Source organism: Syngnathoides biaculeatus, chromosome 7 (genome assembly GCF_019802595.1).
Source record: "Syngnathoides biaculeatus isolate LvHL_M chromosome 7, ASM1980259v1, whole genome shotgun sequence".
NCBI lineage: Eukaryota > Metazoa > Chordata > Actinopteri > Syngnathiformes > Syngnathidae > Syngnathoides > Syngnathoides biaculeatus.
In genome coordinates, this window is record NC_084646.1 from 8,353,519 (window position 1) to 8,922,517 (window position 568,999).

General features: G+C 44.7%; 25 protein-coding genes and 1 pseudogene across 51 annotated transcripts in view; 11 read left to right on the forward strand and 15 right to left on the reverse strand.

Moving 5' to 3' along the window:
* Window positions 1-297: 297 nt before the first annotated feature.
* On the reverse strand, window positions 298-5,182 carry si:dkey-66a8.7 (PI-PLC X domain-containing protein 1). The gene is made up of 6 exons (XM_061824390.1): window positions 4,772-5,182; window positions 4,236-4,372; window positions 2,745-2,873; window positions 2,495-2,650; window positions 2,240-2,423; window positions 298-565 (listed from the first exon to the last, which is right to left on the reverse strand). Exons 1-6 carry the CDS (start codon window positions 4,917-4,919, stop codon window positions 300-302), a joined length of 1,020 nt encoding a protein of 339 aa, XP_061680374.1. The 5' UTR covers window positions 4,920-5,182; the 3' UTR covers window positions 298-299.
* Window positions 5,183-6,807: 1,625 nt separating this feature from the next.
* Window positions 6,808-13,524, reverse strand: plcxd1 (phosphatidylinositol-specific phospholipase C, X domain containing 1). The gene is made up of 7 exons (XM_061824473.1): window positions 13,375-13,524; window positions 11,722-11,821; window positions 11,487-11,629; window positions 9,852-9,980; window positions 9,627-9,782; window positions 8,656-8,845; window positions 6,808-7,399 (listed from the first exon to the last, which is right to left on the reverse strand). Exons 1-7 carry the CDS (start codon window positions 13,393-13,395, stop codon window positions 7,164-7,166), a joined length of 975 nt encoding a protein of 324 aa, XP_061680457.1. The 5' UTR covers window positions 13,396-13,524; the 3' UTR covers window positions 6,808-7,163.
* Window positions 13,525-19,290: 5,766 nt separating this feature from the next.
* polr2c (RNA polymerase II subunit C) lies at window positions 19,291-20,420 on the forward strand. Its single transcript, XM_061824475.1, has one exon. It carries the CDS (start codon window positions 19,429-19,431, stop codon window positions 20,254-20,256), a length of 828 nt encoding a protein of 275 aa, XP_061680459.1. The 5' UTR covers window positions 19,291-19,428; the 3' UTR covers window positions 20,257-20,420.
* Window positions 20,421-20,552: 132 nt separating this feature from the next.
* On the reverse strand, window positions 20,553-33,397 carry jade3 (jade family PHD finger 3). 3 transcript variants are annotated; one of them, XM_061824471.1, is made up of 12 exons: window positions 33,303-33,397; window positions 30,361-30,429; window positions 28,752-28,811; window positions 28,556-28,635; window positions 28,336-28,493; window positions 27,632-27,822; window positions 26,645-26,856; window positions 26,012-26,179; window positions 25,819-25,935; window positions 23,526-23,990; window positions 22,453-22,570; window positions 20,553-22,347 (listed from the first exon to the last, which is right to left on the reverse strand). In XM_061824471.1, the coding sequence occupies exons 3-12, from the start codon at window positions 28,798-28,800 to the stop codon at window positions 21,566-21,568; spliced, it is 2,340 nt and encodes a 779-aa protein (XP_061680455.1). In that variant the 5' UTR covers window positions 28,801-28,811; window positions 30,361-30,429; window positions 33,303-33,397; the 3' UTR covers window positions 20,553-21,565. The 3 variants fall into 3 exon arrangements, with proteins under 3 accessions (XP_061680455.1, XP_061680454.1, XP_061680456.1); XM_061824470.1 differs by lacking the exon at window positions 33,303-33,397 and adding an exon at window positions 31,984-32,258; XM_061824472.1 differs by lacking the exon at window positions 33,303-33,397 and adding an exon at window positions 31,562-31,750.
* Window positions 33,398-36,882: 3,485 nt separating this feature from the next.
* Window positions 36,883-44,159, reverse strand: rp2 (RP2 activator of ARL3 GTPase). Its single transcript, XM_061826042.1, has 6 exons — window positions 43,877-44,159; window positions 42,144-42,419; window positions 40,885-41,277; window positions 39,258-39,372; window positions 38,130-38,215; window positions 36,883-37,013 (listed from the first exon to the last, which is right to left on the reverse strand). The coding sequence occupies exons 1-6, from the start codon at window positions 44,042-44,044 to the stop codon at window positions 36,930-36,932; spliced, it is 1,122 nt and encodes a 373-aa protein (XP_061682026.1). The 5' UTR covers window positions 44,045-44,159; the 3' UTR covers window positions 36,883-36,929.
* A 3,505-nt stretch (window positions 44,160-47,664) lies between these two features.
* slc9a7 (solute carrier family 9 member 7) lies at window positions 47,665-77,605 on the forward strand. Its single transcript, XM_061824357.1, has 16 exons — window positions 47,665-48,072; window positions 50,910-51,115; window positions 51,207-51,284; window positions 53,124-53,200; window positions 55,100-55,212; window positions 55,309-55,414; window positions 57,479-57,620; window positions 58,314-58,419; window positions 59,747-59,835; window positions 61,025-61,138; window positions 61,220-61,331; window positions 62,665-62,818; window positions 69,817-69,880; window positions 70,867-70,949; window positions 72,387-72,492; window positions 74,900-77,605. Exons 1-16 carry the CDS (start codon window positions 47,778-47,780, stop codon window positions 75,122-75,124), a joined length of 2,070 nt encoding a protein of 689 aa, XP_061680341.1. The 5' UTR covers window positions 47,665-47,777; the 3' UTR covers window positions 75,125-77,605.
* Window positions 77,606-81,166: 3,561 nt separating this feature from the next.
* On the reverse strand, window positions 81,167-87,728 carry chst7 (carbohydrate (N-acetylglucosamine 6-O) sulfotransferase 7). Its single transcript, XM_061824356.1, has 3 exons — window positions 86,353-87,728; window positions 84,704-85,186; window positions 81,167-81,305 (listed from the first exon to the last, which is right to left on the reverse strand). The coding sequence occupies exons 1-2, from the start codon at window positions 87,172-87,174 to the stop codon at window positions 84,719-84,721; spliced, it is 1,290 nt and encodes a 429-aa protein (XP_061680340.1). The 5' UTR covers window positions 87,175-87,728; the 3' UTR covers window positions 81,167-81,305; window positions 84,704-84,718.
* Window positions 87,729-87,917: 189 nt separating this feature from the next.
* Window positions 87,918-105,393, forward strand: tubgcp5 (tubulin gamma complex component 5). Of its 2 annotated transcripts, none has more exons than XM_061824354.1 (22): window positions 87,918-88,418; window positions 88,747-88,800; window positions 89,525-89,633; window positions 89,701-89,797; window positions 91,308-91,387; window positions 91,629-91,764; window positions 92,074-92,191; window positions 93,215-93,304; window positions 93,481-93,574; window positions 94,677-94,911; window positions 95,797-95,999; window positions 96,112-96,496; window positions 97,832-98,030; window positions 98,118-98,306; window positions 101,059-101,241; window positions 101,315-101,399; window positions 103,032-103,152; window positions 103,235-103,389; window positions 103,778-103,903; window positions 104,827-104,915; window positions 105,001-105,101; window positions 105,183-105,393. In XM_061824354.1, the coding sequence occupies exons 1-22, from the start codon at window positions 88,285-88,287 to the stop codon at window positions 105,227-105,229; spliced, it is 3,030 nt and encodes a 1,009-aa protein (XP_061680338.1). In that variant the 5' UTR covers window positions 87,918-88,284; the 3' UTR covers window positions 105,230-105,393. The 2 variants fall into 2 exon arrangements, with proteins under 2 accessions (XP_061680338.1, XP_061680339.1); XM_061824355.1 differs by having other exon boundaries at window positions 103,244-103,389.
* A 1,751-nt stretch (window positions 105,394-107,144) lies between these two features.
* On the forward strand, window positions 107,145-135,505 carry cyfip1 (cytoplasmic FMR1 interacting protein 1). 3 transcript variants are annotated; one of them, XM_061824020.1, is made up of 31 exons: window positions 107,145-107,408; window positions 111,689-111,806; window positions 112,856-112,945; window positions 114,562-114,639; window positions 114,702-114,803; window positions 115,693-115,874; window positions 116,705-116,801; window positions 117,425-117,553; window positions 117,651-117,755; window positions 117,959-118,050; window positions 118,271-118,388; window positions 118,652-118,774; window positions 119,392-119,517; window positions 120,627-120,793; window positions 120,897-121,044; window positions 121,130-121,283; window positions 121,776-121,932; window positions 122,064-122,160; window positions 122,263-122,339; window positions 122,606-122,714; window positions 123,325-123,444; window positions 124,531-124,730; window positions 124,809-124,896; window positions 128,957-129,100; window positions 129,190-129,280; window positions 130,171-130,301; window positions 130,582-130,654; window positions 131,630-131,724; window positions 132,516-132,754; window positions 133,601-133,748; window positions 134,705-135,505. In XM_061824020.1, the coding sequence occupies exons 2-31, from the start codon at window positions 111,690-111,692 to the stop codon at window positions 134,867-134,869; spliced, it is 3,762 nt and encodes a 1,253-aa protein (XP_061680004.1). In that variant the 5' UTR covers window positions 107,145-107,408; window position 111,689; the 3' UTR covers window positions 134,870-135,505. The 3 variants fall into 3 exon arrangements, with proteins under 3 accessions (XP_061680004.1, XP_061680005.1, XP_061680006.1); XM_061824021.1 differs by lacking the exon at window positions 107,145-107,408 and adding an exon at window positions 109,712-109,838; XM_061824022.1 differs by lacking the exon at window positions 107,145-107,408 and adding an exon at window positions 109,894-110,198.
* LOC133502983 (fibronectin type III domain-containing protein 9) lies at window positions 124,908-128,946 on the reverse strand. Its single transcript, XM_061824028.1, has one exon. The coding sequence runs from the start codon at window positions 126,127-126,129 to the stop codon at window positions 125,551-125,553; it is 579 nt and encodes a 192-aa protein (XP_061680012.1). The 5' UTR covers window positions 126,130-128,946; the 3' UTR covers window positions 124,908-125,550.
* A 503-nt stretch (window positions 135,506-136,008) lies between the features above and the next one.
* nipa2 (NIPA magnesium transporter 2) lies at window positions 136,009-143,374 on the reverse strand. The gene is made up of 6 exons (XM_061824027.1): window positions 143,087-143,374; window positions 140,547-140,813; window positions 139,492-139,548; window positions 138,423-138,513; window positions 138,059-138,219; window positions 136,009-137,125 (listed from the first exon to the last, which is right to left on the reverse strand). The coding sequence occupies exons 2-6, from the start codon at window positions 140,683-140,685 to the stop codon at window positions 136,491-136,493; spliced, it is 1,083 nt and encodes a 360-aa protein (XP_061680011.1). The 5' UTR covers window positions 140,686-140,813; window positions 143,087-143,374; the 3' UTR covers window positions 136,009-136,490.
* Window positions 143,375-144,240: 866 nt separating this feature from the next.
* Window positions 144,241-147,462, reverse strand: nipa1 (NIPA magnesium transporter 1). 3 transcript variants are annotated; one of them, XM_061824024.1, is made up of 5 exons: window positions 147,254-147,462; window positions 147,063-147,110; window positions 146,812-146,902; window positions 145,722-145,919; window positions 144,241-145,637 (listed from the first exon to the last, which is right to left on the reverse strand). In XM_061824024.1, exons 1-5 carry the CDS (start codon window positions 147,372-147,374, stop codon window positions 144,962-144,964), a joined length of 1,134 nt encoding a protein of 377 aa, XP_061680008.1. In that variant the 5' UTR covers window positions 147,375-147,462; the 3' UTR covers window positions 144,241-144,961. The 3 variants fall into 3 exon arrangements, with proteins under 3 accessions (XP_061680008.1, XP_061680010.1, XP_061680009.1); XM_061824026.1 differs by having other exon boundaries at window positions 145,021-145,637; window positions 145,759-145,919; XM_061824025.1 differs by having other exon boundaries at window positions 145,021-145,637; window positions 145,732-145,919.
* Window positions 147,463-149,006: 1,544 nt separating this feature from the next.
* Window positions 149,007-203,968, forward strand: herc2 (HECT and RLD domain containing E3 ubiquitin protein ligase 2). 3 transcript variants are annotated; one of them, XM_061825557.1, is made up of 91 exons: window positions 149,007-149,122; window positions 149,930-150,042; window positions 150,710-150,803; window positions 151,513-151,656; window positions 153,661-153,880; window positions 153,962-154,062; window positions 154,967-155,108; window positions 155,197-155,301; window positions 155,566-155,737; window positions 156,462-156,635; window positions 156,760-156,948; window positions 157,060-157,211; window positions 157,779-157,936; window positions 158,016-158,129; window positions 159,243-159,494; window positions 159,734-159,927; window positions 160,566-160,766; window positions 160,953-161,181; window positions 161,355-161,479; window positions 162,000-162,178; window positions 162,259-162,446; window positions 163,118-163,273; window positions 163,345-163,530; window positions 163,697-163,873; window positions 163,946-164,049; window positions 164,586-164,736; window positions 165,022-165,236; window positions 165,490-165,622; window positions 165,709-165,836; window positions 166,263-166,458; window positions 166,794-166,921; window positions 167,797-167,970; window positions 168,033-168,169; window positions 168,303-168,454; window positions 169,530-169,721; window positions 170,606-170,793; window positions 170,877-171,069; window positions 171,805-171,987; window positions 172,057-172,241; window positions 173,075-173,222; window positions 173,316-173,512; window positions 173,674-173,904; window positions 174,022-174,160; window positions 174,345-174,491; window positions 174,625-174,767; window positions 174,922-175,192; window positions 175,460-175,602; window positions 175,788-175,886; window positions 175,948-176,116; window positions 176,373-176,498; window positions 176,585-176,693; window positions 177,044-177,183; window positions 177,654-177,844; window positions 178,050-178,155; window positions 178,260-178,351; window positions 178,538-178,713; window positions 178,792-178,903; window positions 179,656-179,737; window positions 179,812-180,046; window positions 181,075-181,252; window positions 181,328-181,409; window positions 182,517-182,688; window positions 182,768-182,912; window positions 183,233-183,458; window positions 183,874-184,045; window positions 184,287-184,473; window positions 184,989-185,132; window positions 185,245-185,439; window positions 185,524-185,677; window positions 185,753-185,860; window positions 186,022-186,153; window positions 186,381-186,539; window positions 187,288-187,406; window positions 187,506-187,631; window positions 188,100-188,255; window positions 188,477-188,791; window positions 189,103-189,317; window positions 189,454-189,631; window positions 190,550-190,711; window positions 190,857-190,948; window positions 191,026-191,165; window positions 192,370-192,557; window positions 193,559-193,756; window positions 193,837-193,920; window positions 195,756-195,897; window positions 197,107-197,301; window positions 197,497-197,609; window positions 199,535-199,725; window positions 201,233-201,338; window positions 201,509-201,721; window positions 203,057-203,968. In XM_061825557.1, exons 2-91 carry the CDS (start codon window positions 149,971-149,973, stop codon window positions 203,327-203,329), a joined length of 14,499 nt encoding a protein of 4,832 aa, XP_061681541.1. In that variant the 5' UTR covers window positions 149,007-149,122; window positions 149,930-149,970; the 3' UTR covers window positions 203,330-203,968. The 3 variants fall into 3 exon arrangements, with proteins under 3 accessions (XP_061681541.1, XP_061681542.1, XP_061681543.1); XM_061825558.1 differs by having other exon boundaries at window positions 185,248-185,439; XM_061825559.1 differs by having other exon boundaries at window positions 171,808-171,987.
* Window positions 203,969-204,431: 463 nt separating this feature from the next.
* oca2 (oculocutaneous albinism II) lies at window positions 204,432-236,555 on the forward strand. 4 transcript variants are annotated; one of them, XM_061825565.1, is made up of 24 exons: window positions 204,432-205,024; window positions 212,747-212,968; window positions 213,710-213,805; window positions 213,886-214,083; window positions 215,623-215,680; window positions 215,817-215,889; window positions 215,981-216,141; window positions 216,903-216,985; window positions 217,150-217,303; window positions 218,237-218,308; window positions 218,588-218,653; window positions 219,607-219,663; window positions 220,799-220,923; window positions 221,670-221,808; window positions 223,701-223,833; window positions 226,502-226,649; window positions 228,079-228,136; window positions 228,251-228,359; window positions 230,136-230,263; window positions 231,154-231,213; window positions 232,226-232,330; window positions 232,522-232,615; window positions 233,828-233,921; window positions 236,086-236,555. In XM_061825565.1, exons 2-24 carry the CDS (start codon window positions 212,754-212,756, stop codon window positions 236,171-236,173), a joined length of 2,514 nt encoding a protein of 837 aa, XP_061681549.1. In that variant the 5' UTR covers window positions 204,432-205,024; window positions 212,747-212,753; the 3' UTR covers window positions 236,174-236,555. The 4 variants fall into 4 exon arrangements, with proteins under 4 accessions (XP_061681549.1, XP_061681548.1, XP_061681550.1 ...); XM_061825564.1 differs by lacking the exon at window positions 204,432-205,024 and adding an exon at window positions 209,362-209,533; XM_061825566.1 differs by lacking the exons at window positions 204,432-205,024; window positions 233,828-233,921 and adding an exon at window positions 209,362-209,533 and having other exon boundaries at window positions 236,086-236,190.
* Window positions 236,556-240,472: 3,917 nt separating this feature from the next.
* Window positions 240,473-264,503, reverse strand: LOC133503705 (gamma-aminobutyric acid receptor subunit gamma-3). Its single transcript, XM_061825583.1, has 9 exons — window positions 264,383-264,503; window positions 263,363-263,508; window positions 258,274-258,341; window positions 253,113-253,333; window positions 250,424-250,506; window positions 249,102-249,239; window positions 248,849-249,001; window positions 245,025-245,224; window positions 240,473-242,702 (listed from the first exon to the last, which is right to left on the reverse strand). Exons 1-9 carry the CDS (start codon window positions 264,433-264,435, stop codon window positions 242,415-242,417), a joined length of 1,350 nt encoding a protein of 449 aa, XP_061681567.1. The 5' UTR covers window positions 264,436-264,503; the 3' UTR covers window positions 240,473-242,414.
* On the reverse strand, window positions 263,380-295,740 carry gabra5 (gamma-aminobutyric acid type A receptor subunit alpha5). 4 transcript variants are annotated; one of them, XR_009795817.1, is made up of 13 exons: window positions 295,599-295,740; window positions 295,421-295,520; window positions 290,205-290,301; window positions 288,525-288,609; window positions 288,319-288,443; window positions 286,838-286,905; window positions 286,492-286,712; window positions 285,044-285,126; window positions 280,199-280,342; window positions 275,078-275,230; window positions 273,737-273,948; window positions 272,041-272,399; window positions 263,380-263,508 (listed from the first exon to the last, which is right to left on the reverse strand). XR_009795817.1 is itself a non-coding variant. In XM_061825582.1 (12 exons), exons 4-12 carry the CDS (start codon window positions 288,605-288,607, stop codon window positions 272,115-272,117), a joined length of 1,344 nt encoding a protein of 447 aa, XP_061681566.1. In that variant the 5' UTR covers window positions 288,608-288,609; window positions 290,205-290,301; window positions 295,421-295,520; window positions 295,599-295,740; the 3' UTR covers window positions 270,559-272,114. The 4 variants fall into 4 exon arrangements, 3 of the variants coding, with proteins under 3 accessions (XP_061681566.1, XP_061681564.1, XP_061681565.1); XM_061825582.1 differs by lacking the exon at window positions 263,380-263,508 and having other exon boundaries at window positions 270,559-272,399; window positions 286,492-286,682; XM_061825580.1 differs by lacking the exon at window positions 263,380-263,508 and having other exon boundaries at window positions 270,559-272,399.
* Window positions 295,741-295,783: 43 nt separating this feature from the next.
* On the forward strand, window positions 295,784-310,453 carry gabrb3 (gamma-aminobutyric acid type A receptor subunit beta3). Its single transcript, XM_061825588.1, has 8 exons — window positions 295,784-296,161; window positions 296,252-296,319; window positions 302,725-302,945; window positions 304,204-304,286; window positions 304,692-304,829; window positions 305,816-305,968; window positions 308,156-308,400; window positions 309,102-310,453. The coding sequence occupies exons 1-8, from the start codon at window positions 296,089-296,091 to the stop codon at window positions 309,477-309,479; spliced, it is 1,359 nt and encodes a 452-aa protein (XP_061681572.1). The 5' UTR covers window positions 295,784-296,088; the 3' UTR covers window positions 309,480-310,453.
* A 3,576-nt stretch (window positions 310,454-314,029) lies between these two features.
* Window positions 314,030-348,208, reverse strand: atp10a (ATPase phospholipid transporting 10A). Its single transcript, XM_061825562.1, has 22 exons — window positions 348,147-348,208; window positions 346,111-347,067; window positions 340,345-340,549; window positions 340,169-340,254; window positions 338,292-338,398; window positions 338,092-338,223; window positions 337,162-337,292; window positions 334,247-334,499; window positions 333,817-334,034; window positions 333,320-333,514; window positions 331,722-332,295; window positions 327,016-327,119; window positions 325,445-325,571; window positions 324,453-324,637; window positions 323,201-323,543; window positions 322,500-322,576; window positions 318,442-318,567; window positions 318,153-318,353; window positions 317,610-317,690; window positions 317,423-317,527; window positions 316,688-316,875; window positions 314,030-315,441 (listed from the first exon to the last, which is right to left on the reverse strand). The coding sequence occupies exons 2-22, from the start codon at window positions 346,524-346,526 to the stop codon at window positions 315,162-315,164; spliced, it is 4,134 nt and encodes a 1,377-aa protein (XP_061681546.1). The 5' UTR covers window positions 346,527-347,067; window positions 348,147-348,208; the 3' UTR covers window positions 314,030-315,161.
* A 5,351-nt stretch (window positions 348,209-353,559) lies between these two features.
* ube3a (ubiquitin protein ligase E3A) lies at window positions 353,560-362,629 on the forward strand. Of its 6 annotated transcripts, none has more exons than XM_061825571.1 (12): window positions 353,560-353,600; window positions 353,821-353,880; window positions 355,192-355,238; window positions 355,329-355,570; window positions 355,716-356,839; window positions 357,067-357,211; window positions 357,444-357,649; window positions 358,067-358,231; window positions 359,210-359,365; window positions 359,444-359,517; window positions 360,131-360,274; window positions 361,693-362,629. In XM_061825571.1, coding segments are annotated over exons 3-12 (2,379 nt in total). In that variant the 5' UTR covers window positions 353,560-353,600; window positions 353,821-353,880; window positions 355,192-355,236; the 3' UTR covers window positions 361,814-362,629. The 6 variants fall into 6 exon arrangements, with proteins under 6 accessions (XP_061681555.1, XP_061681557.1, XP_061681552.1 ...); XM_061825572.1 differs by having other exon boundaries at window positions 353,578-353,690; XM_061825573.1 differs by lacking the exon at window positions 353,821-353,880 and having other exon boundaries at window positions 353,562-353,600.
* On the forward strand, window positions 361,872-495,221 carry LOC133503699 (zinc finger protein GLIS1). Its single transcript, XM_061825563.1, has 12 exons — window positions 361,872-361,938; window positions 364,274-364,365; window positions 364,434-364,705; window positions 415,186-415,369; window positions 418,214-419,735; window positions 461,389-461,550; window positions 466,898-466,996; window positions 472,500-472,626; window positions 478,215-478,401; window positions 489,431-489,573; window positions 491,727-491,873; window positions 491,969-495,221. Exons 2-12 carry the CDS (start codon window positions 364,361-364,363, stop codon window positions 492,103-492,105), a joined length of 2,985 nt encoding a protein of 994 aa, XP_061681547.1. The 5' UTR covers window positions 361,872-361,938; window positions 364,274-364,360; the 3' UTR covers window positions 492,106-495,221.
* Window positions 415,465-415,584, forward strand: LOC133504174 (5S ribosomal RNA; annotated as a pseudogene).
* Window positions 495,222-495,371: 150 nt separating the features above from the next.
* On the reverse strand, window positions 495,372-503,072 carry elovl8b (ELOVL fatty acid elongase 8b). The gene is made up of 8 exons (XM_061825587.1): window positions 502,936-503,072; window positions 502,750-502,834; window positions 500,193-500,380; window positions 499,314-499,394; window positions 499,180-499,236; window positions 497,902-498,016; window positions 497,711-497,838; window positions 495,372-496,072 (listed from the first exon to the last, which is right to left on the reverse strand). Exons 1-8 carry the CDS (start codon window positions 503,023-503,025, stop codon window positions 495,908-495,910), a joined length of 909 nt encoding a protein of 302 aa, XP_061681571.1. The 5' UTR covers window positions 503,026-503,072; the 3' UTR covers window positions 495,372-495,907.
* A 92-nt stretch (window positions 503,073-503,164) lies between these two features.
* mutyh (mutY DNA glycosylase) lies at window positions 503,165-514,557 on the reverse strand. 6 transcript variants are annotated; one of them, XM_061825576.1, is made up of 15 exons: window positions 514,362-514,557; window positions 512,913-513,043; window positions 511,930-511,969; window positions 511,778-511,851; window positions 509,434-509,475; window positions 509,272-509,343; window positions 509,104-509,169; window positions 508,886-508,983; window positions 508,640-508,784; window positions 507,439-507,526; window positions 507,175-507,357; window positions 506,889-507,037; window positions 506,586-506,738; window positions 505,107-505,212; window positions 503,165-505,018 (listed from the first exon to the last, which is right to left on the reverse strand). In XM_061825576.1, exons 1-15 carry the CDS (start codon window positions 514,555-514,557, stop codon window positions 504,897-504,899), a joined length of 1,665 nt encoding a protein of 554 aa, XP_061681560.1. In that variant the 3' UTR covers window positions 503,165-504,896. The 6 variants fall into 6 exon arrangements, 5 of the variants coding, with proteins under 5 accessions (XP_061681560.1, XP_061681559.1, XP_061681562.1 ...); XM_061825575.1 differs by having other exon boundaries at window positions 503,170-505,018; window positions 509,056-509,169; XM_061825578.1 differs by having other exon boundaries at window positions 503,171-505,018; window positions 505,162-505,212; window positions 509,056-509,169.
* An 11-nt stretch (window positions 514,558-514,568) lies between these two features.
* On the forward strand, window positions 514,569-521,872 carry mpnd (MPN domain containing). The gene is made up of 13 exons (XM_061825586.1): window positions 514,569-514,729; window positions 515,901-516,097; window positions 517,246-517,467; window positions 517,592-517,694; window positions 518,348-518,426; window positions 518,525-518,621; window positions 518,702-518,774; window positions 518,892-518,968; window positions 519,677-519,845; window positions 519,921-519,991; window positions 520,108-520,197; window positions 520,273-520,365; window positions 521,709-521,872. Exons 1-13 carry the CDS (start codon window positions 514,726-514,728, stop codon window positions 521,793-521,795), a joined length of 1,362 nt encoding a protein of 453 aa, XP_061681570.1. The 5' UTR covers window positions 514,569-514,725; the 3' UTR covers window positions 521,796-521,872.
* A 63-nt stretch (window positions 521,873-521,935) lies between these two features.
* Window positions 521,936-543,912, reverse strand: sh3gl1b (SH3-domain GRB2-like 1b). The gene is made up of 9 exons (XM_061825585.1): window positions 543,503-543,912; window positions 533,837-533,905; window positions 532,907-532,979; window positions 532,685-532,828; window positions 532,246-532,379; window positions 532,006-532,164; window positions 531,806-531,909; window positions 529,593-529,726; window positions 521,936-526,615 (listed from the first exon to the last, which is right to left on the reverse strand). Exons 1-9 carry the CDS (start codon window positions 543,545-543,547, stop codon window positions 526,422-526,424), a joined length of 1,056 nt encoding a protein of 351 aa, XP_061681569.1. The 5' UTR covers window positions 543,548-543,912; the 3' UTR covers window positions 521,936-526,421.
* Window positions 543,913-545,302: 1,390 nt separating this feature from the next.
* The window catches only part of rorca (RAR-related orphan receptor C a), a 59,150-nt gene continuing 35,453 nt past the window's right edge, over window positions 545,303-568,999 (reverse strand). The window contains exons 5-14 of one of the 2 annotated variants that reach the window (XM_061826352.1): window positions 566,593-566,642; window positions 555,823-555,908; window positions 555,530-555,671; window positions 553,932-554,372; window positions 553,738-553,859; window positions 553,132-553,264; window positions 551,515-551,622; window positions 551,308-551,418; window positions 549,830-549,942; window positions 545,303-549,745 (exon numbers count right to left, since the gene is read on the reverse strand). In XM_061826352.1, coding sequence (XP_061682336.1) covers window positions 549,584-549,745; window positions 549,830-549,942; window positions 551,308-551,418; window positions 551,515-551,622; window positions 553,132-553,264; window positions 553,738-553,859; window positions 553,932-554,372; window positions 555,530-555,671; window positions 555,823-555,908; window positions 566,593-566,599 — 1,425 coding nt within the window. In that variant the 5' untranslated portion in view covers window positions 566,600-566,642 and the 3' untranslated portion in view covers window positions 545,303-549,583. The remainder of the gene's footprint in view (window positions 549,746-549,829; window positions 549,943-551,307; window positions 551,419-551,514; window positions 551,623-553,131; window positions 553,265-553,737; window positions 553,860-553,931; window positions 554,373-555,529; window positions 555,672-555,822; window positions 555,909-566,592; window positions 566,643-568,999) is intronic. The other variant, XM_061826353.1, reaches the window with a different exon arrangement.

The following is a 568,999-nucleotide window of genomic DNA, read 5'->3' on the forward strand; positions in this document are numbered from 1 at the left end:
GCAAAGTGAATTCTAAAATGACTTTTTGGCTTGGTCAGAGCAATTTACATGTTTGTTATATTCATATGTGTGAAAATGAGTGATTAAAAAAAAAAAACACTACTGGGGGCTGTGCCTAATATTGGGACCAAAAGAAGACACCCCCCCCCCAAAAAAAAATAATGGGCGCTCCTATTATTCGCTCATTAGGGCGCAGGTTTGAATTATTATTATTATTATGATCACGTTGTCGCATGGCTGTCGATCACAATGGATGGACGGACGGACGGACGAATCATGCGTCGGGCTAACTGGTCCGGCTAGCGTCCGTTTTCCGCGCTGCCCTTTTTGCCCGCCAGCAGTTTGCTGTTGAGCCCGACGACGAGGGGGCAGAGCGCCAGCGGGCCCACGAAGTCCCCGGCGATGATGTTGAGGCTGGGGGGGTCCGAGCCGGGGCTCTGCTCCTTCACCCACTCGCTCAGCGTGGCCCACTGGGCCCAGGTCAGCGAGCGCAGAGACTCCTTGGGGTTGGTGATGATGTACTTCCTGTACGCCGTCAGGTTCAGGCCCGCCACGAAGAAACCCTCTGCGGATACAAACAAAATCTCATGAGCGCCCGCCACCCGCCTGAGGATAAGCAGTACGGAAAATGGACTGATGGACTTTGAGAATTTTTTTTTAAACCTACCCTAATTCCCAGCCTAGAGAGTGCACCTGGTTACATGCCTCACCGAGTATATTTGTAAAGGAAATACCATTTGGTACATACATAAGCCGCACCTGTGTAAAAGGCGCAAGTGCCCACATTGAAACCCGTATTGAAACGTGAGACATTTACAAAGAAAGGCGGTACACAGAAAGTTTAACGCTAGCGCAGTGCTAACGCTAGCGCGGCACTAACACAAGCGCTCCACCAGCGCTAATTCTAGCGCTAACAGGGCCGGTTAAAAATTCAATTTACTGGCAAATATCACTGAGACATGCCAGTAACACAACGGCAACACGATAGCGCAGCGCTAACAGGGCCGGTGTGATGGTCTGAGCGCTCCCCCGTGCTGAAAAGTCCCCTTGTGATGAACGCGCATGCGTTACTAACAGGGGAACTCTGGGTACGTAGCAGACGCTTACTGGGAAATCCCCCGCTCTCATAGTTCCCCTTCTTCTACATAGAGGGAGCTAACATACGTTATAACTTAACCCTAACCTAACCTTAAAACAAAAGTTGATAAAAAGATATTTGACGTTCGCTGTGTTCATCTTTCTGAGACGTCCACAGCGAACATAAACGCTCGGCGACAAGTTGTCGAATGGCACACGTTGAACCACGAATGGGGATGCTTCAGAATTTACAAAATATACGCGCATGCCCATTAATCACGAGGAGACTTTTCAGCACCGGGAGCGCTCAGACCATCACACCGGTAAAAGTCACTTCCTCGGCACCAATATTCCACCAGTCTCATTCTTACCTTTTCCGCTCGAGTGCCCCCTTGCGGCCATGAGCAAAAATGCACAAATTAGCCGCATAACTGCATAAATCGAAGGGTTGGAAGCGTGTGAAAAGAAGTCACGACTTGTAGGTTATTAAATTTTAAATTACAGTACGTGGCAAGCCGAAAGAAACGTATGTACTCTGTATTGTTTTGAGGATGAAAGGCCGTGTGACCCACAATGTGCGGGAACACGAAATCTGCTGATAATACTGGCACTGCCGGCCTCCACATTCACTTTATTTTTGTCCATATTCAAGCGATATCACTTATGATGTAAGGTGGGGGGAGGGGATGGGGGGGGTGTTCCCATTCCATCTAGAACCGCCACTGGAGCCATCAATCCGAGCACCAGAAGTCCATTAATTAGCCAGTACCCTAAAACCCTTCAAGGATCCCAAGGGGGGAAATTCAGGTGTTATTGCAGGACATAGCCGATTATTTAAGAAATAACAATGACAAAAAATATATATATATTTAAAAGAAAGTAATAATTCCGATGATTGAATCTGAGTTTCCAACATGTTTTTTTGTTGTTGTTTAAATCAACGCGTCTGTTGACGTGTAAATTACGGTCAGCATTTCCAAGCAATTGACGTAAAAAGTAAAATCTTCTTTTTGACCGACGCGTCACACATTGAAACGACGCCAAAGGGAAAAAAAAAAATCATTTTTCAGCGCCGCCCCGTTGGCCTGTTTTCGAAATTGCTCAGTTTTTGGTCAAATGTCGGGGAAACGTTTTCGTAACGTCTTCTGCCACGCGAACTCACCCGGCCGTCCCAGCTGCTTGTTCCACTCCAGGAAGTTGATGGCGGCGCGGGCCGAGCGCTGGTTGGCCCACCAGTAGGGGATGCTGGGGAGCAGCTCGGCGTGTCGGGAAGCCACGTCGGCGTCGTACGAGAGCAGGACCTGACGACCCGACGACCACAGACGCCGCAGGGACCAGTCCGCTTCCTGCGCGGGGGACGCGACTACCTCGTTACGGGAACATCGCATAATCCAAAGCGGACCGCGCCTGAGCTCACCTGGCGCAGGCAGAGTTTGGACCCAAAGATCTTCTTGAGACTGCATATGAAGAAGTGATGCAGCGCGTCACTGACCCCTTCAAAGTGCCGGCAGGCCAGGATGACGACCTCCTTGGGGTGGGAGTCCAGCCAGGACGCCACGGACCACAGCGTGTCCTGATCGGGGGCGAGGACCGACAGCAACGGCAACGCGGTTTGACCTCGGTGCCGTAGCCGATGTTGGGGCCGGCGGGCGTGCGGCGGTGCTCACCATGACGGTGACGTGCGTGTACAAGATGTGCGTGAAGTACAACTCCGACGAACAGTCGCCCGGTTTGTGCGCCACCCGCAGGTCGAAGTACCGGATGCCCATCGACAGCTGGTCCTCGATGCACCGATCCTGTTTGCGAAAAAAAAAAAAAAAAAAAAAAAAATCAGTATTCCGCTAAATGAGTCAAAGACGAGTAATTGGCGATGTCAGGGATATTTTTCAAAACAGTATCTTCAAATATTTTTCCAACAAAGATGGAGCCAAAGCTAGCGAGGCTGACCGCTATTCACACCCACAACTAGTTTATCGTAGTTCCCGGCCTACACAGCGCACCTGGTTATAAGGCTTAGTATACAGAAAGAATTTAAGGCTACCGCGGCGCTAGCGTAAGGGCGGCGCTAGCGTTAAACTCTTTCTGTGAACCGAGGCTTACGAGCAGGTGCGCTAGCGCCGCGGTGGCGTTAAATTCTTTCTGTGTACCGAGGCTTATAACCAGGTACGCTATGCTAGCGCCATGCTAATGCTAGCGCGGCAGTAGCATTAAACTCTGTACCGAGGCTTATAACCAGGTGCGCTAACTATAACGCTAGCGTTAAAGTCTTTCTGTGTATCGAGGCTTATAACCAGATGCGCTAATGCTAGCGCCACGGTAGCGTTAAACTCTTTATGTGTACCGAGGCTTATGAACAGGTGTGCTAACGCTGCGCTAACACTAGCACCGCGGTATCATTAAAGTCTTACTGTGTACTGAGTCTTATAACCAGGTGTGCTAATGCTAGCGCCGCGGTAGCATTAAACTCTGCGTACCAGGGCGCGGTAACACTAGCGCCGTGGTAGCCTTAAACTCTCTATGTACCGAGGCTTATAACCAGGTGCGCTAATGCTAGTGCCGGGGTAGCGTTACACTCTTTCTGTGTACCGAGGCTTATAACCAGGTGCACTAACGCTAGCGCCGCGGTAGCGTTAAATTCTGTGTACCAAGGCTTATAACCAGGAGTGCTAACGCTAGCACCGCACCACCGCATAAACCGCAGGGTTGAAAACGTGTGAAAAAAGGTTGCGGCTTGTAGGCCAGAAATGACAGAAATGTCATCCTTTCGGACCCACGCAGACGTACAAAGACTGCGTCGCCTTGTTGACCGGACAATCAAGTCGAAAGTCCTCCACAAATTGATCAACCGGGGAGGAGATAAACACGATTAGCGATTAGGTGACTTCGAACTTTGATTGTTGCAAAGTCGACTAGTCAATTAGTTTGACGACGGCAACGTACGGGTCGCTCAAAAGTCCTTCGTAAACGGGCCGATTGCAAGATCGGAGATCCCATGAACGCGCAATTTAGCGATGAGTCTACTTCAAGTTTTCAACGTCGATGCGGAGTTGCGAAACGGGACGTCGACTGGTCGATGAATTGATTCAACCCGTAGAAAGTCTGTTTTCAAATATACGGGCTGGAATTTACAAGTTGCGGGGAAAAATCACGTAAAGCACCTGCGTGGTGGCCCATTTAAAGACGGTGGGCCTGGTGAGGCAACAGCAAAGTCCGTCCAGGACCCTGAACAGGTCGGACTCGGACCGCACCAGGGGGGAGGTGATGTCCAAGCAGTAGCTCATTGTGTCGTGACTTCCTGGAAGATTATACACACAAAAACACACAAACGCTGAACAGCGAAAACTGGTTTACTGTCTCTAGTGATGTCACGCAAAAGGAATTTAGTTGTCTACAATCACTAAATCTTAAAGGACTCGGCATTTGGTCACGCCCCTCTTGTGTATGACATACACTAGAGTACTTTATGTTCAATAAAAAATATTAATCAGCTACATCATGCATGTGTGATTGCAGACATAATTTGTTATTTTTGAATTACATTAGAAAGATCTCATAGTTTACAGTTAGTTTGTCATCAAACATATAAAAAAATAGGAATACGTGGGTTATTTATTATTATTATTTTTTTTTAACGATTATAGATGATTGGGTGCGCTATTTGAAAGCGAATGATTTGGATTTAAAGAGACAGTACCGGGTATGGCCAAGTGGGTCAAAGGGACGTCCAAGAGCTCCTCCGGCAAATTGGACATCCAATCATCGCACCAGTGCTCCATGTCGGGAAGCTCCTCAAAGTCCAACGAAGGCGGAATGGCGTCGATGTCGAGAGCCTTTCCCCTCATTTCACGCTCGATGAATCGATCCGTTCGATTGTTTCATTCTGTCCCTTTAAGAGATCAGAGGTGGAAAAGTAAGCAGGAAGTACTCATTTGTAGCTTTCTTAGAGGAAGAAAAAAACAAAGCTAAATAACTCCAGGAGTTTGTTCGACAAGAAGTTTTGTCGCAGCGGAATCGTCCTCCTTACTAAACATCACTTTTGGAGTTTTGGGCTGGTCTCAATGCAACAGTGAGTTTTACTTCCTGGTCGGGCTGCGCATGCGCACTCAAAGTACCCAAGATGATAAAAAAGCCACAAGATAGTTCACTTACGGAGGACTCGCGAGCGTGCTAGCTGTCGTCATCGGGAAAGAAATTGTATTTATACAAATGTTAAGAGGTTTCTTTAAACAATATTTCTTTTAGTCTCAAAATAAATCATAACTTGAGTGAATACTATTCTTGTCCTTGGTATTTTTGTACATAAAAATCCAGTTTGGAAGGTGAGACCCCATGTTCCTCTTTTATCCACACGTTTGTTACTTTCTCGAAAGCTGTTAGAGATTTATGAAAAATAAAAATGCTCTTAACCAAAGATGTATAATTAGGCAGTACAGTACATTGTATTCGAAGAGATTACTCAATTTCCTTTTCTATTTATTTTGAAATGTACAGAATCGTATTTGACAATTAAAAAACAACATTGAGCATATCTGTACAAAGAAGAGGTCGTAAGAAAAATGATGAAATATAGATTTAAAAATGTAAAACAACACAAGTACTAGTTTGTGTAAATGTGGAACTGAAAACGTGATATTTTTATATACCAGCACCCGACTATTGTGTGTGTACATAATTGGCTTTGTTTCAAGTGCTTCCTCACACAAATGTGTTATATAATTCTTACATAATTATATTATAACTTATAGAGTGGCGGCACGGTGGTCTAAATTGCCCCTAGGTGTGATTGTGAGTGCGGCTGTTTGTCTCCAAGGGCCCTGTGATTGGCCGGCAACCAGTTCAGCGTGTACCCCGCCTCCTGCCCGTTGACAGCTGGGATAGCCACTAGCACTCCCCGGGACCCTAGTGAGGATAAGCAGCTTCAAAAATGGCTGAATGAATGGATAACTTCTGCAGTTGCACCACTGATTGGCTTTATGTCACCAAACCATCAGTAATAAAACCAAATAATGGTCATTACTGGTATATTCCCTCGCCTAACGTTCAGGGTGCGAGTCCAAATCCACCGGGTATCAAAATAAGCAAAATTTGCACTCTGGTTCTGCCCCCAACCTTCGAGAAGACCACACGTGCACACTTGCTTGACGTTTTTATTGGAAAGGCCCGTTTCCACAGGCGCAAGTTCATGCCCGTCACATTTCCCATGCACTAAAAAATAACAATAATAATAATTGTTCCTCACATACATATTTTGTGCTTATGTGTCTTTAACATGCGTACAGTAAGGCAAGGGGGTGAGCAGCCTACCAACCGCTGGCGCCAAATCCAGTTCTTTGTTGTAATAACATATTTACTACCTTTTCCCCATTCGCACCTGAGACCTTGTGATACTAATGATTGAAAAGGAGGGAAGGGGGGGGGGCGAATTGGACCCAATTTGGACATTTGCACTCGGGGTGTGCGCACTTTTGTTGTGACGAGGGGGCAGTAAGTTTACACTGCTCAGTGTGATTTTTTTTTTTTTTTGGGGGGGGGGGTCGTCCTATGAAAAAGTGCGAGGGGCGTACTCACAGTTGTGATACACCGAAGATGAGGAAACATAGCAAGCAAAGGTGGGAATTTATGAATCCGTGGCGCAGAACTTTTCCTGAATCTGAATTTTTGTGATGATATGCCGGTGGGCGGAAGGCAGCTTTTTTTTTTTTTTTTTGGGGGGGGGGGGGGCGAAACCCGTCGCGGATGACGCGTTATTGTGTGTCACAGCTTTGAAACGACATCGTTTCTCTCGCGGCGATGTCACATAGATTTGGGCCGGGAGGAAGAACCAAATCCTCCGGTTCTCGCTTCAGGACAGTCTTGAATCTTAAAATTGACGTACTTGTAGGACTGCGGACCTCGGATGGCACGCGTAACAATATTACAATATTACCTGCGTTGTTATTGCTTTGGTCACCTTTACAGGTATCGAAAAAAAAAAAATTGCATCGAAGTGGAGGACGGCGTGCGATGTGCGGCGAGTACTTCAAGTATTCCGGCGTGTTTTGTGCATTTCATGCTTTTTTTTTTTGTGTCGGAGGGTCTGGCGGTTCTCAGTGCAAGAGTTTGTCGTTGAGCGCCACGACGGTTCGCGCGAAGCGGCTCTCGGTGACGAAGTCCGCCGCCACGATGTTGAGGGCCCCCGGCCGGTCGCCGGGCGTCTGCTCCGCCAGCCACGTCAGCAGCGCCGGGTCGGCGGACGTCGCCAAGTCCTTCAGGGACTCGGTCGGGTGCGTGCAGATGTACTTCAGGTCCGCCGTCAGGTTGATTCCCGTGACGAAAAAACCTCCTGCAACAATAATTTTAAAAAATAAAAAAAGCGCTGGCCTCACAGTTCTGAGGTCCCGGGTTCAATCCTGTGTGGAGTTTGCATGTTCTCCCCGCGTCTGCGTGGGTTTTCTTTGGGTGGGCACTCCGGATTCCTCCCATATCCGAAAAACATGCGACATTAATTGGACACTCGAAATTGCCCATAGGTGTGATTGGTCGACTGAGTGTCTCGATGTGCCCTGCGATTGGCTGGCAAGCAGTTCAGGGTGTACCCCCCTTCGTGCCCGTTGACAGCTGGTATAGGCTCGAGCACAGCCCATGACCCTTGTGAGGATAAGCGGCTAAGAAAATGGATGGATATATTATGATGGGATTTTAGTGGGTGGCCTGCAATTGGCTGGCAACCAGTTCAGGGTGTACCCCACATCGGGCCCGTTGTCGGTTGGGATAGGCTCGAGCACTCTCCCGACCCTTGTGAGGATAAGCGGCTAAGAAAATGGATGGATGTATTATAATGGGATTTTAGTGGATGCCCTGCAATTAGTTGGCAACCAGTTGAGGGTGTACCCCGCCTCCTGCCCACTGACAGCTGGGATAGGCTCCAGCACTCCCTGCGACTCTTGTGAGGATAAGCGGCTGAGAAAATGGATGCATGTATTACAATGCGATTTTAGTGGGTGCCCTGCGATTGGATGGCAACCAGTTGAAGGTGTACTCCACCTCGTGCCTGTTGACAGCTGGGATAGGCTCCAGCAATCCCCGCGACCCTTGTGAGGATAAGCGGCTGAGAAAATGGATGCATGTATTACAATGGGATTTTAGTGGGTGCCCTGCGATTGGCTGTCAACCAGTTCAGGGTGTAACCCACCCGCTTCCTGCCCGTTGCTGGGATAGGCTCCAGCACTCCCTGCGACCCTTGTGAGGATAAGCGGCTGAGAAAATGGATGCATGTATTACAATGGGATTTTAGTGGGGGCCCTGCGATTGGCTGTCAACCAGTTCAGGGTGTAACCCACCCGCTTCCTGCCCGTTGACAGCTGGGATAGGCTCTAGCACTTCAGCGACCCTTGTGAGGATAAGCGGTTAAGAAAATGGATGGATGGATATATTACATTGGGATCCCTGCGATTGGCTGGCAAACAATTCAGGGTGTACTCCACCCGCCTCCTGCCCGTTGACAGCTGGGATAGGCTCCAGCACTCCCCGTAACACTTGTGAGGATAAGCAGCTAAGACGACGGATGGATGGATTTTAGCGGTTGCGTTGGGGTCTCACCCGGTCTCCCCCGTCGCTTCGTGAGCTCGAAGGCTTCAACGAGGGCCTCGGCTTTGCACTTGTTGGCCCACCAGTAAGGAATGTGAGGCCAAAGGTCGCGGTGGGCGGCGGCGACGGCGGGGTGCTCGTACGACACGATCACCTGGTAGCCCGACGACCACAACTTCCGGAGGGTTAGCGCTTCCTTTTCCTGAAAGGACAACAATCGGCACAATCGAAGCCGGGAGTTGCGTCAGGGGTGCTCTTTTCAAATTAATATGCAACTTTTTGTTTAAAAATGTCATGGATTTCTTGGATAAATGTTTTCTTTTTTTTCGGGAAAATGTTAACTTTACTCTGGTAGCAATGTAGCTTCTTTCACATATATTATTTTTCACATTTTTTTTCTTCAAACACTACTCCCAATTTTTGTCATTATCTAAAAATATACTGCAAGTATATGTACTTTTTTTATTTGAAATTATTCTGGAACCATTGCAATTTTTTTCGATTAACTTTCTTTTTTTAATAACTATTTTTGTAACATTACATAAATTTTTTAAAAAATGATTTGTTTTTTTTGTAAATTGTAACTTTACTCAGAAATAAGCAGGGTTTATTCTTGAGCAAAATGTATCCAATATTACATTATTTTTAATCAAAAATATGAAAAAATGTCTCGTCTTTATTGTAATATTACAACTGATTTTTACTAATGGAAAAAAGTAAATTTATTCTCATAGCATTTCAGCTCTTCTCAAAAATCTAATTGAATTTTTTTCTTGAAAATAAATAATTTTTCTTGGAAAAGTGCATCTATATTCTCAAACTGCTTTCTTTCAACATTAGCACTTTTTCAAAAAAAAGAAAAAAAAAAGAAAACCATACCCTAATTTATTATTATTATTATTTTATTTTATTTTCTCCATATATTGCAATTTCTTTGAAACCCCATAATAATAAACGATGAGTGTGAGAAAAGCGGGCGATACCATTTTGGGGCAGAGTTTGGAGGCGAAGACGTTCCGGATGGTGGCGAGCAGCAGCGCGTGCAGCTCGCGGCTGACGTCCAGGAAGTGGCTGAAGGACAGCACCAGCGCCTCCTTGGGGTGAGCGTCCAGCCACTGGCGGATCTCGCCCAGAACCGTCTGTCGGGTCAGAACCCAAAAGTTTTTTTAGCTTTTGCGTTTGACCCGTCCGTGAGGGGAACGTCGTACCTCCACGGTGAGCGTCGTGTAGACGCCGTGGTAGAAGTAGAGGTCGGCGGAGCTGTCGTCGGGCCTGTGCGCGATCCGCAGGTCGCAGTAGCGGACGCCGCAGTCCAGCTGCTGCGTCACCGACGACTCCTGCGACACGTACGCGGGGCCGGTACAGTCCACGGAACGGCGCCACATGCGGATTAGTACAGTAAATCGCTCCGCGTTACGTTCAAATGTAGTCGGGAAATTTTGAACCCTTGATCTTGTTTCTAGGTGCAAAATGAGGTCAATGGAAGAAAAAAAAAAAAATCAGGCATGGAATATCGTTATGTTTCTTGTAATATTTTGATGTCATTTTTTAAAATATGCAATTTTTTTCTTGAATTTTTTTCCCCCCAAAACATGAAACTTATTTCAGGGAAAAAAAAGTACTTTTAACACGACAAATCGGATTTTACTGCGTACATTCCTCGACGTCTGTGCGGCCTTCGCGCTGGAATATTGATCGTTTCGGCATCTTAATTGCTCTAAATGCACAATTGTCAAAAATAAATTTAAAAAAAATTAATTAAGCCGTCATTGCCAGATTACCAGCAACATTTTATTGCTCTCCAACTTCTCGCAATGTCTTTTTGTCTCAAAAGTATTCTGTAGTAGTCTGTTGTCATACTAATGCGGCTCCGACTACTAGAGACAAATTCAATTCAAAACCAGATTCTGATGAAAAATTGTACTTTTTCTTGATAAAATACAATAATGTGTTTTTTTATTTACATTTATTATTATGTTTATTTATTTTTTGCAGGAAAAAAAGGATACTTTTACCATTCAACAGTTTTCTTGAAAAAAAATATTTTTGTTGATCTGTAAAATCCTGTTTGATAAAATTGGATGTTATTCTCTTAACATTTATTCAAAAAATGTTTTTTTTGGGTCCATATCAACTACTTCTTTCCTGAAAATACCAAGGTTTTCTTTTTGATCTGAAACAATATAGATCTTTGGACCAGTATTGCACTTTTTAAAAATCAAAGTATTCCATAATTGTCATTATTAAATATTATGTATTGTGTAAATATATTTTTATATTCTGACATGTATATAATCATTGTTAAATGAACTTGAAGCAATTAAGTAAAAGTGATTGGAGTTGGACCACTTTCACAGAATTTTTAAACTCATTTTTAGAGCTTACAAATAACGTAATAACATAGTAATAAGATATGAATTCATGGTTATACAGTATACACATTAATAAAAATATTTTCATTTGGAAAAATGCCAAAAACTGAAGAAAACCACATTCTATCCAAATTCAGAATCATTGGAAGTGGACTCTTGTTGCACTTTAAATGGTTTTCCTTAAAACTCTTTGTACTATGTACATCATAATATATATTCGATTGTTAAAACATAAATACTCCATATTTCAACTTCCAAAATTACATCACTCTCCTCAAAATGACAAAAAAAAAAAATGGAGTTAGCCCGCTGTCGTTGTCTGCGGTTCATGTATTTTGTACCGGGTCAGTGCCGGGTTCTGGCACGCGGAACACGTGCGGGGGCGCACGGCAGCAAAACGATAACACAATTAAAAAAAATGAAAAAAAAAAAAAAAAAACGTGGCGGCGGGGCCGCTCGCGTCCATCCTACCTGCGTTACGGCCCACTTGTACACGAAGGGCCGGACGAGGGGCTTCATGAACCTGTCCAGTTTCTGCAGCATGTCGGGCTGCGCCGGGTCCACGGGGGATCGTCGGCTGCTGTCCAGACAGTACGTGATGGCGTTGTGGCTGCCTGCGAGGACAAGGAAGACGAGGAGGAAGCAGCGGCGGGTAAGGGCGCAGGTGGGGGGTACGAGCCACCCCGGACGCCACGTCGCGGCCTACCCGGGATGGCCAGGTGGCACAGCGGGGTGTCCCACAGGGCCGGCGGCACGCCACTCATCCAGCTGTCCGTGGGCAGATCCCCCAGGCTGGCGCTACGAGCCTCCATGCGGAAACATCCGCGCGGGGGGGGACGTCAAAACCGCGCGGCAAGCGGGAGACGGAGGCGCGACGACGAGGAAAGGGGGAGGCGGGTGCTCCGGGACGGCGGATGCTCGGAGGATGCGAGGGAGGCGGGCACGGAAGAGAGATGCGACGGGAGGGGGGGAGGAAGAGGAGGAGGGCCAGAAGCACGTTTGCGATTCTCACACCAGGATCGGGCGAAACAATTTTGGACGGCGATTACCATATACCGATATGATATGATATCTACAGGCTTCATTCACGCAGCAACACATAATTGTGAGCAGACCTTTCTTTCTGGTGCACCCGTCAAATCTGTCGACACTACAGTGGAGCGCCAACTACTGGCGAGGAGGACTTCGCGAGTACCCGACACCTTGAAAAAAGGCCCGGTATCGGTTCAGTACCGATACCTGTCCAACCCCTCGCCGAAAATATTAATCCTATCAAATTAAAAACTGGCTTACAAAAAAAATGGATCGATGGAAAAACTCGCTTCGCAATCATCCATCTGTTTTCTTTGCCGCTTATCCTCACGAGGGTCGCAGGGAGTGCTGGAGCCCATCCAGCAAACGGTGTCCATTTCGGGTGGGCAAGAGGCCCCCCGGGGATCGTGGAAAGTCCAACCATCCATCCATTTTCTTAGCCGCTTATCCTCACGAGGGTCGCGGGGAACGCTGGAGCCTATCCCAGCTGTCAACGGGCAGGAGGCGGGTGGGGTACACCCTGAGCTGGTTGCCAGCCAATCGCAGGGCACCCACTAAAATCCCATTATAATATATCCATCCATCCATTTTCTTAGCCGCTTATCCTCACGAGGGTCGCGGGGAACGCTGGAGCCTATCCCAGCTGTCAACGGGCAGGAGGCGGGGTACACCCTGAACCAGCCAATCGCACGGCACGTAGAGACAGACAATAGTCGAACTCACAATCACACCTTGGGGCAATTTAGAGTGTCCAATTACTGATGCATGTTTTTGGGACGTGGGAGGAAACCGGAGTGCCCATCCGGAGGAAACTCACGCAGGGACGGGTTGAACATGAAAACTCCACACAGGCGGGTCCAGGATTGTACCAGGGACCTCAGAACTGACAGGCCAACGCGTTAGCAGCTGAAATAATGTGGTTGCACAAGTGTGCACACCCCCTTCTGAGTGGGACAGTCACATTCAAACAAGAATCAGAACACACCCGCCACCATTTAGTGTTAAACACAAGACCTCAGAACTGTGAGGCCAACGTGTTACCAGCTGCTCCACCGTGCCGCCCTTCGCAGTCATCAATTTTATAATCCGAAATGTTTGTTTGTCACGTTTAGCTTCATTTCACAAGCAAAAAAAAAAATAAATAAATAAAAACAAGCTAAAAAACCCCAATGAATTTATTCCAAAGCAAAACGCACCGCAACAGCCCATCTCCAATCGCCAGCTAATTCAATTTAGTCGGAATTTATCGCAATCCCCCTCGCAAACGTCCAAAGGCAGCAGCCGCTTTCAATCGCTTTCATCCCCCAAAAAAATGTTTTGTACTCACTTTTTGTCTCCACCTCGACATGTCCGCTCTCGTGTCGAGAGTCCACGACAATGACGCGGAAAGAAGAAATGATACAAATGAAGACGTGAAGCCGCGTGACGACAGCCAATAGAAACTGCGCTGACTCGGGAGTTGCTCAACAGGTTCCGCTACCTGGAAATGAAAGGCAACACGACTTGGTTATTCTTCTTAAAATTTGATTCAATATCAAAATCGCTACCATTTAAAGAACGTATCACCGCATTCATTTGTTTCGCAGTTCCAAGCATGTTTTTTTTTCTTATTATTCTTGATAAAAAAAAAAAAAAAAAAAAACAACCTGCTTGGGTAAAAATTTTAAATGCTCATTCAATGTTTTTACTCTCATGACAGTTCTTAGGACCCGGGTTCAAGCGTCGGTCTCACACTTCTGAGGTCTCGGGTTCAATCCCTGACACGCCTGTGTGGCGTTTGTTCTCCCCGTGCCTACGTGGGTTTTCTCCGGGCACTCCGGTTTCCTCCCACATCCCAAAAAAGAAACATTAATTCGACACTCTAAATTGCCCATAGGTGTAATTGTGAGTGTGGCTGTTTGTGATTGGCTGGGAAACAGTTCGGGGTGTGCCCCGCCTCCTGCCCGTTGACAGCTGGGAGAGGCTCCAGCACTCCCCGCGAGCCTCGTGAGGATAAGCGGCAAAAGAAAATGGATGGATGGATGGAAGGACTTTCCTCGAGCCCAGGGGGCCGCTTGGCCACTAGAAAGGGACAACATTTGGTCCTCCCAGTCGGGGCAATGAACGGGTCAAGAGCGACATCTGCAGGCGACGGAGCGCCACAGCGGGCGCGCGTCTTCCTTTGTAAAACTGAACTGGACAGATATTTGGCACCCATTTGACCTTTCTTCAGGGATAAAAAAAGGCCCGGGCTCTTCGTTTTGCGCAGCTTTTTCCGCTTTTTTTTCATCTGTGGACCGCCTGATTTTGCCAGTTCCTTGGGTTCTGTTACTGCACGTGGACATCGCTTTATAGTGCGTGAATACGCCAGCGATTTGTAGCAGAGCTGCAGCATGTCTGATCCATCAAAGCCTAGTCGTGTTTTTGTTCGTGTTCTCAAAATTTGCCTCGTTTCATGCTTTCGGAGCTCGCCTCTAATCTAGTGTTTACGTGTCTCTGCCTTCTCGGACTGCTACGCTGTGTATGACCTTGATTTGGAATCAAACCATTCTTAATATCATGTCCTCGTTTCGGGGTCCTGAATTTGTGTCCGCCCCCGTGACAGCGGGTTTCAGTCTGCAAGGACCTGCCTGATCACACTGAACGGTCTCGCCCTCCCCGGAGGTGATGTGGACCCAGGACATATTTGCCTCGATCGTGGTTCAACTTCGCAGCCTACAAAAAGTCCACAATGGTGCGTATTTGGGTCGTCTTAACGGGAACAGTGACCCGTCACAACTGGTCTTCCTAAGCCGCGCCCGTCTGTCCTGGTTCGGGTTTGTTTATTGTCAGGTCTTGCCTGTTGTTGCGGGTTCACCCGTTAGCTCCTATTCAAATTTCCATAAAATTCACTACGCGCACCCTTGTGTTTGCGTTTAAGGAGAACCGATGAGAACGGAGAACTGGAACTGATTTATGTGTAGCAAACCTTCAAGGCTTATGAAATTGATCAACAATTCATAAAAATGTTTTTTCATTTTTGCTGTTACGCACAAAAAAAAAGTGACGCGGTTCCCCATAAGTCAAAAGTTGGATTTACAACACATGATCGAAAAACTTCCAGCGACGTTCCCGATTCCAAATTAATTATACTTTTATTTCATATGGTAATTGCTGCTTTTTTTTAATAACTTTACATTTTTTTCCAATCACTGTCTTGAAAAATACTTTTTTCTTGAAGAAAAAAACTCAAAAACGAGTTGAACTTTTTTCCTGAAACATTTTTTTTTAAATGTCTTCAACTTGTAGCATTAATTATAGCTTGTTTCCAATTGAATTCATTTATTTATGAAGAAAATTAGTTATTTCATTTTTTTATGTGACTTTATCCTCACGACATTTAAACATGTGGAATTGTTTTTATTCTCATATTTCATGACATTTTTTTTCTCAGAAAATGATTCTTTTTTTGGAAATATGACCATTTTTCTAAAAAAAAAAAAAAAATTTCCTCCGTTACCCGGCGTAGTAACCAGTTGAAAATATTTATTCATTACATAGTGCAGTGTAAAATAAACATCTACATTTTTATATAACCAAGTGAACGTATCAACGATGGCAACAAAACATCATCCGTACATGAGATTTGTACTTGCCTGCCCCGAACCGGACTAGAGATCCTGCATTAGGCCAGTTCTTCAGTCCCAGCTGGGCCTCAAGTCAAATTCCGCTGCAAAACTGCGCAGCATTGGAAGCATCTGGAAAGTATTCACAACGCTTCACGTTTTCCACATTTTCTTAGTACCTATTCTGAAATGAAAAACAAAAACAAAACAAACAAAAAAAAACACTTTTGTACACACAAGTTTCATACCGTTCAAAGTTTACAGTCAGTTAAACTTCTTGCTTTGAGAAGCACTTCAGTGGGTATGAAAAGTCGACACACCCTGTTGGAATGTCAGATTTTTGGGATACAAAAAAAAATCCTTTACAAACATTTAATGACCTAAAACTTATACATGTCATCCATCAATCCATCCTTTTTTTTGCTGCTTATCCTCACGAGGGTCGCAGGGAGTGCTGGAGCCTATCCCAGCTGTCAACGGGCAGGAGGGGGGGTACACCCTGGACCGGTCGCCAGCCAATCGCAGGGCACATAGAGACAAACAGCCGCACTCACAATCACACCTCGGGGCAATTTAGAGTGTCCAATTAATGTTGCACTCTTTTGGGGACGTGGGAGGAAACCGGAGAAAACCCACACAGGCACGGAGAGATCATGCAAACTCCACACAGGCGGGTCCGGGATTGAACCAGGGACCTCAGAACTGTGAGGCCAACGCTTTACCAGCTGAAATAATGTGGTTGCACAAGTGCGCACACCCCCTTCTAAGCGGGACAGTCACATTCAAACGAGAATCAGAACACAGCCGCCACCATTTAGTGTGCCTCCGATTAACCCAAAATAAATTCCAGCCTTCAAACCCGTAGACTTCAACTGACGTGGTAAGAAAAACAATGCAAGAAAAATGTAGTGCTTTCACACAACGTGTTTTCACTGTGAACTTGTACGGGTGGCCCCAAACTTCTTTTTTAAGCAGGACTGTAAATCTGCAAATATTGAAATGCCTTGCTCAGTACTTCGTCAATGCACCTTTGGCCGCAACGACGGCCAGAAGCCTTTTGGAGTGTGACGCCACGAGCTGGGCGCACCTCTCTTTGGACACCTTCACCCACTCCTCTTTGCAGAAAGTCTCCAGCTCCGTCAGGTCGGACGGGGCTTGCCGGTGAACGGCCGTTTTCACGTCCCTCCAGAGATCCTCGATGGGGTTCAGGTCCGGGCTGTTGCTGGGCCAGTCCAGGACGTTCACAAAGTTGTCCTCGAGCCACTTCTGCGGTATCTTGGCTTTGTGCTGCCGGTTGATGTCCTGCTGGAAGATGAACTCTCGCCCGAGTCTGAGCTCAAGAGCGCTCTGGAACAGGTTCGCATCCAGGATGTCTCGGTACACTTCCGCATTCCACTTCTCCTCAATCCGGACCAGTCTCCCAGTCCCCCCGGCTGAAAAACATCCCCACAGCCTGATGCTGCCGCCGTTTTCGTTCACACTCTGGACGCCGTCTGCTTGGCATCTTCCGTTGGCACCGACGAGTTCAATCTTAGTCTCCCCAGACCAGATAATTCTGTCTCTCACGGTCTGAGGGTCTTCCAGGTGCCTTTGGGCAAACTCCAGGCGAGCCGCCATGTGCCTCTTGCCAAGAGCTGGCTTCCGCGGGGCCGCGTTGACACCAGATGACGCCATTAACCCTTGACAGCTCGGTTTCATGGGGCGGCCGGATCGAGGGAGAGTCCTGGTGGTTCCAAACGTCTTCCATTTGCGGATGACGGCGCCCACTGTGCTCATCGGGACCTTTAAAGCGGCGGCGATTTTCCTGTACCCTTCCCCGGATCTGTGACTTGAGACGATTTTGTCTCGGAGTTCTACAGACAGTTCCTTGGACTTCATGCTCGATCTGACGCGCGCCGTTTCCCAATCACGTCCGACCTGTAGCGGTCCCTGAGCTCAATGGACAGGTGAGAAATTTTCAGACGGGATCTTGACTTGATTTGAATCGTAGGTTTGTACCATCAGAAAGCGGATGCGGTGGTCTAATACCGGGAAAACAATGAACACAACATCAGTTCCAAGATCACGACACAGTACGATGATGCATCTATAAAAAATTTTTATAACCACAAAGAAAACGCTTGCCAAAGAGAGCTCAGTTTCTACTGTAACTTTGGTCTATGCTGGGTTTTAGATCATCATTATCTGGTTTTGACCGAACAAGACAAGGGCAATGACGCTAAAGCTTTAGCCTGGACTGTCCCAGACTGCAGGCCATATCGCATTTTTACAAGATCTTTTTTTTTTTTTTTTTATGTCTGATAGAGGGTCAGTCAATGACTAAATGATTTAAGACTTCCTTTGAATCTCAAATATGGAAAATTAGGGGGTAAAAAACGACCATCTGGATTGGTTCTCTGTTCTCTGCTCTGAGATACTGAAAGCTTTTAGCTAACACCCATGCAGCACTGCATCCATCCATTTTCTTTGCCGCTTATCCTCACGAGGGTCGCGGGGAGTGCTGGAGCCTATCCCGGCTATCAACGGGCAGGAGGCGGGGTACACTCTGAACTGGTCGTCAGCCAATCGCAAGGCACATCGAGACAATCACACCTAGGGGCGATTTAGAGTGTCCAATTAATTTAGCATGTTTTCGGAATGTGGGAGGAAACCGGAGAGCCCGGAGGAAACCCACGCAGGCACGGGGAGAACATGCAAAATCCACACAGGCGGGGATCGAACTCGGGACCTCAGAACTGCGAGGCCAACGCTTTACCAGCTAACCACCGCCCGTGTAGCACTCCCTTACAAAAATACTGAATTTCTGGAGCGGTGGAAAGGGGAGGACATCAATTTCTTTTTATTATTTTATTATTTACTAATTACCTGTTTCCTCCCTTAAAACTGATAAAAGGACATAATCATACCTATATAATTTCACATTTTCATTTATCTAATTAAACAATGTTAATTAATCATAAATAAAGATGATATTAAAACATGAAAATGATTATTTTGTGGTTAAAAAAAAAACTATTTACGTCAACCTTGAACTGTTGATTAATTTCTTTTTTTCCCCCCGCCAATTGACTCCACAGCTTTCGAAATGTGGACCCTCAACACAGAAGTCTTCACACCCCTAAGTGAAAAGCTCCAGTACAGGAGTCTTAACCGAACCTTAAAATAGCAACAAACAAACAAAAAACACCAAAGCGAACACTTTGAACAGATATTACATAGTCGAATTTTAGCTAACCACAAAGTGCAATGTACATCGTTTCAAGAAGCAGGCAAGAACCGAGAGTAGCAAAATATGCAGAAAGTCACAAATGCTCACAAATCTGTAACAAAGGGGAACGGAGGACAACGCTTACTTGTGGGATGGAGTTAGCGAAATGGCGAGTGCAGCTCGGCTCACTTCGTTTGGACCATAGAGATGCACATACAGATGCCACATCCAATATGGCGACAGGGGCGAAATACATTGGTCAGGTCGCCATTTTTAGGACGTACGTCAAACCCGCTTGTTATTTTACGTTTAGTCGCCTGATGTCTTTAGATTTTTTTTTTTTACTTAAAAAAAACACATTTTACTTTACGGATATATGCGCTGTAATATTTTTAGGAGTTGAGGAATAACCCTGCAAAAAAATAAAAAATGCGTATAAAAGCTCCCCCTCGCGCCTTCCGATCCGGCGTCTTACGTCATCGTGCGTGCCCAGGAAGTTAGCTGCGCTCACACTTGCAAGAAGGCGACAAGCTAACAACAAAACACTCGTGGAACATTTCGCCAGGCTGAGACCGATTTCTTTGCTACGATGCCTTACGCCAACCAACCCACGGTAAAAATCACGGAACTTACCGACGAGAATGTCAAATTTGTCATCGAGAATACCGATTTGGCGGTGGCCAATTCCATTCGACGCGTTTTCATGTCGGAGGTGCCGACCGTCGCGATCGACTGGATCCAGATCGATGCGAACTCGTCAGTGCTGCACGACGAGTTCATCGCGCACAGAGTCGGCCTCATCCCGCTCACCAGCGACGACATTGTGGAAAAAATGCAGTACTCCAGGGACTGCACCTGCGACGAGTTCTGCCCGGAGTGCTCCGTTGAGTTAACGTTGGATGTGCGTTGCACCGACGAAAAGACGCGCAACGTCACCTCACGCGACTTGTTGTCCAACAACCACAGAGTCATCCCGGTGACGTCCAGGAGTCGCGACAACGATCCCAACGACTACGCCGAACGAAATGAAATTTTGCTGGTCAAGCTCCGGAAAGGCCAGGAACTGCGACTGAGGGCTTACGCCAAGAAAGGGTTCGGCAAGGAGCACGCCAAGTGGAACCCGACAGCGGGTGTTGCGTTCGAGTACGACCCGGACAACGCCCTGAGGCACACGGTCTACCCCCGGCCCGAGGAATGGCCCAAGAGTGAATATTCCGAAATCGAAGAGGATGAGGTGCAGGCTCCCTACGACCCCAATGGGAAGCCGGAAAGGTTCTACTACAACGTGGAGTCTTGCGGTTCCCTCCGACCCGAGACCATTGTCATGTCCGCGTTGGCCGTCCTCAAGAAGAAGCTGAGCGACCTGCAGACGCAGCTCAACCACGAAATCCAGAGCGATGTCCTCACCATCAACTGAAGAAAGTCTCCAGAAGAAATGTGCCCTTCAGGGACCTGGACACTGATCATGGACATTCTTTTCTGCAGTTAAGTGTACTACACTGTCAATGACATCGTTGATGAATATTTTGTTCACTTGCTATTACATTTTAAGTACATTGTAATAAAAAAAAATACACAATTTCTACTGCAAATGTTTTTGCATTACGTGCAAAACTACACCATGAGCTAATAAATGTGCACAATTTAGACAGTTGCCACCCAAGGTAGTGTGTTGGGTTAAAAAAAAAAAAAAATCAATTCAAAATGACTCAATTGCGCCACAATTTAGTGCTTCAAGGGCATATTTTGAGAAATATGTCATGTTTGAGGCTAAGCCAGAGTAGCACGAGTAGAGAGGCAATCGCAAGTGTTGGAAATATGAAAAAATAAATGTAGATTTTCACCTCCAAACTAAAATTATAATCATGAATGTTTGCAAGATCAACTCATTACATTTCCCCCAGTAAATCAATGGATTGCAAATAAATTTTGCAATTACATCACACGCAGAAGGAAATGGATAGAAAACCAAAAATCATTTCAAAAATGAATTTAATATTTTTTAAAAAAATGTAACAATTGAGTAAATTGAATCACATGCTTGTCACGTAGAGTGTCAGCGTTCTAACAAAATCCAAAACTCGATTTTGACTTATCAAATCAGCAAGGAGACAAGAGCGAACGGTGCGAAAACGTGACAACGGCATCATCGTAACTCCGAAGATTTTAGTGTTCTCTGGCGATGTGACGTGCTGTTACCGTAGCAACGGCGAGCCGACCAGCAGTTTACATCATTTCTAATTCTAGCTATTGTTTTTGTTCAAGGCAACAATTTTTTACTAAACAAAAAAAAGAAAAATCAACATTTGAGGCAACTGTTCCCCTGCACCTTCGCAGATTTTTAGGGGGTGACCGAGTCTCTAATTGACTATTCAGTTTTGTGCTGAGGCCAAAGTCCGATGTAGTATTGCTCTGCCGCCAGCCTTTAGCAATTACAGCAGATTTCTTATCATTTGTGGCAGGGATTTGAACCCTCCACCCCACAAATAGCCAGAGAATACTGTATTGGTGTTGATGTGTGTCTTTAATGGGTGTGGCCTAGTGAGTGATGTCACAAGCTGGAGTAAAAAGATCTTGAAAGTCGTTCCATGTTGCATTTTGTCAACGCTCGACGTCCAGTTGTGCAATGAGAAAGGAGGTGGAGCCGTTCAGTAAAAAGTTGCGCAGAGTGCGAACGTGGCGCTAAACAGTCAAGGCCAATCCAGGCGGCGCTTGCCAGTCTGCCGTCACCTTCGTACGCAGTGTGAGGCGGCGCCCAGCGGCTGTCTCCCGCGGCCGGCGCCGCCCCCCCGCCGGCCGACGTCCGGGTGGGGCGGCCCGCCCTGGCGCCGGTGCCTCCCTTTGGCTTCGGGTTCCGAGTCGCTGAGCTCCAGGTCGGGACAGTAGCCGTCGCTGTCGTGGCACAATCGTGTGTTGTTGGCGGAGACCGGCTTGGGCCACAGTTTCTCCTTGCGGGCGAGCTTGTCCGAGGCCCGCATGTCCTCAGTGGTCCGCACCAAATTCATGGTGGCTTCCTTGAAGGACCTGCCGAAGTGTTCGATGGCCGACTTGCCGAACGCGCCTTTGTCCGGCGGTTGCGTGGGCGCGTCGGCCTCGCCGGGCGTCTGGCACGAGCTGTCTTTCTGCGCGACCATTTTGTCCGACAGGCCGTTTTTGGAGGCGCGCTCTTGCTCCGGTTTGCCATTTGACGAGTGGCCGCGGAGGGTGGAGTGCAGGCCCAGCGGCTTCCCCGTCAGAGGCTTCGCCGCCGTGGGCTTGCCCGCCACCCGTCCATTGGCGCGTTCCTCCCGCTGGACGTGCCCGTGGAGCTGCGGCTTGCCCTGGCCCGGGCCCTCGATGACGCGGTCAGACAGGTTTCTGCTATTGTCCGGGCACAGAGGCCCGTTGGCTGATTTGGATGCGGTGTGACAGTTTCCCAGGCCGGAGGCTTTGGGCATTTTCAGCTTCAGCGTGATCCTCGGAGGAGGCCGGAACAGAAGACTCTCCACTGGCAACGAAGCCGCGAGGCCTTGAGACACACAAAAACGCACAAATGTCTTTTCTCTTTCTTCGGCGATTTACAGTCTCAGCGTTAAAAAAGGGTGCAGAATAAGCAGAGCGATGAGCGGCTGACCGGCGGAAATGTCCTGGCTCGTGAGGCTGACGTGCAGGTTGAACATCTGCTCCTGGGCTTTGCTCTGCAGCAGCTTCAGCTTCTCTCGCCGACTCACCATGTAGCACAAGTTCCTCACCTGCAGCAACGCGTGACAAACAAGCCAACTTTCTGCGTCGATTCAACATATAACCGAAGAAGTTCAAGTTAAAAAAAATACATTTATAAAAACTAACGATTTTATCTCCATTTTAACAACTTCAAATTCACCTATTTTTTTGTAAAAGCTCAAATTTTTAACTAAAATGTATAATCTCATTTCGTTAGAAAAAAAAATAATTAAAAAATATACTTTCAAACACCAAATTCATTTTTAGGTACCGTAATTCCCAGCCTACAGAGCGCGCCTAGTTATAAGCCTCTCCCAGTACATTTGTAAAGGAAATACCATTTGGTACATACGTACGCCGCAGCTGCGTGAAAGACGAAAGTGCCAACATTGAAACCCGCATTGACTAATGCGAGCTCCACCGTGCTAACAGGGCGGTTAAAAAAAAAAAAAAAGAAACATACCGGTAAAAATTACTGAGATACGGCAGTAACACGCAAGTGCAGCGCTAGTAGGGCCGGACCGGTAAAAGTCACTTCCTCGGCACATATAATCCACCAGTCTCACTTTCATCTTTTCCGCTCGAGCGCCCCTTTGCGGCCATTAAAAAAAAAAAGCACAAATTAGCCGCATCACCGCATAAACGGCGGGGTTGAAAGCGTGTGAAAAAAGTCGCGGCTTATAGGCCAAAAATTACGGTACATTTGATTCAAATCTTGAGCAATTTTACAGGTTTTGAAAAAAAAAAAAAAAAAAGTTATAAAATTTAAAAATGCTTTAAAAATTCCAATTTGGAAATTAAATTAAAATGAAACATGAGGATATAATGTAAAAAGTATGAAAAATATTCAACCTAATTTATTTTTGAAAAATTAACATTGTAAAAATCACTAAGATTTTTTTTAAAAACTGGAAGTGTTTTGTTTTCTAGTTCTGCCACATGATGGTAAAAGAGTGCGTTGAGGCAAGAACAAATTGCACTGACCCTCTCCAAGTCCTGTCGCAGGTGCATGAACATGCGCATTCGCGTGTGGATGCTGTCCTGGTGCGGCTGCAGAACCAGGTTCTCCTCGTCTTCCTTGGGTGCCAGCAGGGCCTTGTTGAAGTTGCTCTTCCTCTTAACCTTCCAGTACTGGTAGACAAAGTCCACCAGGCGCGGCGAGAGGCCCACGGCCCGCGACACCTCCTCCGGCCGCACCAGCGCGTAGAACTCCTCCTCCAGCTCCAGCAGCCGCTGCGCCCGGAGGCCCACCTTGGCCGAGTCGGAGGGCGGCGGCTTGGCGCGTGCCGGGCTCAGGCCCGTTTCGCCCGCCGCTTTGGGCTTGCTGTGCTTGAGGCAGTACGACTTGAACTTGACCTCGTCGCCCTCGTCCAGGATGGTCTTCATCTCCAGGCTGTGCTCGAAGGCGCACGTCACGTGGAAGGGTGTGGTGCAGTTCTTCACCGAGCACTGTGGAGAGGGAAGAGCAGAGGCAGTTGGTGAGCAAGTACCCTCATTTCCGGGCTATAAACCGCAATTTTTTTCCACAGGCTTTCAAGGCTGTGGCTTACGCAGTGATGCGGCTAATTTGTGCATTTTTTTTCCCTAACAGCCGTAAGTGGGCACTTGAGCGGGAAAAAGTAAGAGTGAGACTGGTGGAATATACGTGACGAGGAAGTGACTTTTCCCGGTCCGGTCCTGTTAGCGCGACGCTAGCGTGTTACTGCCATGTCTCAGTGATTTTTACCAGTATGTTTTTTTTGTTTTTTTTTTTTATAACCGGCCCTGGTAGTGCAGCGCTAGCGTTAGCATTAGCGCGGCGCGAGCGTTAGCGTGGTGGCGCTAGCATTAAAGTCTCTGTCTACCGTCTTTCTTTGTAAATATCTCATTTTTCAAAGTCGGTTTCAATGTGGGCACTTGCGGCTTTTACACGTCTGCGGTCTGTGTGTACCAAATGGTATTTCCTTTCCAATTGTACTGGGTTAGGCTTATAACCAGGTGCGCTCTGTCCGGGAATTACGGTAGTAGTCATAGTACTACATAAAGGTGAATTAACAAACCAAAATACGAGAATGACCTTATGCAGTACAGCGGTTAGCCATCTTTTCTCACAATCGCGACACTCTACTACCTACTGCAATGCATACTATTTATACCATGTAAATACACTGTTCAAGTATGAGGTACCTAAATTTGTCTGACTTCCGTGTTGCCATTTCTCTCTCTCAAAATTAACGTGACAAGACAAGATTCACCGCCTAATCTTAATCTTACACTGAAAAGATGTGCTCATCTGAAATCCAATGGAATGCAACACCACCATCTGCAGGGATCTGTTAGTCATTACAGGACTTTACAAACCCGCCTGGTCACGAGTGCCTAAAGGCAAATTCTGGTGGTTTGGATTAACGATGTATCCAATAGGTCATGCCATATGTACTGTACCTTGACAATGTGATGTCAATCCTCTCTCAGTTAATGTTTTTTTGACAAGATTTTTAATCAGGCAATTTAGAATTTTCATGGGGGCTGCCATTTTGCCAAGTCACATGACCTACGTGCGCGGATGTGACGTAATAGGTGCGGCAAAGGTTCGGTTACGTTGGGGAAAAAACTGTGGCCGGCGCTGATTTTTCGGATTTATCCTCATCTGATGACGAAATAGCAGTATCGGTTGATCGGGAAGACGGAGGAATACTTCCACACAGATTTGAACCTGTGGCTGTAAATAATGTAGAATTTTCGAATGGTTCTTCGGACGGGAATGACGCAAGTCTGATCACTCGGCCGGTGCGGCCAACATTAAGTGCGCAAACAAAGGTTCAGTTCGATTCGTACAGAATCATGGATTTTATAGAGTTTTTTCTTTTTTGTGGAGTTTTGTCCGTCCACTCCAGTTTCCGGTCCTTAAAAGATTGTTTTCCGACTGGGCAGAACGTGCCACTAAACATTCCCCGGATTATTTCTATGCGAATTTATGGCAAAATTTCGCGATAAAGCCAGCTATTTTACCGGGTCCGATCGTGTTGGTACTGCATGTGAAGACACTACAAACAAACAAAATTTCTTTGTTGCGGCACTTAACACGTCACATCCGCGCACCTAAGGTCATATGACTCGCCAAACTGGCGGCACCCATGAAAATTCGTAGTTGCCGATAAAAAAATCTTCTAAAAACATTAACGTCACGTTGTCAAGGTACAGTAAATATGACATGACCTATTTGACACATCGTTAATCCAAACCACCGGAATTTTCCATTCAGGGTGTGCCTAATGAACTGAACTTGCAGCCTAACCTGGATGCAGGCACCAGTCTTGATCTTGCACACGCTGCAGATGAGCGACCAGCGGCTGGGCGGGATGTGGGACACTTTGGTGATGGGCTCCATCCTCTCGGGGCACGCGATGCTGACCTGGATGCAGCGAAGCGAAAGAGGCTGAGCTGGCAGCTGGCAATCAGGCGGGACCTTTCATTTATTGACTTTTTACTTCTGGGATCCACAGGGCGCAGCTAACGTGCGCCCACTTGGTGCCGGCGCGGGTCGCCTTCATGGCGCCGCCCTTCTTGGGACACAGGAGGCACTGCGGGTCGATGCCGAGCACACACGTGCGGCACAGCCAGTTGCCGACGGGCACTTTGACGATCCCGTAACAGGCCTGGGGAGAAAAGTAAACGCGCCGTCCTTGACACGAGAGCTGCGCCGTGACCGCGGCTGTGTTCGGAATCGCGCTCTCACCGCACCGGAGTAACTGATGTAAGTGAGATCGGCATTTTGTGTATGCTGGCGTTAAGCTCCCAGACTTTCTGGTTGGATGAAGATTTTGACGCCAAGATATACAATAAGTTTTAATAAGCGTTAATAAACCCAATAACTACAACCGGGGTGTTGAGTTGTATTTATAATCCTTTGTTTCTATGCCAGTCAATCAAAATACGTCCGTCCGTGAAACTGATTTGTGGGGCAAAAATGGAGTCGGAACTGCTGCGTTGGGCTGAAAAAAATAACGATTAAACAACTTTCAGCGAAGAAAAATATATCTTCAGTCGTTTAACCTCACTTCGGGAATAAGAACGAATGATTCCAAACGGAGCGAACGTCGAGTCAACCTTTCGACAGCTACCTGGTGCACGCAGATGTTGCATTTGTCGCAGAAAACCATGTCGTTGCCTTCCTCGCTGTCGGGCGAGCGGCACACGTCGCACACCACGTCCTCGTCGTACTCGATGCCCAGGCCCTCCACCGTCTCCATGGCGTGCCTCATGTTGTCGTGGCACTGGCCCTCCAGCGCCTCCATGGTGCGCTCCATCGTCAGCTCGTCCACCGGGTCCTCACCTGGATGGCACAAACGCAGGCGCCCCGCAGGCTGTAAAAAGCAGGTTGAAAGTGACAGCTGGTGCCATAAGCCCTTCCTGGGGGAGTGGGGAAAGTGGGTGGCACGCGCGCATTATCCTAGACCTATTTTACTGGCAAAAAAAAAAAAATACTACTAACATAAATTTCAATCTCATTTATGAATCCACGACTTTTATCATTTACCTGCTAATGCTTGTACTGAGTATCAAGCATAAATTGTAGTGGATTGATACAAAAATCTGCATTTCCTAAAAGGATAGCATTTGCAATTAGGATGCTAGCGATTAACATCCATCCATTTTCATAGCTGCTTATCCTCACAAGGGTCACGGGGAGTGCTGGAGCCTATCGCAGATGTCAACGGGCAGGAGAAAGGGGACACCCTCAACTGGTTTCCAGCCATTCGCAGGGCACGTCGAGACAAACAACCGCACTGACAATCACACCTAGGGGCAATTTAGAGTGTCCGATTAATGTCGCATGTTTTTGGGATGTGGGAGGAAACCGGAGTGCCCACTCGGAGAAAACCCACGCAGGCACGAGGAGATCATGCAAACTCCACAAAGGCGGGTCCGGGATTGAACCCAGGACCTCATAACTGTGAGGCCAACGCTTTCCAGCTGAACCTCCGTGCCGCCAGCGATTAACATTTTAGGTAAAATAAACTACCAACAGTACCTCGGTCTATCTTTGCATCAACTCATTTTTGTGGTCAAGTAAACCATTTTTTAAGCTGTACTGCGGTGCCGCTCACCCATGCAGAGCAGCTGGTTGTTGAGGGCCCGCAGCCAGTACAGGTCGACGTCGTCCAGGTCGTAGCGACACATGGCCTCCGCCAGCTCCCTGATGTTGATGAAGCCCGGCTCTGTGGACTCCTGCCCGGAGCACTCGATGTACTTCTTCTGGTGGCCGTACAGAATCTCCTTGGACTTCTCCGCGATAATCCTGAACATAAAAATCACGACAAATGTGATGTCCGGCTGTCAAAGCAGTACAGCGCGGTACGCATAGTCGGGTCCGCCGCGTGTTTTCAATGGCGGGTGTCCGGGGTGACGTCACGGACAGGGGATGCGGCTAATATGGCGACCGCTTGGATGTCGAATGTGACTTCCGCAACTTTGCGCATGGATGACGCGCTCCCTGCTCATATTTATTTTTTCGTGTAGACATTGAAGTGAATAATGCTATATGTATTTTTCATTTCAATATCTATTTTAAAATGTTTATAGGCAAGACACTTGACCTTTAAAGGCATACAATCATTACATTGATAATATAATTTGTATGCTAATTGCACTTAATAAAACCAGTTCATATCTTCACATTCTATTTCATTAGGCTTTATCATGTTATTTACTCAAAATGTTTTTTTCTTGACTAAAAACAAACAAAACGTAACATAATCTAACTCTTAAATCAGAGTACCACAATTTTGTTTTGCGACGGCATCACCTGTACCTGACTGACGCCTGCGGGATTGTGTCCGGGCTCGCCAGAACCTGAACCCCTTTCTCCCACTCCTGCTTCCAGGTGTCAGCCAGCAGGTAGTAATCCTCAGTCGGGATGTGGTGGGAGTCGGGCAGCTTCATGGCGCTGATCAGGTCTTTTCGGAAGACCTGCGACACGGGACAAGAGGTTCGGATACCGGGTGGGCACCGCGGTCGGGAGGGGGACTCACTTCAGCCGGTTTCTTCGGATCGGCGGCGGGGGTGCCCAGTTTGCTCCCATACTTGTTGGAACAGAATGAGGTTGAGGGACCTAGATGGGGGGGGGGGGGGGGGGGTTGATTAAGCTACATGCAGAAAAAAGGAAGTACTTTTTTTTTCCCCCCCATCGGGCAGTGCTGTGCATGTGACGTGGGCCCGGCGACTCACTCTCATTGTCAGAAGTGTCGCTGCTGCTGGAGGTCCTGATACGTTTCATCCTGTCACATCCTGAGGACAAGATAGAATTGGCGTGAGGCCTACGACTAGTAACACAGCTCACATTTGCCGTCGGATAGTCACAAGAAATTCTCGAGATTAAGCTTTAAAGGGAAACTCCGGTGGTTTGGAGCAACAATGTATCCAATAAGTCATGTAACATGTACTGTATCTTGCCAATGTAATGTTAATCTTCTCTCGTTTAATGGTGATTTGAGAAGATTTTTACCGACAATTACAAATTTTCAGGGGCGCTGCCATCTTGGCGAGTCACATGAGCTACGTGCACGGATGTGACGTATTACGTGCCGTAGCAGAAATGGGAATGACGCGAAGTCTGACGAGCTAGCCCCGGCGAGCAACTCATTCCCATCCAAATATTCAACATTAATTACAGCTACAGGTTCAAATCTGTATGGAAGTATTCCTCCGTCTTCCCGATCAACCGATACTGCTATTTCTTCATCAGATGAGGATAAATCCGAGAAATCAGCGCTGGGCCTAAATGGTGTCCCGTGTAAACGAGCCTTTGGTCCGGCACGTAATACGTCACATCCACGCACGTAGCTTCATGTGGTGGCCTCCCTAAAAATTCGGAATTGTCGATAAAAATCTTCTCAAACCACCATTAAATGAGAGGATTAACATTACATTGTCAAGATACAGTAGATATTACATGATCTATTGGATAAGTTGTTGATGTAAACCACAGGAATTTCCCTTTAAGTTTTGAATGACTCCAAAGTAACTGGGGAAAAAAAAAAAAAAATCATACAAGTTGAATGAAGTGTTTACTTAGTTGGTTCAAAAGCATGATAAAGTGCACTAGTGGCTGTGACTATCCTTGTCTACTTGCACAGACATTACAATACGTCCTGACGTACGACGGTAAGATGTTATTAAATGAAATTGCCAACTTACTTCCACGCGGAGCAGTGCATTCAACTGCAATAACATTACTCCGTGTGAAAAACGGCCCCTGAGAAGTCTCGAGTGAGACAATTTGCATCAATCTTCCTTTGTAAACCAATTGATGAAGTATTTGCAGCCTGACATGTAAACAGGTGAGACTTGTAAAGTCATGGAGCACAAGTCAAAGTCAAGTCTTCCTGAAGTTTTAGCCAAGCATGTCCAAATTCCAGGCGGGACGGAGGCTCAGCTGGAAAGCGTCGGTCTCATACTTCTGAAGTCTCGGGTTCAATCCCTGACACGCCTGTGTGGAGTTTGCATGTTCTCGCCTTGCCTCCGTGGGTTTTTTTTCCGGGCACTCTGGTTTCCTCCCACATCCCACAAACACGTAACAATAATTGGACACTCTAAATTGCCCCTAGGTGTAATTGTGAGTACGGCTGTTTGTCTCGATGTGCCCTGCGATTAGCTGGGAACCAGTTCAGGGTGTACACCGCCTCCTGCCCGCTAACAGCTGGGATAGGCTCCAGCACTCCCTGTCCACCCAAGCTTGTAAGGATAAGTGGCTAAGAAAATGGATGGATGTCCCACTTCCTAAAATTGCTGACGTAATTCACAACATCTGGCTCCTGCGACGACTCTCGGTACTCACCATAGAGGTCCAGTTGAAAAGCATGCTAATGGCTTCCTCCGATGAACATTCAACTGCTGAGGTTCATCCCTGAGAATAAGAGAAAGGACAAGTTAGCTCAATCTTCTCTGGTTGTTTTCATGATCATCATTAGCACTCATGCTTTTGGCGTCTACCGTATTGAGCAGACAATAATTCATTGGATTGGTCTTTTTTTTTTTTTTTTAAACCTTTCCAGTGAAACTATTTTTCATTTCAGGCTCTTTGGCTATCACCACTTTTCTCATAACACATTAACGCTACATGTGTCAGTAGCGTTGTTTAAACAGGAGAGGGGGGACATGCCTGGCATTCCGCATGAAGGGTGCATGTGGTTGTTTAAGTTCATGCTACACACGTAAACATCCATTTTTCATAGCACGTATCATCACTGGGGTCGCGGGTGAGCTGGAGCCGAGGCCATCTGATCTTGTCCCCGTTCAATCAGAGGGCAGCGAGGTGTGATTGGTTTAGTACGTTTAATTTAATGGTCCACATATGTAGATATCATCGCCTTTCAAATGATCCAACATGATAATTTATTGCAAATCATTTAAGCCCAGTTTGATAACCGCTGATTTAGTTGTGAACGAAGTTTAGGCCTACCCCAGACAGCATGACAGGGCTGAAAGCGACAACACTGGACACTCACTGAAAAAAATAATCGCTGCAAAACAGGCAACAGAACTTTTTGGTTAAACCGATCTGTAGTCTACTGCTGATTACTACAGATGGGGGGGGGGGGGGGTAAAAAACGCCTTTTTCCCCCCCGATGAAAGTAGTCTACTTTCTTTTAGCAGATTCGGTCCTTATGCAATCACAAAACTCAATATTTTGTAGTTCTTAATATATCAGTTAAAAATGCTCTAAAACGGCTGGCAATGTGGGGAATTCTGATTTGAAGGGCTGGCAGTGAATGGGTTAAACACAGGCCACCGTAGTTTACCTCAACTTTTACTTGAGGAATTGAATTACTTCAACTCTTAAACGAGTACCTGTATTAATACTCAAGTACTGATTATGTGGACTCCAGATATCTCTTGTGTTTTATTGGTATTGAAAATATAAATAGCATGTGAAGGAGCTGCTGAGGAAACAAGCTAACCGGGCGCAGTGGTTGCCGGATGTGACGTCACAGCCATGGGAACCCGTTGTGAAAAAGATGGGAAAGGATTTTGTTTACCTTAACCCACTTGTGTCGCGATTAATCTACTTCAACCGTGGAATTACTTTCTACCCCACGCGAGGGTGTTAGTGGAAAAATAAAGACGAAAAAAAAAGTAACTCGACGACGCCTAGGAAGCGGGAGAAGACGAGGGCCAAATCAAACATGGGCGCCACCAGCACCGCACCGACATGTCACTTCCTTACAGTGGAGCCTTTAAAACGAGGGAGACGGTGCCGTAGGGGGGTGGGGTGGGGGACGAGAGCAACTAAACGTCCGTAGTGCGGTCAAACGACGAGGAAAGCGATCAAATGGGTTAATAAAACAAAACAAACAAAGCTTCTTTAAAAAACGCAGGGCAACCATGTACGGAGGGGGCAAATATTGGTAGTCGAGACAGGAAACACACGAGCGTATTGTCCACGCTGCCACCATTTTACCTTCAAGTCTAGGTCCGCTTTATCCCGACCGTACGCCGTCCAGCGTCAAACACAGCATATGGCCACAAAATGAAAAGTATTAGTGCGTGGGAATGGGTTAAATTGAAGGTTTCTTTCTTTTCTTTTTTTTTTTTTGGAGGGGGGTTCTCCTCCCGGGCTTGCAGTCAGTCGGCCCACCAACACGACACAACAGCGCTATTGTACCGCGTGACCCGCCGGGTCCTAAGCCCCGCCGGGTTCGCCTCAATACCCCGCGAGTGCGTTCGATTTGGACGCCCGGGTGAGGATTTGGAACGGGTGGACACTCGACCCGAATTAAAGCGGCAACAGTTTTATACAGCGAATGTGAAGCCAAATGAATAGTAAACTTAATCGTAAAAAGAGACGGATTAAAATCATATTGAAAACAAACCACAGCCGAAGTTTTGGGTACTGATCAATGCAAAGGTCCACTCGTTTTACTTGAAAAAAAAAAAAAAACTCATTCTAAATCTTCACCGATACCTGTGTGACTATTTTTTTTTTGTGGGGACGGGGCGGAATATAGCACCACTTAAAAACAAAAACAAAGACAGGATAGCGCATGTACATGAACGGTATGTCGATTGGTTGAAGCCGCCATCTTGGTACTCCCAAAACGTGTGGAGGACATGATTTGCAGGTTGGATTATGGTGGGGGCTTTTCCTCAAAGTTTGGCATGGAGAATTAAAACTGGTCGTGTGAGCTTGACATTTTTTTTCAGTTCTGGTAACATGAAGGATTTTTAATTCGACTTGGTAAGACAAAAAAGGCGAAGTGCAAAGGAAAGACATAGAACACCGTGACGAGCAAGAATCCGTGTTTATTACCTTGGGTCCGATTTCCGTGACATGCTAACTTTTCCCAAAATACGCTGTGAAGCACTACCATCATAACGTAGCAAAAAACTAAGCTTTTTTTTTTGTCATAAAAACATTACATTTTAAGTCAATCAGTTAGATGTATTTTTGGAAATAAGGACTCGCAATGGGCAAATACATGCTAAACGCATTGTTCATTTGTTGTCTCTGCGACGTCCTATTTCAGACAGAAAATTAAACTTGTTTCCTCGCATTTGAAAATCAAATTCAATTTGCAGACTTCAGTATTATGAAATTCATTAAAAAATTTAACAGAAAATGTGTTTTATTGTTAATCCAAATATTGACATCGCTTTTTTGCAAAAAAACATCGGCCTATAAAGGTGAGAGTGAACAACGATAAACGAAACTTGGTGTTCAAGTGAATTAAGCTCATCAGAAAAGCTTTAACAGTGTCAAAGTAAATCTTTCTAATTTACCTGTGGAATATTTTCTCACAGCCACGAAACTGGGGATTATTGCACAGGTCGGCATGGTTGTTTTGGGAGTATCAAGATGCCGGATGGCGACATCAGTTTTGGTGGCCAATGAGCCATCCAGTCTTGTTTTTTTTTTTTTTAGATCAGTGCTTCACACAGGCCTGAGGGCAACCCATGGTCCTTGGTGACCATTGGATTACAATGTAAAAAGTGGTCATGTATAGCAAATCAAATACAAGCATTTTTTTCAATCAATCCATTGCATATGTTGTCATAAAGCGTAAAGGTCGCAGTCCATTCATCCCATCTGGAAGCAACGAGATCATCACACACAGATGGGAGTAATGAACAGCATATGAAACGATGTTAGGCGGAAGTGAAAGTTGCCAAGTGTGCTTCGCCGCTGCAACGTGGACGGGAGGAAGTCGCCATTGTTGTGACAGACTCCCACGGATCATTTTGCACTCAATCATCATTATCATCTTTACTTTTGCCGAGTACGCGTGTCAAAAACGCACCAGGAATTTGTTTCCGGTAGTTGGAGCCGCTCGGGTACGAAAATGCGCGCAAAGAGGCAAACCACACCGATGATATAAATGTATATTTTTACTGAAAAACATACAGCTTCGAACATCAATGCTATACAAAAACACTCAATTAAGGATATAAAACCCGTTGTACAAAAAAGACTGATCACATGATGGTCTCTATGCATCTATCCATTTTCTTTGCCGCTTATCCTCACGAGGAGCGCTGGAGCCTATCCCGGCTTTCGACGGGCAGGAGGCGGGGTACACCCTGAACTGGTTGCCAGCCAATCGCAGGGAACATCGGGACAAACAGCCGCACTCGCAATCACACCTACGGGCAATTTAGAGTGTGGAGTGGTACACACGACCGCCTTTGGTGCGGGCAGCGTGGGATCGATTCCCGCTCGGTGATGGCGTCGATAGGTGCCCCGCGAGTGACTGGCGACCAGTTCAGGGTGTAGTCTTCCTTTCGCCCGAAGCTAGCTGGGATAGGCTTTAGCTTCCCCCGTGACCCTTGTGAGGATAAGCGGCTTGGATAATGGATGAATGAATAGATGGCTATATATAAACAGCATTCATATTAATTTCTGAGTAAACAAAGGTGCGCTCTGTCGTACACTCACGTATAGTACACACAGGACAATCTTTATACATAAATATGAGGCATTCTTGTGCTCACGATGTTTCCGGCAGTGAATGGAACACACTTTTGGAGCTACACGTTCACATTTTGACAGAAGCAAGCATTAAAAAGAATAAATAGAAATTAAATAAATCTGCACGAGCACACGACGTTGACAAGCGGTGGCAAATTAACTGCAAATATACGATGATTGTAGTTAAAATCGATTTTTCAGGTATCTATACTTGACTTTTTACTTTTACTCCCTAAGTTTGACACATCCGACATCAGGGTTGAGCTGACTAATCGACGCATCGACATTCTATTATGATTTATCAGCAATTACGTGTTGTGGCATTGACAACAAGACAGATGGCTCGCTGAAATCGACGGACGGTCGGTCGGTACAGAAAACTAGCCAGCGTGGCTCAAAAATGTTGAAATATTTGACGAAAAAATGAGACTGGTAGCACGGCCGCGTGTAAAAAAAAAAAAAAAAAAAAAGCTCAACTCTATTCTCAAGTACATGTACAGTATATGAAAAGTACACATGCTATGAACGCCCAAATAAAAAGGTACCCACAATCGCTAACTGAATAAGTCAATTTTACACATTTTGTTAGTCAGTTAGCAAAGCTATGGCAACGCATTACAGTATTTCCTCGTAATATGTACATTCACAATCATTTTGACTTTTGTACTTCAGTACAGCTCAGCATCGGTGGACTAGTCGTACGTGCTATTGTCTTTCATGCAGGTGGTGAGGGTTCGATTCCCGGCCAGCGCCCTCCCATGTTTAAAAAAAACAAAACAAAAAAACATGCTAGTTGCTCACTGTGGTGACCCCAAAAGTCACAATGTGTGTACAGAGTTGCATTATGACTTCTAACTTTTCACGTTGTCATTTTTTTAAGTAAGTATTTGTATGGAAGTAAATTAGTGCCACCAGGATTTGAATTTGAAATGCCACCGAAAACAGGATTTGAATTTGAAATGTAAAGTGATCACATTTCCAATAGTTGCGACAATTCGCTGTCTGATATTCAACCGTCTGTGCCACCAGGCAGGGTTATTTCAGGTCAGAACCAAACAGCCAGCCAATCCAGTGACGTTTTCTTAGTATGTGACGTCACGTGACTTAGAAAGCGTAACTGTGATTGGCTGGGTGTTCAGTTCTGCCATGAATTAACCCTGCCTGGTAGCCCAGACGGTGAATTTCAGACAGCGGATTGTAGCAACTATTGAAAATGTGATCACTTTACATTTCAAATTCAAATCCTGGTGGCACTAATTTACTTTCTAATACAGTAAAGCCTCGGTTTTCGAACGTCCCTGTTTTCGAACAAATCGGTTTTCGAACGAAAATTTCAAGATTTTTGCTTTTGTTATCAAACGAAAAGCGGTACTCGAGCGCCCCCGACAAACCAGGCCAGCTGACCCACGACACGCCGAAAAAACCCGGAAATAACATAATGCGTGCGGCGCAAGCAGCTGAACCACACACGACGCATTTTCTTACCGTCTATTCGAACGCCCCCCGAAACAACCTGGAAATGACATAACGCGCACGGCGCAATCAGCACATTTTTGTTATTCTTTCTAACGCAGCTTCTGTATATGGACGTGTCCCGGTAGTGACTGTTGTTTTTCTTCTTATTGCGGACTACCGTATGAACCCCCAATCATGGCTCCAAAGAAGGAAAGTTGCTCGGTTTAGTTATTCTGCACTTTTGTTCATAAAAAAAGTTTACAAGTCTGGGGGCCGAGTCGCTACAGATACGGCGATGCGCTCCCAGCCTAGCGTACTCTACGACTAGAGCATACATTTTAAGCAAAAAAGAAATATATTTCATAAATTATTTTATTGTATAAAGTATTCAAACTATACGTGTATTCCTACTACGCAGTTTATTATTAGGAATAGCTAAGAAAAATGCTTTAAAAAGCCTAATTTTTTTTAGGCTCGGAACGCATTATTTCTTTTTCCATTCATTGTAATGGGAAACACCGATTCGGTTTTCGAACAAACCACCTCTCGAACCGTTTTCTGGAACGGATTGAGGTCGAGAACCGAGGCATCACTGTATCTGTATTATTATGTATTTATGTATGGTGTGTGAGCACTTTTTCCACTTGCGATGTCTTTCGCTGACAAACAGCAAATGGACAGCATGAGAGTGAATCCGACTTTTGCATTGCGAGAGTAAAATGACAAGATAGGGCAGGCGCGATGTACATTTAAAGATACTTCACGTCAGGTCATAGACAATCCAGCTGGTGGTTAACCCATCTGGTGTGTTTACACCCGGGGTTTAATTATGAAAGCAGCAGCAGCAGGACTGGATGGTGTGTGGATCACACTGATTGTAGCAGTGAAAATAAACAAAAACAAAAAAAAAACCCCCACCCCTAAAAAAAAAAAAAAAAAAAAAAAAAAAAGCAAAAGAGTGTCCAATTATGTATGGACCCGACTCCTCACAAGCCCATCTGCATGTCGGCAAAGTTGAAGAAGTTGTCCACGTCGCGAGAAGATGTGTTCTTGTTGTCCGAGACGAAAACCTGCAGGGAAATAAAGAGACGGACGATCATTATATCATTGTTAGACTCAGCGATGCCTTAAGATATAAATTTAATCCGTTCCATGCCCCCCCCCCCCCCCCCCCGGAATTCAGAAACCCTTGTCTCTCAAATCATCTTTCCACAGCCAAATGAATGGAAATGCCATTAATCCGTTACACCCCCCAACCCCTCCAGAACAAGTACCGTAATTTCTCGTAAATAATGCGCAAATTTTTCCCAAAATATTTTCAAAAAGTTACTATCCCGCATTATATTTAGGTATGGATGAAAAATAAAAAAACACAATCACATTGTATAGTTGTATACAGGTACATAGAGTGTTAAAAAAAAGGAATACAGATACATTTCAATATGATATTCAATGTCTTATGTTACACATTTATATTTATTACGGTAATGTGCGCTGCCAACCTGAACTCTATGACCTCCTCGGGGAGATTGCATTTTATGATCGTTAGCGTAGCATTTTTGTTGCTACTGCACCAAAGGTCAGAAACGACTGCCCGTGAGTTTGCTTTCACTTAAAGACAAAAAATGTCGACTACAACGGCTAGTTGTGCAGCTAGCTGCTTTTAAAAGAAATGTGTCATGACGCCGCCAACCCGGAAGTAGCGCCGCAGTCCGAAACAACGGTAGCTCGCCTCAATGGCTTCAGGTGCGTATAAAAACAACGTGAGGGATTCTGTTCTGACAATTACAAGCGTGTCCTGTGGCCTGTCCCGAGATTATATTACAGCTATATCGGCACGTGCACAATGATTATTGTACAGACAATTCATGCACAAACCCAACAAAATATATACACAGATAATTCCCAATATTTTGAACAGATGGGTAGCAGCAAATTGGTGGTGCGCGTTGTACATAGGTAGAAGTGTTTTCCTGATTTTTTTAGGTTAACTTTGGGGGTGCGCGTTATACTTCAGGACGCATTATACTCGAGAAATTATGGTGCGACTTTTGTAATGTTTTTTTAAGAACAAAAAGAGTAATCAAGTGTTCTACGGTCAACTGGGCCGACCTCCACAGTCAGTAGTTTTCTAACATCTTTTGCAACCCTAGTGCTGGCTCAAGGGAGGAAAGAGCGGCGCACACCTTGGTGCCGCTGAACACCTCGCCGGCTAAGTTCTTGCAGGCTTCCACCACGCCGTCACCGTTCAGCTCCAGGGCAATGACGGGACCTTCGCAATAAACACACAGCAAGTCACAAACTTGGCAAAGTATACCTTATACTATATTACATTTCAACTTTTGACCTGACCTATATGTTTATAAAAAAAAAAAAAAAAAAAAAAAGAGCTGCATAAGCATACGTTTGCCCGCCCTTAAGGTAGACACACTTACCGTGATTTCTGATGTATAAGACGGACCCCCCGCAAAAAAATAAATTCAAGAGTCAATAGTGTGCATCAGCCATAGGTATAGGGGAAAATGAAAAAAAAAAAAAAATCACATTTCATAAATGTATGCCACCATCTAGAAGTTATGAATACTCTGTACATTTTAATTCCAACATGCCACCGCCACCTAGAGGTTAAAGAAAGTTGTAGTCTGAAGTTTCATTCCAATATGACACGGGTACATATCACTGCATATATGAACACTTGCTCATAAGTTTAAATAGCCAGGTAAAATTTTAATTTTTTTTTAAAACGACCAATGACTCAACAACAAACATGTATCTCTTTATGATTATGTTTTGTTTGGCGATAACGCTTTGATGAAATGCTTGACAGTTTAGTTTGTATTCGATTAAAATACAATTAAATGCGTTTCAACTGCACCTTCATGTTTTCTTTAAAGACTTGTAATTATCTTAAAGATTATGTTCTGCCTGGGGTATCAAACATACGAGCACAGATGTGTTTTCTCGTTTACTAAATAAAAGTAGGGCTGTGAAATACAAAGTAAGAAAAAGGAAACATTTTCAAAAAGCATTACATGCTCAAAAAAAGTGTTTAACTTCAGAATAATGCTTTGAAAATACTAACAAGATACAGATAATACTTCATGTTTTGATCATATGGGTAAAACCCAAACCGTGTATTGTAAAATTGGATCATATATAGTGAGGGGTATGCAGAATTTTGAGGTCAACTTTGTGGGTGCGTATTATACAAGGGAAATTACAGTAATTTATTTTTGGGCAACACCTAAAATGCCGTGGGAGGCCGAATCTGAGCCTCGGGTTTGACAGAAGCGATTTAAAGCAAGAAATGCGACCTTTGCCGATCCACTCCACGAGATCCTCAGCGTCGTTCTGGAAGACGCGCTTGACGTCCTCGGGGCGCATTGACACCTCTTTCGTCTGGATCAGCACGAAGCCTTTGCCGGTCGCCTACGTTGGGGGGAGCAACATTGCGGTGAGCTTCATGGAAACGTCTGGCACGCGAAGAAGTGAGCGAGGACAGAAGCGAGAACGGAATGTACACACGAGCACGGTAAGACAAATTTCGAGCTCGCCGTTGATCCGGCCTTCATGATGAGTCACGCATATTTTGCCAGCAACGCAAGTCTGAATTGAATCTTTCAACAAGAACACGTGTACAGTATGATCATGATGATTCCCCCCCCCCCATCAACATTCGTTGTTAACAAAACTACAGTCGTCAAAATAAAATAATTCATTTTATTTTTACATAATCTAAAAAAAAACACACAAAAAAACCACCCTACAACCGCCTGATGATAGCTGGGATAGGCTCCAGGACTTCCATGACCCTTGTGAGGATAAGCAGCGAAGAAAATGGATTACACAGATGGATGATTTGGATAATAGTATTTATGCTTTTTTTTATTTAATATTTCTGGCATAAATGAACCTCAGCCCGTTTTTGGGTAAGGTACCTGATTTGGTCATGAAAGAAGATCCAATCGATTTTTTTTTTTGACATCTCAAGTTCCTCATTGGATTTTTAAAAAATGTAACCATTATGTATTCATTTATAAAATCTATTCAATAATGACTGACTCACAGAAACCCTTTAGTGGTAAATATTTTTTACATCATTACCGTAATTTCCGGACTATAAGCGCAAATTTTTTTCCCCACACGTTTTCAACCCTGCGGCTTATGCGGTTATGCGGCTAATTTGTGCATTTTTTCCAGCGGCCCCAAGGGGGCACTCGAGCGTAAAAGGTAAGAGTGAGACCGGTGGAATATATGTGCTGAGAAAGTGATTTTTACCGGTATGTTTTTCCGGCCCTGTTAGCGCTGTGCTAGCATTAGTGCTGTACTAGCATGTTGCTGCTGTGGTACTGCCGCGTCTCAGTGATTTTTACCTTTATGTTTTTTTTTTACCTGGCCCTGTTAGCGTTGTGCTAGCGTGTTGCTGCTGTGGTACTGCCGCGTCTCAGTGATTTTACCACTATGTTTTTTTCAACTGGGCCTGTTAGAGCTGTGCTAGCGTGTTGCTGATGTGTTACTTCCGCGTCACAGGCACTGTTTGGAAAGGAAAGCTAAGGTATATAGTCAAAATTTTGAAAACTCTTTCTGTGTACCGTCTTTCTTTATAAATATCGTTTCAATGTGGGCACATGTGGCTTTTAATCAGGTGCGGCTTCTGTATTTACAAAATAGTTTTTCCTTTAAAAATGTACTCGGTGAGGCTTATAATCAGGTGCGCTCTATAGTCCGGAAATTATGGTAATTTCCCACAGATTTTTTTTGAAAAATATTTTAATACATTTTAAGTACTTTCAGTTGTAGTTATCCATTTTCTATACTGCTTATCCTCACTAGATTTTCTTTCTTTCTTAAGACTCGAATCATATACCTTTACTGTGTTAAAAAAAACATATTTGGTAAGTGAAGATAATAAGAAGAGGCTTGAACGAGAGCGCTCCTCACCTCGTCGATCATTTTGCGAGCGTTCGCCGTGGTGTACTCTCCGGCGAAGAACACAAACAGGCAGGACTCTTCGCTGTCCTTGCGTCGGCCTCCTTTGGTCAGAGGCACGATGCTGCGAGCCTCGTCCGCCCAAACGCGGACCGACTTGAAGTCCGTGTCGGCGCCGGGGGCGGGCACAGAGTCCAGCACGACGGCGCTTTCGGGCAGCAGGCTCCAGTTGGTCTCGCCGGCCACGGGCGTGAAGTCGTGAATGTTGCTCCAGTTGTTGTTGAAGATGCTCAGGCCGGCGTCCTTGAAGTGGAAGGCCAGCTCGGGGTAGTAGTACTGAAAGCAGCCAAACTTCATGCCCGTGGACGACTCGATGATGGGCTGAGTGGCGCAGCACAGGAACACCTGTGGGCAAAACGCGTTAGTTTCTACAAACAAAACAAAAAAAATTTTTTACAAACAGTGAATATAAGAACTCAACACACCCCAAATGATCTTGGTGGAATTTTTTTAAATCACAAAAATCTGTCACGTAATGACATCGAACGATGTCTCTTGTCACCTTTTCTCCATTTACCCAAAAAGCTCGTTTTCTTCATGTCTCTCTTGCTCAACTGCGTGTTTGCGCTTAACCTGGTGTTCTACTGCCCCTAGCGGTCACAAGAAGTCAATGCATGTCCAAGCCCAATACAAAATCATTCAAGCAATAATTTCACTTTCAGTTTTTTTAACTGTATGATGTTTTTTCCTTTAAAAAAAAAACAATTCAACTCACTAAATAAATTACACAGAAATTTATGCATTTCAACAGTGATTGTGAGTTCACCACGCAGGCTCCCTCTAGTGGTCTAGAATAGAATCACCATTTCCATGCAGTTCAATTGTATTTAGCTGCACTCACAATCACACCTATGGGCAATTTAGAGTGTCCGATTAATGTCGCATGTTTTTGGGATGTGGGAGGAAACCGGAGTGCCCACCCGGAGGAAACCCACACTGGCACGGGGAGAACATGCAAACTCGGGCGGGTCCGGGATTGAACCCGAGGACCTCGGAACTGTGAGGCCGACGCTTTCTGGCTGATCCACCGTTCCGCCCGTTTTTAAACATTTAAGTACCATTTCCATTGAACTTTTATGTGCAATCCTACTGAGTTGAATCGATACATATGTACTTTCACGTTTAAATGTTCCTATATTTAAGCGCAAGGTTGATGTTGTGCATAATGTTAAAGCCGTTTATAACTCCGAAACAAGAAAATCGAACATCACCTCCATCTTTTTACAGTCGCGCGTGCGGAATTGCTGGCACGCCACCACGCAGCGGATGTCTTTGCAGTCCCGGAAGAAGACGCTGCCCTTGACGGGGCCCAGGACGATCCGGCAGTTGACGCAGTCGTCGACGGTGACGGCCGCCGCGTGGTCGAACACGTAGATGTCGCAGTCGTGGCAGTCCTGGATGACAAACTGTTGGCCGTTGAGCTTCCCGGGGAGGCGGCCCGCCGTCACGCCTTTGAGGCCCGTCAGCATGTAGTCTTTGGGATCCACCTGGGAAAAGAAAAATATACCAGGACTTTGTACAATTACAATGGATATCATTTAGTCATGCATTTTGTTATGTGGTTTTGAATTAAAAAAACAGCTCTGTATTGTATAACGACATAAAATTGTGAAACACCGCTAAGTCACGGTCAGCGACATTGCTAATCTTTAAGAACCTTTTTTAAAATTGTAAAAAAAAAAAAGGCAAAAGAAGGTTTCCAACTAAGCAAAAATATTCAGCGTCAGTGTGATAACATGCCTGTGAATATTGGTGTATGCTATGTTTCGATCTGTTAAAGTAGCAGATTTTCTAAGGTTTATAATAATCATAACATTTATACAATATCCCGTTAGCCCACCCAAAACCCAATAATTCTCATAAAAATGACATAGAACTTGCAGACATAATAATAAATTATAATCAATCAGGGACATTTTTGTGTTCTTTTTTTAATTATTATTTTTGTGGTCTAATGTGTTATGATAAAACAAAAAAATGAACTGGCCTGGGCAACAACAACAACAACAAAAAAGATGGTGGATCTTTATCTCCATCAATTTTTGGGGAAAAAAAATCAAAACCTAAAACAAAATATTTTTTCATGTTTAAAAATATTATGAGATAAAGGATCAAAATTTAATGATGGAAAAATGTCTCCTTTCTATACAATCATTGGATTGTGTCCCTTAAAAAAAACTCTTGAAATTATTATTTCTATATATGGAAGCAATACTGACATTGTTTAGTTTAACTGAGTGATTCTCAACTGGTGGTTCATGACACAAAAGTGGGCCAATGTTCAGATAGTAGTAGATAGATAGTAAATAAAAATTATTCATGTTCAGAATTTTTTTTCAGTCCAGTCCAGAGACGTACTGAGTTCCCACATGACAACCTTTGGGTCACTGTTTTAACAGACAATTTAAGTGTCTTTTAAATCCTATAAAACGTAACAAACAGTATAGAACATAGAATTAAAATATCACCTGAATTTATTCGAGCAAATAAAAAATATATACATATTCCTTTATAAATGGAAGGTTATGCCATTTCAGGACAGGCACCAACCCGGAAATCGAACTGTCGGTCAGGATAAATGCGGTGTAGCAACGTGCATTTTGTAATCACATAACGGGATTAAAACAGGTTAGGTGGAGTGACAGAGAGAGGCCGATGGCTGGAGTGGAAAAGTCACAACCTGGTGAGCAAGAAAACTGATGACTCAAATTCACCTGCTGGATACGAGATGCGGGCAAAGATAAAATGTGCGAAAATGTGACGCTAACACGCATCCCCGTAGCGCTTCCCATTTGCAAAATCTAAAAAAAAATAAAGTGTCACGCTTCCAATCATCACAAGGACAAGAAACAATCAAATTATAATTATGATTATTGCCCGTGACTCAAGATTCGAAAAGCAAGTGTCGCGGCGACGCGCAGTCGCGACGAAAATTGTGCGGAACCTTTTCTCGCTTGTCCCAGCTGTACAGCTTCGGTGCCGCCTCGTCCGTGTTGTTGCCAAGGGGAACCGCGTTGCTCGTCGTCGTAGTTTCCACCGTCGTCGTGGTCGGCGTCCGCTCGTCCTTTTCCGACGACTTTCGCTTGGATTTTTTCGAGAAGAAGCACCCCATTTTTGAATACCTCTTGTTTTTTGTATGTTTTAAGGGACTTTACAGGTAAGTATCGTGTGTCACGAGATTGCGTGACGTTTAGTTGACAACGATTACCCACCCACCCAAGTACCGTTTCCCCTTCTGGGTTTCTCGACCAATCAGCGCAGAGGAGAGTGATACAGCAGCCAATTATAGCGCTCAATCTCGTAGCGATGGGTGTGGCGTTTGTGATGAGTTCAGAGACCACTTGAAAAGATAGTAAAATTTTACCACCATGGTTTTGATTTTTTTTCAAAATAATTTAAAAACAAAACAAGAAATACTTAATTTTAATATAAGAACATGAGTGTTATCACAAACATCTTTATAATGCAAATAAATAGTTGTATGGTTGATATTCACACAGTTGGACGATATTAACCAGGGTTGAATTAGAAATTTCTTATTTACCATTGACAGCAAATGCACCTGCACTTACACGTCGGTCACGCCTCCCCGAGTGTTTCCTTCATATCCAAAAAGAAAATGTGAAAATAAACAATTAGTATTGTCAAATAATCAAAGTCATGTGCGGTCAAACATTGATGAAATCCCGTCATGTTAAGAATGCAAAAAATGTCCAACAACAACAGGTTAACCTTGCAATTTAAGATGCTTGTTGGTTCTAATAATAGGTAATCCACTCCTTGATGTGAAGGATATTTTCTAATCATGACCTATAGGACTCGTTCACCTACGTCATAGAATCACGTGACTTTTGTTTACATCGCCATATTGCCGGTCTAACAAAGCATTGTTCAATGTTGAGTCAGTTGTAGAAGACAGGAAAATATGTCTTATGGCACGACGCCGAGAGTCTTCGCCGATACAGTTAGACCGGGGGTGTCAAACTCATTTTTGTCACGGGCCACGTTGTAGTTACAGTTTCCCTCAGAGGGCCGTTATGACTGAAACCATAAAAATCTTTAATTGCCTCATCATATTTACCCATCAAATTTATGTAATAGTTTTGGAATCAGAAATCAAGGATAATTGTTTTTTCAACTATTGTTGGTATTTGGTAACGTAAAAATCTTAATGTTTTCATTTATGATATGACAATTTGAAATTTTTGTACACAAAAACAAGAACAACAAACAAGAATCATGGAAGTTGACACACATGATTTGCCTTTGCGGGCCACATAGAATCATGTGGTGGGCCGGCTCTGGCCCCCCGGGCCTTGAGTTTGACACCTGCGCGTCAGACATTTAGAAGGTGAAAATAAATGAAGGTATGTGGAAAAATTAGACAAGCTCGGCATAGAGGACCCGTATTTAATGCCGAAGTCGATGTTTTCGCCGAGAAGAAATTGGACTGTTAATTTGCTTCCGCTTGTCTTGGTCAACTGGATCTACACGTGGATCTGGCGAGTAAGTCGTCGAGATTTACACGGAAAAGTTTGAAAGCGTAGAAAAGTCTGGACGAATGCTTTGTTGCTGGATCTGTTCTCATCAGTCATAAATCCCACATAGTGACGCTTTTGACGGCTCGTGAACGCGGAAGCGTGTTTGGCCACACGTTAACCTTTGCCGGAATCCATTGATCTTTCCAGCGAGTATTCAATACAAATACCAATATTTCAATAAATGACCGCTGGTTTTACACAAACTCACATTCATTAACTATGATTAAAAAAAAAGGGAACGTACACGGAAGCGATTACGGCCACACTTTAAACTTCGGTAAACTTCAGACGTTTGTTTTGTTTTTCTTTTAAATACGCATTGTTCTCAAATGAGCCAGTTTGGGATTATAAATACTTTTTGTTAATTTGAGATTGAGAAGAATAATTCCTACCTGAAATAAAGCGATCGCTACACAGGCGTGTGCGTATCCATCACGTTTAATTTCCGAAATCCATCGATATTTTCTGGTCTTTTCAGCTGGTATTCCATAGATCTCGGTCGGGTATTGTGAATATTCTCCTCCGGCCGGTTCAATGTCGGGCAGCTCTGTTTGACCGGCAACGTGGCGCCGTGAAAACGGTGACGTCGCGTGCGCGAGTTCTATTTCCCTGCGCAAACATACAACCACAACCCCTTCCAGATGCTATTAAACTTTCACATTAGTCAAATAAAGGTGTGAACAATCGGAGGAAGGAAGCATTTCTGTATTTCATTACGCATACAGGATGGCTTACAGCAAAAAAAAAAAAAATGCATCATGTGTGCCATCATTTTCTTAAATCAAGGTCAGACACGAGCAACATCAGCGAACGTTAGTCGAAATAGAAGCCAGATGAAGCTAAAGTATGGGTTGAGCTTTTTTTCTTCTTCTTCTTCTCCTTCTTTTTTCCTTATCCACGGACTGTGGTTGGACGGGATTGTATGTGGGGTATGCGAGCCTGCCTGGCTTTTCCCGTAAAACCGAGCGGCGGCGGTGATTCGAGCCCCATAAAACCAAATAGTCACCAGAACAAATTGAATCATGCAAATCTATTTGAATTAGATATTGTAATATTAGTTTTATGTGTCAACTTTCTTGCACAAACACTCTCCTTCATCATTATCTTTTTTTGCAAATCATGAAGCCATCCAACCATTCATTTTCTTTGCCCGCTTATCCTCACGAGGGTCGCGGGGAGTGCTGGAGTCTATCCCAGCTGTCAACTGGCAGGAGGCGGGGTTACACCCTGAACTGGTTGTCAGCCAATCACAGGGCACAACGAGACAAACAGCCGCACTCAAAATCACACCTAGGGGCAATTTAGTGTCCAATTAATGTTGCATGTTTTTGGGAGGTGGGAGGAAACCGGAGCGCCGGGAGGAAACCCACGCAGGCACCTGGAGAACATGCAAACTCCACACAGGCGGGGCCGGGATTGAACCCGAGTCCTCAGAACTGTGAGGCCAACGCTTCAGCAGCTGAGCGACGGTGCCACCGCAAACCATATAAACAGTTTTAAATTTTTAACCCAAAATTACTTCAGTAGTATGTTAAATTCATTCATTTATGCATCCTTTGAAAATGCAAAAATAAAAACTTGTGTTGTGCATGGGGGTTTGGGGGGGATGGTTCTCTTTTGAATTGAAGCTTTTGAGTGAAATGTTGTCATACTCAATATTTCAAAACATTTCCACAAGAGGTATTTATTTTTACAGTGCGAACACGCCACATCGTTTTATGTTAGTGTGCTCTTGAAACCTGAAAACCGTTGTTGGGTCTTCACAGGTGCATCGGTCTCATTTCAGTATCGTCAGCGGACCAAATTAGCAACACGCGCAAATAGTAGCGAATGTGTCCCCCCCCCTACCGGCCTGTCCTGGCCCACGTGCCGTATGTTTCACACCTCTCCCTAACCATGATGGTTACATTTTCTCGTCTTTCTTTCCCGACTTTTTGCAGGGGACAAAGTCCATGGTGCGAGTTTCCTCTTTTTTTTTTTTTTTTTTGTTGAAACACGGACTGGATTGCGAAATTATCAAAATAATTAAAAAAAAAAAAAAAAAAAAAAGTTCATGAGTCAGTTGCCCAGGGGCGTCACATTCAGTACCGGCAAGCGCGGCTCTACCCCCTCAACCCCACCCCCTCCACGCACACACACATGCACGCGCACTATTGCACTTTGTGTACTGTGCCTTTAAGTGCGCGAGATTTTTGCAGAGCGGCGCGTGGCTGCGCGTCAAGCGGGTTCTCGGTGCGCGCTCTCCCGCAGTGACATGGCGTAAAGACGGCGGCGTGCGCGCGCGTACGTCCTCCTCCCAGCGCCATGGACGCAACCGTCACGACCACCACCACCACGACGACGACGACGACGATGATGATGATGATGATGATGATGATGATGGCCGCGGCGGCGGCGGCGTCCGGACAGGAAGACGCCGCCGCCGCCGCCGCGTTGGAGGACCTGGCCACGGAGAAGGAAGCCGAGGAGAGCCACCGGCAGGACAGCGTCAACCTGCTGACCTTCATCCTGCTGCTCACCCTCACCATCCTCACCATATGGCTCTTCAAGCACCGGCGCGTGCGCTTCCTGCACGAAACCGGCCTGGCCATGATTTACGGTGAGGCTGCGAAAATTGCCCAAATCCTGCATACGCTCCTTGGCAGTGCATGATGGGAACTGACCAAGTCCTGTGCTCAAAATTTCCACGCATGTTTTCTTCTTCTTCTTTTTATGAGCGTGCTATTTTTATTTTATTTTTTTTTCCTTTTCGGAACAGAGCTGCACTTTTTGTCTTTTTTGCTGATGACGTCACAAAAATACGTTGTTTGACCTTTTCATTATGATGTCACACGTAGCTACTTCCGGGTGGCAAAAACCCATGTGCCAATCCCCTTTTCGGGTCATGTGATTGTCTCAGGGAACCAGGCGAGCGTCTCCATTACTGATTTTTAGCTAGGATTTAATTGAGTGGTGGGCATGGTGGATCAACCGGTTAAGTGTTGGCCTCACAGTTCTGAGGACCCGGGTTCAATCCCGGCCCCCGCCTGTGTGGGGTTCGCATGTTCTCCCCGTGCCTGCGTGGCTTTTGTCCGGGGACTCGGGTTTCCTCCCACATCCCAAAAACATGCAACATTAATTGGACTCTCTAAATTGCCCATAGGTGGGATTGTGAACGCGGCTGCGATTGACTGGCGACCAGTTCAGGGTGTACGCTGCCTCCTGCCTGTTGACAGCTGGGATAGGCTCCCGCACTCCTGTGACCCTTGTGAGGATAAGCGGCAAAGAAAATGGATGGATGGATGGATAATTCATTGAGTTTTCTGTTGCCTGGATTAATGGCACGTGCATACAATTTTGAAATGATACATTTGACATTCATGAGACATTTTTTTTCCATAGATTTACCCGATGTTCCGGAATGCTTTGGATAATCATGTGTTCCTTTCCATAAGCAACAAACGTCGTGACACGCGTCGTCGAAAATCCGTACGTTAAGTCCGCCGAAGCCTCGAAAATCGTCTTTGGATGTGTAAACGGTTCTTTGCGTCATGTGACAAACGGGCGATCGGTCCGGTGCGACGGTCTGAGCGCTCCCCCGTGCTGAAAAGTCCCCCTCGTGATGAACTAACAGGGGAACTCTGGGTACGTAGTAGACTTCCTGCGAAATCCCCCGCTCACATAGTTCCCCTTCTTCCACGTGGAGCGAGCCAACATCCGTTAAATCCTCACCGTAACCCGAACCTAACTTTAAAACAAAAGTAGACACGTAATCTGTACGTTCGCTGTGTTCGTCTTTCTGAGACGTCCATAGCGTTGTCGAATGGCACACGTTGAAGCGTGGATGCGGATGCTTCCGACTGGGCGGAAGTTTACCGAATATACGCGCATTAATCGCGCAAGGACTTTTCAGCACCGGGAGCGCTCAGACCGTCACTGCGGGATGTGCGACGCCCCACGCCCGTTCTCTCGCCCGCAGGTCGGCCTAATACCAAAACATGAGAAAACCAGCTTTTCTGGTTGACTGTACATTGCAAAGCTATTGTGCGAGATCTCTTAATCAAATAATTTAGCATTTATGATTTTGGAAAGATAGTGGTCCCCCCCCCCCCCACGTCACCCGACCTTAAAGGTCCACTGTCATGAAGTGCATGATTTTTAGTATGTTATTAATGGGAAAAAATGGCAGCCGGTATGGACCCAGATGTTTTTTTTCACCACAAATCATGATTTTGACGTATGAAATCCATGAAAATCCTCTGGAGGGATTTATTTTCGAGAAGCAGCAGGAAGTGACGAACAGGACAGTTGGGTACTCAAGCGGTCTCGTGTGTTTATACTAGCTTTACCCGCGGCAAGCTAGTTCGTTGTTCCTTCGTGTTAGCCAAAATGCCGGCTCGTTTTATTGCTGCATATTGCGCCAACACTCGGGAGGATGGATTCGCTCTTCATACTTTTCAAAAAGACTCAGTTCGTCGTGAAAAATGGATTGCACGGGTGCAAAGGATGGGAGCTTTGTGGGTTCCAAATGACAGGTAGGTGTGTATACAGCTACTAAAAAAAACAATAGTTGAGGTGGGGGGGGGGCGTAATCCGTAAATCTGGGGTTAAATGTGTCGACATGCATCGGAAAGCTTCTGCTGAAGGACGGCCTCTACAGGCCTTGTGGATCGCCGCTGGCCTCGTCAACGTGGCTTCGGCTACGGTGGCTTGTCGCGGCACCGGGCCGCGGTGGATTGGACAGGGAGGCGGTTTGGCCATGTCGTCGTCGTCGCTTGTGGGCGCCGTTGTTTTTATCACCGCCGTGTGGAGGTGGATCGGGCGGGGTGGTGGTTTGGCTGGATGTGGCTTTCCCGTGATCCGCATATCATCTAAATATGGCTCGAAACGATAGGGTAATATTGCCTCCGGTCATTTCACTCGGTTGTGAGATGTTCTCTTCTTCGAAAAGAGCTTCCGTGTCAGAAGCGACGTGTTTGTCTCCCATCGTAGGCTGCACGGCGTGTTTTCAATGGCGAATGTCCGGGGTGATGTCACGGACAGAAGATGCAGCCAATATGGCTACCACTTGGACGTCGAACGACGAAATTTGCGCATGGATGACGCGCTCGCCGCTCATATTTATTTTTTTTCGTACAGACATTAAAGTGAATAATGTTACATGTGTTTTTCATTACAATATCTATTTTAGAATGTTTATAGGGATGACACCTGACCTTTAATAATTCAAGACTTTTTCCGGGGAGCGTGAGTTGCTTTTGTTGATGACTTCACCGGTTGTTTTGTGTCCTTTTGACACACTCAAAAGAAAGATTTTCAGTTTCTGCTGGCAGTAAACAGAAATGTCGCGTTTATACATTTCGACGGAACCCGACCCGTTCCTTTTACGGAGTTGGACGTCGGGCATTCGGTTTCCGTCGCGGCGCGGCCGTGGGGCTGACTCGCCTCTTCCCGCAGGTCTGCTGGTGGGCGTCATCCTGCGCTACGGCATCCCCGCCGCCAGCTACCGCAACGGGAGCCCGCCCAGCTGCGCGCTGGCCGCGGGGCCCGCCGGCGGCAGCCTGCTGCTCAACGTCAGCGGCAAGTTCTTCGAGTACACGCTCAAGGGCGAGATCGACTCCCGCGACATTCACAACGTGGAGCAGAACGACATGCTGCGCAAGGTGGCGCCGCAACAACAACAAAAACAAAACAAAGCAAAAAAAAAAAACGTCCTTCTCGACTGACTCCCGGTGTTCTTGACCTTTCTCGCAGGTCACCTTTGACCCGGAAGTCTTCTTCAACATCTTGCTGCCTCCCATCATTTTCCACGCCGGCTACAGCTTGAAGAAGGTGAGCGAGAACGCGCAGCGCATCTTTCCGCTCGAGTCCTCTTCCTGCGTTTCCGGAGGTGACGACGTAAAAGTCGTGCGCCGGAGGGGTGTTACGTGGGGGCAATATATGGCGATATTACGTGATAGCGTTGTATTCCGACATCCATATTTTGGCTCACAACATGAAGGAAAAATTGTACTTGTATGAAATATGGTGGGGGGGGGGGGCACGGTGGTGCAGCTGGTAAAGCGTTGGCCTCACAGTTCCGAAGACTCAGGTTCGATCCCGGCCTTGCCCTTGTGGAGTTTGCATGTTCTCCCCGTGCCTGCGTGGCTTTTCTCCGGGTGGGCACTCCGGTTTCCTCCCACATCGCAAAAACAGGCAACATGAGTTGGACGGTCTAAATTGCCCCTCGGTGCGATTGTGAGCCCGGCTGTTTGTCTCTATGTGCCCTGCGATTAGCTGGTGACCAATTCGGGGTGTACCCCGCCCGCCTCCTGCCTGTTGACAGCTGGGATAGCCTCCAGCACTCCTGTGACCCTTGTGAGGATAAGCGGCTAAGAAAATGAATGGATAGATAGTACATTAGTTTGTTTTATCATAACACTTTGGACCACAAACATCCATCCATCCATTTTCTTCACCACTTATCCTCACAAGGGTCACGGGGAGTGCCGGAGCCTATCCCAGCTGTCAACGGGCAGGAGGCGGGCGGGGTACACCCTGAACTGGTCCCCAGCCAATCGCAGGGCACATAGAGACAAACAGCCACACTCACAATCACACCTTGGGGCAATTTAGAGCATCCAACTCATGTTGGATGTTTTTGGGATGTGGGAGGAAACCGGAGTGCCCACCCGGAGAAGACCCACACAGGCACGGGGAGAACAAGCAAACTCCACGCAGGCGGGTCCGGGATTGAACCCTGTCCCAGAACTGTGAGGCCAACGCTTTACCAGCTGAGCCACCGTGTTCCCGACCACAAACATAATTTCAAAAAAGAAACACAAAAATGTCCCTGATTAACTCTAATTTATTATTATTTCTGTGAGTTCTATGTTATGATTATGAGAATTATGGGTTTTTGGGTGGGCTAATGGAATACTGCATGAATGTTATGATTATTATAAACTTGAGAAAAACTGCTACTTTAACAGATCTAAACATAGCATACACTCTAAATTGCCCCAAGGTGTGATTATGAGTGCGGCTGTTGGTCTCAATGTGGCCTGCGATTGGCTGGCGACCAGTTCGGGGTGTGCCTCGCCTCCCACCCGTCGACAGCTGGGGTAGGCTCCAGCGCTTCCACGGCCCTCGTGAGGATAAGCGGCAAAGAAATGGATGGATGGATCCTTTGCCAGAGGCATTTTCAGGCACCCATCTGTGCTGCGGCAGTCGGGTTTTTGCAACACTTTCTTATATCGGGGCGGCCATGTTTGTGGTCCCTGTGCATTTGGTAGACCCTCAGAACAAGTACAAGTCTACGTTCTGTGTGTTCTGTCGTATCTGCGAATTGAATGTGTGGCTTGAAGGGGCGGGGCCTAGCGCAGGACGCCGGCGTCGGGTCCTCGCCGCTGTTCTCATTTTGCATTTGGGCGTTTGTTTGCGCCAGTCGCGGCGCTCTTAAATCAGAGCTAGCACTGTGCTTTAAAACAGTTGCGTAAGCGGGTAACAGGTTAAAGGTCACTTTGAGTTGTGCTTGTGTCAGTTGAGTCCACGATGTGTGCATAACCCCCCCCCCCCCGTAACACACAATTTTGCTGACGTTTTGGTCGCACATCCGCCACACACATCCTGTGCATAAATAGCCGAATATTTTGCCTGACTCGGCGTTTGTCTTCTATTTGTCCTCCCCAGAAACATTTCTTCAGGAATTTGGGTTCCATTCTCACCTACGCGTTCCTCGGCACCGCCGTCTCGTGTTTCGTAATTGGGTGAGGAGTCCGCCAAAATATTTGTCTCATTTTTTTTTTTTTCTTTTAAGGACAGCAAATCAGTCACAGTTTTGAGACACCTGCATGGTGAAATTAATTCATTTTATTTATCATTTATAATGTGTATATAGTAGCTTAATTCCCGGCCTGCAGAGCATACCTGGTTGTAAGCCTCGGTACACAGAATGTTTAACGCTAGCGTGGCACTAGCGCTAGCTCGGGGCTAGCGTTAAACTCTTTCTGTGTATCGAGGCTTATAACCAGGTGCGCTAACGCTAGCCCTGCGCTAACCCTAGCGCCGCATAAACCGCAGGGTTGAAAGCATGTGAAAAACGTCACGGCTTGTAGGCCAGAAATGACAGTCGTAGTACTTTATTTCCCATTTGATAAAAAAAAGAAAGAAAATTACTACATATAATTCCATCCAACAAATGTCCACTGGTTTGTTTAACATGTAATACGAAATGCCAAAGACAGGCGAACAAAAATGTGGCTGGGTGTTACAATCATTATAAACCTAAAACTACAGCTACTGGTGTGAAAAACATCACATCCAAACAGCACACAACACTACTCTGAGGTTTTTATTCTGTCCACTCTCTACTCTAACAGTTTTGTGACACCTGCATGATAACATTAAATAATTTATTATTTATAATGTATATAGTAACGTAATTTCCGGCCTACAGAGAGCACCTGGTTATAAGCCTCGGTACACAGTTTAACACTAGCGCGGCGCCAGCGTTAGCGCTGGACTGGTGTTAGCGCTCGGCTAGTATTAGCGTGGCGCTCACGCTAGCGCCATGCTAGCCTTAAAACTCTTTCTGTGTACCGAGGGTTATAACCAGGTGCACTAATGCTATCCCTGTAGCTCAGTGGTTAGAGCACTGGTTTGATAAACCAGGGGTTGTGGGTTCGTATCCCACTGGGGCCTCCACTCCCTGAGAAGGGTTGCGTCAGGAAGGGCATCCGGTGTAAAAATTGTGCCAAACATATGTGCGTTCATCTGAGATGACACGCTGTGGCGACGCCGAAAGAAACTTTTTACTAATGCTATCCCCGTGCTATCTAGCGCCGCGCTGACGCTAGCGCTGCATCACCGTATAAACCGCAGGGTTGAAAGCGTGTGAAAAAAGTCACGGCTTGCAGGCCGGAAATTACGGTAATTTAACCTTTTTTTCTCACTTTAATTAAAAAAAGAGAGAAATTTACTCCATATAATTTCATCTAAAAAGGTTCACTTGGGCGGCACGGTGGAGCAGCTGGTAAATCGTTGGCCTCACAGTTCTGAGGACCCGGGTTCGATCCTGGCTTTGCCTGTGTGGAGTTTGCATGTTCTCCCCGTGCCTGTGTGGGTTTTCTCCGGGTGGGCACTCCGGTTTCTTCCCACCTCCCAAAAACATGCAAGATTAATTGGACACTCTAAATTGCCCCTAGGTGAGATTGTGAGTGCGGCTGTTGTCTGTCTCTATGTGCCCTGCGATTGGTTGGCGACCGGTCCAGGGTGTACCCCGCCTCCTGGCCGTTGACAGCTGGGATAGGCTCCAGCGCTCCTCGCAACCCTAGTGAGGATTCGCGGCAAAGAAAATGGATGGACGGATGGAGGTTCACTGTTTTTTTTGGACATGTAACACAAAACGCCATAGATGGGCTAACAACAATTACCCCAGATGTTACAATCATTACAAACCTTCAAAGAGCTGCTGATATGGAAACAGCCCACAACAATACTCCGAGGTTTTTAATTCTCTCCACTCTGCGAGAAGGACGACTACAGAAAAATAGTTGTGGACCTTCTCCGCCCCCTTCTTCTCCCGATTGATTTTGCCGCAATCTCTCCCAGCAGACCTGGCGAGTTGCGCCCGTGTAACACGAGCTGCCCCGTATTCGTCATTTCAGGAACTTGATGTACGGCGTGGTCAAACTGATGCAAGCGGTCGGGCGGCTGAGCGACAAGTTCTACTACACCGACTGCCTTTTCTTCGGCGCCGTCATCTCCGCCACCGACCCAGGCACGACCTCACGTCCGCGGGGCAAAAGGCAGCAGTTGTCCGTCTGACTGAACCGTGTCTTTTTCTCTCGCTTTTTCTTTGTCTTTTTCTTTCCAGTGACGGTGTTGGCCATCTTCAACGAGCTGCACGCGGACGGCGACTTGTACGCGCTGCTGTTCGGCGAGAGCGTCATGAACGACGCCGTGGCCATCGTGCTGTCCTCGTGAGTCGGCAAACCTCAAAACGTTTTGAGTACCGCCGCAATAATCAACGTGAAGATACGGGAGCCTACAGGGCTAAGTATTTAGCAACAAAATAGGACATTCTTAAATACTATCATATTTTATGGAATTGTAAGTAAGCCACTGTAAAGTTTTGCACAGTATGAACATTAATATATTGCACATTTGAAAATAATAATTGAAAAACTCCTTTCAGTAAAACAAGCAACTAAAGCTTAAATGTAATGATTGTACTCAAAAAGTTAAAAAAAAGTTCTGTTCCCGGTTAATAATGAAAGCAGATTAAACAGGCCGCTTCATAATTGTACAGTACAGTGATGCCTCGGTTCCCGACCGCAATCCGTTCCGGAAAACGGTTTGAGAAGTGATTTTGTTCGAAAACCAAATCGAAGTTTCCCATTACAATGAATGGAAAAAGAAATAATGCGTTCCAAGCCTAAAAAAAAATTAGCTTTTCCTGATAATAAACTGCATAGTAGAAATACATGTATAGTTTAAATACTTTATATAATAAAATAATTTCAGAAATATATATATTTTTTTTTGCTTAAAACGTGTGCTTTAGTAAGAGAGTACGCGAGGCTGGAAGTTCATTGGCGCATCTGTTGCGCCTCGGCCCCCAGATTGTAAACTTTTTTTTTTTTTTTATTAACAAAAGTGCAGAATAACTAAACGAGCAACTTACCTTCTTTGGAGCCATGATTGGGGGTAAATACGGTATTTCTACCGGGACACGTCTGTGTACTGAGGCTGCGTTATACACAATAACAAAACTGCGCTGGTTGCGCCGCGCGTTATGTCACTTCCGTTTTTTATTTTTTTTATTTTTTCAGAGTGGGGCGTTCGAATAGACGATAACAAAACGCATCGCGGGTGGGTCAACTGGTTGCGCTGCGCTATATTTATTTCCGGGCTTTTTCGGGGGCGTTCGAGTACCGATTTTCGTTCGAAAACGGAAGCAAAAAAATCTCGAAATTTTCGTTCAAAAACGAGGACGTTCGAGAACCGAGGCTTTACTGTATTTCTATTTCATCCAGTGTTTCTCTTACATAACGCTAGAGGGCGACAGCGCACCACTATTTTGAGAATGTCTTTTGTCTTAACGTTGACAAGTCACCTTTGACACATTTTACAATTTTGAAATATTGAAGCACCAATACTTCAGTACTGTAGTCAAGTAGATGTTTTACGTGTTAGTACTTGATTATTAATTTTAGAAATGACTTCAAAACACATCTGTACTTTCTACCTATTAAAACCTTGTATTTTTTCTTAGTTCACAAACTGTAAACAAAATCTATCTATAGAAATCTGACTGAAAAAAAATCCTCCTTAAATACAAATGATATATACAGCATAGTTTGAATAACAATTATATTCCCAAAATAATGTCAAATAAAACAAATATTAAAAATGTAATTTTAAAGTACATAACCCCCCCGAACATATCCAAACAATACAAATATATATACATTAATATATCTATCTTTGGTATTGTAAAAAAGAAAAATTAAATGTAATTTCTACTTGAAAAAAATGTAGGACATTTAAAAAAAATAAGAATAATGAAAATGAACCTTTACAGGAATACAAATTAAAAAACAAATCTTAAAGAATAAAAACAAACCCCCTAAAAACAATTTAAAAAATATCTTTCCTTAAATGTATATATCTACAGAGCTAATTTAAAAATAAAATCTTGGACAGTAATTTAAAACAATAAATGAAATGTTCATTTATGGGTAAAAAAAAAAACGTAACAAAAATTCTTAATTAAAAATACAACGCAGAAAAAAAAGATTTAAAAGAAAAGAATTCGAACTTTAAGCAATATGCAGTACTCTGGCTCCCTCCACTGGCAATAGCGCGTAACAGCCCTCGTGCTGTCTTATGCTGCACTTTGAACCAAAGCGACATGACAGCACATTTTAGCAAAGTAATAACAATAATAAATTCATACCAAAAAACATATCTACAAATAAATGAGCATGTCTGCTTGTTTTTTTTTTTTTTTTTTAATTTTTAAATTTTAACGTGACCGTCAGGTCCATCGTGGCCTACCAGCCGCGAGGCGCCAACACGCACACGTTCGACGCCTCGGCCTTCTTCAAGTCCGTCGGGGTTTTCCTGGGAATCTTCAGCGGTTCCTTCACGATGGGCGCCGCCACCGGCGTGGTCACCGCTCTCATATCCTGACCTTGAATGCGTCATTGAAACGGTGGATAGAAAAAGTCGACACACCCCTGTTCAAATGCCAACTGAAACACGCATTTATCGCCATTAATGTTACCTCTGACTGTGAATGGATTTTAAAACGTTTTCGAGAAGGGAAGTAAATACGAATGGAAAGAATGTGGTTGCACAAGTGTACACACCCTCTGATGAGGGGACGTAGCTGCGCTCGGAATCACCTGATGGGAGTCACCTTTTAAAACGCTTTTGATTAACCTAAAATAAAGCTCAGATGTTCACGTAGGCTTATTCTTATTATTTCTGCTTTCCGTGCGAAGTATAAATGTTTTGGTAGTACAAATACTTTGTTAATGTGCCTGAGTAGCTGGGAGCTAGGAAACAAGCCAATGTGGCGAGTGGAAAAAAAAAATCCAGAAGGAATAAAGGTTTACACTAAAAATGCGTTTATTTGCCTATCGATGCCACAAGATGGTGCCATCATATTCAATTTGTCCCAATGAAGCTCCTCAACTCACTTCAACTGGTTTCTTTAGCACAGAAATCAGCCGACGTTCGTGCAATAATAACAAAAACAATGAAGCCTGGGTTAAAAAAGAAAAATCGTGGTAAGGCGTCCTTTTCCAGTTGTGAGCGATTTGTAAATGTTGCCGTGGTGATCGGCGCCTTAACTGGAATCCCGGCCGGCACGTGACCAAGCTGACCAAGCTGCACTGCTTCCCCCTACTGGAGACGGCCCTCTTCTTCCTCATGTCCTGGAGCACCTTCCTGCTGGCCGAGGCCTGCGGATTCACGGGTGAGCTCGCCGGTCACGCGACGCGCGCTGGGCCCCGCCCCTTCAAGGCACGCATTCAATTCGCAGATATGACAGAACATACAGAATGTAGACTTGTTCTGTTGTTCTGAGGGTCTACCAAATGCACAGGGACTACAAATATGGCCGCCCCGATATAAGAAAGTGTTGCAAAAACTCGACTGCCCGAGCACAGATGGGTGCCTGAAAATGCCTCTGGCAAAGCATCCATCCTGCCATCCATCCATTTTCTTTGCTGCTTATCCTCACAAGGGCGGTTGGGAGTGCCTATCCCAGCTGTCAACGGGCATCAGGCGGGTGGGGTACACCTCGGGACAGGTCGCCAGCCAATCGCTGGGCACGTTGAGACAAACGGCTCACAAACAGCCGCACTCACAATCACACCTGGGGGCAATTTAGAGTGTCCAATTAATGTTGCATGTTTTTGGGATGTGGGAGGAAACCCACGCAGGCGCGGGGAGAACGTGCAAACTCCACACAGGCGGGGCCGGGACCTCAGAACTGTGAGGCCAACGTTTTCCAGCTGCCCCTTCATTACTAACAGTGGTCATAAATCGTTAATCATTAATTGGACGCGCTAAAGTGCCCCTAGGTGTGATTGTGACTGCGACTGTTTGTCTCCATGTGCCCTGCGATTGGATGGGGACCAGTTTAGGGTGTACCTCGGCTTTCCTCCCACATCCCCAAAACATGCAACATTAATTGGGCACTCTAAATTGCACATAGGTGTGATTGCTAGTGTGGCTGTTTGTCCAGATGTGCCCTGCGATTGGCCGGCAAACAATACAGGGTGTGCCCCGCCCGCCTCCTGCCCGTTGACAGCTGGGATAGGCTCCAGCACTCCTCGTGACCCTTGTGAGGATAAGCGGCTAAGAAAATGGATGGATGGATGGATAGGCTAAGGTCGTAAATCAATTTGACACAAATCACACAGAGTCCTACCTTCAATTATTGGTGTCAGCGGAGCACTTAGTTGTTCATTATGCCCTCATATTTGTACATGATTATGACCAAAATACACGCAGCCCCAAGTCCCATTTGACTCGTAGCAGGCTCATAAATCAATAAGCCGCAAACCACCCGGCGTCGCACCTCCAATGAAACTTATTATCCGTGCGAGATTTACAGATTTGCCAGATTGTCGTTCATATTCCCGCGCACAGTGAAGTCATTCTGTTCGACACGCAGCCGCAGGTCCGATTGGACCCGTCACGGCTCGAGCGAACGCTCCCAACGAGGCCTTCCGAGATGTGCGATTATTTTGGCGTGACGGCGCCGTGACCGAATAACACCGCGTTGTGTCCCGCAGGTGTCGTGTCGGTGCTTTTCTGCGGCATAACGCAGGCGCACTACACCTACAACAACCTTTCCGTGGAGTCCACCAAGCGCACCAAGCAGGTAAGCACGTTTGTTTTTGTTTGTTTGTCGATTTTTGTTGAAGATGGACGACCCAGATCCACACACACACAAACACAGAGTCCGGTCCGACAGTACCCCGGTGCCAGATGGCCCAACGATTTGCCTGCTGTGACCTTAATCGCCGCCAATCGTCTGACAGGACCGACGCGGCGGCTGTTCAGCCTATTAAGTCATAGTCCGCAGATTACATACGCAGCATGTTAATAATATTCGCCCGAGAGGGCTACAATAGAAATGTCATAAAATAATATCCCGGAGGTCGCGACGTTAGGTGGGTAAGCCGGGGAGAGGCGACCTCCACCTGAAAGTCCAAAGTGGAATGGTCACCAAATGAAACAATCCACAATCACGCCACATACCAAATATCCATCCATCTATTTTCTTCACCGCTTATCCTCACGAGGGTCGCGGGGAATGCTGAAGCCTAACCTAGCTGTCAACAGGCAGGAGGCGGGGTACACCCTGAATTGGTCGCCAGCCAATCGCAGGGCACATTGAGACAAAAAACAATTTAGGGTGTCCAATTAAATGTTGCATGTTTTTTGGGATGTGGGGGGGGGGAATCTGAGTCCCCGGAGAAAACCCACGCACGCACGGGGAGAACATGCAAACTCCACACAGGTGGGGCTGGGGTCAAACCCGGGTCCTCAGAACTGTGAAGCCAAACACTTTCACAAGCTGAGCCACCGTGCCACAAACCAAATAAAATATCGTCAAATATCTGGTTGCTTATCCTCACAATGGTCGTGGGTAATGCTGGAGCCTATCCCAGCTGTCAACAGGCAGGAGGCGGGTGGGGTACACCCTGAACTGGTCGCCAGCCAATCCCAGAGCACATCGAGACAAACACCCGCACTCAAGATCACACCTAGGGGCAATTTAGGGTGTCCGATGAAATGTTGCATGTTTTTTGGGAAGCGGGAGGAAACCGGAGTGCCCACCCGGAGGAAACCCACACAGGCGGGACCGGGATCGAACCCGGGTCCTCAGAACTGTGAGGCCAACGCTTTACCAGCTGATTCACCGTGCCGCCTCGCCAAATATCTGAACTGAAATTCATGCATTATTTGTGGGGAAATAATAATAATAATGCACGTGTACCGAAAAAAATGGCTACATGGTGATTTTTTTTTTTTTTTAATTTTATTTTTTGTATTCCCTCCCACAGCTCTTCGAGTCGCTTCACTTCCTGGCCGAGAACTTCATCTTCTCCTACATGGGCTTGGCTCTGTTCACCTTCCAGAATCACATCTTCAGCCCCATCTTCATCGCGGGTGCTTTTGTATCCTCAACAGCTACTGCCGCAAATTATTATTATTATTTTTCCTGCATTAAAAAAAAATGTCCTTAACCCGTTCACTAGGTCGCAATCTTCCTGGGACGAGCGTTTAACATCTACCCGCTGTCCTTCCTGCTCAACCTGGGTCGCAGACACAAGATCAAAGGGAACTTCCAGCACATGATGATGTTTGCCGGTACGCTTCTCCATCTCCGACTCTTCGTAGCAAAATACGAGAAAATCTAGTGCGCCGCAAACCTTATCGAGTCGCGTGTCTAATTAACGGTCTTGATGAGACCTTTTCAGTGCTGTCATTATTTTATCATAATGCCCTTATATTATCACTTCATAGTCAAAAAATCGACAGCCCCAAGTCGAATTTTACTTGCATCAAATTGGCACAAAACACATGGAGCCAGACCTTAAATTAAAGATCTTTATGAGGGCTTACCAGATTTGTCTACATTTTTTTGGTCCCTCGTGTAATAAAATGTTTACTCCCCCTGTCAAATTTGTTACCTACCGCATTGATCCGCATATCAAAATGAAAAGTCTTAGTGAGGCTTTCCAAGATTCGTAATTATTTCGTCGGTATTTCCTCACATTGTGACACGGTGGGAGAAAAACACCTTTTTACTGCCGATTGATCTACCGTAATTCCCGGCCTACAGAGCACACCTGGTTACAAGCCTCACCGAGTACATTTGTAAAGGAAATACCATTTGGTACGTACATACGAGCGCAGCTGTGTAAAAGCCGCAAGATCCTACACTAAATCACGACATTTACAAAGAAAGAGCTTAACGCTAGGGTTACCACTAAAGCTAGCGCTAACGTTAGCCCCACAGCGCCGGTTAAAATAAAACTTACCAATAAATATCACTGAGACACGCCAATAACACAGCAGCAACACGCTAGCTGGCCGGTAAAAGTCACTTCCTCGGCACATATATTCCACCGGTCTCACTCTTTACCTTTTCCGCTCCAGTGCCCCCTTGCGGCCGTTTAGAAAAAATGCACAAATTATCCGCATCACCGCATAAACCGCAGGGTTGAAAGTGTGTGTGTGTGTGTGGGGGGGGGGGGGGAAGATTCCGGTAGATCAAATGTGTCAAACTCGAGGCCCAGGGGCCAGATCCGGCCCAGAATATGACTTTTGTGTGCGTGCCAGCTTCCGTGATTCTTATGGAAATCTGTGCCAAAATTTCAAATTGTCTCGTTTCATAAATGATAACGTCGAGCTATTGTAAGCATTTTTGTGCTACCAAACATGAACAATGGTTGTTTCTTATTCCAAAACTAGTTTTCCGTGTGTAGCTATGATGAGGCGATTGCAGCTTTTCAGGGTTTCACAGTCACAACGACCCTCTGAGGGAAACCGTAACGACAACGTCCCCCGTGACAAAAATTTAGTTGAACACCACTGATCGAGATCTTCAAATTTCGCAGTGGATCCGGCGACGCTAGAGCGGATTCAGATTTTGCGAGTTTTCTTCCCGAAACATATTCCTTTGACCGTCTTTTTGCAGGACTGCGGGGGGCGATGGCGTTCGCCCTGGCCATCCGCGACACGGCCACGTACGCCCGCCAGATGATCTTCACCACCACGCTGCTCATCGTCTTCTTCACCGTCTGGGTCTTCGGAGGCGGGACCACGCCCATGTTGTCCTGGCTGCAAATCAGGTGACGCGTCGCGATGCGGTTTTATCTGCCATGGACGCCACACAGAATTTATCAAAGGTGCAATTTTCCGCAGATGAAATGTTGGGATATTTGCTTTTACTTTATTCTTGATTAGATGATTGCAATCTAAAAGAAGTGAAAATGTGAATGTCCGTCATTTCTGTCACTTGCGCAACCTTCGTGTGCATTTCCACCAAGTCACGCGTTTCAGATTTGATTCGTCCAATGGCGCCAGACTTAACGTCGCCGCCTTTCTGCTGATTGGTTGTCGAAAAAACGAGGCCCAGGATGCCGAATTTCCATTTGTATGCGTTTGTCGCCCCCTTCCCGAATTCCTGCATATTTAATCCCTCCACCCCATTCTACTTCAGTCCCAAGCTACTAAATATATATTTTTAAACTATTTGCACCAAGTATAATCTTTTTAAAAAAACTCTTAGTGCCACGGTAATGGCAAATATTAAAATACAGTAACGTAGTCGGCCAAACTGTCCATGAAAAATAGAGACATGGGTTTTTATCCCTGAAAGTACATTTAATTATCATTTTAAACCCCTGTAATATCATGCATAGTTTTAATATTTACACAGCAAATAAATATAGGAAAATTTAAAAATAATAATAATTTAAATGTATTGCACATGATAGATGGTAAATAAACAATCGCGTAAAAACACAGTCTTTAATTTAAATACCACTGAACTGTATAGAAGAAGTGATTGTAATGCGTAACCGCTCGAAGGGAGCCCGCGTGGACACTTTTGAAATCGCTGAGCTCGCTGAGAAACGCTTGCTTCGAGCCGCTTATTAGTACGACTTTACTACTGCACGCTGACGCGCACGCATGGGGGGGGGGGGCACTTCTAAAGCGGATTAGGCGGGCGTGTGCAAAAGAGAGGCTGTGTTTAATATGAGTAATGCGGCCTGGGTGCGAGGAGGAAGCATTGTGTTGCCGTGCCCGCTCTGCCAAAAATTTCCCCCTACTCGAACCTGTCGCCATGGCAACGGGGGGTTCATGCTGCTCCTGAATCGCCTTTTATGTGCTCTTGCGCAAAACTGTTTATTTTTTGGCTTGATATGTGTGTGTGTGTGTGTATATATATATATATATATATATATATATATATATTTATATATATATATATATTTATAAATAAATTACCTACAAGTGGAAAGTTTTAACTTCAGTAATCCACATAACACTCAAAAGCACTTGGAGCTCAAATCATGATTTATGATTTAAATGAATGAAGATGCCCTTAAATCCTTTCAGACCCCCCCACAAAAAAACCCTAAAAAATATTTTTGCAGTGTTTTTAAATAGCACTAGAATATTTTGCTTTTTGCTGTTGTTATCCTTGGTAGTTGTTGATGATATATTATGTAAAAAAACGACATTTAAAGTCGCAATGGATTTAAAAAAAACAAAACAAAACAAGCGTCTCCTTTAACCTGTGCCGGAAGGAAGTGATTTGACCTTATTTGGTCAACGTAGAAGTTGCACGCGCATTCCGCAAGAGTTATTCTTTGCAGAGGATAAAGAACATATGTCTGTATTGTTGGATGGTCTGTTTACATGTGTTGCAGCAGTGTTTGTGTTCAAATATCTGTTGTTTAGAGGGTAACAATGCCGTCGCATTGATGCTAATTGTTAGCTTGTTTGGGTATGCAATTTCCCATTGTATGATAGCATTCCGTTAGCGGAGGGCTAACACAACTTGGATCTTGGAAAAACTCGCAATGCATCCCAAATGAAGAAAATGCATTTTAAGGGATTTTTTTTTTTTGTGTGTTCAATTTTTCGATTCTGACGGGGGCACTGAAAGAAGTTTACGGTAACACTGACCCCGAGTTCTTCCACAGAGCGGGAACGGCGGCGCGTTGTAAACACGGGAAGTGGAAATACAGCAGGTGGCGTATCGGCGAAAATGAAGTACGGGGGGAGCGGTGGTGGGGCGACAAGATGGCGACATTTTGCTGGTGCGCGCTTTGGGAGGGGGAAAATGGCCGCTTGTGTGCGGGGGGTGTCGGGTGCGTTCGGTGGCTGCGCCTCGGGTGGGGACGTTCGCCGTTGAATCCACCTCAAAAGAAAAATACAACAACAATAACAACTTTAATTATTCATCATCAATTCAAAAGAAGCAAAATACTGATGATTGCAAGATAATGCGGTTACATAAGATTATTACTGATACAAAAGGATTTGGAAAATTGGATGCAGTTATTATTTTTAAATATGAAAATGTACAAAATCATTTGTTTTGAAGAAAAAATGGTGTAAAACGTGTTTTTGTTGAGACAAACAATTTTTCTGCGAATATTTATTTTAAATCCAACACAATATTTTGAATATAAAAGTTTTATTGAACTGATGAATTGTATTTTTATTGTAAAATGAAATAAATATATATATATATCATTAAAATTGTTTTTAAATGTGTAACAATTTCAGTAATTTAGTAATTAAATCATGTTTTTTAAATGCAATTATAGTCATATTATCATGACAATGTTTTTTTGTTGTAAAATTAAACGTCTATTTTTCTACTTGAATTATTATTCGAATTGAATAGCTAATTTAGTAATCACAACAAAATATTTTTTTCAATGGAATTATTCAGAATTAATAAATAATTTTGAAGCTCCTTAGTTCATAAATAATCCGAAATTACTGGTCTTATTATTAATATTAGAAAATGAATTTGATCCTAAAATTAAATATGGATGCTTCATTTATTTCCTGTTAGTAGCAGGTACGCTTGTACTATAGCGCATAATTTCATATTTGCGCCCCCGATTGTTGACGTCATGTTTTCGTACGCTTCTTTTTCTTGAGCACTCCGACTGCAATAATAAACGTCGTTGAATTAATAACTGAAAATGTGCGATTGCTTTCATTTGTCCTGGCGTTGCTTCAATCATGACGGTTTGCGTGCAGACGATGTAGGGAAAAAAAAAAAAAAGGAAGATGCAGTTTCGACGCTGCTTCCGTCTTTTTGGGCCTCGGGCAAAATAGGACGTGATGAGCAATCGCGGACGCTTACACTGAGGGGGGGGGGGGGGGGAGTTTTCAAGATTGCGGAAGTCAGCGGAACACCCACTTACATAACCATGTGCAGGTCTTATCCCCCCCCCCCGCCCCCCAGACCCCCCTCTGGGCCCCCCCGCTGTTGTCTTCATCTCATGACAGGCCCGTTTTGCTGTTGTTGTTTTTCTGCACCTTCTCCGACCTTTCGCCACTTGAAGAGCATATTGTTGTCCGACCCCCTCCCTACCCGCCGCTACAGTCAAATTCAGCCCCCCAAGCCAGTGTCACTTAGCGATGCGTCGATCACGAGCAGACTCAGAAAAATGTCTCAACAGGTCGAGCCTGAGATGATGAACAAAGTCTGCCATTTTGGTGTGAAGCGCTTAAAACGCCGTTTTACTATGATTACAAAAGCGCTAACCCCCCCCCCCCAAAAAAAAAAAAAAAAAATCTGCTCCTGAATTCCAAGTATCAACTTGCAGTTTGGTTGGCATCCATCCATCCATCCATCCATCCATCCATCCATCGTCTACCGCTTATCCGATGTCGGGTCGCTTTAGCAGAGACGCACAGTCAGTTCATCCAGCTCTTCCGGGGTGGGGGTCTCGAGGCCTTCCCGGGCCCAGCCGAGAGACTTGGGCTCTCCAGCGTGTCCCGGGTCGTCCCCTGGGTCAGGTGCCCCGGGAGTCCCACGGGCCAAAAAGGCCCGATATGACTCCGTTCGTCTACGATGTTCGTGGGTCGCCGCCCCGACAGGCACCGACCACCTTAAGGTCACAGTACCGGACGCCACGCTGTCTGCGGAGGTAAACCCGATTAGATCTAGACAGAACTTCTCGACCTCCCCTACCTGCTCTGGCTCCTTCCCTGCCAGAGACGTCCCTAGAACCAGCTCCTGTAGCAGGGGGATCGGATCGCCAAGGGACCCGCCTTCGCTCGTCACCCAGCTCACGGTGCACCCCACCCAAATACCCGTGATACCCTTTTGGGCTGTGCCCGGCCCGGCTCGGCTCGGCCCGGCCCGGCCCGGCCACCGGACGGCCTGGCTGCGGGAAACCTGAATCCATTTCTGTACACCATCATGGGGGTCTTTTGGCCATGCTTTGTCTGGTCCCTCACGTCGGACCAGCTTGGACGAGTAGCTCAAACTTCATTTTAGAGCTTGACCGAATGTCTGCACCATATTTAAAATAATAAAAAATATATATGTATCAGGAGGCGGCACAGTGGATCAGTTGGTAAAGTGTTGGCCTCACATTTCTGAGGACCCGTGTTCGATCCCGGCCCCGCCTCTGTGGAGTTTGGGCGTTCTCCCGTGCCTGCGTGGGTTTTCTCCGGGTGGGCACTCCGGTTTCCTTCCACCTCCCAAAAACATTAATCAGACACTCTAAATTGCCCCTAGGTGTGATTGGGAGTGCAACTGTTTGTCTCGATGTGCCCTGCTATTGGCCGGCGACCAGTTCAGGGTGTACCCCGCCTCCTGCCCGATAACAGCTGGGATAGGGTCCAGCACTCCCTGCGACCCTTGTGAGGATAAGCGGCTAAGAAAATGGATGGATGGCTTTATTGTAATGGGATATTTGTGGGTGCCCTGCGATTGGCTGGCAACCAGTTCAGGGTGTACCCCACCCGCCTCCTGCCCGTTGACAGCTGGGATAGGCTCCAGCACTCTCCGCGACACTTTTGAGGATAAGCGGCTAAGAAATTGGACGGATGGATACATGTCACCCCCTGTAGCCAGTTTCAAGTTTGTCATTTTGGTAGACACGAAAGTCCACTTGAGACTTGTCCACTTGTTCAAGTCCGTTAAATGTCGCGTTGATTGCTTAAACTAAACTCAATTTGGATTATTTATGGACATCTTTAATTTTGGTTCCCCATTTGCAGGAGAAATGTTATCACAAAGAGCTCCTTCTTCCCAAAGTGGCATTTATTTATTTGTTTATTTTGGTGCGGTCGTCATGGAAACGGAAATCCAAAAGTTTCCCACTGTTCATTGTTTGCAGAAGTTCACGCAAGACTTCGCTCGTCTGCCTCGGCTGGCGTCCGGAGAGAAGATTAGACTCGAGTGTTCCCCGGCTTACGCGAACTCAAAAAGTGCCGCTTTTGAAAATCCACTTTTAATCTCCCCAACGTTGTCGGCGTAAGAGACACCAGAGCCGGGAATTAGTCCTACCCGTGCGTGTTTGACATATGGGAATGTTTTTTTTTTTAAAATATGCTTTATTTAATGCTAGTGTGGTAAATCACCTCAAATTATTTCCACTGGTTAAAATAAGACTAAAATCAAAACCCCTGTTCCAAATATCCATCCATCCACTTTCTTTGCCGCTTATCCTCACGAGGGTCACGGGGAGTGCTGGAGCCTATCGCAGCTGTCAACGGGCAGGAGGCGGGTGGGGTACACCCTGAACTGGTCGCCAGCCAATCGCAGGGCACAAAGAGACAAAAGGCCGCACTCACGATCACACCTTGGGGCAATTTAGAGTGTCCGATTAATGTTGCGGGTTTTTGGGATGTGGGAGGAAACCAGAGTGCCTGGAGAAAACCCACGCAGGCACGGGAGGAACATCCGTACTCCACACAGGCGGGGCTGGGATCGAACACGGGTCCTCATAACTCTCAGGCCATCGCTTTACCAGCTGATCCATCGTGTCGCCCTGCTCCAAATATGCAAAGATTAAATAAGATAGTGTCCCAAATGAGATTATTCATATAACAAAAAAAAGGTGCAGGTTAAATGAAGAATACATCAATCCCAAAAAATTGAGCAGTTCAACTAAGACCACCAAAACTCCCACAAAAATTGCACAAGTTGAAATACCCCCCCCCCACGGCCCCTCCTTGCAAAAAAATTGTAGAGGTTTAAATTCGATTACTGTAAATCTCTTTAAAGTGCCACAGTTTAAAATGAAACTGCTGAAGAAAAAAAAAAAAAGTCCACTGGTTAAAATGAGAAAATTGAGACCATTAGATCCAAAAGCGGAGGTCGCAAAGATGCGGCCCGCGGGCCATTTGTGGCCCGTGAGGTGGTATTTTGCGGCCCCCGCCTTAATATGAGCCCTTGAGTTTTATACGGATGGCACTTTTACAGTGTTATGTGCGGAGCAGACCAATCACGGTGGGGGTAGATGGCTATCGGGCGTGTGACATCGACCGGGCTTGATGCTAGCAGAGAGACAATTTTCAATGAGAAAGTTGGAGCACCGTTTCCAAGCGTTGCCGTCATCTTATTTTGTGTTTAAAAAAACAAAAGATGTTTGAGAAGATGGAATTGTTTTTCATTTCTAATTTTAATTCCACATAAATCCATGTGTGCCGCGGCCCAGCCTCAGCCAGAGTCCGCCTCCAGCGGCCCCCAACTTAAATTGAGTTTGAGACCCCTGTCCTAAAGGTTTTGCAGGTTAAGCTCGAATTAAAATAAATTCTTCCAAAAATTGTGAAGGTTGGGGGAAAAAAAACAACTGCAATGCCCCCCAAAATTGCACGGATTTAATACATACTTTTCACAAAAATTGCAGGGATTAAGATGAATCTAAATCTAACAATTAAAAAAAAACAACTAAATATAATAAACTACAAAAAAATTGGCTAACTAAAACCAGATTGCCGTAAAGGTCAACACCACTCGGTTAAACGGAGACTCCCCACCCGAGACTTGCACAAATTACAATAAAACGATTTTTTTTTTTTTTTTTTTTTTTTTGGGTGGGGGGCTGTAATGGCTTAGCGACATTTATTTATTTCAGCACCTTCAGTATTGCATGAAAACTCTGCAACGTCTCGTTTTGGTTTTTGTCGGCCACAAGAATGTTTGTTGATGAAAACAGGATGTTGTGGCTTTTTTTTTTTTTTTTTTTTTTTTTTTTTTTGAAGGGCGCCACATTCAGGGCTTACACAGAAAGTCAGTCCAAAATGAAACGTGAGGCTGATATGACGATAACGATGATGTCGTCTTTCGGTGTTGCAGGGTGGGAGTGGACCCGGATGACGACCCGCAGCCTTCTGCGGGCACCTTCCACGTGCTACAAGGGGTGAGGAGGATATTGCTATAAAGTTGTTATTTTTACAAAAGAAAAAAGTTGGAATCAAAATTACATATTCGTATTCAGTATGAGTGGGAGGAGCTTTGAAAATTCATTCAGGATAAAAATAGTTCCAAAGTACTGAATTGGGCTAACGTTGTTTTTTTCTTTACTAAATAAAATGATAGATTTGAATCGAAACTTTATTAATTATTTTTATTTTTTATTTTTAATTTATGATCATCTTTCTAACCAACATTTGTCCACAAAAAAAAATTAATAAATTGATTTTACCAGCACAATACGTGTAAAAATAGCAACACCTAATCATGTTACCTTTAATTTAATTTGTCTGTTTATTTAAAATTAAATACAACAAAAAATAAGGGAATTTATTATTTTAAAAATTAAATTACATCAAAGCTATTTCACTATTTTAATGTATTTTCTTTTATGATGTAATTACATTTTATGTGAGGTTGCATTTAACATTTTAAACTTGGTTTTATTTTATTTAAAAAAATTAGACAAAAAAATTTACTGTAATTATATATGAGTAATTAACTTAATTAGTAATAATATTACAATGTTAAATAAACATGAAGTTATTAATTAAGTAATGAAGTAAGTAACTTATACATTTTTAAATTCAATTTATTAATTACAAAAAATAAGAATAAATATCCCTTGATGGCTAAATATAATTAGAATTAATCGCGCAAGCGTATTAAAATGACATTGCGCAATGGCGGCCGTGTCACATGATGCAGACGGGCGGGGCTTCAGTCGAGACGCCGGCCTCGTGCGTTTTGTCCAACTTTTACTTCTGCTTTTGCAAGTCGAGGGTGGAAGAAGAAGTCGCGACAGTGATATTTTGTACCAAAAAAAAAAAATGTACCAAACGAAGATGAAATCCCTCGATAACGGCGTTCAATTGCCCACAGCGCCATGCATGTTTATTGATATTTACATATTTTTGTATTTGTGTCGTGCAGGACGCCCCCGAGGCTGAAGGGCAGAGCAAAAGCAAACGAGAGAGCGCTTGGCTCTTCCGGGTGTGGGACACCTTCGATTACAAGTATCCTTTATTTATTTATTTTTTTTACATTATTTTTGCGTGGGAAATATTAGGAATAACGTTCATATGTTGATCATGGATGAATACCAGTTAGATATATGTCAGGAAATACTATGGATGTGCTGTCATTGTTCACGATTTGACAGGTGTGGATTTTGACTAAAAGACGGCAAACTGATGAACGTTGAGATCCGTTTTGTGGCGTCGGAGGAAAATAAACGTTCACTTTAATTTGCTCCAAATGTGTAAAAAAAAAAAAAAAATAATAATAATAAATAAAATAAAAACCACGACACACGTGCCCATAGGACAGACCCCGTTCTTGTAAACACGCACGTTCCGTGTCATCTTAGAAAATGTATTTTCTGTTATTCGATTTACATCAATTAACTCAAACACTTAACAATTTTTAATTTAAGTCAATAATAACTGGACACATTCCTTTCTGGACAGCCTTTAATTTAAATGAAAGCTAGATTAAATGTACTGATACATTTCAGTAATTGAGTATGCTATATATATATATATATATATATATTTCGGATAATTAACAAAATCAAAATAAGCGTTCATATTTCAGACTGAAATATTATATTTAATGAATGAGAACATACCTGAATTAAATGTAATGATACACTTTGGTACTTCTTTATATCTTTATATATTATATATAAGATATAATGAGAATATATATATATATATATATATATATATATATATTATATATATATATATAGCTTTATATCGTGTGGATAATATAAAAAAAATCATAATAAACTATCACTCTAAATTGTGATTGTGAGTGCGGCTGTTTGTCTCCATGTGCCCCGCGATTGGCTGGCAACCAGTTCAGGGTGTACCCCGCCCGCCTCCTCCCTGTTTACAGCTGGGATAGGCTCCAGCACTCCTCGCGACCCTCGCGAGGATAAGCGGCAAAGAAAATGAATGGATGGATTTAATACCTGGACACATTTCTTTCTTGAAAGTGTTTAATTTAAATGAAAGGTAGATTAAATGTACTAATACAGTTCAGTACTTAACTATGCTATTTTTATTTCGGATAATTAGAAAAAAATCATAATAAACATTCATATTAAAGGCTGAAATATTATATTTAATAAATGACAACATACCTTTAATTAAAGGTAATTTAAATGTAACAATACATTTTGGTACTTCGGTGCGCTGTATATTGTGTGGATATAATAAAAAAAAAACATTCTTTAATATTTTAGACTGTGAAATAAGAAATCCAAATAAATAAGTTAGAACAACAGATGAAGTAGTACAGAAAGAAATCGTGGTTGCCCGGCAACTCGGGGCAGTGCCCTGCGCTGCCCCGCGGCTAGCCGGAAAAAGATCAAGTCGGTAGAAACAGAAATGCCCCAAACCTTTTTTTCGGGGGGGGGTGAGTCCTTGTCCTTAACAGCCACTCAGCTACCTGAAGCCCATCCTGACGCACAGCGGCCCCCCGCTGGCCTCCACGCTGCCCGGCCCCTGCGCCCCCCTGGCCAGCTGCCTGACCAGCCCTCGCGCCTACCAGGTCGGGCGACAGCTACTCCGAACAAACGTTTCACCGTCCACCAATCACCATATTTCATGATATTTCATGCCCGTTTGTGCCAAAAATGAAATCAGTAAACAACAAAAAAGGCAACGAAATCCATCACAAAATCATGAATCCATTCATTCAAGAGTGAGAGAACAAATAATCCATGTTGATTCATAGTAATGACTGCGACATAAAATATAGGGATCACTTGTTGCTAGGCGGAATTTATAGGGCACAATCATCACCTGCTATTGTTTGCTTTTACCCACATTGACTATTTGCTTCAGTTTGCATTAGCATTGTGGCTAAATGATCATGCTAACAGCACATGACCGGAATTTTGCTTGCGTGTTCTGATTGTTTATTATCATCAAAGATGACCCGCGACTTTCCAACGCCACCAAGCAGCGTTTCGCACGCTAGCGTGCGGCCGACGCTCGCGTCAAAACGCACTTCGATGCGTGGCAATGGCGTCGGCGTCGTAACAAAAGCTCATTTGAGGCGAGACGCCTCAGGGGGTCTCCCCTTGGGAACACTGAAGCTTTTTCACTCGGGAGAATCGGAACGTTGTGCGAACGTTCCCGCCTCCTGCCGGCAAATGCGTACAAAGGAGAAAATGGATGGTCAAGAAGCCTTTTTATTTCTTTTTCTTTTTTTTTTCTGCATCTCTGCAGTACCTCAATGATGGCGGGTACTCTACGACACTACGCTTTGTATTTTTGTGACGCTCGTTCTCCTTACAGATTCCGCCACGCTTGTGATTCTACGTTTGTGCAATCTTCACAGAGGTGGAATTGTTCCATTTTCTTTGTTTCCTGTTGTAAAAGTCCTTTTGTCACGTCGCGCCGCGCCCGCTCGTTTTCCGGCCCCGCGGCCCGGTATTGATCGCCCGCCGTCAAAGGTCACGCCGCAGATGCCCAAATGAAAATCGGTGGCCTTCGGATGCACTTTGGCGTGAAATAGAAGCAAATTGTCGCTCGGTCGGGGGCTGTTTGTTAGTTTGCGTTATTTATTATTTTTTTTTTAGTCTGATGATGCTTCCATCAGTATCCATCCATTTTCTTAGCCGCTTATCCTCACAAGGGTCGCTGGGAGCGCTGGAGCCTATCCTATCTGTCAACGGGCAGGAGGCAGGTGGGATACACCCTGAACTGGTCGCCAGCCTATCGCAGGGCACATCGAGACAAACAGCCGCACTCAAAATCACACCTAGGGGCAATTTAGTGTCCAATTAATGTTGCGTGTTTTGGGGATGTGGGAGGAAACCGGAGTGCCCACCCGGAGGAAACCCACGCAGGCACGGGGAGAACACGCAAACTCCACACAGGCGGGTCCAGGATCGAACCCGGGACCCTCAGAATTGTGAGGCCAACGCTTTACCAGCTGCACCAACGTTCCACCCGCTTCCATCAGTATATTATACTTTATTATTATTATTATTTTTTATACTTGCTTTTCTAAAATATCGGTGTTGCGCTTCCCTTAAAAGAAGGCAAACTATTGGTGTGACACGTTCCTAAAAAAAGAAAAAAAGAGAAACTCAAACTCAGTCAGATATTTACAAGACATTATTGATGTTGCATTTTCCTGAAAAGAAAATCTTTTTTACTTTTTTTTTTTTTTTTACAAAAAAATTCACAAACAAACAATTCACAGAAAAAAAAAATATATTGATGATACAATTTACTAAAATGAAGGCCAATTGGTGTTGAATTTTCCTGGGGGAAAAAAAAAATAATTATTGGTCGCACTTTCCTAGAAAGACGACAAAGTACCGTAATTCCTGGCCTACAGAGCGCGCACCCGGTTATAATCCTCACCGAGTACATTTGTAAAGGAAATACCATTTGGTACGTACTTACGCCGCAGCTGTGTAAAAGTCCCCACATTGAAACCCACGTTGAAACACGAGATATTTACAAGGAAAGACTGTACACAGAGTTTAATTCTAACAGCGCCCTGCTACCGCTAATGCCGCAGCGCTAAGGCTAGCGCCATGCTAACGCTAGTGCCGCATTAATGCTAATGCCGCGCTAACGCTAGCGCCTTGCTAACAGGGCCGGTAAAAAAAAAACATACTGGTAGAAATCACTGAGACACGGCAGTAACACGCTAACAGGGCCGGACCGGTAAAAGTCACTTCCTCGGCACATATATTCCACCGGTCTCACGCTTAGCTTTTCCGCTTGAGTCCCCCCTTGCGGCCGTTAGAAAAAATGCACAAATTAGCCGCGTCACCGCATAAACCGCGGGGTTGAAAGTCGCGGTTTATAGGCCGTAAATTACGTTATTGTTTCATAAAAACTAAAAAAGATAAACTTTTGATTGTGTACTTTCTGAAAAAGAAGACATTGCTGTAGTATTCTCCATTTAACTCGTCATTGTCGTTTTACTTCAGTACCAGGAGCAGCTGAGGGAGCCGGACCACGACGACAGCGACCTGTCCTTCACGTTCGGCGACGTGGCGGTCGCCGCCAACGGGCTGTCGGGCGGCGGCGGCGGCAAAGGCCGCGCAGGCAGCAGCGCGTCCGAGGAGGTTCTGGAGCGCCAGCTGGACTCCCAAGAACAGGAGACGCTGAGTCGAGGCACGCGCTTGGTTTTCCCCATCGAGGATCACATTTGAGACTTCCTTGGTACCTTTTTTTTTTCTTTTCTTTTTTTGTCCGATGGGGCCAAATTTAAGCCAATTATCCAGCAGATGAAATAGTATTATCTACATTGCCAAGGAGCGTCTGTGTTTTTGATTTTCTTATTTTAATTTTTATCTTTTTTTGTAACTTCCTGGGTCGCTCAAGTGGTTCAAGGGGGTCAAGTTTGACTTGACATAAGTTTTTCATTTATCAATTTCAAATTATTGACCTTTTATTACCTTAGCCAAGGAGCGACTACCAGCAGTAGCATTACAGATATTTTTTTTCGTTTGTTTTTAACTCCCTGGATATGATTTTTTTTTTTTTTTTTGTCTAAGTAGGCCAAATACTGTATAACTTGAAATGGGTCCATAATTCAGCACCTTCAAGGATTATTATTGACACTGATTACCTCCGCCAAGGAGATTCTGCCCCCCCCCCCCCCACATGATCCTGGATCCTTCATGTGAATGGAACGGGGGCTAAATATGACTTAAGTTTGTGATTTAGCAACTTCAACAATTTTTTTTTTTTGGGGGGGGGGGTGTTGTTGGTTATTTGCCAATTCCTGCATATTGTTTTACTCCAATATGGCCAAATGTGACATCACTTTGTGATAATTTAGCAAATGAAAGGTGATTAGCGTTTCTTGCTGCCATCAAAGAGCTTTTATTTTCATCAGTGTTAGAATCTTTTTTTTTTTTTCATTTTCCTGAACACCTTTCTGTTGTCTGACGTGGCCAAATATGACGACATTTGTCTGTAATTTATACGTAATGCCTCCACCAAGGAAATTGTTTTCATCAATTTTTGCATTTTTTAAAATTTTTTTTATTTAGTTAATCATATCGGGATCGGCACGGTGGTGCAGCTGGTAAAGCGTTGGCCTCACGGTTCTGAGGTTCAATCCCGGATCCGGCTGTGTGGCGTTTGCATGTTCTCCCCGTGCCTGCGTGGGTTTTCTCCGGGCGTTCCGGTTTCCTCCCACACCCCAAAAACATGCAACATTAATTGGACACTCTAAATTGCCCCTAGGTGAGATTGTGAGTGCGGCTGTTGTCTGTCTCTATGTGCCCTGCGATTGGCTGGCGACCAGTCCAGGGTGTACCCCGCCTCCTGCCCGTTGACAGCTGGGATAGGCTCCAGCACTCCCTGCGGCCCTTGTGAGGATAAGCGGCGAAGGGCAAAAGCGTGGAAACCATTTCACGAAGCAAATATTCAAATGTGGGTCGTAAAAAGCGGGTCAGAGGTTCTGATAGGGATTAGCGTTGTGTTTCGCTGTCTGGCCGGGGGTTGTTTTGCATGCGGACGGCACAAGGGAAGGGGGCGGGGCCCCCAGACGGAGCCGTGGGCGCACCACCACCACCAGCTGCGGCGGCGTCCACAGAACCGGCGTAAATATGGAAAAGCACCACAATGATCCGCTTTGTTACGTCCCATGACCGTTTTTTCTAACAATAGCAGCTGTGTCGCCGCTTTTCCAGCCTCAGGTCGGGTCGCCGACAAGCTTGCAAAACTCCGAGGCGTGCGTTACGTCTTTTCCCCTTTTAAAATCCAGTGCGATATATCCAAAATTTTCATCAAAATCACATTTGCGGGGGCATAAAAAAAAATGGGGTCAAAACCACACAAATGTGAAAGCGCTTCAGCCAATGGGAAGCCAGAAAAACGGCATTTTTCCGGAAAACAGGAAACAGGGCATCGATTTCGTGACTTAGGTTAGGAGTCATGTGACCTGTGTACGATATGTACAGCAGAGGTAAAACACGGCGTGATGACGTACTTCGCACTGATGGTGTAGTGATACACACGCCTACCTTTGGCGCGGGAAGCGTAGGATCGATTCCGGCTCAGTGGTGGTGTCAATATCTGCCCTGCGACTGACTGGCGACCGGTTCAGGGTGTCGTCCGCCTTTCGCCCGATGCTAGCTGGGATAGGCTCCAGTTTTCCCGCAACCCTTGTGTGGATAAGCAGCTTGGGTAATAACATGACATGACAACGTACTTCGAAGTGAAAAACAGTATCTGCCTGGTAAAGCGCGATCGGTGTGTCGTATCGTTATTTTTCGCTGATGTGAGTGCAAGTTGGGCGGCACGGTGGATCGGCTGTAAACCGTTGGCCTCACACTTCTGAGGTCCCGGGTTCAATCCCAGACCCGCTTGTGTGAGTCTTCTCCGGGTGGGCACTACATTTTCTTCCCACGTCCCAAAAACATGCAACATCAATGGGATACTCTAAATTGCTCCTAGGTGTGATTGTGAGTGTTTGTCTCGATGTGCCCTCCGATTGGCTGGCGACCAGTTGTTCAGATCGGCTCCAGCACTCCCCACGACCCTTGTGAGGATATGTGACAAAGAAAATGGATGGATGGATGAGTGCAAGTTCAGTACGAGCACCGATACTGATACCGGTACCAGTCCATCCCTTGAGAGTAAACAAAATGGAAAAATAAAGGCAAATAATTTTGAAATTATTTTATTTATTATTATTACTTATATTTTATTTATATTAACATTTTAAATATTCAGTAAAATAATTACCATTATATTATCTTACTGTATAAAATATATAATTTGAATTTGTAATGAAAATATATACATGGTAAAAATAATAGTTACAGAACATTAAAAAAAAAAATATTTGCACTGTGATTTTATTGTTAGCCAAATCTTGAATCACTAAAAACATTTCATGGCAATAGAAAAAAGTACTTAAAAACGAGTTATTTTATATTACAAAGCAAGTATGTATTACCCCCCCCCCCAATGAATTGACAGACTCGTGGAAAAACCCCCGTCCCGAAACGATGCTTTTCCGACGTAAAAGGCTAAATGTGGATGCTGGCCTCAAGGTTTAATTAGTCAACCTCTTCCATAATATATCCCCCATTAATACACACCCAAAAAAAATAATAACTTGATCACCCCGAGGGCGGCACGGTGGCACAGCTGTAAAGCGTTGGCCTCACAGTTCTGAAGACCCCGGGTTCGATCCCGGCCCCGCCTGTGTGGCATTTGCATGCCCTCCCCGTCTGCCTGCGTGGCTTTTCTCCGGGTGGGCACTCCGGTTTCCTCCCACACCCCAAAAACATGCGACATTAATCGGACACTCTAAATTGCCCATAGGTGTGATTGTGAGGGCGGCTGTTTGTCTCTTTGTTCTCTGCGATTGGCTGGCGACCACTTCAGGGTGCACCCCGCCTCGTGCCTGTTGACAGCTGGGATAGGCTCCAGCACTCCCCGCGCCCCTCGTGAGGATAAGCGGCAAAGAAAATGGATGGATGGATGGATGATCACCCCGAGAGGAAATATAACTTTGCACTAACATGACTTTTTGTTGCAAAAGAGAGTCGGGAGGCCCGCAAGTGATGAAGATGCGTGAGAGGTTTCCTGTTACGTAACGCGATGTAGTTTGCGGGGGAGGGCGGGGGGACCGCTTGACGCCATGTGGGGCCGTCACGCTCACCCCCCTCCGCCCCCCCGTGCAAATAATTGACCCGGCCGGCGGCCAAGTGTGACCGCTGTGCAGCAGGCGACTCACTGTAACAGTCGTCTGAGGACAGGGGGCACATTCAAGGTGGGGGTCCGGGGGTTGGGACCAAATGCATTTTTTGAGACTCGCTTTCAAATGAAGGCGTTTTCTTTTGTTTCACGAGTTTGCAGTGTAACCGACATAAAAACCACAGCAGTTTTTTTTTTTTTTTTTTGGGGGGGGGGGTGTACGCTGAAAACCTTTTTGTTCCCTGCAAAAGTATTGGGACAGGTGGGTGACGAGGGCGACCCACGATCATAAATGTGGAATCTTAGAACTGAATTTTTTTTTTTTGTCGACTACAGTGGCTATAACAAGTCTACACACCCCTGTTCTATATAATGACTGAGATTTATTTTTTAATGATCATAAAGACAAAGAGATAATTGTGGTTGCACATGTGTGCGCACAGACACAAACTTGGGAATATAACAGGGGTGTGTAGACTTTTTATATTTACCGTAGTACATACAGTCCACTGTATGAAAATGTCTATACTTTGTCATGATTTAGGTCAAATATTCTTTATCTGGAAAAGGCAGCATAATGACATTATTGTCTCGATTGTAATAGTAAATAGCAATCATACATTTGTTTTAATTCACTTTATTGTGGTCAATTTAAATCATCGAAAAGTTAATTGTGTCACTTAAGTATGAAAAAAAAAAATCCAACTTCTGAAGTTGATCATCAAAACATCCAAAATTTGGATGGATGGAGGTCGAAGCATTTTAACGATGTTTAGACCACAAAAAAAAAAATCACCTTTTTTTTTCTTTTTTTTAATAATCAGTATTGGGCTTGCAAAGGGGTAAAAAAATGTCCAGTAAAAATCCAGAAAATGTCTGGTAAATTTCCATGGGAAGGCAAATCAGGGAATTCTGGAGAAATTAATTAGGAATTAGCCGGGAATTGAGGGTAATTTAGTGGAACATGATGATCTCACAGTTCTGAGGTGCCGGGTTCAATCCCGGACCCGTCTGTGTGGAGTTTGCCTGTTCTCCCCATGTGCCTGTGTGGGTTTTTTCCCGGGTGTTCCGGTTTCTTCCCACATCCCAAAAACATGCAACATTAATTCAACACTCTAAATTGCCCATAGGTGTGATTGGGAGCGCGGCTGTTTGTCTCCGTGTGCCCTGCGATTGACTGGCGACCAGTTCAGGGCGTACCCTGCCTCCTGCCCGTTGACAGTTGGGATAGGCTCCAGCACTCCCTGCAACCCTTGTGAGGATAAGCGATGAAGAAAATGGATGGATGGACTCATCCAAGCCTCTTATCCTCACAAGTCTCGCGGGAAAGCTGGAGCCTATCCCAGCTAGCTTCGGGCGAAAGGCAGACTACACCCTGAACTGGTCGCTGGTTGATCGCGAGGAAGACACCATCACTGAGCGGGAATTGATCCCACGCTGCCCGCACCAAAGGCAGACGCGTGTACCACAACACCATCAGTGGCTGGGACATTGATTGGACACTCTAAATTGCCCCTAGGTGTGATTGTGAGTGCGACTGTTGTCTGTCTCCATGTGCCCTGGGATTGGGTGGCGACCAGTTCAGGGTGAACCCTACTGCTTGCCCATTGACAGCTGGGATAGGCTCCAGCACTCCCCGCGGCCCTTGTGAGGATAAGCGGCAAAGAAAATGGATGGATGATGATATACAGCATCACATTCATTTTAAATAGCAGCGCTAGGCGAACATAAAATTAGCTAAAGATGCAAAGTAGGCCGCTTGTATTTTAGGATCTTCACATTTGACTTTTGCGTCTTTCACAAAGCATGAAATCGTCTCAAAATCTCCGCGCGCGCGCCTTCCCCTCGGCTCGCCCAAATTGCTCCGCGTGGAAAAATAATCACCGCAAAATCCGGCGACGAGGAGGATAATCGGCGACATAAAAACGAGTAAACAAAAATCAAAAAGGTGAAGCAAAAAGTGACCCTCGACATAACGAGGTGTAACGGCGATTACGTTCCTGATTGAGGAGGCGATCTTGCAATTTGAGAAATTCTTGCTTTAATCACATGTATTCTTATGAAACATTTATAACTTATAAAATTATGTAACCTTAATTGGTACCATATGTAAGAAACAAAAAATAAAAAGTGTCTGTGTAACATGTCATTGGGAGGACAGAATGGGGGGGGGGGGGGAAGTCCCGCCCATGTGAGTGTTTTGTCAGTGTGGTGCTGCTGCAGCTGTCCAGATTCCTCGGGGGGGTCGAGAGGCCTTGGAATGAGAAGTGGGAGGGGGGAACCACTTCCTCATGCGGGCCTCCCAAAGCACAAGCACGCACAGTAGTCGCCTCGCACTTTTGAGCAGATCCACTTAGGCCAGTCACGCCAAGGTGAGGCGCCGACCTGTCGGTGCCAACCTTGGATGCCCCCAACTTTTTTTTTTTTTTTTTTTTACAAGGGGATTTAGAGTCAGAGTATGGGGGGGGGATTAGTGCGACTAAATAGGCACTGACGTGTCGAACGGCCTCCTGGCCGCTACTCGGCAGGTAAGAGTACTAAGAGGCTGACCCCCCCCCACCCTCCCTCCGCACTTCTTCTCCTCACTCCTGCGCTTCGGACACGGCCGCACCCAGTCGGCCATTTTCCAGCTGTCCTTCCGTCTTTTTGCCCTCAGCCTTGACTCGCAGGCCCCTGGAAGAGACACGCAAGAAAGTCGTGAGGAAGAAATAGGGCAAAGGAATAGCCATTCATCCATTTTCTTAGCCGCTTATCCTCACGAGGGTCGCGAAGAGTGCTGGGGTCTATCCCAGCTGTCAACGGGCAGGAGGCGGGGTACACCCTGAACTGGTTGCCAGCCAATCACAGAGCACATGGAGACAAACAGACGCGCTCACAATCACACCTAGGGGCAATTTAGAGTGTCCGATTAATGTTGCGGGTTTTTGGGATGTGGGAGGAAACCGGAGTCCCCGGAAAAAACCCACACAGGGACGAGGAGATCATGCAGTCTCCACAGAGGCGGGTCCGGGATTGAACCCGAGACCTCAGAACTGTGAGGCCTACGCTTTCCAGCTTCTCCACCGTGCCGCTGGGCATGGACTTTAAAAAAGCTGACTCCGGGCAAAAGGCGAACTTCACCCTGAACTGGTCGCCAGTCGGTCGCAGGGCACATTCGGCACCATCGCGGACCGCGCTGAAGTCGGGCCTGTGTAGCGCTACACCACAGGTGTCAAACTCAAGGCCCGGGGGCCAGATCTGGGCCACCACATCATTTTATGTGGCCCGCGAAGCCAAATCTAGAGTGTCAATTTCCATGATTCATGTAAAAATCTGTCCCGAATTGTCGTATGTCATAGTTGAAAAACACATTACACTTGATTTCTGATTCCAAAACTAGTTCATAAATTGATGATGTAAATATGATGAGATGATTCAATATTTTTGTTCTACAGTCATAACGGCCCTCTGAGGGAAACCGGAACAACAATGTGGCTCGTGAGAAAAATGAGTTTGACACCCCTGCACTACACCACCTCGATTCAGATTTATTGCGCAATCATTTTTGTTCCCCAATGACTTTGTTATTGTTTAATGATTCAACAAATGTCAGTCAAGCGAGTTACGCTGCACTCACCAACGTTGTTGAATCAGAAACTTTTACTTCTCGGCTACTGATTAATGCGCTCGTTTAACGCGCACTTCCGAAGCCGCTTCTTGTTAAACTTCATGTAAGCTGCAGGTTAGTCATGCAATGGATGTAAATACATTTTTTTTTTTTTTTGGTAAGAGATTAAAATGACGACGGTTACGATTGAGGTACTCGTTTGCGCCAATACACGTCAGTAAAAGAGGAAAATGTTGATCATTGCTTCCCAAAGTAAAAGCAGATGTGTGCAAATGCTCTTATTTTGATACAACGCAAAAAGTGAGGCTGCTTTCATGAAGGACGACAGAAATTGAAGAGATTTGGACAATTTTTAAGTGTATGATCAAAATAGGTCGATTAATTTGATGATCGGTGACTTGTGGATAATTGATTACGTGTGAGACTTCGACTGATTATGATTATTTTTTACTCTTCAATGAAAAAAAAGGTTCTAAGTTGGAAAATTAAATACAATCCTCAATAAATTTTAATTTGAAAAAAAAAAAAAAAAAGAATTTAATAGGGCGGCACGGTGGAGCAACAGGTTAGAGCGTTGGCTTCACAGTTCTGAGGACAGGGATTCAAATCCCGGCCCCACCTGTCTGGGGTTTGCATGTTCTCCCCGTGCCTGCGTGGGTTTCCTCCGGGTGGGCACTCCGATTTCCTCCCACATCCCAAAAACACGCAACATTCACTGGAGACTCTAAATTGCACATAGGTGAGATTGTGAGTGCGACTGCCGTCAGTCGCGATGTGCCCTGCGATTGGCTGGCAACCGGTTCAGGGTGTACCCCGCCACCTGCTCGTTGACAGCTAGGATAGGCTCCAGCACTTCTTGTGACCCTTCTGAGGATAAGCGGCTAAGAAAATGGATGCAGGTAAAATCAGGGGGAGAAAGAGAGAGAAATCAGAGTAAACGGGAGAACAATGTCGTGTCACTAACAATCATGGTCCAACGACGACTGCAAAAATTACGATATCGGTCCACACCCGCATATACAGTACAATTTAAATACATCCATCTATCAGGGTCGCGGGGAGAGCTGAAGCCTATCCCGGCTGTCAACTGGGTACACCCTGAACAGTTTGGGCAAGAAGCCCCCCCCCCCCGCCCCACCCTCCAGCCGCCATCTTTGATAATGGCGTGCGCGCAGGCCCGCTTCCTTCAAGGTTCTGCGTGTCAAAAGCTCAGCGGTGACACGCCGGTAACCCGGGTGAGTCGTATAGCGTGTCACGGTCAGCCGCGGACAATGAAGCCCCTTCCGCGGGGCGCGGGCGCGAGGGCCGGGGCGATTCCCTCGAGCGGGCGCGTCGCCCACCTCGCCCCCCCCCCCCCCCCCCCCCCCGGCGGGCCGTGCCAGCCGCGCAACAATGAGACCCTTGTTGGAAAAGGACGACGCAAAATAGCCACCAGAGAAAGCGCTCGGACGCATTCTGTTCGTGTCGAGTAAATTCACGAGCACGGATGTTCGACAACCACTTTCTTGCCGACTGATACCCGGTACTTAATTCTACTTTCGAGACTGCAACGACATAGAATTTTTTTCCCCCTCTTCTTTCTGATTCTGACGTACATGATTATTCGCACAAACTACCGGCGAGGATGTCAGAAATTATTTTATTTCATATTTTTTTTTAGTATCTTGGCTGGTCTCGGCAGCCTTCTTGACTACCAGATAACTTGAAATAGCGACAGTATCGGCCTGATAACGATACCTGGTATCGGTATTCGTCCATCCCGAGTATGTGATATCAAAATTTGGTATGTTTTTGTCATGCTATTGCAAAGGTGTGAAGCCCGAGGCCCGGGGGCCAGATCCGGCCCGCCGCATGATTTTATGTGGCCCGTGGAGGCAAATTATGTGTCATTTCATTGATTCTTGTGAAAATCTGTACCAAAATTTCAAACCGTCATGTCATAAATGGTATCGTTAAGATGTAAGTATTTTTGTGTTACCAAACATGAACAACGGTTGGGAAACCCATTACCCTTGACTTTTGTTTTCAAAACTACTTCATAAAATAAATATGATGAGGCGATTAAAGATTTTATCGTTTCACATTCATAATGACCCCATGCACTACAACGTGGCCCCGAGTTCGACACCCAAATCATGTGGAGTTTTTGAGGACGACACGGACTATTTCCTGGGGCCCCGAGATTTCAAACGTCTCACAATAACAGATTAATAAAGTTGTATTTTTTCGTGAAACGCAACTACTTTTTAAAAATCTTAATCCACGTGTTTATAAAAACATCAAAATGCGTAATCCTTAATGATCCATTAAATGTGCCCTCACCCTCCCCTCGCTTTTCATGCAATGGACTATTCCATCTTCCTACTGCGCTGCGCGGAGTTGATCCGGGAAGAGGGTGACAAAACAAAAGCGCAAACTCGCTGGCGCGTTATCCCAAACGGCGAATACAGAGCAGCCATCTTACCTGTACGCTCTTCCCTCATGTGGTTTTGTCGGCGTCGTGCTTGGGGTACCCGAGCTGCCTCATGACCTCACTGCAGTAGGCCTCCACCTGGTCGATCTGCTCCACGCTCAGCCTCTCCCGCCAGGCGTAGATGGCCTCCTTGGCGTCCCGCGAGGAGATGAGGAAGGGCCGGTCGGACGAGTAGCCGCGGCCGTGGGTCATGTTGAGCGCGAAGCTCTCCAGCGCCGGCGACGTGGACAGGTTGGAGAAGAGGTAGAGCTTCTGCAGCTCCTGGGCCGGCCGCAGCACCAAGTCCTCGTAGCGGACGCGGTGGTAGCTGCGGCGCACCCAGGGCGGCGCGTTGGTCACCAGCATCATGTCGCCCAGCCAGTTGTCGCAGATGAGCTCCATGGCGCTGGACACGTAGCTCTCGGCCCGGTTCACGCGGTTGTTGGGCACCAGCAGACGCTTGTACTTGTCGTTGTGCTTTTTGCTGCGCAGCACCTGCGTTGCGCCACACACATTTTCACTTTTCGCTCGGAAAAAAAACGCAAAAAGCTCGCCGCGTTTTAATAAAGCGTGGATGACAATTTTACACGGACAAAAAGATCGGCTTTCGGATTGAAACGTAGTAGCAAAATTGCAAATGAGCATCACATTAATACACCGACCTGGCTTTAGAAATATTTTTCCTCATGGGAAAAAAAAAAAAATGGAAATACAGTCTTAAACAACGATCATGCAAGTGTAAAATGAAGCGAACCATCCGACATGCACAAATGACAAAACGAAACTTTTTTTCCAACAAGGCTTTAAGGTGGCGTTTGAAATTGTTTTATTTTAAAATCATTTTTTGTCATTATTATTATTACTATTAGTACATGATAAACAAGATTTGTGAAAAAAATATTTACTGCTGTTTTAACAAATTTGACAGATGCATGTTGAAAAAGTTGACAAATTGTTTTTTTCACTCCTGGGAAAGAGAATCATTTCACTCGGGGTTATGTTTTTATTTTCTTGTTGCACACATTTTTATTGTTCCATTTTCCTACCTGATACCAGATATGCATGTTTAAAAAAAAACGTTTGTCCCCTATTGATTATTTTTTCAGGGCATAGCCGTTCAACAAGTCATACTTGGTGTTTTAAAAAAATGGGACCCATGAAAATAATTGCAAACTCTTTTTTTTTTTAAACATATACGTGTAAAGATAAGTCAACTGTTCGCATGGTAGAATGGAAAAAAATATATAATTATATATATATATATATATATATATATATATATGAAAAGGTGGCACGGTGGAGCAGCTGGTAAAGCGTTGGCCTGACAGTTCTGAGGACCCAGGTTCGATCCCGCCCCGCCTGCGCCGAGTTTGCATGTTCTCCCCCTCCCTGCGTGGGTTTTCCCCTGGCACTCCGGTTTCCTCCCGCATCCCAAAAACACGCAACATTAATTGGACGCTCTAAATTGCCCGTAGGTGTGACTGTGAGTGCGGCTGTTTGTCTCGATGTGCCCTGCGATTGCCTGGCGACCGGTTCAGGGTGTACCCTGCCTCCTGCCCATTGACTGATGGGATAGGCTCCAGCACTCCCCGCGACCATCTTGAGGATAAGCGGCAAAAGAAAATGGATGGATATCTGAAAAGCCAAGAGGCGAACCTCACCTGTATGCTCTCCTTCACCAGGGCCTGCTTGGACTTGAGCCGGGAGTTGTGCACGGCTCGCGGGTCTCGGAAGAGCTGCACGATGTGCAAGTTGACGGCCGGGTCCTTCATGAGCGGCACCAGGGTGCTGAGGTCCAGAACCCGCACGCCCTTGATGACCACCACCGGGTACTTCTTGCACTCCCGCTCCAGCTCGCGGATGTCCCGCTTGGGGCACTTGGCGCAGCGGTCCTCCTGCACCAGGCCGACGCGGTGGCGCTGGTGGGCGTCGCACAGGGGCTCGGAGCACACCACCTTGTTCATCTTCCAGCCGAAGATGAAGGCGGTGGTGAGGTTCTGCGAGCCAGCGTACAGCTTGAGCACGGAGAAGTCGCAGCGGAACAGCGCGCTCAACATGTCGCGCACGGCGCCCTGGAGGCTGCCCGCGTCGCCCGGGTACAGGGCCTGCCAGATGTGCCACATGGGTTCGTACAGGTAGAACACGTCCGGGTGCTGGTTGAACAGCTCGCCGAGGAACGACGAGCCGGTCCTCCAGGTGGCGTGCAGGTAGATGTGCGTGCGGGGGGCGCCGTCGCCGGGCCGCGGGGGCTGCTCCGTGCCGTTGGCGCCGTCCACTTTGTAGCCGTGCTCCCACAGCAGCGCCACGGCGTTCTTCAGGTCCGAGCACCGCGACTGCTGCTGCCGCTCCCGCTGCTGCAGGAGCCCGTGCTTGGCCCGCTGCATCGAGCGCTCCCCGAAGTCGAACACATACGGGATGAGGAGCAGCAAACCCGTGTAGGCGAGGATCAGAACCAAGTATTTCTTCTGGAGCCTCCTCTTCATCGCTTTGGCGTCGGAGCTGCGCTCGCTCGAGTTCTGCCTGCGTGCTTGCGCGGTGGAGGCGACCGGTTGCAGGCTGATGTTCGGGGGGGGGGCACTGGCTTAGAGGCGGGGCTACTTGTTGCGAGACTTTGCCGAAATGTAGGCGGGGTCATCGCCATCGGTGGTTGAACTTTGGAAATTTATGTCATGTAAAGTAAATCTTGACTGGATGTCAACACGGGGCGTCCCACTTTCATAAACTGTCACCATCACTGTCACACATGATCAGATTAAGGTGAGAGGATGATGAGGACAGGGCCAAGGGGCAGTTTGCCCCCCCCCCTCCCACGCGCCTGAACACTGTTATTGTGACGATAAATATTAAAATACTTGAGGAAAACCTAACAATAATCAGAAAATATAAAAAAAATATTAGATACGTCGTTACAGGTGGCTGTTTTCAAAATATATAACTGTGCGTGAGAGGCACTAACTTTCTGCACTTGTAGGTTGTCGACTTATGAGGATTCATTAGTTTACAGGCATATTTGCCACATGTAACATGGCGATCGCGCTCACGTATCCCAGCAAGGGGATACACGCAAGCGGGGTCTCTGTGTATATGATGTCGCTATAAAAAAGTTTAAAAAAAATACTTCAGCACAAATTCAAACAGCGGACAACCAAATACTAATCAGTGGCGTTAGTTTGTAGTGAGGCCGGTTGTTTATTAAAGCGAAATGATCAGAAGGAAACGGAAGGAACTGCTTCCTGTTTCACTTGTGCATTGTGGGAAACAGCGATAAAGACCCACCGATGTCACTTAAAAGATTTTATTACGTTTCAGATTTTCTTTTTCCTTCTTATTTTATTCCTACCATTGAAAAAAAGGACACTATATTTTATTTTTAGAAATAAAGTTGATGCATGTGTTTTGATCCGCACATGCGCACACTGCCTCTGGAAGCTAACAGCGCGCTCAAGAAGATGTTGCTAAGTTAACAACAAAGCTCTCCCGCCCACATGCACAAATGACGTTTTCCAAAACACATTTCGGCTTTTGTTAGTGCTTTATCCCATCCGGATGTTCTCTTGTATTTAGCGGAGAGGTCTCCTCGTGTGAGCTAAGCTATGGCTCACCTCAGCACCTTCGAGAAGGAGACTGAGAAGGAGACGAAGGAGCTGATCAGGTGTTTGAGCGGACTGGATGATGAGGAGGACCACAACTTCCAGTTGGCACTCAAATTCGCATGGTCCAACTTCAGGTAAGATGAGCTGGTTTACCTCCTATCTGGACAATTAAACCTAGTGTATAATGGTTGGATACGCCTCCTCAGTGGTGTCCCCCAGAGATCAATTCGAGGTGCCCTCCTATTCGCCACATAAACTGGAAATAAGATCAAGAGACTTTTGCAAAAGTGTTAGTTCATGCATCAAACACCATCCCAATAAATGAAAAGAAACCGAAGTATTTGTCAATTTCTGTTTACATCAACATGGCTGTGACATAAGCTTGGCCATCCTTGATTTTCAAATCCTCCATCTTCCATCACATTCACTTTCTTTGCCCGTGTCTTTTCTCCCCCCTCACAGGTTCCATCGTTTCCTGGATGTGGACAGCCACAAAGTGCAGCGTAGCATCAGTGGGTATGTCTGTCTCTCCATTTGAACGTGAACTCTCATTTGACTATCGAGGCACATTTGCTGAACTTTATCACATTTTTTTTTCTCATGTGATGTGACTCATCATTACGTTTTGAACTCGGAATTCCCTCTGACTTTTGAGACTGATTTTTCCAGGAAACATTGGCCCAACATATGGACAGTGGCCAACTGGTTAGCACTTCTGCCTCGCGGTTCTCACGACTTGTGTTAAAATTTGGCCCCCCGTCTGTGTGGGGTTTGCACGTCCTTCCCTTTTCTGTGTACATTTTCTCCAGATACTCTGACATCACCAAAACATCCATGGTAGGGTTAATTGAAGACTCTAAATTGCCTTTAGGTGGGGATGTGTGTGTGAATGGTTGTTTCTTTGTATCTGCACTGCGATTAGCTCGCCCAGATTCAGCTGGAGTAAGCTCCAGCACGCCCGCGACCTGAGTGAGGATAAGCGGTACGGAAATGAACGAATGTTGGTTGAACTCCAAATTGTATTTTTGTGTCTACAGATAATATCATTGTTGTTTTTGCCACGTGATATCATGCTCTATTCCTGTTGTTTTTGAGGCAGGTTTGAATTTAGAAATTGAATTTTGAGTTTGATTGTTCTCCAACAAAATTTGTGGTGTACTCCAAACTGCACCACCCCTGATGAATTCTACTTTCAGTCAAAATTAACAGTAAAATGTATTTTTTTCCCCCTTTTAAACAGAATCTATGAAAAGCTCATGGTCCACTCGGAAATGAGTAAGGCCGAAAGCTGGATGAGGCTGACCGAAGAGTTCCTCAACTCACCCTTAGCTGATACCAATGGAACGAAGGTGCATGTCCTCGGGTATAATCTTTCAAAATCGCTGCCGTTTGTAACAATCGACTGTGCTTTTCCAGACTGATGTACACTACAGCATACTGTCGCTGCTGCTGTTCTTATCGGGCTCACCGTCCAACACAAACTTTACGGAGAGACCCCGGATAAAGGACCCTGGTAAGTTCAACACATACAGAAAGTTTTGAATTTAGAGTCGCACGCCTTCAGTGTAAAACCACGTTATGCTGTATTGCTGCTACATGTCCGTTAATTAGCGATTGTTGTTCTTGTATAATTCCTGCAACATCTGTGCTAATTTCTGTTAGCTGGTCTATGGTGTTTCACAAGATATGTTAGCATTAAGATAGCAGACTTTCAACACTCAAAATAATGTGCTGCGGTTGAGCATAATGGTGTTCAAGCGTCCCATGTTTACTGTAATTTTCTGACTTAAAGAAATGCACCTGATTATAAGCCTCACGCGGTACATTTGTTAAGGAAATACCATTTGGTACATACATAAGCCGCACGTGTGTAAAAATGCTGCAAGTGCTCCCATTGAAACACGAGATATCTATAAAGAAAGACGGTATACAGAAAGAGTTTTCAAAGTTTTAATACCTTATCGTAACATAGCAACAACACTAGTACGAACAGGGCTGTTTAAAAAAAATAAAAATAAAAAACGTACAGTTAAAAAAAAAAAAAAAACAGCTAACCCAGCTACACTGTAGCAACACGGTAGCACAGCACTAGTAGTGCTGGTTAAATTAAAAACATACCTAAATCCCTGAGATGCGGCAGTAACACAGCAGCAACATGCTAACGCGGTGCTAATGCAAGCGCAGCACTAACAGGGCCGGTTAAAAACAACACATACCGGTAAAAGTCACTTCCTCGGCACATATATTCCACTGGTGTCACTCTTACCTTTTCCACTTGAGTGCCCCCTTCCGGCCGTAAGAAAAAAAATGCACAAATTATCCGCATCAGTGTTTTTATAGCTGCTTCTTGACAGCAGAGCGTGAGAACAACTTTTAAGGAATACTTTGAAAAGTGTGTTTTCATTTTTCTTTTGTGACTTCCTTTTTATTTTTAAATGTTGTTTCACTTCCGTACTGTCCTTTCAACTTGAAAATGAAGACTTGCCTTCAACGATCTTTTGCAATTTAAAGAAGGTTTGAAATGTTTTTTTGTGTGTGTGTGTGAGTGGTAAAACGATAAAAAAATGTTTTTATTCGTCCCCGATATAGATCATAGATGGCGTCTTGGTGGTTCAGCTGGTAAAGCTTTGGCCTCACAGTTCTGAGGTCCCGGGTCTAATCCTGGACCCACCTGTGTGGAGTTTGCATGTTCTTCCTGTGCCTACGTGGGTTTCCTCCAGGTGCTCCGGTTTCCTCCCACATCCCCAAAACATGCAACATTAATTGGACGCTCTAAATTGCCCGTAGGTGCGATTGTGAGTGTGACTGTCGTTTGTCTCTATGTGCCCTGCGATTGGCTGGCGACCACTTCAGGGTGTACCCCACCCGCCTCCTGCCCATTGACAGCTGGGAGAGGCTCCAGCACTCCCCGCGACCCTTGTGAGGATAAGCGGCTAAGAATAATGATGGGTGGATGGATACATTACAGATTTTCATGTGTTGCGGGTGTGTCTGTCCATTTCTGACGTTATTCTTTCCAACAGAACCACAGGACAACGTTGACTGGGCCAAATATCTCCAGGAGGGGGAGGACATAAACAACGGGCCATATCCTGATACTCCTGTGAGTGGAAACTCGATAAGTATTGACTTTGCTTTTTCTTTGGATTTTTTTTTTTTCCCAGTGATGGAAAAATGGAATAGTTTATTGAAAAATGGAATTAGGAAACAACGTGGCGACTTTACAGTACGTGGTGGTCGGCCTCTATTTAAACTTGTCTTTACGGTTAATTCCAAATGTGGAGGAATTTCACATAATCTTTTTTTTTTTTTTTTTTTTTTTTTTTTTTTTTTTTGACGATCAGGAGTGGTCCGAGGAGGAGAGCGAGGGGGAGGACAGCCATCAGCCCATCAGCAGGGAGGACTCCGGGATCCAGTTGGACAAAACCCCGCAGGAGGACAAAAACCACGGCGACAAGACGGTTTCGGTCTCGCGGACAGGTCGGAAACAATCGCTGTACAGTGCTACCTTGATTTGTAAATTCAACTGAATTGAATTTTACTGAAAATGAATTGAACAGTAATTCTACTATAGATCAAATCAATAACCCCCAAATGAAATCAATTGAAACGTACCAATAAGTTCCAGCTCCCAAAAACGACTACATTTTTTTAAAAGGTTTTGAATGAAGAAAAATGGCACTGAATTGTCTAAAAAGAGAACATAGCTTACACACTGTAGATCAAAAACCTTCAAGAGGGGGGGAAAAAAAGATTATTATTATTTTTTTTTTGTTTGTTTTGTTGCAGTGGGAGAACCCGATGCCCGAGCCTGGCTTGAGCAACACGTGGTGACTCCCTACTGGGTGCCGCACGCCCCCCGGTTCACCCACAGCCTCCATTTACACTCCAACCTGCTCAATGTCTGGTAAGACCCCCGCGCCCAAGTGTGAAGCCACTGATGTTACTCATTTTGTGACAATTAAATTCACATTTAATTACGCAGGTCTGCGATTGGCCGGCGACCAGTTCAGGGTGTACCCCACCTCCTGCCCAAGTATACCTGGGACAGTCTCCAGCACTCTCGCGACGAAAATAGATGGATTGGATTCATACTTTCACTGATGAGTTTGCTCCGTGACCAACCTCATAAATCATTTTTTACCTGCGCAACAAACCAATTTCAGCTCCAGTGCCCATTTTTGAATGTGTTTTTACCGATTAACACAAAAAATGAAAAGCATATCGACTTGGTTGATTTGTTTATTTACGGTAAACCCACACTTTGGCAAGTTTTTACAGCATTTACAACACTTCATTTTTTTCTTTTCTTCATTTCTGACAGTCTTTAAAAAAAAAACCAAACTTTTAAAACATCCATCCATCCATCCATTTCCTTTGCCGCCTATCCTCACGAGGGTCGCGGGAAGTGCTGAAGTCTATCCCAGCTGTCCACGGGCAGGAGGCGGGGTACACCCTGAACTGGTTGCCGGCCAATCACATGGAACATCGAGACAAACACCCGCATTCAAAATGTGCCAATTTAGAGTGCCAATTAATATTGCGGGTTTTTGGGATGTGGGAGTCCCGGAGAAAACCCACGCAGGCAGAGGAAGAACATGCAAACTCCACACAGGCGGGTCCGGGATTGAATCCGTGACCTCAGAACTGTGAGGCCAACACTTTACCAGCTGCTCCACCGTGCGGGCCCTTTTAAAACATTAGAAACATATTTAATCATCTTAAAAAGGGAAACTGTGTCGAAAGCTTGCTCCAAGTCTTTATCCATGGGCAATTTTGATCAAAGAATAGCGCAGACATCTAACATTTACATCCGGGAACTGTTTAGATTTCTAAAAGAAAGCAATGTGTGTCCTTTTAGATGGTTATTAAAATTACTGCATAAAAGTCATACATTTGTGAAGCGCTTACGATCCGTTCTCGTCCGCAGGGACCAGCACTTGTACAACACCGATCCGCTGTACCTGCCCGAAGAAAAAGCCTTCGTCACCGAGACCCAAGTCGTCCGGGAAACGCTGTGGTGAGCTGCTTGATCACATCTTTACCGTGTGACACTCTATTTGTAAGTTAACAAATATACATTTAACAGTTTGTTTTTAACCGAGTGTCTTAAAAAAAACTCAATTATGCTGTGCAACAGAGATTAAATGCAAGTTTGTTTATGATGATATGTGATCAACTCTTTATGTGTCCCAGGCTTCTCTCCAGTGTTAAAAAGCATTTCATATTCCAGCATCACGATGGAAACGTGTCAGTCAGGAATAACGTAGTCGTCACTCATCTCACCAGTGTAGGTGCTTCAAAAAAATGGTTTATTCATAACATATTGTATCGTGTACAGTGGTTCCTTGACGTATGAGTGTCCCAATTTAGTAGTGTTTTTAAAAAAAAAAAAATTGTGTCAAAATATGACTCACGAGTGAGTTTCAGATGTTAAGTGTGGCCGCAATCGCTTCCGTGTGTGGAGATGACTCTGTCCTCTTTTTTTTTTTTTTTTTTTTTTTTTTTGCAATCGTAATTAATGAATGAGAGTTTGTGTAAAACCAGCGGTCATTTATTGAAATATTGGTATTTGTCTTGAGTACTAGCTGAAAACATGGATGGATTCCGGGAAAGGTTAACGTGTCACTGAACACATTTCCGCGTTCGCGAGCCGTCAACTGTCGTCCTTTTTATCAATCATAGTTAATGAATGAGAGTTTGTGTAAAACCAGCAGTCATTTATTGAAATATTGGTATTTGTCTTGAATACTAGCTGAAAACATGGATGGATTCCGGGAAAGGTTAACGTGTGGCCGAACGCTTCCGCGTTCACGAGCCGTCAAAACCGTCACTATGTAGGATTTATTCCTGATTCCTGAACAGATCCAGCAACAAAGTATTCGTACGCGTCCAGACTTTTCTACGCTTTCAAACTTTTCCGTGTAAATCTCGACGACTTACTCACCAGATGTGTAGATCAAGTTGTCCAAGACAAGCGGAAGCTGGTTAACAGTCCAATTTCTTATCAGTGAAAACATCGACTTGGGCATTAAATACGGGTCCTCCATGCCGAGTTTATCTAATTTTTCCACATACCTTTGTGTATTTTCACCTTCTAAATGTCTAACGGTATGGGTCAAGACTCCGGGCCTCACGCTACAAGACATATTTTCATGTCGTCTCCAACCGACTTAGAATTGAACAATGCTTTGTTTGACTGGCAACATGGCGACGTAAACAAAAGTCACGTGATTTTATGACGTAGGTGCACGAGCTCTATAGGTGTATATATATAATTCAGTGACTAATATCAATAGGGAAAATCGATGTGATTATGAGATGCAACGACTTGAAGCTGTTACCCTGGGTACTACTTTATATCAACATCCCCTTCTTGTACTTTGCGGCAGAACTGCTTGCGGTCTGTACTGGAGCACATAGCCGCGTACGGTGAAGCGGTGTTCCGGCTGCAGAGGTTCATCGACGAGGTGACGGGCCACAGCCCGGAGGTCGGCCCGAACGGGTCCAAGAGGGCCTCCGAGCCTCCGTTCAGGACCTACCAGGCCTTCGTGTGGGCGCTCAACAAGTACTTCACCAGCTTCAAAGAGGAGCTGACCGCCATCGAGAAAGTGCTCGTGTGCAAAGGTAAGTGATCTGCTTCAGATCTATTTATGAAAATATGCAATATAGACAGACAAGGAAATGTTTTTGCACCCAAGTCATTTACTAGCCTGCCACTCTTTGAACTGTAACGATAGCGGTCTGCAAGCCGTTTGGCCATACTTTTCTCTCCTGTGGACTATGGAGCTTTGCAAAATTTCTGCAGTCTGTCGTGTCTTTCCAGTTGTTCAGACCGTGAGCTGTTTAAGCAAAATGTTTCCACATCTTATTCCGTGCCTTTTTTCCCTTGAAGAAGCTGCGGACAAGCTCAAATATTTGTGACTGATTCAGACTCACACCTATGTCCACAGTTTTATGGACAGGGATGCCACCCACAGCAGAGGAACTGTGGCAGATGCACAGGAAGCTGCGTGAAGCCAGCTCTGTTTAAAAAAAAAATATATATATATATCTTTTTCAACTTATACTGATCAGCTGAAAAATCACGCGATCGGCCATGACTTCCAATCATGCGATTGAAATCAGTTTTCAATAGTTTTTTTTTACCATTCCTAGACTTTAAAGACATTTAAACGTGTTAAAAGACATTTTTTTTAAATGTTCCCGAGTCCCTATTCTCACTGTTGAACATTTTCTAAATAAAATGCTAAGCATTATTGCTTTTAAGCTGTTTGGTCACTCCTTGTTGAAATTTACTGTAAAAACGAAAAAGCAAAAAAGAAGTGAATGTATATTCAAACACCAAAATGTTCAACTAAACCATTTAATGCTGCCAATCAAAATGCCATAGATGGGCTACCAGAAATGGCCATAACGATATAGTGGAGGTTCACAGTATGGATGATAATTACATGATACATGATAATTTTTTAGTATCAGGTTTATACATGTAAGTTGGTCCTCCTCCAGATGAGACCGTGACCCTGTCTGGCGTGCTCGAGCGTCTCAACCCGCACCTCACCCAGATCAAAGTGCTGCACAGGGTCTTTTGCACCGGCGTCGCCGAGGTGCCCCCCGATACCCCCAACGTGGTGCGGGCCTCCCACCTGCTCAACACGCTTTACAAGGCTATCATCGAGTACGACAGCGTCGGGGAAGCTTGCGAGCAAACGGTGATTATTCATTTTTGTGCGTGTGTGTAAATCTCAGGGACAAAAATACAAAAAAATATATATATGAATTTTGGTTTGGGTGTTAGTAAACTTTCCCACCTTTCTGCATTAGGTGGCATTACTGTTTTCATTGTGGACCGAGACCGTGCGACCATATTTGGAGATAGTGGACGAATGGATCGTCCACGGCCACCTGTTCGACCCCGCCAAGGAGTTCATCATCCAAAGGAACAAGGACGTGGCGGTCAACCACAGGGACTTCTGGCACGCCACTTACACGCTTTACAGCATCTCCGAAACTGTGGAGAGCGAGCTGAGCGACGCGGCCAGCGGCAGCTCCGGAGGGGACGGCGGAGGAGGAAACCGGCAGCTCACCATGGTGTCCTTCCTCAAGCCCGTCCTCAAGCAGATCATCATGGCCGGGAAGTCCATGCAGCTCCTCAAGAACCTGGACCGCAAAGACGACGCTCAGCAGCCATCCGAGGGATCCTCAAGAGGTCTGTTGTTTTTTTTGTTTTGTTTTGTTTTTTTTCCCCCAAGGAGTTATTATGGAGTTATTCCGGTCTTGTTGGTTTGAATCAGCCCTTTCTCACTCAGTGGCTACTGAATTAGAGTGACAAATGGCTGCTTCAAACAAAAATTTCACGTTAAATTTAGCTCCTGGGCTTTCGAGCGGCCCTGACGTGTCTGCTGAATTTAGTCTTAATCAGTAAAACTAATGTCGGGGCTCACTTTTCCCAAGTTTGAGGAGCGTGAAACTAAGTGAGAAATGACTGCTTCAAACCAAAATGGACGACTTCCCATTTACCGTAATTCCCGGCCTACTGAGCGCACCTGGTTATTAGCCTCACCCAGTACATTTGTAAAGGAAATACCATTTGGTACATACATATGGCGCAGCTGTATAAAAGCAGGAATTACCCACATTGAAACAGGAAATATTTACAAAGATGGTACATAGAGAGTTTAATGCTAGCACCGCCGCGCTCACGCTAACGCTAGCGCCGGGCTAACAGGGCCAGTTAAAAATAAAACATACCGGTAAAAATCACTGCGACACGGCAGTAATACGCTGGCGCAGCGCTAACAAGGGCCAGACCGGTAAAGGTCAGTTCCTTGGCACATATTTTCCACCGGTCTCACTCTTACCTTTTCCGCTTGAGCGCCCCCTTGCAGCCGTTAGAAAAAATGCACAAATTAGCCGCATCACCACATAAACCGCAGGGTTGAAAGCGTGTGGAAATAAAATTGTAGTTTATAAGCTGGAAACTGCGGTAATTTTAATCATGGCTTCTTGAGACTTTTATCAGTCAACAGAAATTTGGGTGGACATGTCTATCACCACATAACGTTCAAAAACGTCTCAAGGATCCATTTCCAAAATTGAATAATTTTGGTTTGAAACAGTCATTTGGACTCAGTAGCGCCTCCTGGAACGTTAGAGGGGGATAAAAGACAGCCCCAGACACTGGCTACGTTTACCAATGGGCCAAAAATAATTTTAATCATCGTACATTGTAATTGGTTGCACAAATAGACTCAAGGACTGGTTGGACAGAAAGTTGGCCATTTTGGGTTGGAGAAGCAAGTTTTCACTTATTAGGGAGCCCCGTAAAGTTATTTAAAAAAAAAAAAAAAATCTTCGGCTCCAGCGCCAGTTTCAGACATTGACATGTAATTTTGCCATTTTCTATTATGTCAAGACACCTGAAAATCGTCGTAAAAACCTGTTGAAGTTGATAACGACAGCTCGGCGATCCATGATCGGAAGTGAACAGGAAGTCGGCCATTTTGTTTAGAATCGTTCATTTTCACTGTGTTTTCTGATGCAGATGCAGAGCGCAAGAGTCTATACACCCTGTTCCTGGAGTCGGTGCAGTCGCGCCTCCGCAGCCAGGACGCGTCTCCCTCCGGCGTAGGGACGGAGCAACAGGCCACCAGGAGGAGCCTGATCCGGATGCAGTCGGTCATCGCGCAGCATCTGGAGATCGACGACCTCCACGACCCGCTGCTGGCCATCAACTTCGCCAGGTGAGCCACGCGCAGTCCTACATCTGCAAGTACTTCGTAGATGAATCTTGTGGAAGTCTGAAGCTTTTTTTAAAAAATTTGCATCAGGCTGTACTTGGAACAGAGCGACTTTCACGAGCGCTTCTCTCGGGACGACTTCACCGTGGACCGCTCGTCGCAGTCGGTGACCTGCCAGACGTTCGAGCTCACGTTGCGCTCCTGCCTCTACCCGCACATCCAGCGGCGCTACGTCGAGTGCTGCGGGAACCTCATGAGGACCTTGAAAAAGGACTACAAGTAAGTTGGCGAGCAACGCCGCACACAGGAACTTTTGAAGAGTTTTTCCCGTAGGAAATAATGGAAATATAGTGACACCTCCGTTTTCGTACAAATCGGTTTTCGAACGCAAATTTCGAGATTTTTTTTGCTTTGGTTTTCGAACGAAAATCGGTATACGAACGCCCCCACCAGCTGACCCGCGACAATTTGCTATTGTGCTTTCGAACGCACCCCCGAAGAAAAAAAAAAACCGACATAACGCGCGCAACCAGTTGACCCACACACTCCTCTGGACGTGGACGTGTCCCGGGAGTGACTTTCTTTGTTCCAATTGAGCAATATTAACCCCCGATCATGGCGCCAAAGAAGGCAAGTGGAACTGCTGGTGCTGAAAAAAGGAAAGTGATGCGTAAAACTGTCGACTTCAAGAAGGATCTGCTAGCCGAATCCGGTGTTGCTTGTTTCTGGGCTATCGAAGAAGTACAGCATGGCGAAATCGACGATCAGCACCATCCTGAAACACGAGGATGCCCTCAAAGCAAGTGATGTTGCTAAAGGAGCAACCGTGTTGACCGAGCGGAGGCCGCAGATCTCGGAGGAAGTTGAAAAGTTGCTTCTTAAATTTTGCAAACGGGCAGCAGTTAGCTGGGGATAGTGTTGGCGAGGAAGGGAGGAGATGTCGTCTGATGAGGCTGAAGGCAGGAAGGATGTCTCAAGTGCCGATATAAAAGCTATCTGCGCTAAATGGAACGACATCCATAATTTTGTCCAACTCCGTCGCCCTAACAAAGCAGAATGTTGCAGAGCACTGCAAAATTTCAATGACGTTGTTATGAGCCACTTCAGGAAGGTGCTCAAAAGACGGCAGAAACAGTCGACATTAGATTCTTTCTTTGCTAAAAAGGGGCGAGTCACCCCCACCGAAGACAAACTGTTGTTTTGCATTTGCATTGTTGTTTTGCATTCACCCTACCTTTAATTGCAAGTTAAAATTTCTTCTACGTTACGTACTTTCTGTGCAAATGAAAAGCAGTTGGTTCCCCCCCCCCCCTCATTATTGCTTGTTTAAAGTTATTCTGCAGTTTTGTTAATAAAAAAAATGTTTACAAGGCTGGGGGCCGAGTCACTACAGATACGGCAATACATTCCCAGCCTAGCATACTCTACTGCTAAAGCATACATTTTAAGCAAAAAATACATATATTTCTTGAATGATTTAATTATATAAAGTATTTAAACTATACACGTATTTCTACTATGCAGTTTATTATCAGGAAAATAAAAAAAAAATCGCTTAAAAAACTTTTTTTAGGCTTGGAACGCATTATTTAATTTTCCATTCATTGTAATAGGAAAACGTGCTTTGGTTTTCAAACGTTTTGGTTTTCAATTGGCTTTCTGGAACGGAATGTCTTCGAGAACCAAGGCACCACTGTATTGACATCCCATCATATGTATATCCATCCGACTTGATGAGAGCCGGTTTGGATCGGGAACCGCTTTCGTGGTCACAATTCATTAAGAAAGAGGCCGTACGTAATATGTGTGGCATCTTTTCGCTTTTTTTTTTTTACTCTGCGAGAAGAGGTGGGAGCACACCAGGAAGGAAGACGAGTGAGTAAAAGAGGAAGGGGCCGCAAGGGGAAAAACAAATGTGTGCTGCTAAGGAATGATTAGGAGAATGACTGACAGCAGGAAAAGGAAACATTTGGAAACTTTTAAAACTTGATGAGCAATACAAAGGCAGTGTCAGGCGGCCCGGACAAGCGACGTGCGCAAGCGCCCGTTCGTCCAATGGGAATAATAAAGACCAGAAGCATTTGGACCTGATATTAATGAAGGTTCCAGCGTGTCTAATGCAAGTCTTGCACAGTGGAATAATGTCCAAAACAGGAGACAGCAAATCATTTCCCAGACAAGAAACCGGATCAGCTCCTCAAAGCTGAGACAATTGCTTTCTCGATGCCAATCGTAACTATAGTTCAGATATCTTAATGTTTTTTTTTTGGTTTTACATATTTTAATTATTACAGTATTTTTTCATTTTGGAGTGATTCTGTTTCAGTTCAAATTTTATTTAATGGAAAAAAAAAAAATTCAAACACAAGTGTCAAACTCAAGGCCCGGGGGCCAGATGCGGCCCGTCACATGATTTTAATGTGGCCAGCGAAGGCAAATCATGTGTATCAACTTAAATGATTTTTGTAAAATCCGGACCAAAATTTCAAATTGTCATATCATAAATGATGGCGTTGAGATATTGCAGGCATTTTTGTGTTACCAAACATCAACAATAGTTGAAAAACCCACTACCCCATGATTTCTGATTCCAAAACGAGTTGATACATTTTAATTTGTAAATATGATTGGTCAATTAAAGATTTTCATGGTTTCAGTCAGAATGGCTCTCTGACAGAAACCGTAACTACAATGAGGTGCGTGATAAAAAAAGTTCGACACCCCTGGATTAAAAGATTACTTCAGTTGCCTGGTTACATTTCTTTTTTTGTATTTTATTCTCTAGTAACACAAAGTAGAGGGATAGTTTTCATAATAAATGCAATAAAAAAAATTGCATTTTTCTTTCTGTTAGTTTGTATATCCATCCATTCATTTTCTTTGCCACTTATCCTCACGAGGGTCGCGGGGAGCGCTGGAGCCAATCCCAGCTGTCAACGGGCAGGACGTGGGTGGAGTACACCCTGAATTGGTTGCCAGTTGTACACTATGCAGTTTCCTGGAAAAACAAATTTTCCTTCTTCTTCTTCAGGTTGCTCGAGTATCTGCAGGCCATGAGGAACTACTTCCTGCTAGAGGCCGGCGACACCATGTACGACTTCTACACGGCCATCTTTGACAAGGTGCGCGAGAAGGAGAGCTGGCAGCAGCCGGCCTTCCTCAACGGACAGCTGCAGGAAGCTGTCAGACAGCGCCGCCCGGAGGACAGCAGCAGGTACTGCGCTTGCATTTCTCTGTTTGACTGTGACACTTTCCGTTAATAATCCACACTTTTCTATCTTTGTAAGGTTGTCGATCTTCTTGGAGACAATCGACCCCGGCCGCAAGAAACACCCCGTCAATAATCTGGAAGTACTGACCCTCAGTTACAAGGTATTTTTTTTCTTATTAACCGCGGCTTGTTTAAGCACAATTTAACAACTATAAAACTATTGTGTACTTGTATATGATTTTCACTTTAAGTGTTTATAAATCAATTCCAGCAACAACAAACGGCTTACAAATATAACCTTTTTTTGTTATTTAACTCGTTCTCAGCCAACCCTTCTAATGATTTAACTTTTTTAGACATCAATGGCAGTCATTTGAAATATAGCACTCTATAGTTTTGTATTTCATTAAAACACACATTCATTAACATAAATAAATAGAATATAAACGTCAGGCGTCGCAATGAATTTATTTTGTGGCTGCTTCCGGTGTGCATGCCTTGGCCACCAGGGGGCAGTCTGATGCAGAACTAGCGCTATGCATGAAGGAGATGGTCACAATGCCAGTAAGTTGCAGTTGCCAGTAAGCTGTTTCTTTTTGCAGCGCATAAAGGAAATATGCGTGTGAGTATCTTGGAAAAAATACAAATCAGTCATGGTAAAAATTGTAAGTCAAGGTACCACTGATGTTTAAAAAAAAAAAAAAAAAAAAAGACCAGATGGCTCATTGGCCACCAAAACCGAAGTCACCATCCGCCATCTTGATACTCCCAAAACAACCATGCCGACCTGTGCGTTAATCGCCAGTTTCATGGCTGTGAGAAAACATTGCAGAGATAAGTTAGAAAGATTCACTTTGACACTGTTAAAAGTTTGTTTGTAAATTTTTTTTTTTAGTATGTTCTGATGACCTTAATTCATTTGAACAAAGTTTTGTTTACGGTTGTGGTTATTCACTGTTCACCTTTATAGACCGACAGTTTTTTCGCAAAAAAGTGACGGGACTATTTTCCCAGACTTCATCCGTGGATAAGCAAGAAAACACATTTTCTGTGAAATTTTTTTGATTCATTTCAAAATACACAAGTCTGCATATTGAATTTGATTTCCAAATGCGAGGAAACAAGTTTCAATTTTCTGTCTGAAATAGGACGTCGCAGAGACAACAAATGAACAATGCGTTTCGCATGTATTTTCCCATTGCGAGCCCTTATTTCTAAAAATATATCGAACTGATTGACTTGAAATTTAATGTTTTTATGACAAAAAATGCTTAGTTTTTTGCTATGTTTTGATGATTGTGCTTCACAGCTTAGTTTGGGAAAAATTAACATGTCACGGAAATCGGGCCCAAGGTAATATACAAGATTTCTTTGTAGTCACTGTGTTGTACGTCTTTCCTTCGCACTTCACCTTTTTTGGCTTACCGAGTCGAATTAAAAATCCTTTATGTTACCAGAACTGAAAAAATATAAAGCTCACACGACCAGATTTAATTCTACGTGCCAAATTTTGAGGCGAAACCCCGCCATAATCCAACCTGTGAACTATGTCTTCCACTCGTTTTGGGAGTACCAAGATGGCTTCAACCAATCAACATACTGCTCGATGTCTATGCAGTCTTTTTTTTTTTTTTTTTTTTTTTTTAGGTCAGTACAAGGTACCATCGGAACAAAATTTGGGCACGTGCAGGAGGGGCCTGCTAATGAGGGCGTACATTTGGTAACTTCGTGCGAGTAAATAAATGATCAAAACAAACGAAACCAAACGTTCTTCTTTTTTCCTCCCCTTACAGGTTCCGTGGCCCGTGGACATCGTCATCAGCTCCGAGTGTCAAAAAATTTACAACCAAGTGTTTCTGCTGTTGCTTCAAATCAAATGGGCCAAGTACAGCTTGGACACGCTTCGATTCAGCGGTACTTTTCGTCCTTCCCTCCATCGCGCTCAAACGGTCCGCAGTATAATCACGGCAAGCAGTGCGCGCATTTAAATGATCAGAGTTTGCAGATTTCACGGAGAAACTGGAGGGGGCGCCGTGTGACGATGCCAAGACGAAGGAACGACCGGTCAAGCAGCAGATTCACCGCATGTGCCTGCTGCGCGTCAAACTTATGCACTTTGTCAACAGCCTTCACAACTACATCATGACCAGGGTGAGACCCACTTGCCCCAATTTAGTAATTTTTCCAGTAAGAAGCAGTCATTTTTTTTTATTTTATTTTTTTTTAGTTTAGTGACTCGTGACACAAAATTTCAGGAATGCAATGAAGGTAATATAACGGGCTCACGTGGCACTGAGTCCTGTTTATTGAATGGGACACAGTCAAAAGACGCCCGAGAAGCTGATGTTGGCGACGGCTCACACCAAGACGCTCGCACGCAGACAAATTTGCTTGTTACGACCCGATTCCGGTTCATGTCGTCACTCACTAGGCTACATCCTTTAAAGGAACACATCCAACACGTGAATACTATAGTACGTACAGTTATTCCACTTTATTAAAGATGTTTATTTCTTTGAATTTGTTTGGTGTCGCTCAGATACTACACAGCACTGGACTCGAGTTCCAGCATCAGGTGCAAGAAGCAAAGGACCTGGACCAGCTGATCAAGATCCATTACCGATACCTTGCAACCATTCATGACCGCTGCTTATTGAGGGAGAAGGTAAATAATAGCAATATAACGGTTCGTGTATTCATATTTTGGGTTTTAAGTCGGAGTTCCCACTTATAATATTTAAGGGACAGTAAATGCCTGGCGCTCCGGCAAAATGTCTTCTCTGTAATCAGCAGGTACAGTGCACCTTTTTAATAGTACTTTATGTGAAACATATCTGGTTTGAAACTGAAATTATCCCTCAGTAACGATCCTGTCTGCAACTATTATTTTGATTTCCTAAAATGAACTCAAACTATTGTTGTTGCACATTCCTAAAAATAAAGACGATTGGTGTTGCACTTTCCAGTAATGATCGATAATCGGATGTTGCACTCTCCTAAATAGAAGACAAAATATTAATGTTGCATTGTCTCAAAAAGAAAAATTTGGGCTTTTTAAAAATTCCTTTATTTTATTGTACTAATTTGAGAGTTTTTTTTTTAATTTGATAATTTCCAGTTAGCAGTTTTTTAAATGTTTCATTTTTATTGCCATGTGTTAGTTTGTTTTGGCCTCACAGTTCTGAGGACCCGGGTTCGATCCCGGCCCCGCCTGTGTGGAGTTTGCATGTTCTCCCCCCCGTACCTGCGTGGGTTTTCTCCAGGTGGGCACGCCGGTTTCCTCCCACATCCCAAAAACACGCAACATTTATTGGACTCTCTAAATTGCCCGTAGGTGGGATTGTGAGCGCGGCTGTTTGTCTCGATGTACGCTGCGATTGACTGGCGACCAGTTCAGGGCGTACCCCGCCTCCTGCCCGTTGACAGCTGGGATAGGCTCCAGCAAATCCCGGGGACCCTCGTGAGGATAAGCGGCAAAAGAAAATGGATGGATAGCTGAAAAGCCGTGGATGGATAGATCATCTGTTTTGCCATTTGTTTTGATTTGTGACATCAGCCATTTTTTCCTTACTTCCTTCATTCCCTCAGGTCAGTTTTGTAAAGGAAGCCATCATGAAGGTTCTCAACCTGGTCCTGATTTTCTCGGACCGATGGCAAGCTGGATTTGGAGTCTGGAAGTAAGAGCGTGTATAGAAAAGTGTACACTCATCAATCCTTTGTGATTATTATGATTTTTTTTTTTTTTTTTTTTGGGGGTCGTAGGATTGAGTCCATTGCCAAAATGGAGTCGGATTTCAAAAACTGTCACATGTTCCTGGTGACGATCCTCAACAAGGCCGTGTGCCGCGGCTCGTTCCCACATTGTAAGTACAATTTGATTGCACTTGTAATATTTGATGCACAGGCGAGCAACGTGTGTGTGTTTTTTCTGTTTTTGTTCACAGTGGAGTCGCTCGCCCTCTCGTTGATGGCGGGCTTCGAGCAGTGCTGACAGGGAAGCCGCAGTCCAACAACGTGCTTGATAGAGCATTATATGTCATGTGACGCTTACATATTGCGCCAAAACTTGTTTGTAAATGTCTTATTACTAGCTGTCAATGTGGCTGTTAATAATGTCTGTTTGTTGTATGAAGCACAATAAATTCTTACTCCACACTGGAAATGTCATTTTAATGGCCCACTTTACTGGTTTTGATAGAGACATTCTTCAGCATTTGTACGGAATGATTTACATTTTGTCATTCCTCCAAAAGCGGAATAAGTGAAAAAAATTAAAATGTGTTAAGCGAGCTGAATTGCTTCCAATGAAGATGAAAGCGCAGATGTATTTTTTCATTTCAACAGCTTTTCATTGGAGATAAGTCGATAATAGATGAGGTCAAAAAATATTTTAATCATTGAAGGTTAATTCTTTGACTTTTTAGTTGCTCAGATGAATGGCCTAGCCGAGCTCTTTGGATGCTAACACGATCTGTCAATTTATATTTGAATTATGGTTGTATTCATCAAGAATTAGTCAGGAGTGTGTTTAGCTTGGAGGCTTTTTGGCACTTATGAGTCACCAAAAGTGAAGTATGAAGTCTTTTTGTCACTGTGTGACCATCTTCTGGTTCTGGTATGTCGCTTCCCTAGTTGGGCCGAAGTTCAAACTTGGTATACAGTATGTACAGTAGGGTAAAAATGAGTCATCTTGACTTGCAAGTGTCGCAAATTCCATTTTTTTCAAGTTACGAGACATCTCTTTGTCAAATTATAATTATTTTGACTTTTTTTTTTAAAGCCTTATTTTGCAAGCAAAATTTTGAATTCCGTATTGGCGTCGGATCCTCTGCCACTAGATAACGGCAGCAATTTGGCAGATAGCGAGCAAATCAAAATTAAAAAAGGCTTCAAGCTCTGATTGGACGCTTCAAGTTGATGTTTGCTTTTAAAGGAAATATAGAAGAAAGAGCTACAAGTTCTGTATTTAAAACAACCGAATAGCGTTCCCCTATGAAGTATGAGTATACGGTAATGGGAAACGCCAAAGACATGCTAATGAATAGCATCGATGTTGGTAATAGAACACTGGAAGTAACAGATATTTAAACAAACTGTGGAGTAACACATGTAGACAGACAATATGACAATACTTGTGGATTTATTCTTAAACCTCTGCAAAGATTACTAATCTTACTGTAGAGTCACTGTGCTATCTATATAGCTCTATGTTTGTCATGTTGCCAGCTGGCCAAGGTGCACATACCAGGAGGAGTGGCACAATATCCATTGAAGGGAAGGAGAAAATGTAGCAAAAACTTTTTTTGTTTTTTAAAAAATATATATATGCTCTATTGAGATTTTTTTTTTTTTTTTTGGGAGGGGGTAGAATGGATTAATAGCAATTGTACCTGTGAATTTTGGAACATCTGGAAGTAAATTAGTGCCACCAGGATTTGGATTTGAAATGCCACGGAAAACAGGATTTGAAATGGAAATGTAGAGCGATCACATTTTCAATAGTTGCTACAATTCGCTGTCTGAAATGAAACCAGCCAATCCCAGTTACGCTTTCTTAGTCACGTAACTGCGATCGGCTGGGTGTTCGGTGGCACAGACGGTGAATTGTCGCCGGTTGAATTTCCGGCAGCGAACTGTAACAACTATCGAAAATGTGATCACTTTACATTCAAAATCCAAATCCTGTTTTCTCTGGCATTGTAAATTCAAATCCTGTTTTCTGTGGCATTTCAAATTCAAATCCTGGTGGCACTGATTTACTTCCATAGTTAGTAACAAGTTCAGATTTTGAGTTGTGAGCATGTTCACGCACCGCGTGGCCCTCGTATCTGACGGCAGCCTGCCGGACATTCCTTCGGCCTCACCTTTCACGGCTTGTGGGCGGAGTCGCTCCCGCAGTTGCCTTTTATCATTTCCTGTCGGGTTTCCCTGTTGGAAGCCTGGAACAGGAACTTCGAGCTCCGCCTCGTGGCCACAACAACCGAGCCTGGAAGCAGTCGAGCTTCCGACGACACATCGGAAAACTCCTCTATAAAGTCACATTAAGACTTTTATCGTTGTCGGGAAAGGTGGAGGCGGAGGAACCGACGGCGTGCCCGTCCGGATGGAGCTGCTGTCGGCTTAGTCGACGCTGGTTTTCCCGTAGCTAGCCCACCAACTCTCGTCGGCGGGTGAGTTTTGGACTGATTAAACGGCCAAGTTAAGCTAGCAAACTTTGGGTGTAGTCCTCGCTAGCGCCGCCTTGCTGGAAAGTTTTTTTTCCCCACAAAGATAACACAAAACGGAGTTTATATGCCAATTTATCCGGGGTATTCCTTCTTAAAGCGTGTTATAATGTTAAAAAAACGTTTTTTTTTTTAAATTTTATTTTAGAGGCTGGATTGGTGAGGCCGCTGCGGCGGAGGCTCACCCGCAACGACATGTTGGGGGCAGTCACTTTCTCACTTCAAAGGCAAAATGGATAATTCTGTTCAAATTCATGGCGTGTTTGGTTTTGTTGTCTTTAATTCCATATTATGCACACAAGGATGACTGTTTGTTCACCTGTCCGTGAGCAGGGGAGAAAAGCCGTGGAAAATCCTATCTGTAGTTGATGATGCGTTCGTGGGCATGTCCCTCCCGTTGACTGCGTTTGAAAAGAGGGGGGAAAAACTATTAAAAACATTAAGTGCTGTACAGTAGAAAAATAAAAATAATAAAAGCACGAGGTTAACGTTATATTTTCATCAAGTAGAAGAAAGATAAACAAAGATGAATAACGTTTGCTCACATTTACATTTTTTTTTTAATTCGATGGAAGGACAGCGTGTTGTAAACCACATTAAGTGTAGTGGAAGTTATTATTATTTTTTTTTTTCGTTACTGTTTTTGTGGCCCCATCACCACTTGAATGTAGCCTCAAAACAACACTTGAGTCACCCATGCAACTCTGTGACAAGTGACACCTAAAAGTACTTAAAAAGTGATTTGAAGGTTTCAGTTCCCCCCACTGTTCAATAGAAGAAGGGGCAGTTTGGATATCACTGACACAAAATGTTTGTTTCATTTATTGTACACAACAAATGTTTTCGGTTAATATGTGCGTGGTTAGTTTCTTCTTTTAGAATTCAAAATAAGATCTATCTACATATATAAGTATGAGTTTTATCCACAGGTGTTTCATGTACATTTAAATAATAATTATAAACATATGGGACAAAGACAAAAGGAACAAACAAACAAAAAAAACAAGGACGGTGAAAGAAGTTTTATCTAGATTTTAATTCCACATTTAAAAAAAAAAAATCTATCTATCTATCTATCTATCATCTATCTATCTATCTATCTATCTATCTCTATCTATCTATCTATCTATCTAGTTACTCTTTATAAATTAAAAATACATTAAAAAAAATAAATTTTTGCATTTTAAACTGAAATTTAACCTGCCGAGTTTTATTTTAAGTCTGGAAATTTAAATACAATAAAGAGAAACTAAAATGTACATCTATATATATATATATATATATATATAAAATATAAGGGCGCTTAATCCACTTTTAATCTCTTTCTCAAAACCTAAAACCTCGTTAATTTGACCCTCTGCCCAATTTTTCATTTCTGATCTTTGTAAAAAAAAAAAAAAAAAAACAAGGACGGTGAAAGAAGTTTTATCTAGATTTTAATTCCACATTTAAAAAAAAAAAATCTATCTATCTATCTATCTATCTATCTATCTATCTATCTATCTATCTATCTATCTATCTATCTATCTATCTAGTTACTCTTTATAAATTAAAAATACATTAAAAAAAATAAATTTTTGCATTTTAAACTGAAATTTAACCTGCCGAGTTTTATTTTAAGTCTGGAAATTTAAATACAATAAAGAGAAACTAAAATGTACATCTATATATATATATATATATATATATAAAATATAAGGGCGCTTAATCCACTTTTAATCTCTTTCTCAAAACCTAAAACCTCGTTAATTTGACCCTCTGCCCAATTTTTCATTTCTGATCTTTGTAAAAAAAAAAAATACAAGGACAAGGCAGGAGAAACCACATTTTTTTTAAACACATTTGTCCCCAACTACATTTAAAAAATATATATATGTATATTTTTTTATATTTTTTTCTTTTGTTTTACCAGAAATGTACAATGAAGGCTCTGTGAATCTTTTCAATGCCATCTGTCAGGAAGTTCTGTAATGCGGCGTAGTTGTTTTGGAGAAGTTGAATGATGCCGATACCTATAGAAGAGGAAAAGGATCATGCGCTCATAAAGAGAAAGCACTGTCACGTCAAATGCGCTGTCCTGTTCAGAATGAGTAGTTTTGCTTTATTTTAGGTTTATTACACGGCGCTTAATGTATTTTTACACTTGAATGTTTTTTTCAAAATGTGACTCGCCATGCTTTCAGCGATGTCACAAAGAGATGAAAAGAGGTTTACACAGTTGAGGAGGCGTGAAACGGTGGGCGGTTACCCGCTTCTGTGCATGGCACTGCCCGCGTCACCCGCTTTAGGCCACCCTAAGTAATAAGCCTCTTACCGTGCAGTGGCAGGAGTGAAACCTCTCTAGCTCGTCTCTTTTATCAGATGTGACACTTTGAGGTTACCCTTTCTTCTTCTTTTTTTTTTTTTTTAAACCTGCATTCTTGTCTTGTGTATTCAAAACTGCTTTGTAAAGGAGTCTCTTTTTGAAATGGGGAATTCTCCACAGGATCTTTTGGTGATGTTAACTGGCAACCTTTGGCATATTTTGTTTGTGGAACAGAATCTTTGGGGTGACTCTTTCTCTTCTTAACTTGTGTAACCAACATTGTGTTCTGCGGCAGATTTTCTTAATTTCTGTACGGTTGAGATCAAGATGAATGCTTTCTAAGCACTTTGAAAAAGGTCTTAAATAGCTCGGCGGAAGTGGTTCCTTTGCATCCCGAGTGTTTTGAGTTGCACTTCCCTGTCTTGCTGCAAGTAAGATTGCCGAAACTTTGATGTGTGATCATTGTGGGTCTTTGCAAAGTCTAAAATTCAAGGATGTGTAATAAATAGAGGAAAATAACTTTAAACAAGTAGAGCATAATACAATTTATATATTTTTACATTTTATTTATTTTTTTTCAATTTTTTAAATGCATTGTATCAATTTAAGCAACTGCATATTTCATTTTAGGTCTTTGTAAATCCAAACAACAAAAGCGTATATTTAATAAAAAAACGTTTGATCATTTTTTTCATTTTTACATTTTTAAAATAAAAATGTAACTTACTTTTTTTTTTACCCCAAGTTATAAAGCGAGAGTTATACTCATTTGTGTGTTTTATATTCTTGCTATGGTTCCCATGCATAGTTGTATTTATTGGTACTGTATACGCCCTTCCATTAATATATTTCATAGTTCACATTCTATGTAGGTATGGATTGTATGTAGTAAAGCGAATATGCTTTTACCAGTCAAACTGGCCAACTTTGATGTCCTCCTGTGACCTTTTGGGCCCGACATTCTTTGTTTGACTCGCTGATTGTTCGCTATCAGGGAAAGTAAGCAGTCAGCATCAATGTGACGAACCACAATGCTACACAAATTTGTTTGTTGTTGTTCTAGACCAGTGGTTCTCACACCAGGGGGGTCTAACCTCCATAAAATAATTGGCAATGCGTGAGCATGTTGTATTTTTTCAATTTAAAGCGTTGCATACCTACATGGAGGAAATAAGGATCTTAGCCAATTACTCGTTCGTATGTTAGCCAGGTTTAAAAAAAAAAAAAAAAAAATTTTGCAAGTTTGTGATGTCTGATAGGGGTGTGACGTATCATATAAATTTGATATACCTGCAAGAATAGTCTTTTTTTAAATTAAAAAAAATATACTTTTTCAACAGTACAGGCCTGTACTTTTGAAGGATAATCTTTTCCAGAATAAAAACTATATTAGCATAAAATTATTTTTTAAAAATTTTATTATTATTTTATTGTTTATTTTATTCATTAGTTTTTTTAAATTTATTTAAAGTGTGACTTTCTCGTCCCATCAAACTTTGACTTTTATTTTGAAAAAAATACTATTTAAATCTTGTACGATTGTCTTTTATTCAACAAAATATTTTATTTCTTGTCAAGATTACATTTTTTTTCTCTTTATAAAATGTTCTTTATATTAAGACTATAGCTATCGAATATTTTTAAAACTATTCTTTTAATTATCCAATTGAGTAATTGGACAAAAATTGTTTTTGTATAGCTAGACAGTACCACCACGTAATACCAAAAGAAAGTGCATGCAAGGTCCAAATATTATTCTTGTCTACTGGGGGTCGTCATCCTCACATTCTACATTGTAGTGTCTGCGACTTTTTGAGTGCGCGAGGCATTAAATAGGCAGGGTACGGTTTGCTGAGTGACGTGTGCATCAAAATTAGTAAATATGTCTTTTTGTGTGTGTCTGTGTTATGCTTACCTGCAGAATGACCACCACGGTCACCTTAGAAGATGCGCTCTCCAACGTGGACCTTCTGGAGGAGTTGCCGCTGCCCGACCAGCAGCCATGCATCGAGCCCCTGCCCTCCTCGGTCATGTACCAGGTCAGTGTCCAAAGGTCTTTACCATTTACCGTAATTCCCGGCCTACAAAGCGGACCTGGTTATAAGCCTCACATTTGTAAAGGAAATACCATTTGGTACATAGGCTCAAGACACAGAGAGTTTAATGCTAACGCCAACGCTAGCTCCACTCCGCTAATGTTAACACTAGCACTGCCGCGCGTGCTAACGCTAACTCTCGTGCCGCGCTAATGGGCGGTTAAAAAAAACATACTGGTAAAAATCAGAGACACGGCAGTAGCATGCTAGCGCAGCGCTAACATGGCCGGACCGGTAAAAGTCACTTCCTCAGCACATATATTCGGTCTCATTCTTACCTTTTCTGCTCGAGTGCCCCCTTGCGGCCGTTATGAAAAAATGCACAAATTAGCCGCATCACAGCTTTAACCGCAGGGTTGAAAGCGTGTGAAAAAAGTTGCGGCTTATAGGCCGGAAATTACGGTACTCATTTTTACGTAGCAGTATTTGGAAACTGGTTTGAAGTGAGTTGAGGAGGTTCATTTAGCACCCCGAATTTTTTTTGCCACCATCTTGTGACATCTGTAGGGACTTGCAAACCCTTTTGGAAGTAGGGCATACTTTTTTTGCAGATGTTTTGCTAGTTGCAACAGGGCTTTTATTTATTTTATAGCACGACATAAACAACAAATATTAAATGCAACACATGCACCAGATATGACAATTATTCAATTTATTAATGTCTGGAGATAGCTACAATCCTGTTTCACTTGTTAAGGGTATCAAGTTTTGCACTGGCCAACCAATCACTGGACAGCACAATGCTGACATCATCTTGTGCTACCACTCTGGCCCTGTGAGGACGAATTCTGAAATCTAATTGGACCCCCCCCCCCCAAAAAAAAAAAAAAAAAAAAATCACAGTCAAGAGAAACACTACAAAATGAAGAGTATAGAGTGTTTGTTCATGGACCAAATATTAGAATTCTAGGTTGTAGTAATGTAGCTCGGTGCTTTGAAGGCATTGGCAGCTTACACGTCTCATGGACCTCTTCTTTCCTTTTCTGTTCTAGCCCAACTTCAACACCAACTTTGAAGACCGCAACGCCTTCGTCACGGGCATCGCTAGATACATCGAGCAAGCCACCGTCCACTCCAGCATGGTGAGCTACCTCACTCCTTCGAAACCATGTTTGAATTTATCGTCCCCACCCCACCCATAGGGAATAATGGAACTTGTACACGGAGTGTTTTTAGGAGTCATTTTTACACCGATCACATCAATTCAAATATGGGACAAATGTGAATATTAACGCTAAGTTGCAGTTTTCTGAGGACAAGTGTATGCCAGGGGGCATTTTGGCAGGTCTCAAAAGGTTTTGTGTCAAATTGGAAGGCCGGGGGGGGATGGGGTCATAGCTGGGTTTTGGAATCAAACGGCACTTTGTTTGGAAGCAGCACTGCCACCCCTTGCTCTCTCCAGTTTCCCTGCCACCTACTGAGAGTAAATGAGTCACGCATGCCCGATGCTTTTTGGAGTGTGTGTGTGTGTGTTGGGGGGGAGACAGCGCAGCGACTGAACACATCATTAAGTACATTGTTTATACAACTGTATCAAGATAGCATAATAATCTGAAAAGTTCATCACTGTCAGTTTGTGTTATTTTTAGGGAAGTCAACATCGATAGTTTGCCTTCTTAAAAGTTCAACACCAGTACTTTTGTCTTCTTATTTGGAAAGTCCTTCACTGATAACGCATTGTCTTGTTTGGCAACCACAACATCAGTAGTTTTTATTTTTAGGAACATGCAGCATCGATATTTGGTCTTCATTGTTATTTTTTGTTTCTATCCCCCTGTTTTGAATGTTTTATTTCTTTGTATGCAAATGCTTTTAATCTTGCAAAGCGCATTGAAGTACCTTGTGTATGAAATGTACCAAATTTGCTTTGCTTTACAGGAAAGTCCAACATGAATAGTTTTCTTCTTTTTAGGAAAGTGCTACATAGATAACAGACATGTAGACACTTGTAACAGTTACGCAACATTGTTACGCGATAATTTAAGTACAGTGGTGCCTCAGTTCTCGAGCACAATCCTTTCCAGAAGTCTGGTTGAAAACAGAAGGGTTCGAAAACCAAAGCTCGTTTTCCCATCACAATGAATGGTAAATTAACTATTACGTTCCAAGCCTAAAAACTAGGTTTTTTTTTTTAGCATTTTTTTAAAGCTTTTCTAATAATAAACTGCATAGTAGAAATACATGTATAGTTTAAATACTTTATATAATTAAATCATTTAAGGAATATATTTATTTTTTGCTTAAAATGTATGCTTTAGTAGTAGAGTATGGTAGGCTGGGAGTGCATTGCCGTATCTGTAGCGACTCGGCCCCCAGCCTTGTAAACCTTTTTTATTAGCAAAAGTGCAGAATAACTTTAAACAGGCAATAATGAGGGGGGGAAAACAGACACATTGTTTTTTTTTTATTTGCACAGAAAGTGCGTAAAAAGCAAAAAAAATCTCAATTTTCATTCGAAAACCAATTTGTACGAAAAGAGATGTTCAAAAACTGAGGTACCACTGTAGTCTTTTTTTTTTTTTTTAATTTGCAATTTAAAAAAAAAACACTTGATATTTTTGCACGAGACTCATTGAAACTAGTCTGTTGTGAGGGATTCAAGGCAAATGATGAACCTCATGAAGTTTCCAATGAGAGTATTTTGCGTCTTGACGATAGGCTTCACAGTGTATTTATTCATTTATGTTTGTGGCTGTAGAATGAGATGCTGGAGGAGGGCCAGGAGTACGCGGTCATGCTGTACACCTGGAGGAGCTGCTCACGTGCAATACCCCAGGTAATCGGCACTAGTCTTGATCATCGCACCGCGTTTACTCACTAACTGCTCTCCCGGTGCAGGTGAAATGCAATGAGCAGCCCAACCGAGTGGAGATCTACGAAAAGACGGTGGAGGTGCTGGAGCCTGAAGTCACCAAGTTGATGAACTTCATGTACTTTCAGGTACACACTGCAAATGAACTAGGACTGCAACTCGAATCTTTTCAGAACAGAGTATTCAACGTGTTACTTATTGAGTAATTGGATAAGAATGGATTTTGTATCATTAAACACTATAACGTACTTGTGAGGTGGAGGTATTTTTTTTTTGTCGCACTCGATGTGAATGTTCTACTGTAGTATCTGTGACTTTATAGGGTGGTCAAACACACAAATGCCAAAATAAATGACTTCCCTCCCTTTATGGTCTAATCGCTATATAGCAGATTTTCACTTATTCCAGGTGAGTCTGGAACATATCATCAGTGATAAATGAAGCTTCACTGTGTTAGACTGTACAAAGCTGAATTATTACCATAATTTCCTTCTTATAAACTGCGACTTCTTTCCACACGCTTTCAACCCTGCGGTTTATGCAGTGATGTGGCTAATTTGTGCATTTTTTTATCTAACTGCCGCAAGGGGGGTACTTGAGCGAAAAAGGTTAAGTGAGATCGGTGGAATATACAGTATGTGCCGAGGAAGTGACTTTTACCGGTCCGGCCCTGTTAGCGTTGCGCTAGTGTGTTACTGCCGTTTCTCAGTGATTTTTACCAGTATGTTTTTTTTTTTTTTTTTTTTTTTTTTTTTTTTATAAACTGGCTCTGTTAGTGCGCTGCTAGTGTTAGCATTAGTGCGACGGCGGTAGTGTGAGTGTAAGCACGGCGGTACTAGCATTAAACTCTCTGTGTACCGTCTTTCTTTGTAAATATCTTGTTTCAATCTGGGTACTTGCAGCTTTTACATAGCGGTGATGTATGTATGTACCAAATGGTATTTCCTGTACAGGGTGAGGCTTATCACCAGGTGCGCTCTGTAGGCCGGGAATTACGGTACCTTTTCTTTCTTTCAGCGCACCGCCATCGACCGCTTCTGCGGGGAGGTGCGCCGGCTGTGTCACACCGAGCGACGCAAGGACTTTGTGTCCGAGGCGTACCTGCTGACCCTGGGGAAGTTCATCAACATGTTTGCCGTGCTCGACGAGCTCAAGAACATGAAGTGCAGCGTCAAGAACGACCACTCGGCTTACAAGCGGTGAGAACGACCAACAATCCTACATACAAGAAAGGGCCGGGTCTGCACCTAAATATGGGAACATTTCAAACAGATGAAATGGCATTAAAAAGTAATTGTCAATTTTATGATTTCTAAATATTAGTCAGCGTTTAAGAAGTCTGAATTTGCACTTAAAATGTCTTCTTACTTCCAAAAATATGAATTGAACAACAAAGCAAAACAAAAAAATTTCTAGATCTACACCTAAATTACATAGAATTTAAAATACTTTAATAAAGTAGAGCAAGTCTATATCTCAACTGTTAATATTTATGATAGAGGAATTTTTTTAAATCTTTGACAAAACTGTTTTTTTTTTAAAAAACAAAATAGTCATATCTTGTATGTTTAAGTCTGGATTTAGACCTAAACTAAAAAAAATGTCTGGACAAATTAGTTATTGTTTTGGCAAATATTTTTCTGACAGAATAAGTGAGGATGTGAGGATGCAATCTTTCCCTGGTTGTTTTTTTTTTTTTTTAATTACAAAAAAAAAAATTTCGCAAAGGGAGAAAAAGGTACAAGTCTAAAGAGTTTTCACCCAGCTTGAGTGGCAGCGGAACGAAACAATTATCTATGTCCAGCTGCTCCAAGCATTACGCAAGCATCTGGTAGTCATAACAAAATCATAACAATAAAGCATGTGATGGTTGTCTAAAACTACTAGATGTAATATTTGATTTCCTATATAAAACAACTTTTTCAAAACACTATTTTGGAATAAATGTTTATTACTCACAGGTTTTTTTAAAGTTTTTTTTGAAAGATTTTGGATCAAAACCAAACCCTGCTTCCTTGTTGTCTTCCAGTGCTGCTCAGTTTCTACGAAAAATGTCTGAGCCCTCATCCATCCAGGAATCCCAGAACTTGTCCATGTTCTTGGCAAACCACAACAAAATCACTCAGGTTGGCCTCCAAGACAACAAGTGGCATCAATAGTGTTCAGCCTCCATTGAGGTGGCAGAATAAGGCAATATTCAAAGTTGGAAACTCTCCATAGAAGTTCACGAGAGTTTGTGAGCATGCACCAAGAATTTACAGAATGTCGGTCATTTTAAGATGTAATTCAATTGTGTTCTACATTTTAACATAATCCTTTATTTAAAAAAACAAACATTTCACGCAGGTATGGTTGTACATTGACTTTCAAATGCCCAAACTTTGGATTTAGTATCCGTCGATGGCTGAAATAATAACTCAAATAATTCGAATACAGAAAAAAAGCTCGATGCCTCAAAGCTTTGCAGGGGTTGTTGTTCCAATGACCACAACTCGGGTATTTCTCTAAATGCAAATTTGCTAATGGCTGGCTATCTTATAGACAATCGTTAAGCTGAGATAGTAAAAAAAAACGTCTGCTTATGACAAAACCATTTTTTGTATGTCAATACTTGACTATGATACCCTTCCATTAAATTATCCTCAATTCCCAGTCGATTCTATGAAGTTCCATTTGAGAGTTTTCAATTTGGAATATTTCTTAGCTTCCCATTTCTTTTTGTTTATGATCGATGCGTGTCCACACGCAGTCGTTGCAGCAGCAGCTGGAGGTGATCAACGGCTACGAGGAGCTGCTGGCCGACATCGTCAACCTGTGCGTGGATTATTACGACAACAAGATGTACCTGACCCCGAGCGATAAGCACATGCTGCTCAAAGTGAGTTGTCCTGGCCAGCTCAACAGAAAAGAATTTTACTCCAGTGTATTGTGAGTGTGAGATACTGAACCCCCCCCCCACCCCGCCGTCCAACCAGGTCATGGGCTTTGGCTTGTATCTCATGGATGGAAACAGCAGCAACATCTACAAGCTGGATGCCAAGAAGAGGATTAACCTGACCAAGATTGACAAGTTTTTTAAGGTATGCATTGTCATGGAACAAATAAATTGCAAAGGTACCAATATCATATTGCGTTATATTGTGGTATCGTGACTTGGGATATCAGTCAGGTATTTTTATTTTTTTGAGTTTCAACATGAGTTTTCCCTTTTAATTTTCCTGCATGCTCTTAGCATTTGCGCTCCCTAAACGCGATTGTTTCACTTTCCTCGTGTCGTTGGCAGCAACTGCAAGTGGTTCCCCTTTTCGGCGACATGCAGATTGAGTTGTCCAGGTACATCAAGACCAGCGCTCACTTTGAGGAAAACAAATCCAGGTGAGAGGAGAGTGCACACATGTAGCCATTCAGAGTTGAAGCAATGGAATGATTTCTGTCTCACCTTTACACAAGTCTAATTTCAAACTGGCACATGGGCCGTATTTGTAACTGTGTCTTATTGCTTCTGTTGGTTTTAGTCATATGTCCATATATCCTTTTTTGTCTTCCATTCTGCTGTCTTTCTGTAACTGACACAACTTTCCTTTTCCCCCCCTAGGTGGACGTGCACATCCATATCCAGCAGCCCCCAGTACAACATCTGTGAACAGATGATCCAGATCCGCGAGGATCACATGCGCTTCATCTCTGAGCTCGCCCGCTACAGCAACAGCGAGGTAGGTGTTGCATTGTGGGGAGATTTATTGATTGGTGGGAGCTGGTCAACCTGACCTAACCCAACCTGTCTTTGAGATCCAGTGGCAGCGCAAAACACAACTTGATGAACTTAAACATGTATTCCTTGTCCTAGTGAGAGGAGCTATGGGGCATATACACAAGATTTTACGGGCTGTTTTTCTCCCAGGGAATCCAGATGTCTTAAGTTGGTTCCTGTACATACAGTTGTTTGACATATATGAATGTATGTAATCATCCTTAGGTGGTGACCGGGTCGGGGCGTCAAGAGGCCCAGAAGACTGATATGGAGTACAGGAAGCTGTTTGACTTGGCCCTGCAAGGCATGCAGCTCCTATCGCAATGGAGTGCTCACGTCATGGAAGTGGTGAGTCTCATAAAGTAGAACCAAATTATGTAAAGTAAAAAAAAAACAACAAAAAAAAACATACAAATTTTATCATGGGGGTAGAGATCATACAAAAAGGATAGTTTTTACACATTGTACATGCTTTAAATAAAACTTAGAACATTTTTCAAACATATTCCTTATCACCTGGCATCACTCCTTCATTCTCAATAAATTGGAGATGATTATATAACATCACTCTGAGGAAATGAAGACACTCACTGGCACAGTTCTTCAAATAAGAGGAAAGCTTGCCAAATGTTAAAATCCTTTACATGTCATCTTAAAAAAAAATGTCCACTCACTTAATGCTAACATAATGAAAAATGCCTTGAATATTAACAGTAATTGTTAACAAACGTTACTTTACCACATATGGAGCAGCAACACATACAAACGGAGCATGCAACTATGATCACAGGAATACTGTATACACAGTTTTTTGGGAACAATGAAGATTAAAACTGAAAAACACGGTACCTTTTTACACTGAGATGTCCTTTTCATCGCTTAACAAGCCGTAATATCGGAGGTGCATCAGCATACAAACGACTTTCCTGTAATTCTAACAGCTCGACAACCCTTTTTCTCTGCAGTATTCCTGGAAACTGGTTCATCCCACTGACAAATACTCCAACAAGGAGTGTCCCGACAATGCCGAGGAATACGAGCGGGCCACCAGATACAACTACACCAGCGAGGAGAAGTTTGCCCTGGTGGAGGTGGGCCAATACAGACGGACCTTTTCATTGAGATGATGCCACGACAAAATCACGTGTACTTCTGGGTCGCAGTAGTGTTGATGGCACGACTAGGAAACAAACCCGTCACGATGTCATTTGATCAAAGCCAAGCGAGTGAGAAAAGTAGCAAAATTACCCGATTGGTTTTTTTTTAAATGCTTTTTTTGTCTACCACGGTGCTGTACTTCACTCGTGTGAAATGTCGATCTAAAAGATGTCACGTGAGGAAAATTGCTTTCTCGAGAGCTGTAACACGGGCTGTAATTTACATTTAAACAGTTTTACATAAAGCACCTGAAACTTTTACACAAGTATACCTATTACATAAAATAACTGGTGGAAGTTAAAGCTACCTGTTCCCAGTACATGAATAAAAGTATCTCTGATATTTGCTGCACTTTTATATGACAAGTATTGGACCTAAAAGTATTTTTAAACTGGTGCTTGTTTAGAATTTTGTATTTTGCTAATTTAAATTTGATGTCAACAAAATTCTTCTTCTGGTTTTATTATTTGGCAACCATTAACAAAAGGAGGTTAGGGAAAATGCATGAGGGGAAAAAAAGCTTACATTTTATTTGGGGAATTTAGTGGAGTAAAAGTGAAGTTTCTGGAAGGTAAATTAAAGTAGATGTATAAAATTCTTAAATACAGAAACAAAATATTTTTAACTAGCTACATTACAAGACTGACAAGATCTTTTGACGCTAAAAATAGTTGGCACTTTCTAGACCTGACATTACCTAACAGCTTTGTTTTATTTGCTCAGGTACTGTGAGATCCCAACCAAATATTTTTCAGTACCAGTTATAAAATGCCTTCCACAAACCCGATAATAGCATTTGACATCCACTCGATTTATCCTCTTCACCCATAAGGGCCACTCAGTTAAATTCTGCTTTTCTTGGAGAAAATTGAAAAGACACCAAAATATTTTGGGGTTTTAGCGGAGCAACCACAAACATTTGTCATTATTTTTCATTTGAAGATACTGGTAGTCATTTCCTTTTCTTCCACCTGGAAGTGCTCTGGCGCCTTTTAATGGCGAGCCTCATGAAATGGTTGTATTGGGTGCTTACCTCTGGCAGGTGATCGCCATGATAAAGGGCCTGCAGGTGCTGATGGGCCGCATGGAGAGCGTGTTCAATCACGCCATCCGCCACACCATATACTCGGCCTTGCAGGACTTCTCGCAGGTGACTCTGCGCGACCCGCTCCGCCAGGCCATCAAGAAGAAGAAGAACGTCATCCAGAGGTGCAAAAATAAAGAATTTCAAAAGCTTTTGCACCATTGAAGATGAGATATATGTCCCAATGTAAAATACAATCCCTAACATTGTTTCTGCTCCGCTCACCAGCGTCCTCCAGGCCATCCGTAAGACTGTGTGCGACTGGGAGACGGGCCGTGAGCCGCACAACGACCCGGCCCTCCGCGGGGAAAAGGACCCCAAGGGTGGATTCGACATCAAGGTCCCACGACGAGCCGTGGGACCCTCCAGCACTCAGGTGACATTTCCTTGCCCACGTGCATGACCCACCCCTCATTTTGGCCAAGCTAATGTGTTCACCATCCGCTTAACTCATGTCGAAGCTTTACATGGTGAGGACCATGTTGGAGTCCCTCATCGCCGACAAAAGTGGCTCCAAAAAGACCCTGCGGAGTAGTCTGGAGGGCCCGACCATCCTGGACATCGAGAGGTTTCATCGCGAGTCCTTCTTTTACACCCACCTGCTAAATTTCAGCGGTGAGCCGCCACAAGGCACTCCATAGACCTTTTCAGTGTCATGAGAGACCGTCACGAGTAAACAAACACTTCTGTGTGATTTGACTCAGGCAGAGCGATTGAGAAAACAGCAAAAATGGCTTGAATTATGATTTTTGGCCTACTTTACAGTTGAAGTTTGAGTGTGTGCCGTGCCAGTCGGAAAGAAGATGTTACATAAGTAAATTGCACGGCACAGAGGCAGCTGATTTTATTTACATTTCAACAGGTAAATTATTCAAAAAATAGATGTCGTGGAAATTCAGGCATACTTGGCATTTTCTTTGATGGACTGGCTCGTTTGGTGACTTTTCTCTTGCTCAAATACATGACACAGATGCGCCTCTTTGTTGTATTGTTTTGGTTGTTTTTTCAGTTCAGGTCAACAGTAATCACTCACTTTCTATCTAGCGCTAGGAAGTATCCCGGCACTTGTCATTTATAACTCTCTCGCTCTTGTCCGCATCTTTGTAGAAACCTTGCAGCACTGCTGTGACCTCTCCCAGCTGTGGTTCAGGGAGTTCTTCTTGGAGCTGACCATGGGCCGCAGGATCCAGTTCCCCATTGAGATGTCCATGCCGTGGATCCTCACAGATCACATTCTGGAGACCAAGGAATCTTCCATGATGGAGTGAGCCCCCATACATGTTTTTTTTTTTTTTGCTTTGTCTCTGAGTTATTTGACAGCTTCAAGATGCAAAGATGTCTTTATTGACTATTTCATAGAAGGCACACTTACAAACTTAGCTTATTCTATTTTAGGTATGTGCTGTATCCCTTGGATTTGTACAACGACAGCGCACACTATGCCCTGACCAAGTTCAAGAAACAGTTCCTCTATGATGAAATCGAGGCTGAGGTAATGAATTTCCCATTGCATCTGTTTGTGGTCAACTAATCCAACGATGGGGATTTGCTGTTATTTTTTTTTCCGTTCTTTCTTCATTTTGTGTTCTTCCAGGTGAACCTTTGCTTCGACCAATTTGTTTACAAGCTTGCTGACCAGATATTTGCCTACTACAAAATCCTTGCTGGAAGGTATCTTGAACACATTTACTTCATGGAGCAAGAATACTGTTTTTTAAAAAATAAATATTCGTCATAGTCACTGTACAAGTAAATTGAGTTACAAATTCGCAGAACAAATCCAACTCTTTAGTCAAGGTAGCACTTTGTTTTTATCTGTTTTCAACGGGATCTTTTTCAGTGCCAGTACTTGGCAGCAGTGTTCTGGCTCCTCATCATTCCCCTCCACTTCTCTCTCATTGTGGTCCATTGATTAAGAAGTGTTTGATTCCTTCTAGCCTCCTGCTGGACAAACGTTTGCGGGCTGACTGTAAGAGCCAAGGGGCCAACATTCCGTGGCCGGCCTCCAACCGCTATGAGACCCTGCTGAAGCAGCGCCATGTCCAGGTACCTACAACTATATGAATATAAAAAATAAAATGAGAATGACCAAGGCAAAGCTGTTCGGGAAAACAAGGTAAATGGTTTGAAGATGAAACCTAATCGCACAAGTTGGGGGGTACAAAAAGGTCGCCATTTCGAGGAATTGTTAATCTCAAATCCTGAGACATCATTATCGTGATCATGTAGGGACTGGCTCATTATTGACGTTCCTGTTACTTAGATTAAATAGATGGTGAAATGCTTAATGTGCAAATGTTTGATGAAATTACTTAAAGACAACCCAGTGTAACATTTTATTGTCCATACCTCTTCCACAAACCAAGTAATGGAGGTTATGTAACTAATTTTATCCCTTTAGACGTGGCATCTCCGGCACTGGACATTCTTGCGATCTTTGCAAAACTATTCAATTTATTCTCTGCAAGTTTTTTTTTTTTTTTTAAAGTACATCAAAAACAAAACTAAACCTATTTATCTGTTGGGACCGCATGTTTGTGTCATTGTTTTCTATTCAATTCAGCATTGTTCATTCACTGTTCTGGCACCTATTGTCTACGAACACGTAATGGTCCATAGCATTTTCATCGCTAAATTACATGTCGACGTCTCGCAGCTCCTCGGCCGCTCCATTGACCTGAACAGGCTCATCACTCAGAGGGTCTCAGCCGCTCTGTACAAGTCCATGGAGCTGGCCATCAACCGCTTTGAGAGCGAGGACCTCACTTCCATCATGGTAAGCAAATATCTGTTCCAAAAAATTGTACACTTGATAGGATGATGATGTGATGAGACCCTCACATCACCAACGTGGGGGAACATCTACTTTCTACCATTCTGTTTCATCTAAATGGGCAGCACACATTTTCTGTTTTGTAACAAAGGAGGAGGTTTTCTCTTATTATTTAAAACGATTCCCATGTGGCCATGTGTATGTATGCCTATGATGTGCCGTCACGTTTTCGATAAAATGTCTCCTTGGATGAATAATCACAGGGTTTTCCAAAAATTTTGCATCATTTCAATATACATGAAATATGTGCTAGGCCAGTGGTTCTCACTTTTTACATCAAGTGCCACCTAAAAATACTTCTCTTCAACTAAATTAAGTAAATAGAGTATGTCCAAGTGCTTATCAAAAGTGATTTTTGTTCCTAAAAAGTATATTATTGTAATATACACTGCACTTAAATATAGGGGAAAAAAATGGGCTTAAGCAATGCTACAATTATTGTACTCGACATAAGTTACATGAAAAAAAATCTGCTTTTGATAATGTTTTAAAAACTGTTTGACAAGATTGATAGAATAATGTATTATACCTAAAAGCTAAATACAATTAAACTGAGCTTTGAAAATGAAAAGAGAAAAATTTACTAGACTGGATTTTTTTTAAAATCAGCTGTATGAATAGGTGCAAGCGTCGTTGTTTGTTCATCCGTATTTGATGTAAATGTTGCAAATGTTTGTTCCCCTGAACGCACTTTTGAGAATTTATTGTACTAGCCTACCATGTCAGACAATGTGTGTAAACAAAAACAATTTTCAAAATTCCAACATATTCAAACGATTTTGTCCAAATCGTCTAAGAAATTGAAGTATTTTTATTGATTATTATTTATTTCCTCAAAAAGTATTGCAGTGACTGTCATTGAAAACACTAACACAGAATGGCTTTTCATATATGAATGCTGTATGAAATTAACTCATGTTTATCATGTAACTCAGAAAATTTGTAAGTTAGGGGCTCTCATAAATCAAGGTACCGATTTAATCAGCTTATCAGACCCCATTTCTAAAGCAAAGTCTTTGGCGCTTAAAGGAACTGGAAGGCCTCCTGGAGATCAACCGCCTGACGCACAAGCTCCTCTGCAAGTTCTTGACGCTGGACAGCTTTGACGCCATGTTCCGCGAGGCCAACCATAACGTGTCGGCGCCCTACGGCCGCATCACGCTGCACGTCTTCTGGGAGCTCAACTACGACTTCCTGCCCAACTACTGCTACAACGGCTCCACCAACAGGTAGCGGGGGCACGGCGGCGGCCAGTGACTTGCTAGAACGGGTCCGTTTGGTCTGAGCTCTTGACTTTTTGTGCTCAGGTTCGTACGCACCGTCCTGCCATTTTCTCAGGAGTTCCAAAGGGACAAGCCGCCCAATGCTCAACCCCAGTATCTGTATGGTTCTAAGGTCAGTGGCACTTTACCCACCTTGAGTTAACACCCGTATACATACAAATTGGAGCTAGGTTAACGTCGTAGGGACGGTAAACTCGTAAACTGAAATCCTCACTTAGGAATGAAACCTGGTCTCTCTCTCAGCCATAGCTTCACTCAGAACAAAAAAGCCTGACAGAAATCATGCATAAAACGGATGCAAACACAACAAAAACAAATCTGACTAAAAGGTAGAAAACTGACACAAGAACTGCCAAAACTCACTACATTTAAAAATGTATATACAAAAAAATTGTGAAGATGCAGTAATAGGTACGTCAGATGTACGTCTGCCATACTTAGTCAACTCATGTTATGACGTTGATTTTAAGAACTAAACTAAGCCCCCACCCCCACACACACACTCTTCGTATTTGAGTTATTATGGTAGGTTCTTGGCCTATTGACACGGGATTCGAACATGGACTCTCATCCACAACTGCTCCACTTTACCTTACTTACTAGGATTAAGAGATTCACTCATGCAGATTAAAAGACTGAATTAAGCAGTCAATTTGAATTGGCTTGGTTTTATTTCCCGACACATAGGATTCCATAATAATCCATAATACACGACTACATAATTCGTTGGGCCGGACAATACGGCGATGACCTCAATCCAATTGCCTCAAACCGGCTCGCTCCCGGACAGCCGAGCCAGCGTCCTGAGCTCGTGAAGGTCGCCGTTGTCGCAGCTGCCCCTGGGCGTGTAGAGCCGACCGGACGACGAGCGACCCGACCGGACTGCGTCGGTCACCACCGAGCAGCCTCCTCCAATACCGACGCCCCCCCGACCCGTGCAGACCCCTTGTAGGCACCCCCACAGCAGGACGGCAGCAATGACCAGCAGCAAAATGCAGCAGGTCAACCAGGCGCCTGTGCCCAGCTCCCAGCCGGTCCGGTCCTGCCCCTCGCCGCTGTTGTTGAGGGTCACGAATGCTTGGCACTGGTCCCGCACCGGGTTGGCGGCCTGGCACGTGACGCATAGTAAGTAGGTGGTCTGCGGGAGCAAGTTGGCCAGGTGGGTCGCGGTCTGGCTGACGGGGATGCGCTCTTCGTGCATGAAGCTCTTGCGCTTGAAGGCCATGAGCAGGCTGTTCCAGTTGGGGCTGTACATGACGCTGTAGAAGGTGTCCAGGCAGCCAGCCAACGGGGGCCAGCTCACCCTGGCAGAGGTAGCTGAGATGTTATAGACTGCGATCGCCATGAGAGAAAAATGCTCCCTGTCTGGGGAAAACGATAACCTTATTAGTAGAAAAGACCTTTGAGAATAATGCAAGATCAACACTTCAAAAATGTCTTGGACTCTTTATATTTAGGCTAACCCATACACAAATCCAATTCCAATGAAGTTGCAACCCTGTGTTAAACAAATAAAAACAATACAATGATTTGCAAATCAGGTTCAACCTATATTTAATTGAATACACTAAAAAGAAAAGCTATCAAATATACTAATTTAATGTAAATAAAAAAAAAACAGCATCTTTGATGGTATGGGGGCGTGTTAGTGCCATTGGAAATTTGCACATCAGTGAAGGCACCATTACTGCTGAACGACACAAAACTGTTTTTGGAGAAACATATACTGCCATCCAGGCAACGACTTTTTCTTCACATTATGAGGCGTAAAGTATGACAGACTTGTTCAACTGCTGACGCTGTACATCAAGCAAAAATTCAAGATTTTGTTTATCTGTTCCGTGCATTATGTGCCGTCTTTCACTCAACGTGTCTCTCAAATCTTTTTTTTTTTTTTTTTTTTTATTTTTTTTTTTTAAAATATAGCTTTGTCAGCCATTCAAAAAGACACAATAAAACTTACATAAACATCTCGAAATAAAAATTTGTTTTTGGAGTCGGATATACTGTGCACGACAGCGATGCAGAGTAAATGTCTTTCTCTGAGCTGATCTGTGACATCATTGATCGGGTCAGCGAATTATGACATCAAAACCGATCGGATGGACAAAAAAATGCCAGTTATCGGTGTAAAGTCTCATAAGCAAGCAGTTATCATCTGCCTTGTGCAACTGACGCTCCACCAATTTGTCTCACAGCAAAATGCTAACAAAATATCAGTGCGCTATCCGATGCCCCGCTTGAATAACCCACGCCTTATTTTTGCCATTAATTACAACTGTCAATAGCGCCACAATCCCGCATGAGGATCAGGCAACGGGATGTAACAATGCCAGAATAATAAGCATTCTGTACAGGGGATTGTTGGAATAAAGCCCCGGTCAGTGGTGGGATTAAATTACATAATCTTGCTTGGTGATTTGCCACGAGGTCATTGAGTCACCGCTGAACATTTGGCTCCTTTTAGAATATCCCAATTATTGCCCAAGATCAATGCTTTCCAAGCCTTTTGCACAACGTTCCGCCTAAAATAAATAAATATTTAGCGTCCAAGAACCACCATCTTGACTGACATGATTAATAACACATTTTCATCTCATTTCATTGAATTTTACCTTTATTTTTATTGGACATTGGACTTTGTGCATTTTAAAAGGTATTTATTTACATTTTGTTGTGAATATGACAATATCTGTCTGTGCTTTTTTTGTGTTCTACTCCATCTGTCAAAGCATTCTGTAATAATGTTTTAAGAGATGTTACATAAATTTATATAAAATCTGGGTTTCCCCGCTAAACTACTGTCCCTCGATAAGTGGAAGATGGACGCCTGGATACAAAAAGTTGTTATTATTATTATTATTCAAATAAAGTAGTATCATTGGCATAGTGCTCATCAAAAATGACACAGGTGTTATTCCCCAAAAGTAGATGTAGTAATACAAGAATCCACTATAGCATTATGAACACTAATACTGCACTTGAATACTGCAAAATAAAGTTTAAAGAAATCGTTGACAATTGAGTTAAGTGAAAAAATGAAGCATTAAATGTAAAAAAAAAAAAAAAAAAAAACTTGGACCATGTTAAATGCATTAAAGCAAAACGTTCTTAAAAATTAAATGCAAATGTAATAATCATTAGTTAAATAAAACTGATCTGCAATCAAGCAGTGATTTTTCTACGTACAGCAAGAGTAGCGGAAGTTCCACGACTATTTTTGACAGTCACTAATGTTGATCTGAAAATCACCATCACATTGTCAAAAAAAACAAAACGTCCCTTCAAATTTCATTTGTGACGTTAATTTTTACTGGTCTTGCGCATTATTAAAGTCGTTGTTAAGCGTAAAACACACACACACACACACACGTCCATGAGGAATACTAAAACGCATTCCAGGTTTCGCACAATAATTGACCGCAGAACACGTGAGACTTACCGAGTCTCAACCAGTCACATCTGCGATGCCGCCGTCGACAGGCAGCCTGGATGAGCGCGCCCTCGTTTTAGCCGCCACGTTCGGGTGCATGCGCAGTCGGCGACGGACTGGTGGGAACGAGGGGCGGGGGAGGCATCTGAGGTGGATGGCTGAAATGTGAACAATTCCAAGTTCCGAGACTTATTACGAGATTGACGGAGAAGCAAACATCGGCTCCTGAAAAGCAGACATACCAGCAGTTTCCTATTGAATATTTAAAAATTTTTTACAAAGCACCATTCCTGAAATGATGCTGACATGCCGAGTGCTTCATTTTTTTGAAGGGGAAAAAAATGAATATCTGCTCTCCGCATCCTTGATAAGTCCCACAGTGACACCTTGTGAACAAAGAGCGCATGTGACTCATCCGTCGCCCACTTTAAGCATAATTGTATGCATATTTTGAATTTTCCCACTTTATATTTTTATATTTCTGGGATCCTGTCCTCTGTTTTTAACTGGAAAAGGCAAATGCAATAACAGCAGTTTGATGGCATCGTGTTAAGTTAACGGGAAATTCCATTTAGACTTAAATTGTCCTTTCCCACTTTCTGTAATGTACAGGAAAAGCATTTTCAAATTTTATTAGTGTCTGTCAGTCATTCACGTATTTTCCCTCTTCCTCACCTGAGCTTTATTACTTCCCGATGCAGCTCGTTCTTGACCGTTTTCCCCACGTATGTCGCGACAGACGCTAAACCTGACGTACAGCAGCATCTTCAGCTGCTACCGCAACTTCGTGGGCCCGCCGCACATCAAGGTCATGTGCCGGTTGCTGGGCTACCAGGGCATCGCCGTGGTGATGGAAGAGCTGCTCAAGGTGGTCAAGAGCTTGGTGCGTCCCATCGAAAGCGTTGCGACGGCGACGTTTGGGCGGCCGTTGTGTACCTAATGAAGTGTCCGCTGTCCGGCCGGCCATTGCAGCTCCAGGGCACCATCATGCAGTACGTGAAGACCCTGATGGAGGTGATGCCCAAAATCTGCCGCCTTCCTCGCCATGAGTACGGCTCGCCAGGTTCGTGTGCGCTCTCATTTGCTTCATTTTTGTCCAAGATCGCATGCATATAGGAACAAACAGGAAAAAAAAAAAAATAGCATGGATTTTTCTGCTTGCTGAGGATTTTTTTTTTTTTTTTTTTTTTTGAGTTGGGGCTGCAATTGGTTGTGGAACTAATAATACTTTTCATAATCGATTAATCTGTCGATTATTTGTATTCAAACTTCCACCAGAGACGAGACCTTATTTCAAACTGTACATTCTGTCCTTTGATTCTGATGCCCAAATAAATTGCCCAAAATATTGAACGTTGTTTTCTAAAAGGGCGGCACGGTGGATCAGCTGGAAAGTGTCGGACTCACAATTCTGAGGTCCCGGGTTTGATCCCAGACCAGCCTGTGTGGAATTTGCATGTTCTCCCCGTGCCTGTGTGGGTTTTCTCCGGGCGCTCCGGTTTCCTCCTTTATCCCAAAAACATGCAACATTCATTGGACTCTCTAAATTGCCCCGAGGTGTGATTGTGAATGCGATTGGTTGTCTCTATTTGCCCTGCGTTTGGCTGGCGACCAGTTCAGGGTGTGTACCCCGCTTCCTGCCCGTTGACAGCTGGGATAGGCTCCGGCACTCTCTTGCGACCCTTGCGAGGATAAGCAGCTGAGAAAATAGATGAATAAAAGCAGACATTTGCAAATGTCTCATTTTGATTAAATATAAAGATAAATTAGTCTGCTTTTATGGAAGACTGCAGAATTCTGCGAGTATTCACTGTTGACAGGCTGAAATTGTCAGCATTTGAATAATTGTAAACAACGCCTCTTCACGATTAATAAATTATCAAGATAATTGTCGCTTCATCGGGTAACCGATTAGTTGTTGTTTCATTGTTTGACCTTGGATGTCTTTGCTAGGCATCCTGGAATTCTTCCACCACCAGCTGAAGGACATCGTGGAGTACGCCGAGCTAAAGACGGTGTGCTTCCAGAACCTGCGGGAAGTGGGCAACGCCCTCCTCTTCTGCCTGCTCAGCGAGCAGAGTCTGGTACGGGCACAGCCGCACGTTGGCGTCGAAATCGCGCCATTCATTTGGGTTTCGGCTACCTAAAAGTGGCCACGACAATGTCCAATGATGCATTTTGATCTCGACAGTGTATTTGTTGATCCGATTGAAGCGCTGAACTTTGAAAAGACACAATGAGAGAAGTTTCATTACATTTTCATGTTGAAGAAAAAGCAAATGAGGTGGAGACAAATGGCCGCCACAGAGCCCAGACGATGATTGGGTGTAGCTGATGAAGCGCATTGTTGTTTTTGCGGTGCAGTCGCAGGAGGAGGTTTGCGACCTGTTGCACGCGGCGCCTTTCCAGAACATTCTGCCCAGAGTCCACGTCAAAGGTAAACTGCGAAACCACCCTCATAAACATTTTGTCACATAAAGCAAAAATTATCAAATGTGAAGGTGCTACTATAGTAGAAATGAAAAAGAATTACATGGATTTAAGTTGAATGTAAATCAACTTCAGCCACGGTAATAACGATACGACTAAAAGAAAAAAAATGAACGAGAGAACAATTGAATTGCAATCATCTCCAACAAAGTAGTAAGTGTATTGTTTAATACATACAAGGATAAAAAGTGCAGCTATTAAAATTGGGGAAATAAAAAAAAAAATGGTAATAGAGGTAATATTACAAGAATTTAAAAAAGCTTCACGTACAATAGTGTACTTTTCATATCCCGTAATTATTCAAATAATTAAATGGATAAATGTATACTAAAACACAAAAATACTTGTTCCTCTAATAAGAAAATACATTGTGTGCTAATATACATATTTTTATCTCAGTGAAATGAACAAACATGCTATTGTTGAATTTGGGCATTCATTAAAAACAGATAACGTTAAATGTGTTCAGAAAAAACAAATCTGAGTATGGAGTAAATACAAATTAGCTAAAAATAATGATGCTGTTAATGAACTAAAAATGGAAATAATTGAATGAATAATGTACCATAAGTACAAAAAAATGTATTGTTTAAATTATTATAAATGTATGATGCTTAAGCAGAGTAATATGAAATTTATTTCATAATAAGCATATAATATAATGAAAATTACCTGTTGATAAAAATATAACTGCATTTAATAAAAACATTGAAGGGTTAAATTGAATTAACTATAACCTTTAGTAATAACAATATTGTTCAATTAGAAAAAGTCACCTTGTGAAAATGAAATAAAAAATAATATACAAATGAAAAGCCAGTTAAAAAAATGCACAAAGCAATCATTAATAGATTGTTCAGTCAGAATGTGCATGCAAGCGTATTTCATGAAGTGACCGGTCGTCGTGCGTGCATGTTGGCAGAGGGTGAGCGACTGGACGCCAAGATGAAGCGCCTGGAGGCAAAGTACACGGCGCTGCATCTGGTTCCTCTCATCGAGCGTCTCGGCACGCCACAGGTTTTTTTTTTTTTTTTTTCAACTATTGTTGTTTGGCAACACAAAAAATGCTTGCGATATCTCAACGTTGTCATTTAACATATGACAATTTGAAATTTTGGTACAGATTTTTAATAAAAATCATGGGAAGTTTATACATGTGATTTCATAAAATCATGCGGCGGCCAGATCTGGCCCTCGGACCTTGATTTTGACACCAGTGTTGTAAGGCATTAAACTTCCTTTTATTCCTTTTATTAAGTACAGTTCCTCTGTGCACTAGACCCTCACATATTCATGATTCAGCATTCTTGGATTCACCTAATCATACATTTTCCATAAATTTTATTTTTTTTTTTTTTATATACATATCCCTGCATATTCTTTTTTTAAAATCCTACAAACATCAGGGCAATTCTAACGTGCATCAAATTCTTGGGAAAATTTGTAGCTACGCGCGGTTGGGCCACTTTATTTCACTTTTACATACAATATGAACACATTTGCATTTAATTTTTTTATAATCAATTTGAGACTTTTTTTTGTCAGAACAGTTTTTATTCGACTTTAACATGCAATACATATTTTTTTTTCCTTCCTGCATTCAAGTGCAGCGTTAATGTTTAACCTATGCGTAGTTACGGCTGCCTGAACTTGAGTTATAAATTAACTTTTAAGTGCAGTACCTTTGCCGTTAGTCTCAAAGTTTTTTTTTTTTTTTAACACATATCCGAGTAAAAAATGTTTTTTTACGTTTTTGAGTACGATATGTTTTGAGTCATCGTTTAAGTACAATTTTTGTAATTTTTCAGCAAATCGCCATCGCCCGCGAGGGCGACCTGCTGACCAAGGAGCGGCTCTGCTGCGGCCTGTCCATGTTCGAGGTGATCCTGGCGCGCGTCCGCGGCTTCCTGGACGACCCCATCTGGCGCGGCCCGCTGCCCAGCAACGGCGTCATGCACGTGGACGAGTGCGTCGAGTTCCACCGCCTGTGGAGCGCCATGCAGTTCGTCTACTGCATCCCCGTCGGCGCCCACGAGTTCACCGTCGAGTGAGTGCCGTACCCCCCTCCCTCTCACTGAGCGGAGGGAAATAACAGAGGAAGCACTTGGTGTACTGAAGTAGAGGTTTTTTTTTTTTTGTAGGATTAGTTTATTTTGACACCTATACATTGCGCCAAACCATTGTTGTCTTAATCCTAACATCATTTGAAATGCCATAGAAGGGCTAATAGAAATGAGCGGAGATTACGGCTATTCTCTGCATTCTCAAGGTCCCACAGACGACAAAAGACAAAACGTTGAGCTAAATCACAGAAATTTCCGCTAACTTAATGCTAACATACAGTTAAATTAGTGCTAAACGTCACGGACAGGCTTATGAAAATTTGCATGGATGCTGTAATTTCTGGCCTATAAATCGCGGCTTTTTTCAGCCCTATGCGATGATGCAGGTAATTTCTGCGTTTTTTTCTAACCGCCGCAAGGGGGTACTCGAGCGGAAAAGGTAAGAGTGAGACCGATGGAATATATGTCCCGAGGAAGTGACTTTTACCAGTCTGGCCCTTTTAGTGCTGCGCTAGCGTGTTACTGCCTTGATTTTTACAGGTATTTTTTTTTTTTTTTTTTTTAAGTGCGGCGCTAACGTTAGGTTTCGACGTGGGCACTTGCGGCTTTTACACAGCTGCGGTGTATGTATGTACCAAATGGTATTTCCTTTACAAATGTACTGGATGAGGCTCATAACCAGGTGTGCTCCGTAGGCCGGGAATTATGGTAATGTGATCATTACAAACCTTTAAACAGTTGCTACTTTACCATACGTAGAGCAACCAAACTAGTGAAAAGTGACCTGTCTGCTGTCACTGACAGTCACGCGGTTCCGGTCCGGTTTTTAGGCAGTGCTTTGGCGACGGCCTCCACTGGGCTGGCTGCATGATCATCGGCCTTCTGGGCCAGCAGCGGCGCTTCGACATCCTGGACTTCAGCTACCACCTGCTCAAAGTGCAGAAGCACGATGGCAAGGACGAGATCATCAAGAGCGTAGTGAGTACTTTACTGGAGTACACCTTGGAGTGGTTACCGGCACACACATATTCACACTCGGGGACAATTTAAAGGCTTTAATGGCGGCACGGTGGATCAGCTGGTAAAGCGTTGGCCTCATTGTTCTGACGTCCGAGATTGAATCCGGGTCCCACCTGTGTGGAGTTTGCGTGTTCTCCCCGTGCCTGCAAGTGTGGCTTTTCTCCGGGCACTCCGGTTTCCTCCCACACCCCAAAAACATGCAACATTCATTGGACACTCTACATTGTCCCAAGGTGCGGTTGTTGTCTGTCTCGATGTGCCCTGCGATTGGCTGGCAACCGGTTCAGGGTGTACCCTGCCCGCCTCCTGCCTGTTGACAGCTGGGATCGGCTCCAGCACTCCCGTGACCCTTGTGAGGAAAAGCGGCAAAGAAAATGGATGGATGAATAATGGCTTTAAGCATGTTAAAAAAAAAAAAAAAAGCTTTAATGTACAAATGCATTTAAATCATTTAAAAATTACTTTGTTCTTCAAAATCCAGGTTAATTTATTACATATACATAATGCAAAATTTAAGTTTTGTCATAAATTATTTTACTTCAATTTAAAAAATCATTTTGGTTACAAGTTATTTTATCACCTATGAATTATTTGGTGAATTTACATAGATTTTTAAATGCTTATTTGTATAATTGTGGCAAGATTTTTTCTTCACCACAGTTTGAAAAAATATCCTTTTTTGTACATATTGAATACATTTAAGAATGTAATATTTCTTGATTTAAGAATTTCTGAAATTTTACTCTAATCAATTTTCACTTCAAAAAACCTTGATAAAATATTCAAAATAAATTTAAAGTTTTAATTTAAATAAAAAAAATTCTCCGACCTCAGCTATTTTAATTCTGCACGATGGAATAGATTGAGCTTGACAACAATCATCTTTTTTTTTCCCCCTCCCCGCTTTCCATCAGCCGCTGAAGAAAATGGTGGACCGCATCCGCAAGTTCCAAGTGCTCAACAACGAGATCTTCGCCATCCTGAACAAGTACCTCAAGTCGGGCGACGGCGAGAACATGCCGGTGGAGCACGTGCGCTGCTTCCAGCCGCCCATCCACCAATCGCTGGCCAGCAGCTGAGCGCAAACGGCAAGAATTTCCCTCTTACATGTACAACACAATTATTTCCTTTATGTATTCCCATTTTTTTTTTTTCGACTTTGTTAGCAAAGACCACTTGAGTATCATTCCCGCAATAAACTTTTTGTATTCACACGTGCCTTATCGGGAAATAGATATTTTATACTTCTAGATGATGACTTTTTAAGAGATTAATATTTAAAAACTTTGTGGTGATGGTGGAACATTAGAGGTGAGGTGAAGTTTTTCTTTTCGTATTCTGCATGCTGAACGCATTTCTATTCACTGTGCCTTGACTTGTAATCATTCTTTTATTATTCCAATAAATATGTAACAGAGTCATCTGCAGAATGCATTCATTTTTAAATTGAAAAAAAGTTACATACATTAAAATATTACAACAATTTTATAGTGATGGCAACACCTCATTATAAAGTATATTCAGGATCATTCCAGTGGGGTGAAAATGGGGTTCAAATCTCCTCCTGTTCATCTTGCGGGTCAAATTGTTGCCCCATTTTGTTAAAAAAAATAAATTGGTATGAAATATCTGCCTGCGTAAAATAATGTTATCTACATCTACAATAGAAAAGCTTCATTTCACACATTTTCAAGTTTGGTTTTTTTTTTTTTTTTTTAAACCTGTCCTTGGTACCCCAATCATGTTCGGGGATCGACGTGACCAGTTGCATGCACGGTAGGTGAAAAGTTTTGCTTAATGCGACATCAATGCTAGTTTTATTAGCTTTCCTATTGTGTTTTACATTGTGGGCTAGCATTATGCTAGAAGACGTTGGGAAAAGTTATGCGGTTGTTTTAGATACACGTGCCGGCTTTGTTTAGTTGGGCAGTCTGTAATTTTTGCTCTGAAGTGAAAAATGTTAAAAATACAGCAGTGCCTTTAACTGATGACTGCTCACAACTTCAAAATCCGAGCCTTGGCAGATTTTGCCGAGTTGTGAGCTGAGCAATGAGCGCTAAATGTTGGTAGTGAGCGTCACAAAAAGCAGCAGAAATGGAAAACTACTCCCCCCCCCCCCAAAAAAAGTGTATTAATCAGATTTGTCTTATTCTGTCCTCTAAACGCAAAACACCACAAATATTATTTGTATTTGTTATAAAGTATAGTAAGGTGCTACTTTCAAAAATTTGTTGGCATTTTATTGGGACACTGCAACCAATAAATTGCAACTCCACTCATTTCAGGAAAGTTGATTTGTGATACAAACTTGGTCACAGAATGAATCGAAGTCTTATCTCAAGGCACTGCTGTATTTGGGAGTTTAGGGTGTCAGCATCTCATGGAACAAAAATAGAACGTTCATTTTAGTCAAGTACATGAATCGCTTAACGTGAGAAATGGATCATTTTGCAGCGAGCTTGTCCCCCCCCACGCAGGGGCAATTGTGAATAACAATATAAGCCGATAGTTTCAGGAGATGTGTGTATATATTTTTTGCTTTAACCGTTCTCGATGTTCCTTCATAGCGAGTGATTCCCAACAGCCTTTTTTTCCAGTGCTACAACTGAACGGAAAAGTGAGAAGAGGAGAAAACGTGGAAGTAAGGCAAAGGAAAACGAGTACAATCCATTGGTCCCGATTGTCTCCATTTTGGCGTCCTTACGACGCCAGGCTCCCGTTGCGCCTGGAGACGGCGTCGAACGGCACGTCGCGCTCCTCGCCGCCGTCGTCGCTGCGGAGGAGTTGGTAAGTCCCGTTGGCGTCGGGGTACGCGCCGTTGGCGTTCCTTTGGTCCTTGCGCACGGCGGTGGCGGCGAGCGCGGCCAAACTGACGCTGACGTCCTTGAAGGCGTGCAGCAAGAAGATGCCCGCCACGATTGTGAGGAAGCCGGTCAGCGTGCCGATGACGTCGGCCGCCCCCATGTGCTGCCACTCCTTGAAGAGGACGGCGGAGCAGGTGAGCACCGACGTGGTGAAGAACACGTAGTAGACGGGCGTCACCAGGGACGTGTTGAAGATGTCCAGCGCCTTGTTGAGGAAGTTGATCTGCGTGCTGACGCAGGCCACCAGGCCCAGCAGGAGGAGCCAGGCCAGGGGGGAGCGCGCCACGTTGGTGCCCCCCACCGCCTCCTTGATGGCGATGCCCAGGCCCTTGACGCACGACACGGACAGGGAGCCGATGAGGGAGCAGATGCCGATGTACACCAGGATGTTGGTCTGCCCGTGGCGGGGGGCCACCGCCAGGATCAACACCAGGACCACCGTCACCACCGCCATGGCGAAGATGAAGAAGCCTCAACGAAAGACGGAAGAGAAAAGGACTGCGTTAAAAGGCTGAACTTTCAAGAAATGGGGGGGGGACGACTCCCTCTAGTGGTATGTCAAAGAATCACTGAAATGTTCAAACCATTCATTCAAATTACAGTAGCTTGATGTTTTTTAATTCAATACAGAACATTTCAGTACACTTCAGTTTTATTTTAAAAGTAAATTTCCATGAATATTTTTTTACCTGTGTTAAGACTTCATTTTTAAAACTTAGTGAGCAATACATTTTTTTTTTTTTTTGCCTATAAACTGCGACTTTTTTCACACGCTAAGGGCCGCAGGGGGGCACTCGAGCGGAAAAGGTAAGAGTGAGACCGGTGGAATATATGTGTCGAGGAAATGACTTTTACCGGGTCTGGCCCTGTTAGCGCTGCGCTTGCGTGTTACTGCCCTGTGTCTGATTTTTACCGGTATGTTGTTTTGTTTGTTTTTTTCTAACTGGCCCTGTTAGCACGGTGCTAGAGTGGCGGCGTTAGCAATACGCACTGGCACTGGCACTAGCGTTGAACTCTCTGTGTACCGTCTTTGTAAATATCTCGTGCCTCAACGTGGGCACTTGCGGCTTTTACACAGCTGCGGCGTATGTATGTAGCAAATGGTATTTCCTTTACTAATGTTACTGGGAGAGGCTTATAACCAGGTGCGCTCTGCATGCCGGGAATTACGGTACTTTGACAGACAAGTATTTTTTTTTTTTTTTTTAAGTAAAAAAAGAAAAAAAAAAAGGTGTACAGGATAAAGTTGTTGCACTTAAGAGAGCCAAACGGTAGTTTGATGTAAACATAATACTGATAAGCAAAGCGTTAAACTTGAAAATGATGAATTTAGACAAAAATCCCTACCCTTGGGTACAGCTGGGTATTTCCCCATTCCAGTACGGCGTTGGCGTTTTTTTTTACCTGGGTCGACCAGCTTTTGCGCCATGTCCTCCAGGCTGCTGATCTCCTCCTCTTTGGGGGCGTGGATGACCATGCTGGTGGAGCCCAGCACGCTCAGCAGGCAGCCCAGCTTACCGTGAAGGTTCAAGCGCTCGCTCAGGAAGTACGACGACAGCACCGCGCTGAGAAAAAAAAAAACAAACAAACAAACCAAAAAAAAAAAAAAAAATCAAAACTACGGAGATTTCGGTGAAAATGGGAAAAGTCATCAGTTTTTTGAGCCGCTTATGCTCTCAACGGTCACGGGAGGGCTGGAGCTTATCCCAGCTAACTACGCCACGAACTGGTCGCCGGTCACTAATAAGTGAAAAGTTTCTCTGCGTACCTGACCAGCACGCTGAGGGCGCCCAGGGGCGTGACCAGAGTGGCGGGGGCGAAGGCGTAGGCTGCGAAGTTGGCTGCCTCACCGGCACCCACTGAAACACAGAAAAATAATAATAATAATAATTCACTGAACGTAAATAATAAATTTGTGTTGAATTTCATGCTAAAAATAATTGAGGGGTGCGACGACAAGTTTCATCCTTGAATCTTTTAGAGACCTTGTTTCACTTGAAGACTCTCCCCAAATTTCATATGTACAATAAACCCTCCAATGTGAAGCAATATTATTATTACATATAATTTGGACATTAATTGAAAATAATATTTTTGTAATCCAAGCAAAATCGGAATGTGTGCCAGCTTTCACAGCCAAACGCGGAAGAAACATCCTTGACTGGGGCTAGCCCAACCCTTGTTGTTCGTCGTCAGCACCACGCTCCTCCCAACACGTCGGCTTCCACCTGTTTGCATTCTGGCTCAAACGCTTGAACGTTATTTTTGTTTTCTTTGCTCAATGGCGGGAGTAGTAATAGCACGGAGCGTCGACTCGTTGTTATACTCGCTTTGTTGGCTCTGAGCACACAACACTTCCTTTTTACTATTTACGGCAATCCGCGCGTGCAAATAGAGTGGAACTGACATATTTTCGGGTCATAAATATATAATATTGATGGACGTGTCCCCCCAATCCTACGTGGCGGCCATGTGATGATGCTTCTATCTACTGTTTACTGGGGGGCTCTGAGGAATACAAAACTTATATATGGTGTCTCGAACCTGCCATTTTTGAGTCAGTAACTTTTTTGTCAAGCCGTTCACCTTTGTCAACAGATTTGGAACTAGGAAGCGCATGAAAGCCACTCGCCTATGATGAGTACAGTACGTCAACAATGTCACCATGTCCAAGCACCCCAGCGGGGGTAAGTTGAGATAAAATGTGGAACTTGCAATTTTCTATGAACCGCTACCAAAGTTCCGACGTATTTGACCTGCAAGCTGAAATGCGAACAACACGGGAGTCAAGCTGGCTTCCACCGGGGTGCATGCAAACGACGTTTAAATTCACTTACTTGAAAGTAAGCCAGCCCACCAAAGCCACTCCTTGAGATACGCGTGACCGCCCTGACCTGAAAGGTGAACGAGAGGGAAAAACAGTTGAAAAGAAGCGCGACATCCCATTTGCATTGCCAGATGGGAGGAAGAATTCTTGTTCAAAAAAGAAAAACAAGAAGACCAAAAAAAAAAAAAACAAACAAAAAAACGGGCAGGAGTAGGTCTAGCGCAACCGGTCCTAAGACTGTCGTCAGCAGGGTGCGACAGAGAGACTGCAAGAGTACCAGAACGGCATAAAATGTCCTCGGAAAAGGTGTCGCTCAGAATCAGATCAAAGACGGCTGTTGAGGATGTTGCCGTTCACTTCCTAGTTAGGGAACGGCAACTTGTGCAAAAAAAAAACGTCAAATTACCTTCAGCTGTATTGTGAGTTATGTAATTAAATGACTGCGTTCAATAAACAACGCGGGAGAAGTCCGCGTCTGCTTTTCGTAAAGTGTTGCCGCCGCCGCAGGTTTTTCTTCCCCACATTTGCGGCTATCCAGTTGCACAAACACTAGCAGGCCGGGGAGGGATAGTACCTCGTCACAAGTATGTTTACTTTTTTTTTTTTTCTTAGGTTTGTGTAGGTTGTGGTTTTCTCGTATGAATGTACATTTTGACTCCTCAAAAAAACCTCCCGAACCGTGAGCGTCACTGGACTCATCCGCAGCAGTGGAAAAGTTTTATTCCATTCCAAATAAATTGCACGACGGTGCTTCAGTGCGCGTCTTTTGCTGTGGAATCGAACGTTTGCTGAACGTTAGCAGTCCGTTCATGTTTTTGTTTGCCTTCAAACTTTGCGTCCATCACTTCTCTCCTGCATTCTTGTATTACTATTTTTTGTTTTGCATATGACAATCCCCCCCCCACAATTCTACACCACTATGGCTATGTTCACCCTGCAGGGCATGACACCCAATTAGGATTTTTTTGGGGGGGAGAGGCAATCTTTTTACATAGTAGAATGAATGCAAATCTTTTATTCTTCTTTTTTTTTTCTCCTCGAATTGCAGAGTTTCGCCCTTCTCACCCGCTCGCATGGATCCCTTCCTGGCCAGCCGCAGCAGGCCTTTCTTCTTGAGGATGAAGCTCCCCCCGATGAAGACGCTGGAGCTGACGGCCAGGGCCAGGCCGATGTAGAAGTCGTACTCGCCCCGGTCCAGAGCCATCCCGAACCCGGACGCGCTGCTATTGCCGCTGCTGTTGTCGGCGGCGTCGCCGGCCTGCGTCACATTGACCGCCAGGCAGCGAAGACGTTTCTGCTGGCCGGAAGCGCAGCTCAAGTCGAGCCACACTTCTGAGAGAGGGGGGCAAAAAAAAAAAAAAAAAAAAAAGTCATTGCTCTGAACACATCAGCACATTTGCGTCGATGGAAAAGCGAAACCAACAGCAGACTAGTTTCACTACTTTTGGGCACCATTGCAAAGACTGATTGGGGGAAACCCAGACGTGCATTACAAGTCCGATCACATCAGGATGGGATCCAAAAACACAAAAAACTTGACAATTTACCAGAATTGTGTGCCTCAACTAACCCAATGTTCCCCCCCCAAAAAAAGCTCAACTTCCTAACAGTAACAAGTGGATAAAAAAACAAAAGTTAATTTTTTTTTAAGACTAGATGAGAATTTTTTTAAATGCCAGTAAGGAGTAGAAAGTAAAGATGTTTTCAAATGAGGGAGTAAAAGTGAAGTCATTACAAAAATAAATAAAATTTAAATCTAAAGTACAGGAACAAAATATTGCCACTACTGCTTGGCAACAAAGACAAAAAAAAAAAAAATCTACATACAAAAATAGTTCCTTTTTATTTATTAACTCATTCGTGGGCAGCGTCCCATTTTTGGGACATCATGATTTTCACGCATTATGTCCTTCAGTGTATCAAAATATTTAAGTGTTTTGATCTGAAGCCATAATTTGGTATCGGGAGAGGATAACTCGTCGTTCAAAATTAGCACGGAGTTATTTCCCTTTCCTTCCTGACCCAACGTTGCTGCCTCAAATACAAGAGGGAGAAAGCTCAGTATACAACCAACTTTGTCTTCAAAATGCTAATCCATCAGTATTATTAATGCGTAAGTGTCGTTCGAGAATAAGAATGAATTAATAAACATATCTCTAGTATGTACCACTTCACAGAACTGATAACATCTGTCTTTTTTGCCCTAACCCTGTATGCATTAAAATGAAAAAGATGTTATTTCCTTCATTGTGGCCTGTTAGGAGACTTTTATCTGACTAAGGCAAAAAATTGCCACCCTGCCCATGAATGAGTTAAATTGTGCTGATATGAGAGAAGTGGGGGGGGGGGGATCTTATCACCAGATACTACAATAGAAACAGCTGCGCTGACAAGCTAAATTCTGGCAGGATTATCAGGACTCAACTGACATGTCTTGCAAGAGCAAAACAACAACAACAAAAAACTATTGTCGACATGCAACTTTACCTGTGCACCCTCCCCTAAGATAAATCTTGACACCGAAAGCTCGTCGGCACTAGACTCGTTTTTAAATTGTCTTCAATAAAGCTACGGACGAGGAATATTTTGCTTTTCTGAATTTGTTACACGTCGTTAGAGCTACCTGGGTAACGTTTATACAGTTGCTGCTGTTCATGTTTTTTTTTCTCCACCTTAAGACAAAGATTCTTTTTACATGTACTTTTTTTTTTTTTTTTAAACAGTGTCATCATCCTCAGAGGTTGAAAAACAGGAAAGTAAGTGGCTTATTTTGACCAAGGTAGCAGCAAGTACAGATATCTGTAAAATGTCATCAGAAAACTCAACATTTAAATACAGATAGTTAAACAAGCAAATGTATTTTGTAGTAAAGTACAGTATATTCGTAGTTTTTTTTTTTTTTATAGCTTCCTACCAGTGCAGACATTTATTTTTGCCAATAGCCAAGTCAAGCACTTGAAAGAAGAAGTGAAAAACTCCCAAAACATTCTGTCACTGTATTTTTTTTAACGAATTAACCCACCGTCCTCGCCAGCAAAAGTCCAATTGGGCCCCGAAAACAAGTTCGAGTCCACCGCGTTGACGCCGCACTCCATCGCGAACTCCACAATCTCGTTTAACCGGCTGGCTCTCCCGTGGAAACGCCACAGCAGCCACCTCACGTCCCACTAGGTGTCATTTTGACAGCTCGTCACGCGCCGCGTTATGTTAATGAAGAGTCCTTCGGTTTGTTTTTTTTTTTTTTTTAGTTTGTTCCTGCTTCATCGTCGTGAGACATTCAGGTGACCTCGGCAGGTGAGCTCAATTAGCTTCGTGGCTAGCTAGCGCGCTCGCATCGCGCACCGGCAAAGTTGGACTTAATTTCATCACATTCGCTGAAAATGTGCAAAACAATAAAGTGATAAATGGTCAAATGTAAACATTGGTTTGGAGTTCGGTCGGACACAAAGGCGAGTAAGCAGAACTACTCCCGGATGCACGCGTGAGCTAGCAAGGTGCTAACTCCGGCTACCCAAAGTCGTTCACCGTTCCTTAAAAAAAAAAAAAATTAATACAATTTAAAAAGGCTACTTTATGTTTTCGTTATTCATTTGATGGGAAAGTACCTTTCTAGAGACAGCCCACGACAACCGGCTAATTGAAGCTCACACGCGGGGCCACTTGGTAATCGTCGCTGCCTGCGCCTCCATTCCCGTCAAGCGGCCACCAAAGCCGGCGATGACGACTGGGTGGGTGGCTGGCACACCGGGCGGACTCGCTGGGCTGCTTTGGCCGCCTGTGGAGGAGCCGGCACCGGCCCAGCGCTCCAAGGTGTTCACGCGTGGAATCACACGCCACGCCCCGACCCGACCCCACGCCACGTACAATACAGACCTGCGTCTGTTTCTTTAACAACGGCCACCTCGCACGCCACTCAGCATTTCCCAATCTTTATTAAAAAAACGAAACACATGCAGTATTTTACTTCATTAAAAGCTTATTGGACGGACCCACAGAAAAGTCACAAGAAGCAGATTTACGTCCAATCTAGTGGCAATTTTGCATATACTTTTTTAAAAGGGCAGGACAAAGCAATGTCTAGTGTAAAAATAGTGCTTGGGTGCCAAGCGATGCATCTTGTTGCCAAGCAACCATGTTGAAGTAAAGGGAGAAGCTTCATTTATTCTCACCATAGCTTTGTCTAATACATACACACAAAAAACACTTTTCTGCCATCTAAAACCAAATTTTTGGGGAGAGTCAATTACACAAATAGGTTCATTAAAAAGGCTTAGAACGGGCTATGGCTGCCAGCAATGTACTCAACTGTCTCCCTCATCTGTTGACTGTTTTTTTTTTTTTCCAGTTATGTGCTAAAACATACAACAGGTCAGTTCTCTTTATTTCTTTATATTTATCAAAACACACAAGTTATCGACAGTGGCAAAGAGAAAGATTGTGAGTACAGCAATACATGGTCATAAAAGGCAAAGGCACTCGGTGCTAAAAACAAAACAAAACAGGGAAACAGACTATTAAATAATTCAATTAAAATGTAGAGTTTCGTATAAATAAAAATACATATTAAAAATATAGCTCTTAAATATTGAATTATTGAACTTTGTTAAGTTAAATACAAGTGAAATGCAATGAGGAAACGAACCTTTCGCGTACTACAAAAGGAAATGTAATGCATTTAGTGCAGTGTTTTTACACATTTTCATCCAAAACTAAGATGATGAGAGCCGAAACTGTCCAGTGGCCCATTTTCATTGCATAGTATCTGCTTGGCAGCTTTCTCACAGCGGAGATTTTTTTTTTAGATTCCTGTATAACATTCCCGCTGGGGGTTGTATTTGTTTATAGACGGACAAAACACTTTAAACATAGATGATCATAAAGCATCAACATTATGCATTTAGAATGTACACAATCACGACCCTCCGGTACTTAAATGTTTTGTTATTTAGGTACTTTCATCAATACAATAGTATTACCTAGCATACTAGCTTCAATAGCACACTGGAATAAAGTGAACTGATATCATATATGCTAGCACTGTAAACCAAAGTTAATAAGAATTCCACTTTTGGCATTTAGACATCCATCCATCAATCCATTTTGTTAGCCCCTTATCCTCACGAGGGTCGCAGGAGAGCTGGAGCCTATCCCAGCTGTCAACGGGCAGGAGGCGGGGTGCACCCCGAACTGGTTGCTGGCCAATCGCAGGGCACATCGAGACAAACGCTCGCAATCACACCTCGGGGCAATTTAGAGTGTCCAGTTAATGTCGCGTGTTTTTGGGATGTGGGAAGAAACCCGAAAAGCCACGCAAGCACGGGGAGAACATGCTAACTCCACACAGTCGGGTCCGGGGTCGAACCCGGGACCTCAGAACTGTGAGGCAGACGCTTTCCAGCTGATCCACCGTGCAGCCCATTTAGACACATTAATAAATATAAATAAAAACTGTATAGGGGTGTGCGAATCCTGAACAACGTCTATGCAAGGGTTACATATTTGTCACATATTCCCTGCAAACCTGAACAGAGGAAAAAATGTGTTAGTTCACACGAAAGCGGTTCCTCTTGGTCTGCTTCCGGGCAAAATTGCGACTTCTGAACCGCGCGTATCCGGGGAATCGCTCTGGACCCGAGCACCAGAAAAGAAAAATGTGTTAAAGCCCGTATCACGCCGTCTTTTTGGTTTGCTTCCAGACGAGCGAGGTTTCCTGCGACAGGCGCAGCATGGCGACGCCCACGCACGCCGTGACCCAGCCGCAGAGCCCGGCCGCCCAGTCGGCCGCCGTCGGCGCCGTCCACTCCCCGAAGAGCAACGCCGACGACACCGGCGCCGCCGCCGTGAACGCCGCGTAGTAGACGGCCTCGAACACGTGCGAGCCGAACGCCTCCAGGGCCTTGTTGATGTAGAACAACTGCAGCAGCACGCCGGCGCCCAGCGTGGCCAGCAGGCCCAGGAACAAGGCGACGGACGGGCCGCCCGAGAGGAGGTCGCGCGCCGCCACGCCCAGGCCCTTGCTGCAGGGCACCGTGAAGCATCCCAGCAGGGAGCAGATGGCCGCGTACGTGCCCACGTCGGGCCGGCCGGAGGCGGGGGCCGTCCGTCCCATCAGCGCCGCCAGCGTCAGCGCCACCAGTACCGCGTAGGTCACAAACACTGCAAAAAAAAACACATCACTGCATAAAAACACCTTCACGGTAGAGTCCCCTAAAAACGAAACGACAAACGAAATCTTGTTACGAGCTTGTACTGAGCGAGGCGATGAGGCCGCCGTCACCTGGGTCCGCCAGCCCGGCCTCCAGCTGGCGCGCCGTCGTCACGCTCTGCGAAGCGGGCGCGTGCAGCACCAGCGCCGCCGAGCCGCAGCAGCACAACACGCAGCCCAGCTTGCCCAGCGTATTTAAGCGCTCCTCAAGGATCCGAGACGCCAGGACCGCTCTGATCACGCGAGGAGACAATATTAAATATTATTCTTTACATCTAGATTTTGGCCTGTTTTACTGCCATCGAGCACCCTCCCCAACACACATAATACCACATTTTTAGTTTTGTCCAAAATACACTTTTATATTTGTACTTTTTGAAAATACAATACATGTGTCATTGGTCTAAAAAAAAAAAAAAAAGAATTCTTGAGTTGAGTCCAAAATACATTGGTTAGACTCTGATTTGAGAAAATGTTTAATTGCTCCATATTAAACTTAACACATTGAGAAAATCTATTTATTTGAATTTTTTTTTCCGAAAATTAAAACTCTTTTGGTTCAAAATGCTCTTTTTAAAATATTATTCAACAAAATCTAAATATAAAATATTTTATTTCATTTGACGAAATCTAAGTTTGGTACAGAACATATGTTAAATCATTGGTCTAATTACCTGATTTTTTTAACTTATTTTTTTTACATTAAGCTTAATGATATATCTTAATAAATATTTGATAAAATAGTTTGAAAATATCCCAAATACCCTTTTTTTTTATTTTATTTGAGCAAATCTGAGTTGATTTTTTTTACAAAATATATTTAAGTTACGCACGCCGCCAAACTATATTTTTAAAACGTTATTTGTAAAAAGTATGAAATTGTTAAAAATACACTTGTTAGATTTATCAATTTATTTATGTATTAATTATTAATTTATATTCAATAAATCTGCTTGATTAGTCAAAAACCACTTTTTTTTCTACCACTGGCCCCATTATTTTGATTTAAAAATGGTCTCGCTAGCTTTTAAGCAGGAGCGGAGAATCTACAACCCAATCGTAAAAAGCCTCGTTTTAAAAATGATAATAAAAATTGGATGGTATGAATGCACGTACGTGACATACCCAAATAGAACTCCAAGCGCCCCCAGCGGCGCGACGATGACGGCGGGGGCCGCGTTGTAGGCCAGGAAATTCCCAATTTGACCTACGACCACTGAATGTCACGGGAAAATGAATTTCAACGTATTTCAGGTTCCACAGAAAAAGGAAAAATCAGGAATTGGTTATGAAAAATTATTCAACACCCCCCCCCCAAAGGCCTACCAAGAAACAAAATCTTTCCCCGTTTCAACGGCAGGGGTCGCCAAACTCACTGGATAACGTGCCGCTCCACCACACCGCATCTTTCAAATATGAAACCCCTAAGGGAAAATTAAAAAATAGTGAATGTCCGAATTCGGATCACTTGAATCCATTGGAATTGATCGGATAGGCATGTTTTTTTTTTATTTCTTTTTAAATCCAAAGTTATGAAAACTTCCATCCGCTTTCGTCCCGTCGGTACCTCGTTGGCGTGATCGTAGTATCCCTTTCTTCTGAAGCACAAATGTCGAGCCGTTGATGAAGCTGGAAATAACCGCTATGGCTATACCGACGGCTGGCTTCGCCTCCCAGTCTGAAAACATTCCGATGTCCTTCGTTCTATTTTCCACAAACTACTGGAGAATGTTCACTGGACTCTCTATGCCGGGATATGAGGACCAGGATGTGGAAGGGTGCGCATGCGCAGTTGGCTTCAATTCCGTTTTTTTTTTTTTTGGACGGGGTCACTGCTTACACATCTTGCCGCCATCTTGGTACTCCCAAACCGTGTGGAGAACATGGTTTACAGGTTGGATTATGGCGAAGTTTTTCCTCAAATTTTGACATGTAGAATCAAAACTGGTCGCGTGAGCTTGACATTTTTTCAGTTATGGTAACATGAAGGATTTTTAATTCGACTCGGTAAGCCGAAAAAAGGCCAAGTGCAAAAGAAAGACATTGAAGACCATGACTAGCAAGAAACCTTCCATTTTACCGAGGGCCCGATTTCCGTGACATGTTAACCTTTCTCAAAATACGCTGTGAAGGACTATCCTCATAACAGCAAAAAAAAAACACAAACATTTTTCGTCATAAAAATGTTCAATTTTAACTCAATCAGTTTGATATATTTTTGGAAATAAGGACTTGCTATGGGAAAATACATGCTAAACGCATTGTTCATTTGTTCTCTCTGCGACGTCCTATTTCACACAGAAAAGTTAAACTTGTTTCCTCGCATTTGAAAATGAAATTCACTTTGCAGCGTTCTGTATTATGAAATTCATCAAAAACTTCACACAAGATGTGTTTTCTTGCTTATCCACTGATGAAGTTTGGGAAAATATTGACATCGCTTTTTCGCGAAAAACCATCGGCCTATAAAGGTGAAGCGGAGAGTGAACGGTGAACAACAACAACCGGAAACAAAACTTTGCTCAAGTGAATTAAGCCCATCACAAAATAAAAAAAAAACAAACTTTACATACAAACTTTAACAGTTTCAAAGTAATTTATTTAAATTTACCTGTGGAATATTTTCTCACAGGCACGAAACTGGCGATTAACTGCACAGGTCGGCATGGTTGTTTTAGGAGTGTCAAAATGGCGGATGGCTACTTCAGTTTTGGTGACCAATGAGCTATCCAGTCATTTTTTTTTTTTAGATTTGTAGTTTTAGCTCAAAACAGACTTGAACGACAAAAGGTGGACAATCTCAGTCCATAAAGTTACATCATTCTGGATGATTATTAATTGAAGGAATTAATAACACAGGTGTCTTTATGTAGAGGATTACTATTTGAGTAAATTAGTTCATTGAGATGTGCGAATAAAAAAAGGCTATCTATCTATCTATCTATCTATCTATCTATCTATCTATCTATCTATCTATCTATCTATCTATCTATCTATCTATCTATCTATCTATCTATCTATCTATCTATCTATCTATCTATCTATCTATCTATCTATCTATCTATCTATCTATCTATCTATCTATCTATCTATCTCCGTTCGTAAACTCCAAAAGTCGTACGTCGAGTCGACTGCATGGACGCACAGCGATTCAGCTAGCGTCGGTCCCGCCTTGAATTCGGAAGAAGCACTTGATTTGTTTACCACCGTACGCCGAGCGGACGGAGCGGCGCTTCGAAAGCAGCAAGCCTCGCCGTCACCAACTCCACCCCGCTTCCCTCGGGAGGCCCCGCTCAAATAACACAAGCAAACCCGATGGGGCTACGTCACGTGTCTCCGTGCTCTGCGCCCCTGTCGGCGACCCGTCAATCAACTAGAAATAATGCAGTAGAGTAGCGAAGGAGAGGACGGCGAAGACGTCAGCGGAGAACCGCAGGTAAACTTAACTCACTCTCTGGTGATTTGTGTTGTCTTTTCATTGTTGATTCTCCCCTCATAAAAGAACCGTTTACTTCGGATGTCACTCCTCCAGAAGTGTGTTCCGAACCGGGCTAGCATGACGGTTGCTGGTTTAGCATCGCTAGCCGTGGCTAACGTGCAGCAAGCTATATTAGCTTTAGCCGCCGAGCGGAAGGGCTGCCTACCTTGCGGCTTTAATTCTAACTAAATATTAATATGATTTTTTTTTTTATTATTTTTATTTTTACCCGTCTGCGTTTTGAATTTCTTAACCGTGGCAGGCCGGGTTGCATTATAAAGCCACGGCGGTGATGTTTTAGCTCACATTCCCATCGTCATGTCACGATTAATATATATATATATATATAGACACATAAACTAGATATTACCACGTACATACAAAAAGAAATGTAATTCCACCCCTGCCGTTAATTTGCCCTGTTCATTTTCAACGTTGCGTTCGCGCAACGATGCAACGACCGTGTGACATTCGCGTCGCGATCAAAATAAAAACACCTAAATATAGACGCAGCAGCAACCTATTTTTTTGGTGGGGGATGGAAGGAGGGAGGGGGGCTGCTGTTAAATCTTGTAAGTGAATATCCTAGTTTTGCAATCATATGATGAGGAGATGAGTGGTGTTTTTGTTATATGCATGTAATAAATTGGATGGTTTTTTTTTTTTTATTCCGTTTGTTTAGTCACGTCTGGTCTGTGGATGAACTCATGTGTCATCTGATTTGTATTGCAGACAAGTCTTTTTTTTTTCTTCCAATATTTTCAGGTTGGCTGCGTTTGCAGCCGAGAGGGGAGGGTGGGGGAAAGATGCCGTCTCCGTCTTTTAACCTCGATGCTCAGAGCAGATTTCATGACAAATGGCTCAAGATAGATTTACAGGTATGTAATTCAATATCCCAGAAAAGCATCCTGCGGTGTGTGGCTCGTCAGGGTGCAAAATTCTATCTTTTTTTTTTTTTTAAATTTGGAAACCTCCCGTGAGAATTCTCTGCCTTTCTTGGATGTGGGGAAGGAGAATGACCTCTTTTGCATGCATGTGGCGACCCCGAAAGGGACAAACCGAAAGAAACTTACTTTTTACTCAATAAATCACAATTAATTCTTATAATTCCCTTGGAACATTGCCCAATTTGGAATTTTACTTTTGGCCCTGCAACCTGTAACCCAGTGATCGTACCTTCGTGAATGCAAATGATGCCTGGTTAATTTTCTTCCCGTCTTTTGAATTCATATTTTGTTTTTCCAATCCCAAAGTGTTTGGTCTAATCGTTTTCATATTTGGACATGATGGTGTGTGGTGTTGAAGCGCCCGTGCCTCAGATAGCGACAGTTGCTTTCAACACAAAGTGGCTCGTTTAGTGGGCATTGATGCCAACGTATTGGCAGGTGAATCTCAACCTGGGACAAGTCCTCCAGCCACAGGCACTTACTTTTAGTTCAGGGATTCAGGTTATGTGAAAATTATAAAATGTGAATGTATGGATATATAAAAATGCATGCACGGTATGTTGATTTATTCATTTTTTTGGCTTATTACCTCTGGTAGTGGGCCTTCTCCGCAGAAGGACTGAGCGAAATGTGGAACGAAATGGTGAAGGATGAAGAGATAACGTTCAACGGAGAAGAATCGGCGTACCCAGGTATGACACAATCTTGGCATGTTTAATTTTTAATTTTAATTTTTTTTTCCCTGCGGAACACCAAAATGCTCTTTGCTCAATTTGACCCATGGTGTGTTTCAATTATTCAAAAGTGTCAAAAACAGCAAGGGGGGGGGGGAACAATAAATAGCATTTTTCTCATTAACCCCATTACTAACTGCATTTCATTGTAAACATATTAAATATATATGTTGGTTCATTTTTTTTAAATTTCATTTTTTGAAGCATTCAATATTTATCAGTATTTTCATGTATTTGCTGTCGCTTTAAAATTCAGAAACGTGCAGAATTTAATTTTTCTTTTTTTAATTGCCGTCATGGCAACACTTTGAGTCCACAAAAGATGTTGGACCATGTAAGATATTCCAAGTTTTGCGGTGTGGAAATGACTCGATCGAAGCAAATTAGTCAGGTCTGAATTTATTGATGGGATGAAAACTCATTGAAATGTAAACTTTCCTCACCTGTTCAAAAGGTCTCGCGCATTTCTTTGCTCTCTTCATGTTTTTGACCTCTGTGGTAGCTTAAAACTGAGAATACTAAACCGGATTTTTTTAAAAATTTGCTGCACCATTACACCTTTAACACAAAATTGCACATAATTGCGCCTCTTATAAAGACGACAATTGCCAGCTTCTAAAATCGGATCCACGCGAATGATCCTGACGGTGTCTTTACGGCCACGCAGAAGACTGCTCTGGCTGCTTCGGAGGTCCGAAGAAGGATGAAGCCAACGACAAGGAGAAGAAAGACGAGGAGGAGGCGGCGACCGCCGCATCCGCGGCCGTCCATCATTCCATCATCGAGACCTGGGACTGGGGGCAGCAGCCAGGTGAGACCCTCGGCCACGTCGCCAGCGGTGCAAATTGGTCTCTGTGAAATGACAGCTTTGTTATTTTTATCCGTGCTGAGTGTCATATATTGTAGGTCGTATTAACTGACGGGACTGGGTGGGACGGCTTTTTGCTGCAAGGAGATAAGCTCGGGTTGAGTTTGGGTCTGGCGCGTGGGGGTGGGGGCCTAACAGTGTCGGAGGACTGCTTCTTAATAGTGATTCAGGAAATGACATCATCAGTAACCGGATCGCCGCATGGACGAGCGCGCCGCTATCCGGGCTGAGGGTTCAAGCGGCGCACTTCCTGCTCGTCCCCACTCACTCGTATCTCGGACGTCAGCAGTTTTCAAACTAAAACAAATATTGATGTGGAACTCCACTGACAAAGCAGTTCGGGCGCCGTATTTGGCTCGCTTCTGGTTTTGATTTCATCAGTTGGTCGTTTAAGCAGCAGATTAGTTGAATTAGTCCGAATTGGTTGATGAGATGAGGTCCTGTTGACTGTTTACTTTGCTCAAACATCAAAATGGTCTCCGATCATCATACTTTGTCTTCCTCCCGGTTTTTAGCGCTTGGATGGCTGATTTATGCAGTTGAGCGGGTCGGAATTAGTCATGATATGGACATATTGCTATGCAAACTGTGATTACCCAGGGAACCACACTCCATATATTCTTGGCTCAAGTTATTTTTTTGTTCTCAAGGGCTGCATATGAAATTTCCGTCTTTTCCCGCCAATTCCTAGATTTGTTTTCTCTCCTCAGCCCATTTACGCCGCTAACTAGTCGATTGATTGTTGCCTGCTGTCAAGGATTCCAATGAATGATGTGTCCTTTGCTTTAAGACTGACTCAATCCGCAACTTTCGTTCATTAACTAAAACGTCGCGTCCGTGTGGACGACCAAGTAGTGTGTGTTCGCTGTGCATCCTGACGGTTGGGCACAGCTGAGGTGATGTTGCTCCCGCAGCCTCTGGCCGTCCCACCTTACGTAAAAGATTAAGTGGATTTCCGAGCGGCTATTTTGGCCTTCTTGTCCGTCCCCTCAGCGCTGGCTGCCGTGACCACGGCCAGTACAACGAGGGCCTCCCGCTTGAACGTTCATTGAGCCGAAGGCCGTGCTCCAGCTGTAATTCTTGCATGAGTTGGATGAATAAAACCAGTTCAGTTGCCGATGTAGCTGCTACCCTCTTGGGATCTAAGTGACATCAAAAGCACCATTGAAGTCTAAAGTCTAAAATAACACAAAAAACCAAATTAGTTGTTGAAACCCTAACTTGAAACTCTAAACATGGCTTGAAGCCCTACTTTGAACGGCTGCTGGCACGGCTTTGAAACCCAAATTTGTGTCCTTAGAACTTGTTTGAAACTTTAACCAGGATTAGAATCCTCAACCCAACTATATCAAGTCAGAATTTTTCGACCTCACACACCAGCTCGTGTCCTTCCCTGCCAAAGACGTGACCCAAGGACCAGATTGATCAGATTGCCGAAGTCCCTGCCTTCGGCTCCCACCAAGCTCACACGGCACCCGACCCCTATGGGCCCTCCCACAGGTGCTGAATCCATGTGAAGGGGGACCCACGTTACCCTTTTGGGCTGTGACCGGCCGGTCTCCATGGGTGAAGGTCCGGCCACCAGGCCTTTGAGCCCCAGGCCTGGGTCCGTGGGAATAACAGGGGCGGGGGGCACGTCCGGGCAAGGGAAAGCATCTTCTGAAATTTGTAATCATCGTAGACGTTTTAGGAGCTGTCCTTTGTGTGGTCCCTCACTGGTGACCTTGCCAATGGCGTAAAGCTCCAGACAGTTTAGCACCTAGGATCATTGGGACAGACAAAACCCCTCCACCACGATAAGATGACAGCTTAAGGAAGGAGTTTGAAACCCTAACACTGACTTAAAACCGTAATTCGAATCTCTCACCGTAACATGAATCCCTAACCCAGACTTGAAACTCTAGGTAGAGTATCACGGGCGACTGAAGGACGACTGTGTGTTTCCAGACGAGAAAGAGCTAAAGGACTGCCTAATGGTGCTGGTGGATGACCAGCAGAAGCTCTCGGCCCAGATGGCCAAGAGCACGTTGTCGGCGCGACGTCTCTGCCAGCGTCTGGTCATCCTGGAGCGCTACCACATCTCGCTGAGCTACAGCATGGTAGAAAAGGACAAGTTCTCCTGGAAATTCCCCGTATGCTCCCCGCGGCCTGCCTCCGACAATAAAAGGTCTTGTGACACAAGCGTTACACAGTTTGAATGTGTTTTTTTTTTTTTTTTTGGTGCTGAGTACAGCGTTTATATTTTCAGCCCGCGTCCGGACAGCAAAAGCGTGGAAGGTTTGGCTGTGGTGGGCTCCAGGGCGGCACTCTCGTTCGCCTTTGCCTTTCTGCGTCGGGCCTGGAGGTCAGGTAAGAGAGGTTCCAGTTTTTATGAGTGGGTTAGTTTTGCTAGCATTCAAAATTTGAATCGCAAGTGAATGGAATTGCATCATCGCAGATGTACTGTCCAATCAAAATTGCCAAGATGTAACGGGGGATTTTTTTTCACCAAAATGATGCTTCAGATGCAGCCGGCGGCTGTCAAGTCATGACGATGCAGCATGTAGGAAGACATATATTGTTTTACAATAATACTTAAGTACTTTTGGAAATGTACATGTAGCTAAAAAGCAAAGCATGGAGAGTCTCTATTCTGTGCCAAATGCAATGTGTGCTGTGTCTTCCATTCTGAGTGCACAATACATGTATGAAATGGTCCTAAACCCGAACCTTTGCCTCAAACCCTTCTTTTAAATCCTAACCCTTTTTTGACAGCCTCATCCTGTTTTGAAAAGCCACCTCATCTCTGTCTCTGGCAAATCTTCAACCATAACCGTGGTTTGAAACCCCTAAACCTTAACCATTGTTTGATATCTTCACCCAGGGTTTAAGCTGAAATCCAATCGCAGACCATGTTTTAAAAGCTGTTTTTCAAGTCCTAACTTCACTTTGAAACTGTAACCCTTGTCTTGACACCTTCATTTAAAATATTAGCCCCGCGTTCAAACCCAAATCTGAAATTTTAAACCGAGTTTTCAAAACCAACTTTTAAATTCCAGTAGTTGTTTGAAACCGTCATTCTAGCACAAAACGCTACTTTGAAGCCTGAACACTTGTTTGAATTCTTAACACAGGCTTGAAACATGATTTTTATCCCCTGATCTAAGGTTTGAAATCATAACCTTAACCCTGGCGTCAAACCTCATTTTAAAACAATGGCACTTACTCGAAAGCCTAACCTAGCTAAATGATACGTTTCCGTGCTTGGGTGCAGGAGATGACGCAGACCTGTGCAGTGAGCTCCTTCAGGAATCTCTGGACGCTCTCCGCGCCCTGCCCGAGGCCACGCTGTTCGACGAGGGCACGGTGTCGTCTGTCTGGTTGGAGGTGGTGGAGAGGGCCACCAAGTTTCTCAGGTAAGCAGAGCCGCGAGCGCTTCTTTTGCAACACTGCGCCGAAGGCGTTTGCGTTCTCACGCGTTCTCGTCTCCCCCCCGTGGAGCAGCGATATCCACGGAAACGCCACCACCAAGGCCAACATTCCTCTTCAGGACCAGCACCTGGCGCTGGCCATCCTGCTGGAGCTTGCCGTGCAGAGGGGCACGCTCAGGTACCCTCACAAACCACAAGTACCCCCAGTACTACCAGAGTTTTTCCTGGCCCAAACTGTGACGGCGGTAGAACCATTCTGATCGTTCATGTCGTCCACTTCGTCAACATTTCTGTTCATCAACTGAATTTTGACTGTTTACCGTTTGAACTCGTACATTTCTGTCACACGTTTTGGACCCAGAGGTGTCCCAAAACAGGCGACCTCACCTACAGCAACTACTGTAATCTTGCCCCACATTCAATGCCAACTTCTTCTGTGCAGTCAGCTGCTGTCCGCCATCCTGCTGCTGCTGCGACTGTGGGAGAGCGGCACCCGAGAGATGGACAACGAGCGCTCCACCCAGGGTACCAGCGCCCCGCTGCTGCCCCTTCTGCAGCGCTTCAAGAACATCTACAGCAGCAAGGACGAGCCCATCCCAGACGAGGACCCAGAGGTCAGTGTTGTGGCTTACAAATACGGTACAGCCTCGGTTCTCGAACGTCCCCGTTCTTGGAACAAATTGGTTTTCGAACAAAATTTGAGAAAAAGAATTTTTTTTGCTTCTGTTTTTGAACGAAAATCGGGACTCAAATGCCCCCAACAAAACCTGGAAATAACGTAACGTGCGTGGCTAGACCAGCTGACCCACCCACGACGCGCTTTGTCATTGTGAATTCGAATGAAGCCCCGAAAAAAAACCCGCAGAAATAACATAACGTACATTGCGGCTGATTCGGTTATCGAACAAATCACTTCTCGAACCGCCTTCTAGAACGGATTCTGGTCGAGAACTGTGGCTGTACTCTACACTGCCACCTCTGAGTTGGAACAAATTGTCTTTTGGGTAGGTGGTTGGCTGACAGTCCGTTTTTCCCAGAGGAAATAATGTGAATGAAATTATTCCTTATCAGGGTCAAACGGTTGGCTTCATAAAATGCTAATTTTAAAACTTCACCCTTGTTTAAAAACCTAATTCAGGCTTGAAATAAACATTTTAAGTTAAAAAAAAAAAAAAAAAGATGTGACATTCCCGGCCCAAAATGATATTTGTAGCACAACTGCTCATTTTATACTAAGACAAGTCCACATTGTGAGCTCACAATATTGCGATATTGTGTCATCCCTATAAATTATGGACCGGAAGCGATTTTTAGAAATGATCAATTTGTCGTTTCCAGACCCTTTCGGCACCACTGAGTCCAAATGAGAGTTTCCTGCGCTACTTGACCTTGCCCCAGGACAACGACCTGGCCATTGACCTGCGGCAGACCGCCGTGGTCATCTTGGCCCACCTGGACCGCCTGGCCACACCCCGCAGTCCACCGCAGCTTAACTCGCCCACCACGCACAAGGTGACAGATTATTTTCTTTGATTTTATTTTTGTGTTTAGAGATACGTTTTTCATTTAAAAACATGCTTCAGCTACGCCGTATACGATGTGGATGTTAATGTGTTTGTCTCATTCTTTGTCAAAGGGGAACATGCAGGAGGTGATCGCCTGCGGCCTCCTGGGCTGGAAGCTTTATGCCAACTTGAACGGGCCCATCCAGTGTAAAGCCCTCGCCAACGTGGGCGTTACCCAAGTGGTGTGCTCGGAGAAGGGCTTCCTCATCCTGTCCAACAGTGGCGCAGTCTATGCCCAGAACTACAAGAGCACCACCCTGGTAAGAAAACACGTGCTACAGCTTCCATGGGTCTCTATCGTCACATTTAATTTTTTTTTTTTTTTTTTTTCTGTTTCCCCCCCACCACACACACACACACACACACAACAGGCACCCATGCTCATCTACGGGCTGAGCTCCAGGAAGATCACCAAAGTGGCGGCCCACCCGGAGGGGCAGCACTATTTGGCCTTGTCGTCCAGCGGGGAGGTTTTCTCTTGGGGGTGCGGTGACGGCGGCCGCCTCGGACACGGCGATACCACGTACGGACCGCGCTCTGCTCACGTGGCAACAAAGATTGTTACATCTTTAAAAAACATGTGCACTGCAATTTTAACTTTTTTAGTTCAGGGTGTAGTCTGCCTTTCGCCCGAAGTTAGCTTGCATAGGCTCCAGCACTCCTGTGACCCTTGTGAGGATAAGCGTCTTGGAGAATGAATGGATTGATGAATTATCCATTCAAACAAGGGTTGGGGTTTAAAATACCAGTTGAATTTTCAAATTTGGGTTTCAATCCTGGGGTAAGGTTGAGAAAGTAGGGGTTCAAGACAGGACGAGGTTTTCAACATTTGTCGAAGTTAAGGGTTAGCTTGAACCTTAAAGTAGGGTTTTACGCCTTGGTCTGGCTTTCAAAGTATGTTTTTAAACCAGTGTTGGCAAATAATGATTACATTTTGTGTTTTTTTTTTTTTTTTTCATTTTATTGTTTTACAAGGCAAATTTTTAAGCCCTTAAAAGGTCATTTTAGTAAATCATATGCTCAGAAAGTTATTTCCGGAAAGTGGACAATCACAATTTCAGTGACCTCAAATGCTGTTTTTTGGATTCAGGTATCTGGAAGAGCCGACCATGATCACCGCCTTCAACGGGAAGCAGGCGGGGAAGCAGGTGGTCCACGTGGCCTGCGGGAGTACGTACAGCGCCGCCATCACCGCGGATGGTGAGCTCTACACGTGGGGACGTGGGAACTATGGTCGCCTGGGCCACGGTAAGCGCCGCCTCCCTTTACACTCACAGACAAACAAAAAAATGATGCCTCACTTGTAAATATGACATCTGAGTCGCAGGCTCAAGCGAGGATCAGCTGACGCCCATGCTGGTGACGGCGCTGAAGGGTACGAAGGTGGTGGACGTGGCGTGCGGTAGCGGCGACGCGCAAACGCTCGCTGTCACGGAGAACGGTGAGGGGAGGCTTCAAGCTGTTTATTGCCACTAGCATTTTACGCTAACTAAAACAAACTTTCTTTTGGAGTGTCCACTAACATAATGTTAGCAAACAAATTTACATGCCATAGATAGGCTAACAAAACTTCCATTAATGTTGCAGTGATATAACCCTTCATTCAGAATGCTGCAGCTTGCGTTCTGACCAAAACAAAGCGGTCAGAGTATAAAACTCCAATCCTAAAGTCCTTGCACTGGCTTCCAGTCAGCTTTAGAATAGATTTTAAAGTTCTGCTTCTGGTCTATAAATCACTAAATGATTTAGGTCCTGAATGCTTGAAAGAAATGCTTACGGAATACAAAGCCAGTAGAGCTCTGAGATGGACTGACTCAGGTCAAATAGTGGAGCGCAAAGTTCAAAGCAAACATGGTGGAGCAGCATTTAGCTATTATGCTACACACAAATTGAATAAGTTGCCAAGTGTGAATGTTTTTAAATCCAGGTTGAAAACTTTTTTTTTTTCCCTCATGCTTTTTAGAATATATCCACTTTTTGATCATATGGCTTGCACCATATTCGGTTTTAATTCTTTTTTTTTTTAATATTTTGTTTGTCATTTTTATTGTTTTTATCCTGTTTTAAATTTTTTATCTCTTTGTTTTCAAATGCCTTTAATCATGTAAACCTTGTGTATGAAATGCGCTATACAAATAAATTTGCTTTGCTTTGCTTTAAGCAAAAGTACATTTTTGAATGAGCAACACAATGTCCATAGAATTGAAGCAAAAAAAAAAAAAAAAATTGCCATTAGTGTTTGCGTTCATATAGTCTAATATAATAGTGATATTTTCCTTATTAAAACACATTCAAACAAATGAAAATGTGCCATCTTGAACCCAAATAAAGTTCAGATGTTCAAGTAGACTTTTCCCAACATTTTTGAATTTTGAAAAAGTTGTTTATCTACACGTATTCCCAATCGAATCCTGATTTCGCTCCTGTAAGCAATAAATTTTGCACCTGTTCTTGTACATACAAACAGATAGTAAATCACGCCCCACACTGTATTTCCTGGGGTTAAACATCATGCAAACGTCGCATCCTTTAAAGTTCTTCCCGGTGCGTCCAGGTCAAGTTTGGTCCTGGGGCGACGGCGACTATGGCAAGCTGGGCCGGGGAGGCAGCGACGGCTGCAAGACGCCAAAGGTAGTGGAGAAGCTGCAGGACCTGGACATCGTCAAGGTGTGCTGCGGCAGCCAGTTCTCGCTGGCGCTCACCAAGGACGGACAAGTCTACACGTGGGGCAAGGGCGACAACCAGCGGCTGGGGCACGGCACGGACGAGCACGTGCGCTACCCAAAAGTGCTGGACAGTCTGCAGGGTGAGACTGACCGAGAGCAGGCTCTTCTGAACTCCCGTGACCGAGTGGTTACGTCCATGTATTCAAAATTACATCCATATTTTGTACAAATCAATCGTCACGGCCTTCTGCACTGCACTTTTATTGAAAGGTAGTCAAGGAAATTTGGAGACATAAATCCCATGTGGTTCACCAACTTAAAAACTAGTAAAATATGTAAACGGTTTTGCTAGCGAGCTGCTCGTTGTGTTTGCATTCAGGTAAGAAAGTAGTGGACGTGGCCGTGGGCTCGTCGCACTGCCTCGTCCTGACCGACGACGGCGAGGTGCACAGCTGGGGCAGCAACGACAAGCTGCAGCACTTTGACACGCTTTTTTACAACAAGAAGAATCCTAAGGCTCTGCCGGGTCTCAAGTCCAAACACATCGTGGGCATCTCCTGTGGCCCGGGACAGGTGATTATCCATTTTTCACAATTTAAAAGCAATTTGTAGAGGTTCTCAAAGTCAAAATACACTGTGCAAAAAAACATGGTGCATTTTTCAGACTAAACCTCGCCTGTTTCTGGTTTGTCAGGATCACCAAAATTATTTAAGTTTTTGCACAGTGCATGTAAACTTCTGCCTTTAAATGTGTGTATCAGTCACCACGCGCCTCCGTGCTCGCAAATCTGCACAGTCGAGTACGAAAAATCACGCGCGTAAAATTTGTTACGAGAAAAAAAAATTGATATTGAAAGACGTCGCTTATTTTGTGTCGTCTTGACATTAATTTACGTGTTAATTTCATAAATGTTCTTAACTAAACAAGCCTGCTCCAAAACAACCGGTTTTCACCCGGAAATAGGAAATGCACGTTAACCGTACTGAGCATGTTCCGAAGTGATGCCAAAAGCGTATGTTCAGAGCTGCTAAGTTATTTTAAGGTCTTGAGATTCCATCCCTAATCACACCCGCAACTTTTATCTGGGAGCATGACTGACCACACCTGTACATTTTTCAAATGTGAGTGACTGATATATGTAGACACACACACACACACCCTTTTTCTAATAGGTCAACATGAAATAAAGTGCTCATCTTCAATTTCCCAGAGTTTTGTGTGGTCTTCATGCTCCGAGTGGTCCGTTGGCCAGCGCGTCCCGTTCGTGGTGGACGTGTGCCCCATGACCTTCGAGCAGCTGGACTTGCTCCTGCGACAGGTCAGCGAGGGCATGGACGGCAGCTCGGACTGGCCTCCTCCGCAGGAGAAGGAGTGCATGGTGGTCGCCGCACTCAACCTGCTCCGGCTTCAGGTAGTTCTGACATAAACACGTTACCCTATGGAGCACTAAAAAAAAAAAAAAAAAAAAAAAAGAGTTGCACCGATGAGTCAACTCTTAGACTAGTAATCACTCGTCATTTGATAATTTTTGATTTCGAATTAAAAATGAAAAAAAAAAAAAAGAATACTCTAAAAGTCGTTTTATTTGTCCCTCCAGCTCCACGCTGCCATTAGTAACCAGGTGGACCCAGAGGAGCTGGGCCTGGGCCTCGGCAGCACTCTGCTGAACAATCTCAAGCAAACCGTGGTGGTGCTGGCCAGCAACGCCGGCGTCCTCAACATGGTGCAGGCAGCCGCTCAGGCCGTCCTTCAGAGCGGGTGGTCCGTGCTGCTGCCCACCGCCGAGGAGCGGGCCAGGGCCTTGTCCTCATTGCTGCCCAACACTGGTAAGTGCAACATAATAATTACATTCTATAGACATTTTCATGTTTGTAAAAAAAACAAACAAACCAAAAAAAAGGTTCCAGGGTACTTCTGGGTGACGTAAAACTGATTCATTACATGGCGCGTTAATTTTGAAAACAATGTTATTGATAATGACCTTTTTGTGCCTTTTCAGCTTCTGGAAATGAGAGGAGCGTGACCCCAGGCCGTCGCTTTATGATCGACTTGTTGGTCAGCAGCCTGATGGCCGACGGCGGCTTGGAATCCGCGCTGAAGGCGGCCATCGCTGCCGAGATACAGGTCAACTCTCAAAACCTAACTTTGACCCCATTTTTTTTTTTTGGGTCAATCAGGAGCCTGCAGAAAGTCATTGCTGGAAAAAGCGCAGGGGCAACAGTTGTTGATAAAGCCAATGCAGATGATTACTATAATTTTTTTCCCCCATTTTATTGTTACAATGCTTTAAATTAAAGGAAAGAAATTACTAGGATGTAAATGTTGTGGTTTGTCGTCACCCATCTGTCTAGGACGTAAGACCTGTTTGTAATTTAGGTTCATTTAGATGAAGTCCCTACGAGGAGTTTTTTTTTTTGATGTACGAGTCCTGCAATTCATCCAAAATAGCTGTTTTGTATCGAAATGGCTTAATTTGGGCGGGGGATGTCTCCACAAAAAAATTTCAGCTATCCTAGCAAGATAGATGTGTATCCATTCGCGTCCTTCCGTGAAACTGGTGTCGGGAAGTGAATTTTTCTGACTTTCCTACCGAGTGAGTAAATTTTGGAATCTTTTCCGACTTGCTCACCGGTCTCTCTGACAGGACATTGAAGCCAAAAAGGAGGCTCAGAAGGAGAAGGAGATAGACGAGCAGGAGGCCAATGCTTCTACCATGCACCGCTGTCGCGCCATGCTGGACAAAGATCTCATCAACACCGGTATCTACGAGTCGTCCGGCAAGCAAATACTGCCTCTGGTACAGCTTGTCCAGCAGCTTCTGAGGTATCTATAACTTCATCCGGACCAGTATTCTTATGGGGACAGAACACGGCGGCAGGCTAACATGTCGACTCATGTTGCAGGAATATCGCGTCGCAGACCATCGCCAGGCTGAAGGACATTGCCCATCTACGCATCTCTAGCTATTTAGAGGCAGAGCACGACAGCAAGGAGCGCTCGGCGTCCTTGGACCTGCTGCTGCGCTTCCAGAGGCTGCTGGTCAGCAAGCTCTACCTCGGCGTCAACGATGAGGTCAACGTCAACGGATACAGTGAGTTGTGCATTACACTAAGCCCGCGATTTAACGGGACTGAATTATCACGCGATTGCTACAATTTTTTTTTCCCCAGTGCCTGACTTGACAAATTTTTCCTGTGATTTTAAGGTTAGAGTTAAAGCCAAACACTTAAATCACAGTCAGGAAGTCTATATCTTCAAGGAACAAATTCATCAGGTCATTCAGAAAGAAACCCACCAATTATTTAGGGAAATGTACTAATAAAAATAAATACATTTTAATTAATCAATTGGGAAGAATCCAGGTTTAGAATTGAGGGAAAAAAACAAATTTAACTCCCCTCGTGGTAAGCAAACGGAACAGTTCGGTTGTATGTAACTTTTAAGTTAAATATATTTTCATTTAATCTATTAACATTTTTGTTTCTAAAAATCCAAGTAAAAAATTTCCCATTTTTAATCCTGTGCTTGTTACAAAGATGCATGTGACAGCGGTTTACATTAACATTAAGTAATAAATAATATTGTTTTAGGAAAAGAACCCACCTAATTTTTTATATATTTACTTCCTGCTGAGCTATTGTACTTGAATGTTGTTCCTGATGATGTATTTTTTTTTAGGTGCTACATGTTGTAAAAAATTTGAGAAACGCTGGCCTGAAGTATTTGACTTGAAGGACAAATTCCCTCTGTTTTCTTTCTCAGATCGTGAGCTCCTGGGCGTCGGCTCGCTGCTGAAAAAGTACATCGCCCTGCTGTGCACCCACATCTGCGACATCCTCCCCGTAGCCACCAGCATTGCCTCCACCGGGCATCGCCATTTTGCGGAAGTATCTCACGTCATTGAAGGAGACCTGACAGGTAAGAAACTCCATTGGGTTTGGTTGTTTTACATGAAGCGTTGAATTTTTCGGTCTTTGTTGGTGCGGCAGGTGTGCTGCTGCCAGAGTTGGTCGTCTCCATCGTCCTCCTCCTCACCATCGACGCCGGCTTGATGCAGGAGACGGGCTCCATCCCTCTCCTGGCCGGACTTTTGGAGCATCTCGACCGATTCAACCACCTGGCCCCCGGTCACGAGAAGGACGACAATGAGGACCTGGCGTGGCCTGGCATTATGGGTACGCAAAGATCTTCGTATATTATATCCATTTGACTCTCTACTTTGATACTTTTCAGTCCTTATTCTTATTTACTAAGTGCAGCAGTTGAATCACTACTTTTTTTTTTTTTTTTTTTGCTGAATCTGTACGTGCAAGGGGACTAACGTTGTTTGTGTTGGAGCAGGATCGTTTTTCACGGGTCAGAGCTCTAAGAGCAACGAAGAGGTGTCCCTCATCCGCAAGGCCGACCTGGAAAACCACAACAAGGACGGGGGCTTCTGGACAGTCATCGATGGGCGGGTCTACGACATCAAGGACTTTCAGGCTCAGTCCCAGTCGCTTACGGGAAACAGCGTCCTTGGTAACTGATCTGATGTGAAAGTTATTTTCATACTTGATGTGGTTATTTTACAGTGTTTTGCCTCTCTCACAGCCCAGTTTGTGGGAGAAGACCCGGTAGTTGCTCTGGAGGCTGCCCTACAGTTTGAGGACACCAGAGAGTCTATGCAGGCCTTCTGTGTCGGCCAGTATATTGAGGTACGTGCATACCGAGAATGCCAGCGTACTTTGGACCAAGCCCTGCTGCACATGGCTAGCATGCTAACTTAAATAACATGCAAAGATAAACAAAAAAACTTTACACAGATGGCATTTAAACTCACTTCTTGTTACCTTCTTTCTTTACCCACAATAATAAAATTGAGGTAACACGGGCATATTTTAATGGCAAAGTAGATGATCCCATGTATTAGTAACTAAATTGGAAGAAATGCCAAACCATGCTTTCATTTTCACTTTTGACTGTGTACAAGGAGAATTTAATGAGCGCCAACATCATAATAATCAAAACACTATTAATAATTAAGATTTCTTGAAATGGCACCAAAATGGCCATTTTGCTGCTTTGGCGTCGTCACAAAAATGGAAAAATGCAAAGTTTTTCAACGCATAACAAGGATCAGTTGAAAAAAAGAACCGCAAACTTGCAAATCCCAAACCATAAATGTACAGCCAAGCATCATGGTGAAAATGAACTCAAGCGGGTTTGCAAAAGGCCGCTTTTCTATTTCCAGCCGAACCAAGAGATGGTGACCACTCCGGACCTTAGCAGTCTGTCGTCCCCTCTCATTGACACGGAGAGGAATCTGGGCCTGCTGCTGGGGCTCCACGCGTCCTACCTGGCCAAGAGCACGCCACTGTCACCCATGGAGATCGAATGCGCCAGTAGGTTCCCCGTCTCTCCTTAAAGTTAAATCTAGAATGTTTTTCAGATTTCTGGTTTGTGCAGTTCATTTGACTAACCGATTGCCTTCAACCGTGCTCGTTTCGTCCTTGCAAAATTGTGAAAAATGACAGAGACCGCCTTTCAAGTACTGTAGCTACTAAGAAAAAAAAAAAAAAAAGAAATCATCCTGACCTAAAAACTCAATTAATCGACTAATGGTTGATTACCCAGCCCTTTCTCTCTTCTTCGCATTTCAACACATGTCCCCCTGATACTCTGCACAGCATGGTTGCAGTCCTCCATCTTCTCGGGCGGCTTGCAAACCAGCCAGATCCACTACAACTACAACGAGGAGAAGGACGAGGACCACTGCAGCTCCATGGGAACCACCGCGCCGGATAAAGCCAAACTGTACTCTCGCCGGATAACCCTCAGCGACCACGCGCAGCCTTTCCTGCAGGCCATCGCTGACAACAACACTCAGGACCACACTGTGAAGGTAAAGTCCGGCCCACGCCGAGCACCGCAGCACAAAGTGCGCAAGAACCTGCCACTAGTTTTCCACGAGTGGCCGACCATCAGCAAATACTTTTGCTTCCATTTGAAATTTGAATTTGCAGGTGAACGGTGTTGTCACGCCAAGTCAAAAATGCCATGAAGTATCATCTGATCTTTCACAATGGAAATTATTTTTCCGGGTACTAAGTGGCCTCACTTGTTTTTTTTTTTTTTTTTTTTTTGTTAACTCGCAGGACTTCCTATGCCAAATAGAGCGCTGCTGTAAGCAGTACCACCTTATCACTCCCATCACCTTCCCACCGGAGCACCCCGTGGAGGAAGTGGGCCGCCTGCTGCTGTGCTGCTTGCTCAAACATCAGGACCTTGGTAACCAAGCAACAGGCCACCGTTGCCAACTGGTTGGTTTTCCTTGTGCCTTTTTTAAAACGACCTCCCCGCCCCACCTCCATCAGGTCACGTTGCTCTCTCGCTGGTCAGCCAATGTGCCTTGGGGGTGGACCAAGGAAAGCAGAGGTCCCTCCCTAAATCTGTAATTGACGTGTGCCGTATGGTCTACCAGGCAAAGTGTTCTTTAATAAAGGTAAGGATGATCGACATGTTGATTGAACTAACAAAAATAGCTTGAACCCGAAATGTGATTGATGTTGAAAACAACCTGACTGTATTTTTTTGACAATTATTGTGCATGTTAATGTTTTTTTTTTAATAATATTTTCCCTATTTTTTAAAATCTCCTTATTACCATTTTTTGTATTTAAAAAAATACTTCCCTTCTTTTAAACTGTTTTTCCATACTTGCTTTAAATCTTGCTGATATTTTAATTTAAATTATTTTCAGATTTTTAAACACATTTTTCCAGATGTACAATTTTTGTATTTAAAAAAAAAAAACATTTTCCTGATTTTATGGTTGTTAAGGTTCAACGTGGAGCAGCATAAATTTGACTGCAAGCAACGCCACATTTCTGCTCATTTAATCAAGTGGCGGGCCGGTTTATCTTTTTAGACCCATCAGGAGCAGGGCCGCTCCTACAAAGAAGTGTGCGCCCCGGTCATCGAGCGACTGCGCTTCCTGTTCAATGAGTTGCGTCCGGCGGTGAGCAATGACCTGTCCATCGTGTCCAAGCTGAAGCTGCTCAGTTCTCAGCCGCGTTGGCGTAGGATCGCGCAGAAGCTAATCAGGGACCGGCGGAAGAAAAGAGGTAAGGGTGGGGCCAAAAGTCCCACATACAGTGATTATCTTGACTTGGTAATGTCAGTGTCTTGTTTATTTATTTAAAAAAAAAAAAATGTATCCTCACTTATTGAAGAATTTTGTGTTTTGAAAGTCAATGCAATTATAAAAAGGTGTCAGTTACCTGCAGATGTTTTTTTTTCTTTTGGCTGTTCTTGGGTTGCTACCCAACCCCCCGTCATTTCATCTAATTTCAGAGCTGTTAATTGAGTTACGAGCTTGGTAACGGAACACTTTAAAGCCATAAGGCAGGGTACCACAATATTTCATTCTTAATATTTCTTTGGTATTTGTCTTCTCCAGTGCCTAAAAAGTCGAGTGACGTAGGAGAGCCAAAGCTGGAGAATGACGCGACCATACAAGGAGAAGCGGATCTCAATATCAGCCCCGCAGTGGCTGACAGGAAATCACCTACAAGCAAAACCGCTAAAGTACTTTTTATTTTTTTTATTTAATTTTTTGTCTATTGGTTAATTGCAAGAAGCTATAGTATAGCTGGGCAAGTCATCCTTCGCGGGCGAAGTATGGCCCACCAACCCTTTATTCCTGTAATATTTGTTCCATTAATGTAGGAGGGATTAATTTAAATGTTTTTTTAAATTTGTATTTATTCATCTGATTTGAGTTATTGGTTCGTTAAAAAAATATTGGAAAATGTTTTTTTTTTGCATATACATCTAAGATTTTTAAATAAATTATAAATTATTTCATTGGAATTATTATTTATTTAAAAATATTATCTTAAATGACAATTGTGGTTAATCTAATTTACAAATATGTAAATGTTACAATAAACTGTTTTGCATGTAAAGTTTAACATTTATGAAGTATTTAAAAACCGGTGAGGTAATTATAAAACTGTTGATCATAAATGATAACATTAAAAATATATTATTTTTGAACCATATATCATGAATGAGCTATTTCAATACACTGTCTTTAACTTTAAACTAAGTTATTTTTATGAATCCAAAGTAAGCGAAAACATCGACTTAAAATTTTCAAAGAAGTGGCTGATCTATTTTATAAACACTAACTTAAAACAACTTTGATTCATCTGATTACATAATTGATTAATTATTTATACTGATAGTTTGTTCAAATTATTTTGAATTGAATCAATTATTACTTGGAAAAAGTATTAATTTACAAAATAATTTCAACTTTATTTTTACTTTATATATACAAATGATCTGGCTCAGCTCTTTTTTTTTTTCTTTTTTTTTTTTCCCTCAAGTAAATGAATAAAAAATTGGCCGGCCGTATTGCTGTAATCTGACACAGTGTTATGGTTCTGTCGCTGCAGGACAAGTGGGAGCCCATCCTGAGCACGGTGGACAACGTCAACAAGTACCGCTGGCTGAAGCACAGCGTGCACGGCGCCATCCCCCAGTCCAGCCTGATGGCTAAAATCGTGGAGTTTGCGCTGAAAGAGGAGCCCCTGGACGTGGAGAAGATGAGGAAGTGTCTTCTCAAACAGGTGAGTCACCAAAAATGTCACTGTTGGAGTGAAGAGCAAGCTAAACGCACGTTTGTCGATAGCTGGAGAGGGCGGAGGTGCGGTTGGAGGGCATCGACACCATGTTGAAGTTGGCCTCCAAGAGCTTTTTGCTGCCATCGGTGCAGTACGCCATGCTGTGTGGTTGGCAGAGAGTCATACCAGAAGCGACCAACATCGGGTAACTTATACATGCTTGGTGGTATATTTGTTTATTTGCGTGTATGTCGCGCTTTTCTCAACGTCGTCACATGTACCGGCACCCATTGTTTGCAAACATTATTAAAAGCGCTAAGGGTGTTTTTGATCTCCAGAGAGCCGCTTTCCGACTGCTTGAAGGATGTGGACCTGATTCCCCCCTTCAACCGCATGCTCCTGGAGGTGACTTTTGGCAAGTTGTATTCCTGGGCCATCCACAACGTTCGCAACATTTTGCTGGAAGCGAGCATCCGCTTTAAAGAGCTCGGTAAGCTCACCATATTGTAATGTCAACAAGTTTGTCCTCATTTTAGGAAAGGGCCACATCAGTAGTTCGTCTTTTTAGGAAGGGCAACGAGTACCGTAATTTCCGGCCTATAAGACGCGACTTCTTTCCACACGCTTTCAACCCTGCGGTTTATGCGGTGAGGCGGCTAATTTATAAATTTTTTTCTAAAGGCTGCAAGGGGGCACTCGAGCGGAAAAGGTCAGTGAGACCGGTGGAATATATGTGCCGAGGAAGTGGCTTTTACCCGCGCGGCCCTGTTAGCGCTGCGCTAGCATGTCACTGCTGTGTCTCAGTGATTTTTACCGGTATGTTTTTTTATTTTATTTTATTTTTTTTTTACCGGCTCTGTTAGTGTGGCGCTAGCGTTAGCGTGGCGGCGCTAGCGTTAAACGTGTACCGTCTTTCTTTGTAATTATCTCCTGTTTCATTCTCGGTTTAAATGTGGGCACTTGCGGCTTTTACACAGCTGCGGCGTATGTATGTACCAAATGGTATTTCCTTTACAAATGTACTGAGTCAGACTTATAAACAGATGCGCTCTGTAGGCCGGGAATCACGGTAGTTTGTCTTCTTTTTCACAAAGTAAAGACGATCTTTTTCAGGAGGTAACAAACGATTCATTTTCTTCTTTTTTTGGAAAGTGCATGCAATTGTCAATATTTTAATTTTATTTTTTTTTTAGAAAGGAATCATTTTTCTTCTTTCTGAAAAAGGGCAAAGTCAGTATTTTATCTTTTCAGGAGAGATCAACACCAGTGGTCTTTCTTTTGTGGGGAGGGAAAGCGGCGCATCAATAGCATTTCACCGTTAAATTCAAAATACATGTACTGCTAATCCCCAATGTTGTTCTGGCGACTGACCAATATGAAAAAAAAAGCATATTCATATATAGCATCAACCTACACAAGAAAACAGTAATACTGTGACTTGTACTCCAATGAAAGGCTACATAAGAGTTTTATCGTACAAATTTGATACTCTGAGGCTCTTTACAATGGAAACGCTAAAAAAAAAACAAAGTGCAAAACTGTACATGTATTTTTCTAAAAACCAGGTGTGCAGCCCGTTCCGTTGCAAACCATCACCAACGAGAACCCTGCGGGGCCGAGCCTGGGCACCATCCCGCAAGCCCGCTTCCTTCTGGCCATGATACACATGCTATCGCTCAAGCACGGCGCCAACAGCTTGAGCCTCCTCCTCAACTCGGGCGTACTGGCCCTCACGCAGAGCATCCTCAGGCTCATAGGTGAGTCGCCGTCATCGTAGACGTCATCAATCTTATGCAGGCTAAGGCAGTGAATCTTTAGTGGTACACGGGCTCCCTCTCATGGCACCTAAAAGAATCACTGCCAAGGTACTGCTCATTTTAACTTTAACTTCAGTATCAGTACATCGACAATTAATCTTTAAGGACTTTGTTGTAATTGTAAGGTAACAGTTTTTAATTTATCCTTTATGTACGGTGTCCATTTTTTTTAAATTTTCTTATACCGAATTTTTATGGGCTTCCTTTAGTAGCGGAAGGCAAGGCGCATTTCATACATAAGTACAGTTTAGTGACATATTTTTAAAAACTTTTTGAAGTGGACTACATTTGCATTTTTAAGAACTGTTCATTTTCCAACATTCAGGTTCAATTTAACTCACGTGCAATAACTTTTAATGCTCTAATTTGTTTAAACATTTAGGTTAAATTTTACTTATGTGAAATACATTTTAATTTTACAATTTATTTTCCTTCTTTCCCTCTAGTTTTTGTACAGTACATAAAAGCATCACTACAGTTCAGTTGTGTAATTTTTGAATTTAAATACATTTGCACTTAATCTTGAAGGACTTTGTTTTTTTTTTTTTAACATTTATTGAGATTTTTTATTTCACTTTAATTAACTACTTTTTTTTTCAATTTCTGAGAAAGTAATCACTGCACAAATACATTTTCTTTTTTGTTACCATTTTCTTACATTTCAATATAATGTTAATGTTGAATACATAATGGTACAGTAATGTTAGGTGTACTTATTGGAATATTTGAATAGAGATCGTGATGGTGGTACTTGGAGCATAAAGTAATCTTTTAGGTGGTGTCAAAGGAAAAATAAATTGAGACCCATGTGACTTGTCCACCAGGACCGAGCACCGACAGCCTCGATGAAGATCTGAGCTTGTCAGCGCACGGCGGCTCGGCCACCGTTCTGGAAGAGTCCAGGAAGGAGGCAGCCCCCACGCCCGTTCCAGCCTCCGGCCCGGAGCTGGCGGCCCTGATGAAAATAGGCACCCGGGTCATGAGGGGGGTCGACTGGAAATGGGGAGATCAGGTATGGATGTAGTACGTATTTAATTGTGGTAAATGTTGTAGGCAGCATGTTTTCTTAATGTACGTCGTACATTTGGCATCCAGGACGGTCCGGCCCCGGGTCTCGGCCGGGTCATCGGCGAGCTGGGCGAGGACGGCTGGATCCGAGTCCAGTGGGACACGAGCAGCACCAACTCCTATCGGATGGGGAAGGAGGGCAAGTACGACCTCAAGCTGGCCGAACCGCCACCCGCCGTCCAGCCGGCCGCCGAGGACTCTGACACGGAAGACGACGCGGGTCAGTTCACGTGCGCGTTCCGCTGTGAAGCATGGAAATCTGTGAAAACGAACACGTCCTGTAGAAATATTTGAAGACGGGGAAGATTGCAAAAATTTAGTCAACAGCTTATGTTCAAAAGAGGTTGGTTTGGCAGAACACATTTCTTTGGTTTTTTTTCGATGCGCTGTCCCATCTTTTTGAAATTTGATGTATACGTTTTCAGTGCAATTTTCACTTGACTTTGTGTGATGAGTCATTTGAGTTTGTCAACATTTCCAGACGGATGTGGAAATTAATGACAATTGAGAGTGACTTCTAGATCTTGAAAATATGTTTTATGAAAAGTGTATACCAATCCAGGGTGTAGTCTGCCTTTCGGCCGAAGCTAGCTGAGATGGGCTCCAGCTTTCCCGCAACCCTTGTGAGGATGAGCGGCTTGGATAATGACATGACATACGGTATATAGATTCAATGTCATCTGTAAATTGCATTTGTAAATGTAAACACTGATTCATAATCTTGAAATTACAACATTTTTTTTTGAGTTAGTAATTTTAAGAGTAATATGATGATCGTGAATGTTTTCGCATGCATTTGTAATTATTTGCACCAAAACTGGGTCCAGCTCACTTCAGATCCAACGGGGACGAACGAATGTGGCCCGTGAGCTAAAATGCTTTTTACTGATTGCAGGTGGGTTTGGAGCTCATTACCCTCAGTAGCCCCTTTAGAACTTTCTTGTCTTTGTTCTAGAAGGCGAGCCAGTGGAAAAGAGCAGCCACCCAACTGCCATGATGCTAACGAGCACCGTCAACCTGCTCAAGACATTAGCGTTGTCCTCGGGGATCCACGCCGACGTGTTGCAAACGGACGCCACGCGCACCCTTTGCGGCCTCCTCAGGATGCTCGTGGAAAGCGTGGCTAACGACAAGACCGGTAGCTCATGTTTGTTGAAAAGAAATAAAAGGCGCTCGGTGTAATTCTGACCGGCTCGCTTGCTGTCAGGGTGTCACACTCACAGGCTGGTGTCCCGGGAGCAGCACAAGAGCTGGTGCACGCTGGGCTTCATCCGCAGCATCGCGCTCATGCCGCAAATGTGCAGCACGCTGAGCACCTCGGCGTGGATCGGCCTCCTCATCCGCATTGTGGAGGGCAACCAGTCCTTCAGCGCCGTCACCTTGCAGCGACAGGTGAGGCCCGGCGATGCCACACAAGTAAAAGTCTTAATAAAAGAGTCTCAAGCAGGTCTGAATTCACAAGTCGCAGTCGCTGTTGAATAATTTTGAAACTGATTGTTCTACCAATTATGCAAATGAGTAATTGGCTGAAAAACACATTTTGTATGATTAACAACAAAAATATGCACGTGAGGTGCTGGTATTATTGTTGTTCACACAATATAATTTCTTTGTTCTTGTTTTTTGCAGTTGCTCGACTTCCTTGTCTTTGTCTTTATCTGTGTCCTTATTTTTTTCTTTGTCTTCCGTTCTTGGTCGTCATCTTATTTTGGGCTTTTTCTTGCTTGGTTTTTGTCCTCATCTTCCCTCATCCTTCTCGTTCTTTTAGCCTTCCTTTGTCACCTTTTATCTTTTTTTTTGTCTTTAGTCTTTTTCTTCGTCTTCCTTTGTCGTCATCTTTCTTTCATTCTTTTTTCTCCCATATTTTTATTCTTATCTTTCCTTCTTTGTCAGGCATCTTCCTTCATCTTATGGTCTTGCCTTCCACTGTCATCTATTTTCTACATTGTCATTCTTTGTCATCATTTGTTGTTATTTATCTTCCTCCTTGGTCTTTTCCTCCTTTTTCTTCATTTCACCTTTTGTCATTTTAACCAATCTTTTTTTTACCCATTACCCACTTTAACATCAGTCTAATATAAATAAATGCGTCCGCATCTGCAGCTGATTAAATATATAGCAATTTTGATAATTTACATGTTCCTCTTGACCTTTTCTTATGTTTTTTTGTTGTTGTTGTTTTTGTGCCTTTTTTTTTGTTATTTATTGTTTGTGTGCATTTCCAGATCCTCGCGCTGCGTCTCTTGCAAGCCGTGCTGCCCTCGTGGGACAAGCTAGAGCGCTCCTCGGACATGAGGTTCCTGGTGGAGAAGCTGTTCAATTTTTTGGGAAGCTTACTGAGCACCTGCTCGTCGGACCTGCCTCTGCTCCGAGGTGCGCAGTTTTGTAAAGTCCGACATACCTGCCAATGAACACACGAGGTCTTTTTTTTTTTTTTTTTTTTAAGTTGTTCCGTCTCCCTGGCAGAGGGTTCCCTACGACGCAGGAAGTCCCGCCCTCAAGCCTCTTTGACGGCCACTCACAGCAGCACGCTGGCTGAGGAGATTGTCGGCGTCCTGCGTAGTCTGCACTCCCTCACTCAGTGGAACGGTCTCATCAACGAGTACATCAACGCTCAGCTTAGCGCCATCAGAGATGTTATGACAAGCTGCCAGTCAGAAGCGGTAAGATCGTACACTTGCGATGACTCTATTTCACTTAAATGGTCTGAAAAGAATTGTTTATTTTCTAATAAAGAGTGTAATATTGTTCCTCTATGAAACTACTGCATTGTATGCTACTTTAATTTAGACTCACATTGACACTTTCCACCTCCTCGTTCCAGAGCTTCCTGGAGGAGTATTTCCCCGACGCCGAGGGCCCCAGGGTGGGCAGCCTGATGGCGGTGCTGGCGGTGATCGGAGGAATCGACGGGCGCCTGCGTCTCGGCGGCCAAGTGATCCACGAGGAATACGGCGAAGGCACCGTCACACGCATCACGCCAAAAGGACGCATCACAGCACAGTTTCATGAAATGCGCAACAGCCGGGTCTGCCTCCTCAGTCACCTCAAACCGGTACGGAAGACGGCAATGTTAATGTCCTTTTTTTCAACTAGGCTTTCATCACGGCACAATTTTTTGGTAGGAGTTTTTAATGTTTTTGTTTCTTTGTTTTGTTTTAATGTCCGTTAGTGTCCTGGGGTATCCTTCAGCGTGCAGAACCTGCCCTTCTCGGATTCCATGCTGGGGGTCTGGGCTCAGCTGGTGAGCCTGGCTGGAAGCAAACTGGAGAAACAGCGGATGAAGAAGTGCCTCAGTCGAGGCCTTACAGGTGCCACTCACTCGAGCCCACTTTTATCGCGATTAAAATAACTATTGGGGATTATTTACTGGTGCAGTCCCAAACAGGTTTTTGTAACTCAGCACTACCTCAGTACTGATTCTTTACAAAGGTGAAGAAAAGGTCTGGAGCATTTGACATACTAAAGTAGTCACATCTTTGGCGTGTCATTCAGCGGACCAGGTGGATATCCACTTGCTGCGCTGGCAGCAGCTGAGGCTGTACATCCTAAAGGCCGCGCGGGCGCTGCTCTTGCATCAGGACAAACTGCGGCAGATCCTCTCCCAGGCAGCCGTGGTGGACGTCGGACCCAACCCCGGCGGTAAGAGCCTTGCAAGTAAATGTTGCCAGTGCAATTGAAAAGTCAGCATTTTTAAGGTTCACTACAGAAATTATGTATTTGCTCAGATGGTGTCTAGGTCATGATTTGGGTTTGTGAAACTGTTGCTCATCAGATGATGCGGTGGTGTCATCACCCGACGTTGGAGATCTGTCCCCCGAGGGTCCTCTTCCCCCGATGATCCTACTGCAGCAGCTCCTGTCCGCCGCTACTCAGCCGTCACCCATTAAAGCCATTTTTGACCGTCGGGAGATGGAGGTGAGTTGAAAGACCCTGACGGTCAAGTCCAATCCATCCGCACTGGCTATGACCCTCGCCTGGTTAGTCTGAAATATCTACAAAAGTACAATAATGAAGTATTTGCACTTGGTTGCTTCACACTAACGGTGTTGACCATTTAATTTCCTCGTAGGCCGCAGCCCTGGCGGTGTGTCAGTACCTGGCCGTGGAGTCGGCCCACCCGTCCTCTCCTCTGTTTGAAGAGAGCAGCTCCAGCGAGGCCACCACTCCCGTCACCGTGCAGCAGCAGGTCAAGGCGCCCAAGCAGAAGAAGCACAAGACCTCGCCCGTCCCGCCTCTCCCCATCGTTCTGCAGCTGATGGAGATGGGCTTCCCGCGGAAGAACATTGAGTTCGCCTTGAAGTCACTGTCAGGGACGACAGGCAGCGCCTCGGGTGTCCCCGGTAGGGCTGGCTCATGATTCCGTTCTGTATCGGGTTACTGACTGGAGTTGGCAGACTCATCAGAAACACACACACTTCTGTTCACTTATTCGAGTTAATAGACTCACCACTAACAGTAGAGGCTCGAATTTTTCGTTATCCCGTTTCATTGACTTAAATTTGCGGATTTGCTGCCAACTTGGACTGTTGTATTCTATTTGTCTTGCATTATCAACCTATGTTACACTTGATTCCTGATTCATCAATTGAATCTACCATTCTCCTCAGGTGTCGAGGCTCTGGTGGGCTGGCTGCTAGACCATCCAGACATTCATACCTCAGAAGTCTCAGACGCTGACACAGTGTCGGAAGAAGAGTCGGACGAGGAAGTGCTGGAGGAGCTGGAGGACGCCGAGCCGACATTTCCTGTGGTACGCCATCAGTTTTGCCTTTTTTCTCTCAGTGCAATTCGTTTTTCAGTTCTTGGATTAACTGGGTTCATGACTCGAATTTTGGTTGTGAATCAGGAAGTCCTCATCAACATGGGTTCGATGAGTCTTCTGGGTGGCTTGTGTTCAGATGATTCTGAGCCACTTTTTACTGTGTTCCCTTTTAGCCTCCAGGCGCAGTGGTAACGGAAAGCCAGACATTCAAGAAGCGATCGGATTTTCAGAGCAACGACGACTACGCTGTTTACGTTCGAGAGAATATACAGGTGAGAGGATGATTTCCAACTCCTACCATGGACGGTGGTTGACGTGAACATTTCCTTTCAGGTGGGCATGATGGTCAAATGCTGCCGGACGTACGAGGAAGTGTACGATGGAGACGTGGGCAAAGTGATCAAGCTGGACCGCGACAGCCTTCACGATTTAAACGTACAGTGCGACTGGCAGCAAAAGGGTGGAACCTACTGGGTCCGCTACATCCACATTGAGCTGCTCGGTGAGCTGCTTTGGTTTGGTTCATTAACATATGCTAGCTGACTCACCAAAATAGAACTTGAGTTGGCAGACTCAATGGGAACACCGCAGTCTGAGATGATTCATGCATAATGCTTCACTTAAAGGAATTTTTCTGACTTAAAAAAAACCCCACATCATTCGGGTGAATTGGTTTGCCGAATCAAGTATGTGGAAAACCGCTGTATGCGTTTGGTTATTCATTTCTGGTAAACACATTCATGTACTTGTTCCTTCAGGGTTCCCGCCTCAAAGTTCCCCTTTGCACATAAAGATTGGCGACAAAGTGAGGGTGAAGCCTTCCGTCACCACGCCAAAGTACAAATGGGGCTCTGTCACCCACAGGAGCGTCGGCGTTGTCAAAGGCAAGCTCGCATTTTCGTTTTGATGAATGATGATTTGTAACAAAGAAGGAAGTCCGTAACGGAAGACGTTTGTGGCTGTCACTCAGCTTTCAGTGCCAACGGAAAAGATGTGATCGTGGACTTCCCTCAGCAGTCGCACTGGACTGGCTTGCTGTCCGAGATGGAACTGGTGCCCAGCGTGCACCCCGGAGTCAGGTTGGGTCACAACGGCATGCGAATGAAAGCCTTGTACATTGAAACCCTGTTTGTTAAGGGAGGAATATTCCAGAGCCACCCTTGATGAGTGAAAATCTATAATGTAGAGAGAGCATATGAAAATGGTTTTGATAAATCGATTTGGTTACACTCCCTTTTAAGACCAGATCTGTAAACGTTTTTCCATGCTCCACAAACTTTACTGAAGTGAGTCCCAATCGTAATCCTAGACAGATGGCAATTTTTTTTTCAGAAAATTGTGAACGTTTTTAAGTCATCAGTGTAGATTCTTTCAAGGGACGATATGCGAAATTCAGACCTAAAATGGCCACGCTGCTTTTCAACCACAGGTGCGATGGGTGCCAGATGTTCCCGATCAACGGTGCCCGCTTCAAATGCAAAATCTGCGATGACTTTGACTTCTGTGAAAACTGCTTCAAGACACGCAAACACAACACTCGGCATTCCTTTGGCAGAATCAATGAGCCCGGTTAGTCCCAAACACACGCGAGCACACTTACACAGTAATAAAGTGGCACTGTATTTGGGCTTTTATTTTTTTGCATGTCAAAATTTGAATTACAAGTAAGCTTCAGATACGCCATTTCTCGGGCGAAGTGAAAAACACGGAGCAGTTAAGGTACTGTGGGCAAAAAGAGCCATAGTTGCTGTTGGATTTTCTACAGTCAAACAATGAGCGCTCTCTCAAGGAGCTGCTGTTAGCCACAACTCACATCCTTTTGCTCACATGTAAATGCACTGGCTAACCACTCCTATTGGTACTCGTTAGGCCGCTACCCTTAAAGGCATCCACGCAGCACACAAATACTACCGTATGAACAATAATTACACATTTTTAGTTAGTTTTAAATCATGGTGTCACTGTATGAGTCAATTATATTGAATTTTGGTCAAGGTGAATGATGATGAAGATGAAATGCTCCTATTAATTTGCCTCAGGCCAGTCGCCGGCTTTTTGCGGCCGCTCGGGGAAGCAGCTGAAGAAGCACCACAGCAGCCAGCGCGGCATGCTGATCGACGACTGGTCGCGGGCCGTCAAGAGTCTCAACGTGTCCTCCTCGGTCAACCAGGCCTCGCGCCTCATCGACGCTGGCGACCAGTGCTGGCAGTCATCCGGCTCGCAGGGGAAGGTAAAAAAAGAAAATTGATAACACTGAATACTGGTACTATTGTGTCACATTCTTTTCTCCAAAAAGGGGTTTTGTACTACCCCATATATTCCTTCTCTGCACAGTGAACATCAAATACTCTCTCTGCCCGATGCAGAAATACAGTTTGGCACATTGTGTAAAAATATAATTTAGCACATATTGCACCACGCGCCTTGTCTTGCAGCATTGGATCCGTCTGGAGCTCTTCCCAGACATCCTTGTGCATCGGCTGAAGATGGTCGTGGACCCGGCAGACAGCAGTTATATGCCCTCCCTGGTGGTGGTCTCGGGTAAAAATGATCATTTTAACTTTCAAAATGTATCATTTGGATATTTATCTTGTATTGCTGCCATAAAAAATGACATTTATCTTTTCCTGTCATGATTCGCTTAGGTGGAAGCTCGTTGAATACGTTAACTGAGCTGAAGACCATAAACATCAACCCCACTGACTCCACCGTGCTGCTGCTCAGCGACTGCACTGAGGTTGGTCTGGTTAAAGCCGTTCACATTGAAATCACGTTTATAATTATACATTCTACACCAGGGTTGGGCGAGCGCTTAAAAAGCTACGATATAGCGAGGGCACCAACAGTAAACCACTGTACAGTGAGGGTTGACTTTACTTTGTTCTGTAGTCAAATAATTAATCTGTGCTTCCCCATGGCCCAGTATCACAGATACATTGAAGTCGCTATCAAGCAGTGCCGCAGCTCCGGAATAGACTGCAAGATCCACGGACTTGCCATCGTGGGACGCGTCCGAGCGGAAGATGAGGACCTGGGCACGGTCCCTTTCCTGGCGTCAGACAACGAGGAAGAGGAAGATGACAAAACGGCCACTGGGAGGTGTGACCGAGGCCGAATTGTTTTATGGCCGTGACCTTAGTTTGTGGATCAAAAATCTTTGACATTTTTGTTTTTTAGTCTTGCTCGCAAGAAATCCTCTGGATTGGAGTCATCCGCGACCATCAGGACTAAAGTATTTGTCTGGGGCCTGAATGACAAGGACCAGCTAGGAGGACTCAAGGGATCCAAGGTGCATTAAATAACCTCTAAGGCAATATCTCGACCAATAATGACCCATGGCGCATGTTTTATATTTAAAAAAAAAAAAAAGCACACCACCAAACAAATATTACAACAAGTGAATACACGGGTTAAGTAAGCCCTCTGATCTTGATGTGGAAGTGCAAGATTGACAGGGGTACAGTAGTTCTTGTGAATATCTCATTTTCAGACTAATGAATTGAAATTGGATAGTTTTCCAGGGCGCACTGGTTGCAAATCAATGGCACATCTAATTATTTAGATTTTGTTCTGCTGTGTTGAATCAGTAAACTGATACAACTGGATCATACTAATCTCGTCTTTCCACTAATTCCAAAAACTTCATGCAGTTGAATCATTCATCAGAGTGTGCTGTATTTCTGGGGTCTCCCTTAACTTGAGTCAGTAACCCAATCCAACGAAATCATGCAAGTCCAAAGTCTTTCAAGTGGTGCTCCAAGTTCAACTGCTAAAATCGCATATCAGAGTCCGTGGTTCCTTTGGTAAGTAGGCAAACATACAACCATATTCTATAAATCCACCTACCCGAGTCAGTAAACCACTCCAACCATATCTTTAAAGCTTGGTAAATATGCTGCTCTTTGGTCAGTGAACAAATTATGTGTATCCGCGAACTCGAGTCAAGCAAACAGTCTGTGATGATTCCAGTGTGTTTGCTGACTGAAATGAGTTATCTGCACAATTGAATCATCCGAATCTGCCGCGTTTTTCTCTTCACAGATCAAGGTGCCGTCCTTTTCCGAAACTCTGTCCGCCCTCAACGTGGTTCAGGTCGCCGGCGGTTCTAAAAGTCTCTTTGCAGGTAGATGACGCAATGTTACACAGTATATGTTGCCACTTGGAGTTGATGTACCATCAGCGCGTCACTTATCGCAGTCACGGTGGAGGGCAAGATTTACGCGTGCGGGGAGGCCACCAACGGCAGGCTGGGCCTGGGTCTGACCAGCGGCACCATCCCCATCCCGCGGCAGATCAGCGCGCTCAGCAACTACGTGGTGAAAAAAGTGGCCGTGCACTCGGGTGGACGCCACGCCATGGCGCTCACCGTGGACGGAAAAGTCTTTTCCTGGGGCGAGGGTGACGACGGAAAGCTGGGACACTTCAGCAGAATGTACGTCTCTCGTCAAATTACTGCTTTGTATTTTTTACATTAGGTAATGCCAATGTTGGGTCGTGCAATTGGTACCTGGTCCTTTACTGGGGACTTTTGTCTTTTCCATCGCTTAGTAATAAACACGAGCACTGTCTCGCCGCAAATATAGAAGCCATCAATGGTATACAAAAGTGCAATATAACTGGATATATCTAGAGGGGATCAAAATCATATTCACCAGAGTTGCTGACTATTAAATTTAGCGGCAGTACCGAGCCCTGCTGTGTAGAGGAAAAATCCAACTTTGATGCTCACCAGAAAAGGTTTGTAATTGGCTACAGATGCCACAATGGCAGACTGGCTATGGCCTGACCAAATGAAATTCCTCCCTTCACTTGAACATAGCTCCTTTAGCCCCAAGATGCCGTCAGCGAAATACCACAAGTAACGGATGCACCCCATAAATATTTATAATAGTTTGTCAGTCTAGACCTGTTTAGATTTTATAAATTGGCTGTAACAAGTTTTCCACCGACCAACCTTTCAGAGAATGGAAAAAATGCTGACATTGTGGGCCAGCTAGAAACAGAATTAGTTTAGGACAGAATACATATTCTCATTGTTGTTGAGGAAAAAGAAAAGCAGTTCACTCTGTTTATGTGGTGCACATATTTCATCATAATAGTGAGAGGAGCACCCTGGCCATTTGAGGCAAATCTTAAATTGGTTCAAGAAACGGTCCCAATGCTGGTGTAGTTCAAGGAACGTTGGCCGGCGAGATTGATTCCTAAGATTCTGATTCAAAGGGGACATAAAATTGAATATCACACAATCACTCATTGAAAGCGATGTAGGAAAAAGAAATGCTGTGAAAAGAAAAGAATAGACTGTTGGAAGTAAACTACTATGATTTCGTGAAATTAATTGGTATTTAGCTTTTCAATGTAGGGCAGTGCTTATGGTAGTTTTTCGGACAATCACTGAGAAATACGCCTGTGTGTACGACAGTTGTTGCCTTTACCGCATTGGTTTGATTTTTCCACCAGGAACTGCGACAAGCCTCGGCTGATCGAGGCACTGAAGACCAAGCGCATCCGAGACATCGCCTGCGGCAGCTCCCACAGCGCCGCCATCACTTCCTCCGGCGAGCTGTACAGCTGGGGGCTGGGGGAATATGGCCGCCTGGGACACGGCGACAACACCACGCAGCTGAGGCCTAAACTTGTACGCTTCATTTGGTGTCGCCGCTTTCGTCACGCGTGAACCGTCGTGTCATTTGTTGCTCTCTGTGACGTCCAGGTGAAGGTTCTTCTGGGACACCGTGTGATCCAGGTGGCCTGTGGAAGCAGGGACGCTCAAACGTTAGCTCTCACGGATGAAGGTATTCTTCTAGTACAGAATACTAGACACTACTTTGTCATTGTTCAAGTTGCAGTGAACCAGCCATTTTTGGTTGAGATCGACCGACTTCAACATACATTCATAATCACTAACGCCTGCGAGAGGAGCACCTTTAAAAGTTTAAAATATCACTTACTGATTAAGGCACAGTATTTTAGTATAGAATATACTTTATTGTCTTGATTACATCGTACACTCATCTCGCCCTGGTGAGGGTCTACTTGACAAGAGACACGCCGTACTGTTTTAAATTGTTTTCTCAGTTGTCAAACTTGAATTTATTCATCGTGCTAGTTGGCGAAGCTCTTTTGAAAAATCAAGAAAAGAGCTCTCACTGATGACTGCATTTCACTCATAAAATAGAATACGCTGATTTATGCCTATAATAGTTTTTACATTTTTATGAATATTACTCATTGTGCTAGCAAGAGGAACACCATTAAGTTTATGTAAAAGAATAACTCTCATTGATCATTTTTCTTGTATAGTATCAAATACATTTTGTCATTCTTGCTCATATCATGAAAAGGATCTTAGTGGATCTCTCTTAATGCGATTGAGAGACTTACAAATATGCATTGTGTATACCGAGAGGAGCACCCTATAGTCTAAAAATATGTCTTACTGATGATGTTTGTCTAATGTGGAACAGAATCCTTTATATAATCTTTTGGTATATAATTGTTAAAGACCTATTTAAAAGCAGTTTACCACCTCTGTTTTAGAGCCTGACAGACTTAAACATGTATTAATTGTGCCAGCAAGATGAGTATATATAAATGTCAAAAAAGTGTGTGTATACATATATGTAAAAATAAAAAGCAGTTTGCACATCTATTTATGCAATTGACAGACTTAAATGTATTCATTGTGGTGGAGACAGGAGCACCCTTAACTTTGTAAAAAAAAATAGCTCTCACTGGTGAACGTCATTGTCTAGACAGAGTATTAATATCAGTTTAGCACTTCTGTGTTTGAAATTGACATGCAAAAATGTATTCCTTTCCTAGGGATAGGAGCATATTTAAAACCCTGAACAAGTTACTTAAAATAGACGTGTAGAAGGCTAAAACTTGTTTCCTTTCAGGGTTGGTCTTCTCGTGGGGCGACGGGGACTTTGGGAAGCTGGGTCGCGGCGGGAGCGAAGGATGCAACATTCCCCAGAACATCGAGAGGTTGAACGGGCAGGGCGTCTGTCAGATTGAGTGCGGAGCTCAGTTCTCCTTGGCTCTCACCAAATCGGGCGTGGTGTGGACCTGGTAATGTGGCCGAGTGATGTGACGCATTATGGTTTCCTTGGCCTAGGTATGAACTGTTTGTACCTGTCTATACGTACAGGGGCAAAGGGGACTACTTCCGACTGGGACACGGTACCGACGTCCATGTGCGGAAGCCCCAGATGGTCGAGGGGCTGAGAGGCAAAAAGATCGTCCACGTCGCAGTGGGAGCTTTGCACTGTTTGGCTGTTACTGATTCAGGACAGGTCTGTATGGGGAAGCAGCATCTGGCTCAGTATCCATGGTCATGTTTGAGCATCCTCTTCCAAGTTAAAATTGTTTGTTTATCAAGCGACAGCCCGTTTTTTTATTAAAAGCGAGACAGCACCTGCCATGTTAGTCGGAAAACACAACCCGAGCATAATCTAGTGCAAACATGTACAAGTTCCAAGTAAAAACTCACAACAACCAATTATTTGCAATTACCAACCAACACAAATTTTTCGTACAAGCGGGAGAGCAGAAAACGAGTGTATCAGAATGCAGACAGTAAACAGGTCATCACCTAATAACGCTGACTCGTCAGGTGTACGCTTGGGGCGACAACGACCACGGACAGCAGGGCAACGGCACCACCACCGTCAACAGGAAGCCCACACTGGTGCAGGGTCTGGAGGGCCAAAAGATTACCAGGGTGGCCTGCGGCTCCTCGCACAGCGTGGCCTGGACCACCGTGGACGTGACCATGCCTTCCGTGCACGAGCCGGTCCTCTTCCAGACCGCCAGGGACTCGCTGGGGGCATCTTATCTGGGTGAGCCTTCTTTATGTAAACAGAAGGGAGGGGGGGGGGCATATTTGATTTATAACACGGTAGTCTGCAAGGTCATTTTTGGATGCGTTGCAAACTAAATAAATAAATGGTAAGTTAAAAAATAAATCTCATTCATTTTATTTAGAATGAATTTATGTATAACTATTTTACCAACGTAATAATATATATTTTTAAATTTCTTGGATATGTACAAGTGTTTTTTTTTTTCATTGTTTTTATTTATAATAAACCACAAACCACTTTTTAAAATAGTAACTAAGTAATTAGTTTATACATTTTAATTTTCCAGTTTTTGGCTTTTATACACCTCCCAACATGGCATCGGTTACTTACCACCAGGGTACACTAGACATCTTGGTACAATCCACCCCCCACCCCCACCCACGTTGTGCAGGTGTCCAGTCGGACAGCGACTCGTCGGTGGCCAGCAGCAAGATGAGCGGTCAGAGCAGCGTGAAGCCAAATCGTCCGTCGCTGGCCAAGATTCTCCTCAGTCTGGACGGCAACCTGGCCAAGCAGCAAGCCTTGTCTCACGTGCTCTCCGCCCTTCAGATCATGTATGCCAGGTATGTTCGGCATAGGAGCCTACAGGCAACACACCAAGCGACTTGACCGAACGCTCTTAAACTGTCGCACAGTGTGCGAGGATCTGCAAGGAGCTTTCAGAAGTGCCTGACTGTCGTCATGGATGCAAAGGCCAATTGAAAATGTTGTTGTAATAAAGTCCATTTTATTTCACAACTCCCAAGTGCTGGGATTCATAAATGTTAAACATAAAATGACCCTGGGTGTTCTTTGTTCTCCCAGGGACGCGGTGGTGGGTGCGCTGATGCCAGCCAGCATGATCGTGCCAGCCGAACGCCCTTCCAGCTCCCCCGTGCCTCCGTTCGATTCGTCGTCCTCGTCCAGCGTCAGCGACGACGAAGGCCCTTCCGTCATGCCCGAGACGGAAGCGCCGGTCAGCCCAAATCCCTGGCAAGACAAGAAGGGCGAGGTACAAAAGGCACAGAAGGGCCCCGTTAATACATTTGTGTTCAAAATAATAGCAGTCCAACATTACTTAACCCATTCGTGGGCAGCGTCCCATTTTTGGGACATCGTGATTTTCACGCATTATATCCTTCAGTATATCAAATATTTAAGTGTTTTATTCTAATTCTGGTTTTTGGGACAATCTACTAAGAAAACCAAAGTACCCTCTCGTGGGCAGCGTCACAATTTTGTCATCATATAACTTAACCATAAACGAAAAAGAAATGAAGAAATTTCCTTGATTATGGCCTGTTAGGAGACTTTTATCTCAATAAGGCAAAAAATTGCCACCCTCCCCATGAATGGATTAATATGACTTGTTTGAAGCTTATCAGCAAGATGCCTTTCCAAAATCCCCCTAAAAAAGGGAAAAACGGGAAATTTAACTATTTGACCATTTTATTGAACACATGATGTTGATTTAAAAAAAAAAAAATAGTTATTGGAGTTTTTTTTATGTTTTTGTTTGTTGAGTAGGTTCCATCCTCCGACGACGCCATGACACCGTCGTCCGCCATCACTCCCTCCGCCTCAGGCGCATCCTCGCGTCCTTTCATCCCCGTCACTGACGACCCTGGTGCGGCCAGCATCATCGCAGAGACCATGACAAAGACCAAAGAGGTGTGTAAAGACATAAAAAAAAAAAGAACAGAATTATGCAACATGAGAGTTGTAAAGAACATCAAATATGCAATTATGAAACATTCAATATAACTGTGCACCTGTTTGTCAGCAGGACTCCGAAAGCCAAAGCAAAGTGGTGGGTCCAGAGCCTCAGTACCTGGACGAATTCTCCAGCCTGCTTGTGCCCGATGACACCCGAGTCATGGTGGACCTTCTCAAGCTGGCCGTGGCTTGTCGCTCCGGGGAGAAAGGCAAGGAGGTGCTGTCGGCGGTGTTGTCCGGCATGGGGACGGCGTACCCGCAGGTGGCGTCACCGAAATCCACCGTTAAGTCAACGTAACCCTAGAAATGATTCAGAATTTAATGGTGAGTGTCTTTTTGCGTGCAGGTGGCTGACATGCTGCTGGAGCTGTGCGTCACCGAGCTGGAGGACGTGGCCACCGACTCTCAGAGCGGCCGGCTGTCCTCGCAGCCCGTCGTCGTGGAGAGCAGCCACCCGTACACTGACGACACCTCCACCAGCGGCACCGTCAAGATCCCTGGTAAAAAAAAAAATAAGTCTTCCTTTTGAAATATCAACAAGCCAGATTGAGCACTCGACTCGTTTCGCACTCTAGGTGCAGAAGGACTCCGGATAGAGTTCGACCGGCAATGTTCGACGGAAAGACGGCACGACCCTCTGACGGTCATGGATGGAGCCAATAGGATTGTGTCAGTCAGATCAGGTCAGAAGGCATTTTGTAAACATTCCTTACTAGCAGTCAACACCCTGAAAGCATCGGCTTAATATTTTACATCGTCAGTCGTTTGCCTCATGTCCAACATTCACTTTTTTAAGGTTGTCAGCACTGAATTCATGAAATCAGCGTGCGTCTGTGTATTTCAGGTCGGGAATGGTCTGACTGGTCCAGCGAATTAAGAATCCCGGGCGACGAGCTCAAGTGGAAATTCACCAGCGATGGTTCGGTCAACGGCTGGGGATGGCGCTTCACCGTGTACCCCATCATGCCTGCTGCTGGTAAGCCAAATGTCACTGCCACTTACATCAGTTGTGGCAAAAGTACACACTGTACTTTAGTAGAAGTACAGCTACGAGTTTAAACAAACACAAAAAAAAAGTCCTTTGGTGCTATTTGGTAGTCATGACAAACCCGTTCACTTATTTGCGGGGAGGTTCATTGTACAAAATTAAAGTAACAAAGTATACACACATACTGAACCTGGATGTCTTGTTTGTGTCTTTAGGTCCGAAAGACCTGCTGTCGGATCGCTGCATCTTGTCCTGCCCCTCCATGGACCTGGTGACGTGTCTCCTTGACTTCAGGCTCAACTTGGCTTCCAACAGGAGTATCGTGCCCCGTCTGGCTGCGTCCTTGGCAGCTTGCGCCCAGCTCAGTGCTTTGGGTATGAGCTCAATTCCGATTCAGTGTACAGCGTTAGTTTAGCTTCCACTGCACCGGCTGAGTTTTCTGAATGACAAATCTTAAACATTAAGCAGAAAAGGTTTCATGGAAGGAGCTGGACCCTTCTTTTTTTTCCACTTTGTTGGTTTTGTCTTGTGTTTTTAAAGCATGGTAAAAATTACTGGGCCAATTATCTACATTTTAATGGGGATGAATATACTGTATGTACAACATGTGGGAGGGTTTCAACTATGACTATGGTGTAGGAAGAAAACGTGTTCAGGGGGAACAGATTAATGGAATTCTAATTAAGTGCAGTGGGTAAAATTGATTCGTGGACCGTGTGGTGAAAATTCATGTGCAGTTTACGCTCTTTAGAATTGCATTGGGGGAAAAAACAAAAATGTAAACCCTCCAAATTACTGAGTAAGTGAGAAGAGACTGTAAGTAAGAGTTTTTGGGCTTGGTCCTGCCACGAAAAACAATGTGGGGAAAAAAAAAATGACTGTGGGTGGCCAAACGCAAGTATGTGGGGGATAACTGTACAAATAAATTGATTTAAGCGCTTGGTCACAGAATAAATTAAACTTGTAAATTAAGTTTGCTACTCGCTGTTGTACTCTCTGTTAACTAAAGCATAGCTATGTCCTCGCTATTGTTTTCATCCATTTTTAAAACCCCCAGAAGTTGCTCCGTTGGGTCTACACCCCCTACGCATTTAGAACTTTTGTCACGTTGTGTTTGCGCAGCTGCCGGACACAGAATGTGGGCCCTGCAAAGACTGCGAAAGCTTCTGACCACAGAGTTTGGGCAGTCCATCAACATAAACAGGCTTTTGGGCGACACGGACGGCGAGGCTCGCGCCGTGGTGAGTCACTGCACAGATGGGATCAGCCCCGTATCCAAATTCCCTTTTTCCTTGAGAGGTTTCAATTTTTTTTTTTTTCTGGCTTTGTTTGTCTCTCAGAGTTTTACAGGCAGCGCCCTGGCCGCCTTGGTCAAGGGGCTTCCCGAGGCTCTGCAGAGGCAGTACGAGTATGAGGACCCCATCGTCCGGGGAGGGAAACAGCTCCTCCACAGCCCGTTTTTCAAGGTCTTGCCATGCTCCGTTTCTCCTTGTATTTTTTTAAATTGTGCTGTTGACAGATGGGAAAAGAAGTGGGACTGTGTGGTTTTGGGTGACTTTCGAGACACTTTTTGCTGACAAATTAACGATTTAATGGTGGAAATTTTGTTTCAATTCCTGTTGAACTGGTTTTAAAACATTAGCGGAAGAATATGTTGCGAAAAACTGTTGGAGAAATCAACTTCCATCTGATTATCAATGGGATAATTGATGGAATAATTGCTTCTTAAAATATTAGATAACCGCAGCCCTAATTGTATTGAACAATTCACAACATATCTGTTCAGAATATCATAGTCCCCTCATCTTGTTTTTATCCAATTGTGTTTTCAATTTGTCACTTATATTTTACCTGCCCACTCATTTTGTAGTGTCTTTGCTCTCTCTTAGCGATGCCCTGACATTATTATTACTATTATTATTGTTCCTTGTCAGGTATTGGTGGCTCTCGCCTGCGACCTGGAGCTGGACACGTTGCCGTGTTGCGCTGAAACGCATAAGTGGGCCTGGTTCCGTCGCTACTGTACGGCCTCGAGGGTGGCTGTCGCGCTGGATAAAAGGACCTCCTTGCCCAGACCATTTCTGGATGAGGTGAGAATCGAACAATGACAAGTGTAACCCGTCGTGCTAGTTTCCATTGAATGTTTCCAACTTGAATAATTCTCGGAATTTTGCAACCATAAAAACAACATCCCACAACTTTTAATGCAGTCTCAGCAATAATGCTAAAAGTGTTTTGCTGAAACAAATAAAATCCGTCATAACTTGTTCCACGAGTCATTTTAAAGTTTTTTGGGTTTTTTTTCTGCCAGGTGACCAAGAAGATCCGCGAGCTCATGGCCGACCACGAGAGTGTCAACGTGCTCCACGAAAGCCACGAGCTGTTCAAGCGCGAGCACGACGAGCAGTTGGTGCAGTGGATGAACCGGCGGCCCGACGACTGGACCCTTTCGGCCGGCGGCAGCGGTACCATCTACGGCTGGGGCCACAACCACCGCGGGCAGCTCGGGGGTATCGAGGGGGCCAAGGTCAAAGTGCCCACGCCCACTGAGGCCCTTGCCACGCTGCGCCCCGTGCAGCTCATCGGAGGCGAGCAGACGCTTTTTGCCGTCACCGCGGACGGAAAGGTGGCTTTTCACTACGTTTTTCTTCCTGGCCTCCAATTTAAAAAGTTTGTCACAACACATTTAAGTTTATGAAAACACTTTTTAATGTATTCCTATGCATCCATTTTTACTCTAAAGGTTCTCCAGATAAGAAGCAAAACTTGCTTTCCTCACCTGTTTTGTCTGTCAAAGTGACACATAAAAACTTAACCATTGTTCAAGCAAACGCATCTGCCTTAGGCGGTTCTGAAGACGTGGGTGCAAATCCCGGCCTCGCCCGCGTGAACGTGCAGCTGATTGCCTGATGTTGTAAACGTACTTTTTTGCCGTAGCTATACGCCACCGGGTACGGCGCCGGAGGCAGGCTGGGTATCGGCGGCACCGAGTCGGTGTCCACCCCGACCCTGCTGGAGTCCATCCAGCACGTCTTCATCAGGAAAGTGGCGGTGAACTCGGGAGGAAAGCACTGCCTGGCGCTGTCCTCGGAAGGGGAGGTGTACTCGTGGGGAGAGGCGGAGGACGGGAAACTTGGCCACGGCAACAGAAGGTGAGAAAAGTGCTGGAAAATCTCCAGTTGATCTCCAAGTGCAGTTAATGTGGCTAATTTTGCAACTCTAGTGCTTGTTAAACGGCACTGCCAGCTACTCTCATTTTACAATCTTTTTTTTTTTTTTTTTTACAAGCCCTTGTGATCGTCCTCGTGTAATCGAGTCCCTGAGGGGAGTGGAAGTGGTGGATATCGCCGCGGGAGGGGCGCATAGCGCGTGCATCACGGCCAGCGGCGAGCTCTTCACCTGGGGGAAAGGGCGCTACGGCCGCCTGGGGCACGGCGACAGCGAGGACCAGCTCAAGCCCAAGCTGGTACCATTCATTTTATGCCGTGTTACATACAGAAATGTGCGACAACTAAATCATAAATACAGTGATAGTAAGTAGCTAACACAATAATAATAAACAAATGAAAAAGACAATGCAATGATCATTTATAACGTAAATATGAAAATTATAACAAAATCATTAGTAAATTGTTTGATTCTGTGATTTTGCCATTAATACATCATTTTAATGACAATTATGAAAAAAATAAATATAGCAAAAAAGGGAAACATAAAAATTAAAATAATTGATCATTTGGTTGTGTGAGCATATCAATTCCGCTGTTACATAGCATTTTATGATATAATTTAATAACTACATAATAAAAACACAAAATGGGAATTAGAATGACAAAATAAAATTGATGATTGCAAATAATAGTTAAAATATAATGATAACGTTCAATAAATTCACAACAAAATGCACAATATAATTGTAAGTAATAAAATATAAATACTATTATAATCCAGAGATTGACACTAATCTTCACAAATTCCATGTGTGTTTTTGACATATTTGGCATCTAGAGAGAAGTTGGATTCATTAAGTGATCTGAGGTGGTTTCATTTTCAAAAGAATTTTACATTATTCTGCAGTGAGAGACCAATATTTTTCCTGAAATGTAGAATTAAAAAACAATGTTACAATTTACTTAAAAAAAAATTGACAGAAGAAGAACGATCAATTAACAGGGTAAACCGAATGTCTGTTCCTGTATACGTAATTGATCAAAGAGATTTCCTCCAAATTTGTACAGTGGCTCCATTTGGGTTTTGGTTCAGATCTTGATAGATTTGACATTTTGCTGGTTGCCATGTGCGGCAGTAACCCACCATTTCCAGCATGTGGTGCTCGAGCTATGCTGTTCGATGCCCCCCAAGGTGACTGTTGCGTTCTGTGCAGGTGGACGCCCTGCAGGGCCACAGGGTGATCGACGTGGCTTGCGGTAGTGGCGACGCCCAGACCCTGTGCCTGACCGACGACGACATGGTGTGGTCCTGGGGCGACGGCGACTACGGAAAACTGGGCCGAGGGGGCAGTGACGGCTGCAAAATACCCATGAAAGTAAGTCGCCGTTTACTACGCTGATTAAATGATGGTTCTGATGGAGCTACTTGGAGACACAATTATTTCTGTCGGTATTACCTGACGTGGAAAGTTTGAGGCTCACTTGTGTGTTAAACTGCTCATCTCATTTATTCCCCTCAAGATTGATTCACTGACCGGTGTGGGCGTAGTCAAAGTTGAGTGCGGGTCCCAGTTTTCTGTCGCGCTAACAAAATCGGGAGCCGTCTACACGTGGTACGTTGTACATGGTAGCCCCCTTCGTTGTAATCCACAATCCCAGGACTCAAGTGGGGTGTGTGTGTGTCTTTAAGGGGCAAAGGAGACTACCACCGCTTAGGACACGGGTCTGACGACCACGTTCGGCGGCCCCGGCAGGTCCAAGGGCTCCAGGGGAAGAAGGTCATCGCCATCGCGACTGGCTCGCTGCACTGTGTGTGTTGCACGGAGGACGGTAGGCGGAATCCATTTCAATCTGCTTCTAGAGGAAATTATTTTCTGCCCTTTTTGTCACCGTTCTGCACAAATGAACATCGACAAAGAATGCAGACAAGAGAAGTCGAGCCGTGATTTGTCTGCCTTCAGAGATATTAGAATACCAACACAGTGCAACATTGACTATACTCATAAACCCTTTCACAATGATCTCAAACATACTTCAGTGTGGCAAAAAAACTCATATTTCACCACTTGTAAATAAATAAATAAATAAATATTATGTAAGCTTAATTGCCCGAAAGGGAGGCGGAATGCAAGCAGCAAATTACATTTCAACATGAGTTGAGTCAAAAAAATTGACATGGTATCAAGTCAAGCATAATTAATTCATTTGCTGAATTTTGCCAACTGTTTTAATCTTTTTCTTTCAAGACCCACAGAATATTGTAGCCTGTGAAATATTAAGCACTCAAAATGAAAAAGGGCTTTTGCTACCAAAACAATTTATTTACTGATAAACAACTATGAAACATACCTTGAGTGAACCTGTGTTATGTTGAACGTCTTTATTATTATTTTTTTTGTTGTTTTTACATGGAGTTCCTCATTCACTCCAACTGCATCATCTTTTCTCACTTACTCCTTCTGACTATAAGACATACTTACTCTCTTCGAATGTGAGGTGACTTAACTTGTCCGAATTCCATGTTTATCTCCTGCAAAATATACATGAGAGAAAGAGATTCATCGCCTAATCTTTATTTTTTACTCAAAAGCCGTGTTGATCTCAATACCAAGGTGATGCAATGCTGCCATCTATAGGCATCTGTTAGTCATCACAGTTGATTTCAAACCTAAATTTCACAGGGCCTCTTGAGAAATGTTCCTTTCCTACCTATTCAAAAACATAATCGACGGATATATACGTCATTGGCAGTAAACAGATCCCGGTGGACAACTATAAATGTTGTTGACGGTGAACGGCTGAAACATGAATGAACAATTTTGGTACAGACGTTAGTCAGATGCATGAATTTACAATTTTGGTACAGATTTTTAGTCAAGACCCATCAAGTAGGTTTACATTATTTGCTTTAGCGGGCAACATAAAATAATGAGTCTGGCTCCCAGGCTTCAGTTCTGCCACCTGCGGTTTATAGAGTGAGACAATCTGAGAGGATCTATTGCTAACGCCATTGCTGTGGTGTGGTGGGGATCAGGAGAAGTGTTCACGTGGGGAGACAACGACGAGGGCCAACTGGGCGATGGCACCACCAACGCAATCCAGAGGCCGCGGCTGGTGGCGGCGCTGCAGGGGAAGAAAATCAACCGGGTCGCTTGCGGCTCAGCCCACACGCTCGCCTGGTCCACCAGCAAGCCCACCAACGCCGGCAAGCTTCCCGCACAGGTACTATGACTTGGAGCTTTGTCTAGTCGGAGGTTCTTAAAGGTATGCAGGCTTCCTCTAGTGCAGGGGTACTCACAATTGTGCACCACTGATGCAGTCTCTTCGCAGATATTCTGCGTTGCGTGCAAAAAAAAAAAAAAGTCCAGTGCAAATTGAAAGTGTAACATACAGCTATTCAGTTTGTTTGCAATGTGATTCAATGACTGAGGGATGACTGGTTGTTACATCCAATGGCACATGTACTGTAAAAAATGAAAAGAAGAAGCCACTGGTTTCTTTTAGGCGGCACACTGAACTTTATCTTACAACGACTGCTCCTCCGCCACACACTGTTTTTCCTAGTTGACCTTACACCCGCTCTTAAAGACGTACACTCATAATTACAAATGTTACAGTACTTACGCAGCCCATCAGCGTCCACCACCGCTGCTTTAGTTAGCAACACAGTCTGGGCAACGGAGAGCAAAGACGAGGTAGACACGCTGATTATGTTTACTTTCGATATAAATGGAGAAAGTTAAAAAAGAAATCCTGTTGTTTTAAGATGCAATGAATGTCAGAGTATGTGAATAATGGAAGAAAAAGTGGTTAAACTGGACGAGATTTTCTCTTTTCTGAGTGGGAACGGTCTGGTCTGAAGCCAAAGTAGGAAGTAGAGGATCAGATGGTGTGTAATTGTAAAACTCCACCTTGGCACAGCCTGATCTAGGATGAAAGCACAGACAATACAGTGCGCAGACGAAACATAACATTAACCTTAAAAAGGTTTGGGAACATCATCACCCCACCCTCCACCCCAACCACCGTCGTAGGTAGCTCACGAGAGGCTGGCTGCTTGAAAAGTAGATCTTGGGGTAAAAAAAGGCTGGGCACCCCTGCTCTCGTGGTATGCAAAGAATCACTGGACTAGATTGTCAAACTGGATAATGCTCACGCTGGTGGTACTTAGGGATCCAAATATTTTTGAAGTGGTACATGTGACTATTTTTTTTTAATCTAAGGTGCCGATGGAGTACAACCACCTGCAGGAGATCCCCATCATAGCACTGAGGAACAGGCTCCTCCTCCTGCATCACATCTCCGAGCTCTTCTGCCCCTGTATTCCAATGTTTGACCTGGAGGGGCGCTTGGGCCAGACGGGCCAGGGACCCTCCCTGGGCTTTGACACCCTCCGCGGCATCCTCATCTCGCAGGGCAAGGTGGGTGAGGGGGGGTGACGGTGACGGTGGCGGTCCGCATGGTACTCAGCGGTGTTCTGAAAATGGCTTTATCTGAACAGGAAGCGGCTTTCAGGAAGGTGGTTCAGGCCACTATGGTGCGAGACAGACAGCACGGACCTGTGGTGGAGCTCAACAGGATACAGGTCGGCATTTTGATTATTTTCCCACAATTCCCAGAAAAGTTATCGAGAGACACTGATGCCAGGGAGAACTGTAAAACACAAATACAAAAAAGGACACTCACACGGGAACTGCCGTCAGCCGCAGCTCAAGCTCAGCCGCTCACATGCCGATTGGGCGCGTCACACGGCACCACCACCAGGCCCCGCCTCTTAAAGGCTCATGCATGGACAGAGATATTACAAAACATACACTACATTCTATAGATTTTATGCATTGTTTTTTTTTTGCTTTTTGCTCAAATACATTAAAGATGTGTTTCAAGTACATTTTTAAAAATGTATGGTCAATCACACAATTTCATCTTTAAATCTTCATAATTGATCTTAATCTTGTATGGAAGCCCTGGGATTAAGGAGGCTTCACTCTACGTGTTAGCATTGAAGTCATAGATATAGCTCTAACTAGATAGCTAGTGAAAAACCAAGTTATAACTCTTGATGGGTATTTTCCCGTAATTGGGTCAGATTCTTTCTCATCTGCAACCGTGATCTACTTTACTTGGCTGCACTCCCCACGCACGCGCATGCATGCGCATACCCTCGCGATGAGGCCAGACAGGCTCCTTCCTGATAATTACATGTGATGTCTTTCATAAAAGGATTTTTCTATCTTTGTGTGTGCGTGCGTCCGTGATCTGTACTTCAGACAGTCTGTAGACATTGAAACAAAGTGCCTCAGTTTAGGCCTACACACGCACACACAGCGTGTATTGACTTTTTTTTTTGTGGCTGTCATACACTACTTGCAAAAAGTTACGAGATATTCAGCCTCGGGGTAAAAAAAAAAATGCGGATGAATCTAAGGCCCACCACACACCAAACGACAAGGGCGAACACGGCCGAACTGTTTTGCAGTGTAAAAATTTGAATTGTAGTTGAATGGTTGCAATGTCGTAGATGTCACGGCCAATTAATAACGCGCTCTTGTATCAAATGAGCATTCGCGATAGAAGTTATAATTCTAGGTCGAAAGTGAAATCCAGACTACCACCGCCAAGAGGCGTGAGTGTGTGTGTGTGTGTATATATATGCAGTGTTTTGCATAAGTACTGAACACTGTTTAGAATTGTGGACGTTAGCTGCTGTTGAAAAGCGAAGCATGGAGAGTGTCTGTCGTCAAAATGCGCAGCAGTTTTCACAATAAAATGCTTGTTTGAGGCCAGCCGCTAAGCCATACTGATGCACAGCATACGCACTATATAGCTACTGTCGCACCTTAATATACAATAAATTGACGTTTCTGACTTCCGAGGCTGCTTGGCCGATTTTTGTTGTTTTTGTCTTGAGTCTGGAACAGGTCATAGAAGTGTGCTAGACCCGCACATGATCTTTTTTTGTTAGTTATGCAAATGTTATTCCAGTGTTTTTATACAATGCAATACTGTTTGGTGCAATTTTACTTATTTAAAAAAATGCTAATTAATTTTGATGTTTTTGGGTGGGATCAAATGTTTTAAGATAAAAGCACAGTCACAAACAAATTTAACTTTGATTTCAAGGTACCCCTGTATTGTGTTTTACAGCAATATGACATTATTTACAATATTATATGTACCTGCGGCTAAAAAGGTCAGCGCGGCAAAGTCCGTTTGTCTGTCAACAAATGGAACCAACCGACATTCAGTGAAATATCCAGACTGTCCTCTAGTTCGCTCCAGTTTTTATTCATTTTGTATAATTATAATTAAGACATATTGGTTATACATTGAAGCGTACGATAACTACAGCTACTTATCTAAACTTTTGGTGGATTTGTGAGCCTCAAAGCGCCGACCTTGTCTCCTCTGTGTCCTCAGGTGAAGCGCTCTCGCAGCAAAGGAGGCCTGGCGGGTCCCGACGGAACCAAGTCGGTGTTCGGTCAAATGTGTGCCAAAATGAGCTCGTTCAGCCCCGACTCCCTGCTGCTCCCCCACAGAGTCTGGAAGGTCAAATTTGTGGGTGGGTGTCACAAAAATCAACTCAATAATGAACTTTTTTTTTTTTTTTTAATTTTAAGAATTTAATTTTTGGGGTGGGGAGGGAGGGGGTGGTAATAGCTTAACATGTGTTTTCATTCACATTGTTCCTAATTTACAACTGTACATATTCTTCGCATCAAATTTGCAAAGGTCAGATAAGAAAATGGCATGAACATTGTTTTTTTTAACGTGTGATAATATAGAACAGCGGTTGTACAAACATTTTCATTCGATGGGCGCAAATTGAAAAATTGAATGGTCCAAAGCGCGACCATAGATTTCTATGACTTTATTAAACCAATCTATCAAGCAATTATAATATTATATTTTCTTTCGGCTTATCCCGTTAGAGGTCGCCACAGCGTGACATCTCAGATGAACGCTCATATTTGGCACAGTTTATTTTTATTTATTATTTTTTTAGAAACCGCCACATCACAGCTTTCTGTTAAAGATGACAAGGTTTTCAATTTTTTTTATGGGGGTGGTTTAACGACAGCCTTGCAACCTCCTCGAATAGTCCTGAGATCTGAACAAATCTCCATATTTAGGGCCAAAACTAGGACAATCTTTAATAAGATGACAGAGTTATGAAAAGGCTGAACATTTTTGAACACTCACCGCCAATTGTGTTGTCGGCCGTGTCAATTATTACTTTTTGTATATGCTGTGGCCTGCTAAAATATGGATAGCGGGCCACAAATGGCCCCTGGACCTTAGTTTGGTTATCACCGATGTAGAATAATTAAGAATCGAAAGTGTTAACAATTATATTACGTACGTTTAGAAAGAGAGCGCGTTGGAAATACGTCATTTGTGGGATAATCACGGAAACAATCTTGTCTTCATGGGATTTTTAGTACAAGATCTGTTTTCGTGACATAAACAAAAGAGAAGGATTGAGAAAGGAGAAATGGTGGAGCGAGGGGATGTCCTCTTGCCCCTCCCCCAACCCCCACCCTCACTCTCTGTCCTTGGGTGAGGGAAATAATGGCTTACTGCTTTTAACAAAGCTTGACATCGCAGAGAAGTTACACTAGAAATATGGAACACTACATGAATACACGATGAAGGAAAGTCACTCAACCATATAAAAGTGAATATAAACAATTTCAGAATTCAAGAGAAACAAATAATACAAAGAAAAAGCCCTCTTCATGTTGCGATTTTTTGTTTGTGCCCCCCCCAGGCGAATCCGTGGACGACTGCGGCGGCGGCTACAGCGAGTCTATCGCCGAAATGTGCGAGGAGCTGCAGAACGCCCTGACGCCGCTGCTCATCGTCACCCCCAACGGACGCGACGAGTCCGGGGCCAATCGAGACTGCTTCCTGCTCAACCCCACTGCCAAGTCGCAGCTGCACATCAGCATGTTCCGCTTCCTCGGTACTCGCTCACGGTTTGGCGCACGTTCAGTTGATAAAACTCATTGCTGTACGTTGCTTTTCTCTCTGTATTCTCATCATCTTTTCCTCAAATGTGTTGTATCTATTTTTTCAGTTTGATATATGATTCTTGTAAAATGATATTTCTCGAAAGTCTTTTTTTTTTTTCATGTTTATTGGTCACACGCTTGTGCAGGGGTTCTGCTGGGCATCGCGATCCGCTCCGGAAGTCCGCTGAGTCTCAATCTGGCCGAGCCGGTGTGGAAGCAGCTGGCCGGGATGAACTTGACCATTGCTGACCTCAGTGAGGTGAAAACGCTTCTTGGCCTACTTAGATTATAAACTTGTTGCTTTTCTCCTATTTTAATAGCACCCAGAAAACAATTTTAAAAAGCAACGCACACATGACGACAACAATAACATCCACACATCCATTTTCTTTGCCGCTTATCCTTACGAGGGTCACGGGGAGTGCTGGAGCCTATCCCAGCTGTCAACGGGCAGGAGGCGGGGTGAACTGGTCGGCAGCCAATCGCAGAGCACATAGAGACAAACAGTTGCACTCCCAATCACACCTACGGGCAATTTAGAGCGTCCAATTAATGTTGCATGTTTTTGGAATGTGGGGAAAAAGATCCGCTGGTAAAGCGTTGGCCTCACAGTTCTGAGGACCCGGGTTCGATCCCGGCCCCGCCTGTGTGGAGTTCGCATGTTCTCCCCGTGCCTGTGTGGGTTTCCTCCGGGCACTCGGGTTTCCTCCCACATCCCAGAAGCATGCAACATTAATTGAACACTCTCAATTGCCCCTAGGTGTAGGTGTGAGTGTGATTGGTTGTTTTTCTCGATATGCCCTGCGATTGGCTGGCGACCAGTTCAGGGTGTACCCCGCCTGCTTCCTGCCCGTTGAGAGCTGGGATAGGCTCCACAACGCTCCTTGACCCTTTGTGAGGATAAGCGTCAAAGAAAATGGATGGTGGGAAAAAGATGACATGCTGTGGGACAAGCCGAAAGGAAAATAAGTTTTTGGAATGTGGGAAGAAACCGGAGTGCCCGGAGAAAACTCACTCGGGCACGGGGAGAACATGCAAACTCCACACAGGCGGGGCCGGGATCGAACCCGGGACCTCAGAACTGTGAGGCCAACGATTTACCAGGTGCTCCACCGTGCCGCCCTACATCAATAACACACGCGCCAAAAAAATGCAAACTTTAATCATATCCAGAAGTCTGAGGAGTACAAATGTGCAATATTTTCACATAGTCTGAGCGTTATGCATCACGCCGGTCGAAATGGAGGACGGTAATCATCTGACACCTTATCAGCCAATCAGTGAAGACTACGTGAAGACAGCTCTGTCCTTTAGCAGCCGTGCCCGACCGATGATCTTTTTCTCCTGTACATTCCTGCTCTCACTAAAGCCCGGTTAATCCCCGTTGGGAAAGGGCACGTACTAGTCGGTCCCGGGCCGCCGCCGCCGCCGTAGTGGAAGAGCGGCGGTTCCCTCACGCTGCAATCACGAGCTTCCTCCTTTTCCTTCTCCTCGTCCACACGCGCAGGCTTGTGCGCTCTCCCTCGTTCACATGCTGTGTGCCCTTGAGATATCGCAAAGGTTAGGGTCGGAATGCGCAATACGTGAACAGCACAAGACTTGGCGGCGTGGAGGCTTTTTTTTTTGTGTGTGTGTGTGAGTGTGTGTGAGTGAATGATTGTCTGTTTGTTGTTGTGTGTTTGCATCCATGTGCTTTGATCTATCTGTGTGCATGTTTTTATATTTTGGTTCCTTCTTAGTGTGCGCATATACATGTTTGTTATGGTCCATCTGTGTTGGTTTGTGTTGCAGGTTCTGTAGACTAGTCGATTATTCAAATCATCAATGAAGAATTTTTGAACGGGTTGTCGACTCGTCGGTAATTACGCGTTTATTACTCAAGTCAAAGCACAAAACAGGAGGACGATTCTGTCGCCTCAGTTGATTTAATGTTTTGCGAAAGAAGCCAGACTCAATGTAGAATTTTGAGAAAAATTTTTGCCCGACATTATCAAAGTGGAAGTAGAACGGAGAATTATTCCAATGCACCCGAAAAGGTCAAATGATTTGCACACACGGCCCTGAACGAGGACCGGTCACTCCTTCACCCGCTACCGCTATCAGTCCGCTACCTGGTTGTCTCCTTGAGCAAGAGGGTTTGTGCGTGCGCGCGTACTGATGCAACCTCCGCCGTCCCGTCTCCAGGTGGACAAGGACTTCATTCCCGGGCTGATGTACATCCGCGACAACGAGGCGACGTCGGAGGAGTTCGAGGCCATGACGCTGCCCTTCACTGTGCCCAACGCCAGCGGGCAGGACATCCAGCTCAGCTCCAAGTACTCGCACATCACGCTAGACAACCGTGCAGAGTATGTGCGACTCGCCATCAACTACAGGTCAGGACAAACGCTGTGTAACGTGCATTACCGCCACCTGCAGGAGTGGAGTCATCCCGCACAACCAATATGATACTTTTCACGTGACGTCATGAGTCGCATGACTTTTGTTTACGACGGCCTACTGGACGGCAATACTACAATACTACTCGCATTTTTCAGTGATCTTTTTGTGAGTATTGGCTTGCTGATAAGCGTCTTACGGCCTTTTCATGATGGTATGTCATCGTGTGACTTATGGTGTAAGAACGGACAGAGAAGGGGGTCGGACACTTTAGGTATCGTTTACCTTTCGCTGGGCATTCAGCTAATTTGCTGTGGTATTCTCCACACTCGTTACATATTTTTATGGAGGTTTTGGGGCTGTCAATACGCCTACGACCACCCGCAGTGAAACTTTGCTTTCCAGGTTTGCGGTGGATAACGTGAACCTCGTGGCTGTCGCTAGCCTTTAGCTGGACTTTTGCTAACTCGTGGTAGCGGGCTACGCCGGTCGCTTTTTTCGAGCGTGAGCGCCGCCCCCTGGCTGAGTAACATTTTGCGCACACTCTGTGAGTTGGTAGCGAAAACTATGCGGTCTCTGACCATGTCATCGGTGTTAAGCAACAGCTTGAGTTCTGTCACAAAGTGCTCACATGACTCGCAGTTACCTTGCGCCTTCTCGTGAAATCTTGCAAATACATGTGTGGGGTTTGCTTTCGGAGTGAGGTGATCAGAGAAATTTTTGTAATAAGTCTTTAGCAACTTATCTTCCGGTCAGTGTCCACATATTGCCGACATCCCGTCCTTTGTTGCCGATCCTCAGCAGTAGGAAACTGCACTTTTCCTCTTCAGCTCTGTTTTTAAGCGGTCCCGTGAACACGAGTTTGGCTTGTTGCTTGAATCTACGCCACTTATCGTTTTTTTTTGTTTTGTTTTTTTTCTTCATGAGTCCATAGTTAAACTACCGTCACTCTGCCACCGTGCTATGATCTTGCTGTCGCGTTATTGAATAACATAGACGTGAGTCCAACTGTACCTTTTAACGTGGGTGATATGTATTTCGCTTTTTCCCCCCGCCAACCTCTCTAGCTCACTTCATCGTCCTGTCTCGTCGCGCCCCGCTGACGTCGCCACAATCACGCACAAGTATTATAGCGGAATCTAATAATAACGAGGCGATACTTGCTCTCGAGTTTCACATGTGGCTTCTTTGTTTATTCCTCCCCCCCCAGCGCAAGTGCCTCAATCGCCTCCGGTTACAACGTTCGTTTGTCAAGGCACTTTCAACATAAAAGATCAAACGATAACCGGAGCTAAAACATTACAGTGTACGCTTATCGCTTCCTAGCCATGACATGCGGACACGATCTTGCCGTCCAAAATGGCGTTGGAAACAAAAACAGGTGGTCGCCGTGACGTCAACGAAAAGCATGTATTTGATGCCATCAAATGTGTACCTAAAGAAGCGGCCGCCGTGTGTTAATATTCACTCGGTCCTGCTGCCGCTGTTGCTTTTTCTGTGCAGGCTGCACGAGTTTGATGAGCAGGTGTCAGCCGTGCGGGAGGGGATGGCCCGCGTGGTCCCCGTTCCAGTGTTGTCGCTTTTTACCGGATATGAACTGGAAACCATGGTGAGAGATTTTTTTTTTTTTTGAAAAGGCAGATGAAGTCAACCATTTTGCATCAAAGAGTCTCGTGAGCCATTTCAAAGAGTCCGTCAAAGATATGTTTTGCAACCAAATCGGAAGCACGTGTGCCAAATAAGAATGCAAACGTGAGCCGACGCCTTGTTTGTCCGCAGGTGTGCGGGAGCCCCGACATCCCGCTGCACCTGCTCAAGTCTGTGGCCACCTACAAGGGGGTGGAGCCCACCGCCCCGCTGGTCCAGTGGTTCTGGGAGGTGATGGAGTCCTTCTCCAACACGGAGCGCTCCCTCTTCCTGCGCTTCGTGTGGGGCCGCACGCGGCTGCCGCGCACCATCGCGGACTTCCGCGGACGGGACTTTGTCGTACAGGTAGGAAGACGTATGGGGGGGGGAATCCCAGGTACGCAGGGGACCACATTGAAAAGCACATTTTTTTTTTTTTTTTTCAAACTCTCCACAAGACGCCGATTACGTGCCTTACCTCACTCTCATTTTCAAGGAATTTGAGACTATTGTATAACATCACTTGGAGGGAATGAAAAGAAGACCCACTCGCACAGTTCTCCAAATAAGAGCCGTGTTTGCTTCGAACCTTTTTGTCACTTCCAATTGGTTACTGTAAAATGAACACCTAAAAGAAAATGAAAACAATTGTAGTATTTGTTTTTTCCATCTGTATTTTTTTCTGTTGATCTTTTCTTTTCGGAGAATCTTTTTTTCATTTTTTTTTTTCCTCTTGGGATCATTTTTTTTTGTGCTCGTTTTTGCCTTTTAAGTGTATAAGTCCCTCTTTAATTTCCCTTCCTTTTGTACAGCAGTTCCTTGATTTATGACGCTTGTCACTCATAGTACAGTACAACCTCGGTTCTCGACCACAATCTGTTCCAGAAGGTGGTTTGAGAACCGATTTGTTGGAAAACCGAATCGATATTTACCAGGTCTGCGTACAGAGACCGCGTTATACACAATAACAACGCGGGTCGTGGATCAGCTGGTCGGGCCGCGCGGGTTATGTTATTTCCGGGTCTTGTCGCAGGCATCGGAGTACCGATTTTCGTTCGAAAACAGAAGCAAAAAAAATCTCAAAATTTTCGTTAGAAAACTAATTTGTTTGAGAAGAGAGGCGTTCGAGAACCGAGTTTTTACTGTACTTGTATCTCAAATGATCTCTCCCCGCATAAAAGTGTAAAAGAAAAACAGGACTCTCTAATATTTGACCTTATAAAAAGATACAGTTTAAGCAACAATGAAGTGGAAAGTAAAGAATTCAACAGTTTGTGTACTTCATTGCGACTGCGCGGTTCCTTCTGGTCACGATGCGTGGCAACATAAAAAGGATGTCAATGCAGATTATAATGCAGTGATGCCTCGGTTCTCGACCACAATCCGTTCCAGAAAATGGTTCGAAAAGTGAATTGTTCGACAACCGAATCGATGTTTCCCATTGCAATGAATGGCAAAGGAAATAATGCGTTCCAAACGTAAAAAATTAAGCTTAGCTCGGCTAACGGCCTCTGCCGCCACCAAAACTCGCCTAACTTGTTTGGGTATAATTTTCCAAATGCTGCTTAATGTGATGTGTGAACTTCCACAATCTAGCATTTATTTCTCAAAATTTTCATTTTTATAAGTCAAGCCAAGTATGTATTTATAAATAACATGGTTTCTCTTCACCCACCCCCCTTTTTTTTTTTCTTTCTGCAGGTCCTGGACAAGTACAACCCTCCGGACCACTTCCTGCCCGAGTCGTACACGTGCTTCTTCCTGCTCAAGCTGCCGCGCTACTCGTGCAAGCAGGTGCTGCAGGAGAAGCTCAAGTACGCAATCCACTTCTGCAAGTCCATCGACACGGACGACTACGCCCGCATCGCCCTGTCGGGCGAGCCGGCCGCCGACGACAGCAGCGACGACTCGGACAACGAGGACGCCGACTCCTTCGCTTCGGACTCCACCCAGGACTACCTCACCGGGCACTGAACTCCTGCAAGTTTGATGGAGGAGGCCCGTCCAGGTGGAATTTTTTTTTTTTTAATTATTATTATTTTTTATGCTCACATTCCTGCAGGTTAGACGCACTCGTCTGTGTGTGTGTGTGTGTGTGTAACCAGCCGTGAAGCATTAAGAGCTTAGAAGAAGAAGAGCCATCCCGTGATTATGATTTATTTATACTAGAATGACGACTTTAGTGTGTCTGTATATAAAAGTGGATAAACAGTAGCTACCCCCTTTTTTTTTTTTTTTTTTTTTTTTTTGTCTTTGAAAAGAATCATTTTAAAAATGTAGTTGTTCACATGTCGGTCTACTGAAGTGCGCGTCATCACAGTGTCTCCTCATCGAATGTGTGTACATAAATATACAGAAATTAAATATGACTCTGCCATGTATTCAATGGAGATCTTATATTCCTGTGTCTTTGTGTGTACGGCTGGTTATTTGCAAATATTTGCAGATTTGTAATTTTTTTTGGGAAGGGGGAACCTCTCTTCTTTTTCCTGAAAAACTGACCTCCTTTTTTTTGTATTCAGGCCAAAGGAATGAAATTGATTTGCCACCAACTTGTGACATCTTTGTGCCATGCAGAACTATGTTGACGTGAATTGAAGCGCTCCATTCAGACAAAAGTTGGGGTTTTTTTGCCATTCTGTAGCGTCTAAACCGTCCTAGGAGGACCATCAATATGCTGCAAAACTAGATTAAATCTTTTTTTATGTGCTTTTAAGGTATTGAATGCAGGTTTTCTAAAAGGGTTTTTTTTTTTTTATTTTTTTTTTAATCTTCACTGAACTTTTTTCCTTAGACAATTTCAGTCATAACACTAATTTATGCATTTTGGGGAAAGCGGCAAAGATGGATGACGTTTTGTCCAACAGGTTCGTATTTTGTTCTTGGAAAGAGACACATGGGTTATGGACCGCAAATTGACGTACGTTTTTGTACGCGTCGAAGATTTTCTTAATTGATACGAACATGTTTTGTAAACACCAAGGACATTTTCCAAAACCTCAGACTGTAGTTTTGTATCAAAGGCAAGATGGCTGAAGACTGGCAGTTGTTTTTTTTTTTTTTTTTCTTTTAATCAAAATTCAAAAATGAGTTTTGTAAATAATGACAGAGCCAGAAATTGATATACAGACTTGATTTTATGGAAGTCGAAGATAAGTTGTTTAAAGACCAAAAATTGAAGTAGCTCACATGTTTTTTGTAAACTTTAATGACAGGTTGGTTGAAGGCCGAAAATTAATGTTTTTTTTTTTCCCTAAACAAAAACGGGAAATTACCGTACGATTTTGTAAATAGCGAAGTCGTGCTCTTTGAAAGGAAGATGTGAACATTGACTGCTCAAAATGAAAATTTTTGAGGGGTTAAACACCAGAGACTGTGACTAAAGTTACACATTCGTTCTTAGAAATGAGACAATTTCGAGTGGATTTCACTTTTTCAGCGCAACCCCCTTGGGAGGCTTTAATTGATTCTGCAAAGGTTGTTAACAAAACGGAGAGTGTAATTTAATAACCAACGACGTGCTAACGCTAGCACCGAGCTAACGCTAGCTAGGCCTACATTGGACCACAAGTAGGAAGACTACAACGAGGACTTGGAGGATGCTGGACAAGTGGACCCAATCCTCAACTTCAACTTTCTCCGCTCCTGCCGCGTGAAAGGCACATTGTGGTTTGAATCTCTTTTATCTCTCTTTTTCTTCTATCTTCATATGTGTTCGGACCATTTCTTTAACTTAGCTTAGGTAGGATGCGAATTGTGTAGCCTGTGTGTCGACTTTGTTTATTCGATTGTCTTTATTTAGCTACCTGTAAGCCAGTGTGACGGTCTGAGCGCTCCCGGTGCTGTAAAAGTCTCCTTGTGATTAACGCGCATGTGCGTGTGTTTTGTAAACTTCCGGCCAGTCCGAAACATCCCCATCCGTGTTTCGACGTGTGCCATTCGACAATTTGTTGCCGAGCGTTCACGTTGGAGACGAAGACGGCGAACGTACATATATGTGTATATCTTTTTTTGTATCAACTTTTGTTTCAAGGTTAGAATATAACGTATGTTGGCTCCCTCTATGTAGAAGAAGGGGAACGATGAGACCGGGGGATTTCCCAGTATGCGTCCGCTACGTACCCTCATCACGAGGAGACTTTTCAGCACGGGGGAGCGCTCAGACCGTCACACCCCTGCTAAAAAAAATTTAGAGAACATTTCTATAAAGAATTTTTTATCGAAATTTAGGACCCAAATCCGATAGAATTCTGTTTGGTTTTTGTTCTGTAGAAATTGTCAAGCCAAAGTTCTATAGAACAACTTGTTCTGTGCACGTTCTAGAGAAAATTTTTAGCTGGGACCGATCCCGAGCCCGGATAAATGCAAAGTGTTGCGTCGCGGAGGGCGTCCGGTAAAACTGTGTGAGCGTACCAAGATTGTTAACAGGTGGCATACGTAGCGACCCAAAATCATCTCCCGCGATTCCCTCGTCTTTATTTTACGTCAATTATCTTAAGACCCCTCGTGCATGGGCAACCATTCCTACGCATTTCTCGCTCTTTGCATGACTGTAAGAAGCCTGCCGGCCCTCCCACCTCCGTGGGTGTGTGTGTGGAAAAAAATGGTGGAAGGGGGTGGGGGGGGGTGGGGGCTGTGTTTCTGAGTAGTTCAAAGGCACGAGGGAAGGCTTGACTTCAAAATCAATAGCATTCTTTGTGGACTTAGTGCCCTTTTTTTTTTTCCTGAGGAAGAATGGCCGAGAGTACATTTACGCTTCTGAGAGTCAGGTGGCCTCATACAGTCGGGCCGGAGGCCAGCGAGTGGACGCCGAGTTCAGTCAGTGGCACCCCCCCCCCCCCCCAACCCCCCGTCGTAGTACGTCACGTAAAACGTGCGTTCTGGTCTCGCTACGAATTTCCAAACGCGGCTTTTTCGCGGAGCATCCGAGGCGTCGGCGCGGAGCTTTCGGCGAGGCCGACGTGTTTTTCGTAAATATGGAAGACCGCCAAGCGTCTTCAGTCCGCGGTTTTAAATTCCTAAAAATTTCGTTTTCAGCCGTCCCAATTAGTGTCAAAAGTGTTTTTCAAAACATGAAAAAATATTTTGCGCCGTCGTGTACAGTAAAAGCCAAAGCTGGGTCTGCCCATTTTCACTAAACTAACTCACTTGCCCCCCCCCCCCCCCCCCTTTAGTCACTGGGTTGTGTCTAGAGGGAATATGAAAAGTCTACACACCCCTGTCTAAATTCTGTTTGTCTTACTAAAAAATACAAATTAGTCCAAGAGAAATCTTTCCAAAATTTTCCACCAGAAGTTCCTACCAAAACACCCATCCATCCATTTTCTTTGCCGCTTATCCTCAAAAGTGTTGCGGGGAGTGCTGGAGCCAATCCCAGCTGTCAACGGGCAGGAGGCGGGCGGGGTACACCCTGAACTGGTCGCCAGCCAATCGCAGGGCACATCGAGACAAACAGTCCCACTCACGATCACACCGAGTGACAATTTTAGTGTCCATTTAATGATGCATGTTTTTGGAATGTGGGAGGAAACCGGAGTGCCCACCCGGAGAAAACCTACGCAGGCACGGGGAGAACATAAATCAACATTGTAGACCGCTCCACTCAGGTATGTCGTTAGTAACATTTGATCTCAGGACAGCCAGAACTTGTCACGAGCAAGACTTTGCCACTGCCAAGAGGGGCGTGACCACGCCACTGCTCTGGTACTGGCATTTGCCAGTTCGTTGCCCTAAGTTAGTGAGTTGCATCCACTGACAGTTGGAAACTCCACCACTGAAAATGTTGAGCTATCCTCGTCACAGCGTTTCTGTGCCACCATAGTTTAGTCCTGTCCTGTCTTTGTTTATATTTCATAGTCGTAGTCAAGTCCTAGTTCGTAGTTTGTCTCTTAGTCATCAGACCTCGCTGCATGTCTTTTGGATCCTGCCTAGCCTAGCGTTTCCGTACCTCTGCCTTCTGGGACTGGTTACTCTGTGTTTGACTTCAGCTTTGAATAAAACTACGCCTAACATCATGCCCTCGTGTCGGATTCCTGCATTTGTGGTCCAGCCCCGCACCGGAGATTCGTGACAGAACTCACACAAGTGTATTCCGTGCATGTTTTATTTGAAATTTCACAGCAGGGCAGTCCCGGAATGCGCCGGACGTTCTCCTGACGGACTTTGTACGTCTTAATCCCATTTTCAAAATAATGAAACGGGATGCACGAGCAAAACCCGTTGCGGATCCTCCGTCACGTACCGGGCGGGCCTTTCCCCCAGTGGCTGCCGCCATGTGGACTCTTTTGCGTTTTCACAAGCGGCCCGAGGCCAACACATGACGCTCCTGTTGGACTGTGCGGAGCAGGTGACCCGTCCCCGACTCAATGGGCCCCATTGTTGCAACTCATTTCTAACAACGAGCGGCCCCCGATGAATGGAAGATTCGACTGCTCCTCCGCACGACTGCTTGACATTTCTTGCGCTGAAGAGTCGACGGGCAAAAAAAAAAAAAAAAAAAAAGGGGAACATTTTACAGGCAGTGTGAAAATGGCTACAAAATTGGAAAATGGCTTTTGTCGATGCTGCTAAGACAAAAAAAAAAAAACAAAAAACAAAAGAAAGAAAATGGAGTCCTTCGAAAGTCAATCGTGATATTTCTTCCGGATTTTTGTTCCCACGTTCCGAAGCGGGCAATTGCCGAATTAAATTATTTTACCAATTTTTATTGTGCCAGCGCTGTGCTGTTCATGCAGAAAATGTTATTATTATTATTTTTTTGTAAGAAAGTGGCTTCGAATGTTTCCTCACATGAACTCATCCCCTCCAGTCAACGTCGTTTATATTTTTTTTGTCCAAATCAGGTCATGCGCGTCATTGAAGGTGTCAAACGAGGAAAAAGCGACACGAACGGACGTGCGGGACCCGATCGCGTGACCTTTGATCCCGAGACGTCGTCGGGCTTTTAGCGGCTGAAATCCCACCCGACACGCACCCACTCGTGCGCACACGCTTTGGGCTCGGAGCTGTCTGACCTTTCTTCGCCTCTCAATGTGTGAACTTGACTCAATTGCCTTACAAAAGTATTAAAAGCGCAGTCGAGATATTTCAACAATCAAAAAAAATAAATAAATAAGGGGGAAAAAAAATATTCTTAGTAAGAATAATGATTTCGAATTTCCCAAAAATAAAAATAAACTGCACAAATTTATTTTCAGATGAAAACAAAACAAACAACCTCACCCCCTCCCCCCAAAAAAATCTGAAAAATAAGGAGTTATAATTCATTCTAACAATGCCAATAATATAAACTATGAATATTAGGAAAAGCATGGATTACAACAATTTTATAAATATTCATGAACAGAGCATAAAGCACAGAAAAAACATATTAATAATAATTTCAGAGGCATTAGTTCAGGGAGTCAATGTATTTATTTATATTTCAAATTATTATTCTTATTATTTCATGAACAAACAGTAACATGAGGAAAGTGCAAAAATGCAGTCCGGGAGAAGCGAGAATTTCCCAAAAATAAAAATAAATAAACTGGTTAAATTTTTTTTCAGATCAAAACAAAACAAACAACCTCCCCCCTCCAAAAAAAATATGAAAAAAGGAGTTATAATTAATTCTAACATTGGCAATAATCTAAGATATGAAAATTAGGAAAAGCATGGATCACAACAATTTTATATATATATATTCATGAACAGAACATAAAGCACAAAAAAACATATTAATAATAATTTCAGGGGCATTAGTTCAGGGATTCAATGGATTCATTTATTTTTAAAATTATGATTGTTGTTATTACTTAATGAACAAACAGTAACATGAGGAAAGTGCAAAAATGCAGTCCTGGAGAAGCGCCGTGAGGATTACGGGCAAAAAAGGGGCTGCCTTGGGGGTTGGGGGGGGGTGGCCAAGGTCTTTGTGTTCAGCCGCTATTATCAGAAGGTTGTTCCTTCTCCTCCTCTTCCTCCTTCTTCTTCTTCTTCTTCTTCTCCCGGCGGCCGAGCTCTCCTTCAGCAGGGCGCCGGGGAACCGTCCGGAGACGCCGACACCTCCGGCCTGCCTCCCCCAAACCCACCCAACTCCCTCCAAACCTCCCCCCCCCTGCCTCCCTCCTCTTCTTCCTTCGTCAGTCGGGAGACGACCAACTGCGAACGCCATCACCTCGGAGAACTTCGGGCAACGTAGGTATCGATCCGATTCCAGTTCGAGTTCAAAGTGGCTCAAAAGGGCCCCTTTGGAAAGTTGAAAAAGATTTTTCATATCATTTGAAACATTAACGGTGAAGACATATTCCACTGAAATGTATTTTGAAAATTCATTTTACTATCATGAGTATTTGGAACAGTTGCTTTCATTCAAAATGTCGCGTTTGCTTCTAAGAAAAGAAAATAGCTGGAAAATGATATTTTTCACCTTTTTTGAATGCCAAAATGTCTTCACTGTTATGTGCGCCAAATGATATTTTATGATTTGTTTTCTAATTTTGTTTGCGGTTATAGCAGATGTTTCTTTTATTGCTTAAAAGGCCTCACGGTGGCTTAAAAGTTTTTTTGTTTTTTTTTTGGGGGGGGGCTCTTTTGCAAACCATCTTTTCCATTAATACATTTTTTTTAATCTCATGATTATCTTTGCTATTATGGCCTAAAATTTGAAGTCATTGTTAACATTTTTGAAAAGTGGACTTTAAAAGAGTGCCCACCTCCCATCTTGATCTCAAATTTTTACGAACCACTCAAAGTCTTGACTTGGTCTGGATCTCCCTCGGTCTTGGTCTTGACTCGACCCCGTCTATGGCTGAACTTTGCAAAGTCAAGATCTAGAACCGGTCTGATCTTGTCATGGTCTTGCATCGGTCTTGATTTGCATCACTTTTTGTCTTGACCAAGTCCTGCCCTGCCTTGGTCTTGATCTCATGTTCTTCGGTCTGAGCCTCAAAAATGTGTGAGACCTCTTCCAAATCTTGGTCTAGACTCAATCTCATGTTGTCCCAGTTTTGGTTTCAAATTGGTCTGAACTCCTCGACGTCGTGGTCTTGACTCCATTCCGATTGACGTTGTTCTTGTTTCACAAAGTCTTGAGCGGGAATTGAACCCACGCCAAAGTCAGGCGTGTACGTGTAGAGATATTTTGGGTCACTTTAGGGCAAGTTATCAAAATTCAGGAAGGAACGAAAAAATCATTTGAAGGTATTTTTACTTCTGTCGTATGTCACAATGCGTCAAATTGAATAATCCTTCTGTGATCGGAGTAAGTGAGCGAGAGAGAGTGTAAAATTGTTAAGAAAGCAGTTTGTGTTGCTCGAGGGCAGGCGGCGGCCACAAAAGGCTTCTTTCATGGCCGTCACATGAACTGGAACGAGGCCGTTCCGGGGCAGGCGAAGACGTCAGACGCGAAACTGACGGCCGTTGCCACGAGCACGTTGCGTCGAGTCTCGGTTTCGGGGGCAACTCTGACCTTTAGCAGCCGTGTGGGAGGTCAGGTCCGATCTGGGTTTCTCTGCAGACCTCCAGAGACGACCTGACCTGTATTATGTTCCATGAAATTTCTTTTTTGCGCAGTATTGATGGATTACGATGCGAGAGTTGCGGTATTACAACCAAACGCGCGGCCCAGCAACCGCATGCTAGTAGCGTAACGTTAGCATTTCACGACAGCGGCATTGCATCAATCCACAAAAATGTACGCAAAATGACGAACGCTAATGCTCTGATAACATGAAACATATAATATAACGAAAGTAATAACAATAACACGGCATGTAAATAGCACGGCGTTAGCATTTCGGAAGGCCGCATAGCATTTTCCTGAGCTTCAGCCCAGATCGCCGGCTGAGAATTTGTCTACGTTAATTTGGGGATCGGGAAACAACAGCTAACGTCACCCGTCAGAAAAGCTACGCTCACTCCACCGTTGGGCTAACCGGCGAGGCAAAACGGCGCCGCAAGAGAGAGCCGCTCGGCGCGCATGTGAGCAATAATCCCGTCGGATTCCTGAGCGCGTGTCCGACGGAGCCGGCCCGCTCCGCTGACCCGAACCAGCTCAGCCGGTGTCTCGGATTTACCGTCCCCCCGCCACCCCCCGCCCCCCTCTGGTATTTTTGGGTCACGTGACGGCTGAAAACATTCGCCGTTTGCTGCTCCATTTTGCCCAACGCGACCGAATTGGCGCGCAGCGTTCAAAGTTCGCCGGCTAATTTTCATGAGCAGCAACTGACGGGTGAGCCATTCGTGGCTTTTAAGACGAAGCGAGACCCGGTCGGGCGCCGCCAAGCCATACAAATGCAGTATATTCGCTATACTTATATTGTATTTTCTAGCCATATTTAACTGCGTTTACGATTTGACGCTTACCTGTGAATAGATTAGCATGCGGTCTGTCGCCAAAATGCGTGCTAGCGACTTGCGAAGTGACATCTCCTTCCTCCCTCTGTCGCAAGATGCTTTTTCATTGACAATTACATTACGGTGATTCGGCTGGTAAAGTGTTGGCCTCACAGTTCTGTGGACCCTGGTTCGAACCCGGCCCCGCCTGTGTGGAGTTTGCACGTTCTCCCCGTGCCTGCGTGGGTTTTTCTCCGGTTGGGCACTCCGGTTTCCCCCCAGATCCCCAAAACATGCAACATTAATTGGACACTCTAAATTGCCCCAAGGTGTGATTGTGAGCGCGGCCGTTTGTCTCCATGTGCCCTGCGATTGTCTGGCGACCAGTTCAGGGTGTACCCCGCCTCCTGCCCGTTGACAGCTGGGATAGCCTCCAGCGCTACCTGCGACCCTCGTGAGGATGAGCGGCAAAAGAAGACGGATGGATGTTTTTGTGGTTCCGCTTCGGGTCTCGACACGGTCCTGGTTTCGGCGTGCAGTGCTCAATCGCTCAATGCCCGGTTGCAAGACCAAATCCTGCCCTGACTTGGCATCCGGGTTGCATTTTGTGTCAATCCTCCAAAATGTGCAATTGAGTGCGATGGTGGCCAAATTAACTTCCTGTGGGTTTTCCAGCATGGCTACTTTAGAATTTTTGGTGAGTTTACATGTGCACGACACGCAGTTGAACCGACTTCGGGGGCCGAATTTCCAGAATTGCAGTTATGTAATTCGTTTCTGGCATCTGCATGTTTCAACAGAGAGACTGGAAGACTCACTGAAAGGTCGAGAAGTGAACAGGACCAAGCCCTCTCACAATTGGTCGGAATTGCTTGCAGGGGTCACAAGCCTACACAAAAGGACTTTGTCTATTAGACAAGGCTACGGCCTGACTAAACGAAACTCTTCCGCTCAGTTCGACATAGTTCATTGGGATCACGATGGCGCCAAAGCAACATTTTTATACGAGACGTGGCGTCGGGAGTTCACCGACGTCACGCGTCTCCTAAATCGCTGCTCTGCGTCCTCCCGCAGCGTCGGCATGTACCTGGAGAACAAAAGCAACCTGGACCTGGAGATGTCCCAGGCGCCGGTCCCCGTCCGCCAGGGCGCGGGAAATTTCGGCGAGCTGCGTCTGCTGGAAGGAATTTCGGAGCGGCGGGAGACGCAGAAGCTCCAGCGGCAGTCGGCCGGCCTGCCCGCGGGCCAGTGCGTCATCCACGCCGACGGCTTCGTGCCCGCTCACCAAGAAGACGGGTGAGCGCCGGCCTGGTCCCCATCGGTCCAGAACTTCATCGAAACTGTGCTAACCTTAACCCGACAACATCGCTTCCGCAAGTCCCATCCCAGGCCACGCTATTAAAATTCAGTTTCTGTCATTAGCAGCCAAAGAAAATACACATCAATCGATACCAACAAAACGGAGAACGGGATCTGAAAATGCAGCGTGCGCAATTGTGTGTGGGCGCAGCCGCACTTTCCCGCAGGTCCCCGAACGCAGCGGCAGGTCGGGGGTCGTTTCTCGAGGGCGACCCGGCGTCTGGCAGAACTCGGTCGTGGGCACACGTCACCAAAAAGCCTTTTTGGTCCTTTGACAAAAGGAGACAACGTTGATTTTGGAAAGTATTTCAAGGGGTCCTGAACACAGCACAACCGAAAGTCACCCATTTAGCGTCGAAACCCATTTGACCGAGCGACAAAATTCGACCATTATGTAAATCGAAACAAGATTCGTAAAAAAGTCTCACGGACCAACGCTCCAAAATAGAACAAGTCGGCCATTTTGGTCGAAACCAACCATTTCTCGCTCCGTAGACCCTCGCTGGAAAAATAAAAATGAACCCCTGACAGCAGTTTGACAGATTGGCGCATAATTTGGTGAGCATGTGGGAAAACGTCTCGAGCGCCCGGGCCCAAAAATGCAGCAATTTGCCCGTTTTGGCTTGGAAGCGGCCATTTGTGAACGTTTGCTGATCATTTTGTGTTTTTTTGTCCCAGGCACAATTTCAACGTGGTTAATGTTCTCACCGGCAAGACGAATTCAGCCAGCATCTCGGAACGGTCGCCTCTGCTCAGGTTCTCGCAAGATGACAGGTGAGCGTTTTCAAATACCAACAAAGAAAAACGTGGCGTACGGGATCTCCAGGGACAGCGTGTCGCGTTTTTGCCCGCAGCATGGCCTACATGACCGTGCACGATCCGGGCTTCTACGGCGCCGAGGAGCCCTGGGACAGCAGCGCCGTGGAGCTGGAGCGGCGTTACCGCCTGGGCAGCGAAGTCACCGGCCTGTCGCTGCTGCGGTCCAACTCCTCGGACAGGAGCGACGCCCTGGAGCACCTCGGCCTCGGCTTCAAGCTCGCCAGCGGCTTCAAGTGAGGCCCCGTTCCGATCAAATTGGGGCACTGTGTTCGACGTAAACGATGAAAAACATAATTCAACCATTTGCAAATCAAGTTCAACCTCCATTTAAATGAATACTTATTGTTCAAACTTGACCAGCAAAGATGGGGCGAGCGTCACTGGCCGCCGTTACAATCGCGAACGAATCACAAGCGACGATAACGACGACTCCAATCGTTGGCGAGCCGACGACCTGAGCGGATTTGACTGCAGATTTGGAAAGAACACCTTGACCCCGCCCGTCCACCTGGTGGCACCGCCGACTTCTGCGTGAACGGGAAGTGAGGCGGATCTTCAAGCGACAAAAGATTAACAGCCCAGCAGGCCTAGACCTCATGTCCCTGTCCTGCCTCCAAGTCTTCGCCCACCAACTTTCTTCAGTCTTCACAAAGATCTTCAGCAGGTCTCTGGAACTCTGTCAAGCACCAGCTAGCTTCAAACGCTCCACCATCAATCATACCGTTCCAAAAGAAACCTGCAATCTCGGGGTCAAAATGACTACAGGCCTGTCGCCTTGACGTCTGTGGTCATGAAGTCCCTTGAACGCCTCATGCTGGACCACCTCATGAGCGTCGCAAGTCCCAGCTGGACCCAGTGCACGTTTGCCGACTGAGCTAACAGGTCTGTGGATGATGCAGTCAACGCGGGTTTGCACCGCATCCTTAAACAGCTAGACGACAGCGTGGGAACCTAGTTGAGGATCCTGTTCCTGGACTTCGGCTCTGGATTCAACTCCATCGTCCTGAATTCCTCTTCTCCAGCTCAGCGTCTCCTCCGGATCTGCGACGTCCTGACGGGTGAGGCTGGGGTACACCACATCATCTACACGTAGCATCAGCACCGGGCAAGACAGTGACGAGTCTGCGTATTGACGGGAAGTGGAGAGCCTGAAGGTTTTTCCTGTGGCCTGGATCTGAACCCTCTGAAGACTGTAAAGATAATTGTGGACTTCCGGAGGCATCCTTCGCCACTGCTGCCCCCGTCCGACTGTCTAGTGTCAACCGTCGAGACCTCGAAGTTCCTGGGAATTACAGTCTCACAGGACCTGAAGTGGGAGACGAACATCAACTCCATCCTCCAAAAAAATCCCAGCCAAGGATGTACCTGCTGAAGAAACACAATCTGCTTTGGGGCTGCCACAAAACAGGACAAACTACAACCGCAACGGACAATCAGAACAAATTGTCGGCACCGTCTTACCCACGCTTGAGGACTTGCACACCACTTGAACTAGGACAAGAGCGGGCAGGATCCTACTGGACCCACCGCATCCTGTCTGCTGTTTCTCGTACTCAATAAGTATGTCGAACTAGGGCGGCTCCAAATTCCTCGTGTGTTGTTTACAAACTGCGCCAATGAAGCTGGTCGTGTGTTCAATGGAATATCGGTTGAACGTGATATGCAAATCATTATATCCTGTTTTTATTTCTCTTGCTCATTCATCTCTTTTTATCTTTGGACTGATTTTTTTCCCACCTTTTTCAACTCCTTCACTCATTTCCTGTTCCCAGATGCTGTTTCCGCGTCTCCAAGGTGGCCGCCATCTTCACGCTTGTGGTTCTGTGCAGTGTGAGTGAGTGTGTCACAAAATCTTCCCTTCCGTGAGGAACGAGCAGCTCTTGTGTTTCTTTTTGTATTTTTCATTTTTTTTTTTTTTTTTTTTGCACGAAAACCTTGTAATCAACCCTTGTCGTCGTCCTTCCAGCTGTTCTTCAGCATGTACCCCGACCGGGACGAACCTCGGAGGATGTTTGCCGTCTCGGCAAGCGACAGCTTCTGTATCCGCTTAAAATCCCCCCCCCCCAAAAATTCCCTGGCACCCAGAACGAGGCCGGTATTCGTTCCTTGACGGGGGCGATCGCTCGCCAGCGATGAACCTGACGGACTTCCGGGACAACGCTCTGCTGAGGCTGCAGGTGGGGGGCCCGTTCGGCGGCGGCGGCCCGGCCGACCCGGCCGACCGGGAGTTGGTCCTCGTCCGGGTGGAGCAGATCGAGCCGCCGGGCCCGCGGAGGAGGAGGGCGCAGCAGGTGGGCGGGGTCGGGGCGGCGCCCGTTGCGAACCGAAACGGCGGCAAACCGGCTGCGGACTATCGAGGGTACCGCCGTATGTCGTCAAGATGAAAGTTGAGAGAAAAAAAAAGTCGAAAATCAAAATAGGGTGAAAGTAGTCTTTTAATTCACAGATAAGAGTTGTGCATTTTAGAAGGAAAAAATTGGATATTTTCATTCGTCGGACGAGCTTGAGGAAAAACAAAAAGTTGCCGATTTGCCGGATAAAAGACAAAATGAAATGAATTATTTCTCAGAAAGGTTGTGCATTTTCTTAGAGACAAAGTACAGTAAAGTAGTAGAGACAAAATATATAGTTTTATGTTTTTCAGAAAAAAAATGTTCGAGACCAAAACTACAAATAAATAAATAAATAAAAATATGTATGTATATATATATATATATATATATAGAATTTTTTTTAAATGTTCTTAATATTTGAGACCAATTTGTAAAATTTCAAGGTTCAAATGGCAAAATTAAAAATAGTGTCTTACTTTACTACAAAAGTCACAATGCAATGAAATTTAATTGAGGAAAAATATGTGCATTTTTGGGAAAAGTCACAATATTAAGATAAACTCTGCCGTAATGTGCAATTTTTTTGCACCTCATTTTTCTTGTGGTTTCTCCATAATCGTTTTTTTTTTTTTTTTTAAATATTCTTTCCAAACTCACCTGAAACTTTTTATTTTATGTTATTTTATGTTATTTTCATTTGATTTCATTTTATTTTGCAGGTGCTTTACAACTGGACAATTCCTCTGCACAGAGAGCGAAACGACCAGCTGCTGCTGACCAAAACGTTTGAGATGCTCAGCAGGTACGACGCGCGCTCCTTGCGGAAGTAACCGAGTACAAATACTCCCTTACCCTACTTAAGTACACTTTGAAGGTATTTGTATATTTTCCCCACTTTCATCAATTTCGGAAGGATTTTGACCAGCTCTGCCCAACTTTTTCCCCAAATTGGCCGCCGGCACGCAGCGACCCCATCCTGGTGACCGTGCAGGCGCTCACGACGGACGAGCGGGCGCTGGCGCTCTCCATCGCGCATCAGCCGCTCTACGTGGGCGTGGAGACGCAGGTGGCCGTCGCCGGCGTCATCCTGGCGGGGGTCTACGTCCTCATCATCTCCGAGGTGGGAAAACGGGCGGAAAAGCCCAGGGTTTCTTTGTCACTTTTGGTAAATAACTCGGCGCTTACATAGTAGTAAAATAGTAAGATTAATAATAATTAAAAATAACTGTTATAAAATGTATATATATAATAATTATTAATAATAATAAAATAGTAAAATAGTACCGTAATGTCCGACCTACAAACCACAACCTTTTTCACACGCGGCTTATGCTGTGATGGGCATTTTTTTCTAACGGCCGCAAGGGGGCACTCGAGCAGAAAGGGTAAGAGTGAGACCGGTGGAATATATGTGCCAAGGAAGTGACTTTTACCGGTATGTATTTTTTTTTTTTTTTTTTTACCGACCCTGTTAGCGCTGCGCTAGCGTTAACGCTCTGCTAGCGTGTTGCTGCTGTGTTACTGTCGTGTTTCAGGGATTTTTACTGGTATGTTTATTTTTAACTGGCCCTGTTAGCGCTGCGCTAGCGTTAGCACTTTGCTAGCGTAGCGTTTTTTTTTTTTTTTTTTTAACCAGCCCTGTTCGTGCTACCGTGTTGTTGCTATGTTAAGCTAAGCTAAGGTATTAAAACTTTGAAAACTCTTTCTGTGTACCGTCTTTCTTTGTAAATATCTCGAATTGCAGCTTTTACACAGGTGCGGCTTATGTATTTATCAAATGGTATTTTGTTTACAAATGTACTGGGTGAGGCTTATCGTAAGGTGCGCTCTGTAGGCCGGAAATTATGGTAGATGTAGCAGAAAAAAACAATAATTGGAGGAGTAACAGGAGATGTACCAGTTGTACTCATAGTAGATCATCACTATTTGTAGTGAAGGTTGTTGTAGTAGTAGAAGTACAAATTATTTCTCCATTATTATCTTTTCCAACCGGTGGAATGTGAGTTTGGATTGTATATTTTACTGTACGGTACTGTATTATTGTATTTTTCAGATCGTCCATCGCACTCTGGCGGCCATGTTGGGATCGTTGGCCGCCTTGTCCGCGTTGGCCGTCATCGGCGACGTAAGTCCGCTGAACTTCGCGTTCGTGGCGGTACACACAAAGACAACTTTCTGTGTACTTTATTATTCATTCCATATTCCCTCCAATTTAAAAAAAAAAAAAAAAAAAAAAAAAAAAAGCATCCTCGCGCCCTTGGCGGTCCAAATTCAAGCTAATTTCATCTCATTTGGCAATCGGACGACCAAATTGAAAAATTGCAATTTGTCCGTGTCCGCCTTGCACATTTCGCGTGACGGGTTTTCACGCGCTTGGCACTCGCCGTTGCTTTCCCTCCCGCAGAGACCAAGTCTGGTCCAGGTAGCGGAATGGATCGACTACGAGACGCTGGCCCTCCTCTTTGGCATGGTGAGACCACCGCGGCGGGGGTTCCGGCCGCCTTTCCGTCCCCCGCGCTCCCCCGTTGTTGTTCCTTTTGAAAGGCTCGTCGCCATGGATACGGGCGCAAACGTTGAAATGAATCATGACGATTGCTCAGAGCCATACACAGATGCGCTTCAAAATAAATAACAAGACTAATATTAATGATTAATGCAGCACATGTCACCGCTGACAAGGATTGAGATTTCAGCAATTTACTAAAATGAAAATAAAACAAAGAAGCCTCAGAAACCGGAATATTCCGTTGAATGGAACGCACTGAAATTAATACACAAATCAAGCAATAAATTGGAACCGGATTAATCCATCAATGAAACCAACAAATATTATATATCTACTATATATCAATATTAGTAGATCAGTGCAGTTTTAATCAAATAAAATGAAAAGAAAAAAATCTGTAAAAAATGAAAATTACATACAATTAATTTCGGCGCTTGAAGCCTTAACAAAGTAAGCGCGATAAACTCCATTTGAAATCTAATCCAAATAAATAATAATAATAGAACAAAGTAAATATTTTGTTGTGGTAAAAACAAATTAAGGGATAGCTTACTCGGACTAAAATAGTGAAATAAAATTCCATTAAAAATACAATCAAATCAAAAGATTCAATAAAATAAAATTCAGTCAAAAAAATGAAGCTTGAATGTATTAAAAAACAGGGCTATGAAATTAAATCAATCTGAAATGAAATCATTAAATTAAATGATGTTTTGCTTAAGTAAAAACGTGAGAGTAAAATAAATGACGAGAAATTAGAATAAAATGAAAAAAAAAAAAATTTAGCTGCAGTAAGTCTGAATAAATGAATAAGGAGAACCTGGACTGTTAAACAAAATTAAATCATACCAATTGAAATCAAACGTTTCAATGGGACTTGTATGATAAATGTGTGTAAATTGTTGCGTTTGTGGCAGATGGTGCTGGTGGCCATTTTCTCCGAGACGGGCTTCTTCGACTACTGCGCCGTGAAGGTTGGTTCCGGTCCATCTTTTTCATTCCTTTCCGGACCGCAAGATGGCCGTCGCCCGGCGCGCGATTCTTCGCACGTTTGACATTTTACCAGCCGCGCCACGGATGACATTTGCCGGCTTCGGCGTCCGCAAAGTAGGTCACGGCCCGCCGGGGCGGTTTTTCCCCCCCAGTGCGCCGCGCGACCACGTCCCGTTCTCGTCGACGTCCGCCGTCTTGGAAGGTCAAAGGTCGCCGCGACCTCATCACACTTTGGCCCCGGATCAAGCATTTCCCTTTTTGTCCCCCGCGCCGAAGCTTTTAGCCGCTCTCGGCTCGCATTCCGTGAGTGTAAATTGGATTTCTCGAGCGGGCCTTCGTCAAGGACGGCGCCGCGTCGCCAACGCTTGCCCGTTAATCCCGAATATGCCCAATGTGTCCTTTCGACGCCACGGGGGAAATGAGTGAGCCTCGTCCGCCGAACGGCTGATGTGAGACGAAATCTTAGATAGAAAATATGTATAATCTCAAAAATCAATATTGACACAAGAACATCTTATCATGTGTTGTCAAAAAAATGAAATATGACAAAAATTTCGTGCGAGGCCGAACAATTATAATGCTCTTCCGCTAGATGGCGGGAGGCACTAGTATCAAAAACCCGTGAGTCCACTTTTTTGTGGGTTTTTTTGCTCAGTTGTGTGCCGCAAAAAGCGTTGGCCTCACAGTTCTGAGGATCCTGGTTCGATCCCCCATGTGTGGAGTTTGCATGTTCTCCCCGTGCCTGCGTGGCTTCTCTCCTGGTGGGCACTCCGCTTTCCTCCCACATTCCAAAAACATGCAACATTAATTGGACTCTCTAAATTGCCCATAGGTGTGATTGTGGGTGCGGCTGTTTGTCTCGATGTGCCCCCCGATTGGCTGGCGACCAGCTCAGGGTGTGCCCCGCCTCCTGCCCGTTGACAGCCGGGATTGGCTCCGGCACTCTCCGTGACCCTCGTCAGGATAAGCGGCAAAGAAAATTTCTTTTTCTGCTGTAAAACATGTTGTAACATGCCGTGGAAATGTACCGGTAACTTTCCGTGGATTAAACCGCAAATTTGACAAGCATTCGTTTTTACTACTTTGGTCGGCCATTTTTGTTTTTGTTCCCGGCAGGCCTACCGCCTCTCCAAAGGCCGCGTGTGGCCCATGATCATCATCTTGTGCCTGATCGCCGCCATCCTCTCCGCCTTCCTGGACAACGTGACCACCATGATGCTGTTCACCCCCGTCACCATCAGGTGCCGCCGTTTGCCTCATAAACTTAGACAAAAAAATGTCGACGACAACGGTTGGTTGTGCAGCTGCTTTTAAAAGGAACGCGTCATCACTCGTGCCGATGACGCCGCCAACCCGGCACTGGCGCCGCAGTCCTAAACAACGATAGCTCGCCTCAGTGGCTTCAGGTGGCTATAAAAACAATGTGAGGTCAAACTACGCAGTACGAGTGTCATGGGGACATACGCAATTGAAAATGTTTATTTATTTTTTTTTTTTAAATGTGCTCATTACTCTCGTTTCTACGTAGTTTGAGCTAATGTTGTTTTGGTAGCCACCTGACGCCAAAGTGAAAGCTGCTCCAGATTGTACCCGAATGGAGGGCGAGAACTTAATATAAATACAGATAATTCCCAATATTTTGAGCATATGGGTAGCAGCAAATTGGTGGTGCGCATTATACACTGGTAGAAGGGTTTTCCTGATTTGTTTGTTTGGGGTTTTTTTTAGGTCAACTTTGGTGGTGCGCATTATACATTGGTAGAAGGTTTTTTCTGTGTTTTTTTTTTTTTTTTTTTTTTTTAGGTCACCTTGGCGGTGTGCATTATACTTCAGGACGCATTATACTTGAGAAATTACAGTACATAATGTTACGGAATTAGTTTTAGGGTTTCCGCGTCATTTTCACAGTAATGTGGAGTGAAGTAGTAACAAAGTAAACCCGTCAGTCGTGGCCGATGTCTTTATTCCCGTGTGGCTTGCGCTGCAGGTTGTGCGAGGTGCTCAATCTGGACCCCCGACACGTGCTGATCGCAGAAGTCATTTTCACCAACATCGGCGGCGCGGCCACAGCTGTGGGCGACCCGCCGAACGTCATCATCGTGTCCAATCAGGACCTGCGCAGACAAGTAGGCGCTCAGCCGCGGTCAACTTTCTCGGTCCTCGCTGTGCACTCTTGCGAGGGCGTCAGGTCACGTGGTCGCAAAATAGTAAAAAATAGATTCAGCAGTGATTTAAGTACTCCGGTGAAAGACGCAATCCTTTTTTTGACAATGTGTGGCGAAGAAATGACATGATTTCTGTTTCCAAATGTAGGGAATCAACAGAAAAATAAATACTCAAGTACAGTACGGATACCTCAAAACTCTATTTAAGTACAGTACTTAAGTACTTCCCACCGATGCAATGGACAGACCAATAGTGAGTGAGGGCTCGATGAGGGGCTGGTTTCGTATACATCGCGGTATGATATGTAAAAACAAGGACACGCGGACGTGGTCTAAACAACAACAACGACGCACGATCCGCAGCCGGGTCGCCGGTTCTATCTCTGGATTGGGTCCCGAAATATCCCCCGCGACACACAATCAAACAAACAAGCGAGCAAACTGCGCATGCACGCACAAACTATCCTTATCAGAGCGCAGCCACAACACAACCGCCCCCCGCCCACTGCTCTTCTGTGAGCGGCGCCAAAACAAACTGGACGGCGGCGCGGCGAGATTCTCAGTTGCTGGACTCAACGGAGCGGAGACGGCCGGCGCGCTCGCCAAAGGGCCAAAATGTAAAGCCGGCAAGCAGACGCCGTTGGCAAACTGCTCGGAGAACGAGAAGATGATCCGAGGTTCTTTCCAACGCCAATTCAGTTTTGGCTCCTGTATTTTAAAAAAGACTCGGGTCGACATTGTTTGTAATTGCAGGAATTTATTGGCAAGTTTCACAAATCAGCGATATCCATTTCTCCAATACATATGGCTGTGCGGTGTGGCGGAGAAATATGTTACAATAGTACAGAAGAATTCAAGGTGGAGGTGGGACTGCATCAGGGATCCGCTCTGAGCCCCTTCCTGTTGGTAGTAATGGATAGGCTGAGAGACGAGGTTAGACTGGAGTCCCCTTGGACCGTGATGTTCGCGGATGATATTGTGATCTGCATTGAAAGCAGGGAGCGTTGCCAAAGCGTTGTTGGCGCATTCCTTCACATAAACTCCAAAACCTCCTCCAAATCTGGCAAATCCGAATGTTTGTTCCTCCGGGAGCGGTTCGCCAAAGTACGTACGTCAGGTGGAAATGGACAAAATTGTCTGACTAGCGAAATGTGAATCGCTGCCAACATTCACCACTGAAAATTCCAAAAGCTTCACAATTTAGTCATAGTTTGAATTTAGTGCTGGCCATTTGTTAATGTTTCATCTGCGGAAAAGACTCCGTAATTGACGGCTCCGAACAAAATGACCGATTTCCCGTTTATTTCCCGTGCAATGTCCCAGCCGCAAATTCTCTCGCTGCAAGCGCCAAAGCACTTTGATTTAGCGTCACCCGTTGCTGTCCATTAGCCGGGCTCCAATTTAGAGCCGAACGGCTCGTTCCTCCTGGAAATTGCCCGTAATCGATGCTTCCGAGTGAAACGACTGACTTACCGTTTATTTGTCGTGCCGCGTTCCGCCCGTACAATCTGACGGAAATTGTTATTTAGGGTCAGCCGTCGCGCTAGCATACCTTGCGCCAATTTAGTGGCGAAAAGCTCCTTGCGAGGAAAGGAACAGAAATAACTGTCTGATAAATACAGCTACAAGTCAAATGAAAAAGACCGTATGAGGTTATATTGAAGTAATGTATGTGCAAAGGCATATATTTTTCAAATAATTGCTTTTCCTGGTCCAAAAAATGTAAAAATGAAAGGGTCGAAGAGTGCAGCTTTAACATATGACGTCGAGAAAGCGCTGAAATTCTCTGACAATCGTTTGCGCCGTGCCCCTACGTGACCCCGGTCACTCCATTGTACGTTTTTTTCCCGCAGGGCATCGACTTTGCCAACTTCACCGGCTACATGTTCCTGGGAATATGCCTGGTCCTGTTCTCCTCCTTCCCCTTCCTGCGCATGCTCTACTGGAACAAGAAACTCTACAACAAAGAGTCGATCGAAATAGTGGGTGAGTTCGAACGGGACGCAAAGGTGGTCAAGTTTGGTGAAAACTTTGCCCATCGGCGCGTTTTGTTTTTCTTGCGGAAGCTAGCCTAGCTTGAAGATAACACAAGATGGCGTCGAACCCCTGGCTAATGGCAAAGTAGGCTCCTAAAGCGAAAAACTACAAAGTTTTTAAGTCAAGATATAAGTGAAACCCCACCCCCCAAAAAAAACAAAACAAAAAAAAAAAAAAAACGCAAAATCTCAGGTTTGTGAACGGTAACGGCAATTTGGATCCATCCCTATCCACCCTCGCATTGACCTTAGCTTAGCTGGCTAACAACCAAACGCGTTTGTGATCAAACCGTGCTGTTGAAGAAACATCGAACGGGAGTAACTTCATAACTTGTACGGCGAGGGCCGTGAGGACTCGTAGGAAATTTAACGGGTCTTATCTTTAGTACATCTTAGTACTCAAATTGGTGCCGTATCGTTCGCTTTGAACCTGCTCGGCCTAAATTAGCCTAGCGAGCTAACAACATTGCCTACGTAGAGTATACAACGAGGACCAAACATCGAACGTGGACTCAACCTTCCACTACTAGAGTGAGGGCCACTGTGGTTTGAATCCCGTCCATGCACATATCATTTAAATCGCCATCTCTTCTTCGTCTTTTCCTTTCGGCTTGTCCCGTTAGGGGTCGCCACGGCGTGTCATCTTTTTCCATCTATAAGCCTATCTCGTGCATCTTCTATCTTCTTCTTTAACACCCACTGTCCTCCTGTCCTCCCTCACCACATCCATCAACCTTTTCTTTGGTCTTCCTCTCGCTCTTTTGCCAGGCAGCTCCATCCTCGGCACCCTTCTACCAACATACTCACTCTCTCACCTCTGGACATGTCCAAACCATCGAAATCTGTCTGTTCTGTCCAACTTTGGCTGTCCCTCTAATGAGGTTGAGTCGACGATTGATGTTTGGACCTCGTTCTATACTCTACGTAGGTAATACCGTTAGCGCGCTAGGCTAACTTGGGCCGAACAGCTTCAACGCGAACGATACGGCACCGATTTGGGTAGTAAGACAAAACTTGTAAAATTTCCCAAGTCCTCACGGCCCTCGTCGTACAAGTTATGAAGTTAGTCACGTTCGATGTTTCTTCAACATCCACGAATTGATCACAAACGCGTCAAACGTGTTAGCGAGCTAAACTAAGGAATACTAGGCCGATAAGCAAGTTAAGAAGTTGGCGTTTCCACTCGCCCAACTTCTTATTCGTATTCACTATCCTCGTTGTATACGTAGGTTTTGCAGGACGTCTAGATACTAGCGTGTGACGTTCTCCTCCTCAGTAAATATTGGAAAACGGACGCTTTTGTTGTTAGCGGTCTAAGCTGGGCTAACTTGGGCCGAGCAGCTTCGACGCGAACGATACGACTCCAGTTTGGTACAAAGGTTGCACAGATGGTGGTTTTAGTCCACTGAAGTCGTCGCCAGGAGCGTCCCTCGTCGAGTGTTCACAACATTCGGTCCAAAACTGGCAGGATTTATTCAATCACGATCGGGCTGGTCAGAGCCTCCTGTTTAAGCTGCTACTAGCTTGACGATCTGTTTCCTTTTCCTTTAAATCGCCATATCCTTTATATTTTTCACACAGGTATTATGTGATTTGTGTACCTTACGTGCTAACTGTGTTTATTTGATTGCTTTTATCTGACTTTAACTTTAACATTGATTAGGTAGTATGTGAATTTTGTATTTTATGTGCTGACTTGATTTGATTGCTTGTTTGGACTGTCTGGAGCCCGAAGGGGGGCACAATTCCTGTGCGTCCTGTAGGCCGGTCCCAAACCCGGATAAAAGCAGAGGTTTGCGGCAGGAAGGGCATCCGGCGTAAAACTGTGCCAAGACGTGTATGAGCGTTCATCAAACGTATTCCTGCCCCTGTCGCATAACAGCGTTTTCTCGTAAAATCAATAAAACAAGATAAAAATGTGACTTCCCAGTCGATTTGAACACAGCAGGCTGTGGTCCGTGAACCGGCGCCGCGTTCGCACTCGAAAAGACGCCGTCCCTCGGAGAGGGCGCCCAACGGGGCGTCGTTATAACGCAACCGCGGGAAACCGGGTCGCCTCGCACCACGCCGTCACCGCGGCCCAGCGGGCCGATTGAAGGGAGCTGCCGCCGATCGCCGTGGCGACAATCGCTCGCTCCCCGGGGCTCCGCCTTCGCTCGCTACCGAGTGCTAATTTGTTCGGATTTGCATCGCGGCATTGTCGCGCTCATCCCTTATTTACGGTCCGTTTCCCGCCCGGTCGAAGTGTCGTACGTTGCTGGAAAATATTAATAACCTGAGGTCTCTACACAGAAGACACAAAAAAATGTTTTTGTACAATTTTAGAGGCAGATGTGCATCGCACAAAAACAAAGCAAAACAAGGAGAAAGCCGTCGATGCGTCCAAGCAAAAATGGCCGCATTACAGTTCATTATTCGGGCAGCGCTTAGGAAAGCAAAGGTCGCCGCCCAAGCGCCGGCGCGCCGCCGCCCGCCTCCCTCCGTCCCTCTGCGGGGTTGCCGCTTATTGACCGGAAACGTCATCATCATCATCATCCGAGACACCATCACCACCCCCTTTGGCGTCTTTCACACTTTTTTTTTTTTTTTTTGTGTGTATGTTTTTCAACCCACCGCAGAGCTCAAGCACGAAATCCTGGTGTGGAGGCAGACGGCGCAGCGCATCAACCCCGCCAGCCGCGAAGAGACCGCCGTCAAATGTCTCCTCATGCAGAAAGTCCTCAACCTGGAAAGTCTCCTGCGCAAGATGATGAAAACCTTCCAGAGGTAAACAGAACCGTCGCTTGCCTGTGCAGCGCACCTGCTCCTGATTTGGGATCATTTGGATGAATTCCCTGGGGAGGCTTCTTCAAAATCCCTGGGCTCACGGTTCTGAGGACCGGCGTTCGATCCCGGACCCGCCTGTGTGGAGTTTACGTGTTCTCCCCGTTTCCTCCCACGTGCCCAAACATACAACATTAATTGGACACCCTAAATTGCCCCTCGGTGCGATTGTGAGTGCGGCTGTTTGTCTGTCTCTATGTGCCCTGCGATTGGCTGGCGACCAGTTCAGGGTGTACCACGTCCGCCTCAGCTGGGATAGGCTCCAGGACTCCCTGCGACCCTCGTGAGGATAAGCGGCATAGAAAATGGATGGATGTGTTCATCAAAACACAAGCCCTTGGAAATCGACCAAAATGGCGACTTTGAACCAAAATGGCCGACTTCCTGTTCAATTTCAGGCATTTTTTTGGTGCTTGTTTGGGTGCACACATCTGCCCAAATTTGTGCCGACTGAGAAATTGTTCCTTTAGGAATCTTTTTTTTTTTTCCCTAAACTTTCCAGTGGCTGCCTTTGAAGAAGAAATGCGGGTTTCAAACCAAAATGGCCGACTTCCTGTTCATTTGCACGCACGGATTTGAGGCTTTTCCGTGCGTCCAGTTGCATTTTGTATTGTTTGGTGAAATTTGTGTCAAGGACCAATTTGTATCTACATCCATCCATTTTCATTGCCGCTTATCCTCACGAGGGTCGCAGGGAGTGCTGGAGCCTATCCCGGTTGTCGACGGGCAGGAGGCGGGGTACACCCTGAACTGGTCGCCAGCCAATCGCAGGGCACATGGAGACAAAAAACAGTCACACTCACAATCACACCTACGGGCAATTTAGAGTGTCACATTAATGTTGCATGTTTTTGTGATGCGGGTGGAAACCCACCCGGAAGAGGATCAAACCCGGGACCTCAGAACTGTGAGGCCAATGCTTTACCAGCTGATCCACCGTGCCGCCTTATATCGACATTTATTTTTAAAAATACATTTTAAAATTCTAGATGTCACCGATGGTGCAGTGTGACACACGCCTGCCTTTGGTGCGGGCAGCGTGGGATCGATTCCCGCTCATTGATGGTGTCGATATCTACCTTGTGAACTGACTGGCGACCGGTTCAGGGCGTGTCCGCCGTTCGCCCGAAGCTAGCTGGGACAGGCTTCAGCTTTCCCTCATTCCTTGTGAGGATAAGCGGTTTGGATAATGACATGACGTGACATTTTTAAATTCTGTTGGAAGCAACGGCTGCCATCTTGTTCAATTTCTCACTCACAAACTAAATCATCACATTTTATGTCGTTTTTTTTTTTTTTTTTTTTTAAATCATTCCTCTCCAACGATATTATTAGCACGCATTATTTGAGCCGTGACAAATGTGTTCGACAGAGAAATTTCCCAAGAGGACAAGAACTGGGAGCAGAACATTCAAGAGCTTCAAAAGAAGGTATTTACATTTTTTTTCGTTCTTCCGAAACGCTTGACCTCGACGGATGTTATCTCCATAATGAAGCGTTTCAAAGTCACTTCTTCTTTTTTTTTTGTCGCGTTCCCCCCGCAGCACCGAATCACCGACAAGGCGCTTTTGGTGAAGTGCGTGTCGGTGCTGGCCGTGGTGATCTTCATGTTCTTCGTCAACTCCTTCGTGCCCGGCATCCACTTGGATCTCGGTGAGGGCGTCGACCTTTTAAAGGAAGCTAAAATTGAGCGCCGTTAAGGACGCCCGGCCGTTGACGCTCGTCGATTAGGGGTCACCCGGCCCGTGACCTTTTTTCAACGCCAGCGACCCCGACCGCGGCGTCCCGCAAACGCCATGATTGCGGTGATCTTTTCAATGGCGGCTGCTTTCAAACGCTCGGCCTCGTCAACGCCACCTGCTGATGATTTTAGGTCCCATATAACACAGGTGTCAAACTTAAGGCTGGGGGGGCCAGATCCGGCCCGCCGCATGTTTTTATGAGGCCCGTGGAGGCAAATCATGTATATCAACCTCCATGATTTTTTGTTGTTGTTGTTGGAATCTGGACAAAAATTTCAAATTGTCATGTCATAAATGATAACGTTGAGCTATTACAAGCGTTTTTGTGTTACCAAACAACAATCGTTGGAAAAACCCATTAACATTGATTTCTGATTCCAAAACTAGTTCATAAATTTCATGTGTAAATATGATGAGGCGGTTAGAGATTTTTATCGTTTCACAGCCATAACGGCTCTTTGAGGGAAACCGCAAGTACAATGTGGCCTCCTGTCACGAGCCATCGGTGCGGGGAAGGACCCAAAGGCAGGACTCTGAGGCAAAGGCATAATGTTCAGTGGGTTTTGTTTTCGGAAGCAGTATCCACACACGGTAACAAACTCTGAACTGGCAAATGTTAGTGACAAACACTCCAACTTCAATCCCTGTCCAAATGTGAAAGAGCTGTGATAGGTGTCAGACGTGGGACCGCCCAGAGCAGTGGTCTGGCCACGCCCCTCTTGGTCCTCCCACATCCCCCAAAAACATGCGACATTAATTGGACACTAAATTGCCCATAGGTGTGATTGGGAGTGCTGCTCTTTGTCTCCATGTGCCCTGCGATTGGCTGGCGACCAGTCTGGGGTGTGCCCCACCTCCTGCCTGCTGACAGCTGGGATAGGCTCCAGCGCTCCCCGCGGCCCTCGTGAGGATAAGCGGCTAAGGAAATGGACGGATGACCGGATTGTTTGTAATTGAGGGAGTCGGTTGTTAGTATTGTCGTGTAATATTGCCGTTTGGGTTGTTCGTTGGGAAAAACAAACAATTAAATGGATGGATGAAATCTTTTGAAGGGGAAAACGATCAAAATCTGCTTCGGACTGCGTGGCCTGCATTAAAAATGAGGGGCCGCAATATCACTCAAGCAAATATGTTTGTTTTTTTTTTTGTCTCCGGCTGTTTTTCCCCCCTCTTGTCAATTTCTACTCCTCCTTGAAGCAATTATGGCTGATATTTGCGCGTAGTCACGGCAGATGTGGCCTGCTCCTGGTTTTTGTGTTTCTCGTTGTCCAGTAACTTATGACTGCCTCCGTCCACCCATTTTCTGAGCCTCTTATCCTCACGAGGGTCTCGCGGCAGTGCTGAGCCAATCCCAGCTGTCATCGGGCAGGAGACTGGTTACAAGGGCACACAAAAACAAACACCAGTCGAAGTGACAATCACACCTATGGGCAATTTAGACTGCATGTTTTAGGGACGGGGGAGAACATGCAAACTCCATACAGGCGGGGCCGAGATCTGAACCCTCAGAACCGTGAGGCCAACGTTCTAACCAACTACTCCACCGCGCCACCCTTATGACTGCCTATTTTTCTTTTGTTTTTGTGCTGTTCTTGTCGTTATTTTGTTGTTTTTCTTCATCGTTTTTTTTTTTTTTTTTTTTTTTAAATGTCGTTTTCTTTTCCCGTTGCGGTTTTGTGGCGCACAGGTTGGATCGCCATCCTGGGCGCGCTGTGGCTCTTGGTCCTGGCCGACATTCAGGACTTTGAGATGATCTTGCACCGCGTGGAGTGGGCCACGCTGCTCTTCTTCGCTGCCCTGTTCGTCTTGATGGAGGTGCTTTTTTTTTGGGGGGGGGGGGGGGAGGAGGACACTGAAGCCACAAGCACGCGTCACGCTTTCGACACTTACCCAAAATAACCAGAACTGTACACATTAGCCAAACCACATGAAATAATCCACAGAGGCAGTAAAAAATTGCAGTACTGAATTGATTTGAGGCGCTGACAACTAGAGTGGGCTAACTCCATTTTTGTCATTTTTAGGTGTGTAATTTAAAGTTTTAGCACTGTAATTAAAATCGACTTAATGTCTATTGCTTATGGATACATTTTGTCGTCTGTAATGCTTTTGATTTTGACACGATAATGACATATATAATATAATTATCCACAACTGAGTACTGTCAGTTCCTGTTCAGCGTCAATTAGGTTGCCCAAAAAGAAACGAACCGAGCTGGGATTTGAAAAACACAAAAAGTTGAGTGAAATAGTGGTCCAAAAATCAATCAATCCTATCGACAATTGGTGAAAAATAATAACTAGCATTAACTCATTAAGCACTACTTACTTTGTAAGTTTGTTATTAATCTCTGCCGGGGATGTCAGCCCAGTGTTGCGCTGATGAATCAGGAAATGCGCTGAATGCAACAAAAACTTGACAGACCGCCATTTACCTGAAAAATACTTTATGCCCTTTTCTGTATTAATTTTTGGCATTAAAGTTTTTATAAACGGCCCACATGGAATTAGCCCACTCTGGTTCTCGAGTGTTTGTATCACATAACGAATGACGTCCAGACGTCCATGATAACTGTCAGATAATGTACAGATAATGTCAATATTGTAATAAGATTTGAATTACAACCACCACCTTGCACAGTCTGGTACTTCCATACTGATATGATTTTTTTTATTAATACATTTTTCCCGGTCCTGATGTTTCAGGCTCTGGCCCAGCTGCAGCTCATCGACTACATCGGCGAGCAGACGGCGCTGCTCATCAAAGTGAGTGACGGACCGCAAAAGTGGCGGTTCTTCGGATTTTCGGGCCAGCCAGCGCAAGACTCGGGTTTGGGAATTTGGAAGATCGGTTTGTCGGCGGACTGATAGTGTGCCTTGGAGATGCGCTTGGCGGAGTTAGAATTTGTCCAAGAGTTTTGGTGCAGGTGGTCTTAACAAGATTTTGCTGAATTTTGGTCAACATATTCACTGGCACCCGACTGAGATCCACGGACACATTTAAGTCAACAGTTTTTCCATATTTAATAAGGGTACCTACTGGCATTCTATACTCTGGTCACCTGTTCCGCATTTCGAGACTTCTCGGCGCGAGCCGTTTTGCCGCATTTAAAGGGAATGAGAGGAGCCGCTGGGATTGGACAGGATTGCGGCCGTGAACACACACACTCCAGTGCAGAGGTCCACAAGGTCTAATCCTCCCCCTCAGTCCATCATGCAGGTGTCGACTCAATACCTCTGCTTTTTTTTTCTTCGTTTTTCTACTTTGGTGCATTTCTTCGCGTACATCCCCTGCAAATTCCTCGACGACGTTTCCACCCAGCCTCGCTCTGAAGAACGGCGAGCGGGAGCGAGATTGCCGGCGTAATAAGCGTGTCAGCTCGTATAAATCGGCGGCCCCCGGAGCGCGGCTAATCATCGGAGACAGGCGGATAGGCGCTTTTTCCGTTTGACTTCCTGCGGGGAAAAAAAAAAATAAATCACATCTGCATGCAACTTTGCGACAGGTGCAAGGCACAAGTCGCATTTGTTTTGTATCTTGATGGAGGAAAAACTGTAAACAATACATTAACCGTGTTTGTAAAGCAAGTACAGATAGTTAAAGTAGATTTTTCAGGGTATTTATTGTCCGCATTACTTTTAATTTTACTCCCACTTTTTCAAAACAGATGTTCCATGTGAACTTTTTGTTTTTTTTTTCTTTCTCCGACCTCTCCGCATGTCAGCGTGACGTAAAAATGTTTTGAATGCAGTTCTCGCTTTTGTTTTTTGTTTCCAGTCCGTGCCGGAGGACCAGCGCATGGCCATCGCCATCATCTTGGTGATGTGGGTGTCGGCCCTGGCGTCTTCTCTCATCGACAACATCCCCTTCACCGCCACCATGGTGAGGAATTCGCGAGCCCCCCACCCTCCGTGCCAGAGCCTCCGCGCCACCGTCAACTGGCTCGTCACAGACTTCGCGTTGCGCGCCGTGTGTAATGTTGTGCGAGATGCTGTGTCGTATGTGATGTGCAACTGGATGAGCTACATGTACAAAAAAAATGTGTACTGTAGATCTTTCTTTTTCCCTTGCAGATTCCAGTCCTCATCAACTTGAGTCAGGACGCAGACGTGAACCTGCCGGTGAAACCGCTCATCTTTGCCTTGGCCATGGGATCCTGTCTTGGTGGTCAGTCTCACTCCTGTGAAAATGTCAAGTCAACTAACTAACTAACTAACTAACTAACTAACTAACTAACTAACTAACTAACTAACTACTAACTAACTAACTAACTAACTAACTAACTAACTAACTAACTAACTAACTAACTAACCTTTCCCATCGTGACAGTAATCGACCAATAAACGTGGTGACCAAAACATGAACTCTTACTCTAGAAAACAGTTCTGTCAACACCACTAACTAACTAACTAACTAACTAACTAACTAACTAACTAACTAACTAACTAACTAACTAACTAACTAACCTTTCCCATCGTGACAGTAATCGACCAATAAACGTGGTGACCAAAACATGAACTCTTACTCTAGAAAACAGTTCTGTCAACACCACTAACTAACTAACTAACTAACTAACTAACTAACTAACTAACTAACTAACTAACTAACTAACTAACTAACTAACCTTTCCCATAGTGCCGGTAACCACGAATAATGTAAAACATGGTGACCAAAACATAAACTATTCTTCTATAAAACAGTTTTGTCTACAAAACTAACTAACTAACTAACTAACTAACTAACTAACTAACTAACTAACCTTTCCCATAATGCCGGTAATCGACCAATAAAGATGGTGACCAGAACCTAAACTCTTCCTCTAGAAAACAATTCTGTCTGACTGACTAACTAACTAACTAACTAACAATGTGTTTTTATAAATAAATTACTAAGTCACCAAACCGAAAGTAACTCCAGAGAAGTAACCACCTAGCAATCAACACATAACTTCAGCGTCTATAAATTTGTATTTACATGTCTTATTTGTGTACTAACCAACTAACTTAGTGACCCACTAACCAAGCAACTAACCCTTAGTTGTGTGTTTCATGTAACCCTGATGACGAACTAACTAGGTCACGTCCAAAAACAAAACGCTCCCGCATGATCAACATCCGTCCTCTTTGTCCTCTCGAGTAAGACAAATGAGCACACTCGTACACCGACCAGGCCACGACTTACTAATGTTTTTTTCCGCTACTAGTGCCATTTTTGACCTACTAGTACGACCTTACGTAAACCGACGGCCAAGGACACGGAATAAAGGATCAAGCGGCTATCGGTGAAGCCGTTTGATGTAGTCCAACTTCACGAGCGGTAGACGGACGGTGCGCTTGGTCCGGTTCTGATTCGTTTGCGTGCGCGCGTGTGTTCTCGAAGGAAACGGCACACTGATCGGCGCGTCGGCCAACGTGGTTTGCGCCGGCATCGCGGAGCAGCACGGCTACGGCTTCTCCTTCATGGAGTTCTTCAGGTAAGATCCTCCGCTTAAAGGCCCACTGTCATGAAATGCATGAACCGCAGCCGGTATGGAGCCGTCCCGTTTTTCGAACGTGATTTTGACGTATACGGCTTTTGGTAACTCCCGCCACGAAAATCCTCTCGAGGGATTTGTTTTGGAGAAGAAGCAGGAAGCGACGTTAGTAGCAGACGCCCACTCAAGCGGTCTCGTATGTTTCTACTAGTTTTACCTGCTAGACGGTAGCTCGTTGTTCCTTTGTGTTGGCCAAAATGCCGACTCGTTGTATTCCTCGAACACTCGGGAGGAAGGATTCGCTTTTCCTACTTTTCCACAAGATCCAGTTTGTCGTGAAAAATGGATTGCACAGGTGCAAAGGATGAGAGCTTCGTGGGTTCCAAATGACAGGTAGGTGTGTAAACAGCTACTAAAAAAAAACAATAGTCGGGTGGGAGTGGGGTGTAATCCGTAAGTAGTGTTGCTAAATGTGTAAGGACGGCCCCCGCAGGCCTTGTGGATTGCCGCCGGCCTTGTCAACACGGCTCCGGCTGGGGTTGGCTCATCTCCGCCGTGGAAGTGGATCGGACGGGGAGGCGGTTTGGCCGCGCCGTCGTTGTCGCTCGCGGACGGGGGAGGCGGTTTGGCCGCGGCGGCGTTGTTTTTATCAGGTGGATTGGGCGGGGAGGGTGGTTTTCTCCGTGATCCGCATATCATCTAAATATGGCTCGAAACGACAGGGTAATTAATATTGCCCCGGTGACGTCACTCGGTTGTGAGATGTTCTTCCGTGTCTGAAGGGGCGTGTTCGTCTCCCATAGTAGCTCTCCGCTCATATTTATTTTTTTGTATCGACAGTGAAGTGAATAATGTTATATGTATTTTTCATGATAATGTGTATTTTCGAATGTTTATAGGGATGACGCTTGACCTTCAAGTTTGTCTGACTTGGGGATTTGATTTGTTCCGCGACCACGCTTGCAAATCACTCAGATCTTGAGTCACCTTTCCCAACTGAGAGGAACGGAGATGTTCATCCATCTATCATTTTGTCGCATTGTTATTAGTTTGCTTCACGAAGAAAAATAGCCCTCAACTACTGTACGGAAAGATATGTACAGAAATAACTCGCAAGTCGGGGCACTCGTAAGCCGAGGCAGTGGTGGCGAAGTACGACCTGGCCGCCATCTTACCGCGCCCGAAGGTCTGCTTGCATGTTAATGGCGTGCATATGTCGCCGTACTGCGGATATGAATAATATGAATATGCATGGAGTAGCCCGAAAACATTGAGGAGCGCGCCAAGTGTCCGCCTGGCCGCGCTCTATCGTTGGGTCGGCTGCGCTCGTGGATGAAGATGAAGGAAACGTACGAGTGCAGCGGCGGCTTTCCCGATCTGCTCGACCCGGCGCACGAGCCAGACTCGGACTCCCGACGCGAGGCCGAGCAGCCGGTTGCCATGGCGGCCGGGTCACAATTAGTGTCTTTGAGCCACAGCGAGCCGTCACGCTTGAGCGGAGGTGGCGCAAGTACGCACACTCTGCAGTTAAGTAGAGGAACGGACGCGCTACAAGTATTGATTTCAAAGCAATTAAATACAATCATCAATCATTTTTTTGGTGATTGAACACCAAATTAGCTAACCGGCAAAGCTTTTCGGGGTAATCATCAAATCAACTGGCACAGAGCGCGGGTGGGCTTGCCAAGGGGTCGGCGCCGGTTGGCGAATCGGGGGGGCAAAGCCTCGCCGCCATGTGTCCGCGCGAGAGGCGGGCGGCGGCGCCCATCTGCGGCCACTCGAACGGGCGCCGGCGGTCGCCGGCGGGTTCGTTCCGAAGACGGCCGGAAGCGTGCGCGGTTGAGCCGAAAAGTTATTCGCTAAAATCATTTCAGGGTGAACTTAAAATGAACTTCCTCAAAACGTTCAACTTTTGAATGTTGGTAACGAGTCACTGGTGGTGGAGTGGGACACACGCCCGCACCAAAGGCAGCGTGGGATCGATTCCCGCTCGGTGATGGTGTCGGTATCTACCCTGTGACTGCCTGGCGACCATTTCAGGTTGTAGTCTGCCTTTCACCTGAAGCTAGCTGGGATAGGCTCGAGTTTTCCTGCAACCCTTGTGAGGATAAGCATCTTGGATCATGTCATGTTGGTAACTTTTTAAAAAATTATATGATTCCAGGTTAGGCTTCCCCATGATGATCATGACGTGCATGATCGGCATGTGCTACCTGCTGGCCACTCAAATCGGACTCGGATGGAACATGTGAGCCGGGACGGAACCGAGGACCCGAAGCCGAAAAATGCTCCCGTTTCCCCAGCAACCGTAAAAACAAAATGGAGAAGAAATCGGAGGACGCGGACATAATTGTACCCCCCCCCCCCACACACCCACGCCCCCGCCCCACTCCAACGAAGCAGACATTGTTGTAACAGTGTTATAAAGCATGACCTCAATTATTAAACAGAATATTCCCCACGAAAGTATATCAATATTATTTATATTTAAAGGTACCCGTAACACCCACCTAAAGGGATTTTATTATCGTTCATGTGAAATATTTCAGGCACATATACCCGGGAAATGGTGCGATGATTTTAGTTCTGACGACGTCTCGTCGGCGCCGCCCGCCGCCGCCGCCGCCCCATCGATGGAAGCCCGCAGGAAATAAAAAGTGGATGTTTTTCGAAATATGTCCCAGATTGTCTTCCTTTCAACATATCAAGCCCGGAATATGTGCCGTGGGAAATGAAAGAAATAACGGTTACGGTTGAAAAAAAATGCATACAGTATGTACCGTGCAAAAAAAGAAGAAAGATGAAGAGCAATCATAAAGTTGAGATTCTTGCCCTTGAGATAACATCAAAATAATAAAATATAACAAATCTAGAGAAATACAAGTTGAAATAAATAATTTTTTTAAATAGTTTTTTTTCCCCCAGGAATATTTGAAAGCTAAATATTTTTAGAATGTACTAATGTTCAATTCATTATTTCAATGTTTTAAGAAGTCGAAAAAAACAAGATTGACTTATGTATATAACAATAATAATAATTAGTAGTACAATTAAATTCATAATCTATAACAAATAAAACAATAAGGTCTGTGTTCCAACATAAGGTTAAGGTTACAAATTAGGGTTTCAAAGAGTTTTAGGGTTTAAAAGTAGGATTTCACGATGAGGAGGTTTAGGATTTCAAAACGGGGGTCACGGTTTCAAAATTGGGTTTTCAAACTGTGGCTAGCGTTTCAATTTAGGTTTTTCAATATAGGGTGAATGTTTCAAAGTAGGGTTTCAAATTAGGATTGCAATATAGGGTTTGGGTTTCTGATTCAGTTTTCCCAAATGGGAATCAGGTTTCAAACTGTGGTTTCAAGACAAGGTTCGGGTTTCAAAACAGGGTTCTAGTGTCAAATTAGGGTTTTAAAAACAGAGCCAGAGTTTCAATAATTTTTTTTTTTAAGATTGGATTAAGGTTTCAAATTAGCATTTCAAACAAGGTTAGGCTTTCAATCGAGGGTTTCAAGACAGGGTTCAGGTTTTAAAGTAGCGGTTTTGGATCAGATTAGGGTTCAACCCTAAGCCTAACCCAAGAGAGGGTTAGGGTTTCAAAACAGGGTTACGGCATCAAATTCTGGTCTTAACATGGGGTTAGGATTTCATTTTGGGATTTGAAGGCAAGGTCAGAATTTTAAATACAGTTTTGACACGTGGCTGTAGGTTTTTAATCGTGTGTTAAGGTTTCAAATTAGCATTTCAAACAAGGGTAGGGTTTCAATCGAGGTTTTCAAGACAGGGTTCAGGTTTAAAAGTAGGGGTTTTGGATTACTTTAGGGTTTCAAGGTAGGGTTCCAAAAGAGGTTTAGGGTTTCAAAACAGGGTTAGGGCTTCAAATTCTTGTCTTAATAAGGGGTTAGCGTTTCATTTTGGGATTTGAAGACAAGGTCAGGGTTTTAAAATAGTTTCAAAACAGGGTGAGGGTTTCTACGGAGCCCCCGAAGGGACATCATTACAATGAGAAACAAGGTTTTCGTTGTGAGCCAGGAAAAAGCAAACATCGTCTTGTCGTATTTGCATGAGCGACAGCACCTCGCCAACGTTTCCTGGACACGACTTGCTAACATAACGGAATTTTATTTACAAATCTAAATTACAAATGTCACAAATTTTTTTTGGGGGGGGGGGTGGTGGAATTTTCATAGCGCAGAAAAGGAGTTTGGAATTTTGAGATCTGCGGCGGAATCTGCCGGTCAACATTTGGACCGTCAGCCTCGAGGAGTCTTTTCATCTTCCTTTGCGCCGTTGCCTAGAAACGGCCGCGCCAACGTCCGCCGCTGATGCCGACTCGTTAAAGCGCATTATTCCGCTCCTCGGCAATAACACGACTACAATTACTGCGTTATAATCAAATCCTCTTATTGTTCATTACGCCGGAATTCTTGTTGCGGCGTTCTCCCTCCCTCCCTCCTTCCGCGTCGCGGTTTATCGTTCACACAATGACGACAAATGATTACACTCATAAAAAAAAAAAAACTTTATTACCTCACATTGTGTCAGTCGCCGCAGTAGTTTACACTTGAAAAATCATCAACATCAACGCACGGCGGGAAGCGGATGCTTATTAGCTTCCCGCCTACTCCAGACTGTGACAAAATGGCAGCCCATTACGCTTAACGTCGTTTTTTTTTTTTTTAAATAACCGCTAGCACAATCTCGACGACTGACCCCAAGTACGCCGTCGACACAGGAGGAAAGGCCACACGTAGGAAACGAATGCAAAAAAAAAAAAAAAGCAGAGAGCGTCCGGCACAAAATGCGAGCATTTTCTCACGAGGAACCGTTAGCATTTTGTCCTGTTTGCACAATTCTTTGACGTACGAGCTCCTATTAAATTCTCACGGCCTTCATTCGCAATTAATAAAAACAAAAAATAACGCTTGCACATGAATAAAAACAAACATCCTACAGCAATGCTAAGCTAGCTAGCTTGTCCCAGCGTTCGCAGCACTGCACTGAATACAGGAAATGAAACAATTTCCACCGACGCCGAAACACGATTTGAGCTACCATTAATGAAGCCTCTTTGGTCTATTTTCATACATGATTTTTTTTCAAAACATGACACGTTAATATTGACTAAATGTTCATTAATAAGTACAAAGAAATGAATCTATGATCTATTAAAAAAAAACCTACAAATATATATTTTTATTGGATCTAACGAAAAAACAACAAAACTTCATTTGTCGGGGGCGTACTACTGTGGTGCAGTAGAATATTATTGATTTAGTGCGTGCATGTGCGTGTAAATTATTAGCAACATGTAGCACCAACGGGGCATTATTGCACTCAAGAAAAAGCTAAATACTGTAAAACAAGCTACCAAAATCAAACGATGGCACAATTTCGGTCGCGTGATTGAAGATGAACACCCGACGTACGCTACAATGAAAAATACGGACGTTGCACTTCAATATTCTTTTGATGTTAGCGAGGCATTTCTGGTGACTAGCCATTGTTAGCTACTTAGATCGGCGAACACCTTGATAATCTCTTGTACACACTGACGATGGGTGTCGAACTTTTAATAGTATTTGAAACCTATTTGGAGTTAAAGAAAACAAAAACACTGGTTTTCGAGGCATTTTAGGCTACCAGCTACCATTAGCAGTTTGCTTGCTAGCCACATGTAATCTAACAATAGCCGATAGGGTGTACTACTTTAAACATAAATATATTTTAAGTATATAGTTAAAAAATGATATGTTGTGAGACATTTTAGGTTTATAAACTAATATTAGCTAGTTAGCTATCTACCTTGACAATCTCGCGCTATGTAGTGGATCAGCTAACCTCGGGTGAGCACTACTTGAAATGTGAATATTTAGACCAAAGATTATATTCGTGAGGCATGTTAAAGTAGGATTAGGGCTAACGCTAACACTAACCTAACCCTATTCCTATTTTGACCAAAAAGTATATGTTATAAAGGACATTTAGGCTACCAATTTTTAACTAGTTAGCAACTCAGCTAGCTATTTACCTTTATAACAGGATATTGAATGCTGAGGATTTGACTATTATTATGACAAATTGGTAAAAAGAAAGAAAAAGGCTACTATTACCTAGCTAGCAAAATCAGGTTGTCTACTGTTTACTTACGTGATTGTTAAGATATACCGTTGCAAAAATGCAGAAAACTACCTCAGTCAATACAATATGCACAACGTATGTAAAAATTCTCCCTTTTATCTGGAATAATAGGAGAACATAAGCTTTAGTTTGTCTTAGCTTTCGCTACGAAAATATTTACTCATCATTCTCCTAAAATATTCCTAATCTCGTCGTACAGCTATATCACAGAAAGTATAGCAAACTAATAACTACCGCGGAAACTTTAGAATATACCATTGAAGTTTGTTTTCATAACTAATTAATTAATGATTCCCTGATTGGATTTATTCCGCAACGCTCCTGTACATAAATATCGCTTCATGTAAAGAATTTGGAACATTAGCATTAGCTAATTAGCTAATTCACATTAGCATGTGATCAAAAACGCTGAATGTCATTTGACGTTATCTTTTTTTTTTTTTTTTTTTAACGTTTCTATTCTTGAATTCTTATGAACATTGCGGGAATCAGGCCCAACGATCCCTGAAAGTCGGTTAAAAGATGAACTTCGAAGGACGCTACGGCGTGACGAAGCCGGGCCAGGTGCAAACTTTTCCTCCTGGTCTGGATTTTATTTTCTTCTCTCGAGGGTGGTGAGCAAAGGACGTAAAGGCACTGAGAACGGTTTGAACGTCCTTCGTCGGACTGTAACGTCGCTGACGAGCCTTCGCAGTTTTGCTGTTTGAAGACGGGCACGCGCGGTAGATGAATGCTAACCGTTTCCCGTAGGTAGGACTGATCAAGCGGCTATCAAGTGTAGCCGCCTCCCCTCCGTCGTTTGTCTGTAATTGTCGGTGACCTACTTCAACTCTCCGGATGTAACCGAGGGAGATTCAGGGGAGATTCTGCGTTCGGGTTCCGCACGCGGGCTCATCTGGACGTTCCAAAACGCATTCCACGCTACCTTGGCTAGGGCATCTCCTCCGGCGCGCCGTTCATTTGGCTTCATCGTTCTCAGAACGCACGGCGGGTAATTTGCCCTGAAATTTGATGCTGGGGCAGACGTGTTGTACTGCGGTTCGGGATGCAGGAAGAAGAGAGCATGTTTTAGGCGTAAACAATCGGGAGCTCATTGAAAATATCCACTTTAAATATATCGTAAATGTTGAAACGGAGGTCATAATTGAAAAAAAACAAACAAAAAATCCACAATTTAAAAGAAAATCAATGCTAACTGTACATACTCTCAGGTAAATACGATTTGAAATGAAATGATTTTGACTAGAAGTGATACATTTTAAAGTTCTGTTTACTATTAGCTAGTTATTAACACGGCTAGCTACATACCCTGATAACCTTTCATTTTGTAAGTAAACAAAACCAGTGGACGTTCTCAGGAGGGTGTTGAACTTTAAGTAGGCTACTATTTGAATTTAAGGTATTATTATTATTTTTAACCATAAATCCCATGTTAGCTAGGTATTTTAGCTATTTCTGACTTTAGCTAGCTATTTAGCTCACTTGGTACCGTGATTCCCGGCCTACAGAGCGCCTCAACGAGTACATTTGTAAGGGAAATACCATTTGGTACATACTTACGCCGCAGTCGTGTAAAGGCCGCAAGTGCCACATTGAAACCCACGTTAAAGCACGAGATATTTACAAAGAAAGACGATACACAGAAAGAGTTTAATGCTAGCGGGGCACTAATGCTAGCGTTAATGTTAGCGCTAAGGGCCGGTCAAAATAAAACCTGGCAGTAAATATTAATGAGACGCTCCAGTAAACACAACAGCAACACACTAGCACAGCGCTAATGCTAGCGCAGCGCTATCAGGGACTGTAAAAGTCACTTCCTCGGCACATATATTCCACCGATCTTTTAACCCTTTTATCTCGAGCGCCCCCTTGCGGCCGTTAGAAAAAAAAAAAAATCCAGAAATTAACCGCATCACCGCATAAACCATAGGGTGGAAAGTCGCGGCTTGTAGGCCGGAAATTACAGTAACTCCTTTAGCTGTACGCGATCAGTAGATGTGGCGCTTGCTGCTACACGAGAGTTATCGCGATTAGCGTGGGTTTGAGTCCGGGTTCGAGCGTGGCTGGACTACGTAGGATCGCCATCTTGCCCTATCCTAGCTTAAAGCTTACACCGGTATATTGTGCTGCATACAATCTGGAACCAGGTCAAAATATATATATTTTTTTTTTTCGCGCGTTTGGAATTTGAAGTTGCTCATGTTACTTAGAGGAGTATTTTTTAAACCTGCTACTTGGTGCAAAAAGTTGAAAAAACAAAACAAAACCGCGATATGTTGGCTAGCGAGCGATCCCAAACGCGGCCCCAGCGTACGGCCGTCTTCAGCTGCTCTGCGATGTCATCGCCAGGTGGCGCTAAAGGTAGAGATACCCCACCCAGTAGACCACGTTGAACAGCAGGAAGGAGGTGGGGAAAAAGACCCTGGAGTAGGCGTCCAGCTCCAGCAGGTCGATGCGGACGCGGCCCCTCCGCCACGCGCCGTCCTTGCAGTCGTCGTAGCAGCAGAAGAAGGCGGCGCAATCTTTGCCGTCCAGACAGCGGGAGGCGCACGTGTCGTCCAAGTCCTGCCAGTACGTCGAGTTGTTCAGGGCCACCACCGTGTGAGGGGGCGGCCGCCGCCGCGCGTCCAGGACCAAGTAGTTCTGCAAACATCGCGCACTACTTTGAAACCTTTACCCGTGTGTGAAAAGTCTTGCTTGAAAGTCGAATTTGAAACCACAACTTTGAGCTGAAACCCTAAATTGAAATACAAACCCCGGTTGAAAGCCCAACTGAAACTTAGACCTGAAACCCCAATGTCAAACTTCCACTGTTGACCTCGAAACCAGAGTTTGAAACCCTAAGCGTGGTTGAAAGGCTAATCGAAGACCATAACCCAATCTCATTTTCAAACCCTTTGACTTGAAACTAGTGTTCGAAACCCGAAACCTGTCAAAAATCTGCGGAGGTGCACACCTGCGCCTCGTCTCGAGTAATTACGTCCCAGTTCTACAGAACCACATGTACGGGCTGACCTTTGCCAGATCGTTGCTTCACGCCTCGTTCGCCCACTCTCGTAATCCCGTTCCTGATCTCCCGTGTGCCGACCCCTCGGCTGCCCGCCGACCCGCCTCCTACGCCTGACGTCCTTGTTACCGCTGCTCCTGTCGACTGCCTGCCTGATCCCCGACGCGGGACTGAATAAATAGGTTTCCCGAACTGCCTCCGCGTCTCCCGAGTCTTGCATTTGGGTCCGACCCCGTGTTCTGGTCGTGACGAAACCTTGATGAAAACTTAGTTTGAAAGCTAACGAGTGTTTGAAACCCGAACAGCTTCATTTGACACCTTAACTCAGTCCTGAAACCCTAACGGTGACCTGATCTCTGTCTTGAAACCAAATTCGTCGTAAAACATTCGCTCAGGGAAACCCTTCCTTGAAACCTGAACCTCGACGTATTTGCGCACGCGACGTTGTTATATCGCCGACGTCCTTTCTTTCTTTCTTTCTTTGGTTGTGTGCTGACACGATGGTGTCGTGGTGACGCAGACTCCCCATAAAAATAGCGCCGTCTTATCTGAAGAGCCGCCAAAGGGCAGCCTCACCTCCTCATCCGCCGCTTACAAAGCTTTTTTTTTTTTTTTTTTTTCGTTCAAAGTGGCATCAGATAAAGCTCAAGTCACCTCGCGGAACTTTATTTGCCAATGGAGTGGGGACACCGGCTGCGGTGGCCCCCGCAAATATCCCACAGTCCGACGGTTGACAACGGCTCTATTCATCTAGCGATATGAGTTCCCTCTTCGGCGATTTGTACCACAGTATATTTTAGCATAATGCTACTTGAGTCTTCTTAATATTTGCTCAAAAAATTCATTTAATGCTCAAATTTCATCGCTGTGCCAATTCTGGTTAGCAGATCTATGGCGTTTTGTATTATAGGTCAGCATTGAGCTGGTGGACATGATGCCCATCCTCACATTTTCTCTATCGCCTATCCTCACAAGGGTCACGGGCATGCTGGAGACTATACCGGCTATTTCCGGCCGATAGGCCCTGAACTGGTCGCCGGCCAATCACAGGCCGCACGCAGATCTAAGCAATCAACCATTTGCACCCACATTCACTTTCAACTATGCATGATTTTGGTACCTGGAGAAAACCAACGCGGGCACGGGGAGAACAGGTAAACTTCACACTGGCGAGGTCCGGACTCGAACTCGGGTCCTCGGAACTGTGAGGCAGAGGTGCTAACAAGTCGTCACCGCTAAATACAGTGTTTATTTTGGCTTAATGTTTTTGTTTAAATATACAATGTCGGCACAGTGGATCAGCTGGTAAAGGATTGGCCTCACAGTTCTGAGGACCCGGGTTCGATCCCGGCCCCACCTGCGTGGCTTTTCTCCGGGCACTCCAGTTTCCTCCCACATCCCAAAAACATGCAACATTAATAAGACACTCAAAAAATTGCCCCTGGGTTTGATTGTGAGTGCGACTGTTTGTCTCGATGTCCCCTGCGATTGGCTGGCGACCAGTTCAGGGAGTCCGCCACCTCCTGCCCGTTGACAGCTGGGATAGGCTCCAGCGCTCCCCGTGAGGATAAGCGGCAAAGAAAATGGATGATATGGCATGTTTAATTTTCATCAATTCCAATTTTCGTTCGCTCGTCCGGATTTTGCCTAAAATGTAGCATTAAGCTAGTGACCTTATTTTCATATTGGTGTGTGTATGAATAAGCAGTCTTTAAATCTATTTTGTTCTACGTCGTGCTGCTCGGTGTGTGTTAAAGTGGCCGTTGTTTCAATGTTTATAATAACCCTGACCTGAAACCATGCTATGAGGCCCAAAACCTGGCTAGAAACCCTGATTTCAAACCCTTACCGCGCTCCTAAAATCTCAAATTTGAAACCCTAACCCTGGAACGGATTAATAGCATTTCAGTTCATTTCAACAGGAAAGAGTGTTTGGATTCATCCCGTGTGGTACTCACACGCCGCTTCCTGTCCATGCACCGCGGCCTGCGGGCGCTGTTGGAGTAGTAGTTCAAGGTGGCGTACTCCATCAGGGCGGCGAAGACGAAGAGGAAGCAGACGGTGACGAAAAGGTCCATGGCCGTCACGTAGGACACGCGCGGCAGCGACGTCCTGGCCACCGTGCTCAGCGTGGTCATCGTCAGCACCGTGGTGATGCCTGCGCCACGCGTGTGTCGATCACGCACAACAAACAATCAACGCTATTAAATGTTGCAGAAATTGCAGCAATTTTAACGGGGTTTTTTTTTTTTTTTTTTTTGCAAAAACGGGTCTAAAAAATGGAATCATCCACTTTCAGCCATCTTAGGGGGCCACCACGATTGGCAATAATTGCCAACGTCATGTGACCAAAAAACAGGTAGCAGACTCTTGATGTTTTCAATTTTTTTTTCTTTTTATAGTACTTTGGGTTCCAACTAAGGGTGGCAGCTGGTAAAGCGTTGGCCTCACAGTTCTGAGGATGCGGGTTCGATCCCAGACCCGCCAGTGTTGAGTTTGCATGTTCTCCACGCGCATGCGTGGCTTTTCTCCGGGCACTCCGATTTCCTCCCACATTACAAAAACATGCAATATTAATTGGAAACTCTAAACTGCCCCAAGGTGTGATTGTGAAGGCGGCTGTTTGTCTCCATGTGCCCTGCGATTGGCTGGCGACCAGTTCAGGGTGTAACCCCGCCTCCTGCCCGTTGACAGCTGGGATAGCTTCCAGTGCTCCCTGCGACCCTCGTGAGGATAAGCGGCAAAAGAAAATGTATGGATGGATGGATGGGTTCTAACAGTTCATCGTGCTGTAATTTTGCTAGTTATACTGCAGCTTTGATGTTAATTTCAGTCAACAGCAGAGGGCGACATTGCCGAACATGGCGGCCACCTGAGGCAGATGCAAATGGCTGAAATATAGTTGAATTCATATTCTAGAAATACAATATCAATTAGTCTTTACACTAGCTGGCACATACAATGTATTCTTGTAAAAAAAAAAAAAACATTTGTGAAGTACAGTTATTTTTTTTTAAATGCACAAAACATTTAAATTTGTTTATTTTCCAACGTGTGGGGTTTAATTTATATCTAAGTTACGTAATTTAAGTCGAGCTTTTCCCCCCTGTATTTACTATATTGAAGCACACAGTTAGATTTTATAATTTTATGATATTATTTATTATTTATTTATAATATCTCACTGGCTTCCAATCAAATGAAATACTTGACATTTTGATAAACACCTTGGCTTCAGTATTCCTATATTAGTCACGATGACGGGACCAAAAGGGAATGGAAGGACCGCAATGCACATTTTTGCGAATATTATACAGTTTTTATGCTGAATACGGATTTTAAATTAAAATTACGAGTTATTTTTCGATGATCCGCAACAAATGATCGCACATTGCTGCATCCGCCGGAAAAGGACGGAAATGTGGCGGAAGAAGACGATCAGGGGTTTGGATTTTTCCTAATCCATTTTTTTTTGCGAATCCAAAAACCTTCCAGTTTATCGTTGTCCCATAAAAAAAAAAAAAAAAAAAAGCTCATCCCGGAATTTGTACGAAATAAGTCATTTTTTTTTTTTGTTGCGAAAACTAGGTCAAAATTCACAGATTTTAATTTTTGGGGTAAAAACATTTTATGGAACAGTTCAACATATATTTTCGTCTCGATAAGATAATTTGCGTTGGAAATTATTCCATACGCTTAAAGAGATTATTTGGAGCCAGTATAAAATTTTGGAAGCCGCTCGTGTACAAAGTCAAGTAAAATCAAGGAAAGTAAAGCGCATACGACGTCTCTGTCGCGACCTGGCGCGACCGTGACGTCCTACGAATGACCTATTGACCCAACGGATGTCCTCTGACGAAGGTTGATGGCGAAAAGCTGAAGCAAGGCACTTTTGCGGATGATCCATTTCCGAACACGCTTTCATATGCAATATGTTTTTTGACGTCCGCCGTTTCAGGAACATCTGCTTGTGACTCCCTCCCTCCCTCGGCTGTACGCCGCCGCTGTTACCACGGCAACCGCCGGCTATTTTCGGCCCGTTTCCCCGGACGGCTTACGGCGAGCACCTGGTTTTCAAACGAGGTTTACGGTTTTGAGAAAGGGAGGGTTGCGCAACTGGGTTAGGATTTTAGAGTAGGGTCGGGCAAGGGTGTCAAACGGGGGGTTCGGGTTTGATATCAAAGTTTCAAGCCGAGGTTTTGGTTTTTAGTTAGTCAGGATCATAGTTTTTAGACGGGGTTAGGGTTTCGAACATGGGCTGAGATTCCAAGATTGGGTTTCAAATTAGGGTTCGAGTTAGGCTTGTAAGGTAGGCTTTCAGATCGGGGTTCAGGTTTTCATGTCCGGATTTGGTCCGTAAACCTGTGTAGAGTCTTCAAGGTAGGCTTTGGAAATGAGTTTTGAAGTCTCGGATTTCAAATTATGGCATAAAGCCGCGGTTGAGCTTAAAGAAAGGAAAAGATACTAAATCAAGATGAGGTAAATGCGCGCGTTACCTTGAGTGGAACTCTCGGCGGGGCTGCGCAGAAAAACAACAAAGCAGAGAAAGCAAACCCAAAAGCAGAGCAAGAACACAACGGAAACTCCAAGACAAGAAAGCCAACTCAAAGCGGAACATGCACGGACGGGGCACGCGGGTGAGGCCGGCCCGGGTTCCGGTTTCAAGACAGTGTTTTGAAACCGCATTTAGGTTTTAAAAATAGGACTCGAATGGACCTTTCCGAATGGCGATCTTAAAGTCCGCCCCCCTTAGCTACAGTTGCCAAAATGGCGACTGATCAGAACAGGTTTGAAGTGGATTCTCTGTCACGTATTCCAGATAATATAGCGGTAAGTTTTTTGCCAAATGCGTCAGACTTGTCCAAGAGGGTTCTACAGAGAGGTCACAACCGTTTCACACAAGAATATGTACACGGAATTAAGATTTTGGACGGAGCAGGACGCGACGTCAGAGTTACAGCGAAACGTTGGCGATCGATGCAAAAAAATGTTCGACGCCTCACAAACTTCACGCTGAAATCCAACTGGATAAAATAGTGGAATTGTACAGCGCATGTAAAGCAGGGTGAGTACTTTTTACTTGGAAAGTTTACAAGTAATATCGTCGTAGTCATCATAAGCGAACATACAGCCTTGTGTTTGTTGATACTGTTCACATTTAGTTGTACGTGCGCTCTTCCGCGAGCCTTAATCCATCGTAGGCACTTCGTCAATTTAGGCTTTGGAAAGTGAATCAAGCGGCCCCCTTTTTAAGCTAGCAGGATCTATCATCAGAATTTGCACATTCTCTAAGCGCTTCTGAAGACCATTTTCTTCGTAACATGAATTTTTCCAAGCGCCCGCTACTGACAACCAGCATTGCTCATGGGACAACATGGCGGCGAGAGGGGCGTGTTAAGACAATGCGGCTATCTGATTGGCTAGTATTGTACGAGCGATTGACAGGTCGGAAAAGTCCATCCATTTGGGTTTTAAACCGAGGAATAGCATTTCAAAGACAGGGATACGGTTAGTAAGGTTTCAGGTCAAGGTTTAAGGTTCCGAGCAGGGTTTCAGGTCAGGGTCCGGGGTTCACATTACGGTGTAAAACCTTTGCTAGGAATTCCAATTAGGGTTCAGAGCCAAGGTGAAGGTTTCAAATAAGGGTTTGGAGCCAGGATTGGGGTTGCAAACATGGGTTTAAGTGAAAATGAGGGTTTCAAGCGAGGCCTGGTCTCACGGTTTCAAATCACTGTTACGGTTTCAAATGATGATGACTTCGGGTTTTGACGACTGCACGCACCCAGGGCGGTCCTGGCGGGCGTGGCGTCCTTCTTGATCCAGAAGGAGACCCAGGACAGGACTACGGTGAGGATGCACGGGATGTACGTCTGGATGGTGAAGTAACCCATGCGCCGCCTGAGCTCGAAGTACACCGTCATCAGCACGTAGTCGCCTGCAGGGGGCGCACGCCAAATCCAAACACACTTATGGAGCATACGTGCCACAACTTGAGAATCTTTGGACTTTTTGATGGGTTTCGGACTTGCGCGTACCTGCTGTGGTCTTGATGATGTCGGTGGTGTTCCTGATGCCCGTGAAGTCGAACTGGTAGAGGCGCCAGGACTTTTGGTCGGCCGCCTCCACCGAGTTCCTCCTCCACTTGTAGACCATCTCGTCTTGAGGGTACCCGTCTGCAACGGCACCAAAACACAGCGCTTGACACGGAGGTGGAAAAAGTACTCACGCTATGTGCTCCAGAAAAAGTACAGATAGTTGAGTAAGGCTGGTAAATGCGTAAATACTGATTCAACTCCTTTAGAGAATGAAGGTGTATTCAAAAGTTCGGTGCTGGTACTTTTTGACGACGAGAAGAGTTTTGATGAGATTTCCTGGGGCCCTCAAACGTCTCCTAGTAACTACTATCGTTTCTACTCCATTACTCTGCGGAAATAAGATATGACAGCCTGAGCGAAGAAATTTCTCAGGCATGGATGCTAACAAGCTAAATGCTAACGTACTACCCATTGCCATGCCATTTCCTGTAATATCATATCAGCATTGTAATACATTGATTAGTAGAAGAGCCCCGGTGGCACGTTTACCCCCCCCCCCCAACACCTCCACCTCCTTTTGTTTGGGACGGACTCCAAAGGAAGAGGAGGCTGGAGTGGTTGCTATGGGAACGGCTGTCACACTCGCTTACTTCTTTAATTAAAGGGACTGTAAATGGATTTGAGTGTCTCCCCCGACGGGTTTTCGTGACGTTTCCAGCCTCCGTTACCCAGAATCGAACAGGGAACAGCATTCGTTTATTTTGAAAAGCTAATATCTTGTGGATTTTTTTTTGGGGTGGGGGGATGCGGGAGGAAACGGAAGTACCAGGAGAAAAGCCACGCAGGCACAGGGACAACATGCAAAGCCCACATAGGTGGGGAAGGATTCGAACCAAGATCCTCAGAACCGTGTGCCGGATGTGCTAAACAGTCTCCCATCCATCCATTTTCTTACCCGCTTATCCTCACAGGGGTCACAGAGCATGCTGTACCCTATCCCGGTTGTCATCGGACAGGAGGCGGGGCACACCCTGAACTGGTCGCCAGCCAATCGCAAGGCACGTGGAGAGAAACGGCCGCACTACCAATCACACCTTGGGGCAATTTAGAGTGTCCAATGAAGGTCGCATGTTTTTGGCACGTGGGAGGAAACCGGTGTGTGCCGGCATTAAACCCGGGTCCTCAGAACTGTGAGGCCATCGCTTTCCAGCTGCTCCACCGTGCCGCTCGCTAACCAGTCCTCCGTCATAAAATGAAAATCAAATAAATCAAATTGAACAACACGTGAATCGTATGAAATCAGGTTGATGTAGCACACTCACAGCTGGAGAAGACGAGCGGACACGAGTGTTGGTCCATGGGGAAGTTGTGCAGCTGCAGCTGGCACTCGGCGTTGATGGTGAGCCTGCGACCACGAGCAAGGATCGACGACAACATTCGTTACGATCACACTCACCCAACAATCGCATGAACACAAGGGGCTCACTTTACAAGAAGCACAAGTTTGTTTGACACGTAAAAATGAATTGTAACTAAATAAATTGTAAAATAAGTCTTTTAATGGGATCTGAAAGTTCCTGCAAAACTGAATTTAAAAGCAAGGAAAATACAAGTTATGTCAAAAACAACCACATCATTTTGCTCGAGAGTCAAGTAGCTTAATGCTAACAGATAATTGGAAACGCCATAAATGGGCTGCAAATAGTGTTATAATTGTGTTATGACACTAGTGTTATAATGCTAAGGGCAACGGAGATTTGAACACAAATGGTGGAGCAGCACAGGCAGAACCCTAATTTGACATTATTCACTGGCATATATTTTCATTCCTCTGTGAAGAATGACTAAATGTCGGATTTGACGGGAATGCAACACACAGAGGCTGATCACCAAATTAAATAAACAAACAAACAAACAAATAGACAGACAAACAAACAAACAAACAAATAAATAAATAAATACAAATCAAACGACCACATGCATACATGTATTTGAAGCAGTGTAGTCCGGGGGGGATACGACAAAATGAGGAGAACAAACATCTGGAATTTTTTTTCTTTAATTTTTAAGGAAGAAATATTTGAATTTGTAAATTTGCAGATTGTAACATTTTATGTCTAATCGTAATTTTTCATGTCTGAAACAACCACATCATTTCGCTTGAGAGTCAAGTAGCTTATTGCTAACAGATAATTGGAAACGCCATAAACTGGCTACAAATAGCGTCAGTGTTGTAATGCTAGAGGCAACGGAGATTTGAACACAAAAGGTGGAGCAGCACAGGCAAACGCTAATTTGACATTATTCACTGGCATATATTTTCATTCCTCTGTGAAGAATGATTAAATGTCAGATTTGACTGATATGCAACCCACAGAGGCTGAAATCTGATTAGCAAAATAAACAAACACACAAACAAATAAATAAATAAAAATAAATAAATAAAATATAAATAAATAAGTAAAAAATTAAACAACCACATGCATACATGTACTTGAAGCAGTGTTGTCCGGGAGGGGAAAAAAAAACACTACCAATTGAGGAGAACAGACATCTGGATTTTTTTTTTTTTTTTTACAATTTTTATGGAAGAAATATGAGAATTTGTAAATTTGTAGATCGTAAATGTGTTAATGGTAATATTGATTCGGCCACCAGAGAAGGAATTCCTGGAATTACGACATTTGCAGAAATGCTCTTATCGCCTTCTCTTGTAGCTACGAGTACTTCTTCTTCTTTTCCTTTCGGCTTGTCCCGATTAGGGGTCGCCACAGCGTGTCATCTTTTTCCATCCAAGCCGATCTCGTGGATCTTCCTCTAGTCCTCATGTCCTCCCTCACAACATCCATCAACCTCCTCTTTGGTCTTCCTCTCGGTCTCTCTTCCCTGGTAGCTCCATCCTTACCATCCTCCTACCAATATGAGTATACTCTCTCGCCTCTGGACACGTCCAAACCATGGAAGTCTGCTCTCTCTGACCTTGTCTCCAAAACCAAGTCCAACTTTGGCTGTCCCTCTCATGAGCTCATTTCTAATCCTATCCAACCTGCGAGAACCTCAACGTCTTCATGTCTGCCACCTCCAGAATCGAGTTTAACCTCATCTGTCAGCCTATCCATGACTACCGCAAACAGGAAGGGGCTCAGCGCGGATCCCTGATGCAGTCCCACCCCCACCTTAAATTCTTCTGACACGCCTGCGGCACATCTCACCGCTGTTCCGCTGTCCTCATACATGTCCTGTACATATTTCTCCACCGCACCGGACTTGCGCATGCAGTAATTTCCAGACGGACTTTGCACCGCCCCCAAAGAAAACCCTTAACCGTCCTAACCTTTAAAAATGGCGAGAAAAGCAGGAAAAAAAAATGCAAGAAAATGTGTGATTATTTTTTTGTTCCCCCCAGCCTGGTCGCAGCCGTAACAAATGTCATCTTTGTTTGCTCCCGCCACGTCACGGCATTTTTTTTTAATACCCGCTGACATTTCATAGCCCATTTCGCACGCAATCAGCCGATATTAACCCCCCCCCACCCGCCCCAACAAAAGTGCGCACGAAACCAAGCGTAGCCCCCCCCCCCACCCTTAATCACATCACTCCGCGAGACGCGCCCGATGTTTATTAAAAAGCAAGCGTTTAGCGGGAACCTTTGCCGAGGAGTTCGACTGAGCACGACGCAACGGCGGACGCCGGACTTGTGTTGTCGTTAACGAGCAGGCAAATGCGGCGAATTTTCTCCGACTCGCACAGGAAATTGCCCGACTTAATTGGCGGCTCGGGTCACATGAAATGACTTAAAAGCATGCGCTACTTGGCGTCAGTTCCGACCGACGTAGTTCGATTTCCCCCCCCCCCCCACGCCACCCGCACCCCCCAGCAGTGGCCGCGGTAACTTTTCACGACATCAAATGAGGGTTGTGTGTGGGGGGGGGGGGGGTTTCCCGCGTCACCACGGAAACACGTCCGCGCGCACGACAACGGGCTGAAATTTTTGCCGGCGTCTTTGTTCACCTTAAAGTGTAAAGTATCTTGCCGTCGTTCCATATTCGGAGCAGCTGATTGGGCGTGGTGATCCAGTGGGCGTCGGCGTTCTTGGAGTTCCGGAAGATGGTGTCGGGCAGCCAGATGAGGCCCAGCATGTTGCTGTTGAGCGTCAGGAGCTTCACGGTGCTGTTGTAGCGCAGGCGACTGTCGGTCCACGTCTGCGCGAAGATGATGTCGATTTGGTATTCCTTGGAAGGACGAAACAAATCGTGACGGATCGTAATTCGGCCCTCTCGGAATTACTGTCGTTATTCTTCTTCTTCAAAGTCTGAACGTTCCTGAATAGGAAAGTCTAGCCGGGTGTGGGGTACGGTACGAATTTTTAAGGGACACCATACGACCCAGGCCTCGCAGTTCTGAGGACCCGGATTCCATCCCGGACTTGCCTGTGTGGGGTTTGCATGTTCTCCCCGTGCCTGCGTGGGTTTCCTCCGGGTGGGCACTCCGGTTTCCTCCCACATCCCAAAAACATGCAACATTAATTGGACGCTCTAAATTGACCCTAGGTGTGATTGTGAGTGCGCCTGTTTGTCTCGATGTGCCAAGCGTTTGTCTGGCGACCAGTTCAGGGTGTACCCCACCCGCCACCTGCCCGTTGACAGCCGGGATAGGCTCCAGCACTCCCCTCGACCCTTGTGAGGATAAGTGGCGAAGAAAATGGATGGATTTTCTCAAGAATCTTTCAAGTTCGCACAAATTATTTGCCCTCGTGGGCCACATAAAATCATGTGGGGGATCTGGATCTGGCCCCCAGGCCTCGAGTTTGACACCTGCGGTTTAAAGCATCCATTTGTCAATCAGAAAAAAAGCAAAAGTCAGAATTTGTCATTTTTAATTTGCCCCTGACACCAGATGCACCAATTGACACGAACTCTGCCACCGTGTCCATTGCGGTTTCAAGGACCGAATGCTCGGAGCCGGAATCGGAACAAGTCGGCCATTTTTATTTGATTGAGCCATTTCCACCCAGGATTGCCACCTGGAAAGCTCGGCAATCATCTTGACGATTGGCCAGGAAAAGGGGGGGGGGGGGGCAGAGTGCACTTTCGGCGCTGCACGCGGCTCGAATTACTTTTATTATTATTATTATTATTATTCCAGCGCTAAGTAAGGGAACGGAGCAGACCATCGCCATGGCAACAGTTCCTTCGGCAAACGCTTCCGCCTCCTCCGGCTCCCCAAATATTTTCCTGCTGCGTTTGACCTTTGGCCAAAGCCGTCTGAGGGGCAGGCCAATTTACGAGCAAGTCTGCAATCAGCGGGAACGCACCTTTGGAAAAAAACCCGGAACATTACGCCACAAACAATGGCAGACGGGACAAATGGAGCCGCGGCGAGAGTGAATTTGCCGAGGTGGATTTCATGAGGGAGCAGACGTTCGCAGCCTGCTAATCTGTGGGATAATTTCCCATTAGACGGAGGCGGCCACCAGGCTAGGAGGCGATCGATGACCAAAATCGCCCCCAAGACCCCCGCCCTCGCCGAAGGAAAATTTCTTTCACTTAGACTTCGTCCTGAAAAGCTTTTGCTTAGCGACAGAAACGAAGAGCTGCGGGGGAAATTGTGGCGGTCTTCGCGGAGGATTTCCATGACAACTGCTCATGAATTGCCGCCAGCCCGTTTTGCAGGATTTGGACCCATCTTTCGATTCATAATGCAGAATTCTGTGACAAGATAAATACAGAACCTACCAGAAGAAACACCAGAAAGAAAAAAAAAAAAAAAAAAAAAAGGGTTTCAGCAAACAGCAGTGGAACACAGGTTGCTTTCACCAAAAACATCCATCCATCCATTTTCTTCGCCTCTTATCCTCACGAGGGTTGGAGGAGTGCTGGAGTGCTATCCCAGCTGTCAACGGGCAGGAGGCGGGGTACACCCTGAACTGGTTGCCAGCCAATTGCAGGCCACATGGAGACAGACAACAGTCGCACTCAGAGTCACACCTTGGGGCAATTCAGAGTGTCCAATGAATGTTGCCTGCTTCTGGGATGTGGGAAGAAATGGACGTGTCCGGAGAAAAGCCACACAGGCACTCGGAGAAGATGCAAACTCCACACAGGCGGGGCCTGGATTGAACCCTGGACAAAGCCAATTTCCAATCTCCATTCATCCATCAGGTCGCGGGGGAAGTAGCTTCAGGAAGGATACCCAGACTTCCTTTTCCCCAGCCGCTTCTTCAAGCTCTTCCGGAGGGATCCCGAGGGGTTCCCGAGCCAGCCGAGAGACGTGGTCTCTCCAGCGTGTCCTGGGTCGTCCTCGGGGTCTCTTTCCGGTGGGACGTGCCCGGAACACCTCACCAGGGAGGAGTCCAGGATGCATCTGGATCAGATGCCCCAGCCACCTCGTCCGGCTCCTCTCAATGCGGAGGAGCAGCGGCTCGACACCGAGCCCCGCCCTGATGACTGAGCCTCTCGCCCGTTCTCTAAGGGAGAGTCCGGACACCCTACGGAGGAAACTCATTTTGGCCACTTGTGTCCGGGATCTTGATCTTTCAGTCACGTGAGGGGCGGAATTTCCAATCTCATAATCTAATTTTATGCATTTTTCTGACCACCAAACACATGTTGGGCTTCCCATAAATCAAACGGTCGTGTTTGCCTAAAAATGGCAGACAATTTCACGTCACCTGCGCCCACACGTCCGCCTCGCGCACCTTCCGCGACTCCAAACTTGACGGACATTGATCGGAACGGCACTTGTCGGGCTCAATTTGTCGGATATTGAAGGTTGAAATTATGCTACGTGCATGAAAGGTGCGCTTATTTTGTTACTGTGATTGAAGAAAAGCTCTCAGGCAGGTGCTAAGGTACCACGCCCCCCCCCACCCCCCACCCCCACCCCGACCCCGGTCCCCCGGCACAAAAGCTTAGCATGCTAATGAATGGTTATTAGTCCTTTTCATTGTGAAGCCTCAAAGTAAAATTAGATGGTTCCCTTTGTACGGCGGCAGCAGAATGAGACGAGATATGAATATGTGCCTTTATTATGATTGTTTCTTTTCAACAGTTATGTAAAAGAAAGAAAGAATGAAAGAATAAAGAAAGAATGAAAGAAAGAATGAAAGAAACCAGGCGACGAGAAAAATTCAGTGATCCAGACTGAAGTCCCAAATGCGGATTTTCCTAACCGTCAAAGACGGTTGCAAGTATCCGATGAACCCATCGAACTGATATCGGCATTATGTATATTTCCGAGGACACACACACACTAGCGTTTGTTTGTTAAAAGTGAACACACCCTTGCATTCCAGGCATAAGGATACCATTTAGCCCAAGAACAGGCAAGAACTGGTTTGACCAGAAGTTGCTCGAAAGTGAAAAGACGACGCACTCGGTCTCCAGATCACTCACGGGAGAAGTGAAGATACTCCGGCCCGTCGCGCGATCCGCTCCACCAAAACATTGCAAACTTGTATCTCCGATTCGGGATTCTTATTTGGAAACAAGCTCAGCAGCCAAACATGAAAAGAACCCGGAAGGAAGAATTCCACCGGGACTTTTTCCTGGGCAGCTCCCCGGACCTCGCTGGGAATTCCTCACGATGAGTCAACCCAGAATCCCGGTCGACCCAGCAGACGCTTTCAAAAGCCATCGGAGAAATTGCGGAGCTCCGGAACGTCGGGGTGAAGCTGACATAAGCTACGTGTTTCCTTTCATGTCCTCTACAAAGACTTTTCAAAATCATGAAAGACCGTTGCGTTAAAACGTCACAGAAACTGCGTTCCTGATGTTTTTTTTCAAAATCCAAAGAGAATAAAATCCAACATGTTCTCGGAAAGACAATCTTGAGTGGAGAGACAGTTCCGAGTTTCAGATGAAACTAATGTAGATCGTATTTCAAAGTAAACGTTGAGTTCCCCGCGTCAGCCACTGTGATTTGACAGGCGCGTACGCGCCCGCGCACCCTCGCACTTGCAAATCTGGGCAGTCGAGCACAAAAAGTCACGTGTGTAAAATTTGTTCCGAGTAGAAACACACGAGTGTCCTCCGCAGGGTCTCCGGGCTCTCCCTTAGAGAAGCTCGGTCATCGGGGAGGGGCTCAGTGTCGAGCCGCTGCTCCTGGATGGAGAAGAATTGAGCGGGAGATGGACAGACGGATCGGTGCAGAGTCTGCAGGGATGCGGACTTTGTATCGGTTTGTTGTGGTCAAGAGGGAGCGAAGTCGAAAGGCGAAGCTCTCAATTTACCAGTCGATCTACGTCCCGACCCTCACCTGTGGGCACGAGATGTGGGTTGTGTCCGAACGATCAAGATCCCGGATACAAGCGGCCGAAATGAGTTTCCTCCGCAGGGTGTCCGGACTCTCCCTTAGAGAACGGATGAGAAGAACAGTCATCCGGGAGGGGCTCGGTGTCGAGCCGCTACTCCTCCACATTGAAAGGAGCCGGATGAGGTGGCTGGCTGGGGCATCTGATCCGGACGCCTCCCTGGTGAGGTGTTCCAGGAATGTCCCACCGGAAAGAGACCCCGAGGACGACCCAGGACACACTGGAGAGATCTTGTCTCTCGGCTGACTTGGGAATGCCTCAGGATCCCTCCGGAAGAGAAGTGGCTGGGGAAAGGGAAGTCTGGGTATCCCTGCTGAAGCTACTTCACCCGCTACCCAACCCGGAGAAGCGGTAGAAAATGGATGGATGGATAGAAATACAAAAATATTGAAAGATGTAACTCATTTTGTGTAGTCTTGACCGATGTTCCCTCCGAGCTGCGCCACTGCGCAAATGTGCACTTGCCGCACACTCTCAGCGCAGATGAAAACTGATCCAGCGCAGTGAACCACAGCCTGACTTCTTCTTTTTTTTTTAACACGGAAGCACACGAGCGACTGCTCATCTTACTTCTACTTCCTAGTTTACCTGACACCGCCCCCTTCTGCTCTTAAAGCAGTACACTCATAATTACAAACAGAACAGACACTTGCAACTTTATATCTGCGGGCATGACCGGTGGACCACACCCGTAACTTTATATCTGCGGGCATGACGGACCGCACCTGTACATTTTTCACGTTATTGTACACATCAAACACGCCAAAAGACGTTTTTTGCAAATGACAAACGTTACCGTGCACTGTTTTCATACACTGTCCAATGTTTATGTGACCTTCGAAGAGTTCTGTTGTGACTTACCATGTTAATGGAGGACACGGGTCCGATGCTGTTGACAAATATGTCCACGTCGATGACCGTTGGCTTCACTGTCGGGGGGAGGAAGAGAACGCTAATTAGCGGAGAGCGCCGTCACTCGCGCGAAAATCACTTCAAGGCTAATAGAACACTCGCCGCTTTGCATGCCCGGCAAAAAAAAAAAAAAAAAAAAACAAGTCACGTAGAACATCTGCGGAGAGGGAAAACTCGTGCTCAAAAGCGAACCACATAACGTGTCCGAGATCTACCGACCAACTGGAGATCGATCGATAATCATATTCAAGTATGACTTTTAGGATTCCCGACGCTTATGTTTTTTTTTTTTTTTTAATCTTTTTATTAGTTTTAAGTCATTCAGAATTTGACACGCTCTTGTTCGAAGAGTCTCCTTCAGGATTTTCGGGTCAAGCGCACAATTGGTGGTTCTATCGATCGCAGAAGGACGTCCAGGTCCTTGAAGTTGAAAGCGGCCCCGGACCGTCACGCAACCCCGCCGCCATCTTCGACTGTCGGTGTGATGTTCTTTTCTGAAATGTTGTGTTACATTCACACCAGTTTTTTAAGCAAGACAAGCCTTTGTGTTACTTTTAAAAACTGCTTTTTAGATTTACTTGAGTTATCTATCTATCTATCTATCTATCTATCTAGTCGGTCGGTCCGTCCGTCCATCCATCCTTCCGTCCATTCCTTGTCTATCTATCTATCTATCTATCTATCTATCTATCTATCTATCTATCTATCTATCTATCTATCTATCTATCTATCTATCTATCTATCTATCTATCTATCTATCTATCTATCTATCTATCTATCTATCTATCTATCTATCTATCTCTCTGTTTGTCTGTATACCTGTCTCTATCTATCATTATGTTATGATTACGTTATTACTATCTATCTATCTTATTTTGTTGATCTGTCCATCCATCTGTCCTTCTGTCCGTCCATCTATCTATCTAGTCGGTCAGTCCCTCCGTCCATCCATTTGTCCTTCCGTCCATTCCTTGTCTATCTATCATCTATCTATCTATCTATCTATCTATCTATCTATCTATCTATCTATCTATCTATCTATCTATCTATCTATCATCTATCCATCCATCCATCCATCCATCCATCCATCCATCCATCCATCTATCTATCTATCTATCTATCTATCTATCTATCTATCTATCATCTATCTATCTATCTATCTATCTAGCTATCTAGCTATCTATCTATCTAGCTAGCTATCTATCTCGTCGGTTCGTCCATTCATCTATCCTTCCTTCCGTCCGTCCGTCCATGGCTGACCACATGACCGATATCAGCCCCTTCAAACCGCGAAAGGGCAAAGGTCACGATCCAAGGCGCGCCACAATGCTGTACACGTCCGCCATACGCCACATCCGCACTTGACATCTACGGAAAGCAACATCGCATAACGTCCGCCACATGTACACACTTTGCATGTGGAACGTGCGCGCGTGCGTTTTTCGTATGTCGTTCGTGAAAGGAGGACAACGTGTTTAATTCAGCCGCTAAAGCGGCTTTCATGCGTAGCGTCGCGCTCGATCGATTCGTCTGAGCTTCTTTTCTTCGCCGTCTCAAAGTACGGGATAATCCTCCTTTGATTTCCAATATAAACTCATCAAAGCAAAAGGATTAACGTCGCTTACTTTCTCTTTTTTGAATAAGAGAACAAATGGTATGGAAAAAAAAAAAATCGGCATTTTCTTTTGTTCTTTTCGGCTTGTCCCGATAGGGGGCGCCACAGAGCGTTATCTTTTTCCTTCTGCCCTCGTGTCTTGCCTCGCAACATCCGCCAGCATCACACAGAGAAATGCTTCAGTATTTTTCCCAGGACAACTGAGGGTAGTTGGCTAGCTCGAGATGCTAACAGACAATAATTAGCGCTTTGTTGGCAAAAATCTGCTCAAAAGTGGTATCAAGCCGACAGTCGGTACAAACCTACCAAAGTAAAAGCAGTAAGTCTGCTAAACATGACTAACGTAAAACTGCGAGAGCTGAGTGACAAATTGATGTTAGCTCTCGCGTTAGCCGCTAACTAGCTAGACTGCAAATGTGTCAGCCAGCCCGTTGACAGCTGCGTTGTTCGCTATCGGCTGGCGCCAGATGCTAAAACATCGGTCTCCCTCTTCACACAGACTTTAAAAAACTTCTTCTTCGTTTCCTTTCGGCTTGTCCCGTACGGGGTCGCCACAACATGTCATCTTATTCCATCTAAGCCTATCTCACGTGTCCTCCTCTCTAACACCAAGTGTCCTCATGTCCTCCCTCACCGCCTCCATCAACCTTTTCTTTGGTCTTCCTCTCGGTCTCTCTTCCCTGGTAGCTCCATCCTTACCACCCTCCTACCAATTTCCTCACTCTCTCGCCTCTGGACATGTCCAAACCATCTGCACCGTCTGCTCTCTCTCACCTTGTCTCCAAAACATCCAACTTTGGCTGTCCCTCTAATGAGCTCATTTCTAATCCTATCCAACCTGCGAGAACCTCAACAAGTTCATTCCTGCTTCCTGTTGTCTCTTCAGTGCCACCGTCTCTAATCCGTCCGTCATGGCCGGCGTCCCCACTGTTTTATAAACTTTGCCCTTCATCCTGGCAGAGAATCTTCTGTCACATAGAACACCAGACACCTTCTGCTTGGACCCGTTTCTTCACTTCCTTGCCACACTCTCCATTGCTCCGGATTGTTGACCCCAAGAATTTGAAGTCATCCACCCTCGCCATCTCTTCTCCCTGGAGCGTCACTCTTTCCCCTCCGCCCCTCTCACGCACTTATATTCTGTTTTATTTCAGCGAATCTTCATTCCGCTCCTTTCCATTGCGTGCCTCCATCTTTCTAATTGTTCCTCCACCTGCAGATCACAATATCGTCTGCGATGGTCCAAGGGGAATCCAGTCTCACCTCGTCTGTCAGCCTATCCATTACTACTGCGAACAGGAAGGGGCCGAGAGCGGATCCCTGATGCAGTCCCACCTCCACCCGATGCAAAATCCAAATAATAGAAGCAAACAGGAAGGAGAAACCTAATGGAATAAAAGCAGGAGAGCGCTAAACATGACTAAAAACACAAAGAGACCTGAGTGACGACTTAAACTCCTACATTAGCGTCACGTGTTAGCTGCTGACTGGTCAGTTGAAAAAATATATCAGCTAGCCCGTTGACGCAAATCCTACTCGCTAGCGGCTAGCTGCAGCCGCTTTCTTCAAAACAAAAAACACTTTGGCTCGAACGGAGCACATCATCCACACAAGAATTGAAATCCGGGAGCTTTGTTCACGGAAAGCAGCCGAGCTTAATAGCGAGTAAATAACGCCGATGCAAGCAAATGACTCAATCAATCAATCAATGTCGTCTGCGGGACGGCTTGTGACTGGTCAAGGCGCGTCGCCATGGCGATGGAAGCCATCTGCTGCTTTCGTATGTGTGCGTGTGATGGACATTATTATGAACTAACGTATTTTCACTTATGAGCTGTATTGCGTTTATTTATTTTGGATGTTCTGTTGAGAGCCACTTTTTTGGTTTTGAGCAAAAAAAAAACAGATGACACCAAGGTGAAATGAAGCCCCTCAACTCACATCAACACAGCCCCACTGGACCAAAATGCCACAAGATGGCGTGGAAGCACCACTTTACTGTAAATGAACCCACTCAACTCACTTGAAGAAAGTTCCTTGGCAACCACATGCCAACGAGATGGCAGTAAAGCACTACCTTTGTCTAAATGAAGCTCCTCAACTCACATCAACACAGCCCCACTGGACCAAAATGCCACAAGATGGCGGGGAAGCGCTACTTTAGTGTAAATGAACCCACTCAACTCACTTGAAGAAAGTTCCTTGGCAACCACACGCCGCAAGATGGGAGTAAAGCACGAGGTTTGTCTAAACGAAGCTCCTCAACTCACTTCAACACAGCTCCTCGGGACCAAAATGCCACAAGATGGCATGGAAGCGCCACTTTAGTGTAAATGAACCCACTCAACTCACTTGAAGAAAGTTCCTTGGCAACCACATGGCAACGAGATGGCAGTAAAGCACTACCTTTGTCTAAATGAAGCTCCTCAACTCACTTCAACACAGCTCCTCTGGACCAAAATGCCACAAGATGGCGGGGAAGCGCTACTTTAGTGTAAATGAACCCACTCAACTCACTTGAAGAAAGTTCCTTGGCAACCACACGCCGCGAGATGGGAGTAAAGCACGAGGTTTGTCTAAACGAAGCTCCTCAACTCACTTCAACACAGCTCCTCGGGACCAAAATGCCACAAGATGGCATGGAAGCGCCACTTTAGTGTAAATGAACCCACTCAACTCACTTGAAGAAAGTTCCTTGGCAACCACATGGCAACGAGATGGCAGTAAAGCACTACCTTTGTCTAAATGAAGCTCCTCAACTCACTTCAACACAGATCCTCTGGACCAAAATGCCACAGATGGCGGGGAAGCGCTACTTTAGTGTAAATGAACCCACTCAACTCACTTGAAGAAAGTTCCTTGGCAACCACACGCCGCGAGATGGGAGTAAAGCACGAGGTTTGTCTAAACGAAGCTCCTCAACTCACTTCAACACAGCTCCTCGGGACCAAAATGCCACAAGATGGCATGGAAGCGCCACTTTAGTGTAAATGAACCCACTCAACTCACTTGAAGAAAGTTCCTTGGCAACCACATGGCAACGAGATGGCAGTAAAGCACTACCTTTGTCTAAATGAAGCTCCTCAACTCACTTCAACACAGCTCCTCAGGACTAAAATGCCACAAGATGGCGGGGAAGGGCCACTTTAGTGTAAATGAACCCACTCAACTCACTTGAACAAAGTTCCTGGGCAACCACATGCCAACGAGATGGCAGTAAATTATCTAAATGAAGCTCCTCAACTCACTGCAGCATAGTTCTTTTCTCTCCCTTTGTCTGCTGAACTCATTTCAATGCAGTTCCTTGACTGTTGGATTAACTCTCATCCTTATTCTATAAACAAACAAACAAACAAATACACCAAAATGGAAAAATAGATGATAATACACGACGAGAAAATAATGATAATAATTAGCGCCGACCTCCAATGTCGGGCCTGAGCTTGCGGTCGTACTCCTTGAGGAGCCCGTTGAGGATCTGTGTGGTGTCCGACTGCTGGGATCTGGACGCTAACATCTGCTGGACCGTCACGTCCTCGTAGTCGTCTTCGTAGGCGGACGTCACGCACCTAGACGAGCGCACACAAACAATCAGGTCACTCATTTGTAGATTATATGACAACTTTTTTTTACTCTTTAGGGCAAAAATAAAAAATAAAAAAATAATAATAATTACATGCCATTTTATGCTTCCAAAAAATTTTCCAATGAGATTTTCATGTAATGTTTTCTTATTTGATAATTATTCTGTGTATTTTTTCCCCAAACATTTGACTATGTGACACTGTAAAAAATGAAATGAAAAATAATAATTCTGTCCGTTGGGACCACTAAAGAATTATCTTAACTACGCTTTAAAAATTCAAAGTCGGATACATTTCATGGAAATGTAACCGGACTTTATGAGATTACAGCAAATAGAACCGATATTTGAAGACAAACGGTGGGGCAACCAACACGGAGACAGATTACACAACAATACTCGCACGTATATTCTTTATCCTCGACGAAGAACGGCAAATACTAGTGCAGTTTACAAAGGAGTAATCTGCTGCCCCCTGGTGGCCAAAACACGCCACAAGGAGAAGCACAATTTGCATTGGATTGAAGCAAAAAAAATGGTAAAAAACGGATTTACACTCGATTTATTCGACATTGAATTTTCTTCCCAGTACAGTATTATAAAGTAATAATTTCCTGAATAAATGATATTCTACAACCATTTTTTTAGGGGGGGGGTTACTTAATTCCATATTTGTGCGCTCCCGGCATAAATTCAACTTGCATCTCACCATTTGAAAGCTTGACTAACTTTCCTAATTTGACGTCCTCACACACCCTCGCTCGAAACCCGAACCCAAATCCCGTTTCCACGGAATGACCCGGCATTAAACTCTGAAGGAAAGTTTGCCATTTTCCATATTTCCATCGTCCATTACGCACCTTGCGAGCACGAGGAGGAGGAGGAGCGGCGGCGGCGGCCACGTGGAGGTCATGCCGCCCGAGCGCGACCCGAGTCCCGGTCTTGCCGAGTCCTCGCGGACCTGCTTCGCCCTTTTCAGCATCTTCCCGTGAAAGGCATTTTTCTTTTCTCATATCCGAAACGTTGACGTCGCCGGGCTTCCCCGCGCCGGCTCCTCCTCTTCATCATCATCATCACCACCACCATCATCATCGTCGTGCGCATCACAGCATACATTAGCAAGGCTGCGTGCAGTTGGCACGCGGAAAGAGGCGCACCTCTTCTTCTTCTTCCTCCTCCTCCTCCTCCTCTTCCTCGCGCGTCTGACAGCTCAACCAGGGGCGGTTCTATACAATTGTTTCCCGGGGGGGGGGGGGGGGGGGGTCAGCCAGTACAGGGTGGACAGGTTTATTTTGAAGGTAGACAGGAAGAAACACTCACTGGTGTGTGTGTGTGTGTGTGTGTGTTTAATTAAATTAGTGTCTCACTGACTTATTACATCATCAATAGTTAAATATTCTGTGCATTTATATAAAAAAAATATTCATTGAACATTAAAAATGGCTTCATGGTGTCTTTTGCACCTCCAAATGTTCCAACTTTATTCTCAAAATAATACGACTGGAATATGCAGAGGATATTTAATGGATTTGCGTCAATGTTAACGCTTAAAATACTTCTCGTATTTTGGTATTACAATTTTGCCCTCCCCCCCCCACGCCAAAATGTGACAAATGCAAAATATTACAACTTCATTGTCAAATAATTCATGAATATATTACAAGTTTACTTTAAAAAGTGACCAGGAAAAGCTCTTCCATGCTTTTATCTCAACAAGACTTGACTATTGTAATGGTCTTCTGACCGGACTCCCCCAACGGAGCATTAAAGAGCTGCAGCGGCTCAGGTTCTGACCGCAACAAAGCGGTCAGAGCATAGAACTCCAATTCTAGCTTCCAGTCAGCTTTAGAATAGATTTTAAAGTTCTGTGACTAAATGGTTCAGGTCCTGAATACGTGAAAGAAACACTCAGCCCCAAGTGGGAAGGTTTCTAAATCCAGTTTCAAAACTGTTTCCACTTTTAACAATACTTCTTGCACTCTATGCTGGTTTTAATTCTACTTTTATTTTTTTTTTTTCCATTAATATAGTCGTCATTTTTATTGCCCCCCCCCACGTTTTAAACGTTTTATCTTTGTATTCAAATTCAGTTTTTACATTACGTTACCTTGTGTATGAAATGCGCTAGAGAAATAAATTTGCTTTGCTTTGCTTCAATCCATAACTTTGATGACGGGTACACTTGGACGCGGATCGACAGCAAAACAGCATTAGCATTTGATTAAAACATGTAAATATAATATACTGTACAGTACATCACTGCTTGATCAAACGTACTTTTTATTTATTTATTTTTTTGGTGTTGTTGTGGGTACGAGCCTTATCTTAAGTGCTGCTGCCCCCTGCCGGCCATAACGAGACATGCAACGAGGGCGCACACGTCCTATATAGAAATTTGATTTTGTGCGCGTACATTTTCATTGTGCTTTTATTTGGACGCTATAATATTTACAGTAAATGTACCCCCCTGTCCCCCAAAAATATGGACTACTATACTATAGTAAAGTCCTGTATTTTAAAATGAAACCTCATCTGCTTAACATAAAATGAGATTAATTCCGAAAAAGTGATACGACTTTGTTTGTTGTTTCTGAAACCTTGTAAAGAGAAAAAAAAAAATGGGGCAAAAGGCTTTAATTTTAATTTTTAATTTTGGAGATATGAAGTCTTTTGTTTGTTTGTTTTTCATTTCAAAGTCAGATAACTGCATGATCGAAGTCTTATTTTTGATCAAATATGTGTTTCTTAAAGGGTTGGAACAAATATATTTCATGCTAGTTTCATTAGCCTATCTATGGCATCTTGCATTGTCTAAGCATTAATTAAGAATACAATTGTAACAATTCCCGGCCTAGAGAGCGCACCTGATTTTCCGCCTCAGCAAGTACATTTGTAAAGGAAATACCATTTGGTACGTACATACGCCGCAGTCGGGTAAAATCCGCAAGTGCCCACATTGAAACCGACATTTACAAAGAAAGACGGTACAGAGAGTTTAACGCAGGGCTCAGCAACCTTTTTGAGGCTGAGGGCTACTTCTTTAGCACCGATCGTGCGAAGGGCTACGTGACCCTGTTTGCGGCAAATTTCAGACAAAGTTCATTACACATACATAAATATTTTTGCTTTAATTTATTGTAGTAGATGACATTACAGGTATTTTAGAATTATAATTCATGTAAGCCAAGTCAGATTCAGAATTTAAAGCACAAATAATAGTAACAATTTGTGGCCTATGGTATTTTTAGAACATACCTCGCGGGCGCCTTATATGGTCCTCGCGGGCTACCGTTTGGCCACGGGCACCGCGTTGGTGACCCATTATTTAACACTCGGGCCGCCGTGGTAACGCTAATGCTAGCTCCACTGCGCTAACAGGGTCGGTTAAAAAAACATATTGGTAAAAATCACTGAGACACGCCAGTAACACGCTAGCGCAGCGCTAACAGGGCCGGACCGGTAAAAGTCACTTCCTCGGCACATATATTCCACCGGTCTCACTCTTACCTTCTCCGCTCGCGGCCGTTGGAAAAAAAAAATGCACAAATTAGCCGCATCACCGCATAATCCGCATGGGATGAAAGCGTGTGAAAAAAAGTTACGGTTTATAGGCCGGAAATTATGGTAAATATTGTCAATAATTCTCTTGGGTTTATGTTTAAAGATAATGCAAATATTTTCTCACAACTTGAGACAAAATATATAAAAAAAAAAAAAAATGGATGGCTAGAAAATCCAAACTGAGCCATTTGTCAATCAAGGTACTTCTGGCACTTGCATGAAATATAATATATAAATATAATATTCTATTGGTCAGGATTATATTCAACCCCCCCACAACTACTCCACGTTTAACTTCACATGTTGAGTTTTGTAAATTCTGATGTAGTATTTAAGTTGATGTAGTTAATCCAGAAGAAAATCATACATTTTTGGGCCGATACCAGGAACCGATACTAAGGGCAAAAAAAGAGAAGAGTTGAGTCACGTTGACAATTATCTGTCCTTGTGTTCACTGGATTTGTACGTATCACTGGCATCGGTATGAAAAACGTGGAATCAGATACCCCCGAATGAAATTTTTAAATTTCAGCTTTACAGGTGCCACCACGACATGACGCGTCAGTCGGGGCGCGGCGTCGCATTTCCCCCGCTCGCGCCGCGCCGGACGCGCTCCGGCGGCTTAAGTCGCCGAGGACGCAAAAAGCAACTTAAATGCAGCTAAATCCTCGGCAAGCAGATGTGAGCCAGATGTGGAAAGATGGATTTATAACGTGCGCTAACTGCCGACCTGACACACGCGCGCCATGTGTAATCAAGCACGTGCCGCCCCCGCCATTAAGGAAGATTAAGCGTCGCGTGCGCAAACGCGTCTCGAATGTCGTCATTAAATCGATCTTGCGCGTATTCGCGGAAGATTGGCGGAGCTCGTGAAGCATCGAAGCGGCACTGGAATTGTAATTGGAATTGTGCTGTCATCATTTTTGTTTTTTACTTAACGACTCAAAACGTATTGCGCACAAAGTTTACAAAGAAAAGTGCGTCAATGCAGTTTTTGAGCGTTTTTCCTCTCAAAGGTTAAATACAACTGTCGTATGAGCGTGTCGGGCGTGTGCCTTCAAGGGGCGTGGCCTCGTGAGTGACATCAGGCGCTCCAGTCGGCCATCTTGAATGCGGAGGAACAACTGATGCAAGTGTTATCATTTTATTTTTTACCGTTGGAGAGAAAAAAAATATTAAAAAGATCTCATTTGTGGAAAAAAAGTGCCATAGTTTAAGGGTATTCCCCCCCCCCCCGGAATTTAAAAAAAAAATCATAATACCCTAAGAATACTGTATTTTTTATCATTATTATTATTTTATTTTGTGATTTTTTTTTGTTAGTCAAAAAAAAGTATGACAAAGAGTCATATTTTGTTTCTGTGAGTCAAAAAAAAAAAATCTCTCTCTCTCTATATATATATATTTTGTTTTTAAAGTCGCAGTCACCATCTGAAAGAAGAAAGTTTGATGTTTTTGAGGAAAAGGGACATTTTTTTTTGTTGTTGCAGATTTTGATTTTAAGAATAAAAACCTAAATCCTCCCAAAATAGTCTTTCCCCCGCCCCAAGAAAGCAGTATTTATTGCTTTAAAGAACAGCCCATATTAAAAACGCACTTTCATGTGATAAATATAATACATACATGTGCTCCCAAAACTTTTTTGGAGACATTTACATTGCAATTCGTGTTCCAGAAGTGTCGGGAGACAGAAACAAATGCAAAACGCTGAAAAACGGCAAGAAACAACGAGACGTCGCTGCGTTCGATCAAAAACTAAAGCAACTCCGAGACTAGCGTGGAGGCGCCGCGGCTAAATAAATGGAAATATACGTAAATAATACATTTGATGCAAGAAAACGCCCATTTAAAAGCGAAAAAGTACCGACACGCACGAAAGCACACCGAAAAGAAATGAAAACAGAATTTTAGGAGAACAAAAACTGGATTTAAGTGAAGTACAATCGCATTTAAACAGTATGAAAACTGATCATCTAGCTCAGGGGTCTCAAACTCAATTTAACTTGAGGGCCGCTGGAGGCGGAGTTTGGCCTCGGCGCACATGAACTTATGAGGAATTAAAATTAGAAATTAAAAACAATCCTATCTTCCCAAAAATCTTTTTTTAAAATCTAAATTAAATTTTTTTTTTAAAAACACAAAATAAGATGAAGGACGCTGGTGTTTACGCTCCTTGACAGCGCTGCTGTTTGTTTCTCAGCTAGCATCAAGCCCGGTCCATGTCGCAACTCCGATGGCCATCGACCCCGCCGTGATCGGTCGCCTCGTTACCTCCGCACACAAAACTGTAAAAGTGCCATCCGTGTAAAACTCAAGGGCCGCAAAATATCACCCCGTGGGCCGCAAATGGCCCGCGAGCCGCATGTTTGAGACCACCGATCTAGCTGATTTTATGCAGACCCCCCCCCCCAAAAAGTACGATAATTTATTGGAATTTTAGGAGAAAATGATTTTAAAAAAATAGCTGAAAGGAAAGGAAATGCGTTCTATTTATCTGCATTTTTTATCCACAAAAAAGCAGAACATTCCAACAGTACATTTTCAGTGAGAGAGAGAAAAAAAAACATAAAAATACAAATATTATCAGAACATGTTCCGAGTACATCAGTGGCCGAAAGCGCTCCAAAGGCAAAACACGTTCATTTGTACAAAAAAAATTTACAAAAGAAAAAGCTGCTGTGGACTAAAACGTTTTTTTTTTTGGTTGTTTTTTTTTTGGGGCATTTGACCTTGCTGGCATGCTGCGTCCAAAAGCAATGACAAAAAAAAAAAGAGAAAAAGAGAAAAATTTTAGAGCTATCAATCTTTCTAGCAGCGGTGGTTCAAATTTGGGAGTATACGGAACAAAAAAATAATAATAATTTGAAGGACTCAGAGAAATGGACAAACTCCACCTAAAATGGCCGCTTCAAACCAGAATGTCTGACTTCCTGTGTCGTTTCAGTTGTGTATATAGAGCTTGTGCACCTGCGTCCCAAAAAAATCACGTGACTTTTGTTTACATCGCCATATTGCCGGTCAAGCTAATCATCGCTCATTCTAAGTCGGTTGGTGACGACACGGAAATATGTCTTGTGGCACGACGCCCAGAGTCTTGTTCGATACCGTCAGACGTTTAGAAGGTGAAAATAAACGAAGGTATGTGGAAAAATTTAATAAACGCGGCATAGAGGGCACGTATGTAATGCCGAAGTCGATGTTTTCGCCGATAAGAAATTGGACTGTTAATTCGCTTCCGCTTGTCTTGGACAACTGGATCTACACATGGATCTGGCGACTAAGTCGTCGAGATTTACACGGAAAAGTTTGAAACCGTAGAAAAGTCTGGAAGCGGACAAATACTTTGTTGCCGGATCTGTTCTCAACGGGGAGACAGCTCGTGAACGCGGAAGCATACTCGGCTACACGTTAACCTTTGCCGGAATCCATTGATATTTTCAGCTCGTAATCAATGCCATTAATTATCTATGATTGGGGAAAAAAAAAAAAAAAAAGAGGACAAGCGAGTCGGCTCCTCCGTAGCGTTCCCCAAGAAGTACTTAGAATGCCAAGTTGGCTCATTTGAGAACGATGCGTATTAAAAAAAAAAAAAAAAAAAAAAACGGGGAGTCGTCTCCTGCGTACACGAAGCGTGTTGCGGCCACACGTTAACCTACGTAAACCTCTGTGTGACCGACGGTTCATTTTCTTTTTTTTTAAAATACGCATTGGAGTCATTTGAGAACAACCGGATTAACGTGTGGCCTCAACACGCTTCCGTGTACATTGGACGTACAACTCCCTGTTGTTTTTTTTTAACCCATTGATGGACAGGGTGGCCATTTTTTGCCTTATTGAGATAAAAGTCTCCTAACAGGCCACAATCAAGGAAATAACACTTCTTTTTCGTTTAATGCAATAAAACAAAGGGCAAAAAAGATGTACCCTCTCACAAGAATGGGACGGCTATGTTATCAGTTCTGTGAAGTGCTACATAGCAGAGATATGCTTATTAATTAATTCTTATTCTAGAACGACAGTTAGGCATTAATAATAATGATGGATTAGCAACGGAAATAACTCCGTGCTAACTTTGACCGATGAGTTATCCTCTTCTGATACCAAGATTAAAACACTTAAATATTTTGATATACTGAAGGATGTAATGCGTGAAAATCATGATGTCCTAAAAATGGGACCCTGCCCACGAATAATACGCATTGAACTCATTTGAGAACAATGCATATTAAAAAAAAAACATCTGTCGGGGAGAGGTTTACCAAAGATTAATGTGCGGCCGCAACACGCTTCCGTGTACATTGGACGTACAACTTCCTGTTGTTTTTCTTTTGTTTTTTGTTTTAAACACGGATTGTTCTCAAATGAACCAACTTGCCATTATAAATACTTTTAGGTGATTTGAGATTGATAAGAATAATTCCCATTATATTATATTATTATTATAATTCGGGTATTGTTGTAAATATTCTCCTCCGGTTCAATGTCGAGCAGCTGTTTGACCGGCAATATGGCGCCGTGAAAATGGCGACGTCACGTGCACGAGCTCTCTCTATACATATTATTATTTTCTTAGACTTTTTTTGTGGGTCTCCTCTCGACAGACGCGACCTACCAAAGTTTGCGTTGTTCAGTGAAAATCCCTTCAGGGTGTGAATTTTCAAATTTGTGGAGTTTTCCCGTTTCGCGCCGAAATTTGAAGCGGTTCGTATGCGGCAGCCGTCGGCCCGAAACTGCAGTAGTTCGTTTTGAAGAAAACCTGGTTGTCGCCAAACAAACCTCAAAATGACCACTATAAAACCTAAAAAAAATGAGATAAAAATAAAAAGTATGTATTTTTCCAGCTAGCATTTGCGGAACTTTTCCCTTCCGTCCTGTTCCCGCGAGGGCGCTGATAAAATCCAAAATCTTAAAATGTGAAAATATCGCACTGAAGCTGAAGCGACATGCGAGGAATTACCTGAAACGAAAACGAGACGGACGACATTTCAAACTTTTGAGCGCTCGGCGGCGTCGTGCGTCCGACGGCGGCGTCTAAATGGCTCCTTTGATGACTGGCTCGCGGTTGAGATACGTGGCCCAGTAGACCAGGTTGAAGGTGCCGAAGAGGACCGGGAACACGATGCGGGACATCTTGTCGATCTTGCTGACGCTGTTGTACGTCTTCTTGGGGTCGGCGCCTTTGGACTCGGGGGCCGGCTTGAGCTGCACCGACGTGCTGTTGGAAATGGTGGACACGGCCGCGTCCTTGCTCAGGTTGGCCGTGTAGTTGACGCCGGCGTTGTTGGGTTTCTTGGACAGCGCCAAGGGGTCCTTCCGCTGGAGGATGAAAAGACAGCGTGACCGTTGGACGTCTTCCGGTTGGGTCGGCTCCGTTCTGGTTCTGGGTTCGACCCTTACAAACCGCGGTAATGCTAGTCCATGTGGGGAAAAATCCTCCACATAGACATTTTGCGTCGACCAATCTATTTCAGTTCTTCGATGAATCGTTCCAGCCCTAAAATTGGAGCCGTCACCATTGAATTTTTTGAGAATTGATCCTCCTATCGATCAAAAATCACCACCCACACATTTATGACTTAAAAAAAAAAAAAACAAAAAAAACACAAAAACACAGTAGAGCCTCGGTTCTCGACCACAATCCGTTCGAGAAGGCGATTCGAAAACCGATTTGTTCGAAAACCGAATCAACCGCCGCCCAAGTTATGTTTTTTCCGTTTTTTTTTTCGGGGGTGCGTTTGAATTGACAATCGCAAAGCGCGTCGTGGGTGGGTCAGCTGGTCGGGCCGCGCGTGCTCCGTTATTTTCCGGGTTTTGTTGTGGCCGTTCGATTCGCGATTTTCGTTTGAAAACAGAAGCAAAAAAATCGCGAAATTTTCGCTCGAAAACCGATTTGTTCAAGAACCGAGTCTGTACTGTACACATTTTTTTTCAAACGATTAAAATGTACACGAGGGACGGACTTCAGTGGGTTGAAATGGGTCAAACTGCGCAGTATATTCTGGTTCCGAGCGCAAGCTATGAACTTGGTGTACAGAATTTCAGACCGCAAAATGATAAACGCTTAGCAATTGCAATTAGCATTAGCATTAGCCCTCTGGTGATTACATCGTTAGCTAAAAAATAAAACAACAACAAAATGCTCATTATCATTCAAGTTCATCATTCATTCATCTAGGTGTGAATTACACATCTAAAAATTCCTTTAAAATCAAATCTTGTTTATCGAAGTTTCTCATCGGCCCAAGACTTGCGTCCGTCTATTATAAATATCCGTGTGAAACGCGTGATTCCGACGGCGAAGACTTGGTTCCGGGGCGCAACATTTCACTTATTTTTTTTCCCCAATGCCGCATCAAAGCTGAAATTTTGCGTCAACCTATTTTGAAATAACCTTCCATTTCCTTAGCCGCTTATCCTCACGAGGGTCGCTGGAGTGCTGGAGCCTATCCCAGCTGTCGACGGGCAGGAGGCGGGGTACACCCTGAACTGGTCGCCAGCCAATCGTAGGGTACATTGAGAACTCCTCAGAGCTGTGAGGCCAACGCTTTCACACCGCGCCACCAAAAAACAAACGTACCTGTAGCGAATTTTTTCACGTTTTCGGATTCATTCCCCCCCCAACCCAGTCCTACCTGACGTGGACCAAGACTTACTTTGGGCTGCTGGGCCTCCATGGCCTTCTTGCCGTCCCAGGCCCAGCTGCGCTTGGTGAAGTAGTTGACGGTGGCGAACTCGATCAGGGCGGAGAAGACGAAGGCGTAGCACACGGCGATGAACCAGTCCATGGCGGTGGCGTAGGCCACTTTGGGCAGCGAGTTGCGGGCGCTGATGCTCAGCGTGGTCATGGTCAACACCGTGGTGACCCCTGGGGGGGGCACATCGTGCGTGTGCGGGTGGCAGAGAGAACGACGTCGATAAGCAAATTATGATTTGAAAAAAAAAAAAACAAAAAAAAGAGTACAAAAGCGTACTTTGTTTTTGTCTCGGGTGACAAATACTTTTTCACGCCACTGCAAATGATATAAACAGGTGCTTACATATCATAATATTATATATCATCAGAAAGTGCAGTGGCAGTTTTGAGAAAAATAATGGAAAAAAAAAAATGTTGGTTCAAAAATTGCTGCCATGCACAGCCCCGCAAAACTTTTTTTGCTACATTTTTACAAAATAAAAATATCATATATAGAAACCTAAGAATTCGGGCTCCAACTAGCATTTATTTTAATAATCTGATTAGATTAGAATGATCATGAATTGATTGTGTTGATTTGTTCCTTAATTTATAGATGAATCTGATGAATCTTTCTATATACTTTTTATCTATCGATCTTGTCGGTCGGTCCATCCATCCTTGTCTATCGATCGATCGATCGATCTATCGATCTATCTATCTATCTATCTATCGTCTGTCTGTCCTTCCTCCATTCATCCATCCATCCGAAATGTATAACTGACCACATGACCGACACTGCGAAAGGGCAAAGGTCACGATCTCAAAGGCACATCGCAATACGTCCGCCACACATCCGTACTTGACATCTTTTTCTCTCTCTGTCTGTCTGTCTGTCTATCGAGCTAAAGCAGGACATAATTTCAAAATGAGAAACAAAGTGATGAGGATTTGCAAGAAAATGGGCAAAAATGTCCATTATTGTTTTCCAAAGTGCTTGAAAACGTCTTATTTGGATTACAAATAAAGCTGCTTTCATGGGAAATACAAAAATCGGACAATATTTAATGTCGAGAGGCTCAAATTCCGAGGATTTGAGCGATTTCAAGTTTGAATAAGAAGGTCGATCAACGATTATCCTATTTTCAAAATCGATTTGTTGTCGATTACTCGATGCGCCTTGGAAAAAAAAAAAAAATAATCAACTCATCAACTTTCTGAAGTGTCATTATTGCGTGTGCTCAATGTGTGCCTTTGAGGGGCGCGGCCTCGTGAGCGCGAGCAGCGGCCACGTCGGGAGTCGGACTCAAACGCGCCTTACCGAAGACGGTGCGGGCGGGGACGGACTCGCGGTTGAGCCAGAAGGAGACCTGGGACAGGATGACGGTCATGAAGCACGGCATGTACGTCTGGATCACGAAGTAGCCGATCTTCCTCTTCAGGTAGAAGTGAGCCATCATCACCGTGTACTGACCTGGTCCACATTGAATACTGCTTAGAGGGTCTCGCACGTGCTTCAAATCCCGCCCCGCCTATGTGGAGTTTGCGAATTTTCTCCGGGCGCTGCGGTTCCCTCCCACCTCCCCAAAACACGCAACATTTAATCGGACACTCTAAATTGCCCATAGGTGTGATTGTGAGTTCGACTATTGTCCGTCTCTATGTGCCCTGCGATTGGCCGCCGACCAGTTCGGGGGTGTGCCCCGCCTCCTGCCCACTGACAGCTGGGATTGGCTAGAGCACTCCCGGCGACCCTCGTGAGGATAAGCGGTGAAGAAAAATGAATGGTTGGATGGTACGCAGGCTCCCTCTCATGGTGGACAAAATCAAAACTTTGAAGGTCAATATATTTGCATTTAAGTCTTTCAAATTGTCTTTTTGTTTTTTTTAAACACATTTTTATATACTTCTATTGAATGTTTGTATGAGATACATATTTTAATGGAATTGTTTTCCTAAAGTGAATGTAGAGGGCGGAACGGTGGACCAGCTGGTAAAGGCCTCACACTTCTGAGGACCCAGGTTCGACCTCGGCTTTCCTCCCACGTCCCCAAAACATGCAACATTAATTGGGCACTCTAAATTGCACATAGGTGTGATTGCTAGTGTGGCTGTTTGTCCAGATGTGCCCTGCGATTGGCCGGCAAACAATACAGGGTGTGCCCCGCCCACCTCCTGCCTGTCGACAGCTGGGATTGGCTCCAGCGCTCCCAGCGACCCTCGTGAGGATAAGCGGCTAAGGAAATGGACGGATGGGTGAATGTAGAAACCACGCCCGAGGTCACCGCGGCTCACAATAACGTTAAATGTAATTTCTCAGGCTAAATCCGCTGTCGCAGTCTGATGAACACTTAGGCCTAGTATGCTACTTTCTTTCAGAACCAAGTAATTTTGAAAGGAGTACTTGGTACGGACCGTTTGAGAACCGCTGGGTTACCTCGGCCATTGTTTTTCGGGTGTCATTGAGAGCAAGTGGGTTTTTGACCTTTGACCTCAGCCATGTTGTTTTGGATCTCAGTCCAGGATCAAGTGGATTCTTGGCAATCCTTGGACTTGAGGAGCTTCAAAAATACAATATTATTGTAAAATAGCGGCGAGTAAAGCATCGGCCTCACGGTTCCGAGGACTCGGGTTCGATCCCGGCCCCGCCTGTGTGGAGTATGCACGTTCTCCCTGTGCCTGCGTGGCTTTTCTCCGGGTGGGCACTCTGTTTTCCTCCCACATCCCAAAATCATGCAACATTAATCAGACACTCTAAATTGCTCGTAGGTGTGACTGCGAGTGCTGCCGTTTGTCTCGATGTGCCCTGCGATTGGCTGGCGACCGGTTCAGGGTGTGCCCGTTGAAAGCTGGGATAGGCTCCAGCACTCCCTGCGACCCTCATGAGGATAAGCGGCTAAGAAAATGGAGACGTTACACACGTTAAACAGGCCGCTTTGAGCTTTTGTTTTATGAAATTTCCTGAAATCTGCGAGCTTGATCTCACTCATATTTGTCACGTGAAGTCAAAATACAGCAAATAGGTTGCCGGGCGAGTCATCATCATCATCATCATCATCATCCCGTTAACCAACGGGAGATTGCATTTTATTTCCTCTCCCGTGGAAAAAAATAGATAAAAAAAAAAATCCACAGATGACAGCCGCTTTCTCCTGGCAAAATCAGACCCCCCCCATACCCCCCCCCGTCCCGCTAATCCCCCCCCCCCCCCCGTCACAATCCGCATCCCGTGTGTGCGCGTGTGCGCGCATTCTCTGGATTGGCACATCCTCTCCTGAGCCGGTAGAGCGCGTCGCACCAGAGGCGGAGCAAAGGGGCGGAGGGCGGCGACGACGGCGGCAACGGCAGCGGCGGCGGGACCCCCCCCCCCCCCCCCCCCACCCACCCCCGAGCGCCGGACAACTTGAGCACCCGTCATGTCCTCAGCCAGCGGACGAACGCCCGTCGGACGAGCCCGGGGGCGCCGGCGTCGCCCCGGCCTCGCTCTCGTCTGACCCCTCTTCTCTTGTTTTGATTTTGAAACGTGGACGGGAAGGTGTGGCAAATTTTTGAATAAAATTAAAAAAAAAAAAAATGCAGCCTTGGTGGATTTTAACGTTTGGATTTTGGAGCGCGTGCGGCGAGCTGCCCTTCATCGCGGAGAACAACGCCGCCATGCTGGTCAACTGGTGAGTAGGCGCCGACCCGCCAGGGCCCGTTTCGGGCTTTGCCGGCGTCACGCGGCGCGGGCTTAACGCGGCGGGTCGGGGGTCAACTGTGTCCACCGCGAGCTATTCCGGGCCCGCTTAAGGAGGGCTTGCACCTCAGATTAGCGCCGCTAATTAAGTCTGGAGGCTCCGTCTGTCTTCGAGACGAAAGCGCCGGCGTCACGGCAGGGTTTCCTCCGCCGGCGCCGCGCGATTTTACGCGTACGGTCACGTGATCCCGGGTGTACCCCGTCGAGTGAGCGTCTACGCCATATCCATAACGTGGAAAGTCCCAAATTATGATACTATACCAAAATCCTCGCATGCGCAATAAACGTTGTCATTCTTTAATTTAGTTTCAATTAGTTCCGAGGTCCCGGGTTCAATCCCGGAGCCGCCTGTGTGGAGTTTGCGTGTTCTCCCCGTGCCTGCGTGGCTTTTCTCCGGGTGGTTTCTTCCCACATCCCAAAAACATGCGACATTAGTTGGACGCTCTAAATTGCCCCGAGGTGTGATTGTGAGTGCGACCGTTTGTCTCGATTTTCCCCGCGATCTGCTGGCGACCAGTTCAGGGTGTACCCCGCCTCCTCTCGCCCGTTGACAGTTGGGATACGCTCCGGCGCTCCCTGCGACCCTCGTGAGGATAAGCATAGAAGAATAATGATGATCGCAAATCATTGAATTCTGATTTTATGTCCCGACGTGATTGGAATTGGGTTTGTAAAAACTTTTTTTTTTTTTTTTTTTTTCATGTGGTCACGCAATGGACGAAACTCTCATCTCAAGGCACCCAACTGCATAACGCAATTTATCAACAGATTCTAGTTGTTTAATATTCCTTTTTGTTTTGTTACAAGATCATTTTTATATGATTTTCACACAGAGAACGGACAGAACTACCATTTGACACTCTGAATGTAAATCGGTTCAAAAGACTGAACACGACGTCAACATGCCAGATGTTGGACTCCAGTTCATGCGACATTAGATTATTTATTTAGTGGGGGCGGGGCGGCACGGTGGCTCAGATGGCAAAGCCTTGGCCTCACAGTTCTGCGGTCCCGGGTTCGATCCCCGACCCGCCTGTGTGGAGTTTGCGTGTTCTCCCCGTGCCTGTGTGGATTTTCTCCGGGTGGGCACTCCGGTTTCCTCCCACATCCCCAAAACATGCAACATTAATTATTATTTAATAATTAATTTGACACTCTAAATTGCCCCTAGCTGTGATTGGTTGTCTGTCTCTATGTACCCTACGATTGGCTGGCGACCAGTTCAGGGTGTACCCCGCCTCCTGCCCGTTGACAGCTGGGATAGGCTCCAGGACTCCAGTGACCCCCGTGAGGATAAGCGGCTCAGAAAATGGAAGGTTATTTCAAAATAGGTTGATGCAAAATTTCATCTTTGATGTGCCATTGGGGAAAAAAAATGTCACATTAATTGGACACTCAAAATTGTCCCTAGGTGGGATTGTAATGGCGGCTGTTTGTTTCCATGTCCCCTGCGATTGGCTGGCGACCAGTTCGGGGTGTACCCCGCCTCCTGGCCGTTGGCAGCCGGGATAGGCTCCAGCACTCCCATGACCCTCGTGAGGATAAGCGGCAATGAAAATGGATGGATGGATGGATGCTTGTTTTTTTTTTAAGGAAGCGAGGGGTGCGCCAACTCTGTCTGGACGTTGCACGAGGGTGCGTTTGGGAATGTCACATTCACACCTTTACCCTCTTAGGCATGCGAAGAGAGGCGGAGGGCGCCGGACCGGGCCGGGCCCTCCCTACCTGCCTCCCTTCCTCCCTCCCTCCTTTCTGTCTTCCTCCCTCGAACACGTCAGCGGCCAATCCGGCGCGCGATGGCGTCACTCGGGTAAAAGCACAACTGACCGACGGGCCTCGCGTCTGGATTATCCCTGCACACCCAATAGCCGGGATGGTGGGATAAGTGTTTTTTTTTTTTTTTTTTTTTTTGTCCCCGAGACAGGGGCTAGGAAGGGATGGGGGCGGGGGGGGGGGTCTGGGGGGGACAGCTGGCGGTGTGTGGGAGGACTTCTCAAATCCGTGTGATTCATTCTCGTCCTTGTCGGGCTTGATTTGAAAACGTTTGCCTGCGACGGCGTCCGCGGGAGTCGCAGTGACAAACACAGCTTGAGCGGCAAATTCGCCGCAATGTTTGACGGACGGAACGAGACCTTATGATAATAAAATAATAATATCATAACCTTGTTTGATTATGGTTGGGATTCACAAGTTTTTCCACATCATTTCTAAAAATTCATATGAGGGTTTGTACGATTAATGCATGGAGAAGGAAGCCACAACACAGCAACAAAAATGAAACAAACGTCAGCGTACTTCCTTGACACTAATATGCCACTAGATGGCGCCAAAGTAAAACTGAGTTTTAAAAAAACAAACAAACTTTATGACGTAAATAACAGTGGATTGGGTCGCCATTACCCCCCCCACTGCAAAATTGACGAATGTCACATTACAAACATGTATTTGCTATCACTTCCTGTTGACTGGCTCAAATGCTAGCTTAGCGCTTGAGCCCCCCGCGGAGTCACCTAGCCACAGATTTCTTTTACAATGACATTTTTTTTTTTTCCTTTTTGGAGGGGAAACCAACCTCAAAAACGCTTCGTGGTGGTTTATCCGCACTCATTCAACTATTTTTTTGGGGGGGTTAAAATGGTTATCCGAGCATTTCCTCTATTGGGCCCCGCTAATGTTCAAACGCGGCTCCCGGACACGCGCGCTGACCTCTGCTGGTGGAGATGTCCTCGGTGCCGGCCGTCTGGCCGATCAGGTGGTACTGGTTGAGCCTGGAGCCCTCCTCGCCCACCACCACCGACTTGGCCGCCCCCTTGTCCCACGTGTAGACCACCTCCGACACCGGGTACGCGTCTGAGGGAGCCACACAGTCCACAGTGTGACCAATGCTGAATTTCCAAGAGCAAGGCAACATTTATTATTTTAATGCAACACTTTTTACGCACCTAAAATGAAGAGTTAAATTTTGTATAAATTCTATCCTTCCTTTAAATAATTAATTTACCATAGTAAATATTAAAATGAGGTCATGTATTTTTAAGCACTTTACTAATTAAAAAAAATAGTATAAAAGTATGTTTTGCACAAAACAATAAATTGTAATTTTTAATATTGAAATTAAATAGTATAGAATTAAAAACCATAAATTATAAATAAATTAAATTATAATTACACATTTATAAATGATAAATGTTTAACAATGAACTGCTTACATATTTTAGATACGCATTTGACCATTTTGTAATAGCCTAATCATCTCATTACAACATTACACATACATTTATTAACTTCTTGAATATACTAAAACATAAATTATATGAGAAAAAATATTTCATAAATACAATAAAGATTTTTCAATTTAATTTCATGACAAAATTGGTGAATGTATTCTAGTATTTTGAATGATTTGATGCTTGGAATTTGACATAACATGTACATTGAAACTGGTTTTGCCGACTTCTGCCACAAACGTTCCAACCCGACGTTGCCCGCCGTACATTTTGCGGATTACAGCGGCGCCAGTTGCGTCTTCCGTGACGTTTCGATTCCATTTGTGAATCTTTAAACCTTTGCAGCAACAACACGCATTTGCAGATAATCTGCGTTGTCTTCGTCGGCCCCGCACGAGCCACCTGTGCTCCCCGAGTGTCACGTGACCGGCTGGACTGTCGCGTTTGCTCGCTTGCTTATCCAACAACAACATTTTGTGTGGTACAAGCGGCTCCGAAAGAGGACGTGTCGGCAAATGTTCCCCTCTAAAAACATCTTTAAAAGCGTCGCAAGCAATTTTCGACGTCACACGATAAGACTGCGTTCACGTCACATGATCAGGGCATAAATTTAACGTGAAATCGACCCCTTTTCCATCCGACCTACTTCATGATACCCGGTACTCGTGAAGGCTGCCTATACCGTTGTGACGGTCTGAGCGCTCCCCCCGTGCTGAAAAGTCCCCTTGGGATTAATGCGCACGCGCGTAGAATTTTTTTTTAACATTTTTCAACTTTTTCCTCCAACCGTGCAGGTCTGAAACTCCCCCATCCACACTTCTTCCGCGCGTTCATTTTTGCTCCGCGTGCATTTCGTTGTGGACGTCTCGCAAAGCCGAACACAGCGAACGAAAGAATACGTAAACAAACGCGAACGTACTGTTTGTTATTTATCAAGTGGAAAGCACGTTCCGGCTCAGACATTACGGCACATTTGGGATAGCGAAAGTATGTGTAATATCATTTTCACGCGATGAAAGTATCTTATATTGTCAGCAGCATGCAGCGCTTTCATTGGCCGCGTTCAGTTTTGTGAGACGTCCGTAGCGAAATGCACGCCGAGCGAAAATGAACACGCGGAATAAGCGCGGACGGGGAAGTTTCAGACTGGTGCGGAAGTAGAAAAAGTAGAAAAATTAATCCCAAGGGGACTTTTCAGCACGGGGGAGCGCTCAGACCGCCACACCGGCCAGCTATAACGAAGGTGGGGGGGGGGGGGGAATACGAGATTGAGTAAATCCTCCTCGCCAGCAGTGGGCGCCACACTGCGGCAAATCAGCATTTGCAAGAGTGAGAATAAAACGGCTTCGTTCCCAATTTTTCGGTGTGTTCATTAAAATGTTATGTATCAAAAGCACCGGTTGTGCTGGTACTCGGAGTGAACGTTAGCTTGACCGGTTAGAGAATGTCTGGGAAAACCACAGAAGAAAGCACCTGACACGTGCTTCTTTCCCCCTTTTCGTGTCGAAAGCAATCATCCACGACTATTTTGCATGCCGTTGCGCGCTAACCGTCTGAATGCGCGACGTGCGCAGAAACGGCTTCCTTCTGTAATGAATAAACTGTCATTTTGCAGAACCGTGCACGATAGAAGCGACTGTTTGTGAGGTTAAAACCGATTGTATAGCATCCGCGTCCACCCCCGCCCCCGCGACACTACATCTGCGTGCTCGTGGCACTCCGCAGTCCAATCTACGAGCGCTAATCCCGCGACTGTGGTGTCAGAAAACTTTGCAGATTGTCTTCAATATCCCCAGATTGACCTCGGCCCCCGGGCCCGGGATTATTGTCTCCGAGCGGCCGCGGCAACATCAGCGCGTCTCGTAACGTCGCCGTTCGTTCTCCGCTCGAGCTCACCCTCGCCGGTCTTTCGGGTGCGAATGCTAACGTAGAGCGGCGTAGCAACCAGAGTAGCAAATCGACTCTATTTTATTGTCGCTTTCGGAAAACGCAAAAGTAAAAATTTCGGCTGTTATACGATTAGGTGGCGGCGCGGAGGCGCAGCTGGTAACGCGTCGGCCTCACGGTTCCGAGGTCCCGGGTTCGATCCCAGACCCGCCTGTGTGGGCACTCCGGTTTCCTCCCACATACCAAAAACATGCAACAATAATTGGACACTTTAAATTGACCCTCAGTGTGATTGGGAGTGCGGCTGTTTGTCTACATGTGCCCTGCGATTGGGTGGCGACCAGTTCAGGGTGTACCCCACCCGCCTCCTGCCTATTGACTGCTAGGATATGCTCCAACACTCCCCAAAACCGTCGTGAGGATAAGCATCAAAGAAAATGGATGGATGGATATATTTTAGAACTATATCATTTAAAATACAACAAATTCGTGGTTCACTTTTCACAAATTTACCTATTTGCCGTTTTTTTTTTTTTTTTGAGGGGGTTGGAGGAACCATTTCTCCATTACATATATTTAAAAAGAAAAAAACTCACCTATTTGCTGTTTTTCCACTCAGGACAAACTGCCATCTGGTGGCATCTTGTCATCACAGACGTATTGTAATTTAAGAGTAATTTTTGCCCCCCCCAACCCCCCCACGCCCATGCTGCGATAGGCTCCAGCACTCCCCGCGACCCTCGTGAGGATAAGCGGCAAAGAAAATGAATGGATGGATACAATTAGGTAGTAGAAAAGCTCAATATTAAACCATCTTTTTGTCAGAGTTGCGGTATTTTTGAATTGGGGATTTGGGTGTCAATAGCTCTATTTTCATACTTTTCTTTTTTTAATTTGTGACGTAGGCCGTGTGAAATGTTGTTTGGCACGCGGCGCGGGCCTCTAAAGAAGACAAACGGGCTGCAAACGGGCCCCTGGGCCGTAGTTGGAACACCCCTGTTCTTGCTGTTGGTACGGAAGCATATAAAGTGATTATTTAAAAGTAAAATTTGTGAAATCTCCCAAAAAGCACAACAGCGTTAAGCGTAGCCTGTTTGTAAAAGCGAAAACGGCGGTTTTGCCTCTTCTGGAGCGGTTCTGCGTCAGCAGCCGAACGGCCGAACGGCCGACCGGCCGACCGGCGTCCGCGAGGTCAAAGGATTAGCTCGGGTTAATGGAGTCGCAGGAAACCGGATACGACGCTGAGAGCTTCCAAGGCTCGCGCGGCCGCCGGCACGTCACACGACAGATTTTTTTGGTGTAGATATATAGTTTGAAAAAGGCTTTCCAAAAAAAAAAAATAAAAAAAAAATAAGCAGATCGGAATTTAGCATTCTGTGTTGTTGTTCTTTTATTTGATTATTTTTGTCAGCTTCTCGACTAATTCCGTTGCACAACCAAGCTAAAAGCATTTTAAATAAGGTATATCCCTGAGTTGCCTCATATTTCTTTTTGTTTTATTACAACATCATTTTTTATTTTATTTACTGTAGCCGTTTATTGTACATTTTTCCTTCAATATCATTTCAAATTATTATATTTGAATAGGAACACAAATAGAGAATTTGTTATTTCAATAAAAAATATTCAGGGTTTATATTTGGGGTTTATTTGCTTGTCCCTTTTATTTCTTAGCTTTATGTTTTAATATATATACTTTTTATGAAACATATTTTCTGGGATTTTCTTTTTATTACTTGTCACATATTCCTCAGCTTTATATTCTCACTATATTTTTAAACGGGAAACCTTTTAAGATGCATAATTTCACACAAATAAATGCAGAATAAAACTTTTTTTACTAAATAAAATTAAGAAAGTCAGATTTTTTTGACTTTATATATTTTCACGAGAAATTGATTAAGATTCAACTTGATTTTGCAAAAGCAGAATAAAACTGATTTATTTTGTGTACACGTATTTTTTTTAGATTTTAATTCAGATGTTAACTCTTTTCATATTTGGCACCAAAACTGAAAACGGAACTAAAATTACATATTTCAAAAGCGTACGACAATATATACATTTTTTGAAAAAAAAAAAAAATCCTTCAATACACATGCAAAATAATGTCTAATGTATACTTTGTTTGGACTGATAGAAGGGCACTGTAGGGCAGTAAAAGTAGCACTTGCAATAAGACATATTTTTATGATTTGCTCTCATTTTTGTGAAGGCAGCATTGCAATTAAAAGCGTGCAGTATTTAAGTCTTCCTTGCAATTACTGTACTCAAATTGAGTTTGGGCACGGCACGGCACGGCACGGACCCCCCCACCCCCATCATCTCGATGGCCGTGCGCCGAGTGCAGGGAAACCCTCTTCGCTAATCTGGCGGCCTTAAGGCCCGACGCAACTTTCTGTTACGTCAGAGGACGGAAACGGCGTCTTCTACTCACAGCTTCCAAACTTGAGGGGGCAGGCGTGCGCGTCCATGGGGAAGTCCTCCAGTTGCATGGGGCACTCGGCAGATATGGTCAGTCTGGGGACAAAAAAAAAAAAAAAAATCAAATCAAATCAAATCCCGGATGAAATATAGAAAATGGTCAAATTGAGGATTAGTCCGGGAAAGGACTTTGCAAGTCACCCAACACCGAGAACTTACAGTGCCAAGACTGCTACCCCCACCATGTGGACGCTATTGTAATACCATCACACAAATGTCAAAATTAATAAAATGACAACGCACAATACAGATTTTTTTTTTTGGTGGGGGGGGGGGGGGGGGACAAAAAAAAAACCAAAACACAACTTGCAGTTCTACTGTGAGCCATGTCAATTTTTTTTATATTAGATTATACACCCCCCCATTTTTATAGATTTTAAAATCCATCCATCCATTTTCTTTGCCGCTTATCCTCACGAGGGTCGCGGGGAGCGCTGGGGCCCATCTCAGCTGTCAACGGGCAGGAGGTGGGGTACACCCTGAACTGGTCGCCAGCCAATCGCAGGGCGCGTCGAGACAAACAGTTGCTTCACCATCACACCTTTGGGCAATTTAGAGTGTCCAATTATAATGTTGCATGTTTTTTGAGATGTGGGAAGAAACCGGAGTGCCCGGAGAAAACCCACGCAGGCTCGGGGAGGACATGCAAACTCCACACAGGCGGGTTCGGGATCGAACCCGGGACCTCAGAAGTGTGAGGCCAACACTTTTCCAATTTTCAACCCCCCCCCCCAAAAAAAAAAAAAAATTCAAATCAAATCAAAGTCAAATCCAAAAAAAAAAAATCCACTTTTCCACTTTCCACCATGCCGCCTATTTCAAAATCATTTACGTTCATTTGTTATTTTTTTTTTTTAATCAAACTGAAAATTATTTTAAAATTTACACTCCTGTGGGTTCCATTGTTTTAAAACCTCATTAAAAATATTTGAAACATTATGTGTTTAAATTGGTTACTATATTTTGTATTTATGCAAAAACATTTACAAAATGTATATTTTTAAATATATCACTTTAAATATAAAAAATTAATGATTCACCATTCACAAATTCACCTATTTGCTGGTATTTTTTTGAAGGGGTGGGGGCAACCTATTCTCCATTACTCATAACAACAACAAAAAAACTCGCCTATTTGTTGTTTTTGCACTCATCTGGTGGCATCTTGTCGTCAAAGAAGTACCTTGTCATTCAAGAGTCATTTATGCCCCCCCCCCCACACCCCAAAAGAAAAAAATGCTTTTTTTTTTTTTTACAAGTAGCTATATCGTAACATATTTATTTAGTATTTTTATGACGAGGCGATTAGGAACATTGGCAGTTTAACTCGGGGAGGGCTCTCGCACGAGGGGGCATTCGGTAAAAGGCCCGGCACGGCACCGCAGGGCGCGCGGCGGCTACCTCATGGTGTAGAGCAGCGTGCCGTCGTCCTGCAGCCTGAGCAGCTTGTTGGGCGTGGTCATGTTGTGGGCGATGGACTTCTTGCCGTTGAGGAAGAAAGTGTCGGGCGTCCAGATGTTGCTGGCCAGGAGGTTGTTGAGCGGCAGCATCTTCATGGGGCCTTTGAAGCACAGACGCTCGTCCTTCCAGCTCTGCCGGAAGAACACGTCGATGGTGTACTCCTGAAAAACCAACGACGGCTTCGCTCGTTTGCAAAAATTGCGCCCAACGGAAAGCGGGCGGCCGGCCGACGTACGGCCCCCGCCGTCGGAAATGGGCCGCCGGGGTGGTTTTGCTCGGTTCTTACCATTTCCGTGTCCGAGACGGGACCGAAGCTGGTGACGAAAATGTTGGTTTTGATCTCCGTCACCTTTTCTGTAAGATTGGACGGAACACACGATCACCTCAGAAATGGGAGGAACCGTTTGGACAGAAATCTAAATTGAATTCATAAATCAGGGTCACACAGGAGTGGGGGAGGTGAGGATGTGAAAAAAGTCCATCGTCTCGAAGAAAATAATCTCACAAAAAAGGAAGAATTTTAGAAAATAGTGTTTTTTTGGTGATTTTTTATAATTATTATTATTTAAGAGAAATAACGCAAAAAAATTCACAAAAAGTTGTACTGTAAAAAAAAATTATCGCAAATAAAAGTCTTTTTTTTTAATTGTAAGAAATATTTCTCGGGGGGGGGGCTGGTAAACACCTTAAATATGAATCCTTTGAAAGTCATTTACACTTTTTTGTGAAAACTAAAAAAAATTGTTTACAAAAAAGGCTATTGATGAATAGAAGCCTGAAATCATATATTTGTAGTTAAAAAAAAATAATAATTTTTTGACTGCCTTATTGGTTAGCTCTATTGTCTAATATTCAAATTCTGTCCCCAAAACGTACATACAAGGCTTAGCCACTAGGAGGCAATGTCGCTTCTTTTGCACCCTGCCAAACTGTTGTAATGGAAAAAATGTCATCGAATTTCAAGCAATTCAAGAACGGTTGAACACAAAAAACGTGCTTGTGGCTTTCAGATAAACACACATCAGAAAACAAGATATTCTTTCATTATGTTTTTCTATTTATACTTCACAATTAGGTCATATTTTTCCTTATCAAACATAAGAAAATGGATATTTTCTCCCGCAGATATTTCTATCCGCGTATGTATATCGTGGATTTTCACTTCTCTTGGGGTCTGGGGGGGGGGGGGGGGGGGAGATTAATGTATATATGAAAAATAGAATATAGAGTAAAGCCTCGAAAATTTCAAGATTTTTTTGCCTCTCTTTTCGAAGGAAAACCGGCACTCGAACGCCTCCGTATTGCACGCGTCCAGACCAGCTGACTCACGACACGCTTTGTTGTGAATTCCCACGCCCCCGAAAAAAACCGGAAATAACGTAATCCGCTGGTTAGGTTAAACCCTAATATTTTTCTGAATTAATTTTATTATATATATATATAGTATTTCAACTATACATGTATTTCTGTTATGCAGTTTATTGTCAGGAAAAGCTTAAAAAAAGATTTAAAATCCCAATTTTTTTAGGCTTGGAACGCATTATTTCTTTTTGCATTCATTGTAATGGGAAACCTCGATTCGGTTTTCGAACAAATCACTTTTCGAACCGTTTTCTGGGACGGCTTGCGGTCGAGAACCGAGGCATCACTGTATATACTTGGCCGCTACTTTGCAGATTCCATCTCTTGCGCGGGGCGGTCTGGAATTTAACCCCAGCGATGAAGGAAATGTGCACAAAAATTGGCAACCCGTAAATGATTGGCTACCTCCCAGGCCGGGTCGCAGCCTGTTGTCGTAGCCGTCCAGCAGCCCGTCCAGGATGCGCGTGAACACGGTGATGTTGTTGATCAATTCCTCCTCGGTGGGCGTCCCCGTCGCCTCCTGCTGACGGCTTGGACAACAACAACAACAAGAAAAATGTTAAAAATCATCCCCATGGCACGCGAGATGACGGTGACGGGACGGCGCTCACCTCAGGCGGCAGGTGTCGCTGGCGAGCAAGAAGCAGAGCCACACGTGTCTCATTGCAAAGCGGCGCCGCATCCCATCGCCCATCCCTGACACCCAAAGGCAGCGCTCAACATCTTGTGCCGAAAAAGACGCACGGACCGCAAGGCGTCGGGCGCCGGCTGCTTCGAATGCCCTCGACCCCCCGACCCCCCCCCCCAAAAAAAAAACGGCTCTTTTGTTTGACATTTCACGGTGCCACAGATTTTTATGGATCTGTAAATATTTATTATCTATCATTTTATTATTCTGGATTATTCTTTGAATTATTTCATCGCACCTGCTAGTTAATATTTCCTTTGGTATGTTTATGTCTTTATTATTGTGGTTTTATGGTATTTTCATTTTGTTGTGTTTATTATTTCAGAATTTTGGTCATTTTACTTTATCTAAGTATAGTACGTTCATTTGAAATATTTATATGGTTCATTTTTAACCTATTTTGAACCATTTATTATTTCAAGTATTTAACATTTGTTTACTTTGGTATGGCATTATATTCACTTAAATGTGATATTTTCCGGTGCATTTTTCTATTATTATTCTAACTTTACTATTTGAAATCTTATTGCTTAATACTACTGAAGCTATTATTTTTGTTTGAAACATTGCAGTCATTATTTTCTAAATTATATATTCTTTTTGTATGCATTGTTCAAGATTTATTTTTGTTATTTCTAATTTTGATAAGAACCCTACCTTCATTTAAATGTGTGGTTTATTTTGTAAATCTTATTTTCATGTAATTACTACTAAATTATTATTGAATTTATTTTGGGATTATATTATATTAATGTGTATATTTTGGGATGTTTTACATTTATTTAGGGTATTATTAGTAATTACATTTGACAGTTTCTTTTAAATTTCACTTTCTTATGTTATTTTGCATGTATATTATTCCTTTGTTATATTTATTTCTATAATTTATTAGTTATTTCCTTGTGGAATATAAATGTGTTTATTAGAGTGGATTATTTATTTATTTTTTCACATGATTTAAAATGTACGACTCAATTTTGGTGCATTATTTTGCAAATACGTTATTATTTATAGTTAGCATTTCCCCCCATTTGTTTTCCTATTACATGTTTTTTTCCTATTTTTGCTCTAGTTTGATAATATAAAATAATATTTTAATACGCCAGTTAGTTTAGTACTTTAGAGAAGCTTATTGATATTTCTACATGCATGCACGTGTAAGAATTTTTTTTTCAGTAATCAATAAAACAAAGAACATTCATTCTCCAAGCCGATTATCCTCACAAGGGTCGCGAGAGCGCCGGAGCCTATCCCAGCTAACTTCGGCCGAAAGGCGGACGACGCCTCGAACCGGTCGCCAGTCAATCGCAGGGCGCAAATCGACACCTCCACTGCGCGGGAATCGATCCCACGCTGCCCGCAACAAAGTCAGCCGTTTGTACGCCGCGACACCGAAATGAAAGAACAAAACGTCCGTTTTTAAAAAAAATATGCTTTTCGGCATCCAGCCCTCCCCATCGCGTCACCCGACGAACTTCATTTGAAGACAGAGGAGGAGGCTTAATTGAGCAAAACAGGAACGTTTGAAAAGGGAAGCGGTCCAGCTGCATCCCTGCGCCGCGCACGGAACAGAGTAAAACCCCGACCGGCCCCCCTCCCTTACCTTCGAGACCGAGACCGCCGCCGCCACCACCACCGCCGTCGCCGCGACGGCTACCTCTCGTCCTCCAGCCTCGCTCTCCAAATTGCCCGTCAACCTTCTGCCGGAAGGGGGAGAGAGGTGTGGGGGAGGGGGGGGTGGGCGGCGGTGGGTGGAGAGAAAGTAACCCCCCCACCCGGGAAAAAGATGAAATTACAATCGCGTCGCTATTGCTGCTGGGTGTCGTTGAGGGGGGGAAAAAAATGAGGGGGGGGGGCAGGCATAAAATCAGATGAGGTGATGAATGAGAGAGAGGAAGAGAGGAGGAGGAAAGAGAGAGAGAGAGAGAGAGAGAGAGAGAGAGAGAGAGGGCGGGAAGCAGCAGCGTTGGATGTGCGCAGTGGCGGATGGCGACGATGTGGGGGGGGGGGCAGAGAAAAAGGGAGAGACTAGCGTACCCCGTGTAGCTCATTATCGCTACTCCTGACTTCTGCAGGTAGGCGTCGTGGCGACGTTCCGGCGTCGAGAAATTCTACCTTTGTTTCCTTTTTGCCGATTTCAAAGCAGAGCCCCCCCCCACGACACAGTATTTTTTTTTTTTTTTCAAGACCCGCGAAACACGATGAGGTTCTGGGACAACACAAGCGTCAAATCTCGCGCCGAGTCTCCCAACTTCTTTCGGAACCGGCGACAGAACGTGGGTTGCAAAAAGGTGGAGGAACAAGCTTTTTTTTTGGGGGGGGGGGGGGGGGAGTCCAGTAGATCTCCGACTTTCACGTCCACATTTATGTTTTGATTTCGTGACACCGCAATTATTTAAAAAAGAATAACGAGAGGAACCAGACAGACTCAAAGCAATTCCCAAATTACGTCAGCGGCTTTTTTTTGTGCTACCTACCGCGGCACATACACCAAACATGTGAGGTAGCTCAACTGTCCGAAAACGCGTTGCCATTTGTCATATTCGACGCGCCAAGCCGAGATTCACAACCTAATCTTTATCGTCAACTCAAAAGCGGTGCTCATTTCCGAAATGACGCAGCACTGCCATCTAATGGCAATACAGTTACGAAGCCCCGTAATAAACAAAAGCGTACTTGACGGGTATAATCGTCAATGGGAGTGACGGGTTACTTTTAACTGACAAATGTCAAATAGACATTTCGTCGCACGCCTACAACAGGGGTGTCAAACTCATTTTTGTCGCGGGCCACATTGTTGTTCCGGTTTCCCTCGGTGGGCCGTTATGACTGTGAAACCATAAAAATCGTTTATTAAACCAAGAGTTAGAATTCACGACTTTGTTTCAAGCCCTGCGTTTTTAATTTTGTAATTAATCTTTTGATTAAAAAAATAATAATATTCTTGTTAACGTATGATTTTTTTTTTCGTGATTCAACAGTTTAAGATTGTACCTCAACTGTATTAAAAACCCCCACGACATTAAAAGAATGCAACGTTATTCTCATAATTGGACTTTATTTGAATCTAGGAATTTTTGCGGGGTTCATATCGGAATTGAACTTTTCTAGCAATTTGAGGCTTTTTATTCTTTGTAGAAATTCAAGACAAATTTATGTTTTTATAAAAAAAAAAAAAAAAAAAAATAAAATATTTTGCCAATTCTCTGTAACCCGCCAGATTCTGGGTGTCCAACTCATTTTCGTCGCGAGCCACTTTGTACTTGCGGTTTCCCTCGGAAGGCCATTATGGCTGTGAAACCATAAAAATCGTTTATCGCCTCATCGTGTTGACACGTGAATTTTATGAATTACTTTTGGAATCAGAAATCAAGGGTAATGATTTTTTTTTTCAACTATTGTTGACAATTGGTAACATACAAACTCTTGGAATACCTCAATGCTGTGATTTATGCTGTGACAATTTGACATTTTGGTCCAGATTTGAACAAGAATCACGGAATTTCCTTCGCGGGCCACTTAAGGTCAAGCGGTGGGCCAGATCTGGCCCCCGGGCCCTGAGTTTGACACCAGTTTCCCAAAACGAAAACATTACCACTCTGCAGCCGTTGCAGCACTTTAATTTTATCTCGCAGCTGACGCGAAGGTAAAGACGGTCGAGCCGACGGCAATTAATCGATGCGATCGATATTTTTGTTGTCGTTGAGCGTTTTTCTCGTTTGACTTTTCCATCACACTCAGATTGACATCCAATCACTTTCAGATCTCGCCAAAACTCATAAAACTCCAATTTTAGCGCCAATTAATTCATATAACACGAGACGAGGGAAGGTTTTGAAAGGACTTTTTTGCCGCCGTTGCTTCCCGTTCAACTTTATTGGTTATCGATCGACCGGCGCTTTTCTCGGGGTTTTATCGTCTCCGGTACCTTGTTTGCGTTTTCACGATTACGAATTGTTGAATTTTGCCGATGCGAGGATTTTGCCTTGTAAAATTGCTGTCGCTAATCCTAACGGGGAATATGCGATACATAAATGTGTCATTTCAGAGAATTTGCAGTTTTAGTGCCTTGAAATACAACGAAAGAATGTACAAATACTATTAACTCATAGAATTCGGCTGGTAAAGCGTTAGCCTCACAGTTCTCAGGTCCGGGTTCGATCCCGGACCCACCTGTGTGGCTTTTCTCCGGGCGGACACCCCGGTTTCCTCCCACATCCCAAAATCATGCAACATAAATTGCCCATAGGTGTGATTGTGAGTGCAACTGTTTGTCTCAATGCGCCCTGCGATTGGCTGGCGACCAGTTCGGGGTGTACCCCGCCTCCTGCCCGTTGACAGCTGGGATAGGCTCCGGTACTCCCAGCCCTTGTGAGGATAAGCGGCTAAGAAAATGGATGGATGGATAATTCAATTAAAATGTCCAATGAGTAAATCAATTTGGACCATGTGTGTGGAGAATCATCTATGGTAAAAATCAACGTAGCTATAGGACAACTAGATCAGGGGTGTCAAACTCATTTTTGTCGCGGGCCACATTGTAGTTCTGGTTTCACTCAGAGTGGGCCAGTGTGGCTGTGAAACCATAAAAAAAAAATCTTTAACCGCCTCATCATATTTACACATGAAATTTGTGAACTAGAATCATAAATCAAGGGTAATGTGTTTTTCCAACTATTGTTGTTTGGTAACACAAAAAATGCTTGTAATATAATATTTCTCAACATTATCATTTATGATAGGACAGCTTGAAATTTTGGTACAGATTTGAACAAAAAAAAAAAAAATCATGTAAGTTGATCCACATGATTAACCTCCTCGGGCCACATAAAATCATGCGGCGGGCCAGATCTGGCCCCCGGGCCTTGAGTTTGACAGCCCTGTAATAGATGGTTTAAACTCGAAAGTATCCGTATTGGACGTGTTTGTTCACGGGCTCCAACTGTATTTTTTTGTGCGTGTGTCTTGTTTACAGGAACGCCGTCGACGGGAACAAGAAGCTGCACGCCATCTACGATACGAGGTGAGTGTCGCGTTCTACGTTTTCGGAGAAATCGCGTCGACCGAGGACACTTTATGTGATCAATACGTACGGCCGTGAAAAGACTGCGCCGTGAAAGGATACAACTTCCAGAAGGTCAACCGCGTCCCTGCATCATTCTGTGCCGCGCTGCTCGCGGTGAAAAACACTTGCATGGAAAATGGAGGACTTTTTTTTTTTTTTTAGATCTGTAATTGCCGCGAGGACTCCGACCGTTCTGCGTCACTCAGCAAAAAAATGTCAGGAAGTTATACAGACAGCGTGGAAGGGGGACAATTTAATCCAAGAACCCACCCAAAAAAATGCAGACACATTTAGTTTCTGGTTTAGGACTCTTATTTTATCCTACCTTATATTACCGTAATTGGCGGCCTACAGAGTGCACCTGGTTATAAGCCTCACCCAGCACATTTGTTAAGGAAATACCATTTGGTACATACATAGGCCGCACCTGTGTAAAAGCCGCAAGTGCCCACATTGAAACACGAGATATTTACAAAGATAAACGGTACACAGAGTTTAACGCTAGGGCCAGGCTAACGCTAGCGCCGCGCTAACAGGGCCGGTTAAAAAAAAAACAAAACAACATACCGGTAAAAATCACAGGGACACAGCAGTAACATGCTAGCGCAGCGCTAACAGGACTGGTAAAAGTCACTTCCTCGGCACATATATTCCACCTGGTCTCACTCTTACCTATTTGGGTGGAGTGCCCCCTTGCGGCCGTCAGAAAAAAATGCACAAATTTGCCGCATCACCGCATAAACCGCAGGGTTGAAAGCGTGTGAACAAAGTCACGGCTTATAGGCCGGAAATTACGGTACATTATATGATACCCCACAGGGAAGGGAGCTGCTATCCAACAGCTAGCTTGCAAGCTAACTGGCGCGCGCATCTTAGTCTCAGCCGGTGTGACGGTTTGAGCGCTCCCGGTGCTGAAACGTCGCCTTGTGATTAACGCGCATGCGCGTATATGTTGGGAAACTTCCGGCCAGTCTGAAACGTCATCATCCATGCTTCGACATGTGCCATTCGACAACTTGTCGCCGAGCGTTCACGTTCGCTATGGACGTCTCAGAAAGACGAAGACAGCGAACGTACAGATATGTGTATACTTTTGTTTTAAGGTTAGGTTTGGGTTACGGTTAGGATTTAACGTATGCTAGCTCGCTGTATGCAGAAGAAGGGGAACGACGAGACCGGGGGATTTCCCAGTACGGGTCTACGACGTACCCGGAGTTCCCCTGTTAGTAACGCATGCGCATTCATCACAAGGAGACTTTTCAGCATGGGGGAGCGCTCAGACCGTCACACTGGGCAGCCTGCGAGTAGAAATAATGACACCGAACTGCAGCAAGTGGCACTGGAATTGTAATAAGAACCCAAATAAATTCAGTTGCACCAGAATGGAGTGGAAGGAGAGGCGACTCACGGTGGAAACCACAAGCACGTGACTGGGTCCCAATTTAGCCACGCCCCTTTATAAAAACAGGTGTAAAAGTAGATCTCCTCAATTCAGTCCGACACTGCTCATTATCTTCAAAACGAATATCTCAAGACATTTTATGATCTCTAAGTATAACAGTCAATATTTTATTGTCCACGTCTTTGTTGCTATTAGCTCACCCGTCGTCCATGTTTGTCCCTGTTTTTTCAAGAAGCACATTTTGACCGATGAAGGAGTAAAAAAAATGTTTGGATGTGTTTTTAAATATGGGGAGGAAAAATGTAAAAACTAATAGAGCGATAAATACAGTACTCAAAGAAAATGGTGATACCTGGAAAACCTTGAAGTCGCGCAAGGCGAACGGAGCTCGGCAAAGCAGCCGCAGACTTTAATCAAGACGAGGACGCGAAGACGTTATTTGAGGTGACGAGCTGCAAAAAATGGAAGAAAAAAAAATCAGTATGGCGTGGGACATGCTGGCGCGTTCAGGCGTGTGGGTGAAGTCTCACCTGATTTAGTGGTGGGTCTGGGCCCGGGGGGGGGGCGACCAAGGGAGGCGCCGACTTCCCCGCCGCCGCGTAGATCTCGCGAGCCGGAGACGCGATGAGGATCCTGCGGGCGTCGGCGGTGCTGCTGGCCGCCGTGTGCGCATGTGCCAGGTCAGCCCTCCTGGCTCCCGCTTCTATCACTTTCATTTCTTTGTCTTGTCCAATTTTGTTTACAAGTTTATTTAGAGTTATTTTTACCATTTATTACATTTCTTGATTTTTACGTATGCATTCTGTTATTTTATTATTCATTTTTCCACATTATATTTACATGAACTTTATACATATTTGATTTTTATTATTGTGATTTACTCAATATATATTTCAATTTTATTTTTACCTAGTTATTTTTTGTGTTTTAATGTTTATGTATTTTTTTTTTTTTGAATTATTTTTATGCAATTAACTTTGTTTTTTTTTTCTCTCTTCCAGCGTCAAAGAGCCCGGCAACATGACTTTCGTGAAAGACACGGTGGACAAACTTTTAAAGGGCTACGACATCCGACTCAGGCCGGACTTTGGAGGTACGACGAAGTCGTCGTCGGCGACGCCCAATTTTCAATTCATTTCAGACGTGAAATGAAATCCACGCTCGGATTTGTTTGACTTTGAAGGTGCCCCCGTGGCCGTCGGCATGAGCATCGACGTGGCGAGCATCGACATGGTGTCCGAGGTCAACATGGTAGGTCACGCAAAAACTCATGCGGGTCGGCGACCTTTTTGAGGCCGACGGGACCGATCGTATTCAGGGCGACGTGACGTGTTGGCGGCAAACTTCATTTTTTTATATGACGTTTAAAAAAAAGTCATGAATGTAAGCCAGTCAGATGCAAAATTGAAAGCACAAATCATCGCAATTTGTGACCTGTGCTATTTTTAGAACATGCCTCACGGGCTACCTTGAGTGGTCCTCGCAGGCAAACACGCGTCCGCGGGCACCGCATAGGTGACCCCTTTTTTTTTTTTTTACGTTAGCCACTATCAAATATTTTTGAACTCGATCCATCCATCCATCCATCCACCAATCCATTTTGTTTGCCGCTTATCCTTACGTGGGTCGCATTTCGTGTGTAAAGATGATAAGGCGATGAAAAATTTCTATAGTTTTACAGTCATAATGGGGGAAACTCTAACTACGATGTGGCCCTCAACAAAAAACACCGCCCCTTTAAACCATCCATCCATTCTCTTTGCCGCTTATCCTCACGAGTGTCGCATGGAGCACGGGGAGTACTGAAGCCCATCCCAGCTGTCAACGGGCAGGAGGCAGGGCGCACCCTGCCCTGAACCGGTCGCCAGTCAATCGCAGGGCAAATGGAGACAAACAGCCGCACTCACTATCACACCTTGGGGCAATTTAGAGCATCCAAATCACGATTTTTGAACCAATTCTTCTATTTATTAATTGAATGATGAGGGGCGGCACGGTAGCTCTGCTGGAAAGCGTTGGCCTCACAGTTATGAGGACCGGCGTTCAATCCCGGTCTCCCTGTGCTTGTGTGGGTTTTCTCCGGGTGGGCACCCCGGTTGCCTCCCACGTCCCAAAAACATGCGACATCCATTGGACACTCTAAATTGCCCATAGGTGTGATTGTGAATATGGCAGTTTGTCTCGGTGTGCCCTGCGATCGACTGGCGACCAGTTCAGGTTGTACCCCGCCTACTGCTCGTTGACAGCTGGGATAGCCTCCAGCACTTCCCGCGACCCTCGTGAGGATAAGCGGTGAAGAAAATGGATGGACGGTGAGTTAAATGGAGAACTTTTAAACTCCATACAGGAGAGCCCCGATTCAAACCCAAAGGCTTCAGATCTGCGAAGCGTGCGTGCTCACCGCTCGACCACCGTGTCATCCAAACAATGAATTGAAATAGTTGACGATTGACGTGATGATCGATTAGTTGATGCGTCAATCGTGTTGCTGAAATATGCTTCGTGTCAACATTTTGTAAGCGTAATTAGTGACGTACAGCAAAAGTTTATGTATTGACTAATTCGATGCTAAAACTCACGGCTGTTACATAAATTTTGATGAACGACAAAAATGACGTGAAAAAAAGTAAAGATACACGAGATGGGCCAAAATTCAGAGTACTGTAGTTATTTTTCGTTTTCATATTTTTCAGCATCAAGATTTGTTTACATCACGTGTCAGATTGAGAAAATGCACTCAAAAGGCTCAAATTGTGAATTTAAATTTCAATCTGAAATGTCAAAATATCATAGAAAAAGATGATTTTACTTCAACTTAATTATTGCTTGGAAGGGAGATGATGAAAAAGTTTAGCAATGTGCAGAAAAATCTGAAGTTTTAAAAAACTTGGCCTTGGAAAACGCTTTCGGAAATCTGAGGAAATTATAAGACTTTTTTTTTACAGTTTATCAATAATTGACACCATTAAAAAATCATAGCTAAGAACTACATTACCAAAATTAATCAGCTAATTAAGACATTTTTTTCGTAAACTGATTCTTCCCACGTTAATCGGACATTTGGATGGATTCAGTTTCCCGAAAAGAACAATAATAATAATAATAATAATAAATTTCACCTAAACAATGTCTCAAGAGGTTCTTGTGCACGATAAAACTTTCGGGCTACAAAATATCTGCCAGTGGAACCGAAAAAAATGAAAAATGAAAACACGCGATGGTGTTCCACCACCAGAAAGTATCACGCCGGCCAATATACGACCAAAATTAGCGAACGGTGTCCGTGTACTGCAGCGATATTAAAGTCATTTATTCTTATTATCGACTATAAAAGATAAACCAGGATTATGTCATCAATATTTTGCGTATTCACACGGGCACGATGCAAAGCTCACAAATTGAAGACGTTTAGTGCAACAACCTCCGATGCGTCGCTTCCACCGGGGCAGAACCTCACGACCCCGAACGGGCTCGGGCTCGGGCTCGGGCCCGGCCGCCCAACTCGCTCCGCCCGGGTGGCGCCGGTCCCGGCGGACGGCGGGCGTCGGCCTGACAGGTTAGCGCGTCTGACGCGCGTCTTTGCCCGGCGGGGCGCGACGCTCCCACCGGGCCTCATTTGGCGGAGTGCAAAAAAGCCGACTTTTGCATCTCTCCGGGTCCAAAAATGACAACAATCAGCACCCACGCGCGCGCTTAAGTCGGCTTCCGGATCACGGACGTTTTTTTCCGGTTACGATTTTCACGTTTTTCTTTGCTTTGTGTCGCGATCTAAAATTGGAATCGAGATGAGAGAACTGAAAAATTGTTTCAGACATGCCGCCGCTCAAGTAAAGTGGGGGAAAAAAAATTAATCATAAAAATCGACCGTGCACTATTGAACGTGACAGTCAAAACACGCAATTCAAAACTATTATCTGTTTTCATATTTTTTCACTAATCAAGATTTGTCTGTCTCCGTGTCGTCTAGAACTACTTGTACACATTGTTATCAAATTTAAAGTGTTGAAAATAGCTTTATTAAATCTATCGTGAAACTCTGCCTCTTCCTCCCTCTGCGGGAGCCGCGTGGCGTTACGCCTCCTCAAGATGGAAAATCATAATTCATAATAAAACAAAAGACAATAAAATGAAAATAAAGTAAAAGTAGTTACGTTGGAAATTTTTTTTTGGGGGGGGAATGGGTAGCTGTCATGCTTTGTTGCAGAAGGAACTGCTTAGCAACAGAAATGTGTCGATTCATTTCCGCTTAGTCAGCACATAATTTTACTTATTGCATCACTCGTGTCTCTTAAGACCTTTGGGAAAAAGAGTTTTAGATGAGGTAATGGTAATCATTTGTCTTTTTAAGTGAAAGGCTTTTTTTTTTTTTAATCAATGACAGCATAATTTTGAAAAATTTAAATGTTGAACACATTCACTGCCATTGACGGCTATATAAGTCAAATCGCCATATTAACCGAGAAGGCTGGCAGTGAATTAATAATGGATGTAATACTGATTGAAATGGTTTTGACATTCATGCACAATGGTATATGATGGTATTTTTTATTTTATTTTTTCGTCGTCATTTTGGAGCTGCAAGGAGTATAGAAGTAATTAATTAGAAACGCCACAAAAACAGGATTTGAATTTGAAATGTAAATTGATCACATTTTCAATAGTTGCGAGAATTCGCTGTCTGAAATCGAGGCAGGGTTACTTCAGGTCAGAACCGAACAGCCAGCCAATCCAGTTACGCCTTCTGAGTATGTGACGTCACGTGACTAAGAAAGCGTAACTGCGATTGGCTGGCTGTTCGGTTCTGACCCGAGGTAACCCTGCCTGGTGGCACAGGCGGTGAATTTTAGACAGCGAATTGTAGCCAGTTGAATTGTTAACACTGAAAAGGTACACTGAAATACAAATATTGATAACTTTAACATTTCAAATTCAAATCCACGGTGCCACTAATTTACTTCCATAAAGGACGACACCTCAGCGAATATTTGTATTTCATCATACAGAATAAAAGTTTGTGGCCGAACGGATCGACGGCCTTTCCGCGGGGTGTACCGATTTGACGAATCGAGGAAATTTCAAGGTCCGAGCGGACCCTACGTTGAGGACGCAGGAGCGGTCTCGGGTTTCCGCTGGCAGATTTCAAAGCGTTTGCGCGCCAGACGCGGATCCGCTTCCGCGAGGTGGGAGTGCGCGTTGTTGTGTAAAAGCTGATTCAGCCGACCCGCTGCGCCGCCGCCGCCGCCGCGTGTGGGAGGACATCACGTCTCGCAACAACACCCGCTTTTCATCTCACCGCGAGCTCCTCTGCACCGGTGACATTTTTTTTTTTTCCCGTTTTCCTAAAAGTTTAAAACGTCCCCGCTCACGAACAAATCGGTTTTCTTTGCTTCTGTTTTCGGACGAAAATGGGTACGCGGACGCCCCGGACAAAACCGGGAAATAACAGAACGCGACCCACGACGCGCTTTGTTGTGAATTCCCACCCCGCCGAAAAAAAACCCCCGCAAATAACAGAACGCGCGCGGCACTTGATTCGGTTTTTAGAACGGATTGTGGTCGAGAACCGAGGCTCTACTGTACAGTGAACCCACACAATAGCAGGGTTCCTTGTTGGCGCGAACATTATACGATAATATTTCAGATATGCAATAACAGCAAGAAGCTCTCATTTTGTGTTGCTGGTCAGTGTCTGTTGAAGTAGCAGTTATTTGAGCATCTATTGCTAATCTCCGATAGCCCATCTATGGTATTTCGCATCAAATGTTAATATTAAGGCAGCACGGCAGATCTGCCGGAAAGCGTCGGCCTCACAGTTCTGAGGTCCCGGGTTTGATCCCGGACCCGCCTCTGTGCCGTTTGCATGTTCTCCCCGTGTCCGTATGGGTTTCCTCCCACATCCCAAAAATGTGCAACATTAATTGGACACTCTAAATTGCCCATAGGTGTGATTGTGAGTGTGCCTGTTTGTCTCTATGTGCCCTGCGATTGGCTGGCGACCAGTTCAGGGTGTACCCCGCCTCCTCCCCGTTGCCAGCTGGGATAGGCTCCAGCACTCCCTAGCGACCCTTGTGAGGATAGGCGGTTAAGAAAATGGATGGATGGATGGATGGATGGAATGACAACTTCATTGGGACAAAATATGGCTTTTCTAGGAATTTAGGAGTTTGCATGTTCTCCCCGTGCCTACGTGGGTTTTCTCTGGGCGCTCCGGTTTCCTCCCACATCCCAAAAATGTGCAACATTAATTGGACACTCTAAATTGACCCTAGGTGTGACTGTGAGTGCGACTGTTTGTCTGTCTCTATGTGCCCTGCGATTGACTGGCGAGCAGTTCAGGTTGTACCCCGCCTCCTCCCCGTTGCCAGCTGGGATAGGCTCCAGCACTCCCCAGCGACCCTTGTGAGGATAAGCGGCTAGGAAAATGGATGGATGGATGTTAATGGTAAGTCAGCAGACTTTTGCGAGAGGAAAGAGATGCGGTTTGGTACGAGCGTTCATACCGGCGCGGTAGTTTGACTTCAGCTGTGAGTGACAAACTGCTTGAAGCAAGCACACGGCGCCTCTCATTTGAAGAACTGAGAGTCTTCTTTTCAATTACGCAAAGTGATGTTATTTTATTGTCTCCCATTTCTTGGCAATGGGAGACTCATTCCATCTGAATGTCTTTCAGTCTTCGGGAGGGCTAAAACTGTTCTAACGGAAACGCCTTTGCGCACTTCACTCTCCGCACCTAAGAGCAGGTTGCAGTTTTTTTTTTTTTTTTTTTTTTTTTTTACAACGCGACGCAGCGATCCTAACCCCCACCGACCCCAACAAAAAAAAACTGCATTTTCCATCATTTCATCTGCGTCAGCTCAGCAGTTTCACACGGCGGCGAGCGTACGGGCAATATTTATTAGCTCGGATGTGATGCCGTCAGCGCGGCTAACGGAGCGCCATTCCGACCTCCCGACGCAGTGTAGGCCGCGCGCGGCGCGCCGAACGCGCACGCCGGCTTCTTCCGGACGTGAAGAATCGCTCAGGCGGAGGCTTGTTTATTTCCTGTGACCTGCTTATTTATTGAAGAGAATATTAGTCAGCGGATTGCGGTCCAGGCAGCGCCGTTAAAAGACTGCAAAAGCTTCTGCGTTTGCGCCGGCTCATTGGTGGAACGCAGCCAATGAATCAATGGGTCGGCGGGGGGTTATTAATTATTGATCAGGCCGCTCATCCGCGAGGATCTATCGGTCCGCGCTTTCTCGCCAAAAAGTGAACGGAAAATGTAAATAAACGGACAAATACGTAAATTAACGAAGGGACGGTTCTCTGAACTTTACCCGGTTTCAAATCGATCGCTTATCGGTCAAAATGGCGGATATCGGCGATGATAATGATCGGTCTGGCCAGTGATTGTCAACCCCCGAATAATACTTCAGACGGTAGACGGTGGTCAATCCTTGGGTCAACTTCATCCCCCAGTTGGGGCTGGTCTTCAAAACTAGGCCACTCCCACAAAGCCTCTGACCCAACCCCGACATCGCCAGGTTGACTTTGTACTTCACTTTTCGGAACGGCGAGATAAGAAACTTCGTTTATCTTGAGAGTTCGAAAAAAAAAAAAAAAAATACTAGTACGTATCATCGCTAACGCTAGCCGTCCACCCCCCTCCGTCCGCAGGACTACACCCTGACCATGTACTTCCAGCAGTACTGGCGGGACAAGAGGCTGGCCTACTTGGGCATCCCGCTCAACCTCACCCTGGACAACCGGGTGGCGGACCAGCTGTGGGTGCCCGACACCTACTTCCTGAACGACAAGAAGTCCTTTGTGCACGGCGTCACCGTGAAGAACCGCATGATCCGGCTGCACCCGGACGGCACCGTCCTCTACGGACTCAGGTAAGTTGCCGCCGTCTGGTCGGGTCTGAAAACGCGAGCGCCGAGGATTTGCTCAGATTTGATCGCACACTCAAACCGAAGGTTTTGCCAAATACACAAATTAATCACAGTTCATTTTGCGCGATCCGGGAGCTACATATGCAAATACATTATCCATCCATCCATTTTCCAAGATGCTTATCCTCACAAGGGTTGCGTATTTTCGCACAAATGCAAACCTATCAAACCTGGAACGGATTGCAAACGCAAACTGCATTCTGTGCATCTGCTCTATCCAACCTCCCATCTTCCTACTGTAAAGAAGCATTGATACCAACCATCCATCCATCCATCCATTTTCCAAGATGCTTATCCTCACAAGGGTTGCGTATTTTCGCACAAATGCAAACCTATCAAACCTGGAACGGATTGCAAACGCAAACTGCATTCTGTGCATCTGCTCTATCCAACCTCCCATCTTCCTACTGTAAAGAAGCATTGATACCAACCATCCAACCATCCATCCATCCATCCATCCATTTTCCAAGATGCTTATCCTCACAAGGGTTGCGTATTTTCGCACAAATGAAACCCATCAAGCCTGGAACGGATTGCAAACGCAAACTGCATTCTGTCCATCTGGTCTATCCAACCTCCCATCTTCCTACTGTAAAGAATCATTGATACCAACCATCCATCCATTTTGTTTGTCGCTTATCCTCACGAGGGTCGCGGGGAGTGCTGGAGCCTATCCCAGGTGTCAGCGGGCAGGAGGCATGGTACACCCTGAACTGGTCGCCAGCCAATTGCAGGGCACATTGAGACAAACAACCACACTCAAAATCACACCTAGGGGCAATTTAGAGTGTACAATTAATGTTGCGCAGTCACTGATGGTGTAGTGGTACACACATCTGCCTTTGCTGCGGGCAGCGTGGGATCGATTCCCGCTCAGTGACGGTGTCGATATTTGCCCTGCGACTAACTGGCGACACGCTCAGGGTGTAGCTCGGCCTTTCGCCCAAAGCCAGCTGGGATAGGCTCCAGCTTTCCCGCAACGCTTGTGAGGATAAGCGGCTTGGATAATGACACGACGAGTAATGTTGCACGTTTTTTTTTGGGATGTGGGAGGAAACCGGAGTACCCGGAGAAAACCCACGCGGGATCGGACGGGGGAGAACACGCAAACGCCACACAGGCGGGGCCGGGATCGAACCCGGGTCCTCAGAACTGGAGGCCAACCAATAATTGAATTTTTTCCGCTGGTCTCTGGACTCAGAATCACGACGACGGCCGCCTGCATGATGGACCTGAGGCGGTACCCGCTGGATGAGCAGAACTGCACTCTGGAGATTGAGAGCTGTGAGTTCACACCACACACACCCTCCGCTCGACATCCATGCGGCGGATTCACGCGTAAAACGCGCGCGAGATTTACATGCGCCGCAGTCAGCGCAGCTCGTAAATCAGCCTTTTGCGTTTTTTTTTTTTTTGTTTTTTTTTTTTACCCTCCGGAAAACAAAGTGCATCGCGTGCGATTCATTCCCAACTTCGGCCCGACGCTAAATCAGCCCAGCATCAGCACGCGATGCGAAAAATGATAAGCGCCGTTGAGAGTCAGCGACGGAAATTTTAATAAAAAAAAAAAAAAAAACGCTTATCCTCGCAAAAATACGAAGCACATTCTGCCCGTGTGAAAAGAGTTCAGAACATGAGCATTTTTTCAGCTATGAAGTTTTTTTAAAAAATATGTATACCTGTCGACAGACGGCTACACGACGGACGACATCGAGTTCTACTGGAAAGGGGGCGACACGGCCGTGACGGGCGTGACGCGCATCGAGCTGCCGCAGTTCTCCATCGTGGACTACAAGCTGGTCTCCAGGAACGTGGTCTTCTCCACAGGTGCCTTTCGTATGCGCCTTGAAAACAGGAGCGGAACCCAATGAGACTCAGTGGCGGTGTCAAACTCAAGGCCCGGGGGGCCAGATCTGGCCCATTTGATTGTTTTATATGGCCCATCAAAGTGAATTCTCATTTTTTTTTCAACAATGTTGGGTGGGAAGTTTGACACCATAAACAACTAACAGTTATTTTACTCATTTTATCTCTCAATTAATCGATAAATGGGATTAAAATACCTCTCTCTAGATACATGCATATATATATACACACACATACATACGTTTCCACCCTTAACGTTTTTGCGTTATGTCATAAAACAGACAAAAATGATCATAATTTTCCACAGGAAAAGAAGATGTTTGAAAATGTCTTTACTTGGATGAAACACAAAAGATAATCAGTCTGCCTCCTTAGAGAACTGATCTGAAAATCTGTTGAGAGGCTGAAATCCCAAGGACGCCTCATCATATTTACACATGAAATTTATGAACTCGTTTTGGAATCAGAAATCAACGGTAATGGTTTTTTCCGACCATTGTTTGGTAACACAAAAACGCTTGTAATATCTCAACGTCATCATTTGTAATAGGGAAATTTGACATTTTGGTCCAGATTTAAAAAAAAAAAAAAAAATACAAAAATCGTTGAAATTAATACACACAATTTGCCTCTACAGGCCACATAAAATCATGTGGCGGGCCAGATCTGAACCCCCGGGCCTTGAGTTTGACACCTGTGCTCTAAATGACTAATTGATCTCTTATCGGTGAATAATAATTGAGTAGATTATTTGACTAATTGTTTCCATTCCATATATAATATTTAGCCTGCTCATCTAAAAACAGAAATAAATTATATGTATGTAAATATTTAATTTGATCATGAATATTTTTTTTTTTTAAAATCAGACTCAAGGTGATGCGGTGTGTCCATTTGAGTGCAGGAGGCGCATTTAAGCGTGGATCTGAAATTTTTGCGCGTCGCAGGTGCCTACCCTCGACTGTCTCTGAGCTTCAAGCTGAAGAGGAACATCGGCTACTTCATCCTGCAGACGTACATGCCCTCCATCCTGATCACCATCCTGTCCTGGGTCTCCTTCTGGATCAACTACGACGCCTCGGCCGCCAGAGTGGCTTTGGGTAAACGGACGGACGGACTTGCTATATGCTAACAGCGTTAGCTTAAACACGGTAAAAAATTGATTATTTTGGATAGCTGTCGGCCTGAAAAAATGTACAGTAGCGTTGACGCTAGCACAGGTATAGCATTTTTCCTGGCTGGTACAGCTAGGGGGGGGGGGGGTTGAAATATGCCATTTTCCTCATTTCAAAATCATCCACATTTTATTATTGCTTTGTCATATTCTTACTTCAATTTGTGTCAATCTCGCACAGATTTTTTTTTTTTTGTTCTCGGCTCTCGAGCGGCAATCGATGGCGCCTACCCACGCTGCTCTCGACTCCCTCCCCCGCGCGCACTGTTCCAGCGATACATTTTTGGGCCCCCGCTTACGCAACGGCGCTCGGGACAGAAATACAGTCGCGGGCCGGGCGGGAGACGAAAAATAAACAAACAAAGAAGAAGAAGAAAAAAAAAAAAAACGTTGCTCAAATGTTATATTTGTGTATTTTCGGATGACCTCATGCCCTGGTATCGTGATATTAAAGCAGCAGGAACTGCATTACAGCACCATTTCTGAATGCAGCTCTGGTCTAGTCTCCTTCTTTTCCTTTCGGCTTGTCCCGGTTAGGGGTCGCCACAGCGCGTCATCTTTTTCCACCTAAGCCGATCTCGTGCATCTTCCTCTCGTCTTCATGTCCTCCCTCACCGCCTCCATCAACCTCTTCTTTGGTCTTCCCTGACAGCTCCATCCTTACCACCCTCCTGCCAATATACTCACTCTCTCAACTCCGGACATGTCCAAACCATCGAATTCTGCTCTCTCGAACCTTTGTCTCCAAAACATCCAGCTTTGGCTGTCCCTCCAATGAGCTCATTTTTAATCCTATCCAACCTACGAGAACCTCAACATCTTCATTTGTGCTTCCTGTTTCTTCGCCAGGCCGACCGTCTCTAATCCGAACGTCGTGGCCGGCCTCACCGCTGTTTTCTAATCTTTGCCCTTCATCCTTGCGGAGACTCTTCTGTCACGTAGAACACCAGACACCTTGCGCCAGCTGTTCCACCCCGCTTGGACCCGTTTCCACACTGTCCATTGCTCTGTATTGTTGACCCCAAGTATTTGAAGCTGTTCACCCTCGCCATCTCTTCTCCCTTGGAACTTCACTCTTCCCCCACCGACCCTCTCATTCACGCACATATATTCTGTTTTACTTCGGCTAATCTACATTCCTCCACCTTTCTAACAGTTCCTCCACCCGCTGTCTGCTTTCACTACATATCAAAATATCATCTGCGAGCGTCATAATCCAAGTCTAACCTCATCTGTCAGCCTATCCATGACCACAGCAAACAGGAAGGGGCTCAGGACGGATCCCTGATGCAGTCCCACCTCCCCCTTAAATTCTTCTGACACCGCTGTTCTGCTGCCCTCATACACGTCCTGTCCTATTCTAACATACTTCTCTGCCACACCAGACATGCGCATGCAGTACCACAGTTCCTCTCTCGGTACTCTGTCTTGGGCTTTCTCTAGATCCACAAAGACACAACGTAGCTCCTTCTGACCTTCTCTGTGCTTTTCAATGAGCATCCTCAAGGCAAATAATGCATCTGTGGTGCTCTTTCTAGGCATGAAACCATACTGTTGCTCGCAGCTCTGGTCTGGTACTCAACTTAAAACATCAGTAAAGAAATAGTTGGACCAGTTTCCTTTATAACGTGACTCTAGAAACGGCACCGGTGTAGCAGTTGGCGTAAAACAATTGGGACCGATCTGCATGTTGACATCATGGCTCGACTCAGCACCAGTCAGGAAAAATATGCAATAGCTGGAGTACTCTGCATTAAACCATGTTTAGAAACAACAGTATGTGATACTTGAACCAGACGCACCACTGATCAAGCTCTCACCTTAAAGTAACAGCGGGGATAAGTCGAACTGGTTCTTACAGAACTTGTCCAGAACCAACCTGATAAAGCAACAAGAGGAAATAGTTGGCCTAGTCTGCAATTTAACAAGTATAGAAGCTGCACTAGTAAAATGGCATTGAGGAAAATGTGCACAAGTCGTCCTTGTAACGTGTCGACAAAGTACTGATTAAGGATGGAACGAATAGTCGAACTGGTCTAGAATCGGCAGCTAAGCAGCATTCAGGACCGGTCGGTCGGTCGGTCGGCTCACGAGGGCGATTTTGCGTTGGCAGGCATCACCACCGTGCTGACCATGACCACCATCAACACGCACCTGCGGGAGACGCTGCCCAAGATCCCGTACGTGAAGGCCATCGACATGTACCTGATGGGCTGCTTCGTCTTCGTCTTCCTGGCCTTGCTGGAGTACGCCTTCGTCAACTACATCTTCTTCGGGCGGGGGCCGCGGATGCAGAAGAAGCTGGCCGAGCGGGCGCAGAAGGCCAACAACGACCGCGCCGCTTTGGACCGCCCCAAGGTGAGGACCAGAAAAGCGTTACTGTGCACTAGTGTCCGCATTTCAGACAGTTGCCGCGTCTCTGCGCCCATCTCGAAGTCTGCGTTTAACGCCGCTGAGGACAAAACGGGTTAGTCGTGTTCTTTTGCTCGTTTTGCTACAAGAGATGGAGGAGTGAACGAGTTGCCGACAGAAAACTGATTTCATTGAACGGTAGTACGAGTCCCCCGCGCCGGCGCCGACGCCGACTCTGGACTAGCAGAGGAGAGTACAAGACGGGGCAACAACCCAAAGAAGTTCCACGTTCCTGTCTTCGCTTCTAATACGATTCCATTCGATGAGGCAACATGTAAACTAAGTATCACGGCCAGAACACGGGGTTGGACCCAAATGCACGACTCGGTGGAGGTAGAGGCAGTTCGGGGATCAGGCAGGCGGTCAACGGGAGCAGCGGTAACAAGGACGTCAGGCGTTAAGAGGCAGGTCAGTGGGCAGGCAGGGGTCGGTACGCGGGAGATCAGGAACGGGATCACGAGAGTGCGGGAACGAGGCATGAAGCGACGATCTGGCAAAGGCCAGACCGTCCGTGTGGTTCTATAGAGCCGAGACGCAGGTGTGCCCCTCCGCTGATTGCGGCAAATGCGTGCCGCATCCGGGACCGGCAGGGCCAGGACACCATGGCCTTACCTGGCCTCACGTAGAGTTTTGTGTGGTTCCACCAGGCCGACTCTCAGGGGAACATCCTGCTGACCACCTTGGAAATCCACAACGAGGTGGGCGGCCACGCGGTCACCAGCACCGCCCTCAGCAGCAGCAGCAGCAACGCCAGCAGCAGCTTGTACGACGCCACGCGCAACTCCACCCCGGCCCCGCTGGACAACTCCTCGGCGGTCCACTACAGACGCGGCAGCGGGCGGGCGGCTCGCCGGACTCCGGGCCCGGACGGACCGAGGAGCCGCCTGAGGCGGCGATCGTCGCAGCTGAAGATCAAAATCCCCGACCTGACGGACGTGAACGCCATCGACCGCTGGTCTCGCTTCATCTTCCCGTTCTCCTTCTCCTTTTTCAACGTCGTCTACTGGCTCTACTACGTTAATTAATGTGCGTGTGTGTGTCTCGTTTGACCTCTGACACGGGTCACGAGGTCGTGGACACGCGGCCATTGATGTCACGGCATGGTCGCCGGGTCATCCAGTCGTGATGATGTGCCACAATGTACAGTGGAACCGCTAAGGTCAAGTGCTGTTTTTAAGCCATTTCTCCCGTTGGAAATAATCCGAGGCCCCACAACCAGTCCTGGGTGTATCCCACGTCTATTGCCAAAATATCATCACGTGTGTTAACAGTTGTTCTCACAATTTCTGGCGACCAATCCACAGCGCATCTCCGCTTCTCACACAAAAAAAATCATCTCGGGGTGAGTGTGAACGGTTGGTCCTCCATGCACATGACACTGCCTGGCGACCAATCTGGGGCGTACTCCGCTCCTCTCGCCAAAAGCCATCATGGGTTTCATGAAAGTCTGTGTCCAACTGGTTGTTTCCAGGGTTAATCCCACTTTGTTCGCCCCCCCCAAAAAATCACCTGAGATTATTTTAGAAGTAAATTGTACAAGAGTTTGGTGTCAATGGATGTTTACCTGTCCCCAAAGAATTCCCGGTGACCAGTCCAGGGTGTAGCCCGCTTTCTTTCACCGAATGTCATCTTAGGTTAATGCTTGCGTGTATTTTGCGAAGGGTCAATCGATGTTAGTGGTTCCACTGCCTTATCCGACGTTTGAAACGAGCACAGATGCTACTCAAAAGTTAGCACGCACGCTAAGCTAAATTTGGCTTTTGTTTCGGGTTGTTTTTTTTTTTTTTTTTTCCCCAGGTGTGACACCAATTTGACCGATGCGGACTTTTCATTGCTTTGATTTTTTTGTTGAATTTATAAAAACAGATACATTCCAGTTCTCGTGCGTGTGCGCGTGTGGTGTTCTTGTCTGGAGCGCGCTCGCCATCTGCGACTGGCAGCGTGGGAGGAAGCGTGGACGCCACCTGTCACGACGTCGTGGAGCCGTCACGTGGCGACAGCTAAGGGGGGGGGAAAAAAAAAAAAAAAAAAGGCGAGAAAGTGCGAGAACGGGGGCAGACCAAGGTTACGATTTGAATTGACTTTGCTTATTTTTATTAGTTTTTATGTTTTGAAAATGTTGAGTAAGACAGAAAAGCGTCTAAAATGGCTTGAATGCAGATTTTCGCCTTTTCTAACTCGATAAGTTTGAGACGCTTCCAAAGAAAAGCACAATTTTCATTTCAACAGGTAAGTAGTACAACCACTGCTACGTATCTTGCCACTATTCCTTATTTCCTCACTAGTACAAATACTGCTTGTACTTTACTTCATTTTTACAACTACTATTCTACTGGTCTCTTATTTTAGTCCTACAACTACTGCTATTACTTTTATGACACCGACTTTTCTTCCCCTTTAGTTGTAGTAGTAGCAGTAAACTCCTACTACCACCACTGCTTATTTGGATTATACTATTACAAGTGCTTGTTTTGTAACTACCACTTATTTGACTACTAGTCCAACTGCTACTACTAACGACAACTGATTATTATACAACTAGTACAACTATTATTAGGTATTTTACTACTGGCACTGTTGCTACTTATTCTAATAGTACAATTACGAATTTGAATAAAAATACTACTATATCTATATCTATCTATCTATCTATATATATATATATATATATATATACACACACACACACACACACGTGTGTATGTATACATATTTCTATATACATATATATATATTTTTTTTTTGGCCTACATACACACACACACATTATATATATATATATATATATATATATATAGGCGGCACGGTGGTTCTGATAGCAATGTGTTGGCCTCACCGTTCTGAGGACCCGGGTTCGATCCCGCCCCCACCTGAATGGAGTTTGCATGTTCTTCCCCCGTGCCTGCGTTTCCTCCCACGTCCCAAAAACACGCAACATTAATTGGACACCCTAAATTGCCCCTAGGTGTGATTGTGAGTGTGGCTGTTTGTCTCCATGTGTCCTGCGATTGGGTGACATCCAATTCGGGGTGTACCCCGCCTCCTGCCCGTTGACGGCTGGGATAGGCTCCAGCACCCCCCCCCCCCGCGACCCTCGTGAGGATAAGCGGCAAGAAAGTGGATGGATAGATACACGCACATATATACATATATATATATATATATATATATATATATATATATATATATATATATATATGAATTGTGCCCCTGGCAACACGCTCATCATGGTACGTTCGTTCGCAGAATGGTTATGAGAGGCTTTTGTTAACCGCTGTGGCGGTGCAGCGCCGGGTCCGTTTTGTTGGTCCTGGCGCTTTCTTAGCATCTACTGAAGGCCAGAGAAAGAGAGAATGGTGTCGGCCGGTCGCTAGGCAACAGCAGGATGGCTTTATGCGAGTGCGAGTCAATCTCCCGCGTGTCAAGGTTTGCTGTTGTCGTTGTTTAAAGAGGACATTGCGTGATATGGACGAGCCTGGCTGCCAATTACAAGATAAAAAAATAAAATAAAAAAAAAAACGGTAAAAATGAAAAACATACCTTTTGGAATTATTGCCATAATTTTCAACCTTGGCTTCTGTGGACCCATAGCACGTAGGAAAGGTAAGGTGGACAGGGCTCAAAATGGCAGCCAATGTTAGCATAAAACCTTCAAAAAATAAAAAAAAAGGCAGAAAGGTTATTTGGCGTTATCGGAATCTCTTCAAATGGGGGCACGTTTTTGTGCTGACTCCCACTTAATATGAGTTTCAATCTGTATTATTTCATATTACGGCTGCAACCCACAGTTTAAGAGGGTGTGGACACTTGTGCAAACATCTTATATTTGTACTTCACCTCTAAAAAAAGATTATTCAAAATGGTCACAATAGTAGAAAAATTTTGCATTTGAAAAAAAAAAAGGTACAAGCGTTAGTACAAGTGTGATAGAATGAAAAACTATGTCAAAAGGTTTCAAAGTATTTACAATTTTAAACAAATTTTTTCCCTTTATATATGATATAGATATATTCAAATTTGTGATATAAAATGTAGCATTTGTTATTTCATTTGACCAAAAGTACTCATTTTCAGGACTTTCTAATGCAAGTATTTATCCAGCAAAAACTCTCTGGAACAACACAGGCTAAACTTGGCTCCTGCCCGACACCCAAAACCTCGTCTCGCCGTCGCGTACAAAACGCTGCATTTGGGGGTACAAGTCATAGATGTATCGCTTTTTGTACTTTGTACCGACAGCCAAAATTGGCGCCCACCAAAAAAAGTTTCCAATTTTGAAAATTCACGAAATAACTTGGAAATGATGCACGGGATCAACATCCGAGTTGGAGGAGAAACAAAATCCCAAACCGTTGTTACAGCTTCCAATGGGGAACGACAACATTTATTATCCAGTGTTAAGGCACATATGCGGAAAATACAACATGAACGATGGATGATGTTTCAGCAACGACGGCGTGCGTCGCTTCTTCACAGGAACCAAACGGAAAATTTGGGACGTCCGAAAATGTCAAAGTGCTTTTAAAACATTGTTTCTTTCTTTCCAGCTGAACGCAAGCATACATAATTATTATTATTTTTTTTTTAAACTGTTTCAGGACCTTCAAGTAAAACGGTTACGAGCTTAACGTTCCGGAATGTTCTTTTTTTTTTCCATTTTGCAAAACGACGGATTTAACGTCGAACCCCAACTCGTTTGGATATGAAAGAAGATGAGAAAATGCAGCCGGGGGACACTTTGAGGCAATCTTTGGTTAACACTGCTAAAACACAATGAGACGTCGTGAGCGTCAGCGTCAGCCCCGCCGGCCGGAGCTCGATTGTCGTCGGAATGTTAAGAAATTCGCGGGCAGTCCGGCAAAATGGTCTCATGAATGCACCAGTGCGACGATGAGCGCCGGCAAAACGAAAATTTTAAAAAATCGTAAAAAATAAAATAAAATAACACGACGACACCAAAGTCAGAAAAGTTGGGATTCAGCGAAATATTACCAGCATGAATATTTGTTTGTGTGGGAGATAAAATTGAAACTACCGCATATAATTCTTCAAATGTTCCCTTGTAATCTAAAATATTTTCATTATTTTTGGCATTTCCTTTTTATTTAAAGCGTTTTCTTGTAACTTACAAATGTAGTTTAAAAAAATAGCTTTATTTGAACCAAGAGTTGGAATTTACAGCTTTGCTTCAAACCCTGCATTTTTAATTTTGTAATTTCTCTTTTGAGTAAAAAAATAATAAGAATAATTTATGATTTTTTTTCTTGTACTTTCAAATTTAGTTTAAAAAATAGCTTCATTTAAATGAAGAGTTGGAATTTACAACCTTGTTTCAAACCCTGCATTTTTAATTTTGTAATTTGTCTTTTGATCTAAAACTTGTGATTTTTTTCATGTGACTCAACAGTTTAAGATTATAACTCAACTTTATTAAAAACCCCCACGACATTAAAAGAATGCAACTTTATTTTTGGAATTTGACTTAAATGGAATCTCGGAATTTTTGCAGGGTTCAAATCTTTTATGATTTTAATTTAACTTTTCTAGCAATTTGAGGTTTTTTATTCTTTGTAGAAATTCACGACTAATTTATGCCCCCCCCCCCCCCCCATTTCTCGGTAACCCGCTAGATCAGGGGTGTCAAACTCATTTTTGTCACGGGCCACATTGTACTACCGGTTTCCCTCAAAGGGCCGTTATGGCAGTGAAACAAAAATTTTTAACCGCCTCATCATATTTACACGTGAAATTTATGAAGTCGTTTTGGAATCAGAAATCAAGTGTAATGGGCTTTCCCAACTATTGTTGTCTGGTAACACAAAAATGCTTGTAATATTTCTACATTATATTTTATGATTGGACAATTTGAAATTTTGGTCCAGATTTGAACAAAAAAAAAAAAAAAAAAATCACAGAAGTTGATACACATGATTTGCCTCCGCGGGCCACGTAAAATCATGCGGTGGGCCAGATCTGGCCCCCGGGCCTTGAGTTTGACACCTGTGCACTAGATTGTTACACGTAATTTACAGCTTTTTCTGCAACTCTTACTTGTTTGAATTTGACTTTTTGTGGATTATGATTTTTGCAATTTCCAACTTTTTGGGTCAGGTTCACAACAATTCTTAACAATTAAAACCTTTAGTAATAAAACCTGAACTTTTCTGGCAACTTGAGTTTTGTTGATAAAATACAAATCTATTCCTTTTTATGACTTTTTCTTGTAACGTAACTTTGGTCATTTCATTCTACCACTTTCTTTTAAAATCAACTTTTCTGACTTTTTTTTCCTCTCATCATCTGAGTGTTTTTTTTTTTCTTTTTTCTCGTGAGTGTCCCACTAAACATTCCACAGTGAACTGAGGTCACTCTGTGCTGGGGAAAAAAAAAAAAAAAAAAAAAAGTCCTTTTCGCAAGACACAACCAAGGCCGCTGTTGCGTCAAAGCACTTTGGATGTTTAAAAAAAAAAAAAAAAAAGAAGAAGAAAAAAGAAAAAATATCCCGGACAGTAATGAGATGCTGCATCTGTGGAAAATGAAGCTTTCCTGGCAGGTAAAAAGAACACAGAGTTCTTCTTCCGACTCCCAAATAACGTTAGCATAAAAAAAGTACCTATTTGCATCCTTTATAAAAGAAGCTCTTTGGAAAAAAAAAATTGAATAATAAAACGTGCAAATTGGAAAAGGAGCGGGAGAGGCGTGGCACTTCAGCCGACGTCGAGTCCGTCCTGGGAGTTCTTGGTGTAGTGGACGCCCCCGTCGGGGGGGAGGTGGATCCGGACCGACAGACTGGCGTCGGGGCGCTCCGATTCTTTGGGGAAGGGAGCCGCGGAGGATTTGGCCTCGGGGTCGGGCCCCGCCCCCGCCCGGATCCTGCTCAAGCTCAGGATGTTCCCCAGGGGGTCTTTGGCGTTGAGCCGGTCCAACTGCCGGCCCACTTGGACCGGGCTGGGAAAGATGGTGCCTTGACACGCCCGGTAGAAATATCTGCACCACACACACACACACACACACACATACAAATCAGCAACAACACAACAAAGTACACACATGAAGACACCCATTAACAGCTCGGTAACGTTTGGATGGCAATTTTCACATTCAAGCGTGATTCTATTCTTGTAATAAACCATTTCATAATGTTTGTAAACAAGAGCATTTTATGACTTTGTACTGAGAAACTCTACAAAGTGGCACTTTCAGACGTTTTTTTGGAACGTGACAAGAAGCCAAAGGTAAATACACAATGAGAACACTCACAAGGAGCACGGCGCAGATTTTAAAAGGCACATATGGATGCATTTTTTTTTTTTTAACATTAATTATGATTCTATCCTTAGTGTTGGTGTTTTTTTTTTTTTTGAAACCTTACAACTTTATCGGTACAATTTATGACTTTTCTAGCACTTTAAGACTCTAGTAAAACGGACAAATAAATCATGAAAGTCCATTCTGACAATTTTTGATTAGTAATTTCCTACTTGATAAATTTATGAATAAAATTAACAACTATAATGTTGTAATTGACCATTTTCTGGCAATGCATGACTTTTCTTTAAAAAAAAAATTAATCATTGCAATTTGAGATAAAATTGACATTGTACAGTAACATCTATCGTAACTTTTTTTTTTGCAGCATTTTGTTGACGTTTTTCCACATTTCATGGATTATTTCTATCCAAATTATGGCAAAATTTAGCCATACAGTAAGGCATTTTGCTGTGTCCGATTGTGGTGGTAACGCATGTGAAGACGCACGCTGATTTCTTTGTTTGCGCGCCCGTTATGTCACATCCGCCCACATACTGTAGGTCATGTGACTCACCAAAATGGCGGCACCCATGAAAATTCATAATTGCCGATAAAAACCTTCTCAATTATTAAATGAGAGCATTAACATCACATTTTCAAGGTACGGTATATATTGCATGACTCATTGGATACATTGTTAATCCAAACGACCGGAATTACCCTTTAAAACCGATTTTATGAGCAATTTAGGATTCAGATTCCTTGAAAAATGTACAAGGAACACGGACTGGATGTTAATTTTTAGGAACATGTCGAAACACGTATACCTACTGTGCTACCGTGTGCTTGCATGAGTTTTTGTTTGATTACTCTTGGGAAAAGTTTGATTACCTGACGTCGTCTTTGATCCTGTTTTGTATTTATATGTTATTATTATCATTATTCAATATGACTATTAGCCTTCGAAATCACGGGCACGTACCTGGGCAGCAGCGCGGCCACCGGCGTGATGAGGCAGAGCAGGTAGAAGGCCGGGTCCTGCAGCAGCCTCTGCATGGTCCAGTAGGGGTTGGAGGGCGAGTAGCAGGTGGGGCAGGAGGCGTTGTAGCACAGCGCCACCGTGAAGAAGAGAGCCACGCTGAAGCAGATCGACACCCAGTTCACCCACGTCTGGAACCAGAGGCATTGCATCGACATCAGGTATGCGTGCTGCAAGCGTTCAGCCATTTTCTTTGCTGCCTATCCTCACAAGGATCACAGGATTGCCGGAGCCTATCCCAGCTGTCAACGGGCAGGAGGCGGGCTACAACCTGAACTCTTCGCCAGTCAATCGCAGGGCACATTGAGACAAACAGTAGCGCTCACAATCGAACCTCGGGGCAATTTAGTGTCCAATTAATGGTGCATGGTTTTAGGGATGCGGGAGGAAACCGGAGTGCCCGAAGGAAACCCACGCAGGCACGGGGAGAACATGCCAACTCCACACAAGCGGGTCCGGGATTGAACCCGGGACCTCAGAACTGTGAGGCCAACGCGTTCCAGGTGACCCACCGTGCCGCCTTGCTGCGAGCATTTGCAGAAAAAAAAAAAAAAATAAGAAAGAAAAAAAAGACCAGCCTGATCTAAAAATTGGATTGAATTTGACGAAAAGCTTTTGTAGTTCATGCATTAAAATGTTTTTCTTTTTGAAAAAATCTTCAGGACTGAGGTTTTTCACCCAGGTTTTGGTCTCCACCCCCAAGTGCAGCAGAATGGTGAAGACGGCGATGGTGGTGACGGGGGTCCCCCATGTAAACAGGTCCACGTCCGAGTCGGAGTAGGCCTGCGGGGGTGGAAAAGCGCGTTAGAACGCCGGGAACCGGGACGACGGACAGAAGGCGCCGAGGACGGTGGGGGGCACTCACGAAGTAGGGAATGAAGAAGCAGACGAGGCTTTGGTAGAAGGCGTCGATCATGTTCATCCAGAACATGTATGGCTTGTATTCCTTTGAAAGGCAAAAAGAGCGCCCGTCATAAATGGCCACTGTCATGAAATGCATATTTAGTATGTTATTAGTGAAAAAACGGCAGCCGACATGGACCCGTGCGTTTTTTTTTCCCCACCACAAAACGTGATTTTGACGAATACAGCTTTTTGCAACTCCCGCCATGAAAATCCTCTCGAGGGATTTGTTTTCGAGAAGGAGCAGGAAGTGACGTAAAGGACAGGCCCAACCTCAAGTGGACTCGTTGCGTCGCTGGACATTGTTTGAACACTCTTAGTGAATTCAACCCTCATGCCTCAAGTGGCCATTTTCTTTTCTATTTTTGTACCAAAATTCATGGTACTAACTTAAATTGGCTTAAAGGACTGAGTTTTTTTTTTAAATTTGAGTTTCCCCTAAAATTGAATTTGAAAGGAGGGGAAAAAAAAAAAAAAAAAAAAAAAACGAGAAGCGCGCGTCCACCTCCGAGTTCTGTCCGTTGACGTAAAGCTGAGGTAGTCGCTGCAGCGTCTCGGCCGACACGGCCTTGTCCAGCGTGCCGGTGACGAGTTGCGGGAAGGCGGAGAACATCAAGTTGAAGAAGATCAGGTACCACTGGTCGATCATGGCCGAGCCCGAGAAGCCGCAGTAGAACTGATACCAGAAGATGAGCGCCACGAACATCTACGGGAAAAGAAAAAAAACAAAAAACAAATAGTCGTGTTTTTTTCAGTTCAAACAAAGCATTTCGGGAGCGGTGACGGCCACGTACGGCGTTCTTGTAGAGGAAGTAGAGGATCATGTTGGCCAGGCGCGAGTAGCACCAGTGTCCGTGCACCAGCAGCAGCTTCTGGAGGTAGCGGAAACGCGGCAGGGCGAAGTCGCTGGCCATCACCGCCTGCGAGACAGCAACAACGGCGCGCTTGGTCAACGGCAAACTTCGATGGCATCGCTTTACATTTGCCCATTTCAGCCTACAAGAACTCCAATTTGGAACTTTGAGAATCGCGCACGCAAAGGGGATGAATCAGTCTGCGATTGCAAAATGTGGACTAAAACCAGCAGGGCCGACCCGAGTGCATTAACACAAATTGCTGCGGTGCAAATTGGAAAGGAGCTGGCAGAAAAAAAGCAATCCGCAAAGTGCACATAAAGGTGGAAGTTGGCCAAATCAAATTTGCCACTGACAATGCTTCATGACTTGACTTTTTTTTTTTTTAAGACGCACCGACATTAAAATTCTTGGATGAAACCAAAAATGAGAAAATGGTGTGCATGCCTTAGCCAGAGAGAGAGACACAAAGAAAAGTTGAAAAACTGACTCATTATGATGTGGTTATATTACCGTAATTTCCGGCCTATAAACCTCAACTTTTTTCCACACGCTTTCAACCCTGCGGTTTATGCGGTGATGCGGCTAATTTGTGCATTTTTTTCTAACGGCCGCAAGGGGGGGCACCCGAGCGGAAAAGGTAAGTGCGAGACCGGTGGAATATATGTGCCGAGGAAGTGACTGCCGTGTCTCAGTGATTTTTACCAGTATGTTTTTTTTTTTAAAATCGGCCCTGTTAGCGCGGCGGCGATAGCGTTAATCTCTCTGTGTACCATCTTTCTTTGTAAATATCTCGTGTTTCAATGTCGGTTTCAATGTGGGCATTTGCAGCTTTTACACGGCTGCGGCCTATATATGTACCAAATGGTATTTCCTTTACAAATGTACTGGGTGAGGCTTATAACATAGGTGCGCTCTGTAGGCCGGGAATTACGGTAGTCATTTCTCACCAAGGAATAAATGTATGCATGCGTGTATGTATTGTCAGGCTGTCTACGTGTGTTGTTTACCCATTTGTGTTCAAACATCATTTGTTCAATGATGTTAACACTGCAACACTGATGCTTTTCATTAGCCCGTCTATGGTGTTTTGCATTGTTAACATTAAGCTAAAATGACGATGGATGAACTGTCTATAATATAATACACGGTCCATAATACTCAACCGTGTACATTCTTGCTCAGAATGTCAATACTACACTTCTATGTGTACTGTATACAGGAATTGCAGTTCTTGTCAAATTAGCCAGATTGACCACATTGGTCTATAATATAACGGACAATGTAGATATTTTTTAGACGGACCAGTTTATTTTAGTCATTTCTTTTTAACTCTTTAGTCTATTATCACACTGCAGGTCTGAGCAAAATGCTATTTCAGCTATGTTATATGTAACACATCTGACAATAAATTTACTTGAACTTGATTTCAAGTAAAGCTATGAGGTCGTTTTAAAACACCATGTGAAATTCTTTGTTTTATGTTTTCTTTGGCAGAAAACCTCAACTAGGAGTAGCAATGAATAGATCGGAAAAAAAAAATGGGGGGGGGGATTATTCACGATACGGTAAACTGCTGTTTGTTGTGAAGTGATCTGAGATCTGTGCCGCAAGACAGTGTGAAATTTTGTTCACGTCACAACAAAAACACACCGCATCACTGTTTTCGTCTTACGTATCCTTTACTTTGCAAAATATTACTGAACCCCCCCACTATATTGCAGTTTGAAACTATGGCTGCTTCCAACACCTCCCTTAGGCGAGGCAGGCTTTAAGACTTGCACTTCAATTGGCGGCGCTAACCCCGGGGTGACGTGGTCAAGCGCTAGCGTAGCATCGCCCTGCGGGCTTTCTGCTGATCTCTAACGAGCGACGTCCGGAAGGCCGTCCGTCGTGTGGCAGCAGTGAGCGAAACGCGCATCTCAGCACACGTGGGAGCGAGTGCTGTCCCCTTTAAGCGCTCCTTTGATAATGGTCATTAATCTGCCCCCCCATTACAGATGGCAGTCTTTAATAGATGTGCTCCGCCCGCGAGTTAATTGGGAGGCCCCGTCATTACTATGCAAGATCACCTGGGGGGAGGGCGATGGTGACTTGATGATGATTGGTTGGATGCTAAGCAGGGCCGTGACCTCCGTGCGACATTAGCATGAATGTGGACGCCGCTAAACGAGCGCGGCGCATAAAAAGACTGACCGACCGCCAGGTTTGTAAAACACGTTAACGCTCATTAAAATCCCTCCTTCCACCGCATTAGGAAAGATGGAAACTGCTCGTCGGTTTTTGATGACCTCTGCGACCGTCCACAACGGAAATAAACGGGAACACTAGAAATCGTCGGAAAAAGAAATAAAGGACGCACCGCTACTCCGATCACGTTCTCTGGTGGAGTGTACTTGACGTGATTAATGCGACAGTTGCTTGCAAGTTAAGTCAATCCCCGCCAGCCGTTTTCGAAGCAGATTTTGAACTGATATGAATATTGCATTCTGTGACAATCCAAACAATCTAGAAAGAAATTCCTTTCACCAGAAGAAAACGTTTTTCTGTTCTGCGGTAGAGCATGGCTTGGTTTCATCAGAAATACCACTTTCTGAGCTTTTTTTGCCAGGGTGGCGAGGGGAGGACACAAAACATCAAGCAGCACAGTTTCTTTGATGCTGATGATCTTTGCTTTTATGACACATCAAATTAAAAAAAAAAAAAAAACAAGAAATACGGCTAAGAACCAATGTTCCCTCTAATTTTTGACGCGTCTGAGCAAACACGTTAAGCCCGTGAGCGCCCCCTTTGACCACTGTGAGCAACGTCAGACGTACGCAATGTGCTCAAACGGTGTCATCCATTGAAGTTACATGGCTCATTAAAAGGTTCAGATTACATTCCCATCAGAACATTTTTAAGAACAATTTGGTGTTTTTTGCAAACTTACAGAGAAAAGGTCAACAAACAAACAAAAAAAAAAATACATTGCTAACCAAACCATGCCAACCATGAACTGTAAATTTGAAATGTCGCTTGCAACTTTGTTTGATTTATTATTTTTTTAACCCACAATGACATCCCCGTCTGTTTTTCTTCGTGTAAAACTGAAGTATTGCTTGCAGAATATCTTTCGCAATGCATGTTGAAAGCTGAATGATGCTCTCAAACAATTTTAGGGTTAATGTTATGTTGCCTCCTATATTTAAAATACAGAATTAGCTTTTTGGGCACCGTATCGTCTGTGCTTTTCATCCTCGATTCAGGCTGTGCCAAGGTGGAATTTTAAGATTACACACCAATTGTAATTAGCCCTTTAGGAGCGGAGGGGGCGGAGTCAGGTAAACTAGGAAGTGGAGTGTGTGGCCTGTCAGCAGCTGGTTGTGAGAGGCAGTGTGATGCCGTGATTAAAAAAATAATAATAAAAAAGATAGACGTCAGGCTGTTGCTCACTGCGCTGGATCTCTTTTCATCTGCGCGGCAAGTGCGCAGCCTCGAGGGAACATTGCTAAGAACCCACGATGAGTGACGCCATCTCACTAAAAGGTTCAACCTGGCTTCTTTTTTTTTTTTTTTTTTATTATATTCATCATTTACTCCTTCCTTTCTCATGATCGGGCCGCACACATTCGACTACCTCTGTTAGCACCGTACACACACGCATAGCGCGAGGTGCCAAAAACGTATTCGACTTCCAACACGTCAGCATTTTGTTCCTTTCTAATCAACATGACAAGCAGAGATTCATCCCCTAATCTTCATCTTGTACTCGGATCCCGGTGGGAAAATATAAATCGCCCACAGTAGTAAATGGGTTTTAACGAAGGCAACCGGCATGAACGATACAAATTAACAACAAGGAGTGGAAAAAAAAAAAAATAAAGTCCACAGAACTAACGATCACATGCTCTAGGCTTCGTACGTCTTATGATTCATGCGAATATTATTTGGCATTTATGAACAGCCACAGCTGCCTTGTACAGGAGAAATAAACACAAAGAGGTACAGTACAGTACCTGCATGCCTTCTTGTCCCGAAATGCCCACCCCGACGTCAGCTACCTGGATCATACTGACATCGTTGGCTCCGTCGCCTAATAAAAAAAAATAAAAATAAAAATAAAAAACATTTTTAATAATTACATTTTTTAAGTTGATTTAATTTTTTAAGTTGCATTTTTGACTTGACTTTTGAAGTTGTTACCTGTGTTTTCAGTTTTTTGTTTTACTTTACTGATCCATCCATCCATTTTCTTTGCCGCTTATCCTCACAAGGGTCGCGGGGAGTGCCGGAGCCTATCCCAGCTGTCAACGGGCAGGAGGCGGGGTACACCCTGAACTGGTCGCCAGCCAATCGCAGGGCACGTCGAGACAAAACAGCCAAACTCACAATCGCACCTACGGGCAATTTAGGGTGTCCAATTAATGTTGCATGTTTTTGGGATGTGGGAGGAAACCGGAGTGCCCACCTGGAGAAAAGCCACGGAGGCACAGGGAGAACATGCAAACTCCACACAGGCGACCTCAGAACTGTGAGGCCAACGCTTTACCAGCTGATCCGCCTACTTTACTGATCTTAATACATATTGAAGTAACAGTATTTGAGTAGCACCTTTGCCTACTAGTGAGGACAAAGCGCGCAGTAGAATATGGTCCTTAATACGGGTATGAATGATATGGAAAAAATGCAATCAGAGGGCTTTCGCATATCTGCTCACCTATGGCCAGCGTCATGACTTTGAGCTTGTTTCGCACCAGCTTGACCACCATGCTCTTCTGCAGCGGTGTGGATCGGCAGCACAGCACCGAGCGGCAGCTGCGCGCCACCGCCAAGAACTTGTCCTCCAGGCTCCGGTCCAGGGCGTAAGCCAGGGTGCGGCCGTCGATGACCAGGCCGAGCCGGTGCACGGCGGCGTGGGAGGACGACCAGGGCGGGTGAGGGGGAGGAGACGGATAAATGTGCGAGGCGGCCAAGTCGGCGTGGAAGGCCTTGGCCGGGCCGCACAGGAATTTGGCCTGGATGTAGTGTAAACTCTCCTCGAGGAGCAGGGAACACGCCTCCTGGTTTAACGCAGACGGGCACGGGCAGGATGAAAAGACCTCAGATTCACATCTGGAACGCAGGTGCTTCACTTATTTAAAAAAATAAAAATAAAATAGCCCTGACTAAACAGAGACAGTGTGTGTGTGTGTATATATATATATATATATATATATATATATATATATATATATATAAATAAAGATACATTAATGAAACAACAACAAAGCAAACATAAAAAAATGAAGTCACAAACACACTGGCAAAAAAAAACCAACAACAAAAATTGAGTCACAAAAAGTTAACGTCACAAATGAAAAAAAAAAAAATAAAGAAAATACGTCATGACAAAAAGAAAAGGATTGGAGTAATTGAAAAAAAGAAAGCATCCTTCATTTTTCTGAAATACAGTTGTTTTTTTGGTCACATTTTCCAGAATTTCTGTGATGCTTTTTGTGCCTTCATTTTTAGGATTTTGTTTTGAGAGACTGCTTTTAATGTCATTTTGTCTTCATTTTTTTCATTTTTGTCTGTGTTTTTTTCTGGCTTGCTTTTTTTTTTTTTAAATTGCTCAATTTTAGTTGATTCGTTTTGATGCTTGCCATTTTTGTAACTTTTTTTCCATTGGATGTTTATTTCTTTGGGTGACTTTCTTTTAGTGTCAATTTTTAATTATTGTCAGATTTTGTGGCTTACTTTTGAATAGTTCCATCATGTTTTTGTGACCTACTTTTCTATGTTGTCTGCTTCTTTTATTTGTGCGTCATTTTGCGTATTTGCTTTTGTATATCGCCTTCAGTTTTTGTGACTTAACTATTTATGTTTAGATCTTTCTTTTCATGTTCTTTTGTTGATCTCTTCATTGAGTTATCGCAGAACAGACTTTGCCGAGATCCCACACCCCAAAAGGGACCTAATCCGCATCTCACCATGGAGTCCGCATTGAGAGTCAGGATCTCCTCTTCAGGGTCCAGCAGTTTGCAAGCGTACGCGATGTTGACGGCCGTTTCCTGCTTGTCGCCCGTCAGCACCCAGATCTGCAGGCCGGCCTTCCGCAGGGCGTCGATGGTTTCGGGCACGCCGTCCTGCAGCCGGTCCTCAATTCCCGTCGCGCCTACGAGTCAAATTTTTGTTTATATATATTTGGAATATTATGTAACAAAACATTTTCAAAAATGGTTTGTATTTTTTGGGCATGTATAAATAATATACGTTTAAACTATAGGCCTACTATACACTAAAATAAATCGTGGTGAATTATACATTTTGTGGAGTGGGGGGGGGGGCATAATTAATATAAAATAAAACAAGTAAGAAAAAGTTAAGAATTGGTGAAAATCTAAATTTGTCCAATCATTAATTCAATTGTGAAATAGTATCTTGATTGAACCCATTGAAAAGTCATTTATTTCGTGACCAAGCATTTTTAATATTTTAATAGAATCTGTAACCATTTGATAACGTGTATAATCAAATTTTTATTTATGGTATGGATTTATAAAGTGGTGTTTTACTTATTTATTGCCTTTTTTTTTAAATGACTGTAGTTTTAATGTATTAAATTTTATTTGTTGGTGCTCTGCGACTGACTGACTGACCGCCTTTGGCCCGAAGTTGGCTGGGATATGCTCCAGCACGCCCGCGACCCTTGTGAGGATAAGCGGCTACCAAAATCGATGGATAGATGGATGGAAATCAAATGTGTAGGGTTCATTTATTATCCTCCTGTGTTTCTCATGGATGGATTGTATTTGTTTCATGAAAATACATATCGTTCAATACAATTTTTGAAGCCCACCATGAATTCTTAAAGTCACCCATCTAGGAGGTGTCGGGCGGGATCAGGGATGTAATTGGTTAACGCCGGGCCCGCAACGAGCAACATAAGTGAATACGTCCTCCATTTTGCACAAGAGTTTACCGAGGAGCTGAAGGTTGGTCTCCAGACGCAGGGCCGACTCGAACAGCAGCTCGTCGCGTCCCTGGATGGCCGTCTCGGCCTCCAGGTGGCGCTGCAGCCAGCAGGCGTACTCCTCCTTGCTCAGAGCCTGCCAACGGCCCAATGAGAGCAAAGAATTTGATGGGTGCGAATTAGCGCAAATAAAAGGCGGCGGAAAGAATGCGTTTTTAATCCAGATCCAGATTAAGTGTCATATACTAGTACACACTTTCTCCTCATTAGTAAGACATTTTCAAGCACGAGTAGAACAACTCTTACTAGTAATGTATTTTTTACAACTAGTGACACTTATGGCATACTAGTACACAATTTAACTTTACTAGTAAACTACGACGTTGCACGAGTTACACTGCTAGACTGGAAAAATGTTCAGTTTCGTACCATGCAGAAGAAGTGACTAGTGACATAATATTCCGCAGGTTAACAGACACAACAAGTAGTACGAGAAGTGCACAGAGGTGAACTAGTGCGCAGTTTTGGCTACTGGTTGGGCAAGTGTAAAGAGCTAGATGTTAAATAGAAGTGTATATGTTCACGAGTTTTTCAAATGGGTTTGTAATTATGTTTATTTATTTAATTATTAACTTGTGAACCTTTTTAAATCACTCCTAACTAGTGAGGACAGAGAGTGTACTAGTACAGAAGAAGGTGTTTGAGCATTTATTCAATAGACTTGATATCCAGCTGAGTTTCAAATATGAACAGCCCAGCGCAGTACTAAGCTAACTGTGTCTTACTAGTAAAGTTTTTCCACTAGTGGCTTCCGCAACTCTGCAAACTAGGAGGACCATTTTGGCAAAACAGCAGGACAACTGCATGCTATGAGTGAGGCAAAACTACCTACAAATCACTAACTACGACCCTATTTTCCGCACTATAAGGCGCACCGCATTATAAGGCGCACCTTCAATGACCGGCCTATTTCAAAACTTTTTCCATATATAAGGCGCACCGCAATATAAGGCGAATAGAATAGACACTACAATAGAGGTTGGGGATACATTATGCATCCATATTCATCCATATATAAGGCGCACCTGATTATAAGGCGCACTTGTCACCTTTTGAGAAAATTAAAAGCTCTTCGGTGCGCCTTATAGTGTGGAAAACACGGTATTTTGTGACATGCCTACTAATTGGTGCAGTTGTACCTGCACATTTACAGTTACCTGTAAAAATGTAAAAGTAGGCCAAAAGTGCCACAAGTTGGAGGGTGGGCTGGGGGGGTTCATTACTATCGCAACGTAGTCATTCGATAGTGTGCCCTACTTATTGTACTAGTGTACTGCATTTGTCTTTGTAGTCAGGACAAAGAGCATACTAGAACATGGAGTTCAAGTTGGATATCCAATAAATGCTGTCATAACTTTGCATAGACATGATTGACAGCCACGGCGTTTTTGCACGGACGTAAATCAGCCATGCGAGAGGGAAAGTGGCACAGATTGAGGGCGAGTGAGTCACCAAGAACGCCACCACATTGGACAGGCGCCATCATCTGCCGCCACATTTAACACCGGAGTGGAATTTACCTTTTTGGCGATGCAAAGCGTGCGGAGGCCATCGGCGGCGTACTGGTTCAGGTAGTTCTGCGTCCTGTAGATGATCTTTTTCTGGCGTTTTCCCTTGGCGTTACCTTGGAAACCCGCGGGGCAGAACAGGAAGAGAAGAAAGACGCCGATGAGTTTGGCAGGGGGGGCTCGACACGTCGGTGCCGCGTTTGGACGTTCACCAACGCCATCTGTGTTCACACCTCAAACGCCAACCGCGCTGTAATGGAACTCTGGGCTCGGCAAAGCGTGCCGATCGCCCGTTAGCATTAACGACAGTCCTCTCATGTAATCAAATGTGGTTCTTGATCGCAAAAATCAGCCCGCCGCTGTTGTTTCCCTTTCAGTCGCAATCTGAACGCTTTAAATATGATCCAATAATGTGCGTTTTCTCAGTGGGGAGCTGCACAAGATCGGTGGTCTTGTGTCTCCCGGCCAAAAAAAACAAGCCCAATTGCCAGGCGCTAATGTAATAACACCACAGCTTGCGGGCACTCATAAGATGTCAGCCATTTTAAGAGGGATTAGCATACTCTTCGTTACCGTTATTAACCAGAGAGATGGAAAGGATAAAGCTTGGGACATAATAAGTGTTCATACAAGACCATCTATGAAATTGGAAATTTGGTCAGTAGTCTGCAAATATTTTGCAGACCTCATCAAAGAAAGACACAGCCAGAAACTGATTGGGAGAGTTTTCAAGACATATTTCCAAAACAGCACTGGGGCAAAAAAAAAAAAAAAAAAAAAAAAAAAAAAAAAAAGGAAAGGAAAGACAAGTCCATCTCTCCAGATCCAAACCCCAAAAACCACTTAAAAACTTGTTTGGGGCTATCACATATTTTTAGGACCAATTACTCCACTGATCATTTTATCAATTAATAGAATCATTGCATAAAAAAATAATTTAATATTATTAAACAACAATAATGATACAAAAATGCAGGTGCAGGTATTATTTTAGCTTTGAACACTGTTTGAGATAAGACACCAAAGTAGAATTGGTCTCAATTTATTTTTGTTGTAATGATGTAATTCTTTCTAAATTATGTTGTCCGATATTGTCATGTTCTATACCAATTTCTGTGCAGCATTTCATTTCAGCTGCGGTTGATCTTAAAGCGCAATATGACTAAAATTGACATTTGCAGCCATAATTTAAAACAGACAGCCAAAACAGAGAAAAGGAAGTCAAGCCAATCTCTAGACTTAAACCATATAGAACATGCATTTCACCCACTTAAGAGGCAAAAGAAGAAGAATGAACATAGTTTTGAAAGGTAGTTCAGTGATTCGCAGGTGTGACGTCACGGTGCACCCTTGGCAAGCGTCGGCACAGTGACAGCGAACAACTCTCCTGTCGTGTGAATGAAGCCATTATGAAGCCACCGCTGGGCCAGGATCGCGGACTGGCTCCGTCTTCTCATTGGTTGCCGACGCCCGACGTTAAAACACAGCAGTCAGTGTAGTGCATCGCATTAAGGGCTCCTGACCGGGAGGGGGTTGGTGGATGATGGGATAACCTCTGGAAACGGGACGGGGGGGGGGGCGCCCCCGGGCTTTTGCCCAAGTGGAAAATGATGTAACTGAGACCTTATTCCACATAAAGCACAATTAAAGCATGACGAACGGGGTGTGTCAGTAAAGTTCCAGGACCGGGATTCTTTCTGAGAATCGGCGAGAGTTGGTGGCAGGACAACTCGTGGCTGCTTCACCATGACAACAAGCCTGCTAAGAGTGGCCTCAGCATCTGATATTTTCTGGTCTGTGCTGGAGCAACCTTCCAAACCACTCGTCATTAATGTTCCCCTTCTTACCCCGAGCTCAGCAGCCAACAGCTAACCTTCGCCAACAACAGCCAGCTGCACTCTAATTCACTGAAGCACAAGTCGCTGACCAGCAGACGCACGCCCTCCACGTTTCAAGTCACAAATACTACAATACAACTGGTTAGAGCGTCAGCTTCAGGGTTCAAATCCCGGCCCCTGGGTAGGTTTTCTCCGGCCACTCCGGTTTCCTCCCACACCCCAAAAACATGCATTCATCGGAGACTCAAAATTGCCCTGAGGTGTGATCGTGACTGCGACTGGTTGTTTGTTTCCATGTGCCCTGTTTATCGTGGGAATAAAGACTTTTATTGGTTGCCTTTTTTACTGGACGGGTTTGTGATTCATGGCTCCCTGCTTGCAATATCAGTACTTTCATATCGCATTATAACACCTGCGTGTTTGCCAGTGATTGTCAAATGGCATGCTGGCGAGTGGCCAAGTGTTCTGTGCAACTGTGTGCGAGGTCTTTTTTTGTATGCCTGGAATAAAAAACATGCCCAATAGGACGATAAAAGGAACAATGATTTGAAATCATAGAGGGGGGATAAACTGTAAAAGTAGATTGTGACTTTTTGTGTGTGTGTGTGTTTTTTTAAATAGTTTCAAGGTAAGCACTGAGTTGTCTTGGAATGGCACGCTTTAAAAATGTCTCACGTGATTTTAGTTGGAACGCCTTGAGTTGTCACGTATATGAAATCATTTCCTAGTTCTTATTCCCTCTGTTCTCTTTCCTATTATTTTTTTTCCTTTTTTCCATGTCACTTTTACCTTTATTCTTTCACTGATTTAATCATTCATTTGGTATTTTTGTTTTTTCTTCTATCATTGATTAACCCCTTTTTTCTTTTTGCACATGTACACAAACTTAGGACCTGGATCTTTTTTCACTATTTTTTTCTCCATTTTTCAAAAAAAAAAAAAAAAAAAAGTTGCCCTTTTTTGTTCTTGACGCTACTTCTACAAGGTACGCATTAAGCTGTGCTGGAACGGTACACTCAAAAAACCACAAAGCACATAATTTTGCTTCTACTTTTTTCTTTTATTTCTCTCTTTATTAAACATGTTTCTTTAATTTTTCCTTTTTTCTTTCATTGATTTCATTTGGTTGCTTTTAAATTTCACATTTTTTGGTACTTCTTTATTCAATTATTGATTCATTTGACTCTTTTTCACAAGAAAAAAAAAATCTATGTTTAGATTACTTGATTCCATATTTAAGTTATGTAGCTCCTTTTGAACTTTTTGTCAATTATATTTCCTTTGTTCCTCATGTTTTTCTTTTGAAGTAATTTTTTTAATATATCCCTCCTTACTGTAGGGGGATGTTTTTGTATTCCAACTAAACATTTATCCTTTCCTTCTTCCCCTCTCAGTTTCTTTCTTGTTTTTAAATTTCTTTTTCATATTTTTCCCGCTTTCCTGTTCCCCCGCCTTCCAATTTTTTTTTTATTTTTTTTTTAAACTCTTACATAACTTTAGTGGAAAGGCTTTGGGTGTGCCACCAAGTCTTAGGGGTGGGTAAGGAGGATGGAGTGCTACAACAACAAAGACCCTGCAGAAGGCAAACATTTCCACACAAAACACAGTAAAGTCGCATACTACAACTGCTGGTATTGCTAACATGACCTGTCAATGAAGAACAGCACTCTGTTGTGCACCGTAAATAAATGCAGCGCTGCAGAACTGCTCAAAAGGTGAACGCGTTTGTCCTCGGGGGTTTAAGAGGCGCCCTTTCCAGTAATAACTGAGCACACTGTGTGAGGGTGAACACCAATAGTCAACCCAAAATGTAGTACACGTATAGCTGTTTAAAAAAAAAAATAAAGATGGGAACAATGTATTACAGGAAGATGGGCAACCTTCAATTTGTTCAGACTTGAGATTGATCACTATACTTTCATTAATTCATTAAAAGCAGTCAACCCCCACCCCATTCTTCTCATTGCCCCCCCCTACTGATTTTTATCCATTTCCTATTTTTATTTGCAAAGGATAGGGACCAAGACGTCCGCAAATAGTGAGAAATTGCTTAAGAATGCCACAAGACGGGAGCAGGGCACTTTTTAAATTAGACAGGATTATGGCGTATTAAAGGACGCTCCACACTTCACCTCTACATATTTATAGGTTTCCAATTACCCGTCATTCCTTGCGACTGCCGCCATCTTGTGTGTCATAGAGGTCAAAGAACACAGGTGATAGGTGAAGTTTGATGTTTTTTTTCTATCGTTATACAATTGGTCTAAGAGTTATTAACTGGACACTCTAAATTGCCCCTAGGTGTGGTTGTGAGCGCGGCTATTTGTCTCCATGTGCCCTGCGATTGGCTGGCAACCAGTTCAAGGGTGTACCCCGCCCCTTGCCCACTGACAGCTGGGATAAGCTACAGCACTCCCCACGACCCTGGTGAGGATAAGCGGCAAAGAAAATGGATGGCTGGATGGATGGTCTAAGAGTTATGACATCGTAGAAAAAGGGAACCCTGGGAATGTGATGATGTCATCGGAAACCTATCCATTACGATGCCGCAAGATGGCATTGAAGCAATATTTCGATAGGAGAAACGGCTTTGGACTACAAACAAAAATGAAGTGTACCTGATACAACGTTCCCCCACAAATATTTGTGAAAAGGCAAATTTGCGGGGCTTGATCGCATTATTTTTCTAAAGACAATTAGTTGGTTAGTACTTTTGAAGACGCATTGTGGGATACGTCAAGGGCATAAATACATACATCATGATGTAAGAGAGAACCTACACTTGCTATACTTGCAAACGGATGACTGTGAAAGAGCAACTGCATCCATCAATGTAGCTATCCTACAGAAAATAACTCAAAAAAAATGAGTTAATCCTACCTGCGTTGGGGGATTTGATGAGATCCATGATGACAGAGTCAGCACCTTTGGTGTAGACAGTGATCTGGTTCGTGAGCGGGTGCTTCACCACCACAGACATGCGTTTCCTGGTGGAGTCGAATCCCAAAGTGTGAAGCAACTCAAAGTTCAGCTTGCCCAGGTGAGGGAGGTCCACAGCCACCTGGTCCGGGAGTCGCCCGACGAGGGAGCACTTGTAGGCCCTGGCGGCGTACACCAGCGCCGCCTCGTCCGGAGACTCGGCCTCGTAGCGTAGGTCCGCGCCCTCGGGGTTCCTCGCTTTACCGTCATAGGCGGGCGGGGCGGGGCTGAAGGCGTGCGCTGACGCCGCCGCCGCCGCCACCGCCGCCGCCGCCTCCTCCTCCAGCTTGGTGAGGGTGCTCTCGGCGGAAGGGGAGGACAGCAAGCTCGAGCAGCCTTTGTTGGAGGAGCGGTTGGTGGCGAGGCTGGATGAGCTGCTGCTGTTGGAGCCCGAGGTCAGGCGGCTCGGCGTGAACCGCCTGATGAAGTCTTCGATGGTCTTGACTGGGGACTTGAGCTCGAACCTCATTCGGACCTGAAGGACACACAATCGACAATCAATATCATGCTCCAGCCATATTAGATGGCGTTTAGCTTTGCCCGTCTTTCCAGGTTAAAGAGTTCAATCGTGCAAATTCCAACAGGAGGCCTGGCATACGCCACAAAATGGCTACTGAGGGAGCACTGATGAGTGACAAATAGTTGTTTCAAACTAAAATGGTGGACTTACTGTTCAATTTCAGGTAGGGCTCCATGGGTACTGTGTTTTAGGGCATCATCCACTCAGGTTTTTTTTTTTTTTTTTGGTGAAAATAGAGAACAAAACGGCCTTTTTTTTTTTATCCTGTTAATGCCAAACAGCATTTGCATATAACCTTTTCCCTTTTTACTGGTCCCTTTCGCCCCTCGAGGCGGCGCAGTACAATAGCGGAGCCCAGTGACCGACCATGCGGCCTCCTGGCATCCAGACTTATCACATACATGCATCTTGAACCTATAAATCATTCAGGTGAAGCCACAAGGGCATGCTAACAAAGCAGTGAACAATCACAGTGGCATAAAAAAGGACGGCGCAAGCAAACAAAAGCATGCGGTTGATATTTCCTCAAAATATTAAGAATTTGTGATGAGATGGCGAGACAAGCAAGGCATTTCACGCTGTGGGGAGGATAGGATATCACTTCTGGCCGGGACAGCCACACCCATGTAAAAACAAAACACGGATACACAACTGAGAGCAGTCGAAAGCACATCAAACAAAGGAGAGGGAGAGAAAACACGGTAGGTTGAAATAACATGCTTCCTTCATCAAAATATGGACACATCTTGCATGTTATTCAGAAAAATCCAATCAATGCAATGCAATGCACAGTACTGCAGTTGTTTGGTATTTCTTTCTTTTGTACATTAGAAAAAAAAAAAAAGTTTCTCCACATCCTCTTACGTCCGTGACAAAAACAAATTGGCAGCCTGTCAAGTGTTGTGGAAGACAATGGAGGACGGTGAGGACCAAACAAAGGCCAAAGTGGAAAAAAACGCTGCACTTCTGCCGAGGTTACCTTTTGCCGGGGTTGGTCCGGGGAGGACACCACCACAGTGTTGCAGAGGGTCAGGGCGACGAAGAAATCCATGATGTCGTTGAGGTCGGAGGGCAGCTGGGACATGGACTGGCTGTGGAAGCGCATGAAGTCCATCTGACTGCCGCATTCGTTGACTTTGCTCATCAGCTGAGGGTCGGGCGTGACGTCCTTCTCCTGGGGCGCAGAGGGACGGTGGTCAGTGAGTGACAAAGCAGGTGACCCGGGAGAAGAGTGGAGGGCGACATAAAAGATGGCGATTGAACGACAAGGGAGAAAAAGAGCGGTCAGAGAGTTGAGGTCGAGGGACAGTGGACGGTGGAGGAAACATTAGCGGATGAATGCTCAGGAACGGGAGACAGTAATGGACAGACGCTCAGGGACAAAATATGGAGGAAAGTCAGGGACAAACAGACTTGAAGACAGTTTAGGCCGGTGGAGGAAACTGAAAGACAATGGAGGCTGGTGCACGCACGGACCATAGGGCTGCTGAAGGCCGTGTGCTTGGACAGGATGCTGGCCCTCTTGGCCTCAGCCCTGCTGCCCGTCCTGCGGTGGGATTTGGTGCTGTGGGAGCGCAGCACCACCTTGACGCTGTGGTGGCTGCCCGCGCTGTCTCGCCTGGGCAGGGTCCCAGCGTGAGACATGCAGTCCTCCTCCTCAGAGTCCACCTCCTGGTACATGGCCAGTCTTCTTGCTGGATGACAACGCAGACGCACAACAGCACAAATCATGAAGACCGTGGCATCACACCTTCTTTGAGGTGGCAAGAACTGTCATGGCACCAAAGGATGACGATTGAGAAAAGGGGGTTAATGGATTCAATGATTTTTTTTTTTTAAAAATCTGATATAAATGTAAATAAAACATAATGAAGTACACTGTGTTGTCTCGGTGTGTTGCTCTCACCGTTGGCGTCGTGAGAGTACTCCACGCCCGCGACAGTGCATCGTCGGAACACCATCTTGTTGTCCGTGAGCGTGCCCGTCTTGTCGGAGAAGATGTACTGCATCTGCCCGAGGTCCTCGGTGATGTTTAGGGCGCGGCACTGAAGGTGGGAGTCGCTCTCCTCGTCGTATAGCTCGGCGTCCTGGTGGATGAAGTACACTTGGGAGATCTTCACAATCTCGATGGACACGAACAACGAGATGGGGATCAGCACCTGGGGGGGTGATGAGGAGGTTTATTGTCAAAAAGCTAAGGCTAAAGAGCTGGAAAAATAAAATAAGATAACATTAAAAAAGAGCTACAAGAGCTGGCTAAAAGCCAAAGCTAAAGAACAAAAAAGGTGCCTAAACGCTATGGCTAAAAGTTACAGTTAGCAAAAATCAGTGACTTAACTACTGAAAAGTTCTGGCTAAAGAACCAAAAGAGTAGATTTAATGCTATTCCAAAAGCGCAAAAAAAAAAAAAAGTGGGCTAAAACTGTGGTTAAAGAGGCAAAAGAGTTGGCTGAAAGCTGTGAATAAAGAGCTACAAAAGTTACCAAAACAATGCAGCTGAATAAAACAAATAGCAAAAAGCTCCGGCTAAAAGCGCTACAGTAGTTACCAGAAAGCAATGGCTGACCAGTATAATAATCGCCAAATATTTATGGCTGAAGGGTTAAAAACAGGCTAAGTGCTATGGCTAAAGAGCTAAACAGTTGATTTAAAACAATGGCGATGTAAAAATGTAAAAGATGGCTAGACACTATGGCAAAAGAGCTACATTCAGCTAGACATCCATTTTTTTGTGCCGGTTATCCTCACTAGTGTCACAGTTATCTTCGGGCGAGAGGAAGGGAACACCCTGAACTGGTTGCCAGCCAATCACAGCGCACATATAAACAACCAACCATTCACATCCACACGAACAGGAAATTTAGATTCTTCAAATATTCTACCATGCAGGTTTTAGGGATGTGGGAGGAAACCTGAGTTCCCAGAGAAAAACGGGGATAATATGCAAACTCCACACAGGCGAGGTCAGATTTAAAACCGGTTTCTCAGAACTGTTGAGGCAGATGGAGGTGCTAACCACTTGGCCACCGTGCCGCCAGAACAGCTACAATAGCAAAAGAACAACGTCTAAAAAGCTAAAAACAGAAATGGCTAATGGAAAGGCAACCAGCATAAAAACACAAATAGCATAAAACATAATGCTATGCTATAGATGCTAAGCTAAATGCGGCATACAAATTGTTAGGTAAACATCACCACTTAGCAACTGCTGTTAACGTGAAGGCCTCTAAGAACAGTTTCTGTATTTGGAATGTCAACAAAAAGTCATGTGTTGTCACAAAGTACATGAAAAAAATGTCAGTGTGGGTGTGGGGGTAAATCCCCATCCACAAATATTTGTTTGTACACAGAAACCCAAACTTTGAATCTGACCACCACGGGGTGACATTTTTTGGGTTTGGTTGGCGTGTCAGCAAACAGACAAAAAAGGAATAAACCAATACAACCTGACAGTACGGTATCCAGAAACATCAGAACCATCTGTTTGTACTATTTGACAACAAAGTGCGAGCTAGCTAATTCCTGAATGGTTGGCTGGCAAATGCTTATCAACTTGGCTTCATTGGACTCCCAGCAGGGACTGATAATTACCTGTTTTTTTCTGAAAAAAAAGTACAGTGATGCCTCGGTTCTCGACCGGAATCCGTTCCAGAAAACGGTTCGAGAAGTGATTTGTTCGAAAACCGAATCGATGTTTCTCATTACAATGAATGGAAAAAGAAATAATCCGTTCAAGTCTGAAAAAAAATTAGCTTTTTAAAGCATTTTTTTAGGTTTTCCTGACAATAAACATAGTAGAAATACATTCATAGTTTAAATACTCTATATAATAAAATAATTTAAGAAAGATAATAATATTTTGCTTGAAGTGTATGCTTTAGTAGTAGAGTACGCTAGGCTGGGAGTGCATTGCCATATCTGTAGCGACTCGGCCTCCAGCCTTGTAAACTTTTTTATGAACAAAAGAGCAGAATAACTTTAAATAAGCGACTTGCTTTCTTTGGAGCCATGATTGAGGGTACGGGATACGGTAGTCCTTGATAAGAAGAAAAACACCAGTCAGTACCGGGACACGTCTGTGTAGTGAGGCTGCATTAGACAGAATAACGTTTTTGTTTTTTTTTTTTCCCTTTTGGGGGGACGTTCAAATTGGCAATAACAAAACACGTCGTGGGTGGGTCAACTGCTTGCGTCGCGCACAATGTTATTTCCGGGTTTCTTCAGTGGGTGTTCGAATAGACAATAAAGCGCGTCGTGGGTGTTGTCAGCTGCTTGCGTCGCGGGCATTATGTTATTTCCGGGTTTTTTCGGCGGCGTGGGAATTCACAACCAAGAGCGTCGTAGATCAGTTGTTCTGGCCGCCCGCAATATGTTTTTTCTGGGTTTTGTCGGGGATGTTCAAATATCGAGTTTTGTTCAAAAACCGAAGCAAAAAAAATCTGGAAGTTTTCATTCAAAAACAGATTTGTTCGAAAACGGGGACGTTCAAAGAGAACCGAGGCATCACTGTACTGATGTGGCTCTTTTTGTTTTATAGTACAGTCCACCGGTTTTTAGCTAGTTGCCAACTGGTTAGCCGGCATACCCGTACAGATATTGACCAGCTGTGTATAGAAAAAAATGGATTTTGATTTGGGTTTTCTGTGACTGATGTCGTATTTTTCAGTCCTTTGCATTAACTGCTCGTGATCTGGCTGCTAACTGGTTAGCTGATACATGCTTATCACTTGGGTTGATTGAACTGCTGCGTTAGCTTCTCATTCTCACTAGCCTCGGTATGCTAGTCACATGAGAACAAACGGTAAGGTCGGTGTTTCGTACCTGGAAGACGATAATCATGGTGAGGAAGAGGTAGACGGCCGACAAGATGGGCGACAAGTCTTTACCCTCCGGACTGAGGACGTCAAAAACGGGCCTCTTATCTCCATACTGGAACACCCACAGCCCGTGACCTGCAGTAAGAAGAGCATAACATCGCATACTGTATTTGCATTTGTGGTAGTTGGCGTTTGATTCTATTCCCAGCTTTATTCTGGTGAGTTTCCACTTCCTGTTTTTGTGCTGCAATGCCTTGATACGACTCCAAGCCCATAGCCAGTATTAATCCACTTTTTTGTTAACAAAAGTTTTTATTCAGATCTTCTGTAACTGGTGTCTTGGACAAATCCAAGTCCAATTACCAGGTTTATTTTGGTGAGGTTCGACTTCCTTTATTTGTTTGCAATCAACGTAGGAATTGATATGAGTCCACCGGAACAAGAATCAACCAACTATTTATAAACAAAAGATCTGTGGTTCTCCATTCCAGTTGCCACGATCCGACTCTAAGCCGGACAGGTATCGGCTCACACTTTTTGTTGTCAAAATGTTTACATTTTATTCCATTCTTATGTAACTGGTATCAGCTAGAAATGTTGACTGTTACCTGGGTTACTGGCTTTATTTTGGTATTTACTTCCTGTTTTTGTTCCAAATTCCAGTTGGCTTGACCGGACTCTCAGCAAGAACACTTTATCATTCAACTTTCTGTAAACCAGGGATGTGGATCGGTTGTAACTGGTGTTCCCTTCTTGCTTTTATTATGCTGCATTTCTACTTAGTTTTCCCCGCCTGTTCCAGTTGCTTTGATAGTAATCACAGCTGCAGACCATCTTTTTTGTCAACAAAAGATGGATTTAGATGAAAATATGCGTGTGTGTGTGTGTGTGCGCAGATGTACTGGAGTGTTTGTTGCACTGCACTGTCACACACCAACAGCAGCAAAGGAGCACATGACCAACAGGATGACGACACACCAGAAGACGTCCAGGTTCATCTGTCTCTCCAGTTTGCTGCGCTTGTAGCGAGGCCCGTTGTTGTTAAGCATGGCTTTGGTCTCGTGACCTGCAGACACACGCAGGGGTCACCAACGTCCGGACGGCGCCGAGCGCCGCCGTGGGCGTGTCGCTCACCTGCGTAAATGACGATGCCCACCGCCTCCTCCGTGTTGCGGATGGTGCAGCCCCTCAGCAGCAGGTTGTCCTTGTAAAGTGCGTCTCGTCGGCCACTCCGGTGGATTCTATCGGAATGAATCAAAGTGGCTGGTGGTGAAATCAAAGATCGCAGCAACAGCGAAAAAACAGGTTCCAATATTGGTATACATCCACCAGACTATATTTTTCCTTTATATTTTACGGTACGTACTCCTTTTACATAGTGCTCCCTCATATTTTGAGTGAGAGACCAAATAATGAAAACGCAACGTCGGCGAAACGTGTAGCAAGACTGTTGGAAAAACATGCAGTTAGCTGTTATCAGTGATGTTACTCTAAAAAGTGTTACATGGATTTGAGTGAAACTTCTATCCAGTTTTGAGTTTGTGTTTTCCAACAATATTAAAACACAACATTCTCATTTCAATTGCACAGCGTAAAGGCATTATCAAGGATCGGTACTCTGTACTCACACTTGGTCTGAAAAAAAGTGGTATTTGCGAAAATTCCAAATACAAATATTGCGTGTCATCTTTTTCCATCCGAGCATCTTCCTTCTCTAACCCCAACTGCCCTCATGTCTTCCCTCACCACATCCATAAACCTTCTCTTTGGTCTTCCTCTCGCTCTTTTGCCTGGGAGCTCCATCCTCAGCACCCTTCTACCAACATACTCACTCTCTCGCCTCTGAACATGTCCAAACCATCCAAGTCTGCTCTCTCGAATCTTGTCTCCAAAACATCCAATTTTGGCTGTGCCTCGAACGAGCTCATTTCTAATCCCATCCAACCTGCGAGAACCTCAGCATCTTCATTTCTGCTACCTCCAGTTCTGCTTCCTGTTTCTTCAGTGCCCCCGTCTCCTGTCTCACCTCTTTCCGAAAGGCCACACGACATTCTTCCTTTTTCAACTTCCACCACCTGATTCTCTGCTCTACCTTTTTTCTTCTTAATCTACACTCTGAGTAATAATTGTTTCCAAAGATGGACATCACAGTACATATGTTCACTTCCTGGTACTTTCTTCCAAGGTAGAAAAGACTCTGTGTGTCCCTGTTTCCACTTGCTGCTGGAGGTGAATGGGAACGTCCCGCAAATCAGGTCGATTACGTGACAGCGGCACAACCCGAGCATTTTCCCGTTCTGCATTTTCGGCTGGCAAGTGGGACATTTGGGCTTAAAAAAGAAAAAGGACTGACGGCCTGGACGTGTGAAGATTTACGATTTTACATCGTTACGTGTCATCCCGCCCAACTCTGCGGCAAAATGTCAAGGCGACGGCGTCCATTTATAGAGCCCAACACCTCCCAGTTTATCACCGCCTAAAAACCAGAGCGGCCAATCTTCCTTCACCCGAAAAGAGAGCGTCATTATCATATCAGCACCAATTTCCTGAGAAAACCAGTCATGTGGGCAATTCGGTGACTTGATTTAACGTTGCGCTGTTTGAGGCTCCTTAACGCTCACAACACTTCCTAAAAATTGATCTGCGAGAAGACCCCACAGCACTTTTTCTTTGGCTTTTTATCTTACAGCATTACTTGGTAAAAATGTAAAAATGGCTAAATATATAAAAATAGCTTGGATGGGGGACACTGAAAAAAATAAGACAACCTCAAAAGTCCTGAGGATGTTAGCCTTCAGAAAAACAAACCATAAGTTAAATCATAAAACCAGTGCAAACAAAAGTTTGGAGGAAAAAACTTTGTCCAAATGTAAAACACGCAAATTTAAACACAAAACTGAAGGAAAATGTGAACAAGGAGGGAATCACAAATCTTATCTTTCCCAGAATTCACCTGACCTTATTCGGAACAACAAGCACATATGCCATGTGACATGTGCTACAATACTCACATGTATCCTCGGAATCGGTTCAAGTCGTTGTTGGGCTTCTCACACTCGATGACGCTGTCATACTTGGACGGGTCGAAGTCGCAGTCCTGCGAAACCAGCCACACCACGGCCCCTTTATTAGGTACGCCCGCGCCGCCGCCGTCTCGTTCCGGTGACGGTAAGTGACGCGGGCTCACCAGGTCAAAGAAGCTGCGCACCACCTGCCGCTGCTTGAGGTTGGTCTCGCCGTCCAGCGTGGCCGTCTCGATGTGGCACAGCCGGTCGGGGTCGCTGGAGCTCAGCAGCAGAACGTCGGCCGGCAGGATCTCGTTGCAGCGCAGCCGGATGAAGTCGCCCACGTGCACCTCCTTCCAGAACTTTTCCACGTAGCGCCGCTCTGTCCTGCTGGCCGAGGCAAAAAAAAAAAAAAAAAAAAAAACTAAATTAGCAACCTAAACCAGTTTAAATGAGCGACATGAAATTGGGCAAACTTGTCAATCGTAACAAGATGCCGAGCTGCATTGTTTTTGTTTACAACACTGACAACGTACTTCACTGCAACACATTTACACTTCCTGTCCCTTACTTAATTTATTTCTTGTGGGAATTAGGAGGGGAATATTATGCACTGAAAAATCTTGATTATGAATCCATTGTAGTCCTTGAGCAATGCGCAAAAGAATAACGGCCTTGATACAGTTCACTGTATTTATCTTTGTCGTACAAACACGTGCATATAATCATTTAAAAGCATTTTATTATTACAATTTTTTAATCAACTTCTACTGCAGGCTAATTAACGTAATTCCATCACGGGATGACGTAACAACGGTGCCCAGCATTGTTAGCAAGAAAAAAAAAAATCAATGGCAACTAAAACCTTTCCCGGTGGAGGCGCCGACGTAGATTTAGCGAGACGTCTCTGTGTCACAAGGTTCACACACGTAAGGAAAGAAGTATCTATTTTTAGTCTTCATTATAATAGAATGAGTTTGCGCTGTTCTGATGGGAGAATTCACACGCATACAGACTCATTTCGTAGCCCCCTAAAAGTATGCAGACACGTTATGAAATAAGAGATATTCATTATGTAGCTCTGTGACTGTCCTTCAGCACTCAACGATCATTTAGAGCTGACAGGAAAGACTTTTTTTCCAAATGTATTTCCAACACATCTGATATGAAAGGCCATGACTATTTCAGGCTTAGGTATAGAAAATTCCAGACGGATGACGAGATGTTTCCCTTCAACAAACTTCAATGACACTACTTTCCCATTTAGACAAGGTTCTGGCGACATCTTGTGAATTCTTGGGGCATTAAAAAAAAACAGAACTGCAATTCATGGAAAAAGTTTAGTTTCATTTTGTTTGGGTTGCACTTTACCAACATACTCATAGCTTAACGTTGCCCTCAGCTGAGAAATATGCGCCGTGACCAATAAATTTACGCACGTTAGTCAGCAGAGCACATGATTTTTGTCATCTTTCACCAGCGGAAACCCAGTGTACAACGCCGCCACTTTGCAAAGTCACGGTGAACATCGCACCGACTCGTTGCTTGTTGTGTCTGCGGTGGCGAATTTGAAAACGTAGGATCACGATAAGTGACTTTATTCAACAGGAAGTTTCTTTGTAACAGTAGAGTATGCGAGATTATTGCTAGCACATTTTTGGAAAACTTGAATGAATGAGCTAATGAATCCACGATGTGGTGTTGACGACAACACATTTGAACAAAAACTACAGAAACCCATGTAGACAGACAATACATTCTTCATCACCTGCAAAGAAGGACAAATATTTCCCTGTCTTACTGAGTAACTGTGACGAGGACCTTCATGTAGGTCCTGTCTTTATTGTACTGCCCCCAGGTGGCCAAGGCAAAGACAGCAGAAGGAACGGCACAATATCCATTGAACTGAGGCATAAACAGTGTAATTTCTTTAGATTTTATTTTATACTGTCATTACTCAAGGCTGTTACACCTGGCGGCACAACCAAGCGCTGAAGTGTCTCGCTGGTGTTCTGGAGAACCAGCGGATGAGGGTGAACGCCCTCCCACCTTGTCACCCAACCGGCAACCAAGGCTGTTTGCTCGGGAGGGGGAGAGTCAATCCGACCACACCAACAAGCCACCGGACAGCGGACAGCTGGGCAGTGCACGAGACTGGAAGCTGCTGGCAGACCTGGACGAGAAGCTCTGCTTTCCATCTGAGATTGCAACTACCACCCTACGACCAGATCTAGTGCTTTGGTCCGCCTCTCTCAAGCTCGTCTACATCATCGAGCTCGCAGTGTCCTGGGAGGGGGCAGTCGAGGAGGCGTATGAGCGGAAGCGGCTGAAGTATGCACGACTGGGGTAAAGAGGAAAGACCCCCATTGGGCCCTCGGGAGAATTGACGGCACCTCGGGGGTGAACCTGGGACTCCGGGATTCACTGCTGAACCCTCTCGAGTCATGTCGTGGGCCTATCAGTGAAACGCTTGATGACGGAAGGAAGCCCACTTGTTAACCCGTAGGGTGCCATCACTTGTCCCTCAGAGCCTCATCGGGGCCGAATTATGCATGAATAGAGGGATAGTAACATCTAGTGCTACATAATACATCTTTACAAGTTATGATACAGTATATCTGAATTTGTGAGGTTCTACTGGATAAAAAAAAAAATTGCACATAGACAGTGGTTCGATGCTTTCAAGTAAAGTACAGTTTCTGAAAAGTGGGGGTGCTGTTAAAATTCAATTTTGTATTCAAAATAAAAAACAGCAAAGCTTTATGTGCATGCATGTAGTGTAATGTACGGTCATATCTTGGTAACATAAATAGCAACAGTACATGAATATCAATAACTGTGATCCGTTTTGGTCATTCCATCTCTCGTTTTTTATAGATGGAATGAGGAACCTGTGAAACCTGTTCAAAACGAGTTCACAGGAAAACAAACCCAGTTCAAAGACCAGACCCGAAGCGAGAGCTTGTTTGCTTCACAGTGGACCTCCATCAGCAAGAGCCAAGCCAGTGTTTACGCATCGTAAACCCCACTAGATGCTCTCCAGTCCAGGTTTACTCCCAATTCCCACCGGCTATCTTCTGATATCAAAACTTTTTTTGTAAATATTAGCATTTCGGGACAGAAGCAGGAACGTCCTGCCACGTATGCGGCACCGTCACCTAGACGGGAGCTGCATGAGAGACGGGACTTAAAAAGTCAAAACACAGAGCCTTTTGACCGCCGTGAATTATGCTCTGTATACGCACGCTACAGCCACGCTTTTCATTAGCGCAGGAAAACCCCACAAAACACAGGCGGAGGACACACGAGGACAGCGGACACTTTTTTTTTTTTTTTTTTTTTTTTTAGGCGCACACAAGTCTGCAATTCTTTACAAAGCTAATCGGGTCCACTTTTGGATAATACGTACACAATTACTGCGTGTGGGCATGGCCAGACAGGAAGCTGTTTTAATTCATGACCTCTTGTCGGTATGATGAAAAGTGTCAAAACTATCAAAATCTGAAAGCGCTGAAGTAAATTTGATTTCAACTGCTCAAAAACTGGCTTGAAATGTGGATGTTAGCAAAATTAAACGACCGTCATGGTACCATGCAAATGGTAAACACCATTTAGCAGCAAAAAAAAAAACATTTTTTTTTTAAATAGTTTTTAGTGTTTAATTTTTAAATACATCCATGCATCCATTTTCTTTGCTGCTTATCCTTACGAGGGTCGCCTATCCCACCTGTCACCAGGCATGAGGCGGGCGGGGTACACCCTGAACTGGCTGCCAGCCAATCGCAGGGCACATCGAGAAAAACAGCCGCACTCACGATCACACCTAGGGGCAATTTAGAGTGGCCAATGAATGTCGCATATTTTTGGCATGGAGGAGGAAACCGGAGTGCCCGGAGGAAACCCACGCAGGCACGGGGAGAACGTGCAAACTCCACACAGGCGGATCCGGAATTGAACCCGGGACCTCAGAACTGTGAGGCCAACGCTGTACAAGCTGATCCACCGTGCCGCCTTTTCTAATACAATATCCCATAAAAATGTAGGTAGCAAGCTTTTTATTCACAAAAGTGATACAAAATTACAGTTGATACTTTTAAAACTGAAGTAAATAGTTGTTCAAAGATGTGTTAGTGATAATTATGATTTGCCAGCCTTTCTGGTCAAATTCAAAGGGTGAAGCCAACGTTTTTTTTTTTGTGTGTGATTTTGTTGATGGAGTGCAAACTTTGTGTTTGTTAATTTTTTTTTAAAAATAACCTGCTGACAAATTGTACAATTAAAATGTAAACTACAAAAAAATTAGAAAATTCGGTACTAATGGAGTTCAAGTGTTTCATTTCTTAGTGAAACATACCATAACGCTGTATGTTGGAAACTTTAACGTTGCCAAAGTGCTGTTAAAAAACAAGATACATTTAAAACTAAATGTAAAAACTAGATTCAAATGATACGACAAGCAACCTTTGATGGTGCTATCAAAGGGACCAACCCCTGTGGGAACTTAAAAACTGATTTCTTTGATGGCGTTCAAGATTTTCATTTGTTAAGAAAAACGAGCAAAGAAATTGCATGTTGGATATGCCAACTTGGCAAAAGTTACATCTTGCTGTTTGATTAAAATTAAAAAGACTTTTAAAAATATTCAGTTGTTGATGTCAATGTGTTAACTTCGAAACAGCGCGCACAGGTCAAAGGTGAATTAAAAGCAGCGATTTTCTTCAGTGACTTCAAAGTACTGTGTGCATTTGGTGGCCTGTTATTATTATCCATCTAACCATTTTCTTTACCGCTTATCCTCACGAGGGTCTCGCGGAGCGCTGGAGCCTATCCCAGCTGTCAAGGGGCAGGAGGCGAGGCACACCCCGAACTGGTTGCCAGCCAATCGCAGGGCACATGGAGACAAACAGCTGCACTCCCAATCACACCTTGGAGCAATTTAGACTGACCAATGAATGTTGCATGTTTTTGGGATGTGGGAGGAAGCCGGAGTGCCCGGAGGAAACCCACGCAGCACGGGTAGAGCATGCGGGATCGAACCCGGGACCTCGGAATTGTGAGGCCAACGCTTTACCAGCTGGTCCACCATCCCGCCTCAAGATTTCCATTCCTTAAGCAAACAAATTGCATGTCGGACATGTCAACTTGACAAAAGCTACAACTTGATATTCGATTAAAGTAAAAATAATTTTAGAAATATTCAGTTGTTGATGCTAATGTGTTAACTTTGAAACAGTGCGCACACGTCAAAGGTGAATTAAAAGCAGCGATTTTGTTCAGTGACTTCAAGTACTGTGTGAATTTGGTGGCCTGTTATTATTATTATTATTTGTCTAATATACCCTTTGGCTGCGCCTCCGCCTGAAGTCAGCTGGGATTGGCGCCAGCACACCTGCCACCCTGGTGAGGATAAGCAGCTCAGATAATGGATGGATGGCGTTCCAAGTTCCGGTCAGCATGTAATTTGTCAACAGCACAAATGGGAGAAAAAAAAAAGGTTGGAATGGCACACTTGATATAAGTCACAACATGGGGGGGGGGGAATGTAATGATGATTTTTTTTTTTTTTTTAAAGTGATCAAAATATAAGGTGAATTAATGTTGTTCATGGAGTTGAAGTTACATTGGTCCATTGCAACTGGGCAACACTGTCGGGCATGCTGTTCTAAAACAAGATTCTTAGAAAGTAGACTAAAGTTTGGGCACCCCACAGGGGACAAAAGGTTGTGTGTCAACTGAAAGGAAAACGTCATTTTGTGCGCGGAATGAAGTTTGCTAGCAAGCAAATCTGGATTTATGAAGACTCTTCGAAAACAAGTCACTTTTGACAGGTGTCATGGAGGCGCAAGCTTGGAATTTCTTCAATAAAAGTTACACGTTGTTAATGTGAACTTTGGCGATGTTAGAAGCCCGCTGTCAATACATGACAAGAAGGGTTTCGGTGTACTCGCCTGCTGTAGACCAGACAGTCCATGTGGTTGATCTCCTTGTCGGACCGGTGTCTCCGGTAGTCCTCCCACAGGTCCTTGATGGCCGTGACCGACAGGATGAAGACGACCGGGGCGAGGGCCAGCTCGGGCTGGAAGGCGTTGACCACCGGCACGAAGTTGAGCAGCGCGATGAAGACAAAGTAAACATTGGCGAAGCGGTGGAACTGCTCGAAGAGATTCTTGGGCAGGAAGGAGAGCAGCGTGTACTTGGTGGTCTTGATTTTGTTGTCGGCGTAATGTCGGTTGGGGTCGTCCTTGCCGTCCTCGGCGTGGATGTTGGCGCGGACGCATCGGGTTTTGCTCTCCTTTTTGCTTTTTCTCTTCTTCTTGAGTTTGACTTTGGACGCGGCGGCGGCGGCTCCTTCGCGGCTCGCCATTGCCGACCGAGACGGCTTCTCTTTCGGGGACGGCGGAGGGAAGCGACGCCACAACTTTTCTCTTCACGCGGCGAGGGGGGGGGGGAAGAACAGCCCGAGCTAGCGGCTAGGTGATCATTCTTTTCCCCGCCCTGGTTCGGCGTTTTATTTTCTTCGGGAAAACAGCTCCTTTTCATCCATGTCCTCACTCCGCCCGCCAGGAGGACAACTTTTAGCTTGTTTGGGTCTTCTCCGCTTCCCCCCCCCCCGACCCCCACCCCACTTCGGGAAGGATGCTGACTTATGCCCGCCCCGTCTCGCCGACCTACAAACCACCTGGATGCGGCCAGCGAGCTAGCTAGCTAGCATAACTCTTAGACTTCAAGAAGCTAACCGCTTAAGCATTAGCTTGTGTAGATCTGGTCTGGAAACGTGAGAGCCGAACCCCGCCGCCCGTGAACCCAGCCCCGGTCCCGACTGCCCCCGCGAGTGCCACGCGGTGTATTCCCGGAGTTGCTGTTCCTGTCCACAGGAAGTTAGCGAGAATCTTTTCCGATGCGAACTGCAGGAGGGAAGAAATGACAAAAAAAAAAAAGATGATTTAATAATACCATACCGCACTCAAAAAAAAAAGAAAAAATACAATATATTTGGAAGTGGAGTAAAATGGAAAGAATCGGATAAGAGTTAGTTTTTATGTCACTTTTTATGTTCTTGTCCAGAAATCACTGTAAGTGCAACTGCACTTTTGTGCATTTATTCATTTATTTATTTTAACAAAAACTGTGCCTTGATGTTTTATCTATTTTAAGATGTTCTTCATTTTTTTTATTCTATTTTATTGCACCTCGTGGAGAAGCACTCATCATTTCATTGTATGCGCAGCATACAATGACAATAAAGGCTTTTGATTTGATTTGATTTGATTTGATAAATCATGAGAAAATTTGTGACCAGAATGTCTCAATCAAGTCCGTACAGATTTTGGTCACCCAATTTGGGCAACATTTTCCACATTGAAAATTTCACAAATCAGGTTGCAAAGGGATTTCCCAACAACGCAATCTGAAAAGTATTCAAACTTGAAACAATGAGAAAATGCACTGTCCAGCCATCCATTTACTTCGCCGCTTATCCTCACGAGGGTCGCGGGGAGTGCTAGAGCCAAATCCAGCTGTCAACGGGCAGGAGGCGGGGTACACCCTGAACTGGTTGTGCACTGTTGGTGGACTTCCGCTACATCCGCATTTATGAAATCGGGCGCAGGGGAAATGGCAAGAAAATGGCGGCTATTTTTCTGGATTTAATAACATACAGTACCTTCCTGCATGCGTTGGGTGCACAGAATTGATTTTAAGGCCTGAGGTTTTGCCCAGCAAAGCTTTCAGGTACCGTTTACACAGTTCAATTATCATTCATTAAAAGTCTATGATTTGCAGTTTTGGTTTTCAAACTGTAAATTTATTATTTTGATTTTGTTTTTTCCACGCGTGCCAGAGCAGAGGTTGCTGCAATCACGCGTCGTCATCTTCTCCACCGAAATTTCTCTGTCGATAGAGTCAGTTGCGCGTTTAAAGGGAATGAGAGGAGCCGCTTTAATTGGCAGCAAATTAAGTAGTAGATCCACCAGTTTGCACTTACCTACAAAATTACCAACGCCGGTCTAACCTGGGTCTGGCGCACAGTGGTGCCAACCACCGCACATGATTTATGAAAAAAGGGCCCCCTGAAATGAATCAAAGCTCACGCTTAAATTTCCCTTTGCGCTTTCATGTTTAATGACATCACAACTACCAAAGCCCTGACAAACCCTTAACCCATTTATGGGCAGTGTCCCATTTTTGGGACATCATGATTTTCACGTATTATATCTTTCAGTGTATCAAAATATTTACGTGTTTTAATCTGAAGACATAATTTGGTATCAGGAGGGGATAACTCATCGGTCAAAGTTAGCAGTTAGATTTTTGGGCCGAGATTATAAATTAGTAAAGTTATCTCAGTGGTTAGAGCACTGGTTTGGTAAACCAGGGGTTGTGGGTTCGTATCCACTGGGGCCTCCACTCCCTGAGAAGGGTTGCGTCAGGAAGGGCATATACAAAACATATATGTGCGTTCATCTGAGATGACACGCTGTGGCGACCCCGAAAGGGACAAGCTGAAAGCAACCTCCTCCTCCATCATATAACATAATCATAAACGAAAAAGGAGTGTTATTTCCTTGATTGTGGCCTGTTAGGAGACTTTTGTCACAATAAGGCAAAACAATTGCCACACTGCCCATGAATGTAATGGCCCACCCCCAAACCTAGAGATTGTTTTCATGTTTTTTTTTTTAATTAATTAACTAATTAATCTATTTATTTATTTATTTGTTTGTTTGTTTATTTACTTTTGGAACATCAATTCAGACAGAACTCAAAATCACTCCTTCCATCCATCAGTGAGGTAAGTTTGGATGAACTCTGAAACTTAATAATAAAATAAAAGTGCAAAAGAGAAATTTTGTACAGTGAAACAGAGAAACTGTGTGTCACATTGATAAACCGATCATATCAATAGAAAACAAGCTCCAGAAAAAAAAAAAAAAAAAAACAGGTTGTGTTAATCCATTGACGAATCCAAGTCTTCCAAGCTATGCCAAAGTCCGACACGAGCGTCAATTCTCATGTTTTGTGGAAACGATCGCCCTCAAGTTTTTCCAGACAGGCACTCAAACCCGATGACTTTCGGTCGCTCGCCGCTTAAACACTTTTGCGCAGCTGCAACAATAAGAAGAAATAAAAGGAGAGCAACCCGGGCATGGATCCAATCAAATAAGTCCCGACTATTCCGCCTATTTCCCCAATATGCAACGGTGCTGTGTTGTAATCACGCAGAATGTTGCGGTTGGAAGTGGTCCGGAAAAGACAACGTCGGAACATTTCGATAAATCCATCCTCTTATAAACATCTGTTTGCATGCTCACTCAAAAGTGAACTTTTCAAAAATTAAATTTGAAGGATTAAAAATGGATGAGTTCTTCTCGAAGTGTCCTCGTGATGGATGAGTGAGGTCCATGTGAGGTAGGATTCCATTCCGGCCTTGAAAAGCCACGAAGGAAGGGAAGAAAAAGTACATTTGTTGCAGTCGAAAACAAGATAAGGAAAAAAAAAAAAAAAACAGGAATAAGATACAAATCATAAGCACCAGACATATTTATATAATAAATGCTTGAATGTGCGCAGATTGCGTCATGCGCCGAGTGTTCTGCTAGTCCACGTTTTGCTCTCATCAACCCATCAGCAGTACCAGGAAGATTACTTTGAAAATGTAACGAGTTACTATTACAAGTTACCCTGTTGAAAGTGCAAGAGTACTGCAATGGCTACTTTTGATTACTTTCTCGAAGTAATGTACCTGATTACATTTGATGACATTGTGATGGCTTTTCTTCGTTTTGAAAGCACAATTGGATGATCCCTCGAAAAAAATGGATTAAAACTACAACTCATGATTGTGGGATTTTCTATCCATCCAGCCACTTCCTCCGGCTCTTTCGGGCGGATCCCGAGGCGTTCCCGGGCCAGCCGAGGGACGTAGTCCGTCCAGCGGGTCCTGGGTCTTCCCCGGGGGTCTCTTCCCGGTGACAACACCCCACCAGGAAGCCGTCCAAGGTGCATCCTAACCGGATTCCCGAGCCAGCTCATCTGGCGCCTCTCAATGCGGAGGAGCAGCGGCTCTACTCTGAGCCCTGCCTGGATGACCGAGCTTCTCTGTCTATCTCCAAGGGAAGACCTGGACACCCCGCGGACCAAACTCATTTTGCATCCGGGATCTTGTTCTTTCGATCAGGACTCACGGCTCGTGACCATTAGGTGAGGGTTGGAACATAGATCAAAATAGATCGGTAAATTGGGAGCTGGGGCTTTTGGTTTATCGCCTTCTTTACCTCGGTGACCTCTACCCAAGAGATAGGAGAGCCCGCCTCAGAGACCCCAGACTCTCCTTCCTCTTGGGAATGCGTGTTCTCTTCTTGCCCCTCCCGAGACGCCGGATGGTGGACCGGAATTTCCTCGAAGCCGTCTGGAAGTCTCTCCGTGACCTCGCTGTACTCCTCCCGTGCCTCCGGCGACCACCGAATCTGCATTTTGCTTGGCCAGGCGGTAGCCGTCAGCTGCCTCAGGAGTCCCAAAAATGCCCACACGAGCAAATTTCTTTTGGGGGGGGGGGGAGTTGAAACCCCTTCTGACAGGAGATTCTGCCAGACGTTCCCAGAAGACCTTCACAATACGTTTGGGCCTGCCACTTCGGACCGGCACCGTTTGAGCCAACTCACCACTAGGTGGTGATATGCAACGCAGTGATGATACGATAATGGACCTTTCCGACCTGTCAATCACTCGTCCAATAATAGCCAATCAGATAGCCGCATTGTCTTTACACGCCCCTCTCGCCGCCATATTGTCCCACAAGCAATGCTGGTTGTCAGTAGCGGGCGCTTGGAAAAGTTCATGTTACGGAGAAAATGGTCCTCAGTTGCGCTTGGGGAACGTGCGATTCTGATAAAAGATATCCTGCTAGGTTGATTCATTTTCCAAAGCCTAAAACACAGATGAGGAAGTGTCTACGATGGATTAAGGCTTCCGGAAGGCCGCACGTGCAGCTAAATGTGAACAATATCAACAAACACAAGGCTGTATGTTCGAAGGTAAGTGAAGGAGAAGTATCTTCTCGGAGTTTGATTGACTTATTATCAGTGCTTTATGTTTTATGCCGAAGAGTTGGGTTAGGGATACGTAAATGCTACATGTCATGCAAGAGAAACGTTTATTTGCCTCTTTGTGTGATCTTTGCAAGTAAAAAGTACTCACCCTGCTTTATACGCGCAGTACGATTCCACTATTTTATCCTTTTGGATTTCAATATGAAGTGTGTGAGGCGCCGAACTTTTTTGCATCGATCGCCAACGTTTCGCTGTAACTCTGACGTTGCGTCCCGCTGCGTCCATAATCTCAATTCCGTGTACATAACCTTGCGTGAAATAGTTGAGACCTGTCTGTAGAACTCTCTTGGACAAGTCTGACGCATTTGGCAAAAAAACATACCCCGATATTATCTGGAATACGCGATAGAGAATCCAGTTCAAACCTGTTATGCTAAGTCGCCATTTTGGAAGATTGGGGGGCATGGCTAATGTAGCTCAGGGGGGCGGAGCTTAAGATCGGCAGTCGGAAAGGTCCATTGATACTGGGAAAAATGACAAACCTGAAATGGCAACAACTTCAGGCAGTTCATAAAACCACGTCGTGATTATCGGCTCAATTTTGGACGGGAACGAGACGATGACAAAATTGCGGTCGTGCTATAATCGATATTGGGGGTGAAAGAAATCCGTACCATTGCACAATTTTTATGTACAATAACTGAAAAGCTAGTAACTTGTAAAAAAAAAACTTCCTAAAACCAAAGTTGGCCCGGTTACATTCTTGATGGCGACCATAAAACGACGTACAATACTGTTATAAATGACCAAATTAGGGGCCAAACCTTTATGATACAAGACATTATTCATTGATTATTTTTTTTTTCTTCTTCCTTTCTTCCGGTTGCTGATGTTTAGTGGGTCAAAGAAAAATCATCGACTGGCTGGTTCTTGCCAGATTGCACGCTGCTGTACAATTGTCGAGCGGGCCACCAGGCAAACGATGGCTCGCTTTCTCTGGGATTTATGGAAGAGCCGCTAATGATATTGAAATCCGCCTTAATTGGGTGTCAAATGACGGCCTAATGGCTGGCGATATAGGCGCAAATGCGAAGAAGATGGAGGCAAGGGGTTGAAAACAGCTGCATGGAGATTGAGGTTTGAATCATGAGTAGAATATGCTAATGTTTCACTGTTTGCATAATCAGAAATGAAAATATATACAGTACACGCGTACTGCACTGACAGAGGCCGTCAACCATCATTTGTCTGCCATTGATGTGTGCCTAGAGCGACTCCAAGTGGGGATACAGGAAACTGCAGCAGTGGGCCCGCTATATCATATTTTGGGGTATTTTAATTCAAGAAAAAATGAATGGATAGTACAGTATTAATAACACACAGACACACACACACACACAAATAAAAATAAACAATCCAATTTGCAATAATCTAACAAATGTAAGTTTTGACGGCATAGCTAAACAATTACAATGAAATTGCTTTCATACTATACAAACAAATACATTGATTTAGGAATGCAATAACATTTATCTTAATTAAATACAAACAATCAATTAAAAAAAGAAAATACTGAAATAGTTTATATAAATGATACTGGTGAATTCAGTGATTAAAAAATGTAATTAAAAATAAGCCTTAAAACCAATTGTATGAAGAAAATCGAGGACCTACATTTATCAAATAAAATTACACAAAAAGGAAATAAACTAAATATTTAGAAAACTGTAATTAAATAAAAAGTAACGACGCAACAAATGTTCATCAAATAAAGTTAGACTATGTAATTCAAAAGGCGAAAACTTTGTGAAGGGGGTAATTGAATCATTTTAATTAAATTGCTCAAAATATGAAACGTTATATAAATTAAATGGGATGGTATTAAATGATTTGAATGAAAAAGTAGAAGTGAGCTATAAAATAAATTATATATTTTTAATTGGAGGAGTTAAATAATTAGACCAGTAATTACATTTATTAAATAGGGGAACTAAAATAATTAATAATTAAATGAAATAATACATTAACTGAAAAATGAATTAGATCATATTAAATTCAATAAATGAAATAAAATGACTGACCCCTGTGAGGATAAGCGGCTGAGAACATGGATGGATGGATTGAAAAAAAAAATTAGTACAAAAATTTACCAAGGAACAGATTATAATAAAATGAAACGGCACTACAGTTCACTATAATCTCAGTTGAAATGTGGCAAAGAAATAATTTCAATTAAATTACATGAAAAAAATTCTGAAATATGTATAACAAAAATTAAATCACGTCGAAAGATGAAGTGAAAAAACATACTAAACATAATGATATACCGGGGGCTCGTGGGAGTGGGAGGGGGGAGTGAAGATGCGCGTTGCATGCTGGGATACAATCAGGTTCGCTCTGACAAGATGGTAGAGCACAATTTTGCTGTCAATTGTTACGAAAATTAGCTCACCTCGACGTGTTGTCCCTCTTCAAAACAAGTTTAGTTCAACCTTTACGAACGTGGACAAGACTTTGTTTTTGTTTAAAAAAAAAAAAACCGAGGCGACGTAAATAAACAGTGAGTGGACGGCATGGTGCTAAAATATGTTTTTTTTTTTTTTTTTGCAGCGTCACAGACACGCAAAGCGGATTTACTGCCTGCTCACTTTTAATAATTGCCCCGCCACGGTATGTGTTCGTAGAGCTACCGTGAAAGCGTTGGTTAATCATTTAAAACTTGACATTTTTTCGTGTTTGCCCGGCGGAAAAGTTGAATGTCAAGTTGCCCTCGTGACGTCACGGCCTGGGCTGGAGTTGCAACACAAGCATGTTGTGAATAATAAACATTCAAAACCTTTTTAAAAAAAAGTGATTTATAGGAATTTAAGGCTTTACCAATTCGTTTGACATTTTTGCCCAAGTGCAGATTGGTAATATTTAAGATTTTATTTTTGTTTTGCTATTGTTTAACTAAAATCAGTTCTTGTACTTTTTCTTACATGTTATTAATCCGTCAAATATCACTTCATTTGCACAATGCATCGGTCGTAATGTAACTATTTTTTTGAAGAGTTCAGATCTTTCACATTATAGTATGAAATTCTTTCTCCAGCCACCAGAGGGGGCTTCCTCTTAAATGAAAATGTAATTCTCCATTGGTATCTCTATTTCCTAACTTCAAAATTATATTATTTATTTGGTCCGCTGGATTGTAAATCATTATAAATTATTCTTTCCGTGACTAAAAATTTTTACAAGCTATTACTCCCTTTTCCAAGAATTGCTAAAAGACGTCATCTGTGAGCGAGAGAGAAAAATAAATTTCATTTTCAAGTGTAGTATGAAAGCCATTTTACCCAAAATGTAGTATTTAACCCACGTAGTAGCAAATAAAAATATGTATCCCTCCAAATCCCGAACATTATGGCCAACATTAAAATACAGTACTGTATTTAGCCAAAGTGTTCACCCAAACGAGAAGTTTTATTCCTGAAACATATCATTCTGAGATATTGTAACATTAAGTACAGTTTAAACGTTAACTCCGTGCTTAAATTCATCTTAATGGTTGTATTAAAATATATAGCGCATACCCTTTAAATAAAAACTGCACCGTACGTTTCAAAACAAAAAGTTCCGAGAGAAAATCCACTTAAACTGTACTTAAAAGTGATTCTTTCATGGGCCACTAGATGGAGCTCATGTACGTATAACGTGTCCTTTGCGTATTCACAATTGAATAAGTAATGGTACTCAGTCTTCAACCAGTCAGATTCAGAATTTGCCTTCACAGAGCCAGAGTTCTGGCCCTTTTCCCTGCCCTCACTGGTTTGGTCAGCGTGAAACTCGTTCCTACTATCGTCCACTAGCAAAACTGGTTACATTTAATAATCATCCTCTCTGACGATTGTTCATGTTCTTGTATAGGTTCTATAATTGTGACGTGATAGTGGTCATATTAAGAACTGGATGAAGTTTTTAAGTAGATTTTTCTTTCAGGGGTATCGTCCACTGGGCCTGAAGAAGGTTTCATAATCCAGCCGAATGTAAGTCACATCCCGATGTAATTGAAGACACCGCACGAAATTGCTTCGTAATATGCACATCAGCCTAGCGCTAAATATCTTTGGCGACAGGAGCAGATCAGCGGCAAAGAATCTCATCGAGCGCTACTTTCGGCAGTTAACCGACGGATGCGGTAACGACGACTGCGACAATGAGTTTTGCGCCTCGTGTCGCCGCTTCCGACCGCTGGATAAAAACGCGGCGGCGGTCCGAGCGCTGGAGCTGTTTAAGGCCAACGCCAAACTCTGCCGTCTGAAAACGTCACCGGCGGAATCTGACCTCCAGCTTCTGGATCTCAAGGAGGACTTCGGAGGTACTGTGAAGCTGATTTCGGGTGTTTGCGAAGCGTGATTATCTGTGTGAATTGTCAGAACTGAATTCGAGCCGGGGAAAATCCTGATGGAAGAAAATCAAGAGTTTTCAGTTCGTCTTATTTTGTTTTGGATATTTTGTTCCAGACATCCATCACCTCACCGACAACACAGTTTGTATGATTCTGAGCGTGTGTGAAGAGGAAAGGGACTACTCCGCCCTCATCCGCGTCATTGGCCGGGTGTTCTCCAATGCCAACGCCCTGATAAGAAGTTTCCGGAAGGATGACCCAGACTCTTCCAAGCAGAAAGACGGGTCTTCTGAACAGCCGGGCACCTCTGACGAGGTCACCGTCGACATTGACTCGGTGCGGCGTTTCTACGAGCGAGTCCAGACCATCGAGCAGGTCGAGTCGGCTCTGGTCAACGCTCTCATCAACCTCACTCCCAACGTGGAGCTGGACCTGGAGTACCTGGAGGCGTACGAGACCATCCCGGACTACCTAAACATCTTTGTCATCCTGATGGAGAACGGCAACCTCCACAGCCCGGAGTACTTGGATGTGGCGCTGCCGCAGTTGTGCAAGTCCATGAGCAAGCTTCCAGTGGCCGCCCTCACCCGACTGTCCAAACTGTGGTCAAAATACGAGCTCCCGCGCATTCGCCGCATTATGGAGACCTTCCAGCAACTCATCACCTACACCGTGGTCAGCCGGGACTACGACGGCGAGCACCTGGTCAATGACGACGACACGGTGGTGGCCGCCTGCAAGTGCCTGAAGGTGGTCTTTTACGCCAGTCTGGTCGGAGGCGACGTCGACACGGAGCACAACGACGACGACGGAGACTCCGAGGCGACCGACTCGGACGAGCTCAGCCTACACGAGCTTCTGGGCGAGGAGCGCCTCTACAAGAAGGGTCCTGAGGTGGACCTACTGGAGAAAGAACTAGGGGTCCGGCCAATCGACAGCAGGAAACCCCTCATCGCGTTTGAGGACTTTGTCAACGAGTCTCTGAGCGACGTGGTAGAGATGGACAAGGACTTCACCTTTTTCAAGGTGGATGCGGAAACCAAGTTCTCCTTCCAGACCTGCCCCTTTGTCCTCAACGTGTTCACCAAAAACCAGGGGCTGTACTACGACAACCGGATTCGGATGTACAGTGAGCGCCGCCTCACCGCCCTCTACGGCATGGTGCAGGGACAGCAGCCCAGCCCCTACCTCAAGCTCAAAGTGCGGCGGGATCACATCATCGACGACGCCCTCGTCAGGGTGAGTCAAAGTGATTGTTGACCTTGTTCATCGTGTAAACATTTTTGGGATCGTAGTTTGCCGTAAATTTATAGTTTAAAGTAATGATACAGCACATTTTTTAGCAGTTTTAAGGGCAGTTTTTCCACTATTGGCGGCAGGACTCAGTCCCAAATCCCCGCGAAGAGTGGGGATTACTGTAGAAGTGAAAACCCGTTTACCTTTTGCCATTCCCGCCTGTGTCGCAGCTAGAGATGGTCTCCTTGGAGAATCCGTCGGACCTGAAGAAGCAACTCTTTGTTGAGTTCGAGGGTGAGCAAGGTGTGGACGAGGGCGGCGTTTCGAAGGAGTTCTTCCAGTTGGTCCTGGAAGAAATTTTCAACCCCGACATCGGTAAGATGTGGATTTCCGACACGGCTTATCCTGTTCAAGCAGTATCACGTGGGATAGGAGCCTAGAACTTGGACGGATCGTCTTTGAAAAACACAGGATTAACATATCGAGAGAAAACCGTTCGCACTGTCGTCAACAAAATATTTGAATTGCGCTAACGCGGAAGACAATGTGGAGTACGCCAACGATTGATTATATCTGTCTGCTTTTGACGTTGCGACTGCGTACACAGGAATGTTCGCCTACGACAATGACACCAGGCTCTTTTGGTTCAACTCCTCCTCCTTGGAGAACGAAGCCCAGTACACTTTGGTGGGCATCGTGCTTGGCCTCGCCATCTACAACAACTGCATCCTTGACGTGCACTTCCCCATGGTGGTCTACAGGAAGCTCATGGGCAAGAAGGGGACCTTCCCGGACCTCCTCGACTCACATCCGGTACGGTTGCCGATCCTACACAGTGAATACTCGGTTCTCGAACATCTCCGTTCTCGAACAAATCGGTTTTCGAACAAAAATGTTGAGATTTTTTTTCGCTTCTGTTTTCAAACAAAAATCAGTACTGGAACGCCTGCGACAAGACCCGGAAATGACATGACGCGCGTGGCCCGACCAGCTGACCCACGACGCGCGTCGTGCGTTGTCATTGTGTATAATGCATCCGCTGTACGTAGACGTGGGAAATATCGATTGGGTTTTCGAACAAATCGGTTCTGGAACGGATTGTGGTCGACCACCAAGGTTCTACTGTACTTCCAACCGCACTCGTTATATTAAGCCATGAATGGACCGCACCATAAGTTTAAAGAGTAAATTTGGGGTCCCTACATGGTACAGTCAAATTTTATGTTTCAGGTACTGTACCAGAGTCTGAAGGAACTGCTGAACTACGGTGGAGATGTGGAGGCGGACATGGCGCTCACCTTCCGGATCTGCCTCGCTGACCTTTTCGGAAACCCCGTGTTCTACGACCTGAAGGCAAAAGCAGAAGACATTCCCGTTTCCAGGGAGAACAGACAGGTAACGGGAAATACCGTCAACCCTCATCCATCACGGGGGATATGTTCCAGACCCGACTGCATGAAGTAAAAATTTGCCTGAGCACCTGTTTTTACTTTCTCGCCGTCAAGAAACGGGAGACTGTCGTATTTAATTGCTTTGTGGAATCCCAAAGAACGAGTCTCCGTATAAGAACTTCAAGCTGTTTGTTTGCCGCTCACAGTTGAAGTTTGCGATAAAACCGAGAATTGGACTTGGTAGATTTGACCGCCCCGAATTTTTAAAGCGGACAGTCTTATCTCGGCCGACAAATATCTGCTATCTTCACCCATTCGTGGGCAGCGTCCCGTTTTTGGGACATCATGATTTTCACGCATTATATCTATTTCCCTTTCCTTCCTGACCCAACATGGCTGCCTCAAGTACATATGGAGTGTTTTCCAAGAGAAGAAAGGGAGAAAGTTCAGTACGCAACCAAGTTTGTCTTCAAAATACGAATTATTAATGCATAAGTGTCGTTCTAGAATATGAATTAATTAATAAACATATCTCTAGTATGTACCACTTCACAGAACTGATAACATACCCGTCCCAGTTTTGGGACGCTGCCCGCGAGAGGGTACATCTTCTTTGCCCTTTATTTTACGCGTTAAACGAAAATGAAGTGTTATTTCCTTGACATGAATGGGTTAATGCTAATGTGTCAAGTGAAATGCCATAGATGGGCTAATGGACATTAGCATTCATGTAACGGTAATTATAAACATTTACCGCTACTTTGACACATAATGTCGCATCACATACAAACAGCAAAATCCGACAATTGTGAATTAAAGATTTTAATGTGACATTACAATTTCAAATCACATAATTAGGTAAATGTTGACAAATAATGTGATGCGCCATAGATGGGCTAGCGTAGATGTTCCGGGAATGATAAACCTTCAAACAGCTGCTACTCGGAGCAACAAAACATGCCAAGGCACTTTTCACTGGCAGGAGTTTGTGGACTTGTACACCGACTACATCCTGAACACGAGCGTGGAGAGGCAGTTCCGTGCGTTCAAGAAAGGCTTCCTCATGGTCACCAGTGAGTCCCCAATGAAATACTTGTTCAGGCCCGAGGAAGTCGAGCTGCTTATCTGTGGAAGCAGGGTGAGAATGCGACATTGTTTGTGAGTTGTTGTTGTTGTTGTTGTTTTCTTCAAGCCGCTTTTTCTTGTCCTCAAGCAGAAACTTGACTTTGAAGCTCTGGAGAAGACGGTGGAATACGATGGCGGTTATACCAAAGATACGCAAATCGTCAAGTAAATGTGACTTCTATGTTTTCTTTTGTGTGCCACGGTGGGCGACTGGTTAAACCATGTGCCTCACAGTTCTGGGGACCGGGGTTCGAATCCTGTGCGGAGTGTGCATGATCTCCCCGTGCCTGCGTGGCTTTTCTCCGGGCCCTCCGGGTTCCTCCCACATCCCAAAAACATGCATGTTGGGTTAATTGAGGACTCTGAATTGCCCGTAGGTGTGGATGTGACTGCTAATGGTTGTTTGTGTGCCCTGCGATTGGCTGGCGACCAGTTGAGGGCGAACCCCGCCTCCCGCCCGACGAATATAACTGGGATAGCTTCCAGCAGTCCCGCGACCCGTGTGAGGATAAGCGGCTCAGATAACGGATGGTTTGGATGGATGTTTTCTTTTGTCCACAAAAATAATGAAGTTCATTTTTGAATACTTTTTGTGGGGGTGAGGTGTAAAAACCTCAACATTTGGAGACACAAGATAATTTAATAATTGACAGTAATTGTTTGCCAAAGGAAGTAATAGATAAAAATCCAACTGTCATCCTCAGTTTTGGTTTTATAAAAAGAGGAAAAGAAAGAGACGCAAGAATTGCAATGATTATTGGGATGGTTGTTTTCCTAGGGATTTTTGGCAAACGCTGCATTCGTTCGGAGAGGAACAGAAGAGGCTCTTCCTTCAGTTCACCACCGGCACGGACAGAGCGCCGGTCGGCGGCCTCGGCAAGCTCAAAATGATCATCACCAAAAACGGCTCGGACAGTGATAGGTACGGACCGGCATCCTTTTTAAAACAAATTAAGATGATGCTAAACTAACCTCCCGTATTAGTTAAGAATGGTACAGGTAAAGCATATGGCATCTTAGCGCCCCCCCCCCCCCCCCCAAAAAAAAAAAAAAAAAGACTATGGCAAGGAACATGCCCTGCATACTACTTATCCTAATTCCCACCCTACAGAGCGCCCCTGGTTATAAGCCTCACCCAGTAACATTTGTAAAGGAAATACCATTTGGTACATACATACGCCGCAGCTGTGTAAAAACCTCAAGTGCCCAAATTGAAACCGACGTTGAAACACGAGATTCTTACAAAGAAAGACAGAACACAGAGAGTTTAACACTACCGCCCTCGTGCTAGTGCTAACGCCGCGCGCGCTAACAGGACCTGTTAAATAAAAAAACACACTGGTAAAAAACACTGAAACACTGTGGTAACATGCTAGCACAGCGCTAAAGTTACTTCCTCGGCACATAAATTACACCGGTCTCACTCTCACCTTTTCCGCTCGAGTGCCCCCTTGTAGCCGTTAGGAAAAAACTGCACAAATTTGCCGCATCACCGCATAAACCGCAGGATTGAAAGCGTGTGAAAAAAGTTGCGGTCTATAGGCCGGAAATTACACTACATTACTACATATCCAAATCAATGCATACATCGTACACATTTCACTCCTTTGCCATTTCTTGTGCCCACATTGAAACCCACATTGAAACACGACATATTTACAAAGACGGTACACAAAGAGTTCAACGCTAGCGCCGCTGTGGTAATGCTAACGCTAGCACTGCACTAACATGGCCGGTTAAAAAAAAAAAAAAAAAAAAACTACCAGTAAAAATCACTGAGACACGGCAGTAACACGCTAGCGCACCGCTAACAGGGCCGGACCGGTAAAAGTCACTTCTTCGGCACATGTATTCCACCGGTCTCAATCCGCTCAAGTGCCCCCTTGCGGCCGTTAGAAAAAAATGCAAAAATTAGCCGCATCACCGCATAAACCGTAGGGTTCAAAGTGTGTGAAAAAAGTCGCGTCTTATAGGCTGGAAATTACGGTATTTTTATATAGCATATTTTCCACACTATAAGGTGCACCTAGGAGGCTTTAATTTTCTTAAAAGACGACAGTGCGCCTTATAATCAGGTGCGCCTTATATATGGCTCAATATTGAGGCTTTAGCGCAGCTCCATCTAAGAGATGCATAACGTAAGCCCAGCCTCTACTGTCGCCTCTATTCTATGCGCGTTATTATACAGTGCGCCTTATGTATGGAAAAAAAAAGTTTTAAAATGGGTCATTGAAGGTGCACCTTATAATGTGGTGCGGTTTATAGTGCGGAAAATACGGTAATCAAATCTAGCATCGCCCGATCCAACACATCCCGCACATCGCGCGTGTTGTCTCGCAGGCTGCCGACGTCGCACACCTGTTTCAACGTGCTGCTGCTTCCGGAATATTCCTCCAAGCAGAAGCTGCGCGAGAGGCTCCTCAAGGCCATCACTTACGCCCAAGGCTTCGGAATGCTGTGACTCCGCCCCTGGCGAGGTTTTATTTCGGGGCTACCGACCCGGTATGCCTTCACCCCCTACTGCAAACCTGTGCCTGCAAAAATAATTCACCGAGCCTCACAATGGTGGAACTTATTGTCTTCCAGGTGTGTGCGTGTTTTTTTATATTTGCAAAAAGGTGTGTAGGTGCGCTTTAAGATGTGACAGGAAATGATCCTTTGCACCACCATCAGACATTTTGAATCAAAACTTCAACAAGCTACGTGAAATGCTAACGCTATGCTACCAGAGACGTGATATCCACTGGTTCACGGAAACTTGTCTTTTTTTTAATGTCACGTAGCCCTAAAAAAAAATGCACTTTTAGGATAATGTTTTGAATTTGTGTAATGCTATGCTAGCAAGTGATATGTTTTCAGTCTTGTTGTACAAGGGACAATGAAGTTAGGATATAATAGTCATGTACAGAGAGGTTGAAATGGATTCACCCCACCCCCCAAAAAAGGGTCACTAATGCGGAGTCTGGGTGAAAAAAAAAATGCAATTACTTTAAGCCATCTACAAAGTCGTGGTGGGATGTCGTTAGCTCAAAATGCTAATGCTTTGCTAGCATGTTTTGCTAACCTGGAAGCCAAAAGGTCATTTTAGCATGAATTATGTATTTGGTGATTTGCAATGTTTTGAATTGAAGTGTATGTTACTCTTTAGCGAAGGCCGTTTGTGCGCGTGAAAGACGAGACGCTGGATTTTTACACGCTACGTGTGTTTGTTTGCGATGAAGTCAAGGGACACTCTTGCACAAAGTGGGCGGGGGTAAGGATAAGAAAGCCCAAGCAAAGATGCATTGGTCAAATTTTGCAGGTAGATAAAAGTGTGACATAGCGAAATTACAGTGTGACAAAGAAGACTGATTATGATGCAAAGACAATAAAAAATTGAAATGTTTTTTTTTTTGTCCTCAGAGTGTATCAGGACCTCGTTGCAGGTATACGCTTTTGCCAGGTTGCTCACTAGCTACACTAGGTAAAAAAAACAACGAAATGTCAGAAACAACCATCCGTTTTCTGAGCCGCTTATCCTCACAAAGGTCGCAGGAGCCTCTCCCAGGTGACTTCAGGCCTCATTTGTTTCACAGCCAATCGCAGGGCACAGATAAACAAACTGCCGATCATACCTACGGGCAATTTAGGTTCTTCAGTTGACCGACCGTGCACGCTTCTTTAAAAAAATAAAAATAAAAATATTATGATGTGGGAGAAACTCATGCAAGCACAGAGGGGACATGCAAACTCCAGGCAGGCGGGGTCGGGATTTGAACTCTGTTCCACAGAACTGTGAGACAGACGCTGTAACCAGTCGACATGTCAAAAATAAGAATAATAAAAATACATTTTCTGTCGTAGGTCAAAATAAATACATAAAAAACTGCCGTAGGCGTTCGACGCAATCAAATATATCAAACATTTATGAAATGCTTTAGCTGACTGAAACAGGAACAACAAATAGTTTTCAAAAAGAAAAATGGACTCCTATAAAATAAAAGGAGAAAGGATGACAAAAAAATACAAATGAAAATAAATAATGAACCAATAATAGAATATGAAAATGAAATGTCAAATAAAACTAATAAAGCAAAATGGACTCCTATAAAATAAAAGGAGAAAGAATGACAAAAAATACAAATGAAAATAAATAATAAACCAATAATAGAATATGAAAATGAAATAAATATCAAATAAAACTAATAAATCAAACGTGTAGTGTTCATTTATTATCCTCGCGTTTCTCACCGCACTCAAACGCACCAATCCTGTCCTTGTCGTAACAGCCACTAGATGGCGCTGCGTAACAATGCATTGAGGCGACACCCAAATTGTCCGATTATTTTCTTTCTGAAAGTAAAATGAACAGTTTTTACTCTTAATCCCATGATGTTAAGTATTTTTGAATAATCAAAGATGCACAGTTAACCCGAAGTCCTGAAGAAAATCAAAATGCTTGTGTGCTGCTGTTAAAAAATACCAATTTTTGACATAAATTGATTGATACGGACAGTAATATATGGGTCCACTTGAACAATACACAAATGAGGCCTTTGTGAAGATAATAACGCTCCAATTTAATATTAAAAAACGTTTGTCATCACCGATCATTCACATAACCGAGAGTTCTATAATCTTTGTAGACATATTTCATTTCTTCACCCCGAAAATGGGTTCATTCATATTAACAGTATTGCTCAGATGATGGATGGATGGATGGATGGATGGATGGATGGATGGGTTCTGTTTTCAGCACACGCGCACACACAAATCTCAGCCTGCGTCGTCATTGGTGCGCTAGACCGCCGCAACCCGGTCCAGATATCTAGTGTCACTCAGAACCGACAAACGAAAAGTGAGAGAGAGAGAGACCCAAAGAGAGAGGGAGAGGGGGGGGGAGAGAGAGAGAAAAGTGATGCTGATCGTCACCCCCGCGCAGATGAGGATGCTGTCGGCCCCGTCCTTCCACGATCTCGGCCATGCGCGCGCTCGCGTCACCCGCCGCCTCCGTCCTTAAACGCCGACGATGAGGTGCCGATCGACGCATCCCACCTCGCGCGGAACCCCGAGCCCAAAGTAACCGCTTTGCAACCTCTCAGGTCGTATTTGGAAAAGTCTCCGATGCAGAACCCCGCACCAGCGCAGCCCGGGATGCTGAGCCACTGCCAGCCGACCTTCGGCGACTTCAGAGCGGACACGTGGGCGCGGCGTGCCGGAGCCACCGGCTTCGGAGGAGGTTACGTTTACCAGCACCACCAGCAGGCGGACTCCGACGCCAAGCGGCCGGCCGACGGCGCCGCCACGCCGGGCGTCAAAGCGCATGTGGCCGCCAAGGCTCCGCGCTCCTGCTTCACTTTCCCACCGGTGCAAGGTAGGATTCGAACAGTACTCGCACACACTGTACTTAAGTAGAACTACAAGTAAAGAAATACAGGATGTGTAAAAAAAGGATAATAGTACAGGCTGAAAAAGACAAAAGTTAAAAAGAGCTTTTCTTATTTTCCCTCTCACTATCTGTCATCAACACAATGATGAACAAAGATACATTTATTGTAAATATTGTTGCCGAAGTACTTGGAAAAAATGCTTGCGTGTTTTTTTTTCTCATTTTCCGTTTTCCTCCCACGTTCCCAAAACATGCGAGTTAGATTAATTAAAGACTCTTAAGTCAGGGCTCACTTAAATGGCCCCCTGCTAAAAATACACAGACCAGTGTTTGGACTTTGGGATTTCCTAGGAATGTTGTGGAAGTCGTCAATTGAAAATTCACAGAATCAACACTGTAGCGTGTCGATACTTAGAATTCATATCTCGTTAAATCATTCTTGACCATCATTGTCAGATATCGTTAACGCAATTACGTGAACATAAAACTTTCCCATTGCAAAATTCTGACCCGAGGTATGGGCAAATGTTTTTTTGAAAAGTATACAGATTTGCAAAAAAAAAAAAAAAAAAAGAAAAATGATAAGCTTCTATTTTGATTTAAAAAAATCAATATTTTATTTAAATGAACAGTTGGGTTTGAGAAAATCCTGACAACAAAATTCCCAACTGCAAATACATATAAATCTTAATTAATTACATTTATTGACAGAAAATGAAATAAGATCATTATACCAAAAAAAAAAATGTACAGAGGGTTTATATATAGCAAGTTAATGCTCTGAAAAAAACTCAAAATTTTAGGCTGTTAATTTTATCGTAAAATACTAGCTACTAGTTGCATTACTTTCAGTATGTTTACAGTAAATACAGTAAAAACGGCAAATATTTACTGTAATTTAACATGTGCCGAGCCAGGAAATTGCAGTATGTATGTAGCGGTGGAATTGCGTTACAGTATTTTTATTTTTATTTTGACACTTGTACTGTGAAAGTTATGCAAGTCACATACTGAACATTTACACCTGACATAATACGTACTGTGGTCCAAGAATGAATGGGGGGAAAAAAATTGATCAAAACTGAAAGAAAAACTTGAAAAAGTGAAACGCAAATCCTGTCATTTGCATTTTATGCGAGTGAAATGGGGGGGAAAAATGCTTAAAATCTGAAATCCTGTACTGTAGTTTTGAGGCAAAAAATCTGAGCTTTTTCACGTTTTGAAAGGAACATTTGGTGATGTCGACTTCTCTTAGAGTGTACAGGTGTACCTAATCAAATGTCTTGTAACCGCGCACAAAACAGACACACACACACACACACACACACAGAAGCTTACGTTTCTTTCTATTTATCATTTCTCATATAACAATTTTGTGTAAACAGCACCCTGGAGTTCAAAATTTGACTACAGTACATCCTGGCTTGATCCAAAGTCATTAAAGCCATCCGAAATGAGAAAACACTGAGCGGATCAGAGATTTTGTATTTTAATCTTTTAATACAGTCAATTATAAACGTATACAAATACAGTGGCAGCAAACAATCTTTGGAAATATAGAAACAGAATTAAAAAAAAAAAATCTTCTTTGATTTTTCAAGGATATCATACTGTACGTCCTTGACACCAATAACCTCGCGCGTCAACATTTTTTAGCCAAATCCTTGAAAAATGTCCAATGCCTCCGCAAGGGTGTGCAAAGTACTCAGACCAAGCCCAACGATTTCGAGGAAAACCGTTTCTCCGTTGGGCCGCACATGTCGCGCATAGCAAAAACCGCCGCTGAGCAATACACGGAACTGTGACTGACTGTCAGTTCTTTGGTTGAAGTTCTGATTTACATCCTAGAGCTGGGGTGTCGTAGCTCACGCTATGTCATATTCTAAAATTCATAATCGACACAGCCCATGTGGTTTGCCTGCACTGCCCTTGGAAGAAAGACTTTGGACTCCCATTTCCTGGACTGACTGCCCTTCAGTCACTTGGGTAACCCCCAGTCGCTTTAAAGTCTGCGGCTGCGGCTATCGGATATTTTTACAATCCAGCATTTTACGCATTAGCCCACCGATTAATGGAGTTGTCGGATAAAAATATGTGTATGCCAATTCTGCTTTGCAACAGATACTGCACTTTGCTCTTGAGGTGAGAACTAATCCCAAACTTTGTACATTTTCTGTCTTTTACGGACTCTTCTGCGCCGGTGTGCCAACTTTTCCGTGCGTCACCACTGTAGCGTTAGTCTGTTTGGAAAAACAATGCCTGCCAAGCTTTGAGGCAACCATTTTGCCTTGACTTGCTTTAGTAATTGGATTATTGAAGTTATTTGATTAATTGTTTCAATGAGGTCAACTATATGATCCGCTATTCCCCGCCGGTGGCGAGGGGCGGGGGGTAGCTAGTCAGTTCTGGACCCGTGGCAAACCCAGTGATGGCGGGCCTCCCCTTGTGACAAAATTCCTTTCCACACAAACTGTACTAATTACATTTAAGCAAAGATTTTGAATATTGATTTAAAAAGAATGAATTTGAGGGGAAAAAAAATCTCCCAAAACCTGAGCTACATGAAGGTTTATGGTCACGTTCACCGGAGTTTTGCACCACTTCCGTACCTGACCCAAATTAAAAACTGTTTGGGAATTGAGGACACTAATTGCTGAAGCGTTCTCAGTGGAATTCTTTCCCATTCTTGCTGAATGGACAACTTCAGTTGCTTATCAGTCTGCCATTTCTGGTATATTTTGCGCTGCATTCAATAGAAGACAGGTCTGGACTACTGTCGGGACAGTCTAGTACTCGCACAATTTTTCCATGAATCCATACAGAATGTGTCTTGGCATTGTCTTGCTAAAATAAGAAGATATGTTCCTTGAAACGACGTTTCTTGGATGGCTGCGTTATGCTGTCCTAAAACCTTTCGGCATGAACGGTGCCCTGAAAGATGTAAAAGTTAGCCACACCACGGTTAGTAACACACCCCCATACCATTACAGATGGTAGCTTTATGAACTTTGTGGTGTCAACAAGCTGGATGATCCTTTTTCTCTCTGGCCCGGAGGCTCCGACGTCCATGAGTTCCCAAAACAATTTGAAATATGGACTCACCAGACCGCAGCATACTTTTCCGCTTTGCGTCAGTACATCGCAGATGAGCTCGGGCCCAGAGCGTGTTGTTGATTCAATACGTGGCTTTTGCATAGTAGAGTTTTAACTTGGGTTTGTAGATGTAGCGACCGACTGTGGTAACTGCGAAAGGTTTTCTGAAGTTTTCCTGAGCTCACATGCAGGAAATATCGTTTATGCAATGATGGCGGATTTTAGTGTAGCGCCGTTTGAGGAATTGAAGGTCACTGACATTTGCTGTTTACGTATCGAAATTTCTTGTGAGGATATTTTTGAGTGGAGATGATGAAATCCCTAAATTCCCTGCAGTTGTACATTAAAGAAAGTCTCTTCTTAAACTGTTGGATTATTTGCTCGCGCACTTGTTCACAAAGTGGTGAACCTTGACCCCTCCCTGCTCGCGTACAACTGAGCCTTTCGGGGTTTGTTCCTTCCGTGTCCAATCATGACACTCAGCTGTTACCAGTTAACCTGTTCACCTGTGGAATGTTCCAAAACAGGTGTTTTTTTTTTTTTTTCTTTAAAACATTCTTCAACTTTTTCCCCCGTCTTTTGTTGCCCCTTTCCCAGATTTTTCCGAGAATACTTTGCGGACACATCAAAAAAAGAAGAGTAAATATTTGCAAAAAAACAACGTTGATCAGATTTCACATTAAATATCTTGACTTAGCGGCGCATTCGGTTGAATGTAGGTTGAAAGTGATTAGCAAATCAATTTATTCCTTCAATTTACTCCGACAGTCTTCATAAAATAACGATAAAATGTTTTTTTTTTTTTTGTTTTTTGTTTTTTTTTGGAAGGATAGCCCGGTGGAAAGCGTGCATTCTCTGCGTGCTGCTCCATCCTGAGAGAGCGGAGGTAATTACCCCGTCCTAAATCATGATTAGACAGTGCAGACTTTTATATTAGCAGTCATCCTTGCAGCAAGAAGGGGAGGATCAACGTATTTGATTGTTGTTTCTCCTTGCCAAACACAAACCATATGTCCCCCCCGACGTGTCTCTGCGTTTATTACAAGCTCCGGCGCGCCCCGGGGCCCTCCGTCCCGAATGAATCGTCCCATTGTCCCGCCGCCGCCGCTTTTGAAACCGGGCTCGATTGCGGATTGTGCCGTGCGGATTAACACTGAGCAAGACGCGCGTGTTTGTTTGTTTGTTTGTTTGTTTGTGCGGCCCCGCCAGGCACAATATCTTGACGTACGAAGTGTGTTCCGCGGCCTCCCACGGAGTGCTGGAAAACACGACCCGACATCTGCTCCAGTCATCAAAACATAACAGTTTAGATGACAAAAATCTTTTTACCTGCACTGCTCCATTGTTGTTCCGCAGCCTTTATCCTCTATTATTGATTTTGAAGATTTTGTTGTTTTTAGGGCGAGGGCTGGTGGAGGAGCCTTTTCTTATCGCGGGCAATTTCAGTCCTCCCTGGGCCGCATTCCAAAAAGTATGAGTTTTTATTTGTTTGTTGAGTTAGAAGCTGCCGTTTCGATGATTTTGGGGTGAAATTTCTTCGATGCGAGGGCTGTACCCTGGCCGTGGCGTTAATTCGACTCATTTCACGTCAAGTATCCCTTTAGCAGAAAAAGAACTGTTACTCAAACATGAGGCTTAAAGCTATTTTTTTGTCACTCCCTCTTGCTGATTACTTTGAAACCGAACACAACAAAAAGATAATTGCATCTCTGTTTAAAACAACTACATAGCATTGCCCTTATAACGTAAGTTTTGCTTAATGCTAACAAACAATGCAAAACGCCATAGACAGGCAAACAAATAGCATCAGTGTTGTGGTGTTATAAGGCTGTAAACACATCGGTCATGTCATGTCATTATCAAAGCCGCTTATCCTCACGAGGGAGCCTATCCCAGCTAGCTTCGGGCGAAAGGCGGACTACACCCTGAACTGGTCGCCAGTCAGTCGCAGGGGAGATATCGAGACCATCACTGAACGGGAATCGATCCAACACCGAAGACAGACATGTGTACCGATACACCATCAGTGACTCCGCTGTAAACAGATATTTGAACACAAATGGTGGCGAGAGACAGACAGACAATCGAACAATACTCACAACAATTGAGTCTCTGTGAAAAAGAACTAGTATTAAAGCAACTTACTGTCTCAGTTGTGACAACTCTTCTCTATGTCCGTTATACTGCCCCCAGGTGGCCAAGGCATGCTCACCAGAAGGAGCAGCACAATGTCAACTTGAATGAAGCAAAAAAATGAAAATTAAAAAACTGCCTACATTCATTTAGTTACACCATTGCTGTATGTTGTTATAAAATACAGAACAGATTAATAGCATTTCACCTCATTTAAATGGGGAAAGATGATTTGAAATACAAGTTATGAAAATGGTCACGGAAAAAAACTCAACTCAAGGGACCGCCGTACGGTACTACTAGAGATACCTACAAAAATGGACTGGAGTACAGTAACAAAATATTTGTACTTTGTGACCTCCCATTCCTAGAAGTGGACATAATAAATGATATTCTCGGCATAAGTAAGAATTCCATTGCGTTGATTTATGTTCACATATGATAATAAAGCCTCTGAATCCCACTGTCTGACTTCCATGGGGATAAAAACGACAGCCCAAGTTTGTTCAGCGTTTCCTGCCCGTATGAGCCGAAAACGAACGGCTGCGAGTCAACCCCCCCCCCCCCACCCCCGAAGGGAACCCTGCAATATGATCAATGCGAAATGAGGCGTGACACAAAAAGACCGATGAGCACTTGCGTCGGCTTTACGGCCATTCATGTCCGCCAGAAGACCGCGGAGCTCTAAAATAGGGGCGGCGAACCATGCGGCCCGTGGGCCGTAAACCAGACGCAGGTCGTGCATTTGGTTCCTGGGCCTTAAGTGTGGAATTATCTGATTTAGCAACCCGACTAAGTGCGACTGAACTGGACAAACGGCAGCTCACACCCGTACAAAACTGCAACCCCAGTTTTTAGGCGCCAAATACTGCATACAATGGACCCTCGCAGACTCACGGTTCGGCACCTGCGGATTCACCGATACAAAATCTTTATTTTAGTTTTTTCCCAAAATTTTGTCAATTATCCCCAGATTTTCACTCGTCGCAGTGCATCCTGGTCTCCATCCCACGTATTATTTTTGAATGTAACCGCAAACAAAATGGCACAATCATCAAGGAAGAATCAGATTGCCCCGATAATCGAACGTAAGAAAACGAGTGAGAACGTCTACTTCAGTCTGCTTCTTCTTCTTCTCCTTCTTCTTTTCCTTTCGGCTTGTCCCGGTTAGGGGTCGCCACAGTGTGTCATCTTTTTCCATCCAAGCCGATCTCGTGGATCTTCCTCTAGTCCTCATGTCCTCCCTCACGACATCCATCAACCTCCTCTTTGGTCTTCCTCTCGGTCTCTCTTCCCTGGTAGCTCCATCCTTACCATCCTCCTACCAATATGAGTATACTCTCTCGCCTCTGGACACGTCCAAACCATGGAAGTCTGCTCTCTCGGACCTTGTCTCCAAAACCAAGTCCAACTTTGGCTGTCCCTCTCATGAGCTCATTTCTAATCCTATCCAACCTGCGAGAACCTCAACGTCTTCATGTCTGCCACCTCCAGAATCGAGTTTAACCTCATCTGTCAGCCTATCCATGACTACCGCAAACAGGAAGGGGCTCAGATCGGATCCCTGATGCAATCCCACCTCCACCTTAAATTCTTCTGACACGCCTACGGCACATCTCACCGCTGTTCCGCTGTCCTCATACATGTCCTGTACATATTTCTCCACCGCACCGGACTTGCGCATGCAGTAATTTCCAGACGGACTTTGCACCGCCCCCAAAAAAAACCCTTAACCGTCCTAACCTTTAAAAATGGCGAGAAAAGCAGGAAAAAAAAATGCAAGAAAATGTGTGATTATTTTTTTGTTCCCCCCAGCCTGGTCGCAGCCGTAACAAATGTCATCTTTGTTTGGCATTTTTTTTTTAATACCCGCTGACATGACCTTGTCTCCAAAACATCCAACTTTTGCTGTCCCTCTAATGACCTCAATTCTAATCCTATCCAACCTGCGAGAACCTCAACATCTTCATTTCTGCCACCTCTAGTTTTGCTTCCTGTCGTCTCTTCAGCGCCGCCGTCTCTAATCCGTACACCATGGCCGGCCTCACCGGTTTTATAAACTTTGGCCTTCATCCTAGCGGAGGCTCTTCTGTCACATAGAACACCAGACACCTTCTGCCAACTGTTCCACCCCGCTTGGACCCGTTTCCACACTGTCCGTTGCTCTGTATCGTTGACCCCAAGTATTTGAAGTCATCCACCCTCGCCATCGCTTCTCCCTGGAGCTTGACTCTTCCCCCACCACCCCGTCTCATTCATGCACACTTCGGCTAGAACCTCTACTTCAGTACGTAGTGTCAACGACTAATTGAATCCTTCAAAAAACAACAACAAATCCATGTATGGTTGTACTGAGGTGTACTAGCACGAATGTTGAAAAATGGAAACGTGTGTGATGATGCTCTTTGTTCATCCATTCGTGTTTTGTACGGAATTGGCCAACCTGGCCTTCCCCAACACTGAGTTCTAAATACTCCTCTTCCCAAAAATACAAAAAGAAAATAAAATAGAACTCCCTCAAGCCCCTGAAAAAGAATATCTGGTTTTGAGTGAAGCGTGCGCTCTCGCGTCATTTGATACCTCGCTAGAGTTTTTGTGGGAAAAACGTTTTGAGGTGGAGCCGTGATTGGCTCACCTTTTCTCTATCGGATATATTCTGCGCCGTCTGTCTGTTGACTCAATTTATGAGAGGATGACGAATGGATCTTTTTGGACCGGCTCCTTGTTGGCTTTTCCCCATCTTCTGCCAGTTTACGCTTCCTGTTTCCCATGCACGCTTACATCCCACGTTTGTACATGTAGTCTTCTACCTTACGTGAGTTTAAATTTGGTATGAACACATCCCACGTGGTACACATGGTACCATGGCTGTTGACTGTCCGGTACATGTAGTACGTGTAGATACTATACAAACAGCTGTGCCTTGAGACACGAGTTGAATTTGTTCCATGCTCGTAGAGTAAGAAATATAGAGAGAGAAACAGTTTTTGCCAAATTATTTGATTCAATTCAATGGACATTGTGCTGGACGTTCTCGTGTGAGTTCCATGGCCAGCTGGGGGAAGTATGGTACAAATGTACCGTACATGGAGATGGTCACAGTTTTTCAAGTAAGTTGCAGTAATATTGTGTGTTCTTCACGGGGGATAAAGACAATATGCCTGCGACTATTTTCATATCGTAAGTCTATATGTCGTCACACCATTTGTTTTCCAATATCCGTTGCTAAAGTCCATCCATCCATTTTCTTTGCCGCTTATCCTCACGAGGGTGGCGGGGAGCTCAGCTGTCAACGGGCAGGAGGCGGGGTACACCCTGAGCTGGTCGCCAGCCAATCGCAGGGCGCATCGAGACAAACAGTCGCGCTCACAATCACACCTAGGGGCAATTTAGAGTGTCCAATTGTGTGTGGATGTGGGAGTGCCCGGAGAAAACCCGCACAGGCAACGGGGAGGATATGCAAATCCGGGACCTCAGAACTGTGAGGCCAACGCTCGCTAAAGTCTTGTTTTTCAAAAAGCATCTCACTGTGTCAAAATTCTTGCAAGTCAAAGCAAAAAAATCTGCCAAACAACGGCTTGTATCGCTCTTATCTCAAAGCAACACTGTTTTAGAATTCAAGTCCCGAGTGTAAGTTGGAGCTTCGAATAGTGTTTAGGGCAGCAGAAAATGCCTCGCTGGCCTTGAGCGCCCACCCCGCCTCAATATTAAGCTCAAGAATGAGCTCAGCAATGATTTACGTTTCAAACATGAAGGTGCCGCTGCCGCCGCTGCCTGGGAAGCACGTTAAAGAGAGCAAATGTTTACAGCATGTTCCGCTGATTCATAACGGCCGAGGCCCGGTGATGAGTCCTCGGCGGTATTCCCGTAAAAAAAAAGCTCACGTCTGGCCGAGCAGACGAGGAGGGAATGCCGGGTAATGGAAGGAGAACTGTTCCTTGAGTCAGAGCAGATGGCGAGAGAGGAAACGCCGCCGATCTAAACGTTTCAATCACCCCAATCCTGCTTCGCTGGACGTACAGATGAAAAGGATTTAGGATGGGAAGACCGTGGTCGATCGTTTTGCAACAAAGTACCTAGTAGACCTTTGTATATATTTCCCGGTGGCAAGAACTTTTCTCATTTGACCATCCCTCCAATCATTCATCCATCCATTTTTTTCCACTTATGACGGCCTCGGCGGGGGAAGCCTGGACTTCCTTCTTCCCGGTGGCCACTCCGTCCGGCTCTTCTTCCCAGGTCAGCCGAGAGAGATCATCTCTCCAGTGTGTTCTGGGCGTTCTTCCGCTGGGACTCGCCATGACGTCGGCGTCAAGGAGGCTTCCCGACCGGATTCCAGATCCATCTCAGCTGGCTCTTCTGGATGTGGAGGAGCAGTGCCTCGACCCTGAGCTCCCCTTGCATGGCCGAGTAAGGGACAGCCCAGAAACCCCGTGAAGGAAACTCATTTCGGCCCTTTATATCCGCAAGATTGTTATTTTGGTCATGACCTGCAACTTGTGACTTTTAAGTGTATGTGGGAACGTGGATCCAACACTAAATCAAAAGCTTCAGCTCAGCAAATTCATCACCACGATAGACCGAGTCTGGAACATTGCAGACGTAGCACCGAACCGCCTATCTTCGCTCCCTTTTTGAACAAGACTCCATGATACTTTGAGCGTCTCCACTTGGGGATGGATCTCTTGCTCGCCCCGGATAAGGTACTCCACCCTTTTCAGATGGAGGACTATGGCCTCAGATTAGGCGATGTGGATTCCCGTCCCAACCGCTTCAGCTCAGCTACCGACGGTTCCGTTGAAGGGTTGAAGATCACGGCTTGATGAAGCCAATCATTTGCAAAATGCCGAGGAAACCAAAGCAGACCCCTTCAACCCCACGGCAACGCCTCGATCTGTTGTCAAAAAAGGTTGCGACCAGAATCCACGGTAAAGGGCAACTTCGGCGGATTCCAACCTGGACGGGGAACGAACCTTACTTCCTTCTGACAATGCTGATCAAACTCCGATACTGGTTTTATATGGACCTTTAGAACGGGATCCAGTGCTTGATAGTCATGGTGGCCCTCCAACAGGACTCCCGAAGTGACACGGTGTAAAAACCTCTTCAAGTCACAAAAGGACATAGACTGGTTGGGTGAACTCCTCATGCACCCTCTTGGTCCTTTCGCCAAGTCAGAGCAACAAAGAAAACAGGGTCAAGGAGGTCTAACTGGCGATTTTAGTCTTCATCCCTGTTGCAGTAGGAAGTTTGAAATGTGTGAAATATCAAAAGAATGTTACGCGAGGTAAATTGCTTGGAACGGAGACAGAACGCCGGCCATTATTTACATTTTTAGCCTGAAAGTTGATTTGTAAAAATTCGGACCAAAGAACTGGCTAATTAAAGACTTTTCTGTTGGTAGGATTCGCGGCACGGATCATTTATCCGAGTCCTCCGATTTAGATTATTTTCTTAAGCGCAAACAAACCGTGAGACAGAAGTGCTAACCACTTCTCGACTGCGCCTGCCCCCAGTCAGTGTCCCTCAGCGCTAATGTTTTCATTCTTATCTGACCAGCGCAGTACGGTTAACCGAAACTTTCTTCATTCTCGCCCAGTCAACGAGGGGAGAGAGGAAAAAAAAAAAATACGGTTTTGAATAAGTGTCGAAATATCTCTGGGATACCAGGAGGGGAAAAAAAAAAAAAAAAAAGCGCTGGAGGCCTAAAGTCTAATCAAGGAAAAGCTGCAGAGTTGGCCTGGATGCGGGTCGTAAAAGATTTATTTTTGGTTCGCATGGTTCCTAAATGAAGTGCTTACACAAGCTTGCTACGCTACACTTTTCACTGATGAGGGGATCAAGCTGCCAGGGCCTGCGAGTGACGCAGACGTGTTCAACCCAAAATTGAGACGTTTTTACATTTGGACAGAGGTGCCAAAGGAACTGTAAAAGTACACAGACTCGGGTTAAAAAAAACAAAACAAAAACACTTCTTGGAGTCAACAAAATTTTGGATGTGCCGCGTCGTAGCCGTCTCCGCTCGCCGGCTCCCGTTCCTCGATTTCCTTTCTGCCGGTCCAATTAATCGACTAACATTTCAACCACCGCGGGTGACTTTACCTCCTTTTGCTTCTTTTTCTCACGTCGTCGCATCTGCGGAGGCTGAAAAACGGCAACAGGCCTATTTTGACTAAGTAAGGAGTGGAAAGCGCAAAAGTCTCGCGTTAAAAAGTCCAAAAAAATAAACACTCGTCCGTTCTGTCACCAAGTGCTTGCACATGTGGCGTTTGAGGAATTTCGTTTGTTCCGTGACCGAGCTTGCAACTCGACACGCTCATATCTCAAATCATCTTTCCACCTTCGAATGAAATGGAAACGCCATTTATCCGTTCCAGTGGAACAGTAATGGCGATGAAATAGAATGTAACGAAAGAAGCAATTTCTGACACATTTCTTGCTTCATATTAATGTGCATTGTGCCGCTCCATCTGGTTTTTGCGCTACGTCCACCTTTAGCTTTATTATCTCACAATCATAATTGTTCAGTAAGCCACAGTAATGTTAATTATTCTCCACAGGGGATAAAGACTATATTCGTCTGGGTACTGTTATATGATATCTCCCGTAATTTCTGGCCTACAAGCCGTGACTTTTTTTTAACACGCTTTCAATACTGCGGCGATGCGGCGCTAGGGTTAGCGCTGCACTACACTTAGTGCGGCGCTAGCGTTAGCGCACCTGATTATAAGCACTAGCGTTACACTCTTTCTGTGTACCGAGGCTTATGACCAGCTGCGCTCTGCAGGCCGGGAATTACGGTGTATCTCCATGTGTTGCTGCACAATTTGTATTCAAATATCGTTTGCTGAGAAAGGTTATAACCCCAAGAACACCAATGCTATTCCTTTGCCCGTCTATGGCGTTTTGTGTCGTTTGTGAGCATCAAACTAAACAGACAGTCAAGGCAAAGCTCGGTGCTTGTTTTTAATACATAACTTGTAGGTTCCTTTGTGTTTGATGTTATTTATGGACTCATGAAGTACTTCAATATGGTCCAACAGTGATTACTTGAACCGCGTCACTTCCCGTGGCTGTGGCTTCAACGATTCAACAAATTCAAATTGGGACGTTTCGCAGATAAAATAATGAAACAATACAAAAAGTACAGTCACAAACTATTTGTACCCCCCCCCCCCCCCCCTCCAACCCCCCCAATTGACCGCACGTCTATGGCGGCCGCATGACTCATGCATTTTTCAGACGGCCGCCGCTCGACTCTGCGTGTGACTTAGCGCACGGCTGGCTTTTGGATTTCCATCTGTGCCACTTGCTTTTCTTGGCGCCCACGTCGCCGTGTTTCATCAAGGAAGAATCCGAGCGCGCCGGTCGGACAGCGCCGCCGCGCAGCTGTCGTCGGTGCCAAGTCACAAAATACAAATACCGACCGGACTGCCGTTTACGCGAGTATTTACTTTTACTTCTTACGTTTGAAAAGAAGTACTTGTACAAACCAAATTCGTTTTTATTTGCGCTTCTTGCTACAGTATTGCTGCCACACCAAAAAAAAAAAAAAAAAAAAAGTCGCTACCACGTTATAACATGATATGTTTCACATTATAATGTGGTTAATTACATGTTATAATGTGATTCATTTCCTGTTATAAAGTAGATTCCGATTCAGGTCCCTGGCAGAGCCAATTCGGCAAAGCCCGATGAAGTGCATCTTCTTTTTCAATCTCAAATATATATATATATATATATTTTTTTTTTTTAGTATTGAAGGAGTGTTATAGAAGACATGGGTTGATGTACAGGACTATATAAGTTTGATATTTACCACCCACCATAAACCGGAAGTTTATAATGGGAAACGATTCACATTATAAAGTATAATTAATAAACTCGCAAGCATTATATTCCTCATCTGTGGCCTTATTTAAAATAATAGTGTCATTTTGGTGCAGAGGAGAATGATTTGTAGCAAACGTATTGTTGTTTGGCAGCCTAAAAAAATACCAAAATCTAAAATTGTTTCAATTTTTTTTAAATTATGAGTAAATTTGAGAATTTTAAAATTATCCTGTGAGAGGACCTAAATCAATAAGACAGCAAAACTATTTTGTGCGTCGATATTTTTGAGTTGAGCGTGTGTTTGCCTCACAGTTCTGAGGAACCGGGTTCAAATCCTGGTCCCACCTGTGTGGAGTTTGCATGCTCTCCCCGTGCCTGCGTGTTTTTTTTTTTTTTTTTTTGGTTTTTTTCAGTCACTCCGGTTTCTCCCCACGTCCCAAAAACATGCAACATGAATTGGACACTCTAAATTGCCCCAAGGTGTGATTGGGAGTGCGATTGTTTGTCTCTGTGTGCCCTGCGATTGGCTGGCAACCAGTTCAGGGTGTACCCCGCCTGCCTCCTGCTCGATGACAGCTGGGATAGGCTAGAGCGCTCCCCGCGACCCTTGTGAGGATAAGCGGCGAAGAAAATGGATGGATATTTTCTCCCCCAATTGTGCCTGGCACACAAAACGTATCATGTAGGATAGAATTGACAGTAAAAATGTGTTTTATACGTTTTATTCAATTTTTTATTTATTATCTTTACTTCTTCTTTTCCTTTCGGCTTGTCCCGTTAGGGGTCGCCACAGCGTGTCTTTACAAATAGTTCATAATAATAATTAAATCATAATTATTAGTATCTTTACCTGTACGTCAGTAGTTTCCATAAAATGGGACTATCTTTCAAAAATATGAATGAATGCAAATACAAATCTTGATATTTTTTTTTCTTGTAAATGATCCACTGTTGAAATAATAATGATATATTTTTATGTAATTTGTATTGCACTCTAAATTCATAGATCTGAAAAGGTAAAGCAATTACATACATTTGTATCTATCCATCCATCCATCCATCCATCCATCCATCCATCCATCCATCCATCCATTTTCTTGGCTACTTAACCTCACAAGGGTAGCAAGAGTGCTGTCAACGGGCAGGAGGCGAGGTACACCCTGAACTGGTCGCCAGTCAATCGCAGGGCACATCGAGACAAACAGTCGCAGTCACAATCCCACCTTGGGGCAATTTAGAGTCTCCAATTAATGTTTCATGTTTTGGGGATGTGCGAGGAAACTGGAGTGCCCGGAGAAAACCCACGCAGGCACTGGGAGAACATGCAAACTGCACGGAGGTGGGTCCGGGATCGAACCCGGGACCTCGGAACTGTGAGGCCAACGCTTTCCTGCTAATCCCACCGTTCCACCTGTTGAAATAATAATAACGATAACATATTTTTATGTAATTCGTATTGCACTCTAAATTCATAGAGCTCAAAACACTTCAAAGAGGAAATCTTTAAAAATGCAAATAAGCCAAACAATTACATAAATAATTATAAATATTATATTATACATAATTGATTTAGTACAGCGCCCCTGTACAAAAAAAAAAAAAAATTGGACTAGAAATTCTGCATTAAATCCCCGCTTGTATGCTCCACCAACGCTTGCTTCTGGCTCGCGCGTTTTAAAATGGCAACCGTCTTGAATGCCGCCACCAAATTGACGCAATTCGCTTTGAATAAAGCCGCTCGTGTTCCGCATTAATCCAGTTCTGCTCTCAAGCGAGCCGGTCGAGAACAAACGGGCAAAGGGCGACGCGAGCCGAGGCGGTTTCATATCTTCATTGGGCCAGAAATCTCCATTTTTCTTCCCCCCCGCTCTTGTTCACGCGTTCTCCGCGCCAGGAAGCGACCACGGGGGGCAGTGCCCGGGGGGGGGGGGGGGGGGCGCTGCCATTGGCCGGCGCTGCCCCCCGAGGACCGTGAAAAACAGGATGTAGCCGCATTGTACGGTTTATATACTTTATAAGAGCTTGTTAGCGGAAAGCCAGCGTTGTGGAGAAGCGAGTTAAACTGCAGAGCCAGTCCAACAAGTTCGGCCACGGAAAAAAAAATTGAGAGACGGACGTTTTTGTAGCCCGTCGTGTGCGTGTGCTGTAGACGCTGAAGTGAAATTCTGTTGGAATATAAAAGGTGGAAGAATAATCGGACCCTCCAAATTGCCCCGAGGTGTGATTGTGAGTGCGGCTGTTTGTCTCGATGTGCCCTGCGATTGGCTGGCGACCGGTTCGGGGTGTACCCCGCCTGCCTCCTGCCCGCTGACAGCCGGGATAGGCTAGGGCACTCCCCGCGACCCTCGTGAGGATAAGCGGCGAAGAAAATGGATGGATATTTTCTCCCCCAGCTGTGCCTGGCACACAAAACGTATCATGTAGGATAGAATTGACAGTAAAAATGTGTTTTATACGTTTCATTCAATATCTTTACTTCTTCTTTTCCTTTCGGCTTGTCCCGTTAGGGGTCGCCACAGCGTGTCTTTACTAATAGTTCATAATAATAATTAAATTATAATTAATAGTATCTTTACTTGTACGTCAGTAGTTTCCACAAAATGGGACTATCTTTCAAAAATATGAATAAATACAAATCTTGATATATTTCTTGAAAATGCTCCACTGTTGAAATAACGATATATTTTTACGTCATTTGTATTGCACTCTAAATTCATCGAGCTCAAAACACTTCAGAGAGGAGATCTTTAAAAAATGCAAATAGGTCAAGCAATTACAAGTAAATTCATATTTATCCATCCATCCATTTTCTTGGCAAGGGTAGCTGATCGGACACTCCAAATTGCCCCAAGGTGTGATTGTGAGTGCGGCTGTTTGTCTCGATGTGCCCTGCGATTGGCCGACAACCAGTTCGGGGCCTCCTGCCCGCTGACAGCTGGGATAGGCTCCAGCGCTCCCCGCGACCCTCGTGAGGATAAGCGGTGAAGAAAATGGATGGGTGGAGGATTTGTGTCGTGAATGAGCTGAATTTCTTGAAATGGTTTGAATTGGTCAAGGAATCGCGAAGGAGCGAAATGTGTACGATGTCTGCATTATGTTGTGATGTAGCGTAATTTCCAAACTAGAAACTGGGACTTTTTACACACGCTTTCAATCCTGTGGCTAATTTGTGCATTTTTTTCCCCCCTAACGGCCACAAGGGGGCACTCGAGCGGAAAAGGTGAGAGTGAGACCAGTGGAATATATGTGATGAGGAAGTGACTTTTACTGGCCCTGTTAGTGCTGCGCTAGCGTTAGCGCTGTGCTAGGATATAACTTTTACAAGTCCGACTCTGTTAGCGCTGCGCTAGCATGTTACCACAGTGTCTCAGTGATTTTGACCAGTATGTTTTACTTCAGGTCCTGTTAGTGTGGCGGCGGTAGTGCTAGCATGGCGGCGCTAGCATTAGCGTTAGCGCGCGCGGCGGCGTTAGCATTAGCACGTGCGCGTGAGTGTTAAACTCTTTGTGTGCTGTCTTTCTTTGTGTGAATCTCGTGCGTCAGTGTCGGTTTCAATTTGGGCACTTGCGGCTTTTACACGGCTGCGGTGTATTTATGTACCAAATGGTATTTCCTTTACATATTTTACTGGGTGAGGGTGATGACCAGGTGCGCTCTGTAGGCCGGGAATTATGGTAATAAAGAATGCTGATATTTGGGGGAATGGGATTCATAACAGTTTTCTCTGTTCCCTGAATTGAAGTCGGAATAATTTCAATTGATTGAAAAATGTGGAAGGAGCTTGTCAATATGTAAAATATTTCTATATGTGAATTTGACTGCGGAAAGGAATTATTGAATTATTATTGAATTTGCGGATGACGATAAATGGTTGCATTTGTGCCCCGGGTGAACTGAAGAGTTGAAAGTTGAAACGTTTTACAGTTCCCCGGTTGTCATAAATCGGAAAAGTGGCAAATTGAGCGAGTTGGAGTTCCCACGAACGCAAAACATTCCCACGCAATCAAAACAAGTTGGCGGGATGGGAAATTGCATCCTGTTATCTGCGGCGGCATCTCCTCGCTCCCTTTCAAATGTCGGCGCCTGCCAAAACAACCCCAAGCGATGCGGATTGCGCGGCTGCCGGGGATCCGCCGAACTTTATGAACATCGACGGTTCGGGTCTGGCAGGCTTCCCGGCGACGTTGACGTACTGCACCTCCAAATCGAGCGCTTCCTCGCGTTAAATCCACAAATTCCCTCCACATACATTCAAAACAATCTTTTTTTTATGTTTACTGTATGTATTGAAAAAAACGTACATGTAGTTAAAGAGCCACAGCCATTAAATGGCCGATTTTTTTCACTTCATCCGATATTGTACCGCTCCTTCTGTAATGTGCGCCGTGGCCACCTGGGGGCGGCATAATACAAACACGCGCAAAGTTGTCGGAAATCATAACGTCACCGACGCAACGCAATATTTTCAAAATGTAACATCGGTAAGGCATCAATTTCACAGAAACATCACACTATTTATTTTATGTTCATCTGAGAATCCATCCATCCATCCATTTTCTCAGCCGCTTATCCTCACTAGAGTCGCAGGGAGTGCTGGAGCCTCTCCCAGCTGTCAACGGGCAGGAGGCGAGCGTGCTACACCCTCAAATGGTCGCCAGTCAACCGCATGGCACTCACAATCACACTTATGGACAATTTAGAGCAGGGGTGTCAAATACATTTTTGTCGTGGGCCACGTTGTACTTACGGTTTCCCTCAAAGGGCCGTTTTGGCTGTCAAACGACAAAAGTCTTTCACCGCCTCGTCATATTTACACATGAAATTTATGAACTAGTTTTGGAATCAGAAATCAAGGGTGATGAGTTTTTCCAACGATTGTTGTTTTGGTAACACAAAAAATGCTTGGAATATCTCAACGTTCTCATTTATGATATGACAATTTGAAGTTTTGGTACAGATTTGACCCAAAAAAAAATCATGGAAGTTGATACACATGATTTGCCTGCATGGGCCACATAAAATCACGCGGCGGGCCAGATGTGGCCCCCGGGCTTTGAGTTTGACACCCGTGATTTAGAGTGTCCGATGAATGCATATTTTTGGGAGTACCCGGAGGAAACCCACACGGCCACAGGGAGAACATGCAAACTCCGGATAGGCGTGGCCGGGATTTGAACCGCGGTCCTTAGAACTGTGAGGCCAACCCTCTGACTGGTAGCGCCACCTAATCTGAGAATATCATCCAAAATAGGTACAGACCAATAAATTAGAAAATTTATTTCAGTACTCATTGCTTAAATGTATTAAACGTGCGGGAAAATGCTTTTCACAAGGCAAATCCCTGACCAATTTCTGCATTGAAAATCATTTTCATGGTTTCTTGAGTGTTTATTAGACAATATACTAGTTCCTCAATAAAATGCATTAATATTCATTCTTCAGTGGAAGATAAATAATATTCATGGGAGCATTGGTATTGTTATAGTTTCTGTCTCCATGCGTTGCACCACCGTTGGTGTTCACATGGCCGTTGCTTAAAGCGTAACACTGCCACGTAGATGTTGTCCGTTAGCCCGTTTATGCTGTTTTCTATTGTTTGCTAGCATTAGGCTAGTAGAAGGTGTGTCGTCGTTTGAAGTAGACAACGCGTAATTCTTTTTGTGCGTTCAGTTTGACAATAAACCACCTCACTCGTATGTCACGACAGCACTTAATCGGAAAAGCAAACCTCTGTACAGTATTCCCTTTTCCCCTCCGCCGCATTTCAGCTCTCCGCGTGCCATTTGGCAAGTCGGAGGAATCAAAGCTGACGTTGACTCACGGCGCTCTGGAAGCGACGAAACACAAGTCGCAGATGAATTTTGTTGCTCCACTGTTGCCATTGGCAACAGAAGAGCCATCTGCCGCCCTCTCCTTGCGTACAATACGCCCGACCCGCTCGATACGACCCACATCAAATTGCAGCGAAAAGGAACGCCGTCCCTTTGGCAGTGTCTTTCCTGTCCTCGTAAATGAGGAAATCGTTCCCCTGTAAGCAGTTTTTTTTTTCTTCCATTTTTTTCTTTGATTTCTTTATAGCTGCTCAGATTAGATGTGGGATCCGCGTTTCTTTATTGAAACCTTTTTTGTTTCTACTGAGCAAAATATAAACAATGTGCGTTAACGCTTGGATTCTGTTAGGGACAAATTGGACCCGTTTTGACATTTGAAAGCTGATTTAAAAAAAAAAAAAAAACAATTTTGTACAGGTGCTAAAAATTTGCTTAACCTGAAGCTGTCCGGATTCAAATGTTTGTCACAGTTCTGAGGTCCCGGGTTCAACCCCGGACCCGCCTGTGTGGAGTTTGCATGTTCTCTCCGTTCCTTTGTGGGTTTTCTCCGGGTTCTCTGGTTTCCTCCCACGTCCCGAAAACATGCAACATTAATTGGACCCTCTAAATTGCCACTAGGTGTGATTGCGAGTGCGATTGGTTGTCTGTCTCCATGTGCCCTGCGATTGGCTGGCGACCAGTTCAGGGCATCTCCCGCCTCCTGCCCGTTGACAGCTGCGATAGGCTCCAGCACTCCCCCCAACCCTCGTGAGGATAAGCAGCTCAGAAAATTTATGAATGGATGGATGGTAAATGGCCAACATTTATCGACAGTAAGGTAGTAGATACTTTATTATACATTAATGTAAGCTAGTAACATTATGCTGCGTTTGAACATTAACAGGGCATAATTATAGGAAGAGGTAAAAATGCTTTAAAATAACGACATTAAAATATATAACCCATGGAAGTCAAATGAAAAGTCAACCTAAAAATATGTAACAACAAATAGCTCAAGATGAGATACAAATGTATTAAAGTTAGGTCAAGTTAAATACAACTGAACGGTATTTAAACGCTGAATATTTCTTGTACCACTAGAGGGAGCCCGCATACCAAAAGTATCGTTAAAAACACAAAACTTCGACAAATATGTTACCGAAATCAAACTGAAACTTGTCTTTAAATGTACTACCTCAAAAAATAGGTTTCCTGCCACATTCCAAAAACATGCAACATGAATCGGACACTCTAAATTGCCCCTAGGTGAGATTGTGAGTCTTGATGTGCCCGGCGATTGGCTGCTGACCAGTTCAGGGTGTACCCCGCCTCCTGCCTGTTGACAGCTGGGATAGGCTCCGGCAACTCCCCGCGACCCTCGTGAGGATAAGCGGCAAAGAAAAAAAATGATGGGTGGATGGATGGATATAATGCAAGTAAATCGTATGTAAATATTAAAAAAATGAACAGTTCTTTATGAATAAATGTAAACGTACTCTATAGAATCTCTAAGCAGAACTTGGGCGGTAATTCTTTTGTATACCACAAGAGGGAAGATGTAAAAAAAAAAAAAATGAGCATGATGTAAGTGTTAAATCGCAGGTGTCAAACTCAAGGCCCGGGGGCTGAATCCGGCCTGCAGGATGACTTGGTGTGGCCCACAAAGGCTAATTGTTGTGCGTCGACTTCCATGATTCTTGTCAAAATCTGTACTAAAATTTTAAATTGTGATATCTTAAATCATAACGTCAAGATGTTGTAAGCGCTGTTGTGTTGCCAAACACGAACAATAGCCAAAACTAGTTCATAAATTCCACGTATAAACATGATGAGGCGATTCGACAAATTTATGGTTTCGCAGTCGTAACGTCCCTCTCGGGGAAACCGCGGCCCGTCACAAAAGTGGGTTTGAAACCCGTGGTCCACGTTAGCGCGAGTACGGCTTTTAGTATGCATGCTTTACGTTCCCCTCGAGACGCAAAAGTCGGCTTCCAATCGCGCCGCCTGACGCAAACGCGATGTCGGACGTTGAAGGGCTCAAATCGGAGACGATGAAGTGTGGGCATTTTTGCAAAAATATTCATGCAATCGGGGCCAAAGTTCAGCAGAAAAGTGGAATTAAGGAGTTAATACTTTGCAGCGCTTCGTTTCTTGGCGGGGTGACGACTTTTTGTTGCAGCACTTGTCAGTCGCGTGATTATTTGTCCTTCCCGAAGAGGACGGAGTCTTTTTGTTTTTTTTTATCGTGGAAATGTTTGTTCCGAACAAGCCGTTTGATTGGACGTGTGTCGGTACACGAGTGCCCCACTTGGACTTTTAATTTGACATCGCTCCACCTCACAGTTTTATTTTCAACCCGAACAAACGTGCCAAAAAACAAACATACAAACAGTGGCCTGCAAGTGTGGTGGAGGGGTGGGGGGCGGAGGGGGCGGTGGCTTCGGGTATCCACTTGGGGGGGGGGGGGGGGGGGGGGTGTACATCCAAATACCCCCTTGTCGATGAATATATTTCCATCCATCCGTCCATTTTCCGTTTTCACCTGCGCAACCACGACCACAAAGAGACGTTCGGATTTTGTGCCGCACTTCGGGTCGGTTGGGAATCCAAACTTGCACTACAGAACCCGACCGATGATGACTTGCACTTATCGCAAGCCTAATAGCGTTGTTGGCTAAGTCATATGTGAACACTTTTGCCAAATTAAAATCAGATTTTTAAGACATCCATCCATTTTCTTTGCCGCTTATCCTCACGAGGGTCGCGGGGAGTGCCGGAGCCTATCCCAGGTGTCAACGGGCAGGAGGCGGGGTTACACCCCGAATTGGATGTCACCCAATCGCAGGGCACATGGATACAAACACCCGCACTCCCAATCACACCTAGGTGCAATTCAGAGTGTCCAATTAATGTCGCCTGCTTCTGGGATGTGGGAGGAAAGCGGAGTGCCCACCCGGAGAAAAGCCACACTTGCAGGCACGGGGAGAACATACAAACTCCACACAGGCGGGTCCGGGATTGAACCTGGGTCCTCGGAACTGTGAGGCAAACAGACGCTCACGGTATCATCGGAAAAAAAAATATCAACACATACAATAGTTTCGCTGTCTTATTGATTTAGTAATTTAAAAAAATTCTACATTTGCTCATAATTCATAAAAACCATTTTTAACAATTTTAGATTTTGGTATTTTTTAGGCTGCCAAACAACAATAGCTACAAATCATTCTCGTAGGCACCAAAATGACACCTTGGCGCAATTTAGAGTGTCCAATGTTTTTTGGGATGTGGGAGGATACCGGAGTGCCCACCCGGAGAAAACCCACGCAGGCACCGGGAGAACATGCAAACTCCACAGAGGCGGGTCCGGGATTGAACCCGGGACCTCAGAACTGTGAGGCTTTACCAGCTGCTCCACCGTGCCGCCTGAACATATTTCCCGGGTGAATATTTTCTGTCGACGTGCAAACACCTTCTTCAGCTTGTCGGGGAAGAGCGTAGCGGTTAGCGACGCTAGCTTCACGTCTTCCGATCGGCCGCTAGTCTTAAAAGATTCGTAACAGGCGCGCCTCCGAACTGGCCCGGCGAAGACGTAACGTCGTAAAAGTTGCGGAAAACAAAAATGAGACGCGCCGCTCGGTTGAAGAGAAACAAATGCAGGGCTATTGCTAATTGCTAACTTGAAGTCGTGCACTGCGATTGGCCGCATAGCTGGGATGGGCTCAAAGCAGTCCCGCGACCCTTGTGAGGATAAGCAGCCCAGAACATGGATAAATGGATATAGTTGAGTGCAAAAAGAATACTTCAAACTGTTGCATCTTTGCACGAAAACAGCATTTATTGTTTTCAAAAACAATAAATTTGTGCCATGGCAAGAAGCGCGCAGCGGAATGTGTTGCAGATTTCGAGGCGTTCAAGATGGCTTTCGTCTGTCCTTTCTTGTTATTTGACTTTTTCGACGAACGTTGTTGATTAACGTAGATAAAAAAAATTAAAAAAAAAAAAAAAAGCCCAATCAGGCGCCGTCAGCCGGTTTGTACCCCGATCGAATCGCTTTGAAGGTTGGAATAAACGAGGACGCGTCAAAGCCGTGACAACCAGGTGCCGAGCACTTGGCCCGGCCCGCCGTTTTCCTCGGCCAATTTGGGGAGGGCGCTTTTCAGAATTTATCTGCACCCTTCTCCCATGACAAATGATTTTATTGTTCCCGCAACAGTTGGTTTTCATTACATATTTCTAGGCTGGGACCATGTGGACTATTGTTGTTCCTTTATTTAGCATAGATACAGGCACTGGAGACCACATAAAACAGAACGTTCCTTTGCGCACAACAAAGCAGAACTTGGCCGAGCCCGCTCGGTACTCTCGATGATCCCAGAATAGCCCGTTTAATGCCGAGCGGGTCACCGGCGCCGTCTTTTTCCCGAGCGAACGATTGTCCCGACGGGCGGGCGTTCCGGCGGGACGGGAGCGACGCGGGCGAAAGCCGCCCGGCCGGGGCCTCGCACTCTGCCTGACCCGCGCTCGCTAGCTGAGCTGACTAGCGGGCTAATCTTTTGCAAATGCTGCGAGTCTCCGTGACCGGGCCCTCTCGCTGAGATGGTTTAGTCAAAACAGCAAACCCCCCCCCTTCTGCTCCTGAACGCAACCCCCCCCCCCCCCCCGCCCGCTCTCTGGCTTAATTTAAAGGCTGATTAACTAACAGATACCTGCTGCTTGTTGTACTTTGACAGCATGTTTTGCCTTCCCTGCCAAACTGCGTTTGTCGGCTTTTCGCGATTTGTCGCTAAGATGATACGTCAAGTGGCGATCGCGGCCGTCCGGAGGTTGCGGATTCTGTCATCTTTGCGCGGGTCCGTCGAGGGCAAGTCGCACGATTACTTCATTTGACTTGCGCTGAGTGACATCGTTTGATGCGAGCAATAGCGGTTCTCAAATGGGAGGTCCATAAAATATTGTGCAACGAGTAGCGATGTCCCGAGCGGTGTCGTTTCGCAGCCGAGTCCGAGTCCATTCTCTCAGTTTTCGGGACGTGCCGACACCGAGTCAGATCCGAGCCGTAGAGCAGCACATGAAAGAGGATATACATTGGATCATCCATCCATTTTCTTTGCCGCTCATCCCCACGAGGGTCGCGGGGAGTGCTGGAGCATATCCGAGCTGTCAGCGGGCAGGAAGCGGAGCCCACCCTGAACTGGTCGCCGGCCAATCGCAGGGCACATAGAATCAAATAGCCGCACTCACAATTACAGCTAAGGGCATGCATACTAAAAGCCGTACTCGCGCTAACGTGGACCACGGGTTTCAAACCCACTTTTGTGACGGGCCGCGGTTTCCCCCCAGAGGGACGTTACGACTGCGAAACCATAAAATTGTCGAATCGCCTCATCATGTTTATACGTGGAATTTATGAACTAGTTTTGGCTATTGTTCGTGTTTGGCAACACAACAGCGCTTACAACATCTTGACGTTATGATTTAAGATATCACAATTTAAAATTTTAGTACAGATTTTGACAAGAATCATGGAAGTCGACGCACAACAATTAGCCTTTGTGGGCCACACCAAGTCATCCTGCAGGCCGGATTCAGCCCCCGGGCCTTGAGTTTGACACCTGCGATTTAACACTTACATCATGCTCATTTTTTTTTTTTACATCTTCCCTCTTGTGGTAGACAAAAGAATTACCGCCAAGTACTGTTTAGCTACATTTAACTTTAAACAAAGATCATAAAGAACTGTTCGTTTTTTTAATATTTACATACGATTTACTTGCATTATATCCATCCACCCATCATTTTTTTTCTTTGCCGCTTATCCTCACGAGGGTCGCGGGGAGTGCCGGAGCCTGTCCCAGCTGTCAACGGGCAGGAGGCGGGGTTACAACCTGAACTGGTCAGCAGCCAATCGCAGGGCACATCAAGACTCACAATCTCACCTAGGGGCAATTTAGAGTGTCCGATTCATGTTGCATGTTTCTGGAATGTGGCAGGAAACCTATTTTTTGAAGTAGTACTTTGTTTGAGAACCATTAACAAACTACATTTAAAGACAAGTTTCAGTTTGATTTCGGTACAATATTTGCCAAAATTTTGTGTTTTTAACGGTACTTCTGGTATGCAGGCTCCCTGTAGTGATACAAAAAAATTAACTTTACCTAACTTTAATACATTATACATACAGGGGCCGGGATCGAACCTGAGTCCTCAGAACCGTGAGGCCAACGCTTTTACCAGCTGATCCACCGTGCCGCCATACAATGGATCACTGTTATATATTAATATTTTAGGAAGGATTCGCATATCATTTGAGCGCATTTGATTTCTTCCAAAGTATACGGTACATCTACCGTGAAAAGTTATTTAGAAGCGCAGGGTTTAGTATGTGACGTCACGTGACTGAGAAAGCGTGACCGCGATTGGCTGGGTGTTCGGCTCTGACCTGAAGTAACCCCGCCCGGTGGCACAGGGTGAATTTTAGACAGCGAATTGTTAACATTGAAAAGTCACACTGAAATACAACTATTGAAAACGTGATTACATTTCAAATTCAGATCCTGTCTTCTGCGGCATTTCAAATTCAAATCCTGGCGGCGCTGCCGTCATTCCCGGCCTATAAACTGCAACTTTTTCCACACGCTTTCAACCCTGCGGTTTATGCGATGATGCGGCTAATTTGTGCATTTTTTTTTTCTACCGGCCACGAGGGGGCACTCGAGCGGAAAAGGTAAGAGTGAGACTGGTGGAATATAGGTGCCGAGGAAGTGACTTTTACCGGTCCGGCCCTGTTAGCGCTGCGCTAGCGTGTTACTGCCATGTCTCGGGGATTTTTACCAGTATGTTTTTTTTTTTTTTTTTACTGGTTGCGCTAGCGTGTTACTGCCGTGTCTCGGTGGTTTTTACCGGTATGTTTTTTTTTTTAACCGACCCTGTTAGCGCAGCGCTAGCGTTAGCGTTAAACGCTCTGTGTACCGTCTTTCTTTGTAAATATCTCGTGTTTCAATGTGGGCACTTGCGGCTTTTACACAGCTGCGGCGTATGTATGTACCAAATAGTATTTCCTTTACAAATGTACTGTGCGAGGCTTATAAACCAGGTGCGCTCCGTAGGGCGGTAATTACGATATACTGGATTTTTTCACGCAGGGATTTTGTGATCCCTTTTTGTCCATTGAACTTGAAGTTAAAGTTAAATACAACTAAATTGTACTCGTGCAGTGATTATTTTGTGTACCGCGACAGGGGCTCCCTCTAGTGGCAATAATTTTTTTAAATTGTTTTTATGATTTCCTTTACAAATATATTGCTTGAGGCTTATATAACCAGGTGCGCACTTTAGGTCGGGAATTACAGTAATTTACTTCCATAAAAAGAGCTAACAATAACCGTTTTTTTCCTCCCCCATTATTATAATTTTGTTTTAGATGACGTCTGGGAACTTGTAGGTAAGCGGGCACAAAATAACGCACTCGTCGTAAGTCGTCCTCGGAGGCGACCACTTCAGATAATTCTCTTATCTTGCTTTTTTAAATATATTGTGCCGTTAATGTTCTTCCAGTAGCTGCTCTCAAAGTTAATCCCGCCCCCCCCCCCCCCCCCCCCGGCCTTATTAATATCCAAGACGGTTGACTTTATTTCTCTTTACTGACGTCTTTTTTATAGGCCATGTCGTCTGTGGCGGTTGAAAAGGAGTAAGACAAAAAAAAAAAAAAGCAGATATTTGGAGTAGCTAAAACCTTTTTCAGAAACTCGCATTCTCGAGTAAATTACAGACACCTGCAAAATCGCCCAACGTTCAGCGACCGAGTAAATGTACTTAGTCACTGGATGTCCCAGCACTCGTAATAATCCACTGAAAATAAATAAAGCAACGAAAAAGTCGTGTTTTGAAATCCGAGGCACTTTTCCCCCCTCCTCTGACAGTTCCCAACACGGCTGAATTTCATGAGCGCTGACACATTTTCTGGACCTTTTGTATCAACAAACCCCCCAAAAAATCCTTGGCCGCGTACTCCACGCCAGTCCTCCAGTCAAGAGTTTGGACAAGATCACTTGGCGCACCTGACACGCTGAATAAAACATCAGCGCTTGTCATCTTTGAGAAATGTCTCAAAAAGGGCCCGAGTGTTTAGCATTAGACAGAAGCGCCGCCAAGTTCGCGTTTTCGGCGCGGCTCACATGCTCTCGGCGGTGACTTTAAAAAGCATGAATAATGTTCGCTTTGAGTGATGTTAATGCGCATATGCGCTGCTTTGCTTATCTCAGCGCTCCTATCCGATTCCGCGCTCGAGTCCTGCCAGTCTTTGGGTTTTTATTATTATTTGCAAACGTCCGACGATGATTCCGATGCACCGGGAACAATAAATATTCCGCGCTTTTCCAACAGAACGGTCATTGGTGGGGTGTCCAAACTTTTTTTTTTGTCCCCCTTGGCCCGCATAAATAAAAAATGAAAAAAAATTGAAGAATACACTGTAAAAGGAATCCATCAAGCAGCATTTTATACTGTTTTTACATATATTGCAGTTATTTTGACAGTTATGTGACGTCACAGCTTTCCGATGGAGGTGATGAGGCAAATAGTTGGGACAGTGATTGCCACTAGAGGGAGCCCCTGTAGCAGTACACGTAATAATCACTGCATGAGTACGATTTAGTTCTATTTAACTTTAACTTCAAGTTTAATGGACGAAAAGGATCACAAAATCCCTGCGTGAACAAAATCCAGTATATCGTAATTCCCGGCCTGCAGAGCGCACCTGGTTTATAAGCCTCACCCAGTACATTTTACCACAAAGAGTTTAACACTAGCGCCGCCACGCTAATGCTAATGCTAGCACCGCGCGCGCTAACAGGGCTGTTAAAAAAAAAAAAAACATACTGCTAAAAATCACCGAGATACGGCAGTAACACGCTAGCGCAGCGCGAACAGGGCCGGACCGGTAAAAGTCATTTCCTCGGCACATATATTCCACCGGTCTCACTCTTACTTTTTTCGCCCAAGTGTCCTCTTGCTGCCGTTAGAAAAAAAAAATGCAGAAATTAGCCCCATCACCGCATAAACCGCAGGGTTGAATGTGTGTGAAAAAAAAAAAAAAGTCACGCTTTATAGGCCGGAAATTACGGTAGTTCCTTTGTTAAGTACAGTTCAGTTGTATTTTTTTCACGTCCGCCCATCACTGTATTTTTTTTAACATTTGTTTTTTATGTTTGAAATCATTTGCAGACTAACACAAAAAATTGGTAACTTTTTTTGTATTCAAGTTTTATATATATATATATATATATATATATATATATATTAATACATTTGAACTAAATTATAGTTTAAGTATTTTCTTTTAATTCCCCTATATTTAAGTGCTGTGTTAATGGTCGATAATAATATACAATGATAAATAACAATTCATAACTCAAAAATAATATATAATAATAACAAATAATAATAATTAATAATAAATGAAAATCATACATTTAATTTTTAGTAAATAAGTCCTCTGTCATTTTTGGCAAAGACTTGGGCCTACTACTACTACTATTACACATGATGGTTGTAGTATATATTTTTTTGGAGGCGGTACTTTTAAAATTGGAAACCCACCGCTCAAAAATGCCTGGCGCGCAGTCATTTTGACACCCCTATTCTATGAAATTCCGCATTTTGTTCCCGCTGCCCCCCCCCCCCCTCCCCTCAAAAAAAAACAGCAATCAAAAGTGATTCGTCTGAATTTTTGTTTGGTTTTGTTCAAGGACGCACATCCATTCGAGGTATTGAGTGTTTATGAAGTATTTCATATTCCTTCCACCACAATTGAGCTAAAGTCAACAGGCCTCGATATTGTCACGTCCTTGGTAGCTTTTGCTGTAAACGTAAACGCCGGATCGACCGCACCAGCCGGTTTTGTGGTGCCAGGGCTGCTATTTGACGTAAAAATGATTGCCGGCGTTGGCCCCCGGCGAAAATGTCTCGAACCCTCGGGAAGCGGCGAGCCGCGGACGAGTCCGGCGTTCGTGCACGCGCGCGCCGGCTGCCAAGGTACACTTATTTAACGGCGCGCGCTGAGAACCCGCGCGTTTACTTTAGGGATGATGTCAAATGGCCGGAATCCATATTTCACATCAAATTGCTTTTAAGGAGGCGTTTTCTCCACGCGAGGAAACAAACATTTGCATTTCAAAGCTCTTCAGATGAAAAAAAAAAAAAAATTCATTGAAGAGCAAAACCTCTTATGGTTTTGGAAGGCCGCGTCGGAAAATAGGTCAGGGTTGACGTGAATATATTTTGTTTATGTGGCCTCGCAAAATGAATGCCAGGTTATGTTAAAGGCGCGACACTTCGTTGCGGCCTGAGCAAACGTGGGGAAAAAAAAAAAAAAAACGAGCGAGCGAGCGAGGATGATTTCTTCATTTTCTGCTTGTTCTCGCCACGCGTGCGCTCCGGAATTCTATCAACTCGCGTTGCGTTTTGGCACATCATCACAGCCGTGATCGAGCGCAGCGTTTCCCAACCTGCGTTGAGCCGAGGCTCCTACTTTACGTGAGAAAACTCTCAGTGCACGCAGGCGAGCAAAAATGTCGGAAAAGTGCTACGTTGAGATTTGAGCGACCCGACTTGCGAGGTTTCCGAGATACGAGATGAGCAAATAATATTTGAACACAAGCGGTGCATCGATCCATGCAGACAGACAATATAACAACGCTTACATATTTACCTTATCCTCTGTGATGAATGATGTTTATTGCTGCAGCCTACTGAAGAGTGACAGTCTCCGTGTATCACTGTTATACTGCCCCCATGTGGCGAAAATGTGCACTCTACAAGGAGCAGGACAATGTCTATTGAATTCATGCAAAAAAAAAAAAAAAAAGCACCGAAAACTATTACTCTCACTATTGTCTGTCTGTGGTATTTTCCTGATTACAACACATTATTGGGAGGATGGATTTTGTATTTTCAGGCATTTCCATTTTTTTGTTACTGGAGAATCTGGATTTTATGTATGAGTGTTTTGCGCGTTGTTATGGAGCAAATGAAACTCATATCCCAAAGTGCCACCGCAAAAACACGCGTGGGGTTGAGAGAGGGTATCTATTACTTGTGCTTATGATTATCATTTTTCATTTTTCTATTCGGGCCAGGGGTCTATCCCCGACCCCCTGAAGTTGACTGTCTTTTTTTTTTTTTTCCTCTTTGACGAGATTTTACACAGCCGTCGCGTCAAACTGTTTCAAGAATCCCGAGGTCGCCGCGTCCCATTGTGACGATCCCCGAGCGCGTTCGGCCCGGTGAAATATTTCACAGCCAGCGCCGAGAATCGTAACAAACGGGAAGGGGAATCTTATTACGAGCATTAAAGAAGAGACAGCAAAACGCAGGAGGGCTCGAATGGCCGCATAGCTAAAATGCTGACGCTGTGAGAATCGATTTGCTCTTTGATGGTGGCCCCGTCTGCGTAAATAGCCGTATATTAACCTCCCACCGCACGGGATTGAATGTGTTTCCATAGGTGTCGCTTGGTACCATTCGGGCCCTTTTAATGGGGCCCCACTGGGCCTTAGTCGTCGGAACCGCGGGAGCTCGCGAGTCCTGCCATCCCTTCTGAGGCCAATAGCGCGACCGACAACGGGCTCATCTGAAGGTTAAAGAGGGGCTGGACGGGGGTGGCGGCGGTTGGGGGGACTCGGCGCTACCGACGCATTTGATGAATGAAGACTCCTTTCACAATAAAAGAGGTTTGCGGACTTCACGAGGCAGCGGATCGAAATAAATGTTTAAAAGCGACGTGGGCTCAAGAGAGACTGCCGTAAATTCCCCTGCAGTCGTCAGAGGTGGAAAAAAAAAAAACCTCAGTCATACCCGTTGCGCACGATAAAAAAAGACGGCTGTTTAAAAAAAAAAAAAAAATTTGCGTAGGTTTGAATGAAACCACCACAACTGAAGCAAAAAGTTGTGCAAGTTAAAGGAAGACGACAATTAATTGAGTGAAGTTGCTCAGGTAAAAAAGTAAATAAAATAATAAATGAATAACAAATAAATACATACTAAATGAGCATTAATAAATAATGAATACATAATACAATAAAATAAAGTAAAAGTAAAACATACTGGAAATCATCCCCTCGTTCCACAGGTTGAAACATGACAACTGTTACCAAAACATGCCTTTGTGGTAAAATAACATTTCTGTTATTGTTTCAAAAAAGTGCACATGTTGAAATAAGACTACCCGAAATCCCCCCAAAATTGGAGGAAGCAAAATGAAGCATAATAATCCAAAAAAAAATCACACATCTTAACATAAATCCCCACAAATTTCAAAGGGTAAAAAAACAACAACAACCCTAAATAACGTTAAAATAACAGTAGCTTAAATTCCACAAAAAATATGTATTGAAAAGTACAACCGCCATTGATTCCCCAATTGTTGCACAGGTTAATTTATTTTTATTTTTTTTTAAATTTGCAGTTATAAACAAGACAACCCCAAAATTGAGCACGGAAAAATAAGACTTCCTTAATCACCCCAAGGTTCCGAAGATTAAATTAAGACAACCCTAAATTCTGCAAAGGTGATGTTTTTAATAGTAAAATAATCTTTAATTTCCCAAATGTTGTTCAGGTAAAAACAAAACTACTGTACCCCAAAAAAAAAAAAAATTTTTAAATAAATAGTTGCAGAGGTCAAAACAAGACAAAGTCGGGCGGGTTAAAACAACACTTTTGTTGTGAAAGCGACACGTGTTTGTTTATGTAATTTAATAACCGGTCGGGTTCTGTTCGGAAACCCGACCTCGCGTGATCCCGACGAAGAGCTTTCGCGTAAAAAAAAAAAAAAAAAAAAAAGGAAGCGGCAAAAGTTCAAGCTGCTGCGCGCGCTTCGGGCGGGATCCGTTTCAAAGATAAGATCGCCTCTTTTTTTTTTTCCCTGATGTAACAAAGAAGTAGGAAGTGAAATCCGATTTCCCCCAACTTTCGGTTCTGGAAACATCTGGCGCTCGGCCACCCCCCTGGAAGAATTCACTTCCTGCGCAGAATTCTTTTCTCCGATGGCGCTTCTTTCACGCAATCGCCAGAAATTTGCTTCACTCGGATCCTCCGGCGTCAATTTGCCGTCCGAGGATTTCATCGGTTAGCCCGTCTATGGCGTGATGCATTATGTGTTAGCGTTAAGCTAGCAGCATTTGCTCAAACGGAGAGAGTTTTGGTCTCAAAATACAGGATAAAGTAACACTTTGAAGCTCGATAATTACCACAGCGTTATGCATTATGGGTCATATTCACGTGCGGGTACTTTTCTTTTGCTTTCTTTCTCTACATGGAGTTTTGCACGTTCTCCCCGTGCCTGTGTGGGTTTTTTCCGGGAACTCCGGTTTCCTCCCACATCCCCAAAACACGCAACATTAATTGGACACTCTAAATTGCCCGTAGGCGTGATTGTGAATGCAACCGTTTGTCTCCATGTGCCCTGCGATTGACTGGCGACCAGTTCCAGAACTCCCCGCGACCCTCGTGAGGATGAGCGGCAAAGAAAATGGATGGATGAATGCTGTTTTATGCATTTTATGTTAGCAGATTTTCATTATTATGTACTGTATATATGGTCTGGTTGGACATTTTGGTGTTTGAATACATCATATATAATTATTTTTATTATTTTTGTTAGATTTACAGTAACCCTCAACTGGTAGTTACAATCGCAAGAACGCTTTTCAATTTTAAGTCTTTTCCTCAAAGTGATGTTATAGGATTATATTTAATGTTATATGTCATTTCTTGACAGCGTAGGTGACCTGTGTCAAACTCGAGGCCCGGGGGCCAGACCCGGCCCGCCGCGTGATTTTATGTGGCCCGGGGAGGAAAATCATGTGTCACGACTTCCGTGATTTTTCCCGAAAATCTGCACCCAAATTTCCTATTGTCATATCCTAAATGATAATATTCAGATATTGCAACCATTTTTGTTTCTGCCAAACATCAGCAGTAGTTGAAAAACCCACTCCCTTGATTTATGATTCCAAAAGTACTTCATAAATTCCACATTCAGAGATTTTTATGGTTTCACAGTCCCAACGGCCCTCTTAGGGAGGTGCCCCGCGACAAAAATGGCGGAGGTGAGGACGAAAACTAAGGAATACTGTAAAAGTGTCTTTCAAAAAAAGTGCGGGAAGGGTGGAATTATATATATTTTTGAAAAAAATCATTCCTGTTCTCTCCCACCGATGGCGGGCGGGTCCGGAAGGTATCGCCCGTGATAAACGGGAGTTGACGGTACGCCGTAATTGCTGCGAATTGGTCACTTGTTTTACAGAAGTCCACTTGTCAAATCGCAGCCGTCGTCGGGCGTTAATGCTCCGTGATCGTCCTCGCGTCTTCTATACCAACATACTCTCATGTTCTGCGGTTGTGTTTGGCCGCTGTCATTTCGCAAGAATTCAACCCCCAACCCCCGCCCGACATCTGGGTTCAATCGGATTCTCTCACAACTCGGGCTTTGCGTGTAAATATTGGGTGACGGCCGAAGGAGACTGAAGGCGTACTGTGAGTTTTGTACTGACAGCTTCTCAGACCGCAGTCGAAAACGGGCCCCCGGCGCAGGGATGAACATCGAGACAGAATGATACATGTCAGAACCCGGAGAAGACGTCTCCCCCTATGCGAGACGACTTATGCGGCGGAACCTCCGAGGTTGACTTCAATCCCTCGCAAATACATTTTCCCGTAGGAAATAATGGAAATAATCTGTTCCCATAAAAGCTTTATTGACTGGACAGCCGCTGGTTTCAGTTACATTTTAACATTCGCACAAGTGTAAAAATAAAAATGTAGTTAAGCGCTTGAATTACGTTCTTAGTTAAAGGAAGAAAAATACCGCTGTTTTGCGAAAAAAAAAAAAAATACAATATGGAAGAAAACGTGAAGATATGAACTGGTTTTATAAAGGGCAATTACTCTAGGTCAGGGGTGCTCAATGTCAAGTCGATCGCGTTGAAAAAAAAAAAAAAGTTTTTCTGACCTTTAATCACGAAGCAACGGTGCACGGGCGGACCCAAACGCAGGACTCCAAGACGGGGACATGATGTTCAGTGGGTTTTTATTGTAACCGAAAGTTGTACACGATAACACAGTCCAAGAAGGCCGGATCCAGAACACAAGAAACAATGTCCGATAACTGCGAGTCAACTAAAGAGCATAACCGAAAGCGTGATTGGGGTTTAATGGCGCAGTGGGGGAGGAACCCTGGACGCGGGAAAAGGATACCCAACGAAAAAAACTCAAACTTAAATACATTGTCCAATCACAATGCCTCATGTGACACCAGCTGTGACCGGCGACAGGCGTCAGAGATGAAACCGCCCCTCTCGGCCGTGGTCCTGCCTTGCTCATGACGCCTTTAGCTCACCGACGACACTTAGTACAGGAAAATACGCGAGTCGGTGAGGGCCCCACCCCCGCCCCCCCTGTTTTAAGCCCTCGCTTAAGAAATATCATCAAACATGAGTATGGACGCCGCAAAAAAGAAGACAAAAACGCGGCCAACTTTTTAACGATGTCATTTTCGAAGCGCGTCTGCCAGTGAAGTGAAATGTGGAGCAGCATTTTTGCTCGATGGAAAATATGACGCCGACATTCCGCCGAAAAGCAAGCTCGGAATGGGAAAAGTGAACGAACTAACTAAAAATCCCGACTGGCCGCGCGGCAGTCACTTTTCACACAATCTAGTTCAACAGCGGGCGGCACGATTGGTCAGCTGGAAAGGCATGGCCTCACAGTTCTGAGGTCCCGGGTTCGATCCCGGCCCCCCTGTGTGGAGTTTCCGTGCTGTCCGGGAACTCCAGTTTCCTCTCACATCCCCAAAACATTGGACACTCTAAATTGCCCCTAGCTGGGATAGGCTTCAGCACTCCCGTGACCCTCGTGAGGATCAGCGGCTAAGAAAATGCATGGTTGGATAGTATAAAATTCACTTGTTTACATACATTTTTTGGGTGAGTTTACGTTAAAAAAAAAATATGGACAAAATTATCCTTCACACCTAAACAGCTTATTAATTTTATGGTGAAAAAAATATTTGAGATATAATTGTTTTGTGATGTATTTTGTAGCATGTCAAACAATAAATACGTTAGTAGAGAAGAAAATGGATGGATGGATAGTTCAAGCGCGAAAGAATCGTTCCGGGTCCGTCCCAAGAAGTCCTTCCAAGACGGAGAGATGGCAAAAGAGGCACAGCTGACTCGTTGTTCCGATCTTTTGAAAAATAAGGCGGAAATATTGTTTTCAATCAAATCTCCGCAGCTGTAAAGGCGCCGCGGAGCCGTGGCTGACGTGTGGAAGGACGTCGGAGGACGAATCCACTGACGGGAGTGACGCGGCCCAGGTGTGCATTTTCATCCGTGTGCCGCTTAGTGATCATCAACGTGAATTTGACGTGAAATATGTTTTGCATTTTTGTAGTGGGACTTGGTCATTCTATTTCATTATTGGTCGTTCTAAAAAAAAAAAAAAAAAAAAAAATGTCAGCGCCTCGCCCTGTCCCCGGTCGATCGCGAAAGTAGATCTTGGGGTAAAAAAAAAAAAAAAAAAAATTGTCTGGGCACCCCTACTCTAGGTACTGTGGTTTTCGTAGTCTTGGATGTGTGCCTTTAAGGGGAGTGGCCTCACCCTCGCTGGGTGAGTACGCCTGGGTTACTAGTGACCTACTGTGGTTCTCGGATCGCGTTTGCAAGTGCGCATCGCGGTATCTTAACACGTTTCTGCCGTTGTCGTCGCTCGGCGCGTGGTGCGATTTGTTCTCCGTACCTTTAAGAAAAAAAGAAGAGAGGGGAAAAAAGCTCGGAAATTGAAAGTCAGATGGTACCAATACTCCAAAATGAACGGAGGACTTCAAAGGGATTTGATTCTTATTATTGCTGACTAAAGGCCTTTCAATAATAACGCCGACTGGCATAAAAAGCGAGCCGCAAATTCAAAACTCACTGAGGGGAACTGAAAATATTGTTTTTAATGATTACTTATGATGTGTCTTTGGACAGATGACTTCCTGGCGTTATCCGCTCTCGCCAGAAAAACTAAATGAAAATGACTTTGCGTATCTCGTCGGTGCCGCGTCGTGAGCGTGAGTACCGAGAGCTCTTTACAAGCGTCGATCCGGGCTCGGCCGAGCAGCCTCAAGCGCCCGTCGCCTCGCTCGGCCTCCGAGACTTGTCCGACATCGAGGCACCTCCCCGATCCCTTTGCTGGAGTCTGGCCCGGTCCCGTGGACCCGTTTTTTACGGGCCTTCCGGTGCCAGAGGCTCAAACAATTTTCCCAAAAGCCATTTAGCTAACGGATAGCCTCGATCTTGCGCTCTTGTCACCCAATAAGCAACCAAAAGGTATTTGAACACAAATGGTTGCGCAAGACATGTTGCAGGCAGATGTCAGAGCATTACTCACAGGCATATATTCTTTATCCTCTGCAGAGAATGACCATTATTCCCGTGGCTCACTGTACTGTTTGTGTATAATATTCTGTCCTCGTAGGCCTAGCTCCATCCAACTGAAGGAGCAGTACAATGTTCATTGGATTGAAAAAAAAATTAATACATTTTATTTATTTATATTATTTGTATTATTTATCAATATTTATCTATTTTTCTAATTTAGTTATGTCATTACTGTATGTTTTTCCTGAAGTATTGTAGAAATAAAAATCTGTCCGTCCGGCTCGCTAGCGAGATTATTTTATATTCCTTTTTGGGAATATCTGACACCAGAAGTTTTCGTCATCGTTTTCAGTCCAAGTCACTTTTCTGCCCGCCGCGTATTGTTTACAAATATGACAAAAAGCTTTCCGAAAGGTGTTTTTTTTTTTTTTTTTGTAACTTTAACTGCTGTCGCTCACCAACCACGAATATCGCGTAGCGCATTCCGCGATCACTCGGACCGACCGACGTGGCCTTGCCTTCCAAAAAGCCATTTAGCTAACCGATAGCCTCTTTCTTGCGGTCTTGTCACCCAATAAGCAACCAAAAGGTATTTGAACACAAATGGTTCCGCAAGACATGTTTCAGGCAGATGTCAGAGCATTACTCACAGGCATATATTCTTTATCCTCTGCAGAGCATGACCAATATTACTGTGGCTCACTGAGGATTCCTTCTATATCCGTACTGTTCGTGTATAATATTCTGTCCTCGTAGGCCTAGGTGCGCCCAAAAGAAAGATCAGTACAATGTTCATTGGATTGAAGCAAAAAAAAAAAAAAAGAATTTTCCATTTTATTATTTATGTATTCATTTATGTATATTATTTATTAATATTTATCTATTTTTTTCTACTTTAGCTTTGTCATTACTGTATGTTTTTCATGAAGTATTTTAGAAATAAAAATCTGTGTTTCCGTCCGGCTCCCTCGCCAGATTCTTTGATATTCCTTTTTGGGAATATCTGGCACCACAATTTTTCATCATCGTTTTCAGTCCAAGTCACTTTTCTGCCCGCCGCTTATTGTTTACAAATATGACAAAAAGCTTTCCGAAAGGTGTTTTTTTTTTTTTTTTTGTAACTTTTGACTGCTGTCGCTCACCAACCACGAATATCGCGTAGCGCATTCCGCGATCACTCGGAGGCTCTTTTCTGTCCGCTTATTATGGGATGCGGTTTGGCCGCCGACGAAACGCTTTGTGATTGTCTCTGATTAATCTTGGCAACTTCTCGGTTTCGGGATAAAAAAAAAAAATAATAAGATAAAAATCCTGTTTTGGTAGTAGTTGTCAGAACGGGGTCCTCTCATGTGGTTTGTGGACTCTGCGCATTGTAAAATAATCAAGATTTTTTTTTTTTCCTGTGCGATTCCAATAATCATGTTGTTTTTAGCGCTGCCCCCCCCCCCCCCACTACTAGAGTAAAGCTCGGCTATTTCTGCAAATTGAGAGGAGAAAAAAAAAAAAAAAAAAAACCTCAACGCGACTAATTGAATCCCCATGAAAATTCACAATTTCATATATTACTACAGCGGTACCTCGACTCACTAGCCGGTCGCTACAATGGTCTTGATATAGCGACCGAACGTCCAAGTTGGCAACATAGACAGTGCTTCTGTCAACTAGATGTTTCGTTGGCAGCCGCGTTGTTAGTGTCAGCAGTGCACTTCCTGTTCGACGGCGAGCTTCTGTTGATCGACTGTCAGGTGCCGTTTTGGTCTCGTGATGTCAAAATGTGAACTGCATTCATGATGTAAAACACCAGTCGTCCATCCATTATCTGAGCCGCTTATCCTCACAAGGGTCGCGGGAATGCTGGAGCCAATCCCGGCTACCATTACGCGAGAGGCGGGGTACACCCTGAACTGGTTGCCAGCCAATCGCAGGGCACATCGTCGAGGCAATCGTACTCACAATCACACCTTGTGGCAATTTCGAGTGTCTGATCCATGTTTTTGGGATTGTTTTATGATTTGGGGAGAAAACCCACGCAGGCACGGTGAGAACTTGCAAAGTCCACACAGGTGTGGCCGGGATTCGACCCATGGTCCTCAGAACAGTGAGGCACAGGCTCTGACTGTTAAATTCTATTCAGTTCTAATTGAACCACAAAATGTGATAGCGGACCGATCTTGAATTTTGCTCTTCAGATGTTGTCGATACTTGAAACACTGAACAGTTGGAGATTATTTTATCGTTTATAGAGACGCTTAAATTCAGGTAATTTCACCTGGAATTCTGAATATTATTAACTTTTATGGTGTTGTGTTGCGTCTTGAGAAATGTCATTAATATTTCACCCCCCCCCCCCCCCGCCTCCAAATCCAATACAGGGAGTCCTCGGTCTACGACTGGGATCCGTTCCTAGAGTAGCGACTTAACTCGAATTTCGACTCAAGTCGGATTCCACCATTAAAGCCAGAATTTACATCAAAATACTTTGTAATGAAAAGCAAATACGTTGACATAAGCGAGATGGCGTACTTAGCATAAGTGCAGAGAGGTGGATGGAGAAGAAGAAGAAGAAGAAGAAGAAGAAGGGGAGGCTGTGCTAAGCTATCGCCAAGGAACCTGGTCCTCGATCCTCTCCAGCTCGACAAGTATCAAAGAACCTTGTTTTGCGATCATCGTATCCGACAAAGGAACGGAACCCTTTACATGCGGTAAAATACGGGCGTCGTCTTGAATAATTGTCACCGACTGAAGCCTTGGTGGTCTCCAATCTTTTTACGATCTTGAGCTTCGTTTCCATGGTCGTGGATTTTCTTTCGGCTTTCTTCTTTGGGGCGATAATATCTAAAATGGAGGGCAAAAAAATGCCCAGATGCTCCCGGCTCACAAACACGGACGAGCATTAGCCAGACAAAATGGCGGACGGGGGACGGGCGTTGTAAAGTCGTAAACGTCTTGGGTCGAGACCGTCCTTGACGCGAGGACTCCCTGTAGTTCTTTTTAATGTTTTAAATAGCACTTTAGAGCGGCACGGTGGATCAGGTGGTAAAGCGTTGGCCTCAGAGTTTTGAGGTTCTGGGTTCAATCCCAGACCCGCCTGTATGGAGTTTGCATGTTCTCCCCGTGCCTGCGTGGGTTTCCTCCAGTCACTCCGGTTTCCTCCCACATTCCAAAAACATGCAACATTACTTGGACTCTCTAAATTGCCCCTAGGTGTGATTGTGAGTGCGGCTGTTTGTCTCTATGTGCCCTGCGATTGGGTGGCAAGCGGTTCTGGGCGTACCCCGCCTCCTGCCTGTTAACAGCTGGGATAGGCTCCAGCACTCCCCGCGACCCCCGTGAGGATAAGCGGTGAAGAAAATGGATGGATGACGGACAGGACTTTATAACACTGTTCTCGTAACATAACGTAAAGAATCAAAACAGTTTGTACATCATGACTGATTATTTTGTGACCACGAGTTTCACCACGCGTGCAAATTGGAGAATTATCAGTCGTCGTTTGCAGATGATAAAGAATATATGCCCGTGGGTTTCGCTCAATTGTCTGGCTACGTGCTGATGCGTCACTTCTTTTCAAATATCCGTCGCTCAAGGGGATAAAACGCTGACACATAGATTGCTGTTCGTTCGCCCACCCATGGCATTTCACCTTAAAGCGGTAGCAGTAAGCAAAACGGACGACGGCGCCGCTGTTTTGGTAAATCTCCGAGCCCTTTATCTAGCGATCTTTAATAGCGATGTCGGATGAAAAGTTTAATCTTTCATACTGGCCGCTGATTCGAGGTTATTTTTTGGTCAAGCGACCATGAGAAAAACCGAGCAAGGCACCCGCTCGAGAGTGGCCGAAACCAGCCAGAACAAATTGATTTTCACCCCCATGCAAGTTCTCATGTCTGCCGCTCACAGTAAATCCCGCCGCAGAAAAACATTTCTCAGCGCGTTTTTAGTCACTTAATCGAGTTTCTCCCCCCCCCCCCCCCCGTCTTCCTTTCGCTCTGCACCTGCTTTAAAGAGGAGCTTTCTCGCTAGACGTTGTTATTTTTCATTTACTTGTGCCCCCGAGGTTTTTCCCCAATCATATATCCACTACAAAGCCGACAAATAAGTTCCGGACCCCTTTTTTTGCCGCAGACACAAATACAGACACGAGTTATGAAATTCGCAGAAGCCGGGAAGAGCTTTGGACTTTAATACGCGACATCTGCAGCGGACGAGCGACGCTCTGTGACGCCGCCGCGCATCTGTGGCTTCTGGATGCAAACGCGAAGGAGGACGACGGGACAAAATGCGAGGCCCTGCGAGGTCCTTCAGGCTGGACCCAAATCGAATTCTAGAAGGGGAAATTACTGGAGAAATCTCACGTGAAGGCTGCAGAGCTGACGCTGAACTAAAATTCACGCTATCAAGTTGAAGGACATATTTGGCCTGTGGGGCTCCTGAGGTTTTTTTTGGTCACTGAAGCAAAAACTGGAGGAGTTCGGTGAGGCCGTGGAGAAAGACTTCCAGACGGTTTCGAGGAAGTTCTGGTCCACCGTCCGGTGTCTCAGCAGTGCACTGTCAACACCGCCTATAGTGAGGATGGGGTGTTCGGGTCAGGTCGACTCTGGACGTTTTCAGTCGGTGGGGAGAATACTTGGAAGACCTCCTCAATTCAACAAAACAAAGTTCAAGTATCTTGGGGTCTGGTTTACGCGGGAGGGAAGAATGGAACGAGGGATTGAGGGGCAGGTTGGTGCAGCGTCTGCAGTGAAGAAGAAGGCGCTAACCCGAAAGGCTCACCTGTGGTCCTGGGCTGTGAGTCATGACCAAAAGAACCAGATAACCGGCCCAATCGAGTTTCTTCAGCGGGGTGTCCGGACTTTCACTTAGAGATAGAGTGAGAAGCTCAGTCATCCAGAGGGGGCTCAGAGTAGAGCCGCTGCTCCTCCGCATTGAGAGGTGGCTGGGGGCATCTGATTCGGGGAGGTGTTCCGGGCACGTCCCACCGGTAGGAGACCCCTGGGACGACAGACTACGTCTCTCGTCTGGCCCGGGCGAGCTGGAGGAAGTGGCTGGGGAGACGGAAGTCTGGCTATCCCCGGCCTCGGGTAGAAGATGGATTATGGCAATAGTTCCCAGGATATCCTGAATAAAATGATTATTTTGTAGTTGCAATTATTTGATTTGGTCAAGAACTGTGGAAGAGGGGGTAAATATGTAAAAGATGGTCTTAAATTGAAAATATTTAACTGTTGGAAATTCAGGGGCAGGGGCGGCGCGGCGGCTCAGCTGGTAAAGCGTTGGCCTCACAGTTCTGAGGGCCCGGGTTCAATCCCAGCCCTCCCTGTGTGCAGTTTGCGTGTTCTCCCGGTAGGTTTTCTCCGGGCGGGCACTCCGGTTTCCTCCGACATCCCAAAAACACGCAACATTAATTGGACACTCCAAATTGCCCATAGGTGTGATTGTGAGTGCGGCTGTTTGTCTCTATGTGCCCTGCGATTGGCCGGCGACCAGTTCGGGGTGTACCCCGCCCGCCTCCTGCCCGTTGACAGCTGGGATAGGCTCCGGCACTCCCCGCGACCCTCGTGAGGATAAGCAGAAAAGAAAATGGATGGATGGAAATACAGGGTTATTATTCAAAAGGTGGAATCATGAAAACTGGGGATTTTGGCAATATGGAAAAAAGATCTCAATATTTCCTTAATCATGTTAACAGTTTCCACTTGGAACCTTTTTTTTTTTTTTTCATTTTAAAGTTGTAACGGTTTGAGTCAGTCAAGAAACGTGGAAGAATGTGTAAAAATGTGGATTCATTTCGGAATGTTGTCATGAAAAATCTGGAGTGCTGAAATATGAAAAAATGTTCCCAATAGGTGACAGATGATGTGTGACTTTCTCGTACGCTTGGTTTTTTTTTTTTTGTGGTGTTAAAAATAAGGAATTATTGGAAAAGTTGACATTTTTCGGGATATGAAAAACTTACCAGTCATGCCTTGAATTTTATGAATCGCAGAATAAGATATGTGATAACAATCATTATTTTGATGATCACTTTTATTAGCCGTTTCGGTCCCGAAGGTTTGTGATTTGCGGAGGCAAAGTGGAAACGTTTGAGGTGTCGGGTTTGATTTCCAGACGCATTTGTCTTGCGGTCTTGGCAGCTTGTTGCACTTCAGGTACAGATGTTGGCATCAAACCCGTGACATCCCCAAATGGTGGTGGGGGGGGGGCACTTACTTGCGATGACCCCCCCCCTACTTTTCCTCCGCTTAAAACCACCTATCCATCAGCACATGTGCTTTTCATTTGGACTGCACGTCTCCCAAGACTTCGGAGAGTTTTGAACGCCAACCCGAGCGCTCTCGCTCTCGCTCCAGCACTTAACGCAAAGCTTTGGTGACTTAAAAGGGAAATGTGAGAATTATAGAAAATGAAGTGTCACGGAAAGGTAAAAAAAAAAAAAAAGAAAAGAAACGAAAGCAAGATTACCAACAATTACACGCAATAATAGCACCCAGGCGGCGTGTTGATCTGGTCTTTGTGTACAATTTTGAGTCCGGCCAAATCAAGAAAGATTTTTTATTTATTTTTTTGCCAGAGTAAAGTTCTGACAACCAATCAATCGGCAGAAAAGAGAAGAATGTATTTTTGTATCTCTTAACCTTCATAATAAGACAGAGATGAATTATAGAAAAGAGGAGAACATTTGAATGTTTTACAATATATGTACCGTCATTTCCGGCCTCCAAGCCGCGACTTTTTTCACACGCTTTCAACCCTGCGGTTTATGCGGTGATGCGGCTAATTTGTGCATTTTTTTTTCCCCAACGGCCACCAGAGGCGCTCGAGTAGAAAAGGTAAGAGTGAGACAGGTGGAATATATGTACCGAGGAAGTGACTTTTACTGGCACTGTTAGCACTGCGCTAGCGTTAGCGCTGTCCTAGCATGTTGCGGCTGTGCGACTGGCGTGTCTCAATGATATTTACCGGTACGTTTTATTTTAACCAGCCATGTTAGCGTTAGCGCTAGCACGGATTTAGCATTTGCACTGGCATTAGCGCTGCGCTAACCTTAAACTCTGTGTACCGTCTTTCTTTGTAAATATCTTGTGTTTCAATATGGGCTGTAATTGGAAGAAAGGTTATAACCAGTGTAAATTATATATCATATCATATTTGGAAAGAAACAATATGGAAGTGAATCCTGTTGGGTTATGATGGGAATGAATCATATCTTAAATTTTGTATAGTAGGAGAACAAATAGAATCGTAATTTGTATTAATCACGTGATATTTACCGGTAAGTTTTATTTTAACCAGCCATGTTAGCGTTAGCGCTAGCACGGCGCTACCGCTAATGCTAGCGCCGCCCCAGCGTTAGTGCTGGCTTTAGCGCGGCGCTAGCATTAGCACTAGCGTTAAACTCTTTCTGTGTAGCGTCTTTGTAAATATCTCGTGTTTGAATGTGGGTTTCAACGTGGGCACTTGCGGCTTTTTGTACAGCTGCGGCGCAAGTATGTACCAAACGGTATTTCCTTTACAAATTTACTGGGCGAGGCTTATAACCGGTTGCGCTCTGTAGGCCGGGAATTACGGTATTTGTTTACCTTTACAACATAGAGCACATCGGGTAAAAATCAGATGAGAGCACATAATTGACGGCCATAATAATTGCATCGGATGATTTATTAACCGATTTTAAAACCCCAAATATTCTTGAATGATCACAAATCGCGAGTCGCATCAGTTGGCCTCGTCTTGAGAGACGGGAAGCGTCGAAGTGGAAGGTCTCGTTTTTGGAGCAGCTTCGGAGAAAATGTGTCGGCGCTCTTTGTACTATTTTGCAAGTGGCTTTTTGTCCAAAATCCTGCTCTGACATCTTCAGTTTAGTATTGTGTAATTACACAGCCTGAGCGACAACACGTGAGGACGTTTCGGGAAAGGAAGACGCCGCTTAAGACGTCCACATTAACAACGGCGGAGGTTTCTCGAGGATTTTGTTCTCTGCGGTGGGGGGCGGGGGGTAGAGGTGAAAACAATAGAGGCCTTCTTTTTTTCTCTTCTTCTTTCTTTTTTCCTTTTCTCTCCACGTCGTTGGTAATGCTGACATCAGCGGCCGTTCGTGAGGATGAGCCAACGCACGTGTGCTGAATTTGTACCAGGTGTCCCTCGACAGCGTTCTGCCTCCCGTCTTCCTCCGAAGTCTGTCTGCAATTTTCATCCTTGATCTCCAGCTCTTGTTAACTATTGTTGCTAATTTGTCTCGGAATGGCAGCGGGCTTCTTCTGTGGTCCTGGTTCGCACCCAAATCGACTTTGAGCGCTGAACTGTGTTTAACTGCATCAATGGCGCCTTTTGTGCTTGCGCCTTGATTTGCATTCTGTGGCACGTTTATTGGTTGTATTCGGACCTAATCGACGTGCCGGGAATGACAAATTTCATCTACACGTCCATGTACAGTATGAGAAAACACTGATGCTTGATATGAAAAGATGAATGTGAGAGAAAAGATTTCAGCTTTGATATGGTTTTTGCATTTATGATATGCAACGTAGTCATGAAGAAAATTCACATTTCTAGCTGAGCTAAACTAGTTAAACTGACAATGAATTGTGTAAAAGCGTATAAAATATAACAGGTTAATGTTTGTGGCGGTGGGTACTTCCGTCGTTCTCCGCTTTAGCAGCTAAATTGCATGCTCAATAGGGTTTAACAGGCATGAGCATTTTCACGGAAACGATCGTTCCGTTACCGTGTCGTTACCCAGCCTGAGAAAACACGGAAGCGGAAGTCCGTTTCCCAGATCTCAGGGCTTACTTTTAATAAAGCACCGGTTTCCGCTTCTGCGCTACGCACGCGCAAGGTCGAGTTATTCATGTCAGCGTCACTCAAACGCCAGTCAAACATGTCGGTTGCTAAGCGTGAACGACAAAATGCTCACGCCTGCTAAGGCTTTATTCCGAAGTACATGTAAAAACCGGTTCCCATGAGCATTAACAATGGGAACCGAAAAATCGTTTCCCACCGTTTCCTAGGACAAAAATCAACGGAACCGAAAGATCGGTTACCATACTTGCCGAAATCCTCATGCCTGGTTTAAGGCTGGAGATTGCCTCGTTTAAATGGATTCCCTTGTTTGGAGTTTTGCCCCTGTGTTTTAGGGTCATGACCTTGTTTTCAATCAATTCAATTTGTTAGGCACTTTGTGGCGGCACTGTGGATCAGCTGATAAAGCGTTGGCCTAGCAGTTCTGAGGACCCGGGTTCAATCCCGGCCCCCCCATGAGCGGAGTTTGCATGTTCTCCCCGTGCCTGTGTGGGTTTCCTCCAGTCACTCCGGTTTCCTCCCACATTCCAAAAACCTGCGACATGAATTGGACACTCTAAATTGCCCATAGGTGCGAGTGTGGCATTTTGTCTCCATGTGCCCTGCGATTGGCTGGCAACCAGTTCAGGGTTTACCCTGCCTCCTGCCCGTTGACAGCTGGGATAGGCTCCAGCACTCCCCGCGACCCGCGTGAGGATAAGTGGCTAAAAAGATGGATGAATGGATGGATGGATAGATGGTGACTCCCTTCATTCTCGTCTTTAGCAGCTAAATTGCATGCTCAATTGGGTTTAAGGCTGGAGATTGCCTCGTTTAAAGAGATGTTCCGGTTTGGAGTTTTGCCCGTGCGTTTTGGGTCATAATCTTGTTTTCAATCGTTTCAATCTATTTGGCACTTTGTTCATGAAGTGAAATTAGCGAGCTCATCCTAGCAGAAGCCGTGCACGCAGAAGACAAAGAAGACGTGACATGATCCCACGTAGGGTCTCTTTTGGAGTGGAAGTGGATCTAGCGGTTGTAGAGTTGAGATTAGGTAGCAGGCGAGCCACCGTTGCTCAATTAGTCAAAGACAACCCAGCCAAACAATTTAGACAGACCTGCGATAAAAGGCCTTTCAAAAACCTGATCATCAATCTTTGGTTCCCGTAACTCCCTTTCTGCCACTCCAAAAAGATCCCGGTGGCCATTGTTTACAAACATTCTGAAAACGGTCTGTTGAATCAACTGCTCGGTCACAGATAGAGTCCAATTCGGAAGTCTTCACAAGCAAGATCAAAATCTGAAACTGGATGGAGACATTTCTTGTTTAACCTGATTTTAAAAACCTTGAACCACATCACACCAAGTTTTTTCCCCACTCCAACTACCGTAAACTTAAATTCTTTTGGGCTTCTCGGAGTTAACCGAGGCCACAAAACTTCCTCTGCGACGGCGACTTTGCGGCACCGTCCGCCCGAAGGCCCGTTCGGCTTTGGCCTCCCGACCGACGCTAGCGCGCTCATTGAAATGTAGAACGCTCAATTACCACGGCTCATTCGGTCTAAAGTGAATTTAGTCCTGGGTCCCGTCCAAGCCAGAGCATGTTTGAGGAGCGCATTTTCTCCGGCAAAACTGTTTCTGTTAGCGAGGCTCTAAATCACCGCAGCGCTAACGTCGCGCGGTCAGGGCGATCGGGACCTTCGTCGGGTGTTTCTCTTTCTGGACCTTCGTCGGGTGTTTCTCTTACTGAGCTTCCAAAATCCCCTCCTCCTTTGTCAACTCTTGAAAAAAACAAAAAAGATTTTCCAGATTTTCTGTCTTGAACGTTTATTCTACCTCTCCCTCTGTTATGACTTCCACAGAGGAGGTGATGTTTTCGTCACAACGTTTACACGATTACAAGGAAAAATATTGTACGATTTATTTTTACAAAGATTTGTGGCGCAATTGGGCAGCGGCCCGAGGTTGGAAGGCTGAATTTCAGTGCAAATATCATCAGGATTAATAGCTTGTTAAGATTGCGCAACTTCATCTTCTTTATGATTTTTTTCTTCCTTCTTTGGCCCACTTTCTAGTTCACAATTTAATTCAGTGGACTTCATTCAGTTCTTGCCACTTTCTTAGGACCCGTGGTTATAAAAAAAAAAAAAAAAGAAACGTTGCGAAATACAGGGTGTACCCAAAGTCACTACACAGTAACTTTTCCCAGTTGGGTTTCAGGCATCATTCATCCAGACTTGAGACCATCAGGACTTGACAGCTTTTACTTTAACTTCCAATGTTCGACAAAAAGACGTTTTTCTGTTGTTGTTGGTGTAGCCACGGCAATCGCATTGTTCAGTCGACTTCTAGTTCCAGGAAGGCAGCCGCTTCCTTCGGGCGTTTCCACAGGTCCACAACGGTCAGCGTAGTCGTAGCCGGGTGTCGTGAGGTCCCTGTCCGCATTTCCGGCAGAGGTTGGCGACGGTATTGTCGACACGAGCCATGTAATCATTGAGAATGCGGCTCGGTCCGGAGTTTTGATCTTGTGGCCCGCGGATTTCGGTTTTGTCCACCTCGGGAGTTGGGTAGCCACCAAGTGTGACGACCGGTTTGTAGCCGGCCACCGCGTCTTCAGCCGCCGTTCGACGGCGCCTACGTAGCCCATCTTGGTAGGCTTGTTCGTCGAAAACCGTGTCAGTGGGGATGTCTTGACGGTATTAACGGGCGTCACGGCGAATTAAGCGCGGTTTGAGGTGGTTTGTTTGACACGTGACGGCACGGGTGCGCGGGTATCTGGCAGCGTAGCAGATACTGCCGGGCGAGTAGTTCGTTGTGTTGTCGGTAGGATTTTGGTCTCACGATGCAGGTGGTCCTCGTTTTTCTTAGTCGTTTTTCTTACTCTTAGTGGCTGTGACACTGCTGTCTTGCGCAATTTTCTGTATCATTTCCATGTCAGTTTTCTGGAAACAAGATCAGTTCTTGACCAACTATTATTCCCCCTGATCCTGATCCTGATCCTGATGAAAACACTGAACTCCTAGAGCTGGCAGCTAAAGTCTATCCGGAGGAATAAAGGTAGTGACGTTTGGACAAGCCAGTACCGACACCGCTTGAAACGTGACGGCGGCCTAGATGATGTCACATTCGCTGTTGTGAAACCGGGGGCACGCTCGAGCCAAGCTACTGTCGTTTTCCATCCGTTCTTGTGGGTTCTCTGGTACGAAGCGCGCCGCGGCGACTTGATTGCTACGGACGCGCGGCAACGGTGTCGGTGACATCTTGAGAAGAAAACGCTGTTGCGAAATTGAGTTAGGCAAGCTGGAAACGGGGGGAGGGAGGGGACACGTGGCGCCCGTGGTTCCGAGCGGTGGCACGGGGATATTGGCTCACCTTCTGTAAACATTTCCTCATGCGGCGTTTTGATCCATCCGTCCGTGTTGGCTCCGCCGCCGCGTCTCCTGGCTAATTTTGCGGTATCGCGCCTCCATCCGCGAAGCGCCGATTGCCACTCGATCCAGGACTGATGCAGTGATACATCTTTGTAAATGAGGACCTAAACGTGCTAGAGTGTGTGTGGGGGTGGGGGGGGGGGGGGGACGGTTTCAAACCAACAAGGTCCCACGTGTCCCACACACCATCTGATTATTTGCAGATGGGATTCACATATAAAAACTGTTATTAATGATTGGAAGGGCTTGGAAAAATCCCACCATCAATCATTTCGTGAATACTCAATCGTGCAAAAGAAATAATGATTTACCTTACAAGTGCGTGGAGGATCAAGTAATGCTCGTATTTATACAAAATGACTTATTACAGTGCGCTTGGCGGAACTGGTTTTCCGGACACATGTAATTTGAGTTTCCTTCAATCGCACCAACACTAATATTTGAGATTATTTTCGTTTTGACATTACTCTGCCTGTCACCAGTCGGGTTTTTGCCAAAGGGTACCCAATATATCAGCGGTTGCCGTCATTGTAGCGAGCATCGTTCGACATTCACGTCAACATCGGACGTCTGTTCGTGTTTTTCCACCTGTTCACGGGTCTCCGGTTTCGCCGCTAATCACCTTTTAATAATCGACATCTTTTCTTAATCAATAATCACTGATGGTGTAGCGGTACACACGCCTGCCTGTGGTGCAGGCAGCGTGGGATCGATTCCCGCTCAGTGACGGTGTCCATATCTGCCCCGCGACTGACTGTGACTGGCGACCAGTTCGGGGCGTAGTCCGCCTTTCGCCCGGAGCTACCTGGGATAGGCTCCAGCTTTCCCGCAACCCTTGTGAGGATAAGCGGCTTGGATAATGACACGACATCTCTTTATCATATGCGGGATAATTTTGCTAACAAAAAAAAAATGGCTGGATTAAAAAAAAAAAAAAAAAAAAAAAAAAAGGTTATTATTTAATCAAGAGCAGTGGTTCTCAAACTGGGCCTGGCGGGATCCCCGGTAGTCTGCGAGTTGTAGCTAGGGGCCCCCTCCTTATATAATTTGAAATAAATTACGATATTACATTTAATATAATGAACCAATTACTCCCTACCTTATCTCAGAGCCAGTTAGAAACTCAGATAAGAGTTTGACATATTAGCGCTTTTTTTTTTTTTTTTAATTTTTTTTTTTTTTTAGCCAAAAGGTGCATTAAAGTTGAGAACAAAGGACATATTTTTTGCTCAAATATAGTCCCAATAACATTTTTAATTTGGACCCGAGTGACTGGATTTCGAGTTTGTGGCGATATCGAGTCTGATCCGATTCTTCTGCATTTTTTTTTTCCAGACTGAAGGTGTCTACTCACAAATTAATGGCATAATATCCGAAAAATAAAATTATATTTTGGAAATTCATTTTTTTGGAACAACCTTCTTCAGTCGCTAAACTTTTGCAGCCTTTTTTTACAGATGATTTTTTGTTCTTTTGAAATATTACTTCTAATGATTGTTTTCATTAAATATTTAATTAAGCATTCCCATTTTTTCTTGAAAATGAGCAACTGTTTTGATACTTTTTGAATTTTGCGTTACATACGATACTGTAGTTGTTTTTAATTGACCCGATGACGAGTGGGTGCTGCGCTCTTCTTCTGCTTTCTTTGTTTTTTTTTTCTCGTTTTTTTTTTTTTTTTTTCTCAGTTCTTCTCCCCTCAAAGTTCGTTCTGCAGCTCTGGATTTCCAATAAATATCAATCACGATACAAACGACCACAGAGGGAGTATTTCAAACTTCCTCGTTGCCCAGAAAAACTGTTCCAGCATTAAAAAAAAGAAAGAAAGACAGATTGAGGCCCTCCTTGTTAAAACATAAAAATAAATAAAAGAAAAATACACAAATACAAAACGCTTGAGCGTGAGCATTTCTGGACTTTGCGCGTTGTGATGCGTGACATCGCCACCGCTCCGTTTCCAGGTAACGGCGCCTACTGCTTGGACAAAAATGGCGACGCTGAGCTGGGGGGCGCCATGATGCCGTGCGGGCAGAGTTTGCCGCTGCCGTTGGGGGGCCACCCGGGGGGGCTGTACCCCCAGAGCCTCCATTGCGACAGCCCCGCGCCCGATCTCCTTCTGCAGGACAGCCCTCACCAGGACGCCAGGTAAACGCTCACGACCTACGTACTCGCGTTTGAAAAATGTACGGGTGTGGTCAGTCATGCCCGCAGATATAAAACTATGCACGGGGTCCAACAGCGCTTACGGCCATGCTACCCTGAGAACGCCCGATCTCGTCAGATCTCGGAAGCTAAGCTGGTTTGGCCCTGGTTGAGTACTTGGATGGGAGACCGCCTGGGAATTCCGGGCGCTGTAAGCTTCTCTCCCCGGCTAAAATGCAGAGGGGTTGCGTCAGGAAGGGCATCCGGCGTAAAACCGTGCCAAACAAATGTGCGTCCATCTGAGATGACACGCTGTGGCGACCCCTAACGGGACGAGCCGAAAGATAAAGGAGAAGAAGAAGGGTGGGCTCCGACAATCATGCCCGCAGATAGAAAGTTTGGGGTGTGTGCGTTCTCTTTGTAATTATGAGTATACCCCTTTAAGAGCGGAGGGGGGCGGTGTCAGGTAAACTCAGAAGTGGAAGTAGGCTGAGCAGCAGCTCGTTGGGACCACTGATCTATAAAAAGACTGGATAGCGCATACACATCTAACGGTGTGTCGATTGGTTGAAGGCAGTTTCGCCGCCATCTTGGTACTCCCAAAACACGTGGAGGACATGGTTTACAGGTTGGATTATGGCGGGGGTTTTCTGAATAAAGTTTGGCATGGAGAATTAAAACTGGTCATGTGAGCTTGACATTTTTCCAGTTCTGGTAACGTGAAGGATTTTTACTTCGACTTGGTAAGGCAAAAAAGGCGAAGTGCAAAGGAAAGACATGGAACACCGTGACTGGCAACAAACCTTGCATATTACCCAGGGCCCGATTTCCGTGACCTCTGAACTTTTCCCAAAATACGCTGTGAAAATCTGAGCGTTTTTTTGTCTTAAAAACATGACATTTTAAGTCAATCAGTCCGATATATTTTTGGAAATAAGGACTCGCAATGGTAAATTTTCCGTGCGTGATTTTCCGCCCTCGACTGTGCAGATCTGCGCCCGTCAAATCACAGCGACTGCTTACTGTACTGTGTTAGTCATCGATAGAGCCTGTGAACAGCTCGCAATATCGTTTCTCTCGCTCTGTTTTTCTGTCGCCATAGTTTGGGGAGGTGAGTGGTCTGGAGGGCGGGGGGTGGGTGGGGGGGGGGCGCACGAGACAAAGACGATTCCTTCATCGTGAGACAGCCTTGGAAAAAAGAGAGCTCTTCTCACATCACTCAGGGGCTCTGGACAAAATCCATAATGAGCCAACTGACAGGAATTATTATGTCGGGGATCGGGGAAACCTGAGCGGGGTGCGCCCCCCCCCCCCATTCAGCCGGGCAAATATTCCCACCATAATACACGGCATTGTCATCGGCAAAGCCGTCTGAGGCCCAAACGGGTGACTGGCCATTCATCCCCCGATCTTGGCTCGGCTTTAACCCCTATTGTGCCATCAAAGCCCGTCGGACGGACACACGAGCCAGCGGCCTCTCGGTCCCGCTCGCCGTCGCGCTTCCTAATCGGCGTCGTCCGTGCCCGTCCACATTCTCGCATTACTTGGTTTAGTTTCGTACGGCTACACGGTAAGAACATTTTGGCTCATCGGGGACGGATTAAAACATCGTCTTGTCGAGACGGAAGATGTGGCAAAAGTGCTCCCGCCCCAAAGGAAAAAAAAAAGCTCTGGTAGGAGTAAAAATACAAATTTTTGCTAGTAAAATGACAAATGATAATAAATCCAAGGAAGACAATTCAACATTATTTTACTGCATTTTATGAGTACTTCATACCTGAAAGGTCGCTTTAAGATCCGTGCGGACTGCAACGTTTACTTGTAGCTCAAACTTTGTTATTAGTAGCGGTTGACCTAAATCATAATTATGAGCTAATATCTCATTATAATGGGATAGTATTGCTCCTAATTATAACATAGTATGAGATACAATTACCTCTTTAATTGGGACAAAACAAATCTGATAATTATGACTTATCTCATAACTAGGAATTTTTTTTGTTAGACTTTTCTTAGTGTTTCTAGAAATGTGAAAACTTGTAATTATTTTCAATTTTACCTATAATTTTTAAGACTGATAGACTGAAATTTAATTAATCACAAACGTAATTATGTGCAAGATCCTCTTTGATCAATGTCACAAAAATAAAAAAATAAACTATTGCATATAAAATTCTTCACCTCTTTTAAAAATTTAGACCGTGCAGGTCCTGAAAAGATGGAAAACGATCACGTTAACTATCACATGTTGCTGTTTTTGATGGTAATCATACAACTTGTTCCCCCCCCCAAAAAAAGTTAATATAGTTCATAATAACAACGGAGAAAATACACTTTTTCCAGATTAGATGTAGAATTTGAGAACTTTTTTGGGTGGCGCAGGACACATTTGGCACAAATCAGTCTTGGAGCTGAAATGGAACGTTGAAACAATGTTGTTGAAAAATATTTGGGGTATTTATTTCTATTCCCGGTGGGACGCCAAGACCTCAATCAATCAAGCTGAAGCTCAACTGCTCTCTCTAATCGTCCCCCCTCCCCCCCCGCCCCCCCATTTTTATGTTGCGTCACCTGCACGGGTTGAAAAACCGCAGAAGCCGACTCTACTACACTCTAAATATCTGGTTTCAAATAAAGGGTGTCAGTAAAGTCCTGATTCGGATGAAATTTACTGAAATTTTTGTACTTCCCGACTTGGAACCGCTGCTAAATGGTGGCGTTTGCTCCGTGAGTTTAATTTCAGGCAGGATCTGCGTCTGTCATCAGTTGCGGAGCTGACGGAGCTCATGTTGCTCGCTTTGTAATGTCCGTTTTTGTTGTTTTGTTTTTTTGTTCCAATCCTCGCAGATCGTCCACTTTTCAGAGGAGCCTACCCGGGGCCTCGCCCGGCCTGGGCCGCGGCGCCGGCAGCGGGCCTCCGTCGGCTCTGCCGTATTTGATCAAAGAAGAGGACGCCATGGGCTACGCCGTTTCCAGCGCGGCGGCCGCCGGCCAGGCCGGCTTTCGCAACTCCGGGGCCGGGATGGTTCCGAGGCCGTCGAGAGACGAGGTGAGCGACGCCGCGACGGGGGACGCGTCGCAACCCTTTAATAATGAAGACGGCTCCTCCCCGTCGGCTTTGTCCCCGGCGGGCTCCCGTCATTCGGCGCGTCTGCTGTGCGCCGGCAGTCTGAAGAGACGTCGCCTTTCGCCGGTCTCCCAGTCTGCCGTCCAAACCGTCGCGGAATCTCCGTCGGCGACCAGATCCGTCTCCGAGGAGATCAACATCACCGCCATCATCTGCGCTTCCACGCAGATGTCCATGCTGGCTCGCGTCAACGGCTTCCGCGCTAACCTCTCGCCCGGCCACGCGAGCGGCGGCAGATTCTCGTCCCCGTCCTCGTCTTCCTCCTCCACCTCGCCGCCGACGATCCCCTGCTCTCGGGAAGCCCCCCGCAAACCGCCTCAGCACCAAAGCCCCCAGCGGGCCTCGCTGCAGGAGAGCTGTCAGCTATCGAACTCACCTGCCACCTGCCTGCTGTCCCTGTCCTCCTCTTGCTCCTCATCCTCTTCTTCGGTGTCTTCAGCGGATCCGGACCAAGGCCAGGGGGCGTGCGAGAAGCGGGGCCCCATGCAGCCGGGCCGCGGGTCTGGAGCGGCCCCCCTCGGAAACGCAGCAGGGGGCGGAGGGGGCTCGGATGGGTTGGGGTTGTTCATGCTAATGTCGGGCACGTTACAAACGCCGCCTGAAATCGGGGTTCTACTGGACAGGGGCCCAAGATCGGGGGCCGAAACCGGGACTTTACTGGACAGGAGCCAAAGGTTGGGCGCGGAAAGCGGGGCTCTGCTGGACATGAGCCAAAGGTCGGCGGCCCCCCTCAAGCAGGAACCCTTGGATGACTTCCGCCCCAGCGATGACGAACTTTTGCAACACCGCTACCAGCATCACTTGAGTGGCTGCAACGGGCACTTTCGACACCTTCACCAGCGTCCCCGCGCCGCCATGCCGCCCCCGTACCACCTGCATCAGTACGCGGGGGGCGGCGGTCTCAATAATCACTCGCCACCGGGCTCATCCCCGGGACTCAAGTCGGCACCGTCGTCAGCGTCCGGGGGCCCCCCCGGGTCCCGCGCCGCCCCGCAAAGCGAGGAGACCGCCGGAACGCAGGCCGAAAAGCAGTCGTGTCGCTGGATCGACTGCAGCGCCGCCTACGAGCAACAGGAGGAGCTCGTGAGGCACATTGAGAAGGTCCACATCGACCAGCGCAAAGGCGAGGACTTCACCTGCTTCTGGGCCGGCTGCATCCGCCGCTACAAGCCCTTCAACGCCCGCTACAAGCTGCTCATCCACATGAGGGTTCACTCTGGCGAGAAACCCAACAAGTGTATGGTGAGTGTGGAAAAACCGAGCCGAGCAAATATAATCCAGTGAAAATCTCACCCGCACGAGGGAACCCTTCCACATCCATCAACGAGTGGAAAACTGCAATATCGACAGAACATATCACGTACATTTTGACATGTTCAGATAGTTGGTGTCAAAATCCAGTGATGCTGTACCCCATTTACTGAAGGGGGTACCTTCCAGACCCTCAGGCAATATGTGAAAATCCAGACTATAGAGAGAGCATGAAAATGTTTTATTTCGTTTTATTTAAATGCACTGAAATTGCAAAAATATATCAAATAGTTTCAGTTTTACCTTTTATTTTTTTTTTTTTCAACTTCCTGAAATGGCGCTCAGTTAGCTTTAGCTAACTGCCGATGCTTACGCCATGAAAATAGTGGTGTGGCTACTTTAGAGCGCCTCGTTGTCAGCTGTGAGTGTACGTAGAGAAAGGTGGAATAGTGGGAAAGGGAGATTTTATTTTAAAAAAAATTTTTAATTTTTGAAGTTTGTCTTGACTGCCAGCGTGTGGACTGGGTCTTCGGGCTGGTGCGGCTGTTTAGAGCGCCTCGTTGTCAGCTGTGAGTGTACGTAGAGAAGGTGGAATAGTGGGAAAGGGAGATTTTTATTTTTTTATTTTTGAAGTCTGTCTTGAATGCCAACGTGTGGACCGGTCTTATGACTGGTGGGGCTGCTTTAGAGCGCCTCGTTGTCAGCTGTGAGTGTACGTAGAAAAGAATTAGTGGGAAAGGGAGATTTTTAATTTTTTATTTTTGAAGTTTGTCTTGACTGCCAGCGTGTGGACTGGCTCTTCGGGCTGGTGCGGCTGCTTTAGAGCGCCTCGTTGTCAGCTGTGAGTGTACGTAGAGAAAGGTGGAATTGTGGGAAAGGGAGATTTTTAATTTTTTATTTTTGAAGTTTGTCTTGACTGCCAGCGTGTGGACCGGGTCTTCGGGCTGGTGCGGCTGCTTTAGAGCGCCTCGTTGTCAGCTGTGAGTGTACGTAAGGAAAGGTGGAATTGTGGGAAAGGGAGATTTTATTTTAAAAAAAAATTTTAATTTTTGAAGTTTGTCTTGACTGCCAGCGTGTGGACTGGCTCTTCGGGTTGGTGCGGCTGCTTTAGAGCGCCTCATTGTCAGCTGTGAGTGTACGTAGAGAAAGGTGGAATTGTGGGAAAGGGAGATTTTTAATTTTTTATTTTTTATTTTTGAAGTTTGTCTTAACTGCCAGCGTGTGGACTGGCTCTTCGGGCTGGTGCGGCTGCTTTAGAGCGCCTCGTTGTCTGCTGTGAGTGTACGTAGAGAAAGGTGGAATAGTGGGAAAGGGAGATTTTATTTTAAAAAAAATTTTTAATTTTTGAAGTTTGTCTTGACTGCCAGCGTGTGGACTGGCTCTTCGGGCTGGTGCAGCTGCTTTAGAGCGCCTCGTTGTCAGCTGTGAGTGTACGTAGAGAAAGGTGGAATAGTGGGAAAGGGAGATTTTTATTTTTTTATTTTTGAAGTCTGTCTTGAATGCCAACGTGTGGACCGGGTCTTATGACTGGTGGGGCTGCTTTAGAGCGCCTCGTTGTCAGCTGTGAGTGTACGTAGAGAAAGGTGGAATAGTGGGAAAGGGAGATTTTTAATTTTTTATTTTTGAAGTTTGTCTTGACTGCCAGCGTGTGGACTGGCTCTTCGGGCTGGTGCGGCTGCTTTAGAGCGCCTCGTTGTCAGCTGTGAGTGTACGTAGAGAAAGGTGGAATTGTGGGAAAAGGAGATTTTTAATTTTTAATTTTTTATTTTTGAAGTTTGTCTTGACTGCCAGCGTGTGGACTGGCTCTTCGGGCTGGTGCAGCTGCTTTAGAGCGCCTCGTTGTCAGCTGTGAGTGTACGTAGAGAAAGGTGGAATAGTGGGAAAGGGAGATTTTATTTTAAAAAAAATTTTTAATTTTTGAAGTTTGTCTTGACTGCCAGCGTGTGGACTGGGTCTTCGGGCTGGTGCGGCTGCTTTAGAGCGCCTCGTTGTCAGCTGTGAGTGTACGTAGAGAAAGGTGGAATTGTGGGAAAGGGAGATTTTTAATTTTTAATTTTTGAAGTTTGTCTTGACTGCCAGCGTGTGGACTGGCTCTTCGGGCTGGTGCGGCTGCTTTAGAGCGCCTCGTTGTCAGCTGTGAGTGTACGTAAGGAAAGGTGGAATTGTGGGAAAGGGAGATTTTTAATTTTTTATTTTTGAAGTCTGTCTTGAATGCCAACGTGTGGACCGGGTCTTATGGCTGGTGCGGCTGCTTTAGAGCGCCTCGTTGTCAGGGATTGGACAGCCCAGTGGGGTATATTCCACCCAGCAGAGGCTTTAAAATGATATAATTTCCTGTCGCAAACGTGTAGAAAGAAAGAAATATGGCCAACGAAGTAATATCCATGTTTCCCGACGCTCGAAGTGGTATTTAATTGACAGTTGATGCGCTTTATCTCCGCGAAAACGTTACAATCGCGCAGGTCATAAAGTTCCGATTCAGAGACGAACTTTAGTTGCCGCTGCTGGTCGAGCGAGTAGCACTACTTTGCGGTCGTGTGCGTTACAGGCAAAGCTCGGATTCCACGAGTCAACACGCTGATCGATGTCAAGCCGTCACTCCCCTGCGCCCTTTAGCAAATGGAAAAAAGCCCTCCAACTCGCGGCATGATTTCGTCCAAATACACAATTAGTCCACAATTTGTGTAGGGCGAAGCCGTGTTTATTTTCTCAAGCGCGCCCGTTTTGGGAGAAGCCGACACATATGGCGAACGTAACCAAACAATGCCTGCGCTTGATCCTTTTAAACGGGGGGGGGCCTTTACGCGTTCAGCCGTCCCGCAAGTATTAAGCCGGTTTGGCCTCGCGTCCAAGCCAAACACCGGCGAGAAATGCGAAGTCGGTCGAGAGGAGCGGGGAAACCGTGGCGCTAGCCTAGCTCGGTTCACGGTCCTCATCATCCTCATCAGAAGCGGTCGCCTCCACGTTCGGGAAGACGTCCAAATTCCGACGATTCTGATTGACCAGTCTGCAAAATTACTGCGGCGCCCGTTTCGTCGTAAGCCTTCCCTCGTCTTCTTCTTCTACTTCTTCTTCATGCTCGTTTTTTTTTTTTTTTGGGGGGGGGGGGGGGTGCTCCAGTCACATGATTTAAGTGGCCAATTGAAGGAATCGGAGTCTACTTAATCGGAGAAAGACGCGGAAAAAATTACATACAGGCGTAAATACGCTGAATTTTGATATCAAGTGCAAATTTTGTGGATATTCTTCTTCTTCATGCTCGTTTTTTTTTGGGGGGGGGGGCGGGACTCCAGTCACATGATTTAAGTGGCCAATTGAAGGAATCGGACTTTACTTAATCAGAGAAAGACGCGGAAAAAATTACATACAGGCGTAAATACGCTGAATTTTGATATCAAGTGCAAATTTTGTGGATATTCTTCTTCTTCATGCTTGTTTTTTTTTGGGGGGGGGGCGGGACTCCAGTCACATGATTTAAGTGGCCAATTGAAGGAATCGGAGTCTACTTAATCGGAGAAAGACGCGGAAAAAATTACATACAGGCGTAAATACGCTGAATTTTGATATCAAGTGCAAATTTTGTGGATGTTCTTCTTCTTCATGCTCGTTTTTTTTTGGGGGGGGGGGCGGGACTCCAGTCACATGATTTAAGGTGGCCAATTGAAGGAATCGGAGTCTACTTAATCGGAGAAAGACGCGGAAAAAATTACATACAGGCGTAAATACGCTGAATTTTGATATCAAGTGCAAATTTTGTGGATGTTCTTTTCTTCTCATGCTCGTTTTTTTTTGGGGGGGGGGGGGCCGGACTCCAGTCACATGATTTAAGTGGCCAATTGAAGGAATCGGAGTCTACTTAATCGGAGAAAGACGCGGAAAAAATTACATACAGGCGTAAATACGCTGAATTTTGATATCAAGTGCAAATTTTGTGGATGTTCTTCTTCTTCATGCTCGTTTTTATTTGGGGGGGGGGCGGGACTCCAGTCACATGATTTAAGTGGCCAATTGAAGGAATCGGACTTTACTTAATCGGAGAAAGACGCGGAAAAAATTACATACAGGCGTAAATACGCTGAATTTTGATATCAAGTGCAAATTTTGTGATGTTCTTCTTCTTCATGCTCGTTTTTTTTTTTTTTGGGGGGGGGGGCGGGACTCCAGTCACATGATTTAAGTGGCCAATTGAAGGAATCGGAGTCTACTTAATCGGAGAAAGACGCGGAAAAAATTACATACAGGCGTAAATACGCTGAATTTTGATATCAAGTGCAAATTTTGTGGATGTTCTTCTTCTTCATGCTCGTTTTTTTTTGGGGGTGGGGGGGCGGGACTCCAGTCACATGATTTAAGTGGCCAATTGAAGGAATCGGACTTTACTTAATTGGAGAAAGACGCGGAAAAAATTACATACAGGCGTAAATACGCTGAATTTTGATATCAAGTGCAAATTTTGTGGATGTTCTTCTTCTTCATGCTCGTTTTTATTTGGGGGGGGGGCGGGACTCCAGTCACATGATTTAAGTGGCCAATTGAAGGAATCGGACTTTACTTAATCGGAGAAAGACGCGGAAAAAATTACATACAGGCGTAAATACGCTGAATTTTGATATCAAGTGCAAATTTTGTGGATGTTCTTCTTCTTCATGCTCGTTTTTATTTGGGGGGGGGGCGGGACTCCAGTCACATGATTTAAGTGGCCAATTGAAGGAATCGGAGTCTACTTAATCGGAGAAAGACGCGGAAAAAATTACATACAGGCGTAAATACGCTGAATTTTGATATCAAGTGCAAATTTTGTGGATGTTCTTCTTCTTCATGCTCGTTTTTTTTTGGGGGGGGGCGGGACTCCAGTCACATGATTTAAGTGGCCAATTGAAGGAATCGGAGTCTACTTAATCGGAGAAAGACGCGGAAAAAATTACATACAGGCGTAAATACGCTGAATTTTGATATCAAGTGCAAATTTTGTGGATGTTCTTCTTCTTCATGCTCGTTTTTTTTTTTTTTGGGGGGGGGGCGGGACTCCAGTCACGTGACTCAGATTTAAGAGGCCAATTTAAGGAATTGGATTTTACTTAATCGGAGAAAGACGGGAAAATAATACATACAGGCGTAAATACGCTGAATTTTGATATCAAGTGAGATTGTTGCGGATGTTTGTCAACTTCTCACAGGTGACCTCTTGTTTTGCTTCGTTAGACTCGTCGGGATTACGATCGATTACGAGGCCCAATGCTCATCAGAACTTCTTTACAGTTTCAGTTCTTCTTGGTCGTGTAAAAATGTCTTCGCTAAGTCTTGCAACTCCCTCCCAACTGTGCAGGTGTAACGTGCAAATTTGCATTAGGTTTTCATATAATCGAAAAATTTTAAGTCGAGAGTATCATTTTCTGAAATTATCAGATTTTACTCTCTGCAAAAATGTATGCGGTCCAAAGAGGGTTAATATCATTCCAATGAGCGATTTGGATGTCAGGGTAGGCAAATGGAGCGCACCTTCTCTTAAAAACTGCAATCCACGATATTGTACTTCAAATGCTAATATTGACTCCGTTCAACTTCCGTCTTTTTCATAATATTGTTTGTAGATCATCCCCAATCATATAATCTTCTCGTTCTTTTGCTAAATTTAGCCCCGTCTTCTTCTGCGCCAGCCATTATCGTTTCTGGACTAGGCGCGCTCCATTTGCGTAATCGACCAACCAACACGGAAACGCAGTTTTGGTACTTCGTGGCAACACATTAGTGATTCACGTGCGCATTATAGCCACCATTGTGGCCGCTTACTCATATTTCGAGGCCCCGAATTAATACTTTGCACACACTTTATACCAATTTGGTGTGCAGATTACACTTATTTACTATTTGTTGTGTACATTGAAGCTACTTTGTGGCAACTGATTATTTTACATTTTACATATTTCTTGTGTACACACACACACAAATTCAACCATTTGAAGTGGAAATATAATTTTTGGGTCGGTAGTACGAAGTAATAATTTTTTTTTTTCAAGAGTAGTATTTATAAGTCAGCGCTGGGGGAGGCAAGGTTGGGAAATTCCATACACAACACTAAGGGATGAACAAAGAGATTAATAGAAACAGGAAATAAACAGCCGAGCATCAAACATATTTTTCACCATTCATGCTAGTACACCGCAGTACAACCATATTAGGCGTTGGGATTTTTTTTTTAAGTATTCAATTAGTCGTTTACACTATGTACTGAAGTAGAAGTTCTAGCCGAAGTAAAACAGAGTACATGTGGATGAATGAGAGTGGCGGTGGGGGAAGAGTGAAGTTCCAAGGGAGAAGCGATGGCGAGGGTGGATGACTTCAAATACTTGGGGTCAACAATACAGCGCAATGGAGAGAGTGGTAAGGAAGTGAAGAAACGGGTCCAAGCAGAAGGTGTCTGGTGTTTTATGTGACAGAAGAGTCTCCGCCAGGATGGAGGGCAAAGTTTATAAAACAGTGTTGAGGCCGGCCATGACGTACGTATTAAAGACGGCGGCACTGAAGGAACAACAGGGAGCAGAACTGGAGGAAGCAGAAATGAACTTGTTGAGGTTCTCGCCGGTTGGATAGGATTAGAAATGAGCTCATTAGAGGGGCAGTCAAAGTTGGATCCTTTGGAGACAAGGTTCGAGAGAGTAGACTTCGATGGTTTCAACATGTCCGGAGGCGAGAGAGTGAGGAAATTGGTAGAAGGATGGTAACGATGGAGCTACCAGGGAAGAGAGTGAGAGGAAGACTAAAGAGAAGGTTGATGGATGTTGTGAGGGAATACATGAGGACAGTTGGGGTTCCAGAGAAAGATGCACGAGATAGGCTTAGATGACACGGACAAGCCAAAAGAAACTTACTAGTAAGAAGTAATGAAGGTGGTGGAAGGTGTCTGGTGTTCTATGTGACAGAAGAGTCTCCGCTAGGATGGAGGGCAAAGTTTATAAAACAGTGGAGACGCCGGCCATGACGGACGGATTAGAGACGGTGGCACTGAAGAGACAACAGGGAGCAGAAATGAACTTGTTGAGGTTCTCGCAGGTTGGATAGGATTAGAAATGAGCTCGTTAGAGGGACAGCCAAAGTTGGATCCTTTGGAGACAAAGGTTCGAGAGAGCAGACTTCGATGGTTTGGACATGTCCGGAGGCGAGAGAGTGAGGAAATTGGTAGGAGGATGGTAAGGATGGAGCTGCCAGGGAAGAGAGACCGAGAGGAAGACCAAAGAAAAGGTTGATGGATGTTGTGAGGGAGGACGTGAAGACTGGAGGAAGATCCACGAGATAGGCTAAGATGGAAAAAGATGACACGCTGTGGCGACCCCTAATCGGGACAAGCCGAAAGGAAAAAAAAAGAGGTAGGAAGTAATGATTTCTTGTCTGCGAACCAAGATCAAAAAAAAAAATAGAGACACGGTTTGAAATCACTTTGTGTAATGATGTCTGATTCCATGCGCTTAATTCCGCACATGAACCCAAGCGGATTTTGTTTTCTTTTCCTCCTTTTTTTCTCTCGCAACACTCAACTTTTGACTTGCGTCCCGGCGAAAACACATTTTCGTGCCGCCGCGTCCCATTTTGTGTTCGCCACGGTCATAAAATGGTCAAAGACGTTGGAGAATGCGAGCAATTGTTACGGAGGAAATAGATGCGGGGGGGGGGGGGGGGGGGCAAGGACCGATCTCCTTTATTATCTTTGCAGAAGCGGATTCCGTTGGACCCTCGTGAAGCGCGCGTCCAACATAACACTACGACCCCCCCCCCCCCCTCCGACACCCCCCCCCCCCTCAACATCCACACACACTGCTTCCCTTTAAAGATATATATATATAATATACAATACATATAAAACAATATCCGTCTCCCTCTTTCTGTTGCTTGGCAGGAAAAAGTCGTCATCATCGCCGGTCACGATTCACGTCCGAGCCGACGGACCCGCTTGAGCGTTGGTAGACGGTTAATATTTCGAGAGATGCCTTTTTAGTTCCATGCATAAAATTTGTGACTCGTAACGTCGTTTTTTTTCCCGTGACAAATGAGGAAAATCCATTTTTTTTTTTTTCCCCCGCCGCGATGTTGCAATCACGCACGCGTGACGGATATGACAGACATGCTAAACTATATTTTTCTGTCATTTGTAAGCTTCAGTTCTTGTGGGATTTTGCAGTTTTTTTGGGCCCAGTACAGACTTTTTTTTTCTTTTTTTTGTTTTTTGATTTAGTGTAAATATTCATTTATATTTTGTTTCCTGGCACATTGGGCCGCTTGTAAAACATCAACACTGACATTTTTATATCGTTAATACACCTTAACATACTAGTGGCCCAAACTGAAAAAATATATTATAAAAAATGTTTTTGTACCATAAAAAATATCTGTTCTCTAGTAACGTAAGCATTTTTTTATATATATCCTACCAAAATACATTACAAAACAGTTAAGAAATATTTTTTTTCACCATAAACTCAACAAGACGTAAAGGATAATTTTGTACATATTTTAAAAAAATGTAAACTCACCCAAGAAATGAACGTAAACATGAGTTTTATACTATTCCTCTATCCATTTTCTTGGCCGCTTATCCTCACAAGGGTCACGGGGAGTGCTGGAGCCTATCCCAGATGTCGACGTGCAGGAGGCGGGGCACACCCTGAACTGCCAGCCAATCGCAGGGCACATAGAGACAGACAACCAATCACACTCCCAATCACACCTTGTGGCAATTTAGAGTGTCCAATGAATGTTGCATCTTTTTGGGATGTGGGAGGGAACCGGAGTGCCCACCCGGAGAAAACTCAAGCGGGCACACGGAGAACATGCAAACTCCACACAGGCGGGGCCGGAATCGAACCCGGGACCTCTGAGGCCAACACTTTACCAGCTGCTCCACTGTGTTGCTAGTTTTCCACTAATTAAAGCTAATATTTTTAGCTTAGCTGAAAAAAATTCAAAGCAGGTTTGAGTTCAGGGATCTGTTTTTCCCCACGACTTTTTTCGTAAATCCTCCAAAAATATGTTTTTTATTTAATTTTTTGGTTGGATCTGCTCGAACTGCAGCCCAGTCAAGAAAAGCTCGTAGAAATGACGCCGGGGCGCCAATTAAAGGCGGCCGTGAGCAGTTGTGCGGTGCACGGGGGGACACGGCGGCGAGAAGGAAGCGACTTAATCTGCCAGCAATATCCTGTTGTGTTTCATGCCTAATTCGCTTGTTGTTTTTACGTTATTACATTTTTTGTTTCCCAGCCCCCTTCGCGTCTACATAAATATATAAAAAAAAAAAAAAAGAGAGAGAGAGAGAAAGATCCGGCAAGAGCAGCCCTGACGTTGTCCCGGACTTTGATATTGTTCTTCTCTCTAAAGCTGACCCTTGGAGCCCAAAGAAAGAAACAAACCCAAAAATCTCAAACCGCACGATGCGAAATGGACGCACAAATTTTCACGTGGCTTTTATTTGCGGCGCCTGCACTTTATTTGCCTTGTAGCTGATTTGTTAAAGCAAAATAATGTGCTTTGAGTGTTATTAGGGAACATTTTGCTACGCCGGGATGGATCCCCCCCCCCCCCCGGTGGTTTTGGGGGCATGGAAACGAGAGCTGTTAAGCAGCTGTTATTACATTTACTTCATCTTTTTCGAAAACAAAGGTACGGCGTGACGGACCGTGGGATGCGATATTATTACAATATTTTACACGGGCGGTCGGGTTTTGAAGGCCCGGCTGGGCATTGTTTTCCATTTTGGCTCGGGAGGCAAAAACGTCCAAAATGTTCCTTTGTCCAAATAACGCTTTCTCCCAATGTAATCAATCCGGTGAAAATCGCTGCTCTCCTCTCATAATCGTAATTATGTTTTACACATGAGTGGCGTGCCTTTTAAATAAGTGACGTTCATCAGCAAATCACGCAACCCCAAATAATTTCAAGGAATGCTGCGAACTTCATTTTCTGCAGATGGAGTGAGATAGTTAGTGATGTGTTACATAATCCAGGCGCCCCCCCCCCCCCAAGCCCACTTGCAATTTTGCGGTTTATTTTTGGCGCCCCCGCTATATCGCAAATATTCAAGCAATCCCCCCCCCCCCCTTTTTTTTTTTAATTTTTTTTAAAGGGTTTTTATTTTTACAGTACACAGACCCAATTCCGAGTTGGGCACCAACACGCCAGGCATTAACGGCAACAAAAATGAGACACAATTCATCTGGAGTAAAAGTGAAAATGTATGGAAAAAGTATGCCTGTGAGTATTGTTGAATCATTTATGTAATACATTTATTTCGACCGGCGGCACAGTGGCTCAGCTGGTAAAGCGTTGGTCCCCGGGTTCAATCCCAGACCTGCCTGTGTGTGGAGGTTGCACGGTCTCCCCCGTGCCTGCGTGGCTTTTCTCCGGGCACTCCGGTTTCTGCCCACGTCCCAAAAACATGCGACATTAATTGGAAACTCTAAATTGCTCGTAGGTGTGATTGTGAGTGCGGTTGTTTGTCTCGATGTGCCCTGCGATTGGCCGGTGACCAGTTCGTGGTGTACCCCGCCTCCTGCCCGTCGACAGCTGGAATCGGCTCCAGCACTCTCCGCGACCCTTGTGAGGATAAGCGGCTAAGAAAATGGATGGATGGATACATTTAGACATGTTTCAGGGTTCCCGCCACCCCCAATGTTTAGGACTGCTTGAAGACTGAAGATTAAACTTCATGAGATGTACTTCAGGCGGCACGGTGGCACAGCTGGAAAACTTTGGCCTCACAGTTCAGAGGTCCCGGGTTCAATCCCGGACCCGCCTGTGTGGAGTTTGCATGTTCTCCCCATGCCTGCAAAATTTATTGGACACTCTAAATTGCCCCTAGGTGTGATTGTGAGTGCGGCTGATAGTCCTGATGTGCCCTGCGATTGGCCAGCGACCAGTTCAGGGTGTACCCTGCCTTCTGCCCATTAACCGCTGGGATATTCTCCGGCGCTCCCTGCTACCCTTGTGAGGATAAGCGGCTAAGAAAATGGATGGATGGATAGATGTACTTCAACTATTTCACTTTTGTGCTGGATTCTAACGTATAAAATCTTCAGTGATGGTGGGCAAAAAGTGGATGGATGGATGTAAATATATATATATATATATATATATATATATACTAAAATGCAGTAATTAGTAGCAAACCCACAAATTTATAGGTTTGGATAAAAAAAAAAAAAAACCCTCATAACACCTACAGATATTTAACCTCTCTGGACCAAATAAAATTTGGAAATGATACGCTGGACTTCAAATTTTCGACTATATTAAACCTGTTGCAAATTTGCCCGGAAAGGGTTAAACGATGGTAAAATCGGTATAATGCCGCTAATGTTATATTGAGTTCTGTTACGCACAATTTCAGTCATACACTTACTGTAAAATGCGTGAACTGTACTGTTTAGTAGAATATCCATCCATCCATCCATGTTCTTAGCCGCTTATCCTCACAAGGGTCACGAGGACTGCTGGAGCCTTACCCAGCTTTCAACAGGCAGGAGGCGGGCGGGGTACACCCTGAACTGGTCACCAGTCAATCGCAGGGCACATCGTTACAAACAGCCGCACTCACAATCACACCTATGGGCAATTTAGAGAGTCCAATTAATGTTGCATGTTTTTTGGGATGCAGGCACGGGGAGAACACGCAAACTCCACACAGGCGGGTCCGGGATTGAACCTGGCTCCTCAGAACGCCGAGGCCAACGCTTTACCAGCTGATCCACCGTGGCGCGTAGAGTATCCAAACAATACTGAAATACTGAAAATAGCGGAAAATGCAAACCGTTTTTCGGGTTTGTTAAAGAACTGTCAGCTCATTCCCCAAACAACAATAAAAAAGGTTTGTGTGTGTGTGTGTGTGTGTTACGTAAGTTTGGTCCCTCAGGTGATCCAATATAACATAATGTGTGTGTGTGTGTGTGTGTTTTGCAGAGTTAAGTATCGGTGACTTTCAGACGTTTGGCGCCAGTAAAACATAAAAAGCAGGTGTTGCGTTGCTGCGTTTAATGATAATTTTGTCTTCGCCATCCGCCCAATTGCGGCTGTGAATCCGTTGAAAACGATCGAAAGTCGAAGCGTAAGATGCACGTTTATCTCTTCCCCGTTGGCGCACGGCGGAGTTGGACTTCAAATACTTGTGCGCGTGAAGGTCATGTGCCCCCCCCCCCCCCCCACACTTTTAAACAATGCCAGGATGATCGTAGGCAGACATCGGGCCTGGCAAATGAGTTCAGCAGGTAGCTGGGAGAGTTTGAATTTTCAGAATCAATGCGTCCATCCGCTTTTGTTGTTCTTCCTGTTTCCTGCCTGGGCCTGGTTGTCACGCCGGAAATTAACGCAACGCTGTCCGTGTCAGCGTGACGAAACCGCTGGTTGGGGGTCGCAACCGATGTTTTGGCAAACAAAAACGTGAGCGCTGGACGAATGGAGCTCGCCTTTTTTTTTTTCTCCCCCTCGTCGAGAGGACCGCGGCCAACTTCGCGTCAGGGCAAAAAAGTTCCCCAGTCAATCTTTTTGCAGTCATGTCATCCAACACTCTCCATCCTTCCAAGAACACCCCCTCCTCCCTCTTCTCAAACCCCCCCCCCCAAAAAAAAAAACACTTGCTGCATCCGCGCAGCTACAAGGTGCACACGAGTAACGCAAAAGCAAGATAAATCATTTCAAATTCCACCGACCTATAAGAGGTACAAGCCAATTGAGGAAAAACGTCAAAACAGCCTACTAGAACATCCGAAATGTACATTTTTGGTTCATCAGAGGTACTTGAAATAATCCGAGAACATGAGTTTGAATGTAAACAGCCCGCATTCCAGGTATACGAGGGTGTGCGTACTTGTGCAACTCCATCAGCCATTCATATACATTTTCCCCTTTGAAAAGATTTTTTTTTCAACTGAATTGTACAAGTTGGAGTTCATATTAATGTAAAAAAAATCACATTTTATTTTGTTTAGTTAGTTTTTAGTTTATTTTTTTTATCACAAAAAACTCATATTTGAACAAGAACGTACACACACACACCACATATGCAGAGGTACCTTGACTTATAAGTACAGTCAGAGTATAAGAATCGAAACCCAAAAGTATTGCAATTAGTCGAAAATAAAACACCATTTTAGAGTTATTTGAAATATAAAATTATTTCATCATCATTTTTCAAAAAAGTCATTTGATATAATTAAAATAAGAATAAATGAGTATTAAAAATGTTCCAAAAATATGAATTCAAATACAGTGGAACTCCGATATATTCCCTGAATGGCCCCCAAATGATTTTTTTTTTAATCTTCCACTTGAATAACCCAAAAATAATATAAATAAATACAATTTTATTAAAGAAACAAACTGAAGGTAGCTAGTGAAATGGCATCTGTAAAGCTGACTTAAATGTAGCCGAGTTTAAACAAAAAAAAAATGAACCTGCTATAGGCAGAGTATTATTTATAAACAAATTCTTTACAAATATGTGCACTTTTTTTTTTCGCAGTGGTGTAAAAAAAAAAAAAAAAAAATTCAAACGTAAACATAAACGCCAGCTGCTCCATTGCGCAATCGAACGTTTGATGGCGCAGCGTTTCGGTTTCTCCGAGTTCGGCGTAGCCATCCGTGTGGCGGTCATAGTTGTTCAAAAATCCCGTTTTTGAATCCTACTACGTGTTGGAGCCGTGGAATGTATACAAAATATCGCGCCCGTGCTTCCTAAACTGGCACGTCATGAAACATATTGCGGCTAGCGCCCCGCACGCATAAATCACATTCTTAATCTAACGTCAAATATTGTGCGGTTGTCCAATTGCAGATCCAAAAGGTCGAACAACTGCGGCTACCTCGGCAGGTATCAAAGCGTTGCCGGATTTTCCACGCCGCCGTTCGTCTTAATTGCATTTGCCCGGAATGCAATATTTGGACTTTGCTTATTTCCTCCACATTTAATCAGCGCCCGGTGTCTGAAACCCGAAGAGCGGCCCGCCGTCCCCGCTCGCGTAGCCCTTATACATTGCGCGCGGATTGTGTCATAATTGCGTCCCGTCCAACAGCGTAATCAGTTTAACCTCTCTAGTGAGCCGGATCACTTTACTGATATATTGCAGATATAAAGACGCGAGTGTGTGCGCACGTTTGTGTGTTTTTGAGGGGGCAACTGAAGGACCTTCATTAGGACTCGTTTTCAGCCCCCTTGTCGGACTTTCGGCCTCGTGTCGTCATGCATTGTCTACGTTGTTGCGGCGGTTGTGTTTTTCTTTTTTCAATTTTCACCAGTGAATCTGACACTGATGATAAATAGCGGCAATAATAATAACCGTGTTTTCCGCACTATAGGGCGCACCTGAAGGTCTTTCATTTTCTCAAAAGCCGACGGTGCGCCTTATAATCGGGTGCGCCTTATATATGGATCGATATTGAGCCTTTAGCGCAGCTCCATCTAATAGATGCATTACGTAACCTCAGCCTCTACTGTAGCGTCTATTCTATGTGCCTTGTTATGCCTTATATATGAAAAACATTTTAATATAGGCCATGCATCGAAGGTGAGCCTTATAGTGTGGAAAATACAATATATATGGTAATAAAATTATGGACTGTACTTGTCTCGTGCGATAATAAACCCAATTCTATAAAAAATTTAATGCTTTTACTGTATTTACATGTTTTATTCTAAAATAATCTCCTGTAATACTTACATAAACAAGTTTGTTTTTTTCATTTAATTTTTCCCAAAATGAAACCCACAGTTTTTAGCAAAAATTAGTAGCTTTTTTAATCAATATTGCAGTGAAAAAAATATGTTTTTAATTTGACGTCTGTGGTTGAAGGCTTAGCTTTATAAAAGTTCAATAATGGATGCAAAAAATAATAATAATAACCGTATTTTCTGCACTATAAGGCGCACCTGAAGGCCTTTAATTTTCTCAAAAGCCGAGGGTGCGGCTTATAATCGGGTGCGCCTTATATATGGATCAATATGTGTGTGTGTGTGTGTGTGTGTGTGTGTTTCTTTCGGCTTGTCCCTTTCGGGGTCGTATGGATCAATATTAAGCAATATTATGCATCTCCATCTAATGCATGCATAACGTAACCCCAGCCTCTACTGAAGCGTCTATTCTATGCGCCTTATATACGAAAAAAAAGTTTGAATATAGGCCATGCATTGAAGGTGCTCCTTATAATGCAGTGCACCTTATAGTGTGGAAAATACGGTATATATGGTAATAAAATTATGGACTGTACTTGTCTTGTGCAATAATAAACCCAATTCTGTAATGTAATTGTAATGCTTTTACTGTATTCAATATTGCAGTGAAAAAAAGGTGTTTTTAAATTGACATCTGTGGTTGAAGGCTTAGCTTTATAAAAGTTCAATAATGGATGCAAAAAATAATAATAATAACCGTATTTTCCGCACTATAAAGCGCACCTAAGAGCTTTTAATTTTTTCAAAAGCCAGCAGTGCGCCTTATAATCCGGTGCGCCTTATATATGAAATTGATAATAAATATCGAGCCTTTAGCGTGGCCCCATCTCACGGATGCATAACGTTACCCCAGCCTCTAACTGTAGCATCTATTCTATGCGGTGCGCCTCATATATGAACATTGTTTTTAATATAGGCCATGCATTGAAGGCGAGCCTTATAATGCGGTGCGCCTTATAGTGCAGAAAATATGGCACTGTATTTACAGCTAAATTATTTGACAAACTACAAAAGACTAGCAAGCTAGCATGTAGCTAGCATCCATACTCGCGCGATCAAAGGAGAAGGCATTTCGTGTCCGGCCGATTTGGATTCACCTCACGAGTTTTGGAGATCTGCGGCCGACTGGCGTCCACGCTCGCTAACCCCCGAGCGAGGGCGGCGGCGGCGGCGGCACGCGCCGCCCACTAACGCAGCCGACGGTCTCCGTGTGACGAGTTGCTCCTGCGCAAGATAAACACCAGAGGCCAACGGCTGCCCTTACGTAGCAAAGGACGTGTGTTTAAAGTGTCAAGTTAAAATGACGCACGCGCGGGGTGCTACGGTTCATACGCCGAGGTTAATTTCGACGTTTAAGAGAAGACGTGAGGCCTTAAATAAACACTGGCTGCGTTTTATTCCCGGTGATGTCATCCGAAAGAATACGAGGGCGACTCATCGAGACAAGCGATTAGGTGCGCGCTCGGTGCGGCTTTTACAGCATTTTTCGAGCATTAGCCGTGATGTCGCACACTCGGCTTGAATGGATTTCACAGACCAGGCATGTAGAATTAAAAAAAATAATGATAATTTCCAAATATGGGCAATTCAGTCATAAGGCAGAATCCACAATCAGAAGAGGAAAATGTGCTCACACTCAGCGAGTCTGCTTGGCTTCAAAAGAGTCCTCGGGGGGGGGGGGGGGACCCAAATACCGGTACTCAAGCCAAGTACGAACACCTCAAAATATCCATCCATCCATCCATCCATCTTCTTAGCCGCTTATCCTCACGAGGGTCGCGGAGAGTGCCGGGGCCTATCCCAGCTGTCAGCGGGCAGGAGGTGGCGGGGCACACCCTGAACTGGTTGCCAGCCAGTCGCAGGGCACATTGAGACGAATAGCCGCACTCCGAATCACAATTGTCCCATTAATGTCGCGTGTTTTTGGGATGTGGGAGGAAACCGGAATGCCGGGAGAAAACCCACGCAGGCACGGGAAGAACATGGTCAACCCTAACCCTAACTCCACGCAGGCGGGTCCGGGATTGAACTGGGACCTCAGAACTGTGAGCTCCAGCAGACCCACTGTGCCGCCGAACCGAGTATTTGTACTTTATTACCCCACTAGAGTCACTGATGATGTAGTGGTACAAACGCCTGACTGAGTGATGGTGTTGATATCTGCCGACCAGTTCAGGGTGTCGTCCGCCTTTCGCCCGAAGCTCGCTGGGATAGGCTCTGGCACTCGCTTGACCCTTGTGAGGATAAGCAGCTTAGATAATGGATGGCTGGATGGATATTTCCCACTACAGTTTAAAACAAAACTGTTGGGATCAATGAAGTAATGACATCATTTGTTTTAGCGTCATTTTTAATCAAGAAAGTAAAAATACAAAAAGGAATTAATCAAATTCTAGTAAGGGGAATGCGTTTCATTCCGTTTATAATATACATGCCTTCCATATTGTGAATTTTACACTACCAGTACATTGCTCGAGGAGTACCGAATTTGTAGGTGGGACATTGAAGGATATCGTCCATAAAAGTTGATGATTTCTATTGCGATTTCCCCAGGCCTTCTTTAGCCCCTTTTCACTTTCAAATCGTGTTTTTATGTTTATTCACATTTGTTCCGCTTTGGACTCAACTTAGCAGAGAAAAACCTTTGGCAGGCTCGCGTTTCCAATTGGTTCCGTTATTAGGGCAAAAGTCAGAACAAAACCCATCTGGAGTCTTTTGTTCCTGTTCCTTTAATTGCACTTTGTCAAATGGTGACACCTCTTGACTGTCATTTTTAAATGCAAAAAAAAATGTCACGAGGGATCAGCCGAGCAATTTGGCTTTGCCCGTGCGTGACTGAAAGAAAAGCCAGTCAATAAAGATGGAAATATGACATTGTAATTTAGCGTCCCGCATCCACGAGATTGCGCGTGCGGCGCTCTGTATTTTGTGCACGAAGACAAATAAATAAATCGACGGATACGCGACGGAAATAAAAGTCATGAATCTGGAAAGTGAAGAGTTGCCGTGACGAGTTCAACCTCGAGATCGCGCGATTGGCTCGGAATAAGATCCGCTTTTTTGCTTTCAAATAAACTTGGCACTTGAAAAACAACGCGGGAATTAGATTATTACATATAGCAGAGAGTCATCCACTGAAATGATTATCGTGAGCCTCTGGATTTGGCGTCGTGCGACCCGGTTGAACGAATCGCGGCTTGGCCGAGTCTCCGCGCTGGTGGAAAGTCTTGGAAAGTCAGTGGTCGCGAGTAACAAAGTACACATTTCTCGACTTCGATAGATGCTTCGGGTATTTGTACTTTGTTGTTTTTTTTTTACTTTTACGCACTACATTTAAAAACTGATTACCGTACCTTCTAATCTTTACGTTGTCAATCAGATTTGGTACTTTTTTTTTTAACCCAAATCCCTAACCCTAACCCTAACCCTTGGTTAAAAGATAAATAAGCTTGCTAGTAAATTGTGATTGGTTCATACTAAATATTTATTCCATACCCGTTAGTTAGATAAGACAATAGATATATATCCCCTTCCCCTAGATCCCTTTCCCCAGACCCTTCCCTAACCTTAGGTCCACTTACCTGTAGCCCTAACCTTAGCCATTCCGTGACCCATGCCTTGTTTTTCCCATCACCTTCCCCAAAACCCTAATCCTAACCCGAAATCCACTTACCTTTTTCCCAAACACCTTTTCCCGCCTAAATTTCTGAACTGAAGTCCGCCATTTGAGAAGAAGACTTCGACGGACAGAGTGAGTAAGATGCGCCTGACGAAGGCTCCAAGAGCTGAAACGTTGCGCTATACAGATCTTGCTCATGTTAATTATTAATTGAAAATAAATTATTTACTAAAGTGGAAGGAGGTAGGAACGCATAATTGGATTAATTGGATACATCTGAATTCCAAATTTCACAGATAAATACATAAATACATAATTTGGTTTTTGCAGAGGGGTGCATATCTTTAGTTGGGGTATTATGTCAAGGAGGGCCCGTGCCCCTCCCCTGTCAGTCTCGGGGTTTCGATCTTGGTTGCGTGCTTGTGGGGGGTTTTATTTGACATTGCCTAACCCTAACCCTAACTCCAACCCTAGGGTGTACTCTGACTCCTTCGCCTAACCTTAATGTCTACTGACTTTTTTCCGATCCCCTATCTCTAAATCAAATCCTTATCCGAAGCCCGCTTACATTTTTCCCGACCCCCTTTCCCTAACTCTTACCCTCACCTTAAATCCACTTACCTTTTTCCTGATTCTCTTTCTCCAATCCTAATCCCTAATTGTAGTTATGTTTTGGAGGTTGGACGAAAAATTGCCAATTCTGGAGGTTGGATGGAACAAATAATTTTGAACAATGGCTACATGAATTCTAAAAACATACTTACCTGTTTAAATTTGTTGAACTTGGCATTTTTCTTTCACATGTTTTATGGACATCAGGGGGACAATGTGCGTTTCGGAGAGTAAGCCTGATGAAGGCTTAACCAGCTGAAACGTTGTGCACAGGCTTACTCAATTGGGAACAATTTGATGGGGGGGGGGGGTTGATATGGTTTAATGTATTAGATTTAATTAATTCATGAATTAATTCATTGATAATGTCTAAATTTGGAGGTCAGTCAGAATTTAATTAGTACTAAACGGGTAGGCACTCATAATTTGTCTTATTGGACATGTCTAAATTTGGTAAATGTAATTAATAAATTGAAGGGGAGGGGATGGAATGTTGTATTTTGTTTAGTTGGATGGGGGTTTCACAGTTTTGGGGACTTTCTCCAGTCGAAGGGCCCGTGCACCCCCCCCCCCCTCTCTCATTGAGGGAGGGGTTCATCGTCAAGCACCTAACCCCACAAAAACTGTTACATTTTTTTTTTTTTTACCTCTATGAACATAAAAAACACAAAGAAAGAAAGATGTAAACAGAGAAAAACTTCAAACTTAAGTTAACTCCGGTTGAGCTCTTGATTGAGTTCTTGGGAATTACAAGATGGGAAAAACAGGAATCCCAGTGACATGGAAGAACCTGAACCAGGGAACTCCACTTCTCAAAATTCTCTGTTCAACTTGAAAAAAAGAAAATGTAGAATAGTATCGAATGGCTACAACGCGAAACTGAATAGTCCGAAAAAAATACGATTAAAATTCAGCCTCGAAGCTTCATATGGATCCCCCCCCCCCACCCACACACACACACACATTTTTTTCCATTAGCATATCATCACACATTTCTTAGTGTAGAAATATGTTGGCTCGACAGCGAGCAGCCGGGAAGAAGGAATCGGTTAAAAGACAGAATGCCCGAGATCTGGGATCGTTTCCCGCTTAACAAGGAGGATCAAAACAAGGCGTAAGTTGTGCAGTGCAAATATTCCACATTAAACTGTCGGAGTCAGGAAGCTTTTCAAAGTAAAAATGTTTTCTCAGTCGCTAATTTATATTGACATTGTTGGCAAAACTATGGGAGTATGTTTTGATAGCATGAAAGTTTTAGCCAATGCTAGCTAGCGTTTTTTTCCCTCCTCATGACGACGAGAATGCAGATTAATGAGCAGGAAATTGTTTCTTGTGCAAAACTATATTTTTTTAGGGGGGAGGGATCAAGTGATCAAAACAGGTATCAAATAAAATTCACTGTTATTTCATTTTTATTGTTGTGAGCATATTTCAGTCTGCACTAGTTGCCATTTGATTTGAATCAGTAAAATGTCATGAGCCAGCGGTACGGGGCCGAACCCAAATGCAGGACTCCGAGGCAAGGGCATGATATTAAGAGTGGTTTTATTCCGGAAGGAGGTCAAACACGAAAAGGCAGTCCAAAACATGCGGAAGCAGAAAAACGCCAGGCAACAGGCAAGATCTAAAAACGTGCACGAGGTCCGATGACTATGAGGCAAACTAAGAAACATGGCCAAGACGTGGTCGAACTAAACAGGCACAGCCGCGCTTGTGACAAGGGGTTGGTGTTCGCCAAACTTGCGACCTATGCACAGTAGCAGAGTATCCCAGGATGCAGTAAAGCACACGCAAAGAACTGGCAAATGCCGATGACACATTGACCGCTCAAGTGTTTGGTCAGTTAGTGTCCAACACAGCTGTCAGACGTAGCGCCGCCCACGGCAGTGGCCTGGCCATCCCCCTGACAATATTTCTACTGTACTGATATCGTTTTTTTCCCACACAAGTATCTGTAATTCTAGTCAAGTTTAGAGTGTGAGTACTTTTGTCACTTCTGTGAATAGTACACAAGCTTGGCACACTTGGCACTAAACCTCAGAAGTATTGTGTCATCAGTTTTACCAAATTTCCCTGGCTGTCATTTTGAGGCCTGCTGTTCCTCGGGAGTTTTGCAAAAGTTTGCCCACCCCCCCCAAACGTTCTTTTCGGCTCACGGTCCTACGCTGACCTACCGTTTCATTCGACTGGCACGTTCTCTGTCTGAACACTATCAAGCCTCCGGCCCAGAAGTATTTGTCTTGGCAAGTCGTCGAGCTTCTGCAATGTTTATTTGTTGTCGCGCAAGACGAGGCGAGCGTGTGTTATTGTAGGCGTGAGCCTTTATACAGCTGGGTCAACTCTTCCCTTGTCTGGACGGCGGTCTCCTATTTATTTCTGCGTTCCTGCAAAACGAGAACAACTGGGACTGCAGCTCCGTTAGTTCTGTCTTACAAGTGGCGCAAAACCGCCAAAGTCGAACATAATCCCGTTTGTGACTTTCAGATATGGGATGGAAAGTCGAGACGTTCATCTGGTTTGCGGAGATTTGCATCTAATTGTCTCATCAGTGGGGCGCTAATGCTTGAAAATTCATCTCGGGAATGGAGGCCATCAGAGATTCGCCGACGCCTGAAGGTTCGGAACCACTGGTCCAGTGTACAGTCTTCGTAGACGATATCAGTCCTCGGTTCATCGAGGGTTGAGCGAGTTTGACGGCAATGAGATTATCACTCTTCTTCTTCTTCTTTTCCTTTCGGCTTGTCCTTTAAGGGTCTCCACAGCATGTCATCTTTTTCCATCCGTCTCGTGCATCTACCTCTCTCGAACCCCAACTGTCCTCACGTCCTCCCTCACAACATCCATCAACCTTCTCTTTGGTCTTCCTCTCGCTCTGTCTTCCTTGGCAACTCCATCCTCGTCACCCTTCTATCAATTTCCTCACTCTCTCGCCTCTGAACATGTCCAAACCACGGAAGCCTGCTCTCGAACCTCGTCTCCAAAACGTCCTGTCGCGGTCCTGCCGTTCCAGCCCCGGCTAGGCTTGTCCCAGCAGACCGACGATGACTAGGAGGCGCACACCTACGACTGGTCTTTGCCAGATCGTCGCCTCGCGTGCCTCGTTCTCGCACTTCCGAATTCCCGACTCCAGCCTCCCGTGTACCGACCAACGCCTGTCTCCCGACCTACCCTGTAAGCGTGTCGCTACTGATCCTGCTGCTTGTGTGGACTGACTCCCCCGGTTACCGACTCTGGAACAAATAAAGACTTTCTCCTTACTGCTTGCCTGTCACCCGAGTCGTGCATTTGGGTCCGCCCTCGAGTCTCGTTTGTGACACATCCGACTTTGACTGTCCCTCTAATGAGCTAATTTCTAATCCTATCCAACCTGCGAGAACCTCAACAAGTTGTCCAAACCATCAAAGTCTGCTCTCTCTCGAACCTTGTCTCCAAAGGATCCAACTTTGGCTGTCCCTCTAACGAGCTCATTTCTAATCCTATCCAACCTGCGAGAACCTCAACAAGTTCATTTCTGCTTCCTCCAGTTCTGCTCCCTGTTGTTCCTTCAGTGCCGCCGTCTTTAATACGTACGTCATGGCCGGCCTCAACACTGTTTTATAAACTTTGCCCTCCATCCTGGCGGAGACTCTTCTGTCACATAAAACACCAGACACCTTCTGCTTGGACCCGTTTCTTCACTTCCTTACCACTCTCTCCATTGCGCTGTATTGTTGACCCCAAGTATTTGAAGTCATCCACCCTCGCCATCGCTTCTCCCTTGGAACTTCACTCTTCCCCCACCGCCACTCTCATTCATCCACATGTACTCTGTTTTACTTCGGCTAGAACTTCTACTTCAGTACATAGTGTAAACGACTAATTGAATACTTAAAAAAAAAATCCCAACGCCTTATATGGTTGTACTGCGGTGTACTAGCATGAATGGTGAAAAATATGTTTGATGCTCGGCTGTTTATTTCCTGTTTCTATTAATCTCTTTGTTCATCCCTTAGTGTTGTGTATGGAATTTCCCAACCTTGCCTCCCCCAGCGCTGACTTATAAATACTACTCTTGAAAAAAAAAAATTATTACTTCGTACTACCGACCCAAAAATTATATTTCCACTTCAAATGGTTGAATTTTTGTATGTGTGTGTACACAAGAAATATGTAAAATGTAAAATATCAATCAGTTGCCACAAAGTAGCTTCAATGTACACAACAAATAGTAAATAAGTGTAATCTGCACACCAAATTGGTATAAAGTGTGTGCAAAGTATTAATTTGGGGCCTCGAAATATGAGAAAGCGGCCACAATGGTGGCTATAATGCGCACGTGAATCACTAATGTGTTGCCACGAAGTACCAAAACTGCGTTTCCGTGTTGGTTGGTCGATTACGCAAATGGAGCGCGCCTAGTCCAGAAACGATAATGGCTGGCGCAGAAGAAGACGGGGCTAAATTTAGCAAAAGGACGAGAAGATTATCTGATTGGGGATGATCTACAAACAATATTGTGAAAAAGACGGAAGTTGAACGGGATCAATATTAGCATTTGAAGTACAATATCGTGGATTGTTGACCCCAAGTATTTGAAGTCATCCACCCTCGCCATCGCTTCTCCCTGGAGCTTCGCTCTTCCCCCTCCGCCCCTCTCATTCATGCACATACCGTATATTCTGTTTTATTTTTTTCTGCTAATCTTCATTCCTCTCCTTTCCAGTGCCTGCCTCCATCTTTCTAATTGCAATGAGATTATCACAGCGGGAACTGGAAACAGTCAAACTGACTCCAATCAGGCCGCGTCACATTTCTCCAATACGAGATCAATGAGATCTCGCCGGCCCCTCCGCATTTTGCCCTCTGAAGTCCAACATGTGGTTTGGGAAAGTTTCGCCCACAATTAAAGCAGCAGGCAGTGATGAGGAGGCCTTCAAAGCCGATATGTCGACTTTGAAGGAAATTGGAGTGCCGAGTGCTGCGTTTCTGACGTTTGCTCAAGATCTGACCTTGTGGAACTGACTTACTGTATTAGACTTTGAGGTTTTACGGAAAGTCATCCAAACTTTGCTGCAAACTGAAAACTAGTTTGGATTTAACATCGTCCATCTTCACCAATTTGATAGCAATCTGATCAAATCTCCCGGAGTCATTTGGGTTTAAAGGACCCCCCCAAGGAATGGCCAAGATGACCGTGAAATGTTTGTGTCAGGCCAACAGGGCAGTTCTTGGTTTTTTGAGACCTTTTTTTGATCTGGTCTGACATTCACAAGGATGAAATTTTAAAACATTGAATAAACTGAATTGGGCGGCATTGTGGATCAGCTGGTAAAGCGTTGGCCTCACAGTTCTACGGTTCCGGGTTCAATCCTGGACCCGGCTTTGTGGAGTTTTCATGTTCTCCCCGTGCCTGCTTGGGTTTTCTCCGGGCACTCCCGTTTCCTCCCGCTTCCCAAAAACATGCAACATTAATTGGATCCTCTAAATTGCCCCTAGGTGGTGTTGTGAGTGCGACTGTTTGTCTCCATGTGCCCTGTGATTGGCTGGCAACCAGTTCAAGGTGTACCCCGCCTCCTGCCCGTTGGGATCTGAGATAGGCACTCCCACAACCCTTGTGAGGATAAGCGGCTAAGAAAATGGATGGATGGATGTTTATCCTCGTCTATAGGTACATCTCAGTAAATTAGACACCGTAATTCATGGCCGACAGATCGCACCTGCTTGTAAAGCCTCAGTACACAGAGCTTAACGCGAGCCCGGTGCTAGTGTTAGCATTAACGCAGGGCTAGCATTAGCGCAGCGCTGGCATTAGCGTGGGGCTAACGTTAGCGCAGCACTATCATTAAAGCAAGCTAGCATTAAACACTTTTCTGCGTACAGAGGCTTATAACCAGGTGCGCTAACACTAGCGCCACACCAAAGCTCAGCCGCAGGGTTGAAAGCGTGTGAAAAAGTTGCGGCTTGTAGGCTGGAAAATACGGTAATTTACCTCAGGAGAATGTAAATGATTTTGTGTTCTTGTTGAGGCCGCTCTTTTTTTTTTGGGGGGGGGGGTTTGGAAAAGCACAGCAAAAAATAACAGAAGGCACAAAAGGAGCACAGCTAATCCCGTGAAGCTCCTCGAACGGAGGTTTTCGTCAACCGCGGCGGACCCCTGCCGGGGGGACAGGGGCCCAGCACGACCGCGAATAGCGCAAATCCACCAATAATTGACGCTCGTTGTAATCGCGACGACCCTCCGTGCACAGTTTGACCGTTTAATTCGGCGCTTCTTTCTCGTACCGCCGGAGGTAGCCGGCGATGCATTCGCGCTGCACTTGGAGAATCACTTCTCCGACTAAACGATCACGACAAGTATTCAAATCCTTTCCCAACACTTCCACAATGGACACGAAAAAAATCAAAAAAAGAGCTTCTGGAAATGTACTTTGGAATTTGTGTGTACATGCTGTGGCTTTTTTTTTTTTTTTATTTATTTGGGGAGCGCGGATGGTTAATGTCAGGGTTTCACGTCAAAGCGAACGGGGGCGTCTTGCCAGAGTTGCGGCGGTGCCCCGAGAAGCCGACGGCTCGGCCGCCAGCCGCCGCAAAATGAAATGCTGTCATGTGACATGTCGGGTTTGACTGACTGCATTGATATTTTTTTGCAGCGGAGGCAAAAAAAAAAAAAAAAACCACAACAAAATCACATAAGTGTATTTTTTTTTCCATATTAAAGAGCAAATCATTGCAAAAAATAACAACAATGCAGTGCATATTAATTAAATGTTCCCCCCCCCCCCCCAAAAAAAAAAAAAAGAGCAGAATGGTGCGCTAAAGATGTTGGTGAAGATCCAACGTGAAGCGCAAGGCAGTCATCGCATTGAATTATTCCGGATTAGGGCTTGTCCGGGCTCACAAAAGAGACGTAAAGTGGATCTGTCAAATTGAGCGTCGGCGTGCAGTCGATCGGAGGAGGACAAAGCCAGAGAAAGTCGAGAGGACGCAGGTGAGAAAGAACCGCGCGTCTGTCCGAGGGACTCAAACGGGATCCGGCCGCCCCGCTGCAAGTAACATCAGACGGGGTTTGGCGTTTTGGTTGCGTAAGCGGCTCCGGGCCGGCGTTTTCGCGGCCGGTTAGGATTTCGCGAACGGGTGCATAATTGATGGCTCGTCGCTCGCTAATGTGGCAGCGCGAGCGTTCTGTTGCACTCTCATCAGGCCGTCAAACGTGGATACGGTTGCTTGGGGAAGCGACACAAACTCTCACGGGACAGAAGGATTGGTGCTGTTCGATCGAGTGGAAAAACTGCACGATAATACCAATATTTGGGTGTGTTAACGGTCACTCTCTGTGCAAATTTTTTGTTTGCCGGCACGGTGGAGCAGCGTTGGCCTCACAGTTCTGAGGTCCCGGGTTCAATCCCGGCCCCGCCTGTGTGGAGTTTGCATGTTCCCCCCGCGCCTGCGTGGGTTTCCTCCGGGTGGGCGCTCCGGTTTCCTCCCACATCCCAAAAAAACATGCAACATTCATTGGACACTCTCAATTGCCCCTAGGTTTGATTGTCAATGCGGCTGTTTGTCTCAATGTGCCCTGCGATTGGCTGGCGACCAGTTCAGGGTGTACCCTGCGTGTGACAGCTGGGATAGGCTACAGCACTCCCCACGACCCTCGTGAGGATAAGCGGTGAAGAAAACAGATGGATGGATGGATGGATGGATGGATATTTACGATGTTCATCCATGGTTATTTGTTATTTGGTAGTGGTACGATACCTCCCTCTAGTGGTACATGAAATAACCACTACCGAAATACAGTTCAGTTGTATTTAACTTCAAGTTAAAAATATTTATTTACTGAACTTTTATGCTTTCTACGTTTTTGGATTCAAGTTATTTTTATTTTAATATATTCAAGGATATATTTTTTAAATAATGTCCCAGCTGCTCTCAACGAGATTAAGTGTACTTTTTTAGGAATAACCTGTGTTTTTTTTAATGAACATTTTATAGTGGTACTAAGCGCGACCCTCGTGAGGATAAGCAGTGAAATAACTGGATGGATGAATGCATTTTAAACAAGCCTTTTTATTGCTATTCAACAGATATTTCAACACCAATGACGGGGCAACACAAGTGGACTGATAATCTAACAATATCGGGCATAAATTCTTCGCGACAACAACTTTATGATTACTGAACCATCCCAATGTACTATTTTTTTCTCTTGTTTCTTTTTTTTTTTTTTCAACCATGCAATTATGATGGGCGGCTATTATCTGCAGGCATTCACTGTGTATGCGACGGCCAAGGAGCACACGACAGAAGGAGCGGCACAATGCTATTAGCTTGAAGTAAAAAATGTAAATATTAAGTAGAAGATTACGGTGCTATTTCCCTTACCAAGCAGCAAATATTTTTTTTATTTTTTATTTTTTTTATTGGAAGCCTGCAACATGTATCCTGTATTAACGACATTTCAATTGGAATTCAGTTTATGCATCCATCCATTTTCTTCGCCGCTTATCCTCACGTGGGTCGCGGGAAGTGCTGGAGCCTATCCCAGCTGTCAACGTGCAAGAGGCAGGGGACACCCTGAACTGGTTGCCAGCCAATCGCAGGGCCCATTAAGACTGACAATGATCGCACTCACAATCACACCTATGGGCAATTTAGAGTGTCCAATTAAGGTTGCACGTGGTTGACACAAAAGTATAACTTAAAGGCGATTTTTAAGGGGCCGGCTAATAATTAATTTTCTGTTGCCTGGATTTATTGCCACTGATTCTCTTATGATGATGAAATGCTCAGAATACTGTCAGATACTACTAGCCGGCCATTTTGTTTCTGCTGAACTATCCATCCATTTTCTTAGCCGCTTATCCTCACCAGGGTCGCGGAGAGTGCTGGAGCCTATCCCAGCTGTCAACGGGCAGGAGGCGGGTGGGGTACACCCTGAACTGGTTGCCAGCCAATTGCAGGGCACATGGAGACAGACAACAGTCACACTCACAATCACACCTATGGCCAATTTAGAGTGGCCATTTAATGTTGCATGTTTTTGGGAAGTGGGAGGAAACGGGAGTGCCCGGAGAAAAAACCCACCAAGGCACGGGGAGAACACGCAAACTCCAACCAGGCGGGGCGGGGATCGAACCCGCGTCGTCAGAACTGTGAGGCCAACGCTTCACCCGCTGTCTCCACCGTGCCGCGCAATTCAGTTCATTCCATTTTTTAAATTTCATCCTTGGGAGTGTCAGACCCGATCAACCCCAAAAAAATAACTCCTCACGCACGTTTTATCCGTCATCCGCTGAGTCACGCTAACGGCTCGTCGCAACGCGAGCGACGACGTGCAAATATCAGACAGGGAACCAGTCGAGGGGCAACATCAGGGGCTAATATAAGATAAACGCTGGCTCCGGACGTAAATCACAGTCCACCAATAAAAAGGCCGAGCGGGAAATGAACTTAATTGGTCCCCCTTTGAGAATATCAATTCGGTGACAGTCGTAACTCTCTCTCTGACAGGCGCTCATATGGACGCCATTACCAAGTCGACCCGAAACCTGCAGAGACCCGCAAAACTCACGGGCGCACCGAGCCGAGGGGAAAAAAAAAAAAAAAAAATCCAATATCGCGCGGCCGCGGAGTTGGACGTTCCTTTGAAGGCGTCGCCGGGGCATGAGACGTTTCCTTTCGCGCGACCCCCCCACCCGGACCGGCCGGTTTGGGAGGAAATCACATTTTGGTCGTCTAATCCGACGCAGGGCTGCGGAGCTGGTAGACATTTGTTGGAGGGCCTCGACGTCGCGGCGGGTTAAGTGCTTCCATGGAGCGGTCGTGCAGCTCCGCCTGTCCGGCGGGGATCTGCGCGCGGCTGCCGTGCTTAAGTAGATTTTTCAGGTGTCTCTACTTTACGTATTTATTTTCCCGATGACTTTTTACTTACAATAATGTCAGGAAAGTCGACTAGAACATCTGAGCTTTATTAGGGGCTAACCGGAGAAACTTTAAGCGGTGACACGCGCGTGCCGACGTCCGTTTAACGTGAGTTGAGATGTGAAATTCGTTCTGAACACTGCCGCGTCCTGCTGATGAGAGGGTGTGCACACTTTTGGAGCCACGTTATCCCAGTTATTATTACTTCTCCTCTTGATTTTTTTTTTTTTTTTAAATTGGGTCATACAAGAACCTGACATTTGGCGCTTTTGTAATTACTTCAGAGTCTGTACTTCTGTACTCGAGTACAGCAGTTGAAAAGATACTTGGAGAGCACATGTCAAACTCAAGGCCTGGGGGTCCAGATCTGGTCCGCCACGTTATTTTGTGTGGCCCTCAAAAGAAAATCATTTGTTTCTACTTCAAGTTTCTCACTGAAATTTATTTTGGCAGAAAATGTGCATAAACACTTCAAATTTGCTTCACTTTTATAGAAATGATTTTTTTTCACCCAATTCAATTCATATTTGATTGTAATCGTTCTCTACACTTTCTGATTTTCAAAATGCAAATTCATTAAAAAAAAAAGCAGTAAGCATAGTTTATAATAATTCAAAGGGGTTTATACGGTATTTTGATTAAAAATCAATCGGCGTTAACGTGGATATTTGACTTCTATAGCCGTCAATGGCAGTGAACGTGCTTAGCGCCATTGTACAGTATTTGCAGTGTGTGATCTTCACAACCAAAACAGCCATTTGAGAGGAGACCGTGACTACGACGCCTCTGTTCTTCTTTTACACAAATATATCCGTGGTGGTACTTAAGTAGCGAGCGGTTTTTGCCAACTCCGGTCCAGCTGGCCCGGCTCATTTAGTCATCGTAAGGAGTGCTTCCTGTTGTGCCATCCGCACGGTTTGCAATCGTGGCCCCCGGACTATCCAGGCCTGGGTGCAAAATGCCCGTTAAGAACAATTTCTCGAGTCATTTACATGAACGCTTCCTCCCACCAATTTATCGGCTGGGCTCTCGCTGCCTTTCTAGTTCATCCGCATCTGGAAAACACTCCCTCCCTCCATCCCTCCATCCCTCCCTCCATCCCTCCATCCCTCCCTCCCTCCTCGCTATGCGTGCACTCGTATCCCGCAATCATTAATCGAGGCTGCAGATAACGCCCCAAATCATATCCACGGCTCATTCTAGAAACGGCGAAACATTTTCGAAAAATAGACCGGTTTTTAAAATATTTTTTGAAAATAAAAAAAAAACAGGCGAAATTACCGTAATTTCCAGCCAACAAGCCGCGACTTTTTTCGCACGCTTTCAACCCCGCGGTTTATGCGGTGACGCGGCGCTGGAGTTAGCGCTTGGCTAGCGTTAGGGAGGCGCTAGTGTTAGCGCACCTGGTTATAAGCCTCTGTACTCAGAAAGGGTTTAACGCTAGCGCCACGCTAACGCTAGCACGAATTACAGTATATTTTCCCACGTACAACCAAGAACGGTGGTTGAAAAATATGAAAGATAGAGAAGAAATCCACCCACTGACCGAGATATTAGCTTGATGTCATTTCTGCTTAGCCATGTACGCTAATTTACATTTTTCTCTTCCTCGAGATGGCTAAAAAATATTTAACAATAGTGTCATGCATAGTGGCACAACTTCTGACTATAAGTAACTGTAGTATAATACTTACTTAATTTAATTATTTATTTTATAATATACTATAATATTTCATATATTTCCCTAATAAAACTTTTAACAGTTACAAGGAAGACATCAACAAAATCATTGATTTGAAACAAATTTTATCTGTTACATTTGACATTGTTGAAGTTGGGCAGAAACCTCGTACGTCCAATTTGATTGTTTTTTTTTTTTTTAATTCATATTTTTAGCAAATGGAATGTTTTACACAATAGTAATCGATTAAACGTGTTAAAAATGCGGGACTTTTAGAACAAAACCTTTTCTCGGTCTTGAATTTCTGGGAAGTGTTGTGAAAATACTCACTTTGCGGGAGCCGTGGGCGTTACGTCCGCTCAAGATCGAAAGGGTAGAAAATAACGAGTGAAAATAGAAAAAAAAGGTTACTTGCACTTTAGAAAACCCGTTTCATTAAAAATGGATAACTCTAAATCTTTGCAGAAAGGAGCGTCAGCCGCTAAAGCGCGTTTGCGTGCAGATTCACGTCCACAGATTAAAAATGATACATATTTTTTAAATCCGCAGTTTGGGAAGATGATGCAACAGCCGTTGCTCGCTTTTGTGATGTTTTAATGGCATTAATGATGTCATGTCGTCCTACAACTTTAATCAATGACAGCAAAATGAATTCCTTTTTTTTTTTAGCATAATCGAATTAGCAATAGAAGATAATTATGCGATGTCACATGATAGCGGTGGAAGATATAATACTAAACTTGACCTCTGTAACGAAAGCAAGATGTCCCCCCCCCCTCCCCGAAAAGTAGTGATTTTGGAGATTCCGCCTGACAGCAACGATATGTAAGATGCTCATCGAGAGAGAGAGAGAGAAATATATCAAACGTAGATCTGTTTGCTATTTGAAATCATATTTATGAATGGCTTTTAGGACAGCCGTCGTTCCATCTCGTCTCTCGACGCCTACCGTCGACACGCCCGGCGGTTGTCTCTGAAATGGATCGTGTGAAATTTCACGGCGGGACTGCGACGGCCCCGCGTGTAAATTTGTCTTTGCCGATCTTTTGGATTCGAACCCCGGCGAGCGAGAAAAAGGCCGCTGCGGGTAAACTGTGTAACGCGAACGTTTTGGCCAAGCTGGGTTTAATTTGCGATCCCCGACGACGCGCATGAGAAACCTGCCCTCCCCTTCAGCTGTCTCATTGAATCATGTGGATATAATTTCATCCATTTACGTGTTTTCTGCTCTTTGCTGTGGTTGCCACGGGGCATTTGGAAGCGGGCAGATTAAACGCACATGTTCCTCCCCATCTGCTGCTCTCCCCTTCCGAAACAGATCCCGAAGTGTCGGCGGGTTTCCCCCGCTCGTCGAGAAAGACACCTTGCGATCGACCCGGAACCCGTTGTGTACCCTGTTTTCTTCCTCATAACGTTCATATGTATATATATATATATATATATATATATGGCATTTCATAACGTGTTTCATTTGGCCGCTATATTTTTCTGGCGCAGCTTCATCGTGTCTGTCAGCCTCGGAAACTGGGCCGTTCGAAACCTATCCGGTAAAGCTAATCAGGGCGGGAAGCTGATTGCTGAGGTCGCTCGGATTTTTCTGGAGCCTTTCCTTTTATGGAACGTGAGTAATCGTGAATTTCATGCGAGTTAACGGCCGTGCGGTTCAATCGCGTCTCCCGGTCATTAGTCAGAGTCCTCGTGTACAATTACCAGTCAGTGTTAGTCCTTGGGGCGGGTATCAAAGGAGTGAGGAACTCAAAACGATATGAAATATTCAAGCCATCACAGAGTTGACTCTTTCATTATCTTAGCTATAATAGCCATATTTTCAAAAACTACTATTTGCGTCCCCCCGCCCCCGTGAAACCTGTATTTGCTCAAAATGACCTCTTGCAAATGTCAAGGCATTTTCGTGCTTCCTGTAATATTGTGTCCCACAAGATGTCGGCAAAGCTCGATCTAAAGGGCGTTAAGAGTACGTGAATTGGGCCGAAGGAAGTACAGCACAACCTCGGTTCTCGGCCGTAATCCGTTCCAGGAGGCGGTTCCAGAAGCGATTTGTCCCAAAACCGAATGGATGTTTCCCACGTCTGCGTACAGAGCCTGCGTTATACACAATAACAAAGCGCGTCGGGGATCAGCTGGTCGGGCCGGGCCGCGTGCATTGTTATTTCCGGATTATTCTGCGGCATGAGGATTCACAACAAAACGCGTCGTTTGTTAGCTGGTCGGGTCGCACACGATTTGTTATTCCCGGCGTTTGAGTACCGATTTTTGTTCGAAAACAGAAGCAAAAAAACATCTCGAAATTTTCGTTCGTAAACTGTTTTGTTCGAGAAAGGAGGGGTTCGAGAACCGAGTATTCACTGTCTGATGAAATGGTATAAGCATGTACTTTATGTCAAGGGGAACGGGTTAAGTTTAGCCTGGGTTGTTGTGGAGATCAGGGAGAGCCTTCGCAAATGTCAAGGCATTTTTGTGCTTCCTGTAATATTCTGTCCCACAAGATGTCGGCAAAGCTCTATCCAAAGGGAGTTAAGAGTACGTGAATTGGGCCGAAGGAAGTACAGCACAACCTCGGTTCTCGGCCGTAATCCGTTCCAGGAGGCGGTTCCAGAAGCGATTTGTCCCAAAACCGAATGGATGTTTCCCACGTCTGCGTACAGAGGCTGCGTTATACACAATAACAAAGCGCGTCGGGGATCAGCTGGTCGGGCCGGGCCGCGTGCATTGTTATTTCCGGGTTATTCTGCGGCGTGAGGATTCACAACAAAACGCGTCGTTTGTTAGCTGGTCGGGTCGCACACGATTTGTTATTCCCGGCGTTTGAGTACCGATTTTTGTTCTAAAACAGAAGCAAAAAAACATCTCGAAATTTTCGTTCGTAAACTGTTTTGTTCGAGAAAGGAGGGGTTCGAGAACCGAGTATTCACTGTCTGATGAAATGGTATAAGCATGTACTTTATGTCAAGGGGAACGGGTTAAGTTTAGCCTGGGTTGTTGTCGAGATCAGGGAGAGCCTTCGCAAATGTCAAGGCATTTTTGTGCTTCCTGTAATATTCTGTCCCACAAGATGTCGGCAAAGCTCTATCCAAAGGGAGTTAAGAGTACGTGAATTGGGCCAAAGGAAGTACAGCACAACCTCGGTTCTCGTCCGTAATCCGTTCCAGAAGGCGGTTCCAGAAGCGATTTGTCCCAAAACCGAATGGATGTTTCCCACGTCTGCGTACAGAGTTGTACACAATAACAAAGCGCATCGTGGGCCAGCTGGTCGGGTCGCGCCCGATATGTTATTTCCGGCGTTCGAGTACCGATTTTCGTTCGAAAAACAGAAGCCAAAAAAATCTCGAAATTTTCGTTCGAAAACCGATCTACATTTTCGAAAGAAAAAACAAAGTACTGCGTACTATCTGCAAAGCAAAACCGGCTAACAGATATATTGCAATTTACCGGCTCCCACGTCACTCACCAGGCGGGGCCCCACTTTTTAAAGCCACACACACTCAGTCACAGATACTGTGGAATGTAAGGATGGCGAAACCAAGCGGACAAGATTAATACCTGCACCTGACGTTGTTAGTTAGTAATGCAAAATCAATTTTTATTCCAATTACCCGATTAATCAAGGGTATAATCAGAAGTTTCAAATTATATCATAGGTTCATTTTTACAATAATTGCAGATTATAATATATAAAACCAATTTATTTGTTTGAATTCTGCTTTGTTTTTATATGATACAATGTTAAAAACGGGACAAATGTTCGTTTTTCCATGAAAAAAAAAAATTGGAAATGAAGGAAGGTACTGCTGTCCATCTTTTGTAATGTAAAAAAAATGTTGAATATTGTGTCTTATAAGAGCACAAGTAATTCAGTAAGAAAGTAAAAAGAGTTTGTGCATCGTGGCTAATTCATTATGACTGTGCGGCTCCTTCTGGCCACCAGTGGGCGGCATAATCCGGCTATACGGAAGGAGACGGCGACGACTAACGTCAGTAAGCTGCAGTGATAATAGTTGTTGTTTCACTGATGATAAAAAGATTAGAATAATTTTTATTGTAATACCGTCCGTCTACACGTGTTTTGCCAGTGTTTTTGTTCAGATATCCGTTCCGTTAAGGGTTACGAGACCGTTGTTTTGCTGTTATCTTCTGGCATTTAACTGTATTTCCGAAAATGATTTCCCTGATTGTTTTTCACTAAAGGCTGCTAGCAGAGGCCATTAATCAGCGACCTGTCCCGCATGTCGTCAGGCACATTTATCTCCCGTGTACAGTTCCACAAAGGCTGGTTTGTCACCATCCGTGGCAGGTTCCTAGCTGCTTCCTTTTCGCCCCGCTTGACACCGTCGGGCTTTCTTGTTTCCCCTGAAGGCCACCAGTTCGGACCCTCGCGACCTTTCATCCCCTCTCTTCGGTCGTTTCAAGACCCGGCCGTCATCCGAAATGTTTACGGAGTGATCGAACCGAAAACCCTCCGGACGGGGATGGAATTCCGCCGCGGTTATCTGCCGGTTTACCTCAGCCGGAGGTCTCGGAGAGGAAAACCAAACACGTTTGAAGCAATTCTAGTGATTAGAGCCGTCTAAGCTGTTTTCACAGATAATATCCAAGGGAAGATTAATTTCACGTCACCACGTTTCGCCGTTTACGGAACGCCATCACTTCAACTGCAGTTGGAGTTGATTCCAAAGGAGCGCGCGCTGCGACGTTTACAAGTGAGCGCGGTTTTGGATCCTTTTGGGACTTTTCCGCAACGCTGTCAGCGACTGGTCAGTCTTGTGGAAATTCGATGCATCAGCAACTTTCTATGATGCTTTTCAATCCTTTCAGTGAATGTTTTGTTGGTTTGTTTTGTTTTGAAAGTTCATTGCAGGACTTACAAGTTCTCGGAACAAATTGAATTGGAGGCGGACGCATAACCCGGTGATGGGAAATAATGAAGCGGAAATACGTCATGATTGTACATATTTTCGAAGTATCTGCTCTTTAACTGAGTGACTTTACAGTTTGTGTAAGCGGCAGTTTTACTTGTTTGCTTTATTTGAACGTCGGCTCGGGTGGAAAACGTTTGCCTCACAGTTCTGAGGTCCCGGGTTCAATGGACCTGGACCCGCCTGTGTGGAGTGCAACGTTACTTTTTAGACACGTGAAACGCACCCCGCTGAGGCGCAGACGTCGACGTTAGCGGCTCAATTTGTTACAGAAGCGTTTGTTTGCCTTGTCAGCTCGGAAGGTTGGAGAAGGAGGTCGAAGACCGGAAAATCGTTCCCTCGTGAAACAAAAGCCAAATGGACTGTAATCGACACCCAATAAAATTGCCTTGGAAAATTTTTTAAAACCCCCCCAAATACTTGAATAATTGCAGATATATACGAAAACACAAAAGGGATTTTTTTTTTTTTTTAAATAGTAACACAAAAAGTGAATATACGGGTGCTGAATTTGTGGCTCCGTTATAATTCATTTGTTTCCCTCCCATAAAATGAATAAAAAATGTTGAAGTTTATTGTTTAAAAAAAAAAAAACACAGTTCATGATAATATTACACATTGAAAAAAAAATTAAATGTAAACGATTAAAATGTTTGTGTAACCCCCCCCCATACTTGAATAACTGCAGATATATACAAAAAGACAAAAGGGATTTTTTTTTTTTTACTTATAATATTGGAAAAATTTGAAAAAATAGTTACACAAAAAGTGAATATACGGGTGTTGAATTTGTGGCTCCGTTATAATCCATTCGTTTACCTCCCATAAAATGAATAAAAAATGTTGAAGTTTATTGTTTAAAAAAAAACACAGTTCACGATAATATTACACATTGGAAAAAAAATTAATGTTAACAATTAAAAGGTTTCTGTAACATTTATTGCTGTTATTGTTATTCTGTTATGTGTATATATATATGTGTTATTCTGTTGTGCGTGGCTTGGCCACAGGGGGCAGTATAATACAATCATCCGATGAAAACAAAGACGAGTTACACAACTCTTGTGACGCAGTGATCTTTAGGAATATTAATAATTTCTCACACAGGATAAATAATAAAAGCCTCTGAGTATTGTTTTGATTTTTGTGTTCACATTCCTTGTTAAGTTTAAACGGTTTAAAACAAAACAACGTCGATGGTAAACATTAGCTTATCCGTGGCGTTTTGTACGTGAAGCTAAGCGGCTTGTCATGAATCAAAGTTGTGGGGTTGTTTTAAATGCGCAATATGTAATTGTGTTTAAAGCACGCGGGAGGAATAAAAGCAGCGTGAATTGTTACTTTGTGCATGAAGTCCGCGTGGGTCGTTAGCGAAGGCCGTATCAGATCGGGTTGCGGTGGAGGAGAGAGTGACACCGCGGGGTCCAATGGGCCCGGCGCTCGACGGAGGCTCATCCCCCGCTCGTCTTCTTTCACACACGCGGCGCCCGGGCCGAGCGTTCTATTCACCGCCGCTCCATTTAATATCGGCGAAACCCAAGCCCGTCATGGCGGCGGCGGCTCGGGTGAGCGGATCCGACCTGGCGCGGCTTTCGCAATTGTCCCGGCGGTCCGGTAGCTGCGCCGTGTCTGCGTATTATTTTGGGAACCACGTTTTTCTTTCGTCTGTGGTTTGCAGCTGAAATTGAGCATAAAATGAATGAAGTATATGATGCACCATTGACTACACGCAAAATAAGTAAACGTTAGGTTGCAAAAACAGCCGTTGAAAATTGCAACACAGCTTGAGACCGTCTTGTTTTTGTTAGCATTTCCAAACTGTGCTGTTTTAATCGTATGTTCATTTCATATTTACGTACAGGACTTTGTATCAGCTGTGCTTGTCCTTAACGTGTTCTAGACATAAAATGGAGTTCAGGGTTAAAACATCAAACTAAATGAAAAAAGAGACTTTTAACAGTTTAGTACATTTTGCATCATTTGCTCTTCTCTAACAAGGAGCCGAATGAAAGCCAAGCCACTTATCCTCACAAGGGTCGCGGGAAAACTGGAGCCTATCCCAGCTGGCTTCGAGCAGATTTGAAATTGCACCGTGGGCCAAATATAGCCACGCCACTGGCCAGATCTGGCCCGCGGGCCAGAGTTTGACTCCTACGGTGCAGTGGTACACGCGCCTGCCTTTGGCGCTGGCAGCGTGGGATCGATTCCCGCTCAGTGATGGTGCCGATGGACTGGCGACCAGTTCAGGGTGTACCCCGCCTCCTGCCCGTTGACAGCTGGGATAGGCTCCAGCTCTCCCCGCGACCCTCGTGAGGATAATCAGCAGCCAGCTCGCAAAGAGCGCCATCCACCTTAAAATCAGCGGCAAACGTTGACGCAAACACGCGGAGGAAACGCGCATGTCGACACCCTCGCCCGTCGTGTCGGACGTCACGGCGAGGCGGAAAAGGGCGTGAAAGCCCGACGCGGGCCTTTGCGGGGAACGGACATCGGCACCCCCTTCCGACACATCGGCGAGACGTGCAGCCCGTCGAAGACAAAAGCAAACAGCGGCCTGGAGAGAGGGTGGGTTGAGGGGGGTTGGCGGGTTATTTCACCGTTTCAATGCATTCTTTTGTGCAAAACAAAAAAAAAAGTGAGGCTAAATTGTAGTTAGGGCTCCACGGAGGAAAACGTGTTTATCGCCGAGAGCGTATTATTACTTGGGACCGGCGCGCATGATGAGATGGACTGAGGTTTTTTGTTTTTTTTTTTCCCAGGCTGCTGGGAAACCGACTGGCGGTGTCGCCTGGAGGCGCAGGCACCGGCCAAGAAACTGGCTGTGAAGAATTATTGTATATGCTACAGTGAGGGCTTTTGTTGTCCAGAGGTGGCGAAAGTACTCGCCGTCTGTACTTAAGTAGAGAGACAAAAACGAAAAAAAAAAAGTACAAGTGCTGATTCAACTACTGTACGTGTTGTCCGTGTAATATACAAATAAATGATTTTAACATAAATTTGACACACTACACAGAAGAGTGTTGTTCATAAACATTGCCAATTTTTAATTGAAAAGAAAATCGGAAGGAAAAATCATCTGTCGTTGTGGGCGCACTCAAACGATTTGGGCGTATCCGCTAAAAAAAACAAAAAAAAAACAAAAAGGCTCGTTCTTCAGGCATCTTTCTTATGGCGACACATCCCTCCATGAAAATATACCCGCTTAAAGCTTCTGACGGCTACGACGCGACGAGATGTGCTGTCGCGCAAGCTAACAGGCTTCCAGGGTCTCCTTTTTAGTTTCGGGGTTCGACCGCAGCATCGACGCCTCGCCTGCGGATTTAAAGAAAGACGTCAGCGTCCAGGAAATACACAGTTTCGCAGTGCAGGAGTAGAGCTCGCCATGTGTCGAGCTAGGTAGCTAACCGACTACACAGTAGCGGTAGAAATGTGCAATTGTGCTTGATAACCAACAACGGATGTGCTGAAGTTCGTACATTTGTCACGAACCGCCAGTACGGGGGAGGACCCAAATGCAGGACTTTGAGGCAAAGGCATAATGTTCAATGTACTTTATTCCGGAAACTGGGTCATACACGGTGTAACAGTCCGACAAGGCAGAGGCACAGAAACGCTAGGCTAGGTGGGATCCAAGAGACATACAGCAAGGGTTCGATGACTCTGAAGCAAACTAATCTACGGGACTGGATTAAACTTAAAGGCACAGAATCGCTGTGACGAGGGTTACTGTAACTTACGCGTAGATGCGGAGAGTCCCACAGGCAGTGAATGCAACTGATTAACGCAAGGCAACGAACCGGCAATTTAGACTGTCCAATTAATGGAACATGTTCTTGGAATGTGGGAGGACACCCACACAGGAACGGGGAGAACATGCAAATTCCACACAGGCGCGTCCGGGATTGAACCCATGTCCTCAGTTTATCAATTTTTGTTCTGTTTTTTATTTTTTTTTCATTTTATTTACATTATTATATTGAATGAGATGGAACGGTGGATCAGATGGTAAAGCGTTGGCCTCACAGTTCTGAGGTCCCGGGTTCGATCCCAGACCCGCCTGTGTGGAGTTCTTCCCGTGCCTGCGTGGCGTTTCTTCGGGCACTCCCTCCCATATCCCAAAAACACGCAACATTAATTGGACGCTCTAAATTGCCCGTAGGTGTGATTGTGAGTGTGCGTGTTTGTCTCCATGTGCCCTGTGATTGGCTGGCAACCAGTTCGGGGTGTACCTCCCTTCCTCCCCATTGACAGCTGGGATAGGCACCAGCTCTCCCCGTGGCCCTTGTGAGGATAAGCGGCAAAGAAAATGGATGGATATGAAAAACTTGAAATGGTAAAAACAAAAATAAATTTAAAAAGTTGACTGATGAAAAAAATAATTGTTAAATGTTCGAAAAATTTTGATGCTACCAGTCAAAAGTTTTGGAACGCACGCATTTTTGTTGTTGTTTCTCTAAAATTGGAAATCAAATTCAGTTCCCGTCCGTTGAAAAGCCGCACAGCGATTCTGATTTGGGATTTTCATTTTAAGGATAAGCTTCTATGTTTCTCCGCAGTGGTGACTTTGACGAGTCCAATGTTTCGAATACATTTTTTGTGATCAATATATCAATTGTAACTTGAATTGTTGATTTGTTCTGTTAATCATTTCTGGGGGAACCTTGATGCATAAACGCAGACGCATTAAGAGTAGCGTTAACCCCGCCATGTCGCGGTTCACACTTTGCGGTTCTGCTATTTCTGTTTGGTTTTTTTTTTTTTTTTCATTATTATGATTGTGCAATACGTCAGCTAACTCCTACCTAACGAAATGAACAGTGACTTACGATTAATTATCGCAAAATTGAGGCCTGGTAATGATAATCGTGTGTCGTTGTTGAGTAGATGAAGGTAAGGAACGTCCCTCCTCGTAGTTGAAGGTGCGTTCTTCCTTTGCACTGGAAGGCTCTGAGGCCACTCGGCGAGGGATTGGGTGGAGCAAACTATTTTTCAGGCAACGTTTGCGTGTCAACCTAGCACGATTGCTGTATGTATTGTGTTACATTTTTCGAGGTTGTTTAAGCAGGACATTCAACAGTTTTTGTCATCTGTTATCTTATTGGTGTGCTTCAGTATCCCCAAAAATGGGTTAGTATGATATAGACAGCAGTGTCTTGAGGAACGAGTGACCGTTTCCATTTTCTTAGCCGCTGATCCTCACGAGGGTCGCACAACTGCTGGAGCCTACCCCAGCTGTCAACGGGCAGGAGGCGGGGTACACCCTGAACTGGTTGGCAGCCAATCGCAGGGCACATGGAGACAGACAAACAGTCACACTCACAATCACACCTAGGGGCAATTTAGAGTGTCCAGTCAATGTTTCATGTTTTTGGGATGTGCGAGGAAACCGGAGTGCCCGGAGAAAAAACCCACGCAGGCACTGCGAGAACATGCAAACTCCACACAGACGGGTCTGGGATTGAACCCGGGACCTCAGAACTGTGATGCCAACTCTTTCCAGTTGATCCACCGAATTGCAAGTCTTTTGAGATCTTAATTTTTCGAGATATGCTTTGACTTGCAAGCTCAATTTGAGGCACAAGCACAAGATGGCGGCAGTGAGTTCAACTCCAAATTTCACATTGTATATCATAACAACCATATAACTCTGCGCTTAAATCTACTAGCTTCATGCAAACATAACTGGAAATGCCATAGAGGGGCTAAAGAATAGCATCTATGTGGTGGTGTTAGACGAGGGGTTTTATTGTCCAAATGGTGCCGCAACACACGTAGACAGACAATACACAAATACTCACAGGCATATATTCCTTATACTGTTTGAAAAGTGCCACATACTACATCAGTGACTAGTAGTTAATTTTTTCCATTTTTTTCTGCACTATATATATATATATATATATATATATATAGTTGCATACATTAATTTTTGAAATTTAATTGTGCATTGTTTACAATTTATAGAATTTATGTGTGTATATATATATTTAGATTGTTTACTATTTTTTTATAATGTTTATTATTATTATGGACTGATAATTTCCTCATTTCATTTTTTTGGAGGGGGTGGGGATGATTTTTGGATGAGTTTTTAGGGAATAAATTCAACTTGAAAGTCAAGCTGGCAGCCGGCGTCGTTCTGCCGTGTCGCACGCATTCCCATCCTAACCACCCGCCCGTCTCCTCCGCAGTTCGAGGGCTGCAACAAAGCGTTTTCGCGCCTGGAGAACTTGAAGATCCACCTGAGGAGCCACACGGGGGAGAAGCCGTACCTGTGCCAGCACCCCGGCTGCCAGAAAGCTTTCAGCAACTCCAGCGACCGCGCCAAGCACCAGCGCACTCACCTGGACACGGTCAGAAAAACGGGCGAGCGGTCTGCGCCGTCTGATCTTCTGGTTTTTCTCCAGGCACGATCGATATTTGGCCGGCAGCTACAACGCTCGATGCGCTCTCTCGAGGATTGAGAAGGAAGTCGTTACAGACGGAAAGCGCCGAACAGCCCACGTAGCATACGTTACAATCCTTTTTATAACTTGGCGATGACCGGACGCCGCCGCGCTGTGAACTAAGCACACCCGTCTCGATTTTTCAAGGTTCTGGGTTCAAACTTGTGTGGCGTTTGCACGTTCTCACTGTGATCGCGTACGTTTTTTTTTTTCCACGTTTTTCCTCATTGCGGATTCCAAAAACATCCACGTCAGCTTCATTGAACGCGTTAAATCGGGGGTGTCAAACATACGGCCCGCGGGCCGAAGCCTGGCCCGCAAGGAGCTACACTCCTGCTAGCGGGATCAATTCGAAAGTGAAAAAAATATATACACACTGAACATGCGGTTCTCGAACGTCTCCGTTCTCGAAGAAATCGGTTTTTGGAATGAAAATATTGAGATTTTTTTTTGCTTCTGTTTTCGAACAAAAATCGGTAACCCGACCAGCGAATACACAATGCGCTTTGTTGTGGATTCCCATGCCGCCGAAAAACCCGGAAATAACATAAAGCGCGCGTGGCCCGACCAGCTGACCCACAACGCGGCGTTGGCATTGTGAATTCGAACACACCGCAAAAAAACGCAGAAATAACATAACGCGCGCGGCGTGACCAGCCGACCCACAACGCACTTTGTTATTGTAAATTCGAACGCACTGCGAAAAACCCCTGAAATAACATAATCCGCGCGGCCCGACCAGCTGACCCACGACGCGCTTTGTTATTGTGAATTCCAACGCACCGCAAAAAAACACGTAAATAATATAACGCGCGCGACCCGACCAGCTGACGCACGACGCACTTTGTTATTGTGAATTTGAACGCACCGCGAAAAAAACGGGAAATAATATAACACGCTCAACCCGACTAGCTGACCCACGACATGCGTTGTCATTGTGAATTTGAACGCACCGCGAAAAAAAAAACGGAAATAACAATAACAATGAGAAATATCGATTCGGTTTTCAAACAAATCGCTTCTCGAACCGCCTTCTGGAACGGATTGTGGTCGCGAACCGAAGTTGGACTGTCGTAGTCGGTGTGGTGGTGGCGACAACGGATCATGTTGAGAGTTATTGTGCTCATATAGGAAATGGAATGGTAATAATAATTCCTTGTTGTGTTGATTTACGTACTTTAAAAGTGCAATACTGACTGTAACTTCAACTTTTGATCTTTAAAATCCAATTTAATTTCAATTTCACATTGTAATTGATAAAGTGATGCAAAATGTTCTCAAAAAAAAAAATCTGACATTGTTTTTTTAAAATGAAGAATAAAAGTCCATCCATCCATCCATTTTCCTCGCCGCTTATCCTCACGAGAGTCGCGGGGAGTGCTGTCAACGAGCAGGAGGCTAGCGGGGTACACCCTGAACTGGTCGCAGGGCACATTGAGACAAACAGCCGCACTCACGATCACACCTTGGGGCAATTTAGTGTCTCCAATTAATCTTACATGTTTTTGGAATGTGGGAGGAAACCGGAGCACCCTGAGAAAAGCCACGCAGGCACTGGGAGAACATGCAAACGACACACAGGCGGGTCCCGGATCGAATCCAGGACCTCAGAAGTGTGAGGCCAATGCTTTCCAGCTGTTCCACCATACCGCCAGAATAAAAAGTCCTGAAATAGAAAGATTTTGTTTTTTTTTTTAACATACTTGTTTTGAATTAAGACAAAGGGAAAATTTAGGCTGTGCGTGGCCTCTGAGCTACTAGTTCGACAGTCCAAATTGTCCACGGGTGTCAATGTGCTCGTCTTGTGATTGGCTGGCAACCGCTCCCGGGCGTACCCCCCAGGACTCGCCCCAAAAAGCGGCTTGCGGCCCGACGAGGACACGCGCTATAGAAAGCGAAAAGATGGAAAGTCAAACGTCAGAAGACATAAAAAAAAAAAGGCAACTTAATGGAGTCACACTCACCTGACTGTATTATGTTTATTTTCGTTGGGATTTTCAGGTTGTGCTCACATGGAGCCCAGAGCATTAAGTACCAAACAATTTTGGCATTGAAAATAAATGCCGGCTTTGTAGAGAAAAAAAAAACGCATTGGCACTGAAAAAGATTGCCATATTTTCTTTTTTATATTATGATGTTTTTCAATGTGAGTCATCAGATTTTTTTTTCAGTGAGTGTTGTCATTTTTCTCAGTGTCATCCAATTCCAATTTCAACCTTGGTTTTATGTAGGATTTTTTTTAAATTTTATATATATATATATATATATATATTATATATATATATATATATATATATAATATATATATATATGTGTGTGTGTGTGTGTGTGTGTAGGCAAGTCCAAATATAGAGTTGCAGTACCGCCTTCTGCCACAAAACGCCAAGCAGCGTCGAGCTCTCCTGGGAAGTACGCGGTATCACGTAGAGCAAGAAAAAGAGGCAGACTGTCATGGTTCCCACACCACACAGAAAATATAAAACAGAGTATTACTGTATTCGGTGTTAGTATGCATTCCTGTTCTGTGTGGGGTAAATTTGAAAGTTTATAATAACCGTAAGCATGTATGGTAACTACCATTAGCCAATAGATGATATTTCACGTTACAGTGCTCCTTCAGGTACGAGTTTGATTTGCTACTAGACCGCACTCGTAGCTCGAATTACATCGTACGCGTTAGCATTAAGCTAGTGGACTTTCGTTAGCTAGAATTTCATGGTTTGGTTGAGCAATTTGGTGTTTAAAAAAAGCGTTTTTCATTTGTTTTAACTTCACCTGGTAGAAATAAGGCGGCACAGTGACTGTCTGAAATTCACCGTCTGTGCCGGCAGGTCAGAACCGAACAGCCAGCCAATCCACTTACGCTTTCTTGGTATGCGACGTCACGTGACTAAGAAAGTTTAATTGCGATTGGCTGGTTGTTCGGTTCTGACCTGAAGTCACGCTGCCTGGTGGCACAAACCGTGAATTTTAGACGGCAGCGTGGGATCGATTCCCGCTAAGTGACGGTGTCGATATCTGCCCTGCGACTGGCTGGCGACCAGTTCAGGGTGCGGTCCGCCTTTCGCCCGAAGCTAGCTGGGATAGGCTCCACCTTTCCCTGCAACCCTTGTGAGGATAAGCGGCTTGGGTGATGACATGACTTTACATTTCAAATTCTATTTCACTTTACATTTTAAATTCAAATCCTGGTGGCACTAATCTACTTCCATATACACTGTATCGTTTTTTTCTTGTTTTTCTTTTTCACGTCCTTGATTCAACAAGCAAAACAGATCTTAACTTAATCAGACTTTTTTTTGGTATTTATTAACACTCCGTTGAATTAAAAAAAAAAAGAAAAAAAACGTCCTGAGATTTTCAAAACTGAAAGGGAAAAGACTTGAATTTTGTGACTTTTCTTTTTCTTTCTCGCCCGTATTTGTATTTGTCGACCGTGTCGCACCTGCGCTGGAAAGCAACAGTCGGTGCCCCCGCAAAGGTACAATATTGAATGTGGCCTTCTGTTATTGTATCAGTCAAGTTTCCCACCACCCACTCTTTCCACAAGTAGGACAAATGATACAGCTAATGTAGAGGGGGGGCTGCTTACGGCTTCACATTAACACCCTGCTAAAAGGCCCGCCCTGCCAAGAGCACTTAAGAGGAAAATGATTTTTAAGCCTAAATGATATTTATTCTACACAGAAGTCACGCTTGATTTTCGGTGACTCGAGGCGCCGCGCCGCACCACGCGGGGCCGCAAAACAAACACGGCCCAGATGAGTGGCACTGGAAGCGCCTCGGAATAACAAAAATCGGCTTATTTACAGAGGCCGTCAACGTACGCCGAGGCGCGGCTAATAAAGACCTGGATCGACTTACACTTTAATAGGCATCTTATGTTCGTTCCTGAGGCGGGGGGGGTAAAAATAAAAGCCCGGTTGCCACACGCCATGCTGTGTTTGCTTGGCCGATGACGAGAAACCAAATTGATGAGGAAACTCCCGACTTTACACTTGTCGTTTGTCGTTCCATCGTCAGAGCGCAAAAGAAATTGGACAAAATAGAAAGTTTCTTTCGGCGTCGCCACAGCGTGTCATCTCAGATGAACACACATATATGTTTGGCACAATTTTTACGCCGGATGCCCTTCCTGACGCAAGCCTTCTCAGGGAGTGGAGGCCCCAGTGGGATACGAACCCACAACCCCTGGATTACCAAACCAGTGCTCTAACCACTGAGCTCCAGGGCCTCAAATTGGACAAAATGCACACGCAAAATTTGCACCCGAGTCTACTTTTACTGCGAGGTTGTGAGTTTACGGCAAATCAAATTGGTATGTTTGAGCGCTCCTCGGTCAAGATCAGATTTGAAATTATCCATCCGTCTATTTTCTTCGCCGCTTATCCTCACGAGGGGGGCGGGGAGTGCTGGAGCCTATCCCGGCTGTCAACGGCCAGGAGGCGGGTTACACCCTGAACTGGTCGCCAGCCAATCGCAGGGCACGTAGAGAGAGTCGCACTCACAATCACACCTAGGGGCAATTTTTAGAGTGTCCAATTAATGTTGCATGTTTTTGGGATGTGGGAGGAAACGGGAGTGCCCGGAGGAAACCCACGCAGGAACGGGGAGAACGTGCAAACAAACAGTGGGGGGCCGGGATTGAACCCGGGACCTCATAACTGTGAGGCCAGCGCTTTACCAGCTTTCCCACCAGGCCTCCCGATTTAAAATTAATTAAGTAAAACAACCTTTTACGTTCCTCTAGTTTTAGAGCTCTGAGCTCAGCTAAAATATCATTTTTATTGTTGCCCTTGAATTATCCAGTTGATCGTTTTCCCAAGAGTGAAGTAAAAATGGTTGAAATGAATTTATTATTTTTGATTAGTTGAGATGTCAAATGATAGAAAACGTTTTGGTGGTGTGATCTTATGCTTGATTCATTTCAATGAACTTTTCTGATCTACTAAGCAAGATATATGCATATATATATATATTTTTTTGAATTAACGTTGCTCATTCCACATCAATTGAATTGTGTTGCGGCTGTTGTATGATAATAAATTGTCGTGTTCTCCCCTCTCGCTTTTCCTTCACTTTCGCTGTCCCCTCCTCAGCCGGAAGGTAAGACTTCAAGTTTAACCTTTTACCTTCCCCCCGCACCCTTCCGCCCCCACCCAAATCTAATTTCCTCCGACTTTGATCCCGGTGGCATCCCCTGTCGCGCTGTACTCCCCTAAATCGGAATAATAATCATTTTTTCTTCGTACAGAAGCCATACGCGTGTCAGATCCCCGGCTGCACCAAGCGATACACGGATCCCAGCTCCCTGCGCAAGCACGTCAAGATCCACTCGGCCAAAGAGCAACAGGTGCGTAGAAAGGTAAGATTTGAAAGAAAATGCAGCATCTCCCTCACATCCAACATATCGCATGGATGATTTATTCATATATCTGAGAAGTGTGTAGTACGGTGGAGGGGTGGGGGCGTAGCGGGGGGGGGGGGGGGTACAGGCTATTTCCCGGGGACCTGAGCCACCAAACCTCTCCTCAAAATCCTTTTCAAGCAGCTGTTATTATTTTAGTCTTGAATCACGTATTCAAAAGCACATGGAAATGTTTAATTTATTACCGACACTCCCTCCCCATGCAATCCTCTTCTTGGTGTGTGCGTAGCTTTTTCAGGAAGAGGGTAGCAATTAATAAAACTGGGTTATGCAATATTTCTTATAAACGCGCACGCTTGTGTCACTCTTTAGATTTCCTCTTTTTTTTTTTTTTTTTTCTTTTCCAGCGTCGTCATTTTTCAATTTCCACTTTCAAGGTCCGTGTTGATACGGGCCCTTCATTTTTTTTTTTTTTTTTTTTTTTTTTACCAAGCTGTAAACGGCGAGTACAATATCTCATTTGCATATTTGTTTATCCTCGGGCGGCACGGTGGAGCAGCTGGAAAGCCTCGGCCTCACAGTTCTGAGGACCCGGGTTCAATCCCTGCCCCGCCTGTATGGAGTTTGCGTATTCTCCCCGTGCCTGCGTGGGTTTTTTCCAGGCACTCCGGTTTCCCCCTACATCCCAAAAATATGCAACATTAATTGAACACTCTAAATTGCCCGTAGGTGTGATTGTGAGTGCAACTGTTTGTCTCAATGTCCCCTGCGATTGGCTGGCAACCAGTTCAGGGTGTAACCTGACCCCTGCCCGTTGACAGCTGGGATAGGGTCCGGCACTCCCGCGACCCTTGTGAGGATAAGCGGATAAAAAATTGGATGGATGGATGGATGTTTATCCTCGTCTCAGTAAATTAGACCCAGACAAAAGATTACCGTAATTCCTGGCCTACCGAGCGCACCTCGGTACACAGAAAGAGTTTAACGCTAGTGCGGCGCTAGCATTAGCATTAACGTGGGGGCTAGCATTAGCATGGGGCTAGCGTTATCGCGGCACTAGCATTAAAGCAAGCTAGCATTAAACACTTTTCCGTGTAGTGAGGCTTATAACCAGGTGCCCTAACGCTAGCGCCGCACTAAAGCTAGCGCCGCATCACCGCATAAACCGCAGGGTTGAAAGAGTGTGAAAAAGTCGCGGCTTGCAGGCCGGAAATTACGGTAATTTACCTCAGTAGAACGTAACGATTAAGAAACAAAGAAAATGATTTTGATTGTAGCAAATGGGCAGTATGTTTAAACGTGTTTAATGACAATGTAATGTACGAGTTCTGAAATAAATGAACTTTTCTACCCTATTGTAATTTACGGCGATGATGTATCGGCACAAACGACTTGGCCCACCTGTCCCAAAATAGACAAACATAACGGGATGTCGCCCTTGAGCCCGTAAGTCGGCCCACCCCTTTGCCGGAGTGCAATTTCCAGTACGTGGCGTTGGTTTCCCGCCCACCCGCGTGACCTCGCACAAGTCAAACATTGCATTTTGCACATTATCACAGTTTAGCCCGAGCAATTTGGCTTTGGCTCGGGCCTGTCTTTCATTTTCGCCACAATGGATCAGGTTTGAGCGCAACTCATTGTGTTCACGGTCAAAGGCTCATTCTTCTCCCTGACTGGAAATGAGTAAATAAGAGGGAGAATGGACTCATTGTTGCGGATGGTCGCGGGCCGCGTGATGTGTTCCGTTCGCTGCGGGCTCGTAAAGGGAAACACATGTGCGCTCGTAGCGTTGTTAATAAGCCGTAATGCGCGATCCCCCCGTGGCCCAGATGTTATGGACAAATGTCAAACACGAGCGCTCTTAACTTTGCGCGCTTGGAGCGGGCTCGGAGCGAAAGCGCTTTTTGGGAGCGTCGCCGGCGGGTGGAAGGCGCAGCGCCGATTACGTGCGATAAATGTTGCTCCCGGGAGGGGCCGTAGCTTGTGTACGCATTTACTCGTCGCGCTGGGAGATCGACGCGGCGGCGACCGTGTCGATCCGTTCGTCGGTGTGAAAAAGATGCCAGGGAGCCACCGGGTTGCGATTCTCTGATTGGGAGGTTCGGAATGACGGCGATGAACGAAAACATCCCCGGAGCTGACCTTGCCCCGTCCCGGTGATTGACTTCAAGTACGACAGCGCCGCATTTGATTCATTTTAAACACATCAGCTCAAGTTAACGTCACAAGTTGAGGTTGGAATTTATTATTTTTTTTTAATACCGCTGAATAAAGACTCAAAACTGAACAAACGGGACGGTGTGCTAGCGCTGAGCACGTCGTGTGCGTTGACTTCACGTTTCTTGCTGAATTAGCAAAATTGTAAATTGTCTTCACATTTAATCACACTCCGCATTGCAAGCTTTTTTTTTTTATTATTACCAGTCCCGCTTTTAGTATAAAACAAACTTCAACAATTTTCAATCCGATTATGATTGAATGGATAACAATTTTTGTGTGTGTGTAGCTGTAAGGTTGAACACGGTATGTTTCTATGATTAGGTGACAAAAAGGAGTTTGACACCCAAAATTGACCATAGGTTCAACTGCAAGTGATGACATGGCACAAGCTTGTCCATAAATAATACGAATAAAGAGACTCAACAGGAAGTAGCCTGGTTCCTTCTCTTTCCTGTTTGCATAGCTTACGAAAAAATAGTCTCAACAAAATTACTTCAGAACAACAAGATGAGATTTAAAAGACAAATCATCCATCCATTTTCTTCACCGCTTATCCTCACGAGGGTGGCGGGGAGTGCCAGAGCCTATCCCAGCTGTCAACGGGCAGGAGGCAGGGTACACCCTGAACTGGTCGCCAGCCAATCGCAGGGCACATTGAGACAAACAGCCGCACCCACATTCACACCTACGGGCAATTTAGAGTGTCCAATTAATGTCACATGTTTTTGGGATGTGGGAGGAAACCGGAGTGCCCACCCGGAGAAAACCCACGCAGGCACGGAGAGAGCATGCAAACTCCACACAGGGATTGAACCCAGGACCTCAGAACTGTGAGGCCGACGCTTTACCAGCTGGTCCACCGTGCTGCCAAGACAAATCATAAATATTATAAACAAGTTAGATATTCTTCTTTCTATTTTTCAATGTTAACAATTGTGGTCGTGATTTTCACATTTGTATAATGTTAGTTGGGCTCACAGTTCTGAGGATCCGGGTTCAATCCCGGCCCCTCCTCGGTGGAGTTTGCATGCAGTTTCCTCCCACATCCCAAAAAAACATGCAACATTAATTGGACACTCTAAATTGCCCGTAGGTGTGATTCTGAGTGCGACTGTTTGTCTCTATGTGGCTGGCGACCGGTTCAGGGTGTACCCCACCTCCTGCCCGTTGACAGCTGGGATAGGCTCCGGGACTCCCCGCCACCCTTGTGAGGATAAGCGGCTAAGAAAATGGATGGGTCGATAGAATGTTGGTTAGGGAGAACCCCGCCTATTCGTGGTTTTGCTATTGACAGATCAAAGTCCAGTCTCATAAGAAAGTAGCAATTAGTATCAAGGAAGTGATGATCAAGTGATGGATCTTGACTGTGAGAGAAGCTCGGTTTAGCCTGGATTATTACTGGAATATTAGAGTCTTCCCTTCCAGTACATTTCTTTTCCCAAATGCAATCATCCATGTGCCACTTACATCAAAGGCTAATATTTTCATATCAGTCTAAGACCATATCAAAAATCATAATCCGTGGCTATTTTCGGCGATTAGCATTAGTTTACTGTATTAATATAATGAATAGCTTTATGGTCTTTTATGTACGTTTGACTTGATGTTATATTTATTCATGCCCATGCTCAGAGATTCATATTGTCCCAAATACAAAGTGCTCTGGTGAAGGGCATAAGGTTATGATGATTTTTATTTTTTTTACCGCATTCGCTTTGACAAATGACACGACTTTACGCAGAAAATCTCGCCAAATTGTCGTGCGAACGATCCCCCGTTGAGCGCCGCATCGCAGCTCGGCGATTGCGTTTCATTCGCTGGCTCGCAACAACGCGGTCTTCACAGCCCACAGGAGACTTTACAAACAATATTTTGTTTATCGAATCGGCCGAAAGTGCGGACTGATTGTTTGCTTGTGGGGTCCCGCTGACAATGAGAACAACATGGAGTATCGCAAGCGCACACGACCCAACGCCAAAGCCGGGCGCGCATTTGCGGCCGTTTGCGCGTCTCCCTCGATAAACAGACAGCGAAGCTTCCCGGTACCTCGAATATAATTTTTTTTTTTTATGACGGGCATGTTAAAAAGTGGATCCCGCTGGTTCGTCCGACGCAAGGCAGCTGTTGCAATCGTCTCGCTGACCCAACTTTTTTTTTTTGTTCATTTTTTGCTCAGGTTTAGGCAAGGCTCGCCCATTGGGCATTGTAGGCTAATGCTAAGGGTAGCGCGGCCTCCAGGGGGCGCCACAAAACTGGGAAAGCAGGGCCGCATGGAGGGCTCTCCACCGATATGGATCATTTTGAAATATTAACCCTGCATGATCGGTTTCTACGTTGGCCTGATTTATGCTTTTATTATTAGTTGTTTTACAGGCTAGCTAATCAAAGTCAACGAAAAAATATTTTTTTTTTCTCATTTATATCTACGATGGGGCGGCACGGTGGCTCAGCTGGTAAAGCGTTGGCCTCACAGTTCTGAGGTCCCCGGTTCAATCCTGGACCCGCCTGTGTCGAGTTTGCATGTTCTCCCCGTGCCTGCGTGGGTTTCCACCGGGCACTCCAATTTCCTCCCACATTCCAAAAACATGCGACATTAATTGGAGACACTAAAATTGTCCCTAGGTGTGATTGTGAGTGCGGCTGTTTGTCTCAATGTGCCCTGCGATTGGCTGGCGACCAGTTCAGGGTGTACCCCGCCCGCCTCCTGCCAGTTGACAGCTGGGATAGGCTCCAGCGCTCCCCGCTGCCCTTGTGAGGATCAGCGGTGAAGAAAATGGATGGATGGATCGATATCTAAGATCTTTATCCATCGCTATTTATTTGGTAGTGGTACGATACCTCCCTCTAGTGGTACATGAATGAATCACAACCTAAATACAGTTCAGTTGTATTTAACTTGAAGTTAAAAACATTTCTTGATTTAACTTTTATGCTCAGCACATTTTGGATTCAAGTTATTTTTATTTCAATATATTCAAGCATGTATTTTTTGAAACTGCGCATAATGTTACAGCTGCTTTCATTAATATTAATTATAGTTTTTTAGGAATAACCTGTGTTTTTTTTTTAATAAACATTTTATTGTGGTACTAGCAGAGCTAAGTGTGTATTTTGTTGGTAGTACTTGGTGTAAAATTCTTGTCTAAAAGAGGTTTACCGTTTTAAATATGACATCAATGCGCAAGTACGCTTTATTACATATTTATGCGTAACAGTGTGTAGATTGCGTTTTTGTAAGTGTCTCTGCTGATTTGTGCGTTGCTTTCAGCTGCGTCCGTGCGCTCACCTGGAGCAGGAGGTGCTGAGCGACCACCTGCAGGGCTCGGCCCACGCGCCGCAACTTTTCGGCAACAAGGAAGTCTGCGCTCCGGGCCTCAGCCAAGACGTCTTCGCAGGTTGGACCCAAAGATCGACCCGTGTTAAAGCGCACACACATTCACGAATAATAATTGGCAAAATTGGTTTTGGAATTCATATGCTGGGGTAGTTTAGCGGATAGTAGTGAAGCGTCGTTTCCAGGGGAACGTTGTTATTATTTTTTTTTTTTTCATTTTGCTGTCTTTCGATTCGACAATAGCCAACCTCAAGACAGACAGTCAGGAAGTTGAGGTGAACCAAAATCTTTTTTAATAATAATTGTCAAACACTCTGCCTGCTGGCACACACAGAATTTATTTTAGATTTTTTTGTTGTTGTTTTTTTTGTTTTTGTGCGTGCTGGAGCCATTTGATTGTTTTCTGGGGGGATTACACCATCACCGTATGAATGTAAATATTGTTTGAATCCTTTTAGAAAAGTTCTGGTTGCGTTTGATGCAAAAAAAAAAAAAAAAGACCTTAAAGCCCCTGACAACCCTATAGACATTGTAATGAAAAGTATATATATAATATTATTCCCTTCAATGTCTATATGAAAATATAAATATGAGCGGAGAGTGGTCGCCATATTGCCTGCAACGTCATCAGCAGACGTCTCACGGGGACGTTCGCCACCGAAAACACGTACCGGCAACTTGCTGTGAATCACGGAAGCTGCTTTCGAAAAAGAGAACATCTCACAATCGACTGCAATGTTACCCTATCGTTTCGAGCCGTATTTAGATGATATGCGGATCGCTTCTAACGAACAACAGACTCCCCGACGGTATGTCGTTTTTCACAATCGACTGCAATGTTACCCTATCGTTTCGAGCCGTATTTAGATGATATGCGGATCGCTTCTAACGAACAACAGACTCCCCGACGGTATGTCGTTTTTCACAATCGACAGCAATGTTACCCTATCGTTTCGGGCCATATTTAGATGATCTGCGGATCGCTTCTAACGAACAACAGACTCCCCGACGGTATGTTGTTTTTCACAATCGACTGCAATGTTCCCCTATTGTTTCGAGCCATATTTAGATGATATGCGGATCGCTTCTAACTAACAACATAATCCCCGAAGGTATGTCTTTTTTTTTTTTTTTTTTAACACACTGCCATAATATCAATAGAAAACACAGACAGTCAGTCGTCCGGGTCGCAGTAATCTGTCCAAGTTGACTCGAGGCAACTGGACTTTTCTGGTTTGTTGAATTTGTTGCGTTTTTCCTTGTTTCTGGAAAAAGTGATTGGGCCAATGACATCATCAAGTTATCGATCTGTGCGTTGGCGCGATAAAGATTGTAAAACACTAAACAAAGGCACGCTCGTGGCCGCTTCTTCTTCTTTTCTGCTGTCGGAGCGCGTGTAACATTTTAGTTGGTTTAGTTTATTCAGTACTAAGTACAAGCAGCTGAATTTCATCCCCCCGTGGCGGCACAAAAATCCAACCGTCAATTATGAACGTCTTATGTGATCATCTTATGTGGCAGGCCGCGAGCGTACTCGCTTGCTGAAAGAAGGATTACGCCGCCCCCCCCCCCCCCCACACACACACACACACACACGCGCTATTATTTTTTTATTAATAGCTCTATACACACCTACCTGTCATTTGGTACCAACAAAGCTCTCGTCCTTTGCACCCGTGCAATCCATTTTTCACGACGAACCGGGTCTTTTGGAAACGCAGAGTGAATCCATCCTCCCGAGTGTTCGAACAATATCCAGCAATACAACGAGCCGGCATTTTGGCTAACACGAAGGAACATAGCGCTACCTTCGCGCGGGTAAGACTGGTTTAAAGAACACGAGGGAACCTAAGTGAGGTCCTGCTGATAGTGTCACTTCCTGCTTCTTCTCCAAAACAAATCCCTCGAAAGGATTTTCATGGCGGGAGTGACAAAAAGCCGTATACGTCATGGTGAAAAAACGGACGATTCAATTCCTGCTGACCTTTTTTTTTCTTTTTAATGAAAAACATTCTAAAAATAATGCTTTTCACGTCAGTGGGGCTTTAATGTCATTCTTCTGCTCTGAAATTTGACAACTGGAAATTCCTTTTCTGATCACGATTGGATTGGGGAAAAAAACTCCGACAGGGATCTTGAAACCGTGAAAGCGGACGTGGCGTAAATGTGTGTTCAAGAGGTCAAATTCAGTTGAATATAAATACATACATACCACAAAAAGCTTTTTTTTCGTAGCCAGGATAGTTCTCGAGATACAGCATTTGAAGGTCGACCCAAAATGATGAAGAGTCACGCTTGGGAAAATCACAAATGATTTTCTAATTTACTAATATGTTGAAAACTGGATGTAAACTGGAGTTATGATGTCAGCATGCAACCGTAACGCCAATGCCGATGCCAATACTTTTTTTTCAGTCTCACTCCATAATTCCGGTTGACGTTAAACTTTGTTCCCGATGCCAAAAGTCCGTGGCAGCGTTCTGGCCGCGGACGTACGAAATGATCGACTCGGAACGTGAACCTTCAAAAAGCCAACGTGCCGATGCGTTCGGGTTTCCTGACATTTTTTTTTTTTTTTTTTGTTACTTTTGACATTTCACCCTTTATTCCGCGTGACAAGCAACCCGGCTCGTGTTTGTATTCCATCATTTGTATGCGTCTTGTTATCCAAAGAGCTCTCGGCAACGAGCGAGCGAAGGGAACGTTGATTCGTCGTCGTCTTTTTTTTTTTTTTTTTTCCATCGGCGGGCGCTGACACCACTTTGGATTAGGACTGAGAGAAATGCATTTTGAAAATATTAAAAGACAAAGAGCGATGCCTGCCCCTGTGGGCCTCCCGTATTTCTGGACACATCTGTCCTTGTTTTGTGCCTGTACGCCATCCAGAATCCCCGATGCGCTTTCTTATTGTTGCTGGATCTCGACGCACCGTCGACAAGTGTGTACGCTCAACGTGTCTTTAGTGCGTCCAAAATTTGACTTTGACTTTTTGGCTGTTCGCCAGAGCCGAGCCTTTTCTTCCTGGACGTTACGCTCAAATCCCCCGAGGAGTCACTGAAACGCTAAAAAGTGCGCCCTGACTTAAGTGGTCCAGGCTGGCACAGGTGGCAAAACTACTCATTTCCTGCCTACGGAGCGCACCCGATTATAAGCCTCACCCAGCACATTTGTAAAGGAAATACCATTTGGTACATACATAGGCCGCACCTGTGTAAAAGCCGCAAGTGCCCACAATGAAACATATTTACAAAGAAAGACGGTACACAAAAAGAGGTTTCAAAGTTTTAATACCTTAGCTTAGCTTAATATAGCAACAACATGGTAGCACGAATAGGGCTGGTAAAAAAAAAAAAAAAAAAAAAAAAAACATACTGGTAAAAAGACAGCTGCGGCAGCAATACAGTGCCAACACGGTAGCACAGCACTAACAAGGTTGGTTAAAAAAAAACATACCGGTAAAAATCACTGTGACACGGCAGTAACACAGCAGCAACATGTCAGCACAGTGCTAGCGCCGCTCTAACAGGGCCGTCTAAAAAAAAATAACGTACTGGTAAAAGTCACTTCCTCGGCACCGGTCTCACTCTTACCTTTTCAGCTCGAGTGCCCCCTTGCGGCCGTTAGAAAAAAAAAAAGCACAAATCAGACGCATGATCCGCAGGTTTGAAAGCGTGTGGAAAAAGTCACGGCTTATAGAACGGAAATTACAGTAGTCTCGCTCGCCTGCTGCATTCAAATACAAGTAAAGAGACAGTACTTGCGGAGAAAAGACAACAGTTAACCCCATCACACTCGCAGTTCAACACTGGCGGATTCCTTTCAAATATTTTTTCTTTTTTTTTCAAAGGAACCAACTCCCTAATGCCTAGGGTGTGCGCACTTGTGCAACCCCATTATTGGCAGTTTCTTTTTGGAAAGTTTTTCTTTTTTGAGTTGAAAAATGATTTTGTCCATTTTTTTATGTATTAAAACCTAGCATTGAACAGGGGTGTGGAGACTTTTTATACCCACTCTGACAGAACTGTATAAATATTAATATGAAGAGTTCAGACGCAAAAGCAGATATATAAAAATAAATAATAAAGAATCCACAGAAACAGCAAAAAATTGATATATCTGCTTTTGCGTCTGAACTCTTCATACATAATATGTATTAACATAAATATAGTGCATAAGCAGTACCGAAGTAAAAAGTAAAAATCATTTTTTGCTGTCGAATGTGTAAAAAAATGATTGATGACTTGGCAGAATGAAAAACACTTAAAATATTTTTTAAATCTTTTTTTAGAGTCATGTAAGGATGGATGTTATTAGGATAAAATGTCATCTCACAAGAATGAGAATATTAGAAGGTTCCAAGATGAAGTCATAATGTTATGATATTTAAGTCAATGTTTAAGGAAGGAAGAAAGGAAGTCAGTCATGTTTTAACAAGTGAATTTCCCCTTATTCTTGTAATATTACACCTTTTAATGTAGAAAGATGCTTTTATTATGCGGGGGGGGGGGGGGGGGGGACAGTTTTTGTTCTTTAAAAAAAAATATTCATGCAAGAACTCTTTTGTGATCATAAGTCAGAGCTTTTAATTGGTCCAAAGGAGGATTAACGTGTTTTATTGATTATTTTATTACCGTGTCAATCGTCTCCTGAACATAGTTATGCACGTTAATATCATAATTTATTGCAAAAGCCAGCCATAATCATTTTCATCAGCGATAATGCCTGTGATGTGAAGTTTTAAAGAACACGCCAATTGGGTTTCTGGTAAGACGTAAAGGTGCCGATCCGAGGTCTTGACTGGAAGCGTTGAGTCACGCTCGCTCTCGACATCCTGTCGGCTCCTCAGAACAACGGGGCGCTCGTGTATGCCGGGGATCCCCCGATGCCAGCCCGCATAGGTGGAGCGGAACCTAATGCGAGTACGCTGGAATTTATTACATGACTGAAATGGATTTTCATTTCATTCATTTCATTTCATTGACGCCCACCCAGAAAGGTTTTTAATTGCCCGTTCGAGTGCTGCCTTCACATAAAAGTGACTCGAATTAAGGTCAGACCATTGGCCTCACAGTTCTGAGGACTGGGGTTCGAATCCCGGCCCCCCTGTGTGGAATTCGCATGTTCTCCGGGCACTCCGGTTTCCTCCCACAACCCCAAAACATGCTTGCATTCATTGGAGACTCTAAATTGCCCCAAGGTGTGATTGTGAGTGCGGCTGTTGTCTGTCTTCTTGTGCCCTGCGATTGGCTGGCGACCAGTTCAGGGTGTGCCCCGCCTCCTGCCCGATGACAGCTGGGATAAGGCTCCGGCGCTCCCAGGACCCTCGTCAGGATAAGCAGCTCAGAAAATGGATAGATGGATTTCAGACAAAAATAGTTTTGCCTTAGAAGCTTTGCTATAGGTTCATGCTAACAAACAATGGCAAAGACCATACATGGGCTAATACTTAGCTTCAGAGTTGCACTTTTACAACCCTTGAAGCAACAGGTATTTCGACACAAATGGTTGAGCAACACATGTGGACAGATACTATAACAATACTCACATGCATATATTCTTAAATTACTGGGACGTTTGGATGTGTCGAAAGACGGGACGCCCTGAGTACGCTCGGCACCTTCCCCCAATTGGCTTTGTTTGTCTTTCAAGGCTTGTACGCCGTCTCCGGCGACCCCCACCACCACCACCACCAACGCGGGGCCTCGGCCGACCTGCTCTCGCCCGGCGCCAATCCCGCTGTCGCCGACCTGCCCTCGCGACAGCACTGCCTGGACCCGGACCTCAACAGCCCGCGTCACCTGTCGCCCATGGCCGCCATGGAGGGCGCCAGAGACGGGTGAGTACGGCGGACAGCCGCCCGTTTACCTGTTCGCGGATTTGGAAGAGTAAACTGATGAGAAAAGTTGCCTTTTCATAATTTTCTGTTGCCTGGATACTCTGAAAATGATTATTATTATTCTAAGTACTGTCTGCAGTCGGAAATAAAATACATAAATGTGCAATACAACTAAATGCAGAAATAAAAAAAAAAAAAATCAAACAAAAGGTTCTCCACATTGATCTGATGGCATCTTTATAGATAAAATGAAAGACTGATTTAAACGATTAAACTTAATCATTTAAATTCTTTAGAAAATTCACTTTTTTGTCTTGTATAATGTTAAGTATATTCAATGATCTAAGATAGGACTATCTATCTATCTCTCTGTTTGTCTGTATACATGTCTCTATCTATCATTATGTTATGATTACGTTATTACTATCTATCTATCTATCTATCTAGTCTGTCCATCCATCTGTACTTCCACCTATCTATCTATCTATCTATCTATCTATCTATGTATCTATCTATCTATCTATCTATCTATCTATCTATCTATCTTGTCTGTCCATCCATCTGTACTTCCACCTATCTATCTATCTATCTATCTATCTATCTATCTATCTATCTATATCTATCTATCTATCTATCTATCTATCTTGTCTGTCCATCCATCTGTACTTCCACTATCTATCTATCTATCTATCTATCTATCTATCTATCTATCTATCTATCTATCTATCTATCTATCTATCTATCTATCTTGTCTGTCCATCCATCTGTACTTCCACCTATCTATCTATCTATCTATCTATCTATCTATCTATCTATCTATCTATCTATCTATCTATCTTGTCGTCCATCCATCTGTACTTCCACCTATCTATCTATCTATCTATCTATCTATCTATCTATCTATCTATCTATCTATCTTGTCTGTCCATCCATCTGTACTTCCACTATCTATCTATCTATCTATCTATCTATCTATCTATCTATCTATCTATCTATCTTCTATCTATCTATCTATCTATCTATCTATCTATCTATCTATCTATCTATCATCTATCTATCTATCCATCTATCTTGTCTGTCCATCCATCTGTACTTCCACCTATCCATCTATCTATCTATCTATCTATCTATCTATCTATCTATCTATCTATCTATCTATCTATCTATCTATCTATCTATCTATCTATCATCTATCTATCTACTATCTATCTTGTCTGTCCATCCATCTGTACTTCCACCTATCTATCTATCTATCTATCTATCTATCTATCTATCTATCTATCTATCTATCTATCTATCTATCTATCTATCTATCTATCTATCTATCTATCTATCTATCTATCTATCTATCCATCCATCCATCTATCCATCAGCCAAGTACGACGGTCGTTATTCCGTATCAAGTTCCAGAAAGCGAGCCACCCCAAAGTACGAACGGTATACATAGAGATTATTTTCCAAGCTGCTCATCCTCACAAGGGTCACAGGAGTGCCAGAGCCCATCCAAGCCAACTTCGAGCAAATGGCGGACAACACCCCGAACTGAATCTTCCGACTGCATTTACTCCTTCTAAGACCAGTATTACGCCGTATAAGTTTTTGTTGGCACAGTCGTGTATTTCGGTTCTAACGTTCGCTTTAGCCCACAAAAAGTTCTCATCAACAAAACGTCTCCATACTGGCCGCAAGACTATGTTCTATATACACGTGAGATGAGTGAGCTAAAACACTCTGGCAATGTGAAACCCGGCTGAGTTCTTATGAATTCAGACTGCCAAAACTGCACGGATGACTGCATCCGGCTAAAGTTATGGGACTCCTGGTCATCCGAGTGAAAATAGATGAAACCGCCTTCTGAAAACGTGAACATTCCATAAAAAAGTCAAAAATGATGAAGCCCAAACTGTTTAAGGGTTGGGTTGCCGTTCAGAGGTGTAACTACGAGTCTAACCTTTTCAAAATCTCGGGCAAACTGCAAAAATTTGGAAAATTGTGTCACGTTTGACACGACAGCAGAGGCCGGGACAAAGACCAGGTACCTTCCCTTGGGGTTCTCCTCCTGGGGAGCCTTACGAAGCCTGGTCTCTTCACTCCGACCCTTTTCCCTGTGACTTCGCTTTGGTCACCTGTACCGCCTGCCAACGGGGGTTCCGCAGGACCTGCTCCGGCCAGACCCGGCGTTCAAAGGGATTTCAAGGTTTCCTTTGCAGTTTCTGCTCGGGTCCTCTACCCCTGGTCACGGCTCCCACTCTACCTCCGTATCTATCACCCTGTCATCCTTTGCTCCCGACATTTTCTCGTCATCTTCTTCTACTTCTTCCGTAGATCGTCGTGTCGCGAGCAGATCTGAGCGCTGGAGCAGTCGAGCGTTTTCCCGATTGCAAATGTGTGAATCACACTGATAATATTATGAGGGTCACAACTTTTGTTTTCCATGGATGCCTCATCCTCGTTCCCGGCGGAACGCAGGGCGATCCCGTTCGGGGGATTAAACCCCCCTCGGCCCTGCTGACGAAAACCCGTTTGGCCCTTCTTCCTGGAAAACGACGCCAACGTACCCCCACCCCCCACCTCCACGGGGACGAGGGGCCGGGCTGGTCACCGTGAGGTCGGCGTGACACATGACTTGCTCTATTTCTGGCACCCGACTCGGGTCTTCATCATGTCCCCCAACAGCCTCGGAGCAATGAGCAAACCTCTCCTTGCTGGAAGTGATTCATGCGTTTTAATGGGAGCAAACTGTCAAAAGCGGCGTGGTGGGGGGTCATCTATTCGCTAAACGTTCTTACATCAGGACCGGCGTTCCCCTGCGAGGACGGCGACTCGGCAAGTGCCGCGGAGGCAGAGCCAAAGGAGTCCGTTGTGCAATGCGCTTGTAGCAACACGTCATTGACACCTCGTTTGCTTCGTACAAGAACAAACAAGCAGCCGTGGACCATCATCAATCTTCGCATCACACAGAGCGAACGCCCGCGGGGGCACGTTGGACCAGAACCCCATGAATTGGCACTTGCTAAGTAGAGATCTGATCTGGTTTCTTACGAAGGTTTGAGTTTGCGTAGCTTGCAAAAGTGCAAACGTCACGCGGAAGTAAGGGATTGCGCAAATGCTCCTTGCAGGTGATTTCCCTGAAATCTGAAGTCCTGTTTGAAAGTTTGGAACTCAGGCTTGATAAGTTCTTTTGGAACCCTAACCCTGTCTACAAACGCACATCCATCCATTATCTACCGCTTTTCCGGGTCGGGTCGCGGGGGAAGTAGCTTCAGCGTGGATACCCAGACTTCCCTTTCCCCAGCTCTTCCGGAGGGATCCAGAGGCGTTCCCAAGCCAGCCGAGAGACAAAGTCTCTCCGGCCTGTCCTGGGTCGTCCTCGAGGTCTCTTTCTAGTGGCACCTCACCAGGGAGGTGTCCAGGAGGCATCCGAATCAGATGCCCCACGCACATTTGAAATGCTAATCCATGGATCAAACCCTAGTTTAACCCCTGCCTTGAAACCTTACTCCGAAAATGTCTTTGTGGCTTGAAACCCTTCTTTGAAATCCTAACAGCCTTGAAACCCTAACCCCACCATGAAATCCTAATTTGAAACCCTCGACTTGTACTTTGAAACCCTAAATCCTACCCCAGTCTTGAAATCATAGTTCGAAACACTGCCCACTGTGTGAAACCCTTGTCTGCTCTGGACTCTGGGGACACCTTGCCCTGTTTGCTCTTCCACGCCACCGTACCTGTCACAATCCTTTAAATCCTTCGACTGGGTTTACTATTCAGGACGTTGGTTTATCTCGTGTGCTCGCTACACTACAAACCTTGATCAGAGGTTTCGTTGGTCTTCTCCGTCCAATCGACGCGTGATACCCAAACCTGGTCATTCGTAATTTTCAACATGCTCGCTGAACACCGATCACCAAACTCCTTGATTGGGACTGTCGATACGTCGATCGACGGTCGATTTGAATCTCCTGCGGATGCGGAGCGTCACGTGATCGAAAATGATATAGTTGACTTCCTGTTTATGCTATGCTAATGATCATAACTGCAGTTTGATTACATGATTCTTTGAAGCTGAACTTTCTAGCTGGCCGGTGTCTTTGTTCAAAACTCAAGATGTGCAGGCATCATTTATTTCTACAAATATGATACAGGTAGACTTCCGAATCGGGTGGAAGTTCTTCGACCCATTTTGCCTAATGCTGAAGTAAGTCCTACATGTACCGGATCGAATTCAAGTCTTACATGAGTTTGTGAGCCGTGAAGCACGGCTATTCTCAGGATCACGCCTCTCTTGGCTGCCGGCTTCGGCTCCGCAGCCTTTCCCCGCCCTGACCGAGGGTTGACTGTACTTCCATTTCTCCATTTCTGGAGCGTTTGATTTCTGCGTCTAAGGGTCGAGCCGTACGGTCGGCTGCCAAAGTCAACACGAGCGGCGCACTTGTTTTTCCCAAACGGCTTAGCGGGACGTTAAAACATTCGGACCGAACGATCAAGCGGCGCACGGTGCGGCAGCCTCTGACCTCATTGCGTAAATGTGTTTACCCCTGACTCAAACGGCCCATTTAGAGTCACCGGACTTTGCGTTGCTTTCCCCGCCGCTGGTATTAAAATATGCCAGTTAAAATCCGTCTGCGGACTGCTTAGCGAGCGTGCGAACGTCCATCGGCGCTCCCGGAGAGATGGGTGGTAAATGTTGTCGTTGACTGCCGCGTGTTGATATTAGCGCCCCTGTGCAAATGTTAGCGTGAGGCGTTTTGATAGCGCGGCAGTGACTGACACAGGCTAATTGAATTAGAGTGGCTAACGCCAGTGCATTAAGAGATCCTACTGTGAGGCGCTGGCAGACGTGACGGCTGCCCGTTCGCCTCGCGCACGTTCTCCAGTTTTTGCGCCGCTCACTTTCTGTCTTAACTTCGTTGGCACTAAGAAATACAGACGAGTTTGTTTGCAAAACTACATTCCCGTTGCAATGAAACCAAAGACCGGTTTGAAAGCCGTTTTCAAAACACCCACAATTTTGAAACCCTATTTGGAAACAGGAACTCAGGATTGAGGCTGGAACTTTGGAGCAGCTGGTAAAGCGTTGCCCTCACAGTTCTGAGGTCCCGGGTTCAAGCCCAGACCCGCCTATGTGGAGTTTGCATGTTCCCCCACAGCCTGCGTGGGTTTCCTCCGGGCACTCCCGTGTCAGCATTAATCGGACACTCTAAATTGCCCCTAGGTGTGATTGTGACTGCGACACTTGTCTGTCTCCTTGTGCCCTGCGATTGACTGGCAACCGGTTCAGGGTGTACCCCGCCTCCTGCCCATTGACAGCCGGGATAGGCTCCGGCACTCCCCGTGACCCTCGTGAGGACAAGCGGCAAGAAAATGGATGAATGGATAACTCGGGATTGAAACTCTACCCTAGGTTTGAAATACTAATTTGAGATCCCATCTTGAAACCATAAACCAGATCTTGAAAGCCTACCTAGCAGCCCCGGCCTTAACTTGATACTCTACTTTGAAGCCCTAACCCCTGGCTTAAAACCCTACGTTGAAATCCCGGGCCTGTTTTGAAACTATAACCCCGGCTCGAAATCCTACTTTGAAACCGCTAACCCTTGCATTTGTCTAAAACGTCAGTTTCAAACCTTAAAACTGATTCTAATCCTTAAACCTAATGTGACACTGTAATCAAAAACCCTGTCATAAAACCCTAACCTTGGTCTCAAACCTGAACCCTAATTTGAAACTCTACCCAGGACCCAAAAACCCAAATGTACAACCTTGAAATTTGTTTGAAACCCTCTCCCTGGCTTGAAATCTGAACCCTTATGTTGAAACTCTACCCAGGACCCAAAAACCCAAATGTATAGCCTTGAAACTTGTTTGAAACCCTCTCCCTGGCTTGAAATCTAAACCCAGGCTTGAAAGCCCAGTTTGAAACCTTACCCCTTGTTGCTAAGCCTGTTTTCAAACCCGAAGCCAAGTTCGCAGCTCGTCTGAACACTAACGTAAGCGTAACCAACCAAATTCATCGCGTGATTCCGGACCGGTAACGCTGCAAAGTTGCCACTTGAAGATCCGCTTGTCACCGAGTCCGGCCTTTACGGCGCAAAGTCTATCCGAAGCGTTTTTCCGTCGAGGGGGACCGTGATTAAGATCGTTGTTTATCGCAAGCCTCACGGAATGTTGTCTTTGTCAAGAAAATATGGCTTCGCTCTTCCTCCGTAGCCCGAAGCGCTGGCATCGTTCGGTTCTTCTGGTTCTGCTAACCAGAACCAGAAGCGTTCCCAGCGATCCAAGCCAACCGGCCCCGTGTCATCCATCACGGTCGGCTGTTTGCGGGAGAACCGAACGGAGTTGAAAGCCTCAATCCCAAGCGGGACGTCGAGCGGCAGGTGAAAGATCACAAATGAAACCGGTGCGGAATTCGAGGAAATATCGTTGGGCCGCCGAAGAAAAACGCAGTCCGGTATATTTGCGATTCATACGCGGACATTTTTTGTAATGTTTGTAAATAGAAAAGTGCCAGGGGACTTTTCCTTGGCAGGTCCGCTGGATATCAAAAGTTGAAGCACCCCAGTACAAAAACTTGTTTTGTTTTGCTGTTTGTATAAAAAGAATTACCATAATAAATCATATCAAAAGGTTGTTTTTTTTTTTTTCCAAGAAACCGAAATGATTCACAAATGTGACTAAAAAAATCAAATCATGCGGTTACACAAGTGCGCACACCCTCTTCCCTAGCAGGGTTGAGGTTACGTTCAGAATTTCCCGAGCGCTTTGAAATTAATGTCAGATGGGAGTCAAGCACGCACCTGCTGTCCATTCAAGTGTGTCAGCTTAACCCAAAACACATTTGAGATGTTCTAGTAGGCTTTTCCTGACGGGCCTGCAGTTTTTCTGGCTATTTGCCACTGCTCATAATTGCCTCCGCCTTTACTCAGGGACAAGTTCCAGCAGATTTTTTTTTTTTTTTTTTGGGGGGGGGGGCACACACGTCACATTTTCTGCTTTCATTCAATAGACATTGCGCTGCTCCTTCTGGTGTGCGCATCGTGGCCACATGGGGGCGCCATAATACAGACAATCAAATACACATAAAAGAGACGGTTAAAAATTCTTCGTAAACCGCAGTAATATTAGTCATTCCTGGCAGTGGATAAATAATTTAAGGTTGTGAGCATTGTTTTATCATCTGTCTACGTGTGTTGCGCCAGTGTTTGTCTTCAGACACGGATACAACTCGGCCTTCGCCCGTCAATAATCACCACCCGATTTGCGTTACAGGAGATAAATTCCCAGGGCGAGATCTCGGTGTGGCGCATGAAAGATTCCCCTCACTGCAGCATGGCGAAGTGGGTGGGGGATGATGATGATGATGATGAAGATGAGGAGGGTGGGGGCGGCGGGCAGCTGGCAGCGATTAGCTTATGATTCACTTTAGCTCGCACATAGAGGCAACTTGTAAAAATATGAAGAGTGGAACTGTTTCCCGAGTCGGCGCTGACAGCGGGTCCCGGCGGGGTCGCCGACGGCCCCGAGAACGGCGGACCGCCGGCCCGGACTGACACCGGCCGCCGCGTGACGTCGCTGGCCAAGTGGGCGACGCCACCGGGAAGGGTCAAACAAAACTTCTGCTTCCTGATTGGTTGCTTTTAGTCGCTTTTTGGAAAGTTCTACGTGGCCTTACTTAATTGATTGAGTACATTTTTGAAGTGGCGGTACAAAAAAAAAAAACACGACTCAATTTCATTTCTTGAGCAATTCAGAAACAAGCGCAGCTGAAATGCAGCATTTACACGATTAAGACATAAATTATGATATTTGTCTTAATTCAATGCTTTGCAAATATTTTCTGACGCCCCCCCCAAGCAAGAAGAAAACAATTTGTCACCTCCCCCCCACTCTCCGTCGTGACTATAAATGTTATCATTTGCTATAAAATTATTATAAATACAGCTCTGCATAACGTTGTATCATTATGAACATAAAAAAAAATAAATTAGAAAGAAATATTCGGGTTCTATATTTCTTTCTAATTTATTTATTTATAGCACCGACTGCTGGAAAAAAATTCCTTGTATGTTTTTACACGCTTGGCCAATCAAGCTGAATCTGATTCTGATGAAATGTATGAAGAAATTATAACAGAAAAAATAATATCAAAATGAGCATTAACTATTATTCATAATAGCAGGAAAGATTTCACATATGCATTTAACATTTTATTACGTAATTGGTTGATAATTCCAGTTATGTTTGTTGGTTTAAAATGATATAACAATTAGTAATTGTAACATTTTGTAGCATTAATTTAGTTGTTTTTTCCAATTATCATTTTGTAAGAATATAGTTGTGCATGTACCCAACAAAATTAAATAATTATCATATATAATAGAAATTTCAAAAAATGAGAATGAGCAGAAATTATTTTATGATTAAAATAACCCATTTAACTAATTTTACATTTCCACAGATACGTCGACAAAAGTACAAAGTACACAAGTACGTTTCTCAAAATGCTTTGGAATGATGTCATAATCACGTTTTTATGGCTTAAAGACTTTTACGTCCTATTCCTACAGAACTAAATGCTTGACTTTTTTTTTTTTTTTTTTGCTCAAACATTCATAAAATGTGCTTTTTTTTCCGCCATGAGATGACCTCAACGTAAAGTCCGCATGAGTTTATGACGCATCAGGGCATTAAAAAAACGTGCTCCTCAAGGATGCGTTTTATGGGTGTCCGCAGCACAAACAGGGAGCATCCCGCAGGGGTCATGGACGAGGCCCGAGCCGAACTCCCCCAGGCGGGTCAGGACCTCGCCGGGCCTCCTCATGCAGGACCCCAGCCGGCGAGCGGCTCTGCCCGCCGCGCGCTTCTTCGGTAACAGGAGAACGACGGCGGCGCTTTATGTGCTGCGTTCCACGTGTGCGCACGCTAAGTAGCTGTTGAGTATTTTGTGCGGGCCAAAAAAAAAAAGCCAGCTGGCGGCCCAGCTACCTTCATTTCCAACTTATATTTGAATATTATTGCTTTTATGGAATTCTATGAAATTATCCAGAACATCATTTGTAAGGTTTTGTATCACATTTCAGCCTCCACGTGTTGCTACGTCTAACGTCAACTTTGCATCGGTGGCTTGAGACACCAGCGAGGATTTTTCCAAATTTGAGCGCTCGTTTGGAAACATTATTTGACCTGCGAGGAAAAATTTGAAATAAAAACGCCGTATTATGACTGTGGAATCAGACAGTGAACACTTGAATGTCAGACTAAACATCAAAGTGAATCACGTGTATTCAAAACAATTGCGTAGATTGGCCTGAACAAAAAAAAAATAGATTTAGCTCAATTCTGACAAAATTAGCAAAATGCCATAGATGGGCTAGTGGATGGCGTCAGTCTCACGATGGTATAATTGATGTTTGCACACAAATGGTGGAGTAACACGTGAAGACAGACGATATGTGTAGCAATACACACAGTTTTCTGAAGATTAATATTATTAATCTACGTAATCCATATCCATCCATCCATTTTCTTAGCTGCTTATCCTCACGAGGGTCGCGGGGAGTGTCGGAGCCCATCCCAGCTGTCAACGGGCAAGAGGCAGGGGACACCCTGAACTGGTTGCCAACCAATTGCAGGGCATATAGAAACAAACAGCCGCACCCACAATCACACCTAGGGACAATTTAGAGTGTCCAATGAATGCAAATTGCATGTTTTGGGGATCTAACCGGAGAAAAACCCACGCAGGCACAGGGCAAGACCGGGATCGAACCCGGGCCCCTCAGAACTGTGAGGCCAACGCTTCCGTGGTGCCCGTTATAGAGATAAAATACAATATTATAGAGTGCTAAAATATGAATATAACTTGTTTCTCTAACCCTAGTACCAAAAGTACGCTGGCGTCTAACACGGACTCACAAACAGAATGTAGTTTTTTTCAAAGCGTCCCCGTTTTGGTCCGTCCCGTCGTGATCCCGGAACAGCCGACCCGCTGATTGCGCCACGGTCCCGCGTCGCTCACCCGAACGCACCGCGCGGCCACCGCCAGAGCACCGGCGCGGTGCGTTCGGGTGAGCTTGTGCAGAAGCTTTCGGCCCCACACGACACGAGTCTGCACTGCGTCAGCGGCGGGCGGCTCCGCGCGCACGTTGTCGCTGCAAAAACACACCAAATGGTGTTGATCCAAGCCGTAGCTGTAAAGGGAATATGAAAGTACCTCGATGACATCATGTTTTCTTTTTTGAAGGTGGTAAAAGCAAGGAATGTAAAACGTTTATTTTTTCTTTTTTTTTTCTTACGTCGTAAACTGGATTTCACATCGGGAAAGGGCAACTCTGCTCTCGATCTTGATAACTGGCGTTCGGCGGGCGCGCGCGGGGGAATTCGCTTTGGACCCGACCGCAATGGAAAAAGTTTTACCTCTCCCGCGTGCTTGAAACGCATCAAAATGTACCAAAAATGAGTTGAAAGGCAATCAGAGAATTGACCAAAAACGACTGCTGTAACCCCCGAGGTCATCTGGAGCGGTCCAGAATCGAGACGTGTTCTGATAGCACGGCAAACACATCAAAACGTTTATTTCAAATCGTCTTTTCCCATTTAAATGAACTGAAAGTCCATTAATCTGTTCCAGACTACGCCCCCCCCCCAAAAAAAAAAAAGTTTTAAAATTCGATTTTACTAAGAAAAATTTTTTTTAAATATCATACTAAGCATTCACGAAATGATTATTTTAAAAGATACATTTTTGCCTCTTTTTGGGATTGAATTGAATGGACATTGTGCAGCTCTTTGTGGCGTGCACGCCTCTGCCACCGGAATCGTGCATACATATGGCCGTATACATGACATAGATGGGATATATATATATTAGGGGGCACGGTGGGTCAGCTGGTAAAGTGTTGGCCTCACAGTTCTGAGGTCCTGGGTTCAACCCCTGTGTGGAGTTCGCATGTTCTCCATCAAGAAGTTATTTACCAAGTTCAAGTCCTGACATGATGGATGGCTGACATTTGTGTGCGTGTGCGCGCAGGTCGTCAGGGCCGCTCCTCTCCCCGGGGATGAAGGGAACGGGCACCCCCCCACCGGCTCCTCCCCCCGCGTTGGACAAGCACCACGTCCAAGCTCAGCACAAGGCCCTCGCTCACTATCACCACCAGCAGCCTCCAAATAACGGTGAGACCCGGACCAAGCCCGCCGCCGGACGCCGCCACAAACAAACGCTAAACGGGTCATATAATAATACGATGAAAAAGCAGGATTACAACTGAGTTAATCAACACATTATTGTATCCTAAATCATAATCGTGATAAAATAATAACAGATATCCCCAAATCCTAATTAACACCATCAATACTTGTGTTGTTTATAAGTATGGACACTGAGAATAGATTATATTAATAATGATAAAAAGCATGCAACAAAAATCTAATTGTGCATCATCTTAAAACAAAACATTTTGGTTGAATAATTTGTTATAATAATAATTTAATATAATAATTGAAGTGCAGTTCCATTATATTTAACTTACAAGTTAGTACATTATATTTGGACTTTTTTTTTTTTTTTAGAACTGAAAAACAATGGTCACATTGCATCTGAATTATAAATGAATGTTTTTTTTTGTTTTTTTTTTTTTGGGACATATCACAGAGAAACCAAAATCGTCACGACCATGCAAATCATTTGAAAAGACAAAATTGTTCCTGAAATAAATGTGTCGAAAATACACACATACAGCGTATGCTATATTTGGAAATGCCGACAGCGGGTCGGAGTATTTTTAAGTACAGATACTGTAGTGGGAAAACCGCCGCGCCGGAAGCCCGAATTAGCGGAGAAAACGGTGGCCGGCGTGTCGCCCACTGGGCTGTCGTGACCCCCCCCCCCCCCCCCCACCCTCGTCCCCGTTCAAGCTTAAAAAACTCTGTTTTCCTTCCCGTCAGCGCTTTGCGGCCACGCTGCCTCGACGCGTTCCAAAAACGCCGGCCCGGCCGTTATTGTGACTTCTGTGGTCCGTATGGAACCAAAACACAACTTAAGACTAAACAATGGCGTCTAGAATATGATTTCGCAAACTTTTTGGGGGTTTTGGGGGCATTGTTATATAATTTACAAGACTATACGTCTGGGGTGAAAAGTTCTCACCTTACGAGCTCAATTTTTCCCTCTGTGTGTTCGTACGTTTGCAAATTTGCTAATGACAGAAGCCACCGAAGCTGCGTCGAATAGAGAAATATGGCTTTGCCGCCATCTTGGTCCGAAGGAACTACCGCAATTCCCGGCCGGCCCACAGAGCGCACCTGGTTATAAGCTTCGGCACACAGAAAGAGTTTAGTGTTAGTGTTAGCGCAGGGCGAGCATTAGCGCCGTGCTAGCGTTAAACTCTTTAAACTCTTTCTGTGTACCGTGGCTTATAACCAGGTGCGCTCACGCTAGCGCCGCATCACCGCATAAACAAAGTAACAAAGCAGCAACACGCTAGCACAGCGCTAACAGGGCCGGTAAAAGTCACTTCCTTGGCACATATATTGCGCCGGTCTCATTTTTAGCTTTTCCGCTCGAGTGCCCCCTTGCAGCCGTTTGGAAAAAAATGCACAAATTAGCCGCAGCACCGCATAAACCGCAGGGTTGAAAGCGTGTGAAAAAAAGTTGCGGCTTGTAGGTCACAAATTACAGTAATTGGATGATATCTCCCCGAAAAAAAAGATGATTTTAAGACTTTTTACTCTTTTTTTACTGCAAAATTTAAACGTGAGAGGATTAATTGCTGTATTTCTTTGTTTTCTACCTGTGCTGTTTCGCATTCACGTGTATGTACTTTTTAAATATGATATTGTTTATGGTTGATTATTTCTGCGGGCCCCCAAGTTACAATTTCCATTCAGTCACGGACTTCATCCTTCAGAGAATTTAACTCACCTCTCGATACCAGCAATATTCAACTTAGCATGACAAAAAGAAATGGAATTAAAAGACATCATACTCGCCAGAGATGCCGATCAATAATTAGTAATCATCCGCCTGGATCGCCACCGACGCGCTTTACTAGTGGAACAGTTTTTGCTCCCACCGACCAATCAGAGGAAGGGAAAGCGCTGATGTCATCGTGACCCAACTCTCTGGCTCCCCGCAGAGGAAGAATTCGGTTCAAGTCAAAAAGTAACATCGGGCAAAGCGACGGATTCTGAAACCAGATGCGGTTTCCGTGGCAACAAACAGAGGCGGAAATCCAAACAGATTGAAAAATCGACCGTTGACGCTTAAGTCGGCGCGAGGGGGCGAATTGCGGCGTCTCATTTTTCTCCTCTTTGTCGCCCCCTGGCAGAATTTCAAGGCAGCTTCCAGAGCTGCTTCCACTTCGCGGACTCGTACCGGATGGAGCAGGCGGTGGGCGGCGCCGATTGTCACGCGTACGCTTCCCATCAGCACAACGGCTTCCACATGGCCACCGGCGACGCTCTGGGCTCCGCAGGTCAGCCATCCCGTAATGCTCCCATCGAGCCCAGAGGGTGACCATTCAGCCCCGATCACGGTTTCGGTTTTGCGCACCCTGCGCGTCTTTTCCAGGCTTCCACTTGAGCCAGGAGCTGCAAGGCGGCACGGGGTGCCACTTCCCCTCCGGTCCAGAGGAGGGCGCCTTCTTCCAGTCGGCCGGCTTTGAGCGCGCCCTCGGCCACATGTCGTCGGTGTACACGGAGTCGTAGACGCGGACGTCGCGTTGCGAGCTTCTGGCCGAGACGTCGCGCTGACTTCCCGGTGGCGGAAGTCGGAGCTTTCTGCTGCTCGGCAAAATTTCCCGTCATGTGACCGAGGCAGCGGGAAATTGATTGGATGACGATTTTTAGCGTCCTTCTCTTCTGCTGTTGCTCGAAGGTGTCACGTGACAATCAGAAAAAAGATGTGACCGCATGTCGAGTGCTTGGAAATGAGGCAAAGCGGTGACCCCGACGAACTGAGGGGTGTCAAACTCATTTTTTGGTCCGGGCCACATTGCGCCGTTTTGACTGTGAAACCATGAAAACTTTTAATGGCGTCATCAAATCTGTCCATTATTCAAGCTGCTTATCCCCACACGGGTCACACGAGAACCTATCCCAGCGAGCTTCAGGCGGACTACGCCCTGACCTGGTTGCGAGTCAGTCACAGGGTAGATATCGACATCATCACTGAGTGGGAATCGAACCCACGCTGCCCGGACCAAAGTCAGGCGTGTGTACCGCTACACCATACATACACTCCCGCCTCATCCTATTTACAATTGGACAACTACGGCACGGTGGTGAAGCGTTGGCCTTACATTTCTGAGGACCTGGGTTTGATCCCGGGCCCTTCCTGCGTGGAGTTTGCATGTTCTCCCCGTGCCTGCGTGGCTTTTCTCCGGGCACTCCGGTTTCCTCCCACATCCCAAAAACATGAGACAATTCCTGGAAACTGTCAATTGCCCCTAGGTGTGAGTGCGAGTGCGGCTGTTTGTCTCCACGTGCCCTGCGATTGGCTGGTGACCAGTTCAGGGTGTACCTCGCCTCCTGCCGTTGACAACCAGGAGAGGCTCCAGCGCTCCCCGCGACCCTTGTGAGGATAAGCGGCAAAGAAAATGGATGGGTGGATGGATAGTTTTGGAACCAGAAATCAAGGCTGAAGTGTTTTTCAACTATGGTTGATGTTTGGGCGCACAAAAATGCTTACAATAGCTCATTGTTATCATTTCAGGATTAAAATTTTGGTACAAAATCACAGAAGTTGATCCACATGATCTGCATTCACGGGCCACATAAAATCACACAGTGGGCCGGATCTGGCCCCCGGGCCTTGAGTTTGACACCTGTGTATTAACAAACTGGAAAATTGATTACAAAAGTAGACGTGGTGAAAATTCCGACAGGCATTGATGCCTTGAGATAGTTTAGTGTCGGAACACATTAAAAAAAAAAAAAAGTACCAATACAGGCATGTATTCTTTATCCTCAGCAAAGAGCAACTAATTACAATTAATATATATCCGTATGAGTTTAATATACTGCATTCATGTGGCCAAGGCGCACACATCACAAGGGAGCAGCGCGACAACCATCAAATTATGGCAAAAATCGTGAAAGTTTTTGCATTACATTTAATTATGTAACGACTGTAAGTTTTTATTATGTCCACTTTCTGCCACCCGGACGTTTCTTGGCGTCTTTACAAACAATATCAAAATGTTGACGTGCGCACACGCCGCTGAGCGTCAAAGCTTACGTCGACGGTCCCGCCGTATTGGATGTGGCGGGGGGTGGGGGGGGGCGTTCAAAGTCCGATCGCCAAGTGAAGCCGCATATCATGGGAAAAAGTTTGGATTGTACAGTGTACGGGTTGACGTGAAAAGCTGGGATATAGAAAAACCATTTAAAAAAATAACGTTTTTATTTTTACCCCTCCCATCCACGTTTTAACACATTTAAAATTATTAAAACGCATTGTAAACATTTGAACATAAAAAAAAACAAATCGCAAGCATAAAATGTGTAGAAAATACTGTACATAGTGTTGCGTTTGTGTACATGCATGTGCCTTTAAGAGGCGGGGCCTGGGCGGGTGGCGCGTGAGAGTCCGGGCGTGAGCTGCGGCCGACAGCTGCGCCCCTTGTGGTTTATTTTTTTTGTTTGTTTTTCTGTTCTGCCCGTGTTCAATAAATGGCTGAAAAGTGCATCTGTGGTTCTCCTTTCCTGCGTGCGAGGGCATCTTCGTTAATATTCTCATCAATACCATTAAAAATCAAATGCGATATTGTGTTAAGGCACCGACATGTCATGTCTACATTTCAGAATCTGGTTATTAAAGACAGACAAAGTACAGCATATATTGATGAGACTTCAATATCATCACAGGGGGGGAAAAAATGAGTTTTTGGTCATTTTGGATCTATTTACCAAATATATTAATGTGCAAATCATAGCCACCAAAACACAAAATTTTAAATCTGAAGATTAAGATTAAGCAGCAATCTCATTTTTCCACAGTTACTGTGATGATGAATATTGTAATACAGACTGGACCAAAGCCCACCAGAACCAATCAAATTGCAACTGGCAGATGACGCGCACCCCAAAAATGCCGACAGGTGGCGCCAAAGCGCTTCTTTTCGAAGTCTAACTAAATGAGGTTCTTCCCTTCCTCAGTTCAACGTAGTTTCTGGGTATCAAGATGTAAACAGACGGTACCAAAGAACCTTGTTTTGTTTTTTTTTTTTTTTTTGGGGGGGGGGGGGTCGGTGCTGAGTTTAGGAAATAATTAAAGTTAGGGCGGCACTGTGGCTCACAGTTCAGAGGTCCCAGGTTTGATCCCGTACCCCCCTGTGTGGAATTTGGATGTTCTCCCCCGTGCGTGCGTGGGTTTCCTCCCACATCCCCAAAACACGCAACATCAATTGGACACTCTAAATTGCCCGTAGGTGTGATTGCAAGTGCGGCTGTTTGTCTCGATGTGCCCTGCGATTGGCCGGCGACCAGTTCAGGGTGCATCCTGCCCGTTTACAGCTGGGATAGGCTACAGCACTGCCCGCGACCCTCGTGAGGATAAGCGGCAAAGAAAATGGGTGGATGGATGTGAACTTAGATTGCCACAAATAAAAGGGGCAAAATCACAAATCCTGAAATATGAATACATGAATACTGTATCTTGGATATGATTTGTTGACGTGTTTCACAAGAAAGCAGAACAAAAATATGCACATGATGAAGTTCGCCACTAACAACCCAGGCTACATTGAGCTCCAAACTCCACCTACAAAGATCTTGGAACCATTGAAGTGTACAGTACCCCTTCAACGTACTTCCTTGACACCAATTAGCCCACCGCTACTCTCCACGGGTTAATTCGAGCCGCTTCCGGATTTCTAAGGACTCGAAGGAAGAAGCGACATATTGCATGTTTTTAATAATGAGGGGTGAGCCATGAAATCGTCATTTAAAAAAAAATGAAAAATCTCTTCCAAATGACTTTTATTGACCCAACGGAAAGAAAAACAAAAAAAAAAACCAACTTGACTTGGTTAGCGCATCGCTACAATAATTTTTTTTTCAAAACATCGTCTAGTTTTGACATGTTTTTCGACCGAAGTCCAGAAACAAAAGTATCGTGTTACTGCGTTGTTTTAATAACAAAAGGAATAAATGTTTGCGTTCCGATATTTCATATTTGGGGCTTTGGCTTTGTCTCCCTACTGTACAGCGACGTATGAATTGTGTAATTTTTTTTTTTTTTTTAAATAACCCACATTTGAATGTTTGGCATTTTCTCCATTTAAGAAGTAATAAATATGTGAATGAAATATGTCATCGGCTCTGAGTTGTTTTCGAGAGTTGCCTGGGAAAGTTTTTTTTTTTTTTTTTTTTGCAGAGAATGTGGCCTCGCTGCGCCCTCTAGCGGACAAAATTGAAGATGCGCACATCTGCAATCCTTCCGCTTGATCGTGTTTGCACATTTTCGAGTGTGAAGAAAAGTGAAGATGAGTTTCTTATTGCACACGTCTTACATGTGCTTCCTCTTCTCCAGGTAGCTTTGGCGGTAGAAGTTCCCGAAGAGGACGATGAGGACGACGGCGTAAACGGCCACCGCGATGTTGGTGGCGGCCGGGAAGTCGCATCCGGTGAGCAGGCTGTAGCTCGTGTGGGTCAGAACCAGCAGGAACTGCAGCTGGGGACGTAAAAGCAGAGCCGGATTTTCATGTTGCTACGTGTGGGTGGGTGTCAAAACTCGAGGCCCGGGGGGCCAGGGGCGGCCCGCCACGTGACTTTATGCGGCCCGCCAAGGCAAATAATCTGTCTCAATTTCCCTGATTTTTGTTTAAATTCTCAAAACCGTCATATCATAAATGATGACGAGATATTGCAAGCATTTTTGTGTTACCAAACATCAGCAATAGTGGGGGGAAAAAAATTACCGTTGATTTGTGATTCCAAAACTAGTTGATAAATTTGTGTAAATATGATGGTTGATTGATGATTAAAGATTTGCGTGGTTTCCGTCGTAATGGCCGTGAGACGGAAACCGTATCTACAATGTGGCCCGCGATAAACACGAGTTTGACACCCGTGCTATCGATTTTGTTGTTATTTTTATTCCCCCCCCCCCCATTTTAAATGTTTTATCTCTTTGTATTCAAAAAATTGAGTTAAGTTGTCTTTTAATAAAAAACTAGACAGCGCGCAGACAACTCTCACGCGGTAATTCGGCTTCAACTTCCGGTCAGGGCAAAACATTGCTTTGGGTGCTATTTCGCGTGAAAGTTGACATCCTTTGATATCCTTACAATTGTACATTGTAAAACATAATTTTGGAATATGTCAGGTTTAGCTTTTTTGCTATCGATACGGTTCATTCCCGTTGCGCTGTCAGCTGTCAAAACCGTGCAGGGGGTCGCAAAGAAGTAACTTTTCACCGATAAGTGTGTGTTTCAGTTTAACCTTCGTAATAAAGTATAATTATAAATGTGGGAAAAAAAATATCATTAAAATATTACGAAGGTCTGTACCTCCTATTACATACGTATGTGTCACTGTAAACAATTTAAACTGTGGACATAGCGCTTGCGCGGGGCTAGCGTTAGCGCTGCGCTAGCATTAAGCTCTCTCTGTGTAGCGCGTGCGCCAACGCTAACGCTAGCGCCGCATCACCGCATAAAGCGCAGATTGTTGAAAGCGCGTGAAAAAAGTGGCGGCTTGTAGGCCGGAAATTATGGTATATAGATTTACCGCATCGTTTTCCATAACAATGTGTGTATTGTTTACCGGGCTTTTTGCCCTGACCGTAAGTCAGAGCCTGTTGACCGTGGCGGAACCAATGTTGGATGCAGAGTGCGCAGTCTAGTTTTTAATTCTACGTCATTGCTCGCCGCATTTGAAAACAGATACAGACGAGAGTACGTCCTGCGTATTTGCAAACTCATGTAACTAAGGAAGATTGAAAAATGTGTAATTCCGCAAAGAAGGTTTAAGGGAGTGAGCCCACTTCCGAGTTTTTGGGCCGACCCGAGAGCTGTCTGGGTGCCACTCCCATTGCCGCAAGCGGCAGTTTGGACAGCCTATATCAAAAGTCAAAATTCATAGAAATGTTTGGCATTTCAAACAACCAATTAGCTCGGTTCATTGAATTTTACCGTATTACCGTAATTTCCGGCCTACAAGGTGATGCGGCGCCAGCGTTAGCGCCACGCTAGCGTTAGCGCACCTGTTTATAAGCCCCGGTGCACAGACAGTTCAACGCAAGCACGGCGCTAGCGTTAGCGCTAATGTTAAACTCTGTGAAGTGATCACCGAGTCTGGGGAATCTCACCAGCTGCAGGCAGGTGAGGTACGACTTCCACCAGAGGTACTTGCGCACTCGAGGCCCCAGGGCGGCCAGGCCGTAGTAAGAGTACATCACGGTGTGGACCAACGTGTTGAGCAGGCCGACGAGGAAAGCTGCAACGGGACACGCTCATTCGGAGCCCGGCGAAAATCGGCGGGATTCGTCGGCCAACCTACACTGGCCGCCGGCCGTGTACTTGACCGCCGACCACCAGTTGAAGACCATGGTGGCGTGGTGGAAGACGTGCAGGAAAGTCAGCTGGTTGTTCTTCTTCCTCAGGATGAAGAAGAGCTGCCAGACAAAGGGTGAGTGAAGAAGGACGACGTGGGAAAAGGCAAAGAAAGAAGCGGGTGGCAGAAGCTCCTCCTTTCCAAATAATTCAATACATAAATCATTTTTGGAGGGGAGGGGGGGGGGGGTTACACTGTCAGCCGTCCTTTAAATAATGCACACGGTTGACATAAAAAGCAGAATTTTAGGCCATCTTTAAGGGGCCGGCTAATAACTGGACTTTTCTGCTGCCCGGATTTCATGTCGCTTATTCTTTTATGACGATGAAATTGTCAGAATACTGTCAGATACCACGAGCCGGCCGTTTTGTTCTGCGAAACTGTCTACCAACTTTCTTAGCCGCTTATCCTCACGAGGGCCGCGGGGGAGTGCCGGAGCCTATGCCAGCTGTCAACGGGCAGGAGGCGGGCGGGGTACACCCCGAACTGGTCGCCAGCCAATCGCAGGGCACATGGAGACAGACAACAGTCGCACTCACAATCGCACCTACGGGCAATTTAGCGTGTCCAATTAATGTTTCATCTTTTTTGGGATGTGGGAGGAAACCGGAGTGCCCACCCGGAGGAAACCCACGCAGGCACCGACCGGGAGAACATGCAAACTCCACACAGGCGGGTCCGGGATTTGAACCCGGTTCCTCAGAACTGTGAGGCCAACGCTTTACCAGCTGATCCACCGTGCCGCCTCTGCCAAATATTCAAAGATTTTCAAAGAATTATTATTGTTGCAGTCTGAAATCTTGCGCTTAGAACCACATCTAAATAATTATCCACCCATTTTTTAGCCGCTTATCCTCACAAGGATCCCGTGGAGTGCTGGAGCCTATCAACCAATCGCACTCACAATCGCACCTACGGGCAATTTAGAGCGTCCAATTAATGTTTCATCTTTTTTGGGATGTGGGAGGAAACCGGAGTGCCCACCCGGAGGAAACCCACGCAGGCGCGGGGGGAACATGCAAACCCCTGCACAGGGAGGGCTGGGATTTGAACCCGGTTCCTCAGAACCGTGAGGCCAACGCTTTACCAGCTGCTCCACCGTGCCGCCTCATGAGGAATATTCGGAGGTTCTTTCTCAAAGGAAAACAAAACATTTTGGAATGATTTTCACTTGTTTTTGCCAGCCGGAATTTCTCCGGCGCGACTCGTTGAAAAGTTGCGTACCGTGTCGCTGAGCTCGATGACTTTGGAGAAGAAGAACCACCAGCAGACCCGGGCCATCTGCAAGACGGGCAAGTTAAATTCAAATAATATTCACACCAGAAACTACAAGAAGGTTCCCGCAAACGAGTTCTGACCCTCATGGCCAGCGGTGTGTCGCTGTAGTCCACCGGCTGACACCGGAGGCTGTAGTCGGAGAGCCACGAAGTCGCCAAGAACTGCTCGGGAAAAGAACGGCGGGAGAACTTTTCAGCAGGAAGCGCTCACGTGGGAGAGTTGAGGAACCGCAAACTGCAAAAACTGAACTGCGACTTCATTCCAGAACAAAAAAAATGTATTGTTGATTACATACACCTTTATCACAAAATGTAATTAATCTCTTCCAGACTTCCATGCAAAAACTAATTTGGGATGTGGGTTTTTTTTTAGTAAGGAAAATGCGCGACAATGTTGAATTTTATAAAAAATATGTAGCATTTTTCTCATTAGAATAGAAACAACAAAGAATATATGACTAGGAGTATTGTGGTGTTTTCTGTCTACATGTGTTGCTCCAACATTTATGTTCAAATGCGTTGCATGAAGCGTTGGAACACCAATAACATGAATGCTACCCGTTAGCCCGCTAACGGAATTTTGCAGAAGTACAATTGTCTTTGTTTGATGTTTACTTTGACGGCAAAGCACCAGTGCACAACACAAAATCCTTATTTTAACATAAGTGGACATTAGAGAGAGGTTATGAATATTAATGATGTGATAAAACATCAATTTCAGCTAAATTTCCCGACATTTCCTGTGCAGCTATTCAAAATGCGCCCATGGAAAACGACCCGATTTATAGATTCAATAACGATGCGAAAATGCACGTCGGCTCATGACAAATCAAAATGTCGCCAATTATTCAAATATGTACGGGCACACTTGGGAGGCGCGGCGATAAAGTGCCGAGACCGCGGCAGCAATCCGGCAACTCGGCGCCAACGTTCGCAAAGATTGTTTTCCGGGCGGCGCACCTCGTGGAACATGTAGGCCGACCAGCCCACCATGGCCAAGTTGTAAAGGATGAGAACCGCCCGGAGGTCCACGGGGTCTCGGTGCCTCATGAGCCGAGGCCCCGCCCACACCGCGCACAGGTAGACCAGGACGATCAGCGTCACCGGGACCGGCGAGTAGACCAGCGGCCACGGGTCGGTCCTCTTGTCTGCAACGATGCGCACACGACTTGACTTAGCTTTGTGCTAACCGATAGCGTCGCCGTCTTCACTCGTGAGCCTTCGAGCAATGCCCATTTCGACACAAACGCCGGAGCAACACATGTAGACAGACATAACAATACTCGTGTTTTTTTTTGTGCTCTCCAAAACATGTCTAATATTACAGTCCGTTGTGAAGTTTTTTTTCTTTTTTTTTTGGTAGGTGTTGTTCTGCCTCCCATTGGCCAAAGCATGCACAACACAAGGAGCGGCACAATTTCCATTGAATTGAAGTAAAAAAAAAAAAAAGGCAAAAAAGATGCAAATTTTGTTTCATTATCATAGGTCATCACTTTATATATATCCATTTTCTTAGCCACTTATCCTCACAAGGGTCGCGGGGAGTGCTAATCCTACCTGCCCCCCCCAAAAAATCTGATCTGATACAAGGGTTTCTAGTCGGCATTTTCATTTCATATCAATCATTAACCCTTTCCAAGACCTTATAACGGCAGAATCTCCATTCCATCCATCCATTTTCTTTGCCGCCTATCCTCAAGAGGGTCGCGGGGAGTCCTGGAGCCAATCCCAGCTGTCAACGGGCAGGAGGCGGGCGGGGTACACCCCGAACCGGTTGCCAGTCAATCGCAGGGCACATGAAGACAAACAGTCGCACTCGCAATCGCACCTACGGGCAATTGAGAGTATCCAATTAATGTTTCATCTTTTTTGGGATGTGGGAGGAAACCTGAGCGCCCACCCGGAAAAAAACCCACGCAGGCACGTGGAGAACATGCAAACTCCACACAGGTGGGGTCGGGATTGAACCCGGGACCTCAGAACTGTGTGAGGCCAACGCTTTCCAGCTGCGCCACCATGCTGCCAATATATATAAAATATTATCGCGTGTTATTGCTGTTTTCTTATTTTAAAAAAATTACACAAATGTTTTTTTTTTTTTTTTTTGCATGATTGGAATGGCATTCTTCCCATGGAAAAAAAATATTTGGGATATGAATGTTTTCAAGTTGCCCGTTTGGTCACAAAACTTGCATCTCAAGGCATCTCTGTTTGTGGGGAATTTAGAAAAATGTATGAAACAACACAAGAAAATGAGCAAAATCAACCAGTCCAAATCATACCACAGATATTCTTCCAATGGTTTTTACTTTTCCTTTTTTCTATAAATATATAGAAATAAATCTAATATATAAAAATATACAAAAAAAATATTTTTGCTTTATGAGCGTCGTAATGGAACGAACTGAACTCGGTATTTCGGGGCACTGCTCTAAAAAAAAAAAAAAAAAAAAAAAAAACGACCGAGAATGAGAAAAAAAGAGAGAGAATGAAAAGGGAATCAAAGTTCACTGCGAGCCAACGTTGTGATGCGCGCGCACGTCATCTGATTAATAATGCGCCGACTCAACTAACCAGTTGGACATGCTAACCACCCGTTTTGTGCACAATCAACATCAACAAAGCCAGCTCAGTTCTGCTCGCGTACATACAGTAAGTTTGCATCAAATTATTAACGTGATCGCCTGAATCTACTGCATATCTTTTAGTCGCTGTTGAATCGAGCTTGAAATCAATCTTGCATTTGCCAAAGTTGAAGGCCTTGATTATCCTTAAAATAATAATAATAATAATAAATATTGTGCCCGGCGGCACGGTGGGGCAGCGTTGGCCTCACAGTTCTGAGGACCCGGGTTCAACCTCGACCCCGCCTGTGTGGCGTTTGCATGTTCTCCACGTGCCTGCGTGGGTTTTTTTCCGGGTGGGCGCTCAGGTTTCCTCCCACATCCCAAAAAAGATGAAACATTAATTGGATACTCTCAATTGCCCGTAGGTGCGATTGTGAGTGCGACTGTTGTCTGTCTCCATGTGCCCTGCGATTGGCTGGCGACCAGTTCGGGGCGTACCCCGCCCGCCTGCTGCCCGATGACAGCTGGGATAGGCTTCAGTAATCCCCGTGAAACCTCGTGAGGATAAGCGGCAAAAGACAATGGATGGATATTCTGCCAATCAAAGGTCCCGGAAAGGGTTAATAATTGATATGAAACCGAAGCGCCGACGAGAAACCCTCGTATCGGATCTCGGTACATCCACACAAGTGGGTCCATTTTTATTTTTTTGGAAGGGGGGGGGTAAATTTTTGTGTCACATGCATTGATTTTTAAAACTCGTGAGAATGGACGATAAACAGAAATGCATTCATTCATCCGCGCTTAGCGGGTCTCAAAGATAGCAAAAGTAAAGATAATAACCTTATGACATAATAATCAGCCGGCAGAAATAAGAAGTTTTGTACGTGGCAGAAAATAAAAACATATTGTGTACATGTATCAATGACGTGAGTGGAAAAGATGCATACCGCCATTGTCCACGATGGTCTGGTGGACAGACAAGATCGCGTCCCACGCTGACGTCATCATCGGACTGTCATGGACGAATGAGACCTGATGGACAAGAAAGAAAAAAAAAAAAGAAAATCTGCAGCATTAATATTAACGTGATTATTTTGCAAAGCTCCTCAATAAAGTGCGACGCGTTCACAGACCTCAAGTAGGGTCGAGTGGCGGTGATCAGCACATTCGGAACAAGTCCACGCTGGTCTCCAACAATGCGGAGGAACCGGACGGACACACATCCGGATTCTTTTGCATGGCTGTTAAAAAAAAAAAAACAAACCCCCGAAACAGGGGTGTGACGCGATGCAAACACTGGGGGGCGCTGTTGCTCATGTTTTTATGACATATCGGTCTGGGATTCTGAGACCATCCATCCATTTTCGTTGCAGCTTATCCTCAGGAGGGATGCGGGGAGTGCTGCAGCCTATCCCAGCTGTCAACGGGCAGGAAGGAGGCGGGCGGGGTACACCCTGAACTGGTCGCCAGCCAATCGCAGGGCGCATTGAGACAAACAGCCGCACTCACAATCACACCTACGAGCAATTTAGTGTCTCCAATTAATGATGCGGGAGGAAACCGGAGTGCCCACCCAGAGAAAACCCACGCAGGCGGGTGCGGGATTGAACCCGGGACCTCAGAACTGTGAGGCCGACGCTTTACCCGCTGACCCACCGTGCCGCCCAACATGAGACTAGTGGGTAAATATTTTTTTTTTTTTTCCCCTCAGCAGATCATTTTTTTGCTTTCACATTGAGCGGGTTGTCCATCTTTAAATCGTTCACATTTTCGGAGCGCTGGCATTCTCACTTTGTTTCACGTTTTGCGCATATCGTAAATATTACGTAGTACTACGCCACGTACAAGCCCAAAACGAGGGAAACGTGGACAAGTGAGCTGACGTTGGCCGGATGTTGTGACGCCGTAAACAGCCAGAAAGTTTGAAGTTCCTCACGCAAACGACATACAAGAAAGTCAAAAGAACTGCATTTTTGTTTTGAATAAAATACATCAGTTTATTGTTTGAAAACATGGGAATATAAAGAAATAAGATGTTGATATCAGGTCTATTGTGGGTACTGTAGTATCCGTGCGTCAGATCTGGTGAAACCAAAAGCTGAACTTGGGTTGGTTGACTTCAGTGTGAGCACGTGAGTGTGAGTAGTGGCCTACAGCAGCTCCTTGCATGTCTTCCCATCTTGTGTTTTGACTATTTATCCAGTTCATTAAATTGCTGAAAAGTAAAATTGTGGCTCTCCTTATCCACAACGCAGGGTCGCTACATTTTGTACAAATTTTAATTTTCCCCACTTCTATGGAATTAGTCCCACCGGGATTTGAATTTAAAATGCCATAAAATTAAAAAAAAAAAAAACAGGATTTAAATTTGAAACGTAAAGTGATCACATTTTCAATAGTTGCTACAATTCGCCGTCTGAAATCCAAAGTCTTTGCCACCAGGCGGGGTTACCTCAGGTCAGAACCAAACAGCCAGCCAATCACAGATAGGCTTTCTCAGTCACGTGACGTCACATGCTAAGAAAGCGTAACTGCGATTGGCCGGCTGCTCGGCTCTGACCTGAAGTAACCCTGCCTGGTGCCACAGACGGCGAATTGTAGCCAGTTGAATTGTTAACATTGAAAAGTTACAAATATTGATAATGTCATCGCTTTCAATTTCAAATTTGAATCCTGGTTCAAGTGGTGGTCGAGGTACGGGTGGATTTAAAGTTCTGTGACAATACGGCAGCATTAAAAATCAAATGAAGTCTTCAAAAGTTCTATTTTGTGGAATTTTTTAAATTGGGAACAAACGGCAATTTATGGGAATTAACCGTGATAAAGCAGGAATTTACAAAAGTGGACGTTGACTTTTAATAGAGAATTTAAATACAGTTCAGGGGAAATATTATTTGCGCATAATCCTGATTAAACCAGATTTCAAAACTTTGGCTGCATTTCCAAAATGGCCCCCTTGAATTTCCAGAATCTTCCACCCGTTTTTTGGAAAAACTTCCCTCCACTAATTCCACAAGAATCCGGCCCAGCTTCGCCGTTAGGCGCACGATCCCCAGACCAAATCCCGACCGCCGTGGAGAGACCGTCAAAATACTCAGCAGGGTTCCCGCTTGGGGGTCCCGAAGAAAGACCTCAGCGACGTTTGCGTCTTGCTGCCGCTAGATGGCGCCGCTTCGGCTTCTTCCTGTCGTCGTCGTCCTTTTTCCTCTCGGCGTGCTGAGCGGGACAAGTTTGCAAATTATTACCGCCATCGAGTCTCCGAGAGCATTTCCGGGTCAAAGGTTACAAGATAAGAGGCAGTCACTTTTGAAAATTCCACTCGTAGGCCGGATGATTCCCGGAATGGACGCAGCGCTTACCGGGGAGCTCTGCTGGTTCCGAAGGCCCGCGGAGTCGCAAAGCTTCACCGTCTGCGCGGAAAGTTATTTTTACTTTAAAAGGACAAACATAAAAGAAAAAAATATGAAATGCAGTGCAGCGTTGAGATAAGAAAGACATGATGCATTTTTTGAAGCCATATTGTTTTGAATCCTCTGTCAAGAATGACTCATTTTGATATTTTGCTGACTAAAAAAAAAAGCATCAAAATGTTGTTATTGTTTATTTTTGGGAACCAATAGCATTTCAAGGAATTTCAAACGGGTGTCGCGTTAACAGCTTGATCGCAGAAGGAATAAAAAGTTGCCAGAGTGCATATAATATTCTATAATTCAAAAAGTATCTGGTTTTTTTCATACAAAAATGTGATATTGTCACTTTTCTTGTTTTCTCCTTTCATTATAAAAGGGTCATTTAACAGTCAAATTAAAAAAAAAAAACGATATATTCTAACATGGGTGGCACGGTGAAGCAGCTAGTAAAGCGTTGGCCTCACAGTTCTGAGGTCCCGGGTTCGATCCCGGACCCACCTATGTGGAGTTTGCATGTTCTCCCCGTGCCTGCGTGGGTTTTCTCCGGGTGGGCACTCCGGTTTCCTCCCACATCCCAAAAACACGCGACATGAATTGGACACTCCAAATTGCCCCTAGGTGTGATTGTGAGTGCGACTGTTTGTCTCTATGTGCCCTGCGATTGGCTGGCGACCAATCCAGGGTGTACCCCACCTCCTGCTATTTGACAGCTGGGATAGGCTCCAACACTCCCCGTGACTCTCGTGAGGATAAGCAGCTAAGAAAATGGGTGGATGGATGAATAAAATCTTGTACCTAGACGCAAAGTTGCCTGAGTGCGTTATCTTGGATCATTTTTTTTCCCCAAACAAAAATGTGATATCATGTAACTTTTCTAGTTTTTTTTCTTCATAAAGAAAAAAATTGCTCGGGTTATTTAACATTCCAAATGAAAAAAAAATAAAATGTGATATTTTCTAACATTGCATTTTCTTTTAAATTGCAGTAGCAAAACAGGAAGTTTCTATGCATCCATTTTCTTTGCCACTTATCCTCACGAGGGTGGTGTTGAGTGCCGGAGCCGATCCCAGCTGTCAATCGGTATGAGGCGGGGTCACATCGAGACAAACAGCAGTCGCACTCACAATCCCACCTTGAGGCAATTTAGAGCGTCGCATGTTTTTGGGAAGTGGAAGGAAACCGGAGTGCCCGGAGGAAAGCCAAGCGGGCACGGGGAGAACACGCAAACTCCACGCAGGTGGTCCGGAATTGAACCCAGGACCTCAGAACTGTGAGACAGACGCTCCACCGTGCCCAGGAAGGTTCCAAAAAGTGACAGGCAACTCTGTAAATTCTGCACCGCGACTACGAAAAGGCGCCACGACGCCACTCGCCTTTTTGACCGCCGCCGACACGGCGGCCTCCCGCAGCGCCGACCTGCCGATCCAGCGCACGTTCGCCGGCCGTGGCCGCGCCTCATCGCCGCCTCCCAGACGCAAAGTGTGGACCACGTACGTCCGGCGGATGTGCGAAAAGACGTGAAGCACCTGCCGCGATGACGCAAGCAAAATCGGGGAGCATCCGGACCTCAATGCAACAGTAACGTGGATTCATTTTTAATTGAGTAAAATATGAAAAATTGCACACAGCACATCTTAACCCGAAAACAGTCAGGTCACGTTTCAAGCGCTTTTTACCTCTCCCGCGTACTGGAGGGGGTTGCCAGTCAGCGGCGCTCCCAGGATGTTGCCGAGGTGGGCGCACAGCGCCGCCTGCTGTTTCTTTTCGGAATCGTCCACCTCCGCCAGCGGAACGCTGGGAAACTCCCACAAGCCCGCCAGCAACCCTGACCAAACCACGTGGGATTGTGTACAGATGTGAATTTTTTCCAGCGGGTGATTACATCACAGCATCTAAAACAGTTTCCACGACGATTCACGTACATAAAAACAGAAATGCAAATAAAAAGACAAAATTGCAAACCTTTATTTGGTCCTTTCACCAGCAGGAACTCGTCCTCGCCATCTCCTCCACGTCGGGTCGGGACGCACGTCAAGGTTCGCTCCACCCTGGGGGGCTTCTTGGCCGGCTTCCTCGGGAAGTTCTGGACCCCCAGCTCCTCGTCCCACGGCTCGGTCGGACACAGCCGGCACGTTCCGCTGGCGCCTGGGCGACGGGTGCCCGCCCGGGCACAAAATGAGAAGAAGTTCCGCAAGGGGAAAAAAAAAAAACAAGATGACAACTTACCGCATTCTTCGATGTCTGGGAGTGCCGGGGGCTTCGTGCCCTTTGACCCCAAAAACTTCCTGGAATTCTGCTCTTGTCTGGCGTGAACCTGCACAAAAAATGTTCCGTCCACCATGCGTAGCGCCATCTATTGACCAGCTGGGACTAAAGTACAGTAAAGCCTCGGTCCTCGAACGAAAATTTCCCGATTTTTTTGCTTCCGTTTTCAAACGAAAATCGGTACTCTAACGCCGCCGTATTGCGCGCGGCCAGACCAGCTGACCCACGACGCTCTTTGTTGTGAATTCCCACACCGCCGAAAAAAAAACACGGAAATAACATCGTGCGCGAGGCGCAAGCAGTTGACCCACGACGTGTTTCGTTATTGTCAATTTGAACGCCGCCTGAAAAAAACCCTACATTTTAAGCAAAAAATAAATATATTTCTTCATCTATTTTATTATCTAAAATATTTAAACTATACATGTATATCTACTACGCTGTTTATGATAAGGAAAAGCTAAAAAAAATGCTTTTAAAAGCCTCATTTTTGAGGCTTGGAACGCATTATATCTTTTTCTATTCATTGTATTGGGAAACATCGATTTGGTTTTGGAACAAATCACTTCTCAAACCGTTTTCTGGAACGGATTGTGGTTGAGAACCGAGGCGTGGCTTTATCTGAAAAAAAAAAAAAAAAAAAACCTGGAAATGACATAACGTGTGCGGCGCAACCAGCGGACTTTTGTTATTGTGTATAACGCAGCCTCTGTACACAGACATGTCCCGGTAGTGAATGTTGTTTTTCTTCTTATGGAGGACGACCGTATTTACCCCCAATCATGGCTCCAAAGAAGTCAAGTTGCTGGTTTAACGTGACTCTGCACTGGGGGCCGAGTCGCTCCAGATACGGCAATGCGCTCCCAGCCTAGCGTACTCTACTACTAAAGCATACATGTTTAGCAAAAAAAATATATACATATTTCTTAAATTATTTTATTATACAAAGTATTTAAACTATACATGTATTTCTACTATGCAGTTTATTATCAGGAAAAGATTTTTTAAAAAAAGCTTTAAAAAGCCTCATTTTCTAGGCTTGGAACACATTATTTCATTTTCCATTCATTGTAATGGGAAACATCGATTTGGTTTTTGAACAAGTCACTTCTGGTATCTGCACTGCTACTTAAATACAGCGTGTGAGTACTTTTGGTTGTACCTTGAGGTAAGAGTGGCAATGAGAGCGTACGGGACACTGCTGGCACAAGGGCCCCTTAGGGGTGCACACCCGGGCCCCAAGTTCCATCATGGCCTGGTTGAAGTCCCCTGGTCGCCCGGGGTCCACCAGCGTGTTCGCCAGGGCCCTGAAACACAACAGACCAGACCCAAATACTCATATCAGCGATTCTATTTGCTGCAGGGCTTCGTGCCCGGCCCACTCAAATTTCACAGCTAACGGACTCACCAAAGGGCCTCCGTGACCGCGGGACTCGTGCAGTCGGCCCCGACGGCCCTCATGCGACACAGGACCCGTATCACGTTGCCGTCCACGGCCCCGGTAACCTAGGCGACGAGCGACGCGGTCATTTCGCGGCGTTAAAAGCGACGTGCGTGCGTGCGTGCGTGTCGGCTAACATGGCCCAGCGCGATGGAGCCGACGGCCGCGGCGGTGTAGCGGCCCACCCCGGGGAGCCGTCGCAGGAGCTCGTCCGCCGTGTCGGGCATCCGTCCTCCGAGCTCCGACACCACCTGACATTTTTTTTTTTTTTTTTAACATCGCGTCAAACGTGCTAACATTTTGCAAGGCGCCGTCGTTAATTAAATGTTTCAAAATAAAGCGCAGGAACTCACCTTTCGGGCGCCTTCGTGCAGTCGCTTCCCTCGTGAATAGTAGCCGAGTCCCGCCCACATCTGATTCACCTCCTGGTCATGAACAAAAATCAATGGATTCAAACTTGATTTAAAAAAAAAAAAAAAATGTTTTTAATTAAGATGGGAGGCGTAAGCGGTCACCTCTAAAGTCGCAGCTGCGAGATCCGCAACGGTGGGCCATCGCTGAAAAACAGCAGACGTGTGATTTGACTGACTGAAAAGCAGACGGGGGGTCCCGGGGGCTGCAAGCCCCCCCCCCGGGCTTTTCAGCATTTTACCATCATAAAATCAACACAAACGGAAGCATTTGAATCCAATTTTCAAGTATTTTGAACGGAAACGATCACAATGATGAGAGTAAACGCGCCTGATTTGACCAAAGGGAGCAGGTTCAAGTCACAATTGAGTCGAGTTTACATCACATGACAGTCATGTGATTTGAGTGAAAAAAAAAAAAAAAAGACTAAATTAAAAAAATAAATAAATAAAAAATGGTCCGAGGTCCGGAAGCATGATCACCAATTTTAACGTGCAAAATTTTATAAATTGTATTCTGACTGAAATATATCTAGTACATCTATAAATAAATGCTATCCTGTTTTCAAAATGTACACAATATGTTATGTATTTATTTATCCGTTATTCATATTTATTTAGTGATTATTCGCCACCTATTTCTAGTTATTTATTTATTATTTACACGTTGTTCATTTATTTATTATTTATTTGTTATTCATTTCTATTTATTTAGAATTTATTCGTTATTCATTTGTATTTATTCATTTATTCGTTATTTATTTATTTACCTTTACCCCCCCAAAAATTACAAATTCAAATTCAATTCCGTAGACGACTAAATTGAATTCAGATTTGCATGATGGCGCGCAAGTGTGCTTTCGTCGCGTGTATACCGTAGCCACTCAAAAACGTTTGAATTTCTTGTTTTAGTAAATGATTGAACGCATGAATTTGACAACATTTATTAACGTCCTGTTTCGTTACCGGTAAATAACACGGATATTTTTACAAGTAATTGCTTCTGAACTGTCACCTCGTTATCGACGACCCAGTCTGCAACTGGGGTGGGTCGTTTCGGCGGATCTTGCCTCTCAATCCCAGTAAACGAGGGTTGAAGTCCGGCTGGTTTGTCGGCCTTGGGTTGACATCCCAATGTAGCAGCTACGGAAAATTATGTTTTCCTTGCTTCCGGGTGTTTTTATCGTTTCGCATGATCGTCCAATGCCTCGAAACCTCCTGATCCATCCTCAATAGTATCCCGACACTCCGCGCGCAGGCTCTACTAGCGCGATCGCTTTTGCGAACGAAGTTGCTTACGGCCCCGTCACACCACGACGTTCCGGTCGGCGTTTGAGGAAACGTTGGTAGTCGCCCACGGTCGCCGGTATCGCGCCGGGAGAGCGTTGTTTGAACCGCTAGCGAACGTCAATGATCGCTGGGAATCGGCGGAGAACGCCGGTCCGGAAGAAAAAAAAAAGTTTTGAACATGCACAAAAGTTCTCACCGAGACCAGCGTTCATCAACGTTTAATTTTAAACGTTCAAGAACGTCCGTGGAACGTTTTACTCACGTTTGGCTATCGTTAGTCAGTCGTTACCGTAGCGTGACTTGGTTGTCACTTCATCGTTAGCTTTGCAGTGAACGACTCACTGGCGACCAGTCAACGACCACTGAAGAATCCCGTAGCGCAAACAGCGTGTAGCTAAAGTCAAACGAACGCACCCCTCCTTTTCTTCGTCTCGGCGGCATGATGCTGACTGTTCAAACTCACGACAACAACTGAAGCCAGTATGAAATTTCCAACGTTTTCGTTCCTGTTCCACTGTCAAAATGACACGCTAGCAAAACGCTATTCTGTCGTTATTCACCCGTTGAGTCAAACGTTCAACACGCTCGTCTAACTTGTCGCGCGCCAGTGACACGTTAGCACACGCTAATGGTTTTTAGGGGTATCTTATTCGGTCGCTGTTACACGCTTCTCGTGCGTTAGACACACATTAAGTCACGCATTCGACACACGCTAATCACACGCCAGATCTGCCATCCCCGCTTGAGAACGCTGAAAAATAGAACGATTGAAATGTTCAGAGAACATTCTTCTTCCCAACGATATTGACGATTTCTCGTTCCATCCAATCCCGTCGGAACTTGTTTTTGACATTTCTATCGATTTCCGTCACTCGCGAAGGCTCTTTCCTCCCGAGCGCCGCCATTGGGTCCACTCGCTTGCCCCGTTCCGCATTCGACCAATCAACAGACGCGTATCGCATTTTCCACCACGCTTGCAAAAGTCGGATCGGAGAATGAACGACTGTGGATTCTGGCATGGGTTACGGTTGGAATAATGCAGAAAAACTGATTTTTTTTTTTCATCTATACAATTTAAAAAGAATGAAAAATCACGTCTGAAACAGTCACAGGACTTCAAAAAAGCAGTTCAAAGCACTCGACGGACTTTAACGTGTACCTTCAACCATTTTTTGTAGTAGTCGATGACTGTCGCCACTTGGGTCTGCTGCAGCATGACCTCTGACACCCACACTGGAACAGAAAAAAAATTAATTCAAAATAAACGGAGCCGCAAAAAACTGCATCACGCAGCGACGCTCTTTGAAGTACCTGCGTAAGTTCTTATGTTGACGTCGGTCTCGATTTGCGCCTAACGGAATCACACAAAGAGCTCGTCAGACCGTTTAAGTCTTTTCATTTCTCTAAAATTGTACTCACTGCTGGTAACATGACACATAATAAACGAAACGTGACAAAAAGCAGGCCGAACAAACACATTTAAAAATGTAACAAAAAATTATCAGACATGAAATCGGACACACAAAAAAAGGCAATGTTGGAAAAATTTGAAATATCCGATTTTTAAATATTTTTTTGTGTGTGGGGCTTGTCATAGATTTGGGGAAAAAAATATATAAAACTGGAAAAAAAAAAAAAGTCTGGCGGCAGCTGGTAAAGTTTTTGTCTGTATGACAATTGTGCTGCCCCCTGGTGGACAATGTGTACACAACAGAGGAGGGACATAGGCTGGAACGGATTAATGGCATTCATATTTATTTCATTGGGCCAAGAAGGTTTTTTTTTTTCATTTTATATTTTGTAAGATAAAAGAGTTTTCAGAATTTTCTACATTTTTACATGTAATTTCTTTTTGGTTCACATATGTTTACAATGGGATGGCACAGTGAACTCAGCTGGGAAAGTGTTGGCCTCACAGTTCTGAGGACCCGGGTTCGATCCCGGCCCCGCCTGTGTGGAGTTTGCGTGTTCCACCCCGCGCCTGCGTGGGTTTCCTCCCACATTCCAAAAACATGTGACATTAATCGGACACTCTAAATTGCTCCAAGGTGAGATTGTGAGTGCAGCTCCTTGTGACCATTGTGAGGATAAGCGGTGAAGAAAATGAATCGATGGATCTGACGAATTATCAGACATAAAAAGGCAATGTTACAGAACTTTTCAATGTCCTATTTTTACAATTTGTTGACTTTATGTGTGGAGCTTGTCATAGACGGGGGGAAAATATATAAAATCATAAAAAGAGTCTGTAAAAAAAAAAAAAAAAAATGTGTGTGTGAGTCATAATTTCACACCAGCGTCCTCCAGGGCAGCTCCCTCTTCTCCAGGTCGTACCAGCTCAGGAGGCGAGTCCGCAGGCGGCCAACGTCGGCAGGCTCACGGAAGTTATGGTACGGGGGGAGCGAAGTGCCGACTGAAGGTTCTTCTGCGGCGGGGCACACACAACGCAATTCAGGGGAGGGGGGCGCAAAAAAAAAAAAAAAAAATATATATATATATATATATATATATATATATATATATATTTTTTTTTTTTAGTGAACAGTAGTAGAGTGCTACTCCGTGCTCCTGGCAGATGTTTTCATTTTGCATTGGTGCACATTTGGGTGGACATGTAGCCTATTTTTATTTCCCTTGACTTAAATTACTGGATGCTTGCTACGGCAATTTGGTATTTGCTTGAAATTTTGAAAGTCAATTCTCGAGATTTACGAATTGCACACGTGACCTACTTGCGTGTAGCAGTATAGCAAAATGGGCAAAGAAATAAGATTCATGTGAGACTTCTTAAGTTTATGTTGTCAACAGAGTGAGCTGGCTGGCTGTCGTATTTTCGTATTTTTCACTAAATCGTGTCGTGGCGCTGTCACGTTACCGTCTTTTGCACGCGTCCTCTGCCTCTTCCGCTTCGGCTTCACATTTTCCATAATTTCCAGAGATTCATTCTTCACCCCACGCATATTTACACGTAACGCACTCATCCGAAGGCGCATTTAAAAGCGACTACAAGTATTTCACTCCTCCAGTGAGTATTTTTTTTTTTTTAAAGCAGGAACGCTTGAATTGTTTACTTCCACTCGCGCTATTTTAAAGTAACGCCCATCCTGTCGTCGCCCAATCGGCTGCGAGGAAATTGTCGCGAAAGAAAACGCCACTTCCGTGGAAAAAAAAAAATGGAACTTAATTTAAAAAGAAAATAACAAAACAAAAATAAAACGATCTACATCTGACAGAGTAAATTAATAGTGTTTATTAACATTTTTTACAACTGTTCAAAAAATAATCTATAAATAAAATAATAAAATATCACCCAACATATTTTTAAATAAAAAAACAGATTGCGACTATAAAAATAAGCTAAATTGCCTTCATTGTTCATAACCAATGAAGGTTGTGTTCATATTTTTAATTTTAACCATAATTGATCAAATCATTTATTTGGTTTCGTTGTGCTTTGTTGGAATAAATGGGAAAATTTGTAAAATAAATGAACAAAAAAATATAAATATTATATATTGTGAATATTTACGATCAAACACATACTGAAATAATTAATTAGTCCATGCCACAAATGCGTTGAAATAAAGTATTTATTTAAAAAAAAAAATATTGAATCCGCATTTCTACATTTAACCAGCAGATGTCGCAAAACACAAGATGGCCGTGGTCAACCCCGTAAAGTGGAAATCTGCCGTCTGCTGGCGATTCCCTAATAATAATAATAAAAAAATAAAAAAACGTACTTTTTGATCCTTTCTTTGATGCTTCTTTTCCAAATCGTTCGAAGGTGGTTGCTCGCTGGCGGAGTGAATAAACCCGGCGGAGGGGTGGAAGTGGGAGGTGTGGGGGGGGGGGGTCGTCGGCATGGCAGCTGGCGCCCTGGGAGAGACTGACAAGGAGGAAGAAGAAAGGGGAGGGGAGCCCACATGAAAGCCACATAACAAGGAAACGAGCACGGCGCAGCCTTCATTTTTATGCGTTCCGATAACAACGGAGGGCGCAGCTGCGACCGGGGGCGACAGAGCAAATCCTCCGTCCGCGCCGCGAGCTCGAGCGGCCGCTTTGCCCGAGCTGGAGCGACTCGTTCCCGGCGCCCTCGGAGCCGTCATGGGTGAGGAGGATGAATGAAAGTGGCCTTGAATCCGTCGTCATCCCCGAGGCGGGGGTGGCGAAGAAAGGGAGAGGGAGAAAGCGATAGGGGAGCAGGCCGCCACCATGTCTTGACGGGACGCGCAAACAAAAGGTTGTGCTAGCAGCGCTACTTTACTCGCAATATGGACGGAAACGCTCCATTCGGGGCTCATTTGGCTCACCTAGAAAATAAAACTAAACTAAACAAAACGGACATTATTACTCAACGTTTTTATCCCTCGGATATAAAAGAAAAAAATTGAGGGTGGTTGGTTTGTTCTCCTTAAGTTTGGGAATCAAAATATTTACTTTTTATCATTCTCATTTTTTGACCTCCTGAAGACAATAATTAGCTGTACGTGAACTCCCGTTTATCGCGGGTGATACGTTCTCGATCCAACCGCGTAGGGGAAAGTCCGCAATATAGAAAACCATGGGGGGAGTCTTTTCAACTTTTTTACCATTCCCTTGTTTTAAAACGTAAAAAATTATTCAAACTTAAACTAATTAAAATGGACCTTTTAAACATATCCATCCATTTGCCGTTTATCCTCACGTGGGTGGCGGGAAGTGCTGGAGCCCACCCCAGCTGTCCAAGAGCAAGAGGCGGGGTACACCCTGAACTGGTTGCCAGCCAATTGCAGGGCACAAAGAGACAAACAGTCGCACTCACAATCGCACCTAGGGGCAATTTAGAGTGTCCAATTAATGTTTTTCGGATGTGGGAGAAACCGGACCGCCCGGAGGAAACCCACGCAGGCACGTGGAGAACATGCAAACTCCAAACAGGCGGGGCCAGGATCAAACCCGGGTCCTCAGAACTGTGAGGCCAACGCTTTACCAGCTGCTCCAAACAAATGTCAACCAAAAAGAAATATATATTCTGAAAACAATCTTATCTTCCAATATATAAAATGAAAAAAAAAACTTCTTGGCCCAATGAAATAAATTTAGATGCCAGTAATGCGTTCCAGCCCTTGCGCCCCCTCTGTTGTTTACACATTGTCCACCAGGGGGCAGCACAATTGTCATACAGACAAAAAAAGTTTCACAACCAAGCGACTCCGTTTATCATTTTAAGTCAGCGCTGATATAATTGCATTAAGGACCCCAGTTGAAACGATAACGTCACGTACCTGTGTCCGAGTCAGAGGCGCCCGGCTCGCCCCAGTTGGTGGAGGACGGCGGCGAGGAGGACGAAGAGGAGCTGAGCGGCGGCGAGGAGGCCGACTTGCGCTCCAGCTCGGGCCGAGGTTCGCTGCTCACGCGACGAGGCATCACGCTGCGGGTGCTGCTCAAGGACGGCCTGGTGGAGCCCGGCGACGGCGTGCTGGCCATCCACTACCTGGTGAGAAAACAAGACAACACATATATCTAGTATGATCTAAAGTGTATATCTATATCTACCGTAATTTCCAGACTACAGAGTGCACCGGATTATAAACCTCACCCAGTGCAGTTGTAAAGGAAATACCGTTTGGTACATAAATAAGCCGCACCTGTGTAAAAGCCGCATTGAAACGAGATACTTACAAAGACGGTACACAGAAAAACCTTTCAAAGTTTTAATACCTGAGTTTAGTTTTTTTAACATACCAACAACACAGTAGCGGTAACAGAGCCGGTTAAAAAAAAAAAAAAAAAAAGAAAAAAAACAGACCGGTAAAAGTCACTTCCTCGGCACATATATTCGGCCGGGCTCACTCTTACCTTTTCCGCTCGAGTGCCCCCTTGCCTCGGTACACAGAAAGAGTTTAACGCTAGCGCCACGCTAAAAATATGTTTGCACGGTGCTAGCATTAGCGCGGCGCCAGCATTAGTGCGGTGCTGGCGTTAGGGCAATTGAAGCCATATCGGCAGCGAGTAAACAAGAAATATGTTTGTCTTTATGACATGTTTTGTGACGTACTTGACTTCAATCGCTTGAAATTGATTACCATAATTCCCGGCCTACAGAGCGCACCTGGTTATAAGCCTCAGCACACAGAAAGAGTTGAAACGCAAGCACCGCGCTAACGGTTGCGCCGCACTAACGCTAGCGCCGCATCACTGCATAAACCGCAGGGTTGAAAGCATGTGGAAAAAAAAGTCACGTCTTGTAGGCAGGAAATTACGATAATTGTGTGAAACAGCCCGAGATGATTGTCATGAAACTCATCGGTGAGACTCGTAGGCCTGAACTCATCAGTCATAATCGATTAATTTGTTGATTAAAATAATAATTAGAGGGGAAAAAAAGTCTGCTTTCATGGAGAACTACTGAAATCTGAAATTGATTTTACACTAAACAAAATAGTTGTCGATTTAGTTGATACTCGAATAATTGTTGCACCTCTATAATATATATCCATCCATTTTCTTTGCCGCTTATCCTCACGAGGGTCACGGGGAGCGCTAACAACTGACAAATAAATCAAACAATCAAGTGGATTCATCGCCCAGCAGTCGCGCAGACCGCCCTGACGTTTGTCGCGTGCTCTGCGGCGCCCCCCTCAGGGTAAGAACTTCATCGGGGACCTGCTGAACGACGGCAAAATCCGCTGGGTGGAGACGGGCCAGACCTTCAACTCGCCCAGCGCCTGGGCCACGCACTGCAAGCGGCTGGTCAACCCGGCCAAAAAGTCCGGCTGCGGCTGGGCCTCGGTGCGCTACCGCGGCCAGAAGCTGGCCCAGTACAAGACCACCTGGCTGCACAAGTACCAGCCCAGCGCAGACATGGTGATATTTCCATATTTTCCATATATATGTTTGAGGTTCATTAACATTTTTGAGCCAATCGAAAAGCATTGCGGTCGGTTTCCCGATAATTTTGCTCACGGTGTATTCGTGTCCCTGACGTCAGAGTCTGGTGAGCGAGGAGGACGACGAGGAGGACGAGGAGGAAGGGAAATCGGCCGTGCAAGCCGAAGAGAAGAACAGAAACAACAAACCTGGAGGATTACAGGGTACCCCCCCCCCCTTCACCCTTCTCTTCCCCCCCCCCCCCCACCCGTAGTCACTCCTTTGCAATCTGTTTCCTATTTTGGAGAAGGACGGAGGGAGGGAGGCTGTGTAACGCGACGTCTTCCTTTCTTTACACCCTTGAAAAAAACGTTGATATGTCCTGGCCTGACTCCAACTTGGTTGTTTTCCTTCCTGCGTGGACTTGTCGGGTTGAAATCTGAAAAAAAAAAAAAACAATATACAGCACACTGAAATCGAGGACGCCTTATTTGGCGACTGTAGTCGACCAGTCGGGACGCGCCTTAGCCTTTCCACTTTGAAGGAAAACGGGGTACGCTTCGTTCCGTATGAAAGAAATCCAACACAAGTTGTGCTTATGACTCAGATCCAGCAATTAAACCTCTTCAACCTTTTCTGCACCTTAAACCATTTTGCCGGATCATCATATGAGCATTAGAAGAAGTGATTTTAAATTTTCAGCTCAATTGTGTTAGGTAGTCGGGAGTCCCGTTTCCCTTCAACGAACAGGTCCCATTTTTTAAAATCCCTTGTAGCACTCTTTGCTAATTTTAATTTTGTACTTATATGGTAGGTAGGTGGTTAGCTTGAATTAATTTAGTTTGTCCCGGTGGCACCGTGTTTTTTTCGGTTCCAGACGCTCTGGCGCCGAGGCGAACGGACAGAGAGAGAATCCCCGTCAGATACTGCAGTCTGGGCACCAGAGACGCTTCCAGGTCAGCGCTTCTTAAAAAAAAAAAAAAAAAAAAAATTGGCAATGTTTACCGTTCAACTCCAGCAGAGAGCGCTAACGAGGTGACCTTGCCGTCCTCAGGGATCCTCACACGCTGGTGGAGCTGTCGGCCTTCTCGGCCATCAACCGGTTCCAGCCTTTCAACGTGGCCGTGTCCAGCAACGTGCTTCTGCTCATGGTACCACGCGCACGACTCGAGATATGTACATGTAGATTTTGTACATGCCTTTCGCTCACTCGTGCGTATCTCCTGCGCAGGACTTCCACTGTCACCTGACCACCAGCGAGGTGGTGGGATACTTGGGGGGACGCTGGGATACGAACACACAACGTGAGTCTGACCCGAGATTCAGATGAATAAATTAATAAGTGCACATCAGTCAAATTACGTGCTAGTCCAATCAAAGTTGAGTTCCTCTCTAGTTTGTTGCTCTTGGGCTTCTTTCAGTGCTGACCGTCTTACGGGCCTTCCCTTGTCGGACGAGGCTGGCGGACAGAGACACTGCCTCTGCTGTCGAGGAGGAGGTACTGCGTGCAAGCACACAATTTGACCCAAAGCCTTAAGTTAACCATCCATCCATCAATCCCTCCATCCATCCATTTTCTACCGCTTCTTGGGGTCGGGTCGCAGGGGAAGTAGCTCCAGCAGGGATACCCAGCTTACCCTTTCCCCGACCACTTCTTCCAGCTCTTCAGGAGGGATCCCGAGGCGTTCCCAAGCCAACTGAGAGACATAGTCTCCCAAGCGTGTCCTGGGTCGTGCCCGGGGTCTCTTTCCAGTGGGACACGCCCGGAACACCTCACCAGGGAGGCGTCCGGGAGGCATCCGAATCAGATGCCTGGTAGGGTCACCCATGGCAAAAAGGTCCTAGGTGAGAGACCAGACAAACTGGGACTCCAAAATCCTCATGACGAGTACAAAAATTTGGATCTTGGTTTCCCTTCCCCGGATGCGGGTCACCCCACCCAAAAAAGCCAGGCCTGGAAGTGGGGCTCGAAGGCGAGCGCCAGGTGGCCGGGCCTGCACCCATGGGGCTCGGTCGGGCACATCCAGAAAGGGTAACGTGGGTCCCCCATCCGTGGGCTCACCACCTGTGAGAGGGTCTGGTGCGATATGAGCTGGGTGGTGGCCGAAGGCGGGGACCTTGGCGATCTGATCTCCGGCTCCAGAAACTAGCTCAAAGTTAACCAAAGACTTTTTTTTTTTTTTTAATTTTCCGCTTTTGCCTCCAGATCTGCCAGAACTTGTTCATGCGTGGCTTGTCGCTGGTGGGCTGGTACCACAGTCACCCTCGAGGTCCGGCCCTGCCGTCGCTGCAGGACATCGATTCCCAGATGGACCACCAGCTGCGGCTGCAAGGATCCAACAACGGCTTCCAGCCGTGCCTGGGCGTCATCTGCGGTACCTCCGCCTCGGGACTTTTACAGTACACTTGTGTCGTGTTTGAAAATAATGCAGATGATCGAACTTTTCCAGGACCGTACTACCACGGCAATCAAGGCGTGGCCTCCACCATAACGCCGTTCTGGGTCGTACCTCCGCCAGAGGTGAGCACGGATCAGTTTAGACTGGGTCGGAGGCGCGTAACTACCGTGTGGCCCGTGACAAAAAATGAGTTTGGCATCCCTGCATTGAGGCATTCTTTTTCGGTATTTCATCGCAGCAAAGACCCAACGACTACGGCATCCCGGTGGCTGTGGAGGTCACGTACGTTCAGGATAACTTCCTCACCAGCGACGTCCTCAACGAGATGGTATAACGAGTGCCGGAGAAAAAAAAAATAATAATACGTGGCGCGATGGAGTCCTGAATATGAAAGTGTTGGCAGGTGCTGCTGGTGGACTTCTACAAGGCCGCCCCCGACCTCGTCCACTTCAACCAGTACTGGTGTCCCGACACCACCATGATGGACAAGATTAAGGTGAGAGAGTCACTTGTGCGCAGTAGAACCAGTCGCTGTGATTTGACGTATTTGACACCGCCTCCCTCCGCTCTTAGAAGATTACAAACAGAACACACACCTGCAACTATATATCTGCGGGCATGACAGAGTACACATGAGTGACTGCAGTGTAACGATCAAATCCAGGATTACGGCAAATGACTTCAATCAGTTTCTATAATCTAGGCATACATTTGTCAAAAATTAACATTTGGAAAGAAAAAAATCAAATGGAAAAAAAAAAAATCACAGAAATCCTCACTTATTGTCAATACGTTTTGTGCATTTTGTTTTCCCAACATTATATCCCCCCCCCCCACACACACACACAATTATGAGCAAAATTTATTTGTGGTCGGGCCTGGTCGATATCCACTATAAAAACACTCAATATTGACATCATTAAATAAATTGTAAATAATTAATTTTGGCCACCTCTTTTTGCTTTAATTTGATTGACATTGTGCTACTCCTTCTAAAGTGTGCAGCTTGGCCACCTGGGGGAAGTATAAAAGACATGTACAGATGTACGTGGCGCCTAAGTAAGCCGAAGTAAAGAGTTAATAATTTAGGTAATAGTTCAAAGATGCTATTTGTTAGCCCATCTGTTATTTTGAATTGTTAGCATTAAAGGGGAATTCCGCTAGTTTGGATTAACGATATATCCGATAGAGCATGTCATGCGTACTGTATCTTGAAAACATGATGTTAATCCTCTCACATTTAATGGTGTTTTGAGAAAACCTTTATTAGCAATTATGAATTTTCATGGGTGCCGCCATTTTGGGGAGTCAGATGACCTACGTGCGCGGGCATGACGTGTAACGTGCCCCAACAAAGGCATCGGGACACAATTATGGCCAGCGCTGATTTCTAGGATTTATCATCTCATGAAGAAATAGCAGTATCGGTTGATCGGGAGGACGGAGGAATACGGAGGCCCGACGCCGGAACTCGCTCGTCAAGACTCCGCGTCGTTCCTGTCCGAAGAACCATCAAAATATTCAATATTATTTACAGCCACCGGTTCAAATCTGTCCGGACGTATTTCTCCGTCTTCCCGATCAACCGACACTCTAGTTCACTGCGCTGGATCTGTTTTCCTCTGCGCTGAGAAGTGTGTGACGAGTGCGCAAATGCTCGGTTGCGCAGCTTTTGCATACATTGTTAAATCCTAACCGCCGGAATTCCCCTTTGAGCTAAAAATGACGTGGGCTGTTTTAACTATCCATTTTTTTTATGTTTAGTGAGAGAGTAAAAGTGTGGGTACACCTTTTTAATATATATATACATTTTTTGTCTTCCCCACTCCCAACTTCAAGGGCTCGCTGAGCTGCCACGCCCCCAAGGACCAAGCCTACTCGCAGATCCTGGAGCACGTCTACAGCCAGCTGAGTGGCGTGCAGTGAGACCTGCAAACTGGTCGGCTCGTGCCAAATTTCAATTTGCTTTTCTTTATCGACACGATGAGGCACAAAGTTCAAAGGCGTTTTTTTTATTATTTTTTTTTTGTCTTTGGGGTGAATGTTCATGTTTTGAGGTTACACTGAGGTCATTTCTTCTTTTTTCTCTATTACAATGGTTCTCAAACGTTTTGGGTCAAGGGGGAGAAATTATGAGGACACCCCCCTGCATCTATTTTGAACTTAGTGCTTTGCCGCCATCTTCAGGCATCTGTAAGCTATTACATGTTTTTTTGGCAGGTGTCAATTTAGTTGTGGATTTTTGCTGTTAACATCAGGGCTTGGTCCTCATCCCAACATCACACGCAAAGACAAAAAAAATTAAATGACCAAAAAAAAAAAAAAGTTTTGGGGGGAAAAAATTCCAAGGATTATAATTTACTGTACTTTCTAGAAATGAAGGCATTTTAGCACAACAAACACATTTTGTCTGGAATAAAAAGTCCTAATGCCAATTTAATATCCAAATTATAAAGTTGCCTGTTAAAAAAAAACATGTAATATGACTATAATTGTGGATTACTTGAGAAGAGAAACATTTTTGACAGCTTTTAATTGGCCCAAAGCGACAGGTAGGGAAGTTTTAAATATATTTAACACACATTATTTTGAAGAGGGACGAAATTTGGCTTGTGTACCCCAGTTTGAGAACCACTGTATTACCCGAATAATTTGTATATGTATTCTTGTTACATTATTTATTACGGCACACGCAGAACAATGCCTTAAGACTGCCGATTGCTGATCCGCAAACCATTTCAACCAATACACACTGGAAATATTTAAAACACTCTGGCTCTTTGTATTTTTTTTTCCCACCAATACAGAAAATAAATTCACTTTTTTTTTGGTCTTTTTTTTATTATTATAAGAAATGGCGAGGGTCAGGAAAGAAGTACATACAAATCTTGATGATAAAGGACAAAAAGCAATTACTCGGTTCTCATACCAAAAGTACAAAGGTGACATTTCTAACATTTACAGGGTACAACAATAATTAATGTAATAAAGGACTACATGCATTTTTTTTTTAAATGGGTTTGGATATAAAAATAATACTACCGCAAGGCTGAATATGTTTAATACGTTTCTGTGGAATATTTAAGACATACTAAACAAAACACAGCATTTTACATCCAGGAAATGAACGGGACTATTTGAGACCTATCTAAAATATATGCCCCTAAAAAAATTATAATAATTAAAAAAAAAAAAAACACATGTGCATGTGTGAGGAAACAGTCTGTAGTGTTGTAAATGTGCACGAGCGCAAAAGTGCCACGCGTTAAAAATTGAAAAGAAATCGTGGCTCATTTGTTAAGTAGCGACCACGTGAGTGTTTTTTTTTTTTTTTGGTTTTCCCACCTTCCCTGTTTCTAAACATCGAAAAGTCCATCCACAGTGCTAGGATACCACGTGTAAACATATTAGACAAGGTCCAAAACACTGGCAGTATGGTTCTGGGGGGGTCGGGGGGGTGATAAATGGAAAAAACACTGATAAAAAAAAAAAAAAATTACAATGAAAGATACATTGCATAATCAACGCATTCCCTTTGATTGTGGTTGGAGTCCTCAAGTATCCACAAATGGATTCTTGTCCAAGTCAAACCTCCAAAAGTAGAACACAATCCATCCCGCCCATATATAAAAAAAAAAAAAAAAAAAAATCACATTAATAGCGAACCCCGCACTTTGCGGCTGCGCGTTTCCAAATGTGCAGATTATCAGATCGGACGTCATTCCAGTAAATACTGACCACCGGAAACTGTTGCGTCATCTGACTTTTGCACGGAAAATGCCGTCCATAAGGTCAATTATTAGAACGTCGACGCTCAATTCTGTTCCGACGTTTGCGGCCTTTCACATTCTACGTTAGCATTACGCTAGCTGACTTTCACAAAACAAAACTCCATTGTTTTCTTGAACAGTTTGGCATTAAAATCCATATTTCACTCTCTCGTGTGTCAGTTTCACACAGAACTTCAAAACTGGGAGTGACGAACCGCTTGATGCAAGCACACTTTGGTTATTATTTTTAAAAATGCACAAGCAAGTCTTAAATTTCTTTATGATATTTTAAAAAAACCCTCCTGTTTCTTAACAGCGCGGGGCTAGCATTAGCGCGGCGCTAGTGTTAGCACATCTGGTTATAAGCCTCGGTACACTCTTAGCGTCGCTAACACACGCGCCACACTAACGGTAGCGTGGTAAAAAAGTAAGAACAGTCATTCAGGAATACATTAAAATGTTTTAATTAGATCCTAGTCACATTAAAACCTAAATTGTTTAAAATACAGCTGTGGAAAAATTGATTCTGGAACGTATCGGATGTTGTACTGGCCTTTGCAATGCGCCAGAAAGTTCCATTTTCTGAACGGTGGCTATGGTCACACTTTACCCACCACAAAAAAAAAATGCATATACCATAATTCCCGGCCTACAGAGCACACTTGGTTATCAGCCTCGGTACACAGAAAGAGTTCGTTAACGTGGCGCTAGGGTTAGCGCGGTGCTACTGTTAAACTCTTTCTGTGTACTGAGGCTTATCACCAGGTGTGCTAATTCTAGTGCCGTGCTAACGCTAGCATCACCGCATAAACCGCAAGGTTGAAAGCGTGTGAAACCGGAAATTACGGTATTTTAGCGAGTGGTTTAACTCCAAATTTGTACCACTTTCAGGACTTGTATTAAAGAGCGTTGGGAACAGTCAAAATGCAGCAAATTGAAAAACCTGCTGGGATCCGGAGTCAAGGACACCGGGGGGGACTTTTCTACTTTCGCAAATAACTCCAGTGGGACGCGGGAGTTTCACATTAGGGACAGAAAGACGAAAGCGCTGCCTGCAGCGGTCGTCCTTTCAGGCACCGCGTGGGTTAAACGGGCTCGACAAAACGGGCGAAACAAAAACGGGCAACGTGCGTGTCTAGTGAAGCCGGCACCACTGAGGAAAAAAAAAAACGCGAGATCAAACGTTTACAAGACAAAGACACTGAAGGCGAAATTGGGCTATGGCAACCCCTTTGAGCATTTAACACCATATCCAGCACAATTTCCAGGTACTAGTACGCCCTTTGTCTTGACTACAATTAAGCGAACGAGTAAATGATCTTCCATGTAACCTTTTTCCGCCCACAACCAAACACTTTTAGAACAACATTGGCATACTAGTTCTAGTGAGGTAAAAGTACTCGCGGGCATTTTGCTGCTCCTAGGAGACTACTAGTGCATAATACGCCTTCAAGCGTGTCCAAGTGGCGTCACAAGTGATGCATAGTGGTTTACTAGAAAGGTTTAATTGGATACTACTGGGCCAAAGGTGGCACAAGGAATGGAAAATCAATTCCTAGTACGGCAATCGTTGTACTAGTGAGCTGGATTGTTGAGTTGAAATGATTTGACGAAGGAGCGCACAACAACAGCCGTGTCGGCAAAAGTGACGATGACCACAACACACTGCTAACTAGTGTGTGTTACTATTGAGCACAAAGAGCCTACTAGTGCATGCCCCAAAGATGGATATCGAGCAAGCCTTCATGGAAAGCCATTTAAACAGCATTTATGTGATACCGTTGATAAGGCGTGCACAAAAGACTCGTCAGTTTGCTATCTTACTACGTACTAGTATACTTTTTCTCAAAGCGGGTCCTGGCTCTCACGGTCGAGCGAGGATAAGAGACGACGCATTCATACGTTTGGAGATAAGCCCATAAATCGGCCATGTTGCTGCCGCCTCTTTATTCTGCACTTTATTAATTCCGCCATCCTGGCCTCGAAGTCGCGTACTGGCTGACAAAAGTTTTGAGTGCTAGGAATCTGGACCGCCCTTTCCAATCTAGTTTTCACTCATACAGTTCTCTACAAAGCCTCCACAACGATGACGCTACTTGCGCATGACACGTGACTATTAGCTGGACTGATTACTTACATAGTGCAACAGAGTAGTAAGGCTTGAATGTGTATTACTGTGTAAAAGTTGAACTAGTAGTGGAAAACATTTTTCGAGTAAGGCAGTCTTTCTACTAGTATGCTTCAGTGTCTAACTAGAGAGTGTACTAGTATATGAACCTTAAGATGGATATCAAGGATATCGCATAAATGTGTTGTGCTTTTATACGATATGCTTGATGTTTGAAAACAGTAGCGGATAAAGTCGTTCTACTAGCGCACGTGTCTTACTAGTGAGGAAAAAAAGGGCGTACTAGATCATGAGTCCAAAGTCGGATATCGCGCATACGGAATTAAGGCTCAAAGAGATTCGCACGGGTGTCATCGACTGAAAAGCGGCAGGCTGCCATGGCGCGTGGTTACATACCTCAGTCAAGAGAAAAAGGCAATTGTCGGAGTGGCCAGCAGGTGTCACTATTGAGGCACTCGTATTTGAAATGGTGGGGGGGGGGCAATGAGTCAACCTGAGCTTTGTGCATGCTTTGTCACGGTCTTAAAAAAAAAAAATCAAGGGGAGGTTTTAAGAGTCCATCCTCCGTGCGGAACAGGTTCTAGTGTGGACCGCGCCCAGTCTGTCCGAGGCCTTGCTCCCCTACCCGCCCTCCCGCTCGCTCGCTCGCTCGCCTTAGTGGGGCAAAGGGACCAGCACCTCCACGTAGTTGAGGGGGAAGAATCCCGACTGGCTGTTGAGCATCCCCTCGTACCAGTTCTCGTCGATCTGATTGGTCAGCGTGATGATGTCGCCCTCCCGGAAGCCCAGCTCGCCATCGTTCTCCGGCTCGAAGTCGTACAGCGCCTTGCAGCTCGGCTGCTCCGGGGCTGCGGCCGGGGCAGAGGGGGGAAAAGGCAGAAAGTTACCGGCAACGTCGCAAGTGGATTCTCGTGGTGTCATCTGCTCGTCAGTGGTGGGAAGGAACAAAGTACAAATACATCCTTCGTGTACTTAACCTTTAGATACTGTTCATTTACCATGGCCATACGTAATCATCATCATTACTTTGTGTGTTTCGGCCCATTTTAGGGAAATTCTTAATAATTCAGAGTGAAAGAATGACTTTTTTTATGCTATCAAATATAAACTAAACTGATAACTACTGGGAGAAACTGTCATTTTTTGTGCTCAGGCCAAAGCCCACTTTATCTAAAAGTATTACTTTGGTGCCATCTTGGTGACCAGGAACTATGTTGAAATGAGGAGAGGCGCTTCACTTAAACAGGCAATTGTCTTGTCTACAAAAGAAAAGTAGTGGTTTATTGCCCGAAACCTTGCAAACAAAAAGTTTATAAGTTTAAGAATTATAAACCTTATAAACTTTTCTGGGGTGAAATGCGTGCAAATGTTTAATATTCGCAGCAAGGCTACAAATATGGCTGAACACTGAATGTATCCATCCATCCATTTTCCTAGCCGCTTATCCTCACAAGGGTCCCAAGGAGCGCTGGAGCCTATCCCAGCTGTCAACGGGCAGGAGGTGGGGTACACCCTGAACTGGTTGCCAGCCAATCGTAGGGCACATGGAGACAAACACCCGCACTCAAAATCACACCGAGGGGCAATTTAGTGTCTCAAAAAAATTAATGTTGCATTTTTTTGGGATGTGGGAGGAAACCAGAATGCCACAGAGGCATAGGAAGAGCATGCAAACATCACATAGGTGGTGCCAGGATCGAACCCAACTCCTCAGAACTGTGAGGCCGACGCTTTCCAGCTGAGCCACCGTGCCACCTCACTGAATACATATTTACTGAATTATTAAATCTCCTTTTATCCCTTACTTGAATACAAAATGTGAGTACTCATGCCACTTCTGCCATACGTCCTCCATGCACACAGCCACCACCCGTCGGACTGATCTGACGCGGGACCAACGCCACACAGCCAGCTAACAAACGCCACAATTGTCTTTACACAATTTACTCTTTGTGTGGCATCGATGTCGAGCTCGAGAAGTGCAAAGCGCTGATCGCGCCTTCTCTCCGTTACAATGTGCTATGTCTCTCGAGGTATTTTGCATAAAGCAATCTTTAATAACGCTTGAGGACATTTGGGGCCAAGGATTTTCAACTGTATTTGGTCACCTGATGGTGTTTTTTTTTTTTTTTTTTTTTAGATTTAGCATTTATCCATTTTACTGTTTTCTTTATAAACAAATGTTCGATGACGAGTAAATATCCATATAATTTGGAGGGAAAAAAAAAATTATTTGGGATTTATATAGTTAACATGATATAAAATGACCGATACCAGGACATAAAATGTTGTCCCCATCAAACCGCAGCATTACAAGTACCGTAATTCCTGGCCTCCAGAGCGCAGCCGGTTATAAGCCTTGGTACACATAAAGAGTTGGGAGCTAGCACTGCACTAGCGTTATACTCTGTGTACTGAGGCTTATAACCAGGTGCGCTAATGCTAGCCCACAGAGCGCACCTAGGTTCTAAGCCTTTGTTTGTACACAAAGAGTTTAGAGCGAGCACGGTGCTAGCGTTAAACTCTGTGTACCGAGGGCTTATAACCAGGGGCGCTAACACTGGTGGCGTGCTAACGCTAGCATTACAAGTACCGTAATTTCAAGCCGACAGAGCGCACCTGGTTATAAGCCTCAGGACACATAAAGAGTTTAGAGCTACCACAGTGATAGCTTTAAATTCCGTGTACCAAGGCTTATAACCAGGTGCCCTAACGCTACTGCCGCGCTAACGCTAGCGCCACGCTAACGCTAGCGCCATATCACCGCATAAACCACAGGGTTGAAAGTGTGTGAAAAAAGTAGCAGCTTGTAGGCCGGAAACTACAGTACTAATGTGACTTTTTGGAACATGAAAACACGTTGCTAGCAAGGATAAATAAAGCGATAACAGGGGGAATCTATAAATGACCATTAAAGGTATATCATAACGACAAATGTAACGTGTCCTATGCAACTTGATGTTAAAGTATTTTCTAAACTATTATATTCCTATTAAAAAAAATACACTACACTGAAATTACAGAAAAAAACATTATACTTTCAAATTTAAAAAGTTGAAACCTCAAAGAGAACCTCAGTAATTTCAAATTTGCTAATAAGGCGATTAACACCCAAATGTCATGCAGGTTAATAATAAAACACGTTAAAAGCAACTTTGTTGAAAGTCAAACATAAATGAGAGGACGTACAAATGCAAAGCGCAACTATATTTCAACATGCACACCACATGACTTATTTTGTTGCTACTTGAGTTCCTTTTTAAGAAAGAAAAAAAGCCGTTCAAAACACAGGATGTGGATTTGTTTCACCACGTGCGACGTTAGCAAGGAAAGCGCGAAGGCCACATGTTGAAATGTGCAACGATTGAGTTTGTGCTTCGCTTCCTTCTTCACAGAGAAAGAAAGAAAAGAAAAAAAAAAAAAAACACGCAACCCAAAACAAACACAAGACCACAAGATCGACTCATGCTCTGCCCGTTCTGACTCACACGATGTTTGCTTCCAAAAAGACAATCTGGCCCAATGAATTGACAGCTCTGGTGATGTCACAGGAAAGGGAAACAAGGTCAGTCGGACGATAACCGGCCAAAACGGCACACGCGGACCTGCACGTAAACATTCTTGACGAATCCGGGTTGCGTTGATTGACGCGGGTCTTATGCAATCGTGTCAGAAATGGCTGGAATGTTTTGTTTCAGAAACAGATGTTTCAATGTGTCCTCAAATTCTTCCTCCCGGTTTTCCCGGAATTCCCAGACAGTTTTGTCTGTCCTTTTCCCAGTAAGAGAAGAAGATTTCGACAACAACCATCGGTGAGCGCCTCACCTGAGTTGCGAGAAGGCGGCGGGGCCATCGAAGTGGGGTAGCCGCCGTTGGAGTGGTTGTCTTCTCCGAAGTCAAACAAAGGTTTGGGCTTGGGCGTGTATTCGCGTCTTGGTCGGGACTGGGCCTCGTTCATCCTGCGGAAAAAGGCGCAAAAGTGAATCATTTGGAAAGACGCGTACACGGCAGTCTCCAGATGAGTAAATCCGAGCTGAGGTGTTACTCTGGAGAGACGGCTACATTTAAAGGGGAAATCCAGTGGTTTGGATCGACAATGTATACAACAGGTCATGTAGTATGTATTTTCTATTTTGACAATGTGATGTTAAATCCTCCCTCATTTTATAGTCTTTTGAGAAGGTTTTCATCGACAATTACGAATTTTGGAGGGTGCTGCCATTTTCGCGAGTCACATGACCTACGATCGCAGATGTGACGACGTTACGTGCCGCAACAAAGGCACGATTACATGGGACACCATTCGTGCCCAGCGCTGATTTCATCGGGAAGATGGGGGGATACTTCCATACACAGCCGTGAGCTCATTTCTAATCCTATCCAACATGTTCACTCCGAGCGAGAACCTCAACATCTTCATTTCTGCTTCCTGTTGTCTCTTCGGTGCCGCCGTCTCTAATCCGTACATCATGGCCGGCCTCACCGCTGTTTTCTAAACTTTGCCCTTCATCCTAGCGGAGACTCTCCTGTCGCATAGAACACCAGACACCTTCTGCCAGTTGTTCCACCCCGCTTGGACCAGTTTCTTCACTTCCTGACCACACTCTCCAGTTCTTTGGATTCTTGACCCCAAGTATTTGAAGTCGTCCACCCTCGCCATCTCTTCTCCCTGGAGCCTCACTCTTCCCCCTCCTCCCCTCTCATTCATGCACGTATTCTTCTTTTTCTTTCAGGCTAAATAAGTACAAATAAGTATTTTTTTTTTCCTTGATCAAAAATGTTACAAAAATTCATTTTTTGAGGGAAGGCTGGAAGAAATTAATTGTGTTTTCATCCACCCCTCTCATTCACGCACATACATTCTCTTATTCTCCGGCTAATCTTCATTCCTCTCCTTTCCAGTGCGTGCCTCCATCTTTCTAATTGTTCCTCCACCTGCTCCCTGCTTTCACTGAATATCACAATATCACCTGAAAAAAAATCGACCTCGGCTTTATTGAACATTTTTTAAGCATTCTTTCTTTAATTTTTTTTAATGGGTTTTTACATTACATAGGCCAGTCTGAATTTGGGACTGTGTGTCTTTGTACCACTGAGGTCTACTGGAAAAGATAAAGTATAATTACGAGAGAAAAGGAGGCTGCAAAAGTCCCAAAATAAACACCAGTCACAGTTGTTGCACAGAGCAGCGATAGGCCTCCAAGTATTGTTGTATTCTCTGTACGTTCTGCTGCTCTGTGTGTGTGTGTGTGTGTGTGTTAAAGTTCTGCCTGTTTGAACATTTATAGTGACCATAACATCGATGCTAATTTCCGTTATCCCGTATATGGCGTTTCACATTATGTTAGCCTGACTATGATGGTATTGATTATGGTGTTTAAATATGCAATGTTGAATTCTCTTTTGTTTAAAGGTGTCAAGTTTTGCAGTGAAGCAATTCGGAGTGACAAAGTGCTTGAAGCGCGCACGCTTTGACTCTAATTTGGAAAGTGTGAGAAGAGGCAATATGGAATACTTTTAAATCTGTTTAAAGCATGTTGGAGGGGTAAAACTTTTAAAAACTACCGTAATTTCCGGCCTATAAACCTCAACTTTTTTCCACACGCTTTCAACCCTGCGGTTTATGCGGTGATCCGGCTAATTTGTGCATTTTTTCTAACGGCCGCAAGGGGGCACTCGAGGGGAAAAGGTAAAAGTGAGACCGGTGGAATGTATGTGCCGAGGAAGTGACTTTTACCGGTCCGGCCCTGTTAGCACTGCGCTGGCGTGTTACTGTCGTGTCTCAGTGATTTTTACCGGTATGTTTTGTTTTTTTCTTTAACTGGCCCTGTTAGCGCGACAGTAGCGTTAGCGCAGCGCCAGGGTTAGCGGTAAACTCTCTGTGTACCATCTTTCTTTGTAAATATCTTGTGTTTCAATGTGGCCACTTGCGGCTTTTACACAGCTGCGGCGTATGTATGTAGCAAATGTTATTTCCTTTACAAATGTACTGTGTGAGGCTTATAAGCGGGTGCTTATGTTGTGTAAGTATTCTGCACCTTTCTCCAAGCTTGTCAGACAGCTCATCCAGGACTTGAACTGCCTGCCGGTGGTACTGCAGCTGGGACTCCACCAGAGACGAAAGCTGGCTCACCTGCTCAATCTACTCACAAACGCATAAGAAACAAGACAGTGCCACCCTAGTTAGTGGAGCAGTCAGGATCAAAGTTACACTTCACACTAATAAACAAGTTCTCACGTCAGTCTCGAGGAGGTTGTACATGCTCGTCTCTGCGACTTCCTTCGATTCGTGAAACTTCTCCAGGGCCTGTCGGATGTCCTCATCTGGAATTTTGCCCTGACGCTTCTTTTTGTAGTCGTAGTCCAGACGGCGACCTTCCAGCTTTTTGAGGTGGTGCTGCGACACAAGAGAGTTCTCTCTCCACAGGGCATCCTCGGGAAATTAAAAAAAAAAAAAGTGTGAAGAGGTGTTAAAAACCTGAATCTCTCTTAGGTCCTTGTCGCAGAGGCCTTGCAATGGATCGATGAAGTTCTGTTTGACGTCGATGTCGAGCGAGTCTTTGACTTCTGCCATTCTTTTCATGGCTTCCCCGACTTCCACGAGCGCTCCGCCTGGAGATGGACAAGAACACAATAAATCGGGAATATTTTAGCCAGTATACTATTGTATTTTATACTTTTTCAACTGAACCATACAATGTTGTCCACCAAAGGTCCACGAGCTTAGCGCTAACGTATACATACAGTTGAAGCCAGAAGTTTACATACATGATGCAAAAATCCTTTGAATGTGTCGTTTTTATATTTGGCCAATAAAGCGGATTCTGGTTCTGAATCATGACTTCCTTTAAATGCGCCAGATTCAAACCTGAGCGCCAAACCCAGGAACATGTCCACAAGCCCAACACGCATCTTACCAAAGTTAGTCTCCTCTCCAAGTTCCCTTCCATACTTGGTCATGCATTCTCCCAGTAGTCCCTCCGCCTGGGGGTAGCCGGGGTTCTTCACCTGACCGCGGATTTTAGACATGGTGTTCAACATGGATAGTTTAGCCCTTGAAGCTGCAGGAGGAGTGGTAGTCCATGAAACGGATATCCAAACTCTTGTGATAATAGTACTGTAAATTCGCAGGTATTTACCGGGGTTGGGCTGGAGATATTCTGATGTTTTGGAGATCACCTCTGCTACGGCTTTACTGGTCACGTCCACTTTCTACGAGGAAACACCGAGAGCGCCGATGTCATATTGTGTGCAAAAAATATTACTGCATAATATTGCCATGATTATTGGCTGGGGATGGATTTACTTCAAGGGAATTAACAGAAAAGTGAAGGTTAGCTGGTGACAGCAGTCACTCACATCTGAAAAATGTACTGGTGTGGTCAGCCATGCCCGCAGATATAAAGTTGCGGGTGTGTGTTCTGGTTTTTTTTTTTTTTTTTTATTACGAGTGTACCCCTTTAAGAACGGAAGGGGGCGGTGTCAGGTAAACTAGGAAGTAGGCTGAGCAGCAGCTTGTTGTTAAGAGACCGTGCTGGATCGGTTTTCATGTTCGCTGAGAGTGTGTGACAAGTGCGCAATTGCGCAGTGGCGCAGTTTAGGGGGAACATTGGGCAAGACTATGAAAAAAAAAATAAGCAATGTTTTTCAATATCTATGTATTTCTACCTGTAACAAATTTTACACGTGTGATTTTTCGTGCTTGGCTGTGCAGACTTGTGAGTGCGATGGCGCATACGCACCCGTCAAATCACAATGACTGTAACGAGAAGCGAAATTAAGTCGTGTCATGCCCTCACATACGGGCAAGGATCTATTTTTGACAGAACAAAATGTTTGCATTCATGCTTGAATACAATACCTTTCCATTAAAGTGTACATTACTCTTAACTCCCCAGGAAAGTTTCCAATTTGCAATGTTTCCCCCCCAAAAATCCCCATCTTGAATCACCACATAAATTTACTCTACTAAACCTAAAAAAAAAGTAAAAAAGTTATTAGAACTTCCACCCCTTCACAACCTATTATTCCCCAGTGATTTTTCATTTCACTATTTATAGTTTTCTTACCCGCTCCAGATCTCTGAAGTCATCATCAAGCTTGGTTCCTTCAGCGCCCCCCACCTTTTCACTCACCATCTAGTGGCAGAGAGGAAGACAAAGAGCCATGGAGGTGGGGGGAGGAAGGAGAGCATAAAGGGTGAGGTCATTTAATGAGGCCCATAAGGTTCTAATAGACACACCACGTGTGCTCAACAGCAAAGTGCAGCCATTTGCTTAACTACATAGTTTTGGTGTGTATTACACACACGAAGAAACACTGCTAAATATTTAAAACGGTGGCAAGGAATATTTGTTTGGAGCTTATTGGCTTCAGAGCTCCCACGACAACGCTAATTAATTTTGGGCCACTGTCTTAAACCCCCAAAACGTGCGTTTGAGCTGCTGCCAGCATGTCCTGTGGGCTAACGACAACAAGCTAAAATATCAAAGAAAGAACCGGAACCCTTGTTAATACAACATGACATATCTCACATTCGCATCTGAAAAATGATGACCGTAATTTCCGGACTACAGAGCGCACCTAATGAAAAGCCTAACCCACTACATTTTTAAAAGGAAAAAGCATTTTGTACAAACAAAAGCCGCACCTGATTAAAAGCCGCATGTGCCCACATTGAAACATGAGATATTTACAAAGACGGTGCACATAAAGAGTTTTCAAAGTTTAAATAATATAGCATAGCCCTTCTTTCCAAACAGTGCCTGTGATGCGGCAGTAACAAAGCAGCAACACGCTAGCACAGCACTAACAGGGCCAGTTAAAAAAATAAAAAATAAAAATAAAAATAAAAAAATACCTTCCGGTAAAAATCACTGAGACGCAGCAGTAACACAGCAGCAACACACTAGCACAACGCTAACAGGGCCAGTAAAAAAAAAAAAAATAAATAACATACCGGTAAAAATCACTGAAACGCAGCAGTAACACAGCAGCAACACGCTAGCACAGCGCTAACAGGGCCGGTTAAAAAAAACACATAGCTGTAAAAATCATTGAGATGCGGCAGTAAAACAGCAGCAACACACTAGCACAGCACTAACAGGGCCAGTTAAAAAAAATAAAAAATAAAAATAAAAAAATACCTTCCGGTAAAAATCACTGAGACGCAGCAGTAACATAGCAGCAACACGCTAGCACAACGCTAACAGGGCCGGTTAAAAAAAACACATAGCGGTAAAAATCATTGCGATGCGGCGGTAAAACAGCAGCAACACACTAGCACAACGCTAACAGGGCCAGTTTAAAAAAACAAAAACAACAACAACAAAAAAAACATACCGGTAAAAGTCACCACCTCGGCACATACATTCCAGTCTCACTCATACCTTTTCCCCTCGAGTGCCTCCTTGCAGGCGTTAGAAAAAAAATGCACAAATTAGCCGCATCACCGCACAGTCTGCGGGTTTGAAAGCATGTGGAAAAAAAAATTGCGGTTTATAGTCCGGAAAATACGGTACTTTTCAGGAAATTGAAAAATTGCCACTTTGCGTACCAACCAACGTCTCTTTCAAGTTGGTATTGCCCAATATTGCTATCATAATACCATTGCACACCAACATCACCACAACCCCAAACCACGTTCATTTGCTCAGTCGATGAGTAGAAACGTAGAACACCGTGTCAGTCCGCATCAGTCTTACCTCACGCCATCCCACAACTTGACACAAAGCCTCTTAATACTTCACAAAAGCAAAAGCAAAAAAAAAAAAACATCATTTCCCCCAACCTCCTCAACACAACCATGCCTCTTGCAATAAATAAAAGAATGAGCTGACTAAGCAGTTTATAATCAAGAGAAATGAATCTCAACACACATTCTTGGCTGACCGTTCGTTCTGCACCGAAGAATCGCAGCGATCCGTTTTTTTTTTTTTTAACAAAACAGGCTTAGAGAAACTTATTTAACCGATTTTCACTCGTTAGTTAAAAAAAAAAAAACCTTCCTTTTGATCTCAAAGCAACAAATTGAGCAAAGTTAAGAAAGAATAGAATAGATTTGCTCACGAGCTTTTTGCAACACTTTAAATCGGTTAAAAATGTGTCAAATAAGACGACGTGGATTTGTACATGTATGGATTTGTGGAAAAAAAATATGAAATTGGTCATATTTGGACAGATTTCCGCTCCACGGCAACAATATGAAAAAAAATCCCCAAAACAGTGTATTTTTAAATTTTAGTCAATTACGAATGTAAAAATAAATAAGCGAGGTTCCATTTGCAAATCAACTTTGTATTAAGGCTTTTTGTTTTTATGTAACTGATTTATACTCTTAAAATGTTAAGTTAACCCATTTGTGGGCAGCGTCCCATTTTTGGGACATCGGGATTTTCACGCATTGGACACACTAAATTGCCCCTAGGTGAGACTGTGAGTGTGGTTGTTTGTCTCTATGTGCCCTGCAATTGGCTGGCAACCAGTTCCGGGTGCACCCCGCCTCCTGCCCGCTGACAGCTGGGATAGCCTCCAGCACTCCCCGCGACTCTTGTGAGGATAAGCAGCTAAGAAAACGGACGGATGGATTTTCACACATTATATCCTTCTGTATATAAAAATATTTAAGTGTTTCAATCTGAAGCCATAATTTGGTACCTAAGAAAACCCAAGTAAACCTCTCGTGGGCAGCGTCCCGTTTTTGGGACGAGATTATAAATTAGTAAAGTTATCATATAACTTAACCATAAACAAAAAAAGAAGAGTTATTTCCTTGATTGTGGCCTGTTAGGAGACTTTTATCTCAAAAAAGAAAAAAAAATTGCCACCCTGCCCTTGAATGGGTTTTAATCGCAACAGTTGAAACGCGGAATGGATTGTTTTTATTTCCATTATTTCTCATAAGATTCTTTAAATTGTTTTATTTGAATCCAAATACTGTTTGACTTTAAAGGTTCGATTGTACCATGCAAATATATATAGTACAGGTGTTCAATTTCAAACCCTGCGGGTACAGCTTCTTGATTGCTCCTCACACAGAATGTAGTACAGTATTCTGATACTGCATTGGCGCTTGCCAAATGGGCGTACTACTTCTGCTTAGCATAGCGCATCGGTACCTTCCACACAAAAATGTCGAGGAGACATCATTGATTTCTTGCTTTATCTCACGTTAATAACAAAACCTATTCCAAACAAGTCACATCGATCCAGTCCTAGAATACGTTGCTGAACAAAGACGCTAACATGGCGGGCCATAAAACCAAAATGGCACGACACAATTCCGAGTACGTCATACTAAACATTTCATCTTAAGTGTGCGTGAGCCGCTCCAAGCGTATTGCTTCCAAAGACGAGCTGTCAGTCGCAGAGGAGTGAAAGAAAAACGACCGTGTACATCTGTTCTGTCCTGTTTGAAGTTGCTTCAAGGGTCCGTTGTCAGAAAACCACAACTTAGATAAGAGCGAAGATTTACAGCCCTGAGTCGCAGGATAACAGCGCGCCACTCCGTTAGCTTAATAAATACACTCATCTTTTATACCCTTGCGTGATGCTAATACTGACGTTAGCAATCTGTCTTGTGCGTCATCATTTAGGATTTAAAAAAAAAAAAAGTGATTAATTATCAGATCCGGCAAATCTAACAGCAGGATAACGACTGAACCATAAATACTTTGAAATATCAGTAAGACTTGAACTCCTTTTGTCGTGACTAGAAATAGAGCGCTCGTGCATGTTTGTTAGAAGACTAACACTAAAATTGAGCCTTGATGCATTCACGTCACAAGATGCTGATCTCCAAACTTTTATTGCCTTAACATTTAAAGTCGGAAAAAGAGATTCTTGTCGACAATCCTCCGGATTCAAGTTCACTCGTCTTCTCTTAAGGCGAGCTATCCAGCCTTAAATAGCTTTGGGAAGCGGAAAATGCGATTTTATTTATTTAAACCTCATGGGCTGGATTTATAAAACATGGTTCAAAAGTAGTGACGATTACTTTCTTTGGCGCTCAAGAGGCACGTTTGAAGACGTGTCATGGGATCTGATATCCTCTGATAGGATTCGGGGCTCTTCCAAAGGCGGTTCAAATTGGAGCGCCGCCAATGAGAGTGCAGTCTAAAGCAAAGAAAAGCTAATTTAATTGTATAGCGCATTTCATACGCAAGGTAACCCAACGCGCTGTACACGGGTCTAAATGGATGCATCAGATATATCCACTCAATGTCTGGTGTTTGTGTTATTTACGTGCAATACGGATCTAGAGAAACGTAACCAGACATGTCTGACGTGTGGTACTAGAACTGTAGAACTGTACAGAGTCCCGAAAAACCAGATGCAGGCATCACGCCGGAATGAGGCACTTGAATCTCCTGTTTAAATACAGCCGACGTAAATATGCCTTCACGTCCACGCAACCTTGTTTACATGCACACAAAATCCGGGAAAACGAGCATAAAACTCCCACGAAATGTGGCAGAAATGTGCCTGGATCATCGCAAAACCCATTTTAAGGCCACAATGGACTATGGCAGAAAAAAAAAAAAAAAAACATCTACATCTGCTTTCCAACAATTTGAGGTTGAGATGAGAAAATTAGGAAAGAAAGAGTCAATATTCTTGGCAAGTTAAAATGTATTTTATGCCATGACGTGATTTTAGGTAAATGTTGCCCTCGTCAGGGATCAAAACACTGAGAAACGAAATACATTCAAACGATCTGGCAGAAAAGAGTTCAAAGGTCGCTCCAAACTTCTTAAAAACAATATCTGGACACATTTGGGTTTTTTTACGATCATACAGGGAAGACCGAATTGGATGAGTCACATACAGTGTGTAAAGGCTGTCATGGAAAAACTGGCAAAACCGGCAATTTCTAGCCGTGTCCACCCCGACTTGCTCACCACACCGGCAAAGAAAAATCTAGCGCAGCCAAGAATTGACGTGAATCTGTAAAAACTCCCTCCTAATTTAGACAAAGGGAGAAAAATAACCCAGGGTTGTGGGGAGCCTTTATTGTGAAGGGTTTACGGCCATATTCCATAACTACCAGTGTGTATTTCTGTTGGGTTTTTTTGTTTTTTGTAAACCTTGCCTGATGAACAGCGTTTTGCATTTTGAGGATGAGTGCTGTGTCTAGTGGGTTTTTAGTGAATACATTTTAGTACTGCAGTATGTTTTACTTTTGAAACTCAAGTTCAGACTACAATTAGTCATCTTAAATACATTTTGATGAATGTATTTTGTACAGAAAAAGGAATTGGGACAAGGAACAAAACCATAGGAATAAAGAAGATTAATGTGTTGCATGTTGATTGCAATTGTTGACATGATAATCAAATAAACTCGTGAGACCAACGAATGCTGATACAAATGAATAAACAATTATTATAAAACAACGAAAGACAGAATATCCTGTGCAAAGCGACTATGTTGACTTCCAAGACTCTCAGGCCTGCCGCTACATATTAGTCATCGAAGTATGCGTCATCGAAGGGTGTAAGTTGGGTCGAAAACCGCAGTTCCAAGTTAATGCCCTTGGTTTTCAACTGACCGTTTGGTTCCCAAGTACGGTGGTGGTTGATAGTGTAATTTTATTTTTGTTTATACAGAGACAGATTTAATAACATCCATCCATCCATCCATCCATCCATATGCTGAGTCACTTATCCTTACAAGGGTCGCGGGAGTGCTGGAGCCAACCCAGCTGTCATCAGGCAGGAGGGAGGGTACACCCAGAACTGGTTGCCAGCCAATCGCAGGGCACACGAAGACAAGTTACTATGTTAACAGCTTATAGGAAATTGATGAAAATTTCTAAAAATAAATAAGCAACAAGAATTAATTGCATTTTTTTTTCATTATTCCATACCTAGCCCCTTCAAATAGTATAACAGTTTGAACAGATGAACATGCCACCTTCAAGTATCTGGAAATTGCACCCAAGGATGAGTCAGACTTATGGAACTCCACGATTTGCTCTCTGATTTTCTGTCTGATTTATTTTTACTTTTACATGATTTCAAACAAGGAAGCAGAGTGAGGTGTGGCCTTAAACACAACGACATGCGTTCCATCAATTAACTCACGTTGTCAGTTAACCTATCAGGAGCTTCCAAACTCATGACCTCATTATTTGGGCTTTTCCAAGTTCTTTAAAGGCATAGTACTTTTTCTGTATGTCAACTTTTGACCTTGAAGAAATTGTAAAATGTTCTAAGAAATTCTCTCTCTCATTAATGTGGCATTTAACAAAATAAAATAATTTGGGTGATCTGGGCGGACCTGAAACAGCAGAGGTTTAGTCTGATTTGACTTCAGACAGAGAAAAAAAAATGCCAACATCTGCCAACTAATGGCAAGTAAATAATTGTTTGTCCATGTCACTGTACACATCTGGCACAGATTAATGAAAAAATATATATTATTTGTAGTAAATAATAATGTTGTTTTGGGTTAGGGTTAGGGTTGGTGGGGGGGGGGTCCTACTAAGTGAAATTAAATAATTTCCCACAGCACACCTGATGCTCTCTGACAATAGTCGTACATGCCTGCCTTACTGGTTCCACTGTAGTTGGAGGAGCGGCATTGATAAAAAGGAGAATTTTTTTACCCTTGAGCCACTCTCGCTATCAAATGTCAGAAGAGTGCGATTTTCTTTGTCTGTCCTTTTACGCTTCATGCATTTGGAGTCAACGATAGCGTCAAAAAAGTGGGAGATAAACAAGGATGTGCGCACTGTTGGGCACTGATATCCAGTCCCACTTCCTGTATGCTTCCACTGAGGAAAATCTGAGCTGTGGCAATTGTTATTGAGAAGGGGAAAACAAAGAAGATGCAGTCAAAGCAAAAAAAGGCGATACTAGTGCGTATTTCTATGTCTTTACTAGTGACGGCCCTTAACCCAATTTACCTCTAATCACTTTTAGTCTTCCCACTTATCATGGATATTAGACTTAAAAGCAGTCAATGGCACCATGAACAGAAAAAAACATCAATGCTACACAAAAATCACAATCTAACAGCACACCACTGTCACACAGATCATCTGGAATACTTCAACACTACAATATTTATCTAATAACATGACAAATGATTGACAAACAGCATACTAGAGATGCTGATTATTAAATATATCATGTGCACTGTGCCTATTGCTACAGTTTTGCTTCTCTGCTTGCGCTGACAAACCAATCGGAGAACAGAAGAATTCCAACATTATGGAACTTTCCGACCTGTCAATCACTTGTGCAATAATAGCCAATCAGATAGCCGCGTTGTCTGAACCCCTGGCTTGACACGCCCCTCTCGCCGCCATATTGTCCCACAAGCAATGCTGGTTGTCAGTAGTGTGCGCTTGGAAAAGTTCATGTTACGAAGAAAATGGTAACTCAGATACATTTGGGGAACGTGCAATTCTGATGAAAGATATCCGGCTAGGTTACAAGGGGCCCGCTTGATTCAGTTTCCAAAGCCTAATACACAGTTGACGAAGTGTTTACGATGGCGGAAGACTGCACGTACAACTAAATGTGAACAATATCAACAAACACAAAGCTGTATGTTCGAAGGTAAGTGAGGGAAAAGTATCTCCTCTGAGTTGGATTGAATTATTATCAGTTCTTTATACATTGCGGAAGAACAACTTTCACTTTGTTAGTGCATCACTGATCACTCTGGATCTATCCAAGTAAAAAGTACTCACCCTGCTTCACATGCGCAGTACCATTACACTATTTTATCCTGTTGGATTTCAATATGAAGTTTGTGAGGCGTCAAACTTTTTATGCATCGATCGCCAACGTTTCGCTGTAACTGACATTGCCTCCTGCTCCGTCCAAAATCTTAATTCCGCGTACATATCCTTGCGTGAAATAATTGAGACCTCTCTGGAGAACTCTCTTTGACAAGTCTTGCAGATTTGGCAAAAAACATACCGCAATATTATCAGGAATACGCGGTAGAGAATCGATTTCAAACCTGTTCTGTTCAGTCGCCATTTTGGAAGCTTGTGGGATACAGCAAATGTACAGTAGCTAAGGGGACGAAGCTTAAGATCGCCAGTCGGATAGGTCCATTGGGGTCCAGATAACTAGCTAGTAAACTTGGTTCAAGAAACTGTCTCATTGCTAATATACATTAATATTATCCATTTCACGGGCCATCGCTACAGATTCTGAAGGCCCTGACCAGATTAGATTGACATGCGTCAAGGCTGAAATATATTTGGACCCCAAAAAAAATCTAGCCCCAACATACATGTACAAGAAGCCCTTACGACTAAAGGAAGAGAATACACTGACCAACACAATAATAAGAAATCTGTGACTTTGTCTGTGTTTTTTTTTTTAAATAAGGGCCTGCGCTGGTGAGTGACATGGGCGCCGTGAATTGAGAGTGAAGTTGGCTGTTGTGAGATCAGGTTAGCAACCGGCCCACCGTCAGCCAGCGGCAGCTCGTGTACGAAATTGCGATTTTGTTCAGCGACGCCAGTTAAACTGCAATGGTTGGCTGTGTTCATCCTTGACCACTTCCGGAGGTTTCACAATATGCTCAAACTAGCGGCGGTGTGCTCTGTAAATTAACTAACATCGATGTGTTGTGATGGCGGACGCTTTTAAGTAAAGATAAGTGCACTGTGTCTTCATTTTAAGGGAAAGATGAACCAAACTGGACAGTTTGTCTTTTGTTTACTCTCGGCACGTTGTCATCGTGCCAATTTATTTCAGCACAAGTGACACGAGACACAGTGGGGCTTGTGTTTACAGTAACGTTAGTCCATATGGGGGCATGGGAGGGGTCCCTATGACTTCGAGGCAACTTTTTATTTTTTGGTCACTGAACTATTTGAGTTACTTGATGAATCAATCCCGCCCTACATCTAACAACGATCCACCATTCTTGTTCGCACACGAGCTAGCCAGATATTGCGACATATTGTAACGGTCAGGGATCCGTGCATGTTCCTGACAGGAAGCCCGAGACCGAAACCAAATGTCTTTCCTGCTTAGATCAGCAGGGGTGGTGAAAAACACACACACACACAAAAAAAAGACATTCTTGTACAGCATCCACACCCAGGTTGAGTAGTAGTAGAAGACGACCCCACGTTTTGATATCAACAAACAGCGCTCAAAAGTCATCAATTATGCGGAAGAAACCAGTAACGGTTCGTAAATTACCTCAAACATTTTTTTAGAAAAAGAACAAAAAATAGAACCCAAAAAAAAAAAAGGTGTGGGGATTGGGGGGGGGCTAAAAAAAACACAGCTGGAACGGTAAAGGAGGACACCAGGTCTTCCAGAAAGCTGACATATTTCTACTATCATTCAAAAGTTGTTTGCTTCTGATAACCAGGAGACACCCCACGACCAATCCCCCGTCCAAAAAAAAAAAAAAAACCTAACCAAAAGAAAACAAAAAGACAGTTTGAGCTTTGATATGTAAATTCAAAGATAGGTTATCAAACAAAGTAACGCTCCAGTTTACCCCCACTTTAGTTAGCTTGGGAGCGGGGAGGAGGGACGACATAGAAAGACTGGATAATATAATTTTTGATTTTTTTTTTTAATAGAACCGCACATAAAGCAAGAGAGAAGCTATCAGTGAGTTAGCGTTAGCATCAACTAAACCACGTTAGCTTCGATGCTAACGTGACGTTAGCAGCTACTCGAGTTTAGCTAGCCCAACCCGAACCGGGGAAAAACGGGTGTAAAAAATAAATAAAAGTTGGGACAAACCTGGCTCGCTTTATAAAACTGCTTCTTCAAGCCTGCCACGGACATGTTGGAGGTTGTCTTCAAACTTCACAGCGACTTAAGTGGCGTGAACGTTGTCAAAAGTTGGCCGCGCGGCGTTGTTGTGAGAAAAATGTGTTGCCGAGGTATCATAGGACCGCTCAGCCGTCCGTCAACTGGGTCGGGACTCGACGACTGACCACGTCCACGTCCACGCGGGGGGGGGGGGGGGTGTCGTCCCCGTTGTCACCGGACATACACGCACTCGGCTCAGCCCGTGAAAGTGGAATTTAGTGAGTGGCTGGGAGTGGAAGCGCGTCGGGGCGAGTTTCCACGTATTGACGCAAAACAAATCTGCGGAGGAATGAGACCGTTCGGAGGCCGAGCGAGCTTCCGTCCGTTGCCGTCTACTGCCCCCCCCCCCCGCGGTTGCCGGTGGAAGTACAGGTCGGGTCACCGGGCCAGATGTTTACTTTTGCGTTTACGTAACATCAAAAGAATAAACTCCGACCTTCTAGTCGCTTTTCATAAGCCAACAATCAGTTGTTGACATAAAAAATTGATACAGTGTAATTTTTTTCTTTATTGTTTTGTTTTTAAATTTGACATGTCAATCAGTTCGGTCCGTGGACAGCTGGGATAGGCTCCAGCACGACCCTTGTGAGCATGAGCGCCTAAGAAAATCGATGGATGGATGGAATTTGACATGTCCCAATAGGGTAGGACGGTGGATCAGCTGGTAAAGCGTCGGCCTTACAGTTCTGAGGACCCGGGTTCGATCCCGGCCCCGCCTGTGTGGAGTATGCATATTTTCCCCATGCCTACGTGGGTTCCTCCCACATCCCAAAAACACGTAACATTAATTGGTCACTCTAAATTGCCCCTAGGTGTGATTGTGAGTGTGGATCTTGCTGGCGACCAGTTCAGGGTGTACCCCGCCTCCTAGCCATTGACAGCTGGGATAGGCTCCAGCACTCCCCGCGCCCCTCATGAGGATAAGCAGCAAAGAAAATGGATGCATGGATGGATGGATACCCCAATACAGTATAAGGTAGGTTACCTGGGATGCTGACATGATTCCCCCCCTAAAAAAAAAAAATGTTGAAAAAGTATGCTTAATAAATTGCATACAATCATAAACAAATTTTGGAATAATATTACTATCAACCAGAGGTTGTCAGGAAGGCTCTATACTGCTTTTGTACAACGTAAATCGTAATTTGGCCATGAGTTACTGTTAGGTGCAATCTGCAAATACATTCTCAAAAAATATATATATTTAATTTGGGAATAATTCTGTTAGTGGTTTATAGGATATGACAAAATTGTTAATTTTATACAAATAGAGACTTTAGTTCTACTGCTTGTGTAATAATTTTGTGTCATCCATTGCAATTGCTCAAAATATTTTGGGTTTTGATGCGTTTGGCTGGAACAGATTAATGCCATTTCCACTCAAAGAAGATTTTTTGGGGGGGAGGGGATATGAGTGATATGAATTAACTTCGCATCCCAGGATTTTTTTTTTTTTTAAATAAATACAAAACTTGAATGACCATCGCATCTTTTTAATTGTAAAAAGAATTTTATTACATTCTTGAATCCACAAAGTATATCACCATTGTGCAATAACACTTTCCCGTGTTAATAACCGCTCTGGCTCGTATATCCATGACGTGACATAAATTAGTTTTCGTATAAATCTATCATGAATCAATAATAATAATCTTCAAATAGAGTGACAATATCAACATGACGAAGAAAGAAACTCGCAGGGAGACATTTAAAAATGCTCTTTTAAAAAAAATAGAATTACATCTCTCTGAGACAAAAACAACAAACTGATGGGGAAAAATATGACGGTACATATCAGGACAAAATTGAGGACCACATCAAAACCAAGACAAGGATCAGAGATTATAATTCATATTTTATATTCATTTTACCTTTTTTTTTTTCCTTTTTTTTTTTTTTTTTACCTGTATCGATATCCTATTTCTTCTATGACGTCAACTCAACGTATCTGGCGATAACAACAATAAAAAGGGTTCAAATCTTTGATACTTTCTGTAATTTAACATTCACAAGAACACGTACTGTACACAGTGATCAAGGTTCAAAGGTCGTCTACAGTTTGTCGGTGCGAGGTGCCCCGCCGACACCGCAGGGCAGGACAGAGAGCCGAGCTATCACCCTGAGGAACTTCCACCGGGAACGTTTTGTCCCGCTAAAATCGGGTTGGGGAGGGTTGCAACCATTGGGAAAAGAATCCAAAATAATAATAATAATAATAATGATAATGATAATAATAATCAGGCGTCATGAAACATTCTACGACAAAGTATTGCACCTTGTTACAATCCGGCCGACCCTGCGTGGGTGTCAGCTGTCGATTTTGTCATAATAGAATCTTAACAAACATTTGAAAATAATTTTTAAAAAAAAATTAAAACGATGCTACTTTAAAATTAAATGCACGGCAACAAAGGCCCAATTGCACGATCCCACTTCGCCGCTACGTCGGGCGGCGTCTCGTTTCTTTTTTTTTTGTTAGTTTTTTTTCGCTGCTGTCGTCTTTTGGCCGGCTGCACCGTCCCAGCAGTGCCGCGCAAATATGACTGAAATATTGAAAATCCGATGGGTTTATTGATTGTCTCAATATGCTACAAAGAACACAGTGAAGGGAGCACAAGATACTGTGGAATACTGCTGGCAGTTGATGGTTTTGCCTTTTCCCCCCCAAAAAACTTGATGGATTTATTCCAAACTAGTGTACTTGTGACTTGTACTCAGATTTTTACATCGAACGAGACTTGCAAAAAAAAAAAAAAAAAAAAAAAAAATTGGGATTTTGAGCTTTGGGGTAGGTGAACTTAGTCCTGATGTCCAACTGTTGAATCTTTTAGTAGTTTTTCTGCCCAGGCGCTGAACGGCAAAATTGACAAAACTGCCGTTTGAATCCAAAAGGATGAATTGGAAAATAATATACCGCAATTTCCGGACTATAAGCCGCGACTTTTTTCGCGTGCGGCGATGCGGCTTATTTGTGCATTTTTTTTTTCCAACGTCCGCAAGGGGGCACTCGAGCGGAAAAGTTAAGAGTGAGACCAGTGGAATATGTGTGCCGAGGAAGTGAATTTTACCGGCCCTGTTAGCGCTGCACTAGCATGTTGCTGCTGTGTTACTTCCACGTCGCAGTGATTTTTACCAGTATGTTTTTTTTAACTGGCCCTGTTAGCGCGGTGCTAGCATTAGCGCTGTGCTCACGTGTTTCTGCTGTGTTACTGCTGCATCACAGTGATTTTTACCGGTATGTTTTTTTTAACTGGCCGTTAGTGCCGCGCTAGCATTAGCATTAGCACCGCGCTAGCGTGTTTCTGCTGTGTTACTGCCGCATCTCAGTGATTTAGGTATGTTTTTGTTTTTTTTTAACCGGCTCTGTTAGTGCTGTGCTACCATGTTGCTACTGTGTAGCTGCTGCGGCTGCTTTTTTTTTTTTGTGTTTTTTTTTTTTAAAACCAGCCCTGTTCGTGCAACTGTGTTGTTGCTATGTTAAGCTAAGCTAAGGTAGTAAAACTTTGAAAACTCTTTCGGTGCACCATCTTTCTTTGTAAATATCTCGTGTTTCAATGTGGCCACTTGCGGCTTTTACATGGGTCTGGCTTATGCATGTACCAAATGGTATTTCCTTTCCAAATGTACTGGGTGAGCCTTATAATCCGGTGCGCTCTGTAGGCCGGAAATTAAGGTATTTTTGCATTTTTTGCAAACAATACCAAAAAATAATTGTGCATGTGAGGAGCAAGTATTATTTATGTCTACATGGGGCCGCTATCACTATCGCATCCTACACTGTTGTATCTGTGACTTTGAATGTGTGCGGCTTGAAAAGGCGGGGCCTGGGAGTGGCCTGTGCGTCAGCGCACATATCCACTGTTGGCTCTTGTTGGTTTGCGTTGCCATAGTTTGTGTTGCGGTCCAAGTTGGTTCAACTTTGCGACCTTTGCACTTTGTCTTATTTTGAAGCGTGAAATCATCCCGAACTTTGGACATTTTCAGTCTTTTATGCACTCTTGCCTCATGCCTTGCAGCCATGACCTAACTTATTTCTGAGATTGCAGCGACATTCGTCATTGTGCAAAAACGACCGTTGCTCTGACAGGCAGTAAATCCACTTTTTTTTTTTTTTTTTTAAATAGGATGCCGCAAGTTATCATGAAAATGTCCATCGATTGTGGATTTAGCCGTTGAGCGCCTTGTTCAAAAACAGTTGAGTTGTGCAAAGAGTACTGAAGCATTGGACAAGTGGACGCTCAAAAGTTAAGAGAAGGTCAAATTAAGTTCACGTGTGCATTTTAAGATCATCGTGAAATGTCACCCAAAAGCCCAGTTATCGTAAACTTTTTTTTTTTTTTTTTTGCGAGTACTGCACACGGCGCAGACGTTTTTCGGTATCGATGTTTGTGAGGGGGATGAGGTAGTAAGCAAGTAAGTGGGAAGAGCGGGTCGGGACGTGGAGGCCGAATTGGAGTCCTATTCAAATTTTCTGGGAAAAAGTTTCCACAGAACGCAAACAAAATGGATTTAAAGTCACACGGGATGTCATTATTTGTCAATACACAAATAGTGAACCTCTAAAGATTCCGAAATTGATATTTGCGCAGTTTTTGTGATTGGTTTACAAATTATTTCTTCTTTTTCAGTGTATGACGAGGGCAAATAAAATCAATTGAGAATGGAAGTCGACCAGCATCACAGGACGGATTGTGCTCGACTCCGCTGTGGCGAGAATTAATAAATCCGCTCTAAGTGACATCTAAGGAGCTTAAATTAAACCGGCGGCCCGTTAATCTTTCGGCTCCCCTCAAAACACGCTGCGGCTGTGTCGGACAAATTCTGCTCCGTTTATGATTTTTAACGAAATGCCGAGATGCAGTCAAACCCTCTTCGTGCTAGCGTTGCAAAGAGGTGGAAAGTTGCCAGTGAATTTTGGAAATATCCCAAAAAAAATGGAAGCTTTTGCAGGGGAATTAATTACTCGATAAGTTTTTGTTTTGAAGCCCAACACGGACTTGTGGATTGTAATCAACCACGATATTTTCTCAACAGTTTAAAACAATCCGTTCATCCCAGGACGCCGACGTACAGGCAGGCAGTATGTGCGCGTATTTGTCTCCTACTCATGGCTATATAAGTGCTATATATAGAAAATGAAAACTCTGGAAAAATATGGGTTTTTTTTTTTCCTCTCTCTCTCGAAGTTGCATGCGTAAAAAGGGGAAAAGGGCACACGGGACTGAGGTAATGCTTGCATCAAAAAGGGCCCGTTTACATCAGTGTTGCGGCGTGTGCTTGTAAAAAAAAAAAAAAAAAAAAAAAAAGAAAATGAATAAATACCTGCAGAAGCGCTCCTAAGAGGAAAAATAAAAAATAAAAAAAAAATAAAAAGACGGTTGTGAATTTGATCGTGGTCCCTTTGAACGCTTTGTCCGCGCGGCAAAAAGCCGGCGAAAAGGCGAAAAACTGATGCCGTGCCAAAAGTGTTTAACCAGAATGACGACTAAAACAGATTTAAAAAAAATAATAATAATAATTAGTAAAAGATGTGTGCAAGGTAGGTGACGATTTAAAGTGTGGACTGTACATTCGAGACGAGGCCTTGAGGCTGTGCGGGACGCTTTAAAGGGGCACTGGGGGGGGGTTTACATTCAATTCGAGCTTACCGGAGCTGTGAGAACTGTAGTAGAAACCATTTTCTGGCGTGAGTAAGGACTTAGAAAAATAATTTGGAGAGTACAAATTGTCGAGGCCACTCTTTCATCCTCTCGGCGAGAGAGGTGCCGAGGAGCTCCCCCAAACCCCACTTGGGCTCGGCGCCGGGAGGGGCAACGCGGGTCAGTCGGGAGTTTCCGAGGTGAGAGGAGCGTGTCCTAAAGTGTAGCGTGCAGGATTGTCATCCAGCGGCTGCTTTGCCTGTCGCCTCAACTTGGTGCCACGTCGTTTCATCTCGCTCTCTCGGTCTCGGTCTCGGTCTCCCTCACGCAGTCTCTGTTGCGGAACCTCGGGCGGGATCGGCAACGCCGCTTAGCCCTCGGTGGAGTCGGGGAAAGTGATTTCACTGCCGAACACCTCGCGGTACAGCGGGGGGAAGGTGTACGCCGTCTCGGGGTGGACCAGGCGGAAAAACTCCAGTTTGTCGATGTGGAGCTTGCAAATGGACTTCATGATGGGGAGTTTGGACACCATCTGGAGGTGACGCAGACCAGTCAGAAAAGATTCGGACCGCGGAGTCCGTGCGGCCCTTCGCGGTGACCAAACCGCAGCCCTTACCTTGGCGAGTTTCTCTTCCGACGCGCCGCCTTTTTGTAAGCAGCGCTGCAGGGCTACGTAGACCTTCTCCTGAAGTTTCTGAATCTGTTGCACATCTGTCAGCCAGGGTCGGTCTAAATGGAAGCAGATGAGGAGATTAAAAAAAAAAAAAAATCTAGATTTAATACCTTTGCTTTTATTAAGTGGCGGCATGGTGTATCAGTTCTGAGGACCCGGGTTCGAACCCGGCCCCGCCTGTGCGGAGTTCGCATCTTCTCCCCGTGCCTACGTGGGTTTTCTCCGGGCACTCCGGTTTCCTCCCACATCCCAAAATCATGCAGCATTATTTGGACACTCCAAATTGCGACTGGGTGTGATTGGCCGGCGACCAGTTCAGGGCGTCGCCCTCCTCCTGCCCGATGATAGCTGGGATAGGCTCCAGCACTCCCCGCGACCCTCATGAGGATAAGCGGCGAAGAAAATAGATGGATGCTTTTTATTAAGCCTTATTAAAACTAACAAATCAATGCAGTACCACTTAACCACTTGAAATTTTTGAATTTATTAAAACACTAAATAACTGCAATTTCCTCCAGGTATTGAAACTGAAGTTTTTTTTTATTAATTATGATTGATGATGTCACAAATATTTTTTCTTTAATACAGAACAGCTGTCCCCCGTCGGTTTTGCGCCACGAACATAATATTTTGAGGACAAAGATGGTAATGTTGTGTAGCCCGCTGGGATGGATATTTAAAAATTAGCGGCGATCGGAATAGCCGAAGTTAGCGAGGCTCACTGCTATACTCGTCCCCCACAATTTCATATTCTGGGATCCCCGCAGTTGTATAAAGACTACGTCACCAGACCGAATGAAGCTTTTCCCCTAGCTTCAACGCAATTCATGGGCCACCAGATGGCGCCAAAGCAACATTTTAGAACAACAACCAAATCTATCGTCCTTCATCTATCCATCCATTTTCTACCACTTCTCCGGGTTGGGTCGCGGGGGAAGTAGTTTCAGAAGGAATACCCAGACTTCCCTTTCCCCAGCCGCTTCTTCCAACTCTTCCGGAGGGATCCCGGGGGGGTTCCCGAGCCAGCCGAGAGACGTAGTCTCTCCAGCGTGTCCTGGGTCGTCCCCGGGGTCTCTTTCCGGTGGGACGTGCCCGGAACACCTCACCAGGGAGGCGTCCGGGAGGGATCCGGATCAGATGCCCCGGCCACCTCGTCCGGCTCCTCTCAATGCGGAGGAGCAGCGGCTCGACATTGAGCCCCTCCCTGATGACCCAGCTTCTCACCCGTTCTCTAAGGGAGAGCCCGGACACCCTGCGGAGGAAACTCATTTCTGTCGCTTGGATCCGGGATCTTGTTCTTTCGGTCAGGGGAGGAACGTAGATCGACTATCGTCCTATCTTTGGAAATTATTCTGGTGCGTTCTTCTTGTGTCGGATGTTCACAAAACTAATAAAATCACCCACTCGGGCGCGTTTGTCACCTGGTGAAAGCAGCACAGCGGCGGTGAAGAGGGCCATCTCCTCCTCCGACATCTGGATGCGACTCAGGCTTTTGGCCAAGTCGAACACGGCCGTCACCAGGTCGTCACAGCCTGGCGGGAGGGGGAAATATGGAATCATATATCACAATCGCATATAGAGAAACCGTGCGACGAACGAGGACGAAGGGGTCAGAAGGTGGCGCTCACCGAGTGCTTTAAAGAAGTGAGCGGGGGCGAACCGTCCGTCAAACAGGAACGTGTTATTGATGGGATTGTAGGCTCGACACATTCGGATCAGGAGGACGTCCATGCAGCCTGTGACGAAAATAAACAATATGATTTTCGTTTTAGCGACAATACAGTCACGTATTCACTCGGTTTACCGGTTTAAATCCCACAGAATCGGTGAAATTGTGAAAACTCAACTACAAATAATGAGGGCTTTTGCGTAACTATCCCGCGATCCGTTTTCCGAGGCGCTTATCCTCACGAGGGTCGCGGGAGTGCTGGAGCCAATCCCAGCTGACATCAGGGAGGAGGCGGCGTACACGCTGAACTGGTCGCTAGCCAATCGCAGGGCACACACACAAATCACACCGATGGGAAATTTAGAGTCTCCGATTAACGGATGAATGGATTCTGGGATGAACATGCAAATTCCACACGGGCGGTGCCGGGATTCGAACCCCCGGTCCTCAGAACCGGCCGTGCCGCCATGACCGTAACTACTGCGGTTCAATTTGAACTCGGGCCGAGCGGCGGCTAAGCTGAAACTGGCGAATCCGGTTCGGAGAGAAGCGCGACGGCTGTCGTCATTCGCATTCCATTTCTACGTTGGCGCTACTGATAACGTCGACTTGGTCCGATCGTCTAAACATGTTAACTGATCGGGAAGTGGACTGTCAAACTACTTAAAAAAACATTTGCAAAAGGACCAAAGTGGAATACGGCGGGAGGTGCAAAGAATGGATCGCGAACCAGCAGGCTCATTTCGCAAATCGCAGATTCTTCGCAGCGTGACACTCGGCGCAAATACTGGTCCGATCTTCCGAGGGGGACAACAGACGGCGCGTTTCGAGTCACGCTTTACGCGTGTGATCGTCGAGCTTCGTGACGTCAGCGGGCCCCTCGAGGGCGACGGGACCGCGTGCGCGACGTTCAATAAAGATGGCGAGCTGTCCTAAATAGGAAAGGTCATAAACGCGTACGGCGGGGGAGCGGGCCGTATTCCCGGGGTCCGCTTTCCTCGCAACAACAGCCCCCGGCTGCATTGTGGCCAAACACAACATCGATATGTTTTTTTTTTTTTGTTTTATTCACAGTGAGTCGCCGTTATAACGTGATTCATCGTTCGCGACGCGGCAATATTGTGGCTTTTAAGGTCGCAGCAGTATCAGTTCCCACATCGCAATATTTGAGTACTTTTGAGTAATGTTGTATTGTCTGTTGGTACTACATTGTACGTTGAAGTAGCAGATATTGGAAAGTTTAGAATTACTGCAACTTGTATGCAATTTTTAATCATATTTTTAAGAAATCAGCCGCGCCTGAAGAAAAACAACCAATAAGACAGAGGGCACGACGGACGGATTTTTCCAAGAAACGTGGAAATGGAAACTTGAAATTTGGCTTTGCGGGCCTCGTAAAATCATGCGGCGGACTGGATCTGGCCCCCTGGCCTTGAGTTTGACACCTGTGCTTTAAAAAGTGTTTTGTTTTTTTGTTGTTTTTTTGTTTGTTTTTTTTGGAGGGGGGGGTCTGCGATGGGACGCCCGTGATAAATGGACATTCGCTGAATTTATTTCTCTTTTGAGAATGACTGACCTGCTTTGAGGAGGATGATCTGGTCGTTCTGACACAGGTCCATGAAGCCGGAGATGCGTTTGGCAAACTCCACCACGTACTGGATGGCGTTGGTGATGTGGATGGCGCACTGTTGCCACATCACCTCAGCTGCCTGACGAGGAAACAACAACAAAAAAAACAAAACAGCTTACAGAAAACGGTCACGGAGACTAAGAATGCGTGTTGTGGTTGGCACTCATTAACGGATACTAAAATTAGATTTTTATGAGGAAAGACGGAGCGACCTAAATTCCGTCGGCTACATTCACCCACAACCATTTGGGTGTTTTTGTTTGACTAATTGTTTAAGCACTGTACACGTCCCGTTTATTGTGCTCCGATTTTCTTTGTATTCTTTGGTTGATGATTTCATGTTTATCTTTTGAGTTTTTTGCTTTATATTTTGATTTTTTTTTTTTTTGTTTTTTTTTTTTGTTGCGCTAATGCTAATTTCTACATCGAGCGGTACGTGAGTCCGCAGTAACAATTTGCGTTCAAACAGAATCTCTCCTGAGTTCTAGGACAGATTTTGCTTTGACTTTCTTTTGGAACGATTCGATCGACGGTTTGAGTCCCACATCCTACCTTGGCCTGGTACATTCGGGTCTCTTCTATACTATACGTAGACCACGCCATTCTCTTCAGTTCCTCCGTAGTGTACTGGCTCGTTTCGATATGAGACTTCACCACGCATTGAGTGATGTGCTCTGAAAGGAGAGAAAGCCGGCGTTAAAAATTGCGCTCGGGATCGGTTGGCGAGTGATAAAAGTCGCCCGTACCGAGCTCGAGCAGGGAGCAGCCCTCGGGCAACGGGTTGAGGATGGCGTGCGAGAAGAGCCCGGAGTCGTGCAACAACTGGTATTCGTGCTTGATGTTGTGGTGGCCCTCCGCAAAGTCCAGGTTGGTCTGCTCCGGGGAACTCTGAGAGGACGAACCGCTGCCCGTGCTGCCGGCGAGCATGTCCAGGTTCCCGTACTCGCCGCCCCCGTCCTCGGGGGTCAGGGGCAGGTCGAAGAGCAGCCCGTCGGACAGCGTGGTAAAGTCGTCCAGGTCGCTGAGCGCCGTGCTGGACACTCTCCTGTAGGCGCGGGCGTGGTCGGCCATTTCGCCGTTCTTTTCCCGGGCTGCCGTGTTGGCGCAGTCCTGGGACTGCTGGTGCTTCTGGACCTCCGCATACAGGCTGTCGCGCTGCTTCTTGGACATGCGGCCAAACTTCACCGCTGCAGCGACAACAAATGTACGTTTGATGATAATAATTATGGTATAATATGCTGGTATAGCTACCCTAATTTCCCGACTAGAAGCCGCGACTTTTTTCACACGCTTTCAACCCTGCGGCTTATGCGGTGATGTGGCGACAAGGGGGCACTCGATCGGAAAAGGTAAGAGTGAGACCGGTGGAATATATGTGCAGAGGAAGGTACTTTTACCTGTTTTGTTTTTTTTTTAACCGGGCCTGTTAGCGGTGTGCTAGCGTGTTGCTGCTATGTTACTGCTGCGTCTCAGTGATTTTTACCGGAATGTTTTTTTTAACAGGCTTTGTTAGCGCTGTGCTAGCGTTAGCACTGTGCTGGCGTGTTGCTGCCGCATCTCAGTGATTTTTACCGTTTGTTTTTTAACAGGCCCTGTTAGCGCTGTGCTAGCATGTTGCTGCTATGTTACTGCTGCGCCTCAGTGATTTTTACCGGTATGTTTTTTTTTTAACAGGCCTTGTTAGCGCTGTGCTAGCGTTAGCACTGTGCTGGCGTGTTGCTGCCGCATCTCAGTGATTTTTTTTTTTTTTTTTAACAGGCCCTGTTAGCGCTGTGCTAGCGTGTTGCTACTGTGTTACTGCTGCGTCTCGGTGATTTTTACCGGTATGTTTTTTGTTTTTTTAAACGGCCCAGTTAGTCAAACAAGTTTCGGCACCTGACATTCAAACGGGGTGTGTGTATAAATTTTATAAACAAAGTATGGGTCACAGGAGTTCATAGAACCGGCATGTCGTGTGCTGACAGAATGGTGGAAAAGCAATTCGATGAGTCAGCGCCGCGTTTCTTAGTTGCATATCTGTAAATAAATGTTGTTTCTCGGTCATTTTTTGTTTTGTTTTATGGTTTGAGGTGTTGTGCATCAAAGCCACTGTTCTGTTGACATTTTTATTTCTTACAATAAACTTGTTTTCTCTCATTTTTAGCGGAAAACTGTGTTTTTGGTGAAACCAACCCAAGTTCTGCATTTGTTTATTAAAAAAACAGAAGAGGCGAGAAATTTTTCCCTTCTGCGCTCAGCCGTCCTTTTTCTTCACAAGGATCTGTACTTTTACTTAAGTAAAGAGTGCAAAGTACTTTTGGTTTCGGACAGTACCACTTTGTCTCGCCGCGGGGGTGGAACTCACCGTCACGGCTCATGCCCAGAGCGAGACACTTTTGCAGGCGGCAGTGCTGGCAGCGGTTGCGGTTGGTCCGATCGATCAGGCAGTTTCTTTGCCGGGAGCAGGAGTACATGGCGTTGTTCTGCTGGCTGCGTCGGAAGAACCCCTTCGCAAAAACAACGCGCGTGTCACGCGGGTTCACATTTCAAATTGCACTTTGGATTAAAAGAAAAACACAAAAGCTGGCTGCGACTCAGGCGTATCGAATGTCATGACGGCGATGAGTTAAACCTCATTTGGCACGAGCGACGACTCACCTTGCAGCCTTCACAGGTGATGACACCGTAGTGGATCCCCGACGATTTGTCCCCGCAGATTTTGCAGGGTATCACTTCTATTTGGGCTGGAGGGAGAAAAGAACGGAGAAGGAAAGAAACGTGAAACGGACGCGAAGGAGCCACGTTTTCGCGTGGAATTGACTGCCGACGAGCCGCTTCTTAAAACAACCGAGCCGGCCGTTTGATTGCGATCAGCGGAGCCGCCGTTGCTAAGTCTCAACGGGTCCGATGACGGCGTGACATCATTTACGGCGGCGAAACCCGGCAACTGGCCGAGAGATCATCAGGCACGCTGTGGGAATTTAATTGGGTCCAAAAAAGATTGATTTATTCACCACAAAGTTGTTGATCTATCGAGGCCAGCGACATTTACTGACAGCCACGATTCCTTTCGGTGGCAGAAGCTACAACGAAGCTATGTAGCTAAATAAAAGATACAGGCCGTTATGAATCAACAAACAAGCTAAGTTTAATGCTAACAATGCAAAATGCCGTAGGCGGGCTAACATCAGGCTAAATTTTCTTCTTCTCCTTTCGGCTTGTCCCGTTAGGGATCGCCTGAGCGTGTCATCTTCCTCTCTAACACTGTCCACAGTCCTCATGCCTTCCCTCACAACATCCGTCAACCTTTTCTTTGGTCTTCCTCTCTCTCGCTCTTTTCCCTGACAGCTCCATCCTTCCCACCGTCTTACCAATTTCCTCACTCTCGCGCCTCTGGACCTGTCCAAACCATCGAAGTCTGCTCTCTCGAACCTTGTCTCCAAAACATCCAACTTTGGCCGTCCCTCTAATGAGCTCATTTCTAATCCTATCCAACGAGAACCACGACATCGCCATTTCTGCCACCTCCAGTTCTGCTTCCTGTTGTCTCTTCAGGGACACCGCCTCAAATCCGGCCTCACCGCTGTTTTCTAAACTTTCCCCTTCATCCTAGCGGAGACTCTTCTGTCACATAGAACACCAGACACCTTCCGCCAACTGTTCCACCCCACTTGGAATCATTTCTTCACTTCCTTACCACACTCACCATTGCTCTGGATTGCTGACCCCAAGTATTTGAAGTCATCCACCCTCGCCAACTCTTCTCCCTGTATCCTCATTCTTCCCCCTCCACCCATCTCATTCACACATATATTCGGTTTTACTTTGGCTAATCTTCATTCCTCTCCTTTCCAGTGCGTGCCACCATCTTTCTAATTGTTCATCGGCCTGCTCCCTACTTTCAGTGCAGATCACAATATCATCCACAGCAAACAGGAAGGGGCTCAGAGCGGATCCCTGGTGCAGTCCCACCTCCACCTTAAATTCTTCTGTCACACCTACAGCACATCTCACCGCTGTTCTGCTGCCCTCATACATGTCCTGTACTATGTAGCTAAATAAAAGCTAAATGACATCGTGAATCAACAAACAGCTAAGAGTTTCATGCTAATAATGCAAAATGATATAGACGGGCTAACATCATGCTAAATAAGTACAATATTATATAAAAAGTGACAAAAATTCTTTTTTTGAGGGGTTGACCGGAAAGGATTAATTGTGTTTTCATTCCTCACAATGGGAAAAAATGATTTGAGATAAAAGTGTTTTGGATTTGGAGCGCGGTCACGGAACAGATCAGATTATTTTCTCAAGGTGACTTATTTCTTTTTTTGGAACGCTCACCGCAGTCACACAACACAAGTCGAATTAAACTGGAACGATCAGTCAGAGCAAGAAACGCTACGCCTTCTCGTGGAATTTGCTTATTATTTTTTTTTTTTTTAAATCAGTCCTTATTGGAAGTCCTCATTTTCACGCAGACTTCCTCCTACCTTCCAATAACTCAATATTTAGACGGCGCTAATTGCACATTACTAAAATGAGGTGCCGGGCAACACGCCGCAGGTCGCGGGTGGAGTCGCTTTATTCAAAAAAGACGTGATTTGATTGATGTCACGCCGCCGGGTAAACAAAATTCGAGGAAGCGGGCTCCTTCTGCGGTTGACACAGGAGAGACGGTACACATGATGCCCCTCGGGTCGGTCGTGGAAGCTCGAGCCTTCTTACCGAGGAACAGCGTGTTCTTTTCATTATGTTGTTTATCTAAGTCGCCGGGCCTCCTCGAGCCCAGAATAGCAGGTCAATTGCATTAGCTGAGGCCCGAGGTTATAAAGTTTCATGCCCCCCCCCCCCCCTCCTCTAGGAAGAGCGAAAATGCTCGTGGGGCTCATCAAGCCCGATTCCGAGTATCCCGAACTGGGGAAAACCTGATAAAAAAAAAAAAAAAAAAAAAAACTCAACCGCCATTGTGTCGACCGCTCGCAGCCATGTTTCTTTTTGGGACGGCGCTAAACAAGACTTTTCCCCGCAAAGGCTCTTTTTTTGGGTCAAATACTCAGAATTGAGCACCCACACATGAGGGAGGGGGGGGGGGGGACGAGACCTGCAGTGCACGCAAGAGCCAAAAAAAAAAAAGAGAACTATGTCATAAAAAAAAAAAAAAGACTTGAAGGATTTTTTTTTTATCCGCACTTCCTGCGCAGGGGCAGCAGGTGACATATTTGAGCGTCTGAGGCTGGCTTCAATTCGCCCAGACCGGCGAAAGGCATCGGAAGGATATGAATAAATAAAAAGATGAAGGCAAGTGGAAAGAAAGGAGGAGGGTGGGGGGCGTTGGGTGGGGGAGGGGGGGGGGAGAAAGCCAGCGCTCCTCTCAAGGCCTCCCGCCCCTCCCGCCGGCCTGTTATATAACTGCAGTCTGGCCGCATTCCACGAACGCACGCATTCAAAAGCGGTTGCCCGGCGACCGTGTGACGTTCACCCCCCCCCCCCGTTCGTCCGCCTCCCGTCCCCATTGGCCGCCGGGGCGGGCGGCTTTGGCGTTTTGACTCGCCGGCTCACCTGCCAGTCAGCCGAGGGCCAAAGTCGGGCCCGCCGAGGCCGAGCTGCTCCACTGACACACTTTCTTTCTTTTCCCATTCAAGCAAAACCAAGCGCCGCCTTTTCTCTCTCTCTTTTTTTTTTTGGTTTTTCCCACGCCGGTTTTATAAGGGGGGATTTGGACCGATGGCACCGGGGGGGGGGGCGCGGAGCGCAAGTTTTGCAAAAGTAAACATCGACGACAGGTTTGAGATTCGGATTGGGGCGGCCGTTTTGGAAACGTGTTCGACATCTGGATCGGTTCAAAGCGTCCAAGTACAGTTCGAGCGAGAGCCCGGCGGCCGAAAACAGCTGTCGCTAATAGCGGCTCCCGACTTGTTGCGGCACGTCAAGCGTTGCGAGTGAAATTTCAGCTGCGCCCATGTGAGACCGTAAATCTATTTTTTGCTGCGGTCGCGACTGCCGATCCGCGGGTCCCCCGGGTAAATAAATGTCTCTGTAATTACAACATACACGCAATAAAAAAGCACACGCATTTAGTATGAATAAGATGGGGGGCGGGGGGGAGGGGGGGAGCAATTTGCGGCAATGGTTTCACACAGATGAAATATTAAAATTGAGCACGTGTTACTTCCGCCAAGGAAGGTTTAGCAGGATTCCGCAAAAGCGACTCACTTAATTTTATAGCGGAGTCACACATGGGCGACAATTACTTTACCCTTGTTAATGTTGACAGATTCTGCGCAGTATAATCTATATGAAAAATGAATTTTGCATGAGGTGAATGAGAACCTCCATGGTAGAAAAGCAGCATGCAAGTGGAAGGCTGTTTACTTACATTGTGAAAATGTTCGGGTTATTTCGACTTACAACTGCCTCAACTTGCAATTTTCTTTTCAAGTTACAAGTTCTCATTTGCTAGATTTTTTTAATTTTTTTTGCTTTGATTTGATAAAGACAAACACAAAAAGTACAAAATGAGATTTGCCGGGAGCTGCTGAAAGCCCCGACTCACATCCAGATGCTCGCGCCGAGATCGCAGCCCGACTGGAGCTCTTGATCCCGCCCAAAAAGGCCCCACCCCGTCAAAGGTGCACATCCAACATACAATTCCGATTTTGTGGAAACATTTATTTGTATTCTTTTATGATGTGTGTGCAATGCTATGTCTTTTATTTATTTTATTTTATTTCAGGAACCAATTCAAGGCATTTCAATTCATTTGATTGGGGAAAAGTGATTTCTTATTTAGGGGGCTATTTGTTTAGGTTTTTTAGTTGTTTTTTTTTTTTTTTGAGGGGGGCTTGCCAGGGAGATGACACCAGCACAGGGACGCCTCTGCGCCAGTCCGTCAGGTTTCCTTCAGCACTTCAGCGGGGAAAACGGCGCCGTAAAGGCTTGTCAGCGCAAACTTTGCTCTCTCATCGCAGCTAATCAAACAGTCCAAGGTCCTATTTACCCACTCCTTACCTGGCATACTGTACTTAACCTACTTTTTGACAGGAACGGCATCTATGAGTTATTACTCTTTCGGTATTATATATTACAGCCGAAGTACAGTCATACGGTTTTAAAATGGTTTTTTTCCCCCCCTGTCAGCTGTTCCATTGATTGACACCTTCTTTCCAAGAAGCGTTTTAACTCTTTCTGACCTCCCTTGAAAACAGTATCGTATTTCCCGACACTAACCCTGTTTAAAAAAAAAAATGAACAGCATGTTAAAGCAATTACGCCGAAGAAGCAAACGTCATCGCGTGAGAGGTCAAAGTAAAACAAAAACAAAAAACAACCAAAAAAAAAAAAAAAAACGGGCCAACGGCGGTAGCAACATACCTCGAGCGAGGCCAGACACCGCGGGGGGAATTCTGACATTTACGGGCATGTTTTTGGGACCGACAGCAGCCGCGCGACGGCCGCAGGGACATGCATCATTTAGAGCGAGGCCAAATCACACACGAGATCGACTTACACTTGTGGGGCAGAATGTTTCCAGCGGACGGGGAGAGTCCAATTTGAAGCAGAACGCGGTCGCAAACGCATTGCTGACGGTCACAAGAAAAAAGCCCCAAAACATATTTCCATCAGCACGCATCCCAAAAAGCACTTTTGATGATTTGTCATTCTGTCTTGATTTATACGGCGAGGAATCTTTTAACACAACGGTCGTGGTATTTGGATGCGTTTACATAACGTGCCCGTCGGGCGACAAGCCATCAAATCTTGCGACAGCTCATTCGAGCGTTGAATGTCACGGAGGGCCGCGGAGAGAAAAATGGAAGATGCCCTTTCACCTTTTTGTTTATGAAACGTCCCGACGCCACTGTGACCATCAGGTGTGCCAAGGGAAATCATCCAATTTCAGATAATTGGGCCAAAAATGACGGACCACCAAAAGGGACATTGAAAAAAAACAAAAACTAACTTGTTTCTCATTGTAATGAGTAAGTTACTCATTGTAATGAGTAACTTTACAATGACAAAGTTACTCATTCTAATGAGTAACTTACTCATTACAATGAGAAAGTGTTGAAAAACCTATGGGTCGTAGCTTATTTGCCTGCTAGCGGTAGCTTCCTGCATTCAGGTAGTAACTTACTCATTGTAATGAGTAACCTTACAACGAGTAACTTACTCATTGTTATGAGTAACTTTACAATGAGTACATAACTCATTGTAATGAGTAAAATACTCAGAGAAAGTGTCAAAAAAAACAACTACATATGGATCGTAGCTTATTTACCCGCTAGCGGTAGCTTCCTGCATTCAGGTAGTAACTTACTCATTGTAATGAGTAACTTTACAATGAGGAACTTACTCATTGCAATGAGAAAGTGTCGAAAAACGGCTACCTATGGGTCGTACCTTATTTACCTGCTAGCGGTAGCTTCCTGCGTTCAGGTCGTCATAGGAAAATTACTTGCTAGCGGTAGCATCCTGCGTTCAGGTTATCATAGCTTATTTACCTGCTAGCGGTAGCTTCCTGCGTTCAGGTAGCCTCTCAACTACAACTTGCTTTGAGCACATCAGCTGAGAGAATGGCGACAGAAGAAGACTTGGTCTCTCTCCTCAAAACAAGGAATAGACCAGACAGTGTCATCAATAAACTCAAAGATATGAAATAAGGGTCTTTTATACTTGCACATATGCAAAGGACTAGTTACTCATTACAATGAGAAACTTTCTCATTACAATGAGAAACCCAAAATACCTTTCGGGGCTCCGTAAAAAACGACTCAGTTACTCTATTCTTCTTAGAGCATTGCTAAGGTATCAAATTGGAACTTGGTATCGGTAGTTACTCAAAAAGTGAATCGGACTAAGGCGCACAAAAAAAAAAAAATGATTGGGACATCTTTAATTAATGCAAACGGCTGCCAGTAGGCGACACACTTATGGAATGACAAATATTGTCAAATTATGCGGCGGTAAATCATCTCATCATTGTTGTGCCTGCTAACGTATCCCCACAAGTTTAATTTAATGAACGTAATTCAATGTAATTACCTGTGTATCCACCTGTTGATATTCATACAATCGAGTCGAGCAAGCATGGCACGCACACACTGAGTCAGTAAATTTGTGAGCACATCATTGCTACATTATATCAATTTTTGTGATTTTTATGGTGGCGTGCCGTGAGATTTTCTGATGTAAAATGTGTGCCTTGGCGCAGGAGAGGGTGGGAAAAAGCCCAGTTGTAAAAGCAGTCCAATGTAGGTCAAACTGTCCTTGTACGGAGGACTGCAACTCGCAACCTTACCACATACGTCACGTATCGTCAAAGGATGAGTCCACATATCGTCGTACTGAGTGATAAACATTTTTTTACGACGGCAATCGCGCGTGCGACCCAGACACCGATTCAATCGACCTCCTTTCCTAGCGGGGAAAATGAGACCGCTGCATTATGTCAGTGTTTCCCCAACCTTTGGGCCAAGATGCGGATTTGACGTTGGAAAAATTCCGATGGCGCGCCACCAAACAAAAGTGTCACATTAAGCGCGGAGTGTAGGCTGAAATAACCATGATCTTGTCTCAATTTACCCTTGAGATCTACTGACTCAGACATCTGGTCTTCTTTAGCGGAGCGCAAAACTAATAGAATTTAAGATCGACAAAGGCACCGACGGATCTTGACGCAACTCAAAACTAGTTTTCATTTCAGGTATGATCCGGTCAGACGGAAGATCGTCAACATTTGACGGCTCGGGCTTTGCAGTTTATGTAAGCGTGTCACTCCCCGGCTAGCGGCTCGCCAATTGGCACCGAAGGACCGGAGCCACAAGCCAAATTGCTTCCTGGCAAGAGGTTTTTCTGTCTCTAAAACCGGTTTAGCTCTTCAGATACTTTCCCCGACTTGACGCGAAAAGGCTCCCCCGACTCCAAGAGTTCGGTGTTTTTTGGGGTTTTTTTTTTTTTTTTTGATCAGCGGCGGTCGTTTGCGACGTCTGCCGCGCGGTCCGTCGAGGACAGATCCGGTTTCCAGAAACTCGACGTGGACGGCGTAAAATTGCACAACGTGTCGGTCGTAAAGCCTCTCAAACCGGTGCGGAAATTCTTGCCAGGCGGCGCTTATGCAACGCTGCTCGGATGTCAAATGGCGAGCCGTGGTAAAAAAATTCGGTTTCGGGAACTGAAAAGCCGATCGGGATTGTACACAACGAGATGTTACGCTTGTACATTCTCCAGCTGTACAGCAACAGTAAAACAGCGCAATCGCTCTTTGGGGTGCCTCTCAGATCCAGACAGGCCTCTGCAACACAAGCAGAACCAGACTGAGGAATTCAGTGCGCAGCATGTGATTAGCCGCCGCGCGCCAATCGCAGTCACCTTGAGTTTTAATAGCCTGTCCAAGTCTGTCGAAATGTCACTCATCCAGAAGTCGAACGAGCAGATATTGCTTATCGCAGCAACTTCGCGGCAAGATACCGCCCAGTCCAAATAAATATTTTCGGGAGGGAAAATATTTTTTCTGCGTCGCTATCCTAAATGTGAATTCAAACTCCCCCCCCCCGTCCCCGTCCCCGTCCCCGCAGACGCTCTCCGTCCAACCCGTAGATAATTGTAGAACGGAATCTTAGCGCGCAGTCGACAGGGGAGAGGGCACCTTGACACATACCGACTTTCGCCGTGAACTCCGTCAAGGTCGCGCACCGGACAGATAGCGGCTGCGCGGCGCCCCGGCCCGAAGCGTTCTTGGAGAGCGCGGCGTGGCGTGACCTTTCACCTTCACGCCACCCCCCAACACCCCACTCGGGCCTTTTGTTCCCCGTCAGCGCCGCCAACTACTTTCCACGTAGCACAATGCACAGTCGAAGTGTCAACTTAAAATTATCGCTATTTTATTCCCAAGAATTGCCATTTTTTACAAGCCGCTGTAAAATTATGCGCAATACTTTGAACGTAGACTTCCCGCTTAAATACCGGGACATGAAAATTCAATCAAACTAAATGTCTAAGTAGCTAAATAAAAATTTTACCTCAAAATATTTTAACAAAGTTCTGAAAAATAAAATGCATATCTGTTGTACTTAAAATAAAAATGAAATATAAATGACCTGGATTTTAAAATTGCATACACACACAAAACAACAAAAACTAAGCGTGACGCCATCCCAGATTTTCCCAAATCATCAGATTAACTTTTTCTTTGGCTTTCGTGAACTTTTTGAACACAAAACGTTGGCATATTGCATTAATTTTTAAAGTTTTTTCCCCCCTTTGCAACATAAAATATTTTTTTTAATTGAATTTTAAGTTCAAAACTATTTACCAGGATTAAATTAAGAAAATTGAATTCAGAATGTTAGAGGGATGAACCTTTGAAAATGATTTTTTTTAAATGTATTGTTTTTATGCTTTAATACAAACAGTGATAGTATGTTAAAAATATTGAATATTTTTAGAATCAGATTTTGAAAGATTATTACATCGATTCATCATTTTGAAATTTATTTTTGCCCTATTAGACAACAAAATATTCATGTGATGTGCAGGTAATATTGTTGCCAACGTTCCACAATAGAAAAATAAAAATGAAAAAAATCTGTGACCGAGTGTGTGTGTGTGTGTGTCTTTAAAAGGCGGGGCCAAGCCCGGTGAGTGACGTGGGAGGCAGCAAAACGAGTTTGTCAATGTATCGTTTCACTGCTAAGTGGTACTTACATTATTTTTACACGAAGCCTGTTAAAATACATGTATATTAAATATATACAAAACATACTTAATACATGTCCTCTACAGCTTCTAAAGGTTTTTCCATTGCGGACCGTTAGATCCTGGAATTGGTTAATCCGATCTACAATATTTCCCATGGGGAAAAAAATGGTTTTGAGATATGAATAAACGTGAGGTATATCAGCACCTTGGAAAATTATTGACCAACAACAGTATGCGACCGTATGTATGATTTAGTTTCTGAGAAAAACACGGGAATACGCAGTAATGCAATTTGTCGACGACGCAAATCGGGACGATTCCGCTTCGCCGGAGGTCTGCGCCACTCGGTGGCGGCGGATCTCGCTCGCGGCTGTACATCCCAACAACTTATCGAGAGGTGGACCGCACGTTCGAAAAAATATCTAAACGTCCGAGCGACGTTCCCTCCGGTTGGTGTCAGCAACCCGAGCCGGCAGAGGAAACGGAGCTTAACGCCGGCCTGCTGTGCCGCGAGTCGAAATGTGGGCTCGCTGTGCCCATATCCGGCTTTGCCGCGGCGGTGCTCGGCACACGTAACCACGGCAGGGGGCGCCTTACGTATCGCGGGTTGCGGCGTACGCTAAAACGTCGCTGATAAAGCAGTGCCGAAAATAGCACCCCAAAAAAATATGACGCAAGTTACCGACAACTAATTCTAAAGATATATGAATATACAGTACAACAAGCCGTCATCCACAAACACTTATCCAGAAAAATGATCGACTTTTAGATGACTCGATTTTGACTCGACTTCCTTGACACCGATTACTACTTTCACGCGAAGCCGGGATTCGGCACCATCCGGTGACATTTTAGGACAGCGCAAAAATGCAAATAGGTGAGTTTTGCAGCAAACGGCTGCATTTTTATTTTGGGTTTATTTTATCGAAAAGCTGCAATTTCTCGTGTTTGCGCATCGAGGTCCGGTGGTTACGCTTGACTTGAAGTGGTCGTCGGTTCAAAGATGAGCACCCCCCCCCCCACCCCACCTCGAGAAATGTGATTGCAACAGACTACAAAAGCGCGCATGGCAGTAATCCTCAATGACAGAACTGGGTCAATGGATGGAACACCTCCTAGCCCCCCCCCCCCCCCAATACATAACATACTGTCCACCGTACTGCTGAAAACAACACACTTGACAATAGGGGTGGGGGGGGACATTTGTTTAACACAAGTCTATGGAAACAATTATAGTGCTGTACAGCTCTAACTGATTATTATTATTATTATTATTTTTGAATCATGTCGGCGGTCAAGTGGAAATGCAAATGAAATATTGTGCATGGAGAGGGGGGGCATAGAGGGGACGGAAATGAGTCGAGATTGGACCCAAAGTGCTCGCGCCAAGTGTGTCTTCTCGAGGCTTGCATCAACTCGCTCGACCGACCCCCCCCCCCCCCATTCGCTCTCCTGCTCTTACATAACCACAAAGCAAGGCGACAACTCGAAAAATAGCACCGGCCACCGTACAAACTCGCGAAATAGTCCTCAAATGATATCAATTTTATGCACACCGTCCATTTTCTTCATTTATTATCATTATTTTTACGGTGCGTTTAAGATCCCCCCCCACAGACACACACACACACACACACGCGCGCGCACGCACACACTCGCACAAAGTGCGAAAGTCGAACAATTTGAAGTCCGTCACAAAAGTGTCGTTCGAACGCCGGAGTTACTCACCTCTCATGTCGGCGGTTTGAGTTCAGCCAACTCTTCGAGTCATGCAACTCCTCGTGGTGGTGGTGGTGGTGGTGGGGGGGGGGGTGTTAAGACAAAATTAAAAAATATTTATTTATATTTTTTTTCTTTAAATTAAAAAAAAAAGGAAACGCGAACTGACTTGACTCCTCATATGGCTCGTGCAGCCTTTCGCGGTCAAAAAAATACCAAATTAAAAAGAAAAAAGCGCTTCCGCGATGGCTAGTAAAGAAGTTTTTTTTTTTTTTAATTATTATTAATTTTACGCGGTCCTCGTTCTCCCGTGGGTGCGTGGGCCACCGTGTCGTGCTCGGACAGAAGCTTGTGGAGCCACACTCTCGCGTGGTCTTTTTTTTTTTTTTTTTTTGCAAGCTCCTTCCTTCCTTCCTTCCTTCCTTCCTTCCTCCCTTCCTCCCTTCCTCGCCTGCGACTGGCTGTCGGGTAACCTACTTTCTCGACGACGCGTGAACTACACATGATCGTCACGCAGCCCCGCCGGCACGGCGTGCTTGCCCGCGTGCCCGATTTGTCAACGCAGGCGCGCGCGTGGGTGCACGTGCACGCGCCCGCTCGCTCGCTCTGTCACGCGTGCGTGAGAAACTGTGGCAGTGTGTCAGCTCGCGCCGACGGCCACGCGGCGTGGGAACTATTACAATGTTCATTCAACCGTCCGGAAGTAAAAGTATTTTACATCACTGTACTTTGTTTTTCGCGTATCCGTACTCGAGTATTTGTGTTTCTGGGTACTCCCATTCATGAGGTGGCAAAAGTACTCGCACCTTTTAAGTGAAGTAGTACTGCGGATAGAAAGATGGATCGGAACGTGTACCGCAGTCTATTTTGGACGGCAAAGTCCGCAGTCGTGTACTTCTAAGTACAGCGTGTGCCTCCTTTTGTCAGCTCATCCATTTTAAACAATGCAAGGTTATGTAACTTGATTGCAGTACACGAAGTGGAGGCCTACGCGAATGAGGTGTGTACAGTAAAAACGCGCGTATTGCATAAAGAGCCATACAGTACTTCACAAATCATACATGAAACTACGTGTGACGCAAGCGGTGTGTATAATGTGTACGGTTTGACATGAACAGTGGGCATCACTTTGGGATAGTACTTGACACGGAAAACACACTTGCGTCGTAAATTTCGAGTTGAGTTATGATTTTATACTTCATGTTGTTAATGTAAGGCTCTTCTTAAATATTATAACATTTATAGGAAGAACACACATGGAAGATGATTCTACATTCGGAATGCTACAAGGCACACATTTATAGAGGTTTGTGTTGCTTTTGCATTCCATCCGTCCATTTTCCTTGCCGCTTATCCTCACAAGGGTCGCGGGGATTGCTGGAGCCTGGAGTAGGCGGGGTACACCCTGAACTGGTTGCCAGCACTGATTCTGCGGCACTCACAATCACACCCAGGGGCAATTTATCCATCCGTCAATTTTCTTAACCGCTTATCCTCACAAGGGTTGTAGGGAATGCTGGAGCCTATCCCAGCTGTCAGCAGGGAGTAGGCGGGGTACACCCTGAACTGGTTGCCTGCACCGATTCAGCGGTACTCACAATCACACCTCGGGGCAATTTATTCATCCATCCATCCATCCATTTTCTTAGCCGCTTATCCTCACTCGGGTCGCAGGGAGTGCTGGAGCCTAACCCAGCTGTCAACGGCCAGGAGGCGGGGTACACCCTGAACTGGTTGCCAGCACTGATTCTGCGGCACTCACAATCACACCCAGGGGCAATTTATCCATTCATCCATTTTCTTTCCGCTTATCCTCACGGTGATGAGATCACAGGTGTCAAACTCAAGGCCCGGGGACAGATCTGGTTGGCCCTTCGAAGCCAAATTTAGAGTTTTCATTTCCATATTTCTTGTAAAAATCCGTCCGTCGTGCCCTCTGTCTTATAGGTTGTTTTTATTCAGGCGTGGCGATTTTTTAAAAATATAATTTAGATTACAGGTGGCAAACTCAAGACCCGGGGGCCAGCTCCGGTCCGCCAAATAATTTTATGTGGCCCGCAAAGGCAAATTTCCATGTTTCTTGTAAAAATCCATCCATCCAACCATTTTCTTTGCCGCTTATCCTCACGAGGGTTGCGGGGAGTGCCGAAGCCTATCCCAGCTTCCTCAGAACCGTGAGGCCAACGCTGTACTAGCTGCTCCACCGTGCCGCCTGTTTTTATATTGTGTATATAAAATGAAAATAACGGTCTCCGACGCAAACAGGAGGGCCACAAAAAAGATTGTGAATGTCTTAACACTTTGTGCCTCATGGTTAATTCATTGCAGTTCCATCTAGTTGACCTGCGGGGGCAGTATACAAGCTTCATAAATAAGTGACTCAGTAAGGTGCAGCCATAAAAGTATTTTTTTTTTG

What these genes read in the sequence shown, in the direction of transcription:
- si:dkey-66a8.7 (XM_061824390.1), bottom strand. Translation starts at nt 4,919, where the DNA reads ATGAGGGGAAAGGCTCTCGACATCGACGCCATTCCGCCTTCGTTGGAC. An exon ending in TTAAATGGGCCACCACGCAG is followed by an intron (nt 2,874 to 4,235) that starts GTGCTTTACGTG and finishes TTTCGCAAACAG; the next exon opens with GATCGGTGCATCGAGGACCA. An exon ending in CAAGCAGCTGGGACGGCCGG is followed by an intron (nt 566 to 2,239) that starts GTGAGTTCGCGT and finishes TTGTATCCGCAG; the next exon opens with AGGGTTTCTTCGTGGCGGGC.
- plcxd1 (XM_061824473.1), bottom strand. Translation starts at nt 13,395, where the DNA reads ATGTCGAGGTGGAGACAAAAA. An exon ending in ACACGACGCTCACCGTGGAG is followed by an intron (nt 9,783 to 9,851) that starts GTACGACGTTCC and finishes CTGACCCGACAG; the next exon opens with ACGGTTCTGGGCGAGATCCG. An exon ending in GAAGCGACGGGGGAGACCGG is followed by an intron (nt 7,400 to 8,655) that starts GTGAGACCCCAA and finishes TTATTGTTGCAG; the next exon opens with GAGGTTTTTTCGTCACGGGA.
- polr2c (XM_061824475.1), top strand. Translation starts at nt 19,429, where the DNA reads ATGCCTTACGCCAACCAACCCACGGTAAAAATCACGGAACTTACCGAC.
- jade3 (XM_061824471.1), bottom strand. Translation starts at nt 28,800, where the DNA reads ATGAAACGTATCAGGACCTCCAGCAGCAGCGACACTTCTGACAATGAG. An exon ending in GCGCCCTGTGGATCCCAGAA is followed by an intron (nt 25,936 to 26,011) that starts GTAAAAAGTCAA and finishes CGCTGCATCCAG; the next exon opens with GTCAGCATCGCGTGCCCCGA. An exon ending in GAGCCAGGACATTTCCGCCG is followed by an intron (nt 22,348 to 22,452) that starts GTCAGCCGCTCA and finishes GTGTGTCTCAAG; the next exon opens with GCCTCGCGGCTTCGTTGCCA.
- rp2 (XM_061826042.1), bottom strand. Translation starts at nt 44,044, where the DNA reads ATGGGGTGCTTCTTCTCGAAAAAATCCAAGCGAAAGTCGTCGGAAAAG. An exon ending in GCTGGGACAAGCGAGAAAAG is followed by an intron (nt 42,420 to 43,876) that starts GTTCCGCACAAT and finishes TTCTTTTCCCAG; the next exon opens with GTGGATCCCAAAGACTACAT. An exon ending in GCGACTGTAAAAAGATGGAG is followed by an intron (nt 41,278 to 42,143) that starts GTGATGTTCGAT and finishes TTTTGCCCACAG; the next exon opens with GTGTTCCTGTGCTGCGCCAC.
- slc9a7 (XM_061824357.1), top strand. Translation starts at nt 47,778, where the DNA reads ATGGACGCAACCGTCACGACCACCACCACCACGACGACGACGACGACG. An exon ending in CGAGGCCTGCGGATTCACGG is followed by an intron (nt 58,420 to 59,746) that starts GTGAGCTCGCCG and finishes TGTGTCCCGCAG; the next exon opens with GTGTCGTGTCGGTGCTTTTC. An exon ending in CCAGCCCTCGCGCCTACCAG is followed by an intron (nt 72,493 to 74,899) that starts GTCGGGCGACAG and finishes GTTTTACTTCAG; the next exon opens with TACCAGGAGCAGCTGAGGGA.
- chst7 (XM_061824356.1), bottom strand. Translation starts at nt 87,174, where the DNA reads ATGAAGAGGAGGCTCCAGAAGAAATACTTGGTTCTGATCCTCGCCTAC. An exon ending in TGGTGAAGGAGAGCATACAG is followed by an intron (nt 85,187 to 86,352) that starts GTGAGGTTCGCC and finishes GGCGCAACGCAG; the next exon opens with GTGCTGCGCAGCAAAAAGCA.
- tubgcp5 (XM_061824354.1), top strand. Translation starts at nt 88,285, where the DNA reads ATGGCTCACCTCAGCACCTTCGAGAAGGAGACTGAGAAGGAGACGAAG. An exon ending in TTCGCATGGTCCAACTTCAG is followed by an intron (nt 88,419 to 88,746) that starts GTAAGATGAGCT and finishes CCCCCCTCACAG; the next exon opens with GTTCCATCGTTTCCTGGATG. An exon ending in GCTGGATTTGGAGTCTGGAA is followed by an intron (nt 104,916 to 105,000) that starts GTAAGAGCGTGT and finishes TGGGGGTCGTAG; the next exon opens with GATTGAGTCCATTGCCAAAA.
- cyfip1 (XM_061824020.1), top strand. Translation starts at nt 111,690, where the DNA reads ATGACCACCACGGTCACCTTAGAAGATGCGCTCTCCAACGTGGACCTT. An exon ending in GCTCACGTGCAATACCCCAG is followed by an intron (nt 114,640 to 114,701) that starts GTAATCGGCACT and finishes CTCCCGGTGCAG; the next exon opens with GTGAAATGCAATGAGCAGCC. An exon ending in AAGGAATCTTCCATGATGGA is followed by an intron (nt 121,933 to 122,063) that starts GTGAGCCCCCAT and finishes ATTCTATTTTAG; the next exon opens with GTATGTGCTGTATCCCTTGG.
- LOC133502983 (XM_061824028.1), bottom strand. Translation starts at nt 126,129, where the DNA reads ATGGCGATCGCAGTCTATAACATCTCAGCTACCTCTGCCAGGGTGAGC.
- nipa2 (XM_061824027.1), bottom strand. Translation starts at nt 140,685, where the DNA reads ATGGCTCTGGACCGGGGCGAGTACGACTTCTACATCGGCCTGGCCCTG. An exon ending in GAAGGGATCCATGCGAGCGG is followed by an intron (nt 139,549 to 140,546) that starts GTGAGAAGGGCG and finishes TTCACCTTTCAG; the next exon opens with GTCAGGGCGGTCACGCGTAT. An exon ending in GTGGGCTGGCTTACTTTCAA is followed by an intron (nt 138,514 to 139,491) that starts GTAAGTGAATTT and finishes TCTGTGTTTCAG; the next exon opens with TGGGTGCCGGTGAGGCAGCC.
- nipa1 (XM_061824024.1), bottom strand. Translation starts at nt 147,374, where the DNA reads ATGTTTTCAGACTGGGAGGCGAAGCCAGCCGTCGGTATAGCCATAGCG. An exon ending in ACTACGATCACGCCAACGAG is followed by an intron (nt 147,111 to 147,253) that starts GTACCGACGGGA and finishes ATTTTCCCTTAG; the next exon opens with GGGTTTCATATTTGAAAGAT. An exon ending in GTGGAGCGGCACGTTATCCA is followed by an intron (nt 146,903 to 147,062) that starts GTGAGTTTGGCG and finishes CGTGACATTCAG; the next exon opens with TGGTCGTAGGTCAAATTGGG.
- herc2 (XM_061825557.1), top strand. Translation starts at nt 149,971, where the DNA reads ATGCCGTCTCCGTCTTTTAACCTCGATGCTCAGAGCAGATTTCATGAC. An exon ending in CGTGGCTAACGACAAGACCG is followed by an intron (nt 171,988 to 172,056) that starts GTAGCTCATGTT and finishes GCTTGCTGTCAG; the next exon opens with GGTGTCACACTCACAGGCTG. An exon ending in CTGTTACTGATTCAGGACAG is followed by an intron (nt 182,913 to 183,232) that starts GTCTGTATGGGG and finishes CTGACTCGTCAG; the next exon opens with GTGTACGCTTGGGGCGACAA.
- oca2 (XM_061825565.1), top strand. Translation starts at nt 212,754, where the DNA reads ATGTACCTGGAGAACAAAAGCAACCTGGACCTGGAGATGTCCCAGGCG. An exon ending in ACGTTTGAGATGCTCAGCAG is followed by an intron (nt 216,986 to 217,149) that starts GTACGACGCGCG and finishes GCCGGCACGCAG; the next exon opens with CGACCCCATCCTGGTGACCG. An exon ending in CGTTGGCCGTCATCGGCGAC is followed by an intron (nt 218,309 to 218,587) that starts GTAAGTCCGCTG and finishes TCCCTCCCGCAG; the next exon opens with AGACCAAGTCTGGTCCAGGT.
- LOC133503705 (XM_061825583.1), bottom strand. Translation starts at nt 264,435, where the DNA reads ATGACCTCCACGTGGCCGCCGCCGCCGCTCCTCCTCCTCCTCGTGCTC. An exon ending in CATCATCAAGACCACAGCAG is followed by an intron (nt 249,002 to 249,101) that starts GTACGCGCAAGT and finishes CGCCCCCTGCAG; the next exon opens with GCGACTACGTGCTGATGACG. An exon ending in GCCCGCCAGGACCGCCCTGG is followed by an intron (nt 245,225 to 248,848) that starts GTGCGTGCAGTC and finishes CGCGTGGCGCAG; the next exon opens with GCATCACCACGGTGCTGACG.
- gabra5 (XM_061825581.1), bottom strand. Translation starts at nt 288,607, where the DNA reads ATGGGCGATGGGATGCGGCGCCGCTTTGCAATGAGACACGTGTGGCTC. An exon ending in AGCGACACCTGCCGCCTGAG is followed by an intron (nt 288,444 to 288,524) that starts GTGAGCGCCGTC and finishes TTGTTGTCCAAG; the next exon opens with CCGTCAGCAGGAGGCGACGG. An exon ending in CCCCCTCAAGTTTGGAAGCT is followed by an intron (nt 280,343 to 285,043) that starts GTGAGTAGAAGA and finishes TGGCTCCCTCAG; the next exon opens with ACGCGTACCCGGTGTCGGAG.
- gabrb3 (XM_061825588.1), top strand. Translation starts at nt 296,089, where the DNA reads ATGACTTTCGTGAAAGACACGGTGGACAAACTTTTAAAGGGCTACGAC. An exon ending in ACTCAGGCCGGACTTTGGAG is followed by an intron (nt 296,162 to 296,251) that starts GTACGACGAAGT and finishes TTGACTTTGAAG; the next exon opens with GTGCCCCCGTGGCCGTCGGC. An exon ending in GGCCGCCAGAGTGGCTTTGG is followed by an intron (nt 305,969 to 308,155) that starts GTAAACGGACGG and finishes TTGCGTTGGCAG; the next exon opens with GCATCACCACCGTGCTGACC.
- atp10a (XM_061825562.1), bottom strand. Translation starts at nt 346,526, where the DNA reads ATGGCGAGCCGCGAAGGAGCCGCCGCCGCCGCGTCCAAAGTCAAACTC. An exon ending in TGCGCAGCTTCTTTGACCTG is followed by an intron (nt 340,255 to 340,344) that starts GTGAGCCCGCGT and finishes CTGGTTTCGCAG; the next exon opens with GACTGCGACTTCGACCCGTC. An exon ending in GGGTGGAGACCAAAACCTGG is followed by an intron (nt 316,876 to 317,422) that starts GTGAAAAACCTC and finishes CTCTGGTTCCAG; the next exon opens with ACGTGGGTGAACTGGGTGTC.
- ube3a (XM_061825571.1), top strand. An exon ending in TTTCCAGGGAGAACAGACAG is followed by an intron (nt 358,232 to 359,209) that starts GTAACGGGAAAT and finishes TTTCACTGGCAG; the next exon opens with GAGTTTGTGGACTTGTACAC. An exon ending in TGCTTATCTGTGGAAGCAGG is followed by an intron (nt 359,366 to 359,443) that starts GTGAGAATGCGA and finishes GTCCTCAAGCAG; the next exon opens with AAACTTGACTTTGAAGCTCT.
- LOC133503699 (XM_061825563.1), top strand. An exon ending in CACTTTCCCACCGGTGCAAG is followed by an intron (nt 364,706 to 415,185) that starts GTAGGATTCGAA and finishes CTCCGTTTCCAG; the next exon opens with GTAACGGCGCCTACTGCTTG. An exon ending in AGCCCTCACCAGGACGCCAG is followed by an intron (nt 415,370 to 418,213) that starts GTAAACGCTCAC and finishes CAATCCTCGCAG; the next exon opens with ATCGTCCACTTTTCAGAGGA.
- elovl8b (XM_061825587.1), bottom strand. Translation starts at nt 503,025, where the DNA reads ATGTGTGTCCGTCCGGTTCCTCCGCATTGTTGGAGACCAGCGTGGACT. An exon ending in GACCATCGTGGACAATGGCG is followed by an intron (nt 500,381 to 502,749) that starts GTATGCATCTTT and finishes GCATCGTTGCAG; the next exon opens with ACAAGAGGACCGACCCGTGG. An exon ending in CGGCCTACATGTTCCACGAG is followed by an intron (nt 499,395 to 500,192) that starts GTGCGCCGCCCG and finishes TTTCCCGAGCAG; the next exon opens with TTCTTGGCGACTTCGTGGCT.
- mutyh (XM_061825575.1), bottom strand. Translation starts at nt 514,557, where the DNA reads ATGTGGCTTTCATGTGGGCTCCCCTCCCCTTTCTTCTTCCTCCTTGTC. An exon ending in GCTCCATCGCGCTGGGCCAT is followed by an intron (nt 508,984 to 509,055) that starts GTTAGCCGACAC and finishes CTCGTCGCCTAG; the next exon opens with GTTACCGGGGCCGTGGACGG. An exon ending in TGTCGGCGGCGGTCAAAAAG is followed by an intron (nt 505,213 to 506,585) that starts GCGAGTGGCGTC and finishes CTTTCCGCGCAG; the next exon opens with ACGGTGAAGCTTTGCGACTC.
- mpnd (XM_061825586.1), top strand. An exon ending in CAAACCTGGAGGATTACAGG is followed by an intron (nt 517,695 to 518,347) that starts GTACCCCCCCCC and finishes TTTCGGTTCCAG; the next exon opens with ACGCTCTGGCGCCGAGGCGA. An exon ending in GGCACCAGAGACGCTTCCAG is followed by an intron (nt 518,427 to 518,524) that starts GTCAGCGCTTCT and finishes TGCCGTCCTCAG; the next exon opens with GGATCCTCACACGCTGGTGG.
- sh3gl1b (XM_061825585.1), bottom strand. Translation starts at nt 543,547, where the DNA reads ATGTCCGTGGCAGGCTTGAAGAAGCAGTTTTATAAAGCGAGCCAG. An exon ending in ATATCTCCAGCCCAACCCCG is followed by an intron (nt 532,829 to 532,906) that starts GTAAATACCTGC and finishes CTCCTCCTGCAG; the next exon opens with CTTCAAGGGCTAAACTATCC. An exon ending in ACAACCTCCTCGAGACTGAC is followed by an intron (nt 531,910 to 532,005) that starts GTGAGAACTTGT and finishes GTTTGTGAGTAG; the next exon opens with ATTGAGCAGGTGAGCCAGCT.